This window comes from Leptodactylus fuscus, chromosome 6, assembly GCF_031893055.1.
Source record: "Leptodactylus fuscus isolate aLepFus1 chromosome 6, aLepFus1.hap2, whole genome shotgun sequence".
NCBI classification, from domain to species: domain Eukaryota; kingdom Metazoa; phylum Chordata; class Amphibia; order Anura; family Leptodactylidae; genus Leptodactylus; species Leptodactylus fuscus.
In genome coordinates this window covers 129505188-130080820 of record NC_134270.1, presented here as the reverse complement: position 1 = coordinate 130080820, position 575633 = coordinate 129505188, and the positions used below count along the sequence as shown (strand labels likewise).

Genomic DNA, 575633 nt, shown 5'->3' with positions numbered 1-575633 from the left:
GAGTTTCCAGGTCTATATATACCATCATATTTATGTATTATTTTCTACTGTACATTATGCACCATCTGTATCATTAGAAACTGTATAAACAGATGGTTGTCTTGTATGAAAGTCCAGATTGGAAATGGTTAATGTCCTCCTTCCTGTGCTAGAAGAGAGGGATGAAAGCTGAGAACAAAGGGATCCTATTCCAGCCCACTTTTGCCTATTATAAAAAGTGAGAGAGATCCTTGAATTTGCATCAGAATGGGAGACATAATCAGGCAGAAATGGGAAATATCAGCCGTACAGCACTGCTGTATGTCTGTTCTTGCACCAGCTAAGGAGGACCCTTTCTCTGCCAACAACATCAATGATCAAGATTTTTAAACATGAATCTGGTCACATATATACGTAAGGCCTTTGAATCACTGATTCTAAGCAAAATGAGAAGTGAGCCAAAAAACACAGAACTGGTACAAATCTTTCTATTGTACCATATCTTTGTGTACATACCTCCTAACCATCCTGGATTCAGTGGGACAGTCCTGGATTTGGGGTCCTGTCCCCGTTGGTGGGAGGTGTGTCCTGGCTTCAACTCATCTGCATCCAGACACGAATGAGTTGAACACAATGGTGAAGCAGGAGCCTTATGCTCTCTGCTTAACCATTGTGCCCCTGTATGCTGTGAGTGCAATGTGATGACGTCATGCACATTGCTTTCTGAACAACACCGATGCAAAACACAGACCAAAACATTAACATATGAATAAGGCTTTATTAGACCTAACACTGGTCCTAACTATGTCCCCAAACTATACCATTAAACATGGATGCTCAAATTATGCATGTTTACCACTATAAGGAAGTGGCAAACACCTATGGGGTCATTTATAGCCAGAGAAACTGGAATGTAAAAATCCATGACGTCTGATCTCTATTTACCCAAAGGCAGACTTTGTTATACAAATTGGATTGAAGATTCCAGTTAATTTGTTGGGACATTAAAGGGGTTATCCAGCTTCCAAATATTAACTGTAAATACATCTACTACAGTGCCAAATCCTCACTGTTCCCTTGTGCACCATTTGCTTGGCTTTATTTCACTTGTAGCTCTTTGTATCACTGTTATTTACATGCAGTGAATTTGTGGTCAAACTACATTTCCCATGATTCATCTGCCTGCTCTCACTCCCTACTCCATTCTCTCCTGTGTGCAGATTCCCTCCCTGTTAAAAGTCTGGGTTAGGGTTGAGCAATCGGGATCGGAAAAGATCGGATTCCAAACGGCGATCGAGTAAATTTCACAATCGCGATCGTAATTCCAATCCCGATCTTTTTAGGCGGGATTGAGGTCGGAGGTTATTTCCCACAGTGCTTTTCTACTGGCCAAGCATTGTGGGAAAAGCTAACAATGTTAGCTAGGTCCCATAAGAATCAATGGATGCAGCCAGCACACAGCCTGTGCCGGCGCCCGGCCGCTTAACCCCCTGCGCGCCGGCTGCATCCATTCATTCTAATGGGAGACTAGCTAACATCTCTAGTAGCTAACACTTACCTGCACAGATTGCTGGTCCGGTCCCCGCTGTTCTCGCTCCTCTTCTCACCTTGCTGCCCCCGCCTCCCAGGTTAGTGTTACAGACCTAGGAAGAAGGCAGGGCTTGTGGTTTAGGAGAGTGTGGGCGGGTACTGGTAGGGGAGACGTCCCCCCTCCATCTCTGCCCCCAGTATAATGACAAACACAGACAGACAGACACAAACACAGACACTATCTCTCTCTCCATCCTGCATCTCAGATCCCCCTTCCCCCTCCCTTCTCAGTACCTTACACGGATCTCTTCTCTCTTCACTGCACGTGACAGACACGCCCACCTAGTCACATGACCGTGTGATGTCACACAAGGTCCTTGAACCATAGTAAAGCATTACTCCGATCACCGCAGCCTCTTATCTGTTATAAGAGCAGGCGGTGATCGGAGGAATGATTGATCAGTAAATCATTAAAGGGACATAGCGGGACATGTAGGGAGCTGCACGGGATGACGGGACAGGGGTAGGAAAGCATGAGTGTCCCGCGGAAATTGGTACAGTTGGGTGGTATGCAGATGTCAAGCAGTTCTCAGAAACAATGGTTATACTACTAACTATTAGTTCAGTAATTTAAAGAAACGTGAAATCTTAAACATTTTCTCTATTTATACATTAAAGTTTTAGTTAGTAATGACATGATGGCTTATCCCCTGTGTTTTACACTGTTTTTTCATGTTGTACCACAAGCTGCTATGCACTATGTCTCATGGTCCCTTTTATTTCCATCAAGTGCACCCCGATTCAGCACCATCAGCCGGGAGTGCCCCAAGGGATGTTTGATGGGAAGAGAAGACAGCAACATTGGTGATCAGAATTGTTCCCTTTGTTTTAGGGTCCCACTTCCCCAGAAGTGCTGCAACAGCACCATAGATCACTGTGATGCAGTGAGTTCTGTTCAGCTGAGCTACAGCCTTCACATGGACATATTACCTGGACCACACACAACTGAATTTACCCTAGAACATTATTTATTTTTTTTTAGGGCTTAAAACGTTATAACCTATGCTAAAGATAAGTTGTTACTATAATATCAGTGTTGGCTTAGGGTAAGCCATAAATGTCAAGGCTGGAAATCCCTTTAATAATGCAATGCATATGGTGGACCAAGATAGAACAAGCAAAGATGACTTCTAGATTCTTCTTGGTATAATAACATTGATGTATGCTTTCTACCTGTCTCAAGACATCATAATCAAAATGTCATCTTAACCTAATCATTTGTCAAGTCACAGTTAACATTTTATGACCCCTAGCAATGACCTTAGTGTTATACAGTTAGTGGCCACCTTTCTACTCCATGTTATTTTTAGGTCCAACATTCTGTGCTGATCCAATTCCTATTATCTTTATGGTGGCCACAGCTTTGTTTTTCTGATACACGGCTCCAAATCTCCCTCATAGACATAGAATTAAAGGGGTAATTCCATCATGGTATGTATGGTTATATCCACGGCATATGTCATAGATTCTTGGATCCATAGATTCTCTGCAGAACGGGGACCTGTTTGAGACTGCAAGTGAATTAAGGATCTGCAGGTCTCTCCATTCACTTTTGCATAAGTTCCTGTACAGGTGCATTGTCCCGCCTGGTGGGCGGTGTCAGGCAGGAACAGGCAAGGGGTGTGATTCTGAGCTCTGACACTGGCTGCCTCTGATCGGTGCTCTGAATCACACCCCCTGCCTGACACCTCCCTCCTGACAATACAGAGCTTAAATAGCACATCAGGCACAAAAACGAACTGCACTGATTGCTCAGTAATGGTGGGGGCTAGAGAAAAAATTCCAACTGAATCAGTGGAGATGCCAATAACCAAAGTTAGCAAATGGTCTTCTTTAAACAGTCATAAGCATGGAGATGTCTGATCATTCTGAATCTTGCTAAATTGGATGCAAAAAGTTTATGTCTTTTTAATGCATACATCCCCCTTTCTGCGTCTTACTTAACACATAGATTGCTCCAGCTTATTTCATGTTGCAAGTATTCACTTCCCTCTGACTCAACCCGGTTCTGCATCATCCATTTGTTCGACAGTTAAAGTCTCTCCACATCTTTTTAGTGTAAAAATAGACTTTTTATTTCACTTGAGATATACAGCGTCAGGCTGTTTATATAAAAGCACATGCGGATGAATAAGAGGCACGTAATTAATGTTACATTCTCAGAGGCTGCTCTCCCTGCCGAAAACCAAGGCAGAATTAACGCTTCTTCTGCCTCCGCCTGGCATATAAGTTGGAACAACACGTTAGATGTAAGAAAGTCCTCCAGTTCTGTATACAGAAATACTTTATAGAGACATTTGTGTTTTTATTGCCAGCGTATAACTATAATTCTTGCCTTCTGCCTTAGCACAGTTTTTCAAGGGAAGTTATCAAATTGGTAGAAATTTAGTTCTATAGTATTAAGGGGATTGTCCCATTAAAGACATTTGTGATATATATAGTATGATCTGACTGCTGTGAACTCAATCCATCACCAGGATGAAGTGGTAACAGCATTGAAAGGGTTTTCCCATCTCAGCCAGGGTGTAACTAATGGTTCCTACGCCTTGCTGTAAAAGCACATCTTGGGCCGCCCTTCACAACGTCTCACAATAGTCAGCAATGTCCCATCTGTTTCTTTAGCAGCATTTACATTTCCCTTTCCATCTCTATCTGGACCTATCTTCTTCATCTGTCTGCACCAGGGGCAGGAGTAAAAGATTTACAATATCAGATATCAAGAGAAATTAGAAAGGAGATCAAGGAAGTTTAATAGGTCTTAGCTGGTGTTCACTTGTATGAATTGCATGCTGAATTGGAGGTGGAATCTGCCTCAAAATACACTTCAAATTCTGCCTGAAATCTGCCTTCCATTCATTTCAATGGGAGGCAGTAGCTGATTTTTTCTGCGAGTGGAAGAAATAAGACCAGGTTCACACAGGGTTTTATTGGACTGGATTTTGACACAGAGGCCACTTCAGAATCCGGTCCAAAAAATGGCTAGCTGCAAATAGATGCCGGTGCAGTGCATACGGTGCACTGGCATCCAGTCGCAGCATTTTGTTCCGGATTAGGCCCAAATGAATGGGCCTAGTCAGGAGGGAGTGTCGCGTCACGGACGTCCGCGGCTGAATCAGCCGCAGAATCCACCTGAAGAAAAGGCATGTCACTTCTTTTTTCCTCGAACGGGAACAAACCGCTCGCGGAAAAGGGAACCCATTGAATTCAATGGGAGGCAGCTATTTCAGCCGGATTCTGACGCGGAGTCCACGTCAAAATCCAGCCCAAAACACCTTGTGTGAGCCCAGCTTAAGTGTCCTGCTCGTTCTTCAGGTGGATTTCGTCTGGTAACTCCCAATGAAATGAATGGAAGGCTGAAAAGACACCTTTTCTGTCAGTGCAGAATTGGATGCAGAATGTGTCAAAATCTGCTTGTAGAATTTGAAATTTGGCCCAGCCCAAAAGAAGCAATATACAGTAGTACTTAAAATTTTGCTTCAAATTCAGTGTCAGAATCTACGTCGAATTCTGTAAGGGTAAGTTCACATGGGGTATTTTGGACCGGAACCTGAGGCGGAGGCACTACACTGGCATCCAGTCGTGCACTCCTCTCTGGATTAGGCCCAAAGAATGGGCCTAGTCGGGAGAAGGGAGTGTCTTCAGGCCAAATTGCGAGGTGAAACGGCCTGAAGAATGAGCATCTCGCTTCTTTTTCCGGGAGCCGGAACAAGCTGTCTCCTGGGAAAAACACCTGACCGGCTCCCTTTAATTTCAATGGGTGTTTTTGGTCAGGATTTTGAGGCGAATACGGACTCAAAATCCTGACCAAAAATCTCCATGTAAACCTGCTCCAGCTTCCTGAAGCTGAAATTTTTTGCTTAAAGGGGTTGGCCCCTTTCAGACCAATATTGACAAACAAATGTGCAATAAAAAGATATACAATTTTCCAATATACTTTCTGTATCAATTCCTCACGGTTTTCTAGATCTCTGCTTGCTGTCATTCATTCTGTTACTGCTAGTGGATAAAACTCTGACCATGGTCATGTGATGTACAGTCCATGGTCATGTGATGTACGGTCCATGGTCATGTGATGAGCCCACAGGTGCACAGCTGATTACCAGGCAGATGTCTGATTACTGTGCTGTGACTATAACGAGCGGCACCTGTGTACTCATCACATGACCATGGACCGTACATCACATGACCATGGACCGTACATCACATGACCATGGACCGTACATCACATGACCATGGTCAGAGTTTTATCCACTGGCAGTAACAGAATGAATGACAGCAAGCAGAGATCTAGAAAACTGTGAGGAATTGATACAGAAAGTATATTGGAAAATTGTATATCTTTTTATTGTACATTTGTTTGTCAATATTGGTCTGAAAGTGGCCAACCCCTTTAATAAATTCAGCATCAAATTCCTACTTGTGAATACCCACCAAGTGTGGTTAGGGTGATCTGTAGGAATTCCCTATCGATATAGCCTTAATGATGAGATTAAGAAAGTTTGGTGCCACTCTTGTTTCCTACTCAGCTTTCTCTTGACCACCACATAGACAGCTATTGACTATAACAACATCCCATACACCACCCTTCTTTTCCAGAGAAAGACCAGTGGAAAAGAAGTAGCTTTGTGCTTCCCTAGCACCATTGCCACTTGGTTGTAGTGATCTGCATTGTTTACACCGGTTAGAATGTGACATTAGTGGCAAATACTAGTAACATGCCTTAAATGTCTTTTGGAACGAACCCTTTACATAGAAAAGTTCACCCTTCAGTCCTTATCCACTTACTGGAGTCTGAATGTTCCTAGGTACACTAGGGTTACAGTGAACTACTCTGACCATTGGTCCACTCAATGCATTACAATGGCTATTACCATTCTGCCACAGTAGTATTGGAGCCCATATGTCCAGTTTAGGTGACTGCTCTTTCCTAAAAATAGTCCCATACTGGCTGGTATTGCAGCTTAGCTCAGTTGAAGTACATAAGGTTGAGCTGCAATACAATATGTATGGTTAAAATAGAAATAAATGTTGCAGGCGATATTAGAGAACTACTAAGTATATAGACACTCGATGCAGCGCCAGCCACATGCCATGCCAGGCCACTGATACTTGCAATTATATTGCGTGAGTAAAGCTTGATCTACCAGTATTAGCTGTAAGGTCTTGGAGGTTTTACCTGCAAACACACATGGCAAATAACAAGTTAATAAGCTACAATCAATGCAAATATGGCGGCCCAATAGGCATCGCAGATTATATAAGATTATAAACAAGGTCTGTTTTTTTTTTCTAGAAACAGCTCCCCTCTTGTCTAATTCTAGTATTGCAGTTCAGCTCCATTTACTTGAATAAGCTGAGCTTCAATACCAGACACATTGCATGGACAAAAGTAAAGCTGTTTCTGGAAAAAAAAAATCAACCATAGGTAGAATTTAGGGCTCATTTATTTAGGCATCTTTTCCCAGGAAGCAGAATACTATGTATATCTATAATTTCCCTGTAAAAGTATGTGAACCTATGATCCACAAATATCCAAACAGTTCACTTCCAAGACTTTGGCTGTGGCAGACATGGCAGACCTGTTAAGAGGATTTGTCATCAGGTCCAAGGTTATATGGAGTTAGAAAAAAATCCAGATATTTAAGATATATTCAGAATTTAAGATATAGTTTGTTCACTATATACCTCACTGTAGCAAAAGCTTCATAGGATTAGGAAAATGTATATTTAAATGGACAGTATGCAAAGATTTGTAGTGTTTCTACTTATCGATGTGCAATATTCTGGGCATATTGAAAGAATCTTTTTGGGGGGACTCCGCATGATTCGTGCAGACACCGAGCGGAAACCACACGGAACCCATTATAGTCTATGGGATCCGTGCAGTTTCTTAGCTAACCGCTTTTTAATGCGTATAGGTTTCCGTTCAGGAAGGGTCCTCAAGCGGACTCCCCAAACAGAATGCCAAATGCAGAAGTGAACGGGCCTTACATGTAGATGAAGGATGTCCGGGAAGGAGCAAAGCGCTAAGGAGAAACTGCTCTCTTGTGGGTGTATTGTATTTTGCTAGAATTTTTTTCTACAATCTTTTCTTCATTGTGTACATAGATATTTCTTGCTAGAATAGCAAGTAGACAACCAATGGACATGATAACAAATCGCCTTTAAAGCGAATCGGTCATACTAACAATGCAGACTAATTCATGCAGCCTGTTCTAGAAAAAGAAAAGCTGAATTGACGAACATATAGTTTTGGGGGAAAGAATTCAGTATAATTTGTCATTTATATCTCTGCTCATTTTGGACTTAGGAGTCCAGTGGGCGGTCCTACTCAGTGACGACAGCCTTCTTGTATGAGGAAACTATCAATCTCTACGTGAGACTTCCCATTGGGCTCTTAAGAGCAGACTGACCAGAGATTTAGATGAACGAAATCCCATTTACACTGAATATTTCCTAATATAACTATATGCACTGTACATGCAGCTTGGAGATCGGATTGAACTTTCAATCTAGCAGGTTTTCTTTAAAATGCAATTCTGAAGATCAAAAGCAATAAAAGATAGACAATATCCTCATATCTCTCAAGCACATCCCGAGTGTAAAGGTTTGCAAATAACAGGATGTTTATGGTAGAAGATAGTAAAATATCACCTATGAATCTACAAGTGATATCTGAGACCTTGGTCATGGTCTAAATACAGTCCTATGAAAAAGTTTGGGCACCCCTATTAATCTTAATCATTTTTAGTTCTAAATATTTTGGTGTTTATAACAGCCATTTCAGTTTGATATATCTAATAACTGATGGACACAGTAATATTTCAGGATTGAAATGAGGTTTATTGTACTAACAGAAAATGTGCAATATGCATTAAACCAAAATTTGACCGGTGCAAAAGTATGGGCACCTCAACAGAAAAGTGACATTAATATTTAGTAGATCCTCCTTTTGCACAGATAACAGCCTCTAGTCACTTCCTGTAGCTTTTAATCAGTTCCTGGATCCTGGATGAAGGTATTTTGGACCATTCCTCTTTACAGAACAATTCAAGTTCAGTTAAGTTTGATGGTCGCCAAGCATGGACAGCCCGCTTCAAATCATCCCACAGATGTTCAATGATATTCAGGTCTGGGGACTGGGATGGCCATTCCAGAACATTGTAATTGTTCCTCTGCATGAATGCCTGAGACGATTTGGAGCGGTGTTTTGGATCATTGTCTTGTCTGAAATATCCATCCCCGAAGTAACTTCAACTTCGTCACTGATTCTTGAACGTTATTCTCAAGAATCTGCTGATACTGAGTGGAATCCATGTGACCCTCAACTTTAACAAGATTCCCGATGCCGGCATTGGCCACACAGCCCCAAAGCATGATGGAACCTCCACCAAATTTTACAGTGGGTAGCAAGTGTTTTTCTTGGAATGCTGTTTTTTTTGGACTCCATGCATAACGCCTTTTTGTATGACCAAACAACTCAATCTTTGTTTCATCAGTCCACAGGACCTTCTTCCAAAATGAAGCTGGCTTGTCCAAATGTGCTTTTGCATACCTCAGGCGACTCTGTTTGTGGCATGCTTGCAGAAACGGCTTCTTTCTCATCAGTCTCCCATACAGCTTCCCCTTGTGCAAAGTGCGCTGTATTGCTGACTGATGCACAGTGACACCATCTGCAGCAAGATGATGCTGCAGCTCTTTGGAGATGGTCTGTGGATTGTCCTTGACTGTTCTCACCATTCTTCTTCTCTGCCTTTCTGATATTTTTCTTGGTCTGCCACTTCTGGGCTTAACAAGAACTGTCCCTGTGGTCTTCCATTTCCTTACTATGTTCCTCACAATGGAAACTGACAGGTTAAATCTCTGAGACAACTTTTTGTATCCTTCCCCTGAACAACTATGTTGAACAATCTTTGTTTTCAGATCATTTGAGAGCGGGCTGTCCATACTCGGCGACCATCAAACTGAACTGAACTTGAATTGTTTTGTAAAGAGGAATGGTCCAAAATACCTTCATCCAGGATCCAGGAACTGATTAAAAACTACAGGAAGCGACTAGAGGCTGTTATCTTTGCAAAAGGAGGATCTACTAAATATTAATGTCACTTTTCTGTTGAGGTGCCCATACTTTTGCACCGGTCATACTTTGGTTTAATGCATATTGCACATTTTATGTTAGTACAATAAACCTCATTTCAATCATGAAATATTACTGTGTCTATCAGTTATTAAATATATCAAACTGTAATGGCTGTTGCAAACACCAAAATATTTAGAACTAAAAATGATTAAGATTAATAGGGGTGCCCAAACTTTTTCATAGGACTGTACATCTGTTCCTTTAAGCAGAGAATTTCATGAGGTTTCCATATGTGTTGCTTCTATAGTAGGAGGTTTCAAAATGTGATTGTTAGGCCGGGGCATTTCACAGTACATCGAATCCCATGCCCACTTTGCAGTAAAAACCATGGTGCGGACACGCCGAGATTTCCAAAACGGGCGCAGTTTTGGAAATCGCAGCATGTCATTTATATCTATGGAAATGCCAGTGGTTTCCCCATAGATATAATTGTAACAAAGTCCGCGGAGGAAAAACTCAGTGAACTTTCTGTTTAAAGCGCTACATGACGAACTGCGATGTGTTGCCGCTGCTGATTGGTAGTGGTGTCTGGGGTTAGATCTCCACCAATCTGATAACAATTATCAATCCTTAGGATAGGTTATCAATACTTTTAGCCTGGTAAACTCTTTTAGTCTAAGGCCCCATGGGACGATACGCAGTGCTAAAGCGCTGCGAGAAATACTATGGTGGGAACGCATCGTGGTTCTTCCTGCAGCGCTTTGAACAGAAAGTTTGCAGCTTTTTCCTCCAGGGACTTTGTGTTACCATTATATCTATGGGGAAGGCGCCGGTGTTTCTGTAGATATAATTGACATACTGCTATTTCCAAAACCGCGCTGGTTTTAGAAATCGCAGTGTGTCCGCGCTGCTGTTTTTACCCCAACGTTGGCATGGGATTTGCATGAATCCCGTCCACTTTGCAATTACTGTAAAATGCTGCAATTTTTTCTGCGGTGTTTCCAACGCAAGCCAATTTCACCGTTTCCGACCCGTGGGGCTCTGGCTTTAAAGTGACTCTCCATCCTGCTAAGAAATTCCCGACTCTAGGTTCACACTTGTGCCCAGGTTTCCGTTCTTCGAGTCTACTTGCGATCCATTTGCTACACTGAATCACAAAGATTCCAACTACGCAGTCTAAAGCAGAGTCCCCTGGCAGGACTTTTCTCTCCACATTTTTCAAGCGGATTTGGGGACGGAACCCCAGAAGGGAACCCAAGCGCTAGTGTGAACCCAGCCTTATCCTGTGTGCTCTGTGCTGCTGTTGACTCACTGAACAGACAAGGAATCAAACAGAAGCAGCGTCAACAGCAGGTAGGGCATAAGGTACGTATACTATACATCTTTCATGTAAAGTCAATTATTTTAGCAGGGCGTGGGTTGTTTTTATGAATGAATAGATGTCTATGCTGTAAATGTTGAATCATGCTGACATCATCTATTTGCTTTGAGCTCTTGGGATGCCGAGAGGTCATTCAGAAATCTCAGGGAAGGAAATGAGGTCTGGAGCGCATGATATTTGTGGCAGGGAAGACAAATACTATTAACGTGACAAACCAGGAAACTCAGAATGTGCCAAGAGATAAGGGTTACAATTCTTCGCTCATGCAGTTCATTAAGTGTACATAGCATATCATTGTTCTATAGTAAAACATGCAAGGCAGGACATTATTCCAGCTTCTAAATACCGGAGTCAGCATAAATGGCTGGCACTTCAGATACTTCTTGACAGCATTAGAGTTCGGTGTTGATGTGTCTTGCATGAACATTTTTAAGGATTAGCAATTCTGTCTTATTGAAGTGACAATCTAAAGGCAACCTGTCACATGAAGACTGCAGTCTGATCTGTAGTGCAAGAATTACTGAGCAGAATAAGGCATAGGCACATAGGAAAAGACTCTGTATAACCTGTCATTTATTCATTGCACCCTATGTTGAGAAGTCAAGGGGGCGGTCCTATCAGTGACTAACAACTTCCCTCCTATAACTGTACATAGAGACAGCTGTCAGTCACTGCTTCATGTCTCAGTATAGCAAGAGCAGAGATATCAATGAACAAATGATAGGATATACTAAATCTGTTCCCACAAATTATATACGACACTCCTCAGCTCCTTCTGCTCTATAACATGCTTCTTGCAGCATTATCCATGTGATGGGTTTCCTTTAACGTCCAAATGTACATTAATATGAGGAAACTGAACTAAACTTGGCCAGAACACAGCTATATTCTGAAAACCATGGTAAATCCTCCTGTGGCCTGGATGAATTAGCAGAAGTAGTTTATCTCTAATACATTTGAAGGTGAATGGATAGAAGATGACCGTTCTATGAACTAAGGTCATGGAGTTAGGTTCGCATTTGGGTATAATAGGCCATGTTATTCCTGGCTCAAATGTAAGACTGGTTTAGAGGATCTGTCCTTGTAATGTATTTGACCCAAAGAGGGTTGCACTTGGATAAAGTCCAATAGCAAAGATAAAGTGGTTAGTCAAAACCCAATCCTGTTACCCTAGCAGTGGAAAATGTTTGCTTATATTATCCTAGCCTAAGTTTAGCCATAGATAGGTGGACATGTCACTATATGGAGTAGGGTTCCTGTTGAGCACATATGGAGACTGTAGAAGCGAGTTCAAAGCTTGCATTGGATATGTTGGCCCATTGACCTACCATATAAAGATTTCAAAGGCCCCTTTGTTCGCACAGAAAAAAATCTTGTGCATGTAAACCAACTACCAAGCAAAATACATAGTCCTGGCAAGCAATGTGGCATGCGCCTAAATACTATAGTATATGTAAGAGAGTTTGGCTTTTTGTGCTTGCTAAAAATATCTCAATAAACATGTCCTTTAATTTTGCACAGCCGTAATAAGCAGCATGTTTAGATTTTAGTGCGCCCCTAAGCAGGTTTTGTATTCAAGTCTGGGGGTCCCTATTAGAAGATGTCTGAAGTGGGTTGGTCTGGGTCGTACAAGTATTAAAAGATTGAACAGAACTCATAGAGGTCATAGTATGAGCTGTTCGGCCCATCGATGGAGGTCCAGAGACTGGTGAGCCATAGCTTGTAGGGCTTGAAGTAGCTTCTTCAGTCTGTTGTAATAACCTCATTCTTTCCATCTCTATATGTGAAAGCGGAGTTCCAGGAGAACACATAGTGTTAGAAGGAATATAACAGCAGTCTCTGACAGGATGGAAAGATTCTGATTCTGCAGGCCTTGGACATGCATCTGGAGAGACCCTTGTGAAATGCATTTGACCATAAGGAACATCTGACGTTAGTGATGCATGTCCAATTGTCCTGGACATTGGTGATTCTTGTACCAGATGTAGGGAGTGTGGTACTGGGTAACTGGGTCTAGGTTGCTGCTCAGTACAACCTATGTGGCTTCCAGAGGGAGTGGAGACTACCTGCACTGTGTAAGGACAGGCCAACGGAGGGTTGTACTGCTGGGCAGCCAGAAGAGCTTGCAATAGGCGCATCATATGTTGTAATTCCTTGCTGAGCTGCGAGACCTCCTGATTGAGACTGTTAATCTACAGTAAAGGAAAGGGAATCATAGATCAATAAATACAACTTTTATTCTTTCTCTACCCAATTACTGAAATGTGTATGTCACTGGGACTCATACATTAAATGGTCACTAACTTAGTCTCATTTAATAGGACATGTGATTCCACACCAAAATGTTTCTGCCGCAAGGTGTCTACTTCCTTCCTAATTTGCTGTTTACTCCCTGTTGCTACAAAGGAAAGTCTGTCTTTAGAAACCAAGAGGCTCAAGAAGGAACATAGCAAGTAGAGGCAGAGAAGCAGGTTTCTCTTCACAGAATCTGCATGTTTACATACAACTTTGCTGTTCCGTCTTCCCTGTCTGTGCATTGCTCAGAATGAAGTTGTGAGCTTGAGGCTATCTACCTCTGACTAGCTGCTTGTGATATTATTGATAGATTTTTAGACAGCATGCAGCTTTTCTTATTGTGATCCAATCTCTGTCTTTGTGTGTCAGGGATGTTTTTAGCTGTATCATAACCTGAATTTGGACTATTGATTTCGCATATGTTCCCTTTGGCTTTTCTCGGCAATTTTTTTTTCTATTTTACAGTTATGTCTGGCTGAGTTATATGTCAAGACGACAGTAGTAGTAATAACTGATGGGAGGGGGCAGACTGCTCTGTACTGTACTGCCTCCTGCCTCAGAGAGAAACATAATGGGGCTATTAGCAGCAGGGATTAGGATAGGACACAATGTGTGAAGGTTTATACAGATTGCCTAGCAAGACCATACAATTATTTCAACTTTTTATGAAATCTCAGGTGCACTTTAATCTACCCTAACAAGTAAAAGAGGTAGGGGAAGTGGAAACCAACAAAGGAATTTTCCCTAGTTCTAACCTTCAGTGGGGTTAGATTTGGGTTCCTTTTTCAGGAATGGTATGGCCCTAGCTGTCTGATTACTAGCGTGACTTTAGTTTGTACAGCCTTGTGTCACTTGATCTTGATGAGTAGCCATTTGTTGTAGATAATCGATGACTTTTTCTTTCTTACCTCTAGATTTAATCTGCATATATTCTGCTTAATTTCTTCTGCTTCAGCTGCTAAAATCGGGTTAACTAAGTTCATTCCTGAGACGGAGAAAAGTAAGAGAAACAAAGTGACATGTTCATAAAGCAGTTTAGTAGTTTTAAGTACAAATTACAAAATGATGACATTGAGTATAAATAAATGAATAAAATATACTATAATATGTTTTTTTATATATTTTAACTCTTTCTACTCTATTTTAGCTGTATATATAACCTATATACTATAATACATATTTAATTGGATACATACCACTACCACTAAGGCTACCAGCACACTTGTCACTAGGTCAGCTAAGATTTATACTGTCATTGCTCCTAGAGACTTGGGAGCCAAAGGGATGAATGTTTTATGGACACAAGGGGTGTAACTATAGGGAGTGCGGTGTAGCAATTGATAAAGGGCCCTGGACAATGAGGGGTCCTCAGAGGTCCTCTGACTCAGTGACTCAGATTTTGCATTGGGGCCCAGAATCTTCCAGCTACACCTCTATTGGAGACTGAACACTTGTACACAGTCAGATTGGTGTTATGTAAAAGTACAGTACCCAATATACAAGTTTTGGAACATATATTGAATATATATTGTTTAGGGTGTACGGCCTTCATCAAGGCACTACAGGAAAACTGCTGTCAACGGCTAAGCCACAAATGTTCAATACATATGCGCATGTTAGCCGTGGTCTCCCATTTACTTCACTGACTACTATTATGGGGCCAATATAATTGACGTTAGGGAAAGAATAAAGTCCTAGAACATTACAAGGCCTGGCCTTTCTATTACTGTAAAAACATATGGGCCCCAAACAAGCAAACATGAAGCAGCCCCTCTTTTTCTCTCCTCCACAGCTATAGTAACTTGTGTGACAATATCTCTGTAAGAAATACTAAACACTTGTACTTTATGGACATAAGCATGAATAGAATATACCAATGAAGTATATACTGCGCTATACGGTCAGTATCTCTCATATATACTGAAGCAGTGGTTCTGAATACAGATGAAGCAGCTTTTGTTGTTTCATTCATTGAGAGTCAGCATTCCCCCTTTAGTAGATTGTCAGTCACGTAACACAAGAACATCCATTTACTTGATTTAATTTGGCGAAACGGGGGATTCCTAATTCACAATGATGATAGATAAATGTGAGAGAGCGGAGAGATACTAAGGAGATTATAACCATGCACCATTGATTATAGAAGAGTAAGAAGGAAAGATTGTACCTTGTAAACCTCTTTCTCCTATCATATCATAAGTTTAATATTATTGATATTATACTTACAAAATAAAAGGGGTACTCTAACTATGAAAACCTAATTCCTTGTATCCTTTCAGGGTTCTCCCTTTTGTTGAAGCAGTCTGTCTATGTAAAACATATTTCTGCTCAAGGGGAACAAATATCTGGGCACAAATTTACCCGGAATAACAGATGAGCCCTTTCACAGTTGTTTCCTTAAGGGGTTGTTGAGATAATACAACAACTTTAAAGCAACCCATATACTAAAGAGAACAGAGCTGTCTGCTTTCTGCTCCATTCTCTGTGTATCCACTGCTGAGAACAGCTGATTTATGGGAGTGGAGGGTGTCAGATCGCTTGATAGATCATCAATATTTTTAGCTTGGAAAAACTTTTTAAGACATAAACTGCGTTCATTGGTTGATGAGAGACCAAAAGTGGCCAAACATACCAAACACATTTATTTATGCTAACTAGTCAAAAATTTCCAACACTGATCAATTTTGACAGATAAAATTCAGACTTTCCAAACAGTTATTTGCATTATTTTTATATCATTGACCATTTTGGCCTACTAAAATATGACATGTATGGCGAGCCTAAAGAACATACTTTATAGGCAACCTGTGCATCTAGTCAGACACACATAAAGGTGTATTTATTAATAATGACCTCTGTTCACTTCTATATCTCATAGGTAAAGCTAGGGGTCTCTTTTCGTCTCTGTGTTGTAAAAAATTAAGGAGTACATTCAGTTATTATTGTACTGCCCTAGTTCAATATACTTATTTTGGTCTGCTCAATGTGAAAACCAGGACACACTGTACCTCTGTGCTTTATCATTGTTCTAACTTTTGTTCTCATTATCAAATTATGCAACATGCACCAGTGCGGTATTATAGAATATGTGTCCCGAGACCTTATTGGCTAGAGTATTATGATAAGACGCATAGTTACCTAGTTTAGTTTATGAGGACATTTTTTGATAAAAAAAAAAAAATAAACTTATATAAAAAAAAAAACAGTCATCACCACTACCAATAGCAGAGTAGTGTCTTACATCGCCATGAGTAAGGACCATAAAGTATTCCAAAACTAGTAGGTTTTTGTAGCATACGATTTTTCTTATTATTTTTGTCTTAATGTACTATAGTAGACTATAGTAAAATAAGTTCTCTCTGGGATAAAAAGTAATAATTGTGATATAAAGTGGTATTGCAGTCTAAAAAGTTACCACTTATCCACTAGACAGATGATAAATGTTAGGCTCTGTTCGCTTCTTGTTTTCAGCCTACTTTGGAGATATATTTTGGGAGGCTATCATTCCGACAGAAGGCTACAGTGGAAAATATAACCCATAGCGGGTTTTCACTGTAACAAGAAAACATATACGGTATGGTATGTATTTTTTAAAGAGGACCTTTCACCATATCCGGGCACATGCAGTGTTATATACTGCCGGAAAGCTGACAGTGCGCTGAGTTCAGCACACTGTCGGCTTTCCCGATCTGTGCCCGGTGTGAAGAGCTTACGGTCCGGTACCGTAGCTCTTCTATGGTCAGAAGGGTGTTTCTGACCATTAGCCAGGAACGTCCTTCTGCCTCGCGGCGCCTATCACGCTGTGCTGTGGAGCGGGGAGGAACGCCCCCTCCCTCTGCTCACAGCGCTCGTCCATAGACGAGTATTATCAGGAGAGGGAGGGGGCGTCTCTCATCCCCCGCTAGCAGTACTCGTCCATAGATTAGTACTGAGAAGGCGTTCTTCACAGCTTAGTGTCATCGCTGGGTGATAAGGAACGCCCCTTCTGACAGTATAGGGCTTTGGACAGTTCTGTCAGGGGGGGGAGTATTCCTCACAGCCCAGCTAGACTGTAAGGAACGCCCTTCTGACAGTGAAGAGATATTGCACCTGTATCTCCTGCCCAGGGGCACAAAACGGAAAAACTGACAGTGTGCTTAATTTAGCACACTGTCGGTTGTCTAGTGATATATAATACCGCATGTGCCCTAGGACATGAAAGGTCCTCTTTAATGCTGTCATAAGTGACTCCTAGACACACTTTGATAAAGTGTGTTCTCCCTGGATTAAAGGGCTTTTCTCATCTCCCTGTCTCAGAAGCTTTGCCTGCTGTCTCTTCTTCTTACTTCCTTTATTCTTCCACAAACTGGTGCGTGGGTTTTAACTGTATGAAGAACAGGACAATATGAAGTATCGAAATAGATATAGGCTTTGATTTGTAATGAGAGATTATTTATTATGATTACTAGAAATCTCAAATAAATGAAGATCAAATCATCTGCACAGTAAATGTATATTACATTACACAGGTTTGTAGAGAAGAATTACACAATGTTGTGTAAACAATGGGATGAATAATGTAAAATAGCAGACAAACAAAACAACGTTGCCATAGCAAAGTATTTAAGAAAACTCATGATTTTAAATAAGCTAGCAGTAGAGATAGGATCCTTGAGATGGGAGTACTCCTTATAATAGATTGAATATTACTTTGAACATAAAACTGAGTTGAAGGTATATTTTGGGGTATATTCCGAATATATATCTCCACAATGTATAAAACTGAGAAGTCAACAGAGCTTTTCATTGGAGGGTTCCTGTTGGAATGGAGTGATGGCTGAGAGTCTGTGCTGCCGCTCCTTTCAAGCTCTGTAGGAGTGCAGGAACAATTGAGCCAAATAGGTTATGAATGTTTTTGGCTGCAAAACTCAAGTTAGAATTATGAATTTATCAAATTTAGGTTATTTTTCTTTTTACTGGACACTATGACTTTTGTACTGTTACAGCTCTTAAAGGGAATGTGTCATCAGAAAATGACCTATTGCTTAAAGTAATTCTACCACCTCCCCCAAGCATATTCAATTACTATCATCATGTTACAGTGCTGATTACAATGATATACAATATAACTGTTATACAGTATATGTCACTTTTATCAATATGGAGAAATACAACTTTGACTTTTTATGCAAATGAGGAAGTTGGTGCACGGGGGGAGGGGCCTTTAGCTCCTGGAGCACTGCTCTTGCCCCTTGAGTAAGATGGGTAACAAAAATTTAAAATGCTACTTTTCTATGACTTTTATGGAAAAAGACATAATAAATCGACCCCATTGAGTCATTACCAGTTCACAGGTAACTATGATCCACGAGGCTGCTGTAAAGCATATCTCTGAATACTGTTAAAAGCATTTCAGGCAAACTGGTTGCACCCATAATCACGTACAGAAAATAAATATCATGTAGATAAAGGAGAATATGTTATCCATTATGATACCACCGCAGAAATCAGTACAATGGCTCATATAAATATTACTTGTGGAAATATATCTACTTAAGTTTTCATGAACATTTTAACATTGCTTAAAGCAATAGCAGTCATACAACTCTGTAACTATTGTAAGATTTTGACCCTGGATTACTGCTTGGTTTTACATACTGTACAATATACGTAAACATCACAGCATGTGTTTGGGTAAAGCAATATGTGCCTTGGCTAAGCCTTGATGGTGAAAAAAATGGTTATAAATATTAATAAGTATACCAGCAGAATAGAAAAAAATGTTGACTTCAGGGTTTCCGAATGACAAATGGAGCATCTGTGTTTGCTTATTCTCACATGGATGGACATGTAAGGACATACAGGAGGAAAAACAGAGAGCAGGTGTGCAGAAGTGATGATAGATAGATAGATAGATAGATAGATAGATAGATAGATAGATAGATAGATAGATAGAAGATAGATAGATAGATAGATACAGTAGATAGAAGATAGATAGATAGATAGATAGATAGATAGATAGATAGATAGATAGATAGATAGATAGGAGATAGATAGATAGATAGATAGATAGATAGATAGATAGATAGATAGATAGATAGATACAGTAGATAGAAGATAGATAGATAGATAGATAGATAGATAGATAGGAGATAGACAGATAGATAGATAGATAGATAGATAGATAGATAGATAGATACGTGCATAGATAGATACAGTAGATAGAAGATAGATAGATAGATAGATAGATAGATAGATAGATAGATAGGAGATAGATAGATAGATAGATAGATAGATACGTGCATAGATAGATAGATAGATAGATAGATAGATAGATAGATAGATAGGAGATAGATAGATAGATGATAGATAGATAGATAGATAGATAGATAGATAGATAGATAGATACGAGATTGATAGATAGATAGATAGATAGATAGATAGATAGATACGAGATTGATAGATAGATAGATAGATAGATAGATATGAGAGTGATACATATATGGGAAATATATCTAGTCTGAATTTCCTACCAGTACCTGCAACTGGAGATTGTCTGATGGGAGATCTTGACCTGGAGTTGTCCATGTTGAATTGAAATGCCTGGTTTTCTGAGACATCTCCACTGTCCTCAATCCCGTCTACCACTCTAAAGGAAATATTTTTGAGGTATTTAGAATAAGATAGTATGTGATAAGAATATTAACTGGCTTTTAGATACATAGACACACACTTCATTGAAGCTTATGATGTAAAATGAGTTTTGCAAATCCATATAATTGTGATAATTTATTCCTATACATATAATATAGACATATTAAGTGGTGAACAAATGGATCTACTGAACTCACCGAGGGCTAAGATCCGGTGGCCCATATGTGTTGAGCGATGGAATTAGAAGCTTGGCGGGCTTTTTTGAGCTGACATTCTCTGTTTCAGACACTTTCTCTGCCTTCCGACATTGAGGTGAAGGACTTCTGCCTCGACTATTACGTGCTGGAGACCGACAGTTACGGCGAAAGGCATGAAATTGTCTCAATTCGTCACCAAGGAGACTACTAAGAGAACCACGGCGCACAGGGCTATTAAGGTTTGGGAGCATAAGCTTCCTGCGTGTCATAGTAGCAGGAGAGTGACGGAAAAAGTCATCTTCATCATTGTCTTCGAGGATTGACGCTAACTTTTTATCAGATGTGGTACCGGATTCTGGACGAGGCTGAAACATTAATTGGAATAACATTTGTAATGATCTACATTATAAAATTGTGATATAAGGTACATATGACAACTTTATTATATGGTTACATGATACACCATATCTTATATTGCATCCAAACCCAGAATTATTTAGAATCCAGTTGGTTATTAGATGGAATGAGCTCCACTTTGCTCACTGATCTTTCTAGTTCCAACAGCTTAGCTGAGATCCTAAAATGCTTTGAATCGCCAGATCTGTATTTTTAGTCAATCTTAAAGTATTGCAAACTGCTTGATGAGAATATACAAGCTGCCAATATAGAATGATTTCGAGTTGGAAGATACTGTCCTCTGATCCTATGTTTACCTAGTGTCTGGAAAAAGCTCCCTCTTGCCACTGAGACAGTGGTTACAGGAATGATGACCGTTGGCCTGATCAAAGCAGCCAGTCACTGGCCTTGGCCGTCATGTGCGGTACATGCCAACATGGCCAGTGAACCCAATGGTTGGCTGTCATGTTAACAGTCATTCAGTCTAGAGTGGTGGCGCTGGAAAGGGAGGAACTTTAAATTACGAGTAATTGTTTTATAATTATCTTATGATTTCTTGCAATTAGACTATTATTTAAAAAATCTTGAAAAAAACCTTTAGGCTAAGGCCCCATGTGGTGGAAGCACAGCTTTTTTTGTTGCAGATTTTGCTGCGGTTTTCTGAGATAAAGCCAAGAATGGCTACAATAACAGCGGGAAATATATAGGAAGCTCTTATACTTCTACCTTCTGCTCAATCCACTCCTGGCTTTGGCTCAAAAAAACTGCAGCAAAATCTGCAACGAAAAAGCTGTGTTTCCTCAACGTGGGGCCTCAACCTTAAAGGGGCTCTATCATTGGGAAAAGTAATTTTTAACTAATCACATCCTTGCATAGCCTTTAGAAATGTTATTCTACACCTACCTTTAGTATGTAAATTGCCTCAGTGGTTTTTGAATAAGTTTGTTTTTATTCATATGCTAATTAGACTCGGTGCACCATCATGCACTCCTTTCCTGTTGTTTCCTATGGGTGTATACAGCACAGGCTGAGTCATGATGATGACTCAGCTTGCTGTTTGCACACAAACATAGGAGATAATAGCAGAGATGAGTGCTGCTGGGAACTTCCTGTGCTGGCTGGAAGTTCATTAGCATATGAATAAAAACTGACTTATTCAAAAACCACTGAGGCAATTTACATACTAAAGGTAGGTGTGGAATAGCCTTTCTAAAGGCTATGCAAGGATGTGCTTAGTTAAAAATGACTTTTCCAAATGATAGAGCCCCTTTAAAGAGAACTTTTCATGTTTTCAGAGATGTGCGGTATTACATAACGCTAGAAAGCTGTCAGCTTTCGTGGAATACTCTCCATTAGTCTTGGCACAGATATCTCTCCAGTGTCAGAAAGGTGGGCCTTACAGCCTAGCGTCATCGCTGAATGGTAAGATAAGATAAGATAAGATAATCCTTTAATAGTCCCACCTTGGGGAAATTTCAGCGTGTTACAGCAGCATAGTAATACAGATACAGGATAATACAGAGTAATATGTTACAGACGTAGACACAGATAAGCTGAGAAGAGAAGATATACTAGGAGTCCATGGCAGCTAAGGAAAAACAGAAGAGAAAGAGGAAGACCTCATGGTCATCCTCATAATCATTAGTTCTCTGTGCGGAGAGCTCTTCGTTTGGTCTGATGTAGATTATACAGCCTGGTCGCGGTTGGAAGGAAGGACCTGCGATAGCGCTCCTTCTCACACTTGGGGTGAAGCAGACGGTCGCTTACAGTGCTGCCAAGTCCCATCAGGGTCCCATACATGGGGTGGGATTTGTTCTCCCGCATGGAGGTCACCACAGACAGTATCCTTCTGTCACCCACCACCTGTACTGGGTCCAAGGGGCTCCCCAGGACAGAGCTGGCCCTCCTGATCAGCCTGTCAAGTCTATTTCTGTCCCTGGTTGATATACTGCTTCCCCAGCAGGCCACACCGAAAAAGATGGCTGAGGCAACCACAGAGTTGAAGAAGGCCCTAAGAAGTGTCCCCTGGACTCCGAAGGCCCTCAGCCTCCTGAGCAGGTAGAGTCTGCTGTGGCCCTTTCTGTGCAGCGCCTCCAGGTGATCAACCCAGTCTAGTTTATTATTGAGGAGCACGCCCAGGTACTTATAGGTCCTGACTATCTCAATACATGTTCCTTGGATCTCCACCGGGGTCGGAGCACCTCTCCGTTTACTAAAGTCCACCACCATCTCCTTGGTCTTCCCAGCATTAATCCTGAGCTGGTTCTGCTGGCACCATTCAACAAAATCCCGGTTTAAGTCTCTGTATTCCCTATCATCGCCATCAGTGATAAGGCCGACTATAGCAGAGTCATCGGAGTACTTCTGTAAGTAACAGCTGGATGAGTTGTGCCTGAAGTCAGCAGTGTACAGTGTGAAGAGGAATGGGGCAAGAACTGTACCTTGAGGTGCCCCCGTACTACAGATCACAGTGTCAGACACACAGTCCTGGGCTCTCACATACTGAGGGCGGTTTGTCAGGTAGTCTAGGATCCAGTTGGACAGGTGATGGTCCACACCACCAAGGTTCAGCTTCTCCCTCAGTAGCCCTGGCTGAATGGTGTTGAACGCACTGGAGAAATCAAAGAACATTATTCTCACAGTGTTCCCGGGTTTCTCCAGGTGAGAGAGAGCTCTGTGAAGAAGGTGGATGATGGCGTCATCTACCCCAATGCCTGGCCGGTAGGCAAACTGGAGGGGGTCCAGAGCGGAGCTCACTAGGGGGCGTAGGTGTGTCAGGACCAGTCTCTCTAGGACCTTCATTAGGTGTGATGTCAGTGCTACAGGTCGGTAGTCATTGTAGCCCATCGGGTTGGGTTTCTTTGGGACTGGTACCACGCAAGATGTTTTCCACAGTTGAGGTACCACCCCCAGCTTCAGGCTCATATTGTACATGTGCGTTATAATACCACACAGCTGGTCACTGCACATTTTAAGAACTCTTGCGCTTATACCATCAGGTCCCCCTGCTTTGTTCGCTCTAATGTTCTTCATTTCCTTACACACTTGAGACTCCTGCAGGATCAGATAGTCAGATTGCAGTTGACCGCAGGTCGGTGGGGGTTGGGTCTTGGTGTGTGAGGGGAGGGCGGTTGGCTGACATGCTGGTGGAGGGAGCATTTGCTTGGAGTCGAATCTATTGAAGAATAGATTAAGCTCGTTAAGCCACTTCCTGTCCCCTACTGTTCGGTGCCTTGTCTTTTCCTTGTGTCCTGAAATTGCCTTAAGGCTGTCCCACACCTCAGAGATTCTACCCTCCCCCATCTGTAGCTCCATCTTCCGTCTGTAGTTGGCTTTCCCTTCTCTGATCGATTGTCTCAGCTGTTTCTGAACCGCCCCCAGGCCATCTTTGTCCCCAGACCTAAAAATTCTCTTTTTTTGCTTGAGGAGAGTTTTCATCTCAGAGTTAATCCATGGTTTGTTATTGGAGAAACACCTCACCTTCCTAGTTGGTACCGTGCTGTCCACACAGAAATTAATGTAGTCCGTTATGCAATGTGTGAGTCCCTCAATGTCCTCTGGAAATGAGTCTTGAAACACTTCCCATAAAGTTATATCAAAGCAGTCCCTTAGAGACTCGACACTTCCCTCTGACCAAATCTTCACGGTACGGGTAACCGCCGGTTCTCTGCGCACCAGTGGAATGTATGTGGGTCGCAGATGTACCAGGTTGTGATCTGATCTGCCTAGGGGTGGTAGGGCAGATGAGTTATATGCATCCCTTACATTGGCAAAGAGCAAGTCCAGCGTCTTGTTGTCTCTTGTATGGCAGGTTACATACTGTGTGAAGCCTGGTAGAGTGGATGCTGAGACATGGTTGAAGTCTCCAGACACTAGGAGCAGGGCATGGGGGTGAGATGATTGCAGCTCACTCACAACAGCATGGAGGACTTCACAGGCAGCGTCAGCTTTAGCAGAGGGGGGGACATAGGCAGCTAGTACAATAACATGTGATAGTTCCCTTGGCAGGTAAAAAGGTCTCATGCCCACGGCTAGCAGTTCAATATCCTTTCCACACAATTGTTTCTTAACCACAATATGTCCTGGATTACACCATCTCTCATTGACAAATATTGCAATTCCTCCGCCTATTCGCTTACCGCTCTCCAGTGTTCTGTCCGCCCAAAGAAGTTTGAAGCCCTCCACGGAGGCCAGTATGTCCGGAGTGATTTCAGTAAGCCAAGTCTCTGTAAACAGCATCATACTGCACTCACGAAACTCCTGTTGATGTCTGGTCAGTGCTGTCAGTTCATCCATCTTATTCACAATTGATCTCACATTCCCCATAATGATGGACGGGTAAGGAACACTCCGCGACATTACAAGACTATGGAAGAGTACTGTCACTGGGGGCGTTCCTCACAGCCCCGCAATGACGCTAAACTGTAAGACCCGCCTTTCTGACAGTAGAGCGATATCAGTGCCGTTAGTAAGAAATCTCCAGTCGGCTTTCTTGATGACATGAAGGGTCCTCTTTAAGAATGCAAACAAACAGATCATGTTCTTTGCAGACACTGAACCAGCAGGGGTTACTAGTTCATAAGAGCTGATATCTAGGCAGAAGCCACAGGAGGTTACATTTGAGTGAAGATTTGGAAATGTTAAATGCAACTTAGGACAGGTAAGCAAAGTATATCTGGAAAACTTATACAGCTTAAACTAACTAACGCATTACCTGTGATAGCCGTGGCGATCGGGAGAACCTGTAGCATCCCTAGAATCAAAAAGAACCAAGGTGACTGAAGAATAACAGACAAAACCTACACTTTATAGTGATCAATTAACATGGATACAATGGAAAGTAAGTCAATTCACTTTATCCCGCCAAGCTGGCTTTAGAAGTATATGTTGCCTGCACAAAATGTCTTATACAGTTCTGTGCAAAAAAAATCTACCCATTATACAGGTATATAGTGCAAAAGTTTTATTTTTGTGATTTGACAAAATGAAGTGAATGGACAAAATTAAATCAAATCAATATTTGGCATGACCACCCTTTGTCTCCCATTAGTTCTTCTAGGTATACTTACAGGTCGGGGTTCCACCTTCCGTTTTACAGTACCTGTAAAGTGAATGGGATTCTGGCCTAATGTTATCCCTGGATGTCTTTTTTTCCTTGTCTACACTACAACTTCCAGTTCCTTGCCGGAGGATGACAGGTCCATGTGCTGTTCCTACCTCGGAACCACCTAAATCGGGTCAGTACTTGATTTATTACTGTTATATACAGAGTTGCTACGGCATAATTGAAGATTACATTGATCAAGTCTGTACCCTGGAGGCTATGTTTTTCCCTTTCTTTTTTTCCCCTTGGAACTAATGTTATCCCAGACAGACTCGATGAGGTTGTGATCAGGGTTCTGTGAGGGTCCCATCATCACTTTTATGACTCCTACCTCAAAGGGTGGTCCCACCAAGAATTGATGTGATTTAGATTTCTCTTTCATTCACTTTTCTAATTGACAAAAATAAACTATGAACACTTCTATTTTGGAAAGTATCCTTACTTTGCAGCAATTTTCTACACCTGACTAAAACCTTTGCACAGTTCTGTGTATCTCTATTATATCAGATTTTGATGCTTCTTACATCGGTCTCACTGCCTTCACGCAAGTTAAATGTCAGGTCATGGTGAATGTCTGCCATGAATTTACTAGAATACTCCGGGTACAGTTCCAACACCTCCAGTAACCCTCGAAGGCTGAGATATTGCAGATCACAGTAGGTCAGGGCTTTCACATCTGCATTTGTTTTAATGACCTGGTCCTTGTTAGAGATGTCGGCCCCAATAAGATCGCCTTTCCCTAAGATATTGGAAGTAAAAGAACACATCATATGAAACAGTATCTACATATAATAGTAAAAGGTAATCTGTTAGACTTCAATAGAGAAAAGTATGAAATATGGCCCCTACAGCTTTTGTCGATGCCACAAAAACATAATCCGGTTGGCTTCTTTAAGGGTCACATGGTTAGATTTTTTATCTTAGATAATTTAAAGACTGTATCTCTAAGGGATCTTCTGGTGTCTGCAGTTCTGATAGTACAAGGATTAGTACAAGTAGTACTCACCGAGAATAGCCAGAACCATATTGTCCTTCAAGACTTCCAGAGATCCTGAACATACAAAATAATTGGCTTGCAAGGCATCTCCCTGTCGTAGAAGGTACTCCCCAGGGGCACAGAAGGAAGTTTTGATGTGCAGGGATAGGGCACGTAGACATCCTCGGCTGGCAGTCTCAAAAACAGGCAACTGCAAGATGTCCTTATTGAGGTGCATCGCTATATCAGCACGTAACTCATCTGGAAAATCTTTTAGCAGCTGGAAGAAAAAAATGCATCAAATACTAAAGACTTAGGAAGATAGATGACTTATTTCTCAGTGTGTGGCTCTCAGCAGAGGGTTATCTATACAAGGCCACATATAAACGTAAAGGAGTCTAAATGGCTAAGATGTCTTATAGGGCCTAATTTGGATAGCTGGACAAAAATCACTCCTAGTATTAGACCACAAGCCGCCATACTGATTTTACATGGATTATAGTCAAAATTATCTCATGCAATGAACATGCTCTTTTTTAGTTTGACATAAGGCAGAATAAAATAGTTAGCGTTACGTTCTCTACCTCATTGGCATCAATGCCGTTGTTGACAGACCAGGTCGTCTGAAAGTATTCCAACATACGCTGTTTAAGCTGCTGGGGCAGGCGGTGAACACGGATGAAATCCTTGAGATCCTTCATACGTGTATGGTACAGGGAACGGCGAGAGTACATGCGTTGGATGATGGCTGTCACATTGCCAAAAACCACAGCATGCATTAAGGCTGCAAGAAACAAGACAAAACCACTGGTTATTACAGAAAGGTGATGCCTATTAGTCCTCCAACGTATTGTGAGCTTTGATTCCATAAGGAGCACCATTAAAAGAAAGCCTGTTACCAGAACCCAGCATATCAACCTAGCTCTGCTGATAGATATGTTAGTGCCACCTGAATAAGTCTACAGCCCCATGTAGTTTAGGGTCACCTGAGTAAGAATAAGGCCCTACATAGCTTAGGGCCACCTGAGTAAGGCTAAGGCCCCACGTAGCTTAGGGCCACCTGAGTAAGTCTAAGGCCCCACGTAGCTTAGGGCCACCTGAGTAAGGATAAGGCCCCACGTAGCTTAGGGCCACCTGAGTAAGTCTAAGGCCCCACGTAGCTTAGGGCCGCCTGAGTAAGTCTAAGGCCCCACGTAGCTTAGGGCCGCTTGAGTAAGGCTAAGACCCCACGTAGCTTAGGGCCACCTGAGTAAGGATAAGACCCCACGTAGCTTAGGGCCACCTGAGTAAGGATAAGACCCCACGTAGCTTAGGGCCACCTGAATAAGGCTAAGACCCCACGTAGCTTAGGGCCACCTGAGTAAGGATAAAGGCCCCACATAGCTTAGGGCCACCTGAGTAAGGATAAGGCCCCACGTAGCTTAGGGCCACTTGAGTAAGTCTAAGGCCCCACGTAGCATAGGGCCGCTTGAGTAAGGCTAAGACCCCATGTAGCTTAGGGCCACCTCAGTAAGGATAAGGATCCCACGTAGCTAAGGGCCACCTGAGTAAGGATAAGACCCCACGTAGCTTAGGGCCACCTGAATAAGGCTAAGACCCCACGTAGCTTAGGGCCACCTGAGTAAGGATAAAGGTCCCACGTAGCTTAGGGCCACCTGAATAAGGCTAAGGCTGCATTCACACTGAGTAACGCTGGCGTTTTTTGTGCTTATTTTTGCACATAGCGCCGCGTATACGCCGCGCTATTTAGCGGTGGCGTTGACCGGCGTTAATGCGGCATTAACGCGGCGTTAACGCGGCGCTATGTGCAAAAATAAGCACAAAAACGCCAGCGTTACTCAGTGTGAATGCAGCCTAAGGCCCCACATAGTGAGCCAGTGTTTTTCACAGAAAGTCCACAGCGTTTTCCTCTGCCTCTATTATACTATACAGGAAAACACCAGCATTTCCGTAGATATAATAGATATACTGAAATTTACAAAAACGCAAGTGCTTTTACAACATTTCCTTTACATATTATTTTCTGCAATGTGTGGACAGGATTAGTCAGAATTCCACTCATTTTCCCGGTAATGTAATGTAAAACGCTGCGTTTTTTGCTGCAACAAGAGACCCCAGCCTGAAGCAGTGTTTTTCCTTTGTTGATCTGACTTCTGTTGCCGAGATTTCATTGCTTTTGTCAATATGCAAATTAGTTATTTGGAGTAATGAGGGCATAGCTGATCATTTGCATACTCACAGAAAGGCGATATATCAGCAGTGGAGGCATGGATTCACAAGGGGAAAACACCATTTCATTCAGGTGACCCTAACCTATCTGCTGGGTGGACATGCTGAAGTCTGGAGGTAGACTCCTTTTAATGATCAGGTCTGAAAAAGCATCAATGGCCACAATTTTGAGCTTGCAAAGGTATAACAGTCCTAAGCTTATTTTTTTTTTTTGCTGAGCTACCAAAAAAAAAAAAAAAAAGAACTATTGCCACACACAGGAATGACTATTAACATTTTTATGGGAAGATTTTTTTCTTTAATTATAGTGGGAGTAAATTGTATAACAAGAAAAGAATTTATAGCATTTTATTTTATAAATGTTATTTTTTTTTAATTGGAAATTGACAGTACAAAAGTGTATTAAAATCGGTTTGCTATTGTATCAGTGTTGTTTTGATATAAGTATGGTCTTTTTGTTAAAGAGAACCTATCATTACCTCTGCCAAGTACAGCTCTTTACATCATTTAATAGGTGCTGCTGCACTACAGTTGGAACATTTTTTCTATCCCCCGCCCTACCTGAGCAACCAATGGTTTTGATGCCTGATAGGCAGGAGCAGGCAAGTTGTGTGATTCTGAGCTCTGACTCATGCCCCCTTTGCCTGCTCCCACCTAACAGTACAGAGACTAATTAGCATATCAGGCTATAGTGACGCTAGGCTTTGGCATCATTTGGCGAACATTGGGTCCACTAGAGACAGCAGAAATGCTACTTCCTTTGTTCACTTTGAAGATATTAATGAACACTATGTAGCGTGAAAAGGAGGCGATAGTAGCCATAAACTGCACCCCAATCCCAGCACCTCCCATTGGCAAAAAACAGTGGATGGTCCCTAAGGTGTTATTAACCCCTTACTGATGCTTATGACTAATATAGCTACAGAAAGTGACTTTTTTCCCCATATAATGAGAAGACTGAGGTATAGGACAAATAAGGTTCTTCTTGTCCATGTTCTTGGTACTAGAATTCTAATCTGGAGCCATAACTTGACCATTAGCATAATCACATCCATACTCACCTCCTATCAACATGGTGCAGATAGAGAATATTTTCTCGGCATCAGTATTAGCACAAACATTGCCAAAGCCCACGCTGGTCAAACTGCTGAGTGTAAAGTAGAGTGAGGCTATGTAAGCACTGCGGATAGAGGGTCCTCCGACTGAATTATTTATGTAGGGCACTTCAAGCCGCTTCCCCAGTTCATGGAGCCATCCTGCAGAACAAAAACAAAAACATTGACCATGTGGAAGAAGAGGAAATTCCAAAATTATACCGTTGGCCCCCCAAAAAATCTTTTTGGTTCAATAATTTTTATTTGAATTTTCAGCATCAGAAAATACCAAACATTCATAGCTTTATCCAATGTTACAGAAGTCAGATTACAATATCTTATTGATTTCCTTGTTATTTTGTGTAACATAAGATTACTATTACCATTACTATTGTAGAATATTTTAAGAACATTTACAAGACTAGTAAACACTATAACGTAACTACAGAATTGGGGTAAGGGGTAGATTGGGATAAGAGGTGTGGACAGGAAGGGGATGGAAAGCCACCAGGATATGGATAATATGTATGAATAGGAAGGAAGGTAAAGCATTGGTTGTATTAGAGTGGTAGAGGCATGACGAATCTAGAGGTTGCCCGGCATTGTCCACCTTCCATACATTTGGTGTATCTTTGCTGATTGTGAGTGAATATATATTCAGAATGAAAGTTACGGTTATTTTTTGTATAACTGAAGCTAATGTTGGAAAGAGGTCCGTTTTACAATTTTGTGGAAGAGCAGCGCATGCATTCTCTAGTGACAAAGCCATGGAAAATATGATGCCTATTTTCAAAAAGGGCTCTAGGTGTGTCCCAGGTAAGTACAGGTCAATGAGTGTAACATCCCTTGTGGGGAAACTGTTTGAGGGGCTCTTAAGCCACTGGATACAGGAGCATGTCATACCTCCCAACCGTCCCGATTTCCGCGGGACATTCACGATTTGGGTGACATGTCCCGCGGTCCCGGTTGGAGGGAGGTATGTCCCGACTTCAACTCGGATCTGCGTCCAGAGGACGCAGATCTGAGTTGAACACATATGCGGCTGAAGCAGCCGCATGAGTCAGCGAGAGAGACACGCAGCGGCGAAGCGAGGAGCTGACCTGTGTCAGCTCCTTCCTTCAGCCGCATGTGTTAGCGAGAGAGGCGCACAGTGCCGAGGGAGCGGAGGAGAAGGTAAGTTTAATGTGGAGCTGGAACGTGAATCTGGGGGCAGATGAAGGAGAGGACGGCATGACACTGGGGGCAGAGATGGAGAGGACGGCATGACACTGGGGGCAGATGAAGGAGGGGACGGCATGACACTGGGGGCAGAGATGGAGAGGACGGCATGACACTGGGGGCAGAGATGTGGGGACATGAATCTGGGGGCAGAGATGTGGAGACATGAATCTGGGGGCAGAGATGGAGGGGACATGAATCTGGGGGCAGAGATGGGGGGACATGAATCTGGGGGCAGAGATGGGGGACATGAATCTGGGGGCAGAGCTGTGGAGACATGAATCTGGGGGCAGAGCTGTGGAGACATGAATCTGGGGGCAGAGATGGGGGGCACATGAATCTGGGGGCAGAGATGTGGGGACATGAATCTGGGGGCAGAGATGGGGGGACATGAATCTGGGGGCAGAGATGGGGGACATGAATCTGGGGGCAGAGCTGTGGAGACATGAATCTGGGGGCAGAGCTGTGGAGACATGAATCTGGGGGCAGAGATGGGGGGCACATGAATCTGGGGGCAGAGATGTGGGGACATGAATCTGGGGGCAGAGATGGAGGGGACATGAATCTGGGGGCAGAGATGGAGGGGACATGAATCTGGGGGCAGAGATGGAGGGGGGACATGAATCTGGGGGCAGAGATGGAGGGGGGACATGAATCTGGGGGCAGAGATGGAGGGGACATGAATCTGGGGGGACATGAATCTGGGGGCAGAGATGGAGGGGACATGAATCTGGGGGCAGAGATGGAGGGGACATGAATCTGGGGGCAGAGATGGAGGGGGGACATGAATCTGGGGGCAGAGATGGAAGGGGGACATGAAACTGGGGGCAGATGAAGGGTGTATATGAAACTGGGGGAGAGATAGAGGGGGGACATATAATTTACGGGGTGACTGTAGGAGGATTATACTGTGTGCGGGCACATGAAAAATTAACGAGTGGGCGGAGTCAACACAAAAGTGGGCGGGGCTAAATTTGCCGCACATTTTGTCCCTCTTTCAGTTCTTCAAAAGTTGGGAGGTAGGGCATGTCACTGTACATAATATTATGAGTGGCAGACAGCATGGTTGTATTAAGAATAGTTGTCAGTCTAACCTGATTCGCGTTTATATAGAGAGAGGGGAGTAGATATAAGTGGGTATAGTGTTCCTGGCTCAATAGGTAAAATCAGTTCCATTGGCTTGGAAAAGCCAATAGAATAGTTTGTTATTGGATTGAAAACTGGTTAAAAGATTGCATCCTGAGAGTTGTGGTCAATGATTTCAGCTCAGACTAGTCATCTGTTATAAGTAGTGTACCCCAGGGTTCAGTGCCTGGTCCTCTGTTATAAGTGGTGTACCCCAGGGTTCAGTGCTAAGTCCTTTGTTATAAGTGATGTACCCCAGGGTTCAGTGTTGGGTCCTCTGTTATAAGTGGTGTACCCCAGGGCTCAGTGCTGGGTCCTCTGTAATAAGTGGTGTACCCCAGGGGTCAGCGCTGGGTCCTCTGTAATAAGCGGTGTACCCCCAGGGGTCAGCGCTGGGTCCTCTGTAATAAGTGGTGTACCCCAGGGCTCAGTGCTGGGTCCTCTGTAATAAGTGGTGTACCGCAGGGCTCAGTGCTGGGTCCTCTGTAATAAGTGGTGTACCCCAGGGCTCAGTGCTGGGTCCTCTGTAATAAGTGGTGTACCCAAGGGCTCAGTGCTGGGTCCTCTGTAATAAGTGGTGTACCCCAGGGCTCAGTGCTGGGTCCTCTGTAATAAGTGGTGTACCCCAGGGCGCAGTGCTAGGTCTTCTGTTATAAGTGGTGTACCCCAGGGCTCAGTGCTAGGTCTTCTGTTATAAGTGGTGTACCCCAGGGTTCAGTGCCTGGTCCTTTGTTATAAGTGGTGTACCCCAGGGTTCAGTGCTAAGTCAAAAAGAAAAACAAAAGTCCAGCACCCTTCAATTCATTAGGCTAAAACATAGCTTTTAATTTAGAAAAAATGTATAAAAACATTCATATAGAACATATAGTGCATAAAAATGTAAATCATGAAAAAATGAAAAGACATACCGAACATAGACAAAAAAAACAAAACCAACCGAATCACGTTTACATGACGAAAAATCCGATGACGTGTTCAGTGCTAAGTCCTTTGTTATAAGTGATGTACCCCAGGGTTCAGTGCTGGGTCCTCTATTATAAGTGGTGTACCCCAGGGTTCAATGCTGGGTCCTCTGTTATAAGTGGTGCACCCCAGGATTCAGTGCTGGGTCTTCTGTTACAAGTGGTGTACCCCAGGGTTCAGTGCTGGTCTGCTGTTATAAGTGATTTACCCCAGGGTTCAGTGCTGGGTCCTCTGTTATGAATGGTGTACCCCATTGTTCAGTGCTGGGTCTTCTAAATAAGTGGTGTACTCCAGGGTTCAGTGATGGCTCCTTTTTTATAAGTGGTGTACCCCAGGGTTCAGTGCTGGGTCCTCTGTTATAAGTGGTGTACCCCAGGGCTCTGTGATGGGTCCTCTGTTATAAATGGTGTACCCCAGGGTTCAGCACTGAGTCCTTTGTTATAAGTGGTGAACCCCAGAGTTCAGTGCTGGGTCCTCTGTTATTTAACTTATTTATTAATAATATAGAACATGGGATTAATACCACTGTATCTATTTTTGCAGACGACACCAAGCTATGTAGTATGATACAGTCTATAAAAGATGTACGAAGGTTACAAGCAGACTTGAACGTATGGGCATCCACTTGGCATATGAAGTTCAGTGTGGATAAATGTAAAGTTACGCATCTGGGTAAAAATAGTCCGCATGCAATATATGTCCTATGGGAAGTAAAGCTGTGAGAGCCACTGGTGGAGAAGGACCTGGGTGTACTTGTAGATCATAGGTAAATTACAACATGCAATGACCAGCAGGATATTATCATGTATTAAAAGGGGTATGGCAGGTATGGCCTCACTGGACAGGGATGTCACTGGTGTGGCCCTCTCTAGAATATGCAGTTCAGTTCATAGAAAAGATGTGCTAGAGTTGAAAAAGGTTCAACGGAGGACCACAAAACTGATAAGGGTCATGAAGAACCTCAGTTATAAGGAGAGACTAAAGGAGTTAAATTTGTTTAGTCTGGAGAAGAGGCGTTTAAGGGGAGATATGATAAACCTGTATAAATATATAAATGGCCCATACAAGAAAAAGGGTTTAATCTCTAGAGCCGACAAGTCTTCTTCACTGTAAGGACAATGAATCTGTGGAATAGCCTATCCTGATCACAGTGGTCACAGCTGACAGCTTCAAAAAAGGATTAGATGCTTTTTTTTTACTGCAGAATAGCATTGATGCTTATCTACATGTATGCACTTGATGGACATATGTCTCTTTCAACTGCACTAACTATGTATAGTTACAGAGGATAATGGGATATTTCTTAAAAGAGAGCAGACCTGGAAGAACTTATAGAAATCTGTTTCTAGGTTGGTTTTCTAAGAAACCGTTCAAGGTTTTTAAGGTAGTTTGGATGGTGCAAAGGGAAGTATGAGTGATATCTTGTTTAAATTCTTTAAGAAAAAAGGATCTCTCAAATTGTTGTCTTCTAGGACTGATTTTTCTCTGTCTAGTCATTTCTTATTTATCGTTGGTTGCCACCAATTTTTAATCTGATTTAATATTGCAGCTGAATGATAGTCTTTAATATTTTCTACTCCAAACCCTCCAGATGATTTAGGTCGGGTTAGATTTTTGAAAGCAACTCGTTTTTTTTACCCTGTCTTATAAAGAATGATAAGATGTGAGGTTGGTAACTATATTTGTGGGAAGAGCTAAAGGAATTGTGTGGATTTGTATAGTATTTTAGATAAGATCTTCATCTTATAGATAACTCATTCTCCCATACCATTTGCATTTCTGATATGAGGGGTTTCCAATTCAAAGCTATCATATCATTGATAGGGAATACCAGATTCATTCTTAGGTAAAGTATAGATTGGTTCTGCTGCTACAAACTACACTTGTACTTAGTTACTATGTTCTTGTGAAATTTTCCATTTATAATGAAAATTGACCTTTATGTATTTATGCCATGAAGCAACGCTACTTACCAATGTCCCAAGTGACAGGGTCATTGCTCTCCATTTCTTTGCGTCCAATCACGTACCAAACACAGGCCATCCAGTGAGCCAAGAGGGCAAACATGGACATCAGAAGGGTTAGCACCATTGCACTGTACTGAGAATATCGATCCAGCTTCTGCAGCAACCTCAGGAGTCTTAGCAACCGAATGGTCTTCAGCAGATGAACCAGAGACGTCTTCCATTTTTAAGAAAGAAGAGAAAGCTGTCAGACACGGGTCTATCAATATCCTAGCGCTCCCTGTCTCTTTTCATCTAGTTATATATGAGTACAATTACAGTCTTACTCCTGTGACCTTCAGAGAATAATTGTTCCTGGAATAAAGGAGCATCTCGGCTACTTCTGAAGCATTTGTTATAATCTTGAAACGCGTACATTGAATACACTAAACAAACAATGAGGTGACATTTGTTTCTTACCACTGTGACATTGAATGCATAGAGAAGATCAAAGGGCAAAGCAGCGATGAGATCCACAAAGAACCATGTTGCGAGGTAGTGGATACAGATTGAACGGGGGTTGTACACCACTTGTCCAGAGTGACTCACGTAAGTTGTCCGGAAATTTAAAATAATATCTGTAAAAGGAGAATTCTGCATAAATTAATGATGGAACGCTTCTTTTTTGATTGATAACTTAATGTGCATACATTTTAACATGGAGTATTGCCTGAAAAATCATCCCGCACCCCAAGCTGCACCTAAGTTATTTTATCCAATAACTTTTTTAGGCTAAAAACCCATGTTGCGGAAACAGCTTTTTTTTGTTGCAGAATTTGTTGTGTTTTTTTGAGTCAAGAAACTCAACAAAAGGAATGGGAAATACATAAAAAGTTCTTATGTTTCTCCTTTCTGCTCAATCCACTCCTGGCTTTGACTCAAAAAAAACACAACAAATTCTGCAACAAAAAAAAGGTGTTTCCGCAACGTGAGGCCTTAGCCTTAAGTAGATTGGGTTTCTGTTTTTTGGGTTCCCAAGCAGACCCGAAAAACAGAAACCCAAGAGCAGATGTGAACCTGGAGTAAATTTGTCATTTCTAAATCATAGACAGATTTAGAAAATCCACCCAGTGTCAAAGTGGATTGAGCAGAATTGAAAAGTATAAGAGCATCCTTTATATTTTCAATTCCTTTTGTAGCCACCCCTGGGTTTGGCTCAAATTCAGCAAGTCTGCAACAAAAAAAAGCAGCTATTCTGCAAAATGGGGCTTCAGAATTAGGCCTCGTTCACCTCTATGTTCAATATTCCATTCAGGAGGTCCGCATGGGGACCACCGAATGGAATATCTAACGCATTGACAAGGAGTGAGCTTATGAAAGCACAAGTACTTCATGAACTACTTTCCTCTCTGCATGACTCGTGCGGACACTGCGCAGAAAGTAAACGGGTCCCTTTATAGTCTACGGTATGTGCTTTCACTGCTCACGGCTTGCCAATGCGTTCGGTATTCTGTTTGGGGGTCCCCATGTGGACTTCCCGAATGGAATACTGACTGTAGATGTGAACCGAGCCTTAGGTGCACTTGTCGTATTGCATGAATTAAATAATATTACTGACAGTGTACGAAATTAAAAATCCCTTTTGTAAGTATTACATTCGTTCATGTCGCTACACAAGCATAGTTCTTCTCTCAATGTCCTTATAATTGGAAGGAATTTCTGTGTTAATTAACTTGTGACTGAGATTCGTTAGATCTTGATTAGATTTGTTTCTACATTCAGCCTCATCTGTGTAATTCATCACTACATTAACCTAATGAGGGTGTATCTCCTCAAAGCCTGTCCTTGAAAGTGTATACGTAGTACAAAATGGCAAGATCCTTCTGTGCACCTGGCTAAAGAATTGGGAACCTTTTACATGTGCCAACCAAGCAGGGCAGGAATAATTGTTGCTCATCATTGCCAGATCAATTGCTGGATTTACGTACAGTTGTATTTGTAGGCAGCCCTGTTTATACTGTCATGGTCTGAGGTTGCTAGGTGGGGTGGCATAGACACATAAGTCCAGATTTTTAGTCCAAAAAGGTAGAGTTATATTTTTACTCCACAAGAAACAGTGCAGCAACCAAAAAGAAAGAAAAAACAATACAAAATAAATACCTGCCTGGCTAGGCTCTGACTACACACATAAATAGGTTACCTCACCTATAATAGCAGATTTAATAGCAAAATTGAATGGTACAAGACACAGCTCCCACAGTGTGACCTTCCAGTTGGCCCTGCAGCCCAGCTCTGTCCAAAGTCTTGCTGCTGGAGCGGACCTTTTAAACCTCACTGATGAGCACAATCCACAGCAGCTGACACGCTGCAGAAACATCCACAATGTGTGGACTGGAGGGGTGTGGAATGACAGGTCCCACTGCCAATCCTACCTGCCATTCCTAAAAAATCCAGCCCAATACTGAGCTTGTAATAAAATGCTCAGCAGACAAAAGCTGTCTGCTGAGAACAAGTCATTCCTGGACTTTCTCTCTTTCCCCCTCCATTATTTTGCCGGCCATCGGCTTACAATACATATATAGCAGATAATACACATATAATACAGATTATACACATATAATAGATAGTACACATGTAATACAGATTATACACATATAACAGATGAAAGTCATTCAATGCTAATGAAGTAATGGATAGAGGAAATGACGGACACTTTGTGAGTGCATTAGTAGTACAAACACATGCCCGCAATGCAAAAATCGCCCACAGGTCTGTTAGTCTAGCCCATACACAACAGGCAGACAGCAGAGAAAATCCAACACAACAGATTTTCTATAGTTGATGGTTGACTGTATGGGATAAACTGTCGTAGGTTTATGTATGACTGACCAACAGCCGACAGTTTAGAATCTGCCACTTCGGCAGTCTAATATCTAATGTGTATAGCTAGCTTGAGGCTAGGGCCCCACATGGCGTCCAGCAGCAAAAAAGTGCTGCAGGAAAAACCACGGGAGCAATGCATTGCGTTTCTTCCCACAGCGCTTTAGACAGAAAGTTTATAGAGTTTTTCTCCACAGACTTTCTGTTACAATTATACCTATGGGGAAACTGCCAGCGTTTCTATAGGTACAGTTGACATGCTGCGATTTCCAAAACTGGAAATCGCAGCATAGAAATCGCAGTGTGTCCACACCGTGGTTTTTACGTCAAATTGGGCATGGGATTTGCTAGAATGCCATCCACTTTACCCTTACTGTAAAACGCCGCAATTTTTACCACTGCGTTTCCGCCATGGGCAAATCGTGGCATTTCAATCCCATGGGGCCCCAGCCTTAGACAGTGTAAATTTAGACTAGACTAGACAATTTTACACTGTGTCAGATTTTCCAAAAGTGTCTAATTCAAATTTATAATCTGGCATATTTTAGATTGTCTAGTCTAACATTGGCGCATTATCCAGAATTTTCCAAGCGCACAGTTTTGCATATTAAGCTCCATCCCCTTTTCAACAAGCCCCACCCACATGTCAGGCAATGCACATTTAATTTTCTTTCTTCCCTTATTAAATATATAAGGAAAAAAAGATTACACAACTAAAATTAACATGCTGAGTTTTCTGCAATTTTTTTTAACGCAGAGTTTTTTTCCTCAGCAGCCCAAAACTCTGCATTTCTATATGGAGGGGCCTTAGCCTTAGAACACATACTTTTTTTTTATTAATATCTGGGAAAATATTGTTTTGTTTTAGTGCATGTGTGTGCTAATTCTTTTTTTTTTTTTTTTTTACACATTGTGCCCTATAAGTGGTGTACAATGAAAGCACATGGACCCCATAGACTATAATGGGGTCCGCGTACTTGCCACGAGTTCTATGCACGATTCATGGAGAGGAAAGTAGATTTTGAAGTACTTTTCTCTCCACATGTTACCTGCAGAGATCTCGTGGCAAGCACATGGACCCCCTTATAGTCTATGGGCTCCATCTGCTTTCACTGCACACTGCTTGCAAATGCGTTCGGTAGTCCATTCGGGGGGGATCCCCATGCGGACTCCCCCAAACGGATTACCAATGCAGATGTGAACAAGGCCTTGCCTGTTTACATGTGGCAAACCTCTAACAATTCTTAGTAGGTGCTGCTCTAATGATTCTGATACAGGTGGAGTTTTTTCTGTAGCCCCACAATTTCCAAGTAAATAGTGCAGTTCGTTTTGGTGCCTGAAATGATAATTAGGCTATCAAGTTGGTGGTCTCAGACAGGAGCAGACAATGGGGCATAATTCAGAGCTCTCTGATCTGCCCTTGATTGGACTGAGGTCAGAATCACACCCCCTTGCTTACCCCTTCCTAAGACCACCCTCTTGACACTAGATGGCGAATTAGTATATCAGGCTGCAAAAAAAAAAAAACCCTGCACTTATTGATTTGGGAACTGTGGAGGGTAGGCAAAAAATTCCAACTGCACTGAGCAGTGTCTATTATAACGATAGAACTAAAGTTGTTGGGAGTGGTGAAAGGTTCTCCTTAAAGGCCAATGCAAACTAATGTGGATCGCCATGTTTATCATTGTTCATAGATTGTAAGCCCTCGCGGGCAGGGCCCTCTGCCCCACTGTGCTAGGTATATTTTGTGTATTGTATGTAACCCCCAAATGTAAAGCACCATGGAATTAATGGTGCTATATAAATAAACAATAATAATAATAATAATCATTGATGGGCACTCATTTTTTAGACTGAGTAGGCCTGTGCCAGTTATCATCCAACAAATGAGCGTTATTTGACATCCACATGACATGGGCTTTTCTTAGGAATGATAGGTTATTCATCTCCCAGAAGACTCTTTACTAGCCATTCATATACACTATGGTAGAGACTACTGGATTAGTGTAGAAGCTTACATCGACTTTTCAAATGCAAAGTACTTAAAGGAGAACTCCCAGCTGAGTAATTTGTGCCCAGCAATCACATGCTATAATTGACACATCATCTTATATGTGGACAGGAAGTCAATTTATATACGGTAGTCATTTCTATGAGAGCCTATTCATTCCTATGTGAGTTTCATAGGAATAATTTGAGAAACTGACTTCCTGTCTACACATGACAATGTGGCAGATAAATCATTCCTTCAACACCAGAAAACTGGTGTAGTGGGATGATATTGAGTTGCACATTTGGTGCAAGATCCTCCTTTCACCAAACATGTTCCTCAAAGATCGATTATGACCTTATGGGTGCACGATGTAAAATAAATAAATAGAAAAGTAAAAAATAAAAATGAAAATAACATAAAAAAAAATAAAAATAAAAAAAATTATTTCATTCCAACAAATATAGGCATATGTGCTATGGTAAATGTCCCTGTCATAATTAAATGGGCGCAGACATTACCACAATGCATTATCAGTCCCTCCTGACCTTCTTTGTTGGGTATTGTAGCAGTTGTATACCTACAAATATATATTCAATTTCTGCACGGGTATACCTGACAGGATGTCTTGTGTGGTCTCATACGCTTACCTAAAATAAATAACATTTCCACAGCAATGTCACTGACTATAGTGCTTCGGGCGGCAGAGACACTGTCATCGTGGCCTGTGAAGCAGACATTGTAAGGGACGGTGACAGCCACGTAAAAGGTGGCTAAAAGGATAAGCCAGTCCCAGAGGGCTTTGAAGATGCTGTAATGAAGAAGGATGAAGCGAGGTTTCTGGACAGATGCTACTTTGTATTCGGGGAGGGAAGGCTTGTTATCTAAAAGGTTCTGGAAACAGAAGAAAGAGAGAAAATGAGGAACTGCTTTGTAGTTATTATTCAGGCTACGACAAGGTTTACATCATTGTGTGGCTAAAATGGAAGTCTTCTCAAGTCATTGTAGTATCAGTCGAACAACAACATTATGTGGGGAGTTGTAGTTATAGTAGTTACATGTACAAAAAAATGGGTGACCTGGGACCTGGAAACTGTGGTGGGTTATATTCACAAAAAATGGGTGACCTGGGACCTAGAAACTGTGGTGGGTTATATTCACAAAAAAATGGGTGACCTGGGACCTGGAAACTGTGGTGGAATTCCATGTCCCATATTATTACATATGGTTAAGGTGAATTGCATAGAGCCATAACATAACACCTACAAAAGTGATTGAGGCCTTACTGTACCTCCATATGCCTCAAAGTTCATACAGTGGTCAGTGTGCTATGGAAGTTTTCTTATCTAGAACCATTGCTTTTAAGGCAGAATATCTCTTTAATATGCTGCCATATGGCAGCACGTAAAGTGCCCACTGCTCCACACCGCAAAGCTACTGAGACTCCATGTGCATTGTCCATACACACAGAATTTTGAAGAACATATGTACCCAATAGAAATTAATAGATGTTTTTTTAACGGATGTAAAGCAGATTGATGTCTGAGGCCCGGTTCACATCAGTGTTCGGGTTTCTGTTCGGGGAGTCCACTTGGGGACTTCCCGAATGGAAACCTATATGTATTCAAAAGCAGTTACTAGGGAAAACATGCGGCCCCTATACACAACAATGGGGTCCGTGTGGCTTCCGCTCGGTGTCCACATGAAACATGTAGAGAGAAAAGTACTGCAAGCAGCATGGAGCGCTGATATGAACCGGGCCTGAGTTGCAACCATTCAAAAATATTGATCAGTGGGTTTGGTCAAAAAAGAACGAGTAATGAAATTCTTCTGTTTTTATTTTTTTTTAACAGTCTTTTAAAAATGAATGCAAAACAGATGATAGTCGGCAACTAGAAAACAAAAGCGAAACAACCATTAAAAAAAGAGATCAATTTGCCGTTTTTTATGTGAATATGCCATCATGTGAATATAGCTTTACTGGATTAATCAGATCGCAATCACACAAGGGGTAAATAATAAGTTAGCTCTGCTACATATGTATATACAGTGTATATATATATATATATATATATATATATATATATACTGAATAGACAGGCAGTCTAACAAATTTAAGATCCATCAGGATGATAAAAGGAGCAGTTTATTGGACGGTTGGCGTGATGTTGTGTCTTGTCGCATCCAGCGGATGCAGGTCAGTGCGTGTCACTGACTATCTCCATTCTGTCACCATTAGGAGTTCTATAGCTTCCAATTCACCATTTCGCTGTCACATTGTCAGCATGGTGTGATCTGAATACCTCCTGAGACCAATGAAATTGCGCCTTTGATCCTGCGCATTGAGTAACATAATCCTGCTTATCTGTTACACTTTCTGTTCTAATCTGATTAGGCCAGGTCTGACTTTTCACTTTTTTTTTTTGCAGTAGATACATCTGACTGTTACAAAAGCCCCGAATTCTGGTATAGAACAGCCTTATCAAAGCAGACTGGTGGGACCAGATTAGAGAACAGAGGTTAATGGAGAGACTGATAGGATCTGACGAAGGTTATTTAGCAAAGCAACATCTGTTAGCTAAAAAGTCTATATCTATCCGGCACAGTGTGCCAGCTTCACTGCTTTACTCTAGATGGCATTCATGGGGCATCTGAGGATTAACAAGTAGATCCATATGTATTCAACAAAAGGAAGTCAAATTGCAAACTCACATTGACTGTAATTACATAAAATATTATGTAAAAGTAATCAATTGTGCTGGTTTGTAATTAAAATGGGAAAGTCATGGGAACATGACGGTTTCTTCTCATCTTCTCTACAGTAAAACATTACCTTGAATTGCACAGCAACAGCCCATGTGAGACAATGGCAGGTCTCCATCGTACAACGTGATCATCCATTGCTTCCTTCTAGGCCTCTCTAGTTTAAGGGAGTCCATCAGGTACAAAATGACTCCCCTACCAATAATACTGATAATACTGTAGTGTAGGGCCTTTAATAGGAACAGAGATATTACCAAATCAGCCCACAAGTGCACCAGGGGTGGGGCGTGATTTACTAAAGTTGCCTATAGACAGTCACAGATGTTCCGTCTCGCCTCGGCAGCATCACTTTAGCTATTATTGACATTTTTAGACATGTCCACATCACGGCTGTCTGTAGCCAAATGTGATAAATCAGGCTCCACCTCCAGTGCACTTACGGGCTTATTTGCATATGAATACAAAGGTGATTATCTTTGCTTTGCTTCATTTGTATGTTTCTGTTCCTAATAATAGGTTCCTACACTGCACGATTATTACTTTGGGGGACATTATAGACCTGACATATGCTGCAATCCTTTTTCTCTTAAAGTGAAGAAATGGATTCTCCAAAGAGCTGCGGCTATCAACTCTATGGCAGGAAGTTACATGTGGTTGCTGTTATCCCTTCCGGAACCCTCTGTTGTTAACCATTATTACACAGCAACCATTTAAAAGAAATGTAATACATGGTGGTCTTGTGCCCACTGACTGCCCTTTGTATCTCAAGGAAGGGGTTCTTTAGCAGATGGACCTCCTCTACGATATACTGGTACATATATCTGAATAGGGCACATGGATGGATTTGTCCTGACCCTCAAAATGATGGCACAAGCAATAGTATCCCCTGTATGCAGTCTTTGCTGGGGCAAACCCTGTAACTTCTATAAAGATAAAATATAAGATCCAAAAATGGAAACAAAACCCAAACGAGGAGAGACTGCACCAAAACTACAAACTGAGAGTTGGGCCAATACTGGCAAGACACAATACCAAAATGACTGGATAAATCCTCAACAGGCTAAGGCCACACTATGGAAAAGCAGCTAAAAAAACAGCTGGCATATTTCACAGGTTTTTTTGGCTTTTTTTTTTTTTTTTTTTTTAAAAACACATTGTTGAAAACACAGCATTTCTACAACATAGGGATGAGATTACAAAAACTCTCATTCACTTTGTTATTACTATACAACACTGTGGTTTTTTTCTGCCTTGTTTCTGCAGTGTATGGTCTTTGCCTGCATTAAAAATGCCATGTGTGAAAATGACCAAAAAAAATGTACATGTTCCACCAAGGAACAAAGGACCATTGGGTTTAGTCAACTTTTCTTTTGTGAGTGTCGAGACCCTAAGAGCTTTAGGCCTGCGTCACACTAGTGAATGCAGATGGCGAAATATGTGGATCATAGGTTGGCCGTTTTTCTTGGACTGAACATTGAGCAAGGACCTGGACTCCAAGCATCATAGTCATCTACTGTCCCGTATTATAATTATGTTTTTAGCACCGGCCTTAAGATTTACTTCTCATTATCCCTAATTGGTTGTCAAACTTGTGAATCTAGTTACACTAACCTTTGCCCTGTGTACGATATTTGCACTTACATTGTTTAGTTTTATATCATTTTTGTTTCGTCCAGAGACTTGACCTGTTAAATGGCAAAGCATGGTCCGACTCTGCCTTCTGGCTGAGCTGAAATGTGAAGCACCAGGGCGACGGTTCTTCTGTTTGTCTGTCAAAAAAGGTACAAAATTGCATTCAGTATATACAAGAAAGGCAAAGAGGCTGCTGTCTAGAAATGACCTTCTTAGCCATTGTACTCACCATCCTTCTTCTCACCATGTGGGGCTCTCATCCTGTGCTCTGTGACATCCTTAAATGAAAAAAGAAACAGGACCACCTCACCTTTTTCATTTTTGATGGGCACAATGTCCAAGAGACACCAGAAGAGATCACCTGTTTATAAAGAAGATACTGGAGAGGTCAAAAACTCTGATGGACATGAACAAAACCTCTCTAGATAGTAGATAGAAGTAGATATAATGAAGCGGGGAGACTATGAGCTCACCATCTTTTTTGTAGAAGCACACCTCAGCCTGGTACTCCTGCTTCTCATCCAGAGCACTTCCAATACCCTGAAGGACGGTGTCACTGGTCTCCACCCCATATAGGAATCGGCAACTACAGTTCTTTTGCATGACCTCTGTGCGAGCAAAACCAGTGAGATCACAGAAGCCATCGGAGCAGTAGACAATAGGGAAACCATGCTGGACTTGGGCATTTGCCAGTAGAAAGTTGCTGTCTGTAAAAGGAAGTAAGTGATAAATTAGGAAATTTATCTTCTATTTAAGGGAATTTTACATCCATGCTATAAACTCTTATGTGATTAATGGAAGCGCGAAAACCAAACACAGGTCTATTGCCAACAGTAGGTTTGATAATGCTCTTTTCACCTTGGAGCTGGTTATGGTCCTCAGATAATGCTATATCATACATGGTCTATGGTTTTGGAATTAAGATATTTCCCTAGGGAGATGCCCACATTTTTGTGGCTACTCAGTTTGCTTAGATCAATACTTTTTTCTATGTACACTATAATAAATGGACTAGTAATTATATTTAAGGCCCCCACACATAAGAGCAAAGTCAGCCGAGCCTGCCAATTTCAGTGGGACTGTCTGATTATCTTATATATTTTGGGGGCGTGCTGACAACAGATGTAGTTTAAGGAAAGATTGCCTGGGGGAGCATGGTCTGGCTCCACTGCTCAGTTGTCATCTTTTAAGGAAGTCCTTGCCAGCTGACTTCCCCTTTCCTTTTTGGTGAGGCCACAGATTGGCCTCAGCCACCACGTGACCACAGCGTCCACATGTGGCAAGGACTTCCACCAAAAGAAAACAACAGAGCTGCAAGACCAGAGCACACTGAGAGACATCGGAGCACAGAGAAGAGATGAGTATGTTTTTTAATATTCTTTTCACTTCTACCAGCTTAATTTAAAAGAAAATAGCCTTGAAATCCCTTTTAAGGCCGGGGCCCCACAGGGGATTTGGCCGTGGTGGAAATGCCACAGGAAAAATCGCGGCATTGTACAGTACTTGTAATCCCATGCCCACTTTTCGGAAAAAAATTGCAGCGTGGACATGCTGCGATTTCCAAAACCGTTGCAGTTTTGAAAATTGCAGCATGTCAATCATATCTACAGAAACACCGGCGGCTTTCCCATAGATATAATTGTAACAGAAAGTCCGCGGAGGAAAACTCTGTGAACTTTCTTTTCAAAGTGCAGCGGGAAGAACCACAATGCGTTCACGCCGCGGTTGTTCCCACAGCGCGTTAGCGCGGCAGTTCCGGCCCTTGGGGCCTTAGCCTAAGGCTAAGGCCCCACGTTGCAGAAATGCAGCTTTTTTGTTGCAGATTTTGTTGTGGGTTTTTTTTTTAACCAAAGCCAAAAGTGGTTACCAAAGGAATGGGGGATATGTAGGAAGTTCTTATATTTCTACCTTTTGCTTAATCCACTCCTGGCTTTGGCTCAAAAAAACCACAACAAAATCTGCAAGAAAAAAAGCTGTGTTTCGGCAATGTAGGCCTTAGCCTAAGATGGAGTCAGCCAACAGCTACTAAAGAGTTACATCTAGCTTTACGAAAATATACTTGTCCATAATACATTTTGGTACTGCTCGGTGCGAGGGCATTGAACACTTACTGCCTGGGTCACATCAGATTCCAGCTGGTGGTCACAGAAGCTGGACTCACCATGAATGGTTTATCATCAAACACGGATTATATTCCTTTACGGTAGAATTATGGTCAGGAGACATGATTGACTATAGCAAAAGACTACAAAGGCATTAAATAAAAATAAGTCTATTAGGTTCTCCAGAGAACCCCAAGACAAGCGAGACACTCTCAGTACGACCCAATAGCTGAGTTGCAAGAAGAGCAATGTGGCGTTGGAAAAGTGTTCATTCAACAAGGTATAGTTATGCAGGTATGTAGAGTGTTATATATGATGGGGTACGATCATAGTGCACAACAGTGATGAGTAGGACATTAACCCTGTCTGTTCTGATTTGGCCCAAAAATTACCTAACCATTGCACCATACTGGAAATTGTCAGGTGTGCATGGGAGGCTAACACTGCCCACGCTGTGCCAGCTACTTGTATAAATTAAAGGAAGAAGTTTTCTGATTCAGCCGCATCCCCTCTTAACCTCACAAGCTTTCATGATTAAAGTTACCATAACAACATTTTTACTGTGATGCTATTTGATGCATTTTTAGAAACATGGCGATAGGCGTCGGATGAACCAGAGGCTAATTTAACCTCTTGAGATATCTAAAGACAGGATCGATCACAATAGATATTAACCCTTATGTAGTAGTCATATGTTTAACATGAGGGTTGTTACATAATATTAATAATATTACTGTAATCTTATATCAATTGTAACTGAACCAACTATATGATAAAAGTGGACTGATCCTATTCTTTCTACACTAGTGGAAATGCATATGCTTAGAACAGAACATATTAAGAAAATAGGGATGGGGTCTGAGTTTGTAATAGTTTTTGTCTTGCCCTTGCTATTACTGAGCAATAAGTGCAGTTAGTTTTGGTGCCTCATAGGCCACTGTCAGGTGGGCGGTGTCAGGCAGGAGCAGGCAAGGGGTGCCACTATGAGTTCTGCCACTGTCCACCTCTGATTGGAGTTCTGACTCACACCCCCTTGCCTGATCCTGCTTGACACCTCCCACTTGACTGTACAGAAGCTAAGTAGCATTTCAGGCACCAAAACTAACTGGAGGCGAGAAATATGGAGATCTTGGAGAACCAGGAATTTATGATGATTATAGCATTTTATTTTATTTTTGCTTAGCTGTTTTCAGCCTGCATGATGTATATTTAACGTGCAGATTTCCCTGTGACTTTTTTCAGATATGCTGTAGATATATTTTACAGCGTCTCCATGTAGAACATTGTAGTCGCTTCTTTTTCTTTCTTTCTTGCCCCTACAATCTTCATCTCTGATGCTTTCATTATAGTGGAGTTTGGCCCTCTAACCTGCTGGGCCCTATAGTAGTTTCTATGCTTGTTATGATGTAAGGCAGGAGGTATACTATTCCTTCTTGTAGAGACGGCCTTTGTCAGCCACCTTTGAAGGTATACAGGGCTTTACAGGTCATTCATGTTATGAAATCTATGGAATCTAAGTAAATTTTCCTTGATAAAAAAAAAGGAAACTATGCCTCATGTGCCAGCTATTGGAAGGTAGCTCCCTATAAGTCAGGGTCTGACCTGGTTGGTACTGGCAGGCTAGGTGAGAGGCCATTGTCATGTGTCAGGAGGGGTACTAGGCCTCCATCAGGAGATTGCCTTTGCAGAGGCCACCTTCACCTTCACCTACACAACCAGTACCATGCTCTGCACTGACAAGAAGCTACAGCACTGAAACGTCTGTCTGCAAGTGGATGTCTTTCCTTTCGGAAAAGATTTTCTAGTGTGTCTTTTATTTCAAGACACATCACAAGAACTCTTGAAAGTCACTGACTACTAGAGAGCTACCTTCCAATAAAGGTACTAGATGCTACATGAACGTTTCTCCTTTTTATATAAAAGAATATGTATTTGTTGCCATGTTAGTTACATTCATGTATCCCACAATGACTTTTCCAGAGCTGAGTGTAAGGCCGGGGGGAAAAATTGTGGCATTGTACAGTAGAGGCAAAGTGGATGTGATTAATGCGAATTCCATACCCACTTTGCAAAGTGAGGACATGCTGCGATTTCCAAAACCGGTGCGGTTTTGGAAATCACAGCATGTCGGTTATATCTACGGAAATGCCTACAGCATTCCCATAGATATAATGGTAAGAAAAAGTCTGCGGAGGAAAACTCTGTGAACTTTCTCTTCAAAGTGCTGCAGGAAGAACCGCAATGCCTTCCTGCCACGGTTGTTCCCGCAGCACCTAAACGTGGCATTGTTTCCGGCCCATGGGGCCTTAGCCTTAGAAGGATTTTCCAGGGTTTTATTATTGATGACCTATCCTTGACATAGGTCATCAGTGGAAGGTCAATACCCGGGACCCCCAATCAGCTTTTTGAAGCAAAAGCAGCCCTCCTGAAGCATCACTTCCACTTCACAGGCCATGTGACATCACTTTCATTAGTGACATAGCCTGTGAACAGCTCAGCTCCATTCAAGTGTATGGGGCTGTGCTGCAGAAACAGGCACAGGCGCTATACAATGCACAGCACTGGTGTTGGACTCCCAATCTTGGATTGATGACGTATAATAGCGTTAGGTGATCAATCTGTAAGCTTGGAAAATCCCTTTAACTAAGCAGCCCACTTGGAAATAGCAGTGAAGCTTCTAAACCTTCATTTGTGTCCCACAGGTCACATTGTTGGCCAAAAGTATTGGCACCCCTGCAATTCTGTTAGATAATACTCATTTTCTTCCAAGTGCAAACTCTTTGGTATTAATATCTTCATTTATTTTGCTTGCAATGAAAAAACACAAAAGAGAATGAAAAAAAGTCAAATCAGTGATCATTTTCCACAAAATTGCAGAAATGGGCCGGACAAAAGTATTGGCACCCTCAGCCTAAGGGTCCATTCACACGGAGTAATGTGCCGCGTGACCTGGCACTTATACGGCGTGTGAGATTTTGAGCGCTGTAAAAGCTCCCATTGATTTCAATGGGAGCCTGGATCGTATACGCGGCGTTATTTTGCGACCGCGATTCTGCGCCCGCAAAATCACAGCCGCAAAATAACGCGGCGTATACGATCCAGGCTCCCATTGAAATCAGTGGGAGCTTTTACGGCGCTCAAAATCTCACACGCCGTATACGTGCCAGGTCACGCGGCACATTACTCCGTGTGAATGGACCCTAATACTTGGTACAACCTTTAGACAAAATAACTGCGAACAACCACTTCCGGTAACCAGCAATGAGTTTCTTACAAGGCTCTGCTGGAATTTTAGACCATTCTTCTTTGGCAAACTGCTCCAGGTCCCTGAGATGTGAAGGGGGCCTTCTCCAAACTGCCATCAAGAGATCTCTCCCCCACAGGTGTTCTATGGGATTCAGGTCTGGACTCATTGCTGCCACTTTACAAGTCTCCAGTGCTTTCTCTCACCACCATTATCTAGTGCTGACCTGAAGTGTGTTTTGGGTCATTGTCCTGCTGGAAGACCCATGACCTCTGATGGAGACCCAGCTTTGTCACACTGGGCCCTACATTATGCTGCACAATGTGCTGGTAGTCTTCAGACTTCATAATGCCATGCACACGGTCAAGCAGTCCAGTGCTAGAGGCAGCAAAGCAACCCCAAAACATCAGGGAACCTCCGCCATGTTTGACTGTAGGGACTGTGTTCTTTTCTTTGAAGGTCTCTTTTTTTTCCCCTGTAAACACTATGTTGATGCCTTTTCCCAAAAAGCTCTACTTTTGTCTCATCTGACCAGAGATTATTCTTCCAAAACATTTTTGGCTTTCTCAGGTAAGTTTGGGCAAACTCCAGCCTGGCTTTTTTATGTCTCTGGGTAAGAAGTGGGGTCTTCCTGGGTCTCCTACCATACAGTCCCTTTTCATTCAGACGCTGATGGATAGTACGGGCTGACACTGTTGTACCCTCAGACTGCAGGGCAGCTTGAACTTGTTTGGATGTTACTCAAGGTGCTTTATCCACCATTCGCACAATCTTGTGTTGAAATCTCTCCTCAATTTTTCTTTTCCGTCCACATCTAGGGAGGTTAGCCACAGTGCCATGGGCTTTAAACTTCTTGATGACACTGCGTACAGTAGACACAGGAACATTCAGGTCTTTGGAGATGGACTTGTAGCCTTGAGATTGCTCATGCTTCCTCACAATTTTGCTTCTCAAGTCCTCAGACAGTTCTTTGGTCTTCTTTCTTTTCTCCATGCTCAATGTGGTACACACAAGAATACAAGACAGAGGTTGAGTCAACTTTAATCCATTTCAACTGGCTGCAAGTGTGATTTAGTTATTGCCACCACCTGTTAGGTGCCTCATGTAAGTAACAGGTGCTATTAATTACACAAATTAGAGAAGCATCACATGATTTTTCAAACAGTGCCAATACTTTTGTCCACCCCCTTTTTTATGTTTGGTGTGGAATTGTATCCAATTTGGCTTTTTGACAATTCTTTTTGTGGTTTTCCATTGAAGACAAATTAAATGAAGATAATAATACCAAAGAATTTGTGATTGCAATCATTTTCTGGAAGAAAATGAGTATTATCTTACAGAATTGCAGGGGTGCCAATACTTTTTGCCAACACTGTATAATATACTATTCATTTTATCAGTTTTTTGCTAAATTAAGATCATAAGGTAACACATAGATAAAAGTGTGAACATATTTCTGAATCCAGTACTGCAGCCTTCACACTTATCTAGTGGTAGTGAGATATATTATTAGATATGTAGTAATAGCTTACAGAATAGCCATCATTTCTTTAAAAGGTGCAAACTGTCTGGAGCCAAGTCTAAAACTGAAGATTTGTCATCTTTATACAGTTAACACCAACTCTAAGCCAATTACAACCATTGTACATTTCTAATCCTATATCTGTTATAATAACATCAAACATCTGATATTCCAGAATCCTCCGGATACAAAAAAAAAACAAACTATGTGGTTCAGATATTACAGACTATGGAGCATCTTAGTAATAAGAAGTCCAATAACTTCGAATATTCCTTATCAGAAAATCCAGATTTCTCCGACTGTTTCCAATATACAAATAAATCTGACAAACATGTGGCTACCCAAAACGTGGAAATTTAAAGGGTAACTAAACTTTCAGACAACTTTTTCGGGAAGCATTTGTGTCATTAATAAATTTAGTAATATACTTTTGGGCTCCTTTCTGTGAAATCCTGCATTTTTTTCACTCTTTCTCTTGCTTCTCATTGAGTATGGTGCAGGGGCTGTGTGAAGTGAAGAGAAAATGAGGGTGGGAGAAGGTCACTTCTAATGGCTATATCTTGGGAGATCAATCGTAGAAGCTTGCTTGTGGTGTCATATGAAAGAGGAGAGTCTCATCTGATCATTATACAATAGTACAGTTCTTCCTGTATAATTTCCAGAGATATCACTGGTTGAACACACAATTGGCATTGGGATATTTATATACAGCTATATATACCATATACATTGAGAAGTAGAGCACCGCTGGAGAAGATTGGAAAAAAATAGAGATATGCAGGATTTCACAGAAAGGAGACAACATTTGTTAATAAAGTATATTACAAAATTTATTAATGATACAAATACTGCTGGAAAATCAAAAGTTGTCCAAAAGTTTAGTTACACTTAAACAGATGAGAGTTGGTCAGTGCTATTGAATTGATGAAAACAGGAAAGTAGGTACACTTTGTGTATGTTAGTAGTAGGACGGCATGATGACAATACACAAATTGCCCAGAGATCTGTCATTTTAGACCATACACAGACTATTACAGCCGACAGATGGAAGAAAAATCCAACACAACCTACTTTGGTTGTCTTAAACGTTATTTGATGGTTGGCAGTATGGCGAATGTTTGTAGGTTTATGTAGAAACGATTGTCAGCCATCTAAAATCTAATGTGTATGGGAAAATTTAGTGTTGTCAAAACTTTTAAATATATGGACAGAATCTAATGTAGTCCTAAGAGAAAAAGAGTATAGGCACTAACAGTGATGAAACAATAAGAAAGGGTAATCGAATGTGGATCAGTTTGAGAAGGGTTACTGAAGACATATTAGAGATGATGTAGAAGTATTCAGTACTTTCTGGCTACATACTGTACTAGCTATTCTCTATTCAACTAATAACCCCCACGGGGCCACTTCTCCAGCAATGGGACAAATGCTAGGCCAACAAAAAGAACCGTCTCAGCAAAAATCAATGTACTGCAAGATGGCAAATACTGCGACTAGTAAATGAGCCTTACAGTGCACAGTAAGCCTAGAGGACAATTCCAATTAGAATGTTCTATGGAATATTACATAGAAGAAGTGACACTTTGAATAGTTTTGTCACTACATCAAAATGTTAGTGCCATGTTGGTGGTACCTCATATATGGCATTTTCTGCCTGGAAGATTTTGTGTGGGTTTTATTCTTTTAAAATAAATGCGGTATATTATCAGAAAATTACTTATTGTTAAAATCACATTTTAAACATATTCTTTAAGAATTTTTAATGATGTTGATTTTCATTTTCCATGGTATTATATCTATTTAATAAAAGTCCTAAAAACCTTGCAATTCCAACTGGAGCAGGTGAACCATCGAAGTCAGCAATTTGCTGAATATAGGTGGATTATCATTGCCAACAACACACAGACGAAGTTGCGGGCAGAGGCTAGTATATACAGTATATGTATATATATCAGAAAGTCCAGATTAAAGTGGCAGTATCACTTAAATTCAACTGCTAATACACGCTCTGCGGTTATATGCGGCATATGGATGCGGTCATGAATGTCTTCCAGGGTGGTGCTCTTCATCCCAGATGAAAACAAATGAAATATGCAAAAGAGAAAAAGAAGAATGGAGGGCACTCACCCACTTGAAGAGTTTTCTTAAAAACTTTATCCTTTATTAGACAATGAAGAGAAAACAAATCGGGAGGGAGGAATGACATGCAAGGCGTGGGCAACAGCCGTTTCGCACCGGCACAGGCGCTTACACAATTAGAAGGTCAATAACAAAAATCGACTGCTGCTCTGGTGGCCATGTAGGACCATATTAACCACAGGGCAAACAGTGCACCTGCATGGGGCACCATGGTAGGAGGGTCCCTTCAGCTATAGCAGATCTAGTGGGACAGTCCTGCATCTTTGGTGCTGTCCTGCTGTTCTGGGCATTGGATCCTGATTTTAATTCTATATACATCCTCAGAATGCAGGTATTGTATACAGTGGTAGAGCACAAATCCATCAGCCCTACATCTCAATGAGTGACATGCTGGATGCAGCACTATTGATGGAGCTTATAGACAGCTCCTTACGAATGGGGTCAGGGGTCAGCAACCTTCGGCACTCCAGATGTTGTGAAACTACAACTCCCAACATACTCCATTCACTTCCATAGCAGTTCCAAGAACAACAGTATGCAAGCTGGGATTTGTAGTTTTACAACAGCTGGAGTACCGAAGGTTGCCTACCCCTGGGCTAGGTGATTATTGCTTTTTTTTCATCTGTAAGCTGTTAAGCAGTCACTGCGGGACCATTATGTTATGTAATTGCCATCGTGGGAACCTTAGATTAACTTTTTCTGGACCACTCGTTTACTTTATATGTCCATTCTTAATCCTGGAAGGATGAACCTGTATGTGAACCTGTACGAGTTAAACAGCTGCACAAAAATGTGTATCTGCGGAAGCAGGGCCCTGACTGTTACAACAGCCGACCTCCTATAGGGATGAAAGGAATGGCTTATTACTATCCCTGCCTTCCTGATCGCTGTGTACACAGCTAGGGGAGCAGCCATGATGCAGCTCCCGTTCTGGCCCAACATGATCCACCAGGGGCCAGGTACTGTATGAGCTGCTTGGTCCTATAGGATGTAATGTATCATTTACAGTCCTATGAAAAAGTTTGGGCACCCCTATTAATCTTAATCATTTTTAGTTCTAAATATTTTGGTGTTTGCAACAGGCATTTCAGTTTGATATATCTAATAACTGATGGACACAGTAATATTTCAGGATTGAAATGAGGTTTATTGTACTAACAGAAAATGCGCAATATGCATTAAACCAAAATTTGACCGGTGCAAAAATATGGGCACCTCAACAGAAAAGTGACATTAATATTTAGTACATCCTCCTTTTGCAGAGATAACAGCCTCTAGTCGCTTCCTGTAGCTTTTAATCAGTTCCTGGATCCTGGATGAAGGTATTTTGGACCATTTCTTTCTACAAAACAATTCAAGTTCAGTTAAGTTAGATGGTCGCCGAACATGGACAGCCCGCTCTCAAATGATCTGAAAACAAAGATTGTTCAACATAGTTGTTCAGGGGAAGGATACAAAACGTTGTCTCAGAGATTTAACCTGTCAGTTTCCACTGTGAGGAACATAGTAAGGAAATGGAAGACCACAGGGACAGTTCTTGTTAAGCCCAGAAGTGGCAGGCCAAGAAAAATATCAGAAAGGCAGAGAAGAAGAATGGTGAGAACAGTCAAGGACAATCCACAGACCACCTCCAAAGAGCTGCAGCATCATCTTGCTGCAGATGGCGTCACTGTGCATCAGTCAGCAATACAGCGCACTTTGCACAAATAGAAGCTGTATGGGAGAGTGATGAGAAAGAAGCCGTTTCTGCACGTACGCCACAAATAGAGTTGCCTGAGGTATGCAAAAGCACATTTGGAGAAGCCAACTTCATTTTGGAAACAAAGATTGAGTTGTTTGGTTATAAAAAAAGGCGTTATGCATGGCGTCCAAAAAGAAACAGCATTCCAAGAAAAACACTTGCTACTCACTGTAAAATTTGGTGGAGGTTCCATCATGCTTTGGGGCTGTGTGGCCAATGCCGGCATCGGGAATCTTGTTAAAGTTGAGGGTCGCATGGATTCCACTCAGTATCAGCAGATTCTTGAGAATAATGTTCAAGAATCAGTGACGAAGTTGAAGTTATGCCGGGGATGGATATTTCAGCAAGACAATGATCCAAAACACTGCTCCAAATCAACTCAGGCATTCATGCAGAGGAACAATTACAATGTTCTGGAATGGCCATCCCAGTCCCCAGACCTGAATATCATTGAACATCTGTGGGATGATTTGAAGCGGGCTGTCCATGCTCGGCGACCATCTAACTTAACTGAACTTGAATTGTTTGTCCAAAATACCTTTATCCAGGATCCAGGAACTGATTAAAAGCTACAGGAAGCGACTAGAGGCTGTTATCTTTGCAAAAGGAGGATCTACTAAATATTAATGTCACTTTTCTGTTGAGGTGCCCATACTTTTGCACTGGTCAAATTTTGGTTTAATGCATATTGCACATTTTCTGTTAGTACAATAAACCTCATTTCAATCCTGAAATATTACTGTGTCCATCAGTTATTAGATATATCAAACTGAAATGGCTGCTGCAAACACCAAAATATTTAGAACTAAAAATGATTAAGATTAATAGGGGTGCCCAAACTTTTTCATAGGACTGTAGAATGATAAAATAAATAAATGACCCCGTTCCGGACTGCCCATCAACTTTATACTTCTGGATGTACATACCTGTATGTCCTTGCAGTGCTACTCAGCTGAAAAATTGGGGGAGCTGGCTGTAACTACATACTGTAAGCCGATGGCTGGTCAGGTAATGGAGGGGGTGTACATCTCACCCAAACTACTCAGGTGGGTGAGATGAGAAAACTCCAGAAGGAATGTCTGTTCTCAGCAGACAACTTTCGTCTGCTGAGCATTTTGGTAAATGCTCAGTATTGGGCTGGATTTTTAGGAATGACAGGTAGAATTGGTAGTGGGACCTGTCATTCCACCCCCCTCCAGTCCACACTTTGGGGATATTCCGGCAACGACTAAGCTGCAGAGAGTCTCCTCGTCAAGGAAGCTTAAGAAGCCAGCTCCAGCAGCAACACTTTGGCAGAGTTTGGCTGGAGAGCCAACAGAGAGGTCATATTTTTGGAACTGTGTCCTGAATGATTCTACTGGTTTTTGATTTCTGTTATTCTAGGTGAGGTAACCTATTCTATGTTTAGTTAGAGCCTAGCCGGGCAGGGATTTATTTTCGTATTGTTTCCTTTTGTTGCTGAAATACTTTTTTGAGTGAAAATAAAACTCTACCTTTGTTTTGGACTAAAGGACCTGGACTTGTGTGTCTATGCCACCCCACCTAGCAACCCCAGACCCTGACAATACAAAAAGTCAAACATGGGAAAAAAGGGAGACGTTTCCCCTGTTTTTTAATTTACATTTTCCCTGATATTAAAAAAAAAAGAAGAAAAAATCATGCAAAAATATAATTAAAATAAAGCCCTGTGTGTGCGGAAAAAACGCAAAAATTATTTGAATAACCCGAATTAAAAAATTTTTATAGCCCTCAAAACCGCATGTATGAAAAAACCTAAAAAAGTGCCTGGTCATAGTTTTTCACACTAATGAACTGTCCACATTATAGGTCATCAGTATCTGATCGGAGGGATCTGACCGCTATTCACCGTATAGTGGTGGCACTATAGTGCTGCATCTCTATAGCTGTTACCATTTCTATATCTTTCAGTGCCCGGAAACATATTATTCATGTCCTATAAGTATGGAAAAAGGCTCTGGGGCCCTTTAAAAAACTTGAAATAACAGGGTACAATCATGTAGTTATAGAAATTTTCTGCAAAATGTGAAACTTTTCTAAACATTCTAATGCACTCACTTACATATCCGAATGTCAGACTCATTGGAGCGCACTGGGATGTCTCTGTTGTGCCTGTTTAATAAATCCCTTTCATCTGGCAGCGGTATGACAGGTCTTAGTGATAAACTGTAAGGTCATATTTAATACTGTACGATGAGAGCTCAATTGGCTGTAAGAAGCAGTAGGCGAACATATGGCGTCCCTGGAGGTTATACCCTGCCGGTGCCCAGTTATGCCATTAACCAGCCCTCTGCCAGATGCACTGCAATGTGTTTACAGATCATACTGGAGCTATTCCATCGTCTAGCAGGCCAAAAATGAATACGGAACGCGGATACTTACAATAAATAGTAAAATAAACTAAAGTAGTAAAGTGTCAATGACATATATTCTATGTATCTGTCCACCTAAAATTCAATGCAGCACCATATGAACCTCGTATATATGGAGGATCTACCTGTTGTATGGATTAGTGGGCAGAAATAATACATAGGTGGAGAAGTATTAGGTTAAGTTCACATGGAGATTTTTGGCCTGGAACAAAAAGCCGGGTAGCTGCGACTGAAAGCCAGTTCACTGCACCAGCATCCAGTCGCGCACTCCGCTCCAGATTAGGCCCAATGAATTGGCCTAGTCTGGAGGAGGGTGTGTCATCAGCACAAAACGCGAAGTGAAACGGCCTGAAGAATGAGCATCTCGCTTCTTCTAGAAAAAAGACCTAAGCGGCTCCCATTGATTTCAATGGGAGCCGTCTTTTTGGTCAGGATTTTGAGGCGGATAAGGCCTCAAAATCCTGACCAAAAATATCCGTGTGAACTTACCCTAACAGTGAAAACTGTGTGACTGGTCTTGGCATCCGTCTGGCCTAAATGACTAGATGGAATAATTTGTATATGGAATAGAAGGAGTTGCTGTATAATAGCACAGCACCTTTATTACATACAATCATGCCTTTAAACAATTTTAACAGCTCTACAACCTGGTAGGGGGTTAACAGCTAAAATCCATGCGCCAGGTTCCCTTTGACAACTTAGTTGATATGCCCCTTAAGGACTGAGTGACAGCCAATATAAGTAATATAACGGTTGCCCATAGCCTTTAAGGATCTGTCATGTAACATCTATTTCCAGTACTGTAATATAGCCTTCACAAACTCCATTTCCCATTACTAAGTATTGTTTTTGTTCTTGGATACATTAGTAAGAACTGAATAAATCTGACCCCTGCAGCTCTCATTTGGAAACAGCACAATTTGCCAGCACTAAGACCTTATTCACATGACAGGGCCATTTTTCACAGATCTAACATCCGTGAAAAACGGCCGTGACATCAATTCATTTCATATCCACTAAAAACAGATCCTTTCATTTCTATTGGGTCCGTGTGTCTGTCAAAACAGAAAAAGATAGAGCATGTCTGTCTTTTTTAACTGACTGTTTTTTATATACGTAAAAAAAACAAAAAAACAGACACATTAATAGTCTCATTCACACTCAATGACTTTACAATGGCGATTGCATAATCAATTTGCACTGCTGTGTGAATAAGGCCTAAGTTCTACCAATTTCCAATGTAAATGGTAGTGGTTATAGACAATTTTACCAAACTTCTCACCATGCCACATTTGCATTTTGCAAATGATTTTAGAAAGTCTGATATACTGACCGAATACTTATCCGATAGATCTGTGTATGCTTTGTGATGAAAGCAGAGGCTAAGACGCAAGTTTATGTGTTATCAGCCTCATATAATGGGGTGATCAGACTGTGACCATGTGCTGAAGTTCCGGCAGTGATTCTGCTGTGGAAACCAATCTAGAACGCTAGGGCTAGTTCACACGTAAATTACGTGTGGCTTAATTTGGTCCGGAAAAAAAACGCTTCCTAATTAGGAAGTGGTTTTTGGACCTTGACACATTTTTTGGAGCGTTTTCTGGAGCAGTTTTTGGTAAAAACTGCTTCAGAAAACGTCAAGCGGTTTTCCCCTCCCCTAAAGTGAATGGACCGTAAAAAAATTTGTTGTGTTTTTTGGTCACTTTTTTTCTTGCAAAAAACGCTCCAAAAACGTGATGCTTTTTTTGTAAAAAAAAAAAATGTGCCACGTTTTTTGCTTCCCATTCACTTCTATTGTTTTCCTCAGGTGGAATCCGCCTGAAGAAAGGTCATGTCACTTCTTTTTTCCACTAGCAGCAAAAAACTGCTAGCGGAAAAACGAATGCTAGCGGTCTCCATAGACCACCATTGTATAGAGGCGGATTTTGAGGCAAAATCCGCTGTCAAAATCCGCCTTATTGCCCCCGTGTGAACTAGTCCTTAGGGTCAGTTCACACACAGTGTTTTGGCAGTGGATTTTTATGCTAGTGGCGGAAAAAAAAAGAACCTAGATGACCCTTCTTGCCGCAGATTCCGTGACTGAATCAGCCACGGGGTCCGCAGTGCGAAGCTCCCTCCCGATTAGGCCCATTCATTTGGGTCTAATCTGGGTCTAATGCCGCGACGGGATGCCGGTGCTAGCCGCATGTAATGGTCACACACGGAATGCAAATTCCACCGTGTGAACATACCCTTACAAGCATCCGTGACTACCTTCCACTGACAGCAAAGGACTGCCTCAAAATCCTCTCCAGAAACCAAGTGTGAGGCTGGGGTCCCACTGGCCGGAAACACCACGATTTGGCCGCAGCGGAAACACCACAGTAAATCACTGCGTTTTACAGTATTTGCAAAGTGGATGGGATTCATGCGAATCCCAAGCCCACTTTGCCGAAAAAATTGCAGGGCGGACACGCTGTGATTTCCAAAACCGTTGCAGTTTTGAAAAATGCAGCATGTCAATTATATCTACGGAAAAACCAGCGGATTTCCTATAGATATAATTGTAACAGAAAGTCCACGGAGGAAAACTCAGTGAACTTTCTGTTGAAAGCGCTGCGGGAAAAACCGCAATGCATTCATGCCGCGATTCTTCCCGCAGTGCCCGCCCAGTGGGGCCTTAGCCTGATTATACGTTTAGACAAAAATGCACACAATTGTGTGTGTGCCACCAGGTCATAGCTAAACATGGATGTCATCCATGTGCCTACTGTCCTAGTCTCTGAGGTTAGTGAGCAAAACAGACAGGAGTTTTACCCTGGGCTCATGGTCCCATCACAAAAATACAGGCATGTATGGGGTGAAGAAATGAAAGGGTCAGTGCACTAGCCATGATATACATGGCTAGCACCCTGACAATGCGTAAGGGGGCATTCACACGGAGTAACGCCAGGCGTGTATCACAGCCGTACACGCCGGCGTTACGGCAGACTGCTGAACACTTCCCATTTACTTCAGTGGGAGTGCTCGTAACAGCGGCGTTTACGAGCGCTCCCATTGAAGTAAATGGGAAGTGTCCGGCAGCCTGCCGTAGCGCCGGCGTGTACGGCTGTAATACACGCCCGGCGTTACTCCGTGTGAATGCCCCCTAAGGTTATGTGCATGAGGCCTTATTGTGAGGGCAAGGACACCTCGTGACAACTGCATGAGGCCAAAATCCTGCCCAGCCACAGTATCCCATGACCACTCAATTTTGAGGGTATCTGTGTACCTATTCACCATTGTAGGTGGATGGAGTTTTTCATGTGTGTATTAGCAGCAAGGTATGTCCAATTGATAACATGCAACTATTCACACTTGTATGGATATATCTAATGCTGGGATATATATTAAATTGCTATCAGTGGATCCTGCCAATGAGTTAAAAGAAGATATACTGAAATCCTGTAGATCCTCCAAAGTGCACAGTACATTGGATGAGAACAATTTACTATTACAATCCCTCGAGCACCATTCTTTTCCTATGCACATCCAATGCCCTATTTCTCAATTGAAGAACCTGTTAATAATTTGTCTACAACTCTTGGACCCAATAAAAGCTGCCTCCAGCGTCTTCAGATCACAAAAGGAGACTGAATGAGGACAAGTCATTGCAAGGGCATTGGAACTCCATAACATAAGGAGCCTCAAAACGCGTTACAACCAATGACTCTGGGTTATAAGTGAATACATCTATGATATTCATAGGTAAGTGACATCCTGATAGACTGTCAGTAATGTTGTATTAAAATGGTGCGGGTGGGTGTTACTGAAACTAAAAACAATATGGCTTTTTAATAGCTGAAATAGGTAAAATACTTTTATTTGACAAGTTTCCCCTGAAAAACCAGAAACTGCAACAAAAACATATGTGTTTTTTACCATGCATTTCTGCTGCAGTGTGTGAACATGCCCAAAGGATTCTCATATGGGGGTAAAATAGAAGCCTGGGCCACCTCTGACAACTCTTCTCCACATCTCAAGTGGTTCTGCAACAATAAAATGGGGCTTATCTGCTTTTACTTTTCCCAGTTATCCACAATGCCCATCCCATATTTCAGTGGCTGTATCTCTAGGTTCCTATAAGTGTCACGTATTAATTATACAGATCCCTCTGGGATTGATGTCCTTATTAAAGGAATTCAATCATTAAGATCCAGTTTTTAACTAAGCCCACATCAGAATAGCCTTAAGAAAGGGTATACTTCCCCTACCTTTAGAATTCTCCGCGCCACCGTTGGGTAGATATCACGGTTTTTGTTGTTATGCTAATGAGTCTCCAGACAGCACTGGGGGCGTCCCCTGTGCTGCTTGAAAACTCTCCAGCGCCGCCCTCCATCTTCTTCTCGAGACCGACCCTTCTCCCACTTCACTCTTACGTCTTCATCCAAAAGCACCGACTGTGAATGTCCATTGGCCATGTTTCTGTGGTCTCTCCTATTCAAACACAGGAAAACGGCTGACGTCATGCGCAGTTGGCGCTTTTGGATGAAGACTTGATGGTGACATGGGAGAAGAGGTTGTTTACAGAAGAAGATGGAGGTCTGTGCTGGAGAGTTTTCAAGCAGTACAGGGGACACCCCCATTGCTGTCTGGAGACTCATGAGCATAAGAGTGAAAACCAGGATATCTACGCAATGGTGGAACGGAGAAGAAATCTAAAGACAGGGGAAGAATAGACTTTCTTATGGCTATTCTGACATGGGCTTAGTTAAAAACGGGATTCTAATGATAGAATCCCTTTAAATATATAGGAAATTCATAGGGAAATCCAAAAGTAAGCCCATTCTGTCATCACAGCCAATGGTTGAGTATTGAATCCAAATATTTTGTATCATACCCATCAGACAGCAGTGTTGTGCCTCTACTATATAGAGCCATTGCCTCCTTGTTGAATATACTTGACTTGGACACTACTTATAATATTTCCGTCCATTAGATAAATCAATATGTCGCTTGGGCAGTACTAATGGTGCCAAGGTCGTCTCCTTGTAACACGCTTGGACAGGAAAATGCGTGGAAAGTGAGCAGACCATTTTATATGGGGTGTAGAGGTTAAAGGCTCTTAGAATATGATGGAATTTATCTGTCAGACTACCGCCAGTCACTTAATGAACAAACAAGCAAAATGCTGTTCGATAAAAAGCTCATCATGCCGGCGCGCTTCATCTAAGTGCATGGCGCATTCTCGCAAAACACACACTCCAAATTAATCAAGAGCAAATATATAACGGGGTTATTCAATTAACTATCGAGTGTCAAGGAGAGCAATTACTGGAGTCTGCCTGCATTTTATCAGCCCAGTTCTCCGGGGAAATTTTCCAAATTACAGGTAAAAGGGTTGAAATAAATGAAAAAGGACTTCAGCAGCAAAATATTCATATTAGTAGGTGCATCTCAGAAACCAAGCATGTATTCCTGGTTCTTATCTCCTAATTTAAGGCCTTATGCATTTTTCATGAACCTAATGTCTGTGAAAAACGGGCACGTGTGTCTGTGTAAGTGCACAGACATGGCAGTGAATAATGGCCATGCAATGTCACATGGACATTATAGAACACATGATTTTCAATGGGTCTATTCACATGTCACTGTCTATGTCATTTGCAACCAAAGATTACAGTGTCGCCCTGCGAATCTGTTACTGATGTTAGTGAATGGAATGGCCTCATGGACAAAGATAGGCCATGGGAGTTTGCGCCTTTTTTTTGGTGTAAAGTGCGCATTTATGAGGTCTTTTTAACCTCCATTTAATTTAAAATGGATGTGTGACGGACGTTGCTTGTGGATAGGTCATCAGTCTGAAAATTTAATATGGGGCTGGAAAAAATCTTTAAGGGTGCATTCACACGGAGTAACGTGCCACGTGATGTGGCATGTATACGGCGTGTGAGACTTTGCGCGCCATAAAAGCTCCCATTGATTTCAATGGGAGCCTGGATCGTATACGCTGCGTTATCATGCAAAATCATGGCTGCAAAATAACGCGGCGTATACAATCCTGGCTCCCATTGAAATCAATGGGAGTGTATACGGCGCTCAAAGTCTCACACGCCGTATACATGCCACATCACGCGGCACATTACTCCGTGTGAACTTACCCTAAGGCCTAAGAAGTGAGCCATAGCCAAAAAGTGCTTTTTTCAGCAACGTTTTTCAAGGAAAGTCTGAAAGTTTTCCCCTGCTGACTTTTTGTCCCTATTATACCTATACTATTAGCCAGAATTCCATCCGCTTTTCAGGTTCTGTAAAACACTGCGTTTTTTTCGCAATTGCTGCATTATTGCAAGGAGATGCCCCGGCCAACTAGCGATCTTAGGGAGCGTTCACACTACCGTCGGTGTCCGACATGTAGTGTCCGCTCCTAGTGTCCGCTCAAAATCTGTCACGGACACTAGGATGCAGGGTTTTTCTGTCCGCTTGAGAAGTCGGACATCTTCTCTTGCGGACAGGGAAGGACGGGCACGGAGTGCAAAAGAACGCACCCGATGCCCATTCAAGTGAATGACAGGTGTCACGGACACATCTAGTGTCTGCTCCTAGTGTCCGTGACAGATTTTGAGCGGACACTAGGAGCGGACACTACATGTCGGACACCGACGGTAGTGTGAACGCCCCCTTACACATGACTTACATGCAGCTCTGGTACAGGACTGACATGCTAAGACCTGTTATACTTCACTAGTATCCCCAGTTTTATCACGTGTACAATTGAAACAGTCTCCTTGGTGATCAATGAGCGTGCTTCACGCCGCTGAAGGTGAGGACAGCTGCACCAGGGCTCCTCTGATATCCTCCGCACCATGATTGTCACACTTTGTGATTGCTGTAAATTGCAGTATGGCTGCAATATTCATGGTGTGTAAACGAAAAGAGAGCTCAGATTAGACTGCACAAGCTCAATAAACCAATCCATGGTATATTCACTTGGGATCACTAAAATATCATACAGCTTTAGTAGGAATTATTATACAAACCAACAATGATTTTATATTATTATTAGAGATGAGCGAACCGTGAAATATTCGAGATTCGATATTCGTTTCAAGTAGAGCCTCAATATTCGACTACTCGATTGAATATCGAATCCCATTATAGTCTATGGGAACAAATGCTCGTTTCAGGGGAAACCACTATTCGACTGAAGGAGAGTCACCAAGTCCACGAATAGCAGGAGGAGTGTGTTTAGGAGGAGCGCTGTGCAGTTAAAGCGCACGGACCCCATAGTATTCTATGGGGTCCGTGCGCTTTAACTGCACAGCGCTTGCAGTTGCACTGATAAAAATTCAGCTCCCTTGTAACAGATGAAGCAGAGCTGAGTGTGTGCTGAACTCTGCTGCACACTCAGCTCTGCTGAGATGCAGTAGAGCTGAGTGTGCAGCAGAGTTCAGCGCACACTTAGCTCTTCTACATCTCTGATGCAGCAAAGCTGAGTGTGCAGCAGGGTTCAGCGCATCTCTGAAGCAGCAGAGCTGAGTGTGCAGCAGGACTCAGCACACACTCAGCTCTACTACATCTCTGATGCAGCAGAGCTGAGTGTGCAGCAGGGTTCACATCTCCGGTGTAGCAGGGCTGGCCGTGCGCTCAGCTTGATTGCATCTCCGGTGTAGCCAAGCTGAGTGCACGGCCAGCACTGCTACATCTCGGCATAGGAATGCATTGACTGGCATTGATTGGCAGAGTACAGCATTCGGCCAATCAACGCTAGTTCTGCTGGAGGAGGCGGAGTCTAAGATCGGTCCACAGCATTCCCCATTCTGGTCTGATTTTAGACTCTGCCTCCTCAGAGACGAGCCTCCGGAAGAACCAGCGTTGATTGGCCGAATGCTGTACTCTGTATGGAATTCGGCCAATCAACGCTGGTCAATGCATTCCCATGGGAAAAAGTCAGCTCGCGCATATTGCAAGCTGACAGGGATCTCGATGTAATACAGTGACTTGGGCATTTTAGATGCCTCCAGACATGCTTCTCCTGCTGTCCCAGTTGCATTCCAGGGTGTTGGCATCATTTCCTGGGGTGTCATAGTGGACTTGGTGACTCTCCTAAGTGGTTCCCCCTAAACGAGTATTTATTCCCCATAGTCTATAATGGGGTTCGATCTTCGATCGAACAGTCGAGTATTGAGCGGCTACTCGAATCGAATTTCGAACTTCGAACATTTCACTGTTTGCTCATCTCTATTAATTACCATTTCTATAAACAATTTCAGCTCTGCTTTGCAGTCACACAATAGAACTTTTCCTCCATGCTGGTAAACTTTGTAACAGATCGCATATTACTCATACATGTAAAATGCACACAGATTGCATATTGTGCTACCAAATAATGCTGATAATTATGCCCGCACACAACGTGTGTACAATCTGTTACACAACAAGCTTGCTTTGTGGTATGAATAGAACTGTTTGTTAAACCCACACTGGTATGTGCAGAATTTTACCCTGACAATGGCTTTCAATACATTCCATGTTTTCCAACTTGGATAACCTTGTTGAGATGCTTTACAGGAAAACATAGCTATATCTTTGATGTCGTGACTGACTATACTGGGGGAATAATAAGCTGCTATTGAACCAAACAGAGCATTTGTCATAATCTCTTTAAAGGAACAGTCCAGTTAACACAGAAAATGCACACAAAAAAAAAGAGAAAAAAAAAATATCCAAGCTGAACGGATTTGGATGACATTTCACACATACCTGGATGGTCACCTGGAAGTAAACATAGGCTACTTGATATGCCGCTAATTGCCTCGAATTACCAATCGCTAGCGCCGAAGTATGCTCTGGCTACGCTTCAGGACCCAAGACAAGTGCATCGAGTGTGGACAGTCTGTGAGCTAGAGAAAATGGCGCCTACTTGCAGCTCCAGAGCAACGCGGACATGCGGCCTGGCTCTGCGGCATACGACAAATGGATCGGGTATGCCAGCTGTGTGAGTACCCCGGGGGACTGAGGGTTCAGGGGCGGGGGGCCAACCAGGGGTGCACGAGAGGGGGGCATGCACAGGAGGGGGGTTTGGGGGGGCCAGGGGGCCGCCTGGGCCACGCGGCAGGGGGAGCGCAGGAGAGGGCTTTGGGGGGACACATGGGAGGAAGCGGGCACAGTAGAGGGGTTTGGGTGGGCCAGGGGGTTTCCTGGGGCGGCCCCCGGAGGCGGGCCGTGCGAGAGGAGTTTGGGGGGCCACATGGGAGCACGTGGGAGGGATGGGCGCGGGAGAGGGGTTTGGGAGTGGGCGGCGGTTTGTGAGTGTGAAGGGAGGGACACAGGAGCGGGATTTGGGAGGAGGGAAAGGGGGTGCCCGGGAGGTGGGTGTGCGCGCATATACAGAGATGTACCACAGTCAAGACACGGGTATATATATATATATGTTGTACCCCTCCCTTCTCCACTCCCATGCAACGAAATCAAAGGTAATAAATCATTGCCATATCCAGGGACATATGCTGCTGTGGTCTTGCATTTACTGCCTTAAATGCTGGGAGAGGTAGGAAGTTTGTAAAGGAAACGTCACTCTGAAGTCAATGACCAGAAAATAAATCAGATAAATGGCACAGAATATATTATAATATATTATAATATATTAGGAACTGTTTTGTATTGATGCGTCCTGTTATTTGGCCCATACTTTTTAGGAAAAACAGGATAACCCTTTTAATTTTGCTTATTGCCAGATCATTGCATGTATTGGTTAATGTATGTGTATTTGTATAGCTGCAGAAAGTTCAGTTCAATCGTTAAAAAAAGCAGACACATGCACTTTGGAGCAAAATCACAATGTATGACATTGCTGCAACATCATATTGCATAAAAATTGTGTGACAAAATGTTACATTATTTTAATGTGATGTTTAGTGACATAACACTTGTCACTATGTAGTCCTTATATGAATACAGGGACTCACAGGAGGAAGTAAGCAGGTGCAGACACTAATAATGAAAGAGACAGGAACAAAACGTAGAGATAGTTAAAAAAAAAAGCTAGGTCTGCACAGACTGCAGCACTACAATGTGATGCTTTATCTTCTATTGTAAGGCTTTTGCCATTGTACCATTGTATGAATTCTACCAGTTAGATTGATGATGATGATGATGACGATGATGTGTCAATATAAAATCAATGCAGTGGCGTAACTAGGTATGGGGGGGCTCCAAGGTGAACATTTGAAGTGCCGGTGGCCATCAACACAAGTGAGGGTCAGTAAGTAAATAGGGACCATTACCTGCTGCAGTTACTATTAAAAAAAATTAGGGGACTGCCAGGCCCCCTAATATCCCAGGCCCTGTGGAAGCCGCTACTATTGCTACTTCAGTAGTTACGTCCCTGAATCAATTAGCTCTGTGATTGGACACATTTACAAGTCAATGTTGTCCCTAGTTAATCTATTACATCCTCTACTGACAACATATAGAAGACCAATAGAGATAAAAGGCCCTCATTATTGTGTTAATCTCATTCCACCTTCCATCCTTTTCCAACTTTACCACTTAGTTTGGCCTATTTATTATGTAGAGTAATTGAAGACATATCTAATAGAGATGAGCGAACAGTGTTCTATCGAACTCATGTTCGATCGGATATTAGGCTGTTCGGCATGTTCGAATCGAATCGAACACCGCGTGGTAAAGTGCGCCATTACTCGATTCCCCTCCCACCTTCCCTGGCGCCTTTTTTGCTCCAATAACAGCGCTGGGTAGGTGGGACAGGAACTACGACACCGGTGACGTTGAAAAAAGTAGGCAAAACCCATTGGCTGCCGAAAACATGTGACCTCTAATTTAAAAGAACAGCGACGCCCAGCTTCGCGTCATTCTGAGCTTGCAATTCACCGAGGACGGAGGTTTCCGTCCAGCTAGCTAGGGCTTAGATTCTGGGTAGGCAGGGACAGGCTAGGATAGGAAGGAGAAGACAACCAACAGCTCTTGTAAGAGCTAAATTGCAGGGAGAAGCTTGTCAGTGTAACGTGGCACTGACGGGCTCAATCGCCGCAACCCAGCTTTCCCAGGATCCTGAATGGAATACACTGTCAGTGTATTCCCGTATACCCGATATATACCCCGATACCCGTTCCAACGGTGTGCCCCCCCACCTTCACCCCAGAAATACCCTGCAAGTCCCCTAGCAATAGAATTGGGGCTATATACACCCACAATTTTTACTACTGGTATACAGTGCCATTGTCTGACTGGGAATTCAAAGAATATATTGGGAATACAAATACCCTCATTTCTTGCTACTGCCATATAGTGCCAGTTTCTGACTGGTAATTCAAAGAATATATTGGGGTTACGTGCACCCACAATTTTTACTACTGGTATACAGTGCCATTGTCTGACTGGGAATTCAAAGAATATATTGGGAATACAAATACCCTCATTTCTTGCTACTGCCATATAGTGCCAGTGTCTGACTGGGAATTCAAAGAATATATTGGGGTTACGTGCACCCACAATTTTTACTACTGGTATACAGTGCCATTGTCTGACTGGGAATTCAAAGAGTATATTGGGAATACAAATACCCTCATTTCTTGCTACTGCCATATAGTGCCAGTTTCTGACTGGGAATTCAAAGAATATATTGGGGTTACGTGCACCCACAATTTTTACTACTGGTATACAGTGCCATTGTCTGACTGGGAATTCAAAGAATATATTGGGAATACAAATACCCTCATTTCTTGCTACTGCCATATAGTGCCAGTTTCTGACTGGTAATTCAAAGAATATATTGGGGTTACGTGCACCCACAATTTTTACTACTGGTATACAGTGCCATTGTCTGACTGGGAATTCAAAGAGTATATTGGGAATACAAATACCCTCATTTCTTGCTACTGCCATATAGTGCCAGTGTCTGACTGGGAATTCAAAGAATATATTGGGGTTACGTGCACCCACAATTTTTACTACTGGTATACAGTGCCATTGTCTGACTGGGAATTCAAAGAATATATTGGGAATACAAATACCCTCATTTCTTGCTACTGCCATATAGTGCCAGTTTCTGACTGGGAATTCAAAGAATATATTGGGGTTACGTGCACCCACAATTTTTACTACTGGTATACAGTGCCATTGTCTGACTGGGAATTCAAAGAATATATTGGGGTTATAAATACCCTCATTTCTTGCTACTGCCATATAGTGCCAGTTTCTGACTGGTAATTCAAAGAATATATTGGGGTTACGTGCACCCACAATTTTTACTACTGGTATACAGTGCCATTGTCTGACTGGGAATTCAAAGAATATATTGGGGTTATAAATACCCTCATTTCTTGCTACTGCCATATAGTGCCAGTTTCTGACTGGTAATTCAAAGAATATATTGGGGTTACGTGCACCCACAATTTTTACTACTGGTATACAGTGCCATTGTCTGACTGGGAATTCAAAGAGTATATTGGGAATACAAATACCCTCATTTCTTGCTACTGCCATATAGTGCCAGTGTCTGACTGGGAATTCAAAGAATATATTGGGGTTACGTGCACCCACAATTTTTACTACTGGTATACAGTGCCATTGTCTGACTGGGAATTCAAAGAGTATATTGGGAATACAAATACCCTCATTTCTTGCTACTGCCATATAGTGCCAGTTTCTGACTGGGAATTCAAAGAATATATTGGGGTTACGTGCACCCACAATTTTTACTACTGGTATACAGTGCCATTGTCTGACTGGGAATTCAAAGAATATATTGGGAATACAAATACCCTCATTTCTTGCTACTGCCATATAGTGCCAGTTTCTGACTGGGAATTCAAAGAATATATTGGGGTTACGTGCACCCACAATTTTTACTACTGGTATACAGTGCCATTGTCTGACTGGGAATTCAAAGAATATATTGGGGTTATAAATACCCTCATTTCTTGCTACTGCCATATAGTGCCAGTTTCTGACTGGTAATTCAAAGAATATATTGGGGTTACGTGCACCCACAATTTTTACTACTGGTATACAGTGCCATTGTCTGACTGGGAATTCAAAGAATATATTGGGAATACAAATACCCTCATTTCTTGCTACTGCCATATAGTGCCAGTGTCTGACTGGGAATTCAAAGAATATATTGGGGTTACGTGCACCCACAATTTTTACTACTGGTATACAGTGCCATTGTCTGACTGGGAATTCAAAGAATATATTGGGAATACAAATACCCTCATTTCTTGCTACTGCCATATAGTGCCAGTTTCTGACTGGGAATTCAAAGAATATATTGGGGTTACGTGCACCCACAATTTTTACTACTGGTATACAGTGCCATTGTCTGACTGGGAATTCAAAGAATATATTGGGGTTATAAATACCCTCATTTCTTGCTACTGCCATATAGTGCCAGTTTCTGACTGGTAATTCAAAGAATATATTGGGGTTACGTGCACCCACAATTTTTACTACTGGTATACAGTGCCATTGTCTGACTGGGAATTCAAAGAATATATTGGGGTTATAAATACCCTCATTTCTTGCTACTGCCATATAGTGCCAGTTTCTGACTGGTAATTCAAAGAATATATTGGGGTTACGTGCACCCACAATTTTTACTACTGGTATACAGTGCCATTGTCTGACTGGGAATTCAAAGAGTATATTGGGAATACAAATACCCTCATTTCTTGCTACTGCCATATAGTGCCAGTGTCTGACTGGGAATTCAAAGAATATATTGGGGTTACGTGCACCCACAATTTTTACTACTGGTATACAGTGCCATTGTCTGACTGGGAATTCAAAGAGTATATTGGGAATACAAATACCCTCATTTCTTGCTACTGCCATATAGTGCCAGTTTCTGACTGGGAATTCAAAGAATATATTGGGGTTACGTGCACCCACAATTTTTACTACTGGTATACAGTGCCATTGTCTGACTGGGAATTCAAAGAATATATTGGGGTTATAAATACCCTCATTTCTTGCTACTGCCATATAGTGCCAGTTTCTGACTGGTAATTCAAAGAATATATTGGGGTTACGTGCACCCACAATTTTTACTACTGGTATACAGTGCCATTGTCTGACTGGGAATTCAAAGAATATATTGGGAATACAAATACCCTCATTTCTTGCTACTGCCATATAGTGCCAGTGTCTGACTGGGAATTCAAAGAATATATTGGGGTTACGTGCACCCACAATTTTTACTACTGGTATACAGTGCCATTGTCTGACTGGGAATTCAAAGAGTATATTGGGAATACAAATACCCTCATTTCTTGCTACTGCCATATAGTGCCAGTTTCTGACTGGGAATTCAAAGAATATATTGGGGTTACGTGCACCCACAATTTTTACTACTGGTATACAGTGCCATTGTCTGACTGGGAATTCAAAGAATATATTGGGGTTATAAATACCCTCATTTCTTGCTACTGCCATATAGTGCCAGTTTCTGACTGGTAATTCAAAGAATATATTGGGGTTACGTGCACCCACAATTTTTACTACTGGTATACAGTGCCATTGTCTGACTGGGAATTCAAAGAGTATATTGGGAATACAAATACCCTCATTTCTTGCTACTGCCATATAGTGCCAGTTTCTGACTGGGAATTCAAAGAATATATTGGGGTTACGTGCACCCACAATTTTTACTACTGGTATACAGTGCCATTGTCTGACTGGGAATTCAAAGAATATATTGGGGTTATAAATACCCTCATTTCTTGCTACTGCCATATAGTGCCAGTTTCTGACTGGTAATTCAAAGAATATATTGGGGTTACGTGCACCCACAATTTTTACTACTGGTATACAGTGCCATTGTCTGACTGGGAATTCAAAGAATATATTGGGGTTATAAATACCCTCATTTCTTGCTACTGCCATATAGTGCCAGTTTCTGACTGGTAATTCAAAGAATATATTGGGGTTACGTGCACCCACAATTTTTACTACTGGTATACAGTGCCATTGTCTGACTGGGAATTCAAAGAGTATATTGGGAATACAAATACCCTCATTTCTTGCTACTGCCATATAGTGCCAGTGTCTGACTGGTAATTCAAAGAATATATTGGGGTTACGTGCACCCACAATTTTTACTACTGGTATACAGTGCCATTGTCTGACTGGGAATTCAAAGAGTATATTGGGAATACAAATACCCTCATTTCTTGCTACTGCCATATAGTGCCAGTTTCTGACTGGGAATTCAAAGAATATATTGGGGTTACGTGCACCCACAATTTTTACTACTGGTATACAGTGCCATTGTCTGACTGGGAATTCAAAGAGTATATTGGGAATACAAATACCCTCATTTCTTGCTACTGCCATATAGTGCCAGTTTCTGACTGGGAATTCAAAGAATATATTGGGGTTACGTGCACCCACAATTTTTACTACTGGTATACAGTGCCAATTTCTAACTAGGAATTCAAAATGCGCAAGGCTCCCGGAAAGGGACGTGGACGAGGCCGTGGGCGAGGTCGGGGGAATGGTTCTGGGGAGCAAGGTAGCAGTGAAGCCACAGGGCGTCCTGTGCCTACTCCTGTGGGGCAGCAAGCATTGCGCCACTCCACAGTGCCAGGGTTGCTTGCCACATTAACTAAACTGCAGGGTACAAACCTTAGTAGGCCCAAGAACCAGGAACAGGTCTTGCAATGGCTGTCAGAGAACGCTTACAGCACATTGTCCAGCAGCCAGTCAGACTCTGCCTCCTCTCCTCCTATTACCCAACAGTCTTGTCTTCCTTCCTCCCAAAATTCCGAAGCTTTACAGAACAATAACCCAAACTGTCCCTGCTCCCCAGAGCTGTTCTCCGCTCCTTTCATTGTCCCTCAACCTGCCTCTCCACGTCACGATTCCACGAACCTAACAGAGGAGCATCTGTATCCAGATGCTCAAACACTAGAGTCTCCTCCATCTCCGTTCGATTTGGTGGTGGATGACCAGCAACCCACCCTCATCGACGATGATGTGACGCAGTTGCCGTCAGGGCATCCAGTTGACCGGCGCATTGTGCGGGAGGAGGAGATGAGACAGGAGTTGGAAGAGGAAGTGGTGGATGATGAGGACACTGACCCGACCTGGACAGGGGGGATGTCAAGCGGGGAAAGTAGTGTGGATGTTGAGGCAGGTGCAGCACCAAAAAGGGTAGCTAGAGGCAGAGGCAGAGGTCAGCAGCTTAGGCGAAGCCAGGCCACACCCGGAATCTCCCAAGATGTTCCAGTTCGTACCCAGCCCCGAAAAACTCCCACCTCGAGGGCACGTTTCTCGAAGGTGTGGAGTTTTTTCAAGGAATGCGCCGAGGACAGATATAGTGTTGTCTGCACAATTTGCCTCTCGAAATTGATTAGGGGCTCTGAGAAGAGCAACCTGTCCACCACTTCAATGCGCCGTCATTTGGAATCCAAGCACTGGAATCAGTGGCAGGCAGCAACGGCAGGACAAAGGCCGACTGCCGTTCACGCCACTGCCACTGCCTCTGCCTCTGCCTCTGCCACTGCCACTGCTGACTGTGCTGGCGATGCACTCCAGAGGACGAGCCAGGACACCACTTCATCTGCCTCCGCCACTTTGTTGACTTCTACCTCATCCTCCCCTGGTCCTGTCTTATCTCCTTCTCCTGCACCATCAAAGGCACCATCAGGCGTTTCTTTACAACAACCCACCATCTCTCAGACATTGGAGCGGCGGCAGAAATACACTGCTAACCACCCACACGCGCAAGCCTTGAACGCCAACATCGCTAAACTGCTGGCCCAGGAGATGTTGGCGTTCCGGCTTGTTGAAACTCCCGCCTTCCTGGACCTGATGGCAACTGCGGCACCTCGCTATGCCGTCCCTAGCCGTCACTACTTCTCCCGGTGTGCCGTCCCCGCCTTGCACCAGCACGTGTCACTCAACATCAGGCGGGCCCTTAGTTCCGCGCTTTGCACAAAGGTCCACTTGACCACCGACGCGTGGACAAGTGCATGCGGACAGGGACGCTACATTTCACTGACGGCACACTGGGTGAATGTAGTTGAGGCTGGGACTGCTTCCCAAACTGGCCCGGTGTACCTCGTCTCCCCGCCTAACATTCCTGGCAGGGACACGAGAAGAACACCCCCCTCCTCCTCCTCCTCTACCGCCTCCTCCTCCGCCACCGCCTCCTCCTCCGCCACCGCCTCCTCCTCCGCTGTTAGATTGACCCCAGCTACGAGTTGGAAACGTTGCAGCACTGGCGTTGGTAGACGTCAGCAGGCTGTGCTGAAGCTGATCAGCTTGGGGGACAGACAGCACACTGCCTCCGAGGTGAGGGATGCCCTCCTCGATGAGACGGCAATATGGTTTGAGCCGCTGCACCTGGGCCCAGGCATGGTCGTTTGTGATAACGGCCGGAACCTGGTAGCAGCTCTGGAGCTTGCCGGACTCCAACATGTTCCATGCCTGGCCCACGTCTTCAACCTAGTGGTGCAACGTTTCCTAAAGAGCTACCCCAATGTTCCAGAGCTACTGGTGAAAGTGCGGCGCATGTGCGCCCACTTTCGCAAGTCGACAGTAGCCGCTGCTAGCTTAAAATCTCTCCAGCAACGCCTGCATGTGCCACAACACCGGCTTTTGTGCGACGTCCCCACACGCTGGAACTCAACGTTTCAGATGTTGAATAGAGTGGTTGAGCAGCAGAGACCTTTGATGGAATACCAGCTACAAAACCCTAGGGTGCCACAAAGTCAGCTGCCTCAGTTTCACATCCATGAGTGGCCATGGATGAGAGACCTTTGTGACATCCTACGGGTCTTTGAGGAGTCCACAAGGAGGGTGAGCTCTGAGGATGCGATGGTGAGCCTTACAATCCCGCTCTTGTGTGTTCTGAGAGAATCCCTGATTGACATCAGGGATAACTCAGATCACACAGAGGAGTTAGGGATAGCATCCGATCCGTCACAGCTGGAGAGTAGGTCCACACATCTGTCCGCTTCACTGCGTTTAATGGAGGAGGAGGAGGAGGAGGAGGAGGAAGAAGAGTTGTCCGATGATGTGATGGTGATACAGGAGGCTTCCGGGCAACTTCGAATCGTCCCATTGTTGCAGCGCGGATGGGTAGACATGGAGGATGAGGAGGAAATGGAGATTGAACTTTCCGGTGGGGCCAGAGGAGTCATGCCAACTAACACTGTGGCAGACATGGCTGAGTTCATGTTGGGGTGCTTTACAACCGACAAGCGTATTGTCAAAATCATGGAGGACAACCAGTACTGGATCTTTGCTATCCTTGACCCCCGGTATAAAAACAACATCTCGTCTTTTATTCCGGTAGAGGGGAGGGCCAATCGCATCAATGCTTGCCACAGGCAATTGGTGCAGAATATGATGGAGATGTTTCCAGCATGTGACGTTGGCGGCAGGGAGGGCAGTTCCTCCAGTAGGCAACCAAGTTCTCACCGGTCCACACAAACGAGGGGCACACTGTCTAAGGTCTGGGACACCTTGATGGCACCCCCTCGCCAAAGTGCCGCCACGGAGGGTCCTAGTGTCACCAGGCGTGAGAAGTATAGGCGCATGTTGCGGGAATACCTTTCCGACCACAGCCCTGTCCTCTCCGACCCCTCTGCGCCCTACACGTATTGGGTGTCGAAGTTGGACCTGTGGCTTGAACTTGCCCTATATGCCTTGGAGGTGCTGTCCTGTCCTGCCGCCAGCGTCCTATCTGAGAGGGTGTTCAGTGCAGCCGGTGGCATCATCACTGACAAGCGCACCCGTCTGTCAGCTGAGAGTGCCGACCGGCTCACTTTGATAAAAATGAACCACCACTGGGTAGAGCCGTCATTTTTGTGCCCACCTGTGTAAAGCACCCCAACATGAAACTCCATGTCTGTACTCAACCTCTCCAATTCCTCCGCATCCTCATACTCATCCACCATAAGCGTTGCACAATTCTGCTAATACTAGGCTCCCTCCACCCTGATTTCCCCCAACTCTGCTGGTTAGAGGCTCCCTCCACCATGAATTTGCCCAAACTGGGCTGTTTAGAGGCTCCCTCCACCATGAATTGGTCCAAACTGGGGTGGTTAGAGGCTCCCTCCACCATGAATTGGTCCAAACTGGGGTGGTTAGAGGCTCCCTCCACCATTAATTGGTCCAAACTGGGCTGGTTAGAGGCTCCCTCCACAATTAATTGGTCCAAACTGGGCTAATTAGAGGCTCCCTCCACCATGAATTGGTCCAAACTGGGTTTTTTAGAGGCTCCCTCCACCATTAATTGGTCCAAACTGGGCTGGTTAGAGGCTCCCTCCACAATTAATTGGTCCAAACTGGGCTAATTAGAGGCTCCCTCCACCATGAATTGGTCCAAACTGGGTTTTTTAGAGGCTCCCTCCACCATGAATTTGCCCAAACTGGGCTGTTTAGAGGCTCCCTCCACCATGAATTGGTCCAAACTGGGCTGGTTAGAGGCTCCCTCCACCATGAATTTCCCAAAACTTGGCTGTTTAGAGGCTCCCTCCACCATTAATTGGTCCAAACTGGGCTGGTTAGAGGCTCCCTCCACCATTAATTGGTCCAAACTGGGCTGGTTAGAGGCTCCCTCCACCATGAATTTGCCCAAACTGGGCTGTTTAGAGGCTCCCTCCACCATGAATTGGTCCAAACTGGGCTGGTTAGAGGCTCCCTCCACCATGAATTTCCCAAAACTTGGCTGTTTAGAGGCTCCCTCCACCATTAATTGGTCCAAACTGGGCTGGTTAGAGGCTCCCTCCACCATGAATTTGCCCAAACTGGGGTGGTTAGAGGCTCCCTCCACCATTAATTGGTCCAAACTGGGCTGGTTAGAGGCTCCCTCCACAATTAATTGGTCCAAACTGGGCTAATTAGAGGCTCCCTCCACCATGAATTGGTCCAAACTGGGTTTTTTAGAGGCTCCCTCCACCATGAATTTCCCAAAACTTGGCTGTTTAGAGGCTCCCTCCACCATGAATTGGTCCAAACTGGGCTGGTTAGAGGCTCCCTCCACCATGAATTTCCCAAAACTTGGCTGTTTAGAGGCTCCCTCCACCATTAATTGGTCCAAACTGGGCTGGTTAGAGGCTCCCTCCACCATGAATTTGCCCAAACTGGGCTGTTTAGAGGCTCCCTCCACCATGAATTTGCCCAAACTGGGGTGGTTAGAGGCTCCCTCCACCATGAATTGGTCCAAACTGGGCTGGTTAGAGGCTCCCTCCACCATGAATTTGCCCAAACTGGGCTGGTTAGAGGCTCCCTCCACCATGAATTTGCCCAAACTGGGGTGGTTAGAGGCTCCCTCCACCATTAATTGGTCCAAACTGGGCTGGTTAGAGGCTCCCTCCACAATTAATTGGTCCAAACTGGGCTAATTAGAGGCTCCCTCCACCATGAATTGGTCCAAACTGGGTTTTTTAGAGGCTCCCTCCACCATGAATTTGCCCAAACTGGGCTGTTTAGAGGCTCCCTCCACCATGAATTGGTCCAAACTGGGCTGGTTAGAGGCTCCCTCCACCATGAATTTCCCAAAACTTGGCTGTTTAGAGGCTCCCTCCACCATTAATTGGTCCAAACTGGGCTGGTTAGAGGCTCCCTCCACCATGAATTTGCCCAAACTGGGCTGGTTAGAGGCTCCCTCCACCATGAATTTCCCAAAACTTGGCTGTTTAGAGGCTCCCTCCACCATTAATTGGTCCAAACTGGGCTGGTTAGAGGCTCCCTCCACCATGAATTTGCCCAAACTGGGGTGGTTAGAGGCTCCCTCCACCATTAATTGGTCCAAACTGGGCTGGTTAGAGGCTCCCTCCACAATTAATTGGTCCAAACTGGGCTAATTAGAGGCTCCCTCCACCATGAATTGGTCCAAACTGGGTTTTTTAGAGGCTCCCTCCACCATGAATTTGCCCAAACTGGGCTGTTTAGAGGCTCCCTCCACCATGAATTGGTCCAAACTGGGCTGGTTAGAGGCTCCCTCCACCATGAATTTCCCAAAACTTGGCTGTTTAGAGGCTCCCTCCACCATTAATTGGTCCAAACTGGGCTGGTTAGAGGCTCCCTCCACCATTAATTGGTCCAAACTGGGCTGGTTAGAGGCTCCCTCCACCATTAATTGGTCCAAACTGGGCTGGTTAGAGGCTCCCTCCACCATTAATTGGTCCAAACTGGGCTGTTTAGAGGCTCCCTCCACCATTAATTGGTCCAAACTGGGCTGGTTAGAGGCTCCCTCCACCATGAATTTGCCCAAACTGGGCTGTTTAGAGGCTCCCTCCACCATGAATTGGTCCAAACTGGGGTGGTTAGAGGCTCCCTCCACCATTAATTGGTCCAAACTGGGCTGGTTAGAGGCTCCCTCCACCATGAATTGGTCCAAACTGGGTTTTTTAGAGGCTCCCTCCACCATGAATTTGCCCAAACTGGGCTGGTTAGAGGCTCCCTCCACCATGAATTGGTCCAAACTGGGGTTTTTAGAGGCTCCCTCCACCATGAATTTGCCCAAACTCTGCTGGTTAGAGGCTCAATCCACCCTGATTTTCAAAACAAATGTTGGTGCCAACCTCAACTTACTACAAGGGCCAAATTCACTGCTGGTGACAAGCTCTCCTCACTGCAAGTGCCAAATACACATGTTTCAAGGTGTTTTCCTACTGTCAGAGAGGTGGTATTGAGTGTGTAAAGTGTGTAGTTGTTAGGCTGTGATGTTGGGGTAATAGAGGGTCTTTGGTGTGTTAGATGCCCCCAGACATGCTTCCCCTGCTGTCCCAGTGTCATTCCAGAGGTGTTGGCATCATTTCCTGGGGTGTCATAGTGGACTTGGTGACCCTCCAGACACGGATTTGGGTTTCCCCCTTAACGAGTATCTGTTCCCCATAGACTATAATGGGGTTCGAAACCCGTTCGAACACACGAACATTGAGCGGCTGTTCGAATCGAATTTCGAACCTCGAACATTTTAGTGTTCGCTCATCTCTAATATCTAATAAAGCTAAGCCTCACTAGGACTTAAGAATACAAGTGCCCTTTAGAAATGCAAAGCACAGAAAATCCTTTCGTAAGGCTGAATACACACATTTGTATTGTACGGCAGTCTTCATATCTCCCGTAATTGAGCAGGATTTGCGTGATTTATGAGGTGCAAGCCTTGTCATGAATAAGGTACATTATCTGCCAGGCCATGTGCCTCAACAGAAATCTACACAACAGTGGTGTTGTAAGGAAATTGCTAGTTGTGCAAATCCCCAGTGCTGCTTCTGAAGCCAGGGAGAAAGGGAAAGACAGAGACAATGAGTCCTAAACTCAATCCAGCCCGTCCTTACCTACTTGCTACAATTATCCTAATAATAGGAACAACTGGGCGACAGTCCCCTCTCTGAATAAGTGTAAACACAAAATGTGGACAAGACAAAACAACACAGAAGATGAGTCAAATAGTCAAGCGTCAAAGTCATAGAGACAAAGCAGTACCAAACTGAAATCCAAAAGAGTAGTCGCAAGAAAAGTCAAAGGCCAGAGGTCATTAAGTACAATACAATCAGAGCAATCAGAAAGCTTAGCGAGGACAAAGTCACAAAAATAACCAGCAAGCATGTGTGGACAGGTGACCTGTTTATAGGAAGTCCAAAACCTGTCCCCGACTTGATTATCAGATAGGCTGTCAATCACACAGGTATGGCTAAGATTAACTATTAGAGGAGCAGAGAGAAATCAGGAGGAGATGAGTGTGGTGGAAAATCAATTACAGAGATGAGAGAATAGGACAGTGTTCAGATGACGCAAGAAGAACCTAAAGCAAGGAATGATAACTGAACATGCCTCCTGTGCCACAGCATGCAAGTGGAGGGTGGCACAGAGGCCTGAAAAGGCAGAGACTAGAGATGAGCGAACACTGTTTGGATCAGCCGATCCGAACAGCACGCACCCATAGAAATGAATGGAAGCACCTGTGACGCTGACTTTGCCGGCGGCCGGCGTCACAGGTGCTTCCATTCATTTCTATGGGTGCGTGCTGTTCGGATCGGCTGATCCGAACAGTGTTCGTTCATCTCTAGCAGAGACGTTACAGGTGTAAAGTGAATCTGGTGTAGATGATGGGCCAACCCAGGCGCTGTCCTCTGCCCACTATGAGAAAAGTAGTGAGGATGCCTTAAAAACTTCACCTGTGACTATTTATGTTGCAAGTGCCATAAAAAAGACGCAAACCACCAATCTAGGAATATTTTTACACCAAAATAGTGGTAGAGATTCTTAGTGATTCTGTACCATTGAGTTGTTGTTCCTTTTTTGGTGCAGATTTTTAAGATAAAGCCAGGAGCAGATTCAAAAGGAATGGGAAATATAAAGGAGGATTTATACTGCATTTTGTTGGAATGTTGTCTTTGTTTAAGAGCATCATGAGGAAAATAAGCACATGTAAATAAAGTATTATAGTGAATATGACAGGCTGAGGCTTCTCTGCCTTGATCTCCTAACTATTCACTTTTTTAAAGCAGAAGCACGGAAAGAACAAAGTGGAGCATTTTGGGCTCAAAAAAGGGCTGTGCACTTAAAATGTACTATATTTACACCATTTGCCACAGAAAATTAGTGCAGAAGTAGTATCTTGGATTTAAGGTGCATTCACATGGTCAAGTTGGATACTCTTACCTTTTTGCAACGACCATCACAAAGCCATTTTGTGAACACATTGAGGCAGATTTACTCTCTAAATGCTAAACACTGCAAACTTAGACTACACAGTCTAAAACTGTAGTGTTTCTGCATTGTGGTGCCTTACGCTGGGTTCACACCAGCGTTCGGCACTCCGTTCTCAGGTTTCCGTCTTCTGTCATGCCGAGTCCGGCCGTGAGTGCTGGTGAGCGTATTATGCTCTCCGTGGCGAAACCGTTTTTTTTTAAAGCAGACACAGAGTTTAATAATGGAAGGAAAGTAACGTCTAAGGTTAGATGTACATGACCGAGGTGCAAAAGCTTAAATTTTTCATGGCCGTTTTGCCCCTTAGTGGCACCTGTTTTCAGGGATCCCCCTTACATTTCAGGACATTGCCTATATAATGAATGTCGATGCAGATTCTGAGGCCGATTATTATTTTACAGGTGATGTAATTAAATATGTTTAACCTTTAGGCTAAGGCCTCATGGCTGGAACCGCTGTGCAAAAGCGCTGTGGGAACAACTGCGGCGTGAACGCATTGCAGTTCTTCCCGCAGCGCATTGAACAGAAAGTTCATGGAGTTTTCCTCCTCGGACTTTCTGTTACAATTATATCTATGGGAAAGCCACCAGCGTTTCCATAGATATAATTGACATGCTGCGATTTTCAAAACCGCAATGGTTTTGGAAATCGCAGCGTGTCCACACTGCAATTTTTTCTGCAAAGTGGGCATGGGATTCGCAAGTACTATAAAAGACCACGATTTTTCCTGCAGCGTTTCCGCCACGGCCAAATCGTGGCCTAAATTCCCATGTTGCGGAAGCGCAGCTTTTTTTGTTGCAGTTTTTTGAGCCAAAGCCAGGAATATATTGAGCAGAGGGGAGAAATATAAGAACCTCCTAGATAGTTCTCATTCCTTTTGTAGACATTCTTGGTTTTGTCTCAAAAACCTGCAACAAAATCTGCAACAAAAAAGGCTGCATTTCCACAACATGGGGCCTCAGCCTCAAAATGTAAAAAATTAGCCAAATAGCAGTTTTCGCCAATTCAGTTTCATCTCTAACTGCACCCAACCTGACTGTCTAAATGCAGCTAAAGCAGAAAGTTTTACATAGCATGCGTCCAAAAAAACAAGGTCAGAATGTTAGCAATATTCACTTTTCCTTTAAAGAACAATGAAGAGTGCATGACTGTGATTTCAGGTCGCGGTGTAACTCAAGCCCTGAATAATAAGGCTCAGACATCAGCTAATAAGGAAGGATTATGCCCAAAGTAATTAGATGCATGGACAGACCAATGAAAGGTCAGATGGTACTAAGCAGCAGAAATTACGGTTTTGCAGAATATGGCTTTCATAAACTAAGATTCAAGTTCGGTTCAAAATATGATTTTGACAAAGGAGCTTTTCTACCAAATAAGTATTTTAGATAACCAGAAATGTTATATAACGTAATCCAATCCACCTGCAATGCAGTTAATGGATGATTCATCTTTGCCACTCATATATTTCATGACGAATCTTCAAGTATCCGGATATATCTGTTCAGAATAGATATCGCAGCCTTGATTATTATATAATTAGATCACAATTTATGTCTGTATAGATTGATTTGTAGAAAAATTCCATTCACTAATATATAATGTACTAACAGAAGGTCCCGGCTTCACATGGGTACATTTCATTTTTTGTTTGTGTAGTGGCCCCATAAGAATTGTTCAGTTTTGCACTGGTGTATTTTGTTTATCGTTTGTGTGTGTGTCCATAAGCATCATGTGATAATGTGTATCTCATTTCGGATATCAGTGAAAAACCTGCAATCGGTTGTTATGGAGACCTGGAGTAAAGCTGTGTGTATGTGACCTTGTGTAACAGTGTCATCCACAGTGCCATGCCCCTTTAAAGCTGACATAAAGCAGTGACAAAAAATGGCTGGGTTGCTATGGAAACCTGGAGTAAAACTCTAATATGTGGTACTCTGTGCAGAGCCGTGTATCTAATTCTCCGGCATATGGTACTGTGTGCTGAGGCGCATATCTAATCCTCTGGCACTTGATACTGTGTGCATATGCACGTATCTAATCCTCCGGTTTATGGAATTGTGTGCAGACGTGCGTATTTAATCCTCCGGCATGTGGTACTTTGTGCTGACTTGTGTATCTAATCCTCCAGCGTGTGGTTCTGTGTGCAGATGCGCATATCTAATCCTCTGCCATGTGGTACTGTATATAGACATGTGTATCTAACCCTCCCCTTGTGATATTGTGTGCAGTAGCACGTATCTAATCCTCCAGCGTGTGGTATTGTGTGCAGTGGCGCGTATCTAATCCTCCATCGTGTGGTATTGTGTAAAGATGTCGTTATCTAATCCTCCGGCGTGTGGAACTGTGTGCAGATGTGCATATCTAATCCTCCAGCATGTGTTATTGCGTAAAGACGTGCGTATTTAATCCGGCGGCATGTGTAACTGTGTATAGACGCACGTATCTAATCCTCTGGCTGTGGAGATGTTTGAAGACGCACGTACCTAATCCTCTGGCATGTGGTACTATGTGTAGAGGTGCGTATCTAATCCTCCAGCATGTGGAACTGTGTGCAGACTCGCGTGCCTAATCCTCCGGCATGTAGAATTGTGTGTAGATTTGTGTATTTAATCTTGTGGCGTGTGTAACTGTGTGCATTGGCGCATCTAATCCTCCGGCATGTGGTATTGTGTCCAGTGGCACGTATCTAATCCTGCGGCGTGTGGAACTGTGTGCAGACGTGCATATCTAATCCTCCATCATGTGGTATTGTGTGCAGTGGCACATATCTAATCCTCCAGTGTCTGGTATTGTGTGCAGTGGCGCATATCCAATCCTCCGGCATGTGGTATTGTGTGCAGTGGTGCGTATCTAATCCTCCGGCATGTAGTATTGTGTGCAGTGGCACGTATCTAATCCTCCGGCTTGTGGTACTGTGTGCAGATGTGCGTATCTAATCCTCTGGCTGGCATGTGGTACTTTGTGCAGACACACATATCTAATCCTCTGGCATGTGGACCTATGTGCAGACGTTCATATCTAATCCTTTGGCATGTGGAACTGTGTGCAGTTGCATGTATCTAATCCTCTGGTGTGTGTAACTGTATGCAGGATCGTGTATCTAATCCTCTGCTGTGTGATACTGTGTGTTTACCTATGTATCTAATCTTTCGGCATGTGGTACTTTGTGCAGACGCGTGTATCTAATCCTCTGGCATGTGGAACTGTGTGCAGACATGCGTATCTAATCTTTCGGTGTGCGGTACTTTGTGCAGACATGCGTATTTAATCCTCTGGCGTGTGAAACTGTGTGCAGACGCGCATATCTAATCCTGTGGCATGTGGAACTGTGTGCAGACGCACATATTTAATCTTTCGGTTTGTGGAACTGTGTGTTTTTTTGTTTTTTGGGGGGTTTTTTAGGCGCCGCCCCCTGAGTGGCTGGCTGCCTTGATGCAGTGCTCCAAGCTGGGAGCAAATTTTATCTTTCCTTTCTCACTCTTTTTCTCTGTATCTTCAAGAATCCTGTAACCAAGAAAACTAGCACTATGAATTAGCAACTATAAATCGAATGGAAGACCTTGTGGAGTATTTTGTTCCTTTTGTTTCTATTGTAAAGCATGGACAATGACAAGACCTGGTTCAGCTGGTTTCCTGTTTGCACATGTGCCTGCTACCATCCCCCCAGGACACCATGCGGCATGGAGGAAAACCTACATGGAAGTGTGGACTTCTTCTTCAAGGAGATGATTTTTTGGCATCTATTACTGATGTGTGAAGATGCCTACAGCTGACTGGTATTTATTTCTTCTACTGTGGACACGTGGGACTCTGCTACAGCCTGGGAACCTACCATCACCCACCTACCCCAAGAGTTATGAAAGCTTGGCAAGAAAGCAGCACCATGTACACCTGGATGGTTTCTGACTTCTTTGGGGCAGTAGAACACATTGGTAAGAAGGAAGGAGGAGGAGGGCTTGTGATGAAGGACATTTGGGGCATTTTTTGTGGTTAAAAGGACAATAGTGCTGATGTAAGATACCAAACTATCAGCTGTGAGCAGGAGATCTCACCACCTACCAAGAACTACCACATGTTATCATGATAGCTGACTATGTCCCCCACCTCTGCAAAATTTCTGCTTGTTATATCCACATGCTGTGACCCCTCCTCGTGTCCTACAACCACAGTCGGCTGTATTATTATTATTATTATTATTATTATTATTATTATTATTAATTATTATTATTATTATTAATAACATCAATCCGCACAGAGAACTAAATGATCCTGCAGTGTTTCTGTGTTTCTTTCTTTTTAGTTGCTATGATTCCTAGGATTTCTCTATCTGCCATGAGCTTGTATGTGTTTCTCTCTTGTTATATACTACTGTACCATTTATGAACTGTATCACTGAAATTTCCCCATTGTGGGACTATTAAAGGAATCTTATCTTATCTTATATCTAATCCTCTGGCGTGTGTTACTGTGTCCTGACCTGTGTATCTAATCCTCTGATGCGTGTATCTCAGCTTGGATATCAGTGTTGAATTGCACATGTGGAGTGACCGTGTGTATGGCAGTTGGAATATGAGTGAAAGAATTGCAGGTTTGTATTAGCTAATGGGGGGGTCAGCGTTTTGGGAAAGCTGTATCTCTGAAACGGTATGTCTGACCAATTTGGGGTCTTGTCTTAAAGCTTCCCGGACACCTGCAGTATCTGTGTGCCAAATTTGGTGAAGATCGGTCCAGTCGTTTGGTTGCGCATAGAGAACAGACAGATAGACAGACAAGAATTCATTTTTAGAATATAGAGAGATAAAATATCTAGTCACTAAAGTTAGATACATCAAGCCGAATGCAAAGCAAACACTAAGGAGTATGTTCACTCAGCGGAAGTTGGTGCTGATTTTGAGGCAGATTCCACCTTAAGGCTAAGGCCCCAGGGGCCGGAAACGGCACACTAAAGCGCTGCGGGAACAACCGTGGCAGGAACGCATCCCGGTTCTTCCCGCAGCGCTTTGGAGAGAAAGTTCACAGAATTTTCCTCCGCGGACTTTCTCTTACCATTATATCTACGGGAAAGCCGTCGGCGTTTCCGTAGATATAATTGACATGTGCTGATTTTGTGTCTGCGCTGTGGTTTTAAACGTAAAGTGGACATGGGATTCTCATGAATCCCATCCAATTTGCATGTACTGTATAACGTTGCGATTTTCCATTGAAAACAATAGGAGGTAGATTCAGGACAGAATTTGGCAATAGAGATGAGCGAACACTATTCGGAACAGCCGTTCCGAATAGCACGCTCCCATAGAAATGAATGGACATAGCCGGCATGTGGGGGATTAAGCGACCGGCCGCCAGCAAAGTGTGCGTGCCAGCCGCTTCCATTCATTTCTATTTGGAACGGCTGTTCCGAATAGTGTTCACTCATCTCTATTTGGCAACAATTTTAAGCTAAGGCCCCACGTTGCGGAAACGCAGCTTTTTTGTTGCAGATTTGTTGTGGCTTTTTGAGCCAAACCCAGGAGTGGATTGAGCAGAAGGGAGAGGTATAAGAACTTTCTATATATTTCCCATTCCTTTTGTAGCCACTCTTGTCTTTGGCTCAAAAAAATGCAGCAAAATCTGCACCAAAAAAAGCTGCGTTTCCACAACGTGGAGCCTTAGCATAAAATTGTTGCCAAATTCTGTCCTGAATCTACCTCCTATTGTTTTCAATGAGAGGCAGAGATTGAAGCAAGAGAACGAAGAAAGCCCCATGATTGATCTTGTGGCAAATTCTGCTACTAATAAGCCGCAGAGCCCGCGACGACCCTCAGCAGATCAGCCCCATCCATTTGCGGCTTCATCTCTTTGCTGTGGGGGGCCAGGGGCTAGAAAAGGAAGAGGCTGAAGTCTGCCTCAATTCCTGTTCAATTTTCTGCCATCTCAACAGACATGTATTTGGTGTCAGATTAGTTGGCCTCCTATTAACTGTCCATTGAATATGTGTGTCTGATATAAGCGAATTAGATTGTGAGCCCATGGGACAGGTAAACAGCCTGTGGAGAGCTCTCAATATGCTTCACCCATCAATGCCATACTATATTATACATACTATAGAGGTGAGATTATAGGGGAGAATACCTTCATAAAGCAGTGGTGTATGCAGGTGCAATATGGCAGCACATACAGCTCCATAACCCTCACAATGTTCTCTTTTAGAGACAAGGGTAATGATCCTTAAATCAGAAATGAGTTCTCAGAATATCCCAAAAGATTTCAGCTTATCATGAGCCATCTTCATTTAATTTACACTTAGAATATAACATAGCAAGTGTAACCTGAAATAAGTCTCCTGGGCAGACAGAGAATTGAAATCGACTCAAATCTATTTTTGCCATTTTTTACTTCAGTTGATAAAAGTAATGCAGGATGTGTCCGGCTGTTCTTGGGCTCTGGTCACACCAAAACATATGATGACACATGGCATCTTTACCCACATAAGCGACGTACAAACATTGCCGCCCTTCAAAGGGGTTTTGTCATAATAGGCATTTACCCCCTATCCACAGTATACGGGATAAGTTTCAGATAGCTGGGGAGAAAAGGGTCCCCAAAGTTCCTTTGCATTGTCTATGTGAATGAAACACCATTGACCAACACTTCATTCACTTCTATGGAGCTTCTTCAGGAGTCCTAATAGAAGTGAATGGAATCATTCACATAGAGGATACAAAGGGACTTCCTTATCCTTCTTAGGATAAGATCACATCATTTCCGTTGTTGTGCAGATCAATGAAAATGGCGGCAGTGCCTAATAGTCACATGACAGACACCGATGACTATAATGGGGTTATTTGGGTCTGTGTCATGGTGGTATTTTGTCAGGCATTATTGACAGACTCTGCAATGGAGGCTCCTAATAAGGCATCAAAAGCATATGTGAACATAATCTTATTAATTGTCATGGTGCTTCTTCCACTAGTGTCCAGGGTAGTCCTTAAGTCACGTTGGTCACTAATGGGATTTATACCACCGCAAATTGACCTTCTATATCAGTTGCGGCAGAATAATGCTGGGTCTCAGAAGTGGGTGTCCAGCTGTGACATTTTACCCCTTAGGGGGAATTCATACGATGTAACGCGGCATTGATTCTGACACATAAACTCGTGTCAGAATCAGCGCTGCAAAACAGAACCCCATTGACTTCAATGGGTTCCGTTTAGCGCGCGTAACACATTGAAATCAATAGGTAAAAAAGCCTCCCATTGATTTCAATGGGGAGCGCGCGTATGCCGACACACATAGAAATAAATGGGATCTGTTTTAACGCCGCTCACTCTGAACAACTTTTACGTTCAGAACGAGTGGAGCGTTTACTCCGTGTGAAGGCTCCCTTGGTTTTATTTTTCTTGTCTGTCTTTGCTCTGTAATTCAGTAGTAGAGATGGACGGAACGCTTCAGCATGAGCTAGGTTCAACCTGAATATCCCCAATGGTTTTTTTTTTTTTTTTTTTTTTTTTTTTTATAATGAAACCAAACAATTGGGGATTCGTCTTGAACAAACTAAAATGGACCCTGCTACATGTATTGCGGTATTATATTATACTCTGGGATCTCTTCAGACCCCAAACTATAATAGGTGGATTGAGAACATTTATACTCACATTCCTTCCCCTCTTTTGGGGTTGCCTGCAGTATCTGGTGATATCCTGGTGATGTTATCCATTTTTTTTTATGTCATGCGTTGGCTACAGGTCTCAGCGTTGACCCTGGGCACATGACATTACTAAGGAGACAGAAAGAGTGCACCGGATGCCATGAGACCCCAAAAGAGGTGAAGAAAGGCGAGTATAAATGTTTTTTTTATTATTTTTTACACCTTCCCTGGGCCTCAACCTAGTATAATCTGGGGTGTGAAGAGACCCCAGAGTATAATAATTTCACTTCCATTTCTAAAGTGCTGCACAAAAAACCGCAGCGAGAATACAACATGGTTCTTCCCGCAGCGCTGCTTTGAACAGAAAGTTTGCGGGGTTTTACTCTGCGGACTTTCTGTTACAATTATATGTACAGGAAAGCCGGCAGCGTTTCCGGAGATATAATTGAAATGCTGCGATTTCCATGCGCTGGTTTTGGAAATCGCAGCATGTCCGTGCTGCGGTTTTAAATGCAAAGTGGTCTTGGGAAGAATCCCATTCACTTTGCAGTTACTGTAAAACGCCAAGATTTTTCCCGTAGCACAAATGACAACGTTTCCGACCCGTGTGGCCCAGGCCTGACTCGAAAAAAATCAGGGACCCAAGCCAGCTTAACCCAAAATGAAGCGAATCTTGGGGGGTTCGCCTATCTCTACACAGTAGTGCAGTTGAATATGCTTGGGGTAGTGGTAGACTCTATTTATTGGGGTTTTCTGGAACCTAAGGATATCTTTGAACAGAAAAAAAACGTGCCAGGCACTACAGAGGGTGACTTATAGGGCGGTTCTCACCTTTGTTTGTTGTAGTATATGTAGAATAGTTCAATATAGCAAATAGCATCTAAAAAAAATGCTGCAGAAAAAATACTGAAAAAAATACCGCAAACACACTTGTATATTTTTCACTGCATTGTGCATTTTTGCTTCCTCCCATATAAGTCAAAGGGGAAAAGCTGCATTTTCAGCTGATTTTTTTCTGGAACATTAGGATGAAATTAAGTAAAACCTCATTTACTTTTCTGGGACTGTAAAGCGGAGTGTTTTTTTTTCCATAAAGGCATAAATGCTGCGTTTTCGCAACATACACTCACCGGCCACTTTATTAGGTACACCATGCTAGTAACGGGTTGGACCCCCTTTTGCCTTCAGAACTGCCTCAATTCTTCGTCGCATAGATTCAACAAGGTGCTGGAAGCATTCCTCAGAGATTTTGGTCCATATTGACATGATGGCATCACACAGTTGCCGCAGATTTGTCGGCTGCACATCCATGATGCGAATCTCCCGTTCCACCACATCCCAAAGATGCTCTATTGGATTGAGATCTGGTGACTGTGGAGGCCATTGGAGTACAGTGAACTCATTGTCATGTTCAAGAAACCAGTCTGAGATGATTCCAGCTTTATGACATGGCGCATTATCCTGCTGAAAGTAGCCATCAGATGTTGGGTACATTGTGGTCATAAAGGGATGGACATGGTCAGCAACAATACTCAGGTAGGCTTTGGCGTTGCAACGATGCTCAATTGGTACCAAGGGGCCCAAAGAGTGCCAAGAAAATATTCCCCACACCATGACACCACCAGCCTGAACCGTTGATACAAGGCAGGATGGATCCATGCTTTCATGATGTTGACGCCAAATTCTGACCCTACCATCCGAATGTCGCAGCAGAAATCGAGACGCATCAGACCAGGCAACGTTTTTCCAATTTTCAATTGTCCAATTTCGATGAGCTTGTGCAAATTGTAGCCTCAGTTTCCTGTTCTTAGCTGAAAGGAGTGGCACCCGGTGTGGTCTTCTGCTGCTGTAGCCCATCTGCCTCAAAGTTCGACGTACTGTGCGTTCAGAGATGCTCTTCTGGCTACCTTGGTTGTAACGGGTGGCTATTTGAGTCACTGTTGCCTTTCTATCAGCTCGAACCAGTCTGGCCATTCTCCTCTGACCTCTGGCATCAACAACGCATTTCTGCCCACAGAACTGCCGCTCACTGGATGTTTTTTCTTTTTCGGACCATTCTCTGTAAACCCTAGAGATGGTTGTGCGTGAAAATCCCAGTAGATCAGCAGTTTCTGAAATACTCAGACCAGCCCTTCTGGCACCAACAACCATGCCACGTTCAAAGGCACTCAAATCACCTTTCTTCCCCATACTGATGCTCGGTTTGAACTGCAGGAGATTGTCTTGACCATGTCTACATGCCTAAATGCACTGAGTTGCCGCCATGTGATTGGCTGATTAGAAATTAAGTGTTAACGAGCAGTTGGACAGGTGTACCTAATAAAGTGGCCGGTGAGTGTAGTTTACAGTTTTTGTTTTTTTTTCCTAACATATCAAACCAGATTTATCAATGCAGTTGAGAACCCAGCCTTACATCTACATACCTCATAACACACCTGAGCCTGGCAAAGATCTCCAAATGGCCCAACCCTAAATTTTGCAACCATGACATTTACTATTGATTTCTATTAATGTAGCAAAGATTGCACGACCTGGTTGTACCTGACTCACATGTCTGGCTTGTAAAATCCAAGTGTATTAGACCTGTGCCGGGCCTTTGATTCATCTCTGGAACAAGAACTGCAGATACTATGCAGTTAATAGAGAGACTGCGGTGAGAAGACTTGGAGGAGGCATCCGCAGCTCATTGAGAATATCTAGGGCAGGTGCACAAGCACAAAGATGATGAGTCAGCTGAAGCGCTAAGGTGTAGAGGGACGGAGTGATTTATAGGAAGCTGCAGAAGAAGCCATCTCATTGGCCCTTCCAGGATGGGGGCTCGGGGGGATTATAAAAGCCATTTCATTTCTGCAAGAGGACCTTAGTTTCAGTGAAAATGGGTTATCACCAGTGTTATGGGACCATTGTGGCCAGAAATATCAATTTAGATTTTAATTTTCTCACATGCAGCATGGTATTTACTACACGGGTCTACTCGGCTTTTACAGAATTGCATGCTATTAACCTTTACCACACCATAAATAGTTTAGATCTCATAAGCTGCAGTAACGAGATTGTTTTTGCTGCTATTTTAGAGTCATTTATATTTATATGATTTGCTATATACTTCAGGCGTATACTACAGGCCCATGATGTACCATACAATTCTATTCAGAAGCACACAGGGGTTGTTTTCTCACAGGTTCATATAGAATCTGAGAGAATAAAAATACTTATTATTAGAGATGAGCGAGTAGTACTCGATCGAGTAGGTATTCAATCGAATACTACGGTATTCGAAATACTCGATCGAGTACCACTCACTATTCGAATGTAAAAGTACGATGCAAAACCAGCATTGATTGGCCGAATGCTATACAGTCGGCCAGTCAACGCTGGTTCTTCTCCTACCTTTAGAAGTCTTCTCCGTGCAGCTTCCCCGCGGCGTCTTCCGGCTCTGAATTCACTCTGCCAGGCATCGGGCCTGGGCAGAGCCGACTGCGCATGTTCGCTTGTAGTGCGGGCATGCGCAGTCGGCTCTGCCCAGGCCTGATGCCTGGCAGAGTGAATGACGAGCTGGAAGATGCCGGGGGGGACGCTGCAAGGAGAAGACTGCTCGGAGGATCCAGCTCGACCCTCACTCGTGGACTTGGTAAGTATAATTTGATCGAATGTTGCCTACCCCTGAAACAAGCATTTTCCCCCCATAGACTATAATAGGGTTCGATATTCGATTCGAGTAGTCGAATATTGAGGGGCTACTCAAAACGAATATCGAACCTCGAACATTTTACTGTTCGCTCATCTCTACTTATTATGCTTGCGCTGTTATGCAGGTGCGCCTTCCTAGAAATATTGTTTTAAGTGACAACAGGTCCATAATGTGTTCCCCATCCTTTTGTGCATGCAGTTTTCTCATCTGCATAAGCAAGGGAGTAGCTATAGGAGGTGCAGCAGTTGCTAAAATCAGTATTGAGATTACAGCTTCCATCTGGCCCATTAGCTAAGGAGACCCACAGATTACCTGAACCACACTAAGGATGATTAAACTCCTTAGCACCCGTAACCATCACGAATTCGCTGTAAAAATGAGGTAGGGGGCTCCGGACAAAAGATTGCACCAGGGCACCCAAGACTTTAGTTATGCCACTGCCTAAAGGGTCATGGAACCTAAGGCCTCTTGCAGACGACTGTGGGGGAGATCAGTGTTCATGTTTTTCCCGGATAGCACACTGACACATTCATTTCTATGGGCACATACACATGACTGTGATTTCCACTGATCAGTGTGTGGGCCGTGAGTCTGCCCCGCAAAATTAAGAGCATGTCCTATTCTGTTCAGTGTTTGTGGAACGGACTCACCCATAGAAGCCTATGGGAGGCTAAAAACCACAAACGGCATTTGCAGACAAGCTAGGGACATCATTAGATGTCTCTTGTGTTTTGGAGGGGGGGGGGGTTCAGATCTGCAAACTGGGATCACGCACTGATGACAACACTGTCCATTTTTGCAAACATATGGCACTGATACTGATGACACACTGATGACAGTGCACCCTATTAAGGCATTCTAGGTTATTGGTGGAAGGTTTACCTTCATCTCCATCAACTAGTGCAAGAGGTTGTCCATGTTTCCAATTACAATTGTATAATGCCTAATTTCCCCCTATAGGGGATCTGCAGGGAAATTTAAAGTTTTGTAAGGTTCTTCTACTACAGCTGACTCATTGGGATCTTAGCACTGGGGTACCTGGTGGTCATGATATTTTTTGGGTAAACTTTCTAACATAAGCAGGCAGCAACTTAAAGGGATCCTATCAGTCAGACACAATTTTTTCTAGGTACCGCGTCGGAATAGCCTATTCGTCTCCTACCTTTCGTTGTCTTCTCCGTGCCGCCATTCGCCAACAATCCCGATTCTTGTCGGTATGCAAATTATGCATTGGGCGTCCCCAATGCTGCGAGAGAACTCTCCCCAGCGCCGCCTCCATTTTCTTCAGCAGCGTCATCTTCAGCCTCTTCTTCCGGCAGTGGCTTGTAACTTCTAGGCCTCGGACCTTGGGCACAGCAGACTGAGCATGCCTACAGACCACGAGAAAATGGCCACCGCCAGAAGAAGAGGCTGGAGATGACGCTGCTGAAGAAGATGGATGCGGCGCTGGAGAGCGTTCTCTCGCAGCATTGGGGACGTCCCCAGTGCTGTCTGAGCGCTGGGGCCCACCCCCAGTGCTGCGAGAGAGCTACTTTGCATACCGACAAGAACCAGGATTGTAGGCGAACTTCAGCGCAGAGAAGATGACGAAAGGTAGAAGAAAAATAGCTGTTCTTAAGGCTATTCCGACATGGTACCTAGAAAAAATGTGTCTGACTGATATCCCTTTAAACCAGACACCCCTCTTCAACTACATAGCCGAAAAGTACTGAATGAAAGCATGGCTTTCACTTGTACATTATATTGATGCCATGTCTATAACACAGCATGTGTCATATCATGAAGTGGAAAAAGCCTCACTGTTATAGAAATTTCCAGGTAGCAATTTGCCATTTTCTGACCTGCACAGAACAGAGCCTGTCCCTCTTACAGCCATCAATAATATCGTAGCTCTGTACATCAGGTATAAATCATGGCAGCTGCCAACAGGAACTAGACCCCCCATCATGGATTCCTCCCAAAACGCTATAAATAAATTATTATGCCCATCTATCCACACATCACGTGCGGGAACAACCATGTAGAACTGTATTCTTCTAATGAATGGCACATTTAGGTATTCATTCCCTTTATTCTAGAAGCAGCTGCGGATGTGCTGGCCTGTCCTGATCATTGTGTTACTTTTTTTATCTGCAATGTTCGGGGGGAGGGTGTTGATTCCACCGCTACCAACACCCCCCACCCCCACCCTCATCTCCTGATGCTGTGAATGAGCTAAAAATAAAAAGGTCCACCAAAGAACGTGGCAGGTACCAGAAAGAAAAACCCCTCAGGATTCATCAGCCGAGGATTTCATGAGAACAAAATCCAGGTAGTGACCTACATAATGTGCGAAGGGAAGGGGGAGCTCATTAGAGGAGGACGGAAAAGTCACTGTAGATACGGGAATGCCTGTGGTCTACTTTATGTCCACCGACTATGATATTAGGACCTCCAGTATATTCCAGATGGGACATTGCATGTAATGTTGTATTTAAGAAGATATGGATGTTTGAGCATAGGGTCAATATAACCTTAGCATTACTAAGATGACACATGGCTGTCCGGAGAGGTTGTCTCCTCCGCTGCTTCTTGGTTTCTGTGCTAGTGATCCTGTCCCTAGATGAACTTTTTACAAGTTTTCCAAGTAGGAACGCGATACATTGTGAGGAATTACATGCAAAACAGCAGGTAGTCGAAATGAAAAAATGACAAATTGATCTTAGTGTATTTCTCGGAGAACTGAACCTTCTTGTATTATCAGTAAAATAATTGGCTGGCAAAGCATTCGTAGGCTCTGTTCACATTCTGTTTAACATATGCATCTCTGATAGAAGCCAAACAGTTGTATCTGTAACCCATAGGATCTTGTTATAGAAAAAAAATGTCTTATACATTTAGATTTTTTTTTACTAGACAAGGAATATCACAGTCTGCCGCACTATTACATACAGTGGGGCAAAAAAGTATTTAGTCAGTCACCAATAGTGCAAGTTCCACCACTTAAAAAGATGAGAGGTGTCTGTAATTTACATCATAGGTAGACCTCAACTATGAGAGACAAAATGAGAAAACAAATCCAGAAAATCACATTGTCTGATTTTGTAAGAATTTTTTTGCAAATTATGGTGGAAAATAAGTATTTGGTCACTACAAGCAATCAAGATTTCTGGCTCTCACAGACCTGTAACTTCTTCTTTAAGAGTCTCCTCTTTCCTCCACTCATTACCTGTAGTAATGGCACCTGTTTAAACTTGTTATCACTATAAAAAGACACCTGTGCACACCCTCAAACAGTCAGACTCCAAACTCCACTATGGTGAAGACCAAAGAGCTGTCAAAGGACACCAGAAACAAAATTGTAGCCCTGCACCAGGCTGGGAAGACTGAATCTGCAATAGGCAACCAGCTTGGATTGAAGAAATCAACTGTGGGAGCAATAATTAGAAAATGGAAGACATACAAGACCACTGATAATCTCCCTCGCTCTGGGGCTCCACGCAAAATCTCACCCCGTGGGGTCAAAATGATCACAAGAACAGTGAGCAAAAATCCCAGAACAACGCGGGGGGACCTAGTGAATGAACTGCAGAGAGCTGGGACCAATGTAACAAAGCCTACCATCAGTAACACACTACGCCGCCAGGGACTCAGATCCTGCAGTGCCAGACGTGTCCCACTGCTTAAGCCAGTACATGTCCGGGCCCGTCTGAAGTTTGCTAGAGAGCATTTGGATGATCCAGAAGAGTATTGGGAGAATGTCCTATGGTCTGATGAAACCAAACTGGAACTGTTTGGTAGAAACACCACTTTACGTGTTTGGAGGAAAAAGAATACTGAGTTGCATGCATCAAACACCATACCTACTGTAAAGCATGGGGGTGGAAACATCATGCTTTGGGGCTGTTTCTCTGCAAAGGGGCCAGGACGACTGATCCGGGCACATGAAAGAATGAATGGGGCCATGTATCGTGAGATTTTGAGTGCAAACTTCCTTCCATCAGCAAGGGCATTGAAGATGAAACGTGGCTGGGTCTTTCAACATGACAATGATCCAAAGCACACCGCCAGGGCAACAAAGGAGTGGCTTTGTAAGAAGCATTTCAAGGTCCTGGAGTGGCCTAGCCAGTCTCCAGATCTCAACCCTATAGAAAACCTTTGGAGGGAGTTGAAAGTCCGTGTTGCCAAGCGACAGCCCCAAAACATCACTGCTCTAGAGGAGATCTGCATGGAGGAATGGGCCAACATACCAACAACAGTGTGTGCCAACCTTGTGAAGACTTACAGAAAACGTTTGACCTCTGTCATTGCCAACAAAGGAGAGAGAACAAAGTATTGAGATGAAATTTTGTTACTGACCAAATACTTATTTTCCACCATAATTTGCAAAAAAATTCTTACAAAATCAGACAATGTGATTTTCTGGATTTGTTTTCTCATTTTGTCTCTCATAGTTGAGGTCTAACTATGATGTAAATTACAGACGCCTCTCATCTTTTTAAGTGGTGGAACTTGCACTATTGGTGACTGACTAAATACTTTTTTGCCCCACTGTACACTTTACAGTTTGGCAGTACTGATATAAACTAGTCAGACAGTTGTGTTTCGGCAGCCATACCATTTCCTATCTTATAACCCCCCCAAGAGGTCATTGTCTATCACATTCTGCACTTCTGTCTTATGTATTGTATTCAGTTGTCTGTGGTTTGGCCTCCTGTCTATTTCTGATCCACTGGGATTGTGTTCATTATAACCATGTGATAGGAGCTGTCCACTCATCAGCAGTAACTGTAACAGGAGGTGACTGTATGAGCGATGTGTAGATCTCCATAGACTCAAGCAGATACAGTGTGCCACCGAAGTGCAATTCACAATCATGTTATGTTTGATTATGCCCAGTTTGATGTACAGGGTGAACAGGTGAGAGACTAACACATGGAATTGCTTAAAGAGGACCTTTCATCAGATCGGGCACAGGCAGTTCTATATACTGCTGGAAAGCTGACAGTGTGCTGAATTCAGCTGTCGGCTTTCCCGATCTGTGCCCGGTGTAAAGCGCTATCAGTCCCGGTACCGTAGCGCTTTACAGTCAGAAGGGCGTTTCTGACACTTAGCCAGGGACGCCCTTCTGCCCAGCAGCGCCTATCGCGCTGTACAGTGTGAGCGGGGAGGAACACCCCCCCCTCCTGATAATACTCGTCTATGGACGAGCTGTGTGAGTAGAGGGAGGGGGCGTTCCTCCCCGCTCACACAGTACAGCGCGATAGGCACTGCTGGGCATAAGGGCGTCCCTGGCTAAGTGTCAGAAACGCCCTTCTGACACTAAATCGCTACGGTAACGGGACCAATAGCGCTTTACACTGGGCACAGATCGGGAAAGCCGACAGTGCGCTGAACTCAGCGCACTGTCGGCTTTCCAGCAGTATATGGAACTGCCTGTGCCCAATCTGATGAAAGGTCCTCTTTAATACACTGTGGACAATCCCTTTAAAATGTAAGGCCTCATGTATGTGACCGAATTTATTCCAATGGCATCTTAGTGTTATCCAATTGCGTTCTGTTCTGATTTCATGGAGCAGGATAGGACGTGCTCTATAATTATCCAATTATATGAGCATTGGATTCCCCCTTGGAAGTGCCTCGGTTGAGTCATGTGCATGAGGGCTAAGTGTTGTTTAAATTTTTTATTGTATTGTGTACAGGGGTGGATCCAGGGTCAGGCGAGCCGGGGAACCGCGCCCAGCGGTGCCCCACGGCGCGGCCCAGACCTAACAAAACGGTCCCGGTTGGCGGGAGGTATGTCCTGATTTCAACTCATCGGCATCCTTTAAGTAGAAAACAGCTTCTATAGTTCTCCCTAGCAATGCTCTAACTAAGGTAGGGTTCATACTACCGTTGGTGTCCGCTCAGAAGGTGTCCGTTTAAAAAAAAAAATGGACACCTATCATAACGTAACCTATCAGTTACTGTCTGTTACCCATAGACCTCAATGTTAATAAAAAAAAATGCACACTTACTGTCCATTATTTCAAACAAACAGAAAAGTCCTGCATGTAGGATTTTTTTTTGTCCTCTTGAAACAACGGACATGGTTGTAAACAGACACTAAAGGACACAAGATAAAATCCAATTGAAATGAATGGAAATTGAAAATGGACCAGCTAGTGTCCATTGTTAAAATCTTTTACAGACACTGCTGAGCGGACACCAATGGTAGTGTGAATGCCCCCTAAGAACTGCCAGAGAGAGTACCCAACATATATTGCCAGTATGTAGAGATGCAGCAATTGCCAAAGGGGAAATCACTTCAATAGCTGTATCTCTGATTTTATATCACCTAGAACAGTGATATTATATGAAAGCTGAGATTCTCATATGGTCCCTGAAGATATCAGTAGTTAAAAATCAGGAAGTATTGTGATTTTTATATGTAGTGTAAACTGCTGCATATAAAATTCAAATTCCTGATAATATTTTTAACTAGTAATATCTACATAATTATTTTTAGCTAGAACAGCAGCTAAAACACTGCTTTCATATGGCACCAGAAGATCTGTTCTAGGTGGTAAAAAAAACAGAGATGCAGCTATTGGAATGGACCGATCCTTTGGCGTCACAGTCAGTATAAATGTATATGGATTTTTCCTGCCAACAACTCAGTTAGAGGATTGCTAGGGAGAACTGTAGAGTCTATTTTCTATCATAAGGAAGTAAAAGAGGTCAATAAATAAACATTTCCTTACTAACATAGCATGCCGACTGCTGGATTTTATATGTCACAGGTTTCCTCTAAAATAACTGTAATGAATGCAGCTTTATGTGTGAATGTAGAAGACGATGATAAGTAATGCAAGCTCATCAAGTATTTGCAGTACAGTATTACACTTCATTTAGGTCAATTTAACATTTAAAACCTTGTCAAAAAGTTTTGCTTGTAATCGGAATTTCAAGGCTTCAGAGCTGAAATCTACTCACATCCATTGCTATCTCCAGAGCTAGAAAATGTACTCTGAGCACCAGGTACTGTACATTGTAAAAAAAAGTCCTTGACAACTACATGATAGGCTAAATGGCATATTCACCTCTTCCTCTGTTGTCCCCTATTGGTCTTCTTTCCATTGTGTGCCGAGGCCACAGCACCAGTACTCCCCTTGTGACCATTGAGACCAATCAGTAACATCACTGATATACGTCACCTCGTCCTTACCTGTGACCGCTAAAGTGGGGCTCAGGACTCCTGCTGCTGTGGTCTTGGCATACAATGGAAATGGGGGCCAATGGCAGATAACAGAGTGATGGGGACAAGTGAGTATGCTATTTTTCGTCTTTTACACCCTTTTTCTGATTTCTTTACGGGTGCTTCCAAATCCCGAACAACCCTTTAAAAATATGTCTACAAGATTACTGACGGCTACCAGTAAGAAGCAGCAAAATTGTGAATGAAGCTCTAAAGAATACAAGCTGTAACTCATAGCCAGGGTGAGGGAGATAATATATTATATTATATATATTTGCAAAGTTCCTGAATTCTATGTGGACATTCACTTTAACCACTTCCGGACTGCCCATAGACTGTAAACATCCGGATAGTGGTTGCCTAGTTCTCAATGAGCGCTGTATACACGGCTATGGCGCCGCCATGATGCGGCCGCCCTCTGACCCGGCAGTCACGTGATCCGCCGGGAGCAGCATCTTGCAAGAGCTGCTGGGTCCTACAGGACCCAGATCAGCTCTGTATACTTCGTATATAGCGTGCAGGAGGCTGGATTCCTCCTGCAACTGAGGCTAAATGTACCAGCCTCAGTTGCAGGAGAAATCAGCCTCCAATACAAAAAAAAGTGATCAGATGTCCCCAAAGGTCTCTTATCACCTTATGAGGACACAATCTGAAAAAAAAAATAAAAAAAATATAAAAAAGTTGTTAAAAAATGTAAATAAAATAATAATAAAAATAATAATAATACGCTAATAAAACGCCGTTATTAAAGGTTATAGCCCCACCCCCGACACCATACAAAATAAAAATTACCGTAACGGAGAGGAAAAACTATTTTATAAAGTTTTTCAGTGACACTTTGTGTTATTAAATAAAAATAAATAAATAAATTGAAAACCAGACACAATTTCCCTCCTATTTTGTTTATATTTTCCCGGATATAAAAAAAATTAAAACACATTCGAAAATAAAAACAACATAAAAATAAAGCCCTATGTGTCCCCGAAAAAAGACGCAAAAATTAGTTGACTGAGACATACGGGAAAAATGTTACAGCCCTTAAAACCGCACATACAAAATAAACCTAAAATGTGTCTGGTCCTGGACCACAAATTGTGCCGGTACTGAAGTGGTTAAGGTGTCATTTCCCTTTAGGTGTTAATTAAAGGGACTGTTCAGAATTTTATTGTTTGTTGCATGTCAATTCAATAGATCTGATCTACAATACGAAACACGACCTGTGAATAAGTGCGGCACTGTTTTTTTCATATATTTTTTTAATCCCAGGCTGCCCATTGAAGCCTATGTTCACATGATAGAAGTACAGCGTATGGAGGGATCTCTGAAATCAGACAAAAATAGAGCATGACCTATATTTTGATGCCCCATGACAAAATATTTACAGACATTAAAAGTAATTCAGTCTTGTGATGGCCGTTAAAAAAATCTCAAAAAATAAAAAACGCCGTTTACGACATTCATGTGAATGTCGCTGAAGGGTCAGACAGATTTTACAAACTAACGTTAAATTTATGTAGTCACTTTCATAGTTAAGAACTGATATTGGATATTGAGTCGGACTGAAATAGCAAACTCCTCTCAGCATCCAAGAGTTACGTGCTTTATGTCAATGCTCCAGGGAGTCTTATTCATTCTGGAGAAAGACGAGGCATCTTCAGTATCTGAGACCGGGACATAAAGCTTTATACAATGTAACAACTGGAAGGATGGATGATATTCATTAGTTTAACATATTAAGCACACAGGTCTATTATTAGACATTGCTATTTTTCTCCAAGCACATAACACAGGAAGCAACACGCAATTTCTTTTAGAGCCTCGGCATTTATCCTCACCTCCCCATGGCGAGTTGTTGATAACTCAAGGGTGTTAAAACAAGTTACTGTATATTGTGGATCTTCTCATACTGAACAGGTAAGAGTAGAAGAATCTTAGAATATCTCCCCAATATGAATGATCACCAGGATTTGGAAGGCTGACAAAGACATTCATCCAGTTCAGCTTTTTATAATGCAATGTTGATCCAGAAGAAGACAAATACCCCAGGTAGTAGTAACCTATTGTTAGGGTAAAAATGGTTTCCTAATTTTAAACCCGGCATTCGCAATAAATAGGTAAGGGCCCCATTACAAGTCCTACATTGGTCCTAGGAGTTACAAGTTACGCCTCTGCTTTCAGCATCGGAGGCCTAGGTTTGAATCCAATCAAGGACAACATCTGCAAGGAGTTTGTATGTTCTCCCTATATACTGTAGGTTTCCTACCATACTCCAAAGACATACTGATGTGGAAAGTAGATTGCCCTATATGGAACAGTGAGCAATATAAATAAATAACAAACCATCTCCAAAATCTAGTAACTATAGACTGTAATATTATTACATTCCAAAATGGCATCCAGGTCCTTCTTAAACTCTTACAGTGAATTTCCCATGAAAGCTTCTATGGCAGAGAGTTCCATATGCAACAATGGACTGACAGTACCAGGACACCGGGGAAAAGTGAGCACTACACCGCACGGGATGGAAACAACGTGATTTAGGAAAAATAGCAGCGTTTTGCAGTAATGCCAAAGTGGATGGGATTCTGGCGAATCCCATGCCCACTTTCCGGTAAAAACTAGCGTGCGGGCACACCGCGATTTCTAAAACTGGCGCAGTTTTGAAAATCACAGCATACCTAAATGCCTGCAGTTTCCCCATAGGTATAATATTAACGGAAAGCCCACAGAGGAAAACTCTGCAAACTTTCTGTCTAAACAGCTGGTTTTTTAAAATGCTGTGGGACATCCCATGGGGCCTTAGCCTTAAAGGGGTTGTCCCATCACAAGGATCCTATCTATACTGCTTGTTAATGTGGATGTAAGACTTTTCCTAAATACACTGCTTCAGCAAAACTGCTTTGTTTCTCCACTATATTACTTTATTCAATTCATTGTTGACACAGCCCTTGACTTATCTGCTCAAAAGTCAAATGATGTATCTGCTGCTCTCAGGGGGGATGGAGGAGGGGCTAAGTGCAGGGAGCCAGCCTGTGTATCTAGCTATTCCTGTGTCTACACCACGTGACCTACCTCCCTGCTATCAGATAAGAGGAGCTGCTTTCTTTTCTGAACTCGTCTTCTGTTCTCTCAGTTATCAGGCTAGCTAATTCAATTGTGTTCATTATGGCAGAGACAGGCAGTCTCTGTATGTAACACAGAATGGAGTTGCTCCTGCCTGTAATTCATAGTCCAATATTGTGCACATAGTGTTGTTTGAGGACCTTTGATAACATCACAGGCCCTTCAGCTGCCCCAAAGGATCACTCTATGCAGTGGGCGGAGCTACATGCTAATTTGGGGCGTGGTTAAACGGCAGGTTGCATGTGAAACCCTGCCCACCAAATGATGCAAGAAACCAGGAAGAAAGAAGATTTTACAGCAGTGAAAACTGGTGAGTATGCGACGTGGGAATACCCCTTTAAGACTTTTCCTAAATACACTGCTACAGCAAAACTGCTTTGTTTTTCCACTTAATTTATTCACTTCAAGGTTTACACTGCGTTTCTATGGCCCTTGGGATTATCTGCTCATTTCCCAAGTGACGTAGCTGCCTGCTCTCAGGGGGAGGGAGCCTGTGTCTGTAGCTGTTCCTGTGTCTGCACCACACATGAGACCTAGCTTCCTGCTCTCAGATAGAGGAGGGGGGAAGTGAGTGCTCCGAGCTGCTTGCATTTCTGAACTCTTTGTCTTAGGGAGCCTGCACACGGAGTTCAGCTCCACTCATTCTGAACATAAAACTTGTTCAGAATGAGCGCATAAAAAGCAGCTTCCATTCATTTCTATTGGTGCCGGCATTCGCACGCTACCCATTGAAATGAATGGGAGGCTTTTTACCTATTGCTTTCAATGTGATACGCGCGTATGCCGGCACCCATTCAAGTCAATGGGATCTGTTTTTTATGCCGCTCACTCTCAACGAGTTTTACGTTCATAATGAGCTAGCGTAAACTCTGTATGAAGGTCCCTTAAACTGCGTCACATTTATCAAAGTGTCTGGTGCTTCTTTATAAATCTGTTTATGATCTTTACACTTATTAGTTGGCTTAATATTTGGTGCATTCTTAGCACTTTTTTGGCACACAACCCCCTTTCCATTTAGGCCACTTCCCATATCACCTAGGCCATGTCTCTTGTCATATCAATCTTAAAAGAGTCTAAAACACTTGATAAATGTAGCTCATAGCTTGTTATTCTAGGTTCACATCTGCATTTAGGTTTCCGCAAGTGGACCCGACAAAAAGAAACCTAATCCACTTAAAAAGAGGTTACCTGCCGGACCCCTGCAGACTCTATAGACTATAATGGGGTCTGCAGGGTATCTGCCCAGTTTCCACCCAAAAAAAACCATTGAATGTAATCCATGCGCAGGTATGAACCTAACCTTGGATAATTTTTTGCCTGTTTTATGAACAAAATACACACCAATGTGTGTGATTGAATGGTACATGGATGACATCTGTTTGCTGCCCATGACTCCCCGGACCCATTCATTAAGGTCAGTGACAACAGGCTGCACAATGGACAGGAATCGGACCTGTCCTGAGTTTTGCTTATGGCCCTATACACCGGACAGTGAAAAACCCAGTACTGTGTATGGAACCCTAGCAATGAATGGGTTAGTGTACTAGCCCACTGACTGTGCACATGGTCATGTGCATGAGGCCTAAGTGCAGTATATTGGCTACTAACAAATATAGAGTGCGCCATTTATGTCAAACAGACAGTAGAAAACCGTCTATAAGGTGGCAGTGGGCCTTCTTACCTACTGAACCTTTGTGCAACTGCTCAGATTGCACATATGGCATGTGTATCCCTGATATATAATTTAATAGTTAATAGTTTTATATATAAAATCATATATATAGGCCTATAGCAAGGTGAGCCTGAAAATTGTATTCAAATCTCTCTAGACTTGCAGTCATCCTTATCATAGTTTAATAAAAATGTCTGCTGCCCTTTATAACCCTGCTGTAATAAGCTACCCTGAGGCTACTACTTCACAGATGGATGGTGGTGCACACAGAGAAAACGTACCATCCATCTCCCATTGGTGTATTTCTGCCTAGAAATGGACATGTTATTGTTCCCCTGTGAGTCCGCAGATGTGAAACAGGCTAATTTCATATAAGAAAGGTTCTGTGATGCTCGTGTAATATTGGCTTAGCTCAGATGTACAACCATGTAAATCAAATTAATGCATTACACACACAGATACATACATCCTATCCTACTAATAGTGAAAGTTTGTGGGTTTGGATGTTTGTGTATTTGGATGTTTGCTCCTCAATCACGGCCAAACGGCCGAATGGATTACAGTGAGATTTCACACATACCTGGAATGGCGCCCGGAAGGAAACATAGGTGCCTTACCATGCCCTTAGGTTCCCGGGTTTCACAACCACGAGAACCGAAAGCACGGACAGCGGAGGCTGAAGGACCTGAGATGACGTCATCGCAGGCCTGCACACTGAACTGCGATTGGAGCAAATGATGAAGCAGGCGGAGCTGGAGAGATTCACGCTGGCCGCAGAGCCATCACGCTGGGCTCAGATTGGACCGGCCATTACAGGGGGCGGAGCTATCGCATCTCAAGCCGGCTGCCGAGCGAGACGAAGAAGATGCGGAGTGCCGCACATGCCGGCATCGGTGGAGGCCAGCGCGCGGCGTGGAACAGTAAGTACGCCAGGGAAGTCCGGGTGAGAAGCGAAGTTCACCCAGGCCCAGGGGTCGGAGGGGGGTTGGGGTCCTGGGGCCTGGTCCCGAACTGAAGGGGGTTGGTCGTGGTTGGGGTCCCAGGGGGTTGGGTCGGGTCAGGGTTGTGGGGGGAAGGGGGCCGGGGTTGGAGTCAGGGGGTTGGGTCAGGTTGGGGTCGCAGGGGGTGGCAGGGTTGGGGTCGGCAGTTGATTGGGGTCGCGGGAGGTTGGGGTCACAGGGGGGGGTGGCTTGGGGTCGCAGGGAGGGTGGCCACGGGAAGCCAAGGTCACGTTTCGGAGGGAGGAAGGCGAGGTTGCGTTTGGAAGTGGGAAATGGGAGGCCAGGGTGGGCCTGGAGTCGCGCGTGGTGGGAAGGGGAGGCCAGGGTCACGACGGCTGCAGGGCAATGGGGGGCCACTGAGGCCATGCTCCAGGTGTGTCGAGCAGAGGAAGATGATAAAAATTAGAGAATTCACCCTTCACCTGGAGCAGTGAGTAAAGACACCTCCTTATCCTGCTGGGTACCGTAATCTTTATTCCATGCTGAACTCAGAAGAAGAAATTAAATGACATTATTGGATGTGTTATGGATTTATTTCCTTACATAGCTCCTTATATTCCGCAGCACTTTACAGACATTGTCGGTCACTGTCCCACAATCTACATTCCCTATCAGTATGTCTTTGGAGTGTGGATGGAAACAACATAAAAACACCTTGCAGATGTTGTGGATTTGATCCTAGGATTCCAGTACTAACCACTGAGCCACCATAATGAATACCGTGTTTTCCAATATCTATAGACAATGGATGGTATTATATTTGATCTATAGCTTGATGTCTTAAAGGACTACTATTTTCTGAGAACTAGGAGTATATATAATCTCGTATATGGCAGGGGATAACATTGCCACTTCACCCCTGGCAACAACCAAAGCGGAAGAGGAAGCAAGGCCAATGGATGTCCCATACATATAATAGGGAGCTGGACGGGCAGCCCATCAGTAGACATATCGCCTGGCCTAGCCACTGGTTGGCTGGTATTTGTACTTGGAAAGTTTTATTAGTACTGTTATATGAACACAAATTTGGTTCCTACTACTTCAGGGGCGCTATATCACACTGAAACTGAATGTGAATGTAGTGGTTTATGGTAGTGGTCTATGGTTCCCGGGGTCTTGTTTGTCTTGCTAGCTCTCCACTTTCCCTTGGAAGCTATGCTAATAAAATAGCCTGTGAAGGTTAACGGCAATAGTAAAAGCTTTTGAATTGCCTCTGTATGTAAGCCGACAATGAGCGTAGTGATGTTACCCATCATCTGATAGAGATATATAAAAGGCTGTAGCCATGGTTACTGCTGTTTATTTCTAATGTTAATAATGCTGTTTATTTCTGGTGGATTCTTACCTTATAAATGGATGAAAGTGTGTTCTTTATATATATAGCCCACCGATATGTGCTATAACAATGCCATATACATTCACAGCCACATTATACTAGATTATTATTATTATTATTATTATTGTTGTTGCTTACTTTTATTCCATATGCCAAGGAAAAGAATCTACTGCTACCCAGAAACCATCAGCAAGCTGGCCAAATGCCATTCTAATAATAGATTATGTATCTTAATATTCCATCCAGTTCTCACGACTAAGACATTTACAGTACTTCCAAGTAGGTTGATATCATATTTATGTCTGTCTTATAGTTAGCGGGTAGGATTGGGGTGTTACTGAATCTATAAGACCAATGAGACATCCACAGTTATACAGGCAATAAATTGACTACAATGCAAATGCCTGAGGCCTGGTTCACCTCTGCGGAAAAAAGAAGTGAATGGCTCCCACTGAAGTCAATGGGGGACATTTTTTCGAGGTGGATTCTGAGTTGGATTCAGCGTCAAAATCCAGTCCAAAAAACTCTGTCTAGTCTAGTCTGTCCAGTCTAAGTTAGATATCACCTATCAGTGGGCTTACTGTGACCCAAACTTTGTCTAAATTTTGACACAGTTTGGAGCATTTTGTTCCATTGAACCATGCCCCTTCCATGTGGCATCAAACTCCTGTTCCATGTGAGTGTGAAAAATGTGTTGTAAAACTAGATGCACCAAAAAAAAAAAAAAACACCAAATTTTGCCACATTTTATGCCAAGGTCACATCGTGACCACAATAGTAAATGTGACAATGTTTTTACTCATTAGAAACAAAAAGTCTGGTTGAAGTTGTTAGGCAGGGCCATATGGTAGTGGGGGCCCCCTTTGGATAGTAGGACAGTCCTGCATTTTCTATCCCGCTGTCCAGGGCAGCGGATCCGGTCTGCACCAGCTCAGCGGCGTCTGGAGGACAGATGAGTTGCAGACAGTAATGAAGTAAGGAAACATACTCTAGTGGCAATCTGGGGGGACATGATACTGGGGGGACGGGACCAGGGAGGACATGATACTGTAGGGACAACTTGGGGGTACATGACAATGTGGGAGACATACTGTGGAGAGACATGATACTGTGGGGCAACCTGTAGGGGTATATGAGGGTGGGTAGACATACTTTGGGAGCAACCTGGGGGGGCATGATACTTGGGGGAAACCTGGGGAGACATGATACTGTGGGGACAACTTGGGGGGATACATGACAATGTGGGGGCAACCAGGGAGGGTGGGGGATATGAATCTGTGAGGGGAACATGAAATGTGGGGGCAACCTTGAATGGCGACATTATGACAGGTATTATAAGGCTACTAGGGAGGCATTAGCCACTAAGAGGTGTTATACTATGTGGGGGCCATCAAGGGTCAAGTATTTCTAGGTGGTAGTGATGGGTGGGGGGCCAACTTATGAAACTTGCACAGGGCCCACCAATGTGTTAAAACGGCCCTTCTCTTGGCTCTGTAGAATGACTGAGAGAACTCTGTTCTCGCTGTGTCAGTGGGCGAGGTCTCATCTGGGTTGACATCTACTGGTCCACCATTTTGGTGGCAATTGTACTCAGTAATTCAAACATCATCAGAGGACCTTCCAGAGTTTCTTGTATCTAAAGGGTGCTTATCCTGGTTAGACTGTCCAGGGGAATTAATTAAAAACAAAAAAAACTTGCCCTTCTTTCCAGTAAGAGATCCACTCTTTTCCAAGACTGTGGAAGCTCATTTCCCTTCAATGAGACTAAACTGCCATGCCAGACACTCTCCATGGACAAGAGTTGTGTTGAATTTAGTTAAACTCTAAAATCCCTTTCATTTGAGAGCAACCAATATATTATTTAAAGCCGTGTTCTCTGCCTTGTGTTGCTCCCAGTCCTAAGAGCTACAGGCTCTAAGAGCATGCTGGGAGTTGTAGTATACAGAAAAGTCACAAGTTGGAGAACACTGGTTTACAGTAATTTTGAGTTACATGACAAATCTAAAGGATGAAACGTCTACAAACTCCATCTGGAGAATGGCAAGGCTTATGAATCCGGAAGTTATCTGCTCATTGTCTTCTCACTCCGTTAGCTCTGACAGCGCCTTTGCCTAAATAAGTAGTTAGTGTTGACAGAATGGATGTCACAGCGGATATTTCTCATCACCTCCCTTGGGTGCACATCTAACATGCACACAGATCTGGGACATCACTAAAATCTAGGTCTGTTGTGAATTCTGACAAAATAAACATTTGCATTTTACAATTTCTAGAAGCAAAAACATAGTTTTATCTAAGTATAATACACTATAATACCACCAGGATTGTTCTATAGAGATCCTTATCAGTAATAAAAATTCCCTGAGCGACGCAGAACTGGAAGTAATCTTCCCGCTTTTTGTAAGGTTGTGCTTCTTGTTTGTCTAGGGAAAAATAAATATAGCTATAGAGATTGCAGTAGTAAGATAATGGGAGGGAATAGCCTACCCTGCGCTAACATCTGCTGCAATGTATAGGGTGTAGCTAGACAAGGGGCTCCCTTATTAAGTATTCAGGTTAACATGGAAATCTGTGCAAATGAAATTCATTGATATGCATGAAGTTCACACCTGGTATTTCACTGCAGTTTTTGTGCAGACTTTTTTTTTACAGCCTGCAGATATCACATAAATGTAAATGAGAAAAAAAAAATCTTAGTCACCTGTTATGTGTCAGTGAACTACACATTTATAAGACTTAGGGTGCGTTCACATGATGTAAAATGGAGCGCATGCTGGCACGTATACCTGTGTCAGCATTTTGCGCGCTCAAAAAGATCACATTGATTTCAATGGGAGTTACGAGAGTATACGGCGCGTTATTTTGCACCCGTAATTTTGCGGCCACAGCTTGGACTAATATCTATTACTGTGGGTGTTCTGTCAACTCCTGTTATGTTGTGTTTGTCAGCGCCTGTGCACACTTACCAGGGCTGCAGTTGCAGCTGTGGACATTGTGAGCAGCTTTCAGCTTTTCTCTGTGTTTAGTGCAGAAACTAAAGCACTAAATGTCTATTGCTATGGGCACTCTGTCAACTCCCATTCTGTGGTGTTTGTCAGTGCCTGTGTGCGCTTACCCAGGCTGCAGTCACAGCTGGGGTGGAGGGGAGTTTCTCTTCGCTCATCAGGCTCTGTGGTCTCGCTCGGCTGTTAAGCTGAGCCTCTGCCACTGCCTTAAATCGCAGCTAATGTGAACAGCAGCCAATCTTAAACCCTCTGGGAAGGGTTTGTTTTTAAGTTTGAGGGCCTGATGCAGCGGCAGGCCACGCCCCCTCCAACCCTGAACCTATTTAAGGGCCAGTTTGGCCAGCTGGAAGCACTGCCTTACTAGTTTCCGGTGGGGTTACCTAGTCTTTTCTCTAGGTTGGGTATCTGTAGCTAGCTGTAGCTTACAGACGTATCTGGAAAATTGCATTTGTAACCACCCCAGGTGGTGAGAATTGGTTCCTGTGTATTCTCACTGAAGTGTATTAGCGCTGAAGTGCCTCAGTTCCGTAAGTATAAAAGGTCTTGGTTTACCTGTGGTCCGGTGGTTAAATGTCTTTTTTCCAGAGTTGAGTGGGCTAGCAGCTTCACGTAGGTTGTCTACCCCTCCTCCGGGTGACCACAGAAGATGGGAGTCTTCCTCCAAGAGGAGGTATATGGCTGCGCTGTCTGCGAAGTACCTCTTCCTGACGGTAGGATGAGTTCACTTTAGCCTGATATTCAGGAGAAAGGAAAAAGAAAAAACTTGTATGGGGGTTTTATATCTGCATTGATCCCGCTGCCGCTCCTGCAGAGGCCCTCCTCCTGAGGTAAAAGAATTCATGGAGGATTCTCAAGGATATAGGGGTTCTACATCCCTTCCATCTCTGGAGCATCTACACATGAATGATCATACCATCTCATCTGATGACGAAGCTCTAGTATCGGCAGACCTATATTCCCCATGGAAAAGATGGGAAGGTTGTTGAAGTCCATCCGGTCAGGCGACCAGGATGTTTATGGGGAAGCCTCCCCATCCACCTCTGGGGGGCAGAGGGCCTTTCCAAATGGACCCAGCTTTGGCCAAGCTGATGGAGACCGAGTGGAAACATGCTGAGAGAGTTCATCTTAATTCCAATCCCTATTTCTGAATAGAGGACTGTCAGAGGTCAAGACCCTGTACCCCATAGCCTCATCACAGCTAGATCCTTTGGGTCCGCCTCCTAAGGTGGATTTGACAGTCGCAAAGCTCTCTAGACGTACGGTGGTCCCTCTGGATGATGGTTCCAACTTACAAGACCTTCTGGACCAACGTGTGTGGGACCCTGAGAGAATGCTATTTCCACGGCCTCAGCTCCGGCCTCTGTGGCCATATCCTCTACTACTGTAGTGGATAGCTTATGTTCCCCGTCTTGCCCAGCTAGAACGGGTTATTGATTCCAGGGTCCCTAGGGACGACATACTGTCCTCAATGTCCTACCTGTTTATTGCTGCTGACTTCATGAGGGAAGTCTCCCATCAACAATTGAAAATAGCCTCTAAGAACATGGCCCTATCCACCGAGACAAGGAGACCTCTCTGACTTAAGCCCTGGAGGGCTGTCACCTCATCAAAATTTACGCTATGCGCGCTACCGTTTGAGCCAGTAAGACTCTTGGACGCGGACTGGATGATTTCATGGAGGGTCTCGCGGACATTAAGGGCAAGTCCCAGCCCCAAGCCTCCAAAGCCTTACATCTCCTTCTTTGAAGATAGGGTGCGTTTCCTACTGGAGTTTAGGCCTAAAGTGTCTTCCCTGGCAAACCTAAATCAGCTGATTTCGTTGCCAGTCTTCTTTCCTGCTCCCTCCTCCTCGGAGGAAGCAAGCCTTCATACGCTGGACTTAGGTAGATGTCTGTGACTCTATCTGGAGCGTACGAGATCTCTCAGAAGAACTGACAGTCTTCTGATTAACTTGGCTGGAAGGTTCAGAGGCCAAAAGCCTCTAAAGCAACTATTTCTCGGTGGGTCAGGGAAGCCATTAAGGGGGCTTTCTCTTTTCAAGGTTTTTCTCCTCCAGCTTGCCTGTAGGGTGCACTCTACGAGGGCAGTCTTGACTTCATGGCGGAGAGGAGAGTGCCGTTGCAACAAATCAGCGGCAGCCTCTTGGTCCTCTCATAACACAATTGTAGAGCACTATAGACTTGGCTCATGTGCTTCGGATGCTACTGCCTTCGGGCAGTCGGTCTTGAGCTCCGTGAGTCGAGGAAACCTTCCCTAGGGGGATTACTTGACATCTCCCCACATTGTGCTGCTGGTATGACAACAGGGAATGGTGGATTATGTTGATAATCTGTTTTCCCTTAGTCATAACAGCGGCACAAGGCTTCCTTCCCTATTGTATTATTATTGTACTTTTGTATTAACATACGGGGGGAGGTTCCTGTGCCCTCTTATAAGGCCTAGTCATGCATATTAATTAATTGCTGATTAAAAATTCCACCTGTCCTACCAGCACGCAGGGGCAGAAATACCCCACATTGTGCTGCTGTTATGACTAAGGGAAAACAGATTATCTACATCATCCACCATTCTTCTCACTTGGCCTGACACATTCTATCTCCAGGAGTCCTCGCCCTACATTCTCCATTTTTTCAGTACTGAAGACCAAACAGCTAGGGAGAGTAAAAATATATGTGGTGTTTAGAAGTGGTTCTTCAATGGTGCCTTTGCCAATGGCTATCCAGCTGTGCTCCGCGATAATCCAAAGCCCCGAAGAGCCATGATGAATTGTCACACCAATACTTATCACATACGATGTAAACAACCTAAAAATAATCCATAGCACAATTACAATGACTGGAACTGACACAATGAGTGGGTTTCAGGAAATTTTCTTATGAAATAGGAGGTAATGTTATACAATGTGCTCCCAATAGATTCATGTATTCTATACAAATAGTAAACTCAGCTACTTATGAGTCTTCCTGCCTCTAGGTCAGGAGTAGGTTTCTAACAGCTTTGTCAACCATATTGGTTTATCAGTCACTTGGACACATAGAGAGTTCTCTCTTAAGATAGTCAATCCCAGTGAATTATGATGATCTGCTGGGTGTTATTACATGTGCGCTTTCCAGCATTATAGAAATACAATTATTGTATTTCTTGAAAGCACACGTCTCATTTTTTTAATGAAAAAGAACACATAAAAAATACATGACAATAGCACCTTTTAATAGTTACCAAATATTCACTTGCCCGTCAAGGATGAGATTGTTCCATCAACCTAACAGCCTATAGTTTGAGAAAATGCTGAGAACGTGGGACATAACTACGTGAAAATTTACGTAAATTACCCAATAGCTGTTTTCCAAATTGTTGTCTCTCAACCTTCAATGACAATTATGTGATCTCTGCTCATAATGTTTACCATGTAATTCTCTTTGGCTGTGAATGAAAAGCCTAATAAAAAAAAGTCTTGAAAAGAGAAAGACCATTCAACCAGATCAGCTATTATTCATTTCTCTGGAGAACTTCCTTACCATCAGACCATAGCGCATGTAAATTGCCTGATCTAGAGGTAAAGGCTCAAGCAGACTGGACAGACTGGGACGTAAGTACCAAAATATGAGCAGATGGATAACACTCAAGGCATCTAAATATACACGGACTGAACGCAATTGTCTGCCAAACACCATGCTGATCATAAATCTGCTTTGGTGAGAACTGTGTAATGAAACATATTATCACCCACTTTCGCTTTACTTTGGATTAAACCTAATAGAGTCTTCATTGAGAAGTGTTTTTAGTATATTCCACTCTGTTCAAAATGGAATAACCTTTTAAGGTGGCCAAAGATGCTCTGATAAAATGTATGATCCTACAGATGAAAAATGGTCTTGGCTTCTTGACCAGTGGGATGAATGGGGAAGGTGTAAAATGTAAAATAAAATTCATACTCAACTATCCCCTGTGGTCCATTGTCCGCCACCATTGTTCTGTCCATCTGTTGCCGATTCTGCCTCGCTGGAAGACTTGAACCGGCAAAGCAAAACGAGCATAAGGCCTCCAGGCAAACATACTCCAACGTATGGGAGATTTGGGATTTATGAGGATACTAAGTGGTAATTTTTTTTTCTCTGTTTTGCTATTGATTCTCATTGTTTGTGGCGTTCAGGTATCTATATATGTATTGCTTGTTGAACTTGTGGTTTACATTATAATTGGATATATTTATTGATATAAACTATTCCCTCCAGCCCCGTCTTATGTATTTGCACTTTCTGTTTTTCAAATGTGTTTTTAATGTGCTTTTATTGTGATTTGTACAACTCAATAATGAAAAAAAATGCATTGATTTGACTGTTTTATGATTTACATTGTATCATATATAACATTATTGGGAACACTAGAAAAATTTGTTGGTTATCTCCAGCTCGTCCCTAGTGTGTGCAGAACAATTACATATCACAACGCTGACTAGACCACCAATAGCCTACCCCTGGCTTCAACTCAGCACTGCTCAGTCATCCCTTGTTCCTTCCATTCTGACATTACTCCCACAGCTACAACCAATTCCCTCTGGAGCGAACCCTACTCATGGTACTTTATCCTATACTGATTAGTCTACCCAGTCTCACAAGCACAGTATCTTCTTTGGGTTTACCTCTATCATTATAGAGGGCCTTTTTTGGTCTGTTTCAAGGTTATTCTTCCCAGCTGGAATGTGAAAAGATCTGCTGCTATTTACACCTAGGATCATAAATTGCCATCATCTGCAAGTCATTGAGATCAGCTTGGTGTATAGACTTTTTTTCTTCTCAGTCTCACAAGTGGTTACTGAAATAGCTCTGCTCCCATGAAGACTCCAAGGAGTTGGTAACGCTACTCCCCCTTAGAAGTTCTCTCCCAGTAGCCCTTCAGATACCCCAATCATATCTCCCAGTGTCCAGTCCACATCCACCCAGATGTTTGAGTCTATCCAGGCCTCTTCTCAGGCCATGGGGTAGCTGATTTCCCACAAAATACAGGCTATTTGTTCACATTTATGCCTGAAGGTCCCTCACAGCCCAAACAGACCCCACTGCAGCCTTTCACATGACTACTGACTCATTTCTTCTTAAGACAAGCTATGATACTGTGAACGGTTTCTCCGAATGGCTTCCTACAGGGTTGAAATCCCTTACAGCACAAACAGTTCACAGAATACCTACCTCAGCCAGGTAACTGTCTGCTTCTCTGTGGTGACAATCCGGCATTGCTATGTTGTGTTTTCTGATACTTCTGAATCTCTGGGTCCCTATTAACATCTCAACCAAACCAAAATGAAGCCTCCAATGCACCACAACGTTCAGCTTCCAGTTTTCCAATTGGTTTCTTAACAGACAAGTTTAGACCTACTCTTTACCAACAGATGGATGATCTCCCACCTACCATAAGGGTCTCTACCACTTACACTCACCTTCTGGCTCCAAAAATGGCCCATAAAGGGAATATCCAATAAATAACACTGGAGCTTTAAACTCTTAAAAAATATTAATATATTTTTAAAACAGATTATAGCTCCAGTGTTATATTTTGGGTATATCCATGGGAAATGGCGATTCTTTGAAATATTAGGTGTTGGCCAAGTTTTGGTTTAATATCTTAAAGTGAATTTGTTACCTTCCTTTCACCTCACCCCTACCTCCAATCTGTACTCAGTAGGACCACTCATGTGTTCTACCCCTGTTACTTCTTCATTAGTCCACTGCTGCCATATATCTATCAAAATGGAGGGACAGGTTACCAGTGTGAAGAGCTTGACTTCTACCATTAGCTTTTCATCCCTTGACTTGAAACAACTCAATTTCATCTTCAATGAAAGTGCTTTTCGACAGATGGCAATAACACACATGAAAAGCCCTCTGAGGTACTAATTCCAGTGTGGGGGATGAAATGGAGCGGATAGGTTCCCTTTAACAGTATGCTACCACTTACTCCCTAGCCACAGTATAGGGAATAAGTGTCTAATCATTTGGATTTCCATTGCTGGGACCTCCAGCGATCAGACAGTTCTCTTCAATCCTGTGGCCACAGAGCAAGTGTTAGTAGTCCGGGAGGGCCAATATAATACAGTGTAAAAATTACAGTAAATACAATTTATTTACATGGACTATACATAAGATATTAGCATAACAATTACAGCAACATGTCCATCAACATTTGGCAACCAATAACACTTACCCCCTCACATATCCATACTGGACAGCATCTAATAAGCACAACATATCCTTCGTGTACTAGAGATACCCTACAAGGGTCTGATATTATTTTATATGGTTATGGGAAGATTTTTTTGTTACCATTGTTTAGAGTTTAATTCTAATACTTCTTCACACTGCAATTATGTAAGTTTTATAGAGAATACTCAGCACTGGTCTCTACCTCAGTAGTTTTCTAGTGTATTATCTATGTTTCATTAACCATACACAGTCAGACATGGTTTCAGCTCAAAGCGTTCTCTCTTGTGCCTCCCTTCATGTCCCTTTATGTCTTCCCATTAGAGAACAAGTCACCCAGAGGTCTCCTTGTAAACCTTCAGCACTCTGTTCATCTGTTCCTCCCCACATATTAGCTGTAATATCTCATTAAATAGCAGCATTTAGCCTGTGTTCTGTACATAGCTCGCCTTCTCCTCACCTCCCACCTATACTGCCCTTCCTGTCTTCAGAAACCTTCTCTCATCAGGGCTCATTATCAATACCTTGGAAACCAACAAACCTGTGATTCAGCTTTTACATTACACGTCCTATATCCAATTATATCCATGGTGGCCATGGCCACAGCAGGGCACAATTTATATCAATGAAACCCCTTCAATTGCTTTATGATATAATTTACATTGTCTTGTTAAATTGAAGAGGCATGTCAATGTGTGGGTAGTGAGGGATTTATGATTGTACTGTATATATGTAACATGTAGGGTCCATGAGGAACATATAATAAATCAGGAATTTTCAATAATATAAGTTACATAAAAAAGTAATTCATATTTGATATCAAATGTTTGGATAAATTTACAACTACACACACGTCTAAGACTGAAAAGTCTGCTGCGACATTGTAACTGCACTCCAGAGACCACCAGCCCTTAAGCAAGCCATAGAAGAATGTCAAGAAGCCAAACTTAAGTTACTAAGTTTCTTCTGTTCCAATACCCCTGGACCCCCACCATTCTCTGTACTTCCTGTTGTAGTGTCTTAATACAGAATTGTGACCTTTGCAGCTACTGGTGACTCAATAATGCCAGTGAATGGCTTTACTAGTCACAGGCCTGAGTTACAATACTTCTGCGGGAAGTGCAGAGACTGACGTCAGATCAGGAGAATTGGACTGGGAGCAGTGGTTTAAGACAATTTATCTTTCCGAGACAGAAAGGAATTAAAAGAAGTCGGGTCCAAAATACTGCCCAAATATTTACCTTTGTTTATTGTCTATGCACTTAATGTTTGACTGCTACAACAGAGTGTCTGTTACTGACCCCCCCAGCCCCCGAAGTGTTCCCTGTTGCTTCTCTTGATGCTTTCTTGTTCCCTAATTCCTCCCCTCCCCCACACCTGTCTACCGCCTCAGTTTAAACTTGCTCCTGTTAAAGACCTATACACAATACTACTACCGATACTGGTTTGGGGGCATTTCAGATCTCACAAACTTCCTTTAATCCGCTTGAATAGTTGGGTGTGTAGATTTCACTTACACCACTTATCTACACTAAATTGAATGATTATGTTATTGGAGGATTGGAACAAAAAAGTAATGGCCAAGTATATATTAATAGCCCAAAGCATTGGAATGGGTTCTTACCCTGAAGTATGTGTTCCCCCAAATCCTAAGCAAAGAAGCACTGAAGTGAGCTGTTGTAAGGGAATTATTAGTTGTGCAATTCTCTAATGCTGCTGCTGAAACCAGGGAGGAAAGGAAGGATAGAGTCAGTGAGTCCTAAACTCAACCCGGACCCTGTCCCCACCTAATTGCCACAACTGTCCTAATGACAGGGACAATTTGGCGATTGACCATTCTCTGAATAAGTGACAACACAAAATGCAGACAAGACAAGCAACAACAAATGGGAGGTTAGCTATCCAAGGGGTCGATAACAGTAAAGCAACACAATACAGAATCAATATCCAAGAGAATAGTCACAAGTGAAGGCAAAGGTAAGAAGTAAGAAATACCGTACAATAGCAAGGAAAGAGCTTAGACAGGACAGGTCACAATAGCCAGCAACCAAGTGTGGGCTGATGGGCTGTAAATTGGAAGTCCAGAACCTGCCCCAGGATTGATTGGCAGATAGTCTGTCAATCACAAGGCAAGACTGAGATTAACTATTAGGGCCCACGCACGCGATGTAATGCGGCGCACATTCTGACATGTAACACTTCAATGGGTTCCGTCTTATGCGTGCTATACATTGAAATCAATGGGATGCTTTTAACCCATTGATTTCAATATGTTTCACGCGTTAAACGGAACCCATTGAAGTCAATGGGATTCTGTTTTGAAGCGCTGACTCTGACACATGTTTACGTGTCAGAATGAGCACCGTATGTTACATCGTGTGCACGGGCCGTTACAGGAGCAGAGGGGAACAGAGGTGTAAGAGATGGGTGTGGTGGAAAATCAATTACAGAGGTGAGGGAATAGGACAGTGTTCAGACAGGTTACACAAGAACCCTAAGCAAGGGATCAAACTGAACGTACCTCCTGTGCTGCAGTGTGCGACCGGAGGGTGGCACAGAGGACTGAACAGGCAGAGATGTTACAACTGTGTCAAATTTACTATGAGACATGCATCTTAATACATCTGATTTATTGTTCAGTAGTCCATGCATCAGAAATTCAATCCTATGCCTGCCTTGAGTTGGCATAGATCCTCACTATAATTTATGCTAGTTTTGTACATTAATTATCATATAGCTGTGATCCTACAGGAGACCATGCCCTCTTCCACTAGCTGAGTGGTGGGAGACGCATAAAACCCCACAAAATTGTACAATTTTAAGCAAATGAGATTTACGCAAAATGTTGCTATTTTCTAATGCCAGAAAACTGGCACAGAGGAATTGATGAATTCCTCCCCCCATGTCTCTAGGGGTTACACTTCCTTCATGCTGAGCTTACCGAACAGTATATGATTTATTTGCATATGGGGTATTTGCCTTAAAAGTTTAGCGAAATATATATTATTTATTATTATTTTTTCTATTCTGTTACTGTTACCATTAATAATAACGCTCTATTCTATTTTGACTTTGGTTTCCCTTATTCATCCCTTCAACCATCTCATGGACTTGTAACAATAAAATCCAATAAAATACAGGAGTCCTAACCCATAAGTGTCTCTGCTAGATAGTGTGTTTATTTGTGCATCTGCTTATTCAGGGGCGGCCGTAACTCCAAGGTTATGTCGCATGTCTTGATAAAGAAATGGAGAGGACATGTTATAAACCAGAGTGCTCTTAAATGACAACAGATATTGTAACTAGATTCCAAATACCCCCCAAATAGCACTTCTCCCGTATTCACTTTATTGTTCTCATCTCTATAGCCTCTGCGCTCTCCCCCTCCTCCTGTTTCCCTTTTTGTAGAGGAAATTGAATGTTATATTCATGAAGATGACACGAGTCTCTAACTTTCCAGCACAGACCAATTTCTTATCACTTGAGCATTTGCCTTCCTTAGAAACCCTATGAATAGTTGCCTAGAGACCTTCAGGCTATATATCAAATAAGCTGTGCCTAGAGCTGCACACAGGAATCTTACATCTACAGAAGGTGACCTGTGTCTTCTAGGTCAATACTTGTGGTAGATCTTATGACACTAATTCTTTTGTTAACTAATATTGTTGCTTTCTCTGATATGCATTGAATTTCTTCCCGTACATTCACCGTCCCTTTAATTCCATTAAGGATGTTACTGGACTGCAAATAACCCCACTGAAGGACACTATGTTCACCGTCTACCCCTCCCAAAATAACAAGATAGATAAAAACAAAGAGCAATTCCGAGCAGATAGATGTAAGGTGTAACATCCAATTAACCAAGAAATACAACCATTCTGTTAGACCATTACAACCATTCTGTACTACATACGAGAACACATCAAAGCCCCGAGAAGAAGAACTGAACTGTCCGTGGTACTGAAAGCTTAGATATTTCCTATACAATCAGAATGCCTATGGTTTACCTCATCTGACACTGTTCACACTGTGAGATGGTTTGGCCATATACGACTAAATGTTCCAACTAAATAGATAAAAAAACGTTTAACCCTCACAATTTCTATTCCCTATGTCTGTTTTCTTTTGTGGTATTTTTCTTCTGACTTGAAGTGTACCTGTCATTTTACTATTGTGTAGTGGTAGCGGTAGTGTTTTGTGAATATTTTTGTAAAATGCTTGATTAACCAGTTTTACTGCAGACAACAGGCTCTAAAGTCTTCCCTTGCAGCACTGTAACTAAGGGAGTCCATACAAGGGAGAGCCCGCACAAGTGTACACAAAGTACATAAAGTGCCTCATATAGAGCTCACAGTCTGTTTTATCTCTATCAGTATGTTTTCGGAGTAGGAGAGAAAGCCCACACAAACACAGGAGAACATACAAACTCCTTGCAGCTGTTGTCCTTGGCAAGATTTGAACCCAGGACTCCAGTGCTGAAATGCTAACCACTGAGCCACCGTGCTGCCCCGAGACTAGTTTTTTGCACATCCATACTCCCCAATGACACTAATTGTGCCAGAATTATTAAGAGGTTCCTGCTTCCTAATAATTTTGGTGAACCTTTGGAGTTCCCATGTACCAGAAGTTAAAACTACACAAGTCAAGGACTGGCGTTGATTTCCGGATTAACTCACATCAGTGTTCTGGCATGAGTTATGGTAAATCTGATGTGCCTAGGTGTCTATACCACAATCCACCTAGATTACCACCCCACTCCACCATCTCAAAAAGTGGAGAGCGGGATGAAAAACTGTTGTTATATAGCATTGTAGGTTCAAGTTGGGGCCATATGCCTAAGATGCATCAATGCCATAACAGTTTTCTGGCATAGCAGCCACTATGTATTGTCAGACTGTACAGTTGTAGCAGTGGCCATAGGGAGAAAAGTCATGTCACATAGCTATTTCTCTTGGTTCATACTATGTAGAACAGCAGTGCTGGTGTCATATGAAAATTGAGCTTGCAGTTCTAGCTAGAAAAAAATATGGTAAATTAAAGAAAAAGCCAGGACAAAGCATCAAATACTACATATAAATCTTACATTTCTGACTGTGTTGTTAACTAATGAGATAACTTTTCTTTATAACTGTGATCCTGGTAGCATATGATAGCCGAGAATCTCTGAACATTACTGTTCTAGGGGGTATAAATACAGTTACAAGCAGGGGCATAGCCATAGGGTGCAAGCGCTACCTCGCCCTGGAGCCTGAGGGGTCCCGCAGGCCTCAATACAAAAAAAGAAGACTTCAGTATTATAGATAGCATATGGTAAGTGGGGGCCCCATTGCAGATTTTGCACTGAGGCCCAGGAGCTTCAGCTAATGTCTCTGATATCAAGAAATACCAAGTAGAAACAACACACTTTAAAGGACGCAGATCTGAGTTGAACACATACGCGGCTGAAGGAAGGAGCTGACACAGGTCAGCTCCTTCCTTCGCCGCTGCCGCCGGCTACTGGATTGTAGACGCGATGTGATGACGTCACATCGCGTCTACAACTGTGTCAGCGAGAGAGAGAGAGGCGCGCAGAGAGCGGCGAGGAAGCGGAGGAGAAGGTAAGTGTAATGTGGAGGTGGAACGTGAAACTGGGGGCAGATGAAGGAGAGGACGGCATGACACTGGGGGCAGAGATGAAGAGGACGGCATGACACTGAGGGCAGAGATGGAGAGGACGGCATGACACTGGGGGCAGAGATGGAAAGGACGGCATGACACTGGGGGAAGAGATGGAGAGGACGGGGGACATATAATTTACGGGTGACTGTAGGAGGATTATACTATGTGCAGGCACATGAAAAATTAACATGGGCGGGGTCAACGCAAAAGTGGGCGGGGCTAAATTTTGTCCCTCTTTCAGTTCTTCAAAAGTTGGGAGGTATGCTATTGATGCCCATGTGATGACAGCCCGTGTCATCTGTGGAGATAACATGTGCCAAGGTAAGTAGATGGTAGACATGTGAAGGTTTACGCAAGGTGACAATGGGTGAGTTTTAAGTTATACCAGTAATGCTCTGTTTATATCTGTAATGTCTTCCATTCCACATTGGATGCAATGTTTTTGATGGAAAGAACAGCTGTAGCTGTAGCACTACTCTTTTTGTTTGAAAGACTGAAACCCCAATTAAAACTTGACAGACACCCTTAAAAGCCAGTGCAAATCATCTGAAAATTGGTTTGTCATACCTGTAAAAGACAACCAAGAAGAGAAGCCATGACTGTAGTATGAACAGTGTCTTAGAGCACAGACATAGCAAGGAATTGTGATTGTGATTGTGTATATTTCAGAATAAGAAGCAAGCATCATTGCAGTCACCTTTGTCCCTCTCTGTTCTATAAGACAGCACAGTGCTCTTTGTGTATGGTTTCCACAGTTACCAGGATCCTCATTGTAGTCTCCTCCATAATGTTCCTTAGTTCTTGCTAATCACATGAGTCACATCCCTTTCTCTGTCTAATTAGATGGTAATAATCAGAGCTTCATCCCATTAATTTCACACCATGGACTAGCTAGGACGCCTAAATACATCTCACCATAACCAAAATCATCTCTTCATCCATCATACACAGTCTGAGGACCCTCCTGTCCTTCATTGCTCACATATCAGACACTTGGCATATCCACTAAACATTAAATAGTTAATTTTGCAATGATAATGATGCACTTACTAATCGTTTTAAATGTCATAGTTGTTAAATTTCATTTTGCGTTGAATAATAATTAAAAAAATTACAGTAAAATGGGTTAATAAATAGCGTTTTACCAAAAAACCAAAGCTAAGGAGACATATTGTAGCATCTGACACTTGTCCAAGGGCCTGTCCATACTCAGTCCTGCAGGTAAGACTAAGTCTTTACCCATAACACCATGCAAACTTTGGCCTTGTGGGTAGACGGGGTGCTGCTACACCATAAGATACAACAAAGTAATTGTTACGTTTAGAAGATTGCTCTTTGTTAAAAGAGTCATCTGATAATAAGTAGATCAGGTGCTATACATGTAATGCATAGATGTCTTGGATCTTCCAAATCCAGAGACATACTTTTAAAACTTTTAGACTAACTCATAATTTTCATAAAGTATACCTCGAGTTCTAAACAACTTTTCATAATTGAATAACACAGATGAATATAAGAAACTCTGTAATATATCTTATTAAGGATATCTGTTTTCTTCCCCTGCTCCTTATCTCCAATCTGACTGTTTACATCCATCCATATCCATCTCCTATTCAACCTCACACATACTCCATTGAGCAGGGAAGGTTGAGTAGGATTCTCGTGTCTGCTGGTTTATTGAGTTATTACCTCATTAATTGCACTCCTAGCCTCTTATCTACAACCTAGTAGTGTTAAAAAAGCAAGGAATAGCAAAGTTTAACAGCAATTATTTGAGTATCTTTTCTAATCCCCCTTTCATCTTTCTAGACTAATATGAAAAAGTGGAGAAAACATATTTCTTTAATAAGATATATTACAAAGTTGCAAATATTAACCTGCATTGAAATGTAATGAAAAATTGATTATAACCAGGGTTACACGTTAAACTATTTAATCAGTTTTGTAAATTCATGTTATCATAGCATTTAATAACTTGGACACTAGTATCATGCAAGGAAAACTCTGCTCAACTGTAATGTAACGTCTAGTGCAGGGCCTGAGAAAGCAGAGTGTGACACAAGAATGGAAAGAATACCAGGTCCTTATTAACCATAAGGCAGTGCCGAGAATGCTCCTTGAAAGGGTTATCTGGCCAATTAGACCAGTGATTGGCTGAGTGGTCATTTCATGTGTATAGAGATAGAGACCAGCAGGAGGCCCGAGAAGCATTAGAACAGGATTAGCATGGTATCTGTAAGGTGAGAATTACTTCTTTAATAAATTCACACCATTCTGATCCTTAAAAAATGAATTAGCAAGACAAACTATGAATTAATCTGACAATATAGCACTATGTGGGCTTGTTCTGTAGGGGACAGGTTGTATTTTGTAGTGGCACAATTATAGGATACATTTTTGGGTACATAGAACTTTTGAACATAAGGTTATTGAGGGTTACTCTCATATCATATAACATAGCAAAAAAAAGTGTGTGTGAACTTAAAACATAGCTTTTAATAATTTTATAATTGAGTTGCCTGAGGGTATGTGCAGTTTCTTCAGTCAAAAACTCTGACAGCAGATGCTATATGAGAGAGATTGAATATATGGAGTAGTGTCAGGTTAATCAATCTCGGATTGGAGCTTTATAGCTGTGTATATGCCTAATAACAATATGATCCAGTATTCTGGCAAGGTTCTCTTTATGTATAGAGTGGCTTTCATGGTTCGGTAGTGAACTTATGCTGCCAGTATCTGCACATCGTTATATGCTATACTAGGTGATGGGAAACTAAGTATTTAAGGATAGATAGGACAACAGTAGCACTGGTGCAAGACATCCAGGGATGAAAAACTAGATGGAGTGATCATCCGTGCACCCACAAAATTTATGTCCAGACATCTATCCATCACATATGTTTGCACTTTTTTAATAAGAAATATTTATTAAAAGCTATGTTTTAAGCTCACACACACTTTTTTGCTGTTACATAGAACTTTTGCACTTTTTTGGGAGTTGGAAGAGCAAATTTGTTTAATCTGATTTTGTTAAAGTTTTCAAAAATAACAGAAAAGTCAAAAACAAAACAAAGGCAAAGTGGCTCACAGGCCTCGCCTGTAAACAAGAGGACGGGGGTGAGACCCCAGCCAGCATTATAAAACATGCTAAGATAATAAAGGGATAGAAGGCCGAAAAGTACGGGGCCATGAAAACGCCATTGATACAGATATGGGGCCAAACAAACAGACAAGGGGAACAAACATGAGAAACTGCATTCGAGAAAACACATACAGGAAAAGAAAAAGGAGGGGAAGGGGTACAATAGAGGGAAGGAAGGATAACCAGAACCCTCCTCCAGGGGAGGGAGAAAAGGGATAAAATAATAATACTACATCAGGAGAAAAAAAGAGAATTCAGTGGAATCCTGGAACACCACCCAAGGCCGTCAGAGAGCCTCAAACTTGGAGGGATCAGGGGAATCCTCCGCCACCAGGGCCTCCATTCTCCTTATTAGGAGGAGCTCCTGTAGAAATTCCACCAGAGAGGGCAAAACAGTGCTCCGCCAATGTCTGGGAATGACAGTTCTGGCAGCTGTGAGAAAGTTTCGTAGAAGGTCCTTCTTCACCTCCAAAATCCTGCCAGGGAAAACTCAAAAAGGGCCACTTGGGGAGTCACTGTGACGGGGCGACCACACACCTTAGCATAAAGGGCAAACATGACATCCCAGAAGGGCCTAAGAACATCACACTCCAACCAAATATGGTATAAAGTGCCGTTTTCAGTACCCCAGTCACAGTATGATAGATTCTGTGGAGGAAATCACTGCATCGGTACCACCAAGACAAAATTTTGAAGTTCTTTTCTTGTGCATTGCAAGGCAACAGAAGTTTATGTGCAAACAGAAAGAACCTATTCCAGTCTGCAGGAAGGAGGCTGGCATGAAGTTCTGACTCCCAGGGCCTCATATAAGAGAGGGACCCAGGAGTAGCGACCCAAAGCAGAATGCCATAGAGAATCAAGAGTGCGTGCACGGAATAGTCAGTGTGGGATAGGATGGATTCCAGGTCAGTCATATCAGAGAAAAGAAGAGGGGGCAGAGAAAATTTCCGAAGGAAAGCCGTGAGTTGATCATATTCCGGCTAGGACAAGTGAAGATCAGGGTAAGAGGCGCACAACTGGGCTAGCAGAGGAAGGGGCAGATCCCCAGTCCCCTGTTGGAGGGAATGAGTAAATTAAATGTAACTCCGCCATGTTTTTTTTAAGGCATTGACCATGAAGGATAAATAATGCGGTAATTTTAGAGTTGTTATGGTTGCGATGATACCAATTATGTGTACTATGTCATTACACAGCATAAACATTTTATTACCAAGTAGAGCATCTGCTATTCTTGGGTTGAACTCAGGTGGACCCTGTGTCCTAACCGATGCACATCTGAGTTCAACCCAATATTATCTCAAAACATTGCTTTACTGTATATCTCTTCCAATAACTCACTGCCAATATATGACCTTAATTCTCATCATCTCATGACAAAGTCTCTATTATGTACATTGTATTGTTACTGTTTGCTTAATGACAAAATTGACAGGTCATTGCTTCCCACAAGATCACTGCACTCACCCCCTACTACTGTGATCGTGCCCATGATCACCAGGAATACAAACTGCTCTGTTCCCATCCACTCCAACACTAAAGACTTAAGGCATATTTATAATTATAAAAAAAATGAATGAATATTAAATTAATATAAATGAATTGCATAAGTGAATATAAGAAACATTCTAATATAGTATTAATATAATAATGCTTTCTTCTCTAGGCTGTTTTCTTCTTCATGAAGACTCTTATTTCTAATACCACCCATATCTTTATCTCTCACACAGAAGTCTATGGGGAAGGAAGGGGGGCTGCTGCTGCTTTCTAGCAATTTATTTATTCATACTGTACATTGGTAGCTTAGCAGCTGCAGTATACACTATGTGATCAAAAGTATCCGGACACCTGGCTGAAAATGACTTACAAGTTGGTGGCGCCCTCCATCGGTAATGCTGGAATTCAATATGGTGTTGTCCCACCCTTAGCCTTGATGACAGCTTCCAATCAGGTGCTGGAAGGTTTCTTGGGGAATGGCAGCCCATTCTTCACGGAGTGCTGCACTGAGGAGAGGTATCGATGTAGGTCGGTGAGGCCTGGCACGAAGTCGGCATTCCAAAACATCCCAAAGGTGTTCTATAGGATTCAAGTCAGGACTCTGTGCAGGCCAGTCCATTACAGAGATGTTATTGTCGTGTAACCACTCCGCCACAGGCCGTGCAGTATGAACAGGTGCGCAATCGTGTTGAAAGATGCAATCGCCATCCCCGAATTGCTCTTCAACAGTGAGAAGCAAGTAGGTGTTTAAAACATCAATGTAGGCCTGTGCTGTGATAGTGCCACGCAAAACAACAAGGGGTGCAAGCTCCTTCCATGAAAAACACGACCACACCATAACACCACCGCCTCCAAATTTTACTGTTGGCACTACACACGCTGGCAGATGACGTTCACCGGGCATTCACCATACCCACACCCTGCCATCGGATCGCCACATTGTGTACGCCAGTAGGAATAATTCACATGTTGCGGTTTACAACAATGTGAGAATTTTTGAAATCACAAGTATGTCCACTGTCAATGTTTTCTGCGGTGTGTGGATGGGATTAGCCAGAATTCCATCCACTTTGCAGGGACCGTAAGGGCTAGTTCACACTGAGTTTTTTGCAGGCGGATTTTGAGGCAGATTCCGCATTAAAATCCGCCTAAAAAAAAGGCTCCCATTCATTTGAATGGAAGTTCCTCGCTTTTTTTTGTACCGCTAGCAATTTATTTCCGTTAGCAGAAAAAACAAGTGACGTCCTTTCTTCCTGTGGATTCTGCGGCGTCTGCAGCTCGAAACTCCCTCCTGATTAGGCCCATTCATTTGGGCCTAATCAGAAGCGGGATGCTGCGATGAGAGTTCACACGGCGGTAAAGGTTTCTACCATGTAAACATCCCCTAAAATGTCGTTGTTTAATTTGTGGCATTTCTGTGAGGCCACGGCCTAAAATAGGAAAGAAACTTTATAGATGGAGAAAGGAGCATTTTTTGTAACAAGATATATTACATATATTACTCACTAGCATCTGCCTGCGACTTCATCTGCAGGTTGGTGTTGGCGCTGAGCCGCATATAGTTAGTCAAGCGCTGGTGTGTATGATCTGCGGCCTGCGCCCCCCTCGCCGTTCTGCTGCGTGCCCCTGCCCCCCTTATCCACTGCTTGCTACCTTGGCCCCCCTACCTACCGCTTGCCTCCAGCCCCCCCTTCTCCCCTGTGCCTCTGCCCCTAGGCCTCCCGTGCCACAGCCCTCCCTCACCTCTGCCCCTTTCCCCAGCACCACATGCCGCTTCCCCCCCTCTGCGACCCCTGACCCACCTCTTCATTGTGCACCCCCGGGCCCCCACCTCCTGTGTGCGCCCCTAGCTCCCCCCCTCCCCCCGCCCCGTGCATCCCTGGGCCCTGGCTCCCTCTCCCTGCTCACCCCTTCCCCAATCTCGCACCCTCCCTTGATCCCAATCCCCCCTCCCCCCCCGTGCGCATCGTGTACATGTGGGGCCATGGTGGGCATACTGTTACGTGCTACTGTGGTGTGCATGGTCGGCTACATTACTGAATGTACCTATCTACCGCTGCGCCCACCACCAGTTGTGGCTGAAATGTTGAAAGGTATGCGGCCGTACTTTGCCCCAGTTTTCCCCTGGCGTACTCACCAAAATTGTTCACCTGACTGACGCGTCGTACCCGCAATAGCCTAGACTGTATGTGTGTTTCTCTCTGGCCCACACATGAAACGCCATGTTATTCAGTTCGCTCGGTGCCCGGCTTCTCCCTCTATATCTTCTCCCACATCATACCACGACCCTATTGTACAACGGCTCAAGGACCTGAGATGATGTCATCTCAGGTCCTTTAGCCTACACCGAACCTAATTTCGGTGCTCGCGATCGGGATGGCCGGTCCTTTATGGGGATTTTAACCAACCTCTCTTCTAATCCAGGTGCCATTGCAGGTATGTGTGAAATTTCAGTCAAATCGGTTCGATTATTTTGGTGTGATTGAGGAACACACATCCAAACATACAATCATCCAAACACACAAACTTTCACATTTATAATAGTAGGATTTATGAAAAGTTGTTTTATAGTTGAAGGTGCTGTTCACTTTCTGCTCTGGATCATCTGAACTCTTCACATATTTCTTGCTATAACTAGATTCAATTTGATAAAATCCCAAAGATTTTTTATGGTAGTCTATGTTGTTCTAAGCATCTGTTTTCTAAAAGCAGATTTATCTTTATTTCTAAGTCTTATTATTTCTGGATAACACGCTAAAAATATACCCTTTAGTTTCCTCGCATGATGTTCAGCCGCAACTCATTAATCCCCAGATCATCTCTAATCTTAAAGTCTTAACAATTCTTAGAAAACTCTCTCTGTTTTCCTTAGAAGATTTATATTCAAAATGGATTCTCAATGTTTATCATCATGTCCATCCATGTTCAGTAATAGGAATTGTCTGATTGGTAGATTTCATTAGAAGCACTTTGTTTATAAGGGTTGTCCAGTTTCTGACCAATATAGAGACAAGTGTTATTGTTTGTATGATAAGAAGTTGCACAATGTTCAAATATATTTCTGTATCAATTCCTCACAGTTTTTAGATCTCTGCTTGCTGTCATTCATTCTGCTTACATCCAGTGGATGAAAATCAGTCCATGGTCATGTAATATACAGTCCATGTTCATGAGATCCTGGAGGTGATATTGCCCCCACAGAGCCCTGATCTCTACATCATCCAGTCTATCTTGGACTACATGAAGAGATAGAAGGATTTGAGCTAGCTTAGTTTTCCAAGATGTCTGGGACAACCTCCCTGCCGAGTTCCTGTAAAAACTATCTGCAAGTGTACATAGAGGAATTGATGCTGTTTTATATTGATGCGATATAGATGTCTCTTTTTTCATTCATTTCATTTTAATTGACAAAAAAATAAACTATTAACACTTCTATCTTTATTTTGTAGCATTTTTTGCACACATGCCTAAACTTTTACATTATTGTAAATGACATAACATGAGCATCCTTAGTTTAGAGGTATTGTAAGGTAATTCATCACTATATGAGGTGATATTTGGGAAAGTTGTGTATATAACTGCATAGTCATACATAGCTACATAGTCATACATAGCTACATAGTCATTACATACAGATCCCGGATGCTACTATATTATACAAAGAAGCTATAGCCTACAGGTTCCCATTTATAAACTCAAGAGCGGCCAAGAAGAAACTAACTTCTCTCCGCAGAGCCATTCTGTAGAGGTGTTAAATGTAGCTAAGAGCGTCTGCAATTCATCCAGAGATTCCTTACCGCCAGGGCACCCAAGTGGTATTAAATCAACTAAATGCCATAAAGGCTTTCCTTGAATGAAATGCTTAAGGATCTGTACAGCTGGAGGCTTGTTTGCATTTTAAAGTCCTGTAAAGCCCTTTTATCCAGACTGAGCAGTCACTGCTTCTTAAAAGGAAGCCAGGATACCGGTTCAGAAAGTAAACCATATTTAAGTCACTTCCTATGAACATGAGAATTAAGCAGCCATCTCGGTATTGTTAAAGAATGGCAATGAAAGTTTCAGGGATGTGAAAGAATCCTACATAAATCCATAGAAAACAGAATGTGACATCTCTAAAATGACCTAGCTTAGCTATATCTGCAAGTCTATCACTAAAACAATAAAAGCGAAGATTATCCCGAGATTTCATTTGACAATTTTGCAGTCAATTCACCAGAAGAGTCACCAAAACAACAATGGTCTGTGCTGCGTGGTGTGTGCTGCATTAGGGGGCATTCACACTTGCCGTTGTCCGCCATGTGTCCCTCCGCCGAGTTTACGTCCTCAGACCTGAGGTGTCCGCCTGCAGCCTCTCCACAGGGAAACCATTTTTTTTTGGCAGGATACAAAGATGGATGTGTCCAGCCAAAAAAAAATGTTTGCCCACGGAGAGGCTGCAGGCAACACTGGTGGTTACCTGAGCACTGGGAAGCCGTCCCCTGTCCAGTTTTCAGATCTGAGGACAGAAACCTGGCGGAGTGACACAGGGTAGACATGGGTGCAAGTGTGAACACCTCTTTACCAGGACAAAAAACTTCAAGGTCAAGCTCCCACCATATGAATGGTCAGTGTGCTATCTTGGTTTTTCCTGAATAGCACACTGACCCATTCTTTTCGATGAGCCCGTGCAAAATATGGAACAGGTCCTATTCGAGCTCGGTTTTGTGGTTCCTATTTATTGAATGAAAGGGGGTCTCAGAAACACGGACAGCACATAGATGGCATCCATGTGTCACCCGTGTGGTACCAGTGCCATTCATTCATGGCCCATGGTTAGCACACTGGCCTAAAATGCACATACTTGCATTTTTCACAATTTTTCTAGTATTTTGCATATTTGGTAGTTAATTATTATTATTTTTTTTTATAAACATTACAATTTCCCTTGCATTCTTTCTGCAATGTGGGGATGAGATGAAATAATACCTCATTCACACTACTAGGACTATAAATGCAGCATTTTTTTTACACTGCTTTCCTGCAACTTGGCACCTTAGTTGTAAAGTGAATATTTGCCCTGGGTGAAAAAAAAATCTCACATTGTCCTTGAGTGTATACTATATTTTATCACATAATGGAAAATTTATATTTTTTCCTGCGGTCAGAATGAGGGCCGTTCTCAAGGGCAGCACGTATGACTTATTCCGGTTCATCTACTGTATATATAATACTATGTATGAAATGTAGGTCTCTGAGTGAAAACCCTTCCTGGCCGCATTAGGCGCCTGTTACCAATAACACTTCCCCTGTCATAGTACATTGTGGAGCAGGCCCAGCACCCTAATTTACCATTCTGCACTGCAGCCTTCACAATAATCCTCTTAAATGAAATCCTCGGAGCCTCAATATGGCATTTTATCAAACAGACTGGCAGTTTTAGCTTGTGGGAATGATTAAGGTGATTCCAGCCACCAAGGGCACACGGAGAATTAAACATGTTGTTTGTGCTTCTGTGGATTATATGATACTTGCAAATAATTCTAATAACATGTAAAGTAATATTCTTTACCATGCTACAATGTACAACATAGCAGCTCGTGTCAAAAGGTCACATTGATGGGGTCAGGAAGTCAAACACAAGGATTCTGCACTCAATAAATGGCTCATACCCTCAGCTTTAACTGGTAGGAAACCATGCTGTAGGATTCAGACTTACAAGGTTAATAAGAAAGCAACTGTAAGAGGGTGTTCACGCTACCATTGGTGACCGCCAGTAGTGTCCGCTACTACCACTAGCAGAACCGTCATACGTCTGTTAAAAATCCCAATGATTTCAATGGGATTTTATCTGTTGTCCGTTAGTGATCGTTAGTGTCTGTTTACACTGAATCCGCCACATGTCCATTATTTTTCTCGGATGCAAAAATCCAGGGTGCTGGAATTTTGTGTCTGCGAAAAATAACGGTTTTATGACGGACATCGAGCATCCGTTATTTTTTAACATTAATGTCTATGGGTAACAAACAGTAATGAATGGGTGTCCGTTATACTGTCCGTTATTACTGTCTGATTTTTTTCTGCACATGCTCAGAAAGCAGAAGCTTGGGGGCCTGTAAACGGAAGACTGACCCTATCAGCAGCACAATAAAATGTTTTAAAAATGAATTGGAAAACATCCCTTTAACTCGGAGCCTAGGTTAAATCTTTATTGTGACATTACATCTATAATATTCATATCTTGATCAAGTCCCGAGAATACAGAGACTTGAAGGTTAGTAGTATATATGTGTCAACCTTGGCCATAGTAAATCAGCACTCATCTAATGTGAATAGGGGCAAAGCAGAGCAACCACAGTAGTACGTGAAAGTCACTAATATGTTCTTCTAAAAGTTCTAAATTCAATTGAGATTCTCACCTAGAGAACCGTATATTTCTACATACATGAACTGAGCTTTTATGTTTTCTGTTTTATGAGACTCTGGACTAGAACCTTTTATTTCAGCTTTTTGTTGGGATTCCATCAATGTATTAGTCAGTTCTGTCTTATAATGTGCAGAATCCTTATATTTTGACATTGTTTTTAAGGTGCTCTCCCCTAATTTCATTGGTGACTCAGGATTATAGACCCTATCCACTAGACAAGGTCCATCCTGGGGGCTATCGAATATGCAACAGAAAAATCAATTTAAGATAATATGATTTATTATTTCCCTGTGTCATGATGCTCAGGACTAATGTCTTTGAAGGATACGTTGGCACCCAAACTATGATACATTGTGGAATAGTCAGGTCATAAATGAACTATAAAGCCACTAAGTCAAATGATGGCGTCCTCGGTACTTGCACTTTGAAGGATTGACCTACATCATACACCTTTGGGTATTCTCGCTTGAACTGTTCCATTCAAAGCAAAACGCTACAAACCCACTAACAATGTCCTATACAAAGTGGCACAATAGTGATGAAATAGACAGGTCATCACTAAGATTACAGCATTTTGTTTTCTCTTCCATAACTAATTCTTTCTGACGTCCCTTCTCGTCTATCTGGAAATCACTAACTATGTCTCCATAAAAAAGAATAGACACATGTCTGATTTACGTATTTTCTTCGAAGACGGTCATGCTAGAATCCTTCCTTCATGGGTGTTTCTGGACCTGCCTCATTCATATAATCAGCAAAATGATAATCACATGACCTAAATCCATCTCTAAAAATAAAACATGAGGATTTTCTTGTCTCTTTGGATCACACTTTCCAAGACATTAAGAGCAGATAATTGGGGTAAAGACATTGAGACACTACCTCATGGGAATACCAAGTGCTTCATATGTCAGTTGTGCTAAGCAGTAGCTGTTCCATATAATTCTAGAGCTAATGTGAATCTGATGTCTTTATATGTATTATGACATTTCTGATGAGGAACATGCTCCACTGAGGCTCATGATGTGGGAACATGTTGTGTGTGGAGGATTAACTAATAAGGTTTGTCCTCTTTATACATATTTCCTTATTACGTCTAGGCCTATGAGGACAACTCCTAAAGTGTAGCTCCACAAAGGAACAATGGAGACTTGGGATGGTTTACAATCCTGCCTAATATTTAGGTGATGTAAACTTAGGTTAGACAGTCTAAAATTGTACCAGTTTATATGAGTGAATGGATGATGAATTTGGTGCATCCTTAGACGCTCTACTTTATGGGGCTAGTATGACAGTTTCATGGTGTACAAGTCAAAAAATTTTGGTGCACAATTGTATTTACACCAAAAATTGTGACTTTTCCCAGTTGTGTGGTACTCACCACTTAAGATGAGCAGCCCCAATAAATTTAACATTATTTGTTCTGGAAAATGGGTGCAAATTCAGGCTGAAGTCTTCACCAGTCTCTAGTTGGTGTAGATTATAAACCATCTGTAAAATTATTAAGTGGCATGTGTCTCTTACTAAGAATATTGCATATCACTCCGGCTCAAGACTGTATGCAAGTCTTAATAAATCAGGCTACGTTCACATTTGCATTGCAATGTCTACACAGTTTTTTAGTCTACCACTTTCATATTAAAAACAATGGAAGCTGAAGGACTCAATGGGGTTGATCAGGTTCCATAGGTTACTGATATGTTGGTGGTCCGTCTGTCTGTTGTTCTGGACAGACCAGAAATACGGACAACCAAAGCTAATGTGAACTTAGTGTCAGACCTTAAATTTATAGCATTTGACTTTGCGCCAGAATTTTGCATCACGATTTCAGCACACTTTTGATGTACATTATTGAACATCAAGCCAAATACGTGTTCCAAAAACAATATACCCTTTCCCACTAAGAAAATCCCCCCTTGTCAGACAGGATTAAACAAGTGCACAGCATGTAGGCCATTTTTGTGTGCACATTATGGCAGAATTCTATTACAATTTGTTTAGGAAATCTGTTCCAAACTGAACTATAGATTTTGTATGGCCACTTACATATTACCCAAATGACAGGCGGTCAGTGGAACATAATTCTACCCTATGGTTACGGGTATTATCATGTAAAGCAGCACACTCTTCCAAATGTGTGATTGTGATTCCACTATAGAGCCTAGTTACATTTCTGGCCGCATTCATGATATCAGTCATTGTGTCTAATTATTCGGTTGTCTTGCATGTTTGCCAAAGACAACCAATGATGTTTACAACCCGAGCGGAATCAATCAGTTTGGAAATGCCAAAATGCAATATAGTCCTGTGTGTGTTTCCTTTAGATGACAGCCAGAAGGATAATGTAACAAGACACTGATTATTCAGCTAGGAAAGAGCAGTCCTCATAAGTGCTCAGTCATTTCATTAGTGCAGTGAAGGGGGAGCCGTCCATGAGATTAAGCTAAAAAAAAAATGTTCCATGCATTGCTTTCACATCTTAATCCCTCCGGAGCGAAGAGAGAGAAGATGAGGAAGAGGTTATTATATTATTTTCATAATATACTACTCTATGAATTTAGATCTTTCATTTTGTTAGTACATCCTCGGCATCTTGTCAAGTGCTGTTATCTAAAAAGAGAACTCTACTTCACCAAGTCTGTGTTATGTACTGCCTGCCTAAAGGGCTTGTCTGGCTTAGAAAATAAATTTTAGCATCCATCTATTAACCAAAGAGGCTACAAAGAGCGCCTGTCATTCGGAAGTATATAGCATTTCTGTTCATTATACACACAGTCTACTGAACACTTTGTATAAGTTGAACACTCTTTGATCTAGAGAAAAGGAAGTGTCCACAGAACCTCTTTAAACAAAGAAGCTGCAAAAAACACAAAAATAAGATGGTTAGAAATGTGTTCAAGCTACATTTACATCGGCGTCGGAGGCTCCACGAGAAGTCAATTGACAGATAAAATAGGGCAGCAAGCATTCAGCAAAATGATGGACACCTTAATGGAACTAGATGGATCTCTGACTACTTGTTAACATTGCGTAGAAATAAAAAATATAAAAAGTTACATAGTAAATACTTCCATTGTGTGCTTATGTCTCCCTGTCATGCTTAGGCACGGTTGACATCTGCATTCTGTATTCCATTCAGGGAGTCTGCTTGGGAACCCCCCCAAATGGAAACCTCTACGCATTAAAAAAAGAGATTGGCAAAGACTATAATGGGGTCTGTGTGGTTTCCGCTTGGTTTCCTCATGAAACATGTGGAGAGAAAAGTGCTGCCAAGCGGACTCCCCGAACGTAATATCGAATGCAAATGTGAATCGGGACTTAGATTGACCCAGGTCATGGCTCAATACTCCTCTAGGAGTCTCATGTACAACAGGGCTCCAAAAGGGAAGGGAACAAATGTTGAAGCTGACGCTCAGAGATACTGCTTACCTCTGGGCTCTGTATTGATGGGTGAATTCACAAATAAGCCATTTATGATTTGTCTAACATGAGCAACAAAAAAATCTATGATTCAAATAAAGGAGGTCTGTTCATGTGCAACGTATTTGTAGGATGGGCCTCAAAAATTTTTACTTTGATGGGTCCAAGGTCCCGGATCACATCTGCATTTGGAATTCCAAACGCATTATAAAGCGGTTACCAGAGAAACTACTTGGACCCCATAGACTATAAAGAGGTCCGTGTGGTTTCTGCTCAGTGTCCTGCAAGCAACACTTTCCTCTTCATGTGATTCGAGCGGAAACCACACGGACCCCATTAAATTCTTTGGGGTCTGTATGGTTTCGTAGCTAACCACTTTTTAATGTGTTCGGTATTCCATTCAGGGGATCCCCAAGCAGACTCTCCAAATGGAATACCAAATGCAGATGTGAATCAGGCCTAAACATTCAAATGTGCTGTTCCATTATGTTTTAAGTATTATGACGGGAAAAAAACATGCAAATAAAATGAAAATAAAAATGCAATGAACATATTCTTACCCAGGGGTGAACCTGCCCCTTTTGCCGCCCGAGGCGAACGACAGAAACCGCCCCCCCCCCCCAGGAGGGGGCGGAGCGGAGGAGGGGGGTGGCGCATTGAAGGGGGCGTGGCGCATCGAATGGGGCATGGCTTAGCACCGTTCGCAGGCAGAGAGCAGGCACGGAGAGGACCTGCTCTCTGCCTGAGCGTGAGAGGAGGCCGCTGGAGCAGCGCTGCTCCAGTGGCCTCCCCAATCCACCGCTCGGTGCTAAGCCAGTCCAGGACAGCTTGTCCTGGACTGGCTTAGGTAAGCAAAAATGCCGCCCTCCCTGGGGCCCTGACATAGCGCCGCCTGAAGCGGTCGCTTCAGGTCGCCTCATGGGAGGTGCAGCGCTGTTCTTACCCCCACATTGACTGTTCTCCTTTACATACAGATGTAGCTGAGTTACCTGAACTTCTGAAATTGTTTAAACTGCTACAGCGAGATATCTTATCACAGAAGACAACAAAAAACAATGAAAAGACATTGGAAAAACATTTATCAATAACTTTGATTGTTTTAGTTGTCTTCCATGGTAAGATATCAGTATAAATATGCAGCAATTCGATCAATTGCAGAAATTTGGGTTACGTATGCTATCTATGTTCGACTACTTCATGTCAACACAGCATTGTCTTCTTAGTCCAGAAGCTTGTGCTTATGGGAAGAGGATGCTTCATAGGATGTCACCTCTGGTATACAAAATAGAGGACAACACAAATCTGTAGTATATACAGTGGGGCAAAAAAGTATTTAGTCAGTCACCAATAGTGCAAGTTCCACCACTTAAAAAGATGAGAGGCGTCTGTAATTTACATCATAGGTAGACCTCAACTATGAGAGACAAAATGAGAAAACAAATCCAGAAAATCACATTGTCTGATTTTGTAAGAATTTATTTGCAAATTATGGTGGAAAATAAGTATTTGGTCACCTACAAACAATCAAGAGTTCTGGCTCTCACAGACCTGTAACTTCTTCTTTAAGAGTCTCCTCTTTCCTCCACTCATTACCTGTAGTAATGGCACCTGTTTAAACTCGTTATCACTATAAAAAGACACATGTGCACACCCTCAAACAGTCAGACTCCAAACTCCACTATGGTGAAGACCAAAGAGCTGTCAAAGGACACCAGAAACAAAATTGTAGCCCTGCACCAGGCTGGGAAGACTGAATCTGCAATAGGCAACCAGCTTGGATTGAAGAAATCAACTGTGGGAGCAATAATTAGAAAATGAAAGACATACAAGACCACTGATAATCTCCCTCGATCTGGGGCTCCATGCAAAATCTCACCCCGTGGGGTCAAAATGATCACAAGAACGGTGAGCAAAAATCCCAGAACCACGCGAGGGGACCTAGTGAATGAACTGCAGAGAGCTGGGACCAATGTAACAAAGCCTACCATCAGTAACACACTACGCCGCAGGGACTCAGATCCTGCAGTGCCAGACGTGTCCCACTGCTTAAGCCAGTACATGTCCGGGCCCATCTGAAGTTTGCTAGAGAGCATTTGGATGATCCAGAAGAGTATTGGGAGAATGTCCTATGGTCTGATGAAACCAAACTAGAACTGTTTGGTAGAAACACAACTTTTCGTGTTTGGAGGAAAAAGAATACTGAGTTGCATCCATCAAACACCATACCTACTGTAAAGCATGGGGGTGGAAACATCATGCTTTGGGGCTGTTTCTCTGCAAAGCGGCCAGGACGACTAATCCGGGCACATAAAAGAATGAATGGGGCCATGTATTGTGAGATTTTGAGTGCAAACCTCCTTCCATCAGCAAGGGCATTGAAGATGAAACGTGGCTGGGTCTTTCAACATGACAATGATCCAAAGCACACCGCCAGGGCAACGAAGGAGTGGCTTTGTAAGAAGCATTTCAAGGTCCTGGAGTGGCCTAGCCTGTCTCCAGATCTCAACCCTATAGAAAACCTTTGGAGGGAGTTGAAAGTCCGTGTTGCCAAGCGACAGCCCCAAAACATCACTGCTCTAGAGGAGATCTGCATTGAGGAATGGGCCAACATACCAACAACAGTGTGTGCCAACCTTGTGAAGACTTACAGAAAACGTTTGACCTCTGTCATTGCCAACAAAGGATATATAACAAAGTATTGAGATGAAATTTTGTTACTGACCAAATACTTATTTTCCACCATAATTTGCAAATAAATTCTTACAACATCAGACAATGTGATTTTCTGGATTTGTTTTCTCATTTTGTCTCTCATAGTTGAGGTCTACCTATGATGTAAATTACAGACGCCTCTCATCTTTTTAAGTGGTGGAACTTGCACTATTGGTGACTGACTAAATACTTTTTTGCCCCACTGTATACTCTGTATACAAGACACAACACTTGTGATCGCATTAGGTGGGCACTGTAGATGGCAAGCTGCTGCTGTCTTCTGCAGCTTTTACACCTTATAAAAATACAGTACACCGGGGCATGGTCATGTACAGAGCATCTGTTGTCCAGAGCCGCATTCATCCACTTTACATCCCTTCTGATTCAGTTTGTCCATTTTTGACATTGCGTTAAAAAACAATGAATTTTATTAGTCTTTCTTTCACTCAAATCACTAATCCATTTTAACGTACATAATGTCATACATAATGTCAATCCAGTTATATACCCATTAAAAAATGGACCCATTCATTTCTAGGGGGTCCATGTGTTTGTGAAATTGGACAAATAAAACATGTCAATTTTTGGAAATGTGAATACACTCATTCACTCTCTGTATGACAGAAAAATGTCCATCATACTACCTTTTTTACTTGCATATGAATAAGACCTAAGGCCGAACCCAGCATTGCAAAAACATAGCTTTTTTTTTTGTTGCAGATTTTGCTGCGATTTTTTGAGCCAAAGACAAGAATGGCTACAAAAGGAATGGGAAATATATAGGAAGTTCTTATACTACCTGATGCTCAATCCATTCCTGGCTTTATCTCAAAACTGTGTCCCCATATTCTGATTAATACACCTTGAGAAGCCAAATATAGACAATGCATGGAATGGCAGGCCAGATATTTTCGTTCTCTCCCAGGGTAACCATACACTTCTCAGAAATTATTGTCCTCTATGTAATGTATGAAGTCATTAAATTGACATCCACAAGCAGCCATGAAAATAAAATAGATGGTTAGAAGTGGAAAATTCCCCAGGTCCTTCTTTACTAGGTGTGTCATTGTCCCCCAAGGACAGTGAACGAACAGAAAAACAAGGCATTGCCGGCAGCTGGCTCCACGGAGACCGATAAACAAAGGTAATGTCTGGAGGGAGAAGATTGCCCTAGTCCTAGTCTGATCCTAGCACATGAACATCTCACTCACTGCTACATTTGTGACATGCCAGAAATCAATAATAGACCTGCTATATTATATGTATAATCGCCGAACAGCCGACACCTGATGGATCATCTCATCCAATATTAATGATACTAATGTCCGCCTGCCCTGAGGACTCACTGATTTCTACACACCACCTATATATCCCAGCAAATGGCAGACATTTTCCTTAAATAACCTCAAAGGAGGAGATTTATTTATCGTAATGAAACTTTGTAAGAAATGACATCACCTTCCAGTTTGTTATTTTACACGAAAACCAGACGCAGAGATAAATGGTGGTGTCAGCCAAATGGCTTTATTGATTTTCAGAATTATAAATTTATTTTATTTTATTATTTTAGAAATAAGGGTTATACGTGAATTAGCGATCTGTTTCAGATATGTAACCTTAATAAACGTGCACAGTATGCAATGTATTTTATAGATGACATTATTTCCAATGATATTCTAGATTTTATATAGGGCATGTCAGAAACCTACAATATGGTGGCAAAACGCACTATTAAATTACATTTTCCATTGCCTCATCGTGACCAAAGTAGTGGTCAAAATGTAAAATCTGATGATATACCATAGGTAACATCTGAAAAATATGAATGTGCAACAATAGCGTTGTTTAAGAGCCTGCTTTATTAGGCTCATATATACTGAAGTTTGTATCGTATTGCAAAAATTATGACTTTTATCAGAAACTGGCTTAAAATGTGTCATTGTGTCTAAGGACCGAATTTGATTTCTTTTTATTTCCCGGCCTCCAACTCCCCGCGGCTCTGAATTGCCATTCTATCACGGCTGTAGTAATCGCTGTGAAAATGTAAAATGTCGCAAAATGTTTGGGCATATAAATCACCAAGACCTATTTTGTCACTTTTTGATGTCAGAATTCTGGAGCACCAAGTAAATTTGCTCTGCATGTAAAACCAGTCTTATAGAAATTGTGAGGGTCCTACAGCTTCCTACAAGTGATCACTAGAGGGTTTTTTGACAATTCTGTAATTATTACTTCCTGATGCATTCGCCGCCTTACTTTTTGTATTTTTTGTAGGTGGAATTCATCCACTTACAATGACACTACTACATTAAAGTGTGAATAACTATTTATATACGTGTCCCTATGTTAGTTTCTTGGTGTCATGAAGGTGGAAACTCTCTGCTGAATACACATAGTGACCAGTCTCTTAAAAGCCCATTGTGGCTTCATTGATGGAACTGAACCAAGCAATTCTCATTGTAAATTTTAATATATATGCATTGTTTTGTACATCTTTGGTTTAGTAGATGCTACAGAAGTATGACAGGTGGTACTTTTAATTAAGCAGCTATGTGAATGCCGGGGCATACGATTTCCAAGCTCCCACCATGTAGATACATATGCCAGGCCACCATCTTCCACTGTACTAGGTTTACCATGGGCACTTTGTTATAGAACAATTTGAGATGCAGTGCTTCTTCTGCCATAGACAGCAATAATAATTGCTCCCCACACTTATAAGTAAACCTTGGACATCCATGACCCTGGTTGTCTTTCCTTGGACTACGTTTGGTAGATATTAACCAATGAATACCAGGTGCACCCTAGAAGACCTACAATTTGGAGATGATCCAACTCAGTCTTTTAGCCATAACAGTCAGGCTTGTATCAAATTCACTAGGATTCTCATGATTGACTATTTTTCCTATCAACTACAAGAACTAAGTGTTTACCTGCAGACTACGGCCTTTTTCAAATGGCAGAATCTGCCTCTAATTTTGCAGCATACTGTGCCCCTATATCAATGGTAGATTGATACTGCCTCCCTGAAAATAATATGTGTCTTGCTTGTTCTTGCGTTGCATTCCTCAGCTTGAGACTTCCCGCTGGTTAGGCCCATTCATCTGGGAAATCCACCGCAGGGACCTGGTGGGTGGAAAATGAAGGCAAAATATCTGCCTTAAATTCCTTTTTTTCCCCAATGTCTAAATGGTCCTAACATGTCCCATCCTTTCCTTCAACTTTTCTTTGCTGACTTTTGAATACCCATAGATGAAATGGCTGACCCGTGGTAACGGCTATGAAGCTAAGAACTAATCATCCACAAATTGTTCTGGCTTCATGGCAAGTACAGGTAAGACTCATATAAAGAAACTTATGCTTTGTCTTTACGTGCCATGAAAATGATGGAATTCATGGTAAATTACTGAGGCTCAGGTGTATTACATAAGGGCACCCTTAATGTTCTGGCTGTTTAGTGTATATTATACACTGTATTATAGTATGTACAGAGAAATGGAATCTATTCTGCTTTGAAGATGAGTTTTCCTTTGGATTAACCACGGCATCAACTGTCCTGGAGCCATATAACTACAGCATGGCCTGACCACTGAACATCGGCAAATCATCTTACATGTCTAATGCATTCTATAAGGCAAAGATTAATACAAGGCTCTAGAAAATGTTTCCTTCTTTAGAAGCCAATTTGACATTTTCAGCTCAAGAGTAAACTATACCTGGACGCATCAAACATAATAGACCATTCATACTGTTTTTGTCCTTCCTTTGCGACCCTCAGATACCAGGCCACATGTGCAGTTCTATCCTCTGCATCCTCTATTGCTATGCCTTGGTTGCCTTACAATAAAAAATTCGGAATTTAGAACTGGTTACAAAAGAAATTGTATTTGATAGACAGAGAATAGCAAACCACAAAACTACACAGCATGATGCTGATCATGATCAAAATTCATGTCGAACACGCTTCTGGAAACACAAGGCACTTTAGGAGATGAACGACAGCTTGTAAAAGTGATCAATACAGGTCAGCCATGAATGGTGCACAAGTAGCAGCGTGAAAAGCATTATAAACACAGCATGGAAAAACTTCTACAGAAACCTCCAAGTTATTTCAGATATCCCCTCTCTAGTCTCTAAAGAGTATTGATAGACAACATGTATCTATAAAAAACTGAGAATCTGGTTCCAGACAGAATATCAGCTTGATTTTTTTGTCTATATAACAACCAGGTGTGTAGTTATAGGGGTTGCATAGGTAGCATTCACTACTGGGCCCTGGAATTTGAGGCGGTTCAAAGGCCTGTCTACAACATAAGATAATATTGGTGCTATTGATAGCATGTGTTAAATGGAGTCGCATCACATATTTTGCATTGGAACTCAGAAGCTTTAAGTTATGCCTCTGATAATCACTATCATACCAGACCAGCTTCAGATATCCATACTGTGGCCATATTTTACAGTTTGTATAGTGATTTCAGTACCTGGATGTGTAAACCATCTCTTGTATATCTCCTAAGGAAGTCTCTGACAAATGCAAGGACATACAGTGGCATAAATTGTCCATTTACTTCCATAGTAAAACAAAAAAGTACTGTGTCTCCATAGTAAAACTATACTATGTCAACAGACCTAATACTAAGGCCCCATGTAGCGGCCCGCAGCAAAAAAATACTGTCGGAAAAACCACAGCGGTAAAGCATCACGGTTTATCCTGCAGAGCTACTGAAAAAAAGTCCAGAGGTTTCTGATTCCATTATACCTATAGGGAAACCGCCGGCATTTCCGTAGATATAATCCACATTGTGCGATGATTAATTGAATGGAGCCCCAAAGCATGTGATGGATCCCACTGATCAGATACTGATCGCCTATCCGGGGAATGGGTTATCAATAGATAAACCCTGGTGACAGATAACCCATTTAAATGTTTCAAAAATGTATTAATTTATTATTAAATTGTGTAAATGTTTTACATAAAATACCAACAAAAATCAAATTGAAATGGTTTAAAAACTTGGTGTATTAAAGTTGTTTTGCAGTGGATATGGATCCATAGTTGGAATGAAGTCAAGGATTACATGGGTGTTAAGACAGGTAAGACATATTTTTTGTGTTTGAAGTATTCAACTCTTTAAGATTCCAAATAGGAGCAGCTTTCAAAAATCTGGAACTTGACATTGGGGCAAAATCCCTTTAGTCATTGAACTAGCTGTACCAGTAAATCACTCTACTTCCCACCCAGGAGGCCATAACTTTTAGAAACTGGACTGTATTTGTGACCTAGAAAGCTTGGGAAAGGGTGACTTGGAAAAGCTCATAAATACTATACGGACATACTATATGGGTCAAATAATATGCTAGTTATTCTTATTCAAAAAGTTTAACAGCAGAAACAACAATCCTAAAGCTGTCTCTTGGGCCAAAAAATGTCAGAACCCTATGTCAAATCTACTGTAGCAAAACTTCTCATATCTGTCATTTGGCTTCAAAAGGACCCTCCAAAGGTGGAACTATGGTCCTATAAAGTCAACCTAGGTTGCAACAAGTTTCCAGGTAAGTAAAATGTATTGATGACAACTATTATAAACATTCTCCCATAAGAACTGCCCGAGTTTTCCCAGACTAGAATCTTCTAAGGCATAAGATTTGCGGAAGTGTCTTTCCTTTACCTGGAGCTATGATTCAGGTCACCACCCTAGCCCTCTATCTATATAGGTTAAGAATAGCAACTTATTACATTACATAGCACCGGCCCTTCCAGTTCACTAGCTATGCTCCTTATGCACCACTACATCAGTAAGATAATTTGTCAATCTGGAGGTTAGGAAAGCTGGATGTCGAGCCCTGTGGGATTAGTAATATCTCTCCACTTTCTAGGAAATATGACTTAGAAACGGCTGAGTGCATGAGCTCGACGCAAGAAAACCTCCCAACCAATTCTAGTTACAGATGATATTTGGATTTTGTGCTATATATTATAGGCAGTGTATATATAGCGTGCAGTTGTAGATGGGTTATGATGAGGCCATCACTGGTGTATCAGTATATACCATGAGTGATTCCAGGCTATGAGATATATATGGATTTATGCATACTTTCATGGCACCGACACCCCCTCTAAGTGAAGTAGCTTGAGTCTGTCTACTTTCACAGGATCCCATCAATTAGAAATAATTAGCCCCTGTGGATTTTAATGTACGACTCTATCACTGGGTATTGAATGCTATAATATGGATGTGTAGATTGCAAGCAGCGTGAAGAAGCCTGTGTTATAAACATACACTATGCCATCTGCTTCGCAGCATGCCCTGGCGTCCCCATCCCGCAGAACAAAGGACCCATCTTCTTTGCTCACACCTAACCATCACCATCCCTAATATTAACCCTTGCACCTCTGCTATGTGAGAAGTAACATTCTCCTATCATTTAGACTCCTGCATTGGCCATTTTGATGGCTAACATCTCAGTAATATAACCATACTATATATTAAGCAGTAAGTAAACCAGTGCTTTATTGTTTCAAGCATCCTTGGGAAAGATCAGGAGATTCGTGGGTTAAGGCATTGTCTTTTTCAGCTATATGGGCATTGCCAGTACGGACTGACCTTGGGCAGCTGACCTCATTTGCATTTACACCGAGACCTATATAACTGTGTATGATAAACCGTACGCTGTTCAACTTTATCATGTGGCAAACTGTCCAACCTTTAGTTACCAGTAGTGGTAGGAAGCTTTATATTGGGCCCTATACAAGCCTTATACAATAATGTATAGCAACCAAATAGCAAAAACTGACCCACTTCTGTCTCATTAGCCTGGAAATTGAGGGTGTACGCAGCTGTGAAGATATGCCCCGATTCTCCACATGGTCCGGCACCAGGGGATGCCATGTATGTATAGCAAGTCATAGGAGAACATAGTATACAAACAAGAGCTGCACTAAGATATCACACATGGTGTGTCCTAATACACAGTCCAGGCATAAAACTTCTATTAAGAAGGTGTACCCTGAAATCCCTACATATTCTATAGTTAATATTACATTGAAGAAGGAAGAGTCAACTGACCAAGTTTGAGAGGTACAGTGAATTGAACTCCTTCGCATTTTGGGGAATCGACAGCGAAGAGAATATTGTAACAATTCCTTTAACTTCAGACATTCTCAAATACAATGATGCCAAATGTTTTTGAAAGTTTTTGTACAATGCGAAGGAACAGAAAAAGAGAAGAAGAGTACTTATAATAGAATGCACGAAACTGTATGGGGTTAGAAATTATATGAGCATTAATACACATTATATGTTATGGCTATAATTGCAGTAAAAAACCACAGTATTGTGTGGAAACATGGTGTGAATCCAGAATAACTGATCTTAATACATACTTAATACAGTGTTACAATGTATACAGATGTATAAATCAATGAAAAAAATGTCAGGTACGTACGAGTCCCATCAAATCTTGTTGCGATGGTATCCAAGAAAGTATTCTGTGGAGCAAGCAAACCTTTCATCACAGGCATGTTTCCACCACCTTGATGCTCTCTCCTTGTCAATAATCCTTCTGAGACGCTGCATCAGCATTGAGAAGATGCTACAAAGTAGTCAAGGCACCCTTGTTCTCCTCTCTCTAATACCCCACTGAAAGCAGAGGATGCTTCTAAGACATCATGTCCTAATTCCACTGCTAGGCAGCCTGCAATGAATTACATGACCAGTCACACATTGATATTCATTGTTTTCTTTTATTGTGTCCGCTGCCTCTCTATCTCACCCTCTCCTCCCTCGTGTGAGTCTCTCTCTCTTTCTATCCCTCTCTCCTCCCATCTGTGTTTTCCTCTCCCCCCTCCTGTATTGAGCTGTCCCCTTCATGTACCTGCCTTCTAACTCACATGGTCCCCTGACTCTCTCGCGCTTGTCTCTAACTCCCTCCTCCAATTTACCAACACACCTCTGCTGTAAAGCTCAATCTCCATCTCTTTATGTCTATTCAGCTTTTTTTGTATCATGCTGTCTCTTTACGGACATGGATGAAATGAAGAATTGCATGAAGCTGATGATAATTTCTCATTTCCCATGGAAGCTGAGATCATACACTTTCTATTTCATGCATTTGGAATACTCACATCTCTTACATGCAGGATGAGACTAGGGCTATATAGGGGCATTGTAGTGATGATCTCGATAGTCACATCTAAGTTTAGTGTATTCACGGAGGGGGCTTCACAGGTGGACAATATAGGCGCATACTGCTCATCCTTAATCCAACAGAATATATATATATATATATATATATATATATATATATATACTGTATATCACCTACCATATTAAAACCGCTGACAGGGAAAAAGTGAATCACATTGATAATCTTGTAATAATGGCATCTCCCAAGGTATAGGATATACTGGGCACAAAGTGAACCATTAGCCTTTGAAGGCTAGTGTATAATTCTGAGCCACTTTGACAAGGGTTAAATGGTAATGGCTAGACTACGGGATAAAAGCATCTCTAAAACAGCAGGTCTTGTGAGGTGTTCACATTATGTAGTGGCTAGTACCTACCAAAAATAGTCCAAAGAAGAACAGGCTATAGGGTCATCATTCCCAAGGATCACTGACGTTTGTGAAGAGCAAAGGCTACTAGCTCGTCTGGCCCATCCCACAGCTGCTGTACCATAAATTGTTAAAAAAGTTAAGAAAGAGGTCTAAATATATAATGCATGACAGCTTGCTTAGTAAAGAGCTGAGTAGTCACAGACCGATCAGAGCGCTCCTGCTAATTCATGGCCAAAAACACCTATAACGGACAGATGATCACTAACTTCGGACCATAAAGCAATGGATGGCCAGGTTGTGTCACTTACCTGGATGCACTATGGTTAGAAAGCAATGCTATGGGCAATGTCCTGCTGGAAAAAACACTTGGCACTGGTGTTCCCTAAATGTCAGTGGGCTCATTGAGAAGAATACGGAGTCCTGCCACACTGCAAAAATTGTTCAGGAATGGTTTATGGGACATAAAAAATTCAGGGTATTGATCTGTCATTCAAATTTGCCAACTTAAATCTGATCAAGCATTAATGAGATGTGCTGGAAAATCAAGCACGATCCATAGAGGTCCCATCTGCAACTTAAATGACTCGGCTCTGAATCAGTATCTGTGTAATGCACATGTAACATCTTTGCCCGTCCGGGCTTTGGCGTCACATCCGGCCGCATGCTGCAGCGCAGGAGATGTGTTCGGTTGTGATTTATTCCGTTGGTTTCTTCCTGCACTGTCTGAACACTGCCCTATTCTTTCACCTTGGTAATTGATTTTCCACCACACCCATCTCCTTCACCTTCAGTTTTCTCTGCTCCTCTAATGGTTATGTAAGGATTGGAGTCAGGGTCAGGCAGTGCAAAGTGACACAGCTGGGAAAGCAACACTGTGCAACTAATGACAAAAGGGGTCGTAGGCCCTGCGGCTATGACTATGCTGTAATATCTGAGATGAGGCAGACCAATGCACTTCCTAATTGAAGTGCGCCTACCACGACTCCTACACTTCTATCCCGGCGGCTAGGATAAGGGAAGAGGAGGCCCTGAAAGTCCTAGGGACTGGAGTCACGGGGTCACACCTAAACAGAAAGCACAGTGTAACTGCAATGCAAAACAAAAGACTAAACAGCATGGAACCAGGGAGGACCACAAGTCCCAGCAAGACACAAGAGAAGGAGAGGTCAGACGAGCAAGAGGTCAAGCCAGGAGATATAATAAAGGTACCGAATCAAAAGACAAGGGATAGTCAAAAATACAAGCCGGGTCAAAAAAAACCAAGAAACATATGGAATACAAACAGACAGGGAAACAGACTGAGCAGGGGGACCAGGAAACCCAAAGTGAATGGCTGGCAAGGATCCATGCCTGGGTGGGGTTTAAATAGCAGCAGAGAACACACCTGATGGCTAATGACATGGAGACTGAAGGCAAGGAAAAGATTAACCCTTAATGACCTAAGCACACCCAATAGAACTCCTAACACGTCTCCCAGGGAGACGCCGCGCAGCAAGGAGACCGCGGCGACTCCATATCCTGACAGGTTAATCTGGCCTTGCCCTGTGATTGACAGCCTGCCTTCCTGTCAACTCCATGGGCGGGTTCTTCCTCCCTATTTAGCCTTGGTTATCATTCACACCAGTGCTTGCTATTGCCGTGTGCATACTTGCTCCTTACTGTCCCTGTTTTTGCTTGCATTCTTATCCTTGACCTTTGGCTTTCCTCACTGACTATTCTTTGGACTCCGATTTGGCACTGCATCGCTCGACTGTTACTGACCCTTGGCTAGCTGACCTCTCTTTGTTGTTGTCTGTGTTGTCTCCGTTTTGTGTTTCACGTATACAGGAAGGGAACGTCTTTGTGGTTGCCACCTATTACGTAGGATAGGGCCTGGCAATAGGAAGGGTCAGTTGGGGGCTTCAGCTTAGGACTCACTGTCTCTTGTGTCCCGTCCCAGGGTTCCCTAACTACTGTATAACAGCACATAGGACTTTTCTTTTTGCCAGTTTCAGTATAAAAACAGCAGAAACCCTATGGACACCCAACAGAACCCATTATAGTCTATGGGATCCACAGGTAACCACTGGTTTTGCAGACAGGCTCTCTGTCATTTGGATCCCTCGTGGACCCGAACGACGAAGAGCGCAGTACCTAGTGTGAACCTTGCCTTAAAAGATCTCCTGCTAATGTCTTGGTATTATTATTATCCAAGGGATTACCATAATTTTGTTAATAGGACAATTTAATACCAAATAACACAATATCTTATGCATTAATATGCATGAAAATACAGTGAAAGAATAAAACTTAGAGGGGAATTCATAAAAATCAGCATAATGTAGTCTAGTCATGATGTTCCCTGTGCTGGCAGTGGATATGCTTAGTTCATGACAAGGGGCACACAATATCACGAATTAGGAGAATCCTCCAGGAGTCTGTGCTTCCCTGCTGATATCTGCTCCAGGTCATAGCTGACATTTTTGTCATCATTTAAGCTACAAAAGTGTCAATTATGCTGAATATGGCATGAATGGTGAGCCCACTCACTTTGGGCAAAGTGCTGAGACTGGAACAAAAATGCCACTCGCACCTATATGAATTGCAAATGGCATTATAAATAGAGATGAGCGAGTACTGTTCGGATCGGCCGATCCGAACAGCACGCTCGCATAGAAATGAATGGACGTAGCCGGCACGCGGGGGGTTAAGCGGCCGGCCGACGTCAAAGCGGAAGTACCAGGTGAATCCATTCATTTCTATGGAGCGTGCTGTTCGGATTGGCTGATCCGAACAGTACTCGCTCATCTCTAATTATAAAGTTGCAGATGACAGTTTATGCCAAAAAAATGGTGCAAATAACAAATTGGTGCTAATAGATTCTCCAAAACCTCAAGGTATAAAAACCCAAACCAGGTGCTATGGCTATATACTGTATAATGGATATGCAGTTGCAATTTTATGCAGTATCATAATGTCATTTTACTGTTTTTACAATAAAATTAGAAAATTACATATTTAATTGAATGTGATGTATTTGGTAAACTCATTATATACTAATCACATGCAATTGCAAATGTGCAAAACATTGAATATACAACTCAACCCAAACTGGTCTGCCCCATGACATAACCTATATAGAGTATATTTACATGTTATATCTTTGGTCTGCAGAACAGTCCAAATAGAGCATGCCTTTGTTCTTTATCCATGGACCATTGACCGTCTGCACATGTCCATTGAAATCAACCACCTCCACCAACTACAGTTTTAGCATGCTGACAAGTAGAGCTACACTGATTTCAATGCAGTTGAATTTTTTTCTCTAGCCCCTACCAACCAATGCTGTTTTGGTGCCTCATATAATATTTAGTCTCTCTACTGTCAGGAGGGCGGTGTCAGGCAGGAGCAGACAAGGGGGAGTGATTCAGAGCAACTAAGAACAACCCTGCAATTTATAAATGTGTTTTTGGACTATTTCACCTACAGAATTTAGCAATGAATATTACAGCTTTTTAAGGGGGCTGAAATAATGCTGGCTAATTTTAGTTGGGTAGTCATAGAAAACTATGAGAGTGTTTGTACAGTATACACAATGGCTCATATGTACTAATACTCACTATCAGACACTATAAACTTAGAGCCCATAGTCAGAAGTAGCACATTCACCACAGTGGCACATGCTGTGTGATAGGTTTGGGGCATCTTGTTAGACTTACCCCTTTTTTAGCCAACCTTTAGTTGCCATATTTTAGACTATAACTCTGCATCAGAAAATGGTGTATGTCAGTAATAGAGCAGGTGCATTGTATGAATCTGCAAAGTCAGACTCCCCTGTGTAGATTCTTTAAAAAAATGTCCAGTAAGGTGAACGCATCTATTTTTTATGGCCTTGATAAATTATATAGTATTTAAAACTGATTTGGAAAGCATCCTCTCGCAGTCAGAGACCCCCACATGTGCACATTCTGTAATCTGCTGTATTCATTTTCAGGCAGTGACCCCGGGTAACTCTCCCTACACCCATTTCTGGGGGAGAGATCTTCAGTTGTGCCTCTGCCCAGCTGATGGGATAGGTCTTTCCTATTTGCTTAAAAGTTGCCAGTGCCATTCAGCACTCAGAAAAAGAACTAAAAGATCTTCAAGACTTGATGGTACCACTGTCCACACCTCCTTCACCTCCTAGAGTTTCTGTTCGCTGTTGGCGCTGTGGTTCTGAGAGACGTACTCTTTTTACATATCTGGTGGGTCTAGGGGGCGATAAATTCCTTTTGGGACTCAGTGTTTGACTTGTACACTAAGGTCAGTGGCAGCTCATTTACGCCTTCTCCTCAACTGGCTCTTCTTCTCATTATTCCTGGTAAGATCACATTGAAACCAATAGGGAAAAAAGCAGCCCATTCATTTCAATGGGGAGCGCTTGTTTGCCGGCTCCCATTTAAATGAATGGGATCTGCTTTGTACGCTCTGATTCTGAACGTGTTCTACATTCAGAATCAGCTCAGCGTATACTTAGTGTGAATGCACCCTAACAGCTTTATTCAGCAACTGGAACAGCTACAAATGGAAGCTTCAAAATGGGGGTAGTAGTAGCACGATGTCCAATCCCGCAGCCTTGGTTATAGGAGGGTTTTTGCCTCCTGATGAAGCCATCCTAGGTGAAACGCATGTCAGGCGTTCAGCAGTTTACACCCATTCTCTGTATGCGGCGCACCCTAACTCTGTTCAATTGCAACCGCTGGCTGCCTGAGTCATGTTGCTATAATATCATCGGCCCTTCTGAATATCATCACACACAGAAGTCCTCTCACCAACTGGAAGTGTCCCAGGGAAAACTGCTACCACCACCCTCAGGTAATGCTGCAGGGACCCCCCTCTCCCCGCCTCAACAGTGTCCATCCCAGGAGCAGGGCTGGAGTGTTTGGTTGAGTGTGCTCAGCCTAGCAGGTAGCACATCATCCGCCACTACAACTCCCATCCTCCGGTCTCCTTCATCTGGGTTGTGACACAAGGTAAATATTCACTGTATTACATGTGCCTTATGTTATTGCACATGTATATTTACTATGTGTTCTCTGTTATCAGCCACTGCAGAGGGAACAGCTGCTCTTTCATTGTCTGCTTGTAATCTCTGCTCTCTCATATTGTTATTTTTATAATTCTGCACATTTCGCTCTATGTATTTAGCAATTGTTACAGAAAATCAGGTTTTTTTCTCTAAAAATGTTTATGAAATTAACAATAAAGGGGCTGTCTGGTTACTGTAAAAAATTACATCAATGTTATTCAAAAAGAAAAAAAAAACATTCAAAAATGAGCAGAGATTTCAGTATTATGGCATGTGAACACTGAGGTCGCCAATTGGCACTAAACAAAGATAAGCGGTGGCCTGCTGGAGCATCTGCCCTGTGATGTTGGTAGAAATGAAGAAGTACTAAGTGGTTTTTGTCATTTTAAAAATTTGCACATTTTATGTTTGGCCAAAGCATGGCTGCAATGTTACACTGGCTTGCATTTTTGGTACTTTGTCAAATGCTTGTCTATGTCATACTTGCCAAGTCTTCTGGAACATCCAGGAGGCTCCCAAAATAAAGCATGAACTCCCAGAGTCTGAAAAGAGCTGGCAAATCTTGACAACAAGAGGAAAGTGGACATGTTATGTGCCAGCCACATCACAGAAAAGGGCTCGGTGAGAAAATTGATGTGCCCCAGTCACAAAAAGTGGGCATGACACAAGTGGCATGGCCTTGCCAAAAGGGGAGGAGCCATCTTAAAAATGTTTACTCTTCAGATCAACCTTTGCCAATTTTGGCAGTTATGGCCTGTGTCCAAACAGGTCTCACAAATAAAACTGTTTAGCCTTTGTTCACACTGCCATCTGTAGCATCTGTTATCAGCCTCTGTTGACATGTTGCACTGTTCTTCCTGTCAAAATGACAACACAGGACCATATAGACTTGTATCACTCGGGACACCTACTCTCTGGCAAAGTTCAAGTTGTTGCTGACAGCCCTGGGTTGGGCCTGAACACTCTGCAGACTAGACTTGGCCAATGGCTACTGCACTGAAACAGGATTACCTGATTACCTTCATCATGCCAATAGGGGTGTACGAATTCTTGAACAACACACTGGCACTTCCATTCCAGAAGTTAATGGAGCTATGCTTGGGAGAACTGAACCAAGACTGCTTGCTGATTTATTTGGCTGACGTCATCATCTTCTCTGAAATGAAGAGCACATCTTTAAACACAGCTTACAGTGTAAGTGGCCATTTTCTTGTGGCCCGGGCATACGCAGTCGGCTCTGCCCAAGGCCTAGAAAATTGAAAACCCAGGACGGAAGAATACGCACAGAGAGGCGGGTTCCTGAAGAAGATGGAGGCGGCACTGGAGAGTTCTCTCGCAGCATTGGGGATGCCCCCAGTGCTGTTTGAGCACTGGGGCCCGCCTCCAGTGCTGCGAGAGAACTCATTTGCATACCGACAAAATCCTGGATTACAGGTGAACGGTGGCGCGGAAAAGATAACGAAAGGTAGGAGAAGAATAGCCTTTCTTAAGGCTATTCTGATGTGGTACCTAGAAAAAATTGCGTTTGAATGATAGGATCCCTTTAAGCATCTGGGACTTGCAGTTTTCAAGGAAGGTGTGGGTCCCATGGATATGAAAGTCCAACAGTTTCTCACGTCTTCGAACATCCCAAGCTATGCAAATTCCTGGGGCTGCTAATATACTATTTGTTCTTTATCAAGGGGGTTATGAACGTTGCAGCACCACTATACAATTTGTTGGCCAAAACAACTTCCAGAGACACCAAAAGGAAATCTTGGACTAAAGAACAGAGACTTTGCCTTCTAAATGCTGAAGAGTCTGATTTACACAGACTTCACCAAACGATTCATGCTGCAGATGCACATGAGTGTGAACTGACTCCAACATGGGCAAGAAAGGTAATAAATTGCGTTAGATAGCCAGGGTCTCGATGAGAGTGAGAGAAACCCCAATAGATATAGCTTGGGCAGTGACAGAAGTTTATGGACATCTTTGGACTCACTTAGATCACACTGGTGACCTACAATAATCCCCTAGTGCACCTCGAGATCACCAAGCAAGGGGCAGCAGAGCAGAGTAGAATGGTGCACCTCAGCAGTAATCATTTAAGATGCAGTATCAGGCACGGCTCAACAAGGCCAATGTGAACACCCTGTCCTGGAACCCTATGGTGGCAGGTAGAAGGATTAAGGATGAGGGCCTTGAGAAGGATGAGATCCTCAAATTTGTCCAGTATTTGTGAGTGACGCACCAGGTTTCAGTGCCGGAGGTGGTTCCCAGAAGAGAAAACTACCTGGAGCATTTAATGAATGAGAAATGGAATATACAACCAGCTTATGAGGTCTTGGATATCGGCATGACACAATGGGTACTACATTGCCAAGTGCCATAATGGCAGAAAGTCCTGTAGGGCAGGAGCCTGTGGCAACAGCTTGACCACCTATGCCTCTAAGTACAGATGGCAATGGAGCTAGAGCCTATGTTGCAGATAGTTTTGCCCACCTGAGGTTTCAAAACGGGGACGCTTTGGTCAGAAAAGACTTTTGTCTGGTCCGGAGGTACTACTAATCATCCAAAGCCACAAAGGATTATAACAGAAAGCTCCAGTTTTGCAGACACAGACTATAAACCCCCTCCTGTTGGTCTCAATCTAGTCTGGATTATCTGTTTGTGGAAGAAACACTGCAACACTACAAGTATATCCTGACTATTATTATATTTCTAGTTTGCAGCGGCAGTCTCCACCAAAACCGCTGAGTGAGTAGCCCTGGCCCTGTGGAAACACCTCATACTCCCCTATAGCTGTACAGCCCAGCTCCATATAAGTCAGGGAGTCTGTTTTGAGGGGCGAATGATTGAGTAGCTGTGTAGGCTGTACCAGATACAAGAGAAACATACCATCCAATATGACCCTCAAGTTACGGCGTTACGTTACAGAAGATGACGAAAGAATGGCTAAAATTACATTATTGAATTGGTGTGGCTGTTTAAACAAGTGGGTACTGGCAGGGCCGCCGATAGGCCAGTACTACTGCTACTGGCGTCAGGGGCCCGGCCAAATTTAAAAATGGGGGGGGCCCGGTTTTGGCCCGCCACCGTGTGCCGGCCCCCTGGCGCCCGCAGCAGTCATTCTATGTCTGCTGTTTCAACTCAGATCTGCGTCCAGAGGACGCAGATCTGAGTTGCAGACATACGCGGCTGAAGCAAGGAGCTGACCTGTGTCAGCTCCTCTCTTCGCTGCTGCCGCCTCTCTCGCTGACACATATGCGGCTGAAGCGAGGAGCTGACCTGTGTCAGCTCCTCGCTTCAGCCGCATATGTGTCAGCGAGACCGGCGGCAGCAGCAAAGAGAGGAGCTGACACAGGTCAGCTCCTCGCTTCAGCGCTGCCGCCGGCTACCCGGCAGTGTAGACGCGATGTGATGACGTCACATCGCGTCTACAACTGTGCGCCAGTAAGAGAGAGAGGCGCCGAGAGAGCAGCGGGGGAACGAAGGAGAAGGTAAGTCTAATGTGGAACGTGAAACTGGGGGCAGATGAAGGAGAGGACGGCATGACACTGGGGGCAGAGATGGAGGGACATGAATCTGGGGGCAGAGATGGGGGGCATGAATCTCGGGGCAGAGATGGGGGGGCATGAATCTGGGGGCAGAGCTGTGGAGACATGAATCTGGGGGCAGAGATGGGGGGCACATGAATCTGGGGGCAGAGATGGGGGGCACATGAATCTGGGGGCAGAGATGTGGGGACATGAATCTGGGGGCAGAGATGGGGGACATGAATCTGGGGGCAGAGCTGTGGAGACATGAATCTGGGGGCAGAGATGGAGGGGACATGAATCTGGGGGCAGAGATGGGGGGACATGAATCTGGGGGCAGAGATGGGGGACATGAATCTGGGGCAGAGCTGTGGAGACATGAATCTGGGGGCAGAGCTGTGGAGACATGAATCTGGGGGCAGAGATGGGGGGCACATGAATCTGGGGGCAGAGATGTGGGGACATGAATCTGGGGGCAGAGCTGTGGAGACATGAATCTGGGGGCAGAGATGGAGGGGGCATGAATCTGGGGGCAGAGATGGGGGGGGACATGAATCTGGGGGCAGAGATGGGGGACATGAATCTGGGGGCAGAGATGGAGGGGACATGAATCTGGGGGCAGAGTTGGGGGGACATGAATCTGGGGGCAGAGATGGGGGGACATGAACCTGGGGGCAGAGATGGGGGGACATGAATCTGGGGGCAGAGATGGGGGGACATGAATCTGGGGGCAGAGTTGGGGGGACATGAATCTGGGGGCAGAGATGGAAGGGGGACATGAATCTGGGGGCAGAGATGGAAGGGGGACATGAATCTGGGGGCAGAGATGGAGGGGACATGAATCTGGAGGCAGATGAAGGGTGTATATGAAGCTGGGGGAGAGACGGAGGGGGGACATATAGTTTACAGGTGACTGTAGGAGGATTATACTGTGTGCGGGCACATGAAAAATTAATGAGTTGTCGGAGTCAACATAACAGTGGGTGGGGCTAAATTTCCCGCGGCGCGCAAAGCGCGCCGCACATTTTGTCCCTCTTTTGGTTCTTCAAAAGTTGGGAGATATGGGTACTGGGGGCAATGGAAAGATGTTAGAGGGTGGACGGGGGAGGGGGGGAGGGGGATTGTTGGGACATCGGGTGTGCGGCACTGCGGAGAGGAAGCTGGGGCAATAATATATCATATCTAAGTTTTTAGCTGGAGAACTACAAAGCACACAATCCCTCCAAAGGTATGTGTGCTTTGTATTAATAATGATGTAGGCTATGTTACTAGCATAGCAGCCTGTTTGGGGGTGGGATTTTCACTTTAAAGGAGTGTTCACATTGCGTTTTTGGCCTCCCTTGCCGGGATACGTTGGTAACCAGTCACAATCAGCTACCCACTTATCCCTGCACGGAGAACTGCAGGCCCCCTTTTTTTTAATGGCCAGTTCTTTGTGCAGGGATAAGTTGACAGCTGATTCTGACTGGTTACCAACGTATCCCAGCAAGGGAGGCCAAAAACGCAATGTGAAAAAGCCCTGAGGATTTATTAGGAGGGCTCTTATAGATGGTGTTGGCTCTCTACACATAGTAGATTTTACCTGCAAATAGAATCTGATTAAGCCTTGTAATGCTGCTAAATAAAGGGAAATGTGATACAGAATTGGTATGTCGCAAAATAAGGTCATTTTAAAATGGCGGGGGGGTGGGGGGGGCAGACACTTAGGCTGTATGGGGCCCCAAAATTCCTGATGGCGGCCCTGGGTACTGGTTACAACTACTGTGTACTCCCCATTTCTTCTGATGCTAGGATTGAACAGAATGTGTCCTCTAGATATGATGATGCCCAAATGCAACTATCCCAAAACTTTGACACAAGAGACCTGGATGGGGGAACATCAGTGACAAGTGCAAGAGATATATGACCTCAAGGAACAGCACTGAGTCCTCAGTCTCTGATGGTCAACTGTAAACTGAGGGAGCTGTCACTCCATGTTGGGTACCAGGTGCTGGTAAAGAACCACCTGAAATTGTACCAATATGTAGGAAATTGCACTAAAATTTCAACCATAGCGTCAAAATTTGGACAGAAACTAAGCTAACTAATAAGTGGTGTAATGTTAGACCAGACAGTCTAAAAGTACACCAGATATACAAACAGCATTAGACACTTTGATAGATCTGGTGCAGCTTAAGACTGTCTACTGTAACTTTGCATTGCAAAAAAGTTAGACAGTTTTAGATTATCTGCCTCTATATTCTCTATCAGTAGAGTAAATACTTAAGCATGACAGGTTGTCCGTGTCTGTGTCCACCAGTTACTGCACATTATCCATTGAAGAGACCAAATTACTTGTCGTAATGCAGTAGCCTCTTCAAACAGCTGATCGGCAGGGGTGCTGGGTGTTGGACCCTCATCAATGTGCTATTTATGATAAGCCCTTTTAATTAAACTTTTTTGGAGCATTGACAGTTTTTATAGGCTCTCAGATGATTTTGTCTATTTTACTATGCACTGTAAACAGTAGAGATATTCACCTATAAATTTCTTTGGTTCTTATACAGTATTTGCACAAATTTCAGGGCATTATGCTCACGTATTGATGCACTCCTATAGTTCTGTAGCTGATTTCCTGAATATACTCGGAGGTTCTCAGATAACCTCTGAGAAACACTGAATCAGTATGAAGTGATATAATGATTGAAGGGTCTATGGTGGATTGCAGTATAGGTTTGGTGCCCTCTGCAGACAACTGAAGTAAATGACATTTATTTCAATCTAAACTATGACTCAACAGCACGGACTGTAAGAACCTCTGGGGGCTGGATTGGGACTTGAAAACAGTCCCAGCATATTAAAGCACACAGACCACCAGATGTCCATGCATACTGTCCATAGTTGAATCGAGATGATATCTCTGCCTTTGGCCTGCCTTTTGCAAATCTAGTGAATGTGACCATGCTGCAGATCCCTGCACAGATGGGTGACCACGAGTGTCACTGTGCAAGGAAAAGAAGTTAAGTGAAGTTAGCACCAAATCAGCACTGTGACTCCATCATCCTAAGTATTAGTAGAGGTCATAGAGGTCAGATCCCCATCAGTAATAAAGCAACCGCACCTTGTAGCAATATTGCAACACTTTTACGAGGTGGTAAAATCCCTTTAGGCTGGGCCCTGGGACCACACTTTGCAAGTTCACAGCAAGATAGCCAGAGGTGGAATTGAATAAATCCTATCCACACACTGTGGAATAAACCACAGCAACTGTTTGGTGCTGAGTGTTTGGAACCTGAAGTAGGGGCGTATCTATCGGGGTAGCAGTGGTTTAGTAGGCCGTTACCTGCTGGTGTAACTCCAGCAGGTAACAGGCCCTATGTAATACCGATCCTGGCTCCTGCTCACAGCTGCCGACACTTCCCCTTCTGCGGAGGTGGCTGTGAGCAGGAGCCGGGATGGATGTGAGGCCAAGGGCCCGCAAACCTCCACAAACACTATCATTATATTCAGGGGTATTTTCAAACACCCCCCTCCTGAGTATAATGATCAGAGGGCTAGGAGAGGTGAGGGAACATAAAAAACAGTGTTACCTACCTCTCCTGGCTCCAGAAGGATTCGGGACTCCTTTTTAATGTCACAGACATCATGTGGGCCAGGAATGCATTCTTATGTGTCGCAATGCAAGCCTGGCTCAAGTGATGTCTCTTCCATCATTGAAGATGACAGACATCAGCCGGGAGTGAGCTGGAGCCCAGGAGAGGTAAGTAACAGTGTTTTGTATGTTTGTATCCTCCCTGGGTCGGTCTTCGATTATTATACTCTGGGGTCTGAAAACACCCCAAAGTATAATAATTGTTCATGGGTGGTCCACAATGGGGCATAATACTTTGCGTAGGGGCCACTATGGGGCATAAGGGCTAGTTCACACGGGGACATGGACGCTGATTTTGACAGCGGATTTCGCGGCCAAATCAGCGTCCATACAATGTATCCCTATGTGAACTGCTCGCTTTTTTTTTTCTGCTAGCTCACTAGCAGAAAAAGAAGCGACATGACCTATCTTTCGGGCGGAAGCCACTCGCGATGAGCCGCGGCTTCCGCCCAGCCGCAGCGCCCTCCATGTCGGCTCATTCATCTGAGCCGACAGCGGAGGTGAAAGCCGCGACCGCGATGGTCGCGGCGGGAGCAGTTCACATAGTGTGGACATTGTATGGACGCTGATTTGGCCGCAAAATCTGCTGTCAAAATCAGCGTCTATGTCCCCGTGTGAACTAGCCCTAATACTGTGTGCAGGAATACAGGTGAGGTTGGGGTTAGTCAGGGTCTTCTTTGTTGTTAAATGCACTTTGGGAATAAAACTACAATTTCCTGATGGTCTACAACTATCAGGGCTTGCCGGGAGTTATAGTTCCCCATGGACACTAAGGGGATAACAGAAATTTGGGAAATGCTTTACTTTAATTACTTAGTAGTGGGTGGAAGTCAGTGGACTTAGTGTGATTTGCAAAGCTGTTGCGGCTTTGCAAATTGCAGGATGTCAATTATATCTATGGAAACACCGGCAGCTTTCCTGTAGATATAATGTTAAGAGAAAGTCCACGGAGGAAAACTATGTGAACTTAGTCTTAAAAACGCTGCGGAAAGAACTGTGATGCGATCACGCAGCGGTTCTTTCCACAGCACTTTAGTGCTGTGGATACGGCCCATGGGGCCTTAGCCTAAAGGAGTTTTCTGATCCTAAACACATTTTTGACACTGATGACTCATCTACAGCATGTCAGCATGTCACACAGAAATTTTGGACATCATGTCTCTTTGCATACTACCTGTACAGCTAAGGCTGGGTTCACACCAGCACTTGAACTCCATTTGGGATTTTCATCCCCAAAAATGCTTAAAAATGAAGAGAGAAAACTGCAGAAATGCAGAAACTGGGCAGAAACCCGGTGGATCCCATTATGGGTAACCGCCTGTCAAGTGGATTAGCTTTCCTTTTTTTGGGTCCCCAAGCGGACCCGAAGAACAAAAAGCCGAACACTAGTATGAACCTAGCTTTATTCTACTTACATTACACTCATCCACCCTTATTTGGAAAATGAATTACAGCTTTTTGTTATCCTGTGGTGTGCTCTAAAGCTGGGTTCACACTGTTTTTTTTGGTCCAGATTTTTATGCGGCAAAATCCCGCTCAAAAAACGACTCCCATTGAATTCAATGGGTTCCTTTTTCCATGAGCAGTTTGTTCCCGCTCACGGAAGAAGGAAACAACATGCCCTTTCTTGAGGCGGATTACACAGCTGATTCAGCTGCGGACGTCCACCGCGCGACACTCCCTACTGACTACGCCCATTCATTTTCCGCGACTGGATGCCAGTACACTGTATGCACTGCACCGGCATCCAGTTGCGGCTAGCTGTTTTTTTGGACCGGACTCTAAGGCGCCCCCCCCCCCCCGCCGCCCCCCTGGTAAGGAGAGACTCCTGAAACACTGGATCATTCACTGCCTTGTTCGACTCTTTATCTCACCCTGTTCAGACTAAACATTAGGGTGCAGTACTGATCTCTAGCCCTGTGCAGCCTATATGATATCTCAGCACATTTAATTCTGTTGATTTCCTCAGTTCAATATATGTCTGGCCATATGGCCCAGCTGAATAACCTACTTTGTGGACCATACCGAAACCGAAAAAAGCATGACTACAATCTCACTTACTTGTAGAGTTTGTTCTGTGTAATCTATCTCAGAATATTCTAGTGCTGATCCCATAAATAGTTTTATAAGATACATTTTTTTATACATCTATATACCTGTATAATGGCTGTAAACCTTTATATAGCCTCTCCAATTACCTTATGATATCACAGAGAATACAGTATCAGATCTGTTTGTCCTCTACTGCCCTCTTCAGGTGTATTCTATATTGCTTTTCACAGATACTTATGTGCTATGTAGTACTATTGGCAGCCGCAATAGTACTCGCATGGAGCCAATAATAAATGGGTTTTCTCAATTGAGAATAAAATTGCAGGAAATGTGATAAATTAATAAAAGAAGCATTATTTACCTGTTTATTCCCTACACCACTCCAGTATGGCCGCTCCTGTTCTTCCTTCCCGACCTCTAGTCACCTGACTGCAATGGTGATGTAATTGTGTACCCCACTTAAGCACTGCACCCAATCCCTGGCCTCGACAGTATACCGCATATGAGTGCATCAGGCACACAGACAGGTAAGTCCTTCTTTTATCAATATATCACATTTTCCGCCCTCGAATATTTTTTACCCAGCTCCGAAAATGTATTATAATATAAGATACATATATATATATATATATATATATATATATGTGTGTGTATATATATATATATATATATATATATATATTTATATATATATATGTATTATAATAATACATTTATTATATGAGTCTCTCCACCCTGCCACATAAAGTAGGGGTGTGCTTGATATATGCAGTGTGTACGTGTGTGCCACTATTAGCCATTTTGTGGTACTGCAAGGCCTACTGACATCAATGGGACATCTTACCAAAAAATAAGTCTTATTTAGTCTTATTTAGTTATTTTTGTAGCGTATTGTAGAGAAATGCTCAACAAAGTAGCAAGATGGAGATGACATCTCAGAGAATGACAAAGACACCTGCAAAAATGAAGGGAAGACAAGTAGTTGATAATCTGGAGAAGGTCAGAGACAATGCAAGGAAAATAGCTGGTGTCTCCACAAGCAAAGCACAGGCCCTTTATCATGGAACTACTGTGGGAAATATCTGAGTAAACAGATCAGAAACTAGGTTATTAAAAAAAAATTAAGAAATTGCTGAGTCTGTGGCAGAGTTCACATGATATGCAGAAGTTCCTTATGATGTACAAAGACAAGAACTAGGCCGCTAGTAGCTCTTCCATTGAAAGCTAATACAAAAAAAAACTAATTTTGCAAAGGACTGCTTAAGAGCTAGTTTACACAGAGTTTTTTGCAGGCGGATTTTGACGCAGAATCTGCCTCAAAATCCGCCTGCAAAAAAAGGTTCCCATTGACTTCAATAGGAGCCGCTTGCTTTTTTTTCCGCTAGCTAGCTAGTGGAAAAAAAAGAAGCAACATGCCCTATCTTGCTGCGGATTCCGCAGCTGAGTTAGCCGTAGCCTCCGCGGCTCGAGACTCACTCCAAATTAGGCCCATTAATTCAGGCCTAATTAAGAGCGGGATGCCACAGCGGAATACTGATGCCTATTTTATATGTAAAGGCAACAGTCTAATGTAAGTAAAGTTATAGGGAGTGGGGTCAGGGTAGCCATTATACAAAGGGGCAGCTGACACAACCACTACATCTGTGACACCTATTTGGAGGGTTAGCCACATATTTTGTTTTGGAGCCACAAAGTGACTTTGCACCAAATGATCTTTTAAAGATCTACCTTTTTTATAAGTGATACTAGGATGAGGACCTACTACCTCCTTTAAATCTGGGTCCATAGTTAAAATCTCCCAGTGTCGTAGGAAGATTTCTCTCACTTTCGTGGCACCATTATCAAAAGTTGTGATCAATCTAATGGTATGGTCAGTTTCCTGCTCCCTTCTTTCTCTTTTCTGTACAAGCTGAGTCCTATCACATGACAAGGAGCATTTATACGCCTCGCGTAGTACTTAGTCAGGATACTCCCAAGCTTTAAATCGGGTACACAGATCAGCCGCCTGGTCCCCAAAGTCCTGCGTCCTCCAGCAGTTTCTTCTGAGTCTTAAACACTGTCCTCTGGGAATGCCTCTCTTCAAAAGTCGGGGGTGACTACTGTTCCATTGAAGAAAGGAGTTCGAAAATGGCTGCTTACCTACTGTGCAAGCGGCCATTTTTCTTGTGGCAGCGAGCATGCGCAGTCAACTCTGCCCGAAGCCTACTAGTTTAACCGCTTGCGCCGGAAGAAGATGCGTGAAGAGGTCGTTCCTGAAGAATATGAAGGCGTCGTTGGAGAGTTCTCTCGGAGCATTGGGGACTCCCCTAGTGCTGTTTGAGTGCTGGGACCCGCCCCCAGTGCTGCGAGAGAACTCATTTGCATACCGACGAAAATCGGATTATATACCAAACAGCGGTGCGGAGAAGACATCTAAAGGTAGGAAAAGAAAAGCCTTTCTTAAGGCTATTCCTACGTGTCAACCACAAAAAAAGTGTTTTAATGGTAGAATCCCTTTAAAGCTGAGCCACAGGTGGCGTAAACGCCATGGAAAAAAAAAGGCATTTTACAGTTCCTGTAACTTGGATGGGATTCTAGTGACCGGTCATTACTACACCAAAATACAGGCATGGGGGATATTGTCACTGACTGGTGGCTGCCTCCTTGTCTTAATACAACGTACTCTTTGTAGCTGCCATTGATCCTACATAACCTAGATCCCCTGAGGAGGTGCAGAAACATGTAGGGAAGGTAGAGTTAAAGCTAGGCAGGGTTAGTTGTCTGTATTTTCTATATAGTGGTGTAAGGCTACACTAGTATCTATCTACTATGTCAGTATCAGCTACAGATTATGGGGATAACGTCTATCCTTAGGGAAAGACCACCTTCTCAGGTGTGTGGAGACTTATACAGCCATAGTTGCTCCACTGCAAGGGAACATGGGAAGAATATGCAAATCTGTCTCCCAAGATGTAAACAGGGAGACAGTGCCTCTGTTATGCTGCCCTCTATAGCAAGGCAGCATAACAGAGGCACTGTCTCCCTGTTTACATCTTGGGAGACAGATTTGCATATTCTTCCCAGTATCAGCTACAGTAATAGTTCTATCTGGCTTAGATATGTCTCCCCAGGTATTTAATGGTATAGTAATGAAGCTCACAGCTGGCTTTTCCAGATTCCGCCTCAGCAGTAAGAGGAGGATATGATGTTATTCCAGCGTTTGAGTAGTTATTTATTTATTTATCATCTGGGGAAAAACACTTATACTATATTATAGATGGCCAGAGATGGGAAAGTTTTGATACTGCAAAATAATGTTTTTGCCCAAACTAGAGGTGCCAAAGGTGTGCCATGTTTATACTAGTGTCTAACTATAATCTGGGCCACTGTGTTTTTGCGCCGTTCTTTCCGTTAAAGAGGACCTTTCATCAGATTGGGCACAGGCAGTTCCATATACTGCTGGAAAGCTGATAGTGCGCTGAATTCAGCGCACTGTCGGCTTTCCCGATCTGTACCCCGAGTAAAGCGCAATCGGTCCCGGTACCGTAGCTCTTCACAGTCAGAAGGGCGTTTCTGACACTTAACCAGGGACGCCCTTCTGCCCAGCAGCACCTATCGCGCTGTACAATGTGAGCGGGGAGGAACGCCCCCTCCCTCTGCCCACACAGCTCGTCCATAGACGAGTATTATCAGGAGGGGAGGGGGGAGTTCCTCCCCGCTCCACAGTACAGCACGATAGGCGCTGCTGGGCAGAAGGGCATCCCTGGCTAAGTGTCAGAAACGCCCTTCTGACTGTAAAGCCCTATGGTACCGGGACCGATAGCACTTTACCCGGGGCACAAATCGGGAAAGCCGATAGTGCACTGAATTCAGCACACTGTCAGCTTTCCAGCAGTATAGAAAACTGCCTGTGCCCAATCTGATGAAAGGTCCTCTTTAAGTCAATGATGGAAAAAGTAACATACTGCATTTTTCAAAAATGTAAAACCGATGTGTTTTCTGTAGTTTTTTTTTTTCATAATGTGTGGATGAGAGTATCCAAAATCTCATTCCTCTTACTGAGGCCGTAATGCAGCCTTTTCTTACACTACTTTTATACATCAGGCAAAAACACTGTCATTTCTACATGTAGCCTTATACTTAGTCTGCAGGTAAACATTCCTCCACTGAACAGCCGTGCTCTGTATTCTGTACCAGTCACCCCTTGCATGATAAATCCATTCTCAACACTGATTTGCTGCCATGTGAAGCTGTAACTGATCACTGAGCGCTCTGCTGAATACAGACATCCTCACCATACCCCGACTCTCTGCCATTATCTGCAGCTTTACTAGTGACTTTATTATGATTTACATGTTTCACTTAAAATGGCCAGTGTATAGAATATGCAGAGAAAACTCTTAGAATCGAGCAACCGAATTTGCACAGGTATATGATCTACTATAGGGGTAATCCTCTCAAAGAAAAAAGTATATAGAATGCAGATTAAAGTGTCTAATGGAGTCAGAAAACATATACAGCTCCCCCAACCCTTAAATAATGATGAAAGAGCCATAAATAATGCATTTTATGCTTAAAGGGGTATTCCCACGTCGCATACTCACCAGTCTTCACTGCTGTAAAATCTTCTTTCTTCCTGGTTTCTTGCATCATTTGGTGGGCGGGGTTTCACATGCAACCTGCTATTTAGCTCCGTCCCCAAATTAGCATGTAGCTCCGCCCACCGCATAGCATGATCCTATGGGGCGGTTGAAGGGCCTGTGATGTTATCAAAGGTCCTTAAACACTATATGCACAATATTGGACTATGAAGTACAGGCAGGAGCAACTCCATTCTGTGTTACATACAGAGACTGCCTGTCTCTGCCATAATGAACACAATTGAATTAGCTAGCCTGATAACTGGGAGAAAAGAAGACATTCAGAAATGAAAGCAGCTCCTCTCCCCTATCTGAGTGCAGGAAGCTAGGTCACGTGGTGTAGACACAGGAATAGCTAGAAACACAGGCTGGCTCCCTGCACTTAGCCCCTCCCCCCCCTCCCCGAGAGCAGCAGATACATCACTTGCCTTTTGAGCAGATAAGTCAAGGGCTGTGTCAACAATGAATTGAATAAAGTAAGATAGTGAACAAACAAAGCAGTTTTGCTGAAGCAATGTATTTAGGAAAAGTCTTACATCCACATTAACAAGCAGTATAGATAGGATCCTTGTGATGGGACAACCCCTTTAAAGAGAACATTTCATGTCCTTAGGAACATGTGGTTTTATAAACCACTAGAAAGCTGACAATGTGCTGAATTCAGCGCACTGTCGGATTTCCCGTTATGTGCCTTGGGGAAAGAGATCGCAGTGTAATTACCGATAGCTCTTCACTGTCAGAAATCCTGACAGTTTAGCTGGGAACGCACCTGCAGACCGTACTGTCCACAGCTCTGTATTGTCAGAGGGGGCGTTCTTTACCATCCAGCCATGACACTGAGTGGTGAGGAACACCCCCCCCCCCCTCCTGACAGTACTCAACCATAGACTAGTACTGGGGGTGTTCCTCACCACTCAGCGTCACGGTATTTAAAGTGGCCTGAGTGGTCGCCATATTTAAATACCTGACATCTGCCATACTATTATGGTGGATGCTGTGAAGGGGTTAAAAAGTCATAATGACATTTCTAAACACTACATCACTGTCTACATCCTGACGCGTTGCCATCTGTGAGTGATATGGGGTACGACACCAAGAACAAGATCATCTTAGTCAAATACACCATCATAGCAGCCAGGAATACTGGGGCATTGGCACTGAAGTGTTTGCCATAATTCATGCAATAAATACAGCCAACTGGAAGCTTCAGGCCAGCTCTGGATGTTCTGCTCATCCTGCTGATTTTGTTGCATTCTCTATGAGACATGTTGACAAGGAACAGAATGGCTACTATACAAGACAATAACCAATAATGAGGGGAATAGGCATCAGTGGGTGCTACTTATACTCAGTGCGGCTCCCTAGTTGGTAGAAATATGGGGGGCAAGGCTGTCCGCAGATCCAGCTTCCAGTACTGTAGGGATACCTATAGAAGATATCATCATCTCAATACCAGAAGATCCTAAATATTCCTTATGGCTTGTTTACGTCTCTCCCAGCACCTGCTCGTGGATCAGACATGGAATATGGTCTGTACTTTCAGAAATCTGTACACCAGGGGCAATAATCTGATCAGTGGGTGAAGTAAAAATGTCTTAATCCAATGATGCAGCTGTAGGACACCATGTCTGAAAGGACAAACTCCATAAACCCTAGAAGTAGGTCATCAAGATGGATGGTGTATAAGATGTCTGACCACAGGGTGGTCCATAGAATACAGTCAGCATTACATGACCACCTGCCATTACCCCAACTGAAGCGCCCTGATCGCATGGACAGTGCTGTAATCCAGAGCAGTCATCGGCTGCAACTGTCCTGTTTTCATGGAGACTACAGCTGCACTGGTCCCTGCCCCTGTGAAAGTGCCCTCAGGAGTATTACGCATGGGGGCCCATGGGAGTACCGTACCAGCTCCAAATTGTGTTTTATTTTATATCTTAATTGGTATTTTCTCTCATTAATAAAATGGTTCTGGTTACTTTGATGACGTCCCTTATTCTCTTTAGTTGGTTGACGGTCAGTCACAGGCCATGCTGTGGTCATCTATCAGCAGGTTCTAGGTCCTTCTGGTATTCTGCCCAGCAGCAGCTTCTGATAGCTGATTGGTCAGCTCAGTTTTGGCGGGAAGATTTCTGTCAGATGTGGATTCTTCCCAGCAGCAACTCTAAACAGCTGATCGGACGGCTGTGCCGGCCGGCAGGAAAATCAACCAATAAAAGGAGGAGTTTACCCAGCTAAGGTGTCAGTCATCACCGTAACAAGACATGGAGCCGCTTTCTATCCAATAGAGATATGTTGTCTGTCTGTTATTTATTTATATAGAAGTTTATGGTCTAAATATTAATAATTGGAGCACATCGGGGCGTTTATCACCATGGCTGTGCATAAAAACCCTGCGCAACTCCTTTATACTGTGTTCTATGAGCTGTTGCCAGTCAGACTTTTATGGGAGAACTTGGTACCAATGTGACAGTCCATATGTAGTTGAATAAAAATCATAAGACGTCTCAAGAGTCTAGTATCCAGGCCCAATCTCTGCCGGGCACTGACTATCAGTAGAAATGCCCTCTTTATATAAACCTGTAGTCTCCACTGAGTGACTAAGACCACTGATATAGGAGTATGTGACATTTCCATCCTTCCAGCACTGTTGATGCAGAATGTGTATAGGGTGGTCTATGAGTATGCTATTAAAGGGGTTTCTTGGCCTTACATCTTAATGGACGATCTTTTTAATATAGTTGAGCTTCAAAACCAAACATAGCCCATATGGCATATACAGTGCTGTGCTCGGTGTTCAGTGAAGAGGCTGCAGCGCTCACTCATATGCTGCGGTCTCTTCATCCATCTGATCTATGGGGATCACTGATGACAGACCCCTGTATATATGTTGGAGGGTCTTTTGTTTTTTTATGTGGAATAAGGGCTAGTTCACACGGGGACATGGAGGAGGATTTTGACAGCGGAATCCACGTCATAATCCTCCTCCATACAATGGTGGTCTATGTAGACTGCTAGCTTTTTTTTTTCTGCTAGCAGAGAAAAAGAAGCAACATGACCTTTCTTCAGGCATTTTCCGCCTGAAGAAAGCAATAGAAGTGAATGGGAGGCGAAAACCACACGTTTTTTTGCAAAAATAAGCGACGCCTTTTCTTTGCAAAAAAACGCACAGAAAAAAACGTGACATGATTTTTTCAGCCCATTCACTTTACAGGAGGGGAAAACAGCCTGGCTTTTTCTTGAAGCTGTTTTTAAAAAAAAAAAAAAAAAGCTCCAAAAAAAGCTTGGCAAGGTCCAAAAACGCTTCCTAATTAGGAAGCTTTTTTTTCCGGTGCCAAAATAAGCCACACGTTATTAACGTGTGAACTAACTTTAAAACACCATGATAATAAAAGTTGGACTTTCACTACTTGCCTTTATTCCTGAGCTACTTTCCCTTATTTACATGCTTGCACACATTATATTATCTTGTGTGGAAGTCATATAGGAAATGAAGAGATATGACCAGATTGACTCCTCGGAAGTTTACGTAACTCATAGCTCCCTTACATAACTCTCCCCACTCATTGTTATTTCTTAGAAACTGCAGCTTAAGAACATTTCCAGGAAAAAAGAAAATCATCAAATTATCAGCGAGGTCACCTAAATCATTGACAAACAGAAGAATGTGATACATTTGGTGGTAGATCTGCTTCCTCTTTACATATTGATTTCTCGGTGACAATATTGTTGTATATGTTGTCGTTTTCTCCAGAGATTCCATATAAGGGATTATTGTACATTGGGATATTGCCATAAGTAAGCTTTCCTGATGACCTTTAACATACAATGAAATTTAAGAACGCAAATGACATCATGTTTAGTGCAATAGCTTATGACTAGAGATGAGCGAACACTAAAATGTTCGAGGTTCGAAATTCGATTCGAACAGCCGCTCAATGTTCGTGTGTTCGAACGGGTTTCGAACCCCATTATAGTCTATGGGGAACAGATACTCGTTAAGGGGGAAACCCAAATCCGTGTCTGGAGGGTCACCAAGTCCACTATGACACCCCAGGAAATGATGCCAACACCTCTGGAATGACACTGGGACAGCAGGGGAAGCATGTCTGGGGGCATCTAACACACCAAAGACCCTCTATTACCCCAACATCACAGCCTAACAACTACACACTTTACACACTCAATACCACCTCTCTGACAGTAGGAAAACACCTTGAAACATGTGTATTTGGCACTTGCAGTGAGGAGAGCTTGTCACCAGCAGTGAATTTGGCCCTTGTAGTAAGTTGAGGTTGGCACCAACATTTGTTTTGAAAATCAGGGTGGATTGAGCCTCTAACCAGCAGAGTTTGGGCAAATTCATGGTGGAGGGAGCCTCTAAACACCCCAGTTTGGGCAAATTCATGGTGGAGGGAGCCTCTAAAAACCCCAGTTTGGACCAATTCATGGTGGAGGGAGCCTCTAACCAGCCCAGTTTGGGCAAATTCATGGTGGAGGGAGCCTCTAAAAAACCCAGTTTGGACCAATTCATGGTGGAGGGAGCCTCTAACCAGCCCAGTTTGGGCAAATTCATGGTGGAGGGAGCCTCTAACCAGCCCAGTTTGGACCAATTAATGGTGGAGGGAGCCTCTAACCAGCCCAGTTTGGACCAATTAATGGTGGAGGGAGCCTCTAACCAGCCCAGTTTGAACCAATTCATGGTGGAGGGAGCCTCTAAACAGCCCAGTTTGGGCAAATTCATGGTGGAGGGAGCCTCTAAAAAACCCAGTTTGGACCAATTCATGGTGGAGGGAGCCTCTAACCAGCCCAGTTTGGACCAATTAATGGTGGAGGGAGCCTCTAACCAGCCCAGTTTGGACCAATTCATGGTGGAGGGAGCCTCTAAACAGCCAAGTTTTGGGAAATTCATGGTGGAGGGAGCCTCTAACCAGCCCAGTTTGGACCAATTCATGGTGGAGGGAGCCTCTAAACAGCCAAGTTTTGGGAAATTCATGGTGGAGGGAGCCTCTAACCAGCCCAGTTTGGACCAATTCATGGTGGAGGGAGCCTCTAAAAAACCCAGTTTGGACCAATTCATGGTGGAGGGAGCCTCTAAACAGCCCAGTTTGGGCAAATTCATGGTGGAGGGAGCCTCTAACCAGCCCAGTTTGGACCAATTAATGGTGGAGGGAGCCTCTAAACAGCCCAGTTTGGGCAAATTCATGGTGGAGGGAGCCTCTAACCAGCCCAGTTTGGACCAATTCATGGTGGAGGGAGCCTCTAACCAGCCCAGTTTGGGCAAATTCATGGTGGAGGGAGCCTCTAAAAAACCCAGTTTGGACCAATTCATGGTGGAGGGAGCCTCTAACCAGCCCAGTTTGGGCAAATTCATGGTGGAGGGAGCCTCTAACCAGCCCAGTTTGGACCAATTAATGGTGGAGGGAGCCTCTAACCAGCCCAGTTTGGACCAATTCATGGTGGAGGGAGCCTCTAACCAGCCCAGTTTGGACCAATTAATGGTGGAGGGAGCCTCTAAACAGCCAAGTTTTGGGAAATTCATGGTGGAGGGAGCCTCTAACCAGCCCAGTTTGGACCAATTCATGGTGGAGGGAGCCTCTAAACAGCCCAGTTTGGGCAAATTCATGGTGGAGGGAGCCTCTAAAAAACCCAGTTTGGACCAATTCATGGTGGAGGGAGCCTCTAATTAGCCCAGTTTGGACCAATTAATTGTGGAGGGAGCCTCTAACCAGCCCAGTTTGGACCAATTAATGGTGGAGGGAGCCTCTAAACAGCCCAGTTTGGGCAAATTCATGGTGGAGGGAGCCTCTAACCAGCCCAGTTTGGACCAATTAATGGTGGAGGGAGCCTCTAACCAGCCCAGTTTGGACCAATTAATGGTGGAGGGAGCCTCTAACCACCCCAGTTTGGACCAATTCATGGTGGAGGGAGCCTCTAACCAGCCCAGTTTGGACCAATTCATGGTGGAGGGAGCCTCTAAAAAACCCAGTTTGGACCAATTCATGGTGGAGGGAGCCTCTAAACAGCCCAGTTTGGGCAAATTCATGGTGGAGGGAGCCTCTAAAAAACCCAGTTTGGACCAATTCATGGTGGAGGGAGCCTCTAACCAGCCCAGTTTGGACCAATTAATGGTGGAGGGAGCCTCTAAACAGCCAAGTTTGGACCAATTCATGGTGGAGGGAGCCTCTAAAAACCCCAGTTTGGACCAATTCATGGTGGAGGGAGCCTCTAACCAGCCCAGTTTGGACCAATTAATGGTGGAGGGAGCCTCTAACCAGCCCAGTTTGGACCAATTAATGGTGGAGGGAGCCTCTAACCACCCCAGTTTGGACCAATTCATGGTGGAGGGAGCCTCTAAACAGCCAAGTTTGGACCAATTCATGGTGAAGGGAGCCTCTAAAAACCCGTTTGGACCAATTCATGGTGGAGGGAGCCTCTAACCAGCCCAGTTTGGGCAAATTCATGGTGGAGGGAGCCTCTAAACAGCCCAGTTTGGGCAAATTCATGGTGGAGGGAGCCTCTAACCAGCCCAGTTTGGACCAATTAATGGTGGAGGGAGCCTCTAACCAGCCCAGTTTGGACCAATTAATGGTGGAGGGAGCCTCTAACCACCCCAGTTTGGACCAATTCATGGTGGAGGGAGCCTCTAAACAGCCAAGTTTGGACCAATTCATGGTGGAGGGAGCCTCTAAAAACCCCAGTTTGGACCAATTCATGGTGGAGGGAGCCTCTAACCAGCCCAGTTTGGACCAATTAATGGTGGAGGGAGCCTCTAAACAGCCAAGTTTTGGGAAATTCATGGTGGAGGGAGCCTCTAACCAGCCCAGTTTGGACCAATTCATGGTGGAGGGAGCCTCTAAAAAACCCAGTTTGGACCAATTCATGGTGGAGGGAGCCTCTAACCAGCCCAGTTTGGACCAATTCATGGTGGAGGGAGCCTCTAAACAGCCCAGTTTGGGCAAATTCATGGTGGAGGGAGCCTCTAAAAAACCCAGTTTGGACCAATTCATGGTGGAGGGAGCCTCTAATTAGCCCAGTTTGGACCAATTAATGGTGGAGGGAGCCTCTAACCACCCCAGTTTGGACCAATTCATGGTGGAGGGAGCCTCTAAACAGCCAAGTTTGGACCAATTCATGGTGAAGGGAGCCTCTAAAAACCCGTTTGGACCAATTCATGGTGGAGGGAGCCTCTAACCAGCCCAGTTTGGGCAAATTCATGGTGGAGGGAGCCTCTAAACAGCCCAGTTTGGGCAAATTCATGGTGGAGGGAGCCTCTAACCAGCCCAGTTTGGACCAATTCATGGTGGAGGGAGCCTCTAACCAGCCCAGTTTGGACCAATTAATGGTGGAGGGAGCCTCTAACCACCCCAGTTTGGACCAATTCATGGTGGAGGGAGCCTCTAAACAGCCAAGTTTGGACCAATTCATGGTGGAGGGAGCCTCTAAAAACCCCAGTTTGGACCAATTCATGGTGGAGGGAGCCTCTAACCAGCCCAGTTTGGACCAATTAATGGTGGAGGGAGCCTCTAAACAGCCAAGTTTTGGGAAATTCATGGTGGAGGGAGCCTCTAACCAGCCCAGTTTGGACCAATTCATGGTGGAGGGAGCCTCTAAACAGCCCAGTTTGGGCAAATTCATGGTGGAGGGAGCCTCTAAAAAACCCAGTTTGGACCAATTCATGGTGGAGGGAGCCTCTAATTAGCCCAGTTTGGACCAATTAATTGTGGAGGGAGCCTCTAACCAGCCCAGTTTGGACCAATTAATGGTGGAGGGAGCCTCTAAACAGCCCAGTTTGGGCAAATTCATGGTGGAGGGAGCCTCTAACCAGCCCAGTTTGGACCAATTAATGGTGGAGGGAGCCTCTAACCAGCCCAGTTTGGACCAATTAATGGTGGAGGGAGCCTCTAACCACCCCAGTTTGGACCAATTCATGGTGGAGGGAGCCTCTAACCAGCCCAGTTTGGACCAATTCATGGTGGAGGGAGCCTCTAACCAGCCCAGTTTGGACCAATTAATGGTGGAGGGAGCCTCTAACCACCCCAGTTTGGACCAATTCATGGTGGAGGGAGCCTCTAAAAAACCCAGTTTGGACCAATTCATGGTGGAGGGAGCCTCTAAACAGCCCAGTTTGGGCAAATTCATGGTGGAGGGAGCCTCTAAACAGCCCAGTTTGGGCAAATTCATGGTGGAGGGAGCCTCTAACCAGCCCAGTTTGGACCAATTAATGGTGGAGGGAGCCTCTAACCAGCCCAGTTTGGACCAATTCATGGTGGAGGGAGCCTCTAAACAGCCCAGTTTGGGCAAATTCATGGTGGAAGGAGCCTCTAACCAGCAGAGTTGTGGGAAAGCAGGGTGGAGGGAGCCTCTAACCAGCAGAGTTGGTGGAAATCAGGGTGGAGGGAGCCTCTAACCAGCAGAGTTGGGGGAAATCATGTTGGAGGGAGCCTAGTATTAGCAGAATTGTGCAACGCTTATGGTGGATGAGTATGAGGATGCGGAGGAATTGGAGAGGTTGAGTACAGACATGGAGTTTCATGTTGGGGTGCTTTACACAGGTGGGCACAAAAATGAAGGCTCTATCCAGTGGTGGTTCATTTTTATCAAAGTGAGCCGGTCGGCACTCTCAGCTGACAGACGGGTGCGCTTGTCAGTGATGATGCCACCGGCTGCACTGAACACCCTCTCAGATAGGACGCTGGCGGCAGGACAGGACAGCACCTCCAAGGCATATAGGGCAAGTTCAAGCCACAGGTCCAACTTCGACACCCAATACGTGTAGGGCGCAGAGGGGTCGGAGAGGACAGGGCTGTGGTCGGAAAGGTATTCCCGCAACATGCGCCTATACTTCTCACGCCTGGTGACACTAGGACCCTCCGTGGCGGCACTTTGGCGAGGGGGTGCCATCAAGGTGTCCCAGACCTTAGACAGTGTGCCCCTCGTTTGTGTGGACCGGTGAGAACTTGGTTGCCTACTGGAGGAACTGCCCTCCCTGCCGCCACTGTCACATGCTGGAAACATCTCCATCATATTCTGCACCAATTGCCTGTGGCAAGCATTGATGCGATTGGCCCTCCCCTCTACCGGAATAAAAGACGAGATGTTGTTTTTATACCGGGGGTCAAGGATAGCAAAGATCCAGTACTGGTTGTCCTCCATGATTTTGACAATACGCTTGTCGGTTGTAAAGCACCCCAACATGAACTCAGCCATGTCTGCCACAGTGTTAGTTGGCATGACTCCTCTGGCCCCACCGGAAAGTTCAATCTCCATTTCCTCCTCATCCTCCATGTCTACCCATCCGCGCTGCAACAATGGGACGATTCGAAGTTGCCCGGAAGCCTCCTGTATCACCATCACATCATCGGACAACTCTTCTTCCTCCTCCTCCTCCTCCTCCTCCTCCTCCATTAAACGCAGTGAAGCGGACAGATGTGTGGACCTACTCTCCAGCTGTGACGGATCGGATGCTATCCCTAACTCCTCTGTGTGATCTGAGTTATCCCTGATGTCAATCAGGGATTCTCTCAGAACACACAAGAGCGGGATTGTAAGGCTCACCATCGCATCCTCAGAGCTCACCCTCCTTGTGGACTCCTCAAAGACCCGTAGGATGTCACAAAGGTCTCTCATCCATGGCCACTCATGGATGTGAAACTGAGGCAGCTGACTTTGTGGCACCCTAGGGTTTTGTAGCTGGTATTCCATCAAAGGTCTCTGCTGCTCAACCACTCTATTCAACATCTGAAACGTTGAGTTCCAGCGTGTGGGGACGTCGCACAAAAGCCGGTGTTGTGGCACATGCAGGCGTTGCTGGAGAGATTTTAAGCTAGCAGCGGCTACTGTCGACTTGCGAAAGTGGGCGCACATGCGCCGCACTTTCACCAGTAGCTCTGGAACATTGGGGTAGCTCTTTAGGAAACGTTGCACCACTAGGTTGAAGACGTGGGCCAGGCATGGAACATGTTGGAGTCCGGCAAGCTCCAGAGCTGCTACCAGGTTCCGGCCGTTATCACAAACGACCATGCCTGGGCCCAGGTGCAGCGGCTCAAACCATATTGCCGTCTCATCGAGGAGGGCATCCCTCACCTCGGAGGCAGTGTGCTGTCTGTCCCCCAAGCTGATCAGCTTCAGCACAGCCTGCTGACGTCTACCAACGCCAGTGCTGCAACGTTTCCAACTCGTAGCTGGGGTCAATCTAACAGCGGAGGAGGAGGCGGTGGCGGAGGAGGAGGCGGAGGAGGAGGCGGTAGAGGAGGAGGAGGAGGGGGGTGTTCTTCTCGTGTCCCTGCCAGGAATGTTAGGCGGGGAGACGAGGTACACCGGGCCAGTTTGGGAAGCAGTCCCAGCCTCAACTACATTTACCCAGTGTGCCGTCAGTGAAATGTAGCGTCCCTGTCCGCATGCACTTGTCCACGCGTCGGTGGTCAAGTGGACCTTTGTGCAAAGCGCGGAACTAAGGGCCCGCCTGATGTTGAGTGACACGTGCTGGTGCAAGGCGGGGACGGCACACCGGGAGAAGTAGTGACGGCTAGGGACGGCATAGCGAGGTGCCGCAGTTGCCATCAGGTCCAGGAAGGCGGGAGTTTCAACAAGCCGGAACGCCAACATCTCCTGGGCCAGCAGTTTAGCGATGTTGGCGTTCAAGGCTTGCGCGTGTGGGTGGTTAGCAGTGTATTTCTGCCGCCGCTCCAATGTCTGAGAGATGGTGGGTTGTTGTAAAGAAACGCCTGATGGTGCCTTTGATGGTGCAGGAGAAGGAGATAAGACAGGACCAGGGGAGGATGAGGTAGAAGTCAACAAAGTGGCGGAGGCAGATGAAGTGGTGTCCTGGCTCGTCCTCTGGAGTGCATCGCCAGCACAGTCAGCAGTGGCAGTGGCAGAGGCAGAGGCAGAGGCAGTGGCAGTGGCGTGAACGGCAGGCGGCCTTTGTCCTGCCGTTGCTGCCTGCCACTGATTCCAGTGCTTGGATTCCAAATGACGGCGCATTGAAGTGGTGGACAGGTTGCTCTTCTCAGAGCCCCTAATCAATTTCGAGAGGCAAATTGTGCAGACAACACTATATCTGTCCTCGGCGCATTCCTTGAAAAAACTCCACACCTTCGAGAAACGTGCCCTCGAGGTGGGAGTTTTTCGGGGCTGGGTACGAACTGGAACATCTTGGGAGATTCCGGGTGTGGCCTGGCTTCGCCTAAGCTGCTGACCTCTGCCTCTGCCTCTAGCTACCCTTTTTGGTGCTGCACCTGCCTCAACATCCACACTACTTTCCCCGCTTGACATCCCCCCTGTCCAGGTCGGGTCAGTGTCCTCATCATCCACCACTTCCTCTTCCAACTCCTGTCTCATCTCCTCCTCCCGCACAATGCGCCAGTCAACTGGATGCCCTGACGGCAACTGCGTCACATCATCGTCGATGAGGGTGGGTTGCTGGTCATCCACCACCAAATCGAACGGAGATGGAGGAGACTCTAGTGTTTGAGCATCTGGACACAGATGCTCCTCTGTTAGGTTCGTGGAATCGTGACGTGGAGAGGCAGGTTGAGGGACAATGAAAGGAGCGGAGAACAGCTCTGGGGAGCAGGGACAGTTTGGGTTATTGTTCTGTAAAGCTTCGGAATTTTGGGAGGAAGGAAGACAAGACTGTTGGGTAATAGGAGGAGAGGAGGCAGAGTCTGACTGGCTGCTGGACAATGTGCTGTAAGCGTTCTCTGACAGCCATTGCAAGACCTGTTCCTGGTTCTCGGGCCTACTAAGGTTTGTACCCTGCAGTTTAGTTAATGTGGCAAGCAACCCTGGCACTGTGGAGTGGCGCAATGCTTGCTGCCCCACAGGAGTAGGCACGGGACGCCCTGTGGCTTCACTGCTACCTTGCTCCCCAGAACCATTCCCCCGACCTCGCCCACGGCCTCGTCCACGTCCCTTTCCGGGAGCCTTGCGCATTTTGAATTCCTAGTTAGAAATTGGCACTGTATACCAGTAGTAAAAATTGTGGGTGCACGTAACCCCAATATATTCTTTGAATTCCCAGTCAGACACTGGCACTATATGGCAGTAGCAAGAAATGAGGGTATTTGTATTCCCAATATACTCTTTGAATTCCCAGTCAGACAATGGCACTGTATACCAGTAGTAAAAATTGTGGGTGCACGTAACCCCAATATATTCTTTGAATTCCCAGTCAGACACTGGCACTATATGGCAGTAGCAAGAAATGAGGGTATTTGTATTCCCAATATACTCTTTGAATTCCCAGTCAGACAATGGCACTGTATACCAGTAGTAAAAATTGTGGGTGCACGTAACCCCAATATATTCTTTGAATTCCCAGTCAGACACTGGCACTATATGGCAGTAGCAAGAAATGAGGGTATTTGTATTCCCAATATACTCTTTGAATTCCCAGTCAGACAATGGCACTGTATACCAGTAGTAAAAATTGTGGGTGCACGTAACCCCAATATATTCTTTGAATTACCAGTCAGAAACTGGCACTATATGGCAGTAGCAAGAAATGAGGGTATTTATAACCCCAATATATTCTTTGAATTCCCAGTCAGACAATGGCACTGTATACCAGTAGTAAAAATTGTGGGTGCACGTAACCCCAATATATTCTTTGAATTACCAGTCAGAAACTGGCACTATATGGCAGTAGCAAGAAATGAGGGTATTTGTATTCCCAATATACTCTTTGAATTCCCAGTCAGACAATGGCACTGTATACCAGTAGTAAAAATTGTGGGTGCACGTAACCCCAATATATTCTTTGAATTACCAGTCAGAAACTGGCACTATATGGCAGTAGCAAGAAATGAGGGTATTTATAACCCCAATATATTCTTTGAATTCCCAGTCAGACAATGGCACTGTATACCAGTAGTAAAAATTGTGGGTGCACGTAACCCCAATATATTCTTTGAATTCCCAGTCAGAAACTGGCACTATATGGCAGTAGCAAGAAATGAGGGTATTTGTATTCCCAATATACTCTTTGAATTCCCAGTCAGACAATGGCACTGTATACCAGTAGTAAAAATTGTGGGTGCACGTAACCCCAATATATTCTTTGAATTACCAGTCAGAAACTGGCACTATATGGCAGTAGCAAGAAATGAGGGTATTTATAACCCCAATATATTCTTTGAATTCCCAGTCAGACAATGGCACTGTATACCAGTAGTAAAAATTGTGGGTGCACGTAACCCCAATATATTCTTTGAATTCCCAGTCAGAAACTGGCACTATATGGCAGTAGCAAGAAATGAGGGTATTTGTATTCCCAATATATTCTTTGAATTCCCAGTCAGACAATGGCACTGTATACCAGTAGTAAAAATTGTGGGTGCACGTAACCCCAATATATTCTTTGAATTACCAGTCAGAAACTGGCACTATATGGCAGTAGCAAGAAATGAGGGTATTTATAACCCCAATATATTCTTTGAATTCCCAGTCAGACAATGGCACTGTATACCAGTAGTAAAAATTGTGGGTGCACGTAACCCCAATATATTCTTTGAATTCCCAGTCAGACACTGGCACTATATGGCAGTAGCAAGAAATGAGGGTATTTGTATTCCCAATATACTCTTTGAATTCCCAGTCAGACAATGGCACTGTATACCAGTAGTAAAAATTGTGGGTGCACGTAACCCCAATATATTCTTTGAATTACCAGTCAGAAACTGGCACTATATGGCAGTAGCAAGAAATGAGGGTATTTATAACCCCAATATATTCTTTGAATTCCCAGTCAGACAATGGCACTGTATACCAGTAGTAAAAATTGTGGGTGCACGTAACCCCAATATATTCTTTGAATTACCAGTCAGAAACTGGCACTATATGGCAGTAGCAAGAAATGAGGGTATTTGTATTCCCAATATACTCTTTGAATTCCCAGTCAGACAATGGCACTGTATACCAGTAGTAAAAATTGTGGGTGCACGTAACCCCAATATATTCTTTGAATTACCAGTCAGAAACTGGCACTATATGGCAGTAGCAAGAAATGAGGGTATTTATAACCCCAATATATTCTTTGAATTCCCAGTCAGACAATGGCACTGTATACCAGTAGTAAAAATTGTGGGTGCACGTAACCCCAATATATTCTTTGAATTCCCAGTCAGAAACTGGCACTATATGGCAGTAGCAAGAAATGAGGGTATTTGTATTCCCAATATACTCTTTGAATTCCCAGTCAGACAATGGCACTGTATACCAGTAGTAAAAATTGTGGGTGCACGTAACCCCAATATATTCTTTGAATTACCAGTCAGAAACTGGCACTATATGGCAGTAGCAAGAAATGAGGGTATTTATAACCCCAATATATTCTTTGAATTCCCAGTCAGACAATGGCACTGTATACCAGTAGTAAAAATTGTGGGTGCACGTAACCCCAATATATTCTTTGAATTCCCAGTCAGACACTGGCACTATATGGCAGTAGCAAGAAATGAGGGTATTTGTATTCCCAATATACTCTTTGAATTCCCAGTCAGACAATGGCACTGTATACCAGTAGTAAAAATTGTGGGTGCACGTAACCCCAATATATTCTTTGAATTACCAGTCAGAAACTGGCACTATATGGCAGTAGCAAGAAATGAGGGTATTTATAACCCCAATATATTCTTTGAATTCCCAGTCAGACAATGGCACTGTATACCAGTAGTAAAAATTGTGGGTGCACGTAACCCCAATATATTCTTTGAATTACCAGTCAGAAACTGGCACTATATGGCAGTAGCAAGAAATGAGGGTATTTGTATTCCCAATATACTCTTTGAATTCCCAGTCAGACAATGGCACTGTATACCAGTAGTAAAAATTGTGGGTGCACGTAACCCCAATATATTCTTTGAATTACCAGTCAGAAACTGGCACTATATGGCAGTAGCAAGAAATGAGGGTATTTATAACCCCAATATATTCTTTGAATTCCCAGTCAGACAATGGCACTGTATACCAGTAGTAAAAATTGTGGGTGCACGTAACCCCAATATATTCTTTGAATTCCCAGTCAGAAACTGGCACTATATGGCAGTAGCAAGAAATGAGGGTATTTGTATTCCCAATATACTCTTTGAATTCCCAGTCAGACAATGGCACTGTATACCAGTAGTAAAAATTGTGGGTGCACGTAACCCCAATATATTCTTTGAATTACCAGTCAGAAACTGGCACTATATGGCAGTAGCAAGAAATGAGGGTATTTATAACCCCAATATATTCTTTGAATTCCCAGTCAGACAATGGCACTGTATACCAGTAGTAAAAATTGTGGGTGCACGTAACCCCAATATATTCTTTGAATTCCCAGTCAGAAACTGGCACTATATGGCAGTAGCAAGAAATGAGGGTATTTGTATTCCCAATATACTCTTTGAATTCCCAGTCAGACAATGGCACTGTATACCAGTAGTAAAAATTGTGGGTGCACGTAACCCCAATATATTCTTTGAATTACCAGTCAGAAACTGGCACTATATGGCAGTAGCAAGAAATGAGGGTATTTGTATTCCCAATATATTCTTTGAATTCCCAGTCAGACAATGGCACTGTATACCAGTAGTAAAAATTGTGGGTGTATATAGCCCCAATTCTATTGCTAGGGGACTTGCAGGGTATTTCTGGGGTGAAGGTGGGGGGGCACACCGTTGGAACGGGTATCGGGGTATATATCGGGTATACGGGAATACACTGACAGTGTATTCCATTCAGGATCCTGGGAAAGCTGGGTTGCGGCGATTGAGCCCGTCAGTGCCACGTTACACTGACAAGCTTCTCCCTGGAATTTAGCTCTTACAAGAGCTGTTGGTTGTCTTCTCCTTCCTATCCTAGCCTGTCCCTGCCTACCCAGAATCTAAGCCCTAGCTAGCTGGACGGAAACCTCCGTCCTCGGTGAATTGCAAGCTCAGAATGACGCGAAGCTGGGCGGCGCTGTTCTTTTAAATTAGAGGTCACATGTTTTCGGCAGCCAATGGGTTTTGCCTACTTTTTTCAACGTCACCGGTGTCGTAGTTCCTGTCCCACCTACCCTGCGCTGTTATTGGAGCAAAAAAGGCGCCAGGGAAGGTGGGAGGGGAATCGAGTAATGGCGCACTTTACCACGCGGTGTTCGATTCGATTCGAACATGCCGAACAGCCTAATATCCGATCGAACATGAGTTCGATAGAACACTGTTCGCTCATCTCTACTTATGACATCTCCCCAAGTGCTTTACTATTGTGTTGTATGTTGATAGCTTTTACATTGCTTTCTGGTATTCCTTACATACCCATTACAGACAGGGTTTATCAATAGTTTTATTAAATTCTAAAATATTTACTTCTAATAAATATCATGCTTGTAAATAAATAAAATAGAAAATCTGAAAGATACTTAAAGGGGTATTCCCATGTACATAATCATATCTGTATTTGTAGATAATTAAAAGTTAAGCATTTTTGCAAATATAAGTAAATAAAAATTCTGCAGAGTTTTAAAGATTTTCTCTAACTTTCTTAGTGGTGACAGTCTGTTATCTTGATCAGTTGCCAATGGATATGACCACCAATGCAGAAAGTTTCTATGGTCTGGGACTTGTCAGGAACCCAGCTATGATTTCCTTATTGTAGCTGGGTTATCAGACAGGGACACTACATGTATCAGAAGATATCCTGGCCACAATAAGGAATTCATAGCTGATTTTCTGACCTTAGAAAGGTTCTGTATTCATGGTCGTGTCCACGGGCAACCGATCAAGACAACAGGCTGTGACCACAAGATATTTAGAGAAAATCTTTAAAACTCTGCAAAATGTTTAATTACTTATATTTGCCAAAATGTTTAACTTTTAATTATCTACAAATTAAAAAAAAAAAAAAACTATGTACATGGGACTATCCCTTTAACTCTTTCATGCAAACATATCATGTAAGATGTTATTCCAAAGTCGAGAATTTCAAGTGTAGGTCCTTGACCAGATGTGCAATGAATGGCCAGCACTGCAGCCCCTCTTAAGTATCACTGGGCACCAGATAGTCAGACCCCCCATACAACAGTAGGTGTTGGTGTATTCTAATAATATGCCATCTTTTACTTTACTCTAATTTTGGTGAATCCTGAGCAACACAAGAATCCATTATGGAATCCACAGCAATGTGCAATAATCGCCAACAAACAATGCCACAAATAATTGTAATTGTAAAACAATTCGAACCTTTTTAATTATGACTTTATTTGCATTAAATTATGCAAAAACTCTAACTTTATCTACAAAAAAGCAATATCAGATCATATCAATGTAGTACTGGGTTCCTACATATCTATAATATATATGTACATGGGAATGTAATGTAGTCTTTTCATGGATACCTCCTGTAGGACAGTTTCTTTGGATGCTGCTGTTTTACATACACTGTTTCAAACTTCTTTTTTCACTTATTTTTCGTTTTGCAACCTAGCACGCCCGCATTACTGCAGACACAATACCCTTACAGTCTAGCTTTTATAGAGGCTCAAGGTACATATATAATGTGATTTTATTACAATATTAAATCTAGATTATCTGCCACTCTGGGGAGAATTAACAATGGTAGTTATAGGAAACTTTAATGTCTTCATTTCTTCTGTCAATGAAGGGCCTATATAGTCCCTGCTACATGTTGGGTTTTTTTTGGCAAGCAGACCCTTTGCTAGCATTAGCTAAGTCCATCAATGTGGGACATAAAGAGAGTGGAGACTGTGTGTTGGAGATGAAGCCATTTATCAATTGATCATCTCTGCAGCGTCTTTCTCGAGTTTCTTCTTCTCTCTTCCCCATAGTAAGGATGCCTGCGGCCTGGTTGCCCGAGCCTTGAAGTAACCTCTGAAGGCGAGTCTGTAGTGTCTGGGCACTGCTCTTCCTCTTCCCCAATGTCAAAATCCCAGCAGCGTGATTGCCCGAGCCCCGAAGAATATCATACAATCTGCAGGAGCATGTCTTCAGGCGGCAGCAGTCTGGGGCGCTGTCTGACTTCAAAGCTAAAGAACAGAGGAGGACCAGGACCAGCACACAGCAGGTTTTCCTGACCTACAGAAATAAAAAAGACTGTATAATATAGGAATCTAGAACATAAATTTTTGTCACTGCCATACTGTTCCAAATGGATCCCTGTGCCATGGCGATACCAAAGATAAAAATTTCCCAATAATACATAGAAGAATTTGGAAAGTACCAGATTTCCCTTCCTCCCCATTCGGTTTGGAGTGTTCACATGCACAGAAGTTGATGCAGACTGAGAACTCCAAGTCTCCTATGGGTAGTTGTCCAAGCAATGAAGCTACTACTTACGAGACACTTAGGAATATGCCATAAATGTCTATGATCGGGTTACTCATTAAGAAAGATAAACAGGTTACAATAATGGCGGCTATCCTGCTGCTATATACAGTAGCAGTGTAATGGCTAGGGCTCATACAAGGTGCACCCACATGCAGCAGAAAACAACACAATCCAGGATGACTTATCCTACAGGATTTGAACTTGCAGCCTCTCAATTATTTCTACGTGTTTGACGGCGACTTTCAATCTTTGCAACATAAGACGTGCAAACCAAACAAGTTACATCATGGGTCCACTGTGGGATGTCCACTACAGATGTCCTGGAGTAGACCCATCTGATGTGTCCTTTAAAGCTGGATATCAATGAGCTGATCAATTTTGTGATGGGAGCTGATCTGCAAGTGCGGCATGAGTACTATGAAATGTAGCTATTACCACACTGTTGTTGAGTATAATCACCAAACACCCATCTAAAATAATACCTTTGAATTTCCGGCTCTGTAACCTTATTGGTGTGAACAGGTCCCTGGATCATGATTACCAAAGGAGCTATCCTTGGAGAAAATAGCTTCTTCATACCATGGAACTATACCGTATTTTAGCCTGTGTCATGCAAAAATGATAAACTGTGGACTTTCCAATGATAGGTAATGGAAAAGCTGACCATAACTGAGTTGCTGAAGATTGATTCACTTATTGGAAAATTATACAACTTTTCATCATACAAACAATAACATATATTTGCTGAAACTGGATCACCCCTTAATTTAATCAAAATTTATCTGTAGTTCTATAGAAAACCAATAAAAACTATGATAAAACAGTATATTATGAGAAAAACAGTCAGCTCTGCTTAATCTGTAAATATGGAATGGACTTGTAATTCAGTTTATGTACTACCTAGTCATTGCCTTTAGGGGTCAGTGTTGCTCCTGTGTATGGAAAACACTGAACTCAGCAAAGCAAAAACACATATTTTACAAGCTGTGTAAGTAGTAACTTCACACTTATCAACTGTCCCAGAGAAAGGGGACATCTCCTGGGTGCCCTGAGTCTGAAAAACATACTCGCTGCTCCCTGCTCATGAACTTCCTGTAGCCTGTGTCCTGACACCGAGTGTTATCAGGACATCATCAATGGTGGTGCCCAGTACGTCTATAGAAGTGCAGTCCCATTAAGGGACTTTTAAACATTTGCACAGTACCCCAAATTATGCCCATGGAAACTACAGCTCATATCATAAAAAGCAAACCCTCACATATGTTCTTCAAGGGAACCTACAGCATTATGGTGATAGAAAATCAATTTTTTTTTAGTATTTATGTTGTGCAAAAGTATTAAAACATAAAAATTAAGTATTGCCGTCATCGTACAGACCTGCACAAAAAAGGTAAAGTAAAGGCAAAGTAACACAGTGAAGTGAATGAACAAAATAGAAATCCCATCAATATTTGATGTGACCTTTGCCCTTTGGAGGAGGAGTCCTGGAATTGATGATACGGACCCCACAGAGCCCTGATCTTAACATCATCCAGTCTGTCTGGTGTTACAGGGAGAGACAGAAGGATTGGAGAAAGCCTACATCTACAGAAGATCTGTCTGGAACAGCCTACCTGCCGAGTTCCTTCAAAACTGTCTGCAAGTGTACCTAGAAGAATTGAAAGGAGGCAAATGGCAGCGACACCAAATATTAATGTATCTTACATTTCTCTTTTGTTCAATCACTTCAATTTGTTAGGCCTGTTTCACATCTGCGTTCGGTATACCGTTTGGAGAGTCCGCATGGGACCCCCAGAACATAATGTCAAATGCATTGACAAGCGGTGAGCTTATGAAAGCACACAAACCCCATAGACTATAATGGGGTCCGTGTGTTTTCCGCGCGCTGTCCTCATGAGTCATGCAGAGAGAAAAGTACTTCATGAACTACTTTTCTCTTCGCAAAACTCATGCGGAGACCACGTGGAAGACACACGGACCCCATTATAGTCTATGGGATCCATGTGCTTTCAGTGCTCACTGCTTGCCAGATGTGAACCAGGCCTGAACTGACAAAAATAAACTATTAACACTTCTATTTTTGAAAGCTTCTTACTTTGCAGAATTTTCTACACGTGCCAATACCTTTTACACAGTTCGGTAAAAAAGAACCCTTCGAATTTGTTTTTAAATTTCCACCCCCGCTCTATATGAGTTAATGTAATCAGTTACATTGGCCTGAAAATGGTGTCATTACAAAACGCAGCTCAACCCACAAAAGAAAGCCTTCATACAGCTATATCAGTGTAACAATAATGTATTTTTTCTTTTGGAACATATTGATGCCAAAATTAATACAAATTTAGCCTATGTTCACATCTGCATTGTCGCAGAGTATGTTGAAAATCAGTTTCAGTTTAAAAACGACAGACCGTGATATTCAATGGGGTCCGCCGGGGTCTGTGTGTAACCGTTGTGTTCGCGGTCTGCTTTCTGTTGTTTGGGGCCCCATCAGATCCAAGCAACAGGGAGACAGTACTACCATAAAGCAACCTAAAGGCCAAACTGGCTGCAATGCAAAGGAGTTAATGAAAGAGGAGCACAAAGCTATGCAAGCACATGGAGATCTAGGTATTACTTTATATGTATCAGGAGATACTTCTGTAATGTCAGAGATCTTAAACCTCCTCAGAATATTTCATGTGACATGGCCAGGCTTGTATAAACAGGTGAAGACTCTTCATGTAATATTCATTTCTGCTGATGGGCTTCATTCCCACTTGTACAGTACAGCTTTGGTCAGTGCACCCCATGCCTTTTATTCAATAGAGTCAAAAGAGAAGATCTTAGGTCTCTTTGTATGAAATATACATGATACTCTCTCATTTAGACCAGCGGATGGGATGTCTCGGGTGACGCACAACATCTAAGGCTTTTCTCGATCTCTGTCAAAGAAGTGGTTTGATGTCTGAGGATATATTAATATCTAAGTACTGTATATATCACTTTTGTGACAGCGCTAAATTCTGACTGAGCTTGAAAATGGACAAGGTCTGACAGCTGAATAATTCTTCTTATACTGTGGCTTTTCTTTGTGGCTTTAGACAGTCAGAGGACGTCACATCATGCCGGTATGTGCTGGAGATGGGTCAAAAGAAATTCGATCCAACATAATAAAAAAATGTGACCTTTCTGTTGGACGTAGATTACCGAGATTGTATTTTCTAGAAGGATTCTAGGGGAGAATTATAGGAATAATATAGTGTTGTATGGCAGCATTGGATGGCTGCTTGTGCTTGTGTTGTTTTATAGTATACTACACATGGCTAGCTGTACAACCTTTCTCTAGCTCTTATTATTATGCAGGATATAAGTCCTATCGATAAAACATATAATTATTAAACTTTTAGGCAAAGGTCCCACAGATGTCTCGCAACAAAAAAGCGCTGTAGTAAAAACTGCGGCGGAAGCGCATTGCAACTCTTCCCGCAGCGCTTTAGACAGAAAATTTGCAAAAGTTTCCTCTGCAGACTTTCTATTTCAATTATGCCTATGGGGAAACTTCCAGCGTTTCTATAGATATAATTGACATGCTGTGATTTCCCAAACCACGCCAATTTTGGAAATCGCGGCAAAGATTTTACCGCAAAGTGCCATGGGATTCACTAGAATCCCATCCACCTTGCCTTGACTGTAAAACATAGCGATTTTTCCCACAGAATTTCTGCCACAGCCAAATTGCAATGTTTATGTCCCATTGAGCCCCTTTTTTTGTTGCAGATTTTGCTGCAGTTTTTTTTTTTTTTTTTTTTTTAAGCCAAAGCCAAGAATGGCTACAAAAGGAATGGGAAATATATAGGAAGTTCTTATACTTATACCTTCTTCTTGATCCATTACTGGCTTTGGCTCAATAAAGCCAATACAATCTGCAACAAAAAAAAAGCAGCATTTCCACAACATGGAGCCTCAGCCTTGTTTCACCCACGAAATTCAGTCCGTGTGTTAACCAGATTTTTTGTCTTGAACGTAATGTTGGGAGTGGGACTCTTAGCAACTCAGCTATCTTTAATGGTAGGAGTCCCTACCTCCCAACAACATACTGTCTCATATCAATTACAATATGGGACAGTTTATCGCTGGGTGGCAGAGACTCCTACCATCACAGATAACTACACTGCTAGGAGTCCCGTTCCAAGTATGACGTTCAACCCGGTAAATATGGCTAATACATGGACCGAGTTTCACGGGTGCATATATATATATATATATATATATATATATATATATATGTATGTATATGAGAAATTTACCAAAATTGACACAAAGAAAAATTGGAGCAGTTGCGCCTCTATTTTTGTTCCTAGCAACTTGATCTGGCGTAGAAGCTAGTCCATTCGTTCTTTGCACCAATTTTAATAAATCTTCACCACAAATAGACGGTTTTTGTTATAGGCTAGCTACATTTTTGGAAGCATCCTTACATGCATTTTGTGGTTCATACACTTTTGTAATAGGTTTATATTACAGCATGTCGCTCCTCTGGCTTCTGTGCGGCTGTTATGTTTTATACTACACTGCCAACTGCACAATGCCACTTAGAAGCAAATCCACTGGACAGACATCTTGGCTTCCCTGGTCCTTCCGACCATCAGACAATCTGGCAGAATTGTTTCTATACAGTATTCTGCAAACAACAGCTACAGAAGCCAAAGGGAAGCTAAATTTTTAATAAAAACATAATACTCAAAAATCAGTAATAAATATATGGCTGTATATATCCTTTAACTACACACAAGATATCCAAACAATGAAATATATCAGATTGGACATACACATACGATACAGAATGGCAGTGATTGATTGATGGTGTGATCATTTGTATAAACAATTCCACCATTAACACAAACAACTTTATTGCCTAATAGGAAGGGGGGGGGGGCAGCCTAGGATAAACCTATATAAATCTGCCCTAAGTTGGCGCAAATTGGCAAATCATTGCCAAAATTCAGCCAATCATGCCAAATACTTTTATTTTCAGCTGAATCAATGAGTGAAAGTTTCTAACTTTGCAGATTTCTATCAGTTTTTGCAAACAGTAGTTCAGAATACACAAAATTGGCCATTTTGGCTGTCGCTAATCCTATGTGTACCTTAAACCTTGCCAGTGGATGGGCGTATTGTCTGGATTATTCGTACATGCATATGGTCATCTTCAGGCAGTTTTGTCCTTACCTTGTTGCTGATGATCTCCATAGCTTGTTGTAACCTTCAAGCTCGAGTGTGTTCTGTGCACACTTGCCAAGATTTCCTGTGGACTGAGATGCAGACCTCGTTGTATTATATAGATGTTGTCGGCCATGACTTTGTTGGCAGTGACGGTGTTTGATCATTTTTTTCTATTTTCTCTTTTTAGATTTTTTTTTTCTTTCTGGCATTCTGTACAAACCGGTCCGAAAAGAACAAGATCATTTGCCGAGATCACAAGAATGGACAAAGGAAATGGGATTATAATGACAAGGTTATAGTTTGGCCATCCATCGTCTCCAGGATACTTGAGGAACATCTCGAACTATAAAATGCAGTTTTTATTGTGAATGATCTCTTAATAGGAATTTTCTCAGAGTAACCTAGAGGTAACAAGGTTTTGATGACAAGTGGAATGTAGTGTATGGCTTCTGAGACTCTTGTTTAGGCCAGACCTAAGAAAAGATCATATTGATTAGGATTTTTTTAAACTTTATGATATTTTTTTATTATTATTGAGAGCCTTCATAGTGAAGGTATTGGCCATATTAGTGGACATAACTACAGATGACCTTATTACACTAATGAGACTTATTATAGTAGCATTGTATGAGCCTTTTGCTGCCCTGAGCAACAGTAACATTGCCTAGAATAGCAGCAGGCCCCATCTGATTCATATGATGGCCTCATCTATTTTGGGGAACTTTATTTGTCTTATATGTTCTCTACCCATTCATCCAACTTATTTGTCTTTGTCTTTCATGGAAATTCTGATTCTTGTGAAATTTTATTGTGATGACTTATAGAAGAAACATTTATTATACAGTCATGGCCAAAAGTTTTGAGAATGATAAAAATATAAATTTTTACAAAGTCTACTGCTTCAGTTTTTCTAATGGCAATTTGCATATACTCCAGAATGTTATAAAGAGTGATCAGCTTAACAGCAATTACTTGCAAAGTCAATATTTGCCTAGAAAGTGAACTTTATCCCCCAAAACACATTTCAGAATCATTGCAGCCCTGCCTTAAAAGGACCAGCTAACATCGTTTCAGTGATTGCTCCTTTAACACAGGTGTGGGTGTTGATGAGGACAGGGCTGGAGATCAATCTGTCATGATTAAAAATGACACCACTGGACACTTTAAAAGGAGGCTGGTGCTTGGCATCATTGTTTCTCTTCTGTTAACCATGGTTATCTCTAAAGAAACACATGCAGTCATCATTGCACTGCACAAAACTGGCCTAACAGAGAAGAGTATCGCAGCTAGAAAGATTGCACCTCAGCCAACAATCTATCGCATCATCAAGAACTTCAAGGAGAGAGGTTCCATTGTTGGCAAAAAGGCTCCAGGGCACCCAAGAAAGACCAGCAAGCCCCAGGACCGTCTCTTAAAAGTGTTTCAGCTGCGGGATCGGGCTACCAGCAGTGCAGAGCTTGCTCAGGAATGGCAGCAGGCAGGTGTGAGTGCATCTGCTTGCACTGTGAGGCGGAGACTCTTGGAGCAAGGCCTGGTCTCAAGAAGGGCAGCAAGGAAGCCACTTCTCTCCAGAAAAACATCAGGGACTGACTGATATTCTGAAAAAGGTACAGGGAGTGGACTGCTGAGGACTGGGGTAAAGTCATTTTCTCTGATGAGTCCCCTTTTCAATTGTTTGGGACATTTGGAAAACAATCTATTCGGAGAAGACAAGGTGAGCGCTACCACCAGTCTTGTCTCATGCCAACTGTAAAGCATCCTGAACCCATTCATGTGTGGGGTTGCTTCTCAGCCAAGGGAATCAGCTCTCTCACAGTCTTAAAACACAGCCATGAATAAAGAATGGTACCAGAATGTCCCCCAAGGTCAACTTCTCCCAACCGTCCAAGAGCAGTTTGGCGATCAAACAAAATATATTAAAGTGCACTAAAACTCAACTTTTATTAATTTATTTTAAAAGTTCAGAAAGGCATAATAAACTACCGTCCATATAAAGGGGATATTGAAACAACAATCTGGGGTTACTATGACGCTTGTGCGTTGTTAGTTTACGCCCCCATATGGGGTGGGTTTTTGTTATACCCTGTTGGGTGTGATTTTGAGTGGTGGCATTGAGCCGGAGCTCAGGGCACCAATAGGAGAGGTGACATAGTATGGTGCGAGTCATCTGATTGGGTACGCCCACTCTGACGTCACCAAGAGGGGTGGGGCTTGTTTGGTATAAGTAACGAGCATTACCAGCCGCCAATGCGGCTATACATCACAGCCGACAAGCGGCTACACGCTATAATTCAATGCTATACAAATATCATTAGCACTATCAATGTGCATAAAAAAGCCTCTGATGAACTGACTTTGGTCGGGGAAACGGACCGTTAGGCTGCATTACTAGTTATATGTATACCATTTGAGTCGTGTGTTTGTGTGTGGAGTAGGTTAAAGCATTGGGGGAAATTTAACCCTATAGATACTTTGGCTGTGTGTAACTGGTAATTACCAGATGTATGCTTGTGGTCTTCCCTAGCTAGATAAATACTAGCAAACATAAGTACTAGCAAACATTGGAATTAGGGTGGGCTTATTGTTTCTAATCTCTTATTGACAATAGAGGAGATTTTAGTGCCCCCTAGGTTCTGGTACTAGTCCTGCTGTCTCATGCATGGAGAGTGGGAATTGTATTGAAGGGAATTGACTAAAAGACTGAGCTGCATCTGTAGGTTGACACAGTATCTAAAACAGCCATTAGAATATTACCCTACTCTACTGTTGTTTCAATATCCCCTTTATATGGACGGTAGTTTATTATGCCGTTCTGAACTTTTAAAATAAATTAATAAAAGTTGAGTTTTAGTGCACTTTAATATATTTTGTTTGCTCCTTGAACTATTGGGGGTGCACCAACCAAAAAAAGAAAAAAAAAATATTTTTTTCTTCAGTTTGGCGATCAACAATGCCTTTTCCAGCATGATGGAGCACCTTGCCATAAAGCAAAGGTGATAACTAAATGGCTCAGGGAACAAAACATAGAGATTTTGGGTCCATGGCCTGGAAACTCCCCAGATCTTAATCCCATTGAGAACTTGTGGCCAATCATCAAGAGAAGGGTGGACAAACAAAAACCAACAAATTCTGACAAAATGCAAGCATTGATTGTGCAAGAATGGACTGCTATCAGTCAGGATTTGGTCCAGAAGTTGATTGAGAGCATGCCAGGGAGAATTACAGAGGTCCTGAAGAAGAAGGGTCAACACTGCAAATATTGACTTGCTGCATTAACTCATTCTGCCTGTCAATATAAGCTTTTGTTACTCATAATATGATTGCAATTATATTTCTGTATGTGATAAAAACATCTGACAAACACACATAAAAACCAGAGGGCAGCAGATCATGTGAAAATATAAGATTTGTGTCATTCTCAAAACATTTGCCCATGACTGTACAAAGATAAGAAAGATGGGTGTAGATATCAGAATTTTCTAAGTACTACATATACGGCATTATCAGAAGGATGCGTCAGCAGCTCCGACATGGTAACAATAAACACATGAGGGAAGGGGAGAAGGAAACACAGCCCACTATTTCTGGAGGTAGTGCAAATGCAAGCATGAACCAAAATCAGGATGTAATGTCCATATATGCATAAAATCCCACATTTAAGAGTAAATTGCACGGTTTAAACTCCACGGTTAGGAGCAATTCAAATGTCACTTAAAAGGAATTTCTTCCAAGGAAAACCAGCAATCTTCAGTTATGTAAAAATCGGCATTGCTTTATTCTTTACAGATTGTTTTTTTAAAAAAACATGTACAAAAAAATTTTTTTTAGTGCTTCAAAAAACGCATGACACACATAGCATAGTATGACTCACATAAAGCGTAGAGGAGCGCTGGAACTGACGCGTTTCGGTACCGTGTGTACCTTAGTACATGTTTTTTAAAAAAAACAATTTGTAAAGAATAAAGCAATGCCGATTTTTACATAACTGAAGATTGCTGGTTTTCCTTGGAAGAAATTCCTTTTAAATGGTAACAATAAGGTCTATATACAGTCCCAACATTTTAGGTTTATTAACATGACAAGTGCCAGCAATGTGTACAAACTGTATACACTGAAACTTCATTGAGCCGACCACACAAATTTGCACAGAACGGCTGAATCCACATATTGGGGATAAGCTGCTTTTTTGTTGCAGTTTTTGGTGCAGTTTTTGAACCAAAGCCAAGAATGGCTACAAAAGGCCTCAGCCAAAAATGGTCTTTAATAAGGATGGTTCTCTCCAAATAATACAGACGGCAGGTCAAAATATCTAAAAGAGTAAGCAAGCATTTACAGTCTCCATAATAATGATGAAACAACCCAAAACATGCCACTCTTTCTTACTCCCCTGATGGACATTTCTTAGTTCTTAATGGCCCTATCATTCTTGGTCCACAGCATAGTTTTGCTCTTCTTCCCAGTTGCCTGAAAGGCCGCCACTCTCATTCCTGGTCTCCAGCAAGAAATCACTTTAAATCAAAGTCCTTAGCGTGGTTCCTCTCTGATTCCAACTACAATATACAATATCCCTTTAAATTCTGGTTCTCAGCATGGTTCCCCCTCCTGGATCCCAGCATGGGTACTCCTCATTCCTAGTTCCTAGCATCACTCATCTTAAATTTCTAAACCCCAACATAGATCCCCTTTTCCTCCTTTACAGCTAACCTTCACCTACACTTGCCGACATTTCATAGAGCAAAAACATTTAGGCTAAGGTCCCACATTGCGGAAATGCAGCTTTTTTTGTTGCAGATTTTGTTGCGGTTTTTTGAGCCAAAGTCACTAGTGGCTACAAAAGGAATGGAAGATGTACAGGAAGTTCTTACACTTATACCCTCTGCTCAATCCACTCCTGGCTTTGGCTCCAAAAACTGCAACAAAAAAAGCTGCATTTCCGCAATGTGGGGCTTCAGCCTTAGGCTAAAGCCCCATGTTGTGGAAACGCAGCTTTTTTTGTTGCGTTTTTTTTTAGCTGAAGCCAGGAGAGGATTAAGCAAAAGGGAGAAATATAAGAACTTCCCATATCTTTTCTCTTCCTTTTGTAGCCATTCTTGGCTTTGGCTCAAAAAAAAAAAAGGAACAAAATCTGCAACAAAAAAAGCTGCATTTCCGCAATGTGGGACCTTAGCCTTAAAGGGATTGTCCAGGAATTGGAGAAACCTGTCTGGTGACCGAAGGAGGTATAGAATTAAATTTTAAACAGTATTCTCACCTGTCCCTAATTCCCCTTTGTCCAATCTCATGCTGGTGCCTCATTGCTGTGCCTCATGTAACTGCTGAGACCAATTAGGCTTGGTTCATAGGGAGGAATTTGCCGCGGATTTCGCCCGCAAATTCGGGGCAGATTCCTCTTGGAATCCATCTCCCATTGTTTTCAATGGAAGGCAGAGATCACAGCAGGACGCTGAAAAAAAAAAGTCCTGCTCGATTTTGCTGTGGATGCGGCGGCTGATTCAGCCACGTAGTCCGCCGCTGCTGATTAGGCCCATTCACCTGGGCCCAATCAGCAGTGAGATGCCACGATAGAATGCCAATACACTGCATCAGCATCACGTAACAGCTAGACTGCGGTGAAAATGTCGGCGCCGCAAAATAAAGAGGAATTCCTCTTCATTTTGCACCATGTGAACATACCCTTAGTGAAAACAGGGGTCACTGATAAGGAACCAGTGAGGTATATGAGTGATGTCACCAGATCCTTGCCAGCAACCTCTGAGGTCACTTACTGGTCTCAGTGATAATGTGGTCGCACAGAACTTCCAGTAATGAAGCAACAGCACGAGAGCAAACAGACACTGGCGGGGCTCCCCTTGCCCCGGTTCTGTGATCCTGTTGTATTTTTAACAGCCAGAACGTAGAACCAGGGAGAACTAGCTGCATCCCACCCATCCTACTCTTACTATAATGTTGTGAGACCAGATCACCAGACAGTAAATACATACGACATGTGGTTCGTATTTCACAGCCCGAATACGCTTGTGCGAAGCAGGCCTTACATGACAGTCTCTTGATAGGTGACTTATCTGTGCAATAGCAATAGAAAAGGAGTGAGAAAAGAGATGGCGGATGACTTGGAGACCTGCAATATCTTTTAGATTAGATACCCATAGACCAATGCACGGAGAGACTTAGGTAGATCTATAATGTACAGATGCCTTTCCTTGTAGCTTTATACAGTCTGTATTGGTCATATTTACAGTCCTATTGTTGAGGTTGTTGCTGTGCTTTGTGAGAAGTCACCTATGTAACTCCCCTTTCTTGTCATTTCTTGGCATCTCTTAGAATTACAGTATTTCTGTAGCTCTGCTCTGCTTTATTCTTCTCACTTTGCAGATTAAAAATGGGAAAGCAAGAGAAGGTCACTTGAGGAGCGGAGTCTATTTCTTACTAGCACAGTCTCGGCACTCGCTGTTCAGAATTCAAAGTCACAGTCAAGTAGTGTAGATAATAAACCCGGAGGAGCTAGTGATAGACGGCAAGCCATACGCTTTATAAATAAATGGAATATCGCCCCGCTAGTGTATTACTCATGTATTTCAATAAGCTAGATTTGTGATCATTGCGTCTATAAATCCATGCTATCTATCTATATGGCAACATATTTATCAGTCCTTTTTGTCCTACAAAAATAACACACTGTTTTTTAGACATCTATTCCCATAGTGTTGTGATTTTCACAGTATAGTATAAAATTTCACGCACATATCTTGTCGCCTGGCGTTCTGTCACACAATAAGTGAAATCCTACCTAGCATGGTACATTAGTCATATTATCCCTGCCCGCTAATTGGTTACTTAGGTTATTGTTAATAGTGATATAAACCGATGTTCATATGGGTTTACTATCACCGAATCTATTGCTGGATGACAGAACATTAGTATTATCATGTGCCAAGATCTGCCGCCGCTATAGAAGGTGTTATATTATGTACTTGTTAAAAGATGAAGGTGTAACAAGGGTCTCCCGGTAAGTGAGTTATCTGCGTGGTTGACAGAAAAAGTGTGAAAATAGATGGAGGCGAATTATTGTCTGTGGAGAGAATACCTTAGATCAACTTATACGATTCTGCTATGGAGTACAGATTTCCACTCTGTGGTGCCTGCGTAGTCTAAACACACCAAACTCAGGAGACATTTATTGGATGGACCTTACTTTTGCCCAGAGATGTTGTCATACCGAAATGCCAAGCCACTGGCACATGGTCATAAAGTGCGTTATTCACTAAAGCAGCCTGCTAGGAGTTGTGGTTGGAGAGTCTCAGGTTGGAGACTATTGCATTGAATTACTTTCTAATACTTGCTTTAGGCTCAGTGCCAAGTGAGTCAGAGTGTTACTAGAATGTCACATGTGTAAATAGCGGTCCTCACTTTGGACGATGTACAGTGGAAAACAAACGACATGGTACCTGAAAAGAGACAACTCAAGATGACCCAACCTGAGTTGATGTGGTACTATGTAGCAGAAAAGTGGCTTCATTACTGGATTGTACGTGGACCTGCAACATAAACCAAGAGCATAGTCCAGCATTTGCCAAACCCCAAGTGATACCAATAGCCACTGCAGTATCTGTACTTAGCACCTTAAGACCAGATGCACAAAGGCTTTTTCAATTTGGTAAGTAAGATTCGTATACAGCGGCTTGCAAAAGTATTCCTACCCCTTGAACTTTTCACATTTTGTCACCTTACAACTACAAACTTAGGGTGCATTCACACTACTGATACGCTGCCTGATTCTGAACGTTAAAACACGTTCAGAATCAGCGGCATATAAAGCAGTTCCCATTCATTTCAATGGGAGCCGGCATATGAGCGCTCCCCATAGAAATGAATGGGCTGCTTTTTTCACTACGAGTGCTCCCATTGAAGTGAATGGGAAGTGCCTGCGTGTACGGCTATCTCTGCTCATGCCGAGCCGTACACCCAAGCACTTCCCATTCACTTCAATGGGAGTGCTCGTAGTGAAAAAAGCAGCCCATTCATTTCTATGGGGAGCGCTCGTATGCCAGCTCCCATTGAAATGAATGGGAACTGCGTTATATGCCGCTGTTTCTGAATGTGTTTTAACGTTCAGAATCAGGCAGCGTATCAGTAGTGTGAATGCACCCTTAAATGTATTTTCTTGCGATTTTAAGTGATAGACTAACACAAAGCAGATAATTGTGAAGTGGAACGAAAATGATACATGGTTTTCATAATTTTAATTAAAGAAAAATCTGAAAAATGGGACCTGCAAAAGTATTCAGCCCCCCTATATCAATACCTCAAGCTCAGCCAGATCGGAGGGAGAGCGTCTGAACTGCAATTTTCATGTCCTGCCACGGATGTGCAATGGGATTTAGGTCTGGACTTTGACTGAATATTCTTTGATCTAAACCATTCTGTAGCTCTGTCTGTATGTTTAGGGTCATTGTCTAACTGGAAAGTGAATCTCCTTCCCAGTCTCAAGTCTTTTGCGCCCTCCAACAGGTTTTCTTCGAGGATTGCCCTGTATTTAGCTCCATCCATCTTTCCATCAACTCTGACCAGCTTCCCTGTCCCTGCTTAAGAAAAGCCTCCCCACAGCATGATTCTGCCACCACTAAGTACCAAAGTGGGGATTGTGTGTTCAGGATGATGAGCAGTGTTACTTTTCCTCTATAAATAGCGCTTTGTTTTTAGGCCAAAAAGTTCAACTTTGGTCTCATCTAACCAGAGCACCTTGTAACACATTTCCTGTGTCCCCTATATAGATTGTGGTAAACTGCAAACGGCACTTATAGCTTTCTTCAACAATGGTTTTCTTCTTGCCATTCTTCCATAAAGGCCAGAGTTGTGGAGTGCACGATTTGTGGTTGTCCTATGATTCTCCCACCTGAGCTGTGGATTTCTGCAGCTCCTCCAGAGTGACCAGGGGATTCTTGGCTGTTTCTCTGACCAGTGCTCTCCTTGCTCGATCTGTTAATTTAGGTGGACAGCCATGTTTTGGCAGGTTTGCAGTTGTAGGATACGTTTTCCATTTTTGGATGATGGATAGAACAGTGCTCTTTCAGATGCGCACAGCTTGGAATATGTTTTTACAACCTAGCCCTGATTTAAACTTCTCCACAGCTCTATCTCTTACCTGTCTGGGGAGTTCCTTGGTCTTCATGATACTGTTTGTTCACTAGATTTCTCTAACAAACCACTGAGGCCTTCAAAGAACAGGTGTATTTATACTAAGACTAAATTACACACAGCTGGACTATATTAACTAATTGACTTCTGAAGGCAATTGTGTGCACTGGATTTTGTTTAGAGGTGTCAGAGTACAGGGGGCTGAATACTTTTGCATGTTACACTTTTCAGATTTTAAAAATTGAAAATCATGTACCATTTTCATTTCACTTCACAATTATCTGCTACCTTGTGTTGATCTATCACTTAAAATCTCAATAAAATAGCAATGTGAAAAAGTTCAAGGGGTAGGAATACTTTTGCAAGCCACTGTATCACCCTATTTCCTGGACAACACTCTGTCCAGAGTCCCAGACTCACAGCACTACTGTCTCCTTGTGATTACAGTATGAACACCCACAGAGAGGCAGTAATTCACAGTGTAATATACAACTAGTTGTGTTACTATGATACTACCATAGGAGTCGGGATCTCCGCATAGAAGGCAGGCCATGAAATACAACCAATATAACCATATTGTCTGCACAGAAAAGGAATTTGGTCAGGCAAAAAAAAAAAAATCTGCTTCAAATTGATCATTGTGAACATACTCTACCCACAACATACTGTAGGTACTTGGCATTGAGAATAGTGATCTGGGGTTTATGAGCAGCTTCTTGCCCACCAGAAGCCAACTCTTGGGATTTAAGATGTAGTATTTATGACAATGTTGTTTTCTGATCCAGCTTGGAACTCGGTAGACACTATTGCAGAGAACAAATGTTTTTAGTCACAAACCACAAGTATTTCCATGTGGTTGTGTTCACAGATCTGCCCAATTGTGTTTGGATAACCTGTGTCATGAAATAGTTCACTTGTTCTCACTCAAAAGGGGGGAAAAAAAAGTATTTGGAACTAAACCAAACCGTGCCCCTCCATGTAAAATGTCCCCGCACGCAACACTTACCCACCAGGAACAAATCTTTATATATTCAGGTCTCATGAGTCATTCTTTATTGTAGTCACATACAAAAGAGACTCCCACCCCTGATGACTCTTTTATATGTTGCTGAGAATAATGCCGGCTTCTGGAGGTACAGAGCGTGGTGTTCTTCCATATACAGAATGTATATACATCCGAGATTACTTCATAGAAAGTTAGGATGTCTCATTGATTCACAAACCGAGAAATGCTCAGGTTAACATTACAATCTATTAATGTGAATATCCATTCAGAGAAGAGGGGAACATTTGAGGCTTCATTTATACAAAAAAATAAATCTTTTCATTGCCAAGGACATGTGTAATACAGCAAGACTATAGACGCTCCTGCTGCTGCTGGAATGTAAGGGTTACAGCTTAGACCTTGGCATTAATAAGCAGAGGATTCTCGGATTCAGAGGATGCCGGACTCCATGTTCTACGTGCAATATTCATGGAGCAGCACTCTTTTGAAGTCAGGGAACAGCATGGAAAGTATTACAGTACTTTCTGGTTGTGTTTGTTTGTGTAAGGCTGCGGCCCACCGTTGGAGAAAAGCCGCTTGTTTTTGTTGCAGACAGGAATGGGAAATATATAGGAAGCACTTATATATCTACCTTCTGCTAAATACACTCCCGGATTTGGCTAGAAAAACTGCAGCAAAATCTGCAACAAAAAAAACGCAATAGGGGACATCAGCTTTAGAGAGGTGTCAGCGTTCTGAAGCAATAAATGACATCAGGAAGATACTCTGTTACTGGGAAGAACTTTTCATCAGTTTATCTTTTCCTTACTTCTTGTAAAACTTTTTTTTTAATTAATTTATCAACAATTTAAAGCAAGTGTCTGCATTGCTGTAACTTGTACAAATTTATCAAATGTCACATGATAAGGTTGAATAAACACCTGGAGTTTTTGCGCTTTTGCTGCAGTTCTTTTGAGCAAAATCTAGCCGTAGGTTCAGCAGGGTCCTTACCTTATATTTCATACTCCTTCTTAAAAAGAGTCTATCACCTCCTCCAAGCATACTCAGCTATCACCACTGTGTTGCAGAGCACATTACACCGAGCAGCAACATGCCTGTTTTATTTATGTCACTTTTAAAGACAAACAAAATCCCTGTGTGCACTGCTCTTGCTGCTTAGGTAGGATGGTCGAGGTCTTAGCAGTGGGAGAAACAACTCCCACCATAAATGATGGCACAGGCAGGAGTTGGTCGAGGTCTGAGTGGCAGGAGTAGTGTCCCAGGGATCTGCAGGCCCATCCCCAGGAAGTGATAGACTCCCTTTAGCCCATGCCCGCAGCAAAATCTGCGTAGGGGGGGGGGGGGGGGTCCTGACAAGCAACGAAGCTTGGAGGGGGGATTACTGTGCTGTCTATCTTCAGCTTTTCCACTTATCAGCCGGTTTAATTGAATTTGGCTGATAAGGGCTGAGATAAGGAGTCCATTACCTCTGTATGTAATGCAAGCTGACTCAAATCCAGCTCTGCTACATCAGTTTCCACATCAGCGTCAGACTGTGGATCATAGAAGTCGCCGCGGTAATTCAGTCTACACCTGCGGGTAAAGCGCCGGGACCAGATGGGTTCTCCGCTCGTTTTTATAAGTGTTTCAGCTCTCTCCTTTCCCCGGATCTGGGGCGGGTGTTCAGTAGTGTGGGGGATTCGTCTCCGTTCGCTGCGCAATCTTTGTCTGCTCTGATCAATCACTGTGATTCCTAAGCCTGGTAAGGATCCTGTGTGTCCGGGGAGTTACCGGCCTATTTCCTTAATTAATATTGATGTGAAATTGTATGCGAAATTGTTGGCGAATCGCCTTTCTCCCTTCATGCCCGCTTTGGTTCATAGTGATCAGGTCGGCTTTATCCCGGGTCGGGAAGCGCGTGATAATGTTTGCAAAACTGTTCTTGCCATCTCTGTAGCCCGCTCCTCTAAGGTTCCTCTTTGTTTGCTTTTGATTGATGCCGAAAAGGCGTTCGATCGCATCCATTGGGGATTTCTTCGGGAGACCCTCGCACAGATCGGTATTGGCTCAGGATTTTTGGGCAAGATCTTGGCTCTCTATGGGAACGCGTCGGCGCGGGTTCGGGCGAACGGAGTGATTTCGGATTCCTTCCCGGTCCGTAACAGGACCCGCCAAGGTTGCCCCCTCTCGCCGTTGCTCTTTGCTTTGGTGATGGAGCATCTGGCGGTGGCGCTGCGCCGTTGCCCCGATGTCCACGGTATACAGTTAGGATCCCGTATGGTTAAAGCGGCGCTGTATGCAGACGACCTGCTGCTGTATGTCTCCGAACCGCGGGTATCGTTTCCGGCTGTCTTACGCGAATTTTCCCGTTTTGGTGCCCTTAGTAATTTTAAGGTCAATTTGTCTAAGAGTGAGGCCCTTAATGTCTCGCTTCCCCCTTCCGAGGCTGATTTCTTGGCGCGATCTTTCCCTTTTAGGTGGCAATCTTCCTCCTTCAAATACTTGGGGATCCGCATTTCCCCTGATCCTGCCTCCCTGTTCCAACTTAATTATCTTCCACTTTTGGATACCATTGCTACTGATCTACGTTCTTATGGTGTTCGTCTCCCCTCTTGGTTTGGCCGAATTCATGCCCTTAAGATGGATGTCCTCCCCCGGTTCCTGTATTTGTTCCAGGCCCTTCCCATCCCTCTTCCACGCGCTTTTTTAGCTCGGGTACAGTCCTTGTTTGGGAGGTTTGTGTGGGGCTCCTCTCGGAGTAGACTTGGGTTCAGTACTCTTGTCCGGCGTAAGTATAGGGGAGGCGTTGGCCTTCCGGATGTGCGCCTTTACTATCGCGCCTCGATTCTGCTTCGTCTGTTTGATTGGCAATTCCATCGCCATGATAAGCAGTGGGTTTCCATCGAATTCGATCTGATATCGTCCTCACTATCCTCTTGGCCATGGATTCCACTGCACTTTCGCCCCAAGTCCCCTGGCCTTTACGTTCTCCCTTCGCATTTCCTGAAAGTGTGGGATCTGGTTTGTTCTTCTGGCCGCTTGGCCCGTGTCCCGGGCCCTTTGACTCCCCTCTTCGACAACCCTATGTTCCCCCCTGGCTGTTCTGTTGATCGGTTCCTCTGTTGGGACAGAGCGGATTGTACTCGTCTTCAGGAGGTGGCGGGTGACTCTCTGCTTCTTCCTTTTGCCCAGCTCTGTAGCTCTCACCCTGATCTGCGCCTCTCGTGGTTGGAGTACACCCAACTTCAGTCCTTTCTGAAGCAGTTCTCGCTCACCTCTTGCCTCTCTTCTCCATCCTTAGCTTTAGAATCCTATTTTGGGCGACGGACTCCCCCTCCTCGTGCTCTTTCGCTATTGTACGATGTTCTCCTTTCAGATGTCATGGCGGAACTCCCCCCCTACGTCACCGCCTGGGCTGCCGACCTTCCTGTGAGTCTGTCATCTGCGGATTGGGACAGGTCCTTCCTGCTTTCTCATAAGATGGCCCTCCCGTGTAGCGCTCAGGAGAGGAATTATAAGATTCTGTCCCAGTGGTATAGGTATCCAGTGCTTCTTCATAGGATCTTCCCTGCTGTTTCGGACTTATGTTGGCGCTGTGGCTCTGCTAGGGGCACTATGTTGCACATTTGGTGGGATTGTGACGTTCTGTGCCCCTTCTGGGACACGGTGTTTTCTTTGTATTCCAGGGTCAGTGGGCGCTCGGTGGCTGCTTCTCCTCAGCTGGCACTCCTGTCAGTCATCCCTGGCAGGCTGTCGGAGATTAAGAAGGACCTCTTGGGGCACTTTCTCACGGCCGCCAGGACTGTTATTCCAAGACACTGGCGCAGCTCTACCCCTCCCTCCCTGCTTGAGTTCCTCCAGGAGTTCCTTCTTATTCAGCGGATGGAGACCTTGGTGGCGGAAGACTCTCCCGCTTATTCCAAGTTTGAACTTCGATGGCATCCCTGGGTTATGTTCCAGGAATCGTCTGCCTTCTCTACTGCCTTCGCATGAGTGTATCATGGCCGTCTGTTGTTTTCGTCTCCCCCTTTTTTCCTTGTTTCTTGCGTCTTCTTTGTGGTTTCTTCGTCCTTGTCTTGTGTTTGTTTGATGGTTTCGTGTCCACTTCTTATTCCCTTTTCTTCTTCCTGTTGGGCTGTATTTGGTTTATGTGGAGGGGGGTCTTTTTGGCTTCCCAGCTTGCTGACTTATATGCTCCTTCATTGTTGCTCGACTTATTTCTTTTTGTTCGTTTTGTATTTTATTGAAAAATCTTTAATAAAACCCGTTTAAGCATACTGTGGATCATAGCAGATAGCAGAGCAAGTGAAACCCCGCCCACCAATGTGCAAGAAATCCAGGAAGTGAAGAGAGTACGGAGCCTTCAGGCTGCAGAACAAGAGTTATGGGAATACCCCTTTAAGTGTTGGAATGGACTGTTCAGTCTCACACATTACTTCATTGTATTGTCTGTCTGCTCCATCCATTTACAACGACCTCAAATAGAAATTGGGAGGGGGCTGTGACAGTCTCACAACAGAAGCCGTACAGCTTGGTCTTGTGAATGTTCACCACATATTTGTATAGAACATGTTTATTTGGAGCGCTAAAAAAAATCCAAATTGGTATGGAGAGAACTTTTCATGTTGTCCATGAAGTCCTATCTACAGGCAGTATGTTATAGAGCAGGAGGATCTGCAGATTGACAGATAGCTTTGTGGGGAAAGATTCAGTCTAACCTGTATTTTATTTATTTATTCCTCTGCTCGTTCTACACATAGGAGTCCAGTGGGCGGTCCTACCTAGTGATTGACAGCTCTCTCTATGTGCACACTCATATAGTGAAGAGCCTTATGCCCCATACCTTACAACGCCACTATATAATGGTGTTATTCCACCATACAGTAACCTATTATTCCCCCATATATTGGCCCCTGACATCCCCATACAGTACAATTCCACCTAATGGTCCCATATGTCTTCATACAGTACAATACCCCCATATAAAGGTCCCTTATGTCCCCTATACAGTGCAGTGCCCCTTCTGCGCTACCCCTTCCACTGCTTTGTGGGGAGAGGGTAATAAGTGCAGATTTCACTTACCGCTCATAACTTCTTGGGCCCCGACCCCTTCCCTGCTCTAGGAAACCAGTCAGTGCTGGAGCAGGGGTCCAAAGATCTACAAGCAGAAGGTGAAATCTGCATTTACTGCCTGGTTCCGTCAGTGCAACGAATATTTCGATCTGTATTGATGGAAGTGCTCACTGACGAGCCTAAGTGGGCCCCCTAGGGCAGGGGTGCCCAATACGTCGATCGCAATCTACCGGTCGATCGCAATGGACGTATGGGTCGATCGCGGGATGCAGCCAGGGATCCCCGGTGTCTGTTCACAGTGCAGTCTGAGAGTCGACTCTCAGCCTGCGCTGTGAACAAGCACTCCGGACACTTGCAGGCTGCTCTTAGGGATGGAGGGGGCCGGGGTGCTGCTTGTTCACAGTGCAGGCTGAGAGTCATCTACTGACACTGGCAGGTGGGGCTGCCGCAGCCCCAGCCTGCCAGTGTCCAGAGATAACTCTCAGTCTGCGCTGTGAACAAGAAGACAGCGGAGATCCCTGGGCGGCCACAGAACGCTGCTGTCTCCTGATCTCACGCCCCACCTGGCTACACCCACATGCCTGGCCCCACCCACAGGCCCGCCCCAGCCCTGCCCACAAGAAGTGGGTAGATCTTTCAACTTGGTCATATAATAAAGGAGATCACATGCTGAAGAAGTGTGAGCACCCTAGAGGCTCTGGGCCCCAGCACTTTCCCAGCTTTGCCGGGTGCTGGTACCAGCCTTGGTGAAGACTGTCAATCAATGATAAGACTGCTCAATAGGCTCAGGAGCAGAGAAGGAACAAGGATATAAAGGAATAAAATACAAGTTACACTGAATGTCTTTGCCATACAGATATACATCAATTCTGATTTTGGTGAACTAGTTACAGATGTCCATCTATATCTTTTTAATAGGGTGCATCTCCTTTAAAGAGAACCCCCTCTCACATAATGTAACCGTTCTGGAGCATCTTTTTCTTTTTTTTTCCCTATGTATATTGTGAGCCCCATATAGGGCCCACAATGTACTTTTTTTTTCCTATCAGTATGTCTTTGTAGAATGGGAGGAAATCAACACAGACACGGGGAGAACATACAAACTCCTTACAGATGTAGTTCCAGGTGGAATTCAAACCCAGGACTCCATTGCTGCAAGGTTACAGTGCTAACCACTGAGCCACCGTGTTGCACCCGTTCTGGAGCATCTTTTGTAATACTCTTCTATTCCTCAAAAAAATTTGCGACTAAATTGTTGGACAAGTTGGCGAGTGCCCCACAGTCTGACAATATTTTAAGTACACCTTGGTAACACCCAATTGTGAAATTATTTAGAACTTTCTAAGAAGTATAATAGAGGAGCGGCACAATGCAGAGGTTTTTGTTTTTTTAAAATAGTGTCCATAAGGAATACAATTATTGACAGTAAAACTTCTTAAGAGTATATTTTTACAATTCATCTGTGGTCTTTGTAGGCAAAATACATGTATCTAGCATGTTTCACTTGTAAAATTAAAAATGCCACTGAAAATCATGGCATGGCAATATCTGACAATACCGTAAGTGGTATCTGTAAGCAGCCACTATTGTATTATTTTTACCTGTATACCTATAGCAACTCCTTTTAGCATAAGCAGAATGCTAAATCCCTTGCAGAAGGGTACATTAAAAAGTAATTCCCACAGAATTTTGGAACTATCATTTTATTTACTTAATTTTGATTGTTTGACGCGGGAAAGTTCCTTCTTACATAGCTCTATCTGTATAACCTTATAAAAATACCTAAAAGGGATTATTCACCTTTAAAAAGACAGATGTCCTCAGGCAGGAGTCTGACTATCAGGACCCCAGAAGACCACTATTTATATGCCAGGTGCAGCACTGGTCACCTGCTATATGTTTTATCGCTGTCGTTGTGTCCCACTCAAGTCTATGGGACACCACTACAGTACCCACACCTGCCCAGCATATACACAATGCTGGAATCTGTGTGCCCAACATAAATCTTAAATCTCCTGGGGTCCTGTGAGTCGGACCCCACTGATCTAAATACGATGACCTATCTTTAGTATAGGCCATGAATGACCCCTTTAACATCTTACTTCTGTCTACATAGATCACATTATGGCACCTTTTGTATGGATGTAGCAGAGTGGAATTTATTTCACAGTCTTGTGAACCATAAGAAAGGGAAACCAGACTGAACGCCAGATTGTCCTAAAGTATTTGGGGAACATTTCATGTAAAACAGTTGAGCTTAGTGGGAGATGCCATGTTCTTTGGTTTTGCTTCAGAATAAAGATCTGTATTTTGGGTGATAATAAGACTATATATTTTCAATACATCTACACTTTTTCTGCCAAAATAAGATTGGTATATATTAAGAGACTAGTCAAGATGGGGGTCGAATGCAATTTATGTCCAAACTAGTTCTATGGCTGCTAAAAAGCTTGAGAGTGAGTTTAGAAATATAAGCCATCCCTCCCGCTATATACCGTATTCTGTATCCCCTATAAATACACATACATTACAAATGGCTCTGAACAAGTGTATTTAAACCACAAGTGATCTCATACAATACATGAACAGAGGGGAATATGGAGAAAGTGAACAGAGGTAGCAATACACTTCTCCCCTCCCAACCACAAATCTTCACGGTTTTGGGAAGGGTGTAAATAGAGGGGAAGTGAGGCTGGTCTGTAAGTGCACAAAAATAGAAATGTACGCCTTCCATTAGACGTCTCTCCTGAACTCCAGTATTTGTATCATCCTAATGAAATCTGCAGGTCTAGTCTACAGTTCCACAGTTGTGTCTCAGGGGATGGTGGTAAAGCAAGACTGAGGGTCAGATTGGGGGGAGAGCCTAACGTTTACCCTGTAGCTGCTGGGACACATCTGCAATGCATGGCAACAGGATGCAGAAGGATCTGCCATGGCGGGGGTTAAGTCCTTGCTTTCTTGGCTGCTGAATGCATCTTCATGAACCAGTGCTGCCTCCACCGTCTGCCTCGGGGATGGGTTCCAGTGCTCCTCGCGGCCTGAAGATATCGAGGGACGGGGAGTGGGAGCTGGTACGGCTTATGCCACAGGACTGGCCTGCATGGTGGATCTGCCTCACGTGGTCCACAGCTTCGTTCTTGGCATGTTTGAGGAGGTCAGCTTGGCCCTGTGGGATTATGGAGAGAATCAGTGAGAATGCTGTGTGTGAAGTTTAGGAACAAGATATTGAAATACTGGAGGGAGATGAAAGGAAACATTGACATTGAGAGGAAGGCGCATGATGTGAAGCCAATGTTATTTCCTCCTGCTCTTGAAATATCAGCACTTCTGAAACCTGCAGAACCTGTGCCCAGGCGGGCTGTGGTGACGTGCCAACCGTGATCATGGCAGCCGGGGTGTACACTGCCATGACAGTACTTTGCTTAGTTCTGTACATGCTTGTGTATGGCATTGCTGTTCTGCAAAATACCACAAGCCACCTGTTGACAGATTTGGCAATGTTTTTTTTAAAGAGGATTTTCATCAATGTCTGATAACTGGGATCCCCAGAGATCACAAGAACAATGAGGGGGATGAAAGTTTCCCCAAAGGCTCCATATGGTGCACATGCTTGCCGACCACTCCATTAACCTCTATAGGACTGGCGAAGATACTGTAGCTGTCCACGAAGTGCCATTGAAATGAATGAAGCAGTGACCAAGCATGTGCAACATTTCTACATTCATACCAGACACTTGGGTACACTTACAGACTTATATTCTCCCAATAGCTGGGATTATAGCAGTCAGACCTTCCTTTAAAGAAATGGCCATCATTTTCTAAATTCTCACCATGAGGGGCTCCATCATTCACTATCGATGAGAGTAGTGGTGGTGTGAACTTAGCCTTATGTTATGTTTTGGTACTATACAGAGGCGGCAGTTACGTCATAATTAAGTAGATTCTAAAAGGATCTTCAATGGATCCTGCAAGGGTTAAAACAGGGAGATTGGGTTCTTCTTATTTCCACCATTAAAGCTGGGCTGTGGCTGTGCTACGGTATTTGCCCTGTTTCTGATCACACAAACACAGTAGCAGTGCCTGTGACATCACTGAGACCAGTAGACTCTTCAACATAATAAAAATAAATAAATTAATAAAAACACTGCCACACCTGTCCACAGGTTGTTTGTGGAATTACAGTTCCCCCCATTCAGTTCAACAGAGCACACCTTCAATACCAGATACAACTAAAAGATTGGTATGAAAGGTTTCTCAAAAACAAAAAAAAGTTATGCTTTTCTAGAATCAGCGACTGTCAATGTTCTGAAACCTCGGCTGTTCTTTCCATGATACTATCAGCTTCTAGGCAATTCTGATGAATTTTCTCGGCCATCTTTCCTTCACCTCCATTAATCTGCCATGTCATACATGAAATGAGGCGGCACATTCTACCTATACCTTAGATGTATGTTCAGTCCCTGCACAAGTTCTATCATCGATAAAACTAACGCAATTAAGCATACATTCACACATGGCAGATTTGCTGCAGACAAAGGCGTACCTTCAGACCCCCGGGCCCCAATGCACTCACTGAGCACCCTCTGTAACTACGCCCTTGGCTGCAGAAATTTTGAAGGCTGAAAATCTGTTCTATTCATGGTGTTGTTTCTGCAGATGAAATATACAGATTTTTAGTTGCAATATGCAAAATCATTCTGAAGCTGCAGCTCCACCTTCTGACCACAAGGTGGCGCCCTTTAATCTGTACTCATCTCTGACGGAAGCTTTAGCTCTGACTATTCCCATTTGCCTATTGCTGTTTGTGCACAGAACATGACAGTGTGGGGCACAGATACTACTTGGCACCGATGTGCTGATGGATAGGGGCATTGACAGGACTAGGTAGTGCACCAGTGGTAGTATTTCACCCCTATATTGCACCATTATATAATATAAATGGAGTCAAGGTGTGACATATAGATGTAGAGGGATGAGCACTAAGAAGCAGAGTCTAAACATTCGCCATACTGCTCTTATATCGATGCCCATTTTAGTATGATGGATATTTTATCTGCACTCTCTTACTAGACTGTATTGGCAGTTCAGTCTCCATTCTTGGCACGTGACGTGCTATATTGGAGGGCACAGACAGGTTTCCATTAACACTATTTAGCGCACCACTTGCTGCATTCCCAAATAATGACAGTAATTTGTCTGCCGGGATTCTGAAAGGAGTTTTACACAGATGACAGAACAAACAAAAGACGACATGGCAGTCTTGAAAGTGCCTTAAATGCCATTCAATCTATTCCATTCTTCAAGGTCTTTTCATTGTCCCATTGCCTTTTGGATTGTAAGGCCTTGAGAGTAGAGTGTTTTCGGTATTATCAGTAGGGGCATAGTGCACGGTTGCTGAATGTCCATTTTAGATGTATCGCCAACACCGTTTTATATTATTATGAGCCTATTTGTAGTACAGTTTAGTATTCTATTACATGGACGGTCGTGAAGTAAGTGCCATACATGGATTACTGTTGGCTGGCGAGCCATGGTATTACGTAACAAGTATAGGTACAGTGTGGCAATCAGTACCCAAATAAGTACCTAATAATGTCTTAGAGGAGCGTTCACCATGTCTACCACCTACAGCTCTTTCTATTACATAATAGGCTCGGCTCCTAATTCTGGTGCAGATGAAATTGTTTTTCTAGACCCCACCATTCCCAAGTAAAAAGTGCAGTTATTTTTGGCTCAGGTGTCAGGCGGGGACATGATTCAGACCTCTGAGACTACTGACCTCTAATTGGACAGTGCCCAGTATTACACACCCCTTGTCTGCTTCTGCCTGAGCCCACCCACTTGACAGTATAGAGTCCAATTCAGATCAAACACCAAAACTAACTCCACCAACTGCTCAGGAATGGTGGGGGCTAGAGAAAAAATTCCAACTGTACCAGAATCAGTGGAGCAATGACTCTTAAATTATGTAAAGAACTGGTGGAGGTGATGAAAAGTTCTCTTTAAGGGCTCGGCTTACATACATGACATTTTGGCTACTTTTTAGTCATTTCTGGGAAACCCATCATACACAAAGTGAACAGCCCTCTTGATTTTGGGGGTTGGTGCACCATCACATTACTACACTGCACCAGTATTGTCCCTTTTATATCGGCTGTAATTTTGAATGTTCTTAGTGAAATGTTAAAGTATAACCACTAATTGAATAATGTAATACTATTGACTCTTCCAATCCCAGGTCCGGGTGTCACATGAAAGGATACAGCTGTATACACATTATACATTCCAATTAGGTCTCGTACACCACAGTCTGCTAATTGCTTATCTGTATTCCTGAGGAAAGACGTGTATGTGTATAGACAGAGATATATTTACACCCATTTATCTCTGTAATACATGCAATACAATTTACATGCAATACAATTAAAGGGAATCTGCCGCACTGAATATGGTGACTGATCTGCAGGTGACATGTAATAGAGCAGACTGATAGTTTTTTGGAAATAGATTAAGGCTACGTTCACATTTGTGTTGCAGGACACTCCATTGCAATATCGGCCTGAAATTTGCGGACGATAAAGTCCTGCATGCACAGCTTTTTCATCTACTGCTTTCAGTTTATAAACAACAGACATGCGGCGAATCCCATTATAGTAAATGGGGTCTGTCAGAATCCATATGGAATCACTATTGTAGTGATCCATCTGTCCGTTGTTCTGGTCCTCTGGTATATTTTGTGTATTGTATGTAAACCCCCAAATGTAAAGCACCATGGAATTAATGGTGCTATATAAATAAACAATAATAATAATAAAAATGACTACAGGCAATGGCGACCCATAAGGATGGCGATGATAAATCTGTAATATATCATTTAAAAGACTTGTAGATGGTACATAAAATCTAGCTAGCTTGTGCTAGGTGTTACCGTCAGCGTAAGAAGAGTTAACCTGTAATACATTATAAATGATGTACTATTACAGCCGAGCCGCCAGCAGGCACATCTCTCCACGCTGTTTGTTCAAGGCGCTTAATGACTCATTAAAGTGACTGGGCCTGGATCTCCATAAGCTGGCTTTACATAAAGACACTTCCCAGCAATATACATTAGAATAACACTGTTACGAGGGAACCGCTCTATGTGCTCACTGACACAATGGTATCGCTCTGCAGCAAACAAAGACCTCATATGCCTTATGTTTGCTGATACTGACCGTCCACAAACAGAAGTGGCAGAAAGCACCAGATGTGTGTACATTGCCACGCTTTATCTACAATATTGTCTGTCGCCATACATAGCACAACAGTATAGTCTCTCTCTACAATAATAACTTCCAGACTGTGAGCCAAAGGAAATCAGAAATGTCTGTAAGGGGGCGCGCTGCTTATTCACAGTGGCTGAGAGAGTGGACTGGATTTCTGTTGTACATACACATTGTTTGGGGTGAGTAGTCGCCCCCTTTCTTATCTGCAGCGAGTGCCTATATTCTTCCACACAACTGCCTCTTTGTTTGCCTCTGGTATAAAAGATTCTTTATCGTGCACAACAGAAATAAAAAAAATATCCACAGGCATTTTCCTTAAGATGTCACATTGTAGAAATATCTTCTTTCCCCAGGTCTAACTACTCTTAGGGATGAATATTTCCACACTGGGGTGCCATATGGAGGCAGCGTATGGCAGCACATGGATTGCCTATGGCTTCATAGAACATTACTGCAGGAGCTCTGTGCACACTGCTCTGCCATGTGTACAATGCCTTACTTTACTAGAACAAGTGGTTAACTGCTTCTGGAATTGTTCTAGAAGGTGAATTACCATTTAAGTAATGAAGATGTAGAATGACTAATACCCTCCCCCTACATTAATGACTAATACCCTCCACTTACATTAGATTGACAGTGGACCGACTATCAGGACCCTTGCACAGTGCACAGCTCTCAGCATTGCTTCTGTGCCGAGCACTGTGCTGCTCACTTGTCATAGTTTTAGTAGTGGCGGTTACAGGTAATGCAATGGTACCCATAGACACATGTACTGTACATGTACTGTTCATACATAGCAGAATGGATTTTGGGGGCCTGAAGGTACCAGAGCCTTGGTGCTTCTACACCAGCGGTGACTTCTACAATAGGAAGTATCACCTATCCATAACATGGACCTCCCACAACGCTGTAAAACCGGAGTCCAAATCCCTATTCCCAAAAGGGGTTGTCCCATTACAAAGATCCTATCTATACTGCTAGTTTATGTGGATTTAAGACTTTTCCTAAATGCATTGCTTTATCAAAACTGCTTTGTTTGGCCGCTATATTAATTTATTCACTTCATAGTTTACACTCCGTTTCTATGGCACTTGGTATTATCTGTTCATTTGTCAAGTGATGTAGCTGCCTGCTCTCAGGGGGGGGGAGGGGAGGGGCTGGGAGCAGCTCTGAGCTGTTTGTGTCTGATAAGTAGCTTCTGGGATTTCTGAGCTCTTAATCAGTCGGTTTAATTGAATTTGGCTGATAAGGGCTGAGATAGGGAGTCTGTTACCTCTGTATGTAATGCAAACTGACTCAAATCCAGCTCTGCTACATCAGCTTCACACTGTGGTGATTTATTTATAACCAATCCCGTGCAAGTGAAACCCTGCCCACCTATGTGCCGAGAAAAGCAGGAAGTGAAGAGAGCACAACAGCCTACAGGTTAGTGAACAAGCGTCATGGGAATACCCCTTTAACAGCTTCATTCACTGCCTATGAGACTGATGGAGATCAAGTACAGTGCTCAACTATATTAGTCACTACCATAGACGCTAAACACGGTGGTAGGGCATACAAGTAACCACCGCTCCATTTACAGTCTAAGGAATACGTGAGGAAACCGGACTACACAGAGGAATCGCATGTAAATGCAAACAGAACATACAAACTCCTTGCAAATATTGTCCTTGGTCTGATTTGAAACCAGGACTCCAGCACTGCAAGGCCATAGTGCTAAGCACTAAATATGCACGCTGGGATTTTCTGGTCTATACATTGTCTGGATTTCCTAGTCCGACCCTATGAGGAGTCGGGACGGCTTTGGTCACAGATCTACAACGCTGGTATGTAATGGACCGACCTCCTCACGGGGTAGAGTCAAGGAAAAACAGCGCTCGCCAGTAGATATGTAATGAAACTCCTTTATTGGCACACACAACGCGTTTTTGGCATATAGCCCTTTCTCAAGTGTATAATACATTGAATAATACACAAGGATCCGCTCGGTGTGGTCTCTTCTCTTTTCTTTTTTTACCAGATCTACAACGCTGGGAGTTCCTTCCTGGTTGCCTCGTGCTGTATACAATATAGGCCAGTAGAGGAGCGAGTAGTCAGGGACTCCCAGCATATGATAGAAGTAACAAGCCTTCCCTAATTACAGATGTATTGTCACATTAGGACAGTAGATGGCAGCGGCGAATCACATACCTTTAGTACAGTAATATTCCAGGCAAAGCTTTCCATGGCTTTTTGTAGCTTCCTTCCTTTCAGCCCTTCTTTGGCACCAATCCGATGGAGGTCTTCATGAAAACCCATCCCTAAAAACAGGAAACCAAAAAAAGAGACTCAGGAACATTCATCCAAAAATAACAAACTATCATGTAATAATACCACTTAACCAATCACAATGGTGTGAAAATCCCATTTATATCCTATACGTCCTGCACTAAAAGGATATATCCACCATGCCACATAAACGTAAATCTTATAGAAAACTATCAAAATGTGAATAACGGACTATTTTACTCCACAAGGAAGTGCAAAAAATATAGGAAAGAAGACTGCTTGAGTATTGGACATGTCTCAGAATGACACATCAGGAACGTGACGGGCTCTGGAGCAATGGGGATGTGCTAGGACACGGGAAACTCATGCATGAACAGACACGGCAGATTTATCTGCAAGCTTGAAGGAGGGTGCACTGCTGTGCTATATGGAGGACTGAGGATGAGATAGGGTCTGCTAGCAGAATCTCCAGCATTTCAGGTCTCCATTGTAATGGCTTAGGTGACATTCCTATCACACTCTTATCTTGATGCTGGAGATGCGGAGACTGGCGCTATTCACTTCATCACAGGACAGTCAAAGTGACATTTCCCCATCACCTTATATGAAGTGCATTTATAGAACTGCACCCCCCTCAGGCATATCAAAGGCCAGTCCTTTGCTGCATCGATATGCCCTGTATATCTATATGACCCCTGTAGCCAACCATTGGCTTCAGCACTGATGCTTGCATGTATGACATGAGACCAATGAAGACACTTCTTGGTTACAAGTCATCATTGCATCAAAGTAGACAAAGAGGACCCGTCCACCAAAGCCGTGCGCATTACTAGTTTTATTTTATCACATTTATAAAGCACAAGTACATGATCAGAACAGGGGCCACAATATGAGGTAATGCAGACAGGGAAGAGGGACTGATACTGAATGAACAAGTAATGCACCTGAAGTCATAACTATATGAATATTTAAGGGGCTATCCACTTTCTAATATTGTTGGCCTACATTTTAGATAGGGCATCAATATTAGATGTGCAAGGGTCCAACAACTGGGACCTCACAGATCATCTGCTCTGGGACGGAGTGGCTCCAAGTAACGTTTACATGCCAGAAGCTGCACTGCTAATCCCCTGTACTGTAGCAATGGGTTTTGGAGTGGAGATCTATTAAAGTCTATGGGGTTGCTCTTAGTATGTAAACATTACCGGAAGCTCCATTGTCCTGGAGCAGCTGATCTGCGGAGGTCCTGGGTGTCAGACCCTCAAAGATATAATATTGATGGCCTATCCTTAGGCCATATTGATGATAATCAACAGTACTCCAGCTGTTGTAAAACTACTCAACTACAATACCGCAGCTTTCTGACCCCTGCATTAAAAACAACAAGAAGCCTGGAAATGAATGATATAAGTGAACAAGAAATACAGCTGTCCTCATCGTTTGTCAGTCTCAACGATATTCTGCATGTCCCTTAAACGGTCTTGGAGAAAACTGAGAAACAGCCACAGTAGTGGGGCTTGGCCAAGGGAATAAGGTTAGGCGACCTTGTTGTCCTATTACATCTGGGGGGGAGGTTCCTGCTGCAGCCAGTTGTCTTTCAGCCAGATACAGGGCAGTGTCTGCTCTTTGGGACACACAGAATATTTCTCTCTATATTTCTCAGTTTTAATTATGAGACAGTATAGGATGAAAGCCAAAACGTATAATAAGGGAAGAACTGCCGAGATATTTATTTTCATGTGTTTCCTATGTTTAATGTTCCTTTAAAGTATGAGAGACCAGATTGCGGCAGGATGAAGACAACGCTTTTTGCCTAGTGCTCCGGCTGTGACAGAACAATGAGACTTGGCAAAGAGAAGCAATCTCTTGTGCAAGGAGTCTATGGGAATTACGTGGAGCGGCACTATAAATAGATGGAGGTATGTGATTAACTGGTAGAGACAACGCTGGGGAGGGGGTTGTCGGATGCTTAACTCATCGCCAAAGGAAATGGTAGCGGCTGTCATAGCGTGCTACCTCTCCAGGTTACTGAAGTGTTTATCACAAGGAACGTCAGATCATCCCATAATGCATTGCTCTGTATATCCCTGTTACTCGGTACACAAGGGTGATGGAAAAAACTTCTATTACCGGAGATTCAGATTTACAGCCCGAGGTTGTGACATTCCCTTGTACACCTAATATAGTTATATCTCCAGGTCTGCCATTAAACATGGCTTATTATTCTTGAAACTATTTAAGTCTAATTTAATACCATAATAAGATTGGTTATCTGCAGCCAGCCTGCTTTATGATGGTTTCCAGGCAGCAATGAAAAAGTGACAGCAGTTAACTAGTAATGAAGATACATGGCAGGAATAGTAGCTATTACAGTTACTGACTATACAGACAATGTTAGCCAGTGGTGCTGCTTTCCTTTAGAGAGCAGTAGCCAAGGGACTGTTCATCTTACACTGATCCAGTTATCTTCTCGGCACAGGGTTATAGGGTTCCCAGAATCTGTCCGACTCCATTATATCACACTGGACGACTATGGAAAACAAGAACTAATGTGCTATCAACTCCTGCCCAGTTTACAATAAATGGATCCTCTACATGGCCACCGGAACACGGTCCTGCCACAGGCGTCGTATGTGTTTGAAGGCGCACACTATTAAGTGTTAGTTTAGAGATGATATTTAAAGGAAACGTGTCACCAGAAAATGACCTATTTTTTAAACAAAGTTTTTATGGTAGACATTTTTTTTAAAGAATTTTTACATTTTTCATGCCACAATTTTATTTATTTTTTTTTTAAATTCTTCTATTTTCTCTTTTGTCACCAAGCCTAATAATAAACTGACTATTGCCAATTCTATAGGGGTTTCATTGCAGCAGTCACATTATTTCCATAACAAACAAGCCAGACAGGATTACAATAGAAGTGAACACCTCTATAGATAACGCCACTTACACATCATTAAATCCACTACTGACAAAAGACGATGGCACAGTTTATCTACTCTGCTCCAGACTGACCTGTCATTTATCCAGGTGATTGACTCGCACAGATCAAGTGTTCTAACAGCCTCAAGGTGCTGGACACTGCTAGAGGATGGCAGCATAGCAGCCGCAACCATTGCATAGTGGTGCTCCCGGGGAACTGAATGTGGTTTCTGAAAGTTCTCCCTTTAAAGGGGACCTGTCAGGAGGTCTGAAAAGCTCAATGACATGAACCACATGCCATGACATGACCGCCGGCAGCCATTTTTGGGTAGCCACTCTTGCAGTTCAATACAGGAGCCGGCCGGCAGCCATTTTGGGGTGGCCTCGCTATGCTCCTGTATAGAACTACAAGAGCAAGAGAAGCCAGAAGAGGCGGAGTTGCTGCAGAAGAAGGAGGCGGCGCAGGAAAGAGCTCTGGGCAGCAATGGGGACACGCTCATCGGTGTTTCAGCGCTGGGGCCCGCCCTCATTACTGTGGAGAGCTCATTTGCATACCGGTTAAAACCGGTATTTCTACGGAACGGCGCGGCGGAGACCACGTCTAAAGGTAGGAGACGAATAGCCTTTCTTAAGGCTATTCCGACGTGTTCATTAGAAAAAAAAGGTAGTTTAATGGTAGAATCCCTTTAAGCCCTGTGACTGTTTATACAGATTGGAGTATACTAGCCAAGTGGACTGTATACTGTGGTTTCTTTGGCGTGGGGTCTCTGTGTGCTGCATTCCATGCAGTGTTACCAATCACTTTGCTTGTAAACCCATATATATATATATATATATATATATATATATATATATATATATATATATATATATATATTAAAAAGGGCTTATATCTTTGGAACGGCTGAACAGAATTGGATAAACAAAACACCAAAATTCTTAAAGGGATTCTATCATTAGAATCCCGTTTTAAAGGTAAACCCACGGAGGAATAGCCTTAAGAAAGGCTATTCTTTTCCTACCTTTAGATGTCTTCTCCGTGCCGCCGTTACTTAGATATCCCGGTTTTCATCCATATGCCAATTAGTTTTCTTGCAGCACTGGGGGCGGTCTCCAGTGCTGAAACAGCGAGAAAACTATCCAGCACCGCCTTCTTCTTGTTTGCCTCCACCGCCTCTTCCTCCTTGTCCTGTCATGTCTTCTTCAAAAAGTGCCGACTGCACATGTTGGTTGCCATTTTTCTGTGGCCGAATGGGAGAGGCCACAGGAAAATGGCCGACGGTCTACATGCTTCTGGTCTCCCCTCCTCCGGGTCACAGACCCCCCTTCCTGTGCAAATGGGAGGTGGACTTGGACTTGTCCTTTTCGGACTCGCAATGCGCCAGGATCCTAGAGCTCGCCCACAAGAGCTCTGTGGCCTGTAAGTACCAGAAGGCAGGTTACAAGATCCTTACCAGGTGGTACTATGTCCCATCTACGGTAAGTTGCATAGGTTCTTCCCGTTCTCCTCCCTGATGTGTTGGCGCTGTGGTACAGAGGAGGGAGCGCTTTTGCACATCTTCTGGGGCTGCCCCGTGCTGAGAGACTTTTGGGATGGTGTTCATCGGCTGCTCTCCCAAGTTTTCCAGACTACCCTCCCCCACTGACCGGCCTTCTTTCTGCTCCACCTCTCGGACATTCCTCTCCAAGCCTATCATCGATCAGTGATGAGACACATGGTTAACGCCGCTAGGGCATGTATCCCGGCGCTCTGGAAGTCAACCAACCCGCCCTCTCTCTGTCATTGGTTCCGCAAGTAGAAGACATTCAGAGTATGGAAGATCTCATGTCGTTTATCACGGACACTGGACACTATCATGGAGGCCTGGACGCCCTGGATTCTTGTCCAGGGGCCTCAGTCTTACAGAGATGTTATGGGCTGAGGCCTGGTACTCAATTGGCTTCCCTGTTGCCGGGGGTCGGAATCCCCCCCCCTTCCCTTTTTTTTTTTTTTTCCTCTTCCTTTTTCTTTTTCCTGTTTGCTGGACAGTATCGGGGTATCTTATTAGTTGACTGCATTTGTACTGCCTTGCATTGGTGTTGCCTACTCTATACTGTTTCACTTACAGCCCATTTCGGGTTTTCGAGCCCGTCTGTTTTATTGTTCTGCGCTGTTTTTGTTGTACGCCTGTTTGCTGTTATTTAGTTATAAATAAAGAATTTATTAAAAAATAAAAATGGCTGACGGACATGCGCAGTCAATCATTTTCGTCTGGCAGAACAAGAAATAGGTGGAACCGACAAAGAAGGCAGCGGCGGCGCTGGATAGTTTTCTCGCAGCACTGGGGACGCCTACAGTGCTGTTTGAGTGCTAGAGACCGCCCCCAGTGCTGCGAGAAAACTAATTAGCATATGGACGAAAACCAGGAGGAACGGCGGTGCGGAGAAGACATCTACAGGTAGAGGAAGAATAGCATTTCTTAAGGCGATTCCTACATGGGTTTAGCTTAAAATGGGATTCTAATGATAGAATCCCTTTAAGATGACAACAGCCATCTGATGGTGCATGTCATGATGGTGACAGGTCCTCTTTGAAGGGACAATATTCTATCCATATAGCATTAGGTATAACTCATTATAATGTTGAACTCTATCAGAATTCCGGCTATTGCAGGCTGCGAGAGAAAGCGGATAAATTATTTTCTAAGCCGTTGTGACAAGCGAGAGAGTGGAGGCAGCACAGTCACGTTTCATGCCGCTGCTTCCCTTTCAGTATTCATCACACTGAGCAATCATTTGCTGGCTATTATAAGCAAGGTATCAAATATTCATAACAGGAAAGTATTGCTGTACACTCCCAGAATGCACTGCACACCAATCTCACATTAAGGAAATTCCTGGCCAGCATGGATACACCGTGATCCACAGTGAGAGGGGTCAGTGGATGCCGAACCTTGGCTTAGACCTTGTGTTCTCATTTCATGTCCTCCGATCCAGCACAACCACTATCAATACTTAAAATACTGGATGACGGCCTATGGCGTTCTTAGCTAAGTCAATTCCCACCCTCATCCACCCCAAAATGAGAATAGTAATTCGCTTGTCAAGACGACATTACTATAGTAATAGCACAAGTGAATGGTACAGGTTGCGTGACTAGGTTCTGAAAGATTTTCATTTTAAAGGGACACTCTTAGATAAAAGGACACATTACGTTATACCGAGCGCAGAGCCGGAGGGACTCGTATATAACACAAGGATTCGGAAAGAGATCCCTCGGTCATGACAACCTCTTACATATGCATTCCTATCTTAGAAATATATGGTGTTGGCCTAATAGAAGGGGCTTCCACCTCTGTGACCTGTACCCATGTGGTGGGAAGGCCGCTGTACACACAGCAACTTAGGAAAGAAGCCAGTAGATACTTCACTAGGTAGTTTGGAGATCACCAATTCCTACCACTTTGTGGTAGTCCAGTTCAGAAAATACATTTAAGGCTCGTTCACACGTGAGCACAGGGGAGGTTTTTGACAGCGGATTTCGTGTCACAAACCTCCCCTTTACAATGGTGGTCTATGCAGACCGCCAGGCTTCTTTTTTCCGCTAGCGGCGGGCTGCTGCTAGCGGAGAAAAGAAGCGACATGCCCTTTCTTCCACCCCCGGCAGCACCCTCCTATGTCGGCTCATTCATTTGAGCCGACATAGGAGGGGAAAGCCGCGACAGGCAGGTTTTGACCAGAGAGAGAGGCGGCTCGCCGCGTCTCTCTTGGTGTCAAAACCCGCGCGGGCAGTTCACGTGTGAACTAGCCCTTATTGTTTGTATAGTAAAAAGTTATATAATTTTACAATATACTTTCTGTATCATTTCCTCACAGTTTTCTAGATCCGCCCCCAACATAGCGCCATGATATTTGCAGCACTTTACAGGTAATATTGTCAACACTGTCCCATAGAAGACTCACAATCTAAATTTTGGTATGTCTTAGGTGTTTGTTGAAACCGAACAACCCCTTTAAATTTTGCCTATAGTATTCTAATAGAGATTGGGTACTGTCCCATACCGATTACATAGATAACTATCCTGCTAGGATCGCTTGTCTCATTGGTATAAGGTATAGGCTGGTAAATCCGGCCAATACATGGACTGAGTTTCATGGCCAAAACTCGGTTGTGTGAATGTGACCTGAACCTTCCTAGCACATCTATGTGTATACTGCGTTATGTAACAACAGACCAGGAGACCCTCAAATTTACACCTTTTCCAGTCCATTATAGAAATTCTTCAAGTCTACCACAGTAAACATGTTTTACATGATTTATTTAAGGCCTCAGTTTTTATTTAGAATTTAGTATTTCCATGACAACAGACTACAAACCAACCCTGTAGTCCTAATCCTTTCCATCTGCCCCCTACTTCTTACGCTAGGTTCACACCTGCGTTCTGGTCTCCGTTCTGTGGTTTCTGTCTTCTGCATGCAAGAAGACAGAAAGCACAGACCGGGTCCGGCCGTGAGCGGCGGTGAGCATTTTGAGCTCTCCGCCACGAAACCGTTTTTTTTAATCCGGACACAGAGTACTGCATGTCCGACTCTGTGTCCGGATTTTAAAAAAAAACGGTTTCACGGCAGAGAGCATAAAACGCTCACCGCCGCTCACGGCCGGACAGCTTTCTCACCCATTCAAATGAAAGAGTCCTGCAGGTTTCCATCTCCTGCCTCTGTTTTGTGCAGGAAACGGAAACCTGAAGAACAGAGACCGGGCGCAGATGTGAATGAGATCTTAGTAACACATATGAAGTCGGATGTAACAATTGGAAAAAGATTAATGTTGCTATAAATGCAGAATCAGAAGACAAAGTTTTTGTGTAGTCCGTTCCCATGATCTGCGTAGGAACTACAGACACAAAAGAATTATCCTGCCCAATACAGTGGAGACAAAATCGGAGGCCATAGCTCGACTGGTTATAGGCCGGAACAGTTGTTACTGGCCAGTAACTGCCCCGATAATACCAATGTGTCTTACAATGCGCTACGTCTTCCTAGCAACTTTGCATTAAGAAGGCCGGCTTCTTACTAGGAGATGGGGTTAATAGCTTGCTACTTGAGTCTGAAGGAACATACTGAATTCTTGTGTACACTTGATCCATCCATTCTCTGCGCACACAGTAATTAGGATAATCAGCGTAATTACTGGCTGGCATGAGAAGAGCGCTGGCTGCAGAGGAGGCAGCCGAGAAGGAAAAAGACATAAAGGAAGACCGAAGGAAAGTAATTGTGTAATGACAGGCGATCTATTAATGGATAAATGGATATTGATAGGTTTCTATAAACATCTGCATCTTCCCTGCTTGTATAGTAGGATGTGATAGGTGGAGTGACGCATAAGAAGAAAATAGGATTTAAAGCAGTAACGCTGGGTAAGGCTCCATATACACAAATGTGCATTTTTAACAGCAATCACAATGACCTATTACTTCCTTATGACCCCACACACATGTACAAGTCCGTGTGGACAAAGCGCAAGACATGTCCTATTACTGCATGTGCCATCCATTCTGTTGTTTTATTTCTTCCTCATCAGTATGTCTTTGGAGTACGAGAGGAAACTCACGCAAACACAGGAGGGAGGATTCAAACCCAGGACTCCAGCGCTGCAAGGCTACAGTGCTAACCACTGAGCCATCGTGCTGCCTTCATCCATTCTATTTTCTCACGAACCTGTCCATGCACACATTTGTATGCATGTATCCTAGGCTAGTGCTAGGGAGCACAAACCTAAAGGTCTCCCCTGTATCTTACTTCTAAGGGTATGTTCAGAAATCTAACTTGTATATATCAGAATGGGGAGTGTAAAAGTGAATTTGATGTGAATTTTCTGCAAGAAATTGTTGCGATTCTGTTAAGCCCGCTTCAGGCATCGGAAAATGAAGAGTAACTTGAGGCAGAAACAGCGGCAACATCAAGCAGGACTCTTAGGTTACCGCTGTTCCGTTATAACCTATGTCTCACTATGGCAGGCAGGATCAGGATGAACAGACCCTAACAAAACTGTGGCAACATTTGCATGTGTTGTGGATTCTATCAATTTGCTGCAGATTTTACACTATGTCATGATTATCAGTCACAAAAATTTCTGCAACAAATCTGCAGCGTGTGAACATATTATAACCGCACCATACACGGAATGGTATTTAGTTACACAGTTTTCTTAAAGGACATTCACCCCATAATAACCTTATTTACTGTACTCATTGCCCCATGTTATAAATTTCCCTCTATTAACCACAAATTCTTAAAATTTGGCCTTATAGCATGTTCAGGAGCAGCAGCTGTAGCTGGCTATGGGAGATATACATTTAGTCTTCAGATTCTTCTCTCCTCCACCATATTGGGCATGCTCCATAGACATGGTGTCTGTGTATGCCCCAGAATCCGTCAGGATGAAAGTAATTTCCATTCTGTGCCTCCATAAAGGCAAATTTATGACAAAACCCCTATAGGTGGGTGCCAATTCATCGTGGCTGTCAGCAAATGATTTTTATAGCTATGACCAAAGATGGCGTGATTTGCAAGGCAATAGACCACCCCTGCACCATGATCTGTTCTTCAGCTGAAGATGGAGGTGACCAGAAGGAAATGCTCTTTGGGCCTTAGTCTTATAGAAATTTAGAACAAAGTCGCAGAAACGCAGCTTTTTTTGTTGTAGATTTTGCTCCGAACCAAAGCCAAAAATGGCTACAGAGGGAATGGAGAATACATAGGAAGCTTTTTATACTTCTCCCTTCTGCTCAATCCACTCCTGGCTTTGGCTCAAAAAAAAAACAAAAACACACACACAACAAAAGAAGCTGCATTTCTGCAACGTGGGGACTCAGCCTTAAGACTACATCAAGACTTATGGACAGAAAAATTCCTCAAGGCACCCCTACAAAATATTTATGCTACTAAAAGACAAAAACGGCAATTTTGTAGGGGTTTTTGAATTTACAGCAAAATTAATTTGTTGCAGTAAAGTTTGGAAACTGCATACCCCCCGCCACACCCCAAAAAATCATTTTATATATACATGTATATATGTATATAATGCTCTCCTAGTTGCCCAGTTATTATAATGCCCCCCTATTGGCTCCCACACACTTTACAATGCTTTCCCCTAGTGGCCCCCCCACACATATTAGTTATGCCACAATATTTAGCAAGTCATGTTCCCACAGAGCTCTCCTCCACTTGTCTCCAGCTAGATACAACACGCCTGTACAGAATCACAGACATCTCTAGCAGTAGCCTGAATGGTGGAGCAGGAAGCCATAAGCTTCTTGTTACAAAATAGTATTCATCTGCATCTGAGGGGGTGTTCACACTTGCACCCATGTCCACCCGACGGGTCTCTGTTCTATTTCCCAAGGAAACTGGATAGGGGACGGCTTCCTGGCGGTCAATTTTAAAACCCATTAAATTGAATGGTTTTTTAAAGCAAACCACCGGTGTCCATATGCAGCCTGAGTTGAAATAAGACACCGCCATCTTAACACTGACATATCATGGAACCCTGACAGATTTCTGCAACACCCAGATTGGCACTACTGTCCTAGATGTTTGCTTGCATTGTGACTTCCTGATGACAAAATGGGATTGGCTCAAATCTGGCGCATGTGCAGTATTGCTCCCTCCGGAGTGCTACTGCGCATACTCCGGCACCATTTTTCTCAGTGGCAATTCGCTCACGTCCTTGAGTCAAGCGATACTGCGCACGTGCCAGATTTGAACCAATCACGCTGGGAGAAGAGGACGATGAAGACGGGGAAGAGCCAGGACCGGAGGGCTTTGCTGAAAGAACAAGAAAGAAGAGGAAGGCGTGCCAGAAGATAACGTCGGACCGTGCATCACCGCCCAGCATTCACAATAAGTATAATTTGCATATATGTTTTTATGGTTTTATTTTAAAACAGGGGGGCTGGGGGTAAAGTAACATTAGCGGTGCCTGAAAAGGCTATTTGCGCATATGTGGGGCTCATACAGCATAATTTTGCTGATAGAGCCCCTTTAAGGCCAACTTCTGATATTGGCTTGCACGTTACTGAGCAGAATACTGCTGTGTGAATGAAGCTCTAACCCAGCTCTGCTGCATTTGCAGCTGGCACCTTATAACTTAATGGATTTCACTGATGTCTATGGGACTTGCATTCTTATGACTACTTGGGGCTATGCCGTGTGCAGAGCCATAAGATGGAGCACAGACTACGGTACATACCCACAGGGATGTCTGTTTCCTGCGGCAGCTTATTCTCTCTATTAAGCTAGGGGAGACTTGAGCATATCACAGTTTTAGAGCAAAACGCATCCTCCTTAGTACACAAACCACTGCATAGAGTAATAGCAATGCAACAACAGGTATTTCAGGAGTTGTTCAATGGTGTAATTTACTAAAAAAAAACTAAATTAATAAACTTTCATTTAGAAAAGTTCTGTTTAAGATTGTGTTAAAGAGATGGGAAGACTGTGTGATTAAATATGTAGACAGATGGTGCTGGAAATGTATATAGCCCGAGAGCAGAATACAGATTAGACTCTTCAAGAGAATCAATTGTGGCAAATGGTTAAACTCTCCGGAGACGGTATAAAGGCTCCTCCACCCTCATAACTAAAAACCCTATAGGCGATAAAGTCCGTTTAGAACTCCACAGTATGGAGGCCTCTTGTGACAATGAGTCACCAGCACATTGAATGAGAAGGCTTCAAACCATTCACAGTTATACAGCAGCACAGTGTGAACGCCGCGCGCAAGTGAAAGCCTTCAACCAAGTCCACACATAAAATGTGTAACTGGTAAATCACTGGGATGGTCTAATCTAAGTCTAAGATGTCCGCCTAGGGGAGAAACAATCTATACATGAGCACTGCCGCCTGCACGGGACATCTCCCTCATGTTATTATCACCCCATGCAAATACATAGTAAGCCTGCAGGGGGTAGGAGAGGGTTAATCCCTCAATGGTATCCTGAAGAAGCAATAAGCAGAACACACTTATGATAACCTGCATTGTGTGAATGGATCAGTGTACATAAACTGACCTCATAGTTTATGGAAGAGAGGTAAGTGAGGTTGGGTGGTTGAGCTGTGTAGGTAGAGAAGAGCGGGATAGCTAGAGAGACAGAGAGAGGTTGTATGGGAGGGAGAAAGAGAGGAAGGAGGGTGAGGGAGCTGAGAGGGGTTAGTAAGGAAGTTACATAGTAGGAAGCCAAACCTTGTAAACAAATGCAGGAGATACCAGGAGCTCCGAGAGACACCCAGAAATCACTCAAAACACAGCTAAAGGTATATGGGTGCATTTATTAACCCATTAATAGCACAGACATTTAAAAAAAAACAAACACATTTGTTGCCCAGAAAACCTCTAATCTCCCCATATCACCACTAGAGGCTAACACATATACATAAGTAATACTAGCAGCTCTTTTCATTGGATGCACATTTATAAACTGATGGATTAGATTATTCCCAAAATTTACCACCCGGTCCTAGGGATGGGCAAATAATCGAAAGTCAGCTCAATGAATAGTCATAAACTTGCTCAATTACTTCTCCACCATGACATTTGCTACAGGATATGTCAGTATGTCAATATCCAATCAGGATTGCTCACGTGTTAATACAATACCAAAACCAAAATTCCGGGCATGGCATATAAATAGTTGTTTATTAAAGATTACTTAATCCGATCCTATCAGCCACCGCAGTAAAACTAACCTTATGTCAGATCTGGACAAAATGTACCAAAATAGTGTCAATAGCAGGCACTAAAATGTATTATGTGACTGACATTTTTATACCTACCTTAATATTTTATAGGAAAAAAAGGGCACAGCCATGAGTAGACTTAAAATATTGCAGAAGCCACTTTTATTTATTTTAGGTAAAACACCCCCAAATTCACCCAATTCTGGTAAGAAGTGAGGTAAAGGAGCGGAGCGATTCTATCATGGTGGCAGCACGGTGGCTCAGTGGTTAGCCTTGCAGCGCTGGAGACCTGGGTTCAAATCCCGCCCAGGACAACATCTGCAAGGAGTTTGTATGTTTTCCCCGTGTTTGCGTGGGTTTCCTCCCAGACATCAAAGACATACTGATAGGGAATGTAGATTGTGAGCCCTATATGGGACAGTGACTGACAATATGTGTAAAGCGCTGCGGAATATGATGGCGCTATACAAGTAAGCATAATAAATAAATAATCACGTCTTGTGAGTTACACCAATTCTATTATTCCAGATATGTGGAGCTTTCACTCCTTATATTTTTGTTCAATATCTATTGCCTCCTGAATTCTGCAGATTGTTGCTATATACAATACCAAATATTCCACATATTCACCCTGCGCTGTACCTCACATAAACTGTATTATTTTTGCAGAAAATGGCCATAATACCGAAATGCACATTAAGTGGATCCTCTATTGTAAAATAATAGCAGCAGCAGCCGTGCGAGAAGACGGTGCTATCTGCAGTTCAGCCTGGAAGCCAATCCAAGTAATTACCAAACAGAAATGTAATACAGGTTCTCTGCTAGACATGTCACAGGACTGTCACCTTCTCAGTCATCTGTACATCCTTCCTCCGTCTTCTGCTCGCCTTCCCACCTCGCCGACATATAACCAATGAGTGTTAATTATATTGACACTTGTGCTTGTACCAATTAATCCCCGAGCGGCCTATCTCACACCATGAGCAGCTATGGTAACTACTTTACACAAGTGCTCTTCAGTTACCGCTTACAATCCCTAATACATTAAAGGGACGCATTAGTATCTATGTAGGAACCAAGGAAGCGCCGGTAATTCAGCATTTCCTGTCTGGAGAGAATTTTCTTAAGACATTCTCATTTTCTGGAATGTAACCTAAGGATGTGACTTCTCCATGCAGAGAAAAAAAAAATATATAGAAATTAAGCCATCTGTCGAAAGCCCCCCCGAGTCACCCATCATCTTCCTAACCACCCCATAGGGCTGCAGGCGATGGGATATTCCATCTTAGAAATCTCATCTTTATAAGAATATCAGAGCTAAGAAGAAGAAAATTTAGCAGACAGCAGTTAAATACAAAGTTGAGGTTTCAAATCCCCCACTGAAATGGAATATTTTAGGCATACGGATTAGACTGGCAATGGATTTACCAATTACTTAAAGTCCACCAGAGACAACACTATGGCTAGTTGTAGAAGAGATACTGATCAAACAGTGGCTTATTCGACCATACACAATTCACCCATACACACTCGAAGTGGCCAAACCTCTATATATTCCTAATAGGTATAAGGGAGTTACCAGACACCCCTTGATGATAGCTTATCTACCCGAGAAGAAAAGAATCAGGCATGTTAAAATCCAACAGCTCCATCTGTATCAACCCTGAAATCTGCCCTTAGGGAGCGTCAAGTGGCTCCTATACATGTCACATGGTTGAAATAACTAAAGATTAGCATTAAAGGGATTCTATCATTAGAATACCCTTTTTTAACTAAATACATGTAGGAATAGCCTTAAGAAAGGCTATTCTTCTTCTACCACAAGAAAATGCCCGACTGCGCATGTCCATAGGCCATTTTCCTGTGGCCTCTCCCATTCGGCCACAGGAAAATGGCTGATGGACATGCGCAGTCAGCACTTTAAGATGAAGATGCGATGGGAGCGCAAGAGACGAGGCAGAGAAGACGACAAAGGTATCGCTGGAGAGTTTTCAGACAGTACAGGGGACGCTCCAGTAAACTAATTTACATAACGACGGAAACCAGGAATATCTACCGAATGGCAGCGCAGAGAAGACTTCTAAAGGTAGGAGAAGAATAGCCTCTCTTAAGGCTATTCCTACGTATATTTAGTTAAGGGTATTCTAGTGATAGAATCCCTTGAAACCATATGCAGAAATGTATCATTCTAAAGAGCTCACTGAATTTCAGTGTGGTACCATCATAGGATGTCACCACTGTAATAAGTCAATTAGTAACATTTCTTCCCTCCTAGATATTCCATAATCATCCATGGTGTTATGGAACAGTGGAAGCATTTAGTCAGCCATGAAGAGACAAACCAAGAAAAGTTACAGAGTAGAGTTGCCAAGAGCTGAGGCCAATAGTGCAGAAAACGCTCCAACACTCTCTGACTCTCATAACTGCAGATCTCCGAACATCCTCTGGCATTAACATTAGAACAATTACTTTGCTTTATGGTATTGGATTCCCATGGCCAAGAAGCTGCATGCAGGCCTAACACCACCAAGCACAATGCCAAATGTCATGCGTAGGGGGTGTAAAGCAGGTCGCACTAGACTCCAGAGCAGTGTGTGTTTTGTATAGGGGCGAGTCACACTTTTCTATTTGGCAGCATTATGGACATGTCTGGGTTTGATGAATAACAGGAGAACTTGACCTGCCTGACTGCATTGTGCCAACTGGTGGAGGAGGGATATAGATATGGGTCTTGGTCTAAACCCTTTGTAGCAGAGAAAGGAAAGCTTAGTTCTACATTGTACCATGACATTTCGGACAATTTTGTGGTAACAGATTGGGAAAGGCTCTTTTCTGTTCCAGGATGGCTGTACCCAATAAAGAAAGGAACTTAAAAGCATGGTTGGGTTTGTTTAGTGGAAGAACTTGACTGGCCAGCCCAGACCTCTGACCAGAACCCCATATCACATCTTTGGGGTGATCGAGAAAGGAGACTGTGGCCTTCTAATCCAATATCAATGTCTGACCTCACAAATGCACTTCTGGACGAATGGGAAAATTCTCCAAAATCTAGCAGAAAGTCTTCCCAGAAGAATGGGAGCTGTTGTAGCTGTACTGGGGGGAGAAGGGGGGGGGTCAACTCCATATTAATGCCTATGGATTTAGAATGAGAAGTCATAAAACCTCCTTTGAGTGTCATGTGTAGGTGTAGTAACTCCAGCAGGTAATGGCCCTATTTACTTACCGATTCTCGCTCCTGCTCATGGCTGCCGACACTTCCCCTTCTGCGGAGGCTGTGATCAGGAGAGGGGATCAGTAAGTAAGGCCGCGGGCCCGTGAACGCCACAAACACCACTATCATTATACTCGGGGGGGGGGGGGGGTCTTCTAGATGTTCGCCTTGGGGCCCTGCCATTCCTAGTTATGCCACTGAGTACAGTGCATATATATATATATATATATATATATATTACAGTGAGTAAGAAACCACATGACATGACACACTTGTGCTCAAGTCTCAGTATGGTAGCCATTGTCCTAGACAGAGCAATACATGAATGAAGTCTGTATAATACTGTAGGAACACACAGAGAGCCATTGGCTTGTTTCCCCCTGTGTGACAATCCCATTTATTTACTGAGAGCAGAAATTTACTAACCAAGAGGACAAAAAATAAAATCACTGTGAAATTTAAAGATCAATTCAGAAAATAGAAGCCGGGATTCCAGGTCAATATGCTCCTTGTTACACAATGTGGAAGGCATGGGGATGGATAGATTGTTTTTTTGAGGGTTTTCTACTTTATATGGTAAAACTGAGAAAATAATAAAACTGAATGAAAACAACAAAGAACACATTAACAGAGATAGCGCATGTGCAGAAAACACAATAGAGAGTTCCCCTCTCAATAATATAGAATCTTCTAGAGAAAAGAACATTGGAAGGAACAGTCAAGTTAGGAAGATGGTTTGGCCATTTTGTGCAAGACTCTTCCAATAAGACAAGTACTAGACCTTCCTACTATGTGTCTTACCTGTTTTTTGCACTTGAATTATTTTGCTGTAGACAGCATCTGAAGTCTCTATTAGTGTCCGGCTGGCCTGTATGAACTGAAAGAAACAGACAGTATAGTCAAACACAGCGGTGCGACACATACACAGTAATGTTACTGCTATTATATAAGTGCGTGGGTTTCAGTGGCCCCTAGTACAGCATGTGCATGCCATATGTATGATCCAACATGTATACCCTATACTTGACAGTGTTGTGTGAACGGGAGGATACAACTTTATACAACCCAGGAATATACCGTATATACTCGAGTATATACGGTAGCTATTGCTTCTTTTTAGATGGGACCCAGAGAATACCCCCGGGGTCTGCTTAAATGCTCTGTGCACAGAAATAATAATAGAATAATGTTAGTAACTAGAACACTATGTATGTTACCTGTTACCTATTATTTCCTGTCCTTTCTGTGTCTTTTTTAGTATTGAAGAACAAAGGGAATTCAGACATAGCAACTGCATAATATATAATACAGTAAGAAGTGCTGCAATCCACAGATCAGAGATATAAAAGAATCCAGAGCCCTCCAGAGAATTACAAGTTATGGAAAATAAATTGCCTTTGATAATATACAGCAAAAGAACATTTAGTGCAAAGAGGTCAATCCCACAACCTGCGCAATTCCCAGAAGATGATTGTTTCATTGAGCCCACACATTCGGTAGCGACAGGTCAGCCATTGTCATGTTATAATCACTTGATCATTGCCAATTGCAAGGAAAAGTTACAAAAATAGATGTAAATCCCACGCAGCCAGCCTTCTATTTTTATACAACCTTCTATATATCGTATATACACCAACCGCAGTGCTGGGAATGCGTGACCCTTTCTGCTGAACATAATACAGGCGCTGTGGGTGTAGAGATCTCTGTGCTTCCTGCTGACTCAGACATACTGCTCAGGTAGAGGTCAGGTAGTGTACAACCTTCACTACCAGCCATACAAGAGAGGACATTATACTGTATTCCATTATAGAAGATTAGATAGCTATATCATAAGCAGATGTCATGAGGATGGATTTGTGCAATATTACACACGACTGCATTCAGTATCTTTATATAATAGACATGCAGATGCAGGAATGACAAAAAGAAATATTAGTCTCTATGGGGATGAAAGGGTTTAGTAGTTAGATATCAAGTGAAGGACGTCCTTAAAGCTTTAAGGGGATTCTATCATTAGAATTCCCTTTTTTAACCAAGTACACGTAGGAATAGCCTTAAGAAAGACTATTCTTCTCTTACCTGTATTATTCTAATCCGTGCCGCCATTCCTGAGAAACTTCTTCTTTCTTCCATATGTAAATAAGTTTTCAGACAGCATTGGGGCGTTCCCCTGCACTCAAACAGAACTGGGGGCATCCTCTATGCGGTTCAAAAACTCTCCAGCGACCACCTCCGCCTTCTTCTCCAGACGGCCTCTTCTGCCACGTCACCTTCGAGTCTTCAACCAAAAGCAACGACTGCGCATGTCCGTTGGCCATTTTCTTCTGGCTGAATGGGAGAGGCCACAGGAAAATGGCTGACAGACATCGGCAAGAGCTGAGTGCACAGGCCATTTTTTGAAGGCGCTTAAGCGCACCTGTACAGTACGCTCCTGTAGTTCTATGGAGAACAGGAGCATACTGCCCATGCGCTTGTAAGCGGCCTTCAAAAAATGGCCGCCGGCCGGCCTGTGCACACGGCTCTTGCCTGCGTTCCGATGGCAGAGCGACTGCGGAAGAAGATGGAGGCGTCGCTTGAGAGAATTCTCTGGCAGCATTGGGGACGCCCCCAGTGCTGCGAGAGAACTCATTTTCATACCGGTAAAAAACGGTATTTTTACCGAACGGTGGGCCAGAGGCGACTGATAAAAAGGGAGACGAATAGCCTTTCTTAAGGCTATTCCAATGTGTTAACTAGAAAAAAAAAACATTTTAATGGTAGAATCCCTTTAAGAGAAGAAAAGCCTTTCTTAAGGCCATTCCTACGTGTACTTAGTTAAAAAGGGTATTCTAATGATAGAATCCCTTTAATAATGTGTATGGAGTCCTACTGTTCCCACCAGTCTATACTACAAAAAAAATTAGGCATGCTTCAATCACACTAAGACGTTCCCTATAAAACAGTGATACAGACATTAACATTTGCCAAATGTCTCTCAGTCGTGACCCGTCCCTGAGACCATGCAGTAGAGAAGTAGCAAATCTGCCTGTATCACCATATTACTTGTGTACACTTACCGCCTCATATGACGTGAGAACCTTTTTTAAGAGATCGGGTACTGGCCCTTGAGCCTCCAGGAGGGGATACTGGGAGCGAAGGTTGAGGGTCACAGTGAGAGGGCTATCGCTGTTGAGAAGCCATGCCGAAAGAGTGAGGATACACTGCTTCATATTTGCAGCTGGCGTCAGGCCACAGAGCTCTTTGAAAGACACCAATGCATTCTGCAACAAAGTCAACCAAAATAATATTACTTAATAGTAGCGGTAGATAGTAGATAATAGCTGCATGGACCCGTTACCTGGGCGGATGGAGGTTTATCGATATTGAGTTAACTCTGAACCAAATAGGGATGAAATTAACATGAACTCTCTTTTTGTGCCTAGAAAAAGTGACCTTATTCGCCACGTCTAGTAGTGTCCATGTTTCATTTTCCAAGTGCATTAAGCTAACTTCCAACAAGCTGCCATGTTCACTTTGATAAATGATATAGTTTCTGACATGAGACCCCCTGAGGTAAATTTACTAAATGAAATGCCTTAAAAAGGGCTATCCAGGGATTGAGATTAGTTTACTTGATCCTGTGAACTCCTGATAATGGACCCTTGGGTTCTGGCCTGATTCCGACCCTCAGGTCACGTTATCTGAACTACCACTCCCACTCAAGTTGTCCTGCCCCCCGTCCTCCTTCTCTGATCTCACAGGTATAGGGATTGGCTGTACTGATGGCCGCCATGATGATGATGATGATGTCGTCACCTCCCTTAGGATATATAATTACCTGTGAGAGGAGGGAGTGGAACAACCTGGAGGTTGGGGCTCGATCCAATCACGTGACCCAGGGGTCAACAACTCCTTGAGGAAATTTATTAACACTGGCGTTCTATGCCAATCTCCCCGCTGGCACTAAACGTGCCCTACTTATTAAGAGACTCTGGCCACCAGAAAACTGCCATAAATTGGTCAGAAACTTCCCCCCATTATGATAAATTTGGCAAATCCTTAGCGTGCCTGCTCTACTATTAGACATGGTTAGTAAATCCGCCCCAGTGGTCTTTGTCCCTCGCACTTCAACTTTGATAGGGTTGTAGGACACCCATGTTCATGAGTTGAGCCAACTTCCTCCCATAAGTATGAATGACACTGCTGGAAGCTGAGGGAAGAACCCTGCGTGACCAACGATTTAGAATAAAAAATTTGGACCATTCCCATCTAGTAAGCTGCCCGCTTAAAGAGGGCGATCTAATCTAGCTGTCTCCCATAGAATAACCTGGCCGTGGAAGAAGAGGTTACCTTAGGACAGGCTTGGGTTTCACTAGCAGAATGATCCCGTGTTCGCGTGTCCTAATTACAGACCAGAATTTCGGTAACTCTGTATTAGACTCAGAGAGCACAGCCAGATTTTAATACCCATTCGGCTTATGTTTAATTAAAAGGTTGAAGCAGGAGAAAAGAAAGAAAAGTAGCACAAGGAGCGTAAGAGAATATAGTGGGGAAACTTGTCTAAAGGGATTATTCACTTGTGATGTACAAAGAACCACCAAGGTCTTAATTCTACACATAAAAGGTTTGATAATGGCTTCAAGAATGAAATAAAGAAAAGATGTAAACCGGTTACCTGCACATTTTCACGGAGATCCGTAGCCTCGCGTACAGCCTGAGTGGCCGTCCTGAATACTTCATCTATGGCTTTGATGCCAGTAGTCTTTGTTGAAGTATATTCACGGACCTTTTTCCCCTTGCGCACAGACAGCCCTCTCTTATGGGCCTTTCCACCACCGCGCCGGTTAGTAATTGCTATGTGTACAAACAACGTGGTATTTTGGAGAAACTCTCCTGTCAAAGACTGCAATGGGACATGTCTAAAGCCAGTTTGCAAGCATTCAAAGGGAATAGTATATTGGGCTATGAATTCATCGCCAATATAGTCGTCATCGAGAACCACAAATCGCAAAATTGCCAGTTCTGGAAGATTGATGTGAAATTCAAAGCTTTCATCAAATATGGGATTGTCTCCATTGTGGGTGACGGTCTTTGTTCGATGTTCTGCACAGTCAGCAGGTATTCCATGTATCTCTACGTACACATATGGTTCTACTACATCTCCTTTTGCTCCTGACCCTTTAGGTTTTGGGAGGTTCTGACCACTAATGATTTTGAGATGGAGAAGTTGTGCTGAGACACCAGGCAAAGAATCCTTAGCGTTTGCACTGAAATATGATACTTCTTCCCTCATTATTGAGGGGCGGAGGACGTAGCCACAGTTTCCATTCTGGCGGAACCATCCAGTATTGAGGTCCATCATAAGTCCTGGGGTTTGGTAGTTCATGGCCACAATCTGACAACCACATTTCCAGAAATCTTGGGGATTCATATTGCTAGAATCTATTCTCATTGAGCTTGGGTAGACCCTCGAAAGGAATTTTTTGTTATACTTCACAAAATCTTCAGGATATTCATTGGCAAAACGACTGGCAGTAACTTCATTAAAAGAGCAAACTTGCCAGTACTTTTGGCTCCTTTTGGATATTTCAAAGTCCTTAAACCTTACAGACTGACACAGGGTGACCTGGTCTGAAAGTTCTTTACAAAGGCGCAGCTTTCTTTGGCCAGTTCCATTGACGTGTTCTCTTCCATCATGTCCCAATCTCCTGGCTATCTCCATTCCTTCGTCTTCGTCAGTGACATCTCCCTCAGAGTCGGAGTGATTTGGAGGCAGCTTTTTACCCTTTATTAAGATCTTTCCTTTAAGCTGTTCTGGAGAAGGTAGATAGTTTTCATCAATACAAGGTGGTTGATTGTAAATTTTGTCTCCAAGAATCTTCTTCAAGCACTGTGCCATGATACGCTGTTGACGCACAGTGCAGTGAATTACCAAGCAAAGAATTAGGGGGTATTCTGATGCTTCAAATGCATATTTGTCTATGACACTTACAACGCTACGGAAAGCCACCTGTGATACCACAGAAAGTCCAAGGTATATAAGAGGCTCATTGTCAGGACCGTCCCACACAACAAGTTCAATGCTGCGGCAACCCATTTTAAGGGCATGTATATACCCACTGATGTCCGATGTGCCCCAATAGTGGTCTTCCATTTGACATGCACTGTGAGCAGAATTTATGTAGTAGTGAGACAGTGGCCTAGTCATGTCCTGACAAACCACTTTATGGTGAGGATCAAAAATATTACAGTCTGAAGAAAGGAGATAGCGGGTGAAACCATCAATGGTAAGGTAACCCTTTTCACGTCCTTCTTTGGAGGGCTCATATTTATTGATGATTTCAAGAGATGTAGTCTCATTGACCTCTTCCATGCCTTGTTCCACCTCCATAAATATCATAAGATCTTTTAAGTCCAAATATTCTTTATTGCTAGAAAATTGCACTAGTAAAAAGAAGACCTCCGGCCTGGTACACAGGTCACAGTATGCTTCTATAAACACATCACAGGTAATGTTACCACCAAATTTTTCACTGACTTTCTGCAGTTCCTTAAACTTTAACTCCACCGTTGATGTCTTCATCCCTGGGTTAAGTCCCTTGATAAGCTGAATGGCTCTAGATAAAGGAATCTGTCCTCCTTTCTCTATATCTGCTATCTCAAAAAGAGAGGAGATCCATAGAGTCCTCAAACTTGTTTGATTGGCTCCTAGGACATCTGGAGTGTGCTTTCCATAAGAAACCAAGTACCTGAGTCCCATCACCCAAGTATTGACAATATCAGCAGTGCTGGCAACCAAGTCCAATGATTCATAGTTCTCCCCATAAATTATAGAAAAGGCACATTCTTCTGGAAACTGGTCAGACAACCCATTACTTCGCAAAACTGGCGTTTTCTTTCCTACCCGAACCTCGCGAATTGATTTGATTTCCAGTTTGGCTTTCTCTGAATCTTTTTTGGAAGGCTCCCATCGGAGAAAACGCATATCTGGATCTAACAGGAAAAACCGATTGTACATCCTGGAGTTGGAACGCACTTTCTTCATTTCACAGCCTTCCAACATGAAGGAAATGCAAGCTGCGGTGCTGTTGATTTTGCGGTTGTTGGGCATGGTGCTGAATGACACTGTCTTCTTTTGCTTCTGACGGGATCCATCCTAGAAAACCAAATGACAAAGAATGTATTAAAGACTATATGCCAACACTGCAATACAATCCTAAAGGAATACCGGCCAAAGACTAAGGCTACATTCAGACATCGCTTGGATCTGTAAAATAGCCAGATTTACTGTTACAAATGGGATATAACACCATCAAGGTTAACATGAAAGCATTTCCTACGGCAGCCTTTGGGTGTTTTTCTGCATTTTTACATCATTTGCAATTTTCAACAGCTTTGAGATTTTTCAGCGTGTGATAAAACATTGACATTGTAGTGTTCATACAGTGTGGTTGATAACGGTGGTTTTAAAACATAGTAATATTATATGTGAGTGCACAAACAGCCTAAGGGCTCATTCACATGGTGCAAGAGGGGGCGGATTTTGGCGCTGAATCCACGTCAGAATCCGCCCCCTCACAATGGAGGTCTATGTAGACCGCTAGCTTACTTATTTCCGTGAGTGGCATGTTGGCGCTCAAGGAAAAAAGAAGCGAGCTGCCCTTTCTTCAGGCGGATTCCGCGACTGATTCAGCCCTGGCGTCCGTCTCGTGGCAGCACCCTCCGTACTAGGCCCATTCATTTGGGCTTACTCCAGAGCGGGAAGCCACGACAGTCGTGGCAGGTGCATTTTGGCCCTATTGACTCAATTTATTCTGCAGGAGAGCAGCACTCCCAAAATATAGAGTCTATGTTCTTAGGAACTCTATTCAGTATAAAGAAGAGCAAGGAGTCCTGGAGGTGATGGTATGGTCTCAAAGGAGTCCTGATCTCAATATCATTCGGTCTCTCTGGGATTACATGAAGAAATAGAAGAAGTGGAGAAAGGCTATATCCACAGAAGATCTGCCTTCTCACCTCTCCCCGGGCCTCTGCTTCTAGTGCTGGCAGATCCGGCCTTCAGTTTACAGGCCACGTACAGTTTGTGAAGAGGTCACTGCTGAGGCCTATCATTGGATATTACTGATGACCTGTACACAGAAGACTGTAGTTTCTGCCATTGGAAACAGATGCCGGGGAGAAGTTTATTTTATATGTTCATGGACCCTCCAGCAGACGCATTAAACAAAACAAACCAAACACAAAAAAGCTGGACAGCCCCTTTAACAATGCACTGGAGAACAGTCCAGGACTCTTCTTCAGCGGCCTCAGGTCATGTGCTAGTAAGATCCTATAATGGGCAGATAATACAGAGAATGAGAGGCCCCCTTGAATGTATATGATGAGGGGGCACATGGTGTCACTGTCCCCAGGAGTTTATATTAATTATTTATTTCGATAAATTTAATCTAATTTGGTTTGGTCTTCTTTTATTATCCCCCTATTTCTTGAGGTAATTCTACAAGATGGTGCTTACCAGTTGGGGTTAAGCAAGGTCAGCTGTGCCCTTGGCATGAGTAGGTTCTGGAAGTTTCTTTCTTGATAATCGGCCCAGTAATGGCCTAGCAGCGGATTGCCAGATGTTTCTGCCCAGCAACGAGCTTATCAGCTGATTGGACAGCTGTTTGTGAAAGGCGGGAAATTTGAAGATAAAAGACTGCTCAGCTGGTAGCTCTGTGACAGTTCCTGAGGAGACCAGCTGGAGGAAGTCAACGCCCACCCGCCCGCCCAATATGTCAATTATGGACTGTCGTGGAGGTTTATTAGTGGGGGTTTTAGTCGCCCAGCTATCGCTGGGAGGACTGTAAGTTTACTGTATTGTTATTTGGTTTTATGGTATTTTGGTTCTATTTATTTAATATTTATAAAGTTTGAAGTTTTAATGATGATTTAATTATTTATTTATTGTTGGATTGGTAACCCCATAAACACTACGGCCATTTATCTTCCATTAAAAAGTTGTTGTGTTTTTATTTCATTGATTTGAAGTTTAAAGTTAATTTAATGAAGGTTGTTTTTTCCTGTGGGTCATGTGACACCATGAGGTGTTGACAGGAGTCAGAGCAGCACAACTGTTTCCTAGAATCGGATGCTAGAATTTGGCAGATATCACGGCCATCAATACTGTGCCGATAGGAGTCTGATGGCATACATATATATAACTCATCCAGGCTGCTCTTGTCTTTTGAGATTCCAAGCTTCATTGCTCGCCCCTTGCAGTTGTGATGTGTCTTATTACTTTAGGCTATATCTCTGCTTCAAAGAGGACACTCTATACGAGCTAGTAAGAAATCAGAGTACGAGATATTGTGAGTCATCGCCATGACACGGTTGCTCAATGAGTTAACTGTTTTTCCCTTAAGAAACCAAAAGCAATAGTGGAGTTTTCTACGGCAAGACTGAGAATTTAGAAAAAATATAAAGCACAGTTCACACTTAAACTTTCGCTGCTGATGTTTAACCCTTTATCAGAAGCCAAAATTTAAAATACAACTTGAAATCTAAAAAGAAACATAATATTTACTACAAGAACATATACCAAAGCATAAAACTTGAAAACATTATACCCTTCTAAAAGAGAGACCCAAAAACTGTCCTTTACCACTTAATCTCGTGTAGCCGTGACGTGAATCTCTAGCACCCCCCCCCCCCCCCCCCGTGGGCCTCATTAAATCCCACAGATTAAGCAGAACTAATGAGCCCGTTTACAGTGAGATAAGCAGAGATTGCAAGCTAATGATCCAGCACTGGAACAAACAGGCGGCCTGCTTCTAGATTGTATACCCATTAACCCACTGATGGCACAGCCAGGGGTTCCATAGCCAGGGTAAGAGGCGACAATCCAAAAACCAGGCAGGATTTCATAACAAAAATGATTTGTTAAGATGAGGTTGATGCAGCTGCGTCATGAAATACCAGACCGTGATTTAGGGTTTACAAAGTGAAGGAATTTCAAGTCCTTGCAATCTTGAATGAATGGGATTGTGACTTCCCTCTCGTAATAAATCCCAGATTCTCATATAAGGGGCAGCACATTATCATTATCTAAACAGAGAGACTACTTCTATGGTGTATGTGCAGGGAATACATATAGATGTCAGACATGCAAGTGGCCCCCATCATAACAATTTCCCCTTGACCCATACTCAGAAATAAGCTATAAATTCATCCCTTATTCTCTTTCATGGCCGCTGAAACTTTGCAATGGGACCACCCATCCTGCTTTCTTAGGAAGAACAGATCTGCACTTCAAGTCTATATTGAAGCATAGAAAGCATTTTAGATCATATATATATATATATATATATATATATATATATATATATATATATATATATATATATATATATATGTGACCTTCCAAAGACATTCACAGAGCTGACATCTACTTGCGGTAAAAGTGACATAATGTTATTAGTGTACAACATGAAGCAATACATAGAAGTCCTTGAAGGCAATAGAGCCTAAAATATAAATGGTCCAAAATTATGGCCATCAGGTGACCATCTTCAGCAGATATCTAAGAATGCTTAAAAAAGAAAATGTAGGGTCTGATATAAGGACACAGGACTATGCACTTCTGAGTAAGAGGAGAATCAACCCCTCCCCTCTCCATTCACTATGTGAAGACAGAACAGAACCTCCCTCTCTAGACATCTTGCTTATCTCTCCCCCCCCCCCCCCCGACATCCCAGAGTCCCCACCCATCTGGACATGTACTTATGTGATGGAGAGGAGGACAACTCTGACAAAGAGAGAAGCCTATAAATAGCGGAAATATTGGAGGTGCTCGCCCGGCATAGTTTCTCAAACTCCGTGGGGGGAGAGACCCGTAAGGAGCCCAATTGTGCTCTAGCAAAATGTGCTATCTGTTAGTAATGCATCCACTCAGTGACCGGCATATCCAATGTTGAGGTAAAGTAATCAAAAGGCCTGAGCCTTTGGGAGGGAGGGGTTTGTAGAGAAACAAGACCATTGAGGACGATCGGGAAGCCAATGAAAATCACTTAGAGCACACATTCCAAATCTCTCTGGTGAATCTAATGGGGCCGAGGATTGGAGTAGCAAGTGTGTGTGTGGGGGGGGGGGGGGGGGGACAAGACCATAAGAGAGCATTAGGATGGACAGGGGCCAACCAAAGCTTCTCCACTTCAACCCACTTAGTGTAGGCCTGTGGTGGTGCCCAGAACAGGATAACCCAGAGATGGGCCACCCAATAGTAAAGCAACAAGTGCGGAACAGCCAGTCCCCCCTCTCCCTTGCCAGCAAGCTTCACAGAGACATCTTGCTTATCTAACGTATCTATGGACAGACTTCCTTGGTAAGGAGAAGAAAAAAAAGGGAGTTAATTGCAAATTAGCTAGAAGGGGGAGAAACAGGTGGAAGAAACTTTAGAGAGGTTTATCAACCCAAGAAGCAGAAACTTTTTTTTTTTTTTTTTAAACTGTAATTTTTATTGTAAGTTTTGGTATTACAAAATACAAAAGCCAGAGAAAATCTGGAATGCAGTAAAGAAATATACAAGAGGGAGGGAAAGAAAAGAAAAACAAACAAACCGCACCATCAAAAAGAAAAATGGCGTACATAACAGTAGTACAATGGGAAAAAAATAGGGAGACAAGGGAGGGGAGGGGGAATATTAGGGAAATTAGTCCAAGACCATTGAGGGCACAATAAGTATCCCAGGATGACCAAATCGCTTGGAACGCATCGAGGGAAGGATTTAACGAAGCCGTCATACTCTCCAAGCTATAAATATCTTTAATACGTCCAATAAGGTCAGACCCAGAGGGAGGGGAGGCCCTCCTTCAGTGTAGGGCAATAAGGGTTTTGGCAGCTGTACAGAGTTAGAGAAACAACTTAGAAGAGTGCTTACCAAGATGGGTAGGAGGGAGACTAAGCAAGTAGGTAAGGGGGTCTAAAGTGATACCCTGAATTAAAAAGGCATCAGTCAAAGATTTAAACTCCTGCCAAAATGGGCGTATCCCCGGGCATTCGCAGAATATATTAAACAAGGTACCAATACCTGTTATACAGCGCCAACAATGGGGGGGGGGGATGCTAGGATTAAGGGAGTGCAGTAATGCAGGGGTATGGTACCAGTGCATAAGCAACTTGTACTGAGTCTCACGGAATGTTATGCACAGAGAGGATTTAGCAGCCCGGGACCAGATGAGCTGCCACTGCCCAGGGCGAGATCTGAATTCCCAGGTAGCGAAGGGAGTGGACTTTCCATTGGAAGTCAAAATTAGACTTAAGTAGTTGCAAGGAGGCACTAGAGATGTTTAAGGGAAGGGCTTCAGTTTTAGAGGAATTCACCTTGTAGCCTGAAAAATTCCCATAGACCTGGAGAACTAAGAGGAGGTTGGGGAGGGAAGTAGGGGGAATAGTAAGAGTCAGTAGGACATCGTCTGCAAAGAGTCTAAGCTTGAAGTCCTTATCTCTAAGCTTAACCCCTGTTATATCGGGATTGGAGCGAATCAGAGAGGCAAGGGGCTCAATGCAGAGGGCAAATATTAGCAGAGATAAAGGACAGCCCTGTCGCGTCCGATTATGTATGGGAAAAGGGGCAGAGACAGAGTTAAGGAGTTTCACTTCAGCGGAGGGGCAAGAATACAGATCCTTGATCACCGATAGAAAAGCCCCAGAGAGGCCAAATCTCTAGACAGACATGAAGGACCAGTCAAGACGATCAAAAGCCTTCTCGGCATCAAGGCTCAAGAGGAGGTTGGGAGTCACAGAGTGTTTGGCAACGTCAATCAGATCCACAGTCCTTCTGGTGTTGTCTCCCCTTTGGCGACAAGGGACGAAGCCCACCTGGTCCTTGTGGATGAGGTATGGAAGCCAAGTGCCGAGCCTATTAGCAAGGATCTTAGTGAAAAATTTTAAATCAGTATTTAAAAACGCAATGGGGTGATAGTTAGAGCATTCCTGATAGTCCTTATGGGGTTTAGGAACCAAGGTGATATGGGAGTGTAGCATGTTCTGGGGGATGGGAGCACCTTCAAGAAAAGAGTTAAAAAGACGGTTCATGTTAGGGAGCAGGTCAGATTGAAAAGTCTTGTAATAAAGATACGTGAACCCAGCAGAAACATTTCTAATTAAACTGCATTACATTGTGGTCCAGAATCACACGATCTGTGCAATGTCTGAAAAGTCAGTGACCGTTTCTTTGCAACAGTTTAAATAATGCTTAAGAAAAAACTAAAAATTAAAAATCACCCCCAAAAACTGTACAGATAATTGAAGATGTGCATGGACCACAAAAAGTAAACTTCAGTCAACTTTAGCCCTTGGTCTGCAAACAGGACCTCCCTAATAGGTGGTGAAGAAACCAAGATTACCTACACCAACCACACAACACCAAGGGTTTTTTTTTTTTTTTTTTTTTTTATAGTCAGGTTTTAACTCCCTCATGATCTGATGAACTGTCCTCGGACATATGGAATATGTTATGGCCACACATGCCCCACTAAATAATAAGTCATTTTACTACTACACCTACAAAGAAAACATCCTCAAGTTGCGAATGTCTGTCGCTTCCCACCTATCCGTCACAAATGACTATAATTTGTTATACAATTTATTTGTAGTTCAAAATAGACTAAGAATTGGGCACATTTTGGATCTTTTTAGCTAATATATGCAAATCTATACATTCACTTTAACGCATGGATTTTTTAAAAAATTATTCATATTACATTTTTTACTAGTAGAATACCTGCGGCTTCGCTCAAGGAAAATATGTTGAATTGTTGGTTATGCTAAAGTAAAATTTTCAGTATCACACTGAAATTGACATTTTCAGAGCTACAGTAAATCTTTTTTTCCACTTTACATTTTTATTATTTTGGCATTTTACTAATTTGTCGTAACATTGATGTGAACGACAATTTTTTTTCATTTCAACATTTTTATTGATTTTACATATTCAATACATATTATGTAGTATAAACTATTACAGCTATTTTTAGTCAAAATTAAAATGTATGCACAAACTGCACAAACATATAAAACATTTACACCCAATTGACAACTTAGTACAGTGATGGCGAACCTTTTAGAGACCGGAGTGCCCAAACTGCAACCCAAAACCCACTAAATTATCTTGAAGTGCCAACACGGCAATTTATCCTTAATACTATTGCAGACAGTCACAGACCCACAAATTACAGTTGTGTGAATGGGGCTTTACAGAGCTTTCAATAATACAAACAACTTCGTACTGAAATGTAAAGGTCTCCGCATTTAGTACTTTGAACAATTAATGTTCACAATTTACATCACACAGGATCTGTGTTATAGTGACCATGCAAAGTTATTACATCTTGCACGAATATCACGTCTGCTATAAAACAGATACTGTGTGATATAAATAGTGAGGGGACCCCAGACAGTATTATATGCTCCGCGGTAGCCCCCCCACAGTAGGCCCACTACACAATATTATATTCTCCACAGTACCACAGTAGCCCCCCACAGGATTATATGCTCCACAGTGGCACCCACACACAGTATATGCTTATCAATACGCCCCCCAGTATATGTTCCTCAGTACCCCCCCCCACACAGTATTATATGCTACTCAGTACGCTCTCCCAGTATTATATGCTCCTCAGTACATACACACACACAGTATAATATGCTCCTCAGTACGCTCTACAGTATGACTGACTGACTGACTGACACACACACACACACTCACACAAACTCCTATACTTACCCATGAAAAGCCGCCAGCGTCCACCTCCTTCTGACTGCGGGCGCTGATGACTCACGTCATCGCGCCTGCTTCGGGGCAGAGGTCAAACTCTGCAGTCAGTGTAGGCCGCAGTTGTGCGATCTGCGGCCTACACTGACAGCTTTCAGCTGTATGTGAATTTGCACATACAACTGAAGGCAGCGATGCATGCGGTCGCCCGGATTGCTCACTTCCTTCTCCACATAAGCGCCTATCGCGCTGTACTGTGGAGCGGGGAGGAACACCCCCTCCCTCTGCTCACAGTGCTTGTCCATAGACGAGTATTATCAGGAGGGGAGGGGGCGTTCCTCCCCGCTCACACTGTACAGCGCGATAGGCGCTGCTGGGCAGAAGGACGTACCTGACTGACTGTCAGAAACGCCCTTCTGACTGTAAAGAGCTACGGTACCGGGACCAATAGCTCTTCACCCGGGGCACAGATCGGGAAAGCCGATAGTGCACTGAATTCAGCGCACTGTCAGCTTTCCAGCAGTATATGGAACTGCCTGTGCCCAAATCAGTGAAGGATCCTCTTTAAATACCAGCAATGGGAATGGATACCAGAAAATGTTCGCAGTTTACTTTTGGACATTTCCTTGCCTCTGAAGGGATCCAAATGAAATTTGTCTTGCTATATACAGTATGCCATACACAAAACCATAATATGGCTTAAAAATCTTGAGACAAATACCACATACATACAACCCAACTTTTATAATCTGTTTATTGCATCAAAGGCCAAGTCTGTAACCTTACCCACCGAGACGGAATTCTTTGTTTATTCACATCTTAGCCACAAATCGACTAGAAACTTATCCGGGCTCCTCAAATCAAGTTATGTCAACTAGAAGAAATCTGGCAATGGTAACTAGATTGGAGACGGTAGGGATTATAGCAAGCATAAGGTAGGAATAGATTATACGTTAGCAAATATCAAATCTCTAATGTTTCCAATGAAGATTATCATTTTATGGTACAGTATGTATGTTTACCTCTCTGAACTTCCCATGATGTAAGTAGAGGAGATTTCCTGTTCCCCACCCAAGACTGAAAATAGTTCTACACACAAATCTGACAAGTAAATAAATAGTGGGAATGTATATAGACCAAAAATAGTGCAATAAATAGTGCAAAAAATAAAAAAAATAAAAGTAGAAAATTACTGCAAAACACATACACAATAGGTATCCCTGTGTCTGAAAGTGCCCAGTCTACTGAATATAGGGGATCTGCACTGCTCCTGTTCCGTCCGGAAGGGGTTAATAGGAGCACTGCAGATACTTTATATTCGGCCAGACCGAATTCCAAGTCCTCAAGCTCAGGGAAGGGGCAGACAGACAACCAAAACACCCCCTCCCCTTCCCCAGCACCTACAGTACCCAAAAACTCTGGCCATTTTAATTTTTGAAATTTTCCAGTAGCTGCTGCATTTCCCCCCCTCATCTTATACTCGAGTCAATAAGTTTTCCCATTTTTTTGTGGTAAAATTAGGGCCTTCGGCTTATATTTGGGTCGGCTTATACTCGAGTATATACGGTAAACCATGGGATCACAAGGCCTACAATGGCTTCACAATATCAAATGGATATGGTAGATAGACAATGGAAGGACTTACAAATCTACCCATCAACAAATAAAAATATACATTCCATGTACATTACAAAGGGTTATCCAGCTTTCTAAAAGTAGGATAGGGCATCAATTTTAGATTGCCGGGACCCTCACGGATCAGCTTAATCCACATGCCTATGCAAGCTGCAGTGCTCACACACTATACTTTTAATAGCAGCCATATTGAATACTGCAGTGATTTTATGACAGACCTGAATGCCCTGTCACAGGGAAATGATCTGATCTGCAGGGGTCTCTTTAGGACCCTGACAAACTAAAATTGATGTCTTACCCATAAGATTTAAGGTTTTAAAAAGCTAAATAATCCTATTTCAGTTTACAAACAGGTTCTGAATATTTTCAATCTCGTACAGCGTCCCATACATGTCAGAAAATTTATCTGCAACATTTTTTAGCTGCACCCTTTACTTCGTAAGGCACAAAAAGTGATAATAGGACTGGTGCAGGGTTTACAAATTGAGCCAGCACATTTATCCTAACACTCCGCCATAGTGCTAAAAAGTAAAGACAGCCACAATGAGATGTATAGATGACATAATCTTCACCAGCCCATAATATTGGAAGGACAAAGCAAATCCGTTCTGTCTCTAATAATGAGACATGGACGTAGGGGTAGATGAGCTTGAAGCCAAGTTCTCCGATATAAGACAAACCCCAGGCATGTGAAACAGACTGCTAGGGAAAGAGTTGATGTGTGAAACCCACAGGCAACTTCTGTACATAGTGTTTAAGTGCTGGAGATGTGATGTGTATCTGTCAGATGCACTCTGTGTGATCAGGCGGTGACTGACAGCGAGTAGGTGCTGCAGCCGAGCTCTTCTTGTCAGGGATGAGGATGTAAGATTACTAGAACAAAGAAACATCACATGGCTGAAATCAGAAGACGACACTGCAACACGATCTAGGAGCCCAAGAATGGCTATAGGATGCAGAGGCCCCCCTTTGTCATAAGGAATAGATGTCCATACTGCAGATGACTCATCTAATTTTTGAAGTTTAAAAAAAAAAATAAAAAAATAAAATTTATATATATATATATATATATATATATATATATATATATAACAAAATGAACACAATCTTCAGTAACCCAGGCAGCAAATGTGATGTTACTTCGTGACCGCCAAACCCGATGGTTTTCTAGGGGCCCAGCCAACCATCTAATCTCTACCTCAGTGATTTTCAACCAGTGTGCCGCGGGGAAAGTTCCCCAAACTATGGTGCCCCCTGTGTTTTGCTCCCCGGCAATGCGCAGCGATGCGCAGTCACAACTTCCTACAGTGTAGGAGCCGTGTACAATAACACATGCGCGAGATTTGAACGCTCGCGCGACTTAATGACGTCACCGAGGCCGGCGCAACAACAACATGTGCAGGGTGGCAACCTTCAGATGTTCCCGCTCACCGAGAAACTGCATGATGGCAACACTGCTGCAATGTGCGAGGTGATTGGCAGACATTTGAAAACTCTTGAGGAGAAGTTGTCGTTTCATTTCTCTTCAGCCTTCACAGAATGCCTTGACTGGGTTAGGGACCCATACAGCTCATTATCCGTTGCTGGAAAGGACATGACTTTAAAGGAGCAAGAGGAACTCATTGAACTGAAGCAAGATCGCGGTTTAAAGCTAAAGTTTGCTGATCTTCCTTTGGACAGTTTTTGGTTATCTGTTGCCAAGGACTTCCCTATTCTGGCCAACAAAGCTATTTTGACATTGCTCCCATTTTCAACCACATATCTATGAGAGCTGGGCTTCTCAAGCTTGACTGCGATAAAAACTAAAAACAGGGAGAGACTGAGAACTGTTGAGGAAGAGCTTCGTGTGTGTCTTTCCACCATTCCTGCCAGGATATCCCTTTTGTGTTCATCGAAACAAGCCCAGGTTTCACACTGAGTATAAATACATTTAGAATCTATATTATTAACTATATGTATAATATGTACTGTTTTAGTGTCATTTTGTGCCATTTTGGTTGGTGGTGTACCCCGGGATTTTTTAAGTGTAAAAAGTGTGCCGTGGCTCAAAAAAGGTTGAAAATCACTGCTCTACCTAATGATACTTACAGATGAAGTGTTGGTGTGATAGTTGTTAGTCAGACCAATATCTCGTATACAGCTACCCTATGTCCTTCAATGGTATTGAAACGAAATAGCCCAAGAAGTTACAGACCAGTAGCATGACACATTAGAAATATGGATTCTAAGACTTTTTGCACCATATCATAGGGGCATCCCTTCCTAGGCTGCAGTTATAAAAATACTAGGTCAAGGTGATGGCTCCAGCTTTCTCTCAAGTACAAGCTCAGAAATAGGATAAATGCGAAGTTTTAAAATGCATTTACTTTTGTAACGGAAGGAAAAGTTGTGTATGGCGGGCTTTTTCTTTAGTTTCAAAAGTAAACATGTCGAAAGATAGCATTAGTGTCAATGGGAATGGCCACAGATACAGTCTGTGTCCATTCCCTGCCACAGTTAATGTCTGTAGCTGTCATCCTATAACGGAAGACAGCAACAGACATTAACAATGGTAGTGTAACCCACAATTAGAGGAAATGTAGTAATAGATTACTTTTAATTGATCAGACTCCTTCACTAATGTGTGTGAATAGGGTCAGAGTGTGAACTGAAGTTTCCGTGACAGGAGTCCCATAAAAACTGAGCCCCGCATACAAATAGCAGTCCCAACATCTTTTGGGTAGCAATGGGACTCCACTCACATTAGTGTAGGAGTTGTAAGGTGATAGCTGATCTTTAGTGACCTGTAACCAAAGTCACTTTGTGGTCCTAGCCTAAAGGTCTTGTACATGTTCACAGTAACTACAAGAGTCATAAAAATCTTTATTTCACATTATCGCTCAGGTCAAAATGAGAGGTGATCCAGTGACCTCCAGAGCACATGTCCTTACGTCAGGGCCTCTTCCTGAGCAGTGAAGGATGGGGTGCTGCAAGGTAAAAATGGATACCGGAACAATGGAAGGGTCACATCTGCTGCTCATAGAATCCCTACAGGTCAGCAAGAAGGCATCTACATATATGAGTAGGAATGTCAGCATCCTGCAATTCAGGCTACAGGAAGACGGATGTCTGTACTACTTGTGTCTGCTCAACTACTATTGTTGAATAGAAGATGAAAAAAAAAATAATACAATACTGTGCAAAAGTTTTAGGCAGGTGTGCAAAGAAGTGCTGTAACTGAAATACACTTTCAAAAGTAGAAGTGTTCTAAATCTTGTTGATTGACAAAAAACAAACAAACAAACAAAAACTAAACTATATCCACAAAAGAGAAATATAAATAACATCAATATTTAGTGTGACCGCTCCTTTGGAGGAGTCCTGGAAATGATGATATGGACCCCACAGAGTCCTGATGACAATATAATCCAGTTTGTATGGGATTACATGAAGGGACAGAAGGGATTTCAGCAAGCCTGATCCTACAGAAGGACTGGGCTTAATTCTCCAAGATGTTTGGAAGAACCTTCCTGCAGAATTCCTTCAAAAACTGTCTTCAAGTGTACTGAGAAGAACTGAACTATTAACACTTACATTTCCTAAGCATTCTTAGTTTGCAGCATTTATATATACTCTACAAGTCCAATAGATACGATCATGTACATATATTTAGGGGTCACCATGACCTATATGACTATAGTACTTATAAACTATGCAGAAATTTCAACGCCATCAGCCACTGCGGTCTCAGAAATGGTCTATTATTATCATAATTGTGATGCACACTGAGAATACAATTGTTTTCCTCCAAGAATTGACACACAAGGCCCATTATATTTAGCAGCTGGTCGCCTAAGCTGGGAATAACACAAAGATAATGTGTACTTGACCCAAAGAACAAAAAGATTACACTGGCCCCCTGGAGCAGTCTAAGTGGCAACTAAAAAGTTGGATGGTTCTACTGACCCAACCTTAGATAATGATAAGAGTCTATGATAAGCAAAGTTCAGTTCACAAGAATCACCGGTTCTGGGCGATAAAGACACTATACTATGGACTCTAAAATACAAGCAGGGCTATGGAGCTGGTAAGCCAAACCACTGACCACCAACTCCACAACCTGACAGCCACGGTCAGTCAGAAGCAGTAAAGATCCGCTTATTCATTAAGAAGTTACTGACTCCTTTGAAAGAATGTGTCTCTATAGGGAAACTGATACGGGTTCCCTTTCTTTTACATATAGTTTGCTGAGCACTCCACTCTCTGAGCTCAGACTGGACTATATGATGGCCTGGGAACAAGACTTGGAGAAAACCCAAGTTATCACCCTCATCCACAAGACTCTCCATAATGCCGCACCTCCTTCTTTTTACTCCCTCATCTCTGTCTACCGCCCAACCCGTGTTCTCCGCTCACTCAATGACCTAACACTTACATCCTCTATTATCAGAACCTCCCCCGCTCATATACAAGACTTCTCTCGAGCTGCACCACTTCTCTGGAATGCTCTACCCCGGACAATCAGATTAACTCCCAATTTTTACAGTTTCAAACGCAAACTAAAGACGCATCTTTTCAGACAGGCCTATCACAATTTCTAACGTAAACCCTTAACCCTCCTCTGTCCCTGCTCCCACATTTCCCCACATGATATGATGTCATCTCAGGATAACTTTATAGGTCCAAGCTCCATCCACATGTTAAAGGACACGGCTGGTGAAGGCTCATAAAGTCTTATGTTTATGTAATGACAGTCACCTCTATTACAAAATTGTCTGACCTCTGTATAAGCAATGCCGCCCCTGCTACCTCTTGTGTCACCCCCTCTACCTCAGATTGTAAGCTCTTGCGAGCAGGGCCCTCAGTCCCATTGTGTGAAATGATTTTCTTTGTATCTTTGTGTCTGTATTTGAACCCTACAAATTGTACAGCGCTGCGGAATATGTTGGCGCTATATAAATAAAATTTATTATTATTATTAAAACCCAAACCCCAGCTCAACGAACCGAGTGATGCACGTTCATTAATAAAGGTAGTTGGCAAGTCACCCTCATGGAGCCCTCCATTAAAAAGTCTCCGCCGAACCTATTTGGTTCCCTCTAGACAACACTGGGTAAAAACTATGGTTTCACCCCTTTATTTTGTGGGTTGTGCCACTTCAGGCATCACCCTTCATATGTGGTGGACTTGCCCCTTAGCCCATCCCTTTTGGATGTCCATCCATAGGATGGTGCAACGACTATTGGCACAGTCAATCTCTTTATAACTGTCCTAATTTTCTTACTCGGCTTTGCTCAATTCCTAGGAAAGTAAATATGTCATTGTAATTGTATAATTAATTATACAATACTAAAATATTGAATCATTTTATTTTGAAGCCGCAGTCGTATTTCTCTGACTCCATCCAAAATTGGTGCTGACTCTCAGATACACAAATGGCTTGTGTTACTAAAGCCTGATATAAAAACCTTTTAAATATGGCAATAAAATGGCTGGCTGGTAACGCATGCTCCAACAGTAAGAATATAGCAAGTCAGATACGGGACGCCATCGCCTAGGACCTGAAGTAAAACACAGTTATGGCCCTTATTGTTTGTACAAAATCAATATCTCCAACAAATAAGAAGCCTTTTACACACACACAAACCCCTGACAAAATCCTTGTGTTACCATGGTTAACACCCTTACCCCCTCCCATTTATAGCATGGCTCATTATCAAAACCCATTAGACCTAACTAAACTTGGAGGCAGCCGATGCGTGCTGTAATGGACTAGACACAAGAGGCATATAGCGTTCAGAGAAAGCAGGAATGGCTAAATGGATTTTTTTTGTGTGCATTTGTTAAAATAAATGATTCTTTGCAGGGAGGCCATGTTTTATTTCTTTCATGTGTAGAAAAAAGAAATGAAATCCCCGGTCTTGCACCACAGGCTGCGACTGCACAAAGCGGTGGTATTTAGTGGTGGTGTGGGCAGAAGGTACGATGTGGCGATGTGCCCATGTGATTACTGTAGGGTATGAAGGAGGATCGTGCGCTCCCAATATTACTCATTGCGTGTCTGGCCTCTGTAAGTAATTCTCTGATGTCCATGCAAAGATGCACAAATCAAACTGCATTATACACTCGGAGGTCCGAACCGACAGAAATAGCCTTGCTGACGTGAGCCGATGTTCCCACAAGCCACAGAGGGGAACAGGATCCCCACCCCAGCCCACGTACAATGAGGGGGGTCAGGTGAACATGCCTGTGAGAAACATTACAAGCTTGGCTTACATAAGAGGATATCATTTTCTTTGCATCAGGTATAGCCATTAATGGATTATATTGTATGTGGGATAATAAGCCCCTTACTGCAATTTACAGCTACATTAGAAGACCCTGGATGGGCGCTACATGTGACATCTACATTGCACAAGAACAACTTAATATCTAAGTAAATTCTACATTTTTGATGTATACCAGGACACAGTCTTTGCATATCTTTGCTCAACAGAATTTGATCGCCACTTTTTCTATAAACTCTGCAAATAGAAGTCAAAGCCCCCATGTACCCAACCGTGTTCTTTCCACCATCCGGAAAACCACAGATCTGCAAAAAATATGTCCATATTGCAGCCATATGTTATCCATATTCACAAAAAGACTTGCACAATTCCCTAGACTTATAGGCGAGCTTGTGACACAAATCTTGTCAGGCATAGGACCTGCTCCATGTTTTGTAGATGGTTTCTACGGTCCAGACAGATTCGTAAAAACCAGATGTGCGTATGAGGCCATAGTGATACATATACTGATCCAGAACTACAGTTAATGTACGAAAAGCAACTCTAGTCATGCACATGGGACCTAATACAAGTTCCAAGCTCTACTATAAAGTGTACATATATATATGAATAGTACATGGAAGAAACTTTATATCTTTCCAAGACCACTTCTTAGGCTGCATTCCTCCTCCTTACTTTAACTCAGGATTGTTCATCAATATGGAATCCATCTCCGTACTTAGCCCCACTTACTGAAGGCTATAGAGAGGGGAGGGGGAGGAGGAGGCTGCTGCCAGGTAGTTCATTCATTTACTGCTTCATCCTCACAGAATAGCAGAGTGTGGCAGCGCCAGTTATGGTGGATCTCTTGCAGCAGCCTCCTCCTGCCACTCCATTCTCCATAGACTTCTATCTAAAAAGTATCTCAGACATATAAGTGGAGAAGAAGACATATTTCTTTAATAAGATTTCTTACAAAGTTTCTTATATTCATTTGCAGTATTGTTTTATGAAAAATACTTTTATAATTGGAGGTACAATTTAGGTTGCCTGACTAATATGTACATAACCTAAAGTGGCTAGCTGGTGTCAATAGCCGTACCTTTTAGGGGTTTTTTTTTGTTGTTGTTGTTTTTGTTTTTTTTTGTTTTTTTTTTTTTGGGGGGGGGGTAAAGTTATTTGTGGATTTCATTGCTATACCTTGCAAAGAGTACCATGAAGATAAAGAAGAGTCTATCATGCGGTGGGAGCTCGGTGGTATGGACTGGACCTGTGGGCTAATACTAGTGACATTACAGTGTCTATGAGGTTACAATATGTAAGAGGCTCAGCTGTGGATCGGCCAGCTGTTCGTTAGAAGCCATTAGTGAAGCAAAAAGCAAGTGGTTTCATTGACACCTTCAGTCTGGGCAAGTCATCTATGTCGGGTGGAGAGGAGGCCTATAAGCCCCTTAGGTGTCAGCCATTTGACTGCCGCTTAATCCACCCTGCTGAGAACACAAAAGATGTCTAAACACGGCCATAATCTTCCTACCTATAGTAATGATCTAATTGCTTGAGACCAATGGACATATGCTCCACAGGACTGTAAATGTAATAACCATCCGCTGAGCATGAAATATTCAAGCCTTATCCTACCTTCTATTTCCCTGAGAGATTGTGTCGTGTGCTACAGCAGAAGCTTGCACCTGCTCCCTCAACAACCGCATGGCTCTCCATGTCTGCCTGACTACTGCCAACTACTGAAACCATCTTCACATGTCACTTGATGTTTTATTGCTGAAAAGCCAAAAGGGAATGTTGCTCAGTAACGGATTTGAGACTTGTCTGGTTCGCAGAAAGTTTGGATTGGGAACGCTCCCACAATGATAACATTGTCCACAAAGAAAATCACATTGTTTACTGAAACAATATACAATTTCCTATTAAGTCACGGTATTTATAGCGCAAGTTCGCCATCACATTTTGTTAAGACTTTCCACAATAGATTGGACCAAGTCTATAGATCACTTATCCAAGGACTAGGTAACTGTCTGGATTAACAAATCACCTGTATGATCCAGATGAGAATGGCAGACACAGAAGTCAAGGAGAGCTGGTGGAAGATCCAAGACTTTGCTGACTTACCTCATGGGAGACCTTAGATGGGGAAAGGTTGCTGAAAATCCCAGCCTAAACCAGATTTCATAATAAATGATCATCTACAAAAGTGTTATATTTTTCGGCTTTGGATCCCGAGTAGACGATCATACAACCTGATGTTTAGGCTTTTAGAACCAGCACAATTCATGATCGCTTCAGTAAAGTCTTATATTATCTCAAAGTGGAATAAACAACTGGAAATCTAGATAGGACAAGAATCAAGGAGACAACATCAAAACTAAGGATGTGAGACAAGGAGAACAGAATGTGTTGCCTTCCTGTTTAATATCCTGCTTCCTGTAAAACAGGAACATCTACCAAACATCACTCAGAGGAGACCGGAGGAAGACGCAACATCTACACTAGCCCAATACTCATTCATAAAGAAGAATGTCTGAGGACTGTGGCACAATGTGGGAGAGCGACAGCCCAACTATTCCCAAAAAGGTCCACACCACACCCATATTTGGTAACTGTCATTAAAGGGGTGCCATGGTTTTGGTTTCCGAGTTCGGAAAACAATATTTGGTATTCCTGACCCTTCATCAGGTGTTGAAGAGTGGAACTAGTCAATGAAAAGTTATGATAGGCTGGGACACATTTCACATAGGACTACGACAAAAGAAAACCAAAATTTACATAAATTTAGAGACAATAAAAGGTCATATCTATAAACTACATGCGGACTTAAGTGGGCCATATACATTATGGCTGTTGACTCCTATCTCACCCAACTTCATCACACGTGTGCACTTCTCACCATACACATTATTATTATTATTATTGTTTATTTATTTATATAGCACCATAGCATTCCATGGTGCTTTACATTTGGGGGTTACATACAATACACAAAATATATAGGTAGATATAATACTAACAATGACCGATTGGCACGGTGGGGTAGAGGGCCCTGCCCGCGAGGGCTTACAATCTATGAATACACATGTTATGAACAGGACAAGGAGAGAAATACAGTGTGGCTTACCAACCAAAGAACAAAAGATTCAGGCAGATAAAAATCCAACAGCCCGATCCCAACATCTGGTGCAGGGGAGAGTCAGACGGTTCTCATACACATTAGATGGTCAATCTGCCCTCCACAATGAATGAACAAAAGAGAAATCTAAATCAGATCAATATCTGGAGTGATCAGCCTTTGGTGGAAACATCCTGGAAGTGATGATATGGCCCCCACAGAGCCCTGATCACAACATCATCAAGTCTGTCTGGGATTACATGTACAGACAGATGGATTGGAGCAAGCCTACATCTACAGAAGATATGTTCTTAGTTCTCCAAGATGTTTGGAATAATCTTCCTACCAGGTTTTCTTTACAAACTGTCTGCAAGTGAACCTAGAAGAATTGATGCTCACTCTTGCAAAACGCTTGCGCAATCCATAGTAGCTGTGCAGGATATTTCAGATTCCCCATTGTTATACTACTCACAACTACTACAGACTGTGACAGCAATTGACAAGGTTGAGAATCGAAGAGGCTACAGTGCTCATGCGAGATCTGCAGCCCCTTCAAACAGTTAATCAAAAAGGGTGAAGAGAGTCGATCCCTACCAATGTAATGGTAGGGATCCCTACCAATGATGGCTTACCCTTAAGATAGGCCATCACTTTAATTTGCCTGGAAAACCCCTGAAAAACTGAAGAATAGCCTACAGTAAAAAGCACAAAATAATTCACTCTGAAGATGAATCTGTCACATACTGTGAAAGCTTCATTCAGGCGGGCCGTTTCCATGGGTTGTGTGAAGTTATCATCTGATAGATTTTCTCGAATGTGACGGAACCTTTTTCATCCTATGTAAAGAAACGCACTGCTGGTCACGTGTGAAATCTGCGCAAGCAGTACAAAGCCTCATCCCTGGTCTTGCACTTCCATTGTTTTTATCTATTTCTGATACACTTATTTAGTGAATCCAAAAAAATACAAATTATTGACAATTAACCAATAAAGAATTTGGGAAGGTAGTCATGAAAAAATGCTAAGAAGTCAGATGGCAGCAACAAATTCTTAGAATTGGATACGTTGCCCCTGGGATTTGTCCATTTCTGAATTGACTAAGTAGTAGAAACCCATATGCAATGGAGCAGCGACGTGAGCGGAATAAAACCACTTGCTATTCAGTGATGAATCGCTCTGGCGATAAAGCAACAAGAACTAATCTGACTACTAGATTACAATGGAAGACCTATCTCAGGGCGGCCACTGATATATGGACAATTCGGCACATCTGACTGGTGCATTAAGGTGACAAATCCATGGGCTACACAAACTGCTATATCGGAATATACGCCACCTTACCGGAAAAGCACAATGATGAGAATTATGGCCGTCATGGCTCCTGCACACAGAGGAGCTAAGTAAATGAACCATCCAGTCTGAGAAGAGGCTCAGCCATTTACGTTAATTCTGTGCTCACAAACAAGACCACATATATCAAAGCCATCACCGCCACAGAAGTGGGAAATTATTAAAGGCATTAGAGCATAGCAAATGAGGTAACGTTTAATATAGATGTGCAAACAATCCCAACATATTGAGCAGAAAAGCAATAAATGACGTTTCTCTCAGCAGGGAACATTCACTAGTCTGATGCCTGAAATGAGACGCAGATCCTTCTCGAATAAAAGCGGAGATGGTAACTAAAGGTTCTTGCCAAGGAACGGTCAATGCTCGGAGCTAAACAAATAGGTGGACAATGGTTCTAAATGATAATATACACAATAAAAGGTTCACTTTAATTCTTTATGTACCAAAAAGCTGCAATGCAAGTACCAGAACAGTAAGACTGGGCAGATGTTTGATCTCCACCCATCTTAAGGCCTCATGAACACAACAGAGTACCAATTTTTTTTTTTTAAAGTAAGGTAATAGGATGCCACTTGAGTGTTCTCCATACGTCATCCATTTATATGGGAGGTTCCATCCCGATACCATCCAATAGGACCTGCTCTATGACCATCGGATTGGAACAGAGCATAAGAAGTCCCCTTGGTCATGTACATGGGGCCATATGCCTAGCAGTTGGGACCTTCAATCCATTTGCCTCTCTAGTACGCTGGCATGGATTGGCAAAACCGTACAATGGCTCATATTGCTCATGAGGAAGTAGGAATTCTTGGAAGAGAAGGAAACGGACCTTTAATATTGGTTTTGAAGGGGAAGCTTCAATTCTACAGAGAAAACAGTGGAACCAAATGAGGAACACTCATCGTGAGAACCCTAGACATGAAGGATGTGAACTAGGAGTAGATGAGCAAACCTGAATGAAACATCGGCATCAATGGTTTTATTACTTGGAACCAACTATTTCCCAATTAAACGTTATTTTACTACGGACGGCTACTTGAAAAGGGAGTATGATGGAAGAGTGACAGTGACATGAGGAAGAGGTTCCCTTCTTCTCTATTGAGAGCGGCCAGTCTAGATTTGTGACAGCTTCTGTCTGCTCTGTCACAGAGATGCAATCCTCCCTCTGAATAAGAATTAATGAGTCATTACTGACTCAGCCAGCATCACTTATCTGCACCACTGAACTGCTGCTCATTTCAGAAGGATCAGCAACAAAAGAGGCATATGTATAATAAGAAGACAATATAGATGTGCTACAATGGTAACTGCCAATGCCATGCAAGACACTTTAAGGGATTTTCCGGGGGTGTTTTTTCTCAATGGCCTAATAATTGGTGGAAGGCCAACAGTAGGACCCTGCACAGATCAGCTGTTCAAGACTACATCCGTTCCCCATACTATACAATATACAAATGGATCAGTAAACCTTACACTGGCCAGGTGGCGTTACTGACGTTTCCATGGATCAGATATACCTCCAAACAACTGATTTGTATGGATAGGCCATATTAAAAAAAAAAAAAAAAAAATCCTGGAAAAGGGCTGGATTCACACAATCAGTTTGTTGAGCCAAAAGCAGGAGTGGACCTAAATGTATATTATTATTACTCTCTTTTGTTTTTTTATCCACTTATGGTAAAAGGACCTGTCGTCAGGTCCGAAAAGCCCAATGACATACATCATCTGATTGGCGATGTCACCCTGAGCATTATGAGCCTCTGTTTATTCAAATGTTCAGCCATTCCAAAGATATAAGCCCTTTTAGAGTTAATGCAAATTAGGCTATACTGCATAACACACAGCAAAGATTCCACCCCCAGAGAAACCATAGTTGTACCGCCCTCTTGGCTATTATATTCCAATACGCATCAATACTAACAGGGGTTATAGCTTTGGAATGGCTGAACAGATTTCAATAAACAAAATGCTAAAAAATTCAGGGTGACAGCTCCTATCAGATGATGCACTTCATAAGGCTCTTCAGACTTGGGAACAGATCGTCTTTTAAGTCCAAAGTGAACAGAAAGAGCTCTAGGTGCCTGTTACACAAAGGGAAATACATCTGATCCCTACAGAACTGGAGGTGGCTGTCCACGTCTCACAATAGATCCACATATAGTAGGAGTCACCACAGCGGACCTCAGTTGGTTGATGGTCTTGATGGCTGGCCAAGGTTGTGCACTAAGGATAGGGGTATGGGTGGTTCATGGAGGGTCTATTCTTGTGAAAGGAGACAAATCAATCCTAGTATGTACATTATGCATTACATAAGACGACATTTTATTGCGTCATGTATTTACTAGGCACATAACATCTAGTGATTCACATCCACAAAGCAGAAGACCATATGAGCAAGGATACACATTCATGAAGACACGTGGGGACAATCTCTGAGCAGACCTTGCACCAGCTGGGCTTAGGTACAGGCACAGATAACACATACAGACTTATTAGAATTTAGATGACAGAGCGCCACCCCCCTTCCCCAGTGTATCTCGCTCATTAGCATTGCATGCTGTCTGCTGATGTCAATGGCTGGCGTGTCACCCGTAGACACAGACGGGATGTCCCCAGTGTCAGCACAGGACAATTGTTATTTTCTCTTCCCTTAGCATATTTCCTCTTCTGCACGTTTCAGATGAATTTGCTGGGATATGGGAAGCGTTGTTCATATTCATGACCAGCAATATCAAGCTTACGTCCTCTTAAAGTGCACCTACCACGGTTATAAGGTATCCATTTTGTGGAAATTTTTTGAGCATCACCAAAGTTTTCAGGCACTCCACAGAGCACCAATTCACCAGGATTTTGGAAAACCAGATTTAGGAAACGCAGAGAATGCGATCTTATCTAATAATTTCAGGTGTCATGCTGGCAAAGCATATTGAGGGCGATTTATGAAGGCCAACGTATCGAATGCCAGTCTTCATTTCTGTGATACCGGGGTAGGAGCGCCTTATGATGAAGAACAAGCCTCTTCACGAGGCTTCATGAGATGCATTCTCACATGGATTCAAATCTATGAAAATTCATCAGTGTGTAGACTTCAGGCATGATTGGAAGATTATGAAGATAATCTGTTTTCCCTTAGCCCAAACAGCAGCACAAGATGGGGTATTCCTGCCCCTGTGTGCTGTTAGGACAGGTGGAACTTTTAATTAGCTAACAGTTTTTCCCCCTATAAGAGGCCAGAGCGACCTCCTCCCCCCTGTGTTAGTCAAAAAGTATAAAAGGCAATATAACAATACAAACATTACCATAAACAATGGGAGGGAGCCTTGTGCTGCTGTTTGGGCTAAGGGAAAACAGATTATCTTCATAATCTTCCATTCCCCCTACGCCAAACAGCAGCACAAGATGGGGATCTAGCAAGTAAAATCCCAACTAGGGTGGGAGATCTTGGCAAGCAGATGCCAAGACAGAATGTCCGAAGGCTGTGGCCTCTGAGCTGCGCCAGTCCAATCTGCAGTGTCTGGCGAACATCAGATGAAACCTCCAGGAAGCAGCAGAACATATCTGCTCTAAGGAGAGCGAGCGTCTCTCTGACCGGGAAGTTGGTCCAATTCCGGTACTGGTAGGTCTTGAGCGCGAAGAGAGCAAGCGATGGCCTCCCTGATCCATCTTGACAGGGTGGCTTTAGAGGCTTTAACACCTTTGTTATGGCCGTAGGTATTGATGAGCAGGTTCTTGGAAAGGAAGCTGTACAATCCAAATATATGCGCAGATATATGCGACCCTAGGACAAAATCCCTGGATGAACCCAAGTTGAACCCTATCAGGGAAAAAGGTAATGAATGGCTCCGAGGCAGCCAAAGCTTGTAATTCTCCAACCCTTTTGGCAGAGGTAATTGCCAACAAGAAGGTTACCTTGTAGGCGAGATATCTCCAGTCCACTTTTGTTAAGAGTTCAAAGGGGGGAGAACAAAGCCCCTGAAGAACCGCAGCCAAGTCCCATTGAGGGACAGGGGGCTGCATCTGAGGGCGGAGCCTAGAGGCCCCTTTAAGGAATTACTTTAATAGAGGATCTTGTTATAACCAGGTCCCTAGAAGAGCGGAAAGTGCTGAAACATGAACCTTCAGGGTAGCTGGAGTTAGCCCCTTATCCAGGTCACTCTGTAGGAACTCCAAGACAGATTCGATAGCAGAGTTATTAAGCTGCCTATCCGAGATCCTTTGGTAACTCCTGTTAGTTGAATCCGCTCTTGAATGGGCCAACGTTCTTAGAACGGCCTGGGATAATCGTCTATCTCCGTATACGATGCGGTCAACCTCCAGGCCATGAGGTTGAACCTGTCCAGGTCCTGGCAGAGCTGTCAGTTCAGAATTACCAGGTTTTGGACTTGTGGAAGCCTCCAGTAGGTCCCTTGACTCATTAGGATGAGGTGGGTAACCCATGCCCTTTTTTTGGCCAGAACGGCATGATCACTATTGCCGAAGTCTGGTCCTGCCTGAGTTTCGCCAATACCTTCGGAATCATCAGAATAGGAGGAAAAACGTATGCCAGTTTGAACCTCCAAGGTATTGACAGGGCATCTACCGCCAAAGGATTGTCTTCCCGGTAGAGGGAGCAAAACCTCGTCACTTTGGCGTTGTACTGGGTGGCCATCAGGTCCACCTCGGGGAGACCCCACATCTCAGCGAGATGATGAAAGATGTCCGGATTTTAGGGACCATTCGCCTGTCGTCACCAGGCCTCTGCTTAGCTGATCCGCAAGGATGTTCAGCCCACCTCGAATATGAACCGCTGATAGTTGTGAAAGATTCCTCTCCACCAGGAGAATATTAGATGTCACCTGCAGAAGCGAGGGGGATCTGGTTCCCTCCTTGTTTGCTGATATATCGGACTACTGTTAAGTTGTCTGTTCTCACTCTCACAGCTTTCCTTTGCAGGTGGGGTGCAAACATTAGAAGCACACGGTGCACCGCAGTGAGCTCTCGCCAGTTGGACAAATGAGCCTTCTCTAAGCTGGTTCCAGGTCCCACGTACCGGGGTCTCCCCCAGAAGCACTCCCCATCTTGTGAGGGAGGCATCTGTGGTCAACAGGGTCCAGGATGTCTGGACCGTGGATTTCCCATCTCTGAGCTGGGACCACCAAGCCAGTGATCGATGGGTTCTGATGGATAACTGGATAGGCCTCTGTAGCCCCGAAGGACTGTGGTTCCCGACTCTCAGGATCTCGCACTGTAAGGGGCGCATGTGCCATAGGGCCCACAGAACTGCCTTGATGGCTGCGGACATGAGACCTAGGACCTTCATGGCGGTCCTGATAGTAACCTTCCGGGTTGTGGATAGGTGATGAGCCGCTTGACCAATCTTCTCCTTCCAAGGAGGAGGCAGGGAGATCATCATGCTGAGAGAATCAAAGGTAAACCCCAGAAATTGAATCGGGGTAGATGGAACCACTACTGACTTCTGCCAGTTTATTAGCCAGCCCAGCTCATTTAGGAAAGCCACAGTGGATTCCAACTGTGTAGCAAGCACCTCCTTTGACCGGGCTTTTAGGAGCCATTCGTCTAGTTATGGGACAATAAGATCCCTTGGAGGCGCAGAGCGGCTACGACCGGGGCCACTACCTTTGTGAAGGTGTGGGGGGCCAAGGATTTGCCGAATGGGAGAGCTGTCTAGATAAAGTTGCTTGATGCCCTGAAGAGGGAGGGTCCTTACGTATTTGTTTGGCTTGAACAAGTTGAAGGACCGATGGATCTTGGATAAGCCGTGATCAGGCGGACATAGGATGAGACCAAATAGCCTACCCAGCCGATCTAGATGTGCTCTCCTCAGAGAGGGAGGCATAGGTAGTCAACAGGGTCTGGCGTTAGCCGGATCGTGGACACTCTCCACCAGAGAGGGATGCATCAGTGGTCAACAGGGTCCAGATAAATTGGACCGTGGACTCTACATTCAATTTCATGTTCCTCCTACGGAACGCTTATCTGGATGTGCTCTCCACCAGAGAGGGAGACATAGGTAGTCAACAGGGTCCGGCCTTAGCTGGACCGTGGACACTCTCCACCAGAGAGGGATGCATCAGTGGTCAACAGGGTCCAGATAAATTGGACCGTGGACTCTACATTCAATTTCATGTTCCTCCTATGGAACGCTTATCTGGATGTGCTCTCCACCAGAGAGGGAGACATAGGTAGTCAACAGGGTCCGGCCTTAGCTGGACCGTGGACACTCTCCACCAGAGAGGGATGCATCAGTGGTCAACAGGGTCCAGATAAATTGGACCATGAACTCTTCATCCAATTCCACTTTATTCCTATGGAACTTTTCTCTAGATTCGCCCCACTAGTGAGAGAGAGGCGTTTATAGTCAACAGGGTCCAGCGCTAGCTGGACCATGGACATCCCATCCTTAAGATGGAACCCCACCTGGATGAAAGACAAATTTTGAGGAATAACTAAATTGGCTTGACCCAGACTGCTGAGTTTTTTGTCAGCTGGATGACACAGCCTCCTCCATCCAATTCCTCATTGCCCGTATGGGAATCTCCTGTAGATGCGCTCTCTACCAGAGAGGGCTGTCTCTGTGGTCAACAGGGTCCAGACTATCTGGACATGGACATCCAGCCCTTAAAATGAAGCCCCTGCAGGCCCCACGGGTTGTGATTCCAGGCCTCAGACTTACCTTCTGCAGGCCGCATGCGCTATATGGCCCAAGGGACTGCAACTGCAGACCCTGACATAAGATCCAGTAACCTTTGGCAGTTAGGATGGAAACCCGCTGTATTACCTATAAATAATGCACTGCTGATATGATCTTTTCCCACCTAGAGGAGGGAGATTTTCAAGCAGACAGAGTCCAGCATGAAGTTTAGAGACTTTCTCCATGTGAATGGACCATGAGAACCACAAGTACCTTATTAACTTTTTTTTTTTTTTTTTTTTATATATCACGAATGCAAAGTGCAACTGGGATTGAACCCAGGATACTGTGGATTCAGGCATACAAGTCTGTAACCTACAGATTGAGCCACTAGGGCTTCTATTTATAAGTAAGACCTCTTATGAAAACTGGGAGAGGGAACCTTACCAGAAATCTCATGTACTCCTTCACCCAGGAGATGACAACAGTAAATGAAGGGCTCCTAGCTGGAGGACCCCATACTGACAGCAGTGCAGACATGCATAACCTTACAACAAAATGCCTTAGAGCATCCACCATCATGTGAGCAATAAGCAAATATGCACCTAATAAGTAATGACAGTACATAGGTATCTGAACCCTTCTTTTAGGTTCACAGCATATAGTCCCCGCTTAGGAATTAAATGCACATTGAAAAACCGCAAGAAATAAAAAAAAAAAAATTTGGTTGGATCTTACCATAATGGCGGTGAATCGACTTCGATATTGTGAAGCTGACAGAGTGCCCATAGCAATAGAAATTAGTGCTTTTAGTCTGTGCAGTGAACACAGAGGGAAAGCTGAAAGAGGACACGGCTTACCTTACTGCAGGGCAGTAAATGAACTGCAGCTGAAAAGTCAGTAACCTGCACAAGGCAGGTAAGACAAAAGACTGCAGTATAAACCTAGATCTTTCACTCAGAAAGAAGGGAAAGAGAAGAAAGGATCTAAGACACCTTATTCTAAACCATAGAGGAGGCCACAGCCTCCTCCACCTGTCCAGTCGCACAGGACAGAAAAAAACACAGGGGGGAGGAGGTCGCTCTGGCCTCTTATAGGGGGAAAAACTGTTAGCTAATTAAAAGTTCCACCTGTCCTAACAGCACACAGGGGCAGGAATACCCCATCTTGTGCTGCTGTTTGGCGTAGGGGGAAAATAAATGTGGCAGGGCTGGCAACACCAATCATTTTTAAGAAAGTGCTGAGGGCAATGCACAAAAAGAAAAAACAATTTACGCTAGGTTCACACTAGCACCCGGAGTCGGTTCTGAGCTTTCCGTCCTCTGCATGCAGAAGACGGAAACCTGTGAGACCGGGTCCGGCCGTGTGCGCCGGTGAGCGTTTTATGCTCTCCGCTGCAAAAACGTTTTTTTTTTTAAACCGGACACAGAGTACTGCATGTCCGACTCTGTGTCCGATTTTAAAAAACCGTTTTCGCGGCGGAGAGCATAAAACGCTCACGGCCGGACATCTTTCAAACCCATTCAAATGAATGGGTTTGAAAGAGTCCTGCAAGTTTCCGTCTCCTGCTCAGTTTTGTGCAGGAAACGGAAACCTGCATAACGGAGTGCCGGGCGCAGATGTGAACGAGCCCTTATTGGCACACAAAAAAAACAACTTGGACAACTGACTTTTTATGTCTTGTAAACCAGAAAAGTGCAAATTAATTTCAGCTGCCATGTTGCGGAAACGCAGCTTTTTTGTTGCAGATTTTATTGTGGTTTTTTGAGCTAAAGTCAGGAGTAGAATTGGCAAAAGAGAGAAGTACAAGTACTTTTTATAGAGTTCTGATTCCTTTTGCAGCCAGTCCTGGCATTTCGCTGAAAAAAACGCAACAAAATCTGCAACAAAAAAAAGCTGCGTTTCCGCAATGTGGGGCCTTAGCCTTACTGTGTTTTTTCCCCATAGAATTATATAGGGTGATGAAAAAAATGCAGCTGAAGTGACAAAAAAAAAAAAAAAATACAATCTGAAATACAAGCACCGATTACAGTGCCGTCTCTGGAAGGCAGGGACTCCTAGCAGCATAGGTAACACTCCAAGCATGAAGTTCAGGCCGGTAAATCTAGCAAACACCTGTGAAACTCAGTTATGTGAATGTAAGGCTAAGACCAGTTGCAGAAGACAGTGGCCATGTTCAGTGCGCTATCCGTGTATTTCACAGATAGCACACTGACCCACTCTTTTCTATGGGTCCGTACACACGATCGTGAATTTCAGAGTCCCATGTGCAAGCCGACAGTCTGGGCTGCAAAATATAAAACAGGTCCTATTTCTGTCCTATTTTGCTTCCCTTGCGCCCGTGACTCCTATTCAATTAATGAAAGGAGCCGAGGAAGCACGGCCTGTGCACAGGTGGCACATTTGCTGCATGTGTTTTTAATTCACGGCCAGCCAGTTGCAGCACGGTTGTCTGTATCCAGTCTAATCCCTTGGACCCCCCCCCCCCAACGGAATATCAAACGCAATTGCAGGCGCTGTGCAGTAAAATCGCACGGATCCCCATAGACTATCGTGAGGTCTGTGTGCTAGCCGCCAGATCTCCGCACAGAATATGCGGACAGGAAAGTAGTTCACAATCTACTTTCCTGTCCACATGATTCATCCAGACAGTGCACGGCAAGCACACGGACCCCATTATAGTCTATGGGGCCCATGTGCTTTTACTGCACAGCGTTTGCAATTGCTTTTGATATTCCGTTCGGGGGGTCCCGATACTGAGGGGTCAGGCCCAGTTCACACCTGCGTTAGGCAAATCCATACGAAATCAGTATTTGAAATCTTCAAAAACTGATTTTGAACGGTCCGGATTAAAACCCATTAATTTAAATGAGTTTTTTTTTAATTAATCCGTATGTATCAGTTTGTGCCATTTCCATCTGGTTTCCGCTTTTTTGTGTAGAGAAAAAAAGAAGAACTTGCAGGACTTTGTCTCCTTACTAAAAATAAGGATTCCAGACAGTCAGCAACCAATCCGTTTTGAGGTTTTTTGGTTGTTTTTTTTTTTTTTTTTTTTTTTTTAACATTGAGGTCTATGGAAAACGGATTACAAATGGATAGCAATCAAATTGTCTCTGTTTTGCAATCTGTTTTTCCCTCAGCACATGCTCAGAATGAAGAAGAGGGAAGAAAAAAAAAAAAAAGGTGAAAAACTGACACAAACGATCAGGGTTTTTTTTTCTTTCAACGGACCCCATTGACTAATCCGTCCAAAAAAAACGGATTTGGATATCCGCTGTATAACCATTTGGAATTGTTTTTGTACCAAACTGTTTTTCTCATAAAACGTTTTAGAAGTGGACGGATACAAGATGCAGATGTGAACCCTACCTAAGGCTGACTTCTCATGGAACGTACCTGCAGTGGATTAGTCGCTGCAGACTTGCCAGAGGCTAATTCAATGCAAAGCATAGCAGCAGAGAAGGGGATAAATCTAGTAATCTCATCCACACACTGTACAAAAAAAAAAAAAAAAAAAAATCAGTAGTGAAAACCGACCTGTGGTGCAAGTTTTCGGGCTACAACATGTCAATCTTCTGCATTCTGCAGCTTTTCACTAAGGATTTCACCTTTTGCAATGCAGCGATTACCAATTCCTTTAGAAAGCACCACAAAAATCACGCAATCTCAGGCTTTTTCTGTTGCATCTGAATGGTCTACAACTACCCAGTGAAATAAAACATGCATGATGTTCGGATGCAAGCGTGCATGCATCTGAGGAGGTCAGCAACGTGCTGCAATCTATTGTTTCCTGTAAGCAGTCACTTGAGGCTGAAGAATAGTATTCCTTCAATGAAGACTACTACTGTATTTGCCATATTCCTGTTCTGACAATCTCCAGGTACGCTTTCATACATCGGTGTGAACATTAGTATATGTGCGCTTGTATGAGCTGCAGATTTAGGTAGCAGGCTTATCATACAAAGACTAAACAATGGTAAAGCTAGTCATCTGCCCAAGGTCACAGCGAGGTAAAGAAGAGACAATTAGCAAGCAATGCACCGACGCGAACATGCCGGCATCAGCACGCTGTATACCACTGGATGGGGAGATAGAATAGGTCCCATTAATATAGGATGCTTTGTCATCATACACGAGGGTCCTGAAGTAGGTCTCGTGCCAAGCTCCTAGAAATCCACACACCTCATTACTGTCAGAGTCTACCCTCCTGCCATCAATGATTCACAATTAGCATAGGACAGCATTGGAGTCTCTATTCCCTTCATCCTATGGAAATGATATTTTGGGACAGAAAAACCCTGTATTGCGAGCTGGTCGTCTCTGGAGGTCGATGGCTGTGCTTTGTATCCTGCTCTCAGATCCTGCAATGAATAATTAACCAGGCTGCCTCCTAATGCAGGTCTTGCATTGATGATGAGTATGAAGTACAGCTTGTCCTCTCTTCCATCTTGTCTGATGGCGGAGCATCCATCATTATTACCAGGAAGACTTAACTTCTTCCTATTCAAGCACAATGATCTAGTTAACAACCTCTGATATTAATCTCTCATGATCCAAGACTGAGAAGTAACGCCATAGCAATGCATAGCCGCTGTATTATTAACATTAAAACATAGAGGATCTATAGGTGGTGTTGATATCAGTTGTTCATCCGGGTGTTATACCGCATATACATGCACACTCGGCTTGGCCTAAGGTTCATGTGTTTTTAATGAGTAAAAGAGACACCATTGGCAGTGATTTATCTCCAGTGAGAATTCAACATGCCCGATCTGTCCTTCTCCCAAATATCAGGGACATCTTCATAGGCTTCATATAATTGGCTGGCCCAGTCAAAGTCAGCGGTCAAGAAAAATAATAAAGGGTATAGAAGTTAAAAAAAAAAACAACAACAAGACTTAAATACATTGGGGTGGGTGATGTAGCAGAAGGAAGGGGTCCCCCAGCCACAGAAAGATACCACCTATGAAGAGGATGGGGGACCCTTGGTGTTCAGTGGTGTCCCACCACTAGGGCTACCACTGATCTCAAGAAATGGGGTACTTTGCACCCCAATTTTGAATGGAGTGGCTGGACACTCTCCATTCCTAGCAGCCGCTCCATTCAAAACTGGGATACAGAACACCCTGATTCTCGATGTGAGTGGGGGTCCCAGTGGTGGGATATTCACCAATCAGTAAGTTACCCCCATCCTGTAAATAGGGGTAGTTTGCTGTGGCTGGACAACCCCTTTAAAGTTACAAAAATACAATTTCTATTTGTTACACAAGTATAAAATCCCATGCTGTTTGCCTAACATTGGCCATATACATTACATAAAAGGGATATTCCTGCAAAATGACAATATACAGTATATCAAATGGCTCAGACTGAGGGTCTGAAAATAAAAATGTATAAGGAAAATGTTTTTGTACCGGGTTAGCCAGTGGGTAGGAAATATAAAAAACAAACAAAAAAAAACTAAAACTTGAGTCTTCAGTAGGTGATACCTTTTTTAATGGCTAACTAATAATGGTGACAGAATATAACGTTTCGACACTGTCGGCTTCTTCTTCAGATATAACTAAAGTTATTAATAAGTTAATATTAAAGTTAGTTATATCTGAAGAAGAAGCCGACAGTGTCGAAACGTTATATTCTGTCACCATTATTAGTTAGCCATTAAAAAAGGTATCACCTACTGAAGACTCAAGTTTTTTGTTTTTTTTTATATTTAAAAATAAAAAGTGATACTTGTGATCCAGGCATTGGTCCAGTTCTGACCTTGCCAGGGTCCCCGCTGGTTTCTACCTATTGGTGTCTCTGACACACAGGGAATGCTGGCTCAGCCAATCAGACTGCAGTGATGACCTGTCTCAGCCTGTGGTTGGTTAAACAGGAATTTCTTATTGGTCGAGAGATTCCTATGGGTGTTTCGAATAGTACTCGCTCATCTCTAGATTCGAGACACATCAGAAGGAGTCCAGGCAGGGTTGGAACAGGATCACAAGTATCAGGTTTTATAACTAAGACTGGCGACCATCTCATGGGTATATACCTGATGGCAAGGTTCTCAACTGCACGATTCTTGGTTCTCAGTGGATATAAATCTATGCCAGAGGTGTATGCAAGTGGTTTCCTCTTTACTAATGAAAAGACATGCACACTCAGACAGGTCAAGCATGCTGGGGTTCTGGAAGAATAGGTGCTGGTCTAAGGCATATACCAGCCATGGCTGAAACAGAGCTGTGACTGGTATTTAAGCACAACCATACAAACCAGATCAGACATCAGGCCTGACTCCACCACATACATGTATGGCTAATAACCCTCCCCCCCCCTCCCCCAGTCTCTATACTTATTTGACTTTTGCCCAATCCCGTTAGTTTTATTACTAACAGTCACAATGTGAGCAGTAAGTTATATAGCACGAGGACCAGAGAAGATCAGTAGATGATGCAGTTTTGTAGTACGATGTCATGTCCATCAGTCACATGGCCTGTTCACAGTTCAGTCCCATTCAAGTGAATGGGGCTGAGCTACAATGCCAAACCTAACTGCTGAAAAAGGTATGGTGTTGTGCTTGGCTTTATGTGAAGGGGTCACAGTACTCCTCCTAACCTTCACAGCTGATCAATGGGGCCCCAAGTGTCAAACCCTTGTTGATCTTCAATTAATGGCCTGCTAATCCGGAAAACCCCTTTAATATAATGAAACTCTCATTCTGGGCTTTGGAGTCCAATCCTGAGTGATCCATCTCAGCGAGCGACAACTACCTTCGTATACATGCATGTTCATACTGTGATAGTGGTGATACTTGTAAGCGGGAAGAAGGCCAGAGGGATTTAGATCCATAAATTTCAAATTGTATTGAGTGTTTTCCTACTAATCTAAATCTCACTTTACTTAGCATCTTCTGCCCAATAACACAGCAGGCACACTCAGTATTACTTTATCTCCTTATTACGTATCAATAACTTTCCAGGTTACAGTAGACTAGTAGGTTTACATGTAGCCCCAGTGCCTGAATGATCTAACATGAGACAATGATACTACAGCTATCCAAGACATGTACTATGAGAAATTGTTCACATGGTGCATTGTAACATTGTAGCAAAACTCTACCTTATTATCATAAGGTAGAGTTTTGCTACAATGTTACACATAGACGTAGACATCTTACCATTGAGGAGAGCTCAGAGATTACTTGTGAATTAGAGAAAACGTTATAAGACCTTCTGCTCCAAACTTAAAGACAATACGTCACCTCTACTGACATGTCCGTTTTGGTAAATACTTGTGGAGCATCTGAATTATTATTGTATGGGCACCCTTTATATGTGGAATCCTCTGCTAAAGAGGGTCATAAACATAAGACATTGATCTGCAGATCATTGGACAACCAAGTTACATTTTCTGACAATCTGATGTCTGTGTTGGTCATAGACTTAAAGGGCCTTTCCAACCCCAAATCCAAAGGATAGGTCATCTGTGGGGTCAGACACCCAGACCAGTTGTTCAGACATCAGAAGGTTTCCAGAAGTTGCTCCAGTGGACACACAGCTCCTATGCATGCACTACAAGTGGCGCAGCAGTCCTATCCACTGCATAGCGATGGTTCTTGGGAAGTGCAGCCCTGCTCCTATTACATTTACGTGAATTTTTTTTTCCCAAATTTTTCCTGATAGCCCTGTAAATATCCCAAGTCTGTGGCTGGTTTGACCCTATGGAAAACCATGAATATTACAGCATGTAGATATAAGGTATGCCAAAAGATGAACTCAGTTGGCACATTCAATCCCATTCTTGGCTGCCTAGACGTATGGTGGTATTACGGTATTATGAGAACATATTAATTACATCATTGGAGGGATCTCCATGATATAGTCACTGACGTGTAACGTCTAAAGTGAAAGCTACTGACAACGAGACACGATACTGAATTCCTTGCATTCTTCACAAAGTATAAAGCGGCTTGTTCCTAGATGGTGCTGCAGCCAGCGCACTGCGTGGAACGATTTGCATCTAATGACAAGCATGGGTGGCATGGACACCTGGCTCACTGCTCTGGTAAACAAAGCAAGAACACGATAGAGCCGTCAAGTGCATCCGTACACGAAGTGCAGATGTAGCAGAGCCAAGACGGTCAGTTTCCGATGCCCTTTTAGTTATAAAAACGATTCTCCAAAGTTAACAGACAAATCCAGCTCTGCTGCATCCGGAAAGCTTAAACTTTACTTGTGAACCAGTATCATAAAAAAAAGTGTCAACCCTTTTATCCGATACGGTTTTAACTCCTTAATAGAGGACACTTTCCCCTGCTACGTTGTTTCTGCTCTTTGGTGAATGTCCTCTCCTATGGTGTTGATCAACTACTGTATGAAGTCATTTACCATTGACCTCTAGCACGTTTCCAGGATGTCAGCAGTTGCGTGTCCTCTGATGTGCTCTTTACTAGACGGTGGCCGCAACCTCGAGCCTTACAATGGGCCACAAGACACAATAGGTAGTCACAGTAGGAAAAGATGTGGTGTGTTTAAAGGAAATATGTGACATATGAACCGTGTCTGCGACTCGCATTCAGCAGAATAAACTTCGGGTTTGGTGAAAGGACATAATCCGTGTATAATTTCTGTGAAATATGGTGTAGGATATATAATATAATTAAGGATTGGAGCACTATTGGGTAATCTGGGACCCAATCGCCATATTTAAGCCCATAGTGTCCATTCTTTGGCCACCATGCGTCTCTGCTAATGACTAAGGGACCATATATAGCAGGACTGAGCTTGGATAGAAATCCTGAGGTCATGTAATAGATACTGACTACAGATTGGGGGGGGGGGTTGGTGATGCCCCTATGAACTATACCATATATGACACAAGGGATATGCGGGAACACTTCCATGGATATAATGGAGCTTACCTTCATTATCCCAGTAGTCCGCACTATCCCCTGTCCTCTTTCTCCTGAGTGGTCCCTGCTGCTCCTCCCAGACTGTGGACTGTCCTCTGTGCACCCTCCATTCAGCATCAGCTCTTCTCCTCCACGATCAGGTACTTGAAGCCCCCCTGAGGTAAAGGTGCCTCCATCCTGCACCCCTAAAAGTCCCACCACAGCGGCAGATGCAGCAGCACAGGCTGCAGAGTCCCGTCCATCTGCCATAGTGAGAAGACTCGGTGCCTCAGCCTGGCATGCTGCTCCTGAGGAAATGAATGGCTAGATGTGTAAACACACTGACACTGCCCACATGAGGAAAGGGATGGGGATCTTCAGCCTATCTGCATGCTACTAAATCCTGAGAGTGCTGCAGGAAGCCAGGCACCTGAGAAGTCCACTGGCATCTGGATCTAAGCCATGGATTACTGTACAACTTGTGCTAGATCTACACTGCAGGCTAAATGACTGGGGATCAGATAGGACACAATGTGGGATCACCACATCTGTGCGGTGACATCTGGGGCTTACTGGGGACCAGTACAGCAGGAGAACTGGGAAATGACACTGAGGTAGTGGAAATCTGTCCTGCTGGGTCAATGGATTAGTAGGGATCTGTGCTGTAAAGTCAGGAGGAAGCTGTCCTGCTGGGTCAATAGAGTAGTAGGGATCTGTGCTGTAAGGTCAGGAGGGATCTGTCCTGCTGGGTCAATGGATTAGTAGGGATCTGTGCTGTAAAGTCAGGAGGAAGCTGTCCTGCTGGGTCAATAGAGTAGTAGGGATCTGTGCTGTAAGGTCAGGAGGGATCTGTCCTGCTGGGTCAATGGATTAGTAGGGATCTGTGCTGTAAAGTCAGGAGGGAGCTGTCCTGCTGGGTCAATAGATTAGTAGGGATTTGTGCTGTAAGGTCAGGAGGGATCTGTCCTGTTGGGTCAATGGATTAGTAGGGATCTGTGCTGTAAGGTCAGGAGGGATCTGTCCTGTTGGGTCAGGGCATTAGTAGTAATCTGTACTGTAAGGTCAGAGGGAAAGTAGGGATCTGAGCACTAGATTCAGGGGATTAGTAGGGATCTGTGCTGCTGGGTCAGATGATCTGGCTTGTTGGATCACACTGAAGTAGTGGGGATCTGTACTGCAGAGGCAAGGGATTACTGGCAATCTGTGCTGTAGGTTCAGTGGATTAGTAGGGATCTGTGCTGTAGGGTCTGCAGATTAGTGGGATTTGTGCTATAGGGTCAGGGGATTAGAGGAGATCTACGCAGTAGGGTTAGAGGATTAGTAGGGATCGGTACTGCACGGTCAGGGGGATCACAATGAGGTAGTGGGGATCTCTGCCGCAGTCAGTGGGATCAGTAGAGATCTATGGTGCAGGATGAGTGAGGTCTCCGGATTCCCTGGGATCGGGCTGTGTCAGGACACGGGCCGGGTCGGTAGTTGTGCAGGGCCGCCTGTCATCTCTCCGCCCGGGGTACTCGCTCTGCAGCCGGCTCAGCGTCTCCCCATCCTCCCGTGTGTCTGTGTGTAGAGCCGCCCCCTCCCCCGTCCTCAGAGCTGGGACTTCCTCACTCACATGTGCTGCACCCGGGGTCCGCACCATTAACCCGTGCGCTGCCGGCATTAACCCTGACGCTGCCGCGGGGATACCGCAGATGAGCACAGCATGACTGACAGAAATGGCCAATAACGCTGCCACTTCTCCTCCCATTTATTAGACACTTTTTTATGCTTCTGCTCAGATGGTGCGATTGCTGCACAGTCAGATGATGTAACTGGGCTCTTTGCCTGCTCTTCAGCTGCATTTGGCCTTTTATCTTGCATGGTTGTAAATACATGTAGTCATAATGGCCACAAGTACACTCAGGTGACAGATCAGCGTGGGCAGGACGACCATACTGCGTGACTGTGAAACCGCATTGCGATGTGTAACGTAGAACTCCGATATGGCATCAGCTATACAATGTCATGAGCTCACAGTATTGTTACCCAAACATCACAAAATGGCGGTGCGACAGGCGTTCAGTCACGGCCATTACAACACTGGGCGGGAATTTATTAAGACTGGTGAGTTAAATTAAATCTGGCGGACCCGCCTGTCCCTGCTCACTGCCTAAAAAGTGGCGATGGGGGCACAGAGCCTGAGATGTGCCACAGCCCACTTTCATGGCACATCTTCCTCAGTAAATAGGGCTATCCACATGTCTGTTTTAATAGACTGCCAAAAAAAAAAAATACAACTTCTTATTTTTGTCCATTTTCATAGTCCGAGGAACAAGTGTTACCTTTCAGACAGCAGAAAAAGTTGTAGCACAAGTAACGTAGAATAAGGACTGGTTCACATCTGCATTCGGTATTCTGTTCAGGAAATCCACTTGGGGACCCTCCGAACGGAATACCGAACGCATTGACAAGCGGTGAGCAATGAAAGCACATGGACCCCATAGACTATAATGGACTCCGTGTGTTTCCGCGCGGTGTCATGAGTCATGCGGAGAGGAAAGTAGTTCTTGAAGTACTTTTCTCTCCACATGGTTTGTAAGAGGAGAAACAGTACCAAGAAATATGTAATATGACATGGCAGGGTAAATGAGGCACTGGCGACAACACGACACACTATCACCTTAACATTAGAACCATACACCAAGCATATATACTATATATGTTATACAGAAGATATATGTAATGACACCAGTAACAAGCGACTAGTCATAACTATTAAATTGACCCTTGTCCCCATATTCTGTGGACAGGGGAAAAGTGTCTTTGGTGGTACAACCCTTTTAAGTCAACAGCGCCAGACATTGCACCATGTAGCTGTGCCTTTAGCGTGTTCACATCACAGCAGCCGCATGCATCTTCACAATCGCCAATGATCGCATGATCATACTGTATAATCTTGTAGTAATCGGCAGCCATGAGCAGGTGGGATTTGGCCACACGTGGCTGGTGCAGTGCAAATTTTCAACCTTAGACCATATTCACACAAGCACGATCTCAGTGAGCCTGGTCCACAAAACCGACAGGAATAGGACTTGTCCTAAGTTTTGCCCCATACATGGGCCTGTGAAAATGCATAACCATGCATATGGAGCCTATAAACATTAACAGGTCAGTGCGCTGACCCTATTAAGTATATAGGGAAACTGCTTGAGATTCTTACAGCTAAAAATAACATGCTGTGGCTAGAAAATGCAGCTTTTCTGCCCCTCTTCTTTCACAATCTATAGATGAGATTCATGAAATCTCACTCGCTTTACTGGTGCTGTAAAACACGACATTTTAAGCTTTAGGGTCCATTCACACGGAGGAAAATGGTGAGGAATTTGGTGCGGAATTCTAGCAGAAAAGGGAACCCATTGAAGTCAATGGGAGGCTCTTTTTACACCAAATTCCACACTATTATCCTCCGTGTGAATGGACCCTTAGGCTGCATTCACATGTAGTTTTTTGGCGCTGTTTTTGCCACAAAACTCATGTAAAGAAGCAGTGCTGTAAAACTGAGTTCAATGGGTTCTGTCTTACGTGCGCTACACATTGAGCTCAATGGGAGGCTTTTTTACCTATTGATTTCAATGTGTTACGCGCAACACAAAACTCTGTGAATGCACCCTTAGACCTCCCATATGGTTGAATACAAGCCAATATGTCCTGGATCAAACCCAGTCAGATGACCTGGATTCTTTACCTCAGAGTGATGTACCAGCTTTTCTGGACTGAATTGCTCCTTGTCATGGGGACATGTAGGTTCTCACCCAAAACTACACACAAAAGCCCGAATGAGGAAACACCCCCTCCCCTGTCCGAGCCTTTTAATTCCAATAGGGTACAGACAATAGCAGGTGTTTAGCAGCTGCTCATCTCCCTCACACGCCATTGCAATAACATGCCCATTACTTTCCTACTTCCACTGCAGATATGTCAATGCCCTTGGCCACGCTCGGTAGACTCCGCCGCACACCTTTGAATTGTCTGGCGATAGGAATTATATCTCCTACAGCAGCAAAGAAACAGTCCAGTATGGAAAAGATCACAGGAAGGTTTGTCTGCCTGGCCATTTTTGCATTCTTTACAACCTGTGTCCAATTGAAATGCTGTATACTATTCTGCATTGCCAGTGGGCTATATTCATGGCCAACCAGGTGGAAACCATAATGTGAGCAGCGGGTTAACCCACTCCTGTCTCATCCCTGTACAGTCTGAGATTAGTACTGTACCTTGTTCTTCGCAGGTGGATTACATAGTTAACTGATACATACTCAGACAATACGCCGCAGCTGCTTTAGGAAATACACATCAAATGCATGGGCAGAGATAACAAAGGGTTAACCTATAGACAGCCAAGGGCCTAAAAGAGTAAAGCAATCAAAGCAGTAATCAATAGCTGACAGGATAATGTACACATAGGAAAGCAACATGCAGACAGCAGTGCGTATAGAGTCATCTATATATACATGGCTATATATATCCACACCGCTGCCTTATTTCCTTTCATCACAATCATTTACGTTTGTTGCAGAAGATTCAGATTTTTCCAATGTTCAGTACAGAAAGCAGTCACAATGTACATATAGAACTTTACCTACATAATAGAACTTGTAGGTCTACAATATTACTGATCTGTGTCACACTGCACGTATAAAACAATCTGTGTACATGGAGCCTGTATGGCGGATATACAGGCTGCATCAAGAATTGTTTGTAAGATGGACAAATGTTCAAAGACCTGCATGTCTGACTTTGTTTACGTAAAAAAAAAAAAAGCGGAGAAACTGCAAACAGACACCTGTGGATTGCTTTAAAGAACTATTGAAGTGAATGGGATTTTTAAACAGACAGTTTGCAAACCGTTCCCAGTAGGACATACGATTCTTTGACCCCCATGGTCAAAACTGCGCCAGAAACAGTGGTTTTACAGCAAACTGCCACTATCTTTCGGAGCAGTTTGGCATTGTGCTTCACCTGTCTGATGTAGTGGATAATTTGCGCTGCATAATTTGTACTTCAAATGGTGAAATCCACAATGGAAATTGATTGAAAGTCTGCAACATACATGGATTTCCATTTGGATATCAATGAGAATAAGGTAGTACCACATGTACCTGTATTGTAATGTAAATGGCGGCCAATTTAATCTGCCATATCTTGATTAGGCCCTACGCTTCCCTAGAAGCAGTGCCAGATCCATGTGAGATCAGAGGCCTACGGGCATTAGTAGATGCCCATACATTTGTATCCGTGCCCTTTCACAGCTACATATTACTGTACTGTATATGAACCCAGGTATGTTTGCAGTTTGTGTGTCCTCCATATTGTATATTTATTGCCAGTAAAATGGGAGAAGCATCCACAAAAGTATCAAATTAAAACTTTTTTCCAAAGATAACAGATATCTACTTTCCTCTACTGTCACCCACCTATATCAATAAACGCTCTGTTCACACTTTCAGGTTTTGTTCAGGCTTTTGAAACTAAAATCAGGGGTGGATCATAGAGGGAGAAAACAGCAGACACATACTACTTCTCTATTTTAATCTTGATTTTGGTTTCCAAAACTGTACCAGAGCAAAACCTGAATGTGTGAATATACCCTAAGGCTAAGGACCCACGTAGCAGGCCGCAGCAAAAAAGAGCTGCAGAAAAGTATTGCGTTTTTTTCCCCACAGGGCTTTTCACAGACAGTCCGCTGTTTTCCTCTTCAGACTTTCTGCTTCTATTATAGCTATAGGGTCCATTCACACTGAGGAATTTGGTGTGGAATTTCAGTGCTGAAAAAAGTCTCCCATTGACTTCAATGTGTTCCTTAGCAGAAAAATGAACCCAGTGAAATTAATGGGAGGCTTTTTTTTCAGTGTGGAAAATTCAGCGCCAAATAAAGTGCCATTTTCCTCTGTGTGAATGGATCCTTAGGGTCCATTCACACAGAGTTTTTTGGCGAGGATTTTGGCACTGAATCAGTGTCAGTAGTATTTTTTTTTCCGCTAGTGGAAAAATAGCTTCCTTCAGGTGGATTCCACCTGCAAAAACCAATGCAGTCAATGGAAAATCAACGTGGAATTGGCAAAAACGGCGTAAAAAAAACGCTAGCGGCTTTTTTAAAGTCCATACACTGTGCTGGAGAAAAAAAAAAAATTCCTAATTCCTGAAGCGAATTTATTCCTCGCCAAAAAACTCTGTGTGAATGGGCCCTTAAGGCTGAGTTCACATGGGGTATTTTGGTCAGGATTTTGAGGCTGAATCCACCTCAAAATCCTGACCAAAAAGATGGCTCCCATTGAAATCAATGGAAGTTGGTCAGTTCTTTTTTCTGGGAGCCGTTTGTTTCGGTTCCCAGAAAAATGGTCAGTTCTTTTTTCTGGGAGCCGTTTGTTTCGGTTCCCAGAAAAAAGAAGTGACATTCTCTTTCTTCAGGCAGATTCGCCTCACAAATCCGCCTAAAGACACTCCCTCCTCCCGACTAGTCCCAAAATACCCCATGTGAACCCGGCCTTATAGGTATTATGTGACTGTTTTAGAAATCGCAGAGCACTTCCGCTGCGGGTACTTTTCTGCAAAGTATGTGGATTGGATTTGCCAGAAGTCCATCCATAACCGTCAGTTAAAACTGGATAAGAAACTGATGAATAATGGACATTAAAAATGGCCAAACTGACAAAACATAAAAACCCAAAATGATAGGAAAAGGAAATTACTGACTGACAGCTTCATGTCCGTTTGTACTCACTGTCATGCGCCTGTGGTCTTAGCCTACATTAATATGACAGATGGATATAATGGCCATGAAGAACAGATATTTTCCACACCCATTTAGCATCTGAGGGACAGCCATTTTCACAGATCCCTCATAAATTTGACTATTGAGGAAACCGTGAAAACAAGTAAAAATAGGATATGTCCTATTTTTTGATGGTCATGTGAATAGCTCCAATTCACATACAGTGAACTTAATACCGCTGTGTGACAGCTGTGACATGGCGGATTTTCAGTGACGCGTGAATACAGCTTTAGGGTAAGGCCTCACACTGAAAGCATTTTCCACTGCAGAATTGCCGCAACAAAAACATACCAAAAATGAAGCACGTTTTGTCTGCGGCTTCACCTATGGTATGGATATAAAGTCTGCAGCATATCAATTGTTGTTGCCAAACTGCATATATTCCATATATTATCTTATATAGCTTTATATTTTTTACTCAAATTGAGCTGTCAGCATTGCAATAGGCACAAAATACCACAGCTGCCAAAAAGCATCTCCTGCCACGAGGTCTGAATGGGGCCTTAAGGCACTTTTATGTGAAGCAATAACTATTCAGATCCATAAAAATTACAGGCGTTTATAATGATAATTGTCCTGTGTGTATGAGCAAAATACGGAACATGAAGTGTGCTGTCTCTACCCTTGCAATGGGAAATAACCGTGAACAATAAAAATATGGCTGATTAAATCAATCCATCATACATAGGAATGTGAACGCTCTCCTGTGCATGGACGTCTGTCATTATATGGAATGTGAACGCTCTCCTGTGCATGGACGTCTGTCATTATGCTTATGTTCGCTTTGTGATGTTGGGCTTTACAGGGGTATTTCTATTATATAATGTTATCACATACATATGGAGGCGCTGCATTCTAACTATTGGGGTCTCAACCTCGGCAGCCCCTGACGATCCCATACAGTAGAGCTCGTAGCCATTAGCTGTACAAGCAATTGCAACAAAACTTCTATGAATGATAATGCTGTGTTTTATTTCCCTGTATACTGGGTGACTTATAATAATAATACATTTTATTTATATAGCACCAACATATTCTGCAGCACTATACAATTTGAAGGATTCATGTACAGACAATCTATGAAGTAGAGGGGGTGACTGAAGAGGTAGCATTGACACTGCATTAGAAAATGCCCCCTGCATCGGAAAACAACATGCAGAAAACCATTGTGCTAGTACTGTAGACACCTTCACTTGTGGAAACCCTGTGGTTTCATATATCCTTGTAACCAGTAGCCATCACCCATTTCAGTCTCTTCATATAGTCTATGTCATGTTAGGAAAGAATCATCTATTAAATCATTCAAGTCAGGGGTGTAGCTATGGGGGCGCAGTTGCTACTGGAGCTTGAAGGGGCCCAAAGGCCTCTCAATAACATAAGAAGATACCAGAATTATAGAAAGCACATGATAAATGGAAACCCCATTACAGATTTTGCATTCACATTATAGCTATGATATGCTGCTGCTGCTGCTACAGAGTTAATAAAACAAATGCTTTTAGTATATTGGCCAGTATATGGGTTTGGGTTCTAACACTGACCTTCGTCATGTGGCCAGTGTCTCATGTAACAAAAGGCATCTGTCTTGTTCTCTCCTTTTTCCTTAACTTTGGATGACTTCCTGTATCTATGAAATATCAGTTTACCATTGGCTGTATAATAAGATGCTTCACATTTCAAAGGTTTTCCAGCAATCCGAAGAGATGGCGAATCAATAGGAAAAAAAAAAATGTTGGTAAAAATGCTGTGACAAAAGCAGGCAAATGAAAAGCTAGTGTGAATCCAGCCTTAGGCAGATTCACTTGTGTGTGCGTGTCGCTGCCAACGCTTCCGCGGCCCCATTCATTGGGATCAGTGAGCATGGTCCACAAAACAGACAGGAATAGGGACCTGTCTTGAGTTTTGCTCACGGCTCCATACACCGGACCATGAAAATACACAGTTGTGTGTATGTGACCATAGAAGTGAATGGATCATTGTGCTAGCCATGAAAAACACTACGTGCACTTCTGCGCGGTCATATTCATTCTTCTGGTCCCAAGCAGGATGAGAAGAATAGTAAAACGGACAGCACCAGATCCCACAAATGACGGAAACAAACAAGCCCATTGAAATATAGCACAGGGTAATAACCAAATAACAAAATAGTGTAGGACTATGTGCATGTGGATGAAGATAGTGACTATACCCAGACAACCTAGTAGTGTCCTCCATCTGTCTTTTAGGTATGGTATAGGAAGAAAAGGGATGGGGAAGATGAGATGTGATTGCTAGAAGAATCACATCGACTGTGTGGTTTCTGCCAACTCTGGTGGCTTCTATGATGCCATTCAGGGGCGTAACTACCGTGGTAGCAGCAGTAGCAGCTGCCACAGGGCCCGGGCCATTAGGGGGCCCGGTGACAGCCGCTACCGCTGCGTTTTTTTTTTTTTTTTTTTAAAGTCCGTTACGGGCCCCATTCACTTGCCGATCCTGGCTGGGCTGGGATCGGCTAGTGACACCGCGGGGCCCACAGAGGCTATCATTATACTCGGGGGTCTTTGCAGACCCCCGAGTATAATGATCGGCGCACCGGGAGGGGTAAGGTAACATAAAAAAACAGTGTTACTTACCTCTCCGCGATCCGGCCAGGCCTCCGTCATTTGTGTCTGACGTCTCTGACGTCACATGACCCAGGCCAGCTTCCCGGGTCATGTGACGTCTGACGTCATTAAAGCTGGACAAGAGCGGACAGGACAGCCGACAGGAACAGGTAAGCAACTATCTCTGTTCTTTTAATGGTTTTAATCCCCCGGGTCTCCGATTATTATACTCTGGGGTCTTTTCAGACCCCAGAGTATAATAAATGTTTATAGGTGTCCACAGTGGGACATATGGGGACACTATGGGGGATAATACTGTGTGTGCAGGGGCACTATAGGGGTTAATACTGTGTGTACATTGGACACTATAGGGGTTAATAATACTGTGTGCATTGGACACTATAGGGGATAATAATACTGTGTGCATTGGACACTATAGGGGTTAATACTGTGTGTGCATTGGACACTATAGGGGTTAATAATACTGTGTGTGCAGGGGACACTATAGGGGTAAATACTGTGTGTGCAGGGGACACTATGGGGGATAATACTGTGTGCAGGGCTTACTAAGGGACATAATAGAGTGCGGAGGAGGGGGTCAGTCGAGGTCTTCGGCATCGGTTTGGGGAGGGGGGGCCCATGTCAAAAGTTCGCCACGGGGCCCCGCCATTCCTAGTTACGCCACTGATGCCATTGTAAGATCTTTCACTGGTATGTATTAATGGTGATATAAGGAGTGGTACAGCAAGTGGTTTATATACATACAGGTTACTGAAATGGCGCTCCCTCAGCTGCTTTCTTTATATTTATAATGCAGGACAATAATGTAGCTTACAAAGATTGTCAATGACAGTAATACAACAAAAACTGCATGTGATCCTACGCTAGCCAGCAGTCATGTGACCAGAAGCTATGGCTAATACTGAGGCCCCACGATGCGGAAACTGAGCTTTTTTTTTTTAACAGATTTTGACGTAGTTTTTTCATCTAAAGCCAAGAATGGTTACAAAGGAGTTGGAAATACTGTATATTGGAAGTTCTTATACTTCTCCCTTCTGCTCAATCTACTCCTGCCTTTGGCTCATATAAATGCAACAAAATCTACAACAACAAAAAAGCTGCGTTCCTGCAACGTGCAGCCTCAGCCTAAAGGGAGAAAATATCCAGTCAGGGAAAACAAAAAAAAAAAGTTGTGTTAGGCCACCAGTAGAGAACATGTGGCCTAACACAACTAGATGAAGAGAACAATATATAATTCCATGATACCATTCTGTAAGTTTAAAGGGGTTGTCCTGTGATCACAAGAACAGTGGTCCCAACAACAGCCTCTTTAACGGTCCACTAGTAAGACCCCCAATTTGACCCCCCGCCCCCCCAAGAATCATCTGTAATCTCATAGGAACCTGGCATGAATTGCGCCACCGTAGGAGAAATGAAACAATGCGTGTTGCCTATTGAAACCCAAAGTCTATCCATGCGATGCACAGCCACGAGGATGATCCTTGGAGCTCTTTGTGAGAGGTTCCCTACATTATTTCAGAATGCTCTAGAAGTAGATTTGTTGTTGTTTATTTTATACCAGACAATCCCTTTAATCGCTTTTTATTCCTTAAAATAAACATGTTCAGTATTAATACAGAACTGCAGGGCCTCTTTAAATGTACTGACACAGTCCTCATAATCTGCAGAAGCGTAACCCTATTAAACAAACAATTAAAATGTATGCATGGAAATACAGATGGCATTTGTCCATAATCCAGCCCTGCACAGAGGTACGGTATACCCTCCTACTCCCTCCACACAAGAGTTACCGTATCTAGCCATGTAATCAAGAAGAAAGCGGCTGGAGTTGTGCGACAATCTCTATTAATGGGGATTTATTTAAACTGCTCTTTTCAATACACAAAATAGCTTGGATTTCTCTCTCTCTCCATTTTTAATACATTTATTCTCCTCGCTTAATCCAACCTCCATTTAGTTTATGAAATCTGTCAGCCAGGACAATGGCAGAGCAATTTAAAGGTGATGTTAGCAAAGCGTTTGTTTTGTAAGTAGACGGGAAATCAGATGACGTCAGGTAGATACGTGGGAGTTACAGTCGCTACACCTTTCTATTATTATGGAAAGATTATTTTCTCCCACTATTTCTGATTGCCTTTGTATATTTTTCATTGTAAATTTAAAAGACAGAAAAATGGAGCGTGTGATCCGTAAAAAAAAAATGGATTTCTTGAAATAGGAGAGATATTGTAAAATGCTGCAGAATATTTGTACATTCGAGAAATAAAGTTATTATTATTAGATATTCAGACATGTATAGATAAGGTGGGCTGTTATATAGCTTACTAATATTAAATGGGGAAAACAGATAAATTCTACAAGATGGATATTGGTCATACAAGGGGTCTGATGTATCCTTATGTATATGACTGGAGAGAACAGAAGGCTAAAAATTTACATTTGTTATGAGTCTCCCATACATCTTTTATTATACATATTTAAAAAAAATTATCAGTATATTGTGATAAATATTACAAAATTGTGGGTATATTGTTATATAGATACATAGATAGAGAGAGATTAGTATACATTCCTATGAAAAAGTTTGGGCACCCCTATTAATCTTAATCATTTTTGGTTCTAAATATTTTGGTGTTTGCAACAGCCATTTCAGTTTGATATATCTAATAACTGATGGACACAGTAATATTTCAGGATTGAAATGAGGTTTATTGTACTAACAGAAAATGCGCAATATGCATTAAACCAAAATTTGACCGGTGCAAAAATATGGGCACCTCAACAGAAAAGTGACATTAATATTTAGTACATCCTCCTTTTGCAAAGATAACAGCCTCTAGTCGCTTCCTGTAGCTTTTAATCAGTTCCTGGATCCTGGATGAAGGTATTTTGGACCATTTCTTTCTACAAAACAATTCAAGTTCAGTTAAGTTAGATGGTCGCCGAACATGGACAGCCCGCTCTCAAATGATCTGAAAACAAAGATTGTTCAACATAGTTGTTCAGCGGAAGGATACAAAACGTTGTCTCAGAGATTTAACCTGTCAGTTTCCACTGTGAGGAACATAGTAAGGAAATGGAAGACCACAGGGACAGTTCTTGTTAAGCCCAGAAGTGGCAGGCCAAGACAAATATCAGAAAAGCAGAGAAGAGGAATGGTGAGAACAGTCAAGGACAATCCACAGACCATCTCCAAAGAGCTGCAGCATCATCTTGCTGCAGATGTGTCACTGTGCATCAGTCAACAATACAGTGCACTTTGCACAAGGAGAAGCTGTCAGGGAGAGTGATGAGAAAGAAGCCGTTTCTGCACGTACGCCACAAATAGAGTTGCCTGAGGTATGCAAAAGCACATTTGGACAAGCCAACTTCATTTTGGAAACAAAGATTGAGTTGTTTGGTTATAAAAAAAGGCGTTATGCATGGCGTCCAAAAAGAAACAGCATTCCAAGAAAAACACTTGCTACCCACTGTAAAATTTGGTGGAGGTTCCATCATGCTTTGGGGCTGTGTGGCCAATGCCGGCACCGGGAATCTTGTTAAAGTTGAGGGTCGCATGGATTCCACTCAGTATCAGCAGATTCTTGAGAATAATGTTCAAGAATCAGTGACGAAGTTGAAGTTACGCCGGGGATGGATATTTCAGCAAGACAATGATCCAAAACACCGCTCCAAATCCTCAGGCATTCATGCAGAGGAACAATTACAATGTTCTGGAATGGCCATCCCAGTCCCCAGACCTGAATATCATTGAACATCTGTGGGATGATTTGAAGCGGGCTGTCCATGCTCGGCGACCATCTAACTTAGCTGAACTTGAATTGTTTGTCCAAAATACCTTTATCCAGGATCCAGGAACTGATTAAAAGCTACAGGAAGCGACTAGAGGCTGTTATCTTTGCAAAAGGAGGATCTACTAAATATTAATGTCACTTTTCTGTTGAGGTGCCCATACTTTTGCACCGGTCAAATTTTGGTTTAATGCATATTGCACATTTTCTGTTAGTACAATAAACCTCATTTCAATCCTGAAATATTACTGTGTCCATCAGTTATTAGATATATCAAACTGAAATGGCTGTTGCAAATACCAAAATATTTAGAACTAAAAATGATTAAGATTAATAGGGGTGCCCAAACTTTTTCATAGGACTGTATAGAGATAGATGATTGATAGATAGATAGAGTATAAATATATCACAATATCAATAATTTTGTAATATATATAGTACAACATTAATGATATATTGTGATATAGATAGATGTATAAAACATAATAGACATCGGTGCTTGGTTTAGAAAACCCTACAACAAAAAATGCCTCTCACTTTGAAGGACCGAGTGAATTTATTATATGAAACCCATTGATTTCAGCAAGACCATTTCTTTGTGGTGGTGCCGCAGGGAGACTGAACACTTAAAGGGGTTGTCCCACTAGAGACACTTGTTCCCCCAAACACCCCCCCCCCCCCCTTCCCATTGTGCTCCATTCATCTCTAGGAGACAGAGATATAGTCAAGTTCTGTACTTGGTTATCCCTGAGAGTCCTATAGAGATGAATGGAGTACAAAAGACATTCACATCAATTGAACAGGACATCCGTACTCCAGAACATTGGGAGTATCAGCGGTCAGGCCCTCACTGATTAGACACGTAAGGGAGAGGATAGTGTCTATAGTGGGATAATCCTTTTTAGCTGCCCATGTATAACACTTTCTACACAATGGCTATTTCACCTGGCTCCTCCTCACACATTCACCTTGGTGCCAGCCACCCCTAGTGGTCACTTTACTACCCTATAACTAAAGAATTGGCTATGCGAAATCAAATATGTATGAATGTCCCGTTGGGGACAGTAAGGAGGCCCACATATACAATAAATAGACAGACAGCCTCACCATGATCAGCAGTTTCAGCTAATATACACCTAATGTATATGGTGATCACTTTAAGGCGCCCATTTTTTTTCCTAGCCCTTACACTAGAGACAATTTTCAGTACGGGGATGTGGATAAAGTACAGTATTGCCCCCCCTGCAATTCTGTCAGATAATACTCATGTTCTTCCAGAAAATGATTGCAAGCACAAACTCTTTGGTATTAATATCTTCATTTATTTTACTTGCAATGAAAAAACACAAAAGAGAATGAAAAAAAAAAGTCAAATCATTGATCATTTTACACAAAACTCCAAAAATGGGCCGGACAAAAGTATTGGCCCCCTCAGCCTAATACTTGGTAGCACAACCTTTAGACACAATAACTGTGCACAACCGCTTCCGGTAACCAGCAATGAGTTTCTTACATTGCTCTGCTGGAATTTTAGACCATTCTTCTTTGGCAAACTGCTCCAGGTCCCTGAGATGTGAAGGGAGCCTTCTCCAAACTGCCATCAAGAGATCTCTCCACAGGTGTTCTATGGGATTCAGGTCTGGACTCATTGCTGGCCACTTTACAAGTCTCCAGTGCTTTCTCTCACCACCATTTTCTAGTGCTTTTTGAAGTGTGTTTTGGGTCATTGTCCTGCTGGAAGACCCATGACCTCTGAGGGAGACCCAGCTTTCTCACACTGGGCCATACATTATGCTGCAAAATTTGTTGGTAGTCTTCAGACTTCATAATGCCATGCACACGGTCAAGCAGTCCAGTGCCAGAGGCAGCAATGCAACCCCAAAACATCAGGGAACCTCCGCCATGTTTGACTGTAGGGACCATGTTCTTTTCTTTGAAGGCCTCTTTGTTTCCTGTAAACTCTATGTTGATGCCTTTTCCTACTTTTGTCTCATCTGACCAGAGAACATTCTTCCAAAACGTTTTTGGCTTTCTCAGGTAAGTTTTGGCAAACTCCAGCCTGGCTTTTTTGTCTGTGGGTAAGAAGTGGGGTCTTCCTGGGTCTCCTACCATACAGTCCCTTCTCATTCAGACGCCGATGGATAGTACGGGCTGACACTGTTGTACCCTCGGACTGCAGGGCAGCTTGAGCTTGTTTGGATGTTAGTCGAGGTTCTTTATCCACCATCCGCACAATCTTGCGTTGAAATCTCTCGTCAATTTTTCTTTTCCGTCCACATCTAGGGAGGTTAGCCACAGTGCCATGGGCTTTACACTTATTGATGACTCTGCGCACGGTAGACACAGGAACATTCAGGTCTTTGCAGATGGACTTGTAGCCTTGAGATTGCTCATGCTTCCTCACAATTTTGCTTCTCAAGTCCTCAGACAGTTCTTTGGTCTTCTTTCTTTTCTCCATGCTCAATGTGGTACACACAAGGACAGAGGTTGAGTCAACTTTAATCCATTTCAACTGGCTGCAAGTGTGATTTAGTTATTGCCACCACCTGTTAGGTGCCTCAGGTAAGTAACAGGTGCTGTTAATTACACAAATTAGAGAAGCATCACATGATTTTTCAAACAGTGCCAATACTTTTGCCCACCCCTTTTTTTATGTTTGGTGTGGAATTATATCCAATTTGTCTTTTTGACAATTCTTTTTGTGGTTTTCCATTGATGACAAATTAAATGAAGATAATAATACCAAAGAATTTGAGATTGCAATCATTTTCTGGAAGAAAATTAGTATTATCTGACAGAATTGCAGGGGTGCCAATACTTTTGGCCAACACTGTATATACACACTAGAAGAAGGCCATTCAGAAGTGTAGGAAATGTGTCAGCTTAGGGATTTCGTCCATGCTCTTATGTGTAATATATTTCTATATAGAGATACAATTTTTGTTACATGATAATTTCAGATTGTAGATTTTAGAGTTGCCACCCACTGTCTCCCTACCGTACAAAAATACATCATCAGGTGGAAGGAACATATGCATATTCCATAGAAACAGCACAGGCGGTGTTAAAAAAGAGAGGAATGTAGAACACTATAAAAAAAAAATAAATTCCTTCATGGACATGTTCTAACTAGGCATACACAGCCATTAATATGTGTACACAGCCGTTCTCTTACATATATAGTACATAGGTTAGATCGGTCATATACAGTATATTACAATAAATTATATTAGTTCTTTATAGATACCTACTTTATCTTTAAATCCAAGGCCAAGTCCATTATTATTGTCCTGTAAGAGGGGCTAGATGTCTCAACAGGGTGTCCAATACAGGGTAGTCACTACCAACTATATCAAAGCATACACAACCTGGATAGCTTCGATAGCTATCACTCCCAATGTGTTGTGGCTGTGTGTGCATTATTTTTTTTTCTCTTGTCCCAAGGTTTCTATGGAGCAAACATGTGTAAAAATATGCAACTGTTGACTAATGGTGGCCATACACTCTGAAGAGTTGTCAGGAAAAAGCTTGGCTGTTGGACAGCTTCTCCCAATGACCTTCCTATGCAGGCATGTGATTTTGACAGGAAAGGAAGGAAAGCCCCTGCCAGATAACTATGGTGGTGGCTTAATGGAACTCCCTTGAGAACAAAGGATTGGGTATGTTGTAATACAACATGCCCAACTCTCTCGAATCCTGCTGAAAACACGGTTGGTCATTTCTGCCAAATTCTCGTCAAGTCCTCAGGATAGGCCATAAATACCAGATTGGTGGGGACCGATAGGTGTACCCTGGAGCCACTTCCTACAGTAGCCCTATGTGCAATATAAGGCTAAAGCAGAAAGCTCTATCGCCTTTATAGAGGTTAAAAGCCCTCACTGCAGCTCAGCTCCCATTGGCTTCAATTGGCGCTGAGCTGCAGTGATGGTGCACAGTCGCTATACAGGAGCTGGAGCTTTCTGTTTCCAGCCTTGTATATAAGAAGGCCACCAGAAGCAGCTCCATACAGCTGATCAGTCCGGGGTCCAGCTGTTGGATGACCACAATCAGGCATTTATGGTTTATCCTAAAGATAGACCATAAAAATCTTACCGCCAGACAATGCCTTGAATGGAGTGGGGTGCATATTAAAATGTTGCACTTCTTCCTGACTCTGGGACTCCAATTCATGACCTTAAAGGGAATGTGTCATCAAATATGAACCTAATAATAACCTAATAATTGTCAATACTCTATGCAACAGTTACCTCATTTACATAACATACAGTATGACAATAGAAGATAACACCTCTGAGCCATCATTACACCATGTACTACAATGGATGATGTCATGGCTTATAGCTCCCATAGACCTCAATGAGTTGGCTCCAGTCCATTACTGAGTAGAGCACAGGAGAAGCTCAGACAAGATGTCAGCTCCTGTACTCATGTACAGAAAACATAATTAAATCTGGATTTAATAAATAACACAATACAAAAAACATATTCCCTTTAAACAACACCCTTTAAGCCTTTTTAGGTGTAAATATTAAAAAAAGAACACAAAATGCAAGAAATGGGTTCACTGAGAAGTAATGACATAAAATGTCTCATGCCCCAGATATGTCACCATTTCCTAGTGCCTGGATAAGCTGCTTTCTCAAGCTGAAACTGCTAAAAGGCTGGAGTGTATAAAACAATCGCTTCAAGTACAATTATATCAGAAGTCTGCACATTAAACCAGTGTTCCAGTGTGTGTGTTACAGTGCGCTGCCGCTTCACCTTTGGTAAATGTACACACTGAACATGGAAGTCATTTACATAAACATCAAATCCTTAGGAAACAATTACCATCAGGATCGCTCCTTCTAGCACTGGCAGTGATCTGATAATAACACGTGGAGCTGTGACATGGACTTATTCCAGTAATAACCTTATGTTTGTGAATTACCATTCATGTAGCACCTAATGTTACCCCTGGGAGCCCCATTCATCACAACAAGAGACTATTTTAGACCTGTTGTTGAGGCGATCGTAGACAGCACATACACAGTCTCTGCCTATTAGAGCCCTTTCGCATTCTATGTTTATGAAAAAAAATGTGACACAAGGAAATACTCTCGGATGTATAATTTCTGATTTTCTTATAGTCTGCCAAATGGATAGTTAGGGTCAAAGCAGACTTAGGCTAGATGAAGAGGAATGTGTGCATCTTCAGGTCCACTGGAAAACATGGACATCTTCATTTTATGTATGAAGTCCAGATTGCAAAAGGGACAGGAACAGGACCAATCCTGAGTTTTGCTCCTGGCTCACGGCCGGCTATATGGATGCAGGATAACACCCAAGTGTGTTTGTGGGGCCATAGACAACAACGGGTCAGTGCGCTAGTTGTTCATACTATTCACACTAAAACTTTTTACTCTCCCAATTTTAATGTGGACACTATGACGGAGACTCCTGCGCAGATGTGATTGTAGCCAGAGCTGCTTTAACCATAGGTGCAACAGTGCAGCAGCACCAGGCCCTATGATTGTTGGGGCCCCCTCAGCCGTCCCGGATTGAGCGGGACAGTCTCACATTTCGGGTGATGTCCTGCTCTTCCAGGTGGCACGCAGTGATTTCAATGAATACTATAGTGGAGCACGGGAGCTATTAGCTCGGTTCTCCATTACTCAGCCTTCAGCTGATAACATCTGCAGCAGGGAAGCATAATGAGTGCCACAGACATTACATCAAGAACCTGCAGGTCCACAGGAATGTGGTTCAGGGAGTATTCTTTTTTTTTTTTTTTTAAATGTAACATTGGTGATTAAGGGGGGGAAGGGGAAATTAAGTTATGGGGATATTGGGCCCACTTTCAAAAAGTTTGCACAGGGCCCCAATACATTAAAAGGCCCTGAATGTAGCCTTAAAGCATATGGACATCATGAAGTTGGCAATGGCGGTACATGGATGGCCATTCATTTCAATGGCTGCACACACTACTACATTTAACTGCTGCATGGCAAATGAGCAGTCAATGACAAGTTCATCTGCAAAAGGGAGCTCTTATATGTATGGTGATGCCTGTAAAAGTCAAATGCACAGCAATAAGATTGCAATAAATGCTGCGCTGCCATAATAATAGTGAATGTAGCCATGCAGAAATCCTGCAGGCTTGGATTTCTACTGACATTTGTGTCGTGACTAGAGATGAGCGAACACTAAAATGTTCGAGGTTCGAAATTCGATTCGAACAGCCGCTCAATGTTCGTGTGTTCGAACGGGTTTCGAACCCCATTATAGTCTATGGGGAACAGATACTCGTTAAGGGGGAAACCCAAATCCGTGTCTGGAGGGTCACCAAGTCCACTATGACACCCCAGGAAATGATGCCAACACCTCTGGAATGACACTGGGACAGCAGGGGAAGCATGTCTGGGGGCATCTAACACACCAAAGACCCTCTATTACCCCAACATCACAGCCTAACAACTACACACTTTACACACTCAATACCACCTCTCTGACAGTAGGAAAACACCTTGAAACATGTGTATTTGGCACTTGCAGTGAGGAGAGCTTGTCACCAGCAGTGAATTTGGCCCTTGTAGTAAGTTGAGGTTGGCACCAACATTTGTTTTGAAAATCAGGGTGGATTGAGCCTCTAACCAGCAGAGTTTGGGCAAATTCATGGTGGAGGGAGCCTCTAAAAACCCCAGTTTGGACCAATTCATGGTGGAGGGAGACTCTAAAAACCCCAGTTTGGACCAATTCATGGTGGAGGGAGACTCTAAAAACCCCAGTTTGGACCAATTCATGGTGGAGGGAGCCTCTAAAAACCCCAGTTTGGACCAATTCATGGTGGAGGGAGCCTCTAACCAGCCCAGTTTGGACCAATTAATGGTGGAGGGAGCCTCTAAACAGCCAAGTTTTGGGAAATTCATGGTGGAGGGAGCCTCTAACCAGCCCAGTTTGGACCAATTCATGGTGGAGGGAGCCTGTAACCAGCCCAGTTTGGACCAATTCATGGTGGAGGGAGCCTCTAAACAGCCCAGTTTGGTCAAATTCATGGTGGAGGGAGCCTCTAAAAAACCCAGTTTGGACCAATTCATGGTGGAGGGAGCCTCTAATTAGCCCAGTTTGGACCAATTAATTGTGGAGGGAGCCTCTAACCAGCCCAGTTTGGACCAATTAATGGTGGAGGGAGCCTCTAACCACCCCAGTTTGGGCAAATTCATGGTGGAGGGAGCCTCTAACCAGCCCAGTTTGGACCAATTAATGGTGGAGGGAGCCTCTAAACAGCCAAGTTTTGGGAAATTCATGGTGGAGGGAGCCTCTAACCAGCCCAGTTTGGACCAATTCATGGTGGAGGGAGCCTCTAAACAGCCCAGTTTGGGCAAATTCATGGTGGAGGGAGCCTCTAAACAGCCCAGTTTGGGCAAATTCATGGTGGAGGGAGCCTCTAACCAGCCCAGTTTGGACCAATTAATGGTGGAGGGAGCCTCTAAACAGCCAAGTTTTGGGAAATTCATGGTGGAGGGAGCCTCTAACCAGCCCAGTTTGGACCAATTCATGGTGGAGGGAGCCTCTAAACAGCCCAGTTTGGGCAAATTCATGGTGGAGGGAGCCTCTAAACAGCCCAGTTTGGGCAAATTCATGGTGGAGGGAGCCTCTAACCAGCCCAGTTTGGACCAATTAATGGTGGAGGGAGCCTCTAAACAGCCAAGTTTTGGGAAATTCATGGTGGAGGGAGCCTCTAAAAAACCCAGTTTGGACCAATTCATGGTGGAGGGAGCCTGTAACCAGCCCAGTTTGGACCAATTCATGGTGGAGGGAGCCTCTAAACAGCCCAGTTTGGACCAATTCATGGTGGAGGGAGCCTCTAACCAGCCCAGTTTGGACCAATTCATGGTGGAGGGAGCCTGTAACCAGCCCAGTTTGGACCAATTCATGGTGGAGGGAGCCTCTAAACAGCCCAGTTTGGGCAAATTCATGGTGGAGGGAGCCTCTAAAAAACCCAGTTTGGACCAATTCATGGTGGAGGGAGCCTCTAATTAGCCCAGTTTGGACCAATTAATTGTGGAGGGAGCCTCTAACCAGCCCAGTTTGGACCAATTAATGGTGGAGGGAGCCTCTAACCACCCCAGTTTGGGCAAATTCATGGTGGAGGGAGCCTCTAACCAGCCCAGTTTGGACCAATTAATGGTGGAGGGAGCCTCTAAACAGCCAAGTTTTGGGAAATTCATGGTGGAGGGAGCCTCTAACCAGCCCAGTTTGGACCAATTCATGGTGGAGGGAGCCTCTAAACAGCCCAGTTTGGGCAAATTCATGGTGGAGGGAGCCTCTAAACAGCCCAGTTTGGGCAAATTCATGGTGGAGGGAGCCTCTAACCAGCCCAGTTTGGACCAATTAATGGTGGAGGGAGCCTCTAAACAGCCAAGTTTTGGGAAATTCATGGTGGAGGGAGCCTCTAACCAGCCCAGTTTGGACCAATTCATGGTGGAGGGAGCCTCTAAACAGCCCAGTTTGGGCAAATTCATGGTGGAGGGAGCCTCTAAACAGCCCAGTTTGGGCAAATTCATGGTGGAGGGAGCCTCTAACCAGCCCAGTTTGGACCAATTAATGGTGGAGGGAGCCTCTAAACAGCCAAGTTTTGGGAAATTCATGGTGGAGGGAGCCTCTAAAAAACCCAGTTTGGACCAATTCATGGTGGAGGGAGCCTCTAATTAGCCCAGTTTGGACCAATTAATTGTGGAGGGAGCCTCTAACCAGCCCAGTTTGGACCAATTAATGGTGGAGGGAGCCTCTAACCACCCCAGTTTGGGCAAATTCATGGTGGAGGGAGCCTCTAACCAGCCCAGTTTGGACCAATTAATGGTGGAGGGAGCCTCTAAACAGCCAAGTTTTGGGAAATTCATGGTGGAGGGAGCCTCTAACCAGCCCAGTTTGGACCAATTCATGGTGGAGGGAGCCTCTAAACAGCCAAGTTTTGGGAAATTCATGGTGGAGGGAGCCTCTAAAAAACCCAGTTTGGACCAATTCATGGTGGAGGGAGCCTCTAATTAGCCCAGTTTGGACCAATTAATTGTGGAGGGAGCCTCTAACCAGCCCAGTTTGGACCAATTAATGGTGGAGGGAGCCTCTAACCAGCCCAGTTTGGACCAATTAATGGTGGAGGGAGCCTCTAACCAGCCCAGTTTGGACCAATTAATGGTGGAGGGAGCCTCTAACCAGCCCAGTTTGGACCAATTAATGGTGGAGGGAGCCTCTAAACAGCCAAGTTTTGGGAAATTCATGGTGGAGGGAGCCTCTAACCAGCCCAGTTTGGACCAATTCATGGTGGAGGGAGCCTCTAAACAGCCCAGTTTGGGCAAATTCATGGTGGAGGGAGCCTCTAAAAAACCCAGTTTGGACCAATTCATGGTGGAGGGAGCCTCTAATTAGCCCAGTTTGGACCAATTAATTGTGGAGGGAGCCTCTAACCAGCCCAGTTTGGACCAATTAATGGTGGAGGGAGCCTCTAACCACCCCAGTTTGGGCAAATTCATGGTGGAGGGAGCCTCTAACCAGCCCAGTTTGGACCAATTAATGGTGGAGGGAGCCTCTAAACAGCCAAGTTTTGGGAAATTCATGGTGGAGGGAGCCTCTAACCAGCCCAGTTTGGGCAAATTCATGGTGGAGGGAGCCTCTAACCAGCCCAGTTTGGACCAATTAATGGTGGAGGGAGCCTCTAACCAGCCCAGTTTGGACCAATTAATGGTGGAGGGAGCCTCTAAACAGCCAAGTTTTGGGAAATTCATGGTGGAGGGAGCCTCTAACCAGCCCAGTTTGGACCAATTCATGGTGGAGGGAGCCTCTAAACAGCCCAGTTTGGGCAAATTCATGGTGGAGGGAGCCTCTAAAAAACCCAGTTTGGACCAATTCATGGTGGAGGGAGCCTCTAATTAGCCCAGTTTGGACCAATTAATTGTGGAGGGAGCCTCTAACCAGCCCAGTTTGGACCAATTAATGGTGGAGGGAGCCTCTAACCACCCCAGTTTGGACCAATTCATGGTGGAGGGAGCCTCTAACCAGCCCAGTTTGGACCAATTAATGGTGGAGGGAGCCTCTAAACAGCCAAGTTTTGGGAAATTCATGGTGGAGGGAGCCTCTAACCAGCCCAGTTTGGACCAATTCATGGTGGAGGGAGCCTCTAAACAGCCCAGTTTGGGCAAATTCATGGTGGAGGGAGCCTCTAACCAGCCCAGTTTGGACCAATTAATGGTGGAGGGAGCCTCTAAACAGCCAAGTTTTGGGAAATTCATGGTGGAGGGAGCCTCTAACCAGCCCAGTTTGGACCAATTCATGGTGGAGGGAGCCTCTAAACAGCCAAGTTTTGGGAAATTCATGGTGGAGGGAGCCTCTAAAAAACCCAGTTTGGACCAATTCATGGTGGAGGGAGCCTCTAATTAGCCCAGTTTGGACCAATTAATTGTGGAGGGAGCCTCTAACCAGCCCAGTTTGGACCAATTAATGGTGGAGGGAGCCTCTAACCACCCCAGTTTGGGCAAATTCATGGTGGAGGGAGCCTCTAACCAGCCCAGTTTGGACCAATTAATGGTGGAGGGAGCCTCTAAACAGCCAAGTTTTGGGAAATTCATGGTGGAGGGAGCCTCTAACCAGCCCAGTTTGGACCAATTCATGGTGGAGGGAGCCTCTAAACAGCCCAGTTTGGGCAAATTCATGGTGGAGGGAGCCTCTAAACAGCCCAGTTTGGGCAAATTCATGGTGGAGGGAGCCTCTAACCAGCCCAGTTTGGACCAATTAATGGTGGAGGGAGCCTCTAAACAGCCAAGTTTTGGGAAATTCATGGTGGAGGGAGCCTCTAACCAGCCCAGTTTGGACCAATTAATGGTGGAGGGAGCCTCTAACCAGCCCAGTTTGGACCAATTAATGGTGGAGGGAGCCTCTAACCAGCCCAGTTTGGACCAATTAATGGTGGAGGGAGCCTCTAAACAGCCAAGTTTTGGGAAATTCATGGTGGAGGGAGCCTCTAACCAGCCCAGTTTGGACCAATTCATGGTGGAGGGAGCCTCTAAACAGCCCAGTTTGGGCAAATTCATGGTGGAGGGAGCCTCTAAAAAACCCAGTTTGGACCAATTCATGGTGGAGGGAGCCTCTAATTAGCCCAGTTTGGACCAATTAATTGTGGAGGGAGCCTCTAACCAGCCCAGTTTGGACCAATTAATGGTGGAGGGAGCCTCTAAAAAACCCAGTTTGGACCAATTCATGGTGGAGGGAGCCTCTAATTAGCCCAGTTTGGACCAATTAATTGTGGAGGGAGCCTCTAACCAGCCCAGTTTGGACCAATTAATGGTGGAGGGAGCCTCTAACCACCCCAGTTTGGACTAATTCATGGTGGAGGGAGCCTCTAACCACCCCAGTTTGGACCAATTCATGGTGGAGGGAGCCTCTAAACAGCCCAGTTTGGGCAAATTCATGGTGGAGGGAGCCTCTAACCAGCCCAGTTTGGACCAATTAATGGTGGAGGGAGCCTCTAAACAGCCAAGTTTTGGGAAATTCATGGTGGAGGGAGCCTCTAACCAGCCCAGTTTGGACCAATTCATGGTGGAGGGAGCCTCTAAACAGCCCAGTTTGGGCAAATTCATGGTGGAGGGAGCCTCTAAACAGCCCAGTTTGGGCAAATTCATGGTGGAGGGAGCCTCTAACCAGCCCAGTTTGGACCAATTAATGGTGGAGGGAGCCTCTAAACAGCCAAGTTTTGGGAAATTCATGGTGGAGGGAGCCTCTAAAAAACCCAGTTTGGACCAATTCATGGTGGAGGGAGCCTCTAATTAGCCCAGTTTGGACCAATTAATTGTGGAGGGAGCCTCTAACCAGCCCAGTTTGGACCAATTAATGGTGGAGGGAGCCTCTAACCACCCCAGTTTGGGCAAATTCATGGTGGAGGGAGCCTCTAACCAGCCCAGTTTGGACCAATTAATGGTGGAGGGAGCCTCTAAACAGCCAAGTTTTGGGAAATTCATGGTGGAGGGAGCCTCTAACCAGCCCAGTTTGGACCAATTCATGGTGGAGGGAGCCTCTAAAAACCCCAGTTTGGACCAATTCATGGTGGAGGGAGCCTCTAAACAGCCCAGTTTGGGCAAATTCATGGTGGAGGGAGCCTCTAACCAGCAGAGTTGGTGGAAATCAGGGTGGAGGGAGCCTCTAACCAGCAGAGTTGGGGGAAATCAGGGTGGAGGGAGCCTAGTATTAGCAGAATTGTGCAACGCTTATGGTGGATGAGTATGAGGATGCGGAGGAATTGGAGAGGTTGAGTACAGACATGGAGTTTCATGTTGGGGTGCTTTACACAGGTGGGCACAAAAATGACGGCTCTACCCAGTGGTGGTTCATTTTTATCAAAGTGAGCCGGTCGGCACTCTCAGCTGACAGACGGGTGCGCTTGTCAGTGATGATGCCACCGGCTGCACTGAACACCCTCTCAGATAGGACGCTGGCGGCAGGACAGGACAGCACCTCCAAGGCATATAGGGCAAGTTCAAGCCACAGGTCCAACTTCGACACCCAATACGTGTAGGGCGCAGAGGGGTCGGAGAGGACAGGGCTGTGGTCGGAAAGGTATTCCCGCAACATGCGCCTATACTTCTCACGCCTGGTGACACTAGGACCCTCCGTGGCGGCACTTTGGCGAGGGGGTGCCATCAAGGTGTCCCAGACCTTAGACAGTGTGCCCCTCGTTTGTGTGGACCGGTGAGAACTTGGTTGCCTACTGGAGGAACTGCCCTCCCTGCCGCCAACGTCACATGCTGGAAACATCTCCATCATATTCTGCACCAATTGCCTGTGGCAAGCATTGATGCGATTGGCCCTCCCCTCTACCGGAATAAAAGACGAGATGTTGTTTTTATACCGGGGGTCAAGGATAGCAAAGATCCAGTACTGGTTGTCCTCCATGATTTTGACAATACGCTTGTCGGTTGTAAAGCACCCCAACATGAACTCAGCCATGTCTGCCACAGTGTTAGTTGGCATGACTCCTCTGGCCCCACCGGAAAGTTCAATCTCCATTTCCTCCTCATCCTCCATGTCTACCCATCCGCGCTGCAACAATGGGACGATTCGAAGTTGCCCGGAAGCCTCCTGTATCACCATCACATCATTGGACAACTCTTCTTCCTCCTCCTCCTCCTCCATTAAACGCAGTGAAGCGGACAGATGTGTGGACCTACTCTCCAGCTGTGACGGATCGGATGCTATCCCTAACTCCTCTGTGTGATCTGAGTTATCCCTGATGTCAATCAGGGATTCTCTCAGAACACACAAGAGCGGGATTGTAAGGCTCACCATCGCATCCTCAGAGCTCACCCTCCTTGTGGACTCCTCAAAGACCCGTAGGATGTCACAAAGGTCTCTCATCCATGGCCACTCATGGATGTGAAACTGAGGCAGCTGACTTTGTGGCACCCTAGGGTTTTGTAGCTGGTATTCCATCAAAGGTCTCTGCTGCTCAACCACTCTATTCAACATCTGAAACGTTGAGTTCCAGCGTGTGGGGACGTCGCACAAAAGCCGGTGTTGTGGCACATGCAGGCGTTGCTGGAGAGATTTTAAGCTAGCAGCGGCTACTGTCGACTTGCGAAAGTGGGCGCACATGCGCCGCACTTTCACCAGTAGCTCTGGAACATTGGGGTAGCTCTTTAGGAAACGTTGCACCACTAGGTTGAAGACGTGGGCCAGGCATGGAACATGTTGGAGTCCGGCAAGCTCCAGAGCTGCTACCAGGTTCCGGCCGTTATCACAAACGACCATGCCTGGGCCCAGGTGCAGCGGCTCAAACCATATTGCCGTCTCATCGAGGAGGGCATCCCTCACCTCGGAGGCAGTGTGCTGTCTGTCCCCCAAGCTGATCAGCTTCAGCACAGCCTGCTGACGTCTACCAACGCCAGTGCTGCAACGTTTCCAACTCGTAGCTGGGGTCAATCTAACAGCGGAGGAGGAGGCGGTGGCGGAGGAGGAGGCGGTGGCGGAGGAGGAGGCGGTAGAGGAGGAGGAGGAGGGGGGTGTTCTTCTCGTGTCCCTGCCAGGAATGTTAGGCGGGGAGACGAGGTACACCGGGCCAGTTTGGGAAGCAGTCCCAGCCTCAACTACATTCACCCAGTGTGCCGTCAGTGAAATGTAGCGTCCCTGTCCGCATGCACTTGTCCACGCGTCGGTGGTCAAGTGGACCTTTGTGCAAAGCGCGGAACTAAGGGCCCGCCTGATGTTGAGTGACACGTGCTGGTGCAAGGCGGGGACGGCACACCGGGAGAAGTAGTGACGGCTAGGGACGGCATAGCGAGGTGCCGCAGTTGCCATCAGGTCCAGGAAGGCGGGAGTTTCAACAAGCCGGAACGCCAACATCTCCTGGGCCAGCAGTTTAGCGATGTTGGCGTTCAAGGCTTGCGCGTGTGGGTGGTTAGCAGTGTATTTCTGCCGCCGCTCCAATGTCTGAGAGATGGTGGGTTGTTGTAAAGAAACGCCTGATGGTGCCTTTGATGGTGCAGGAGAAGGAGATAAGACAGGACCAGGGGAGGATGAGGTAGAAGTCAACAAAGTGGCGGAGGCAGATGAAGTGGTGTCCTGGCTCGTCCTCTGGAGTGCATCGCCAGCACAGTCAGCAGTGGCAGTGGCAGAGGCAGAGGCAGTGGCAGTGGCGTGAACGGCAGGCGGCCTTTGTCCTGCCGTTGCTGCCTGCCACTGATTCCAGTGCTTGGATTCCAAATGACGGCGCATTGAAGTGGTGGACAGGTTGCTCTTCTCAGAGCCCCTAATCAATTTCGAGAGGCAAATTGTGCAGACAACACTATATCTGTCCTCGGCGCATTCCTTGAAAAAACTCCACACCTTCGAGAAACGTGCCCTCGAGGTGGGAGTTTTTCGGGGCTGGGTACGAACTGGAACATCTTGGGAGATTCCGGGTGTGGCCTGGCTTCGCCTAAGCTGCTGACCTCTGCCTCTGCCTCTAGCTACCCTTTTTGGTGCTGCACCTGCCTCAACATCCACACTACTTTCCCCGCTTGACATCCCCCCTGTCCAGGTCGGGTCAGTGTCCTCATCATCCACCACTTCCTCTTCCAACTCCTGTCTCATCTCCTCCTCCCGCACAATGCGCCGGTCAACTGGATGCCCTGACGGCAACTGCGTCACATCATCGTCGATGAGGGTGGGTTGCTGGTCATCCACCACCAAATCGAACGGAGATGGAGGAGACTCTAGTGTTTGAGCATCTGGATACAGATGCTCCTCTGTTAGGTTCGTGGAATCGTGACGTGGAGAGGCAGGTTGAGGGACAATGAAAGGAGCGGAGAACAGCTCTGGGGAGCAGGGACAGTTTGGGTTATTGTTCTGTAAAGCTTCGGAATTTTGGGAGGAAGGAAGACAAGACTGTTGGGTAATAGGAGGAGAGGAGGCAGAGTCTGACTGGCTGCTGGACAATGTGCTGTAAGCGTTCTCTGACAGCCATTGCAAGACCTGTTCCTGGTTCTCGGGCCTACTAAGGTTTGTACCCTGCAGTTTAGTTAATGTGGCAAGCAACCCTGGCACTGTGGAGTGGCGCAATGCTTGCTGCCCCACAGGAGTAGGCACGGGACGCCCTGTGGCTTCACTGCTACCTTGCTCCCCAGAACCATTCCCCCGACCTCGCCCACGGCCTCGTCCACGTCCCTTTCCGGGAGCCTTGCGCATTTTGAATTCCTAGTTAGAAATTGGCACTGTATACCAGTAGTAAAAATTGTGGGTGCACGTAACCCCAATATATTCTTTGAATTACCAGTCAGAAACTGGCACTATATGGCAGTAGCAAGAAATGAGGGTATTTGTATTCCCAATATACTCTTTGAATTCCCAGTCAGACAATGGCACTGTATACCAGTAGTAAAAATTGTGGGTGCACGTAACCCCAATATATTCTTTGAATTCCCAGTCAGAAACTGGCACTATATGGCAGTAGCAAGAAATGAGGGTATTTATAACCCCAATATATTCTTTGAATTCCCAGTCAGACAATGGCACTGTATACCAGTAGTAAAAATTGTGGGTGCACGTAACCCCAATATATTCTTTGAATTCCCAGTCAGAAACTGGCACTATATGGCAGTAGCAAGAAATGAGGGTATTTGTATTCCCAATATACTCTTTGAATTCCCAGTCAGACAATGGCACTGTATACCAGTAGTAAAAATTGTGGGTGCACGTAACCCCAATATATTCTTTGAATTCCCAGTCAGAAACTGGCACTATATGGCAGTAGCAAGAAATGAGGGTATTTGTATTCCCAATATACTCTTTGAATTCCCAGTCAGACAATGGCACTGTATACCAGTAGTAAAAATTGTGGGTGCACGTAACCCCAATATATTCTTTGAATTACCAGTCAGAAACTGGCACTATATGGCAGTAGCAAGAAATGAGGGTATTTATAACCCCAATATATTCTTTGAATTCCCAGTCAGACAATGGCACTGTATACCAGTAGTAAAAATTGTGGGTGCACGTAACCCCAATATATTCTTTGAATTCCCAGTCAGAAACTGGCACTATATGGCAGTAGCAAGAAATGAGGGTATTTGTATTCCCAATATACTCTTTGAATTCCCAGTCAGACAATGGCACTGTATACCAGTAGTAAAAATTGTGGGTGCACGTAACCCCAATATATTCTTTGAATTCCCAGTCAGAAACTGGCACTATATGGCAGTAGCAAGAAATGAGGGTATTTATAACCCCAATACATTCTTTGAATTCCCAGTCAGACAATGGCACTGTATACCAGTAGTAAAAATTGTGGGTGCACGTAACCCCAATATATTCTTTGAATTCCCAGTCAGAAACTGGCACTATATGGCAGTAGCAAGAAATGAGGGTATTTGTATTCCCAATATACTCTTTGAATTCCCAGTCAGACAATGGCACTGTATACCAGTAGTAAAAATTGTGGGTGCACGTAACCCCAATATATTCTTTGAATTCCCAGTCAGAAACTGGCACTATATGGCAGTAGCAAGAAATGAGGGTATTTGTATTCCCAATATACTCTTTGAATTCCCAGTCAGACAATGGCACTGTATACCAGTAGTAAAAATTGTGGGTGCACGTAACCCCAATATATTCTTTGAATTCCCAGTCAGAAACTGGCACTATATGGCAGTAGCAAGAAATGAGGGTATTTATAACCCCAATATATTCTTTGAATTCCCAGTCAGACAATGGCACTGTATACCAGTAGTAAAAATTGTGGGTGCACGTAACCCCAATATATTCTTTGAATTCCCAGTCAGAAACTGGCACTATATGGCAGTAGCAAGAAATGAGGGTATTTGTATTCCCAATATACTCTTTGAATTCCCAGTCAGACAATGGCACTGTATACCAGTAGTAAAAATTGTGGGTGCACGTAACCCCAATATATTCTTTGAATTACCAGTCAGAAACTGGCACTATATGGCAGTAGCAAGAAATGAGGGTATTTATAACCCCAATATATTCTTTGAATTCCCAGTCAGACAATGGCACTGTATACCAGTAGTAAAAATTGTGGGTGCACGTAACCCCAATATATTCTTTGAATTCCCAGTCAGAAACTGGCACTATATGGCAGTAGCAAGAAATGAGGGTATTTATAACCCCAATATATTCTTTGAATTCCCAGTCAGACAATGGCACTGTATACCAGTAGTAAAAATTGTGGGTGCACGTAACCCCAATATATTCTTTGAATTCCCAGTCAGAAACTGGCACTATATGGCAGTAGCAAGAAATGAGGGTATTTGTATTCCCAATATACTCTTTGAATTCCCAGTCAGACAATGGCACTGTATACCAGTAGTAAAAATTGTGGGTGCACGTAACCCCAATATATTCTTTGAATTCCCAGTCAGAAACTGGCACTATATGGCAGTAGCAAGAAATGAGGGTATTTGTATTCCCAATATACTCTTTGAATTCCCAGTCAGACAATGGCACTGTATACCAGTAGTAAAAATTGTGGGTGCACGTAACCCCAATATATTCTTTGAATTCCCAGTCAGAAACTGGCACTATATGGCAGTAGCAAGAAATGAGGGTATTTATAACCCCAATATATTCTTTGAATTCCCAGTCAGACAATGGCACTGTATACCAGTAGTAAAAATTGTGGGTGCACGTAACCCCAATATATTCTTTGAATTCCCAGTCAGAAACTGGCACTATATGGCAGTAGCAAGAAATGAGGGTATTTGTATTCCCAATATACTCTTTGAATTCCCAGTCAGACAATGGCACTGTATACCAGTAGTAAAAATTGTGGGTGCACGTAACCCCAATATATTCTTTGAATTCCCAGTCAGAAACTGGCACTATATGGCAGTAGCAAGAAATGAGGGTATTTATAACCCCAATATATTCTTTGAATTCCCAGTCAGACAATGGCACTGTATACCAGTAGTAAAAATTGTGGGTGCACGTAACCCCAATATATTCTTTGAATTACCAGTCAGAAACTGGCACTATATGGCAGTAGCAAGAAATGAGGGTATTTATAACCCCAATATATTCTTTGAATTCCCAGTCAGACAATGGCACTGTATACCAGTAGTAAAAATTGTGGGTGCACGTAACCCCAATATATTCTTTGAATTACCAGTCAGAAACTGGCACTATATGGCAGTAGCAAGAAATGAGGGTATTTATAACCCCAATATATTCTTTGAATTCCCAGTCAGACAATGGCACTGTATACCAGTAGTAAAAATTGTGGGTGCACGTAACCCCAATATATTCTTTGAATTCCCAGTCAGAAACTGGCACTATATGGCAGTAGCAAGAAATGAGGGTATTTGTATTCCCAATATACTCTTTGAATTCCCAGTCAGACAATGGCACTGTATACCAGTAGTAAAAATTGTGGGTGCACGTAACCCCAATATATTCTTTGAATTACCAGTCAGAAACTGGCACTATATGGCAGTAGCAAGAAATGAGGGTATTTATAACCCCAATATATTCTTTGAATTCCCAGTCAGACAATGGCACTGTATACCAGTAGTAAAAATTGTGGGTGCACGTAACCCCAATATATTCTTTGAATTACCAGTCAGAAACTGGCACTATATGGCAGTAGCAAGAAATGAGGGTATTTATAACCCCAATATATTCTTTGAATTCCCAGTCAGACAATGGCACTGTATACCAGTAGTAAAAATTGTGGGTGCACGTAACCCCAATATATTCTTTGAATTCCCAGTCAGAAACTGGCACTATATGGCAGTAGCAAGAAATGAGGGTATTTGTATTCCCAATATACTCTTTGAATTCCCAGTCAGACAATGGCACTGTATACCAGTAGTAAAAATTGTGGGTGCACGTAACCCCAATATATTCTTTGAATTACCAGTCAGAAACTGGCACTATATGGCAGTAGCAAGAAATGAGGGTATTTATAACCCCAATATATTCTTTGAATTCCCAGTCAGACAATGGCACTGTATACCAGTAGTAAAAATTGTGGGTGCACGTAACCCCAATATATTCTTTGAATTCCCAGTCAGAAACTGGCACTATATGGCAGTAGCAAGAAATGAGGGTATTTGTATTCCCAATATACTCTTTGAATTCCCAGTCAGACAATGGCACTGTATACCAGTAGTAAAAATTGTGGGTGCACGTAACCCCAATATATTCTTTGAATTCCCAGTCAGAAACTGGCACTATATGGCAGTAGCAAGAAATGAGGGTATTTATAACCCCAATATATTCTTTGAATTCCCAGTCAGACAATGGCACTGTATACCAGTAGTAAAAATTGTGGGTGCACGTAACCCCAATATATTCTTTGAATTCCCAGTCAGAAACTGGCACTATATGGCAGTAGCAAGAAATGAGGGTATTTGTATTCCCAATATACTCTTTGAATTCCCAGTCAGACAATGGCACTGTATACCAGTAGTAAAAATTGTGGGTGCACGTAACCCCAATATATTCTTTGAATTACCAGTCAGAAACTGGCACTATATGGCAGTAGCAAGAAATGAGGGTATTTATAACCCCAATATATTCTTTGAATTCCCAGTCAGACAATGGCACTGTATACCAGTAGTAAAAATTGTGGGTGCACGTAACCCCAATATATTCTTTGAATTCCCAGTCAGAAACTGGCACTATATGGCAGTAGCAAGAAATGAGGGTATTTGTATTCCCAATATACTCTTTGAATTCCCAGTCAGACAATGGCACTGTATACCAGTAGTAAAAATTGTGGGTGCACGTAACCCCAATATATTCTTTGAATTCCCAGTCAGACACTGGCACTATATGGCAGTAGCAAGAAATGAGGGTATTTGTATTCCCAATATATTCTTTGAATTCCCAGTCAGACAATGGCACTGTATACCAGTAGTAAAAATTGTGGGTGCACGTAACCCCAATATATTCTTTGAATTACCAGTCAGAAACTGGCACTATATGGCAGTAGCAAGAAATGAGGGTATTTGTATTCCCAATATATTCTTTGAATTCCCAGTCAGACAATGGCACTGTATACCAGTAGTAAAAATTGTGGGTGTATATAGCCCCAATTCTATTGCTAGGGGACTTGCAGGGTATTTCTGGGGTGAAGGTGGGGGGGCACACCGTTGGAACGGGTATCGGGGTATATATCGGGTATACGGGAATACACTGACAGTGTATTCCATTCAGGATCCTGGGAAAGCTGGGTTGCGGCGATTGAGCCCGTCAGTGCCACGTTACACTGACAAGCTTCTCCCTGGAATTTAGCTCTTACAAGAGCTGTTGGTTGTCTTCTCCTTCCTATCCTAGCCTGTCCCTGCCTACCCAGAATCTAAGCCCTAGCTAGCTGGACGGAAACCTCCGTCCTCGGTGAATTGCAAGCTCAGAATGACGCGAAGCTGGGCGTCGCTGTTCTTTTAAATTAGAGGTCACATGTTTTCGGCAGCCAATGGGTTTTGCCTACTTTTTTCAACGTCACCGGTGTCGTAGTTCCTGTCCCACCTACCCAGCGCTGTTATTGGAGCAAAAAAGGCGCCAGGGAAGGTGGGAGGGGAATCGAGTAATGGCGCACTTTACCACGCGGTGTTCGATTCGATTCGAACATGCCGAACAGCCTAATATCCGATCGAACATGAGTTCGATAGAACACTGTTCGCTCATCTCTAGTCGTGACAACTTGAGGGTCACACTGTGATCACTTTCACTATCATTAGGTGATATGTACTGTAGTAGCGCCGCACTATAATCTTATGTCACAGGGTATCCTAAATGAAAAGACCTCCAATTAAACAGACACCCAACATAAAATACTGTATAGAACATTTGGCCTCGAAGCAAGGATGAGTATTTCTGATCTGCCAAAATCTTCAATTTTACCTGATAAAAATCACCACGAAAATGAAAGCTTCGGTCATTTTCAGATGTCAGCGGCAAAGCAGGTCTACAAACAGTGGAGAAAGAAAACACAATAAATGCAATTTTCCCGTCAGTGATTACAGCCATAGCTAGACTGAGGATACAATTTCAGGTGGAGAAGTCGTTCTTAAAGGGCCACTAACCCGAAGCACAACAAAAGGCTTTATAATAGGTCCTAGGAAATATATTCATTAGCCTTTTAAGATACAGTTGTATAGCAAGAACATGAACTGCTGAAATGTTACATTATTTTTGTTATAAAAATTCTGGCATGTATAAAAGAACCTATCACAGATTTTTGGGACACTAAGGCCCGGATCACATCTGCGTTTAGGGAGAAAAGTAGTTATCTGGGAAAACACGCAGACCCCATAGACTATAATGGGGTCCATGTGGTTTCCACACAAAACATGAGAAGAGAAAAGAACCAGAGACTTGGTTTCCAAACAGCGCTAACCCAACACTGTACGTGATCACAAGCAGAAAATAAAAAACAAAAAGCTTTATACCTACCTAAAGATGAGTGCTCTGGTGCTTGTAGAGTCTGTGCTGCTCTTCATTGAATCCTGGAGGGTACACCTCATATTCAGTGGGCATACACATTTGAGGACCATTTCAAAATGGTTGGCACCACCATATACAGATATATCCAAACACAGCAAATAGTACACTGCTCAAAAAAATAAAGGGAACACTCAAATAACACATCCTAGATCTGAATGAATTAAATATTCTCATTGAATACTTTGTTCTGTACAAAGTTGAATGCGATGACAACAAAATCACACAAAAATCATCAATGGAAATCAAATTTATTAACCAATGGAAACCTGGGCATGCTCCTGATGAGGTTGCGGATGGTCTCCTGAGGGATCTTCTCCCAGACCTGGACTAAAGCATCTGCCAACTCCTGGACAGTCTGTGGGACAGTCTGTGGTGCAACGTGACGTTGGTGGATGGAGTGAGACATGATGTCCCAGATGTGCTCAATTGGATTCAGGTCTGAGGAACGGGCGGGCCAGTGCATAGCTTCAATGCCTTCATCTTGCAGGAACTGCTGACACACTCCAGCCACATGAGGTCTGGCATTGTCCTGCATTAGGAGGAGCCCAGGGCCAACCGCACCAGCATATGGTCTCACAAGGGGTCTGAGGATCTCATCTTGGTACCTAATGGCAGTCAGGCTACCTCTGGCGAGCACATGGAGGGCTGTGCGACCCTCCAAAGAAATGCCACCCCACAACATTACTGACCCACTACCAAACCAATCATGCCGAAGGATATTGCAGGCAGCGTTTGGAGACGCCATGTATAGTGATCTGCTGCCTGCAACGCTGAAAGCGTTCCTCACGCTGTGCTGGTGATTGTTCCGGCGTCTCAGCAGCTCGTTGGGAAGCCATATAATGAGCCTGTTGGGGTTTTTGGGGGATTAGGGAATGGTTTTCAGATTGCAGGACTGAACCCTTGTCTATTTGTTATAGTATATTTTATTTGTTTTTAATCTGCTGAGGTAGATGTTCTTTTTGTCTCTGGTATTGCTTACAATAGGTTAATTCTGCATCAGGCTGTCCGTCGTTCAGGTCCGCTGGGGGACCCAAAAAACAGAAAATCAGACCACTAAAACAGTGGTTACACACAGACTACCGTTTCAAACTGAAAGTGGAGGAGAAAAAAAGTCCTCCGTGCAGGACTTTACTCTCTGCGATTTTTGTGTTTTTAGCGGCCAAGTCTCTAATAGAGACTCCGCTGCAGATGAAAACTCAGCCTGAAAAAACATTTATTCTATTCTTTATTTATGAGCTTATCTGTACAGATACCACATCTCTGCTTTATTGAGATAAATCATGCGCTCAAGGACCAGTGAGTCAGGAGTTTGCTATCTCATGTCTGTGACCAGTTTAACATATATAAGAGTGCACTTCCTATAAAGAAGTTGTCTTTTCGGTTTTATCTGTCTACTTCATTCTTACTCTTTTTTTGTTCATATAAAACTATATATAAAGTGAAAATATACAAACTGAAAAGCCATGCTACATTGGAAAATATTAACATGGCTAACCTAATGGAGTGCACATGCTCCAACCTGTTATTGTAGTCCCACAGAGCAGGATTCAGGATCCAGGCCTTGGTGAAGGTTGTTTCTCCCACGCACCTCTAATGATGTAGGGTAGGTGAGTAGAGATACCATATGGATGTAAAGTACATAATGATACAATGCAGCTATATATTAGAAGTATCGTGCCTTTCCCTGTCAGTTTAGCTGCTTTTTCTTATTTCTCCACATAAATACACAGGTCAAGGGGACAACACATGGCATCTCTAATATACTGCAAATGTTACTTTCCTTTGAAGTGCTGTTCATTATGGATTTAGGATAGATACTGATCCTCTAGTTAGACATGGGAGTATTCAGTAAATGGGTTTAACCTCTGTAATGATAGAGGAATCACGTGACCATCTTCTAAAAGGCCTGAAAACCGTCACTGTGAGTGGAGGAAAAATACTAAACCGTAACCATTCCCTGAAACAGAAGAGACAGCCATATTATTAAATGCTATAACTACTTACTTTAAGTGGATCATATTTTGTCTTTTATAGATTTTTATACATCTTTGATAGTGTTCAGATATCATATTTATTAATTATACATATTCAGCTAATTGTAGGCTGTGAAGCTACGTCTTAAGCTGGCTGGGCACTTTACATAGCTTTTGGTCCAGTGGGCATTTAGGTGACAACCATCTTACCTGTACTGGGTTGGGCAGTTGAAATCCAGACTTCTGCACTCAGGTATATGCCGGGAGATTTACGTACACATTAGTTAGTCAGTCGGTGACCGTTCTGGCCGATATACATCTAATATTTATGTCCAGCTTTACTCTGGGATGTGTCAATTCAGAAAAACAAGGCAGGCATGAGATGTGTCTGCTGTGCGGCTTCTCCCTGCCCTGCTTAGCTTTCTCCATATAAACAAACAGAGAAAGACTTATCAGTCAAGCCGGGTAAGAAGTAGAGAAGCCGCACAATTCATCTCCCTGCTCCTGACTTGTATATATAACAATAGCTCAATGTTTTGGCCAGAATTTAGAAACATCTTTGCAATGCAAGTTTTGTTTGTATATTTTTTTGGGTGCAAAAACTCACACATATCAGAAAATAGTAGCGTCTGTACTCCAGAGACACTGGCATTGAAAAAATGGCCTCATTTTAGCCAGTGTGAGGTGTATTGTGACAGATTTATCAGGTAAGGGAATTCACAGTCATAAACGTGTCACAACAGACATCAATAATGGAGTTTACCTTCAAATGAGAAATCCATGCCACGTTGGACCCCCGTCATGATTTGAGGCAGCAGAAACTTGATATTAAGACCCCTGTAATAGAAAATCGTTCCAATAATAGAAAAATATTTTTACAGGCATGCTGAATAAACCTTTCAATTTATAACAGGTTACAATCTTACAGGAAAACTTGTATTTAGCAATATAAGTATAAAGCATAAACTATGTAATTTGTACAGTCAGTCTTGCAGAGTTTTTTAAGCAAATCAGATCAGATTTTTATTCAGAAATTATACAGATTTTGGTCAGATCTATAGGCCACACACCAATTCAGATTAAAGGGGTTGTTCAATTTAAAACAAAAATGTATCAAGGGCTGAGAATTGCATAAAGATACAAAACACATAAGGGCGGGTTCATACCTAGACCCGGTCTCCGCTTTAGCCAATCCGGCAGGTTTCTGTCTTCTGCCCCGAGAAACTGGAAACCCGGCAGTCAGTTTGCAAACCCATTCATGTGAATGGGTTTGCAAAGTGACTGCCCATGAGCATCTTCTGCCTCTCCGCGGCAAAACAGTTTTTTTAACCGGACACAAAGTCCTGCATGTTCGACTTTGTGTCCGGTTTTAAAAAAAAAAACGGTTTCACTGCGGACAGACAGAAAATGCACATGCGCGGTCACTTTGCAAACCCATTCAAGTAAATAGGTTTGAAAACTGACTGCCAGGTTTCCTTCCTGTACAGTTTCTCTGGGCAGAAGACGGAAACCCGCCAGAATGGCTAAAGCGGAGACCGGGCGCAGTTGTGAACCTGCCCTAACCTTTAAGAAGTGAGCTGAGATTTAGCAGAGTACCGAAATACTGGCAATCCCATAGAGGTGGGTGGAATATTACCAGACATGCTCAACTATTGCTCCATTCACACAGCACAAAAGGGACCCCCATTCTCCCTGGAACAGCTGTACAGTTAGGTCCATAAATATTTGGACAGAAACAACATTTTTCTCATTTTGGTTCTGTACATTACCACAATGTTGAAGTTCTGACTTTCAGCTTCAATTCAGTGGGTTGAACAAAATGACTGCATATAAATGCGAGGACTAAAGCCTATAGATAAACACAATCCGTTCATTTCAGAGGCTCAAAAGTCATTGGGCAAATTACATAATTGCAAATAAAATATAAGGTTCTAATACTTGGTTGTTAACCCTTTGTTGGCAATAACTGCCTGAAGTCTCGAACTCATGAACATTACCAGACACTTCTGTGTTCCCTCCTTGTTAATGCTCGGCCTTTATTACAGCGGTTTTTAGTTGCTGTTTGACTGCCTGTCTGAAGTTTAGTCTGTAACAAGTGAAATGCTGCTCATTTGGGGTTGCTTTGGCTTTATGTTTTGGGTCACAGTCCATCTGTATTATATATCAGTTTGGCTGGATTTGAGCAGACAGTATATCTCTGAATACCTCAGAATTCATTTGGCTGCTTCTGTCCTGTGTCACATCATTAATAAACACTAGTGACCCAGAGCCACTGGCAGCCATGAAAGCCCAAGCCATCACCCAGCCTCCGCCTTGTTTTACAGATGATGTGGTATGCTTTGGATCATGAGCTGTACCATGCCTTTGCCATACTTTTTTCTATCCATCATTCTGGTAGAGGTTGATCTTGGTTTCAGCTGTCCAAAAAATGTTGTAACAGAACTGTGCTGGCTTTTTTAGATGTCTATTAGCAAAGTCCAATCTAGTCTTGAAGCTTATGAATGGCTTGCACCGTGCAGTGAACACTCTGTATTTACTTTCATGCAGCCTTCTCTTTATGGTGGATTTAGATATTGATACGCCTACATACTAGAGAGTGTTGTTCACTTAGTTGGCTGTTGTGAAGGGGTTTCTGTTCACCATGGAAAATATTCTGCGATCATTCAACACTGTTGTCTTCCATGGCCGTCCAGGTCTGATGAGTTCACCAGGGCTTGCTCTCTTTCTCAGGATGTACCAAACTGTAGATGTTGCCTCTCCTAATATTGTAGCAATATCTCGGATGTTTTTTTTCTGGTTTCGCAGCTTAAGGATGGCTTGTTTCTCCTTTGACTGCATGTTTTCTTTACAGCAAAATCCTCCAAATGCAAGCACCGCACCTCAAATTAACTCTAGGCCTTTTATCTGCTCAATTGAGGATGACATAAATAAGGAATTGCCCCCACCTGCCCGTGAAACAGCCCAAGAGTCAATTGTCCAATTACTTTTGGTCACTTTAAAAACAGGGTGACACGTTAAGGAGATGAAACTCCTAAAACCTTCATCCAATTTTAATGTGGATACCCTCAAATGAAAGCTGAAAGTCTGGATGTTATGTCCATGTCCATTATATAACTATAACTTGAATATGTTTCAGTAAACAGGTAAAAAAAGCTAAATTTGTGTCAGTATCCAAATCTATATGGACCTAACTGTAAGTACAAAACATAACTAAAAAGTACATTCTCCTTTAAGGAACTGAATGTTTTAAAGAGTTTCCTGTTACATTAAAAAGGATAAAATCATGATAGGACTTGTTTCCATATCATTTCAGCCATTTCTCTGTATCTTAGTGTACGTGGAGGTTGTATACAGTCCAAAGGGAGACCGGAAAGATTGGATGCCAGCTCCAAAAGCCTGAGGAATGACTTGGGACTTGTCAGGTGCACACGGACTGGTCCAATGCTGCCTTTAAAGCGGAAGGATTTGTATACTGGGAAATGCTCCTGGAGTGTTTGATCCAACTATAAGAAGAATAAATACACATGACTACTGAGGAAACAAATGTAAAAAAATCAGCCTGAAGGAAAGAGTTCTGCTCACAGTGCCTTCTATTTTTACAATTTTGGAAAGGTTAGAAGACGAAGAAGTCAGAGTACTTTGACTAAGGCCTGTTTCACACAAAGCTATTCAGTCTGTGATATGCAAACTGGATATTGGCCATATTTCCCAGACCGAGTACTGAATTGGGGACTTGGACTCCCAGCATTATAGATATCTCTGATGCTGGGAGTCCAGATTCCAGGTCAGTGCTTGGATGGGAAATATGGTCGACATTCAGTCCATATTTCCCAGACTAAATAAGTCTGTGTCAAGCTGGCCTAATGCTTCATTCCTAAGTGTCTGCCAAGTAAGATGGTCCTGGTAAGAACTAGTCACAGCTAAAGTGAAGACCATTCATTTAATGCTCCTACAGATGTCACTAAACTCTGTGAACTTGCCATCCCGCTGCTGCTGACCCATAACCTTGCTTTTAAACTGCATTTGAATTATATGAAGATACCTACACTGCATAAACGGCCCCCTGTGTTATTTATACCGTACTGTCTTTAGCCATTCTTAACAACCTGGCTGTCTCTGTGAAGGGCACATTTAAAGGGAGTCTATCATTGCATATATTGGTTGTCAATTGACACCATGTTGGAATAGCCTTTTTAAAGAGTATTCATCTCCTATCTTAATTTCTATGTCTTCGCCGCTGTCTTCAAGTTATGCCTGTTTTTCCATTTATATAAATAATGCTCAGAGAGGACAGGGGGAGTTTCCCTTGTGTTCTGAGCACAGCCTCGTCATCCCCCCCCCCATGCCACCATGTATGGTATTCATTACGACCCCTGCATCTTTTTCCTGTGTCTGCATGTTTCCTGCCAGCGCATGCGCAATTAGCTCTGCCACTTTGCATTTGGGCAGAGTTGAATGCACAGCCTCCGCCTGCCATCTAATCGAACCTCAATGGAGGGCGGAGTATGCTTTGTTTTAGCGTAGTTTTGGTTCAGGACACTTTAAATACAAAGAATAGAGTGAAAAAAAGAGTCAAAGAGTCAGGGTATTAAGAAAAAATCTGAAGAAGCAGTAGCTGGACAGAAAGACGTCAGGACAAGAAACAGAAAGGCATCATAAGAAAAAGAAGAATTGTGTATAGACTATGAAAGCTGGAGAGAAAAAAAGAAAGCAGAAGTGGAGGGAAGACAAGGATTTAGTTAAGCAAAAAAAAAGTCAGAAAAAAAGTGTCAGTAGAAGGAAAAAGGAGATGATAAAGGAGATGGAAGATGTCAGACAAGAGTCAAGGAAAAAAAGTGAAGAGATTAAAGAAAAGAAAGTTAAAAGGTATAAAAAAAAACACCAATGAATTCCAGAGAGGAAAGAGAAAATAAACAAAGTAAGAAAGATAAGGAGAGAGGAAAAGAATGTGAAAATATTTAGAAGAGGAAAGTGAAAGAAGGAAAAAAAGCAGAAAAGAGTAAATATAACAGATTATTAGGAAAAGTAAAAAAAAAAAAAAAGACGAAGACAAAAGAGAAGAAATGAGAAAGTATACAGAAGAAAGAAAGAAGTCAGGAGAAGAAAGAGAAAGGAGTAAGAAGTGAAAGGACTGAGGAGAAGTAAGTGAAAGGGCTCATGACAAGAAAGAGAAGAAAGTGAAAGGGCTCATGACAAGAAAGAGAAAGAAGGAGAAGAAAGTGAAAGGGCTCATGACAAGAAAGAGAAAGAAGTAAGGAGAAGAAAGTGAAAGGGCTCATGACAAGAAAGAGAAAGAAGTAAGGAGAAGAAAGTGAAAGGAGTCAGAAAAAGAAAGAAAAAGGTTCAGAAGAAGAAAGAGGAAGTCAAGATAAGAAAGAGAAAGGAGACAAGAAAGAACAAACTGAGTCAGGAGAAGAAAGAAAGTCAGGAGACTGTTCTGTTTATAACCTAAAGGAGTTGTCCACTTTCAGACCAATATTGAGAGAAAATTTTATTGTTTGTATAATGAATAGTTACACATCTTTTCTTTATACTTTTTAAATCAATTCCTCACGGTTTTCTAGATCGCTGCTTGCTGTCATTCATTCTGCTTATTCTCAGTGGCTAAGAATCAGTCCATGGTCATGTGATGGACACACAGGTGCACGGCTTGTTACAGTCACAGCACACTTATCAGACATCTGCCAGGTAACAAGACGCACCTGTGTGCAAGGGGAAGAAAAGAAAGGAATGAGGGAAGAAATAGGAAGAGGACGAGAAAGAGAAAATTGAGTCAGCTGAAGAAGAAGAAAGTAATTAGAAGAAGAAAGTAGAAGGGGTCAAGAGAAGAAAGAGAAAGATGTCAGTAGTAAGTGAAAGGAGTCATGAAAAGAAAGAAAGGGTCAGGAGAAGAAAGTGAAAGGATTCAGGAGAAGAAAGTGAAAGGAGTCAAATCAAGGAAGTGAAGGATTGAGGATGAAAGAGAAAAGGAGTCAGGAGAAGAAATTGAGTTTGCATGGAGTTTGTATGTTCTCCCCATGTTTGTATTCTGGTTTCCTCCGACAATCCAAAGACTTGATAGTGATATATATGATTGTGAGCCCTGTATGGGACAGTGACTCACAATATATCTATAAAAGTGCTGTGGAATATAATGGCGCTAAACAAGTAAGCAAAATAAACAAATAAAAGTCAGAGAAAAAGTGAAAGGGGTGAAGAGGTGAAAGAGAAAGATACTTTAAAATAAGTAAGAGGAGACAAACAGAGAAATCAGGGATTGAAATAAAAAGTAGAGAAACCAAAGGCGAAAGAAAACTCAACAGGATCGGTGTCCCTGACCCAGATCTTGAAATAGATGCAGATAGACAGCCAACTGCTTTAAGAAATTGATGGCATAGCCACTGGAAACACCATTAAGTTTATTTGTTAGATTATGCAAAAAAACAAACTAAATTTTCAATCGATATCACTTTTCAATGTTTATGTGTTTAGATATTACTGTTACGTTCTTGTAATGGTGCCCCCTTGTGTTCTTTTGATTCTCAGTGAAAATGTCCACCTAATGTGTAAATGGTCATACATGCGTAGTACAGTCCCACCATGACCCTCATGCACAGGACACCGCTAATGTTCAGGCCTGGAATCCGTACAGTAGGAGAGGCTTCTTTTTACCAGCACTAAACACAGCAGATGAACATTTTGAGAGGAAATCAAAAGAACATCAGGGGGCGTTATAATAAGTATAAAACGTCAATATCTAGACACAGGAGTGTTTCTAAAAAGAGAAATAATGGTTGCAGTTCACAAATGTTAAATTCTGTCTGATATAACAGAGAAATGTAATATTCAATCTCTTAAAGGGAATCTATCAGGGTGATTTGTGACACTAAACCACCCACAGGTCCTTATGAACCGCGGTTTAGTGTCCCAAATCACCCTGCAATAACCATCCATGCGCGTAAGGCTGAGTTCAGACCGGTTTTTTGGTCTGGAATGTGACGCGGAGACCCCTCAGATTCCGGACCAAAAAAACAGTAGCTGCGGCGGGATGCCGATGCAGTGCACTCCGCTCTGGGTTAGGCCCAAATGAAAGGGCCTAGTCGGGAGGGAGTGTCTTCAGGCGGATGTCCGCAGCTGAATAAGAGGTGGAATCCACCTAAAGAAAGAGCTTCTCGCTTCTTTTTTCCGTGAGTGGGAACAAATCGCTTGCGGAAAAAAGAAATGACTGGCTCCCGTTGATTTCAATGGAAGGCATTTTTTGGTCAAAATCCTGACCAAAAAAACCAGTCTGAGCGCAGCCTAATAAAAATAAAAAAGCTTCATACTCCCCCTGCTGCTGTACTCCTTGCACCGGTGAGGTTCTTCACTGAAGCCAGAGGAGTAGACCTCAGCCTCAGTGCACATGTGCCCTTCACGGCGAAGGGGTGTGCATCCTCGGCATCACTGAAGAACTGTTCAAGTGCTGGCCGCAGTATAGCATCTTTAGGTAAGGGCAGGTTCACATCTGCGTCCGGTCTTTCCGTCTTCAGCCGATAGGAGATGGAAACCTGGCAGACAGTGTCTGCCTGTGGGCTCTGGTGAGCGTTTTGTGGTCTCTGCGGCGAAACCGTATTTTTTTTTTAACTGGACACAAAGTCCTGCATGTCTGACTTTGTGCCCTGTTAAAAAAAAAAAAAATGGTTTCACCACGAAGACCACAAAACACTCACGGGCAGACACTTTGCAAACCCCTTCAAATGAATGACTGCCGGTTTCCGTCTCCTGTCCAGTTTCTCGGCCAGAAGACGGAAACCTAAAAGCTGAGACCGGGCACAGGTGTGAATTCACCAAGTATAAAGGATATATATATATATATATATTTTTTTAAATGCGGGCATGGATGATTTAAAAGAGGGCAATTTGGGACACTAAACCCCTAGTCTATAAGGTCTGAGGGTGGTTTAGTGTCCCAAATTGACCTGACAGGTTCAACGTTTTAGGCATGTTAGAAACATAACAGGTTTACCCTGATGCTGACATACAACACCTCCCTTTCCTTGTGAACTAGCATTTAGACAGCAAAGTATGGCTTTAAAGTAGATCATTACAATTCCCTGTGCGCAAAGTGAATTGGCTAATAAGTTACCTCCTCCTTCCCAAACCCGTACAAAAACTCTTCTCATGAATCTACGATGAGAAAGTAGCATTGGGGGCAGTTAAGCTCCTTCTGGAGTCACGTACAAACTAGGATCCAGCCTGTGGGTCTGGCTGACTTTACCCTCACTCCAAAACGGACCCTCTTTTGGGCACCTCCTAATAACTTTGGCAGCAAGATTTACCTGCTTGGCTAAGACTGGTGATCCCCACTAAGAAGTTCTGAAGACCCCACCACAATTGAAAAATGGCCAGCAAAAGTTGTTTAACTGATTTCTAGAATCCCGTGGTTCCCGACTCGAGATCACTCCCATACACAATAATAAACCTCAGTTAAATATGTGGTATCCTATTACCCTCGAGTACTAGACTATACCCAAAATAAATGTCCTGACTCAAAGTCCCCCTCCTCCTCTTACCATTGTGTTGTCCACATGCAATTTTATTAGGCAAGTTGTGGCGCACTTTGTTGGCAAGAACTTGAACCCTCCTGGACCTAAAGATTAATTTGCTTGTAGAGACACAATGGAACATTAGAACAATATCCCTCAAAATAAGTGCTTATCGCTCTTGTGGGTTCATAATATATACGGATATATATATATATATATATATATATATATATATATATATCTCATCTATCTCTATACAGTCCTATGAAAAAGTTTGTGCACCCCTATTAATCTTAATCATTTTTTGTTCTAAATATTTTGGTGTTTGCAACAGCCATTTCAGTTTGATATATCTAATAACTGATGGACACAGTAATATTTCAGGATTGAAATGAGGTTTATTGTACTAACAGAAAATGTGCAATATGCATTAAACCAAAATTTGACCGGTGCAAAAGTATGGGCACCCTTATCATTTTATTGATTTGAATTCCCCTAACTACTTTTTACTGACTTACTGAAGCACAAAATTGGTTTTGTAACCTCAGTGAGCTTTGAACTTCATAGCCAGATGTATCCAATCATAAGAAAAGGTATTTAAGGTGGCCAATTGCAAGTTGATCTCCTATTTGAATCTCCTCTGAAGAGTGGCATCATGGGCTACTCAAAACAACTCTCAAATGATCTGAAAACAAAGATTGTTCAACATAGTTGTTCAGGGGAAGGATACAAAAAGTTGTCTCAGAGATTTAACCTGTCAGTTTCCACTGTGAGGAACATAGTAAGGAAATGGAAGACCACAGGGACAGTTCTTGTTAAGCCCAGAAGTGGCAGGCCAAGAAAAATATCAGAAAGGCAGAGAAGAAGAATGGTGAGAACAGTCAAGGACAAGCCACAGACCACCTCCAAAGAGCTGCAGCATCATCTTGCTGCAGATGGTGTCACTGTGCATCGGTCAACTATACAGCGCACTTTGCACAAATAGAAGCTGTATGGGAGAGTGATGAGAAAGAAGCCGTTTCTGCACGTACGCCACAAATAGAGTTGCCTGAGGTATGAAAAAGCACATTTGGACAAGGCAGCTTCATTTTGGAAACAAAAATTGAGTTGTTTGGTTATAAAAAAAAGGCGTTATGCATGGCGTCCAAAAAGAAACAGCATTCCAAGAAAAACACATGCTACCCACTGTAAAATTTGGTGGAGGTTCCATCATGCTTTGGGGCTGTGTGGCCAATGCCGGCATCGGGAATCTTGTTAAAGTTGAGAGTCGCATGGATTCCACTCAGTATCAGCAGATTCTTGAGAATAATGTTCAAGAATCAGTGACGAAGTTGAAGTTACGCCGGGGATGGATATTTCAGCAAGACAATGATCCAAAACACCGCTCCAAATCCTCAGGCATTCATGCAGAGGAACAATTACAATGTTCTGGAATGGCCATCCCAGTCCCCAGACCTGAATATCATTGAACATCTGTGGGATGATTTGAAGCGGGCTGTCCATGCTCGGCGACCATCTAACTTAACTGAACTTGAATTGTTTGTCCAAAATACCTTTATCCAGGATCCAGGAACTGATTAAAAGCTACAGGAAGCGACTAGAGGCTGTTATCTTTGCAAAAGGAGGATCTAAATATTAATGTCACTTTTCTGTTGAGGTGCCCATACTTTTGCACCGGTCAAATTTTGGTTTAATGCATATTGCACATTTTCTGTTAGTACAATAAACCTCATTTCAATCCTGAAATATTACTGTGACCATCAGTTATTAGATATATCAAACTGAAATGGCTGTTATAAACACCAAGATATTTAGAACTAAAAATGATTAAGATTAATAGGGGTGCCCAAACTTTTTCATAGGACTGTATATATAAATATTTTTTTTTTTTTTTTTTTTATTTACTGTGATTTGATATGTTCTTCTTTCTGCACATCTTTGACTATGTGACACACTACTTATTGTAATACTAGCTGGTACCCGCGACTTCGTCTGCGGTGATTGTAGAAGTGGGTATATACAGGCGCGGGTAAGGTTTTCGTACTGTGTATAAGGTATGGGATATAAAATGTAATTGTGTATCTTGTTGTTGCTGTAATTCTGAGAGCACATGAGACTTTTGTGTTGATTGTAATTTGTATTTCAGCCGCTATACGGTGTTGGTATAAACTGTACATAGTGTCTTTGGGACAGAGGTATTACAGGTTAATATACTTTGATATACGACATTGTATGAGTTGTTATTTTGCGCCAGTACATGTAAGTTTTGGGCACAGGATACTCTTGAGCAAACAACATAAAGTCTGGCCCTGTGCATGACAGTTTAGTAACTCCATGCGCCTCTTATTAATAGCAATTAACCCCATCATGTCCCTCACATTAACCCCAGTGTAAGAGTTACTGATAGAGATGAGCGAGTACTGTTGGGATCAGCCGATCCGAACAGCACACTCACATAGAAATGAATGGACGTAGCCGGCACGCGGGGGGTTAAGCGCGCTGGCTACGTCCAAGCGGAAGTACCAGGTGCATCCATTCATTTCTATGGAGCGTGCTGGTCGGATCAGCTGATCCCAACAGTACTCGCTCATCTCTAGTTACTGATATGTGAGAGACTTGGAGGTAATAATTAAGTATCTTCATTACTGAGGTCTTTTATTAGTACCTCCATATGTCTCACATATTAGTAACCTTTATATGGGGCACACAGGGGTTAATATGAGGGACATGATGGGGTTTATTCCTATTAATGTGAGGTACACAGGGGTTACTAACACTAAACTAATAACCCCATGCCTGACATTAATGAGAATAGGAAGTAAAGGAAGGGAGCTGTGTGTTTCTTACTTTCAGTTTGCTAGCAGCTTCGGCAGGAGCTATCACTATAGCAGGCACAGACCTGAGCGATTAAGCTCCACCCCCTGGGTTTCCTGCACACCTCTCAAAGGGGAGTGTCCTTATGCCTCAGCTCTAGCAGAGACTTTATTTAACTCTTGCAGGTCCTGTGCTGCTGGCATGCCAGTGAAATATGGCAGGAGTGCCACTCTTGGCATGTGTGCCAGGGGTTGCTGACCTCTGCTGTAGAGGGTAATATGAATTTTGTGGCTTGCTATGGTCCAAAGTGTGTGAGATTGCAGAGATAGTGATGTGAGTTTGGGTTTTGTGGGGGTCCTGGGAAAAACGTATGTGCGCTATTGTGACGAAAAGTAGCCTATTGCGCAATCGAGTGTAGGGACTATGTTTGTGGAAAATTTCAGCCAAATCGGTGGAGCGGTTTTTGCGTGATTGACCGCCAAAGATCCGAACATCCAAAGGGTCCTGGGAAAAACGTATGTGCGCTATTGTGACGAAAAGTAGCCTATTGCGCAATCGAGTGTAGGGACTATGTTTGTGGAAAATTTCAGCCAAATCGGGGTCCAAAGTGTGTGAGATTGCAGAGATAGTGATGTGAGTTTGGGGTTTGTGGGGGTCCTGGGAAAAACGTATGTGCGCTATTGTGACAAAAAGTAGCCTATTGCGCAATGGGGTGTATTAACTATGTTTGTGGAAAATTTCAGCCAAATCGGTCAAGCGGGTTTTGCGTGATTGACTAACAAACATCCGAACACACAAACCCACAAACATCCAAACTCACAAACTTTCACATTTATAATATTAATAGGATTTATTTTTTTAAAAAAAAATCTACAAAAAACGTAAATTAAAAAAAAAAAAAAAAAAGTTTTAGGCATGATGAAATTCAAATGCTATGTTCCTTTTCTAATAAATGTCTTATTCACATTACATAGGCAACTGGTCCCATCAAAATCAGGTGAAAAGAAAAATCATAGAAGGGAAAGTCATTATGGCTTAAAGGAGTATTCCATGTCTAAGATATTGATGACCTATTCTACCCAGTAACCCCAGCAATCAGATGTGCCACAGCCGCAAGCATTAGACCTCTATTCACTACTCACCAAGCACAGCACTGTACATTGTATAGTGGCTGTACTTGGTATTGCAGCTCAGCCCCATTTATTTGAATGGGATTGAGATGCACAAAGAGGCCACGTGAGCAGTGGCATAACTACCGCCGTAGCAGCAGAGGCAGCTACCACAGGGCCTGAGACATTAGGGGGCCTGGCGACAGCCGCTACCGCTGCAGGGTTTTTTGTTTTGTTTTTTTTAATCTGCTGTTACCAGCTGGAGTTACTTCAGCCGGTAATGGGCCCTATTTACTTACCAATGCTGGCAGGGCCGGGATCGGTAAGTGACGCTGCGGGCCCCACAAACACTATCATTATACTTGGGGGGGTCTTTTCAGACCCCCCCCCCCCCCCCCCGAGTATAATGATCGGAGGCCAGGAATACGTAAGAAACATAAAAAACACTGTTACTTACCTCTCCACAATTCGGGCAGGCTTCAGGCCTAGTCATCTAACGTCTCATGACCCCGACCTGCGTCCCGGGTCATGTGACGTCTGACGTCATAGAAGATGGACTACAGCGGAGGCTGACGGGAGGACTGCAGCGGAGCCGGGATATAGGTGAGTAACAGTGTTTTTTTTATTTTTTATCCCCCTTGGGTCTCCAATTATTATACTCCGGGGTCTGAAAAGACCCCAGAGTATAATAATTGTTTATGGGTGTCCACAGTGGGGCATAATACTGTGTGCAGGGGACACTATTGGGGATAATACTGTGTGTAGGGGACACTATGGGACATAATACTGTGTGTAGGGGCCACTAAGGGATATAATACTGTGTGCAGGGGCCACTAAGGGATATAATACTGTGTGCAGGGGCCACTAAGGGATATAATACTGTGTGCAGGGGCCACTATGGGGTATAATACTGTGTGCAGGGGCCACTATGGGGTATAATACTGTGTGCAGGGGCCACTATGGGGCATAATACTGTGTGCAGGGGCCACTATGGGGCATAATACTGTGTGCAGGGGCCACTATGGGGCATAATAGAGCGCGCAGGAATGCGGAGGAGGGAGGCGGTCGAGGTCTTCGGTGTCGGTCAGGGGGTGGGGGTGGGGACGACCCCATGTCAAAAGTTTTCCACAGGGCTCCGCCATTTCTAGTTACGCCACTGCACGTGAGGTATGAATGTGATAACCATTGCTTGCAGATTGTCAGCTGACATTCAAAGAAATACCTCTCCAGCTTCAATCATCTTATTTGTGGGGGCCCTGAGTGTTGGACCCCCCAATAGGTCATCAATATTTAACCCTTTCGCTGCCAGGCACGTACACTGTACGTGCTCCCAAGGTGGCACTTCAGTAGCCGAGGACGTACTTAGTACGTCCTCCCTACTAATGCCGATATCTCTGGACTGCATCAACATATCTTGATGCTTTAAAATGCATTTTAAAGAAGACATTCTCATCTTTAAAATGATACCAGGGACTTGATGATTTTACTTACAGTCTTGGAGGGATTCACTGTTGAAAACACTATTTGGCATTGAGATCCAACTGCAGATCTCAATTCCCGACAGCATTTCAACAGTGAATTTCTCCAAAACTGTACATCCAATCATCGAGTTTTTGATATAATTTTAAAGATGAGATACTGCTCTTTAAAATGCAATTGAAAGCATCAAGATATGTTGATGCAGTCCAGAGATATAGAGCTCCAAAGTGTCCCCCCCTCCTGTCTAAGAAAGCAATTTGCGATCTACCAAGAAAGGAAGAGGGACACGGAGCAGCCCAGCAGAGAGAGAGACACACAGAAACGATCTGACTCTCTGCATAACTTGTATGTGACAGCAGGAGGGTGGTGGCAGGGACTCTATTGTCCCTATTAACCGTTCTCCTGCCAATCAGAGCGTATACTATACATTTGTCTCTGATTGTCACATACAGTTATAATGTAATTCCCCCCTGAGCTTTACTAGTGGGGTATTCTTATGTTATACCTCCTGAACATAACCAGGAAGTTTGTTGGCACTGTGACCCAGACGTTTACCATTGTCCAGGTCGCAAGCCAAAAAAAAAAAGTCGCACCAAACTCTTACACAACATATACATAAAGTCGCAAATAAAGTTTACATTTCACCCAATCTCTGTCCTGTCTATACCTGAGCTTTCTACAGTAAAATACGTCTCTAGTGATGTCCGTTACACACTAAAATAATAGTAATAACGATTATCACTAGAGATGAACGTATAGATTGCTAAAATAATTATAGGGGGATGGAAAATAACATTTTTTATGTAAAGTCCTATTTAATTTGCATGCACAAAATGGGATGGCGCATTTCTGCGATTTTGGCGATTCTTTAACACCCGCCCCTGTAAATATATACATGTGTGGTATGTATGAACTCCTCACATATTGCAGTTTTTTGGAAAGTACATTATGTTTGCAGAAAGGGATTTCTTGAGCCGCACTTTAGTGGCAAATTTGAATTTTTGCGCAATTTTTGCTAGCAATCTCTGTTTGCGGCAAAGTTGAATGAAGGTGGTTGTATATATAAACTATTAAATTGTGTTTTTATATACGGTATGCTGTGTACTCCGAAAAAAGTTAGATTTTGGTATTACAGTCACAGTTTGGTAGGTGCAGTATAGCTTTTTAACATATTAGTGAACAACAGCAAAATCCTGCTTGTCTTCTGTATTCGTGTTTTTGGGAGTCCGAGCTCTTGTTGTAGTTGATGTTTGCGGTACATATAGTATATATACACATTGTATACACCATAAGCTATTATTTTAAAAGTATTTTGTATATGAATGTGAGATTGAACATGAGTTTTAGGTGCAAATATGTGTTTTAGCGTATTTTTTCAAAAAATTATTTGTGTTGGTCGCAAAGTTGCATGAAGGTGGATGTGGCTATCGATGACCCATTAAGACATTTGTAATCTTCAGATTGTCTACTTTCAAAAAATATATAGGGCTTAGGGGTTCACTTACTTTTCATGGTGTGTAATCCCTACATTTTATAGGATGATACTTTTTTAACATTTCCAGCTTCAAAGCAGAATTTTGTTCCTTCCAGTTCTAGCGATTTTCTGAAGACACGTGCATGCGGGTTCAGGCCATAGTGATATGTATGAACTCTGCACATGTTGAACTCTTATTTTTAGGAGGTTTGGTGCATTTAATTTTTTGTTTGGTTTCCGCTTTTAACAACTAATATACATTTATTTGCATTTTTTCATAAAACATTCACTTTAAATCAAAATTGCATGAAGGTGCCTGTTCGTATACAGTACCAAGTGGCATTCTGACAATGCTGCAGGTGTCTACTTTAAGAAAATATATAGGTATGGGGGGGTTGGATGCTTTTTTAATGTTGCAATTTAGGTTTGATTTGTCCATCTCAAAACTGTGAAAATTGCTCTGGCTACTGGAGGTGCAAAATTTCCAGAGACCTTTGGCAGCAAAAAGGTTAAATTCTGAAAAAGCCAGACACAAGAATGTGGACAAGATCAGTATGTAAGAGAGAGATGCTTAAATATTTCACTGTTATTTATCATTTCTCTTGCTTACAAAGGGCCGGCATATTCCACTGTACTTTACAGACACTGTCGTCACTTACTGTCCCTCACAATCTACATTCCCTATCAGTATGTCTTTGTAATTTCCTCCGGGTATTCCGCTTATCTCACACACTCAAGTCAGAAAGATTATTTTCAACATAGTAATAATTTTTAGGATTTACTACTGTAACAGAAGCAGGAGAAGTGATGACTCTCTCTACAGTCCCTCTGCCAATGACCAGTCCCAAAACTCCCATCTTCCCAGTGACCTCAGAGATAGGACAGGCCACTCATTGTTCAGCAGGAACTTGGCTTTGGCCATGATTCTATTTATATGGGCACTGGACCAACTGCACTGTCTACTGGAAGAACTAGTTCATTAATATAATGGCTCATACATGGCAGATGGGTTTATACTTTGTATTAATTGGGAAGAGATTTCTACTGATACAATTGTAATAAAAAAAGGACAGAAACCCCCCTTCCCCCCATAGTTAAAGGGGTTGTCCGGGATAAAAACGAATCCCTTCACTAATCTAAACACTCTGCCCCCATCTACTTTCTAAATAGCATAATATATAAAAAATATATAGTTACCCATATCCCTGGTTGTCCGGTGACGAATCGTTTCCGTTTCTGGAATGTCACTACTACTCCCCCCCACTCCGTTATACTTACCTCGCCTCCTCCTGCAGGATGGCCCCTCCTTCTTTTCTGAATGCCGATGCATGCTATTGTCCCAGCACTGCTCTGTGCTCTGCAGCCAATAATCCACCTCTGCTGCACAGATCCCATGCCTGCATAGTACAGGTGGATCGTTGGCTGCAGAGCACAGAGCAGCGATGGGATAATAGCATGTGCTGGCAGTCAGAAAAGAGAGAGGAGCCATCCCGCAGGAGGAGGACTGGAAGGAAGAAAGGTAAATATGATGATGTGGGGAGGTGGGCTGAGTAGGTTGGGAAGGGCTGGTAGTGGGCGGGATAGCTAGAGAGACAGGGAGGAGGTGTATGGGAGGGAGGGAGAGAGGAAGGTTGTGTGGAAGTTAAATAGCAGGAAGATGCACCATGTAAACAAATGCAGGAGATACCAGGAGCTCCCAGAGACACCCAGAAATCACTCAAAACACGACTAAAGGTATATGGGTGCATCTATTAACCCTTTAATAGTGCTACCAGACCATTTTTTTAACAAAACATTTTTGTATAGAAAACCCCTTTAACTCGTCTCTGTCAATGTGTAATCTGCATCTGTATATTGCTTAACTCATACAGGGGAAAAACAACCAATTTCTTTTGGCCTTCACATGGCCAGACTATGTCACCAAACTGTTTTTAAATCTGTCACAAGGCTCCATTGATTATATGTGTTCTGCTGAACATATACATATAATAAGAGACTCAAATGACAATTCTCTATTGGACTCTCAGTCCAGAGACTTTGTCTCAATATCCACCTAAAATTGAAGGACGAAAATGTCCTGCACGCACGACTCGTCTTCACTGTTGGTTAAAAACAACGGATACCTGCCAGACCCCATTATAGTCAATGGTCTTCGTCAAGCTCCGTATGTATCCACTATTTTAGTGGTCTATTTGTTTGTTGTTCTGATCCTCAAATGGATCAGTACAACAAACAGCCCAATGTAGGTGTGATGATAGCGTAAGGCTAAGTTCACATGTGAATACCGTGTGGCATAATTTGGTCTGGAAAAAAAACACTTCCTAATTAGACCTTGAGGCGTTTTTTTTTGAGCGATTTTTGGTAAAAAAAAAAAAAAAAAAAAAAACACGCTTCAGAAAACGCCAGGCGGTTTTTCCCTCCCAGACAGTGAATGGACTTAAAAAAGAAAAACACTTTGCGGTTTTTGGGTGCAGTTTTTGCCAAAAACAGCGTAAATAATCGCAACATGGTTTTTGGAAAAAAAACGCAATGTGGTTTCCGCCTCCCATTCACTTCTATCAACTTCCTGAGGCAGAATCCGCATTAAGAAAGGTCATGTCGCTTCTTTTTTCCACTAGCGGCAAAAGGATTGTTAGCAGTCTCCATATACCACCATTGTGAGGGGGCCGGATTATGATGTGGATTCCGCGCCATAATCCGCCCCCTCTGTGCCCATGTGAACGGGCCCTAAGGGTGAGGCTGCTTTGTTGCTGCAGGGATTACTGTACTTTTTGTGCCAGAGTTGATTGAAGTATAAGAGATGCTCTTAGCTTTGGCTCAAAAAAATCACAGCAAAATCTGCAACAAAAAACACAGCTTTTCTGCAACATGTGACCTCAGCATTATAAAACTGCATGGTGCTGCAGGGGGCATATTCTACATGATTGATTTACAAATGTATTTACAATGACCTCAAGGGTGTAAATGGAAGTCATAAAATAATGTCCAGCCTGCTAACATATTATTACCAGGATGCTCCTATACTGATAATAATGTGATATTAGGAAAGTGCAAGACTGGGTGAATCTCAATTTGGCAGATGTTCCAGCTTACACAAAAATTGTCACCCAGCTTTCCCAGATTCCTGACAGAAAAATCAGTCACCTATAACAGAGCATTTACAAAAACAGAGTGTATTCAGAACACCAGAATGTAAGGTTATCCACCCCAGTGGGAGCTCTTATCATATGAATATGGATTGTTACCCAGCTTTCCCAGGTACAGATATAACAAAGTATAATGTAAGCTCCATAAAGCTCTATTATGGAATATGAAACAATTCCCTGAACTTAGAAAAGACAAAGCCACTGCTAGATTACGTCCAGAAAGCCAGAGGATGATGTAGGATGGTTTCTGTGGAAATGAGGTCGTGGAAAAAGGACAAAAAACAACAGAAGAATATTTCTCTTAAGCCAGAAAATCCATCCTACGCTGAACAGAACTACTCAAAGCCAAGAAACATGACATTATGGGAGAGTATTTATGTCCAACCATCGGCCTAAGCCAATATAACACTGAAAATCTCATGCGGGTCCTCTACAGTGTGTGAGTAACTCACGCCAAAAATCAGGCAGTAAAACTCGTGTTGTAATGCAGGTTACTAAAATAGAGGTGCCAAGGTTTTTTTACATCTTAAGTTTTCTCCCTGCAGACCAAAACCAAACTAGACCAGGTCACTTTATTGCCCAACTTGAGGTACATTACAGAAATAGCACGGTTATACTGGTCTGCCACAGGACACTTGGGGTAAATAGCACAGAATGGGATTTATTGGGGCTTTCCAGCAACAGAAATTTCTTCTAAATAAAGTTAGTATGGTTAAATTAGGAAAACAAAACACAGGAAGAGAGTTACTAATCTTATTTTCCCCAAAATGTGGATTGTGAAACCCCTGCACACGCGGGGAGAACATACAAACGAGTTGCAATGTTGTCCTTGGCGGGATTCAAACCCAGGACTCCAGTGCTGCAAGGCTACTGTGCTAACCACTGAGCCACCGTGTTGCCCCTAGAGTTACTAATCTTGCTAATATTTAGATTTAGTGCAAATGAAGGCTAAATTCACACAGCACCATTATTTTCACTGTCAGTGAATGGGGGCTATTCTCATGACCGTTATTTTCACGGTCCGTTGTAACAGTCCTGTCCCATATTCTGCCATTTTCACAGATCCCTCCAGACACTGAAATGTATGGGGGATCCGTGGAAACAGCCGCCCCTCAGGTGCAAGAGGCCATGAAAAATGGAAGTTTTGTACTTTGGTCATGTGTATGTAGCCTAGTCTATAAATGCAACAGTTTTATCATAGTGGCTGTGGAAGAAGATAAATCTGGTGTACACAGCTGTGGAGTCTGTAAGCCTAAGCCTAGAGTCCAATTCAGACTCCTCTATTTTACCACAGCCAGACTCGGACTCATTGATAAATTGTTGACAGCCATGGTCAGTCAGACCGTGCAGAACTATGCAGACGGGCCGGGGTCAGTCAACACTGAAGTAAAATAAAAATCTGAATAAGTTTGTTGCCGAAAGTGAAACATATTGAGGGAACTCTAAAACACATTGAAACATTTCGTCCATAAGTTCCGGAATGTTGGTGCGCCATCGTGTCAGAGCCGGGGCCTCAGCTAAGGACACTTTCACTTGAATTAGATGCTCATAGAGCCTCATAGATTGTCAGCCCTCGAGGGCAGGGCCCTCTACCCCACTGTGCCAGCCGATCACTGTTAGGGTGCATGCACACTACGTAACGCCGGGCGTGTATGAGAGCCGTACACGCCGGCATTACGGCAGACTGCCGAACACTTCCCATTCACTTCAATGGGAGCGCTCGTAAACGCCGCTGTTACGAGCGCTCCCATTGAAGTGAATGGGAAGTGTTCGGCAGTCTGCCGTAATGCCGGCGTGTACGGCTCTCATACACGCCCGGCGTTACGTAGTGTGCATGCACCCTTAGTATGATATGTACCTGTATATTTTGTGTATTGTATGTAACCCCCAAATGTAAAGCACCATGGAATTAATGGTGCTATATAAATAAACAATAATAATAATAATAATAATAGAGAATAGAAATGAGACCCCCAGGGCCCTCAGACCACAGCACAGCAATCAATGGGTATTCAGAAATGGCGACATCCACCCTACTTTAAGCAATTTTTGTAAAAATAAATAAATTATTTTTCAAGCTTATGGGCAAGTTTCAATTTTCATGTTTTTGCTTAGAGAAATTAAAACAGTTCAATGAACAGTCACAGTTAGGAGTCAGATACATGTGATGCAGTTTCCTCATCCTACCTCCCAACTACTAACTAGCATGGGATCTGGCATGGAGTATATCAGACTCCAGTATGGGCGCTAACAGAGAATTTCACAATTCTAGTGAAAATCAGAATCACAGTTCTATGCAATGGTGAAGTAATTGTATTAGTTTGATGAAATGCACATCCCAAGCACTTCTGTATTCACCAAACAATTCCAGTCTTTGTAGACTCCCCTGTAGCATGCGGCCTCCCCCTCCCCATGAAGCCTCACTAACAGTGACTGCTGACAGGCTGCTGCTTTCACATTTTGAGATGCAATTGATGGAGCGGAGTATTGGGGTTGGAAACCCCATTAACCTATCAGTATGTTTTTAGAATGTAAGACAACCCTGAAGTACTGCAGAAAATCTCCGCCAATCATAGTAAACCATAGTAACATAGGCGCTGACTGAGCATGCTTTGCACATTAGTTTTCTGGCAAACAAAGCATGAAAAAGGTATTTTTTTGTTGCATATGTTATTTTTGTGTGCAAAAACTGTATGTTTTGTACATCTTATGCCCTCCACTTGCCACTTTTCTAGAAAGGGGGCAAGCTGAAGAACCTTTAACCTGACAAATTATTAAAACTTATGCCAGGTAACTGATGCAAGTTATAGTCCCCAACTGGGGTAGGTACAAATTCTGACACACAGGATCTCCTGCAATGCACTGGAATTACTAACAGGCCGGAGCCTCTGAACAATTCTGGCACATTTGGAGTCATCGCACAAAGAACCATTGCTAATAAATTGGCCCCATAGTGATTCCATGCAGTTGTTCTTGACAGGTCAATTTACAATCCGTACCCCAGTGTGCAAGGTAACAGTGCCAATAACTAAGACAATGGGCTGAATAAGGGCTGCAAATCTGAAAAAATAACTATAGCTAAGACCTAGCACCTCTGCCATGTGGTTAAAGGGACACTCTGGGCTCCGTGTGCCTAGTTGATGTGGGGAAAAAATCCCGGGATTCAATATAACATAAAAAGGTAGACCAAGTGTACTCCAACTATTTGGCCCAACGGATGAGCCTGAGTTGTAACCTGAAGCTCCTGGACCCCAATACAATATCTGTAATAGGGATCCTAAACAATATGTGCCATATACAATAGTGGGATATTTCATGTAGCAGAGAGGCCTTTGGAGCCCCTCCAATTTCAGGGCCTGGTAGTGACTGCTTCCTCTCTACACCCCTATAGCCTTTTCAAAAACTGCCACTAGTCACAGACATATGTGTCATATGTGTCCAGGTTGGAAATTGACCTGACTGGTTGGCATGTGAGCTACACAACAACACTGAATATGGCGTGCACACAAGAAATGTAGTACTCTGTTACCTAACAACTGCCACTCCTGTTAGCTACACTAACCCTAAACAGAGTAGTCACACAAGCTACATCCATACAAGATTTCTACTCAATGGGAGAAAACCTACACAGGGAGATTGAGGGTTGGGGGATTCATCATTCCCTATATACCAATTTTCTAGTGTGGAGTGATGACATTGAGGTGCGTGTTTTGTACCAGGCCCTTTCCTGTGCTAAATGTGTGCCACAATACTGTACATGCCTCGCCTGCCACATTGAGCAGTTTTCTGACATGAGTTAGAATGGAAATTTACACCAGTTTCTATAGATTTCCATTCTGGTGTTGGGCCATCCAACAGATTTATGAAGAGGCTGCCTCGTGGGCCCTGCTCTAGTTGAGCCATTTAGACTGGCTTATATCTACTGCAGATGTGTAGGAAAGTTCAGCTAGAATTAAAGGAAAATAGAAATAGAATATAGCACAAGCTCATTGTTCTTAGACTACATGTAGGAGCGGCTCCACATAAAGTCTACATCAAATTCAGTACATGGAAATAGAAATCTTTGTCAGTCAGGTACAGGACAAAATCATCAGCTAAAAGCAGAAGCTCACCAACCAGTCTACACACCATAACAAAAGCTTGGCCCTTTGGGAATTTCTTAACAATTCCAAACAAAGACTATTATTTGCCGAAATTGTAGCTTATCAGGAGAACTGAACCCCAGTATCCAATAAACAGAACTGTTTGCATCACTGTTGCCTTGCAGTACTGGAGCCCTAGGATCAAATCCAACCAGGGAAAACATCTGCAAGGCGTTTCTATGTTCTCCCTGTTTTTGCATAGGTTTCCTCCTACACTCCAAAGATATACTGATAGGGAATGTAGATTGTGAGACCTATAGGGGACAGTGATTGACAATGTCTATAAAGTGCCATGGAACATGTTGGCGCTATACAAGCAAGAGAAATAAATAAGTAAAATAATCAGGGCCGGCATCAGTACTCAGCAAACCTGCGCAAGTGCTGAGGCCCCAATCGGCAGTGGTGAAACAATTGTGGTCGCAGGGGGTGCTACTGCGACTGGGTGTGGAGGGCTACGGGGCCTATAGAAAGCTGAAAATGGCAAGGGCCCTGGACCACCATGATAGCAGATGTGGAAAGCCTTCTTGGGAGCATATAATACTGTGTGGGGGCCACTGTGCAGCATACAATACTGTGTGGTGGCCACTGTGGGCATATGATACTGTGGGGTGGCCACTCTGGAGCATGCAATACTGTGTGGTGGCCACTGTGGAGCATATGATACTGTGTGGTGGCCACTGTGGAGCATATGATACTGTGTGGGGGCTACTGTGGAGCATATGATACTGTGTGGGGGCTACTGTGGAGCATATGATACTGTGTGGGGGCTACTGTGGAGCATATGATACTGTGTGGTAACTGTCACTATCAAGAATTTGCTCTAGGGAGAGGGTAGGGGGCCCCGGACAATAGACTTTAGTTATGCCACTGCCACTCGGCTGCTAACTGCAGCTGTTTTTTGTTTGTTTTTTTTTGTTTTTTTTAAATAGGCCATTACCTGCTGGAGTAATCCCAGCAACTAACAAGCCCTATTTACTTACCGATTCCCACATAAAGCGACATGATATGTGATGCATGATGCCCCATGGAGGGCAGAAAACATAAAGCTCTGTATTAATTACACACTAGAGTTCAGCCTTACATTCTTCAGGTCCACTTGAGGACCCGAAAAACAGAAAGTTAATCTGCTTAAAAAGCGGTTATGCGCGAACCCCATAAAATATAATAGGGTCGGCCCAAAAAATGCCTCAAGAAAAGTCCTGCTAGGAGGACTTTTTTCTCCACATTTTTCAAGTGGATTCAAGGATAGATAGTTCAAATGCTTATGTGAACCTAGCCTTACCTCTCCTGGGCTCCGGCTTGATTCCCATGAGGGTTAGGCCAGCGTGACAATGCAGAATGATGCCGACGTAACCCACGTTTATGACCACATGGAGGAGGGCCAAAGACTTACTAAGGAGTCGCACCAGAGAAAGTGTGAGGGGCCAATATGGAACATAATACTGTTTGCAGAGATCACTATTTCACATAATACTATGTGCACGGACTAATATGGGACATAATACTGTTTGCAGAGACCGCTCTGAGACTTTATACTGTGTGAAGGGACCTCTATGTTACAATATGCTTTGTGGAAGAGTCAATATAGGACATTATATTGTGTGGATGAGCAACTGTAAGATATTATAGTATGTGTAAATGGGGCGATATACCATGTAGGAGCCATAAAAATGGGTGCTATTCTGTTTGGGGGTGACCAAGACGAAAGATTGCTATGAGGCTCAGACTTTTCTAGCTAAGCCCCTATATATATATATATATATATATATATATATATATATATATATATATATATATTGCTCAGTGCTATTTGGCTACTGTGGCCCTTGCAACGCTAAAGTCCAGCCAAGAAACACATAGTAGGGAATTGAGATTGTGAGCCCTACTTGCAAAGTATAATGACAATATCTGTAAAGCACTGCAAAATAGGTTGGTGCTAGATAAATAATGGATGGACTAAGATATGTCAGCAGGAAAATTGTTCACCAGACCAATTGTTCATCAACCTACTTCTGCGTAATGTATATGGTGATCTTTACTGACAAGTCATCATGCAGCGCCACCGTCAGCTCTACAGAATGGCAGCTAACAAGACTAGCTTCTACATGAGAAACGGTAGACGCTTAGTGATTGAAATTCCTTTGGAGATCCCCCTTAAAGGGGCTGTGCTATTACAGACCCTTATCCATAAGCCCTTTAAGTCATGAGGAATTCTGTCGCCTTTTCTATTTCATCTTCTGCATGCTAAATCCCTAATAATCCTGACCTTTCTTCAGTCATTCAGTGCAGCTAAGAAAATGAGCATGTGCTACATAAAATCATAACCTACATACACAAACATTCATGTAACACCCATCTTTATGCCCACATAAGTGGATGTCCCTGACATTTAAAGGTTAAATTGACCACTACACAAAAGAAGGGATAAGGTAAGAGATAGAAGACTGCTACGATCCAATAATAGCTCCCTAGCGTTCCAATATAAATACTACAGCAGCAAAATAAAAAGTTCAATAAAGTCAGAGGAAAAACCTTCAGAGCTTAGCTTGGGGCGGTCAAAGCACATAATAAGCTAGATCAGGGACTAAGCATGTTCTTTATGACCTCTCAGAGTCTTTATCTATCCAAACAACTTGTCAGGTCATAAGCTGTGAGACCTTCATCACAGTCTCCCGAAACTGTAAGCCTAAGGCTAAAAGCAGAAGGAAGACACTAATAAGGATGTGGACATGGATGTTGTGTTCTCAGAAAATTTTTACCTACTTGGGACTTATATTTTTTCCTCTTATAACAAGACAGAAGACATGAAAGGGATATATGACCTAGGGTACCTGTGCACGAGAATGGCAGGTGTCAGATGGAGTTTGTCATGGAGGGAATTTGGGAAGCACTAGCGTTATTAAATGTAACCCACAAACCTTACATCATAAGTTATGTTCTGGAACATTTGTACATTTCTTCCACATCCAGACCAAGTATCCTACTAATATTAGAAATGTGAAAGTTAGGATGTTTGTGTGTTTGCTACTTGATTACGCAAAAACAGCTGAACGGATTTGGATGAAATTCAGCATATAGATAGTTTGTAACCTCGATTAAAACATAGGCTACTTTTTATCCTGGTAAATGACATGGCTTCACGACTCTTATGAATTTATGTTCATCCTAAGGTGAATGTTTGTGAGTTTGTGGGTTTGTGTGTTTGGATGTTTGTTCCTCAATCACAGCCAAACGGCTGAACGGATTTGGTCAGATTTCACACACACACATATATTTGCCAGGAAGGAATGATAGACTACTTTAAATGTGGGTCACTCACCGAAAATCGCCACTGTGACCCTCCAAACACCCCTCCGGGCTCGGCTATAGAAGCTGGCATTCTGCCAGCGCTGCTCTGTCCACGCTCCTCCTATTGGTGCATGTCAGCTGTGGGCGGGCTATAGAGCCAGGGCTGCGGCACCATAGGTTGAGGCCTCAATGTGGGCGTGCCGATTCAGCAGTGACACAGAGAACAACATGGCGGCCGCCCACAGGGACCCGGAGCCGCAGCTATGCCAGGCTGCCACACCTATCGCGGTGGAGGCTGCTGCACCTGACCCAACAGATACAGGTCAGTGCAGCGGGGGGAGGGGGTGTCCCGGGGGAGAGGGGGTGTCCCCCGGTCGGTGTGCCCAGGTCCCCAGCTTCAGTTGCCCCCATGTAGTAACACTCACCTTGGTCTCCTTCGCTCCTGTGTGTGCTGGCTGACTGCATACACTTCGCGGCCGGCTGCCTGTGTGTCCGATATGAAGCACAACAAGCTCCGGCGTCTGGTTGCTATGATGCCGGAGCTCACTCTGCTACATAAACGACACACAGGCAACAGCACGAGAAGTCTATGCAGGCAGCCAGCACACATAGGAGCACAGGAAAGAGACACAGGTGAGTGGTATTACACGGGGGCCGCTGTAGGGGGGGGGGGCATGAAGCTGGGGGCAGAGATGGGGGGGGCCATGAAGCTGGGGGCAGAGATGGGGGGACATGACACTGGGGGGCTGACATGGGGGGGAGAAACTGGAGGCAGAGATGGTGGGGGAGCATGAAGCTGGGGGCAGAGATGGGGGGGAAGAAACTGGGGGCAGAGATGGGGGGGCGAATGAAGCTGGGAGCAGAGATGGGGGGACATGAGACTGGGGGGCAGAGATAGGGGGAAGAAACTGGGGGCAGAGATAGGGGGAAGAAACTGGGGGCAGAGATGGGGGGGCGCATGAAGCTGGGGGCAGAGATGGGGGGACATGAGACTGAGGGGCAGAGATAGGGGGAAGAAACTGGGGGCAGAGATAGGGGGAAGAAACTGGGGGCAGAGATTGGGGGGCATGAAGCTGGGGGCAGAGATGGGGGGACATGAGACTGGGGGGCAGAGATGGGGGGGGGAGAAACTGGGGGTAGAGATGGGGGGGCCATGAAGCTGGGGGCAGAGATGGGGGGACATGACACTGGGGGGCTGACATGGGGGGGGGGAACTGGAGGCAGAGATGGTGGGGGAGCATGAAGCTGGGGGCAGAGATGGGGGGGAAGAAACTGGGGGCAGAGATGGGGGGGCGCATGAAGCTGGGGGCAGAGATGGGGGGACATGAGACTGGGGGGCAGAGATAGGGGGAAGAAACTGGGGGCAGAGATTGGGGGGCATGAAGCTGGGGGCAGAGATGGGGGGACATGAGACTGGGGGGCAGAGATGGGGGGGAGAAACTGTGGGCAAAGATGGGGGGCAAGAAACTGGGGGCAGATGAAGTGAACTGGGGGCAGAGAAGGAGGGACATGAAGCTGGGGGCAGAGATGGGAGGGAAGAAACTGGGAGCAGAGATGGGGGGGACAAGATACTGGGGGAAGAGATGGGGGGCATGAAGCTAGGGGCAGAGATGGGGGGACAAGATACTGGGGGCACCGATAGGGGGACAAGAAATATAAGCGGTTCGGCGCCACCGCCAACCCGCAGACGAAGTTGCGGGTAACTGCTAGCATAATATAATATGACATATAACCAACATTTGAACAGTTTCCGATGCTTTTTTCCCGAGCAGAAAGCAAAACTTCACAGCCGCGCGCTGCTCATAAAACTTCTCCATGAAGAAAAACGATGGCTGGACAAAACAGCTCTTGCAAGAAAATTCACTGCGGGTAGACGAAACCTTCCACATAAACACCGCTTGGCACACTGACTGAGAAGGCGTGGTTGAACAAATAACTAGCTGCAGAATTGCGTACTACTATAACTGCGCACAGCAGCCTCATTCTGGAAACTTTTGGGTCCCCCCTCGTATGTTAAACTGCTCTTAGCAGCAGCTTATCTCAGCTAATTGCAAGTTGCTGATAAAACCTGGTCTGTTATCTCTCTATGTAAATACACAACTAACACTGAGTCCATTCTGTACAAGCATTTGCATATTATCTGATCTACTCCAGACAGTATACTGACAAACATGCAAGGAAAAAGAAAATCTAATTGGTCACAGCGAGAGCTATGAAGGTAGCCAGAAGTCAACAGATTTCTCCTCAAGCGGAGCTCAGGGGGATCATCGGCACCAACAACACACTCATTATATGGCATCCCAGCGAGCTGCTGCGATGCCAGACCCCCTGATCAATTTAACAAAAAGAGATTGTCCTATGTGGAAAACACTTTTAACGTCTTGTCTAAACTATATGTTTCAGCCAACTATTCAATAAATGCCAACCAGGTGGAATAAAAAAAATGATGTCATATAGTGAACATCATCGCTGGCATCTTTTAAAAAGACTTCACTATTACAGCACAACATAAGCTGTAGTCACTTCTAGTTTGATCAGTTTTATGCCTCATTGGTTTGGCTGACAAATTAAGGGAATCAACTGAACCTATCAGACATATATATGGCAAATGGCAGAAGCTGCAGTGGAATGTATGGAACAAATGTTAACTGTATATTACAGCTGGCACTCTGCAGCAATGGTGGGCATCAGACAACGCTGTGATCCTAGATGATTTACCCTTACAGGCTGCGGTCAATAGGGACCAGGGTATGTGAAGCAGAGGGCCTGGAAGCAAGGGGCCTATAATATTACATTATTTGAAGAAAAAAACACCTTTGAAGAAAAAAAAAATGTACACAATGCAACCCCCCCCCCCAAAAAAAACAAAAAACAAAAAAAAACATAGAAAGTAAACTATTTTTTATATATTCCACAAAATGGTACCAAAAAATTAACTACAGATTGCCTTGCAGAAAGTGAGCCCTACACACATTGAGGTCCAGTTTTCTGCAACATCCTGCAGACCTTTCACTGTTGTCTTTGATCATAAGACTGGAGACAGCCAGAGGAATGAAGGAAGTGAGGGGCATGTGTATCTGTAAGAGAGGGTCTTGGAAGATGAAAGGACTTACTTCAGTGGGCAGGAAAGACGCTCCCTACACACAAACTTCTTTAAGATTTAGGATTGTTTGTTTGTTTGTAGGAACTGTTTTTTGGATTTTATTTTTGAACTTCTTTTTCTATATTTTCCTGACTGCATTGTTTGTTGTGTTACTTCTCCTTCAATAAAACGAGTTTAAAAAGATTTAGGATTGCAGCAAAACAAGTAAGTGAGAAATATTCGGTACAGTACTTGATAAAGATGTTTGACTAAGGTGTCCTCTACGCTAGTATAGAACATGTGAATAAATTATATTATATATTGTTATTCTTTTGAACCAAATTTTTGGCACATGTCGGTGCATCTTCAGCCACCTTACAACGTGGCACATTGCTAAACCAAACCCTCTTCATAAGTTAGACACACTGGCTAAAAGGTTGGGGCAAATTTGGTGCATAGTAAGTAGTTTTAATAAAAATTAAGCCAGAATTCTGGCACATTTGGCTTAGCAATTTTCCCCTGATATCTAACAGAAATGGGAAGGAGCCTGTGTTTCTTAAAAATGTAAGAGACCACCCCAAACCCAAACAAACAAGGACAAAATTAATCCCCGCCAGAGTTATATAAGACTAATGTTGGCCATACATCAGATATCTGTCTGGCAAGCATTTATCTCTCCTGGTCCCCTTACACATTCACACTTGGTTGTGAATGGGGGAAGGAGAGAAAGCTGCTGCCAGACATCTCTGGTTTTGGCTTATCTACTCAAGAACAAAAGTATTTGGTGTGCTGGTGTCCTCTGTCATACACATACACATTAGATGCTCATCCCGGCCTGCTGGAATCAGCAGGTTTGGCCAATGTTATCATAAGATCAGCTTAACAGTTTTAGGAGGCTGAAAAAATTCTTACAGAATTACGCTAGGTTTACACCTGCGTTCGGGTTTCCATTCGGGAGTCCACTTGGGGACCCCCTGAACAGAAACCTAATTCGCTTAAAAAAGTGGTTACCCGCAGACTCCATAGACTATAATGGAGTCAACCAGGTTTCTGCACGAAAAGGGCAAAAAATGCAGAGAGAAAAGCGCTGTATGCAACGATTTCTCTCCGCATTTTTAAAAGGGTTCAGGGACGGAAATCCCGAATGGAGTTTAAGCACTAGTGTGAACCTAGCCTTACATTGGTGTTTCTGTCCTGTTATTTATTTCTCTTATTTATTAAATGTATTATTATTATTATTATTGTAGATCGTAAGAGTATATATAAAAAAAAACCTTGCTTGCCTGGTAGTTGGACATTTGGTTGGGGAATCCCTGTGACTATGCAGTTCAGTTACTACAATATAAGTCTCTGAATCTGAAATAGTAATGCAGGATAGCACTGGTGACAAGAGAAAGCAGAAATAAACCTGTTAAGTGTTAAAAAGTGTCTGAAAAAAAGAGATGGTGTGGGTGTTTAAGGCTGGCGTCATTTCGTGCACTGGAAACCACCCTCCACTCACTAAGTGTTTTCTGCCATTACTCTGACTTACGCAGGGATTGCCTTACTTGTCTCCAGTCATTAGATCTCCTCTTTATCAGACACGTGCCAACAACAGATAGAAGCAGCCACCACCCTACACACATCTGCTAGCATTTACATAGGGCTGGGCCTATGACCTGCAACTGGAAGCACTTATAGAGCTGTGGGGAACAGGGGAGGTGCTGGGTAGTTCCCCTAGGTTTAACTCATTCACTGCTATTTCAGATCCTGGTGACCATTGTCCATGCTGTAAATAATGACTTAAAGTGGGTTTCTGACTAGTAACAGTTATCCCATATCATTAGTACAGTGTCCATATTAGGACATCCTCAGATATCAGAGTCAAACATCAGATTAATGCTAGTTTACAGCTCTGATACCTGACTTCTGACATCTGATTTGTCTGACACCTGACTCTGATACCTGACTCTGACACCTGACTCTGATACCTGGCTCTGACACCTGGCTCTGACACCTGACTCTGATACCTGACCCTGACACCTGACTCTGATACCTGACACCTGACACCTGACCCCTGACACCTGACTCTGACACCTGACTCTGACACCTGACTCTGACACCTGACTCTGATAACTGACATCTGACTTTGATACCTGACTCTGACACCTGACTCTGATACCTGACTCTGACACCTGACAACTGACTCTGATACCTGACTCTGACACCTGACTTCTGACTCCGTCAGAGATCAGACTCAGACATCACATACAAGCCAGCACATACACTATGCCTCCCAATGATTGGCCAGGATTACAGAGCCCCCTGCTGACACTCAGGAGTAGAAGATACAGTGTATATAGGAGCTGCAGGCTGAGAATCTCAGATGAGACCTGATACCTGACTTGTGACTCCTTCATAGATCAGACTCAGACATCACATACAAGCCAGCACATACACTATACCTGCTAATGATTGGCCAGGATTACAGAGCCCCTGCAGGAGTAGAAGATACAGTGTATATAGCAGCTGCAGGCTGAGAAACTCAGATGAGACCTGATACCTGACTACTGACTCCATCAGAGATCAGAATCAGACATCACATACAAGCCAGCACATACAATGGTGGAAACTTATCAAGTGAAATGCTCCAGAATTCTAGTATCATTTTCACCAAATACACCCTGTAACATGTTGAGCACCACATTTATCAAGTGTTTTAAATACTTTTAAAACTTGTGAAAAAATGGGCGTAGACTCACAGTAAAGGGGCGGGACCTACAACATTGTGCTACAAAAATTCACCAATAAGCTCCAAAGAACCTCAACTAATCTTCCATAGGAGACCCTGCTGCAGATTTTACCAAAAAAATCATCAGAGAGAAAAGTCCTGCACAAAGTAGAGGAGGAGTAGAGCTGATTGGATGAGACTCTTGCAGTAATTGTCATTGACAGCATCTCCACCAATCAGAGCTTCTGAGGGAGGAACGTTCCAGACTTCAGCAGCTTTATGAAGTTACCTCCCTCAGAAGCTCTGATTGGTGGAGATGCTGTCAATAACAATTACTGCAAGAGTCTCATCCAATCAGCTCTACTGTGATGTGACGTCTGAGTCTGATCTATGAAGGAGTCACAAGTCAGGTATCAGGTCTCATCTGAGTTTCTCAGCCTGCAGCTGCTATATACACTGTATCTTCTACTCCTGCAGGGGGCTCTGTAATCCTGGCCAATCATTAGCAGGCATAGTGTATGTGCTGGCTTGTATGTGATGTCTGAGTCTGATCTATGAAGGAGTCACAAGTCAGGTATCAGGTCTCATCTGAGATTCTCAGCCTGCAGCTCCTATATACACTGTATCTTCTACTCCTGAGTGTCAGCAGGGGGCTCTGTAATCCTGGCCAATCATTGGGAGGCATAGTGTATGTGCTGGCTTGTATGTGATGCCTGAGTCTGATCTCTGACGGAGTCAGAAGTCAAGTGTCAGAGTCAGGTATCAGAGTCAGGTGTCAGTTGTCAGAGTCATGTATCAGAGTCAGGTGTCAGAGTCAGGTGTCAGAGTCAGGTATCAGAGTCAGGTGTCAGTCAGGTGTCAGAGTCAGGTATCAGAGTCAGGTGTCAGAGTCAGGTATCAGGGTCAGGTGTCAGAGTCAGGTATCAGGGTCAGGTATCAGGGTCAGGTGTCAGAGTCAGGTATCAGGGTCAGGTGTCAGAGTCAGGTATCAGAGTCAGGTATCAGGGTCAGGTGTCAGAGTCAGGTATCAGGGTTAGGTGTCAGAGTCAGGTATCAGAGTCAGGTATTAGATGTCACTAGTCAGAGTCAGGTGTCAGAGTCAGGTGACAGACAAATCAGAAGTCAGGTATCAGAGCTGTAAACTAGCATTAATCTGATGTTTGACTCTGATATCTGAGGATGTCCTAATATGGACACTGTACATTAGAGCAGGTGCCAGAGTCCATGTCAATAAAGCTCATGGAGCATTGGCTATCTCCATCAACCCCCCAAAAAATGGAGCTCCATTCACATATGGGAATCAGGGACCCTCTATCCTATAAATGTTGGGGGTCTCATTGGTCAGATCTCCAGTGATCAGATACTTGTATTTATACTGTGGATAGGGAGATAAGTATTATTAGTGGGAAACCCCTTTTAAAGGTAACTAGAAAACCTTTTATTACTACTATGACTGTACAACAGGTCCCAAACGTAACTTACTCGCAGCAGATCGGCCGCTGAAGATTTGTGGGCAGAAAATCCCCTATGATGTGAAGTAGCAGCAATGTGGATGAGAGTTACTTGTGCTGCTCTAAGCAGCCGTGAGTTTTCCATAAAACTCTGCTTTAGCAAAAACCACCTGACATGGAATAGGTTTTTTTTTGGGTTTTTTTTTAGAAGAGTTCACAGGTTAGTCACTGTGGTTTGGCCGCAATTGACATGGCTGAATAGCATCTTCTATGATATTGGGCTCGCAGTTCCAGTATATGCTTGCAGTTTACCACTACTTGCTATGGTGTATCTGGACTTGCACCTACGGTAGAAACAATGGCAGATTTAGCCCATTAGCAGTAACCTGTGAGGTTTACCACACGCAGGAATCTTCTGCTGATGCCATCCCGTTTTGAATCTGCTTCCTATTGCACTCAACAGGAGGCAGACACACAAAAAAAAGTGTCCTGCTTGATCTTGCAGTGGATTTAGCAGCTGATTCAGCCACATAACCCATAGCGTGAGACAATGAGCTGATCAGGCCTATTCATCAGGGAGTGAAAGCCATGCAGAAACTCCACCTAAAATTCCTCTTCCATTTCCACCGTGTGAACATACCCTCAGGGTAAGTTCACATGGGGTTTTTTGGTCAGGATTTTGAGGCCGTATCCGCCTCAAAATCCTGACCAAAAAGACAGTTCCCATTGAAATCAATGGGAGGCGGTCCGGTCAGTTCTTTTTTTTCCGGGAGCCGTTTGTTTCAGCTCCCGGAAAAAGAAGCGAGATGCTCATTCTTTGCCGAGGAAGACACTCACCTGAACACACTCCCTTCATTTGGGCCTAATCCGGAGCAAAGTGCGCAACTGGATGCCGATGTAGTGCCGGCTACCCGTATTTTGGACCAGAACCTGAGGTGGCCTCCGTCTCAGGTTCCAGTCCAAAAAACCCGTGTTAATTTACCCTTAGGGGAATTTTCTGCTACAGGGAAAAAAAAGCTAGCAGAACCCATTGAAATCAATGGGAGGCTTTTTTTTCAGCTTGGAAAATTCCACACCAAATTCCTCACCATTTTCCTCCATGTGAATGGACCCTTAGAGACCACTATAATACAAAGTTAGACCTCTTCACCCATCTGCATCCATGTGAAGCCCTTGCTTTTTGACAGACAGCACCCCAACTTGCTCATTTGCGAGTGGTGTGCTCTGTGGTTGATCTGTTTTTACAAGACATCAAAAAGTTTCATTTTCCTATTTTTGAACGTCTCTTGGTCTGTAGAAAAAACAGAGGACACATGAATGCCATTTGTTTTTCTGTTTTCACAGACCCAAAGCCTTTTTTTGATGTTATGCAGTCGTGAAAAAAAGGATGTACTTCCAACTGAAGAAACATATTGAAATCATTATTATTCCATCATATTAATTCCATGGTGTTGCACATTATTAGATTAATTCCATGGTGCTGTACATTTGAGGGTTTACAAACAATACACAAAACAAGTACAATACTAACAATGACCAACTGGCACAGCGGGATAGAGGGCCCTGCCCACAAGAACTTACAGTCTATGAGATGAATGGGTACAGTTTGGAAGGGTTTTCAGCATATGGATACAATGAATACCTACATTCACTGACCGCACATGACACAAACGGTGACAAATTAAAATGCTAAGTATTTTAGAATGTTGCCAAAAGTTTCATTATATACGGAATAAACCTTCATTTATATTAAACGTCTATAACCAGTAAGATGTGAAGTTGTGTTCATGCTCAATGCCATAACCTACTACAAAGTCACCAATACCAAATCATTTCAACATAAATTCTTGCAGTAACGTAGATTTTTCACTTTCCACCTTAAAAACACCCTCCACCCAAAGTTCTGAAACCACTAGACTTCCTATAGAGAAATAGTCAGCTGATATTGCTGGGAGAAGCTGCTGAAACCTACAAACCAGTCCTACAGAATTGTTATGGTGTTTTTAGAACAAGGTCCCTTTGCAGCCCCTCCTCGCCTCTGGCTAATGGGGGAAGGAGGATCTTGAGTATGAAACCTTTAACACATGGACAAAGACTGTCCAGATGTTCCAAGCAATTTCTACAGCTACCAAAGGAGCTAGTGATTCTTCATTTTTCTCTGCAGCTTTCTTCACTACTCTCATGGTTTATTAACTTTTCATCTCCATCCACCTACCGCCTATCCACACGTAACACTTTTATGAAGACTGCCACCCAGCTCCTAAAGAAATACACTAAATGGCATTTATGGCCATCTGCCCCGGAAAAAAGTAATGTTGCTGGAGCTAGGATGAATGTAACATAGTAGCCACACAATCAGCAAGGGGCTAAAACGTAAGCATTGTATATTTCCTGCAAGTGTGATTATTGCCCTAGATATAGACTGCGGCAATATTAGTGTAAGACTTGGAACATAAACTGTGAGATTTCATGATGTTCTCTAATTATACAGACCATCTTCTACAGAAGCTTCCAGAGATTATTAAAAGCCTGACGTATCAGAGTTTACTGTTCTGACTCCAAAGTTAACCTTAATTCTGTGCAAGTCCCTTAAAGCACAACCTGCTGTGAGCACTTGAGCTTAGAAACTCCTTTTTGATGCAAATAATAATGTTATTACCGCGCGCTCTGTGCTTAGAGAGCCATCTAGTGGTATGAAGCTGGTACAATTTCTTTAGCCACAATGTTATTGTTCTAAACCATGAACGATTGAGACCCCACGTTGCGGAAACGCAACTTTTTTGTTGCAGATTTTGATTTTTTTTTGGAGCCAAAGCCAGGAGTAGATTGCGCAGAAGGTAGAAGTATAAGATCATCCTATACATTTGCCATTACTTTTGCAGCCATTCTTGGCTTTGCCTCAAAAAAACGCTGCTTTTCCACAACGTGGAGCCTTAGACAAATTCTGTTTTCATAAAGCTTCATCCAGGTCTCAATCGGGAATTCAAGAATCTATAGAACAATAGTCTGCACATCTGAGGTGAAACTGCAATTCCCAACATTTGCTGCAGTCAAGTTGCAGAGTTGCTGCTTTAACCAAATAAGGCAAAGTAATACATTTTAAGGTAATTTTTAATGTTAATATCTAATATCGCATGTTCATTAGACTGTTCTGTCAGAGGGTGAGAATAATGGACATTCAAGATGGTCTAATAGATTCAGGGATAACTCCAAGGGTCCCCATTGATTGTAAAGGGGTCCGTCGGGTGTGCGCTCTTTTTAAAGAGGACTTTTTATGTCCTCAGACACATGCAGTTTTATATACCACTAGAAAGCCGACAGTGCACTGAATTCAGCGCACTGTTGGCTTTCCTGTTATGTGCCCCCGAGCTGGAGATATCAGCGCCATTAATTTCGGCACCGATCTCTGCCCACTGTCAAAAGGGCATTCCTGACAGTCTATCTGGGCTGTGAGGAACACTGCTCTTCATAGTACTCGGCATTCCTCACAACTCAGCGATGAACTATGAGGGTACGTTCCCCAGTATAGAGCTACAGACAAGTACTATTAGGAGCAGCATTCCTCACAGCTCAGCTAGACTGTCAGGAACGCGCTTCTGACGGTGAGCAGAGATCAATGCCGAAACTAACGGCACCGATATCTCCAGGCCCCGGGCACAGAACGCACTGAATTCAGCACTGTCAGCTTTCTAGTGGTATATAAAACCACATGTGTATGAGACATGATGAGAATGGTCCTCTTTAAACTAAATCACTGGATGAAAAAGTCAGGCTTGTATGTCCAGTAATTTTAGACAGATATACTCCCGGACAGACATCTGGCAGAGATGTGAACCCATTCTTATCCTTGTATAATCCACTGTTGCTTTTACAGAAACTACAAAAGGCGGCAAAAAAAATAAGTTCTTGCCATCATGATCTCCATTTATTTTTGCTACATACACTGAAAACAGACAGTAAAGTGAACACACATGTACGTTCTTTGAATATATAAATCCAGAAACAGCAAGGAGTCACACAGTCAGATAAGATAAGATAAGATATTCTGCTCCCTACAAAACCACAAAACCCCAATAGCAGCCCCATGGGCAAAACATCTGTTTCATATAAGTCCAGCATCAAAAAATGTTAGTCTTTAGTTGAAAATGTGTATTGAAATGGAAGATGTGGTGTAAAATGTGGGACAAGAACATGTGTATTAGTAAATGGTAATGATGCTGAAGCATACCTTATATCTCTGATCTTCAGACAGGTTTCTCACTCCTTTCAATGCAACAAACACCTCGTAGTGTGGGTCAGAACCCCCAGAAAATGGACCTGCAATGAGAAGACACAGTTCTTATATTACACGGGCGTACAATACTAACCCCTATGATCCTTCACCATAAGGTACTGCACATTTCACAAGCTGCACATGTGGCTACTGAGGCTCGTACTTGTTGGCAGAACTAATTCTCTCAAGATCTAAAGCTAATGTATGGGCAGACAATATCCTGACATCTGAGGAGGAGAGAAAAATGAATCAGAAAAGATTAGATTTTTACTCTTTTTTGCTTGTCTCATTCTCCTTCCCCAGAGATAAGTGGCAGCATTGGTGGGACTGTTCCCACCCGTTAAGCTGAGCTGAATCTCAATGTCAGTAGGCAGTGATCTGCTGTAATACTTAGATTTGTTACAATGCTAATAAACCTATGTAACAATCACTTTTATCACCTTGTAGATGTAAAATTCAAGATTATCATTCAGTTCTGTGTTGGAAACAAGTATTAGCTGAAAAACATGTCCTGAGTCAGACACTAGATTTAACGCAAATCTGATGTGTACTGTCCTACTGGACCACTGTCAACACTGTTATTGCATTTATTTTATACTATCCATTACTTGGAAGAGTCTTAACAAAATCGGCACACTCACGCTATAGACAAAAACTATAAAGTCAAAACCCAGCCCTCTCCTCCTAAACTTCCTGACTCATGTGCTCTAGCATTATATGGGGAGAGTGAGGGGGATAAAACATGGCTGCTTCCCTAAAGAAGAATATGGTGCTGGTCTATTTTGCTTTCCATAGCATAGAGGATAACTTGAAGATCAATGGGGGTATGACTGTTCAGACCCCCACTGATCAGGGGAATGGGAGGCTGAGGAAATATCTGGCACTCTCATTGACATTAGTGGAATGTTGCACACACTGCCTGACCACCACTCCATTCAGAATAGGGGATGAAAATCCCTCGTTCTCCTGATCAGTAGGATCTGAGCCATCAGACCCCCACTCATCTGCAAGTTCTCTCTTATCCTATGGATATGCTGTCTAGCTGTAGTTATAACTGACATGCTGAGATTTCCAAAACCACAATGGTTTTGGAAATTACAGCATCTCTGCTGCGCGTATTTTTCCATAATGTGTGAACGGGATTCCACTTTGTAGGCACCGGCCTGAAGGCGTTTTAAAAGACAATTTTCATATAACTTTGAAGACACAACAGCATAGAGTGTTTGGTTCAGATGACATTTCTCATTTACAGCACACAATAATATCACCAACGTCTCAGCCTAATATTACTTACTAATCTGATTAGACAGCTATATAAATTGCGTAACATGTGAATGTATGTTTATATGGCGATCCACCTACCCAGAATGCCGCTCTCCAAGCAGCAGTAGTTGAGAAGACAGGCCCCAGGCCACATAGCTACAGTACGAAGGAGAGTCTTATAGAAGCTACATTCTGAAATACGCTCTCCGCGAACATTCAGAGTTTGACTTTTCCTACAGAAATAAAAAATAACATATAAAACTTTTTATAATTTTATTTTATATTTTATAAAATGTTATATAATTTTAATGCATTGCATGGTCACAAAAACACTGTACCAGGTAAAGAAGATTTTGTTGATGACTTAGGGGCTGACAAGGGACCTACGCAAATATTTGATGATTTATCCCAATTTATGAGTAGGCCAGACAGTCCTTCTGCCCAGCCTGCTCAGACACAGTTAATAATGGATGAATGAGTCAGCCATTACTGAGTGTCAAGAAGGCTCAGATGCCCTATTTTGAGCAACAAAGAACAGGGGACCATTTAGATGGCACATTACATTTATTACATGATACCATTATATCAAAAGCTTGATGTATACAACGTGTCTAAAGCTTCAGACGTATAATAAAGTAATCCGACATTAGAGCAGTAGCTATAATTTAGTATCTAGCTATCTTTATTTTACTTACTGCCATTATTCTTTTTTGTTCTAACAGCCAATTTGGCAGAAGTGACAACAGGAAAAGTAGCCATATTTGTTGTCTACAGAACTGCTGACCTACAAACATTTTATTAGCCTACATTATGAGTAGACGTGACAGTATAAGCTTAGCCTGACAATTATGTTACTACAGTTATTGAAATAAATGTATTTCCTGGTAAAGCATTTTTTGGGTCAGACATCCCCCACATTTTGTGACACAGCAGTTAATATCAATATATGGTGTAACACCAAAGGTTTTTTGAGCAATGACGTAGAAAGCTGGCGGTATTGGAGCAAGTACCCCAAGCCGATCATCAGGCCACGGGGAAAGCCTTGTTATAGATTTATTGAATGGAACACAAAACTCAACATAAGATACTTATTCCATTTTGTTATTACTGTGTATTTTTATATGGTATTTTTTGACATTATATTTTATTCATAAAGAAGGCTTCAGAATTCATTATTCTGCTGGAGTCCTGTTACCAGAAAGCACAATGAAAAGTGCATGATAGAGTGATGTTTTTGCTGAGGTGGATTTCCGTGACAGATCTGCAACATATTTGCTATGGATTCAGCTGCAGTTTTTACCCGTCTCAATGAAATCTGCATGAAAATCTGTTTGTAAATCCACAACTGGTTCATGTATCCGCACGTGGCAGATTTTGTTGCAGAAACTTCTACGACTGAAAATCTGTTCCATCTGTGAAGAAGGTTGTTTTGAAGGCTAGACCACAGATTTCTGCACATCTTATTAGTCAAAGAACATTACCATAAAGAAAATTACCAAAAGATATTAAAAAAAAAGTCTTTTCAATATAGATTTAAAGGGATCCTATCATACAAACCTTTTTTTTTTTTTTTGTGCAGTTGGCTTTGCTCTAGGCCCGAGGCCTAGAAATTAGAAGACACCGCTGGAAGAAGACTCAGGAAGACCTTGTTTCAGACGAAGATGGAGGCAGCGCTGGAGAGTTCTCTCGCAGCATTGGGGCCGCCCCCAGTGCTGTTTGAGCACTGGGGCCCGCCTCCAGTGCTGCGAAAGAACTCATTTACACACCGACAAAAAATGGGATTTTAGGTGAATAGAGGCATGGAGAAGACAACGAAAAGTAGGAGATGAATAGCCGTTCCGACGTGTTAGTTAGAAAAAAAGAAAAGGTTTGAAAGATAGGATCCCTTTAACTGTTAAATGTTAAAAACTCTTTTTTAAACAACTAATATTCTAAAAGCCATTCCTTTAATATGTACCTATATATGAATTTCACTATAGGGCTCTGATTATTGAAGCCGGTAACTTGTACAACATCTCCAAGCCGGTACCTAAAATACAAAGAATTGCAATGATATAAAAAGGATGAAAAAAAAAAAAACTGTAAAAGAAAACATTGAAATGGAAGAAATAAAGATGACACTGAAACGATGCCACTCTATCATCTGGGTGGAGTACACAGGTCTGTTGTGTATGACCATTATGACTAGACACATGACGGTTATAGGAAAGATCACCGCTGAATATATTCCAGTTTGACCCAGAGCATTTCTAAGAAAAGAAAATGTCATAAGCAGGCTGCTTAACTTCCTTCTAGTCTTCCTCAGATATAATAATACATATTGACAAAGAACCAAGGCCTCATATCTAAAAGCTGGTGCAAACAAAAGGTGATGAAGTAGCTTACATAACCCAATCAGACTGCAACTGTAAAGGGGTAATGCGAGGAATAATATTTTTCGGCAGTATATTTACTGCACCATATGAACAAACTAACAGTAAGCCCATAATGCTAAAATAGTAGTTACATACAAAGTCCTATAGACTCTGCTCAGTATAGAGTATGATTTTACAGGTATGCTATCATTGCACTGAAACAATGCGGAAAAATAGCCTGGGGATTTCATTGCAGAAATATTGTGGATTTGCTGCAGATTTTGCCTTATACATTTCATATGATGAAATCCACAGAACAGATATTCAGCATATAATTGACATGCTGGAGATGTAACATCCACAAGACAAGACAACCCTGTATGCCCAATTACAGCTTAAGGACATTAGACAATAGGTTCACTACTATGAGCTAGAACCGAGAGCCATTCTCTAGAAACATCTCATGCTTGGATGTATTTGAGCCAATCCTTTATTACATGATCGGCCTCTCATTCATGTTTTCCTACATTTCCTCTGCAAAGGTTGCGGTAAAAGAAATGCCTGGCGGGCGGATGGTGCCATCACAGCCTTTTTCATAGTTTTTTTTTTACATACGTTTAAAAACATGCTTACTCACCTGTAAAGTCCATCTCTGTTACTTATAACCAGCTCATAGGCTTTGTCTTCACTCAGATCTTGTATACACAATGTAAGTGGCTGTTCCTGCTCGCTCAGTTCCACAGGTATGAACTCAAAGAATACAGATCTGGGACACAGTACGTACCGGGGGACTTCTTCTAGTGGCCAAAGATTTACTCCACAAAGGCCTAGGGAATACAAAAATATATCAGAATTGCAACATAACAGAACTAGAATTGAAGGAATGAAAAAATTATCAGCAGATGATAAATTACCATATGGTAAATGGAAATTGCTATAAATACATTAGGATAAATTAGATGAACCCGTTGTAAAGCAAATCCGTACCTTCTGCTGCACAATATGTGGGAGAATAAACTGGAATCCCCTGGCATACAGTGTCCTGAAGAATGTGCCGATCCAGGTCACTGCCTCCACTCTCGACAGCCAAAATCACCCGTAACTTAGGCCACAACCTCTTTACAATACCAGTAAACCCTTCTTGGAACTGAGAACGTAGGTCTGCAGCTCGGGATGCATCGGGGACAAGCATGTCTTCTATTTGCTTTCTGGTTTCTAGAGGAACCTTACATTCTGAACCGAGACGTCCTTTCTGAATATCAGTAACCAAAGACACCCAACAATCCTCCAAGACGGAGAAGACATAGCGAAGGTGCCAGAAGAAGTTGGCTTCAAGCATGCTTAGATCAGGAGTTCTGAGTGAGAAGAGAAGCTGAGTGTAAAGTATGTCATCATAAGACATGGTGGGATGCACTGGTACTGGAGGAGCGTAAATGTCCTTTGTAACATTCGATGAGAAAGTAGATGGATATGGAACGATGGGAATCCCAGCCTCAGACCGCTGGATAGTAGATGGAAATGTAAACTTGAAGACATTTTCCAAAGCTCCGGGGAAAGTGGTGTTAATGATTTCCAGATATACAGCTCTTCCCTAGAATATGGGACAGCAGTTAAGAAACAATATGGACAATGTACTGACTATGTAAAATAAAAAAAAATAACAGAATCTCATTGTGTCCTCCAACATGCAATGCATTTTATAAAGCTTCTGTAGGCAAAGGCCACACAGAACAGGTCTACTGTGAAATGTCCACAGCAAATATCCTGAATTGGATCTGACTGCGCCAAAACCCCTCCCAAAAAAAGCAGTTAAAGGCCAGGGCCCCACGTGGAGTTTTTGCCGAGCCATTTTACAATCCCTGCAAAGTGGATGGGATTCTAGCGAATCCCATCCCCACATTGCAGAAAAATATGCATAGAGGACACGCTGTGATTTTGGAAATTGCAGCATGACAATTATAATTACAGAAACGCCAGCAGTTTCTCTACAGATATGAACAGCAGTGAGGGAAAATCCTTAATGCGTTGCCACCGCGGTTTTTCCTGCAGTCTGCTACGTGGGGTCTTAGCCACATATTGTGAGCTCACAACCCACAGCACAAGCCAATATAACCTGTACTTTTTTTTCTGCTATGTGTAATTCATTTTGACTTACTTTTATTTTTAAACCCCCTAGGGGTCTTGAACTCCAGGATATCTGAACACTAATATAGCATACTGCAATGCATTTCAAAACCCCTATTTTGTTCCAGGGGACGGTGATCCACACCAAAATGACGGTGGCAAATTTGTGCCTAGGTCATAGTTACATGCATCCATTGCAGCTGATAAACTTGACCCATCCATACTGAACTGGCCTAAAGGGTTAACCTATAATATACTCATATCTGCTCTTGGAACAACCTCCTAGCATATAACTATACAGGGTACTGCCACATCATATCCCTCTATAAAATGTTCTGGAACTGCATTACCCCACAACTAGAGACTGGCTGACAATACATATAATATGTTCCCATGCTTCCCAATGAAGCTACAGACTGAGAAGACATTATTTTATACTATAGGAGATACCTGAAGGAAACATTCAGTTGCACTGTTGTTACTCATAGGGACCATGGAACGCTTTCCAGAGGTTCCTGTAGTTGCTACTAAAACAGAGGGTCTTCCCGGCACCAGTATGTTTTCTTCCCCCTGTGATGTGCGCTGTAAATAGTCCTTATAGTCACCATACTGAGTCAGAGGGTGTTTCTTCTGAAATGAGGACACATCTGCAGGAATGAAATTACAGTTTTACCATATGTGAGCAGTATTAGAGACACTAAAGAACTTAAAGGGTACCTGATTGAAACATGTGCAGGGTCTTGTTGGGCAATCTATTCTATGACTGTATAACCCTTCATAAATGGTGTGTCCTATCCCTTTCACTGCTGCTAATACCCCCATTATGGCGGCATCATATCATACTTTTCTCCATGATGCTGTGGGAGTGTATGATAAGGATCAGTTTGCCTTCCTCCACTATCCATTATTGGTTTTGTTATATGTAAGTTTTTTCAGGCAGAAAACAACTATTTAAAACAAAGTGAATGAGGCTAGGTTCACACCGGCACTTAAACTCCATTTGGGGTTTCCTTCCCCGAACCCATTTAAAAAATGTGGAGAGAAAAGCACTGCATGCAGCATTTTTTTCTCTGCATTTTCCCCCATTTTCAGGAGGAAATCGGGCGGATCCCTTCATAGTCTATGGAGTCCGTGGGTTTCCGCAGGTAACTGGGTTTTTTTTAGGAAGATTAGGTTTCGCAGGTGTGAACCTAGCGTTACATGTTTATCCAGAATCACATGCTCTATTAAGTCAGACTAAGTTGTCTGAGAAGTTAGTGACCATTTAAAAGTTACCCCAAGCAAAAAAATAAAACCCACCAGATCTAATTGTCAAATAAGACTTGTATGCCACTTTTTTGGTGAAACCAGGGTCAGAACTTTAGATCATTTGGGTAGTAAATCTTCCTGCATGTCTTGAGCCTGACTAGATTACTCCCACTTCTTATCTTCATTGTATATCATCATACCTCACCTCACCCTTTTATTCCCAAACTCTGTAAAAGTCTTTTTACAAACTAATAGCAACACCTGAATAGCCTTATTAAAGGCTATTCAGGCATATATTTAGCTCATAACCTGTATATCTGGTGTAGAGCCCCTTTAAATTGAGCCAGAATTGTTTGTCACTATTTTGGCACATTTTAAGGCACGTTTCCATTTTCTGAGAATCTACATCCACATGTTTAGCATGTCAAAAATTTTTAAACATTGATCCATGTTTACCAACGCCAAATCGTAATCACAATAGTAAACCTGGGCCACAGTCTGCAGCTGTATCAGCAGGGGCTCTCTTGGCAGTAGGAGATTATAAGGGCGCCATCAGAGGCATAACTTGAAGGTCCTGAATAGAGATGAGCGAACACTAAAATGTTCGAGGTTCGAAATTCGATTCGAACAGCCGCTCACTCTTCGAGTGTTCGAATGGGTTTCGAACCCCATTATAGTCTATGGGGAACATAAACTCGTTAAGGGGGAAACCCAAATTCGTGTCTGGAGGGTCACCAAGTCCACTATGACACCCCAGGAAATGATACCAACACCCTGGAATGACACTGGGACAGCAGGGGAAGCATGTCTGGGGGCATAAAAGTCACTTTATTTCATGGAAATCCCTGTCAGTTTGCGATTTTCGCAAGCTAACTTTTCCCCATAGAAATGCATTGGCCAGTGCTGATTGGCCAGAGTACGGAACTCGACCAATCAGCGCTGGCTCTGCTGGAGGAGGCGGAGTCTAAGATCGCTCCACACCAGTCTCCATTCAGGTCCGACCTTAGACTCCGCCTCCTCCGGCAGAGCCAGCGCTGATTGGCCGAAGGCTGGCCAATGCATTCCTATGCGAATGCAGAGACTTAGCAGTGCTGAGTCAGTTTTGCTCAACTACACATCTGATGCACACTCGGCACTGCTACATCAGATGTAGCAATCTGATGTAGCAGAGCCGAGGGTGCACTAGAACCCCTGTGCAAACTCAGTTCACGCTAATAGAATGCATTGGCCAGCGCTGATTGGCCAATGCATTCTATTAGCCCAATGAAGTAGAGCTGAATGTGTGTGCTAAGCACACACATTCAGCACTGCTTCATCACGCCAATACAATGCATTAGCCAGTGCTGATTGGCCAGAGTACGGAATTCGGCCAATCAGCGCTGGCTCTGCTGGAGGAGGCGGAGTCTAAGGTCGGACCTGAATGGAGACTGGTGTGGAGCGATCTTAGACTCCGCCTCCTCCAGCAGAGCCAGCGCTGATTGGCCGAATTCCGTACTCTGGCCAATCAGCGCTGGCCAATGCATTCTATTAGCCCGATGAAGTAGAGCTGAATGTGTGTGCTAAGCACACACATTCAGCACTGCTTCATCACGCCAATACAATGCATTAGCCAGCTACATCAGAGCCGAGGGTGCGCTTGAACCCTTGTGCACACTCTGCTTCATCAAGCTAATAGAATGCATTGGCCAGCACTGATTGGCCAGAGTACGGAATTCGGCCAATCAGCGCTGGCCAATGCATCCCTATGGGAAAAAGTTTATCTCACAAAAATCACAATTACACACCCGATAGAGCCCCAAAAAGTTATTTTTAATAACATTCCCCCCTAAATAAAGGTTATCCCTAGCTATCCCTGCCTGTACAGCTATCCCTGTCTCATAGTCACAAAGTTCACATTCTCATATGACCCGGATTTGAAATCCACTATTCGTCTAAAATGGAGGTCACCTGATTTCGGCAGCCAATGACTTTTTCCAATTTTTTTCAATGCCCCCAGTGTCGTAGTTCCTGTCCCACCTCCCCTGCGCTGTTATTGGTGCAAAAAAGGCGCCAGGGAAGGTGGGAGGGGAATCGAATTTTGGCGCACTTTACCACGCGGTGTTCGATTCGATTCGAACATGGCGAACACCCTGATATCCGATCGAACATGTGTTCGATAGAACACTGTTCGCTCATCTCTAGTCCTGAACTTTTATGCAAAATCTGTAACAAGGTCTCCACCTACTATGTAACAATTGCAATACAGTGGACTCAAAAGTTACAATGGCCTATTGATACAATATTTTCAGCATGCAATCTTCTTGTATGCCACTTTTTTGGTGAAACCAGGGTCAGAACTTTAGCTCATTTGAGTAGTAAATCTTCCTGCATGTCTTGAGCCTGACTAGATAACTCCCACTGCTTATCTTCATTGTATATCATCATACCTCACCCTTTTATTCCCAAACTCTGCAATTAACTTTTTTTCAATCTTCTCATGGTGCTTTAGACAATCTTAGTGTACACGTAGCATGGCAGAGACCAGGAGGTCTCCCTGTTAAATAATATTGGTCATACATATGTGCTACCAATGAGAAGTCAAGTACAGCACTTGGCTATCACACAGAAATGAACAGAGTGTCAGCATGCATGCGTGATCCATTCAAACAAGGAGACTCAGGACCCCTGTTCTCATGATCAGCCATTTACTCCCTATCCGATTAAGAGGGAACAAGTGTTGTATGTGGTACAACTCTCTCCACATGTCTTTAGGGTAAATGTATATCTCATAAAGGAATAATGCCGTGGCTCTATTTCTTTGATCTGTTTGCTCCCTCTGTAATTCCTTCTGGAAATGAATTTCTTACACAATATGACACTCTCCGAACCATGATGATAGTGTAAGTAAATGCAGTAATATATGTATTATAGATCTGCCTGGTTATTAATGACCTGCCTAACTGAGCACATAGAGGAACTATTTTAATCAGTAACATATGACAAATACCAATTTCACAAATAGTCTGGGCTATGACTGTACTTACCATGCAAGTCTCTGAAATTGTATTTCAGGCCATACTCTGTGTTTTTATGTTTGGCCAAGGATCCCAGTATTAGTTTCTGCTGTAAGTCCCGAGCATTACATGTATCCTGCTCCAAGTTCTTAGTGTGTTTCTTTCTGGACAGAACCTTGAGGCTCCTCCCACGCTGCAACCCGGCCATCCATCGATATACTCTCTTCCCACTCCATAGGAGAAGTAGAAGGAGACTCACGAAGCTCACCACGGTAATAATCCAAAAATACATTGTCCTAAATAGCAAAACTGTGAGAATTAGACATAGTTCTGAAACCGACATCCAAGAAGCCCAATAAAGACATTTTGTATATGGCTATTGCCCTGTATTGTCACAATTTCAACACAAAGGGGAAAATTTATTAAGATTTTAACAGTCTTAATACAAGCTCCAACTGGCGCTGGCAACTGAGATTTATGAAGAGGTATGGCCATATATCACATATTGTCGAGTGTTGCTGCCACCGCTTTCAATCTTTGCAGTGCAACCTGTAGGTGGGCCAAAGAAAGACCACTAATTTCAGGTGGTTTATGCCTGCAGGATATTCTGGGGTGCATTTGTGCTATGTGGCCTGGTTTTAGAAAAATAGGAAAAGTCCACATAGAGGCCCAGATTTACTAATAGTTAGGCAATGCAAAATTTGCCAGATTTATCAGTGACACATGCTGAATGATAAATCAGGCGTATTTTAGATAAACTAGGCTGCATTTATACCACCTTTTAGATGGCTTAAATGGGCTCTATCAGCAGATTTACGGGTTATGAGCTAAAGATATGCCTGAATAGCCTTTAAAGCAGCTCTATCAGCAAAATTATGCTGATAGAGTCCCACATATGCGTGAATAGCCTTTAAAAAGGCTATTCAGGCACCGGTAAAGTTATATTAAACTACCCGACTAAATGACGCGGGTGCATGCGCAGTAGTAGAAGCAGCATGCTACTGCGCATGCACCCGCGCCATTTTTTATCAATGTCAGTTTGCGAGTTAGACGGGACCCGAGGACATCGCTGGAAGAGGAGGCGTGGCTGAAGATAACGTCGGACCCTGGATGCCCGCCCCCCGTGCACATTCGGTAAGTTGAACATATTCTTTTTAGGGTTTTATTTTAAAACGGGGGGTAGTTTAATATAACTTTTACGGTGCCTGAATAGCCTTTTTAAAGGGTATTCACGCATATGTGGGGCTCTATCAGCATGATTTTGCTGATAGAGCCCCTTTAAAAAGGCTATTCAGGTGCTGCTATTAATGAGTAAAAAGACCCCCCATTTTTATTAAATACCTTGGTAATCGATATGTAAATGAGCTTGATCGTGCACAGTGGGTGTGTCGTGCACCCCTTAGCGTCATAGCTTCTGCACGCCCACCGCTGCCTCTAATCCCCCCCCCCCCCCTCCTGCTTATTCACAGCGGTTCCTATTGAAAGCACCCGCACTACTGAGCATGCTTCAGCTCGCAATGTTCTCTATCGGAAAATGGCGCTAGAGCGTGCGCAGTAGCTTGCCGGAGGGAGAGCTACTGCGCACGCTTTCAAAAGGCAATTAATAATAACGGAGGGGAGGGGGTCTTTTTACAAACTAATAGCAGCACCTGAATAGCCTTGTTAAAGGCTATTCAGGCATATATTTAGCTCATAACCTGTAAATTTGGTGTATCAGCAGGGGCTCTCTTGGCAGTAGAATATTATAGGGGCACCATCAGAGGCATAACTTGAAGGTCCTGAACTTTTATGCAATATCTCTAACAAGGTCCCCACCTACTATGTAACAATTACAATACAGTGGACTCAAAAGTTACAATGGCTTATTGATACAATATTTTCAGCATGCAATCTTCTTCTACTTCCGGTGCCGGGTTCAAACTTCTAGCCCTCGGGAAGAGCAGACTACACATGCCCACAAGCCACAAGAAAATTGCCGCTTACTTACTGTGTAAGTGGCTATTTTTCTTGTGGCCGCGGGCATGCGCAGTCGGCTCTGCCCAATGCCTAGAAGTTTGAACCCGGCTCTGGAAGAAGACGCGCAGAGAGGCCGTTCCCGAATAAGATGGAGGCGGCGTTGGAAATTTCTCTCACAGCACTGGGGACGCCCCCAGTGCTGCGAGAGAACTAATTTGCATACAGACGGAAACCGGTATTTCTACCTAACGGCGGCGCAGAGAAGACATCTAAAAGTTGGAGAATAGCCTTTCTTAAAGCTATTCCTACATGTGATCGACAAAAAATGTGATTTTAAGAATCCCTTAAAGGGTATGTTCACACTGCAGTAATGAAGAGAAATCTGAGGCGAACATCCAACTCAGGTTCCTTTTCATTTTCCACCTCCCAATTAGATGAATGGGCCTAATTAATGGGGAGCCTCGAGCCAAGGCAATATACACTCACCGGCCACTTTATTAGGTACACCATGCTAGTAACGGGTTGGACCCCCTTTTGCCTTCAGAACTGCCTCAATTCTTCGTGGCATAGATTCAACAAGGTGCTGGAAGCATTCCTCAGAGATTTTGGTCCATATTGACATGATGGCATCACACAGTTGCCGCAGATTTGTCGGCTGCACATCCATGATGCGAATCTCCCGTTCCACCACATCCCAAAGATGCTCCTCTATTGGATTGAGATCTGGTGACTGTGGAGGCCATTGGAGTACAGTGAACTCATTGTCATGTTCAAGAAACCAGTCTGAGATGATTCCAGCTTTATGACATGGCGCATTATCCTGCTGAAAGTAGCCATCAGATGTTGGGTACATTGTGGTCATAAAGGGATGGACATGGTCAGCAACAATACTCAGGTAGGCTTTGGCGTTGCAACGATGCTCAATTGGTACCAAGGGGCCCAAAGAGTGCCAAGAAAATATTCCCCACACCATGACACCACCACCACCAGCCTGAACCGTTGATACAAGGCAGGATGGATCCATGCTTTCATGTTGTTGACGCCAAATTCTGACCCTACCATCCGAATGTCGCAGCAGAAATCGAGACTCATCAGACCAGGCAACGTTTTTCCAATCTTCAATTGTCCAATTTAGATGAGCTTGTGCAAATTGTAGCCTCAGTTTCCTGTTCTTAGCTGAAAGGAGTGGCACCCGGTGTGGTCTTCTGCTGCTGTAGCCCATCTGCCTCAAAGTTCGACGTACTGTGCGTTCAGAGATGCTCTTCTGGCTACCTTGGTTGTAACGGGTGGCTATTTGAGTCACTGTTGCCTTTCTATCAGCTCGAACCAGTCTGGCCATTCTCCTCTGACCTCTGGCATCAACAACGCATTTCCGCCCACAGAACTGCCGCTCACTGAATGTTTTTTCTTTTTCGGACCATTCTCTGTAAACCCTAGAGATGGTTGTGCGTGAAAATCCCAGTAGATCAGCAGTTTCTGAAATACTCAGACCAGCCCTTCTGGCACCAACAACCATGCCACGTTCAAAGGCACTCAAATCACCTTTCTTCCCCATACTGATGCTCGGTTTGAACTGCAGGAGATTGTCTTGACCATGTCTACATGCCTAAATGCACTGAGTTGCCGCCATATGATTGGCTGATTAGAAATTAAGTGTTAACGAGCAGTTGGACAGGTGTACCTAATAAAGTGGCCGGTGAGTGTAGAATAGGGTGTATATATTTATTGTCCTGCTGTGATCTCCCATTGAAAATAAGGAATCTGCCCCCAAATCAAAGACAAACGGGGACACAAGACTCAACATACAATGCCTGGCTGGAGGTTCCAACAGATTACTACTGATAAAACCCCTGTATTAGGCCGCATTCACACAACCAATTTCACCTATGAAACTCTGTCCGGGTGTGTGCTGAATTTACCTGCCTGAACATCATGCAAGGAGAGGGCCTCCTAGCATTATAGTTATCTATGATGGTAAGGGTCTCTGCCTGCCAGCATTATACTGTCCTGTACTATATTCACTATAGGATAGTATGTCGCTGGAAGGCAGGGACTACCAGCAGCATAGACCACTACAATGTTAGGAGTAACTCTCCTGCCATAAAGTGCATACCGAAAAATCTGGCAAACACATGGACAGTTTCACAGACATCATTGAAGTGCATGCACTGACTGGCTGACACTATAGTGCAGTACTACATGTTCTTCTCTCTACCTGTGTCAGGACAAGCTGGTCCATTGGACACAAGGTAAGGACTCCATGTTATTTTTCAGATACAGCATATACTATTCAGGATCCTAAAAAAATCCTGTCACCATAATAGAAAGTGATTTACAGACCCCTCTTCCTGACTTTTATGTGTAAGAATTTGCTAAACCTATATTAGTTATCTGAAGATACTAATTTTTTTTTATTTTATAGAGTTGTGGTCTAGTCAGGGGTGAACCTGCCCCTCTCGCCGCCCGAAGCGAACGACAGAAAGCCGCCGCCCCCCCCCCCCCCCGGAGGAGGGGGCGTGGAGGAGCAGAGGGGGCATGGCTTAGCGAAGGGGCGTGGCTTAGCACCGTTCGCAGGCACAGAGAAGACCTGCTCTCTGCCTGAGCGTGAGGTTGCCGGAGCAGCGCTGCTTCAGCGGCCTCCCCAATCCACCGCTCCGTGCTAAGCCAGTCCAGGACAGCTTGTCCTGGACTGGCTTAGGTAAGAAAAAATGCCGCCCTCCCTGGGGCCCTGACATAGCGCCGCCTGAAGCGCTCGCTTCAGGTCGCCTCATGGGAGGTGCGGCGCTGGGTCTAGTTATAGTTGCCTGGACCACCCCTTTAAGGACACATTGATCCAGGGTTTTATACTGACTGCCAGATTGAAGTCGGGAAGGGAATTTTCCCCCTGAATTGGCATGAGCCTCATGGTGTTTTTTGCCTTCCTCTGAATCAACACTGTAAGGTATTGTAGGGTAATAGGTTGGACTTGACGGACTGATGTCTTCATCTAGCCTCAGTTAATATGTAACTATGTATGTCCTGGAACCAATAAGTAGGGCATAAATGTGACTGCTACATCAGCACACTTTCTAGATTTACACCCCTGGGCGCCATCAGAATTTGTGACGAGTCTTGCATGGTCTGCATCTAGAATATCCTTGGAGCCTGGTTCATAAAACTAGGGGCAATAATTCATGAACAGTTATCTGTCAATGGGTCTCTATTCCTTTTGACGAAGGTTTTCTGGGTTTGATGTAATCCCAGATCATGTCACTAGGTTTCTAGAAACCAAGAATTGATCTACAGGTAGATACCTTACTAAAGGTGGTGCTAGAGCAAGTTCCCCTTTTTACCCCAAGGAGGATGTAAATTATATTTACAAATTTAGCAGCTTTACGATCCCTGATCCTGGGAACGTTAACCCTCCTTCTCAGGCCAGGTTCACACCCGCACCCCATGTCCGTTCAGGGATTCTGTTCCCCATTCTGTCTTTTCGGGGCACAAACCCTGCAGACATTAAAGTGGGGTTCTGCTTGTTAAAGCAGATTAGGTTTCCATTAGTGGGCTCCCCAAGCAGACCCCATGAATGGAAACCCAAAGGCAGGTGTAAACCTAGTGTCAGGTATCACATGGATAAAACACACCACCACTCCCCTAACCTGGCAAGTGGCCACAAGGGCACCTCCAGCAGCTGAGCATGGTGCTAGGTAGGGCAGTCCTACTTGGTTTGGGACTTGCACAGACTTCCTATGTTATTACTGGCTGAACCATTACCCGGATACCACCGTCACTTACACACATTCCTATGTACTCCATGATAAGCAGCAGGACATGGCTGAGGCTGCTACTAGTCACCCCTCACACCTCTCTGCCCCGCTCCTATGTACTCCATGATAAGCAGCAGGACATGGCTGAGGCTGCTACTAGTGACCCCTCACACCTCACTGCCCGCTTCTCAGACCCTCACCCACATTCCAGTCACAGTTATCACTTACTTCCCTCTTCATAACATTGAGACTGCGGGAGGGTAACCACGCCCTCTTGTGGCACGTGCTAGGGATGGCAGCCAATGAGAGGAAAGGTTCCTATAAGAAGCCATGCTTGTTTAGGGCAGGATACTTCTGTGCTACTACTCCGTAGACTTTCATGAGGAGCCATGTTTGTTGATGGCAGACTCCAAGGAATCTTTGTTTACTTTGCTCAGATTAAGCACACTTAATCTTGAAGCTGCCAGGGTTGGGGTGTTGAGCAGGTTTCATTTCCTGAGGTATTATTCTTGGCACACGGCAGCTACTGCATTCCGCACAGATAGCTACGCGCATGACGTATTGTGTCTTCCCTGTTGTGGCCACTAGGTGTCCTCAGCTGTCAGCTCCTGCCTAGTGAACAGCAATGTGACAAGGCAGTGTAAGGGACTGACCAGAGGAACAGCAGAGGACAAGGACTTATAGCACAGTTATCATTCTGCTTATTTATAGCACCATCAAGTCATGTCACAATTGTATTTCTACATACAGACACATCTGAATAATAAAAAAGTGTTTTGTATTTCTGGTTACTGGCTTCCTGTATTGCAATAGTATGTTATAGCCAGGGTGGATGCGTCATTTCAGGGACACCAGGCAAAATTATGTCTGAGGGCTCATCTAGAGGAAATGTTTAGGCCATGCTCCCTATTTACTAACACTATCACCACCACCAGGGCCCCTCATGCCATAGTGCCCCCTTTACTAGCCCCACATGGTATAAAATAATCCTTTAATAGTCCCACCATGGGGAAATTCAGTGTGTGTCAGGATTGATAATGCAATAATAGTACAAGAAAACACATACAAAGCTCAGAATAGAAGGTAAAAAAAAAAAAAGGTCCCTTTTACATTACTTACTTACTTACTTACGCACACCGCCAAACAGTGATATGTTAGGATTACCGATAGGGAATTTACATAGTGAGCCCTACTTGGAACAGTGCTGGCAATATCTTTAGGGTGCTGCACAGTGTGATGGCGCTAAACAAGTATACAAAATAAATTCTTCAGCATTAGACAAATAGACATGTCTGCCCCCTAGCTATAGCAACAAGAAGAGAGATTCCAAAAATGGGTACACAGAAGATTATTAAAGGGGCTCTATCAGCAAAATCAGGCTGATAGAGCCCCACATATGCGTGAATAGCCTTTAAAAAGGCTATTCAGGCACCGTAAGAGTTATATTAAACTCCCCCCCCCCCCCCCCCGTTTTAAAATAATACCCTAAAAAAGAATCTGATCTACTTACCGAACATGCACTGTGGGCGGGCATTCAGGGTGCGCCGTCTTCTTCATCCACGCCTCCTCTTCCACCGATGTCCTCGGGTCCCACCCTCCTCCGGCGCTCTCGAACCGACATTGATTTAAAAAAAATGGCCTGGGCGCATGCACAGTAGAGGCCGCATGCTACTGCGCATGTGCCCAGGTCATTTTTTTTTTTTTTTTTAATCAATGTCCGTTCACGAGCGCCGGAGGAGGACGGGACCGGAGGAAGAAGAGGCGTGGATGAAGATGAAGACACACCATGAATGCCCGCCCAGCGTGCACGATCCGTAAGTAGAACATATTCTTTTTTTAGGGTATTATTTTAAAACGGGGGGGGGGGGGGTGTTTAGTTTAATACAACTTTTACAGTGCCTGAATAGCCTTTTTAAAGGCTGTTCACGCATATGTGGGGCTCTATCAGCCTGATTTTGTTGATAGAGCCCCTTTAATGAATATGGCTCAGAATACTGGCCTTAATAGACAACTTTATCATTTGAATTCCTTGGAGCCCTGATGCGAAAAGCACAACCCCAAATTTTTGTTGGGCCACACACCTATTAGTAAAGCCTTCTTTCTTTGGGGGCCACGATATACCCACTTTTTGTGACTAGACCAGTAGTCACATATAACATGAATTGAGAGCCCAGAGGATACAGGAATATTCCACCATACCTGGGAGATTTTTCCAGTATTCTGGAACTCCAGAACGTCACCCGTTTTTAGTGGGAGCCTCCCGGACGTTTGAGTCTAACATACATTTATTAAAGAGGTTTCCAGGATTAGGACAGCCCATCCTCATCAATGCATCCAAGACATAACACCATCCACTGTGTAACAGATAGATAGGATATTGCAGCTCAGTGCAATTCACTTGAATTGATGATTCTTCCAGAAGTTCTAGGAAGTAGCCTCAAAAAAAGAGAAGAACACCCAGAGGAGTGGTCAAGTCTCTTTAGCCAGGTGGAACCCTCCTGTATCCTCAGGGTTCTCTGCTATATTGGACGATCACACTAGCAGTCACATCACAAATAAAGGCCAGAACATTGGCATGTCCACATTACACAAAAGGGTCATGTCATAACTCAAAAGAGCAGCATGACCTTGGAAAAAAAAAATCACAACTGACACCCCAGAAAAAAACATTGGCAAGTATACTTTACTGAATAAAGTAAAGTTACAGCCCCCTTTACATACTTTCGGGCCAGATGTTTACTCAGCTCAACCCGTTTCTTAACATCCCTCCACTTCTGTACATAAATGCAGTTACTGTCCAAACACGTGGTGGCACCCCGCGTGTATGGAGATGCTCAGAGATGTGACAACTCCTCCACTTGTTTAGAGAATCTTCTGCATTTTCCAGAAAAGTTGGCAAGAAAATGCTATCGTCAGAGCTCATTCACATTATACAGCAAACCTGTGCGGGGAAAACACGCCAAATCTGTTACAGTAGTGCATGTGTGGGGAAGATTTAAATCCGTTTTCCAGGATGTAATTAGGAAAACAATGCCTCTTTTTACCTCTTGGCAAACAGTACTATGCGCCAAACTTCTCGTAGCAGAGCTGTGGCTTACACTCGGTTCACATCTAGACTTGTCACTCCGTATGTGGATTCTGTTCCCCTCTACATAAGCAGCACTTTTCTCCCCACTTTTTTTTTGCCCTTTTCCGGCAGAAACCAGGTTTCTATGGGGTCCGCAGGTTTCCTAAGGTAGCTGCTTTTTAATGTGGATTAGGTTTCTGTTCGGGGAGTCTCCAAGCGAACCCCCCGAACAGAAACTTGTGTGCAGATGTGAACCAAGCCTTATACATTGAGGGTCAGTTCACACTTGCGCCTGGTGTCCGGTTTGTGCATTCTGTTGGGTTTCCGTCTTCAGCCCCGGTGACATTGGACAGGGGACGGAAACCCGGCGGTCAGTTTTAAAACCCATTCACTTGAATGGGTTTGTAAAGGTGAATGCCCGTGTCCGCCTGTGGCCTGACCGCGTGGAAACCGTTTTTTAACCAGACACAAAATCATGCATGTGTCTTCAAGACTGTTGGAAAACCATTCCAGGTGACTACCCTGTAAAGCTGACCAAAAGAATGCCATGTACAAAGCGGTCATCATAGCAAAGGGGGACTACTTTAATGAATCTAAAACATAAAACACATTCTGGATTGGTTAACACACTTTTTTTTTTAAACTAAAACCCTTCATTCCATAGGCGATCCTTCATAGTTTTAATGGCTTCAATATAAATCTACAATGTACAAAATAAGTAAATAAGAAATGGAATGCAAGGATGTGTCCAAAGCTTTGACTGGTACTGTATATATATTATATATAGACCTTTCTGTGAATGGAAAAATACAAAGTACTCGGTTAAATAACAACAAAAATGTAACCAATTGTTTATTTTATAATGGAAAATACATTTTATTTCCAAAATAAGAGTCACAGATGCACAAAACACACAATGTAATTTGCTGAATAAAAGAGTAACTATAGAACAGGGAAATACACATAACGGCAAGGATCAGGCAAACATAATAGGGATTTTAGGAAGCAGATATCTTTCAAACATTCAAGAAAAAAAAATTATAAAGAAAATCCAAGAAATATTCCCTATGTTTTTCTTAGGAGGCTGTGGTGACCGGGTCGACCTCCCTTTACATGGCTATTAAAAAAAACAAAATAAATCAATACTACTATACTAACATTTGACCAAGTTATAGCTAATGAATAGCTTATTACTATTAAAGGTGGATGAAATTAAGGTGAATGAGGAATTTCTTAATAAACCTACTGTGTATTGACGAAATAGAAATACCTCTCCCTTCTATGAGGAATATCTATGTAATAGCGATGATATCCATTTTATAGTTTTCAAGTCTATTAAAAAAATGGCAATAAAATGAACATAACACACATAGTAATTATATATATATATATATATATATATATATATATATATATATATATATATATATATATATACATATAGTACTAAGAGATGGCCAGAAATTGATGTACCATATTAAGGGAGTAGGAGCCATTTTCTGCTTCTTTAAGGCACACCTACCACTTTACAGAAACAGCGGCAGGCGTTATAACTAAACAGGTTCACTGAGATATTGGCTTTTTCCATCCAACTTACAAATTTCTCTCCCTTGTGACCTTACATAAAAATCCAACATTCAAAAAAATCTTGTATCGTATATGGAGAGTTGCATTTAAAAAGATATATATGTACATATTTATACGTATGTCCTGAGTGCTGTAGTTAATTTTCTTATCAGTTTGTCTTTAAGATCTACTATAGTCTATCATTCTCTATATAACCATTGAACCGTGAGGATGCAATTGCTAAGTAGGTAATGAGTTTAAAGGGGTTGCCCAGTACGGATAACTCCTACCAATCTGAAGGGTCCCTCCACAATAAGAGGGTCTCGCCAGGGAAGTTGGCCAACTAGTGTTCATTGCTCCAACAGTGATTCTACAGGAGAAATTGGGCGATTCTCCGCTCTGCCTAAAAGAGGTGTGTAGACTGAATGGGATTTGGCTGTTTACTAATAAAAGAAAACTGCAGGCAAGTCACAGTTGCATCGAGATGAAAATTTCATTGCAGTCTATGATGGAAAAGTCATGTGTGACTGGAGATCAAATACAACAGGATTGGATTTTTTTGCAACCCTATTGCCACTTGTCAAATGCAAAGTCTCAATGTGACATTGGATTTCCTTCCACATGATAAAAGTTGCTGTGTAGACCGAACCTAATGCAGGAAACAACTTTAGGCTGGGGCCCCATGTTGCGGAAACGCAGCTTTTTTTGTTGCTTTTTTTAACCAAATGCAGGACTAGATTGAGCAGAAGTTGGAAGTATAAGAGATGTCTATATATTTCTAATTCCATTTGTAGCCACTCTTGGCTTTGGCTCAAAAAAACCGCACCAAAATCTGCGTTTCTGCAATGTGGGGCCTTAGCCTTAAAGAGGACCTTTCACCATATCTGGGCACATGCAGTGTTATATACTGCCGGAAAGCTGACAGTGCGCTGAATTCAGTGCACTGTCGGCTTTCCCGATCTGTGCCCGGTGTGAAGAGCTTACGGTCCGGTACCGTAGCTCTTCTATGGTCAGAAGGGTGTTTCTGACCATTAGCCAGAAACGTCCTTCTGCCTCGCGGCGCCTATCACGCTGTACTGTGGAGCGGGGAGGAACGCCCCCTCCCCTCCTGATAATGCTAGTCTATGGACGAGCGCTATGAGCAGAGGGAGGGGGCGTTCCTCCCCGCTCCACAGCACAGCGTGATAGGCGCCGCGAGGCAGAAGGACGTCTCTGGCTAATGGTCAGAAACGCCCTTCTGACCATAGAGCACTACGGTACCGGACCGTAAGCTCTTCACACCGGGCACAGATCGGGAAAGCCGACAGTGTGCTGAACTCAGCGCACTGTCAGCTTTCCGGCAGTATATAACACTGCCTGTGCCCGGATATGGTGAAAGGTCCTCTTTAAAGAGGACTTATCACCGTCTCTACCAAGTCCAGTTCTGCTCTAATTCCAATGCAGTTGCCATTTTCTCTATCCCCAGTTACTTTTGGTGCCTGTTCAGATAATCAGACTCTATACTGTCAAGTGGGTGGTCTTGGACAGACAAGGAGGCGTGATTCTTAGCAGAGACCCTCCACTTCTGATTGGACAGCTCTGAACACCCCCGTTTGTCTGTTCCTGCACAAGACTACAGACTTGACAATACAAAATCTAAGCATAACGTACAAAAAAGTAGCATCAATTAGAACGATGAGAGCTAGAGCAATAAATCCCAAACACAGAATCAATGGAGTGACACCTATTAAAGGTTGCAAAGAACTTGATTTGATGGAGGCGGTAAAAGGTTCAGCAAAGGAATAAGCTCGAAAATGAGAGATACATTATACAAGAGATGAGAAGTGGCCTCATTCTGACTTGAAGGAAATTTCCAGGACTTCCTGATAATTGACCTATAGTGTCACGATATGGCATGAACAACTAAGTTTATGGCCTTTTTTTTTTATTAATTAGAACAAAAATGTTAATACATTTTTTTATTATTATAATTGTACTGAATGTTAAGTAAAAAATAAAAAGAAAGGAGACGGATATAACAGATTGGAGAACTAATAAGGATTTAAATCCTCTGCTGAACCTATAACCAAAGTATTATATACATATAAACAGTAGCTAAAAAAAAATCTGAACAAGAACATGGTATATGGCAGAAGTGAAGGCTTATGATCTGGTTGGGTATGTGTAGGTGATAATTTGGCTGTTACCTGACTGCAAGAAAAAAAAATGCTTTGTAAAAGTGGTATTTGCCATAGAAAGTCCTTAAAAACACAAGAAGTGACAAAGGGAGCTCAAATCTAAGTCCAGAATTCCACATTTTGTAATAATCTTATAAAAGAAAGGCACGTACAAGAGTGTGTGGCATTTTCCTCAACCCCTACCCCCACTCAAAAAAAAAAAACTTAAAAAATTACTTTCAGGCCTTAGCGCTATAGGGCAGCAATCCAATATCAAAAATTATCTGCGGAAAATTAAAACATTTTTGTAAAAAGTGAAGTCTTAGGGGATATACACCAATTTTACTATCTATCTTCCTGGCAAAAGTCAGTTACCCGAAGGCCTAAATTCCCTGACTGACTTGCCCAGTGGCAGAGAGAATCTCCATATAAATTCAAATTTACAAAAATAAGGCCCTGTTCACACATGTTAATCATTACAATATTTCCTTCATGATTTGACCACCACGGTTGAAAACCAATGTCCAAATATTCAATAGATTCCAATAGGGTTTTCTGTTTTGATAAAGATAATCCGCCGTTTCCATGTCTGCCCTCGGATCAGTAGCAAGGACACAATACCAGCCAACCATGCTCAAACATGAACTCCACACGCAGCAACCAGAGCTGGACTATAATCGTACAGAGAGTAGATAAGGGGCAGAGTATATTGGCAGAAGTCGGACTATACAGGTGAAGGGGTTTACTTATATGACTACCTGTGTCTATATTACAGCATATGGACCTCATAGGGGACGAAGTCCCCTCTCTATGGGACAGACCTGTTCAAGCAGTTCCCACTCTAGCAAACTCAAGCCATCCCTCCGAATGGCTGCCCTGTAATACTACAGGAGAAATACCTGAGCAAAACTGGCGATAAGCTGACTGAACTGGAGGACAATCTGATTGTTAGATGGAGAACGTCTTTAAAACTAATGTTCCCACGACAGATTTTTTTTATTGAAACTAAAAATCAGAATCTGAGGCTGACCCTTGGATTTATCTGGGGAGAGTTTTAGAATTATGTAGGTGTCCCTAGAGATGAGTGAATTTTCAAAAATTCGATTTGGCAGCTCCATCGAATTTTCCAATACGATTCAATTTTATCCGAATTAATTTGCAACTAATCGTGTTAAAAAAAAAAAACAGCCATTTCCTGGTTGCAGCGATCCTGTATAGTGGTGTAGAACACAGTACCTTGCAGTAACACACATAGGGAGTCTGCTGTGGTTTTTAGTGATATCCTACTAGGGCATCTGATCTCGCCGCAGGAGGTGCAGAAGGGGACATGTAGCATGGCAGAACCCTTTGGATGCTGCGGTCATGTTTCCAAGGAGTCAACCGGAGGTTGTGGAGCCGGGTGTTAGCTGTCACTTACAGCTAACACCCGCTTGCCGTGGGCGGTCGCGAAGGTATTAAAGGGCTAGCTGCTGATTGGCTGCAGGCATGGTATTGTGAGTGATCCCACGTTCCCAGAGTTCCTTGCCCCATGTCCTAACATGTGCAGCAGCCATATTAGGAAAAAATGCGATTCGTTACCACAAAGCGTGAGGAAATATTTCCAGAAATTTGGATCGAAATCCATTTCGTTAGCTTCGATTCGCTCATCTCTAGGTGCCCCATCAGCTTAGCCCCTGGCATGAACACGCGATCATGTCTCCGTGTTTTTGAATGTGTGTGGTTTTCTTTGGAATGAGAAGTATATGATTGTATTTCCGTATACTGGCACACCAGATCTGGTTACCATGATGTGATCTAGCATATTTTATTCCAAAACACTATATTACTACATACTCTTCATGAGTCACTTTCTAGGTATGAAAAATATATATATTTTGTATGGCTTTTCTTATATAATATATAATAATGTGCAAAATGGATTTAAAGTCACAGTTGTGTTTCTGGTATATGAAAGAATTTAACAATTTGTCCCTTGTGACTACCTCCGCCAGAATTGGTGCATGCTGAGCGGTAGGCCTTATACCGCTGGTTTAAACCCAAACCTTTCCAGAACATGCAAAATTGGTTTCAATCTACTAAATGGGAGCAAAACAGTATGTACATCTTTACTATCCATGTTTTCCTTGTTCTAGGTCATCTAAAATGGAAAAAAATAAAAATAAAAGCACCTTTGCAATAGTCTTAATTGAAAATGCAGTTGTTCTATGTCTACAGCGCCTATGTGTCTCCATGGTAAGACTACCAACTCTGTACAGTCCGACCCTGTAGTTATACTGTCATCCATTAGTCCCCTCGGTTGCAAAAGGGGACCTGCGATATATTGCTAGTGTTGCGGGTAAATAGCGGCATTATTCTGCTGCAACTTCAATGTACACCTAAAAGAAACAAGGTCACAGGCAAACTTATGGAGCCACTGCAAAAATCGAACATGGTCCTAAAAGGAGCTTCCAAGGCAATATTTAATGTTGCTTGTGGCCATGTAGCCCAAACCTACAAGAACAATGTTCTGTAATAAGCCGAGGCCCCTAATTTTACCACAAAAACTGGGAAAACTTATTGACTTGAGTATAAGCTGAAAATTAAAAAATGACCAGATTTTTTGGGTGCAGTAGGTGCTGGGAAAGGGTAAGGGGGTGTTTTGGTTGTCTGTCTGCCCCTTCCCTGAGCTTGAGGACTGGGGTTTTTTTTTCTCCCACTTGGAATTCAGCCAGGCTGAATATAGGGGATCTGCAGTGCTCCTATTAACCCCTTCCCAAGAGAACAGGAGCACTGCAGATCCCCTATATTCAGTAGACACATGGCTACCTAATGTGTATGTGATTCACAGCCATTTTCTACTTTTATATGTATTCTAGGGAAAGGAGGGATTTAGAACTTTTATTTTATTTTTTTAAAGCTTTTTTTTTTCCCACTATTTTATGGGAGATTCTATACATTACTATTGCGGCTGGTCATAGGGTTTCAGAGGTTTGACCTGCAACTATTAGACATTTATGACATGTCCTGTTGATATTCAATAAATGTTGAAGATAGAAAACTCCTTTATTGTCAGTTATCGAATGTAAGAACTCTAGAGTCATCCTTTCCTGTGTGGCCGTCTGCTTACAGAAAATAATAGATTGTATTTAGGTGCACAACACACAGATATAAAAGGAAAGGGCTGAAAAGCGGCTATGTATTCCCCGGAAGTCAATATCACAAGTGTACTACGCATGGCTTGTGTATACTGCTTTAAGGATGATAAATACATTGATGTATATGGGAGTTTCCTTATACTCTAATGTGGTCCCAAAGGGATATTTTCGACCTTCCACCTATCTATACATAATCTGCAACTCCCTTTATCACATAAAGTATTCGCTATATATCTGGAAATAAAGAATGTTACACCTTAAAGCTAAACATATGGCTATTTTGCAATGTATAGGGTCAAGAAAACACGTTATTCAGAGTCCCATCAATTAACCAGGGCCGGGTTCAAGTCTACACTCAATCACTTCCACTTATTGGGCCCCTTTGTGACATAAGCTACTGGATTGACATTGCAAGGGCAATATAGATCAGTTAACAACTAGGCCTTAGGATTTCCGATTGTGTAGGGATAAACCCCTCTGTTAAGTAGCCTGAAAACAACCAATTGTAAATGGATCCATACATTGCTAGTAGAAATAACAGGACCAACACAACCCAGAGAAAAGATCCTCCAGAGTTGGTATTTCATGGTGAACACAAAAAGGCAAATAAAAAAAGTCATGGCAGAAGAGTTACCAGGGCTTCATTAAAGGGAGCCTGACCTCGTATGGGCCTCCTACAGGAATGAAGAATGTGGTTCTTATATACAATATGATTTTCCAAAAGACAGAAATAAGTGGCAAAAGAGTTTTGCTGGACACTTGCATATTGGCAGAAGTCTCAGAAGATGCACGGGCTGCCCACGACTACCTAGAGTCACAGGAAAGTTTTGTTTCTCACATATTAAGCACTTGTATTGTGGTTGTAAAATGGTATTATAATATTACATGAGCTGTACTGTAATACATTTCCAGAGGTCTTTTGACAATACACTCAATATAAATGAAGTTGTTTCAGAAAAGTGGAGAAAAAAAAACATATAGAAACAATTCATACAATTAGTTATATTTTGAAGTATATATATATATTTTTATATATATATTTAATGTTAAATAAACTTAAAACCCTGATAATTCTAAGACGGGTTTATTTATATTAGCTCTCTCTTATCTTCTAACCCATCCCACACTGGAGCTCAGATATGAAGGAGAACACTCAACATATCTTGTGAAGTAAACATGATTGACATTAAGCTTGATCCGATCTCCGTAGACTCTGGCCTTTACACTGCTTGTGGCTTATGGCTCTGCAATGTTTCACAATCCACTGACGCAGCATAAGGGATATAATGACACACATAAAAATCCCAGACAAAATGAACTGTAAAAAGGTTGCCTATCCTCTGTCTGACCTACCCTTACCTCCATATAATGTGGGAGAACCCTCTCCCGTCATAACACCAATTGGCAGCCATAAAGCGCTTATGGGCTCAGGGTGGGAGACTCAGTGTACTCGGTTCATGTTCATTATACTACTTGCACGCAACTCTATAGACAATGAGTGGACAGAACTAAACGCTGAGAGTCCCATCCAGTTCTTCAGGTTGAAAACACTATACGACTTGTATCTTTAGGGCCAGGATGTTACTCCCCTCCATATTCTACCCAGAGAAGTGAGAGCAAGTTTAAATGTGGATAAAAACCTTTAAAATGGGCAACAGAATTGAAAATATGCAAGGATATGGTTTTCTTGTCAAAAAGTACCATAAAATAAACAAAAGAAAATAAAACCTATTTATCACCATGCACAAAATACCAAAATTAATTTTTGTGAAAACAATTCACATTTTGATTTTTGGAGGCAGTGAGGCGTGGGTTAGGACTACATCAGGATTGGGCATGAGAAATCCACTGGCTGTTATCCATGGGTCTCCGAAGCAGCTCCTCCACATGCCTTGCCACGTCCATACTGTCATCTAGGTCAAACTCACCATCAGGATCCAGAACAGAGTCAGGACTGCAGGAAAAAAATAATGAATTTATAAGTTTTTAAGTCTAGATAAATAGGAGCCATCTCACTTTGGTGAAACACTGACAAAGTGACGTTGCCCCTCTCTCCTCCCAGTCTATCACATTTACAGAAAGCCTGTAGGGCAGACACAGGCGGCAGGACGATGAGGAAGAATTCTCATCAACCGAATGGTAAAATGTCAAGTCTATGCACTACTGATTCACCAGGTTGTGGTTAAACTGACATATCGGGGAGAACAGACAAGGGCTGATATTACTGGGTGTAATAGAAGTAGTAATCCAAAATAATTTTTAAATAAGACAAGATGACAGTGCCATGTAGTCCATGAAAAATAATAAGGGTACTCAGTTTTCACGGATCACTTATAGGCTTGAGTATTGAAGTATCCATGAAAACGACCCCAGAATAGTCACATTCTATAACAGATAAAAAAAAATGGCTGTGTCAATAGATCCGTTATTTTCTAAAGGGCCATTAATGACGGTTACGTATTGACATGACAGGTTATATACACACACATGTATCGGTGTATAAATTCATTCTGCAGATTTTCACCACAGATTTTACTCTTCGCAAAGCAGAGCGAGAAACCCAAGGCAGATCTGCATACAACTTACATGCAACATGTAAAATCTATTTTGGACGATTTCTGTTATGTCTGGCAATTTTGGCAAACTCTGCAGCAGAATTTTACCTTGATTGATCTTTACAAAGAGTTAATAGTCTATGGTAGCACTTAAAGGCTACTACAATCTCATTACACAAGCATATGCCATTAGTTTATGGCACATGATCCTCTCCAATTCTGAGAATAAGAGGGATCAGTTCTGATTTATTGCTGTATCCATTGATTTTCCATGTATATCTACTTGCACTGCATTGGGATGGTAGAAAAAAAAAAAAAATCAGTTGAAACAAATGTGCCACTGCCTCCCACTGAAATGAAAGGGAGGCAGAACAGAGGCTTTTTTTTTGGAAGCAGTGTTTGTCTGTGCAAACATAGTCCAGAGAAGGAAGATTTATGCCTCTCTCCTAGCTCTGCAGTTTGTCAGTTCCCCCTTTGCCCCTCCATCATGCTAGAGATGGGCACGCCAAATGCCTGTATGTCAGGCTGTATATTCTGACTGTGTCTTCATCTGGATGTAACTTCCCTTGTGTAAGGGCTAGATTTTTAACATTTACTAGGTTCTGCCCCTCATAAAACAGAAGTTACTTCCTTTTGAAGACATAGCAGACATTTTCAGCATTTACTGCCCTAACTCCTGATCGCGGTCTTGTGCCCCATGCTGACTGTCCCTTTTGTTACTAGTCAGTTCCACTTATATGTGAAGCTTGGAGAACTATGAAAATAAGGTAATTAAATCAATTATTAATCGTCAGATTATCACATGGTCTTTATGTAAATACAATGCCAATTCCAATGAAGTTGGGATATTGTGTAAAACATAAATAAAACCAGAATATAAGGATTTGCAAATCCTTTTCAACCCATATTCAATTGAATACATTACAAAAGACAAGACATTTAATGTTCAAACGATACATTTTTTGGTTGTTTTTTTTTTTTTTTGCAAATATTCACTCATTTTGAATTTGATGTCTGCAGCAAGTTCCAAAAAACTACAACAGGGACAACAAAAACTGGGACGGGCATGCCGACTACTGTGCTACATCACCTTTCCTTTTAACAACAGGAAGCTGAAGCTTTGTAGGTGGACTTCTTTCCCATTCATGCTTGATGTACAACTTCAGTTGCTCAACAGTCCCGGGTCTCTGTTGTCGTATTTTGCTCTTCATAATGCGCCACACATTTTCAGCGGGAGACAGGACCGGATTGCTGGCAGGTCAGTCTAGTACCCACACTCTATACTATGAAGCCATGCTATTGTAACATGTGCAGAATGTGGCTTGGCATTGTCTTGCCGAAATAAGCAGGGACGTCCCTGAAAAAGATGTTGCTTGGATGGCAGCATATGTTGCTCCAAAATCTATATGTACCTTTCAACATTAATGTGGCCATCACAGATGTGCAAGCTACCCATGCCATGGGCGCTGACACCCCCCCTTCCTTCCCCATTCCATCAGAGATGCTGGCTTTTGAACTTGGGCTGACAACAATCCTGACAGTCCTTTTCCTCATTGGCCGGAGGACACGACGTCCATGATTTCCAAAAATAATTTGAAATGTGGACTGGTCAGACCACAGGACCCTTTTCCACTTTGCGTCAGTTCATCTCAGGTGAGCTCGGGCCCAGAAAAATCAGCGGTGTTTCTAGGTGTTGTTGATATATGGCTTGTGCTTTGCATGATAGAGGTTTAGCCTTAGCTGTGTTCACTGACTATGGTTTTCAGAAGTGTTCCCATGTCCATACTGTAAATTACAGACTGATGTCGGTTTTCAATGCAGTGCTGTATGAGCAATCAAACGTCACGGATATTCAATGTTGGTTTTCGGCCTTGCCGCTTACTTGCAGAGATGTGTCCAGATTCTCTGAATATTTTGATATTATGGACTGTAAATGATGAAATCCCTAAATTCCTTGCATGTTGGCACTATATAAATAAAATGTATTATTATTAATTGTATATGAGAAACGTTTTTAAACTGCTGGAGTATTTGCTCATGAAGTTGTTCACAAAGTGGTGACCCTTGCTTGTGAACGACCTTTTCGGGATGCTCCCCATGTTTCCAATTAACCTGTTCACCCCTGGAATGCTCCAAACAGCTGTTTTTTGAGCATTCCTCAACTTCCCAAGTGTTTTGTTGCTCCTGTACCAGCTTTTTTTGGAATGCGTTGCAGGCAAATTCAAAGTGAGTGAATATTTGCCAAATAAAGTTTATCGGTTTGAACATTAAATGTCTTATCTTAGTAGTGCATTCAATTGAATATAAGTTGAAAAGGATTTGCAAATCATCACATTCTGTTTATGTTTTACACAATGTCCCAACTTCATTAGAATTGGGGTTGTAATAGATAGATAGAGAGAGAGAGATATGAGAGATCTATCTATCAATATGGCACATATATACAGGAGGTATGCTTTAAACTGATCACAGGGCACAATGACAAAGGATAAAAGCAGTACAGTTTATCATGTATACATCAGTGTATGAGGGCCTATGTAACTTACTTCTGCTGGTACAAGTTATAGTGTGGCTGAGTACAGACTGCAGGGGATGGTGCCTGGTCCATGTAGCTGCTTGGTGGGATTACATCACTGGTCACAAACCTTACAAAATAAGTAAAAAAAAAAAAAAAAAATCCTGAGTATTTTTTTTCTATGTTATAATGTCTCTAAGTTAGATATGATGTAAGTTGTCTCAATATTATACGTGTGGCATAAGTTACATTAAAAAAAATATTAATGTGTGATCGTCCAATGATTTTCAGAACAAAACCAGTAATATTAACAACTGGGCACAAACTATTACGATAAAATAAAGTCAAAGGATATGTTGTGGGATGATATGTAAGTACATATAGATACAAGGAAGTGAGGCTTACTCTGGAACCACCTGCTTTATGGCTGGCTTCACATATCCATCTGCTTTTGCTGTAGGGAATGGAAATATAAAAAGAGGGATTAAAAAGTTCATAGATACATATCTCATAGCAAGCAACACCAGACTTCCCTTTCTAAGCCCCCTTAAACCACCGTAGAAATCAAGGTTAGAAGTAAAATGCAGATTTCAGAAAGGAACCAGCATAATTTTTTTTGTTTCAAGGCGGTGCACCAAAATGTAAGTTATCCCCTATAGATATGATAGGAGATAACTTCATGATCAATGAGGGTCCAACTGCTGCAACCTAAATTCTCTATGGGAACGCTGGAGATAGCCGAGCTCAGCGCCCCTATAGTGTATAACTAGAGCAGCAGTGTGCATGCTCGTCTGCCACTCCATTAGGATGGTGGAATCGGACCCTCTTCCCAGGAGTCAGACCCCCATTGCTCATGAAGTTATCAATTATCTTATCAATAGTGGATAGCTTCAAAACTTGCTACAGTTTAGGCTATGAATGAAGAAGTATACATAAATATAGAAATCTATGTACAAATTTTGTGAATATAGGACCATTTATCTAAACCTGAGTAGAAGCTACAGTACATCACACATACACATATATATGAATAATGCTACAGACAGAGCAACATGCAAGTGAATCTTACAAGGATTGCAGAGCACTGGGGTGTAATACTTTGAGAACACTTCATCTTTTGGCCTTTCAGGAAACACATAGAGGAGATAGTTCAGGTCTCCAAGTCGGTCCGCCAGCGAACGTACTGAAAAATCTCGACTGGTAAATGGCATCAGGTTCCACAAGGCCCTCTCCGCTAAAAGAGACATATTACAAATATATTTGTTTTTAATAGTAGATTAAGGACTTATATATGGCTGCTATGTCAGAATGAAAGCAATAATTGAAGTAGAAAACTCATGAGATGCCTTTTATTATCAGCTGAAAACAAAATGCTTAGGGTAAGATCACACCGTGCAGTGCACCGAATGGACAGCACTCAGCCCAACCACGGTAGCCAATGGGCACACAATTTCAGGTGTGGCTACCATAGGCTGGTGAGGATTCAGTCGTGTGTTTCAGAAAGACAATGCAGAGTGCAGTCTTAGCCGTACATGGATCCGTTTAGCTAATGGCTGAAACTTACGCATCTCAAACTTCCATGCTATTGTGATGCCCCCAATTTCCGAATCACTAAAGCGCAGAAGAAAAGTTCCATCTCTTTTGGTCACCAACACATCGTGAGCTTGCTGCTTGTTGACAAAGCCTAGAATGGCCCTAAAATAAAAAAGTATGAGATGTAAAGATACAGTAATTCATCTCACAGATAGGCAATATTCAGAGACATACAAGGGATGGTAGCATTCAGCAGTTACAGAATGCAGAACAGAAAAGGAGTCTACATAGCAGAAAAATAAGGTAAATGTTCACAGCAAATATCTAGAAAGATTCTCTCTATCTCTTACATCAATCTGCAGTTGGCAATGTCCCAAGTCTGTATCAATGACAGATTCCCTTTAACATGATGACAGCTTTTATCATCATGTTGTTCTCAGGTAACAGTCAGAGCTGACTGACTTCTTCATACATTTTTTTTCATTCCCTACATAAACATAGATTTAAAGGGACTATGTGGGGTATATAAACTTTCAGCCGTCTACTCACTGCAGTGGATAAGTGCATTTACTAACACCCATAGCCAGTTCCCTGTTGCTCCAGTTCTGATCTTCAAATGGCAATGCCGGGGTGGCGGAATTCTATCACTTGGCTTCCTTACTGACGTTTCAACACTGTCATGTGACCAACCCCATTATAACACAAGGTCTAGTAGCAAGAGCAGAGCTGCGTCAGTGCCATGACAAGAAGTCGGAGAATCAGCAGAGGAGACCGAGCTGCAAGACATCAGGCTACTCGCAACACTATGAAAAGCTCAGATTCGGACAACAGGGGTGGGGAATCTATATTAGTAAGTGTGCTTATCCACTGGAGTGAGTACATTGCTGACAATTTTTATCCTCCGCATAACCCCTTTAAAAGATAACAAGCTGGCAGCCAGCAGTTGCCACTAGAGGGAGCTTAGAAGCTTACTGCATACTCTACTATTACTGAATGCAATGCATCACCTGTATGCCGGTAGCACCTAAGGTTCCTCTAGCGATTGTTACACACTGCCATCATGTTATGTTTTATCTGCTATACATGCATGGAAGTATTTTCATGATACTGCTGTACACCTGAGGCTGCTGCACCAGCGGCAAGTGCCAGCTGTAGCGACCATAGCATCTTAGTAAAAGCTGGAGACCTAAGAATAGTCCCCCAGGTTACACACTTTAGTACACTAGAGACAATGCCTAATAGGAAGCCCTTTACTAGTTATATAGCTGCAGCAACTGCCCTACTGTGTAAATGGCGGTTCCCACAAGATCACTGTGATGTATGTATCATAAAGAGTGACAGATATAGGTAGATATTTGTGTGAAAGGGTTAAGAACTCCATTCAGAGAGCAAGTGCAGCAGAGAGGTCATAGCTGGCTTGTCTACCTTCATGTAGGTTAGTGATAGGGGTAAACCATATGCTGTGGAGGAGAGTGGTGGCACACGCCCTAATGGGTATGATATTTATGAGTGATCATAATATTGACATTTCCAAACTATCCTCAGTTCACACTTACCCATCATTCCAGTGAGGCTTTAAGTGTTTTTTCAACACTTCCATTACTCCATCAAACCACTGCCAGAATGTGTAATTCCAGCCTGGCAAATTCTCCTGTGTAATAGAAGAGACAGACTATTTAAAGCATGTGAACCATGCTAGTACGCTGCAGAATCATTACAAGGATATCACAAGTCTCCAAGTACCCGAGTCAGTGATGTCAGCTTCCAAATATAGCTATATAGTGAACCAAGTGAACAGTCTGTAAGCTGAGCCATGATTCACAAGACTGCAGCGAACGAAATCAACAAGAACTTTACTGAAGGCTTTAGATCCAGTTCCTGCCTATGTGCATGTTCACACAGTGGCTTCTAGAAAGGAATGTGAATCGGTCTTGAAATCTGTAGCAGAAATCTGAGGCTGAGCCTTGGGTTTCTAGCACAGGTTTGCATGCATGATACAATGGAGCAAATCAGCATGAAACCACAGGCCAGGCTAATAGAAGTAATTCTACCTCGGAAATCATAGAAAGATCGAGCAGAATGGTTTTTTTTCCAGCACATTGAAAAACAGAAGTGTCCATCACTGAATCCCATTGAAACCAGCTACAATGTGTTTTTAGAGAGGATTTGAAGGTGGAAAGCCAACTCAAAAGCCTCTCCAAAACCTGCAGTGTGAATATACCTTAAGAATAGTCACTAAAATAATTATTTGCCTATTTTTCCTGCCTTCAACACATTAACTCTAAGAAATGATTGCTCACGTGCTGCCCTGGTTATCGCACCCACTTTACACGTGCCACCGTAACAGTGAATCATCCGTGTTATTTTTAGGGTATGTTCATATGTAGCAGATATGCTGCCAATTTTGCAATGCAAAGTGTGAAATTAATGAAAAATAAATTCCACACAAAATGCACTTTTGGTGTATTTTTTTTTACACTTTCAGAAATCTGTACCATCTCAGTACTGCGTGAACAGATCCTTAATATTAAGGCAGGATTGATGTATATGTATCACAACTGAAAAATAACCTTCATGTGTTGGCAATATAAATATATTTGTACATAAGGTCATAAAACTTTATGCTGACAGCCCACAATTCTTTGCTCAAAATTAACAACTTTGCTTCGGGCATATTCACAGGGGCTGACAGTGAACCAGCAGAGAGCTTGTACACTATGGCAAGCCATATGTAAATACAAGTATTTATTAGTTGCAGTTTTACAGCTGCAAAAATTACACGGATTCCCATGAGGTTTGCATTAGTATCTTTGCATGCGGTTTCGCAGCAATAATGCTCAGTGTGAACGTCACCAGGTGTTTTCACTTTTGCCAACAAGTGGCATCTATTATGAGAATGTACAATTTACAGGCATGCCATGACCCTTTACAATGACTAGTGTATATCACTAGTAACTAAATAAAGGATATATAGCAGTAGTTCACTCCCTTAGAGTTTAGGACAATGTTCTATTTACATACACAAACAGATGTGGTTGTGCTCAGAGTTGGACCAACATTGGATGGAATTGGGAAAAAAAAGTATTTTTATTTATATTATGCAATTTTAATATAATGAATTAGATGCATAGTTTGATACATATTTACTGTCAGAGGAATTTAGTCATTGGCTTTTTAATGCATTAGAGGATCTTCCCTGTTTCTGGCTGACCATGGCCATTTAGGGTTATGGCCTCCCGACTCTACAGCCGTGGATATAGTGTGGTGTCATTTGTGTTGTCTCACAGGTCTTCATAGCGTATACTGATATGAGGCGCCAGGGAGGAGATGAAATATAATAAACACCGTGACTCACCTCTCCTGAGCTCCAATATGGGTCTTCCAGCCTCTTCTGTTCAGAAACGTCTCTGAATGACATAAGGGACCGCTGAGTCCTGGTGATTGGTACTGAGCAGTACATTGGAGCCGTCACACAAAAGGACGCTGACATAATATCACATGGGTTATGTAGCCGTCATTTTGTTATGGCGCTGACATGGCTGCGGAGGCCCAATCACAGGCCTCAGAGATCTCTCACGTCATTCAGAAATATCTCTGTGAACAAGAGATGCAGGAAGCTCAACGCCAGAGCCCAGGAGAGGTGAGTTATAATGTTTATTATGTTTAAACATTCCCCTGGGACCTCTGGTCATTATACGCTGTGGTCTGAAGAGACTACAGAGTATGACAAGGATTCCTGGGTAGCGAACCCAAAAAAATCCTAAAGAAAACTGTATGGGGTACTATAGGGCATTATAGTGTATGAAGGGGGTCACTATGTAACATTATACAGTATGGAGGTCACTATGGGACATTATACTGTGTGGAGGCCATTATACTGTGTATGGAACCACAATGGGACATTATATTGTATGGATAGGCGACTTTGGGACATAATGCTGTATGGAGATCATTTTCGGACATTATACTGTGAACAGATGCCAATATGGGACATTAATACTGTGCAGGGGCCGCTATGGCACATTACACTTTGGGGAGGCCATTACGGGACCTTATACTTTGTGAAGAGGCCACTATGGGACATTACAGCGTGTAAAGAGGCCACTATGGGACAATATTCTTAAATAGGTTGTCCAGGAAATGGTCCAAAATATTTTTTTCTTATTTTTCTACATTAAAACCAGGGAGCATCTTATCATCAGGTGCGACTTATAAAGCCAAAAATTCTGTATCTTTTACCCCCATCTAGTTTTTGTGGAGGTGTTACTTAACATTCGCTTAAAATAACATTGGTAGAAACTGGAGAGTATCTCTGCAATCTGCTGTGCTGGGATGTGTAAAGCAGCAACACTGGACCATGACCAGCTCTGAGTACATGACCCTTAAACCAGGTACAAGATGTAGTCACACTTGTAAATTAATATTCACTGGGCTGGTCAGCCTCTCACCCTATTGAATTGCGCCCAGGACACGGTCATGTTGTTATAGTCGTCTTTGTGGTTACTTGTGTTGTTGAAAAGTTTTTGTGCCAAAAACACAAGATTCTCGTCGCTAAGCCCTCGGTTACTCTGAACCTCTGCCTTAAACTTCATGTTCAGAGCCTCGCAAAGCTGTGGCCAGAGAACTTTGTCTGGAACCACAAATGGCACCCGGCCCTATGGAAAAGAGCAGACAAATATCAGAAGATGAAATATATTCCATAGGGAGAAAGAAATACATTTTGGGAACAATATCATCAACACACATGATCACTATTGACTTACTGGCTCTGCAAATGCATTGTCCCACAGAACTGTCGCTGTAGCATTGTTGTCCTGGCTCCCATGAACGATTACTACAACTGGCAGAGAGAGTGTCTGCCGGTAAAGAACAAATCATTAAAAAAAACAAAAAAACCCCTGAACTATAAAACTAAATACAGCAAAAAAAAAAATCTTTAAATCTGGCATCAATGGTTTATGAAAGAAAAGACAGCGCATAATAAAATATTAATGGGAAAAGTTCCTAGTTCTTTGTGGTTCGCACTGTTGCCACTGGTCCTGGGTTCGAACCCGACCAAAGGCAACATTTTTTATGTTTGTATGTTCTCCCTGTGTTTCCATCGGGTACTCAATACTGTTTTTCAGGGACATTTATGGCAGCAAGATCACTTTATACGTATTTAGCCCCTTACCTTCACTTGGAAAACCAGTTCATTTCCTCCAACACTAAACTGTGACTCAAACAATATAGTAAACTTCTCCTCGGTGACAGACTCTGCCCCCCTCCGGTCTGAGCGTTTGATCCTCTTCAAGGACTAGGAGAAAGAATTGAAGAATTAGACAGACAGCAATACATTTAGCTAAATGTAGCCATCTAGTTTAACTCCTTAAAGGTGTTGTCCCATCTCAAGGATCCTATCTATACTGCTAGCTTATTTGGATTTAAGTGAAGTGATTGACAGCCTGGAGACCTTGTGTCACCTATCTTGTCCTTCAAGACACAGAAATTTCTTTCTTTATTTCCGCTTTTCATGCCTTCATTTTTTTATTATTTTTTTTAGGGGGTGTTATTGAAAAAAAACAATTTTTTTTTTCCTTTTTTGGAATAATCACACCCCTGTAAGAGGTTTTTTTTTTTTTGTGGGATGACATTCCAATTTTTAGGATACTATTTTTGACAACTTAGGATGTTTCGATCACTTTTTATGAACGGAAAGATGAAAAACATTCTTTGTTTTTTTTTGTTTGATTTTTTTTTTCCCAACAGCATTCGCCAAGTGGGTTAAGAAGTATGATAGTATTAAGGCCCATTACAGAGGCTGCAATACCAATCACATGTATGTGTACATTATTTCAGTACATATGGGGACTTGAGCTGTAGCATGGCAGACGTGGGGACCATTATTTGGCTGGAGTGACAGAAGGAGCCTTGTCTCTCGACCACTCGAATGCCACAGCTGTATCTCTGATCTCCGTCATAAGATTGGGGTGACAACTGAATAATACAATTGACATAATAGTACATCATGATAACGCAAAAACTTCTAATAAATAATAAGCACCATATAAAGATAAATATTAAGTACAGTAAGCGGTTTGCCTGGTAAATTGCTCTGGTATTGAAAAATATTTAATACATCATTCTCTGTGTGCACAAGCACAAAAATATTAAAAAGTTTTATGATGACATTCTCTAAGCAAAAATATAAACTTATCTCAGAAAATCTTTGTTAAGAAAATCACATCTAGTTCTATTACTTTCTAGGAGACTGGAATTCTGCAGGTTTTGTAGTAGTTTTTAATGCAGTTTCTTTTTTTTTTTTTTTCTTTAGTCAAACTGTGGTGTGGATGCAAGAGAGAAGAGATGCAATATTCTTTCCTTTATAAATTTACCTTCCTGTTGGGTTCACTTCTGAGTTTGGTTTGACAAAAAAAACCAACTCCTTAAAAACTGCTATAACTTAACGGGATTGTTCAGTTTATGGACACTTATTCCCTATCTGCAGGACAAGGGACAAACGTCTGATCAATGGTTCCCCCAGTGGTCAGGAGGACAAATAACCGAAAGTCCCCCTAAAGTCCACTTTATGGGACAGCCAGTGCAATTATGTGGCCGGCACTCCAATCACTTCTATGGGGCTCTGCTGGGACTATAATCTCCGGCAGCACAAACAGACCCATAGAAATGAATAAAGCACTAGTCATGCAACTTCACTGGTGATCCATTTATAAGAAGGCTTAAGGCGAACCTTCGGTCCACCATGCTCTTGAGCACTGGGGAACCCACTGATCAGGCCCCCAACGTTCGAATACTTATCCCCTGTCCTGTGGATAGGGGAAAAGTGTCCATAAGGAAACAACCCGCTTAAGAGAAACAAATGTCCAATTCAGCCATATTCCGCTTAGAGATGCAGCATGTGGCTTCTTCTTAAAACATCAAAGGAAACTTTTCAGCCTGTAACAAACCCATTGTCATCCACGCACACGTACCATGTTCCTGAAGTGTGCACTTAGTGTACCCGTAGCTTGGTGATACTCCATTACACAGCAATTATTCAAGATCTCTCCGCTACTCTCACTGTGGAACAAAGCCAAGGTATTTTACTGGATTGCAATTGATTATGTAACAAGAAAAATAATGACAGACATGTTTCGGTAAATTATAGTCTAACCCATGAGGTCTATGATATAGGTAAAAAGTCAGACCACAGGAGGTAGAAATGCAAATGAGTAGATTCGAATGAAGAAATGGATATAGGGGTATATGACTTGGGGTACGTACTTGCGTGTATTTTCATTCTTCAGAAGAGCTTTAGCCTGTAGCTCACTGATGATGGTGGCTTTTACTTGGGGTGGGTTCATATGGACATTCAGTTTGCCACCTACTAGCAACCGAACTGTTGCTGCAAACTTTGTCTGTGTTTTCAATACTTGCGGTGGCTGCTTCTCAATGATAAATGTGCTGTAGAAACAAGAAGAAAGACTAACTCTATAGACCCAATGTGATCAGAACCAAACCATTAACTGTTACTTGGTTCTTACAGAAAAAAATTAGTAAAGGAATGTAAAAAAAAAAAAAAAAAACTAGAAAATTTTATTTTTGTTATGTAATTTTTGCTACAACCTTAAATGCACAGTAAAAAAAACTTTTTTTTCCCCTATAAAGATTATTCTTAATTGTGCAGGGGTCCCGGAAATATTTATGAAATATTTGTTCTAAAATGGCAAACCCTCTTTAAACGGAAAAGATGGGGCCAGTACATTTTACTGTTCCTCAAGATTCACAAATAATTCCACTGAAGAACAACTGGATTTGTAAGGACTTTATCCTTATGTCAGACAACCAAAATATACTGAGGCAATATGCTGACAATACTGCACACTTTAACTTAATGGTCACTAACTTTTCAGACAACTTAATTAAATTTCATAGACCGTATGGTTTCTACACCAAAATGTAATGCACACTAAAAAAAACGTGCCTCCTTTCTGCCTAAAGGTTCCTGTCCCTAGGTGCCTCCCCTAATTTGCAGTTCATTCCTTTGTTACTAGGAAAGTGCGTCCATAAATCACAGTGAGGGGAGGGGGAGGTTGTTATCTCTTTTCATACAGTGAATGGGGGAGGGGAGTGTTTGATTCTCCTCAGTCTCCACATATCTGCAACATGTTACTCTGTGCAAAGGACTGAAGATTCTGCAAATCTCTCATCTTACAATGTAAGAAAAATGTTCTATGCACCTGTATCTACTTCTGACTACTTGTGTGACTACAGATGGAATATTATTCACAGACAGCAAACAGCTTTACTGACTGTGCTCATGGATTGCTCTTTTCCTGTTTAATGCTTGTACATATCCTATATTATGGTCACTTGGTCTTTTCTCATCTACGTGTTAGCTAGTGTACAGTTACTCCTGGCAGAATGACAGAACAATATCAATGATGGATAGAGGAGAGGGCAGACTGCTTCTTATTGTACACACAATCAGAAGAGTAAACTGCGTTTCAGCCATAAATTATTAGCAGCAGAAAAACTGAAAATATCATCTATGACTGTATTAAGTCAGATTACCCAGCAAGATCCTGCAGATATTTCAACCATGAAAACTGAGATACCCTTTAAAGCTTTATTGCCATCCTGACAAATTGTTGCTGAGAAGGGAATATATTCTTCTAAGTCAGAACCACTAGACCCGGCCTTACAGGAACAGCTTAGAAACACTTGAGATTTAAGAGTTATAGAAACAGGGTAAAACAGCCATGTTTGGTTGTTTCCATAACTTCCCAGGAGTCAGGAGTGGAAGCACTGGTTCCTGTCTCAGCCACGTTTGGCCAAGATGGGAATAGCCCATTAAGATTAAGTGCTGGAGATAAAGCTGAGAAACATATGATAGATTTTACCTAGTTACTAAAGCAGAGATGATATCTGTGATGGTAGCATTCAGCTCGGCAAGTAACTCTTCCACAGGCCCAGGAATAGGCAGTTGTTGGCAAAGGTGCTCTGCCCGCCTTATCTGCTGTCGGTTCTGCCAGATTATTTCGGCCAGTTTTTCACACCTGATAAGAGGAGAAATGGGTTTCATGTGTCAGTACTAAACTTTTAATGGAATGTAATTACAGCGTGACAATGGATATTCTGTGCTACAGATTAATGACTTATTACTAACCATAGATATTAATGGCTTATCAACAGGATATGCCATAAACGTCTGATAAATTGGAATTTCAGAGGTCTGACCCGCATCTATTTCCAGAATGGAAGTCAATGCCTGCCTGGCTGTTTTGATAACTCCCATAGATGTAAATGAAGCAATATGCAACCACATCAACACTTACTCTCCTCCTGGATGCAGCAGGTGCCTCCCCAGGAGGAAAAGTGATTGAGAGACTTCCATCCCCAAGACAGACGCAGCGCCATGGGTGGTTAGAAGTAAAGTATCATATACACTCACCATACACAGACCACATTATTATGTATGATGAACAAGAAGAAGAAAGTCTGTGAAATCTGAAAATGTGTAGAACAAATATAAAAGCAATGGCCGAAGGCACACACCATGTTTGTAGAAGGTCTAAGCTGCCTTCTGGAGGACCACCATTCCCTGCCAGCTGCTGCCGTCTCTTCCATTGAATCAACTCATCGTCCAGGATGATTGTTTGCTGCTTGCGTAAAAGCTGCAGGGTCTTTTGGTGTTTCTCAGACAAATCCTGAAGGGACAAAGTAACCCCCATACAATGTTAAAAATACATACTTATAAAAGAAAATTGAATAAAAGCAAAGACCGGCAATATACATATTCACTATCAGCAAACACATCAAGTGACATCTCTAGGAATAAAGCAAAGAATAAAATAAAAGCACCACTTTTTACTAAAGTGGGCAGAGGGTGCACAGAGCAAGATGAGCTGTCTTGGCCTAACAAATTTAATATAACTCACGTCAGAAAGCTGGCATGAATTATATCTGAAATCTATGCCACTTCATGACAGGAGGATATCTAAATTATTAAGAAGCTGAAAATCTCGTAATAAATTCAGCTGCATCTTGCGCCAGCTGGTGACTTGACTAAGACTGGCATACAGAACACCAGTCTTAATAAATTTCCCCTTACAACTCACTACATGACTAAACTCCATGTACACAAAGTTGCAAATTATGCAAATTATAATTTTCTCTGATTTTCCTAAATGATCGATGAGAATTAAGAGGTCACATTTACTGAAATCTAAAGCTATTTCAATCAACATCTTAACAGGCCACGTTACATGGTAACATAGGAGCGCTTCTTTGATATCACTTTCACAATTCTTGCATCCATTGAACTTGTGAGTTTTTTATAGTTCCTACTTAAATTTCCTTGCAGGATGTCAGAATAGACTCCCAGAGTTGCTGTTTGGATGTGAAATGCCTTCCACCTACATAGATTTTTATTTGAATATCATCCAAGGTTTCTCAATATGGTTGAGGTCAGGGATGGATGGTAGCCACATTATGAGTTTCTCTCCTTTTTATGCCTATAGCAGCCAATGACTCAGAGGTACTCTTTGCTGCATGAAGAGGATTTTGCCATGGAAGACACTGTCATTGTCAAATCTTCAGGGACCCTAAAGGGACCTACCAGCTCCCTCACCATGATTCCAGCCCAAAATAAGACTCCGCCAAATCAGTGCTGATGTCAGAGCCTTGTAGGGACATGGTGTCAATTCACCAACCATCCATTTGGCCCACCAGTTGCATGGTGCTCACCAGTTAAAAAAAAAAAAAAGAAAGACTCAAAATGAGTCTTCATGTATGTCTGGGCCCACTGCAATTGTCTCTAGTTGTGAGCACTGCTTAGGGTGGCTGAATAGTAGATTTAGGTACAACTGCAAGCATCCGGAGTATCCTACAACTTGAGGTACATGTGACTCCATAGGCACAAGCAGCTTCAAATACAGGTTTGCTGCTTTTCAATGATGTTTTAGCACCTGCTCTCTTGTCTGGCAGAAAACCTCCCTCATTATACCTTTATCTGCATGAACCCATCTGTGTCCTGAATCAGCTAAAATTTCTTCAAACTTTGATGATCTAAAGTTTACCTGAAACATCTAATGTTTTCATACCTTTCATGCCAGCATTAACCTACGTATAATTGACATGCGGCTACTTTCAAAAACGCAAGTATTTGGGTTTCATTGAAGACAAAAAGTTAAATCTTTATGACACTTAAATCCAATTTGCATAATAATTTGGAACACTGTGTAAACTTCTAGTTCTAGTCTACAGGGCAGCATGACTCAATATTCACACAACCATTCACAAGGACTTCATGAGCTGCCATTTACAAAGCCATCCTCCTTTATAAAAAATTACCAGTCTATATTGCTGCAAAGTCTGGGCCTCTCTCTGTAGCCAGCCCTCTAAGGAAGCCTGCCGCTGCTGCAATGTGGCCTCCCGGGGCATGCGTTCTTGAGGGCTCAGTTGTGTCAGCTGTGAGAATTGTGCTGTGAGAAGAAATAGAAAAAGACAACATCTTTAGACATTTTCAGAGAAGATCACCCATCTAGCTATACGTTAATACAAAGACATTTATTCCCACCAGCATTCTCAACCAGGGGGGTTAAATCTACTCGATGCCCCAAACATTACAAAGAGGGTAAAACCTAAAGAGCAGACTCTCCCAAATCTTGGTCAAACTGGATTACATTAAGATTATATTGTCATTCTTCATAAAAAGCAGCAAGATTAATTCAGTAATCAAGAGTCATTAAGGGGGTTTGGAGTGTTAATCTCTAATTGTTACAAGGGCCCCATATCCCAAAATGGTATAAAGGATAGGTCATCAATATTAAAATCTTGGAAAACCCCTTTAAGTGGTGTCTCTATATTGACAAATATTTATGGGACATGTTTGGTATGCCTAGGAAAATCTATAATCCTATTAATTACCTGAGATTCACGTACATTTATAGACAAGAATCATATGCAGAGCAAATTTATCATAAACCAAACAATGCACCAGTATTGGGCTCTATGGGGACACTATACTATGTGGGTGATACTTAGGAGGCATATTTGTGTCAGCGCCGTACACCATATTGTTGAGTGTTTGGTATTGCAGTTCAGCTCCATTCACTTGTATGGGACTGAGCTGCAGAATGGTCAAATGACCAATGGACGTGATGTCACTGCCTAGGAAGAAGTGAAGCTCACTATCATAGTGCTGGACATACCCATTAAAGGGCATTACAATGGTTCAAAGGCACCAAGGGGGATTTATAGTATGTGGGAGCATTATACTGTGGACAGGCACTATGGGGGATTTATAGTATGTGGGAGCATTATACTGTGGACAGGCACTATGGGGGTACTGTACTGTGTGGCAGCATTAATGGGACTAGAGTCTGATATCGTGTGGGAGCACATAGGGGCATCACCTTGGGTGGCAGGAACTATGGAAGCATCATCATTGCATGTTACACAAAGAAGAGTACTGGTTGTCAACGGGTGCCCATCTGTGTGTTCTCCCAAAGGTGGGGAATATATAAGTGGTGGTGGTGGTGGGGGGTGTCTCATTTGTGGAACCTTTGTTCTGGGTCCAACAACGTGTTACAATGGCCCTTGCTGTACAGTACGGTAAAAGAAAAGACACGACAAAAGCTACTTCTATATAACTCTAGGAATACTCTCAGCAGAGGTCTAAAATACATGTGAACATCTTGAGGAAAACTGCAAAGGATCAGTAAGCCATACTTCATAGAAGACAAACAAAAGCATTTCCAGGTCTTCTTTTGTCAAATGTATATATTCAAGCCCATCACTCATATCCTTTATTGACAATGAAAAATGTGGCAGTAGCATGCAATGGTCTACCCTTCCACAATGCACATTCCTAACTCAATAGGATTACAAGATCTTGGATGTTTCATCTTGTGCAGCCTGGAATGAGTTATAATGTATACTGACAATAAGCCAGAGGAAGACTGTCCATTGGAAAAATAAAACAGAAAACAAAAAGAACACTTATGTAGTTATTTATTTGACCATAATAAACCATCGGTGGTCGCTGGTAAGGAATCCATGATATAAGAGACCTTAGGCTACAGCAGTCACTTGGGGGACAGAACGTCCAGCATCAAGGAGACTGCACAAAACAAATGGACACCATCGGAGGACAGCTGAGTATCGGGAACAGGTAAGTATTTTTGATTTACACTTTCACGGGTCGGCCACCCAGTTCCTGGACAAGCCCTTTAACATGGAGTTACTTCTATATGAAAAGTATCAGATCCAAAGTCCCCGGCCTATGAGTGATCTATCCTGCAGCACCATATGTTTAGGGCAGTTTGTTTACCCGCCACATGTTCATGAACATACTGCATGTTGATGCTATTTAGAGACCGCCATGCTTGTCTAGCTATCCCCCACACGTTCCAGCTTGGCGATGTACTGTTTACACAGGTTATGACAGAGGCAATCTCTGATAGAGTTTAATTATTCCTGGCAAGGTGTAATGATGGTAGATCCATCAGGCCTCGGAGCGGCGCAGGCTATATAATTAAGCTCCCATAATAAGCACCTTAATTTAGCGCTGCTCGCTGGGTAATTGTTGTCAGAATGATAGTAATTATAAAAATGCAAGTAATCAATGTAAAAGTAACAAATTGCTCTGGATCGAGAAAGAATTAAAACTGCCGGTAAATTGCGATTCAGTCCAAATGGTTGTATTTTAGAGGTTTCAAATACGAAAAAAAGAAAAAAAATTGTCATCGTCCATGTGTTACACATATGGAAGCCATTCACTAATAACTGCATATCTCCTAATATGTACAACAAATGCCTGACTATAGATTGCGGTGTACTGAGTTATGGGGCATGAAGTTTGCCATATATAGTACATCTGTGCACAACTGTCGGCCTTTCTACAGGAACAAGCTTATGGCTTATACAATGCAAGGTTGGGCTAACGCGTGAGCATATACAACCCTATTGTGCCCTGACTGCAGAGGCCATTGGAAATAATGAGCATTTCTGGCAATCAGACCTTATTGTTATTCCATAATGATTCTCCAGCGTGTTAGAAGAGCTAACAAATTGTAGACCGTTTACCGTTCCCATGGCAAACGCTGTCTAACCAGCCATGTCCATGTCAAATTCTGTATTTATTCAGACTTTTCCAGGAGGAGGTTGAATAACACAGGCATTAATATTCATTTACATTAATTTTATTTGGGGAAAATGCAGAAAGAGAAAAAAAAAAAAAAAAAAAGAATCTTACGCTATAGTTTTTGATTAATGTTGTACATAGATCATTAATGGCGTTATCTATGAAGCAACCCACGGGGGCAGCCGGGTAGGCGTAAAATAAAACACCCCCCCACACACACATATATATATATTCGCCTGTCCCCAGCCCTCTGTTGTCCGCGGTCAGTTTCTATTCAGTGCTGATACTGGAAGTCTTGAGCCCCATATGACCGCTGAGATCAGTAGCCCCAGTAGTCACTGGCAAGGAACTGGTAATGTATGTGAGTGACATCACTAGTGTCTCTCCAGCTGATTGGCAAGCACACAAGGCTCCGGACTTCTGGCATCATGGCACAAGAGTGAGCACACACCAGTGGACAACAAAGCACTGGGGACATGCGAGTATCAGTGGCAGAGGTACCAATCACTCCCTACAACACAAAACACCAGTATTACAGACAGCACATAAATGGGGGCCCATTACGTATACAAGACTTCTCCCGAGCTGCACCACTTCTCTGGAATACTCTACCCTGGACAATCAGACTAAGTCCCAATTTCTACAGTTTCAAACGCAAACTAAAGACACATCTTTTCAGACAGGCCTATCACAATTTCTAATGTAAACCCTTCCGTACTATAATTAGAATCTCCAAAATTTAACCCTCCTCAGTCCCCGCTCCCACATTACCCCACACGATATGATGCCATTTCAGGCTAACTTTATCTGTCCAAGCTCCATCCACATGTTACAGGACACCACTAGTGATGGCTCATAAAATTTTGTTTGTGTAATGACAGTCACCTCTATTACAAAACTGTCTGAATACTGTATAAGCAAAGCCACCCCTGCTACCTCTTGTGTCACCCCCTCTACCTCATAGATTGTAAGCTCTTGTGAGCAGGGCCCTCAGTCCCATTGTGTGAAATGACATTCTTTGTTATGTATCTGTCTGTATTTGAATCCTACAAATTGTACAGTGCTGCGGAATATGTTGGCGCTATATAAATAAAATTTATTATTACTACATATTTTGCATTAGGGCCCAAGAACTTCAAGTTATCCCTCTGATGAGCAAGCTTTTCCTATTTTACACCTCCTGCAGCTGCTTCACGGGTTGCTCCAATTTCCGGACAACCCCTTTAATTATGCGGTTCATTTCCTGTTCACATTATCACGCTTCAGGGAATACTAAATGACTGTATATTTTAGATAAGCAAGCATTGTACTTGGCTATCATAGTCAGTTTCACAGTGAAAGAAACAGCATATATGCATGACCCTGCATTCATGCTCCATTCATAGAAAGTACACATGGCCCCAGCTGTTGTGAACTGTTCTGATCTCCAGCAATAAGACTTTTATTGTGTATCCAGTAGATAAGGGAGAGTCATTTATTTATTTTGAATAATGTATTTTTTATTAAATTATCTTTTAGATTTTTACAAAAGAACCCAATCAAGTTAAACGCAACAAAAGTGCACCAAAAACAGCCCAAACACTATGTTAAATCGGAGTTGAATTAATTACCGTAGTTAATTTGCAATATATATCTCTACATGTCGGTACATACAGTAAGGGCTCGTTCACACGAGGGGCGGATTTTGGCTCAGAGTGTGACGTGGGAAGCCGCGTCACTCATGGGTCAAAACCCGCCTGCCACGACCGTCGCGTTCTCTCCCCGCGGAGTCGGCTCAAATGAACGGGCCAACTCTGGAGGTTGCTGCCGCCAGGCGGAAGCCACGGCTCAGTGGAATCCGCCTGTAGAAAGGGCAGCTCGCTTCTGCCGCTAACAGAAAAAAAGAACGCTAGTGGTCTCCATAGACCACCATTGTATCGAGGTGGATTTTGAGGCAAAATCTGCTGTCAAAATCCACCTTCTTACCCCAGTGTGAACTAGCCCTAAGCCTGTGTACTAGTTATTAACAGATATTTATATATGTCCTAAAACAGCACGGAGGTCAGCCAATGGACCCCTGGCTGTCTGTCCATGCTAGATATGGGCATTAACCATGTCGTAAGGAATCCCTATTAGGAGATGAAGAAGAATGTGTTTCTCATTGCCTCCATATCTATGCCATGACCAGTGTAGATCAGCATGACAAGTATGTTCTTCTGATGTGATCCTGCTGGTTATGTATGGCTAAGTGGTCACTAGGGAGAACATCTATTACAAAAGCAGATCATCGGAAAGAATCCAATGTGCCCTTTTTCTCCATTACATCAACAATGGATATTTGGCGGCTTGTTATGGGACTAATAATGGCAGCAAATTTCATGACCCTTTCATATCTTTGCCCTTTTTTGTGGGACACACTGGGCTTTCTTATTATTTACAGTGTGAGTTGGTATCAATTCATTTTTGTAAGTCTCATTGAGGAAAAATGTTCAAAAAGAGGAAAAATAACTAACATTTTTTTCATGTTGGGTTTTAAGGAGTTTTGTTTATGCCCAAAATTGTATAGTTCTCCTGTTCACAGAAATGTGAAATATGTGTACATTGTGTAACATGCTATAGCACTGAGAACAAAGACTCTATTTTAGCGTTTCAGTACATTTATCTCCTCCCCTTAACTTTGCAGCCTGTGTATATGGGCGATATCTACCAGGACAGAGAAATGTTTTAGGTAACACTCAAATGTGGATATGGCTGGAGAAGAGCAGGTAGAAATCTGTGGCCCAAGGGTTATTATTGCGTGTATGGTGTAACGTACATTGTGTGATAGGAACGTCATAATGTATAAGCTCTAGATTGCTGAAAATGTGTTTGGGTCACATAGGCTGTCTTATTGCAGTTTGTGTAGGTTCAGGGAGGTGGTGGGACTACTTTGTTTTCTTGCTTATTTGTCAACATTTTATTCTCTCTTTATGTTTTTTTATTTAAGTTTTATTTTACCATTTACTGTATTCACGCACCCAGACAATAAGAAAAAAAAAAAAAAAAAAAAAAGATTCATGACAAGGGTCTCTTTAATAGTACAGATAAAAGATGAGCCACAGCATTTACAACTATTCTTTGTGTAGAAGTCAGACCCTCACCAATGACATACTGATTGGTTCTGGGACAACCATCGTATTATGACACCATACACTGGTTCTAAAGACCCCTACGAAATTAAGATTAAAGTAAAATTCTCAGATAACTCATATAAAAAGAAACAGACAATATGTAATATGTACTACAATGTAGATAGGCACTACTAGTCACCCAGTCCGTGTTGAACTTCAGTAAGGATGGGTTCACATCTGCGCTTATACTCCGTATAGGAAATCCGTTCTCCTCTCCGCATGAAAAATGCAGAGAGAAAAGAGCAGCAAGCAGTGCTTTTCTCTCCAGATTTTTCACCCTTTTCTGGCATAAACTGAAGGGACCCCATTATAGTCTATGGGGTCTGCAGGTTTCCTAAGGTAACCGCTTTTTTTACGTGGATTAGGTTTCCATTTGGGAGGTCCCCAAGTGGACCCCCGAACGGAAACCTGATCGTAGATGTGAACCTAACATAATACAGGGGTTTTACCAGCATAATGACCGTGTAGATCTGTTGTATCCTTCGGCCAAGTTATTATAATTGAGTCTAGTTTCAAGTTACAATGGTCTGGAAAAGAACAATGTATGCTGAAAGTACCCTGAGGCCATTGTAACTTGATGGACCACTGTATTGTATACATGTTTGTGCAGGATTGTTCAAGAAAGACATAGCAGAGCTTGAGTGGGGTCAGAGGGTAAAACCTGGGACTATTATCTGTGTGAGTGATGTGACACCATGACACCATCAGGTCAAGGTTCTGTTCACACCATGTACACATTCCAAACATTTCCCAACATACTTCTCTTTTTTTATGGAGGTCCGTAAAACAGATTTAGACATTTGTCTAAACAACAGATTTTGCAGTTTTAGACAGTGCAAAGTTTGACTGTTTATAAATCTGCCCCATTGCGTTGTATGTCTTTTATGGTGGCTCAGTGACCGTTTCAATATCGTTCATACAGGGAAAAAAAAAATATTGCCAAACAATGCTATCGTTTTAGTCTCTGTCGGGTGAATGACTGTCAATCTCTCCATTCAGCACAAGTCACATGGCTCTTATGATGCATATGTTTAACCTAGTGCAAAAAACGAGGCATAGACCATATTTGTGAGGAAATCTACCCATTACCAGTAGTCTCCTTTTAGACCTGCCTTGACTAGTTTGGATGTCACCTATAACCTCCAGTAAAATACACAGCATACTGACTGGTAATTGTAGAATAGCTCAGGCTGCCCAGAATGACCCCACAGCTTGAGGGAACAAGTAATGCTAGTAACATTATACTAAAGGCACCATAGTTTAAGCAATTCCAAACAAGTATGTCACCAAACTTGAAGGAATTATTTGAACTCAGAAATGTGTCCGCCAATTACCTGAATAAGGTTGAAAAGATTATTAGGATACGCTTACCCTGAATTCTCAGACTTTCCTGATACTGGATAATAAAATACTCCTGTGTCTGTTGTAACTTCTTCAGCCCGTTCTCTGTGTCCTGTGTAATAAGTCTCAGCTCCTCAAAGGTCTGATTTATCTGGAGGTGCTTCTGAGACATGGTGTCCACAAGGCCACTGACTGGCGAACTGGACTGTAGGAGGAATCAGAGCCCATTACAAATACAATATGTGAATATGATCAGTGAATCTATATACTATTGTGACTGCTGTTAAAACATAACTAAAAACATGGGAACAACTTTTTATCTTCTGACAACATGTGTGTCAATAATACATTTTACGATATACTTTTAGCTCCTTTCTGTGAAATCCTGCATTTCGATAATCTTTCCCTTGCTATATTAATAGCGGTGTCCTGCTTCTCAATGTATAAAGCGTTACAGGCTTGTGTGTGTGTAAAACAGAGGAAATAAGTGTGGGGTTAACTACCGTATAAGCAGTTATCTCTCAGGCATTATAAGGGTCAATGCACGCAGAGTTTTTGGTGAGGATTTTGGAGAAGAAAAAAATCCGCTTCAGGAATTAGGAAATGGTTTTTTTGAAGTGTTTTTAGTTTTTTCCTCCAGCACCATGTATGGACCTTGAAAAAACCACTAGCGGTTTTTGCGCCTCCCATTGACTCCCATTGTTTTTTTTCAGACGGAATATGCCTGAAGAAAGGTCAGCTTGTTTCTTTTTTTCTACTAGCGGAAAAAAAAGGTAGCGGATTACATAGGACCCTATAGTGAGGTGGTTTTTGGAGGAGGATTTTGAGGTGGATTCAGCGCCGAAATCCTTGCCAAAAAAACTCTTTATTAACCCTAAAACATCGAGTCTTGCTTCTGGTGTCATGTGAAAGATGAGATTCTCATCTACATACGGCACTAAGATTGCAGTTCTACTTGTATTATTTCCAGAGATATCACTGGTTGAAATCACACACAGTTGTGGGAAATTTATAAACAACCTCAGTGTCTTACGAAAGATGAAAATCTCCCTTTTCACACGACACCAGAAACAAGTTTCTAGGTTATAAAATGCCTGATATATAACTGTTTGAGGTGACCCTTCCCAATACTCATTTTCCCTGTGTTACACACAAGCCCATACTTCTGTACACAGTGAAAAGTAGGGCACAGGAAAGAATCAAGAAATGCAGGCTTCATACAAAGGAGGCAAAATGAGTTCATAAAATATATTAAAAAATGTATTAGTGACAGAAATACTGCCAGAAATTTAAAAGCTGCCTGAAAGTTTAGTTCTGCTTTAAGCAACAGAGCAAAGACACCATCATAGTCACATACACAAGCAATTGAACACAAACAAAACAAAAGATAAAAGTTAATCACAGAACTTTGGACTAGAAGGAGACTTACATTGGATGCCTCACGCACTAGTCTCTGCTCGTGGTATAAGATATGCCGAATGCATCGAACCAGCTCCATTGGACAACGTTCATATGTATTCTACGTGGATGGTTAAAAAAAAAAAAGTTAAAGCAATGACAACTCCAAATAATAAACTTTTCACAATACATGGATTTTCAGAAGCTTTACATAGAATTTTATCATGGTTTAGCTGGTAGTAATATCAGGCTGGGGGGGGGGGAGAGTTATATTACAAACGGCATGGTGAACACTATAATAATACCCCCTCCTCAGTACAAAAAAATAAATAAAAAATGCAGAATTGGCGTTTTATTTCCCCCCGAAGAAACTAAATACCATCTACGGTATGTACCCCAAAACAGTGCTCATTGAAAATACAACTAGTCCTATAAAAAACAAGCTCCATATTTTTAAAGGAGAAAATAATGATGCTCTCTGAAAACCGTGAAAAAAAAAAATTGCGATCACTTCAACGGTCAAAATAGCAGCACACTCAAAAGTTTAAAGCGCTCCTCCCCCCAGTTATAAACAACTTTGGATAAATGAATAGTACAGGCGCATATAAAAATAGGTTTTACTAAAGAAATACATTTCCTTCGGCACTTTTGATGCAGAGTTACTTTCTGCATTTTAGTCTATGAAGTGGGGAGAGGGAGGAGGAGGCTGCTGGAAGAGACAATAAAATATTTGCTGAACTCTACTACTCAGTGAGCGTGGGAAAGTTTATTTGACAATTCTATATCTTCCAGATAAGGCTCTAACACAGTACAGAAGGAAACTAACAAAACAATTAACCACCCATCATACCTTTCCTACCCCTCCCCTCTCCATAGGGCTAGTTCACACGGGGCAAGAGGGGGCGGATTTTGATGCAATATTGCCACAAAATCCGCCCCCTCTCAATAGAGGTCTATGTAGACTGCTAGCATTCTTTTTCTGCTAGTGGTTTGTTCCTGCTAGCAGAAAAAAAGAAGCGAGTTCCCCTTTCCTCAGGCAGATTCCGCAGCTGATTCAGCCCAGGCGTCCGCCTCACGACAGCACCCTCTGGACTAGGCCCATTCATTTGGGCCTAATCCGGAGCAGAAAGCCACGACGGGATATCGGTGCACGGCAGCCGCGACAGAATGTGTTCACGCGGAAGTAGTTTAATATATTGAAAAGGAAAGCTATTTCTTTCATAAAATATATGACAATATTTCTTCTATTCAACTGTACTATTAATATCTGAAAAGTGGTTTAGAACTGGAGGGACGCTTTATTCTAGGAGGGTCAAACAACTGAACAAAATTACCCATATAAGCAGTAAAGAATAGCAAAATAAAAGGGTGTATGGTCCTTGTCTGCCGGTATAAACACTAGGTGTCAGTGTTGTTTCCTCCAAAGGTTAATACAGTTGGGACATTACACTGCTTTATACGCAACAAAAGATAGGACTAATCCAGACTTCCAGCAATCATTTGTCAGTAAATTTGCTAAGTATATTACAGCTTATTTTTTAACATTAATGGTTTAACACGCAATGTTTTTTTGCGTAATTTTTTTCCTGTCTGGCCTATTTGGAGGATATGACTAGTTGTAGCACAACCCTTTTTAGCATATGCTCACTTTGGAACAGCCTTGTATTACTTATCTTATTGATCTCATTGATTTACTGACTTTGTGATATACTCCAGAGCTGCATTCACAATCCAGCTAGCTGCTGAAGACACTGTGAACACATCCCTAATACCCAATGCTAGGTTTACACTAGAGTCCAGGTTTCCATCCTTCCGGTCCATATGGGCTTAAGACGCTATTGCACATGGAAACCATGCACCCCTTAGACTGTAACAGAGTCCTACAGAGACTCCAACGCTAGTGTGAATCCAGCCTTGGCTGAAGCCCTATAATGCAATAAGACAGATCTTCCTACAAATAGGAAGCCTATACCCTTGTGAATGCAGCACTTGGTTAGAATAATTGCTGTAAAGGGAGCATGTTTAAAAGGGCAGTCCAAATTTGATTTAAATAATGTGGTGTTCACACTAGCGCCGCTGTCTGGCATTTGGGTTTCCACCTAAATCCCCGGAAAAACTGCCATATGCAGCCTCTGCACTGTGAAAACATTTTATTTATTTTTTTTGCAAGGACACAAAGTCGGACATGCAGGACTCACAAAGGGCGGACAGCGGCGCTAGTGTGAATGCCCCTAAATGACCAAAGAGCAAAAATGTAAAAAAAAAAAAACTTTTCTGCTGCCATTTCCTTAAAATACTTGATACCTCCTTTGTTTCTATACGTGGACTACAACATTACAGGATTATTTAACCTTGCATATAATCTTGTCATTTCCCAACCTACCTTGAACTGTGTAGCATAATGGCCAAGTTTAATCTTGAGTAAAAAGCCATCCTCGCCTACTTGATGCTCGGCTTTCTTCTGCAGCTCCTGCACCAGCCCCTCCAGCAGCTGTGTGGCTTTCATACTGTCCTGCGGATTCTCTGGGTCCACAGAGTCCCTGTTAATATTATAGTAGGATAATATGTACTTATTCATCATTACATGCGTTCTATAATACTATGATTGTACCATTTACATTCTCTAAGCTGGGTATACACAAGCCTACTTATCCTCTTGGAGGACAACCTGACCCATCATCTCAGTATGACACCTGTATGAACATGTTCAGACTACTTTGACAGAATGATGATAATAGCAAACAGAGCTGTCTGAAAAGGAGACTCTTAAGAAAGGACTAGGCAGCTTACAAGACCATAATCAATCACTCATGTCTTTCAATGGGGCATTTCCACCATCTTAATGTAAAATAATATTTTGTATGCACAGAGAAGAGTTAGTTTTAGTGAAGCATGTATCTATCATATACTGAAAGCTCAGGTACATGGTTTGGTGGAGTAAAGAAAGTCCCCCTAAGCAAGTTCATGCTACCACCGCATTACAGAGAGAGACAACATACCTTTATTATGTATGTTTGTAGATTTGGAGAAAAGCTTATGCAAATTAGGCTGTTAGTGCACTGTGGGCGGGCCTTCAGCCCTGAGAGCACTGCTCTTGCTACCAAAGTAGGATGGATTTTATTATAGCAGTGGGAGGATCAACTGACACTGCAAAGGGTGGCGAAGACAGAAGATGGTAGGAGTCCAAGTGGCTAAAGCAGCGCTCCAGGGAGCCAAAGGCCCGCCTCATTTGCATAAGACCGCAAAAGTTCTTTTTCTCCAAATCTACAAAAGTTACCTTCCACCAATTCTGAGGATTCTCTAGCGTCCAGGTTCTTCTTGCAAAGATCCATTAAAAAGGTAAAAAGAATACGAAGCTATGCACCCTGGGCAAAATCAACTCTGAAGCATGAATTGGGCGTGCTGGTTTGTCCGATATTCATCTATAGCCAGCGCTAACAGAGTCATCGCCAGTTGCTTCAAACAACCATTAGGTGGCAGCTGACATTCTGTTCTTTCTAGAGGAGATCTATTGCTTCTTAGTCTCAGTGTAGCATATAATAAGTACATAAGGTCCCACTTTTACTATGTTTATGTGTCTCCTCACAAAGTTACTAAAGTGGCATTAGCCTAGGCATGCTCCATACAGACATCATAGCACAGGCGCAAAATAAGCTATATTACCTACATTGCTTGATACTCAATTACATGTTACATGGCTTTTGGTTCTGTACATTATAAGATTGCTCCACTTATCCTGGTACAGCTGGAGCATTTTCTGTAGCCCGCACCAATCTTGATCAGAGCAGTTAGTCGTGGACTTGTGTCAGAGCAGACAAAAAGGACATGAACCTGGGCTCTCAGTCACAGTCCTCTTATCTCTGGACAGTGTTAGGATCAGAGTCATGTACCCTTGTCTGTTCCTATTTGACGGAAGACGCCTGATTACCATATCAGGCACCATAACTGACTGCACTGATTGATCAGAAATGGTGGGGGCTAAAGAAAAAAACAATTCCAACTATGCCAGCATCATTGGAGCAGCGACTTTTAACTAGTCACATACAACCCATACACAAATTAGGATATTAAGAACATACCATGTCTGCGCCTCTATCCAATGTGATAGGTAATGTCGAACTTCTATAGGAAAGTGTTGTCCATAAAGAGCCTGCATCTGACGCAGGGCATCGCCCTGGAGTTGCTGTGCCTGAATCCACACTGCCATGGTGACAATCTGCAGGGCAAGAAGTGAAAGAAGTAACCTACATTACTATTTATACGTGACACAATGAGTAGATCACCTAAGAAAGAGGGAAATAAAATCAGCAATAAAACGTATAATAAAAATGATGACTTCTAAAAAGATTTGCTCAGCAGTTTACTAAGAACAGATTCCTTCTACATATACCGTATCTATACTGACTGTTATATATGTGTTATCGCCCATTGCTTCCAAATTTCTGGAAAAATACACTGGCCCGGTTATGCAGAGATTCATTACACTCAAATAGAAAGGTTTTAAATTTAAAAAAACTTGAACCGCCATCAGATATAATGTGGTTTGATTTGTCCTTCTTCCAAAGACTTGGAAAAATATGCACAAAAGACAATTACAACCTGCAAAAAAGTACTGAGGTTAGATGGCAACGCTAAAAGGGTTTTAATGATAGGATCCCTTTAAGAAACATCTCTCTGTACGGAGATGACATTTAGGTACAAAGAAAGACCAACCACTATCCTCCCCCACGGGCCTTGCCATACTGATATAGTGCCAGACCCCGCACGGCCTATTAACTTCCAGCATCTGCCACCAGTCAGGTAATACTTACATGTAAGCATGAGTTTTAATGGTGGGCCTTAGGCTTCCCAGTTCAACACTGGAGGTTGGTCAAGAATTAAGCCAATGACTGGCGGAGTGGCCATTTAATGTTTGTTTAGAAGGACCAGGAAACAGATCTAAGCAGCTTCAGAACAAAAGCAGAAGGGATTTGTGAAGGTTTACTGAATTATTGGAAAACAAAATGGCTCGTACACCCCTTTAAAGAAAACTCAATCACTTATGGGCTATAGGGACTCCCTTAGTGGGCAAGTCAAGTGTACATGAGACACAAGGTAATGGCTCATAACTATTAGACAGTGCAGTTATATCAGTAATGGAGTTCACAAAATAACTCAAGATAGGTATCTGGTCCACTGCGGTATCTTTATATGTAGGTACCTGGCAAGGAAGATTCAGGGGTTAGGGACTAAGCTGTACAATATAATCTTAGACATTAACACAACCTATCTATTTCATAGGAGATCAATGAGCCTACACAAGTTTCTGTAGAGAATCTGGGGACTTCAAGGTAAAAAGAACATTAAAAAACAGGAGAACAAACAAACTCAACACAGATGGTGTCCTTGTCGAATTCCATCCCAAGGACCTAGCACTGGTAAACAGCATTATACACACTGAGCCACCCTATGAAGGATTACTATGACTGTGTAGTCTGTACCCGAGGAGCATCTATAGGATTTAGACAGGTTTAGACAGAACACTATCATTGTGAAATCATGGGTCAGGCTACTGATGACAATAAAAGGCTCGACAATGGAGTTGCCCATTATTGTCTGTGAGGACAAATATTAGGAGATGTCAAATTTACAGGTGAGAAGAAAGAATTCTGGTCACAGAAAGGTTAAAATATCAATTTCGACACACAGCTGTTGTTGCCGGAAGACGAATTTCAGACCGAATTCTTGTTGCGCAACCCTTGTAATACAGGAGGGGGGTAAAGGATAAAGAGAAACAGGCTGATGAACTAGAGATACAGAGTGATTTGCATCAGCATTACAGACAGCAGGGCAGGAAGGGACTTACGTGAATTATGGAAAGTGCTCAAGACGGGAGAAAGAAGGATGAAGGTGTTGGAATTTAACACGTTGGTCCTTCTCTTAATGAGGAAATAGGCAGCAGTTTAGGGTATTTTTATACAGGGTTATTTGTAAGCAGATTTTCAGGTGGAATCTGCCTCCCGACTTTTTTTTTTTTTATATAGGAATCAGTAGTAGAATTGAAACAAATGGGAGAATCGTGGTGTCCTTGTTAAGGCAGATTTCATCCCAAAAATCCACCAGCAAAAAAGTTTGTGTGAACTTACCGTAATAAGTCTGGCAGCGACTCTCTCCCCTCACCTTAATACTGGTGTCTTATGTTATAGAGAGGCCATAAAGGACCCCGATACCATAAGGCCCAGTAGGGATTGTGTACGCCACTGCATGCTTAGATGAGCATGTATGTACAGTATACATATGGGGGTCAGAGAAGGAATATCTATCCCTTCTGCCAGGCTCAGGAGCGGGGATAGAGAGGTATAGATGAATGGCTCAATTGCCCCTAGACCTAATACAAAAGATAGATATAATTTCTTACACAGTTAAAAATGTTATCAATCACTAGGACATCTACCCCGACCAGTTCCCCCAGAGGTGTGGGTGAAACTACTGAAATCAGACGTGTGACTTATTCTTTGTGAAATACGAGACTTCATCATAAATGCACCTCGAATGTGATGCCCAGACATTTCAGACAATGGTTCCTCACCACCACAGAGAATAGGTGTCAGCCTTACAATGGTGCTCCGTCTGCAAATGCACATTTCTGGGACAAAAATAGAGGCAAACCATGAACAGGTGGCCATATATAAGGCTACACTTCAAGGGAGCAAAGGGCCTCATGGTAAGATATATGATGTGATGGCCTCCCAGTTTTGTCATACTGGCCCTTTTCAGGTTTCTACTTTGTAAATTTTTTTTTTTTTTTAAAGACCTTCCAATGCCTTTAGCTCACATACATTATGTACAGATGTTAATATCTATAACTAGCCCCTTATGTGTTTCATCACCAACCAAAATGCAACAGAATATGAAGCTACTCACTCACATTACGCAAATGGTATTTGCACTTTGTGTTTCATTCTTCATTTTCCTTTAAAGTGGACCTTTCACCAAGTCCCGTTCATTACATCTTTCTATAGCTGATCCTCCACTGATTCCAGAAAAGTTGGATTTTTTTTCTTTACCCCCCACCATTCCTGAGCAATCATTGCTTTTAGTTTCAGGACAATCATGCTCTCTACTGTCAGGTGGGCGGTCCCTCTCTGTCTGATCCAGCCCAGGACCACCCACAAGACAGTAGAAAGTGCAATTGTACTGAAACTAACTGTAATGATTGCTCGGGAACAATGAAGGCTGCTGAAAAAATTCCAACTACACCGGAATGAGTGAAGTGCACCAACTGACGGATGAAATTAATTGCAGTTGGTGGAGGTGGTGAAAGAAAGGTCTTCTTTAAGTGGTCACTAACTTGTCCTCAAACTTGCAGACAAAGACGACAAGTAATAAAGGATCTTTGGGCACTGCTTGTCAATACCAAAAAGAAATGCCAGATGAAACCGTGAGGTTAATGCTGTTTACCGAGGGGCAACGCGTTTCAGTGGAGAGGCTTGCAACAGATGGAGAAAACCTGCATAGGATAGATCAGATTCAGTGGTGGGGTTAATATGGATTTTGATAAAATTCATAAATGTGGTTCACATTAGTTTTGCTACGGAATAGGTAATGTCCCCCCACCTGATAGTTCTGCAGTATATATCTGGGACTATATCTACACCCAGCTGTAAATACATTTTGCTGGCAAGTCAGTGTTTAAAATAAAGACGTTTTTGGTCATGAAGAAACTTGTAAGACTGAGACCTGGCCTATAAATCATCTTCTATTACCAGCTAGTGCCAAGGCGTAAAGGAGACAAGTCACCAAGAGATCATTATAGAGATGCAACTAGTCAATAATGAAATGAATGGTTATGATAACAAGGATGCCAGTAAACAATGGCCTGGATTCACTTCCTCTTGCCACATACTATCCTTTGGTAATGACTGGCAAAGGTTAGCAGCATCTGCCAGTTATCCGAGAGCGAGCGGGTTATCTGCAATCAAGTCCCCTCCGCTCTTTACAAGGCTGCAGGTTTTTTTTAGTTGCTATGGGAACAAGGAGACTGGTACTTAACCTGTCCTGGCTACCGGCACATTGGAAGGAGTAATGGGGCTATGTATTAATAAGTAAGCCCATAGGCTGGGAACGACAACCGCATAGACTGTCTAGTGGCTGTCGCGTTACTAACTGGAGCAGAAGAGGTCTTCGGAGGAAGCGAAGAGGCTGGATGCGTTTAGTGCATTAAAGAGGAGCTGTCAGCTCTCCTTACAGGTCTGTCTAATGAAACATTCACACTACCAATATATATGGCCATTGCACTCATCCGTAATAGGATGAGAGCAACAGACATTAAGGCTAAGGCCACATGTCACGGAAACACAGCTTTTTGTTGTTGTTGTTGTTGTTGCAGATTTTACTCCAAGTAAGGATTAGTAGCAAAATGTGCAACAAAAAGATGTTGTGTTTCTGCAAGGTGGAATTTTAGCCTAAAGGGGTTTTTTTTAACTAAAAATATCGATGTTGTCCTATTTATTTATTATCCTACGATTTGACATCTGGTACTTCCATCGATCAGTAGTTAGCAGCAGGCGCACAGAAAATGGAGCAGGAAGCATACGGCGCCATTCCCTATGTAGTGTCCAGAGCAGGTACTGCAGGTCAGTTACCATTCCCTTGTATGAGAGCTAACCTGCAGTAACTCAATTCAGCCACTGCACAGAGAAGAGAGCCGTCTGTGTCCTGCTCCTTTATCTGTGTATCAGATGCTAAGAACAGCTGATCAGTAAGGGTGCCAGCAATCTAATATTAGAGACCTATACTTAGTATAGATCATCAATACTTTTAGCCCAGGAAACCCCTTTAAGAGCAATAGAGTGACAGATGCAGACAGAGCCCTGCCCATCAGCCATTCGTTCCCACTGACTTGAATGTAAAACCCATTACGAAAGCTTTTTTTCATCCTGCTGATTTACTTGTATACAGCGCTATAACGTAACGTTCCTCTGCTGTTCCTACCAAAAACTTATAACTGAACTGACCACTGGTCATTACCAGTTTGGGGTGTCTCACTGCACACAATGACACTATCAAAATCAGAGCTGACAGGGGCAGTTTGTGAAGGGACACGCCCATTTGACAGCCAGAATGGTGACATCCAGTTGTCAATTTATTCATCACTTTCTAGGAGGAGTAGCAGAGGAGCAGCACAAGACAGGCCTCTAAGAAAAGATGGTGCAGAAGTGTTGTTTTATGGAAAATGTAAGTATTTAATACAAAGAGATGTACTATAAATAATATATTATTAGTTCTTTGCAAAGAACCTTCGTGACAGTAAGGTCTTCGGATATTCTTGAAGTAGAAGACTGGTTGGTCTTGGATAAGCACCAAGTACTGACAATTGTTAAGCACTATTTATAGCCAGGACCTCGGGCGCTGTATGCAAAACAAGGTGATAATTGGAAAAGCAAGGCTGTCCCAATAGAGAATATAAACTGGTTATTCACGCAGAACAGATTTGTGTACAGAAAAAGAAGAATGTAAGGACACTAAGGAGAAGCCCAACAAGTCAAACAAATGGGAGATGTCCTTGGATAGACTAGGAATGAGGACAGACAATGTAGTTATCACACACAGCAAAAGTATACACTATGTTCTCCAGGCCCTGTGAAAAATACTGTATATACTGGGCTTCAACCATCATACAGTGAACCGTTTATAATACTGTGCTGCTTATACGGGGCAGAAGGACATAGAAGCCCTCCTGGGATTAAGCTATAGTTACAACACCACGAAAGTGGGCATGGTAAATCTGCCAAGCTGACATATACCAGATTAATCAAAAGTCGCGTAATTGTTGGCATCTCACTCCAGTAGGGGTGGCAGAGAAAGAGGACAGAACTGTAGAGCCCTTGCACACAACTGAGCAGGGGCGTAACTTGAGGGGGTGCAGCCGCACTGGGGTCCAGGAGTATTAGGGGTCCCATAAGCACTGGCATCAGTATTGAGATTGCAGCTTCCATCTGGCCCATAAACCAAGGAGAGCCACCGATTATCCGAACCACACTAAGGATGATTAAACTCCTTAGCTCCTGTAACCATCACCATCAAGAATTCGCTGTAGGGATGAGGTAGGGGGTCCCGGACAAAACATTACACAAGGTCCCACAAGACTTTAGTGATGTCACTGCGACTGAGTCTGCCATACAAGGGGAGCTCCGATGCTCCAATCTGTTTGGATAATTATAAAGCAGGTCCTACCCTACTCAGTGAAATCAGATCGGAACCCTCCAGGGAAATGAATGTAACAATGAAGACAATCGGGTGTCATCTGAGTGTGATCAGAGTACCTTCATTTTAAAAAAATTCAGCACCCGCTTGGCCTGCATGAGGCCTTAGACTTTATCATGTATCAAATTCTTTAATCATGCAAAGTTTGGTAACTTTGGTGCAAATTTAGCAACACAGACTCCAGCAAAAATGACTTCTCTTTTTGATAAATTGCTCCATTATTTCCCTACACACAAGTTCCCAGTCCGTGATTAGATAGTAGAATACACCCAGCCTCCCTCCACCCTCCTGACACATTTTGGCGTGACTATAGTATACCTAAGTACAGACAATTCTCTGTCGAAAAACCCACACAAATATACAGTGTTTCTGAAAGTGAACAGTCTTCCCATTCACTTGCAAAATAACTTGCTTATCTCTGCTGCATTTGCCGACACCAATGCACTATTACCAACAAGAGACAGCCAAAATGGTGGCATATCAGAAACTATAAGCTCCTTTATAAGCGTTTTCTCACAGTAATGGATTCCCCTCAGATAATGCACCAATACCCTGCATTTGTTAATGAATCTCATCAGTTCGACCATTATTGGTCAATACACATCACCAGCGAGACCAGAAGAGAATAAAAGAGACAGGCATGGACAGAAGAGAGCGAGAAAAAAACATGTCAATGGACATAAAGCAATGGACGTATGACAACTATATGCTGAGCACCAGAATGAACACTTCAGAATGAGATCCCATCCCCTCAGGCTACAGCGCTGAAATACCACTCTGTAATAAAGAGGACGTGGCCGCCAGATTCTTATTAGATCTACTCGGTTACAGGTGCATTATGTGGACTTTGTAACAAGATTCAGATTTTCTGTGGATTTCAATCACTACTAGATTTGATATCCATATGTAATGTCTGGAGACCAAGTGGTTACCTGTGATCTGTAGGAGACATCTGGCCGCCCAATATCACCATGTAAAGAACAACAGTCTGGTTTGTTTTTTTTGCTATTGTGCAATGAGGGGTTAGCTGAATATTTTTGTATTATATTTTATTGTACTTTCTTTTAGTAGAAAACAAGTCGTGAAGTTCTCCCTAGAACACAATAACTAAGCTTTACTAGGAAGGTCCATCCTGTATTCACCACTAGAGATGAGCGAACACCGTTCGATCGAATACATATTCGATTGAATATCAGGCCGTTCGAGGTATTCTATTCCAATTGAATACCGCGAGGCAAACACAGTAAAAATTTGTATCCCCTCCCACCTTCCCTGGCGCATTTTTTGCACCAATAACTGCGCAGGGGAGGTGGGATAGGAACTACGACAACGGAGGCATTGGAAAAAAAATTGTAAAAAGGAATTGGCGGCCGAAATCAGGTGACCTCCAATTTAGACGAATGGTGTGTTTAACATTCGATTAATTTGCGAATATGAACTATGTGACTGTGAGACAGGGACAGATCTACAGGCAGGGTTAGCTAGGGATTACCTTTATTTAGGGGGAAATGTTACTCACCCAGCACTTTGGGGCTCTATCTGGTCGGGATCCCTGTCAGCTTGCGATGTGCACGAGCTGACTTTTTCCCATAGGAATGCATTGACCAGCGTTGATTGGCCGAATGCCATACAGACTACAGCATTCGGCTAATCAACACTGGTTCTGCCAGTGGAAGCGGAGTCTACATACTCTGTATGGCATTCGGCCAATCAACGCTGGTCAATGCACTCCTATGGGAAAAAGTCAACTCGCGCATATCACAAGCTGACAGGGATACCGACATAATACAGTGACTTGGGCATGTTAGATGCCCCCAGACATGCTTCCCCTGCTGTCCCAGTTGCATTCCAGGGTGTTGGCATCATTTCCTGGGGTGTGATAGTGGACTTGGTGACTCTCCTGAGTCGAATGGTGGGATCCCCTGAAACAAAGCATTTTTCCCCATAGACTATAATGGGGTTCGATATTCGTTCGAATAATTGAATATTGTGCAGCTATTCGAAATGAATATCAAATATTTTACTGTTCGCTCATCTCTATTCATCATGCATTGGCAGTATATATACATATAACAAATGCTGGGGTAATCAGAGGACTCTCATATTTTACCAATACTGTAGCTCTAGCTATAACACAAATGGAGAAATCACTAGTTAAAAACAAGTCAGCAGCAGCATATAATTAAAAAATAAATCAAATCACATCCAAGACCTTTTTTTTTACCTATTTCTTTCAAAGCTAAGGCCTCGTGTACACAACCATACTTTTTATCAGCAATTGGACAGAGACCTTCTATGGCCCCATACACAGCAAATATAGTTTTTGTGTTGCTCTGCAAATTATGGAGCAGGTCCTATACTGAATTTCCCCATGGTGGGACTAATAAAGGATTATCTTATCTTATCTCTGTGTGTATTTGCAGCTCAGTCCATTATTTTGAATGTATATGAGTCAGTGAGATGACTCACGGATGACACAGGGATACCAATCTGTGCGTCATCCATGTTGTTTTTACTGACCTGTACCCTACACACGGTCATGTGCATGTTGCCTGAAGCTGCAAGACTCTCAGCTTTGAGATGATGCCAGAAGCACTTTCTGTGGCAACATAGACATGAAGATATAGAAAACTGAAAATATATTACAAAAATATTAGTTACATTCAGCTTCCTGTGCAGGAATCACTGTTGTGCTCTGGACCGCTTTTCTGTTTGGGGATATATACAGGAGCTTCTATGAAGTGAAGCTTTCCTCCTCAGGGCCCACTCTCCGGAGTGGGCCCTGCACCAATGAAAATGGAATGTCTTGCTCACAGGACTCAGCATGACCATTTACTGTTAATAGGCACCAGGTAAAATAATGTTGTAACTCCTTGTGACCGGCTTATCCTGAGGGCTGCTGTAGTCCGCTGTAACTGAGGACTTGCTCAGCGCCGCACCTCCCATGAGGCGACTTGAAGCGAGCGCTTCAGGCGGCGCTATGTCAGGACCCCAGGGAGGGTGGCATTTTTGATTACCTAAGCCAGTCCAGGACAAGCTGTCCTGGACTGGCTTAGCACCGAGCGGTGGCTTGGGGAGGCCAATGGAGCAGCGCTGCTCCAGCAGCCTACCCTCACGCTCAGGCAGAGAGCAGGTCGTCTCCGTGCCTGCTCTCTTCCTGCGAACGGCGCTAAGCCCCGCCCCCTTTGCTCCGCCACGCCCCCTTCGCTCCGCTCACCCCTCCCGGGGGGAGGGGGCAGCTTTCTGTAGTTCGCCCCTGCATCTACTGTGAAATATCTGTTGTTTTCCTGTTAGGGGCTGTTCGCACTACTGAAACAAGTGGAATTTGAGACAGACATCCTCCTCAATTCCTCTTCATTTTCCGCCCCTCCAGCTCTTTCCACCACTGGCTAGGCCCAATAGAATAAGCCTAACCAGTTAAGTGTCAAACTCTGTTCCAGAGTCGCAAAAATGGCGCAAGAGACATTTTTAGTTTCCGGAATTTCCTCCATTAATGCCATAATTTATCATACATGATACATAAGCGGCTCATACTGATATACACAGCCCTACCTGAACGATATAGAGATCTATGGGCAGCGCTTTATTATCTATTACTAAAGAAAACTGTTAACAAATGCCAAAAATGAGATGAATAAATCGTTCTAATCTCTGAGATCAGTTCCAGTTTATCACCGTAACCCTTGCTATTATGACTTATGCAGGACTCTGCCACTAGAGGGCACTATTGGAGTAAAGTGTAAACACTGCACTGCGTTGCGAAAATACTACGGCACTAAACACGTTAAACAAACATTATAGAAAGTTTTATAAGAATTATGTCTGAGGTCCAGGTGTGTCACAAAAATGGTGTAAAAATAAATGTTAACCATTATTATTCATTAGTCATGTCTGACTTTCGTTACCGTCTTCCCTGTGAAATATAGTCATGTGACTTCGCAAGAGAGCTATCAGAGGGGAAAACTCGGGGAGAAAATGTTATATATTCTCCACTGTCATTTTGCTGAAAGTGCCGTTTTCTAGGCAGTAGAAATAAGTTCAAGGTGTCGCCTAGCAACACAAAACGTAGACAGCAGGTGCCTAATTGTGGGTTCCATTGTCCTAGGGAGGGCAACAGAGTCACCCATTAAATATGGCAACAGCACCGCTATTAATCATGTCACCAGCTCTTACTTCCGTCGCTGCCTTTCATGAGATGCATCCAATGTAGAAGGTAGACAGTCTAAAGAGTACAGAAATTTGGAGGGTTTTTTTTGTTTTTGTTTTTTTTAATTGCACCAAATCACAACATCTCAGCTAAAGAACAGTGTACACGGACATTGAGACACACCTAGTCACCATGCACATACTGGGACAGACTCAAAATTCTAGCCCCTGTGCCACCCATTGGTTAAGAAATGTCAGGATTTCAGCAGTCCATCTGTCTCCTCTCCCCTCCACTTCCTGGTTTTCAGCTCATTACAGAATGGAGCTTCTGATTTTACTAATAAAATAAAGAAAATCGCCAACACTTTCCTTCTACAAAAAAAAGTATCTACGCCTTAGGGCTCTATAAACAGAAAGCAGAATGGAAAGCGAGGTAGAGAAGAGAAAATGTGTGCTCGAAAACAGGGACTGAGTCATCATCCCAGCCTGAGAACAGGACTGAAACCTAGGCACCCGGTTGTAAACACAGTGAAGAGACATTTAGTTGTATCTGGAAAACAGGGACATATAAAGCAATGTATTGGGTAAATCGCTTCAGTCAGCTTCAGCTACAAGACGTGACCACCCCTTTAAATGTATTGCCATAAACTATTAATGAAAGCAAGAAAGTCAACTCGTGTGTCTATAGATAACCCAACACATTGCAGTTATCTAACCCAGACCACAGAGGCAGCGAGGTTTCAAGGCCTGACAGCCATGTATAGGAATCAGGGAGGAAAGGAGGAAGGTGCTTCAGAGAAAGGAGACATGAATTAGAGCAGAGGTGTCACTATACACCACAGCAGAATGGCACCGCATAACCACAACAGTCAACCGAGAGGAAGCTCCATCCATGTGTAGGTGAAGGCAGACATTTACAGTAACTGGAAGTTTTCATCAGCCCCCCACCCTTGTATATACTGCACTATAACAGAGTCATACAGCTTTCTATCACACCAAGTAACCGTGCCCCATAAACCTTTTAGCCATCCATGTTCCACAGCTATATTAATATTTACTGAGGGGAAATCATAGGCCATAAGTGATGTTAAGCTTTCCTTTGGGAACACGTATTCCAAGCACAAGTCTTTTGGAGGAACAGTCCCTACGTTTGATGCCATGTACTGTACATCTATAAAAGATCATTTAACACTGATCTTAAGATCATCTTTAATTTTCCACTTTATTTTAGTCATTACTTACAGAAAAGTGAAAGAAGACTGGAGGAAAGTGAAAAGAATAAACCAATCAGTTATTAGTCTTGGGATCAGTTTGATCGGTAACAATAAGAAACAATCCTAAATCTGTGACCTGGCTGCACAACCTGTTCGGACGAAAAGACATAGTTTCTAATTCTTATGTGGGCTATAATAAAAATTAGTGAAGTATTCTCAATTAAAGGGGATGGCAAATATTGAGACAAATATTATTGTTTGTATGATGAAAAAGTATGCAATTTTCCAGTATACTTTCTATTCAATTCCTTACAGTTTTTTTAGATTTTGGACCGCCCAGGGTCATGTGATGACGGCTGGACCGCCCAGGGTCATGTGATGACGGCTGGACCGCCCAGGGTCATGTGATGACGGCTGGACCGCCCAGGGTCATGTGATGACGGCTGGACCGCCCAGGGTCATGTGATGACGGCTGGACCGCCCAGGGTCATGTGATGACGGCTGGACCGCCCAGGGTCATGTGATGACGGCTGGACCGCCCAGGGTCATGTGATGACGGCTGGACCGCCCAGGGTCATGTGATGACGGCTGGACCGCCCAGGGTCATGTGATGACGGCTGGACCGCCCAGGGTCATGTGATGACGGCTGGACCGCCCAGGGTCATGTGATGGCGGCTGGACCGCCCAGGGTCATGTGATGGCGGATGGACCGCCCATGGGTCATGTGATGGCGGATGGACCGCCCATGGGTCATGTGATGGCGGATGGACCGCCCATGGGTCATGTGATGGACACACTGACGCACAGCTCATTATAGTGAAAGCAGAGTAATCAGACATCTTCCTGGTTATAAGTTTCAATGCTTCCACCCAAAGTACAATGCAGCTTAGTGTCCCCACCCACAGTATAATGCACCTTAATGCCCCCACCCACAGTAAAACCTTTATTAAAAGTACCCCATGTCCTAGAACAAAGTATTGTCATACAGCCATTTGCTAAGCAAGCTATAGGATATGTCTTTTGTCATCTATATATTAATACATGATATATTTTTGTCTATGAAACGTGTTGAGAATGGTTACAGTTATGATGTTTTTGGTTGAGTAAAAAGAACACAATACATTTTCGGGCTTTAAAAATACACCTACTTGCTATGCTTGTAGAGAAAATATATGACCATTTGCTGTTAAGAAAAAAAAAGGAGGTGGCCAGGAGGCCAGATCAATCCATTTTCACTGAGAAGCAGGTTGAATCAATCATATGTACATCAGCCACTATCATGGCATAACTGGGAGAAACCTTACATAAGCAGAATGAAGTGTACTCACGTCTCAGAGGCAGGCCCAGGAACAGAGTGAATATACAGAGTGAATATAGTCCAAAGAACTCCCAGCAATTTCTGCAGAAGGAAAAAAAGGAGTTAAAAACGCACAACTGAAGCAACTGAACAATTTTTTTTTTAAAGCTTCTGTAGATAATTCTAACATCATATACACAAGTATACAAACATGCGCACCACGGGGAGCCAAACATAACTCAAACCACCATCTAACACTCAAGCAAGAATATCCTGCGTACACCACAAAATACCTGAAAAACATCTAAACATATAACTGACCATGTATGTAAAGTCAGCACCCAAACATGTGCCCCAAATAAGTTGGGTAGGCTAGGTTCACATCTGTACTGGAGTCTTGGTTGCAGACTTTATATACATAAGACATGGATGCCATCTTGATAAGGTGGCATTTCCAGAAAAAGAATATATTACACTGAGAACAGAAAATGCTAATATGTTTTACCGGAGGTAAAGAATAAGTAAATACCTGTAATCTAGGGTAACAACTAGAAGACAATGTGCACAGAATATTAAATCTGGGCTGTGCCCATCTTATAACCCTGAGGCTAATCCTTCATGTTTTCTAACATCTTAGTGATAATCACAAATCCTAGGCCATGGTGCAATATATGTCAATCTCTGTCTGGACAGATGGGAAGGGTAAGCAGTAGAAAGTCTAGCTTTGTGTAGACTTAAAGACCATGAGAACCCCCGGGCCCTGATGGCAAACATGTATAATAAACTGAGGTCAGATACTATCTATCTCTCCTTAAAACCAATACTGACTTGAGAATTAATAGATGGGCCTAAGGCTGGGCAAATTCCAGACCCAGGTGGTTACTATTCCTACAAATTTGCTTCTGGCACCTAAATCTTTGCTGTTTTCATAGATTTATCCTACAGTCCTACAATAATTGAATATCTAGAAGAAAGCAAAGGACAGCATTGGGCATTTAGTATGCAAGGGCAGTACACATGTGCAAGGGTCATTCCAATTGAAAGGAGAACATGGCACCTTGTTCTTGTTGCATGCCCCAGTGATCAGATGCTTATCAGATCCTGTGGATAGGTAATAAGTTGCTATTGTGGGACATCACCTTTACAAGGGGACCTTTCACCACCTCCACCAACTCCTACTCTTTGCATTCTCATTAATAGGTGCTGCCCCGATGATTCTGACACAGTTGGAATTTTTCTAGCCCCCACCATTCCCGAGCAACCATTGCTTTATTTTCAGCACAAGTATACTCTGTGCCGTTCCTTGGCTTTTGGCTCCAAGTCAGTTCCGCCTACCTGACAGTAGAGAGCACATTTGTGCTGAAACTAACAGAAATGACTGCTCAGGAACAACAACAGCTAGAGGAAAAACTTCTAACTCCACCAAAATATATGTAGAGCAGCAGTGCCTATTGTAGGATGCAATGAATTGGCGTTAGTAGAAAAGTCCTCTTTAAAGGGTTTGGATAAGACTTAATATTGATAAGTCAGCAACTTGAAGATCAGTGGGGTTCGACACACACATCGCCAGTGTGTTGAGACACCTCCATACAATATGTAGTGGCCATACCATGTTATTGTAGTTCATCCACCTCTCAATCATTTGGCAACAGGACCAAGATTTGAAGAGTGGTAATGGGGTGAGCCCTTTGTCCCCAAAAATAGTACCTCTCATCACCACAGGATGTGTCTAAGGTTGGGTTCACACCAGTGCTTAAACTCTGTTCGGGGTTTCCAACCCCATACCTGTTTAAAAAAGGTGTAGAGAAAAGTGCTGCATGCCGCGCTTTTCTCTCTGCATTTTTCATCCTTTTCAGGCAGAAACCCAGTGGACCCCTTTATAGTCAAGCGGAAACCAAAACACAAATGTGAACCTAGCCTAATACTACAGTTCAGAAGCACAGTTGACGTGGACAAGAGGGGAACCATTTCCAGGGACTAGGGGGATAAGTAGAACCATAAACTGTATACATGTATTCCAAATTTTAAACAAGCCCTTTAGAGTGTTATATTTTTATTAACAGTACAATACAAAACAGAATAAAATTCCCTATACCATGGCCTACTTCGTTCTACCTGGTAAGCACAAATCTCACGTCCCATGACTTTTTCCACCATCCACTCCAATCCTTAATGACTTCTCCACTACAATTCCGATTAATACTTAAGCTGGATCTTTGGTGTTTCATTGTGTCTCCTTTGACCCACTTTACATATTGCAAGCCTGTCCAGATCTGATTAAATCTTCCAGATTAGAATTATTATTAATACAATGAAGAGGCAGACGTGATAAGATGTGTTGTGCCACGAGGTTTAAGGACATTACATCTGGCCTCGCAGCATCTTGGTAAATAGCCGTCGGGATAAACATTGATATTAGAGCTGGAGTCTGCATGACAAACGCCACATTAATCTTGGGATTTAAGGATTAGGCTCATGAGCTGATACACTCCTGGGGGTAAAGGTTATAACCAATAGATGCTGATGAGAGCAAACTAGATTTGTGTCTTAATGATAAAGGAGCGCATGAGGAAAGGACATTTCATTAGAGGAAAATAGGAAGGAGAGAGATCTGTGACATAAACCGGGTTCTTGTTATTAGGTAAACGCTAGGAAACAGACAATACTATCGTGTTATTTGCCCGCACATGCCGGCTGCCTTGCTGTTATTAAAATACAGTTGCTGATGGTACGCTTTTCAATGACACCATTTTATAAAAGCAATTAAATTCCATATCTCAATGCCCTGGGAAGCTGAGATATGGGGAACTGATGTTCAGGCCTTCATATTGGAGAATGGTTTGCTTTCAAGCTGGTCACCAATGATTCTCTCTCTCTGTCTATCAAAATCATGACTTTTGCAAGGTTAACAGGTCAAAAATGATCCACTGCAAACACACAATTTCAGAAGACAAAACAGAGGGTGATGACATTTATCCATAGACAGGCACAGAAATAGCTACAAGTCACCAGTATGAGTACTAAACATCTCCTCATATCTCAGCATCTTGGAAACCTTTAAGTAGAAGACTTTGGGGGCTACTTGAGATGTAGTTACACCTGAAATACCAGAATTAAGATTTCAGTGTAATGTAAAAGTGGCTTTAGAGGATACGAGTGGAAGAACATAGTTTAGTCTACAGCTAGATGGCTACATGCCCAGTAATGCCAAGTGCAACAGTATAGCGTAACATGAGTTACACAATGTAATTCAACATGCACGGCTCACGCTTTCGTCTTATAGAAGCCGACATCAATCAGTTGAAGAGCGACATTGATAAGTGATTGTCATATAAAGGTTACATTTCACAAAAGTAAGGATATCCTTGTCACCAATTTACATATGCACGGGTATAGACATACATAGGCATGTGACACCCATAAAACATACAACCTGAATGAAGTGAAAAGAAAACGGATTTGGCTTTTGTCGGGTAAAATGAGACATATTTATCTTTGATTTATATGCCAAGAACATTTCCCAGCATATACATTGAACATAAGGATTGAACACAAGGTGAACATTTCTTTGCTATAATAAAGTACATGGTTACTTCTGGCTCCCAATGACCGGCCAAGGTTACAACCTAATTTCAGTATTGGAGCCAAAGTTACCAGAACTGGAGAAGGTGTGTGCCAAGATGGTGTATGTACACACAACTTTAGGTGCATATGACAAAACAAGACTTTAATAAAAGGGGCCTCACTCCGGACACCTCCATTGGTCTTTAACCACTGTAGCCAATCACATGCTTCTGCTGTCTTGTGCCATACAAACCAGAATCACTGGGTAGGCTAGTGACAATGCGGTGGTTTCATAGCCCAATACAGTGGTTACATAGGTAGGCAGCACACCACTGCTGCAAAAAGATACATTTTCTCTCTAGGCCCCACTGTTCCTGAGTAAGAAGTGCAGGTAGTTTTGATGCCTGATGTGCTATTTAAGCTCTGTAATGTCAGAAGGGCAGTGTCAGGCAGGGGGTGTGATTCAGGGATCCAATCAGAGGTAGCTAGTGTCAGAGCTCCGAATCACACCCCTTGTCTGCTCCTGTCTGACACCACCCTCCAGACAGTACAGAGACTAAATAGCGTATCAGACAGCAAAACTATCTGGACTAATTGCTCCGGAATGGTGGTGACTGGAGAAAAAATACTAACTGTGCTAGAATCAGTGATGCAGCAGCTATTATATAGTGTAATAGTTGGACTTGTCGGAGGTAGGTGGTGAAAGGTTTTGGTTTTGAAGAGGCAGAGGTGTAAATCTTCCTATCATAATTTTATTTTCTGTAGCTTTCAGTTTTGGTTCAGGCTTACAAATATTGATGAAAAACACCGACCTGAATCCCATTGTGTAAAAAGTGACATTACTCATCCATCAGGCTTTGCTGCAACACAGTCTCAGCTGTTAATCTCGGTTTTATAAGGTCTTGTCATAAACAACCTCCATGTACAGGATCCGTTCACTTGGAAAACGAGCTCTGTACTCACTAGGAAGCACATTACCAACCATCTAATATCATATACATTAGATGTAAAGAGATCATAGTATCAGCTTAGTGGAACAGATTTTTCTGGAAATCATCAGAAGTGGTGATACGTGACATATAGTTGTGATCAAGGGAAAACAGGGTTTTTTTAGGACTTTGTTTCAGAAACCCTGATAGAAAACACCACATCTCATCATAGTATGCATCAAAAGGAGATAAACAGACCACAGGACAGGGACAGACTAATAAGTGTAGACTTTTGGAGCCAGGCAATAGGAACTTACATACAAATCAATACTAAAGCAGTCTAGGAATGTAGCGGTCAGCAGTTCTATGTGCAATGGCTAACTGAGATTTGTCCAGCCTGGTTTGATGGTTTGTGTCACTTTAAAGGGAACCTATTACACTGAAAATGCTGTCCAATCTACAGATAACCACCATTAAGGTGTGTGGAGTCTCTCTCCTTATGGAGTGACAATATCCCCTCAACCCTGTTTAAGCCTCTCACCTCTGCCAGATCAGTCCTCTCTGCGCCAAGCTGATGAGATGCAAATACATCGAAACGGCTGTCCTTGGCTGAGAAGACCGTATCTGGTATAATCCCAACATCATTGCAAAGAAAGGCCTCTGAGAAGGTCGGCATGATGTTAAAGGGAGCGCCCTCTATAGGTTTGTTTGACTGAGACTCTGTCTTCCTAATTACATCATGGAAGATAGACTTGCACATTCTCAGTCAGCGCCCTCTATTGGTGTGCATACTTGAGGCACTGGCATCCTAATTACATCATGGAAGTCAGATTTGCATATTCTTCCCACAATCTACTGATAGTAAATCTGTATCTGCTCTTCTTCAACTTAGAAGTCCAGTGGGCGGTCATAATCAGTGTTTGCAAGTAAACGCATACAAAGGCACCAGTCGTCATTAATTAGGACCGCCCACTGGACTCCTAAGGTGAAAATAATCAGGGATTTAAATGAATAATAAAAAAAAAAAAGTTATGCTGAATCCTTCACTGCAGAACTATATAACAAGCTGCTCAGGCCCTCCTGCTCTATAATAAGCTACTATGAGAAAGGCTCCCTTTAAGAGTGGAGTCCAATGAAATACTCAAAGAGCATTCAACTCCCACAATGTCAGTACATCACCTGTTTTTACTGCTATGTAGGGGTGTAACTTGAGGAGGTGCAAAGGCTGCAGTCGCACCTGGGCCCAGGAGTCCATAAGCACTGGCATCAGTATTGAGATTGCAGCTTCCATCTGGCCCATAAACCAAGGAGACCCACAGATTATCCTAACCATACCAAGGTGGATTAAACTCCTTAGCACCCGTAACCATCACTATCAAGAATTCACTGTAGGAATGAGGTAGTGGGGCCCGAACAAAAGATTGCAGCGGGGCCCACAAGACTTTAGTTACGCCACTGGTACTATGGTTCGAAATATGTGACAAATTTGTGAAAACCCTATATACTAGTCATTTGATAAAGCCTGTACATAACATTTTTAGTTCTTTGAGTGCCTGGCACACAGAGGTATGGCGTACTTTTTAAGTGCTGAATTTCCAGCATCCCATTTGTTTGATGGTAAACTTTATTAATTTATCTCACGCTAGGTTCAAACCAGCTTTCCGGGACTAGGACCTCTGGAAAACAGGACTTTTCCCTCCGCCAATTTCAGTATAAAATCGGAGGAAACTGGATGGACTCAGTTAAAAAGCGGCTACCCGTGGATCCCAGACTTTAAGTGGATAGAGTTTCCTTTCTTCGGGTCCTCAAGCAGATCTGAAGAATGGAAACCCAAATGCTAGTGTGAACCAAACGTCACAATTTAATATGAAGAGGACCTGTCGCCACATACAAGATGCTAAATAACATACAATATTTCATTTCTTGCTGTTCCCCTGAACAATTCAAAAGCTATGGCCCATGAAGATATTATGTGAACTAGCTCTGATTCTCCATGTGGGCGGAGACCTTTTATTTTCTCATAAAAAAAAAAAAAAAAAAAAAAAAACATAAGGTTACCGCCTACTTGCAGAATCAGAGCTATAACCTATAGAGCTACAATCTTCTAGGGGCCAGATCTTATACGGTGTAGGGACAGTCAGTGACACAGTTAGTATAAACCTTTTTTGTGTGAATTTGCAATCTTACTGCCGTATATAAATGAGCTGTTCAGTGCCCGCAGGGCGCGACCACATCTGCAGGGGAACATCTTTATTTTACAAGGTACTTACCACAGGTGAAAACAGGTGATGTGGCCATAGCCCGGTTACACCAAATAGCTTGTTTACATACAGAATAAAAGTTCATTTACTGTAGTACAGCAAAAGCAACATTTACTTGTTAAAGCAATTTTTAGAAATATGCAAATGATGCTCAAGTGCAGTGGGGGCAGCCAGAGCATCCATTCATACATACATGCTGCAGTTATGAAGAATATGATGAGTGAGCCGCGCAGTGCATGGCATAGAAATAATACTGGGAGCTGCGTGCTTTGAGAAACAGCTGATCAGCAGGGTCCTAACAGTCTAAGAAATATAAAGATCTGTGGGGGTCCAACACCTGGGGCCCCTGCTGATTAATTCTTTGAAGTTACTGTGGTGCTTTTGTGAGGGACGTGATGCCTTCCCTATTTACATTGCACAGCATCATTTTAATAATCACCAAACAATGTTATTACAGAACCTATAAAACATTTAACCTACAAAGCAATGAAATGAATGAATATAGTGCTTTAGCTCTGTTCCATATGGTCACTACGGTTTAGCATAGCTATATGCCTATATAGGGTACCGCAGCAGCAGATGCCACTGGGCCCCAGCACCTGATGGGACTCTAGAACATAAAATATACCACTTTTATAAATGGCACAAGGTAAAGAGGGGCCCCATGACAGATTCTGTATCAGGCCCACAAGCTTCAAGCTACAGTGCTTGCCTACCTAAGGGAGTCTATAATCACTCCCTGCAGCTCTGCCCCCACTCAATGGCTGCTTGTAATAACTCAAGTCTATGAGCAGAAGACTATCAAGTACAGACTACTAAGCACCAGAGAGTGAAGAATGTCAGGTAACTACTGCCACACATAAAGTATATAGTACTGGGGCGTCTGGAGGGTTGCTTTAAGGCTGAGGCCACACATCACAGAAAACCTGCACTTTTTGTTGAAGATTTTGCTGCGGTTCTTGAGCCAAAGCCAAAAGAAATGGGAAATATAAAAGGAAGTTCTTATACTTCTCCCTTCTGCTAAATCTACTCCTGGCCTCGGCTCAAAAAAGTCACAGCAAAATCTGCAACAAAGAGACAGCTTTCTGTAACATGTAGCTTTGGGCTGCATCTGTTTTTTTCCAGGATAGTCCATTAATATCAGATTGGTGGGACTGTCAACACATGCCAATTTGATTTTGTAGTGACTGTGCCTGGGGCTGAGCTGCAATATCAGACACGGCCACTACAAATGGCGGAGCTGTTCCATTAATTTGAATAATATAAGTGGCAGATGCACCCCCCACACACACACCCCAACAGTCTAATATTGATGGCCTATCCTAACCACAAACCCCTTTAGGCCATACAAATAAAAGGTTTTGGAGCATCTTCTCTAATTCCCCCATAAACATGGCCTTGTGGTCTTATATCACATAATGTTACTGAATATACAACGCGCGGATAGTGTATCAAGTTATCAAAGAGAAGGCTGCCTGCCAACATGTTACCGATCAAGTCACAGCAAGACGCAAGTACACAAACCATGAGACTTCACCCTGGCACGTGCCAAGAAAAGCTAAAACACACAAGTCAATCCACGGTGCTGGAAATACAGACATGGTGTATTAGGATGAGAGAGAACAGAATGAAATAAACTACTTAACATCAATTTGTACTTAAAGGGGATTACTGAGAATTAAATATAGATGAGGTTTGTAATATAGATGACGTATATCAAGATCATATGATGGGTGGCTGATTCCCAGCACACCCACTGCTCAGCTGACTGACGGAGCCAGAGTGCCCTGGAAAAGGCGCTGCTCTATACATTGTATAGTGGCTGGGAAAGGTCCTGCAGTCCTTTCCCATTCTAGGGGCAGATTTATGAAGACTGGTGTTAACCGCTCCGAAGGCGGTGGAGAGTGTGTCTCCTTTATGACAAGGTGAAGGCCTCCTTATAAGTGTGGTGCCCCCTTTACCAGGCTTTGCTCATAGCTGGCCTATATTTCTGGCATTGCTGTCCAATTCACTGTAAATCTCCCCCAAGGTATGGAACTGTTCCTATTATGGAGTACCGCAACCCTCTTCAATCACCTCATTGTGGACCCCACCAATCCTGAAGATAGGTCATCAATACTAAACTAGTTATGCCACAAAAAATATTTATGCTCTATCCAAAGGGTAGAGGATAAACTGCTGATTGTGGGGTCCAGCCACTAAGACCCCCCACAGATCCTGAAATCAGCAAGGGGAGGAAGGTAAGAACTCATCTTTGTAATACTTCTTGCTGTATTCGTGTACCAAGAACTCATGTTGAGCTGGCTAAACCCAAAATTGGGTTTATGTATTGAGCAATGGCTGAAAATGAACCCCACGAAGATTAAAGTTGCCAGAAATATTACAAGAACTAATGGGTAAAAAAAGCTGGCATTACTTCAACTATATTATAATCTTATAGTAACACAATATTATAGTAATATAGCATTATCCGTACTCGCTGGTGCAAATAGAAGCATTGCAGTTTACCGAATGCTATGGAGAGCCGAACAAGCCTTGTCCAGTTAGACTGCCCTATAGGGAGGTAAATGAGGACATGGTGTCAGTACAGAGCAGGCATAATCCATGAAATACTAAGTGAAAGCGACAGGACTAAAGGCTTAATGACTTCTAAATGCATTCCTCACCCTCACCACTCAGGCTTGGGCATTCACCAAATTTAGACATTTCTAGCCTAGATGGGTCCTTAAAGGAAATGTATCACTTCTATTGTTTCTGTTACTAATTAAAACCAGATATTGAAACACATTTGTTTATTCTAATTGGTTTTTGTTTTCTGTAGATTTTCTATGTAACTCATAGGCCTTCTAGGTCTTGTGTGCAAGCACTGTGACCTATGTAGGGGTCATGGTATGGGGAACAGGAGTGCTGTAACCATCACTTACAGTACCGCACTACTGACACGGTTATCTATATAAAGGTGTTACCTTACTTTGTAATTTAGTTTCTGATGAGGATGAGATGATTGCTGAGAAGTGATCTCCACAGAACAGGAGGTGTCAACCTATTATAAGAGTCAGTGGCCAAAGTCATAAACAGCAGAATATCAGGATTTTTTTTTCTCTAATATAGATAATGACATGGAAAACTAAATTGGGGCAAGTTGCATTTTGGTTAAGGGTCATCATTGCTAGTAGTAGTATTGTCCAGACCATGGATGCACGCTTTTACAATGGTAGAGCCCCGGGTGCAGGCATCATACACCTTTCTTGCGCAAGCGAAGTAAATATTTTATATTATACTCCAGATTGGAGTATTTATGATGATGTATTGCACAGCTTTTACTAATCATCATTGATAGAACAATTTATAGAACCTGACAGACCCCTATATATGGTATAATGTAGTATCGTGTATGTTGGTACTCTGATGGATAATAGTCTGTCTTGGTCTGTATATTACTAACATGGTGATGGTGAACCACTCCAAATGTGACAAAATAGTTTTAATGATATCCAATAAATTGAAAAATTTCTGATTTGAGATTGGAGTCTGGTTACCTTTGTCAAATTGGATGTTTCAGACATATTCTCCTTTATAGGCCTTGCTCGCTGGTGAGAATGAGGTTTATATAACAGGGACTTCCATTTATATGGCCAAGCATGTGTATGTACTCTAAGGCTGCACACATGCACATATTATATGTCATATATTACATAATTTGCTCCTAATTTCATTCCTACTTACTATTAGCCACATGCATTAACCTTTTACAATATTTTCTAACAGATTTGTGTCAGTATAGTAATATTTTTGTTTGAGAAGACATAAAAAGTGGGCATGGTCTGCATGTGTTAAACAAATGTGTTAAATTTGCCAATTGCACTTATTTCATGTGTTGCATTTCTAGGTGCAAAGCCATTGCACTCCAAACCTTGTCCTAAACGTCTTAAAAGGCGTGATATACTCGATTTGTGTCTTAAATAGTTGCAACAGCAAAGGATTTGCACTCGGGCATAAACCAAGTCTTGAAATGTGCAATACACTAACACGGCATCTAAAAAAAAAAAAGTTGGAATACCACAGGATCTACGCAAATGGTTAATGACAGACATGAAGAGTGGCGAGAGGTTTTCTATTCCCTTCACACCTCTGGAGTTATGCACACGGTGTCTGGCTGGATAAATTAGATCAGTATCTAAAATAAAAAATAAAATTGTGGGGGTTTTTTTCAAATTGCACCAAATACATCAATGTTTCGTGACTATTTGATGAATTTGTTGTAATTTGTGCCTTCTAACTGACCATCTCAAGTGGTAAAATAAGAGAAATTTAGACACATTTGATAACTTTTCCCCCAAATAGATGTTCTGCCATATTGAATTTTCTGCCTCTTCATCTTCTAAAATGGTTTGGGAGCAAGTTGTGGACCAACTACGTGAACATTCATTGCTTTGCACACAATTTGTTCGTTTGTTGCTTTATTTAGGCTTTGATGAGAAAATAAACTGGGGAAAAAAAAAAAAAGAAAAAGAAAAGCAACCAGGATATAATATAAGCATTAAGCATATACTATAGACACAGTAAATCCATACATCACTGACGTATCATCACACATCATAAACGTAAGGCTTAGATAAATATAAACAATTCTGGCCCATTTAACCACAACCTGGTAAGTGTACTATGGTATGCAGAGTAAATTCTGAAGCTCCACAGGAATATGTGTTATAGGGTAGTCACATACCAATGTACATACGTGGAGCAGCTAAAAATATGTCACACGGCCAGATTTACATCACTCGCTGCATAGATTCAGTCATTGATCAGCTTACAAGAGCTTTAAGGGTATTTTAGAATAAGTCACATACCTTCACAAGGAGCATTAGGCATTTTCCCTATAGACATGCTAAATGCAATATCTAGGTAAATTGGGACAAAGTTAAAGTTCAGTTTTCGCGAGGCTTCATGATGTTATATACTGTATTGAAAATCTGCTACTGAAAAACCATTGTACACAACACATCACCTATCGCAGTCTACATGGCTTTCTATGAATCCCTAGTAAGAGATTTACCGTATTTTTCGGACTATAAGACGCACTTTTTTTCCCCAAAATTTTGGGGGAAAAGAAGGGTGCGTCTTATAGTCTGAAGGTGGCGCCTGGCATCCGCTGTAATAGAGAGGCAGAAGCCGGTAAGTGATAGACGCCATTACAGGTGTCGGGGCCTGAGACATCGCTGCGCTCCTCTGCCATGCATGAAGCCAGCAGCGGCAGGGGCTTCTCCGTCCCCCCGCCGCTGGCTTCATACAGGGGAGAGGATCGTAGCGATGTCTCAGGCCCCGGCGTCTATCCCTCCCCAGCATCCGCCTCTCTAGTACAGCGGATGCCGGGTCAGTATCCGTGGCCCCACCGGCCCCGTACCTGTAAAGTTGCAGGCCGGCTCCTGCGCGGCGATATCGCAGGAGCCGACCTGTTCGGGTGACAGCCGGGAGCCTAATGAGGCTCCCAGGCCTGTCACTGCTATATATTAGTATTGCGGCTGGTCTCTATGACCAGCCGTAATACTAATAGACAGAATATCCCATAGACGGCAATACAGTTGTATTGCCGTCTATGGGACTTGCGATCAAGTGACCGCAGGTTCAAGCCCCCGGGGGGGAATAAAATAGTAAAAAAAAAAAAAAAGCTTTAAAAATATGAAATAAATAAAAGTTCTAAATCACCTCCTGGTTTTTTTTCAATACAAGGTGATCTAAGCAATAGATATCCCCCAAAATGGTATAACTAAAAATTACAGCTGGCCCCGCAAAAAAAAAACGCTCTATGCGTCCCCGTACAGCTGCAGGGTCACCTGTCCATGTGGCCTTGCAGCTGTTGCAAAACTACAACTCCCATATATTAAATATTTTACCAGTTTTTGCTTCAAAAATTTTTTTCCCTATTTTCCTCCTCTAAAACCTAGGTGCGTCTTATAGTCCGAAAAATATTTATTTTTATTATATTGATAACCTTGTGATTTAACTAATATGAAAGTAAATATGTAACAATGTATCTAATTAATTGTATAGTATATTATACTAGCTGTTACCCGCGACTTCGTCTGCGGTGATTGTAGCAGTGAGTATATACAGGCGCGGGTAAGGTTTTCGTACTGTGTATAAGGTATGGGATATGAAATGTAACTTTGTATCTTGTTTTTGCTGTAATTCAGAGAATACGTGAGACTTTTGTGTTGGATGTAATTTGTATTTGAGCTGCTATATATACGGTGTTGTGAGAAACTGTACATAGTGACTTCGGGACAGAAGTATTTGAAGTTAACCCTTTCCCGCCGATGGCATTTTTTGATTTTCGTTTTTGACTCCCCTCCTTCTAAACCCCATAACTTTTTTATTTCTCCGCTCCCAGACCCATATGAGGTCTTAATTTTTCCTGGGACAATTTTTTCTTCCTGATGCCACCATTATTTATTCTATATAATGTACTGGGAAGCAGGGAAAAAATTCTGAATGGGGTGGATTTGAAGAAAAAATGCAGTTCTGCAACTTTCTTACGGGCTTTGGTTTTACGGCGTTCACTGTGCAACCAAAATGACATGTCCCCTGTATTCTGTGTTTCCTTACGATTCCGGGGATACCAAATTTATATGATTTTATTTACATTTTGATCCCTTAAAAAAATCCCAAACTGTGTTAAATTATTTTTTGAAAAGTCGCCATATTCTGACAGCCGTAACTTTTTTATACGTGCGTGTACGGGAATGTATAGGGTGTCTTTTTTTTTTGCGGGACCGGGTGTACTTTGTAGTTCTACCATTTTCGGGAAATGTTATTGCTTTGATCACTTTTTATTCAATTTTTTATCAGAATCAAAACAGTGAAAAAATGGCGGTTTGGCACTTTTGACCATTTTTCCCGCTACGGCGTTTACCGAACAGGAAAAATATTTGTATATCTTTGTAGAGTGGGCGATTTCGGACGTGGGGATACCTAACATGTATGTGTTTCACAGTATTTAACTACTTTTATATGTGTTCTAGGGAAAGGGGGGTGATTTGAATTTTTAATCCTTTTTATTTATTTTTTTTATATATTTTTTTTACTTTTTGTAAACTTTTTTTTTTGCATTTATTAGACCGCCTAGGGGTATTGACATGGGTGGGCGGTGTTGTGGATTGTCAGAGCGGTGGGGGTCGGAAAACATGGCTGCTCCGGAGCGTTAAAGAGAACCTCCTGGAGTATCGTTAAGGTGAGGGGCAAAGTGGTAAAGTATATGTATATGTGATTGTGTGGGGTTAGGGGCGAGGCTGTAGAGGGCAATATGAATTTTGTGTCTTGCTATGGTCCAAAGTGTGTGAGATTGCAGAGATGGTGGTGTGAGTTTGGGGTTTGTGGGGGTCCTGGCACAAACGTATGTGTGCAATTGTGACAAAAAGTAGCCTATTGCGCAATCGGGTGTATTAACTATGTTTGTGGAAAATTTCAGCCAAATCAGTGGAGCGGTTTTTCCGTGATTGAGGAACAAACATCCGAACTCACAAACCCACAAACTTTCACATTTATAATATTAATAGGATAACTGTATAATATAATAATTCATTTTATTTTGAAGCAAAATGGAAGCATTTTTCCGAATCCAACCCAAATTGTTCCGACTCCAAACAGCCCTACAACCCCTAGTACTAGGATTCTAGCTGGATGTATGTCAGTATTCTGTTTGGGGAGTCCGCTTGGGGACCCCCCCGAACGGAAACCTATACGCATTAAAAAGTGGTTAGCTAAGAAACCACACGGACCCCATAGACCAGTGATGGCGAAACTTTTAGAGACAAGGTGCCCAAACTGCAACCCAAAACCCACAAATTTATCCCAACGTGCCAACATGGCAATTTAACCTTACTCTGCGGATCCACAATTTCATACAATCACAGACCGTAAAGTATTGTTGTGCGAGTGAGGCTTTACCAAGCTTTTAATTATACTAACAACTTTGTACTGCATTTGGTATCATTTTGAACAATTAATGTTCACTATTTACATTGCACAAATCTGTTTTATAGTGACCGTGCAATGTTATTATGACCTGTAATATTATCACGTCTGCTATAAAACAGATACCGTGTGATATAAATAGTGAAGGGCTCCCACTCAGTACAATCTGCTTCACAGTGGCCTCCACACAGTCCTATACCTATCTTCTTCACAGTGGTCCCCACACAGTGCAATCAGCTCCACAGTGGCCTCCACACAGTCCTATACCTATCTTCTTCACAGTGGTCCCCACACAGTGCAATCAGCTCCACAGTGGTCCCACACACAGTACAATTTTCTCTACAGTGGCCCCCACAAAGTATAATCTGTTCCACAGATGGGTGCCCACAGAGAGGGCTCTGAGTGCCATTTCTGGCACCCATGCCATAGGTTCGCCATCACGGCCATAGACTATAATGGGGTACATGAGTTTTCTATGTGGTGTCCGCATGAATCATGTGGAGAGAAAAATCCTACGAGCAGCACTTTTCTCTCCGACAATCCTTACTAAAAAGTAGTAAAATAGTTTAATAAAGATATTCCAAAAAAAAAAAAAGGTTTCCTAAACACCAATTGAAAGTGACTGGGAGCGGAGGTGTAATGGTATAACTCAGCCCCTATAACGTATGGATCCATCTGCTTCTGGGAAAGCCATTTACTATAAACTACTATGGTAACTAATGGAGGAGAGGATGTAATCCTGCTGTCACTACTGTGCGAGAGGAGTCCTGCTGCGCCTCCAGTACAAGGACATGGTATGAAAGAGGCCTTGCTCGGAATACAGGGAAGGGGGCCACTTACTGCCTGGTGAGAATGGAGGGGGCCCTTCTATAATAATAAAGAAGGTGGGGTCTGCTGTCATATGTTTGTGTGTACCTTTATCCATCTGGGGAGAGCATGGGATACAATTTTTAGGGTAATTTGCACTGGGTGGCAACTGCGGGGCCAAGAGCTGTACTAACACAGCACCAAGGAAACAACAAACCCACAGCAAAACTGTAAGACAGGTTCGCAGAACTCTGGATGAGGCGCAGACTGAACCCCACATAACCTGCTGTTGCTGGACTCTGATTTTTCTAGAAGGCTAACATTTGTTCAGGCCAATGTCAAAATGCCTTTGATGGAACCTGAGCTCCCAATGGTTTAGGGGTTGGGTAAATGTCTCTAGAAACAACTGTTACTATAGATTAGGCAGCTTATAGCGGATGTCGCAAATATATGGAAGCAACAGTGAAAAGTATATTTCATATGACTAAACATCATGCAGTGTCTCTCTAGGATTATCTGATCACCCAGAAAACCTCCATGTGTAAAGCATAGCTTTGCTCTGAGTTTAGGAGTCCAGTAGGCAGTCCTACTCCAAGATTGACAGCCATCTTTGTATGAGAATACGTAATAAACATCAATTATTGGGGCAGGACTGCCCACTGGACTCCTAAGACCAGTAAGGACAGGGATTTAGATGAATAACATGATATAATGAATCTTCTCCCAAGAAACTATGTATCAATCTAATGAACTCCTCCTGTACATTTAACATATCTACACTGGTTGATACCAGGACCGGCTGACAATCTGTGTATAAGTGCAGACTGTCTATCAACAATTGATGTCATGGGAAAGAAGGATCAGATATTCTGGCTTTGCCGATGCCATAGACACCAAGCAGCATGTCTAATCCAAATGTACATGTATATATGGAAGTAAGGGAGATATCTACAACAAGAACAGAGGGCTATTCCCATGAACATAAATATATTTAAATTCATAGACAATGAAAAGTTAAACGTTTTTGCGAATATAATACATTAAACAATTTGCAGAGTTTTATAGATTTTCTCTAATAATATTAGCGGTGACAATCTGCCAATGGTTATGACCATGAATGCAGGAACTCTCTGTGGTCTGGCACTTGACAGAAAGCCGGTCACGATTTCCTTATTGTGGCCGGGTTATGAAGGAGAGACACTACATACTCAAGGAGATAATTCCACTACAATAAGGAAATCATGGCTGGATTTTTCAGACCAAAGAAAGACCCCGCATTCATGGTCGTATCCATTGGCAACCAATCAAGACAGGCGGTCACCGCTAAGATGGCTAGACAAAAGCTTGAAAACTGCAAAAATGTTTAACTCTTCATTATCTTCATACGTGCACCAGGACATTCAAGTACAAAATAGGTGAACAAGGAATGAGAAGACGTATTCTTTCTACAAGACTTGTTTTAGAAGTTACGCATTTCTTTCCAGTCTACTATTCTAGGCTTAATATGTCAATAATATCGGCTTACCCATAAAACATAAGGGATAAGCAGTAGAGACGAAGTAAGCCAACCTCTTGTAATACATGTGCAGACTGTGATTCTGAAAGCGATGAGAGCTGTGTGATCATGGGGTTGTGGTCAATGTCTGACTCATGTGCCTACCCAACCAACTGAGAAAACACTCTACATTTTAGTATTAAAACTAACAAAATTCACACATCGCGCAGGCCTGAGTCTTGAAGTATGACGTAAATTACCAAACAAATGACTTATGTTGTAGGAGTATAGGGAGAACGTCACCTTAATAGAACTGCCAAAGCCGATAACAAGGGCAACGTGCAAGGAAAGTGAAAGAGATTTGTGGAGGGGAAACAGAAGTGTGAAACCGCACGGAATAGGCAGGTCCAGTCCACTCAAGCAGGGAATCACTACTTATAGGGGCGGACGGGAAATAGGGAAGTGCTGAGATGAAACTGCAGACAGAATGAAAACGCAGTGCGAATTCTGCAATACAGTGATTCAGCTTCATCCCAACTACCCCACTACATTGTCTTTCCCTCCAGGCAGCTGTACTTTTATCTACATATATTCTGCTCACATACAGAGAAAATGCAGCGCAAAAGAAATGTTTGCTACTGACTGAGGTCACAAACACCCTGGTTCTCAGCACGGATCTAGAAAAACTGGCAGCGTTGAGATGAATGAGTGTATACAACTCAATGCTTTCAAATAGATGCGAACAGAGCCCAAGACTGGTAATATTTCCCAGTAGAAAAGGCTTTAGATAAATAATTCGGAAAGTCCTTTCAAAGACATCTAACTAGGTGCATAGATAACATTCAAAGAATATATTAAGATCCGGAGTTCTGTGTTTTCATGCTTGTCCATTTTTTGTCTTTTCAGTCGATAAGAGCATTGAGATCTTAGGCCCGGGTTCACATCTGCGTTTGGTATTCCGTTCGGCGAGTCTACATGGGGATCCCCTGAACAGAATACTGAATGCATTGACAAGCGGTGAGCAATGAAAGCACATGGACCCCATAGACTATAATGGGGTCTGTGTGTTTTCCGTGCGGTGTACGCACGAGTCCTGCTGAGAGGAAAGTAGTTTTCTGTCCGCATGTTCCGTGTGGACACCGGGCGGAAAATACACAGACCCCATTATAGTCCGTGTGCTTTCATGAACTCACTGTTAGACTCATGTTAGACTCCCCGGACAGAATACCAAACACAGATGTAAACCAGTCCTAACTGAGGGAAACCTACAAAAACTGGGAGAACATACATATTCCCTACTAGAGATGAGCGAACACTGTTTGGGTCAGCCGATCCGAACAGCACGCTCCCATAGAAATGAATGGAAGCACCTGGCACGCAGACTTTGCCGGCGGACAGCCGCTTAACACCCCGCGTGCCGGCCGCTTCCATTCATTTCTATGGGAGCGTGCTGTTCGGAACAGCTGTTCCGAACAGTGTTCGCTCATCTCTCTTCCCTACAACTACCCCGCACTGCAGGGCAACCGTGCTAACCACTGAAATATGGCCATATATGTATAAGAGTCAAACAAGAAATAAACTTTTAGTGACATGTTAGAACATTCATTTGGAAACTTTCTATAAAACACCCTATTTTGTAGCATCTGCAACATAAACAGCAGTTGAAACTTTAGGCCTCTGTAGCTGAAATACAGTACAAATAAAGGTAGAAAAGGCCACGTAAAAACTGAACAGTAAGGAAACACTGTGAAGAATTTCAGAATTAGTCACACTTTGCAAAATATGATTCATCTTTAACAGATCTAATCATTGTGAGGTTTCAGAAGACGTAGCATAACATCAGCAAAAAATACCCAAAAAGTGTAAAAAAAAATGGAAAAATAAATACGTTACAAAATAACCTTATAGAAGGGTGACAACATTCAGGGGTATAACCTTTATCATGTTTAGTTTGAGGTTGTCCTCTAAAGGAAGAGGGGTTTTTCAAAGACATGGAAGGCAGAAATCACCTTAGAATGAGAAAACCAAACGTGAGATCATCAAAAAATATGTATAAGATGAACAAGGAGGTTAATGGGTCAGTGTTACAGTTTACATGTCAGCCTGTGATAGGGTGCACTTATATGGGGCTGTCAGATCAGCCCTCCAAGGGATAATTCTGGACCCTTCCTGGCACAATTATTTTCGGTTATCTTTTTCTTTACATTTTTCTTCCATACCTTTTTTTATTTTCTGTTTATATAGGAATACAAGGGCTTGATTTTGGAAGAACAAATTGCATTTTTAATGCAATAATGTTAATGTTTGTAACACATAAAAGAGGCAAAAATGTAAACTTATGTGTGGGTATACAATCATGTCCAACAGTACAAAACTACCACACAATTGATTAATAAAACATAATAAATTTTATTAATACCTACTAAAACAGTAGAACCACATGACATATATGAGAGACAATTACATAATACAATTGCTATAAGCAAGTGGGGGTAGACAAAACTACACAGTACCAACTAGCCAGTAGTAGGTAGAAAACAGATGGCCAATAACAATTACATGAAGTAGGAATGGTCCTGGATAAGAACAACAATATATAATAATGTATGGTGCAGGATGCACCTAACCATTGACAGCAGTGTGAAAAAGCCAGGAACCCAGTATCTCTCCTAGGTGGTATAACAATACAATGTTGCCATCTTACCTACCAACAAGAAAGGAAACGCCCAACGCGCGTTTCACCTGCGCATAGGCAGGCTTCGTCAGGGGACTTCGTCAGGGGATAAGAAAAAAAAAGTCCCCTGTACGGCAACCAATCAGCACTTTATAATCTCGTTGCAGGGGAAAGGGCAATAGGCAGGAGCGCTGACCCACTGACTAACCTCTCAGGTGCCACACTTGCTATTATCACCTTCTTAAGGTGTGTGGTCACATGATTTGGGTGTAGTCTATTTTTCCATTTTAAATTCAGTGTGTTTATTCAGTGTCATGAGTAAGGGAAGTACGCTCCCAAAACACGTAGGCTGCTGTGAACTATGCCGCTGTACACACAAGTATTTTAACTTCTAGCAATAAAAGCTATGTTTATTAGTGTTGAGTGAATAGTATTTGATTGAATACCTCGCCCGCATAGGAATGCGTGTAATCGGCCAAACAAATGTCAAGGGGTTAAACGCATCGAATATTCAAAGCGTTTAACCAGTTGGTGTTCAGCCGATTACACGCATTCCTATGCCGGCGAGGTATTCGATCGAATACTACTCGCTCAACATTATTTATTATAACTAATCCGTGGTTTTGAAGGGATGCAAGAAAAATCTTTTTCTCTTGTTTGGATAATCTCAAACTGCGGTCCTGAGCTTCAATTTCCTTGCATCTGTTTATATTTCACAATTTGGTAAGCTGTTGAGTTTTTTTAGTTGCTTTTTTATTCAGGTTTAGGCTTTGTCCAAATCTCCTTTAGTGGTTTACTTAGAATTACTAAAATGACGAAAGTGCCAAATCAACTCCATCACATAGGCAAACTGTGCCGATCACATCCAGGAAAAGATGTTCAACCTGCTGCGCTAGTTTTTCTGGTGCCTAAAAGATCTTACAATGCAGATGCAAACAAGGCCTTATATAGAGGGTCTTTCTCCAAGAAACAGCGCCATTCCTGTCCATGGGGGGCATATAGTAATGGAGCTCAGTCCCAAAACTTCAATACCAGCTGTGAAAGACTTGAAGATTGTGAAATATATTACTTTTTTAAAATCAGTTTTCTATTTTTAAACTGTAGATTTCTTTCTTCTATTTTCTGTACAGGATTATGGGGTCTGCCATTCTGCGTGAGGTGAGCTTCGCCCCTGCTCCTTTCACAGCATTTAGTGATATGCTTCACAGCAATGTAATAGCCATAAGCAGCAATAGTCTGAGTCATTGAGGTCTATGACAGAGTTTTCTAGGCACTCTCTGTCCAGGGAGATGGGTTGGTAAGCTGTGATGTCATCTATTGTTAATAGCGGATGCAACCATGGGGTCACAATGGATGTTACCTGCAGAGGTGTGAGGTCCTATTGTGATTCTGTCAGTAACTGTAAATGAGGTCATTGCTGGAATGACAAGCCCTAGAGAGTGAAAATTGCAGGATATTGTATTTAAAAAAAAACAAAAAAAAACAATGACATGGGAAATTAAAAATAAAAAAAATTGTTAAAAACACGTTTCTCATAAACAGTTAAAAAAAAAAATTGGACAATATTTGGTAACACCTTCACAACAAGAAGTAAAATAAAAAACAAAATTGTTTGAAATCAAAAGCAGGAAGGCAGAGATGAGAAAATTGCATTTCTTGTAAATTAAAAAAAGATAATGCTTACATAGCAGATGACTAATAATACAGAAGTGTTAACATCAAAAATCTCTGTGAACTAAAGACCTAGACCAGGAGGTGAAAAGAGGCTTTACCACCACTGACAAAGCTCCTAAGATGCTTCTTTTTCCAGTAGATAACCAGACAGAAATCCAATTTTAGGGAGCTTAAAATGTATCTGAAATTTTGATAAAACAATACATTTTATAAACAGATCTATAAAATAGGTAAGAAAGTTACAAGAAAAACTATATGCCTCGGTTTTTCTTGAAATACTCCTTATATACAATACGTACTTTATGTGCACCATAAGATTTTTCTTCCAAATAAGTAAAAATGTAATGGCAATTACTGCCAATGATCATCATAATACCCGTGAACCTAAACCAACAGAATCGTAGATAATGGGTTTCCTTAAAGAGAGTCTACCATTTCCCTCAGGCATAGTATAGTGCATGGATAGCATTATAGAGCATATTACAGGAATAGCCAGCAATAACCAAGTCATCTCTGTCCGTGCAGTAGATGATGAGAAAATTAACTTTGGTGTAATATGCAAATCAAGCTGTTGGTGCATTCTGGGAGCAACTTCCACTCCGGCAGCTCCAACCACTGCCCTCTCATGTCAGGCATCCCCCTCAGCAACACAAGATTGAGAGGAGGTCAGGATTGCAACAATGGTAACTTGTGAGCGAAAGACACACCCAGAGTGCACCAACAGCTTGATTTGCATATGAAATAAAATGTATTTTTCTCATCATCTACTGCACGGACAGAAATAACAAAGCTATGCTTGCTATTCCTGCAATGTGCTCTAAAATGCTTTGCATGCTATTTACTATGCCTGGTGGAGGTGGCAGACTCTTTTTAAAGGGGTGGTTTTGGCTTAAAATAATGATAATTTATCTCAAGGATAGATCATCAATATCAGAAGCCAGATACCCCCTTCCTCAATTAACAGTTTCTAGTTGCTTGTAGACAGGGAATGGAGCAGGAAGCAGGCAGTGCTGTTCTCTACTTAGTCAATGAATTGAGTCACTGCAGCTTAGCTCATCTGCAGTAACCTGGTTTAGCCACTACAAAGAGAACGGAGCTGTCTGCTTCCTGATCTATTTTTTGTATAAGACGGTTGCACCGCCACTGATCTGGTATTGACGACTGATCTATATTTTTAGCCCAGAAAACTCCATCATAGGATAAGTACAACTTGCATGCATTGTGTGTCTTCTGCGGAAGCTTGCAAATATCGCACTACAATGTAACTACTCTCTCCAAAACCCAACAGATGTGCTCTATAATGGCCAAGGCTGCAATCCAAAGTGTGTATATATATATATATATATATATATATATATATATCATGGAGCATCTGAGCCTTGTACAGAACAAGGTGCTTTCTGATTCTGTCCCAAGTCCTTGAGGTTTAATGTTTCCCCAATATATTACAAGCATAAAAAAGCAGAATAAAATATTGGGTAAGGTTTGCAGTTTATCCGGTAGTGTACAGGTTGCCCAATAAACTGCCTGGATTAGTAAAAACCATAATGATCATGCTATTAATGCCCACACAAAGCATGCACATGGTATGCTCATAGACTGGCAGAAGAGCGCTCCAGCATTTCTGAGCTGGTGACATTAATCTGTTTGTGTGTACAAGCTCTATGTTAATTCACTGCAGATTGAAGTCAACAGGTTCAGATGAATCAGATGCCAGGCATCCTCATCACACTCCATCAATTTACAGGGGTCAGTACAGCCGGGGGAACGATGTGTACTAGAGACATATAATTACTCCAAAGAGAAATATGGAAACAGCCAGTATGAAGACGCTATGAAAGGGTCTCAGAAATGGAAAACTGCGTCATATCATAATCACAAAATCCAGGACTTTATGTGCACATTTTGTGATCATCTCTCTATCCCAGAGAATCCAAAGCCGCAGGGTCAAAGCAAATTTCATGATTATACACAAAAACTGTCAGTCTTTGTTCCATAGGCTTTATTATTTATACAAGGCAAATTGCTGAGAAATGTCATTTGAATGAATTTCCTGTGCAGGGTATGTTCCCACGGGGGATGAACACCACAGAAAATCCGAAGAGTTTCTGCTGGAAATCCGCCAAAAAAAGTGCCAAATGGTGCATTAAGTTGCATGCAAATAGACAGCAGCAATTTAGCCTAGTGCAGAAAATTGGGTTAACTATGCTACATCTGCAGGGGTGTAACTTGAGGTGGTACAGAGGCTGCAGTCGCACCGGGGCCCAGGAGCCTTAGGGGGCCCATAAGCACTGGAATCAGTATTGAGACTGCAGCTTCCATCTGGCCCATAAACCAAGGAGACCCACAGATTACCCGAACCACACTAAGGTGGATTAAACTCCTTAGAACCCGCAACCATCACTATCAAGAATTCATTGTAGGGATGAGGTAGGGGGCCCCAGACAAAAGATTGTACTGGGGGGCCCACAAGACTTTAGTTACACCACTGTACATCTGTATGGGTAAAATACCACACAATCCCAAAAAATTGTAAAAATCTAAAAATGACAGAAAATTATTTGAATAGTTTATAGTTATAAAAGCTGCATGTACCAAAAAGCCTGAAAGTCACAAACTGGGGACAATGGCCCGATCGTGAAGTGGTTAAATAGCTAGAATGACTGTGGTCTATATGTAGAATACCAAATAATTATAGAATATCAATAATATGCACTCTGTGAATTGTCTGCCTTTCAGCTCCATGCTGTGTACTGTCATTTCTGTTCCTCAGCCAGCATAGTTTTCTGAAGGGAATTCAGGACAAATCCTCCATAAACAAATTAGTTTTATTTTTATATAGAAATTTCCATATATAAGAAGGACAAGTAGTGAAGTTGCAAATAAGTGTTCAGTTTATTAATAGTCATGTGAAAGGTACATTGTAGACAGGGGCACCTACAAAGTATAATGTACCTGGACTTTACACTGCCGCCATGTGTGTCTTCATCCTCATATGTGATACAGTCATGCACACTGACCAATCACCTGGAGAACAGGTTTTGCCTGTATCTATTGATTCATTGGTCAGATGATGCTAAAGGCATGGATCAAGGACAGACAGATCTCCCCACAACCGTATTGAATGTACGGTCTACTAGTTGCTGATCGGCAACATAGACTCCGCAGACGTCCGTGTCCTGCCGCACTCGCCCATAGCGTTCTATGGGCGAGTCCGTGCAGTGCTGCAATTCACGGCCATTACAGACATGTCCTATAAATTGCGGACAATGGTTGCGGCCTGGCCACACCACAGATAAAATATCCGGTGGTGTAAGAGGCCACATTGAATATAATGTGTCCGCAATTGAAAACCCTCAATTGCGGCCTTACATTATGGCCGTGTAAGACCAGTCTAAGAAGCAGTCTCAGTCCGCTTCTGTTTGATAAAGAACCCACTCAGTGACAGCTGGGACCATCAGTGATCACAACCATTGGGGTCTTTTGCACACGAGTTGAGGGTGCCCAGTGCTGTACTTTGGCTATCTCAGTCGGTCCCCACTGAAACGAATGAACACAAGCAGATAAGTTCATTAGTTAGGACCCAAGTGAGGAACATCTCGAAGGATTACTCAACTTTCTAATGTCATCGCTTTCCAGGAACAAAATTAAAAATACCACGAAACCGGCTAAGTAAGGATGCAACACTATAAGGCTATCACAGGAAAGTAAATGGTGGTAACGGCAGAAGTTGCTAAAGAAAAGAGACAGCCCCAAATCTGCATTACAGAACGGTTGCCAATGTATAAGAAGACTTCACTATGTGACAGCTCTAAATGCAGGGACCTAGGTAGCCACAGAACAGTTTTGCTGTTTTCTAGGAGTTGGAGATAGACAACCCTATCATCTGTGGGGTCAGTGAGGAAGGGCTTCATGCCCCCTGTGCCAGCCGAGTATGCACTTCATTCATGAATAAGGCACTTCCCTCTGGCGCCCTTGCACTAAAACGCAAATCTAAAGCAGCCCAAGAACTGCTGTAGGCTCTAGTAACAATTACGCCATTTTCTAAAAAATGGTGAGAGCACTGCAAATAAATTTTGTAACGTACTATACTAACAAATTTTGGATCCTTTAGCTGAAAACCTGAATTTGTTCACTCTCTCCCTAAATACTCTATTGAGTGTGATCCCTGCTTGTCATTGTGTATGGGCTGTGTGACATGAAGGGAAAATATTTTCTCTTTCATATGACACCAAAAACACATTTGTCCATTTTATAATGCCTGAGATATAGCCATTCTAAATCCTCATCCACCCTAAGTTTGTCTTCACTTTGCACAGCCTCTACTCTGTACACCACTGATTGATAACTGGGGTGCAATGGAGACCCCACGGGTTGAATAAACCAGTGCAGCGGGAAGGCTTTAGCGTCCAGCTTTATTACTCAGGCATCAGCTAGCGATACTTGCTGCATTGACCTGCAGGGGAGACACAGGAGAACCTCAGAGCTCCAGGGAAAGGGGATAGATAAGTGGTGTTTATTTATATAGCACAAGTACAGTATGGGGGCCACTGGCGTATATTATTAGGTGACTGGGAGACATTATTACTTACCTGGGGGCCGCTGGGGAGCAGTATTAGGTGTTTGGGGGCCGCTGGGAAGCATATGCTATGTGTTGGGCCACTAACAGAACTTGGTGATGTAGTAAAAGGAGAATTTTTGAGTTGAGTGGAAAGTATAGCTTGGTGTATCTTAGAGAGTACATTCACGTGATGCAGTTACAATTGCATCAAAACTGCAATGGGAAAATGAATGGAGTTTTGAAGTTTTTGGTGAGATTTTCTAAATTTATTAGTGGAAGAAATTTATATTCCAGCTGCAAATTCAAAATTGCACAAAAAAAAAACCCCCAAAACAAACAAACAAAAAAACCAAAAAAAAAACAGACATTTCTTTTATAGTTTTATGGTAAACATGATTTGGTAGGGGTGCCTTGGGGAATTTTTATTTTTTTTACCCATGGACGCCAAAGACATACTGATAGGGACTGTAGATTGTGAGCTCTATGTGGGACCTTGACTGTCAATGTCTGTAAAGCGCTGCAGAATATGATGGCGTTATACAAGCATAATAAATAAATAATAATGCCCCACAGTGATAAAATGAGAAGTAGAGGATAGCTCTCAAAAGCAAAGGAAAGCGTGAAAAAAATTGCAGGATTTCACAGAAATGACAAATGCTGCCAGAAAAATCAACGCTTGTCCGAAAATTTAGTTACACTTTAATGATATTTACAAAAAAAAAAAAAAAAAAAAAGAGGATTATCTTGGTGTAAGGAAACTATTCTACTCCAGATCATTAGACTGGATTACTAATCCTTCCATAATTTACAGGGTGGGGGTGGGGTGATTATCTTTAATATTCCATATGTATAGGTCACCACTAGGATCATATAGGAGATAACAAGAGATTTAATTAAACAACTAAACTGACATGAAGGGCTTAGCAGAGAGGGAACCTTTAAGAAGCTTACAATCAAAAACATTTTATTTTATTATAGATTTTGTCATATATATGATATAGTAACCTTAATAATAACAAACTTACTTGGCACAACAATCTTTTTTTTTTTTCATACCCAAACTATTCCTCAAAGCTACACTAGGGCTGTGTTCACACGGAGCAATTTGCTGCGGATTTCTCCCTTGAATCCGGAGCACATACCTCCCAGAATCTACCTCTCATTTTTTTGAATGGTAGGAAGAGATGGCAGCAGGAAAAAAAAAAAAAAAAAAAAAAAGTGGAATTCCGGTGTGCCTGCATCGGCATCCCATCGCAGCTAGCCACGCGGAATGTTCACACGTGGAAACCAAATTCTGCTGTGTGAACAAATCCTTAAAGTTCTGCAAGTTGTTATGGTGTGTTGACAAACAAACCTTAAAAAGTTTAGCTGTTCTTCTATAATGTAGTTGTGCAGTATTTATTTTTTTTAATCTAAATCCAATTACTGTACCGTATCTGGTGTAAAGGCTACACTTCCATAAACAGAGCAAGGTGTGTGCATTCATTGAGCCAGACCTGTGAGCTTTCCGCTCTGAAGCCAGTAGAATAGTGAATGCACCATTAAACAATGCAGACTGTAACTTAGTTCAAGTAACGCAGAAAATCTCTTATTTTGTGGACAAATTTCATACGTAAACTGAAATGTTATCTAAGATGGACATGCCCTTTAAAAATATTACAACCAAAGCTATTGCCGATGACATGTTTGAACCAGATGTTCGATCTCACAAGCCCATTTTGTTTTCTATAAACACATCAATAATTTCCATGCAAATACTGCATGTGCAAATTATTTCCATGTTTAGGTCAACACAAAGGGGTGCGGGGCTACAAGAATATAAATTGTCACAGATACTTTGGCTTTTAATGAGCTGTTCCATAAGTACCGTAGTTTTGAGAGGAACAAATGACAGAGAAGAGGACTTTGTCTGAACGACATTGAAGTGCATCATCGGTGACTGCAAGGTGAAATAAGGTAAAGGAACAAGGTGACATCAGGTAAAGGAAACTTGACGGGATTCCCATATATGGGAGTGTAAAAGGGCATGGAACTACAGTAAACTAAGATATAGGACATCTATAATTGCACTTAAATAGTAAGAAGGCTGTCTAATTGACAGGTTATATTTATGTGGTACCTGCTTTCTAATGTTTTATAGTCATGCAACTACAGGTCATGGCATTTCAGGGTGTGATTTCATATGTTATGGGGATGTCCCAATCTGACAGGTCCCTCTTATAGCAGAAACAAATACATTCATTTTCTGTCCTGTTAGAATGGCACGTACTGTAAGTTGTAGTGAAGATAATCTTCCTAATGTTAGTTATCCATTTTTTCTGGTCCTTGGCTGTGTCATGTGACCAGCAAGCAGACTCTTCAATGGACTCAGCTTCTCATGCATGGACAGTTTCTCCATTTCTTCCTAGTAGAGCCTTGATAAGAGCCTAAATGAATGGAGAAATTGATGTCCTGTCCACACTCAAGTTGGAGAGTCTGTTGCTGGTCACATGACATGGCTGAGGACCAGAAAAGAAGAGTCTATGACTCACAAATACAGGCACAATCAGGATTACCTCCCAATAATTTACGTTGCCTTTCTAACAGACCAGGTAATAAAGTTTGTAGGACTGTTACTTTAAATACAAGAACCTAGTGATGATCTGACCAGCGACAGCTCTGGCTACTGAAATCTCTGGGAGAAGAAACAAAAATATGACATGGCACATATCCAGAAAAATGAACAATCATTTAAAGGAGTCATCCAGTTTTTACCATTGATGGCCTATCCTTAGGATAGCCTATGAATATTATACTTTATCTGAAGGGAACCCACACCCAGAACCCGGGGCTCAGATCAGCCACTGAGAAGGCACAGCTCTGTAATGGTTACATTATGCAAACCCCTCTGCTCACTCACCTTGCAAACTGTAGTGGCGGGTGTAGGTACCATTAAAGTTTAGGGTATGCAAACATTACTGAGAGCCATGCTGTCTTGGTTAAACTGGTCTACGACACCCAGGATCCCCATAGATCTAATACTGATCGTGAGGATAGGCCAATTGTAGAAACGGATAACCACACAGTTAAAGACTGCCAGAGTAGAGTCACTCTTAAATTGGCCATAAACTAGAGATGCTTCTTGGCCAAAGCTGCGAATTTCAATAGGACTGGCTGACCATGATGATGAAGATGAAGATATAAGGATAAGGTAGCTGGAGTTAAAACTGCTTGACCCCATTTTTTCCTGTGAGGAAGCCACTTACCAGAAGAGTTTGGCAGCAGCCTCCTCCTCTCTGCCCATTCAGGACACATTAACTGCTTAGCCAAACCAAGTGTGCATGTTTATGGAGATCTTGGAACAAGCTTTTGTACCGCCAGCACAATTTGCAGCAATTTTTACAGTACAAATTTATTTAACCCTTCCAAAAAAATATTCACTTTTTTTATTCCTCTAGTGACATAACCATAGGAGGGCTTATCCTTATCATGAAAAGCTGTATTTTCAGTTGCCACCATTTATGGGTAACATCTGAGTAACATTTTTATTAATATTTTGTGTGGTCCGAGTGAAATAAAATGAACAATTGTTTACAAATTTTATGTTTTCTTTTATGGCATTTACTCTGCATTAAAAAATCGAAATGGTAACTTATTCCAATGTGTCATTACATTTATGGCGTTACCATATTTATATATACGTTTTATTAGGTTTTAGCAATTTTGCTAAAGAAAATGCCATTTTATGAACATAAACGGTTTGTTGATGGCACAGTACTATCACATCCATTGCATCTACTTTACTTTGTTGATAAGGCTATCTTAGGGATCTTTTTTTGTTTTTCAAAGGATAAGTTTGTACCATATTCTGGCATCTAGAACTTTTGTGATAATTTATTTTTTTGGGAGTGGGTGATGAGATGACTAAACATATGGATTGGCACTTTAAAGGGGTTGTCCCATAGCAAGGCTCCTATCTATACTGCTAGTTTATGTGGATTTAAGACTTTTCCTAAATACACTGCTTTATCAAAACTGCTTTGTTTGACCGCCATCTTAAATTTATTCATTTAATTGTTTATATACGTTTCTATGACCACGGGCCCCAGACCACTAGCTTATCTGCTCAGTCTCTCAGTGAGGTAGCTGCCTGCTCTCAGGGGGGAGGGAGGGGCTAAGTGCTGGAAGCAGCTCTGAGCTGTGTATGTCTGACAAGTAGCAGAGCTCCTCAGATAGGGGAGGGAGGAGGTGAGAGCTCCGAGAATATTTGAACTCTTTATCTTCAGCTCTTCCACTTATCAGCTGGTTTAATTGAATTTGGCATTTGGCTGATAAAGGCTGAGATAAGGAGTCTGGTACCTCTGTATACTGACTCAAATCCAGCTCTGCTACATCAGCTTCATACTGTGGTAATTCATTTACAACCAATCCCTCATTACTACCTGCAAACATAGCAGATAGCAGAGCAAGTGAAACTCCGCTCAATGTGCCGAGAAAACCAGGAAGTGAAGAGAGCACAGAGCCTGCAGGTTGGTGAACAAGAGTAATGGGAATACCCCTTTAATTCTATTTTTAAACCTTTATTATACATATTTTGAAAATTTTAACTTTTTTTTTTTTTTTTAAACTGTCCTACAAGTGGACTTGAACCCGGGAACACTTGTTTATCTGTGAAATATACTGAAAGTCTTCTGTATTACAGTATACTGTACATCACTAAATATGTGCATTAGGCAAAGGCCTACTACACATCTGTACATGGAAGCTACATGGTTGGCTTTCTGGCTACCATAGGAATCTCACAGCACCCCACAATCTCAAAGCCAAGGGGGTGAAAGACGGGATCCTTCTCATCTAAACATCCAGACGTTGTAATCAATAATGATCACAGAATCTAAGGGGTTATCATGCCAGAGTTGGAGTATATTCTGACTCCAGCAGTTTGTCGTTACTCTTGTAGTGGCGCCGTATACAAACTGGTTTGTCCAAGTTTTAGAATAGGCCATAAATATCTTATCACGGGCAAGGGTTAAGAGGTAGACCATTGCAGCGATCAACTTATGTTCAATAAGTCATTCTAACAATAAGGTACTATTTGTATATCTGTATCTCTGCATAAAGTCTACGTATACTGTACATATTAGGAGAGTGTAGGATTAAAGGGGTTGTCCCATCTATAATGGTAGCTTACATAAATTGAAGACTTTTCCTAGATATATTGCTTTTGCAACGCTGCTTTGTTTTCCTTTTATGTGAAATTATTCCTCCCATTGTTTACACAGCATTTCCATAATGCAGGACCTGTGTGATAGGACAAGTGACATCACACACTGCTCTGTCAGCAGCACAATCACTTCAACTAACTACAGTTTGCTGATAAAGCCCTGTCTGTCATCACTCTATGTAAACACATATAACACGGAGTCTGTTCTCTACAAGCATGCACATATTATATGATCTGCATTTATATTAGATTTCTAGTAACCATAAATATTGTCATACTTCATAGTGTCCTGCTCAGCAAGCTGGGAGGGGAGGGATACAGGAAGTAAAGAGAGACAGCAGATGGGAGAATCCCGTTAATGTAATATACTTTCCTTACATATTGCAGCCATACTGTAGCTTTCAAGCTCTTGCCTCTCGTGCTGCATCTCTGTTTGCATTGTCACAGTCTGTCAGCCAACTAGAACTTATTCACTTTAATTGGTCTCGTGCACATTTGCGTGAGAGATGTGATCGGGAGTAAAAGCTTAACCAGCATGTTATGCCACCAATATTCTTCTTACACAACAGAACATGCTACAAAGCTTGACATCACAGGAAAATATGTATGTATGTGTTAGGATAGGCATGGGATACAATGGAAAAATACATCTTATTATCAGACAGGCCATTTCTACACAAACGCTAGTAAAACAGAGACCCAGGGAGTAGTAAAGAGGGCAAAGTGGACTATGTGCCTGAGTGGCACATTCTGCTGGCAAGCCCGCACCTCTACCAGCAGTTCAATGAACTCAGATGGAGTCCGTTTACTTACTTGGCATCATTATGTAAAGCAGTTTCCATACTGAGACATATTAGATTTCCCAAGGCAGTAAGTAGAAGCTTATTACTAGTTATTTATTCCTTATCTGACATGTCTTACCATTCAATAAATCAACGCGGGGATATTTTTCATCCTGCCAAGTCATAAAACTAGAATAAAAAGTTGCAAAAAACCTGAGTTTGTGACTTTTTAAACAAGACCGGTGCAAAAGTTTTGCACCAATTGCATTTTGCACGCTACCCTTAACACTTTTCTGCCTCAATGGTGATAGAAATCAATGCTGGTGTAGATGTAAGTCTGGACACACGGAGGCACCTAGTCACAAATGAAGCGCATTCTCTGTAGGTGCAGAGGATATCAATGCCAGCATAGCTTATATCAGTCTTGATAAACCTCCCCCTACATGTGAATGGAAACATTAAAGGTTTGTACTGCTGACGACACATTCATTTGTGCAAGTTTGTATCATGTATTTGCACAGGATTTCAGAATCATCAGTGATATTGCTACTACAAAATATACGATAACTCTAGAGCAGGGGTCCTCAAACTGCGGCCCGTGGGCCACATGTGGCCCGCCAAGCACTTATGTCTGGCCCCGCCGGCAGGCGTGCATTTATAATGAAGCTCCAGGGGAGCTCGGGCCAGGCCATGGAGCGCACTTCACTTTACCTATTGGAGGGCACCGCTTCCGATGTCTGTGCGACCTGCTCTGCCTCCGGCCCACTGTTTAAAAAGTTTGAGGACCCCTGCTCTAGAGGGACAAGATAACCAAATATCATCATTTGTGTAGGTTTCCCCGCTTCCCCTCCCTCTGCTAAACCTTCTGTCACTCAAAGATCCTTCCATGTCCATTTCAAGACAGACTGCACTGTTGACTTAGTTTTCTACAGAAGTCTATGGAAATGGGAAGGGGAGGAGAAAGAAGGAAGTGTAGGCAATAAAAAAACAGATACACTGATTTAGCCTGATGCTGGAGCTGAATAGAAAGTTTAAATCACCACTAAACTACTTTATTGACATCAGTACATATATATATATATATATATATATATATATATATATATGCGTGTAACTAAAAAGTGGAGAAGAAAACATATTTTAATATAATATGTTACAAAGTTTCCTATTTTAATCTTTACTATGCATTTATGAAAAGATATTTATGAGGGTACACTTTAAATCGTCACTCATTTTTCAGCCAAATTTGTATATACAACAATCATCCAGGAAAAGCAGAACAGTACAGCTAATTCTTAATTAATCCACCTTTACTTTCAAACCACACATGAAAGAGATATATATATATATATATATACACACACACATAATAATAATAATAATAATAATAATAATAATAATAATAATAATGTTATATTATAGTGTAGCAATATAATAGAACAGACCGAAAGAACTGGGGGCACATAAAATCAGTAGCAGACGAAGAGAGACTCGAGCAGCATATGGGCGATGACCATTTCGCACACAATGCACTTCTTCTGGCCCTTTTTATATGTCAATATTACAAAGAAACTTTGTAACTTTCTCCAGACTACGGTTCAAAGAGCTATCAAATTCCGAGACACCATTCAAGTTGATGGAGAGCAACAAGAGAAAAGCAAAGACCGAGGAACAGACAAAGGTTGTAAAAGCTACATTGTAAGTTTCACTCTCACCCCAAGTGCTTTATTCACATTATTACTGCTCAGTACTTTCCTATAAAGTCCTATCAGGTCCTGGTGCCACTTCAGAGTGAGAGGAAGTTAGGAAGGAGATTCTCCTGTTTTCTGCGTGCTAGTCTTCCCCGCCAGCTCTGAGACCATTGAGAACACATTACTATTGATTTATAGCCAATTTGTTGTAATATTTGTAACTAGAGTAACCCTTAAAGGTAGACTAGAGTAAAGTGTATCCACTCTTCTGGTCCATCACAGGAGCAGAAGAACAACTGTCAAGACAACAACAGATCCTGGGGGGCCCCATGACTGTTCCCTTTTTTTTTTTCCTCAGATTTCGCCAAATGATCGTCATGCCTGCAGGACTTTTTTTTTATTCAGGAATTCTGCGCAAATACAAAAAGCGTAAATTTGACCCTCCTGCTACTTTATAAATCTTAAAAGAACGTGACATCATCCAGCATATTCTAGGTGGAGTTTATAAAGAGAAGCTTGTGTCATACACAAGACATGTCTTAAGAAAGAGGCCTGGGGATGTGTCTGCTAAACATACTACTGTACACTTGGTGAATGTCAATGCCCTGCCAAGATATGCATGCATGCCCTGCCCAACCGTACAGAGTACGAATGCTGAAAAGGTTGCTGTTTCATACACCCTATAATTAAAACTTGTAGGTTACATCAGTGGCTTGCAACACGACTTAAGGAGTCATTTTTTCTAAGGAGAATGTAGTGAGGATGTGAATTCTAAAACACTGCAATTTTACAGGTACTCCTAGATGGATGGCATGTAGGAGAACCAACACAGTGTTTTTCACATAGCCAGACATCCATCTAATGTTTATGGGGGTCCCTGACATTGGGGTAGAGTCAGGAAGTCGCCATGCACATCCAAAATGCCCAATGGAAAGATAACCCACTATCAGAAATATCTGGCCATGTTTTATTCCCTTCTCCTCATCAAAACATATGAACACTCAGCTGAGCAGAGCATGCATGTGTTGGAGAAGGGGCATAAAATATCACTAGTAAAGTAATGAGATCTAGATAGTAAAAAACTGACAACACAAAACAGACAAAGATACCAACGTCTCAATTTTTCAAAAGTTTCTTAGTGGTAAAAGTGGGAAGTGAAAGTCTTTGTGTAGCATTTTTAAAACAAATGTATCACAATCTCTTTCACTTACATTGCTATATGAATGCAAAACCACTATGGTCACTAGTACGTAATGAAGATTGGGGAGAGGGAATGACCAGGCATGAAGGCAAGATGCCAACCAAGGCAGTTCATAAAGTACACATGCTATGGTGACAACATGCCAGCCATTATTATGGGAAATAACCAGGCTTTATTGAGATTAGGAGGTGGCATAGCGCCAGTCACTGTAACATATAGCAAAGCTTTCCAACTGGCAGGCCTCCAATGTTTTTCTGCCGCTGACAGCTTCCCTGAGAAATTCTATAGTATTTATTGACCTGCATAGATGCTTTTGAAAGGGTTAAAATACCCATGTGTAATCACTCAGTAGTTGACTTACTTAATATAAAACAGTTCATTGAGTTTTCTCATGTGGACCACTGTTTCCTTTCAGATTTCCCACTAGCAGATCAGCAGTGAGATATTTATGCCGTGTGATATATGGGCCGTCATAAACTGATCCAATTTTCCGACTTGTAACCAAACTTTCTCAGTGGTTTTACATAATCATAGGGAAGTGTGCTTTACGCATTAGAAGACAGCGGCCATAAAGAATGGAGACCCCTGCAGCTAATCTCTTAGTCATTGGAAACAAGTAGCATGGAGCCAGCAGGGAGACACTTGTAATTGGCTAATAACAGCCCCTCTGCTGTCTCACTGATACTTAGGTTATGTACACCTTTGTAGTAATTAAAATATATATATATATATATATATATATATATATATATATATATATTGAATTATTGAATTGTAAGCAATTACAGCTTAAAATCAGTTTTGTAATTGGGTTTAATGAAACACTGTGCTTTGTTTGGCTTCTACAGCTGCTGGTATAAGCACAACAATACAAGCTGTAGAATCCCTTGCCTTATCTATAGCACCAGCCTGACTTGCAGATTGTTACTTCACCAGCCCCTCCTTTTAGTCTAAGGCCATATGAGCCTGGGACACACATGGAGAACTTGCTGCGGGTTAGCCGATGCAAAACCAGTGGCAGCTAATCTGCTACAGGTACGCCGCCATACGTGTCCCTGATCTTAAGATGATTTATGACCAGATCACAGCTGAAAATAAATCAGCCATTAAAAGTGTTTCGAGAGAAGTGATGGAGAAGGGGCCATTGGACAGTTAGTTGGATGGATTAGATAAGAAATATCATTCTAGAGCTTATATTATAGTGCTTATACAGTACATGCATATCATTCTACAGCTTGTATAGTAGTGCTTATACATGCATATGGTGCTAGAGCTTCTAATGTAGTGCTTAAACATGCATATGGTTCTAGAGCTTTTATTTTAGTGCTTATACATGCATATGGTTTTAGAGCTTGTATTTATAATGCTTATACATGCATATGGTTCTACAGTTTGTATAGTAGTGCTTATACATGCATATGGTTCTAGAGCTTGTATTGTAGTGCTTATACAATCATATGGTTTTTAGAGCTTGTATTTTAGTGCTTATACATGCATATGATTCTAGAGCTTGTATTGTAGTGCTTAGACATGCATATGGTTCTAGAGCTTTTATTTTGGTTCTTATACATGCATATGGTTCTAGAGCTTGTATTGTAGTGCTTATACAATCATATGGTTTTAGAGCTTGTATTTTAGTGCTTATACATGCATATGATTCTAGAGCTTTTATTTTGGTTCTTATACATGCATATGGTTCTACAGTTTGTATTGTAGTGCTTATACATGCATATGGTTCTACAGTTTGTATTGTAGTGCTCATACATGCATATGGTTCTAGAGCTTGTATTGTAGTGCTTAGACATGCATATGGTTCTAGAGCTTTTATTTTGGTTCTTATACATGCATATGGTTCTACAGTTTGTATTGTAGTGCTTATACATGCATATGGTTCTACAGTTTGCATTGTAGTGCTCATACATGCATATGGTTCTAGAGCTAGTATTGTAGTGCTTATACATGCATATGGTTCTAGAGCTTTTATTTTGGTTCTTATACATGCATATGGTTCTACAGTTTGTATTGTAGTGCTTATACATGCATATGGTTCTACAGTTTGCATTGTAGTGCTTATACATGCATATGGTTCTACAGCTTGTATTGTAGTGCTCATACATGTATATCGCTCTACACCTTGTATAGTAGTGATTATACATATGGTTCTACAGCTTGTATTGTAGTGCTCATACATGTATATCGTTCTACGCCTTGTATAGTAGTGATTATACATACATATGGTTCTACACCTTGTATAGTAGTGCTTATACATGTATATTGTAGGCAAACAAAGCAATATGCTTAAACACAGCTAAAAAAAAAAAAAACGTTTTTACCCAAAATACATACAATTCAAGAGCACGTACTTTGAAGACACACAGAGACTTTAAAGGGAGTCTACCGCCTCCTGCAAATATACTCAACAGCCCCCAGTGCTAAGAGGATCCCCAATAAAATAAAAGGAATTGCTTATAACTGGTGCACATTCAGACATACTGCTGGGCATTCTGCTTTTCATAGTTACATTTTCAGCTGTTGTCGAGCATCCGTCACAAAGTCTGAACAATTCCTTTAAAGGAACACTAAGCAAGAAAAATACAGCCCAACTTCGACTCATAAATGGTTGACAGGCGCTATAAAAAAACATCTAATTCATGAAAATATCTAGTGCCTGAATCCCTGTGAAAGTAAATATACCGCAAACTAGGCATCTAATTAATTATACAATGTCAATAAATGATGTAATAAAAAATAACCTTATTTTTTTAAGCCACAGTTGGTATTTATTTTTTTCCTACGCCACCCAAATCTGTGCCAACTCAGACTCTACAGCCCTGCCAGAAGATCTGTCATGCCCTGCTACTTTTCCTCTCTATCATGTGACCAGAAAACTGGCTGGAGCAGGAGTCTACAGGTGGTACCTGGGCCGGATATGCACCCCCCAATGTTCTGGGTACCTTATTTACATAGGAAATAAAAGTAAAGAGTCTATGCGTATTTGTTATGACTGTTTGTGCTTATTTTTTACATTTTAACCCCTTCCCGCCGATGGCATTTTTTGATTTTCGTTTTTCGTTTTTGACTCCCCTCCTTCTAAACCCCATAACTTTTTTATTTCTCTGCTCCCAGAGTCATATGAGGTCTTAATTTTTGCGGGACAATTTTTTCTTCATGATGCCACCATTAATTATTCTATATAATGTACTGGGAAGCAGGAAAAAAATTCAGAATGGGGTGGATTTGAAGAAAAAAATGCATTTCTGCGACTTTCTTACGGGCTTTGGTTTTACGGCGTTCACTGTGCAGCCAAAATGACATGTCCCCTGTATTCTGTGTTTCGGTACGGTTCCAGGGATACCAAATTTATATGATTTTATTTACATTTTGACCCCTAAAAAAAATTCTAAAACGGTGTTAAAAAATTTTTTTTCTAAAAGTCGCCATATTCCGATGGCCGTAACTTTTTTATACATAGGTGTACGGGGATGCATAGGGCGTCTTTTTTTGCGGGGCCGGGTGTACTTTTTAGGTCTACCATTTTCGGGAAATGTTATTGCTTTGATCACTTTTTATTCAAATTTTTATCAGAATTAAAACAGTGAAAAAATGGCGGTTTGGCACTTTTGACTATTTTTCCTGCTACGGCGTTTACCGAACAGGAAAAATATTTTTATAGATTTGTAGAGCGGGCGATTTCGGACGCGGGGATACCTAACATGTATATGTTTCACAGTTTTTAACTACTTTTATATTTGTTCTAGGGAAAGGGGGGTGATTTGAACTTTTAATACTTTTTATATTTTTTTATATTTTTTTTTACTTTTTTTTTTTTTTTTTTGCATTTATTAGACCCCCTAGGGGTGTTGAACCCCAGGGGGTCTGATCACTAATGCAATGCATTACAATGCTAATGCATTGCAAAAAAGCATCATCTCTTTTGCAGGCTGTATACACCAGCCTGCAAAAGAGAGAATTTGCAGACCGGCTGGGAGCCTTTAACAAGGCTCCCGGCTGTCATGGCAACAGGGGTCGGCCCTGGAGCATGCTCCAGGAGCCGGCGATCCCTGCCAAAATGGCGGCGCCCATGCGCCGCCGGGAAGATGGCGCCTCCGGCGCCTTTGACAGCAGCGCCGGAGGGGTTAATGCCTCCGATCGGTCCGGGGACCGATCGGAGGCATTAGAGCCGGTTGTCTACTGCTTGAAGCAGTAGACACCCGGCGGCTATGACGGCCGCCCGGCTCCCGGGCGGTCGCCATAGTTACAGACCCGACACGCGCCGTACTATTACAGCGCATGTCGGGAAGGGGTTAATCCCTAAACAAAAATCCTAAACTTTGGAAAAAGAAATGTTTTTCTTAAAGTCACCATATTCTGACACCCATAACTTTTTTATATTTCTATGCATTGGGATTTTTTTTTTGTGGGTCCAGGTATAGTTCTACCATTTTGGGGAATGTCTATTGCAGCAGTTCAGCACTTTTTTCTCCCACTATGACGTTCACCGTACAAATTGTATTGTAATCTGTAGGAGATTCGCTACCTTATTATTGAGGCTGGTTATAGACCAGGCCTCAATAGTAATATTCCTATGACAAGCCTGGGAGCCTGTATAAATTTGTAGACATTCAAAGTTAAACATTTTTGCAACTAAATAATTAAAAATTTTGCAGAATTTTAAGGTGTTTTCTCCAGCCATCTAAGTAGTGACAATCTTTTGTCTTGATCAGCTGCCAATACCACAAAAACCTAGAAGTAAATACAAGTAAAACAGTAGACTTTTCGCACATTCTCAGCTGTGCAGAATGTTCAGCCCAGTGTACAGAGAAAGTCATTTGCAGACGTGTGGAGGTTGTGAGGAAAATTAGCCCCACTCCATTCACTGTGTGAATAGAGAACAGACCCTCCTCATCCACTCACTGTGAAGCGTATTGCTTTCTTTTTTAAAGGTTGTGGGGAAGTTAGCGCAGTAGCAGCAGTTGTGCAGACCCAACCAGTCAGAGACAGGGACATAAAATATGCAGGAAACAGGTTTATTTAGAAAAAAAAAAAACCTGGAAAATAAAGACTTCAGGCACAAAAATTAGCAAAATAAAATAAAGACAACTTGAGGCAAAAAAAAACAAAAAAAACCCTGCTTGTCTGAGCAACTAACTAAACAGTAATAGTAAACTAAGTATATGTGTGGCCTCCTAACAGCCACATGAACAAACCAAAAACTACGATACCTTCTCAAAAGACTCAGTGTAACAGAACAGGACAGACCCGGACGCCTCTTCTTACTCCCTGGATCTGCACTGAAATGCAGGTTCTGTAGGCTTTTATGGGCTAGTAATGCGCCCAGGACCCACACTTGGGGCTGAGATCTATTACAGACCACACATATGTCAGAAACCTGAGGCTGATATAGCAGGACTCCAGCACTTTGCCTGTCACCTTCTCACAAGGTATATATGGACAACAATCCTTTGTAACAGGGAGTGAACAGCAAAGTAGCTAGAAGGTTAATACCTAGCAGCAGAAACTAGGCAGGATTTTCAGGCAGAAAAGAACTCTATTAGGAGGCTTTTTTTGGAGGCTGATTTTAAGGCGAATTTCTGACCAAAAAACTCTGTGTGAACTCAGCCTTATTAAGCTTCACCCCCCTCTTGTCGAACATAGAACATGTCATCAGGAGATTACCCTCTGTGCTATCTGCAGGATCTCTAAAGGTCTGTGACTGACTGACAGTGAGAACAATCATAAATGTATGTTATTTCAGTTCTAGGTTTAATGTTCATTTACGTGTGGTCTATGGGACAGCCTTAGAATTGTGTTGCTAAACACAGATGACAGCACAAAATTCATAATCATAGGGATTACTGATCCCATTACATTTTCAGTATATAATCAGACAATAACGGTCATGAAGCCTGAACCGCTTATATAAAGAAGCAGATCACCTCACTGAAGGTCACCATACCAGCCATGGCATTACAAGGACGCATCATATTAATATTCACAGAGGAGACAAAAGGTCTGTTCGGGCAGCCAGCAGACATCCTAACCTTGAGAAAGTGTGTATGTGTAATGCAGGATCCTTCGGCGCAGGGATTAGAGTAATGCACACATACACAAGGCTTGAGTGCCGCGCATAGTAAACCAGCAGATAAAACTATCCAGAGTAACAGAACGGTCAAGTAGCTAGTGCTTGTTTTAAAGGGTCACTAACTTGTGTTCATAAGATAACGTGATCACCATTAAACCTTTTATTTTATGTTTAGGTTTTTTTAAATGTTTTTGTGCAAAAATATAGTTTTTGTGCTGACAAATCGCTTTGGCATGCTTGTCCCCCCCCAACTCATCACAACTCTATGAGCAGAGATAGGGAGACAGATTACAGAAAACGGGAGGAGGCACAAGCACTGTTCTCTTCTACTGTATCAGACCTCCCTATTTAGAATGCAGAGTATTGCCTCCAATATTAACACTTTCCTGGCCCCCATTCAAAACCAGCTACAGTATGTTGGCTCCATCTGCAGCCACCGCTATCCCGTCTGTCCTAGACATATAGTTCACATTTTATTGGTATCACTATTGCTAAAGTCTACACCAACACATGTAAAGGAACTGTAAGACAAAGCTCTGCACACAGCTTTGCTGCACTGCCCCACATGTGATGCTACAGCCTGTAGTAATGGTAATACACTATGAAGATTGACTGGCATATATGCTCCCAAAATGCATGTACAAAAAGGACACAGGATAGTTGTAGCTGCCAAAATACTTTAAAGAGGAACTTTTACCACCTCCTACCACTCACCCTCCTTGCATAGGTGCTATTCCACTGATACTGGCAACATTGGATTTTTTTTCTCTAGCACTTAACAATCTAGAGTAATCAATGCTGTGAGTTTTATCATCCAATAAGCTAATTTGGCACTCTAATATCAGGCGGATGGTCCTTAACTGCAGCACATAGCCAGGGACTGCCCACCTGATGGTAGAAACAACAATTAGCATACTGGGTGCTGAAACTAGCAGCATTAATTGCTCAGGAATGGTGGAAGCTAGAAAGAAAAAAAAAAATCCAGCTCGCCAGAAGCAGTGGAGCAGCAGCTACTGAAGGATGCAAAGAGTTGGAGTTGGTGGAACTGATGGAAGGAAGAACATTAGGGGCACTACGAACCTACATGTACTACGGACCTACATGGATGCCAGGCTTCTCACACTGTGGATACTCGCCCAAAAATGGAGAGGACAGCTATAACAAGTGCAAAAAGGCTTGAATTCTGTGTAGGAAGAAAATAGAGATATGATTTAAAAACAAAAAAAACCCAAAACAATGGAATAGTATTTAAGCAACAAGACCATGCATTTCTTCCAGATGTGAGTGAAAAGACAAGTACGTTGTAACCAAATATAAAAGATATAATATGGCCTTGTTCAGGAGGTGCAAGTGAGACAACTCTCCGAAAGCAGCTACTGTATAACTGACAACAATGGTGCAGATATATACAGGAGTGGATGATGGAAAATTGCATAAGGGGAGACATGACATGGAAAGACTGTTATAAGTAAAACATAGAAGAATTGTCATTGCTAGAACATCATAAACACCACATTACCAATAAGAAGATAAGCAGCTATTACTCAGAGACTGACTCACACCCTTTCCCTCTCAGCCCTACTGAAGCCAAAGCAATAATCCTATAATATGTTATGTTAGCTGGAGACAAAGAGGTTCCCTAGTTCTACTCTATGATTTAGTCATATGAATAACCATTGCAAACATTTGGCCTCTGCGCCCAGAGAGAAGCCTCCGTCCAGCTATTCTGGTATTTTTTATGGCTTTATTGAGTGACTGATTGGGATACGGGAATAGGGGAAAGGTTCAACGGGAAAAAAACAGCCCAACAGTTTAGTATTATGAGAAGAATATAGTATGCCCAGATTTTCCATTTTTCACTAACACTGCTTATCCCCTATATACAGGATAGGGAATAAGTATCTGATCACTGGGACCCGACCCCCATCAATCTCAAGCACTGAGGTCTCCCAGGTCCTTGTTTAAATAAGCAGAAGTATACAAGGCTAGACAGCGCTCACGTACACCCAGTCACTCCCACATAAGTGAATGGAGTTGTGGCCACACATGCACACTAAGAACTTTGGGATTCCTCTTCAATTGGTCAGATCCATGACTATCAGACAAGACTTTTTTACCCTTTTCTCGGGATAAGGTATTATTATTTGCAGTTAAAAACCCCTTTAAAAATGGAAGGTGCTAGTGTTACCTTTAAATCAGGTTGATCCTACAAGTTGTCTTTTATTCAGATATACTGTACTTAGATATAAGTATAAAAGGCAATAGTCCTCCCACCAATGATCACACTCAGCCAAAAAGCAAATGAACTATTAAAAGGTCTGTATGCAATATTTCCATTGAGAAAAATGGCGCCGGAGTGTGCGCAGTAGCTCTGGAGGGAGCGCTACTGCGCACGCGCCGGATTTCAACCAATCGGATTTGAACCACCGGAAGAAGATGAAGTTGAAGCCAGGGAAGAGCCAGGACCAGAGGGCGTCGCCAAAAGAAAGAAGAGGTAGGCGTGGCAGAAGATGACGTCGGATCGTGCATCACCGCCCAGTGTGCACGTTTAAGTATGATTTACCTATATGTTTTATTTAATAGTTTTATTTTAAAACGGGACGGCGGTTTAAAATAAGATTAGCGGTGCCTGAATAGACTTTTTAAAGGCTATTCACGCATATGTGGAGCTCATACAGCAAAATTTTGCAGATAGAGCCCTTTAAAGGGTCTGTAAGAGATTTCAAAAAGGGATAGAGTTTCCTAACAGAACCTGCTACTCTTTTCCATGGGCTGTTTCTGGTATCACAACCAGATTTCACCTGCAGGTTGTTTCCCTTTAAGCTCCACAAGCCACTATCCTTCATACAACGCTGCATTGCTCAAGTTGTAATAGCAATTTTACATAATGGCCTTTTGACATGACATTGTTCAATTAACAGGGACCTTCTAGAACATTCAGAAAGTACACGCATTTTCTATGCAAGCCATTAGTCTTCCATTATAACACACCTTAACATACTGCCCACCCTGAGAAAGAAAAGATGCTTATAATAAACTTGGCTGTTACCATTGCACATGCGAATCCCAACCGCATTGTGGACACACTGCGATTTCCAAAGCCGGCGCGGTTTGGGAAATTACAGCATATCAATTATATCTACGGAAACTCCGGCAGCTTTCCCGTAGATATAACGGTATCAGAAAGCCCACGGAGGAAAACTCTGTGAACTTTCTGTTCAAAGCGCTGCAGGAAGAACCGCTATGCGTTCCTGATCCGGTTTTTCCCGTAGCGCTATAGTGCTGCATATCGTTCCGTGGGGCCTCAGTCTAATAGTGGATACAGAGGGAATAGGAAATATCTGGAAAAAGCTCTACTACTTCTCCATTCTGTTCAATCCACTCCTGGCTTAGGCTCAAAAAATGCAGCAAAATCTGCAACAACAAAAAAAAAAAACGAAAAAGAAAAAAAAAAAAAAGCTTTTCTGCAATGTGGGCCCTTAGCGAAATGTATTGCACAAGGCTGGGTGACTAAATTATTTGTCCTTGTCTTAAGTAGCACCTATTCATCAAAGAACAGCTTCAAACAATGCAGCAAGTGCAGGAGTATTTTTTGTTGTTTTCCCCCTATACAATTATTGCCCATGTTGTGCCATAAATATGTGGCCACAGACCAAGCAGGACAAGGCAAAGTGTACTTATGACCTTGTTCTCAGACTTTCAACCCTGCAGCAACTAGCAAGTTTCACTATCACTAAGCCGACTTTGGAAATCACATCAGCAAAGGCTTCCTGACATCTGTTGATCCACCCTTACTCCAACGACTGCAGCAGCGATGGCTCATCTCCCAAACAGTAATCTGCTGACACAGGCCCCCCCGCCATTCATACAAGACATGCCAAGGAGAGCTCACCAGCTACTGACTGCAAATGTTGCAATAAACACTCAAGACGACATTAGCATGGGTGTCTGCGACCCTGCAACCTTGCAAGGGTTAAAACATTTGCAGTGTATCCACCCTGCTGTTCCCCCTGGAGATATGTGGATGTCACAATAACCAGGAGATGGGGCAGGACCTGTATTTCCTGATCCGCTTTTACAGAGCAGTACAACAGGCACATTAATTCATTGGGACTGATCTTTTTCCAAAAGCAATAAAATAACAGAACTTTTTTTTCTTCTCCTTGGTTGGTTTGCAAAAAAAAACAAAAAAAAAAAAACAACTGAGTGCACTTCTGCAAATGTCCATCAGAGAAGTGTTTACGGCCCAGTTCAGTGACCTCCAACCTCTACAGCTGTTGTGAAACTGCAACATAGGCCGACAGGTCAAGCTGGGAATTGTAGTTTCACAATAGTCGTGAGGCAGAGTCCTTAAAAAAACACATTAAAGGTTTAATCAACAAGCAAGGTCTGGACAGGAAACAGGAATCTCAATGGCAGCAGACATGGCATCTGGCACCTCTGACCTCCCCATTATCAGCCACATACACAGCTGCCAAAATAAAAGAGCCAGATCCATTAGGTACTTGGGGCACTTTTTTGGCCAAAAATAAAGGCAAGCAGATGGAGGAGGCGGTACGTTTTTATTTTAGTCATTGCCGTCTACGATGAAGGATACAGTGTTACGTTTCTATCCATCAACCACTATATAGTGACTCATCAAGGAAGGGGAAAAGATGGGTGAAAGGGCAGAAAATGTCAAACAAAAAGTGGAATAATATTTTGATGTTTGACATTTTCCGCCCTTTAACCCATCTGCTTTCCCTCCCCTTTCTGGGTGAGTCACTATATGGGGGTTTACACCTGTCGGAGTACTCTGGAGGGTATTACTTGCATTCTTTAGAGGGTACTGGTAATCTTAGCCCTATATTAGTGCCTCTTCTATGACCTGCCAGCATCTCTACAAACAAGCAGAGAATGCTTTTCTAGATGAGAGATATATTCTCATGTTCATTGTGATTCTGTGCACATAAAGAATGCTGAACATCTGACATGAGCCAACAGGAAAACAAAGCGATCCTGGGATGCTCGGAAGAAGTGACTACTGTTGCTTAGCACCAATGGATGCTAACAACGGAGATACGGAAGCTGTAAGGTTTCCACTCTGATGATGGCGCTTACCGGCTAGCCGTTTTATCATATCTATACTTGTATGGGCATCAACACCCTGACTGCCCCCAAATATCCATCTCTATGACCTGAGTATTTAGATAGCGCCACCGTATTCTGCAGTGCTTTTATAGATATGGTCACCACTCACTATCTAACGTAGGACATCTCAATTCCACCATCTAAATTCCCTTTCTTCGGAGGGTAGAAGGAAACACACAAACACAAGATCTCTATACAGACGTTCTTAATATCAGTGCTAACCACTAAGCCACTGTATGTAAACCAGCAATGTCTCAATTCCTATATATAATATGGTCAGCATTGGTGCCCTTTTATATTCCTTTTATAAGTATTCATTCATGACTATTATTTGTATATGTGAATGTACTTTTTGCACTTTTATTGCATACACCAGTTTGTTTTGTGATATGGATATGACAACCTTGTGGATCCACCCCATATAAATTTTGCCTCTTTGCCCTCCACCTTTTTATGTATGTATATTTTTTGTGTATTATGCCATTTGTATAAGGCCTGACAAAGGAGTCAATAAAAAAAAAAAAAAAAAAATGGCCTAAGTAAAGAAGTCAACGTTGTTCCCTGTTTCTGTTATTTATTGGCTCCCCTTCACCTTCTAGACTAGAAGCTAGTTGCAGCTGGGCTACACATACATCTTTATACAGTGTTGTGCCAGAGAGAGGACAACCCTGCTAGGTTAGTGCCATACAATATGGCTATGGTCACACTAGTGCTGTGTGACCATTCGGGGATACCATTCCCCTCTTCCTCTTGAAAATTCAGATCATACAAGCAGGACTTTTCTCACCGCAATTTTCTAGTAGAAACCAGGCAGACGCCATTAAAGGAGCGGTCTTAAAACTTTATCGGGGAGAAGTCTTCCGCTTTTTGGAGACTGCCAGTAGGTAAAGATATAGAAAACCCAACATTCAATGGCGTACGGGGAAGAAATAAGTAAAAATAGAGAAATCAGCTCTCAGAAAGGAAGAAAACTGCTAGTGCAGTGACACCTATTGGTCAACTACCCTATAAGTTAACCCTTTAAGAGGTCTTGCAGCAATATCCTAGGTCATACTATAATGCCTGCTAAAGGGTCAAATATTGACCGGCATAATCTTTGATAATTTCCCTGCCCCCACCAGATGCTGTAAACCTTTGCTCACATAGGAGATATTTGCACAGCCAGGACTGTGGAATTGGTAGACCAATCCTCCGACGACTCTATATTAAACAGAGCCAAACTCAGGCTTCCACTCCTTCATATATGGCTGCCAGCCATGGTCAGTCAGAAGCCGTAAAGATCTTCTAATTCTTTAAAAAGCTACTTATTGAATTTGCATGAATGTAAAGATGGAACAACCAATGTAACTAATTAATTATGCAATAACAATTTTATGAGATAATTAAAAATAATCAATCATTTTATCTTGAAGCCAGAGTCTTAGCTTTTCTCCAGAGTCCAACTCCACCCAAAATTGGCCCCGACTCGACAAGATTAACATTGGTGCAATGAAAAACTGGTTAAAAATGTGCACGCAAAACAAAGGGGCTTGCATATCAAGACAGAAAGCTGCAAAGCAAACAGAGATAGGAAGACCTTACTGCTGACATAACATCTGAGCACAAAAGACAGGCTAATTATTTTGTGTATCCAAGCGACACCTTAGTGCACACAATCTATAGGCGAATGAGCACACGTACATTAACAGTAGCCTTATCCAAACTTCCCAATACTAATAGTGTTTTGCTCTAGGCTCTGAATGATCTACAGAATCAGCAAATCTGGAAAGCCTCTGATGTTTTGGCAAACAGCACAAGTCATAAGCACAGACTGCTCTCCACCTCGGTAATTATAAGGGAACGAAACTAACACTTTCAGACTGCATGCCAAGTTATGTTATGATGCATAAGACTCACTTCAATCACCGCCGTCCCGGTAGGCAGAGACCAAGAGAGAAAAGGAAAAGAAACTGTCTTACTGAAAATCAAGCTGTTTACAAGAAAAAAAACATCAACTTGAGAGAACGCTATTGTCTAAGTGTTTCTCAACAAACCAACTAGTCATACACACCCATGGGTTATCATATTATACACACTTACCATAAATTCTTATAGCACCCCCCTAACCACAGCTCTAGAAATAGCCTAGGATAGAAGAAAAGAGGATTATCTAAAAGAAATCAGCAAGGGGATGTAAGCCAGTGAAAAAAACTGCTCACTAGGAAGGTTCACTAACTTTTCTGACAACTTAGTCTCATTTAATAGAGCTTGTCATTCTGGATCAAAATATAAGGCACTTTATTTATAAATGTTGCTGTTTTCTATCTAAAAATACTCTCTCTAAAGTTCCTGCCACTAGGTGTCTCCCACCTTCCTAATTTGTTGTTCTCTCCCTGTTACTAGGAAAGGTCTGTCTTTAGAAACCAGCAGGGTCAAGACAGAAAACAAAAAATGGAGGGGATAGGGGCAGGACTCTTCCCAGACTCGGCATGTTTTTACACAAGCCTGCTCTGTGCCCCGCTGCCTGTATACTGCTCATGAAAGGAAACTTTTAGTTCAAAATGTACATCTGCTTTTAACATGGAATAAAGACCATATTTTATACTGATTAGCGAGTGGTTCTTCATCCTGGATACGATTTCCCGGAAGCTGACCTCTGATTTGCTCCATACACCATGATGGTTCAGTGGTGGAGTCCTAGGTTCGAATCAACCAAAGACAACATCTGCAAGGAATTTGTATGTTCTCCCAGAATACAAAGACATATTGATAGGGAATTTAGATTGTGGAGCCTATATGGGATAGTGATTGACAATTCACCATTTTATTCATATGGGAATAAGGAGGAAAGTGCTCTACCTGAGAATCTAAAGCTGAAACTGAAGCTTGAGCAAAACCTCAATTGGGTCATAAAGCAATCGCATATCCTAGCAAAAAAAAAATATCACTTTATAAAAATTAGGAACAACCCTTTAGTGTTCTGGAAGGGTCAAGTCCTAAAACAACAGGACAAGAGTTATGGTCCTCAAGCAACATGATAGACAGGATTTATCATTTATGATTTAACTACAAAGCTAGAGGAGACTAAGGGCTAGATCACACGGAGTAATATGGTCAGGATTTTGATATGTAATCCTGCAAAAAAAAAAAAAAAAAAAAAAGGTTCCCATTGAAATCAACCGGAGCCACTCGTTTCCTTTTTCCAAGAGCGGTTTGTTCCCCGCTTGCGGAAAAAAGAAGCGAGCTGCCCTTTCTACAGGCGGGTTACACAGCTGATTCAGCCATGGAGGTCCGCCTTGAGACACCACCCTCCTGACTAGGCCCATTCAGCGGAAAGCGGAAAGCCACAACTGTCAAAAGCCGCAACAGTTGCAGCTATCCGCGGCAGGCGCAGTTTGGTCCGGATTCTCATGCGGCTTCCTGCGTCCAAATTCCAGACCATTTTACGCCGAGTAAACTAGCCCTAAGGCAATTGGACAACAGTTCTACTAAGTCTTGGCTTGTCTGGCTAATTTTTTTTTTTATTATTATTATTTAGCTTTTTGCTTAGGTTTATTATAATCTTAATAATAAAAATTAAAAATCTTGGTCTGCTGATATTACTCAATGATTCTACTACACTTAGAAGCTCTTCACAAGAACAACTGTATCATTCAGGGATGGGCTAAGACTACCATGGACCCTGGAGTGTATAAAGAGTGTGTGTCCCTGCACCAGGCTAAATATTTTATGGCCTGTAAAATTGGCTGAATGGTCATTCAATTCGCAGTGTATTTGGGTTAATACAGGGCGCATGCAATGTGTACAACATGGACCCAGATGAAAGTAAGATGAAGATAATTTGATATTTTAAGAGTACAGGAGTGGTGACTTCACTGTGAAAGTGCAGCAGGCTCCCATGCTATGCCAGATCTAGGCATGTACCACCCATACTATAATGCTGCCCCCTTGCTTATGGGAAGATTAGATACAGCCCTGCATGTATTCACAGGTACATGTACAATTCTACTGGCACCGCAGGCAACTTCTACGCGACAAACTTATTAAAGTTAGTGAGAGCCTATGGGAGAGTCAGGCCCTGGGCAGCTACCCAAAAAGGTCAGATTATAATCTGTTTCTGATATCACTGCCATTTGCACCAGCTTGTAACATTATCACATTTGACTTTCTGGAGGTATGTCTATAGTTTCACACTTGGGGCAGCAATATAACACATCTAGGGCCTGGTCACTCCCAACTCCATATTGCCATCGCTGACAAAGAGACTATCAAAAAGGTTAAAGGGACAGCAACAATAAGGAGTAAAAAATAAGTGGATGCCTATGAGGTAATGTCATGTAGGAAAGAGTTTTCTGCAAAGTAAGCAGGGCATGGAGGAGGGGATGAGGATTACATGGGAGCTGTGTAATCGGTAGTCAGATAACTTTAGTCAAATATCTTGTCTTACTGCAGAGATGATATACGGCTGTGTTTTTTCTTATAACAACTCTGCCGTTCCTTTGTTATTCCTAATAGAAATGTAAGCTGAAATTGCAAACTGGATTTTGTCATTTAGCAGAGATTTATCTTGAAGCTTCTAATGCAAATGTAAAATTTGTGACGGGGCCTCTACCTTTTAGGATAGTGGAATAAGTGTCAGAGCAAGATTTGGGCCCACTCATGGACTACGGTCTGGTAGTGACTGCTGCTTTTGCACCACCTATGGCTACGCCCTGCCATATGAAGGTCGTCCATGCCCAGTCTGATATGGTCCAACCAGCGAGGACATCAACATACTGTGGCAGTAACACACACCCTACCTGACAACACCCAATTGGCAATTTATTCAGAAAGTCCTTAAAACAATTACAGAGGAAAGAAAAACAACATGTTTTAAGAAAAGATGATCCAGAATGATGGGTCAGGACATCAGGACAGGAGATGGGTCCTCTTTAGCTTGTATCTACTTCTAATGCATTCTCTGTAAAGAGGGGCTCACAATGTAAATTACAAATTAATCTAGGAATAAGTTTAGGAAATGTAGAATGTGAGAAACCTATAGAAAAGCAAGGAATACATACAATTTCCATGTTGCTCTTGGTCTGATGCAAAAGTAAGGCAACACTTCTTAACCACTGAGCCACCATGTTGCCCATTCTACTGCCAATACAGTGAATTGCTGAAAAACCACAATGGATGCCAATGGCGGACCTCAAATCTGACTGCACCAATAAAAGGCAGCACATCGTGCCATCAAAGTAATTATTCTTAATACCTTCCCAAGACATGGTTTGTTTTGGCATTTCCTGTTTTTACCTCCGCCCTGTATGCATTGCAGTATATTGTGAAATCCTAGGGCAGGCTGTGATAACAACACAGTAATGATAGGCCTGGGAGCCTTCAATAGGCCCCTGGCTGTCACGGTAATGGTTCAACACCCCTGAATCTAGCTCTGGGGGGGCAGTTGTTGTTGATGCTCCACTGAATTTAGGCATCTAAAGAGTTGCATACCTGTATTATATTGAGTGTGGGGCATTACTGCAGGGTCTCCGCCGTGTGAAACAGCAGACAGGGGATGGCTATGGCCTAATCGGGCACTGTTTAAAGTCTTGGCATCTGCTGTATATGTACGGTCGATGTCAGGTAGGAGTTGAAATCTATACATGGGTGCAAAACCACTTTTGGGTAAGTTCACACTACGTAACGCCGGGCGTGTATGAGAGCCGTACACGCCGGCGTTACAGCAGGGCTGTCGAGCACTTCCCATTCACTTCAATGGGAGCGCTCGTAAACGCCGCTGTTACGAGCGCTCCCATTGAAGTGAATGGGAAGTGTTCGGCAGTCTGCTGTAATGCCGGCGTGTACGGCTCTCATACACGCCCGGCGTTACGTAGTGTGAATGCACCCTTAGGGTGCATTCACACTGAGTAAACGCTAGCTTATTCTGAACGTAAAACACGTTCAGAATAAGCGGCGTCTAAAGCAGCTCCATTCATTTCTATGGGAGCGGGGATACGAGCGCTCCCCATAGAAATGAATGGGCTGCTTCTTTCACTCCGTGCAGTCCCATTGAAGTGAATGGGGAGTGCCGGCGTATACGGCAAGCTCTGCTCATGCCGGAGCGTACACGCCAGCACTCCCCATTCACTTCAATGGGACTGCACGGAGTGAAAGAAGCAGCCCATTCATTTCTATGGGGAGCGCTCGTATCCCCGCTCCCATAGAAATGAATGGAGCTGCTTTAGACGCCGCTCATTCTGAACGTGTTTTACGTTCAGAATAAGCTAGCGTTTACTCAGTGTGAATGCACCCTTAATTTATTTTTTTTTGTAACAGTGACTTCCAACATGGCTAACTTCAGGGCAGCATAGGCAACGCCACTGTCAGGGGTCCTGAAGCAAAGTACAAAATAGGGGACTCACCATGACCACTACCAATGGCACACACTAATGCACAAGCTATTCAGAAGCATTCATATAGGGCTGGGCTGCAACAGAAAGACCAAAGGCTGGAAGAAACCTAAGGTCTTCACTATATCACAGATCACAAAAAATTCCACAGACATACTCCAACATCTTGTAGAAAGCATTTCCAGGAGAGTGGAAGCTGTTTTAGCTGTAAAGGAGGAACCAACGCCATGTTATTGTCTATAGATTTAGAATGAGATAGCATAAAAGCTCCTGTAGGTGTAATGTGTAGGCGTCTCAATACTTTTTGTCACCAGCTGTAAAATAAAATATATTCTATGGTATCTTATACTAAGCATCTTGGCTTATGAAAATGTCAGATATTACTAAGATAAAAGAAACATTTAAGTCAAGGTCAATATTCTAGATACCCATTACCAAGGGTTTATATGGACATTTGGCCTGGATTGTGATTTGGATTAAATCAATGGTCCAGGAGACCCATAGAGCAAGTTCATGATGGGCAGCCTAGACCATCTAAGTTATAGCGACAAGTCAATGTATAAGAACTGACCACACACACATTTAGGAGATTTACATCCCCTACCACCAAACACATTCATTTCCGTCAGTGCAGATTATAATCTGATTGTCCTCCCATAATCTCACCTATTCTTCTATAAAACACTACTAAATTGTACATATAACTATACACTGCTATGCACGATTTCACTAACCACAGTTAGTGGCGGGAGGTTACCCAAGACTTCATATTAGATAGATACAGATGTGCAAGAACATTTCCAGCAATTACCCCAAATATTAATCCTTAAATGACTGTCTTGGGATGGGGAAAATGCCATATAGAGGTTTTAAACATGCTCTATTGATCTCACAGGATGGGACATGGGACCTGGACCTAACACATGAAATATAGCACTATTTCACAAAGTTTTCAAGGGTTTTTACAGGAATACCCTTCTTTAAAATGGTATTTCAAGACAATAATGACCAACTCTATAATATACCCCTATTAAAATGTAATTACATTTCAGAATCCTCATGTAACCCATCATCCTGCAGTATTTCTTATTTTATATCTGACATCTATCTCAGTCTAATTTCAGCACCCAAAGCGCACGTTGTCACTAATACAGTTACATACATGGGTTGGCTCTAGGGCTGCATCACAGCACATGCATGATCAACAGGGATAATGTTATGGAGCTGCTGCCCAAAACTCTGCATTAGGTGGTTACAAGGGATTATAGGAGATGTGGTTCTAAAAAAAAAAAAAAAAAAAAAAAAAAACAACCATAAACTCAGGAAGCCATGATGCAGCTTGTAGCGGGTGGATCCACAAGAATGATAATCACTCCCATTTGTACCAGGGGAACAACATACACTGTAGTAGGAACTCCACCTTAGGCCTGAAGACACATCAGCTCCACATTATAGATTGTTGTACACCAGTTACAACCAAAGTCCTTGCTGGTACAAATTTTCCTGTGTCTAAAGAGAACAATTTTAGAAAAAAAGATTAGCAGATTCCTATTTACGTTACTTCCTAATATGTCCCTTAAAACTCTAAAGGAGGGACCTAATAAGAATGGATAAAATAATGCTAAATAAGCACAGACGAAGAAATGCAAGGACAGAGAACGTCATAATGCTTCATAGTAACCCACAGCTACCCTTACCATATATTGTCACTTATCATATACAGTATACCCCTCATCAGCCACTATATAAAAGAAAGATCCAAAAGAAGAAAGCACGCAAGAGAAAATACAAGAAAAGTACTTACATGGAAGATACAACATTGACATTCCAAGGGACAGTCCTATTCAACAATGTGCGAAATCTGTACAGGAGACTCTTGCACACCAAAGAGGGCACAGCTAACCACATTTCACTGTGTAAAGCTTTCAGAGAGGAGCCATCTCAAGCCGTCTCGCTGGTGGCCGGAGAGGGCCCCAGGCAAGGTACAGCAGTGTAATAGAAACCATGGTAAGAGATAGGAGACAGTTATGTGGAAAGAGGAGGGGAGAGGAAGCATGACAAAGTAAAAATTAAGAAGTCACAAAGATAAAGCCAAAGACGCCTGCTTTAATCGCTTTGCCACTGAAGGAGGAGGGAGGAATTAACTCACTGGTTTCCTCAGATAGTTCAGTACCCTTCCTGTAAGAAAAAACACCGCCATTACTGTATGAGACCAGCATGTGCAGGCTACCCTGCCTGACACAACCAGGTACCCAACACTCTTCAATTCCACCAAGTCCAGGCCTGTTGGCTCATGTCACGGGTCTCCAATTTTCAGGGGTGTCATCTTCTAACAATGCCCTCCAAAATATTAAAATTAGAGAGACACCGAGCACACTTTATAGTATACAGAGTCTATCAAGACTTGATGGAAGTACCAAAATATAGACAGAAATAGACCAGATGGCCTCTCACCTGATCTGGTTGTGATACCCGATCACAAGTACGTAAAGGACGTATCGACAGGTGGAGGGAGCAGCAAGTCTCAAACACCGATTAGAGCAACCGGGAGGAGTGATCAATGAGGCAATGGACGCGCTCTCAGGTCCAATATCAATGAGAATCCTCTCTTCTGCATGCCCATATACCCTATATGAGCCATTCACTGGTCTTGGCGGCCCCGTACTGTAAATCACTAAGACCCTGCAATTGGCTTATATACACATCAGCTCTGTAGTCCAACAAACAAACCCTGGTGGATAAGATTATAGATTCTTTTGTTATTTTATCATAATTCCTAGCTTTGGACACGTTTGCTGAATCTAATAGGGCCCTAAGATAATCAATTTTGTAGGGAATTATTGAGATCAATCGCAAATTTCCAATAATCAGCTTATGTAATAGAGGAGATGATCACCCGATCGAAGGGCAATTGCTTGTTCATCGGGTGACTGCTACTAGGCCAAAAACCTATCATTCACTGACAGCACAACGTCCTGTGTAATAAGGCCTGGGCTGCCGGCAAACACGGAAAATACATGCTGGGGGAACAACTGCTTTAGCGATCATTCCCCCTGCATATGCCTGTGTAATAAGCCACCATAGAACAAGCCTGGATTGGCTAAAAAAAAAAAAAAATTTTTAGGTCTAATAGAGTCCTTAGAAAACCCTTTAACTAATATCTGCACGTCTTTTCTTATGTATGGATCAGTTCCTTGCAGTTCGTGGTCAAAGATGTAAAATAAATCACTAATATAATTGGGTTCTTAGGTATTCTACTGCATATATCTGAAAATGGTCCAGAAGAGTCGGAGTTACAAGACTGTGCGGACCAGAACACTGTATAGTTAGCATTGTTACAGCTCTGACATGTCCGTCATTCCACTAATTCTCTCTGCCCATGTGTCCTCGGTCTGCGTGTGCCTCAGGACAGCCAGCTTATCTACACACAGAGGCCAGGAGTAACCAACACTATCAGGCTCTTGTGATTGTAAAGTTTTACACAAACTACTTCTTACATAACAGAGAAGAGAGGACGATGAGTGTGAGTGATCGGAGGAAAGTCTGGCTATCCGGGCATAGGACTGCTGGATCTCCACAGAGAATCCCCAGCAACACTGTGGGCGCTGTGCCCAATCTACACGAAACCAGTTATATAATAAAAGTGTCTGGCAGTGTGCTCATCGTGTGCGCACCACCGGGTTGATTTGCTTTGTCACTTCTTGGCAAACAAAGAGTTAACACATCCACTTAAAGAAGCAACCACTCGGGCTTGAGCTGTATTCTCAAGGGCTGAAAAAGCTGAACTGACATGGGCCATGCTGATGTGTATGTTGGCAGATGATACGAAATTTCAGGCTACTTGCCCTGACTAACATTTGTTTTCCTTACAATGGTGTGAGCTAACACAAACAAGAAGATAATAAGTTTATCGGAAATGTAATGGCACATACAGCTGCAGAGCGCATACACATACAGCTGCAGAGCGCATACACATTTGTTTTCCTTACAATGGTGTGAGCTAACACAAACAAGAAGATAATAAGTTTATCGGAAATGTAATGGCACATACAGCTGCAGAGCGCATACACATACAGCTGCAGAGCGCATACACATACAGCTGCAGAGCGCATACACATACAGCTGCAGAGCGCATACACACATAGCTGCAGAGCGCATACACATACAGCTGCAGAGCGCATACACATACAGCTGCAGAGCGCATACACATACAGCTGCAGAGCGCATACACATACAGCTGCAGAGCGCATACACACATACAGCTGCAGAGCGCATACACACATAGCTGCAGAGCGCATACACACATACAGCTGCAGAGCGCATACACACATAGCTGCAGAGCGCATACACACATAGCTGCAGAGCGCATACACACATAGCTGCAGAGCGCATACACACATAGCTGCAGAGCGCATACACACATAGCTGCAGAGCGCATACACACATAGCTGCAGAGCGCATACACACATAGCTGCAGAGCGCATACACACATAGCTGCAGAGTGCATACACACATAGCTGCAGAGCAGCAGGTTCTTTTTATCTATTAATAGGCGCAGCGCCACTGATTTCAGCACAGTTGGAATTTTCTCTCTAGCTCCCACCATTCCTGAACAACAAGCGTAGATAGTTTTGATGCCTGATGTGCTATTTAAGCTCTGTAATGTCAGAAGGGCAATGTCAGGCAGGGGGTGTGATTCAGAGCTGATCATGGGCAGAGCTCAGAATCACACCTCTTGTATGCTTCTGCTTGATACCGCCCACTTGACAGTACAGAGACTATATAGCCCAGGAACAGTGGGGGCTAGAGAAAAAATGCCAACTGTGCTGGAATCATTAATGTAAGGAGCTGGACTTGTTGGAGGTGATGAAAGATCCTTTTTAAATGGGAGGACATGAGATGGCCAATGTGTAGCACACAGCTATTTCCATCACTCCCATTTAAGTGAATAGAGTAGTGTGCACACTGCCAGACCACTACTTTGTTAACAACAGAGGACAAAAAAACCTTCATTCTCCTGGAGTGGGGTAGAATTTGATGCGGAGTGCCTAAGCACTTGAAAGACTTGGTACTACACTCAGGACAATTTACCTAAATTGTATCATCATCATCATCATCTCTGACATTATAAGGCCACAAAGATAGGTTTGGAAATGTGTTAAAGGGGTATTCCCACATCGCATACTCACCAGTCTTCGTTGCTGTAAAATCTTCTGTCTTCCTGCTTTGTTGCGTCATTGGTGGGCGGGGTTACATATGCTAAGCCAGCGGCAAGATGCCGCTGGCCCTGCGTGCACGCTCATAGATGGTGAGACCAGTCTAGCCTTCACAATGCCAATACAGACCCAGCATCCGCTGTAATAGAGAGGCGGATGCCGGGGAGGATTAGACGCCGGCACAGGTGCCTGCAACATTGCTATGCTTCTGCCCTGCATGAAGCCAGCAGCGGCAGGAGCGATGCTGTTATTCCGCTCCTCCGCCCTCCTCTACCCAGTGCTGTTATATTTAGTAGCCAAATAAGACCCAAGAGACTTGATTTAATCGTGGTATTCCCAACTGGACATTTATGACAAGGTCCCAAGAGGTCCATAAAGTTACTTCCAAACAGAAGTATAGTCACTGAGGGCATCCATTATGCCTGCCCCAGTGGCAGAGCTGGACTATGACCACACTAATGCACAGAAGCTCCAGTTACACATAAAGCACTGCCTGCTCTTCCAGGGTTATTTTTAACAGACACAGACAGATTCGACAGCAATTGTAGATGTTTGGTCCTGTCTCAACTTAGCTACAAGTTCCTTTTATATATAACAGTATAATACAGCCACCACGTGTGACCCCCAAGAAGGAGAATTAGCAGCAGTGGATGCCAATTTTTCATGTAAAGTGCCCGGTACAGTGACTGACATATCTGAGAGAACCGTTAGCCCTGTGTTATGTATACTTGAGCAATAAGGTAGAGTTCACACTTACCTACAGTTGGATTCTATTCAGAAGAAGTCAGTTTAAAAAAAACCGGACACCTATCATAACAGACCTATCAGTTAGGACAGGTTCACTCCAGCACCTGGTCTCCGCTTAGCGGGTTTCCGTCTTCTACCCGAGAAACTGGACGGGGTACTGAAACCCGGCGGTCAGTTTTCAAATCCATTCACTTGAATGGGTTTATAAAGTGACCTCCCGTGAGCGTGAAAGAATGGAAAAAAAAAAAATAGTTTAAAATTTGATCCAGTTTTAAAAAAAAAATATAGGTCAAGTAACAGGATGCATCAAAACAATAACACTACTTATTCTGTTTAAATTCAGCATTGTTTATCTGATTTATGTTCAGGTCATTGACCATAGCTTTGATGTTTCCTCACTACCTCTCCCTGTGAGCAGTTCAGCCAGCAAACAAAATATCACAGCAGCACATGACCTCCTTTCCTCTTGAAGCCACTCATGGGAGTGATTTATTGCCTGGTCAGATATGCAGAAAATAGTGATGCTGCACAGAGTAAAGAAGTGAGACACAAGATAGATACTGTGACACAAAACAGACCTTGTAGCAGGGAGAGAATTTGCACACAGAGGATAGTGGAGAATGGATGCTTACACACAGTGACATCAGGCAGATGAATCATGGGAAATGTAGTTTGTTCACAGATTCACTGCATGTAAAACAACAGTGATACAAGGAACAGCAAGTAAAATAAAACCAAGCAAAGGTTGCGCAAGGTAAAAATGAGCATTTAGCACTGCTGTGGATGTATTACCAGTTAGTTTTTGGAAGCCTGCTAATCCCTTTAAAGAGGACCTTTCATCACTTGAGGCACATGCAGTTTTATATACAGTGTTGGCCAAAAGTATTGGCACCCCTGCAATTCTGTCAGATAATACTCATTTTCTTCCAGAAAATGATTGCAATCACAAATTCTTTGGTATTATTATCTTCATTTAATTTGTCTTCAATGGAAAACCACAAAAAGAATAGTCAAAAAGCCAAATTGGATATAATTCCACACCAAACATAAAAAAGTGGGTGGACAAAAGTATTGGCACTGTTTGAAAAATCATGTGATGCTTCTCTAATTTGTGTAATTAACAGCACCTGTTACTTACCTGAGGCACCTAACAGGTGGGGGCAATAACTAAATCACACTTGCAGCCAGTTGAAATGGATTAAAGTTGACTCAACCTCTGTCCTGTGACCTTGTGTGTACCACATTGAGCATGGAGAAAAGAAAGACGACTAAAGAACTGTCAGCACACTATCGGCTTTCATGTTCTGTGCCCCAGGTGAAGAGCTATCGGTGCCAGTACTGTAGCTCTTCACCGTCAGAAGGACGTTTCTGACAGTCAGTCAGGAACGCCTTTTCCTCACAGCAGCGCCTATAGCCTGTACTGTGAGAGCGGGGTGGAACGCCTCCCCAGTACTCATCTATGGACAAACACTATCAGGAGGGGAGGAGGCGTTCCTCCCCGTTCTCACAGTATAGCGCTATAGGCGCTACTGTGAGGAAGGGCGTTCCTGACAGTCTGAAACGCCCTTCTGACGGTGAAGAACTATGGTACCGGCACCGATAGCTCTTCACCCAGGGCACAGAACATGAAAGCCGATTGTTGGCTTTCTAAGCAGTATATAAAACCTCATATGCCCCAAGTTGTGAAAGGTCCTCTCTAAAGGCCCAAATCAGGCTGTTCATGCAGGAGATAAAAGCAATATCCAGGATTAGAAACTATGGCTGCTTTCTACGGTCACATGGCCATGCTATATCTCAGTCCCATTCAAATGATGTGGGCCAAGCTGCAGTATGGCTATTTAACCTATAGACCCGATGTCACTTCTTGAGAAGAGGAAGTAGAGCTCTTTCTGAAAGAAAGCAGCCATGTTCTCTAATTCTAGGTGATCCCATTTAAAGGGGCACAAAGTTCAGAACTGAATGATAAAAGTAAATTCGAGCTAATCTTGCCCCCATAGTTTGTTAGTCTGCAGGATTTGTTGTGTGTTCCTGAAACAGTTTAGTAGAAATTCTGCACATAACACAAGGGTTAGTCTCCCGCTGATATTTTTCCACTTTTGTCTGGGAAACGGCTCAGGGATGGAGCTTAGGAAAGAGACAAGGCTTAAAGGGATATTCCCATCTCAGCCAAAAATGGTTAAGACGAGGCTTGTTGTGACAACAGCTGAACATGGCTGTGCAAAGCTGCTTCTGGATGTAAATAAGACGTATTCTCACAAATATAACTATACTCATAATTGGAGACTATTCAAAGTTAAACAATTTTGCAAATCTAAATATTTATATTTAAATAAATTTTGCAGAATTTTAAAAATTTACTTTAATCATTTTTTGTCTTGATGGGTCGTAAATGGGTGAGAGCATGAATGCTACAACTTTCTATGGGCTGAACCCAATGAAGATTTCCTTATTGTACTTGGGTTATCTTACAGTGCAAGCACAATCTCTGCTGGTTTCTGTGTTAGGATATGTTCACACAATGGAAAATGTAGAGGAATTTCCTTGCGGCATACTGCTCCTGATTAAGCCCGGATGAATGGACCTAATCAGGTAGGAATCTTGAGCCACAGACCCCGCAGTTGAATCCACAGCAAGATCAAGCGGGACACTTCTTTATTCCGCATCCTGCTGCGATTTCTGCTTTCCATTGAAATCAATAGGAGGCGGATTCCGGGAGGGATCTGCTCCGAAGTCGGGGATGGGGGGGGGGGGAAATCCGCAACAAATTTGTCCGTGGAAACAAAATCCTTGGTCAGTTTCTCAAAAGTCCAGACCAGAGGAAGTTCCTGCATTCATGGTCATGTCCATTAGAGAACACTTTCCCTTTAAGGAAACAGGGTAGCACAGCAAGCTACGCTGTTTCCATAACTCCTATTCAGCTCTATGGGAGTTATGCACACAACACGGAACAGATGGGTGCATCTTTTTGAGTAAAGAGGAGGAGGAAAGACAGTGTAATTTCCTTACATATTCTTAGTGATAATTGCGATATCAGAAAACAGGATGGAAGGAACTAAACCTAATACAGAGCAAGTGATCAGATATTTTCTGTGTTTAGTTGGTCTCAGGGGATTTATCTAGCTTTGACCGGATGGTATTGTATTTAAATAGAACCCAAGTAATATATATTTACCGGGTACTACACATGGATAGTCACAGACATGTGTTGTCATGACTAGTATGGCATTCCATCAGAGGCCCACACTACTAAAACTGGCATGCTGACAACACCAAGATGACTCATGAAGTAAAAACAATTTGCTTGGCATGCAATTGAAGAGGATGATGGGTCTGCACAATCTGCAATGGATACCACGTAACAAATGGCTGGTATTACAGGTTATACTACAGTCTCACCGGCAAAAAAAGCATTGGGTATGAAGAAGGTCTCTCCTCAGCTGGCAGAAGAACTATAAAAGTGAAAATATTTTTAGAACAAATCACTTGTCTTATCACTGGTCTCCTTTGGGTGCTAACATTCCACTAGAATTTCCAGGGACACTTCTGACTAGGGCACACACCAGACAGAATATTCATTTTGAAAGGAGTCTGTCACTGGGGGGAGGACTGGAGCACATTAAACCAGCAACACCGTTACATAGGTCTAGCTCATCTTTTGCCCTTTGCAAATGAGTTCCTCCATTGTAAGGATATTAATTTATTTTACAATATGCAAATGAGCAGTCTAGAGCACCAAGGGCGGCTCCATGGCTCCAAACTGCTGTTCTAATATGCTTGGGATGTCATGCCAGGCGATATTTCAGCTTAATTCCCTGGACCTGTCACTTAAAGAGGACCTTTCATGGTCCGGGGCACATGCAGTTCTATATACTGCTGGAAAGCCCTTCTGACTGTAAAGCGCTACAGTACCGGGACATTCAGAACCCTTGCAGATCAGCTGCTCCAAAGCAGAGCAAGTCCTATTAATGTCTACATGCCGGACTGTTCACTCCCCGCTCACACTGTACAGTGCGATAGGCGCTGCGGTGAAGGATGTTCTTGACAGATTGTCAGGATCGCCCTTCTGAATGTAAAGAGCTACAGTTCTCGGAGCACAGATCGGGAAAGCCGACAGTGCACTGAATTCAGCGCACTGTCAGCTTTCCAGCAGTATATAGAACTGCCTGTACTCAATCTGATGAAAGGTCCTCTTTAAAGGGATTCTACCATTAAAAACCTTTTTTCTGTGGCTAACACGTCGGAATAGCCTTTAGAAAGGCTATTAGTCTCCTATCTTTAGATGAGATCTCCGCCGCGCCGTTCCTTAGTAATAACGGTTTTTACTGGTATGTAAATTAGGTCTCTGGCAGTGATGGGGGCGGGCCCCAGCGCTGAAAATGCGATGAGGGCGTCCCCACCGCTGCCCGAGAACAGCGCAATTGCGCTGCGCAATTGCGAGCATGCGCAGTCGGCTCTACTAGTGTAAGAGCCGACAAAGGGACGCTGCTGAAGAAAGAAGGGGAGGATCCAGCAGAAGACAGAGGCGGCGCAGGATCCTGTTCTTGGGCAACCAGAGAACTAATTTACATACCGGTAAAAACCGGTATTACTAAGGAACGACGTGGCGGAGATCCCATCTAAAGGTAGGAGATGAATAGCCTTTCTAAAGGCTATTCCGACGTGTTAGCCACAGAAAAAAGGTTTTTATTGGTAGAATCCCTTTAAAGAAGGGAGAGGGGAAGAAGGGTCAAAGAGCTGTGTGGGGTGCAGCAGTTTGGAGCAATGCAGCCACTCTCGGTGCTCTAGATTCCTCATTTACATACTATGAAGGAAATTAATATCTCGACAAAGGTGAACACGGTAAATTCAGGTGAGCCAGACCTATGTAACCGTTACTGGTTTAAACAGTCTCACTCCGGTGACAGACTCCCTCTTAAAGGAATTTTCTGTACTGTGGAGTCTATATCATTGAGCCAATGGAAAGCATAGCAAAATTATTTATAACTAACTTACTGAATGTTACTTGGGGTACAAGGGAGAAGGATGGTATAGAGATCTCTATGTAACGACCATAAGCCTAGTGGCCAGAGAACATCATTTCACAAAGTCACATCAATGAACTATACACTTTACAGAATTCAAAATAAACCCAAAAATGTAGACGCCACCTCTATATACAAATCCTTGCCTTGTAGATTGTAAGCTCTAGTGGGCAGGGCCCTCGCTCTTTGTGTAAATTGATTTATTACTCTTTAATGTCTCATTTTGTCTGTACTTGAACCCTAGGATGTTAGGTGCTGCATAAATAAAAATGTAATAATAATAATTATTATTATTATAATATCCTGCAGTGCATAGAACTTCATTCAATCCTCTGCTTTTTTTGAGTGTATTACTCATGTCAGAGGTCTTAGGCTGAGTGTACACAGGGTTTTTTTGGTCCAGAAACTGGAGGTGGAGGCCACCTCACTTTCCGGATCAAAATACGGGTAGCCGTGGCTGGATGCTAGTGCAGTGCACCAGCATCCAGTCGCGCACTCCGCTCTAGATTAGGCCCAATGAATGGGCCTAGTCGGGAGTGTCTTCAGGCGGATTCGCGAGGTGAATCGGCCTGAAGAATGAGCATGTCTGGCTTGATTTCAATGGGAGCCATCTTTTTGGTGAGGATTTTGAGGCGGATACGGCCTCAAAATCCTGACGAAAATACCTCATATGAACTCTGCCTTACCCAGTGACTGACAAATATACATAGTCCATCAGAGAATAGGACCGCCCACTGGACTCTCAAGTCCAGAATGAATAAATGACAAGTTATACTGAATCTTTTCCCACAAAGCTATACTTCACCATGCTGTCCTTAGATTGGATTGTATCTTGAGTGTGGCAGGGTCCCTTTAACAGATGATCCTGCAATCTGCTCTGCAGATACCATGGCCAGCACCTCCATTATTCCTATACCCTATGAAGGTTAGCAGGGGAGGTTAAAGAACAAACATGTAGAATTGCAAAAAAAAAAAAAAAAAGTATAGCGAACAAGATAGAACAAGATAAGTGATCATCGCATAGGTTAACATTTACAAACCAAGGTCAGAAAGCCAAAAACACATCCAGGGAAAGAGTGCTAAGAATCTGGACCGTCCAGTATATCAGCTGCACTGAACTGCCATGAGCAGACTTAGGTAATAGTCATTGTCATATTTGTGGGACAAGCTGGTGGTCACAGCCTAGGGTCCAGGGTCTACGACTAAAGTACTGCAGAACTCACACAGTAGTCAACCCTCTTCAGCATTGCTCAGTTTCTGGCCCACACATTTCTGAAACTTGAAACCAGCAGACTTGAATGGAGTCTCATACATGTAATGCCCTTGGGATATTTGGCATGAGTGTGTGCCCTTCTTCTGTGGGTGGAGGATGCACCAAATGATAACAATCGTGTAACTATTTTAACCACTCCAGTTTATATACTGAAGAAAAGAAGTGAATATCCATTATGGCCGGCAATTCTGTGGCCCTATTATTTGTAAACATGATGGGGGGGGGCGATCTCTAGGGGGCTCAGACTACTATAATACTCAAAAATACTGTACGACTGAAATAAAGACCCTCAGCGCAGATAAATGAAAGGTCTAAACATACGCTGTAAGCTTTGTGCCATAACAGGATGGATCAGAGGCATGAAGGCAAGCTTTTCCTTTAGCGAAATCTTTTTGTTTTCCTCTGACAATATTAATTCCCCCCATTTGAAACAAGGATATGAATCTGTGAATAAAGTCACACTGGCAAATTTACAAAGCCCCTTTTATAACGTAAAAATAAGTCACAAGTTTGCAACTTTTTAAGCTCCAGGTGCAAGACGACAGGGCAAAGGTTGCATTTTTGGCCAGTCTTGACAAGGGTGTGCTATAGGCAGGGCTGTCAGCCCCACAAGGTTTACCATTAGTTACACCAGTTATCTGAGGGAAAGGATCAGTAGAATCTATGGCACACACTGGGATGTGCAGTCTCAACCTTTTTTGTTGTTTATTACATAGTGAGGGGTGGTTACCTCCATGGGCTGACTAGCACCCCCTTCTAATTGCAAAGGTTTATCCAACTGAAATAGTGTGTGTGTGTGTGTGTGTGTGTGTGTGTGTGTGTGTGTGTGTGTGTGTGTGTGTGTGTGTATATATATATATATATATATATATATATATATATTCATATTCATTCTCCACTTCTCCCATCTGCCTTAGGCTATTCTGAAATAGAGAGTGCTCTGGACCCTATTCACCCTGTAGACCTATTCCAGGTCCGAGAGGTAGTTTGCCCTGTGTTCACGCTGTCAACCTATTCAGGTCCAAGAGAGGTATGTCTGTTTAGTGAAGGTTCCCATCTAAATGAGGTCACCTTGTCGTGGCAGGTACAGGGCTTTATACTGTTTGATGAAATATGTATAACAAAGAACCTCTATATTATATAGCCTATTAGGTGTTTTTATTATGTTAGTATTGCCCTGTAGGGTTTTCATATGCCCTTGGGCTGTGTGCGGCGTGCCTTGCACTTTTGTATTTGTACATATATTACTTTGCAGTGAGCACCTGTTCACACTGGGGTGTGCAGTCTTAACCTTTTTTTGTTGTGTCTATGGCAGCTATAAGCGGGTGTAGATTCCAGTAATGACGCACAGACTGCCAGAGGATGCGATTCATTTGTAGTAAAGCCTGCGCCTTGTCAAAAAGTAGGCACTTTCTCCACCGCAAGACCAGCACGGACAATAGCCGTCTTGATAAATACTCCCATAGACAAACATATATTTCTGTAGTGTAGTGACTTCTGTGTGCCCTGTATTGTAGTTGTTGTCTACTATTGCACCAATGTATAAGTCAGGCTAGGTTCACATAAGCGTTCGAGTTTTTTCTCTCCGCCGGTTTCAGTATAAAACCAGCAGAAACTTGACTGGCCCCATTATAGACGGGTAACTGCTTTTTTAGCACATGGGCTCTCTGACGTTTTGGTCCCTGAAAAGCATTTAAGAGTTGGATAAAATTTCATTATACAAACAATAACATTTGTCTTAAACTGGACAACCCCTTTAAGTAAAAAATGATGCATAAGGTTCTGTAATATGCTAGAAACACTGCAAATCACTAACCCAATTCCCAGCATTTCTGGATTTTTGTCATAAGTATAACTACATTATTACATTTACAAAGTCAAAACATATATCCAGCTCACCCTATATCTTGAATATCCCCTGGAAAGTACGGAAACAAATGGAGACTCCAACCAGCTGATACCGATGAGGAAGGAACGGTGTACGTTCCGAAACGCGTAGCCACATGATGCTGTAATATCTTTAACCTACTCTGCATTATGATTATGTAATCGTTTTATGGAAGAAAATAAAAGTTACATTTTAAATTCCTTCACCTGGTCGATGCTGGATCTGTCTAACGTTATTACATTACTATGGTTTATGGAAAGTGAGCAGGTCTGTGGGAGCCATATCTCCAGTGGGTCACTGCTTCTGCTCCTGTCTGTCAGACATTTCTGCAGTTACAACAGTGTACGCGTGCTGATCTTTTTTTTTTCACGACATGAATGACGCAGCACACACGATCATATCAATCTTTCTTAAAGCATAAAGTGCTCCACTGCTTTCCACCCCTCACTTGCCCATAATTCACACTGTGCATGCATTTTACACATACTTACAATCTCTTCTAAAAAGGCTCCATTGTGATTTTTAGCTTTCCATTGCTTCCTTTATACTTTGCTATCAACCCCCATGATGCTTCTGCAAAGCATGACATGACCAGCTAAAGCCAGGACCATCTGGGCTGTCATTTCTCCCATTATAACTGAGTGACAGCAGCTGTCTTATCTTCAGCAATAGCCATGATAGGAGTTTATGCCCTCCCCAGTGGAAAACCTGTACTGTCCATGCAATTTTTATGCCATAGGAGATCTAGTGCCTGTAATGGACTCAGTAGAGAAAGCGTGTCACCGTTCTGATATATAGAGATATAAGCAGCAATACAAATAATAATAGAGAGACTGACACACGAAATCCCATAATACAGAACATATGGGTGGGGTGTGCTTCTAAACCAAGGCTGTGGAGTAGGTAGGCCAAACCGACAAGTCTGATTCCTCTATTTTTCCACAGCCCTAGCCCTTCATAAATGGCTGCCAGCCATGGTGAAGGAGTAAAGATCCTCTAATTCATGATTGATTCCTATGGTTGGAAGTAAACATGTACCAAACTACTGGTATTCAGCTATATAATCACACAATATTAATGGTATAATCTAAAATAATCACTTTCCTTTTAAGATGTAGCTGTAACTTTATTCAGACTTCGACTCCATCCAAACCTGGCCCTGACACCGACTCCGCAGCCCTGCTTTATAGGCGTTTTCCAGGCTAAAAATAACGATGACCTATCCTAAGGATAGATCATCAATATCAGATCAATCCGACACCTTTCATCCTCATCGATCAGCTGTTCTCCACAGATAACCCTTTAGTAACTGACCTTTTCTAGGCCTTAGAAACCAAATCATGTTTTGTGTTTTTTTGTAACGTACAAAAAAATGGCAATCATTTTTTTTTTTTTTTTTTTTAGACTCCGATGCCTCCAGGAGGGAGCGCCCTCCCTCCAAAACCCCTTAGATGCTGCGAACGCTATTGAAAGAGGTGTACGGCTGAGTGTCTGGGACACTCCATACTATTGACTTTCTACATCGGTTACAGCAGAATAAGGTTCATTAGACTGACACAGAAAGTCTATATGCCAGTCCATAATAGAGCAGGGAGAAGACAGCGCTGTTCTTTGTGTAATGGTCAGACCTGGTACTGCACTTATATGCAGTCCCACCACTACATAGAGAATAGAATTACCTGCTTTCCGCTCCATTCACCATTAGAACAGCTAATAGATGGGTATGCCGTGTATCAGACCTTACACATCTGATATTACAGACCTATCTTCAGCATAGGTCATCACTATTTATATAGCCAGGAAAACCACTCTAAGCAATGCTTATTTGATTATTTTAAGGCATTTTCCACCATTACCCTGTTTTGGTTGATTCCGGACAACCTCTATAGGTTTTATCTTTATTCCACAGCTTTCCATGAGACACAATAGAATCTGACATAATCCTAAACCGTTCTATAGCAAGTTATGCAAAAACCACCAAATGCAATTCCAACGAACTAATAAAATCACTTCTGTTCAGCCTATAAACACTTGCACTCATAAGGATACACAAGATCATCATAAATATATCAGCCAAAACTAAGTGACCCCTGACATTCAGTATTATTAGGCCAACACTAAAGCTACGAGCAGACAAACAACTGCTCCACATACTTGAGGCCAGTCACCATAGGGACAAAGGTTATGTCATTAAACATAAGCCTTGGGCTATCCTTACTCTTGGAAGACAATGCATGGTCAGTATGTCAAGGACTCATCTCAACCTCTGTTTATGACTGCAGGGGCAGGTTGTTTACTGGTCTGAACATGTCCACACAATGGACACATTGCCAACACATACATCAGAATCTATCCAGGCGCAGCCAGGGCTCTGGGATCCAGGAAACATAATACGGCTTATTAGCTCATACACAAGCCTATGGTATTGGTGAAACAAAAATTGCTCTTTTTTCCTTTTCCTCTATTTGCTGTTGAACAAGCTCAGCATACGTTTTTGTAAAGGAAGTGAAGCACCTAACAAGTTATGCAATACTAAGCACAGGGAGGATGGCAGGATATTATTGTAAACCATAGTACATGATACAGATGCATTTATCTATCAGCCACTATACTCCCTATTGGAGACCACAAGGAAGCCATTACTGCATGGAAACACAGCCTGTGCCTCTTGGGCCAATTTTAGCCTTCATTTCTTGCATTGATCAACACTGCAAAAACAATTGCCTGAAGGTACTGCACAGCCTGTTTTTTAATTAAAAGGAAGTTAGATAGGTTAAGTGTATTACAGAAATGTTCAAACACAACAAAAATAAAACAACAACACTTTCACTTTAAATACAACAGATTATGTTGAGGTATCGATATATGGGGTTGACCCTCACATCAAGTCAGAGTATACTATGACCTCCCTGGTACTGCTAATGCACAATAGTCACTGACAGATGGGGTGCCACAAAAAAGTAAATTAGTCCCAAACATTGTCATGCACCCAGCACTACATACCTTCTTATTTCCTAGTGAATTGCCGATATTATCTGATACAAGAAGTTCTATAGTGAAAGATAAGAACTGCCAGGACAATGAGCTGCCACCTGAAAGCAGACAGGTTCCTAAATACAAGAAATAAGACACCTTTGTACTATAGGGTCCCGGTCTCACTAATACAGGTGTGGGATACACCCAGTTTCCCAAACAGGTTGGTTTAAAAAAAAAAAAAAAGGCTGAATGCTAACCTGGTCCCTCCCCTCCCTCCACAGCTTCAACTGAACTCATGCCATAAGCCCCCATTCCCGCCCTTCAGTTCAGCAGGGCTAGCACACTAAGCCATTGTTTACTATTGCCCCATACACACAACCTTGTATTATTAAATGGCCATGAGTCCGAGGCAAAACTCGAGACAGGTCAAAAACCTGTTGGCTTTACAGCCTGGGCTCCTTGAATTAAATTAATGGTGGCACAGGGATATTTCATCCATGTGCCTGTCCGTGTCATATTACTATCCACCTGGTACATACACTACATCCGTGAGGCCAGGACAGAAGGCGCTAGCTATGGCCTGCATCACTGGATACTGGGGAAGCACAGTACTGTATGTATTTATGTTTTACTAAGAGCGGCATAGTGTGTGTCACTTACATTTCAGAGTTACTATGTAGGGTCAATGTTATTTTGCAAGGACATAGTATTTGGCACTTACTACTCAAGGGGACTTTGTGCAGCGCTAATATTTTCAAGGTGAAGCAAAGTTTGTAACACTATGTACAGTATGACACCTATTAAGACCAGATATATTCAAAGGTTACAGTGTGTGGCGCTATTATTTTCAGAGGGCACCATGTGTGGCGTTTTGAGGAGTTTGTCTCAATATAGTGAGTACGGATGTACAAAGGTAAGATGAAAATGTAAGAATATCTGCATGATGAATTCTGAAGACACAAGAAGTTACAGGAGAGGTCATCTGGGTAGTCTGGGCAAGATTGAGAAGAAAAAGTAAAGGGAATGAGTACAATGCGACAAGATGTCACCTGAGAGGCATTGGATGTCACCGCTTATTCTGGCTGCATTGGATCAGTACTGCATTCACCTGTATGGTCCGTAGCAAGATGTTGGCTGCTAATATATATGTATAATGCCACTGCTCAGGTCATACTAGGAGCTGTATTTTCACATGGAGCAAAATTAAGCTACAAATCCAAGTCATCCCTGCCATATGGATTGTACTAAAACAGATATAGATATATATAGATATATATAAAAATATTCTATATAATAGGTTTATTGCATATCAGTTTATAGATCCTACTGTGCACACTGAAGCCCCCAGCCCCGCACACAGCTTCAAGGGCTTCCTTTAAACACTTACCTCTCCCTGGTCCTTTCTGACACACACTAGTGGACTTCAGGCTGGTTCCAACCCAGAGTCAAATTCTTGGGAAGGACACCAGAGTCGCTCTGCCTTCTTCCACCTCCCCCATGTTTACTGCTAGTTACCTGTACAATTAGATCATTATAATAGTAATGCCAGCCCCCATAGTACAAACAAGGGAAAAGGCGGAGTGCCATGGGTCCTGATCACATGACAGAGTCAGAACCAATCCCAAAGAGAACCACAAAGAAATTGAACCCCTCTAATCTGGTCCTACAGGAGATATTTATCTGGAGATCACCAGCAGATCCTGCTTATTTTAGTAACATCTGCTGTTATCATTTTGGCCACAGATTTCACAGATTTTCGCTGGATAAATATATTATTTGTATAGTCAGCCAAGTACTAGTGAGAAATATGGCTCCAACCCAGCAATACTTGACACACACTAGACACAGTAAAACATTAATAGTGCCGGATACAATGACCCCATAATATCAGTACACTATAGTATCATGAACACAATGAATAAACTCCAGTAATAATTGTAGTAATAACAGATCACGTATAGACCCTGGGACAATACTTAGGCACTCATAGCAACACATATTTTAGGGAAGACTGACTTGGCATCACAGCAACAACACACAGAACCAAAACACGCGCCTCTACCTGGTGCCGTCACTCAGCACTACAGCCTCATGAACACATATGTCCCCCAACTCAGCACCACAGACCCAATGTGTGCATCCACCACCTCCAAGTGCCACTGCCCCAAAGCACCCCCACACATATGTCCCCCAACTCAGCACCACAGACCCAATGTGTGCATCCACCACCTCCAAGTGCCACTGCCCCAAGGCACCCCCACACATATGTCCCCCAACTCAGCACCAAAGACCCAATGTGTGCATCCTTGCATGGAACATCCTCCACCTCTAGGTACCACTGCCCCAAGGCACCCCCACACATCTGCTCCACATATGTTCCACCACCCCAACATACACTGTGTGCAACTGCAGCCTCTAGGCATGCATCCTACTAAGCACCACAGCAGTACACTAGGTGCGGCAGTCCCAACAGTCTGAATGCATACACCATGTTGCCACTATTTATCCAGACACACACACTTGGCACAACAGCTCATACAACTATAAATTGTGACTTACACTCCGCACCCCCACACATACTAAGTTAGTACTACACACAGAAAGCGTGACAGTCCTTACGCACACTCACAAAGTGTAATAGTCCTAGCATGCACGCACACTGTAGTGTGACAGTCCTAACGGGCGCACACACACTTAGCGTGACAGTCCTAACGCGCGTGTACAACTTAATGTGACAGTCTTAAAACACGTACTAAGTTAGCACTACACACAGAAAGTGTGACAGTCCTTACACACTCACAAAGTGTAAGTCCTAGCATGCATGCACACACACTAGTGTGACAGTCCTAATGTATGCATGTGCCCACATACATTTAGTGTGACAATCCTAACACGTGCGTGCGCACACACTTGGTATGACAGACCTAATACACGCGTGCGAACACTTAGTTTGATGGCCCTAACACACATTTGTGGACACACACACTTAGTGTAAAAGTCCTAACGCGTGTGTTCACACAGTGACAGTCCTAGCCCATGTACACACACTTAGTGGGATAGTCCTATCACATGTGCATGCACACACTTAGTGACAGTCCTAACGCATGTGCACACATTGTCACAGTTCTAGCGCGCGCACACAGTGTGACAGGAATTCCTAACGTGTACACACACAGAGTGTGACAGTCCTAACACAGGTATGTGCGCACACACACACAATTAGTGTGACAGTCCTAACACACAAACCCACCTAGTGGTACAGTGTACACACTTAGCACTTATTTTTGCACATACTAACTTAGCACTACACACACAATGTGACAAAACCTAACATACAGTGTAAAAACAGCCACCCCCCCTCCACACACAACCACTTAGTGTGACTGTCCTAGCATACATATACACAATTAGTATGGCAGTCCTAGCACACATATACATATTTAGTATGGCAGTCAGCACACATATACACACTTACTATGGCAGTCCTAGCACACACAACCACTTAGTGCTACAGCACTAACATACACACTTAGCACTTATTTTCACACATAGTAACTTAGCACTGCACACACAGTGTGGCAGTCCTAGCACACACATATACACACAGTGTGGCAGTCCTAGCACACACATATACACACAGTGTGGCAGTCCTAGCACACACATATACACACTTAGTGTGGCAGTCCTAGCACACACATATACACACTTAGTGTGGCAGTCCTAGCACACACATATACACACTTAGTGTGGCAGTCCTAGCACACACATACACACACTTAGTGTGGCAGTCCTAGCACACACATACACACACTTAGTGTGGCAGTCCTAGCACACACATACACACACTTAGTGTGGCAGTCCTAGCACACACTTATACACACTTAGTGTGGCAGTCCTAGCACACACATATACACACTTAGTGTGGCAGTCCTAGCACACACATATACACACTTAGTGTGGCAGTCCTAGCACACACATATACACACTTAGTGTGGCAGTCCTAGCACACACATATACACACTTAGTGTGGCAGTCCTAGCACACACATATACACACTTAGTGTGGCAGTCCTAGCACACACATATACACACTTAGTGTGGCAGTCCTAGCACACACATATACACACTTAGTGTGGCAGTCCTAGCACAGATACAGTCCACACTTAGTGTGGCAGTCCTAGCACACACAACCACTTAGTGCTACAGCACTAACACACACACTTAGCACATATTTTCGCACATAGTAAGTTAGCAGTGCACACACAATGTGACAGTCCTGGCACACACATACACACTTAGAATGGCAGTCCTAGCACACACACATACACACACTTAGTGTGGCAGTCCTAGCACACACATACACACTTAGTGTGGCAGTCCTAGCACACACAACCACTTAGTGCTACAGCACTAAGACACACACTTAGCACTTATTTTCGCACATAGTAAGTTAGCAGTGCACACACGATGTGACAGTCCTTCCACACACCGTGTAACAGCAGCCACCCCCCCTACACACACACAGTGACAGTCCCGCTCGGTGTGACAGCCGTGCAGCTCTCCAGTTGGAGACTCCTGCACACAACCTTCCTGCACACGAAGACTTCCCAGCCCACTCGAGTTGACAGAACCCACTCCCCAGCCCCGCAGCTCCATACCTCAGGGGGACTCAGCCGCAGCCTCTACCCCCAGGGAGATGTTTGGTCCCTGCTTCCCCAGGGGAGGAGAACGAGAGGTTGAATCTCCTTGTTTTTCCTCCTTCTCCGCCAGCTGCACATTTAATCCACGGGTTGTTGTTATGCCTGCATTAGCTCTGGTAGTATAAGTGATATATAGCCTGCTCAGCCTGTCCCAGCTTCTGCTGGAGATCTTCAGCCTGCTCAGCAGCGCCACCTGCCTGGGGTAACGCGCTATCCGTCACTCAGCACCACGCCCCCATCCGTCAGCCGTAGCCCCCGGCTGCGCACGCATTCTCCTCAGCGAGCTAGGCTCTGGCTCTAAGCGCTGCGCACACTTACTACTCGCAGTCTAGCAACACCTACTGTCATGCCCTCGGAGTAGTTGTGTTTACTACACAGAAATGTGTTGCTAGTAACAGGTGTCCGCTGCTCTGTAGCTTAGTGTAAGGGCTGCGGCCATTTTTGAGAAGTCAACACGTAATTATCCTAAAGGGAACTTGGCTCCAACAACATGGCTACTCCTGCAGACCCAAGCTCCGTGTAACACTTAGACCTCTGGCTTTAACAAAATGTTTACGTCAACTTGAAAACCTCTTCCCCTTTAAATCTCAGATGCGCATTTGTAAAACTTTATTGATAATTACATCCATAACAGTGAGCGACGCACCTTTTCAGCCTCGGTGATAGGAGCTGCTCTCACATCTTACAGTTTCGATTCGTTCTGTCTTTACGGTGAAGAGCAAAACTAGGTTTGGCAATTGTAAGCAAAGTGACGTCACGTGATGTGACTTAGCCAATCAGGCGTTGAGGCTTGCAGCTTTCCTTCAGCTAGTAACTGGTGACAGCACTGCGAGGACTGCTCCTATTGGAGGGAGGTTCCCGAAGCAGCCAATCAGCGCCGAGTATAGAGGAGGAGGACTAGGCTGAGTGGCCGTGAACTTTTCAGCTGGCTGCAGCCTCATGGAGCAGCTGTTTAGTTTGGCAGATAATATTCAGTTTCTTTAGTGGTTTTTAAAACCCTTAAAGGTTTTCTGTTAGTTTATTTATGGTTTTATAAAAATGTATGTCACTTACTCATGGAATGTTTGGATCCATTTTCACTGTTTTAAAGGGAACCTGTCAGCAGAACCCAGTATACTGTAGTAGCTCAGGCCTGCAGATGGATTAGGTTAGGGTCGCCCAAAAAATGAGTTTTCCCCTTGAGAATCGGTGCGTCTGTTGCCAAAAAATATCACCATTTTTGACAATATGCAAATGAGCACGTGACTAACTATTGCGCCTGCACAGAAGCAGATCAAGCACACTACCCGCTGAGCCTCTGCTGTTTCATGTGTGGCGCGATCACGGGAGCTATACACTTACCATGGTAACCAGGAGTCTTCTGAAGGCGCCAAATCTGCCCTAATATTGAATTCAGCACACTGTTGGCTTTCCCATTATGTGCCCCGGGGCAAGAGATATCGGTGCCCTTACTGATATCTCTTGACGGTCAGAAGGGTGTTCCTGACAGTCTAACCGGGCTGTGAAGAGCACTCCTTCTGACATTACTGTCCGTAGCTCTGTACTGTCAGAGCCATGACGCTAAGCTATGGTCAAGTACTAGTGGGGGAGCGAAGTGTTTGGGTGGTGGCGTTCCTCACCGCTTAGCATCATGGCTGAGCTTTGACCGAGGCGCCAGAAGGGTTAATGCCCACAATTGGTATTCGCATTAGCACATGGTGCCTCCTGTATGAAACAGAAAACACCAGGCGGGTATGCCGGCTGCCATAGTTAAACACCCGGCATCTGCCGTAATAGTATGGTGGATGTCAGGAAGGGGTTAAATGACACAAAAACATAGTATACCTTACTTTTGTGTGTATCCAAAAAAAACTGACAGAAACGGATTTGTATTTTTTTCAACATTAAAGGTGTTGTCCCATAACAAGGATCCTATATATACTGCTTGTTAATGTGAATGTAAGACTTTTCCTAAATACACTGCTTCAGCAAAACTGCTTTGTTTGTCCATTATCTTAATTTATTCACTTTATTGTTGACACTGTGTTTCTATGGCCCTTGGAATTATCTGCTCAAATGTCAAGTGATGTAGCTGCCTGCTCTCAGGAGGGAGAGGCTAAGTACACGGGAGCGAGCCTGTGTCTGTAGCTGTTCCTGTGTCTGCACCACACATGTGACCTAGCTTCCTGCTCTCAGATAGAGGAGGGGGGGAAATGAGTGCTGATTTCTTATATAAAACAGTCTAAATCCTAGTGGGCTAAAGGACCTGCTCTCTCTGCTCACTAGGATTTAGCTTTTTTATATAGAGCAGGCTAAAAGCTAGTGGATAGAAGGACCTGGACCCTTAGCCCACTAGGAATTAGCCAACTCTATATAGAACAAGCTAAATCCAAGTGTTACAGGACCTTTGATGACATCACAGGCCCTTCAGTCGTCCCATAGGATCACGCTATTTGGTGGCGGAGCTACACTCTAATTTGGGGGCGGAGCTAAACTGGAGGTAGTCGGACAGTATGGCTTTGCATATGAAACCCCGCCCACCAATTGACGTCGAAAACCAGGAAGGAAGAAGTCTTTGCAGCAGCGAAGACTGGTGAGCAAGGGACATGGGAATACCCCTTTCATTTCTACGGAAATGGATGAACATCAGTTTGAATCTGTTGGGTCTGTTTTTTGCATCCGTTAGACAAATTATCTAAACGGATGTAAAAAGAAAAAAAAAAAAAACATGATCTGAATAGAGCCTAAAAAGTACAGCTAATATTGATTAAAAATGTCCTAACAAATCAGCTGAACAGTTATAAAATTATGCAGCTTTGAATATGGTGACTGAAAAAGAAAGGTGTTTTTTTTAAGTCTTCTGTTGTGCAAAAGTATTAAAAGATTTTAAAAAAACCTTTATAAATTGTCTATTGTTGTAATAATTCACTGACCTGCACAATAATGATAACATGTCATTTATACCACATTGTGATCATTGTAACAATAAAAAAAAAACAATAAATCTTTACACATTTGTAGAATTATTTATGTCTACTCCCTCCCCCCCAAAAAAAAAAAAAAAAAATGAAACAAACAAGAGTTTTTTTATGCATATGAAGTTTTAAATTGTTCCGTTTAAAAAAAATACAGCTTTCTCAAATGAAAAAGAAGTTATGGCTTTGTTGTGAACAGACAACTTACTCACCGGCAGCAGGATTTCTATTTGTCATTCAGCTACATATTCACTTCATCCTTCTCCCTTTCCTCTCCATAGACTTCTATAAAATGCAACTAGTTTTCACTACTCTGAAGAGTTAAGTGAGCACTTTAGATTGGAGGGAGAAGTATGTAAAGAGGCTGAAAAGTAGAGAAAGAAGCAATATTTCTAATGACACACATTATACATTTCCTTATATTTGCTTGTACTTTTCATTCATAGATATGATTTTTCTTGATAGCCTATCCCACGTGTTAAAGCAGGACCTGAAAGTTGTTGTTTGAGACCAAACTGCATCGGGGGGGCATTCTAATGATGATAATGTCTTTGACGCATTTTCAAAACATGAAGGGGGTCATTCAAACAAATGCCAGCTGAGCTGAATCTACAGACAATTGTCTTCATTCTGTATTTTTAATTTATCATAATTATTCTTTCTTCTCCATGCTTTTCAGTAACCTATTTTGGCAGGATTTGCTACATTTAAAGTTATTGACTAAAATATAATTCACCTGTGGTGTGCTAACACACAGTCGATTCTGCAGCATTGTGCGGATTGTCAGAACTCATATCAGTCCTTGTCTCCATTATGAATGACCATCTAGATATCTAAATACAGATCGCCATTGGGTTTCTAATGCACACATCAGTCCACATCAAGTCTAGGCTCAGGGCACTCACCTGACCTTCAAACCTAAACTGCTTTAGCATCTCATGGAGGTAACTTCTTCTACCCTTTTTCTAAAACACTTAGGGGCCGCTCAAAGAAAGGGGCAGTTTAGCCCAAGCTGCATATGGTTGTCTTCATCCGGTACTTCATTTGTTTCATATTATGGCTGCATTCACACGGAGTAACGCCAGCGTGTATCACAGCCGTACACGCCAGCGTTACAGCAGGGCTGCCGTACACTTCACATTCATTTCTATGGGAGCCGGCATACGAGCGCTCCCCATAGAAATGAATGGACTGCTTCTTTCACTGCGAGCAGTCCCATTGAAGTGAATGGGAAGTGCCGGCGTGTACGGCTCGGCATGAGCAGAGCTTGCCGTATACGCCGGCACTTCCCATTCACTTCAATGGGACTGCTCGCAGTGAAAGAAGCAGTCCATTCATTTCTATGGGGAGCGCTCGTATGCCGGCTCCCATAGAAATGAATGTGAAGTGTCCGGCAGCCCTGCTGTAACGCCGGCGTGTATGGCTGTGATACACGCTGGCGTTACTCCGTGTGAATGCAGCCTATAATTGTTTTTTCTTCCCTGTGTTCACAGTAACCTTTTTAACCTTGGATAACAAACTGTGAATATTTTAAGGACAATTAGATAACAGATCAGTCTTTATTTGCTAAGGGTTCGCTAATTTAAACGTTACTGACATTAATACAATTCACCTATGGAGTGCTAACACACTTACATCAGTCTCTGTCCCCATTAGTACTCACAATGTAAACTTCGAAATACAGTTTGCCCATGCAGTGCTAGTGCACATAGTCTACACCACATTTAGGTCCAGGCAAATCACCATCCCTCTAGATCTTCAAGTTGTGTCTTCATTTGTAGGTCTCTAGTACTGTGTAGATGAAATACGAGCAACTCTGCATTATATGTGCAACTTTATTCACATGAACGCAGGTATTGTTTCTTTAATACTTCACAATCTTTAAATGAATTAGAAAGAAAAACACTACAAGAAAGTCTCAAACCTTATCAGAAGGGGTCTTTTGTTAGTTTTTGTAATCACTTTTCAACCTTAGATATTAGTAGTATGCTGAGGCCACAGATTTTTTTTATTCTTTTTTTTTTTTTATTAGCTAAAGCCAGGAATGGATTTGGGAGAAGTATACATGCTTCTTTTATATTTCCCATTCCTATTGAACCCTCTCTTCACTTTGGCTTTAGAACCCCCCCCCCCCCCCCCCCCAAAAAAAAAAAAAAAAAAAAAAAAGCTAAATGTACAACAAAAAAAAGCAGTTTTGTTCTACACCTAACCTCAGCCTTGATGATATAGTTCAGTCATGACAAACGTATGACACGCGCATCAAAGGTGACACGCCAAGACATTTTGGGTGGCATACATTGTCCAATCCAAGTGGTAGCTGCAGTGGCGCACCTTCTATGACGTGACTTGAGGTTTCCTTTCTTGTCTGTCCCCACTGGAGTCTTTGTTTTCCCAGTAGCTTTCTGTTCTACTTACTACTGATCCTACTTCATTGCCCTTCTCCCATGTGTTCTGGTTCTTGTTGGACTCTTTGATTCTTGTTGACTTGTGTACTATGGGCAGGGTTTTGCTTTGCTGCCTTTCACTTTTTTTTTCATACATGTTTTCCCCATGTCTATTCACGGACTTGATAGTTTACCTATGCACTGGCTAATGGCATTGCTTATGCCCTTTTCTTGTGTTTTATGCTTTGTATTTGTTTTGTTCCACATACAATTTTAATAAAACTTTATTAAACTTAAAAAAGGTATCAGATACTGTGTGGGGGCCATAAAAAAATATGACTCGACACCCGAATGAAAAGAGTTGTCCAGGCAAAAATGGACAAAAGAAATGTATTTTTTTAAATCAGCAGGGGATGGTGAAAAAAAATCATACTCACCTTTCCCTGATGCTCCAGAGCCTCCCAGTGCGGTCCGGTCCTCCCGGTCTCTTGTCTTCTGGCGGAAGTCCCCACCGTACGTGACCACTGAGGCCAATCAGTGACCACAGTGGAAGGGGTCCAGGATGTCACAGCCGGTGAAAAGTTTCAGTTTGAGTAAAAACAGCAGAGCAGCAGGACCAGAACACACTGGGAGGATGCTGGAGCCCTGAGGACAGGTGAGTATGTTTTGGGGGTTTTTTTGCTTTTTTTTCTCACCTTCCCTGGCCTATTTTAAAAATAATAGTTTTGCCTGGACATCCAGTTAGTTTTTTTGTTTGCTTGTTTTTTTACAAATGTTGACACACCAAACTGAAAAGATTAGCCACAACTGGTTTTATAATTAAAATATTTTCTTGCCATTTTAGCAATTTAAAGGCACTGTATTATAGATATCACATTGAGGGCCCTTTCACACTAACAATTTGGTGTCTGTGGAAAAAAATGGACAAGACACTAACTCATGATAGTGAATGGAGCAAGTCACATATCTATTTTTTTCTCACGGACTGAGAAATCATAGCATGTACTATTTTTTTTTCCCCTTTTTTTCTCTACTTGACCACACGAGTCTATGGTTCCATGAAAATGTCATCCATGTGACCTTGTTACATCTGTTTGTCACATATTCACTGTGCAGCCAGAAGCCATTTACTAACTGTTTGGCTAGAAGCTGCCCTCCTCCTGTTCAAGTGAATGGAAGCAGGGCTGCAGTTCCAGGCACCACCACAACACTGTATACACCAGAACCTCTGTACACTATAGTCGTGGCACCTGAATAGGAGCACAGCTGCTTCTGGCCATATACTAAGTATACGGTGTGAGAAGATGAAAGGCAAACTGCTGGAGTCTCGCTATATCAGCCCCAGATTCCTGACTTATGTGTGGTCCAGTGCAGGTCTGGAATAGGTTTCAGCCCCGGCTGTGGGTCCTTGGCTCATTACTGGCCCACAAAAAGTTGCAGAACCTGCACTTCATGGCAAATACAGGGAGTGAGGAGGGGGCTGGGTCTGTCCTGTAACCTTCAGTCCGATGAGACCAATTTGTGGTTGTGTTTTTCGTGTGGTTTGTAGTAAGCCACACGTATAGTTAGGTTATAACCTCTGTTTAGTCACTCGGACGAGCAGGAATTTGTTTATTTTTGCCTGAAGTTAAGGCTGTATTTTCTTTTGGTCATTATTTATTTTCCTGTTGTTTTTTTTTCTTATAAATAAATCTGTTTGCTGCACATTTTGTGTCCATATCTTGACTGTATGGGTCCTACCACCGCTTCTACCGAGCTACCTTCCCCACAACAGTTTCTGGCAGCTGCATTGGCTGATTGGTCCAATTGTTGGATCCCACTAGATCTGATACTCTTGACTTATCCTGTGGATAGATCATCAATATCAAAAATGTTTAGGTCCTGGACAACCCCTTTAGTGGCCTGGAGACGGATGTTTTTTGTTTGGTAGAAGTCACAAGGTTGCATGAAATTCAGTACATGTGAATGTGTCTATTCACATGACCATTTTTTAACGTCAAGAATACTTAATTAATTTCTGTCCGTTTTCAGAGAACCCTCAATAGACTCAAATCTATGAGGGATCCTTGAGCAACGTGGTAGCTCAGTGATTAGCACTGCAGCCTTGCAGCGCATACCAGGAACAACATCTGCAAGGAGTTTGTATGTTCTCCCCATGTTTGCATGGATTTCCTCCCATTCTACAAAGACATACTGATATGAGAAAACAAAAAGTACATTGTGATCCCTATATGGGGCTCACAATCTACATTTGAAAAAAAAAATCTATGAGGGATCCTTGAAAACAGATGTAAAAAGGTCATGAAACATAAACCCTTTTACATGGACATTTGTCCTTTGATCATGTAAATGTAGCTTTACTAATATATTTCACTTAGACAACATGCTTCAATCTTTAGCTCTCCCTTCCAGTCTCACATCCCACAGCTTCACTTTCTGCCTGTGTATGATAAAGGAGAGTGTTTCCTGCCTCATCTGTGCTGTGAAAGAAGGGAGATCGCTGCCTGGCTCTGTGTATAAGATAAAAGGGGTTTTCAAGACTATAATATTGAACTCTATTTCCTCCTTTCAGGCAGTGACATCACGTCCATTGGTCACTGACTATGTTGCAACTCAGTTCCATTCAAATGAATGGGGATGAGCTGCAATACCGAGCACAGCCACTATGCAATGAACGGGGTGCTGCGCTGGTAAGTAATGAGGGGCCACAGCAATTCATATGACTGTTCTGGATAACCCCTTTAATTCTCTATCCATGCTGTAACTGAGAAAGCGACTGACTTACCTTTTACATTACACTGGTTATTCGTCCTCCTTTACACACAGCACTCTTGAAGTATCAGCAAAGGAAATACTGTCCAGTGTCAAATATAGGCAAGAAGTGAAGCTGTTAAATCCTGGACCAGAAGGGAAACCGAAAAATTGCAGTACCTTGGATAATACGGAACTATATTACGACAAGGTATAACTTGCATTTTTGGAATCTACAATTTTTTCATGTGGACAGTAAACATCTACTATATTATTCATTGAATCCTACAATATACTTCCTCATATTTCAGTGGCCATATATACAGCAGCAAATATACAGGAGAGCACAATATTATAAGATTTTGATATATACAGAAGATTAGCAGCCAAGTACGTGGGTGAAATCCATATTGCTGATGGCAGTGATAACAGTGGTCTATGACATGTTATATATATTGGAACGCAGGCAATCTCTTTATTTAGCCTTCCATCCTTCTAGTCTGGCTTTGTTACCGCACTGGATTATTCTTGAAGGTTCTGGCCTTCAATGATAACACAATGATATCAATAAACACAGAGGAGTCACATCTTATCTTTACAGTTCAGGAAAGGAATCCTCTCACACTGATCTATGTGGAGCTTTCCTGCACGTGCATTTAAAGGGGCCCTTTCATTTGGAAATCTTGTTTTTAGATAGTGATATGCCTTTAAAAAGGCTATTCAGGTGCTGCTAGTAGATTTTGAAAAGACACCCCCTACCCCAGTTTTTTTTTTTTTACATATCGGTAAAACCAATATGCAAACTAAACTCTCCGTGCACCCTGAGTGTTCCCCAAGTCATCCTGCACCTCCCCCCCCAGCTTCATACCTTTATAAAGCCCCCTCCTTTGCTTGTGCTCCAAGATGCCCTCCTCTGTAGCTGTAACCGCCTCCATTTGCATTTTAGTCTTGATCTCTGCGCTTTGAAATCTTGGGCATGCGCAATAACGCTCCCTTCTGAGCGCTACTGCACATGCCCGAGCACCATTTTCTTGTGCGCTTTCTTCCATTGTCCACAAGAAAATGGCGCTCAGGCATGTGCAGTAACTCTCAGAATGGAGTGTTACTGCACATGCCCGAGATTTCAAAGCACAGCGATCGAGACTACAGACAATGGAGGTGGTTACATCTACGGAGGAGGAAGGCAATCATAGACCACAAGCAAAGGGGGGCGTTATAAAGGTATGACACAGGGGGGTGCATGATGGCTTGGGGAATACCCAGGGTGCACGGAGACGTTCATTTTCATATCGGTTTTACCGATATGTAAAAAACAGGGCTGTCTTTTCAAAATCTACTAGTAGCACTTGAATAGTCTTTTTAAAGCCTATTCAGGCATATCACTATCTAAAAACGTGTTTTCCAAATGATAGAACCCCTTTAATCCTGTGAAGTCTTCCAACATTTTATTCAGGTTCCCATAGACTGCTGGCAGCAATTCTTTTTGACTCCCTTTGCACATGCACACTCAGTTTGGTAGATATGTTTTTAGTAGGGACAGGAGAGTAAGTCGCTACCAGACACATCAGGTGTGATAAGATTCATTGCATCTGGTCCTTCCTTTCCCTACATTATCTGTCAACAGAAAATTGGGAGGCCTCATAAGATAGTTGCAGTGACCAAAAGGCCTTTCTGCAACATAGAAGGACCCAAGTATAAGCAAAGATCTTGACAATTATGATGAACTGAAGCATAAAACCTACCTTTAGTATATAGATTGCCTCAGTGGTTTCTGAATAAGTCAGTTTTTATTCATATGCTAATTAGACTGGTGCACAATACATCACACAACACAGGCTGCTGCTGCTGATGATGATGATGATGACTCAGCTTCCTGTTTGCACACACATAGGAGATAATAGGAGAGACGAGTGCTGCTGGGAACTTCCTGTGCTGGCTGTAAGCTCATTAGCATATGAATAAAAATTGACTTATTCCGAAACCACTGAGGCAATCTACATACTAAAGGTAGGTGTGGAATAGCCTTTCTAAAGGCTATGCAAAGATGTGATTAGTTAAAAATGACTTTTCCCAGTGATAGAGCCCCTTTAATCTTCAAAAATTGTTCAAGTATTCTTGGACTATCTCTGTTGGAACCCCAGAAGTTAACTGAAATGTGTGTTTGAAGGGGTCAGAGGCAAGGACTGTCCTTTAGAAAGTATTTAATTTCCCAGTAGCATCATCCCAATATAGATGACCCATTACAGAGTTCCCAATTTATTAACTCTGACATGCCCCTGCGTAACACAGGCAGCATATAGATCTTTTTTCAATTGTGTAAGGCCCCATGAACGCAACCAAGTGTGCAGCCCGAGCCTCTTCTGCTGCTGTGGTCCAATGTAATATGTTATAGGACACGCTCTATAAATATTGGAACAGAATGGAGCCTCAATATACAAGTCATAACAGCTTTGGGCTGCACACTTGGTAATGTGCAGAGAAATTGCTGCAGGTTACCCCATAGATCACAGCTGGGTGTCTGAGGGCTTAAGCTGTAGTCCCTAGGGGTTCTGTGATCAGCTTTATACTGGGGAACCCTTCAAACTATAAAGGATTTTCCACATTAGATGAATGTTTGCCAAATCCACTGGTGTCCAAATATCTAGTGTGTATATGTGTGTCTTGGCACTCCTCACTGCCAGTGTGTATAGGGCTGAGGATATCGGGTGGTAAAACTGTCAGCCAAATGCTTAGCTGAGGGTGCACGTGCATGTGTTCTGAATGGGGACAGGGCAGAAAACTGATGCCATACATTCCTTGAGATTCAACAGTTTTTCCCTCCGATCCCTTCTATCAGGGGAGAGTCAGGGGGTCCCTATAGACATCAGATTGTTGGTCTGTCACATAGGTCATTGTAAATATGCAACCTATATGGACATGTGTATATAAACAGACAATTCCCTTTACCCTCCTTGAAGTCACAGTTAGCATCAGAATGATAAGAGTATGTCAGAAAAGTAGAGAGCGACAGTTGTTGGGTGTTCATAAGGCTTTAATGTGTATTCTGCTTCCCCACCTTGCTTGTGACACACCTATATATTTTCAGTCATACCCTGTCCTTTGCACAACAATGATGTATATGATAAGTACAGGTAAAGATGGGGGAGGTCTGCTTACAAGTAAACATCGGAGAAATCACATGACTTCCAGATGGTGTGAAAGGGAGGGGGCAGGAAGCAGACACAGGCTGAGACATACAGATTAACATAAAGATACCCAAAAAAGCACAGATATACACGCAAAAGGCACAAACACACATATGTAACCACACTTGTAAATATGTATATCACATAGATAACCACAGTGTTGACTTCAGCGACAGGCAAGAGCTTTGGTACCAATAATACATCATACCCCAAATGATAACTGTCAAGGATAATCTATCACTATAACCAGTCCAGACTTACTTTACTATATTGCTGCTTAAAGGGGTTTTCTTATAATCAACAAGGGATAGGTGATAGATATATAATCATTGCACTGACATCCACCAATCCATTAGCAGTCAAATCAAATCAAACAAGCTTTATTGGCACGTCCGAGTGGATATTTGGCATTGCCAAAGCTAGTAGAGTGGGGGGAAGAGTGGTGGGTATGGGGGAGTGGGGTGGGTGGTTTGGGGTATAACAGTCTGTGGGGTTGCATCTTCCTCTTGGTTGGTGACGCTATATGTGGGGGTGGGGGGTGGGATAGGTGATTTGGGGTATAACAGTCCGTGGGGTCTTTTGGGTGGGGGTTTAAAAGTCTATGGGGGGGGTTTGATAGTCCATGCGTCTCATCTTCCTCTTAGTTGGTGACAGCTGGACACGTATTGGGTAGCGATCTCCACCGTGGCCTCTTCTTCTCCCAGTAGGATGTAGAGTTTCCTCTTCTCATCTGCGGATATGAAGTCTGGGATGTGGGCAGAGAGTCTTTGGTAGTAGACAGTCCTCACAGCTGAGTATTTGGTGCAGTGTAGCAGGAAGTGGGTCTCGTCTTCTAGGACCCCCTGGTCACAGTGCTGGCACAGTCTGTTCTCCCGTGGCTTGTACGTCTGCCTGTATCGCCCCGTCTCTATCTCTAGGTTGTGGGCGCTCAGTCTGTACCGGCTCAGGGTCTGTCTGTGCTTGGGGTGGCGTATTCTCTCCAGGTAGGTGGCCATGGTGTAGTTCCTTTGCAGGGATTGGTACACGGTGAGTTTCTTGGAGTTATTTATTTCGTTTCTCCATTCCTCTATGTACCGCTCTCTATTTGTCTCTGTGGTTGCCTTTATTTCGGCCTTGGTCGTCATCTTTTGATGTTTTTGGTTTGGTGGTTGGCTATTGTTTGGTTGGGGGGTGTTGGGTTTGCTCAGGTCTCTGTGGCTTAGCCAAGCTTGGTGGTGGTAGGAGTCAGGGTTGCTCCCCTGAGTGTGCGCCTGGAAAGCTAGCGTCCTCTTCTGTATGGTGAGCCATAGGGGGAGTCTGCCTAGCTCTGCCCTGCAGGCCATGTTGGTGGTGTTGCGATGGACATGAAGCAGGTATATGCAGAACTCCAGGTGGAAGGTCTCTGTTGGGCTAGAGTCCCATTTTGGCTGGTCTGGGTAGGTGGCTGGGCCCCAAACCTCGCTGCCATAGGGTAGCATCAGGGCGATGACTGTGTCGAATATCTTCTGCCAGACCCTCACCGGTGGTTTGAGGTGGTACAGTTGTCTTCTGATGGCGTAGAAGGTTCTGCAGGCTTTTGCTTTCAGGGTTTCTATTGCTGCTTTGAAGCTTCCTGATTTGCTGAGCTCCAGCCCCAGGTAGGTGTAGCTGTTGGTATTCTCCAGTGTGGAGCCGTTCAGTGTGAATTGTGGGGTGGGGGCTTTATTGTGGCCCTTCTTCTGAAATACCATGCAGTCTATGGGACTGATGAAGTTCTGCACTTATCTTTGTCAGTCCTATAAACTGTGAATCGAGTGGTATAACAATTGATCTTTTCAAACTGGGGGTATGGAACCCCATACTCATGATCAGTGGGACTCCCACCATTGGATATTTAACAGTGATCCTGTGAATAGACGATAAGTTTTAAATGGGGCCATCCCTTTAAAATCTATGGAAACAATGGTATATACTTAATGTGACATCTAGTACCTCTAAACCAAATGGAGTATAAACAGAACACAGAGAAACCGCATATGTCTGCGTACCAAATTTCCATGGGTGCAAAAATCGTGGTTGCATGCTGCCGGGCCCCTTTCCAATGGTAGAATGCCCAGGGGAGGTGATTAAAAATAATAAAATGTTATACTCATGTAGTATCTCTAAATCAAACCGAGTATAAACAGAACACGCAGAAACCACATATGTCTGTGTACCAAACTTCCATTGGTGTAACTCTCATGGTTGCACGCTACCGGGTCCCTTTCCAATGGTAGAATGCCCAAGGGAGGTGATTAAAGATAACAAAATCTTATACTCACCTCTTTGGGCTTTTGACAGTTCCCAGCATCCTCTACGGGGCTCTTCTGGCACAGTGGACACATGGGGTGTGCCGGCTTAATGATGTCAGCACGGCCCTCATGACTGCTGAGGCCCAATCACAGGCCCCAGTAGTGATGTCTGGGGCGCATTATCTCAGTCGCAGGCAGATGAGGACTGAAGAAGATGTTGAAGTGAGCCAGATGGAGCGAGGATGCCCAGGAGAGGTGAGGAAAGGTGAGGAGATAATAATAGCAAGAGGCCCAGGGGAGGTGATTAAAAATAACAAACACATATACTCATCTTACGAATGTTCATCAGATTTGGGGGGGCGGGGTTCACCTGAAGTGGCTCTAGGAGGGCTCTTGGGAGCATTTAACACTTTGTAAGGCCACTGTAGGAAGTATATTATACTGTGTGTGGGCCATTGTAGAGCACATTATACTGTCTGGGGGTCACTGTGGAGCATATTATACTGTTTGTGGGTTACTGTGGAGTATTTTGTAGGGGTCACTGTGCTGTATATTATACTGTGTGGGGGTCACTGTGCAGCATATTATACTGTGTGGGGGCCACTGTGCAGCATACTATACTGTCTGGGGGCCACTGTGTAGCATATTATACTGTGTGGGGACCACTGTGGAGCAGATTATACTGTTTGTGGGTCACTGTGGAGTATATTGTAGCGGTCACTGTGCTGTATATTATACTGTGTGGGGGGTCACTGTGCTGTATATTATACTGTGTGGGGGTCACTGTGCTGTATATTATACTTTGCGGGGGCCACTATGCAGCATATTATACTGTGTGGGGCCCACTGTGCAGCATATTATACTGTCTGAGGGCCACTGCGTGGCATATTATACTGTGTGGGGACCACTGTGGAGCAGATTGTACTGTGTGGAGGCCACTGTGGAGCATATTATACACTGTATGGTGATTATAAAACAGATACTGTACAATGTAAAGAGTGAAGAGGTGAGGGCACTCACAAAAGCACCACAGTATCTTCAAAGAATTCATCGGCAGCGGCCCTGGGTGTTGGACCCCCACAGATCTCTTAGACTGTTAGGATCCCACAGATTAGATATTTTCCAGAGCACGCAGTTCATAGTATTGTTTACTTTCCTAGCGCTGCTCACTAACTGCATACTTAGTAACCACAGTTGTGTGTACTATAGTTATATCCCTTTCAATAATTTGAGATACCACTGCATCACCCATACCCATCATTATCAAGACTACAATGTTGGGAGGGGGTAGGGGGCCATGGACAAAGTTTTCACCAAGGTCCACAAGACTTAAGTTCCGCCATTGCAAACTTCACATTGTTGCTGATTCGTCCAGGGGCTGTCCTGTTAAGATCTTGCATTGCAGAGTGGATTTAAAAAAGGAGAGAGTGGCGCCTGTTCTCTGTAGTTTTGCTCTTTTTATGATCACATCTGGTTTTGGCTTCAAAAACTGCATCTGAAAACCAAAAACAAACACACAAATAAAACAAACCAGCAGGGGTGTTGTTACAGGGGGGAGCAGTGGTAAGCACTGGACTCTGAGGTTCCTATGACAGATGAAATATACCACTACTGTAAATGATACAAGGTAGGAAGGGGCCCCATTACAAATTTTGCACTGGGAGCTTCAAGTTACGCCTCTTCCCATCAGATAGAACTAAAAACAGATAAAGAGAATATAAAAGTAAGCATCAACTGTGAATACGTGTGTGAACATAGGAAACAGCATTGGTAAACTGATTACTGTGCAAATAAGAGCCTGAGGATACTAAAGCACTGAATTGGAGCCGGCTGTTGTATGGTATCTGCTTGTGAGAGTCACTGTGGTGTCTGCCTCTTTGTTATCAGTGAGTCCATGGGGTCTCAATCTGCTTGCACAGCAACCACAGGATACTGTTGAGCAAGCCTCTTGCATAGATGTCATCTAGAAGGCCAAGCATCAAAACATTCACCAACATTCAAGAACATACAAGGAGATTCACATTTCTTTTCTTTCAACTTGAAACAGTATATAACAAATAGAGATGAGCGAATATACTCGATCGAATACCTCCGTCGCCTAGCTCCCGGAGCCAGGGAAGGTGAGAGGAGCAGTAAAAATTCAAAGCCCCTGAAGTGTTTTTGCAACGGGAGCTATGCGACGGAGCTATTCGATCGAGTATATTCGCTCATCTCTAATAACAAACATATATATTTATACTGCATAAATATACACGGGGAGAGAAAATGGGCTAGAATTTTAAGACACTTTCCACCAAAAATTGGCAAACTAGTCTTCAAGCATATAGACACTTCTTATGGCTTGTCCAGCAAAGGAGCTTTGGATACTTGAATAGAGATTTGGCTTATCGGAAAAGAGACATAACATTTGATGCTACACAGAGTGACTATAAAAGTGCCACATCGTCAATGCCCAAACAAAGAGAACGGGCACAAATGATGTAAAAAATGGTGTGAATCCTACTAATCCTACTAATATTATAAATGCGAAAGTTTGTGTGTTTGGATGTTTATTCCTCAATCACGCAAAGTACGCCAGAGTAATAGCGCAAATAGCTTTAAGGAATTGTCCAGGACCTCAAAGTAATGGATATTGATGACCTATGTACAGGATAGGTCATCAGTATAAGATTAGTCAAGGTCCGACACCCAGTCCCCATACCAATCAGCTGATTCAGCTGCTAGGTCCCTGGTGCCCCCACTATGGTATATGGACCCTAAAGCTATATATATAGTGAGGGAAATCTGTACACTGCAGAGGTGCATAAGTCATCAGTATCCATTACCTTCAGGTCCTGGACAACCCCTTTAATGTACTCCCTCCTAAGCTTGCACTGTCTTGCTTTTATATATGTCTGCCCCAGTAAGTTACGCACCACCCCAAACAGCAACTATGCAACCATAACACTTCACCATCTTACATATAACACACCTTATAAAAACTGGGACCGTTGACCACAGTAACCCATCAGAATTTTTGCTATGGGTCTCACATATTGCCTTCATTTTTTGTTATACATGAAGACCACTAGGAAAGCAGTAATAATGTCTAAAAATCAGAAAATATTGTAAAGCATTTTTAGTAACATTTTCAGACCAATAGAATTCCATGGCCTGAAAATTATTGTTTGGTCTCTGTATACCAAAAATCCCCAGTTGTATTGGCCAAAATACTCGGCTCATTAAATTTTTCTTGATTTTCACAAAAGCAATGTCGCCACCTGCAGAATATATGTGAAACTGCACTCATAGATAATGTTTTTCTATGGTTTCTATGGGGGGGGGGGGGTACTGAACTTGGCACTCCAATGACTACTGCCACTATCCATTCAGATGTGCACTGTGCCTTCCCCATCGGAAGTCCGGCACCATATGTGACCGCCAAACATGAAGTGGGCAGCAGCAGGGATGAAGAGCAGGATGGCCCTGTTAAAGGAGGCGTGGTTTCTTAACTTTCTTATACAGGCCTGGGACTGACCGAAACGTCATTGATTTAAGTCATATGGATTGCTGTTACAAGTAAACGGCATTTGAAAAATTGCTAATTTTCTTGGTGTGCTGTTCATTGATTCTTATTAGAATTGGATTGCGTCCCTTCCTAAGCACCCATTCATTGAGGAGTGCCATATCACCTTGATATATATTTGGCCGAAAATGACCCAGTAACGTCACTCACATCATGAGGCCCATTCCTCAGTAGTCAAGTGTGGCAATGACTTCCTGTGGCAAAGACACGCCACTCATGGACAGCAACGACAGACACCAGAGTGGGACAGAAGAGCATGTTTTATATATATATCTTACTATGCAGAGTAGAGTCACAGCTTCGCATTAATGCATAAAATAATAGATAGCTTATTGTCTTACTTTTATCCGACGGAATGAGACCCAAAGAAGTATCCTGGAGATGCACGGAGAACCTTCCGGTAGGTAAGGAGAGAATGGCAATAAATGGATGTCCAGCACTCCGTAACTTCTTTATATAAAAGGTATAAGTTTATTTCGGAGACATGCTCCCTTTAAAAGCCGAGTATATACAAAGCATATGGTGGTGCAGATAGGATGGTAACGAAGAAACCGACGCGTTTCGAGGTTATTCACCTCTTAGTCATGGTTTACCATGACTAAGAGGTGAATAACCTCGAAACGCCTATCTGCACCACCATATGCTTTGTATATACTCGGCTTTTAAAGGGAGCATGTCTCCGAAATAAACTTATACCTTTTATATAAAGAAGTTACGGAGTGCTGGACATCCATTTATTGCCATTTTATATATATATATATATCCCTCCCAACTGTCCCGATTTCCACAGGACATTCACGATTTCGGTGACGTGTCCCACGGTCCCGGTTGGAGGGAGGTATGTCCTCTGGACGCAGATCTGAGTTGAACACATATGCGGCTGAAGCAAGGAGCTGACACAGGTCAGTTCCTTGCTTCGCCGCTGCCGCCGGCTACTGCCTTGTAGACGCGATGTGATGACGTCACATCGCGTCTACAACTATGTGTCAGCGAGAGAGAGGAGCGCAGAGAGCGGCGAGGGAGCGAAGGAGAAGGTAAGTGTAATGTTTACACTCAGGTGGAACGTGAATCTGGGGGCAGATGAAGGAGAGGATGGCATGACACTGGAGGCAGAGGTGTGGGGACATGAATCTAGGGGCAGAGATGGGGGAGACATGAAACTGGGGCAGAGATGGAGGGGACATGAATCTGGGGGCAGAGATGGAGGGGACATGAATCTGGGGGCAGAGATGGAGGGGACATGAATCTGGGGGCAGAGACATGAAGGGGACATGAATCTGGGGGCAGAGATGGAGGGGACATGAATCTGGGGGCAGAGATGGAGGGGACATGAATCTGGGGGCAGAGATGGAGGGGACATGAATCTGGGGGCAGAGATGGAGGAGACATGAATCTGGGGGCAGAGATGGAGGGGACCTGAATCTGGGGGCAGAGATGGGGGGACTAGAAACTGGAGGCAGAGATGTGGGGACATGAATCTAGTGACAGAGATGGAGGGACATGAAACTGGGGGCAGAGATGGGGGACATGAATCTGGGGGCAGAGATGGAGGGGACATGAAACTGGGGGCAGAGATGGAGGGGACATGAAACTGGGGGCAGAGATGGAGGGGGCATGAAACTGGGGCAGAGATGGAGGGGACATGAATCTGGGGGCAGAGATGGAGGGGACATGAATCTGGGGGCAGAGATGGAGGGGACATGAATCTGGGGGCAGAGACATGAAGGGGACATGAATCTGGGGGCAGAGATGGAGGGGACATGAATCTGGGGGCAGAGATGGAGGGGACATGAATCTGGGGGCAGAGATGGAGGGGACATGAATCTGGGGGCAGAGATGGAGGAGACATGAATCTGGGGGCAGAGATGGAGGGGACCTGAATCTGGGGGCAGAGATGGGGGGACTAGAAACTGGAGGCAGAGATGTGGGGACATGAATCTAGTGACAGAGATGGAGGGACATGAAACTGGGGGCAGAGATGGGGGACATGAATCTGGGGGCAGAGATGGAGGGGACATGAAACTGGGGGCAGAGATGGAGGGGACATGAAACTGGGGGCAGAGATGGAGGGGGCATGAAACTGGGGCAGAGATGGAGGGGACATGAATCTGGGGGCAGAGATGGAGGGGACATGAATCTGGGGGCAGGACATGGAGGGAACATGAATCTGGGGGCAGAGATGGAGGGGGCATGAATCTGGGGGCAGAGATGGAGGAGACATGAATCTGGGGGCAGAGATGGAGGGGACATGAATCTGGGGGCAGAGATGGAGGGGACATGAATCTGGGGGCAGAGATGGAGGGGACATGAATCTGGGGGCAGGACATGGAGGGAACATGAATCTGGGGGCAGAGATGGAGGGGGCATGAATCTGGGGGCAGAGATGGAGGAGACATGAATCTGGGGGCAGAGATGGAGGGGACATGAATCTGGGGGCAGAGATGGGGGAGACTAGAAACTGGAGGCAGAGATGTGGGGACATGAATCTGGGGGCAGAGATGGCGGGACATGAATCTGGGGGCAGAGATGGAGGGAACATGAAACTGGGGGCAGAGATGGAGGGGGGACAAGAAACTGGGGGCAGATGAAGGGTGTATATGAAACTGGGGGAGAGATAGAAGGGGGACATATAATTTACAGGTGACTAGGAGGATTATACTTTGTGCGGGCACATTAAAAAGTAATGAGTGGGCGGAGTCAACACAAAAGTGGGCGGGGCTAAATTTGCCGCAGCACACTATGTGCACCGCACATTTTGTCCCTCTTTCGGTTCTTCAAAAGTTGGGAGGTATGATATATATATTTCACATCCCCCCCCCCACCACCACCCTCTGTGATTTCCTGGACGAACCCTTTAAATTATTCTTGCTGTAATTTGTGAGAGAGTATAAAACCAAGAATACCATCTGTAAATGCTGCGCAGGTCTGCATATTGAACAGTATGTAACATGCTGTATGATGTTGTCACACCAGTAAGAGGAAGTGTTAAAGAATTATAAGGGTATGGTTCTGTGAATGTGTGGGCAGAAAATCCACAGTGCTTTACAGTAGCAGATTTTAAGTCTCCTTCACACTCTGCAAAAGAAAATGTCCATGCATAAACTGACGTGTGGTTTGCACTCAGCGAGAAGGCCTATAAGAATTTTGTCAGCTATACACCATCAAGCATAGCATTATACAGTGCATGGCATATATAGCTCAGCGAACCTAAAAAGCAAACGCCAGCATTATTTGTTTATTTTTAATAAAAACGGCCAAAAAAATTGTACCCGTGGTACCACTGACAACTTAAGTCATCCGAAAAAAAATAAGCCCCAAGACAACTCGGTTGACAGTATATTAAAAACATTATGAGGCTTGGAAGGTGGCAAAAAAACCCAGCAAAAACAATTACACATATCAGCAATTGCTGGGAATATAACTTTTTCAAAAATGTATTTTTATTGTGCAGTTGAAAGAGATAAAAGATAGACAGGACTCTATTCAGATGACTGTGATACAAAATGGCCATGGAAAAGAGCCATGACCTGTTTTCAAGAATCCCTCATAGATTTCAGTTTCCTTTATAAGGAACTACCCCCAAAAAAATGGTTACATGAATAGCCCCATTCACATGAATTGATTTTAATGCAATAATATGGATTTAATAAAATGGCTGACGGACATGCGCAGTCGGCGCTTTTGGATGAAGACACGAAAGTGACGCAGGAGAAGAGGTGGTCCAGAGAAGAAGATTGCTAGAGAGTTTTCGGATAGTACAGGGGACGCCCCCATTTCTGTTTGAATGCAGGGGAACGCCCCAGTGCTGTCTGAAAACTCATTTACATATGGAAGAAAGAAGATATTTCTCAGGAACGGCAATGCGGATCAGAATAATAAAGGTAAGAGAAGAATAGTCTTTCTTAAGGCTATTCCTATGTGTACTTAGTTACAAAGGGAATTCTAATGATAGAATCCCTTTAAATCTACTTCTGTCCCCTCTGTATTATTTTCCTTATTTCTCTCACTGTTTTTTCATAGGTATACAGGTTCTAATAAAAGCAGTATAATGCTGGGGCTTCACATGATATAAAGTCCACATAAAAAACACATAAAACATGGTGAATCCCACTCGCACATTGTAGAAAAATATACGCAGTGAACACGATGCAATTTCCAAACCAATTATACATGGAAATGATGGAGCTGTGGGGAAAAACCGCAATGCATTGCCTCCTTGGTTTTCCCTGCATTGCTTTTTTGCTGTGGGAAACAAAAGTTAAAAAACATATTCCTGTCTAGATATTGCTGTTCCGTACTTTTTATAGAGCCCCCAGGTATTTTTTTTTTTTAAATAACGTCTTCTCATATTTTACACTGCTGTTTCCTATTGGCTGGCCCCAACAACAATTAGTTCAATGTCATGTTGTTAGGAACCTTAGAGTGAGGTCCAAGAGGGCAGGCAGGAATGGAGTAGCAGATGAGCAGGAGGGTAAACCAGGGAATACAGATACTCAAGGAGCAAATCTGTGGTCATGAAAGCTGGGTCGGTAACTGAAGGTCACGTGGTAGCAGTAGGCAGAGGCAGAAGCGTAGTCAGGGAAGCCGGGTCCTACACAGGAGGACAACGGAGTAGCTAAATCAGGACCCAAAAGGTCAGGTGGAAGCCAAAGGTCATATACAGGAGGTCAGGAAGGTGCCAAATCAGGATCAGGGAGGAGAGGTCTGTAAAGCAATCCAGGTCAACAATCCAGGAATCCAAGAGCAGGGACAGGAGGCAGGAAATAGGTAACAGGGAAGCAGGAGAGGTTCGCGCTAGGGAGCTGATACCGCGGGGAAAACCAGCAATGAGCCGAAACCGAAATGAGGCCTAAATAGCCTCAGGCTCGCTGCTGTTCCCCCTGACCCCGGAAGTGCTGGTCCCGGCGCTACGGGGAAACCGGAACCTCAGTACACTCAAGTGGAGGCTTTTGGCCTACCCCAGCCCCGAAACAGGCCGACACTCCAGCGCTAGACAGGGACCGGGTCAGGCGTCACATCAGAGGCCCCGGCCCGTCCTAACACATGTACACAACGATTTGGGTGCTGAGATCGAGCGCTGGGTATATGTAAACACTAACACAATAGAACATGTTAAGTCCTGAATATACACTATTTCATTTATTGATGTACATACTGTACAGAATAAGTGCTGCCACCCACTGCTGCATACAATTGCAGTAATCCTGACAGGTATCAGTAGTGTCAATCTGTACTATCCGTCAGCGTCTGAATGAAAAGGGACTGTATGGTAGGATACCCAGGAAGACCGGGTTGACACTGTTGTACCCTCGGACTGCAGGGCAGCTTGAACTTGTTTATATGTTAGTCGAGGTTCTTTATCCACCATCCGCACAATCTTGCGTTGAAATCTCTCATCAATTTTTCTTTTCCGTCCACATCTAGGGAGGTTAGCCACAGTGCCATGGGCTTTACACTTCTTGATGATACTGCGCAGGGTAGACACAGGAACATTCAGGTCTTTGGAGATGGACTTGTAGCCTTGAGATTGCTCATGCTTCCTCACAATTTTGCTTCTCAAGTCCTCAGACAGTTCTTTGGTCTTCTTTCTTTTTTCCATGCTCAATGTGGTACACACAAGGACACAGGACAGAGGTTGAGTCAACTTTACTCCATTTCAACTGGCTGCAAGTGTGATTTAGTTATTGCCACCACCTGTTAGGTGCCTCAGGTAAGTAGCAGGTGCTGTTAATTACACAAATTAGAGAAGCATCACATGATTTTTCAAACAGTGCCAATACTTTTGTCCACCCCCTTTTTTATGTTTGCTGTGGAATTATATCCAATTTGGCTTTTTGACAATTATTTTTGTGGTTTTCCATTGAAGACAAATTAAATGAAGATAATAATACCAAAGAGTTTGTGCTTGCAATCATTTTCTGGAAGAAAATGAGTATTATCTGACAGAATTGCAGGGGTGCAATACTTTTGGCCAACACTGTATGTTCTTTTTAGCATTAATGGTGCCTTCACTGATGAATAAGTCACCCATGCCATGAACACTAAAACACCCTCATACTATTACAGATGCTGGCGTTTGAACTTTGTGCAGATAATAATCCGGACAGTCTTTTGTCCCTTTGACCTGGAGGACACGACATATCCGTTACAGAATGATGTTAGTTTTTAATGCAGTGCTGCATGAGGGATCAAAGGTCACGGGGATTCAATGTTGGTTTTCGGCATTGCCACTTACTTGCAGCGATTTTTTCAGATTCTCTAAATCTTTTGCTGATATTATGGACTGTAGATAATGAAATCCCTAAATTCCTTGCAATTGGACGTTAAGAAGCGCTCTTCTTAAACCTTTGGATTATTTGCTCATACAGTTGTTCACAAAGTAGCGAAGCCTGTCCCATTCTTGCTTGTAAATGACTGACCCTTTTGTGGATACTCCCTTTATACCCAGTCATGGCACTCGCCTGTTTCCAATTAACCTGTTCACCTCTGGAATGCTCCAAACAGCTGTTTTTTTTAGCATTCCTCTACTTTCCCAGACTTTTGTTGCTCCTGTCCCAGCTTTTTTGGAACTTGTTGCAGGCATCAAATTCAAAATGAGTGAATATTTGCAACAAAACAATAACATTTATCAGTTTGTGCATAAAATATCTTGTCTTTGTAGTGTATTCAATTGAATATGGGTTGTAAAGGATTTGCAAATCATCATATTCTGATTTTATTTATGTATTACAAGTACACAATGTCCCAACTTCATTGGAATTGGGGTTGTACCAACAATATAACCAATAAAAACGTGTAAGCCACAAATTACTTCATAACAATGTGTCATCCACAGATGCTCCCATAGCGGGATATGACTGCCCCTGATTATGGGATTAGGTGTCACTATTATGTAATGGAAGATTCAGAGTAACATGCTTTGCACACCAGGAGGATCAGTCACACCCTTGGTGCACCATTTAGCTAACTTGCATAATAAATAAAAGCTTTATTTCTGTAAACTGACATATTTCTAAAGCACAGGGAAGGTATATAAAAACTTATTATGGCTCTACATACACTCATAGCTGGTGTTATATTACCTTTAATAAAGTGCATTTAATACAGTCGGTACATTTCTCCAACTGACTCCAGTGAGTTGCATGGAGTCTTACAGACTGCAGTTGTCACCACATACCTAACTTTTTTTTAAATTGATGCCCTACACATGAATGGAAGCTGAGCTACAGTAGTCTGGCACTGTAATCTGCTTCAGGGTCCATATACTGTATATTTCTAGCACTGGAGGCTGTTGAAAATTGCTGATTGATGGTTTTCTGGACTTTGTCAGATCAGTGGGGGTCCGACACCATCACTTTAATAAGCAGCACTACAAAATGTTTCAGTGTAGGCCTAGCCTAGATCTGAAGGCAGCTAGCTCAGGATCCACCATTGGGACCACTCACCTGGCACTTTGTATAGCAATTGAAAGTTTATTTTCTCAGTAGTTACATCTCACTCCAAGACCATAAAGACACATTTGCAAATGTGTTAAGGGGGCTGTATCATTTGGAAATCGTGTTTTTACATAGTGATATGCCTGAATAGCCTTTAAAAAGGCTTTTCAGGTGCTGCTAGTAGATTTTGAAAAGACCTTCCTGTCTTTTTTTTACATATCGGTAAAACCGATATGTAAATTAACTTCTCTGTGCACCCTAACCGTTCCCCAAGCCATCATGACCCCCCCGCGTCATATCTTTATAACGCCTCCTCCCTTGCTTGTGCTCCAAGATGCCCTCCTCCTCCGTTGTTGTAACCGCCTCCATTCTTGTAGCCTCGATCCCTACGCTTTGAAATCTTGGGCATGCGCAGTAACATGGAGGCAGTTACAACAACGGAGGAGGAGCGCATCTTGGAGCACAAGCAGAGGAGGGGATGTTACCAAGGTATGACGTATATTTACCGATATGTAAAAAAAGGGGGGGGGGATTCTTTTCAAAATCTACTAGCAGCACCTGAATAGCTGCCCCTTTAAACTATTTACAGTGCTGCGCAGGGGTCCTAATAGTGAGAAAGGAACTGCCAGACGGCCTTAGGACTCTCACAGATGTTTAGTTATATAGCAAATCACTTTATCCTTCTGTTTCAGCATCCATTGCAGCATTCGAGATAGTGCGGATAGTGACATTTGCATCTTCTCCAATCCAGAAAACTGGGAAGACCTTTTCGGAGAAGTGGCAGGAGAAAGAATGCAGGTGCCGCAAACTTCCATCCTGGATGCCATAGAAAGCCAGGGTGCCAGCTGTCATATCAATATGAATGCCAATCTCTGTGAACATTGGTGACGGAAGCTTGGTTTCTATGTTGTTATGCCAAGCAGAGTGGTGCATGGTCCGCATCTGCAGGCTCCAGGAAGAACTGTTCTGTCCAATAGTACTGTTCAGATCCAAGGAGCCATACGCGACTCCTAATTCCACAAAGTAGGTGGATACATCAACCTCCCAGTAATGACTTCCCTCAGAAAAACCTTCAGTACACATGACCTGCCAGGACTGAAATCTCCTTGAGGAGTTAGGCATGTCTTTCTTCCGTAAAAACTTTTTATGTGTGGCTTTACAGTTCCTTTGTGATATCTCTATATACTTGCTGGCAGTCTCAGGGTTGAAAGTCAGGTTACGGTAATCTATAGGACAAAACAAATATGGGTCAGAACAAAACGTTCATTTATGGATTGAAGTAGCTGTAAGGGTCAGTGCACACAGCTTTTTGCCGCTGATTTTGAGGTTGAATCCGCTGATTCAGCGTCAAAATCAGCAGCAAAAAACTGTGTGCACTGCCCCGAATACCCAGCAGAAAGAGATTGGTTCCACACGGGATATACTTGCAGTGGAATAGTCACTGCTACATACCAACAACTTATTATACATTGAATTTCAACTAATCTCATCCATATGTTGACTCCTGTGACCTTTCATGGGGAGGTTTGCTTTTCATCACAATTTTGCCTAAGAACATTGCCATAAAGAATGGTATCTAAACATCCTCCAAGAGCGACCTCTCCCAATGATCCAGGAGCAATTTGTTGATGAACACTGATTTTTCCTGCATGATGGGGCCCCATGTCACAAGGCAAAAGTGATAACTGGCTCGATGACAAAACTATTACATTTTCAGTCCATGGCCATAAAACTTCCCAGATGTCAATCCCTTTGAGAACCTGAGATCAATCCTCAAAGAGGGTGGACGAACAAAAACACAGAAATTGTGATTGACTCCAGGCACTGGTTTGGTAAGAATTGGTTGCCATCAGTCAGGATTTGGCCTAGAATCTGATATCCAGCATGTCAGGGCGAACTGAAGAAGTCTTGAGAAATAAGGATCAACAATATGAAAATTGACAATTGTATAAACTTGATGTATTTATCAATAATAGTTACAAATCTGAGTATGAGGTGAGTATGTCTTTGTTATTTTTAATCACTTCCCTGGACCTATACTTATTATACTATTATAATAATAGCACCGAAGCAGATGGTCGAAGCTCACGAATATTCGTAGAATTTTGTGGGATTCACCTGAAGTGTCCCTATCGGGCTTTTGGGAGCATTTTATACTGTGTGTCGCCACTGTGGACCAGATTATACTACATGGGAGTTACTGTGGTGTATATTATACTGTGTCAGGGCCACCGTGAAGCATATTATACTGTGTGGGGGCCACTGTGGACCATGTTATACTATGTGGGGGCCACTGTGGTGTTAATTATACTGTTTGTGGGACACTGTGGTGTATATTATACTGTGTAGGGGCCTTCACTATTCACATCACACGCCATCTGTTTTATAGCAGCTGTGCTCTACTATAACAGGCTTTAAAGAGGACCTTTCACCTCCTGGGGCACATGCTGTGTAATAAACCGCTGGAAAGCCGACAGTGTGCTGGCAGTTTCTGACAGTCAGCCAGGAACGACCTTACTCACAGCAGCATCTATAGCGCTGTACTATGAGAGGGGGCATAGCTTACCGCCCAGTGATGATGCTGAGTGGTGAGGAACAGCTCCTCTCCCAGTACTCGTCTATAGTATGACAAGTACTGTCAGGGGGGAAGGTGTTCCTCACCACTCTCACAGTACAGCACAATAGACGCTACTGTGAGGAAGATGCGATCCTGACTGACTGTCAGAAACGCCCTTCTGACAGTGAAGAGCTACGGTACTGGCACCGATAACTCTTCACCGGGGGCACAGAACGGGAAAGTCAATAGTGCGCTGAATTCAGCGCAGTGATGGCTTTCTAGTGGTGTATAAAAACGCATGTGCCCCAGGTAGTGAAAGGTCCTCTTTAATAACATTGCAAGGTGATTATAAAACAGATACTGTGCAATATAAATAGTAAAGGAGTCACAGTGCTTACAAAAGCACCACAGTACCTTCAAACAGTTCATCAGCAGAGGTCCCCACTGATCTCTTATATCTCTTAGGCCTGGTTCACATCTGCACTTTTCTCTCCGCATGATTTGTGTAGACACAGAGCGGAAACCACACGGACCCCATTATAGTCTATGGGGTCTGTGTGGTTTCTTAGCTAACCGCTTTTTAATGTGTTCGGTATTCCGTTCGGGGGGTCCACAAGCAGACTCCCCGAATGGAACACTGAATGCAGATGTGAAACAGGCCTTAGACTGTTAGGACCCTGCTAACTCATAATGATATTGGCAAAGCCAGTAAAAGGGAGGTGAAGGGGAAGAAAGAAATGGGTGGTGGGGAAAACAAGAAAGAAGGAAGGAGAGAAGAGAGAAAAAAAGAGGAGAAAGCAAAAAAAAAAAATTCAACTCACCAGGTCTGTATAGGTCTGAGTAACCTGGAAGAGAATCCACGGTGTCCAGACGTCCATGAAAGACTTGCACGCATCCCAGGGAGATGAGTTGAGATCCTCCATGCCCTGGATGTTCTCCCTGCTCCCAGTATTGTTCACATGCCGGGTGTTGAGCTGCTCACTCATCATGTTCTTGATAACTGCAGTTGTGGGTACTAAGACTGTACTCCTTTCTAATATCAGAGATACTGCTACAGCACCCGTAACCGCCATTATCAAGAATACGCTGTAGGGAGGGGGTACAGGACCCACAAGACTTTAGTTACGCCATTGCACCTGACTAAAATATCTAAGACATTGAAGCAGCACAATTTGTAAAACCAAAATTTGTGTCAATTTCAAAACATTTGGCCACGACTATAATCTGTCACAGTTATGGAGTTGCTCTCCTGCCTAGGTTGCATACCATCTAGGTAACAAAGCACATGATACACAATGGCTCAACATGGATGTTGATTAAAAAAAAAAAATACATTACCTTTAAGAAGTTGTGCTCTGAGGGTGCTGATTCTTGTAGGTGTTCTGTGTGAAGTTTTCCATGGACTTAAACTTGTTCTTGAGGTCCCTTCTATACAACATGCGTCATTTTCAGCAATACCAGAAGAAAATCTAGGGGTTTCTGTAGAAGACAAGGAGAATCATTATCTGTATCAGTTACCTGATATTACACTTTGCACATCTCTTCCAGTATACGGGCCCTCACACCAACCTTCAAGTTTATCTACTGGTTTTTCAGGATGTAACAGATTAGGAAGATCCGTCTGGAGTAACTTATTGACTTCAGGCAGGATCGTAGTCACTGCTTCCATCTGCAAGTTTCCATTGAGCTGAATGTTCGGGGATATTGGAGCAACCCCGATTGGGTCAAGTTGAGGAAGACCCTGAAACAGTTAAATGATGAGTCCCATGTATTGTCCTGGGCATACAAGAAAAATATCACAAGACATTTTATTTACTGACAATAGCAAGTGTGCAAATGTACTGTTCATATGCTGCTTCACATAAGATGTAATAAAACCGTTTTGCAAGATATGTTTCGAGAAAATTTTTGGTGGTATTTTTTAAGTCCATGGAAAACTTCACACAGAACACCTACAAGAATCAGCACCCTCAGAGCACAACTTCTTAAAGGTAATGTATTTTTGACTGCTTATCATTAATCAGGAGTGTAAAATGCTAAAGAAGTCACATGAGAAAATATAAAATATGTCATAGTTCACATTAATGAGATGTAGGATATATTCATGCTACATTGTTGACACTTGGAATTAGATTCACTAGACCCATAAACCAACAGTATTGTTAAAGGGGTAAGCCAGTTTTTACTACTGATGACGTATCCTTAGGCTAGGCCACCTGTATTCGATTTGCCAGGATCTGACACCCAGGACCCACGCAGTTCAGCTATACTGAGATACCAGCTATACTGCAGTACCTACACCTGCCGATACAGTTTGTACAGCAAGTCAGCAGACAAATCAGTGGCAGATTCCCACTGTTTTCAACGGGAGCTAGAGACCATAGTAGGATGCCGCAAACATAAGCCTCCTGCTTGATCTTACTGCGGATGCATCTGGGTCTTATCAGGATCGGAAAGTGTATGACCGCCCATTACAGTTAGACAGTTTTCATAAATCTGCCCCAGTGTTAAATATATTTCTATAAACTGTAAAATATATAACACTTTAAGCAAATGTCACTTTACCTCAAGAAACGCAACCCCATCCTTCATCAGCAGCATTTTTGCTTTAGTTTGATGCCTCTCTAGCTCCTCTAGATGGCGCTGTAGATGCATTACATGCTCTTCTGATTTTGTCAGTGCTGCAGTCTTGTTAAAGTTCACAGACTCCACGACAAGGGTCTGGCATTCATCCAGCGTCTTCCTCACTTGCTCAAATTTAGCGATTATTCCAGCCACCATCTTTTCATGGGAATCCTAGGAAGTTATCAAACAGAACTTCTCGTAAGAGCAGGATAAAATATTAATAGGATAGAATAGCATAAAGGCAGTCTTCTGCCACCAAAATCTCTTCTACGGCACTTATATGCCGTTGTAGAAGCGGTTAATAAATAGTATACATACCTTTTTTATAAGGTCTAATTGCATTTTTGCTGCTGAGAAAGTCCAATTTTAATTAGTATGTTTGGCATACCTGCGTGTGTCCGCACCTCCCAGAATACCTGTATTACCAGGAGTTATCACAAATGGGGAATTGTAGTTATTGCAATGGGCAGCCTTGGGTGGTGATAAGTGCTCTGACAGATACAACCAGGTCGAATGCACCGAACAGCTCATCTGCATACATGGGAAAAACCCCATTTAATTCAAGTAAACCTTGCCTACTAATTGGGGGGCTGGGTTGATAAGCTGGGTACTGGTGACAGATTCCTTATGCTCACTATGCCACCTTACAACCCCTCAGCATAATATATGTGGATTAGAAGAGAATATGGGGGTGTAGACTTCCTTTATGGACTATGACAGATTTCAAGGTATGCTGCCATTCATTCTGAAAGGTTGCTTAGTCTAATGGAGGAAATCATGGCTCTCACTTCTCTCTCTAACACCAGCCACACGCAAACAATACCTTAAGATTTTCTATGTTACACTTCCATCTTTTCATCTCTTCTTCCGTATGATTCAGTTGGCGGTCATTGGATAGCAGGTCATTTGAGAGTTTTTTCTATTTTTTGCAAAGAATAGGAAGTAAAAAATTAATGATATACTGGTGGAGGTAAGTCAACATCGTAGCACTCGCATCTATGGAAAATAATGGTTTGTCAAGGCAACAGAGTGTATCCAATATAGTTTGCTAAAATGAACTGGTCTTACAGCTTAAAGGGAGCCTATCATTAGAAAAACACCTTTTTAACTAATGGCACTTTGGAATAGTCTTTAGAAAGGCTCTTTTACTCCTATCTTTCATTCTGAGCTTCTCCCCACCGTTTGTGATCAAATCTGTTTGTTCTGTTATGCAAATTACGATCAAGGAGCATTTTCCCTGTGGTCTGAGCACCTCAGCGTCATAACCTTCCGATGCCCCTTAGCTGATTGTGTTCACTCCCCTCTTCCTCTTCTCTGGATATTCTGCCTTTCGCAGCACTCGGCATGCTCAGTACACTCGTGTATTAGACCGCAGAGCCGATTGTGCATGCACGAGATTTGATATCTGTACAGTCCCCGATCTGATGCCTGTGAAAGCAGAAGATCCGTAGAAGAGGAAGAGGGGAATGAACACCATTAGTTAGGCGCAGCGTAAGATTATGACGCGGGGGTGTTCAGAGCACGGGGGGAATGCCCTCACTGCTCCGTGATCCTAATTTGCATAACAGAAGAAATGGATTTTATCAGAAACGGCGGGGAGAAGCTTTGAATGAAAGGGCAGATGGGATCAGGCTGACCATCTAATGTGTATGGGGGTTTCCTGACTCTACCAGAAGATATCAAGGAAGAAAAGGACTGAGAAGTTGGAGTCAAATGCCCAAAGGTAACGTTCACATCTGCACCAGCGCAGGACTAGAACAATGAACACACTGATCGCCAAAATAGCAGATGCAAGTGGAGACTGACAGATCCATGGACTTTAATGTTGTTTTAACTGAAAGCACCAGACAACATAATTATGTATACAGGACTTTTGTGTCTGGCAATTTAAAATAACAATGCAACGAAGTGCAGATGCAGATGTGAACATAGCCTAACCCAGGACGACTCAGTATTTGCAGATCACCCATTCCCCAATGAGCAGTTTTACAAGGGGTTGCCTGGGGAGCAGTAATTCACTTACCTGGTCCCAGGGATCGATGATGATGGACCCGACTCAATATCATGTCCCCAGGTCATGTGATCTGAAGCAGGGTTTGGCCTCCTCCTCCCCCAATTTTACACGTAATAAATTACCTTTGCTATGGGGTACAACTGTACCACAGTCACCCAGTCCCCATAGCACGGGCAGTGGCGTAACTTGGAATGGCTGGGCCCCAAGGCGACCATTTGACATGGCCCCCCCCGACTGACCCCTTTCTCCCACAAACCACATTTCTGCACGTATTATTATATCCCATAGTGGCCCCGGCACACACTATTATGCCCCTTGCACATACTATTCTGCCCCAACGTAGCCCCTGCACACACTATTATGCCCCATAGTGGCCCCTGCACACAGTATTATGCCCAATAGTGGAACCTGTACACAGTAGTATGTACCATAGTGGCCCCTGCACGCATTATTATGAGTGGCCCCTCCACACAGTATTATGCCCCATAGTGGCCCCTGCGTACACTATTATCCCCCATAGTGGCCCATTCACACAGTATTATGCCCCACTGTGGACCAGCTATGAACAATTATTATACTCTGGGGTCTTTTCAGACCCAGATTATAATGATCAGAGACCCAGGGGAGGATAGAAACATAAAAACAATGTTACTTAACTCTCCTGGGCTCCGGCACACTCCCCGTAGATTTCAGCCATCTTCAATGTTGATACGGATGTTACGTGAGCCAAGCCTGTGTTGCGAGGTATAATGATGCAGGCCTGGCCCATGTGATGTCTGGGACTTCACCAAACAGGCCAAAAGCCTGCCAGAGTGCAGTAGAGGTAAATAAAAGTTTTTGATGTTTCTTCATAACCCCTGGCCCTCTGATCTTAATACTCTAGGGTCTGCAAAGACCCCAGAGTATAACGATACAGTGTTTGTGGGGTTTACAGGCTCGCAGCCTAACTTACCGATCCCGGCTCCTGATCACAGCTGCCTGTGCAGAAGGGAAAATGCAGTCAGCTGTGAGCAGGAGCCAGCATTGGTAAGTAAATTGGGTCTGTTACCTCCTGGGGTTACTCCAGCAGGTAACGGCGCATTAAAAAAAAAAAAAAAATGTCCCGGGACCTGTGTGCAGCTGCTACCTGAGGTTACACCACTTGAGCACAAGTAATGACTTCCCCGTGAGATTGGGCGATGCTGCTTTGGGTCACATGATTTGGGCGTTGTGACGTTGCAGTTACTGCGGGTCCACAATAAGTGATCCCTGGGACCAGGTAAGTAAATAACTACTCACCAGACAAGGTAGCACAGCTAGAAGCTTGCCTGATATGCCTGGGAAAGATCCATGGTGGGTGGAGTCTCCACTTCAAGCAGGAGCCATGGCCTAGGACCTACCCCGCCCCCGCGGATCTCACCTTCCTCCGCTGACACAGCTCCGCGATCTCCAGCACGTCATGTTGCTTACAGCCTGCCAGCAGACACTTACAGCAGATACAGCGACTGTCATCGCTGCAGTACAGGATAAGTTCCTGGTGATGGCGCTGACACAGTGTGGGGACAGCATTGTGGGCAGGGGTGACTGTCTGCACTGCCGGCACTAGGACTGTGCTCTTCTCCAGCGCCCGCACTTCTTCCGCCAGGTTACTGAGGCTGACATTCTTCTGGGGCTCCGGCCGCTGCTTGTATGTCACTCTGCACTCGGGGCAGGTGAATGTGGCCGACTCCCGATCCCAGTGCTCGTGAATGCACTTCTGACAGAAGTTATGGCCGCACTCCAGGGTCAGGGGGTTGGTGAACAGCTCCAGGCAGATCGAGCAGTTCAGGTTGTTGCACAGCTTGTGTAGGGGGTTGTCGGCCTCCATGTTGCTGCTGTAGCGGCCGATAGGTCACGTGAAGGGGCGGGGCTCCGGACTACAGCCGGCCTCATAACAGGAAGACGCGAGTGACTGTGTGCTGGAGAGGTCTGACATGGGACTGCTTGTTGTAGAGGTGTGACATGGGAATGTGCGCTGGAGAGAGCTAACATGGGACTGTGTGCTGTAGAGATCTAACATGGGACTGTGTGCTGTAGAGATCTAACATGGGACTGTGTGCTGTAGAGATCTAACATGGGACTGTGCGCTGGAGAGAGCTAACATGGGACTGTGTGCTGGAGAGGTCTGACATGGGACTGCTTGTTGTAGAGGTGTGACATGGGAATGTGCGCTGGAGAGAGCTAACATGGGACTGTGTGCTGTAGAGATCTAACATGGGACTGTGCGCTGGAGAGAGCTAACATGGGACTGTGTGCTGGAGAGGTCTGACATGGGACTGCTTGTTGTAGAGGTGTGACATGGGAATGTGTGCTGGAGACGTCTGACATGGGACTGTGTGCTGGAGAGATCTAACATGGGACTGCTTGTTGTAGAGGTCTGGCATGGGACTGTGTGGTGTAGAGGTGTGACATGGGAATGTGTGCTGGAGAGATCTAACATGGGACTGCTTGTTGTAGAGGTCTGGCATGGGACTGTGTGGTGTAGAGGTGTGACATGGGAATGTGTGCTGGAGAGATCTAACATGGGACTGCTTGTTGTAGAGGTCTGGCATGGGACTGTGGGGTCTAGAGATCTAACATGGGATCTCTTGTTGTAGAGGTGTGACATGCCTAACATAGGACTGCTGGTTGTGAAGGTGTCATGTCTGACATGAGACTGCATGTTGTAGAGGTGTCATGTCTGACATGGGACTGCGTGTTGTAGAGGTGTCATGTCTGACATGAGACTGCATGTTGTAGAGGTGTCATGTCTGATATGGGACTGCATGTTGTAGAGGTGTCATGTCTGACATGGGGCTTCGTAATGTAGAGATCTAATATGGGACTGCGTGTTGTAGAGGTGTATCATGTCTGACATGGGGCTGCATGTTGTAGAGGTGTCATGTCTGACATGGGACTGTATGTTGTAGAGAGGTGACACATTTGATGTAACCTGGGATTGTGTGCTTTGTAGAGGTGTGTTATACGTATGAAGTGGGACTGCGTGTTGTAGAGGTGTGATATGTCCGACATGGGATTATGTGTTGCAGAGGTGTGATATGTCTGATATGTGATGGTCTTGGAACGTGCCAGTTTTTTTTGATGGCGATGAAAAATGGTCTGTCAAACAAATGGTCATGCGAAGAGACCTGAAGACATTCATCGTTTTAAAACCTGTCCTGTAAATAAAGTCTTAGGGTTTATTCACATGTATGGTCGTGTACTTGGCTGTTTGTCCCAGTCGATGTACATCTGAATGTAATCAGTTTTTAGTGGCTGATGTACCCTCAGATGTACAGCTCAACCAATGAACTAACTAATCTTAATCTCTGGCGCCATGATTGTTATGGATGTGGTATCCAGTGTTTATACATGGAATTCATCGAAAAGAAAGGAGTGTTGTGTTAAGAAATATTGGAACCTGCGGCACTCTGTCCCTTTCCTTGTTTTCACCACTGTGCTGTACATGTAGCAGAGTTTGTGCTGAGTAGCTTTGTCCCATTCACATTAATAGTAACCTATTCCCACCACACTCATTTGTCATTCTTAAGGGCCCGTACACACGATGTAACGTGGCGTTGATTCTGACAAGTAAACTGTCAGAATCAGTGCTTCAAAACAGAATTCCATTGACTTCATTGGGTTCCATTTAACGCGCATAACACACTGAAATCAATGGGTTAAAAAGCCTCCCATTGGTTTCAATGTGTAGCGTTCGTAAGCTGGAACTCATTGAACTCAATGGGATTCTGTTTTGAAGCGCTGATTCTGACACAAGTTTACGTGTCAGAATCAACGCCACGTTACATCGTGTGCACGGGCCCTTACATTTTTTTTTTTTAAATTCCCTTGCAGATGCTGCAGCTTTTTAATTTTTCCCATTCTCAGAGCCATATGAGGTCTTATTTTGTGCGGGACAAATTGTACTTTGTGCTTGCAGGACTCTTGCACTACACTACCAACCAGAATTGGTAACCACTGAGCCACCATTATTTGCAAAGGTTTACTGATAAAACCTGCAATACTAGTTGACATGCATTGGGTTAGGGGATGTTCACACTACCATTGGATTCCGTCAACAGTGTCTGTGGCTATTGTCCGTACAAGATTTTAGCAACGGACACTAGCTGGTCCGTCTGAAATTTCCATTCATTTTAATGGGATTTTATCTTGTGTCCGATTACACCTATGTCTGTTTTTTCAAGCAGACAAAAAATCTTACATGAAGAACTTTCCTGTCCATTTGAAAAAACGGAAATCAAGTGTGCGTTATTTTTTTTAACATTGAAGTCTATGGGCAACGGACAGTAACTGATAGCTATTGTGATTTCAGCCTAAACCAACAAGAACATTTTAGCATTCATTGGAAGATCTATACAGACAATTGTAATCTCACATCAAATGTGAACAGCCGCACAAATTACAATCGAAATCTGAAAGAAATATGGCTTGCCTTATGTTGAGTTGCTGTATGCTTTGGCTAAGCTGAGCCACCTCACATCTCTTTGAAATGACAGATATTTCCATTGTCACTGGAACTATCTATCTGTTCTAACAATGGAGGTGCCTTCAACTAAGATAGATAGTTCAAGCCTGAAATAGAATGATCAAAGCCACATAGACTAGGAAATACATTAATTTGTGGAAGATCTTTATCTTCTCCTAAGACATGCTGCACTTTTTCTTTGTTTCCTAAGCTATCATTAATGGAGTTGTCCAAGAAATACAGATTTTTGCCAGGAGGGCTGGGAAGGGGAAAAAGAAAAAAAAAACATACTCACCTGTTCCTGGCTGCTGTCCAGTCCAATGCAAGTCCTCAACGGACGTGACCTCTGGGGATCGAGAATCAGGGTCCCTTTAACCATAGGGACTTAATTTTTTAGGCAGTTCTTACTATATATTTCAAACAGGGCACATTAGGGGATACATTATTCCTATAAGGGGGAAATCATTTATATAAGGGGGCTTAAAGAATATAAGGGATCACATTTTATGTATATATATATAGAGAGAGAGAGAGAGTCATTAGGGGGTTTTATTTCAGGGGGGGATCATTTATATAAGGGGGCTTAAAGAATATAAGGGGCGGCAAGAAATATATATATATATATATATACACACATGGTCTTTAGGGAGCATTATTACTGGAGGAGACATTGTGTTCTGGGATTCCGATCAACATTCCAGCACTCGGTTTTGATCCCAGTTTTTTACCGATATTTAAATGTAGCGGCCAAAGATGACTGAGCAGCCTATGCGATTTTGGGGTAGATTAACTGTATACATGGAACCTGGCGGACCTCATTGACTACAATAGGGTCTGTTGTTTTTAAACTGAAACCAGCAGAAAAAAAGTCCTCCATGTAAGACTTTTCCCTCCACCATTTTTCAGCAGACACTGCGATGGAGTCTCTGGCACACGTGTAACGTAGCGCTACAAGCAAAAAAGTCAACACCCGTCCAGATAATGCTTTATAAGGCTAAGGCCCCACGGGCAGCACTAAAGCGCTGCGGGAAGAACCGCTGTGTGAACGCATTGCGGTTCTTTCTGCAGCGCTTTTAAGAGAAAGTTCACAGAGTTTTCCTCTGCAGACTTTCTCTTAACATTATATCTACGGGAAAGCTGCCGGCGTTTCCGTAGATATAATTAACATGCTGCGATCTTTTCCGCTGGAAAAAAGTTCAGAATGGTGTGGAAATAGAAAAAAAAACAAAAAAACCTCTGTACTTCCGCCATTTTGGGTTTTGTTTTTACAGTATTCACTGTACGGCCAAAATGACATGTTGTGTTTATTGTGCGGGTCAGTCCCACCGTAGCGATACAAAATGTAATATATCTTTCTTACGTTTTAATACTGTTACAAAAATCCATGCTTAGATTTATTTGTATGGATCTATGTAAGGTTTCTTTTTTTTAGGACAAGTTGTACTTTTTATTGAAACTATTTTGGGGTGTGACGTTTTGATCACTTTTTATTCAAGTTTCTGGGGTGGCTAAATGGTGAAAAAATATTGTCAATTCACCTTTTTTTTGTTTCCTGCTACAATGTTCACCATATCGAAAAGTATACTCATTGACAAATAAAATCTAAGGCCCCATTGCCATGGAGTAACGCGTGGCTCATTCTGACACGTAAACACGTGTCAGAGTGAGCACTTCAAAACAGAATCCCATTGACTTCAATGGGTTCCGTTTAATACGTTATGCACTTTGAAGTCAATGTGGGTTAAAAAGCATTGATTTCAATGTGTAGCGCGCGTAAGACGGAACCCATTGAAGTCAATGGGATTCTGTTTTGAAGCGCTCACTCTGACACATGTTTACATGTCAGAATGAGCCACACGTTACTCCGTGGGAACGGGGCCTAACACAACCAGAAAGCATTGTCAGGCTGTGATACAATTATGTCTCCGGCAGGTGTGGTGTCATTAGATACTGGGCCACCACCAGTCACCTCACCAGAATGACCTGATAGGAAATCCCTATCAGCACTAGCTCCATTCTAGACACAATCCACTACTGCACTATCTAGAATAGCCTTGTACAGGTAGATCCCAACACCATTCACCTCAATAGTGAATTCTCTAAAATAGACTGGTAGCGCAGACCTACCACCGCAGCTCCATTCTAGACACAACCCACTGCTGCACTGTAGATCCCAACACCAGTCACCTCACTAGTGAATTCTCTAGAATAGACTGGCAGTGCAGACCTACCACCGCAGCTCCATGCTAGACACAACCCACTGCTGCACTATCTAGAATAGGCTTGTACATGTATTTCCCATCACCTCACTAGTGATTTCTCTAGAATAGACTGGCAGTGCAGACCTACCACCACAGCTCCATTCTAGACACAACCCACTACTGCACTATCTAGAATAGCCTTGTACACGTAGATCTCACCACCTCACTAGTGAATTCTCTAGAATAGACTGGTAGCGCAGACCTACCACCACAGCTCCATTCTAGACACAACCCACTACTGCACTATCTAGAGTAGACTTGTACAGGCAGATCTCACCACCTCACTAGTGAATTCTCTAGAATAGACTGGCAGTGCAGACCTACCACCACAGCTCCATTCTAGACACAACCCACTACTGCACTATCTAGAATAGACTTGTACAGGCAGATCTCACCACCTCACTAGTGAATTCTCTAGAATAGACTGGCAGTGCAGACCTACCACCACAGCTCCATTCTAGACACAACCCACTACTGCACTATCTAGAATAGACTTGTACAGGTAGATCTCACCACCTCACTAGTGAATTCTCTAGAATAGACTGGCAGTGCAGACCTACCACCACAGCTCCATTCTAGACACAACCCACTACTGCACTATCTAGAATAGACTTGTACAGGCAGATCTCACCACCTCACTAGTGAATTCTCTAGAATAGACTGGTAGCGCAGACCTACCACCACAGCTCCATTCTAGACACAACCCACTACTGCACTATCTAGAATAGCCTTGTACACGTAGATCTCACCACCTCACTAGTGATTTCTCTAGAATAGCCTGGCAGTGCAGACCTACCACCACAGCTCCATTCTAGACACAACCCACTGCTGAATTATCTAGAGTAGACTTGTACAGGTAGATCTCACCACCTCACTAGTGATTTCTCTAGAATAGACTGGCAGTGCAGACCTACCACCACAGCTCCATTCTAGACACAACCCACTGCTGAATTATCTAGAGTAGACTTGTACAGGTAGATCTCACCACCTCACTAGTGATTTCTCTAGAATAGACTGGCAGTGCAGACCTACCACCACAGCTCCATTCTAGACACAACCCACTACTGCACTATCTAGAATAGGCTTGTACAGGTAGATCTCACCACCAGTCACCTCACTAGTGATTTCTCTAGAATAGACTGGCAGTGCAGACCTACCACCACAGCTCCATTCTAGAGACAACCCACTGCTGAATTATCTAGAATAGGCTTGTACAGGTAGATCTCACCACCTCACTAGTGATTTCTCTAGAACAGACTAGCAGTGCAGACCTACCACCACAGCTCCATTCTAGACACAACCCACTACTGCACTATCTAGAATAGACTTGTACAGGTAGATCTCACCACCTCACTAGTGATTTCTCTAGAATAGACTGGCAGTGCAGACCTACCACCACAGCTCCATTCTAGACACAACCCACTACTGCACTATCTAGAATAGCCTTGTACACGTAGATCTCACCACCTCACTAGTGAATTCTCTAGAATAGACTGGCAGTGCAGACCTACCACCACAGCTCCATTCTAGACACAACCCACTACTGCACTATCTAGAATAGACTTGTACAGGTAGATCTCACCACCTCACTAGTGAATTCTCTAGAATAGACTGGCAGTGCAGACCTACCACCACAGCTCCATTCTAGACACAACCCACTACTGCACTATCTAGAATAGACTTGTACAGGCAGATCTCACCACCTCACTAGTGAATTCTCTAGAATAGACTGGTAGCGCAGACCTACCACCACAGCTCCATTCTAGACACAACCCACTACTGCACTATCTAGAATAGCCTTGTACACGTAGATCTCACCACCTCACTAGTGATTTCTCTAGAATAGCCTGGCAGTGCAGACCTACCACCACAGCTCCATTCTAGACACAACTCACTGCTGAATTATCTAGAGTAGACTTGTACAGGTAGATCTCACCACCTCACTAGTGATTTCTCTAGAATAGACTGGCAGTGCAGACCTACCACCACAGCTCCATTCTAGACACAACCCACTACTGCACTATCTAGAATAGGCTTGTACAGGTAGATCTCACCACCAGTCACCTCACTAGTGATTTCTCTAGAATAGACTGGCAGTGCAGACCTACCACCACAGCTCCATTCTAGAGACAACCCACTGCTGAATTATCTAGAATAGGCTTGTACAGGTAGATCTCACCGCCTCACTAGTGATTTCTCTAGAACAGACTAGCAGTGCAGACCTACCACCACAGCTCCATTCTAGACACAACCCACTACTGCACTATCTAGAATAGGCTTGTACAGGTAGCTCTCACCACCTCACTAGTGATTTCTCTAGAATAGACTGGCAGTGCAGACCTACCACCACAGCTCCATTCTAGAGACAACCCACTGCTGAATTATCTAGAATAGGCTTGTACAGGTAGCTCTCACCACCTCACTAGTGATTTCTCTAGAACAGACTAGCAGTGCAGACCTACCACCACAGCTCCATTCTAGACACAACCCACTACTGCACTATCTAGAATAGGCTTGTACAGGTAGCTCTCACCACCTCACTAGTGATTTCTCTAGAACAGACTAGCAGTGCAGACCTACCACCACAGCTCCATTCTAGACACAACCCACTACTGCACTATCTAGAATAGGCTTGTACAGGTAGATCTCACCACCAGTCACCTCACTAGTGATTGCTCTAGAATAGACTGGCAGTGCAGACCTACCACCACAGCTCCATTCTAGACACAACCCACTACTGCACTATCTAGAATAGACTTGTACAGGTAGATCTCACCACCTCACTAGTGAATTCTCTAGAATAGACTGGCAGTGCAGACCTACCACCACAGCTCCATTCTAGACACAACCCACTACTGCACTATCTAGAATAGACTTGTACAGGCAGATCTCACCACCTCACTAGTGAATTCTCTAGAATAGACTGGTAGCGCAGACCTACCACCACAGCTCCATTCTAGACACAACCCACTACTGCACTATCTAGAATAGCCTTGTACACGTAGATCTCACCACCTCACTAGTGATTTCTCTAGAATAGCCTGGCAGTGCAGACCTACCACCACAGCTCCATTCTAGACACAACTCACTGCTGAATTATCTAGAGTAGACTTGTACAGGTAGATCTCACCACCTCACTAGTGATTTCTCTAGAATAGACTGGCAGTGCAGACCTACCACCACAGCTCCATTCTAGACACAACCCACTACTGCACTATCTAGAATAGGCTTGTACAGGTAGATCTCACCACCAGTCACCTCACTAGTGATTTCTCTAGAATAGACTGGCAGTGCAGACCTACCACCACAGCTCCATTCTAGAGACAACCCACTGCTGAATTATCTAGAATAGGCTTGTACAGGTAGATCTCACCGCCTCACTAGTGATTTCTCTAGAACAGACTAGCAGTGCAGACCTACCACCACAGCTCCATTCTAGACACAACCCACTACTGCACTATCTAGAATAGGCTTGTACAGGTAGCTCTCACCACCTCACTAGTGATTTCTCTAGAATAGACTGGCAGTGCAGACCTACCACCACAGCTCCATTCTAGAGACAACCCACTGCTGAATTATCTAGAATAGGCTTGTACAGGTAGCTCTCACCACCTCACTAGTGATTTCTCTAGAACAGACTAGCAGTGCAGACCTACCACCACAGCTCCATTCTAGACACAACCCACTACTGCACTATCTAGAATAGGCTTGTACAGGTAGCTCTCACCACCTCACTAGTGATTTCTCTAGAACAGACTAGCAGTGCAGACCTACCACCACAGCTCCATTCTAGACACAACCCACTACTGCACTATCTAGAATAGGCTTGTACAGGTAGCTCTCACCACCTCACTAGTGATTTCTCTAGAACAGACTAGCAGTGCAGACCTACCACCACAGCTCCATTCTAGACACAACCGCTCAATCTGTCAGTCTCTCCTGGACCGTACCATTGCGGCGTTCTGTTGAGGGGTGCTGGATGTTGTCGTGTAATTTCGCTGCTCGTCAGATGGCGGTTATATAGTTTATTTGTCATTGTTTTGATGCACTACATGTTAAAGACACGGACAGAGATCGGCTGTAAGACATACCACCCATTCCCGCTAATATCCGCAGTGCTGACAATCACGTACCCTCCTAGCTCTTTCTCAACATGTTGTGGTCCGCACCGCCCGCTGCAGGCAGCCATCTTGTCCGGAGCGGGGACCGGACCGGCTCTACCGGGAGCAGCGAACCGAGACCATTTAGAAGGGCACAGCGGGGTGGATATAAAGGCGGGTAATCGCCTGAGAGCGTAGGTGTCAGGGGCGGTGCATGGCTCACAGTGGCAGCCGGCCTGTAGCTAGCACAAGCGGACTGACATCCGTGGAGCTGCACTGAGAGCACCGGGGGAGCTACCGCCAGCGCCGCCTAACGGTGACATCGCTGCGGCCGGACCGGAAGACTGGGAAGAACATGAGATCCTGGTAGCTGGGGCCAATGCCCCCAGAGGGGGATCCCGGTAACTAGATCTGTGCCAAGGGGGTGGCCGAGAGCCTGCAGCCCGGGAGACCCCGCTGTGCTTCCTAGGAGACACCCGTGAGCATGGCCTCCAACTGCAGCAGCGCGGTGGCGGGCAGCGCCAGCAAAACCAAGACCAAGAAGAAGCATTTTGTGTGTCAGAAAGTGAAGCTCTTCCGAGCCAGCGAGCCCCTCCTCAGTGTGCTGATGTGGGGGGTGAACCACACGGTAAGGGGCCCTGCAGCCAGGAGCTAGCATTGTTACCACCGCTGTGTAGTCAGGGAGCCTATACACTGCTGTATATACAGCTCTCCTATGGTCAGGTAGGTGCTATAGCCAGCAGCTTGTATTGTAATATGTCACACTGCTCTCTATATACCTATGGCAGATGTAGGGAGGCGCCCAGGCAGGAACACTGTGACACACCTATAGATTCCTCCTCTCTGCAGCTCAACCTGTTTCCTGTCATTACTATGGCAATGCAACCAACAAGTGTCATTCCCCTGTCTGGTCCTCCACACCTGGCGATGTGTGTTGTGCTGTCTCTTGTACCAACCAATCAGATCGCTGCTTTTATTCCAGACTACAAGATGGGAGGTGCTCTGATTGGTTGCTAGTGGCAACAGGGCCTCTGCTAGCTGTGATATTACACATGGAATAACCATGTAGACAACTAGGGGTTAACTGGTTACATGCAAGTAAATGGACTATGGGTATGTTCACATTCAGCAGGTTTTGTTGCAGTAGTAGGAGATGGCCCCAGTCATCTGTGTAGGGCTTGTGTGAATATACCGATCCGAATGTTTGCTACATGTGAATATGACCTAACAGAAAAACTGAGTTGGACCTTACATACTGGTGTGTGTGTGTGTGTGTGTGTGTGGGTTTTTTTTGTTTTTTTTTTCTTCTTCTTCACCAAAGCCAGGTGTGACTTTAACAGAAGGGAAACCTCTAACACTAGGCTCACATTAGTGTTTGACGCTCCGCTGTCTCAGTCCACATGGTGACCTGAAAGACAGCGGGCCCGCCTGCTTAATAAAGTAGTGGCTACCCACAGACTATAATGGGATCTATCAGGTCTTATACTGAAACTGGTGGAGAGAAGTTCTCCGTGCAGGACGTCCATCTCTGCTATAAGATGGAATCTGTGTCTCACCTATGGAGACTGTAACGCAGATATGAACCAAGCCTAAGCGCTTCCTTTACATTTGCTATTCCTCTTCAAGCAAGTCCTGACTTTAGCTAAAACAAAACAGGCAATGGGGTGTCTGACGGTGCAGACTCTTGCTGAATTTGCCACAAGGATGCTTATGTTCTGCCTCCTGCTGAAAATAATGCAGAACTGTGGTGGAATCTGCTGCTGATTTTGAGAATGAAGCTGCCTCAATATCACTGCCGGTTTATGTGAACAGGCCCCTAGGCTAAGGCCCCATGTTGTGCCAATTTGTTCATTTTTCCAGTCTGATCAACACTTTTGAGAAAAGGTGATGGTGCTCAAGCCTGAAAAAAAAAGTACACCAGTCCCCGAATACTGTAATTGTCGACTTTCACATGTGACCGCCATAGTGCGCCAGAATTGAGGCAGTTATTAAGATCTAATAAACTGAAGAGTCTGGGTTTACGTGTTGAGTCCAAGGCTTGTGCAAGATCAAATGAGAGCACTTGCATTTTTAATGGCCGCGTGGTTATGTAGTGAAACAGCAGGTCACCATGCGGCCATTAAAACTAAATGTGCTTTCATCTGCACTCCTTGAAAACCACACTGACCTCCATGGCGGAGTCCCAGGAACATGTCGGACATAGTTTCTGCAACATGGATTCCTCTACTTTGAGGCTAAATTTACAAGTCAGCGAATGTTGAAGGGGCCCCAAATATCTGTTCAGAGCATTATTGCATAGAGATGACTCATGGCTGTATCCTCCACACCTGAGGATGGTGCTATGGCCACAATCTCTTAATTTTCCCTCAAAAGGTAGCATCTCTTGTATACAGGGTACTAGCTGAAGTGACTCCTTTTAATGTCGCTGTCTAACCAGGTTGCTTCTTTTATTTGTTACTTTGAACCTTTCTGTTTTCCCAGTGTTCGTTGTGATACATTGTTTTTGTATAGTAACACATGACTTGGATATTATGTAGCATTTATTTACAGTGGTTATGCTTTAAGTGGCGCTTACTTCGGGTATGTTCACATGCTGGAATTTTTCACAGCTGAGAATTCGGCTGTAGGAATTCAAAGCTGGAATCTCTACATGATGAACTTCTGCTGCAGAATCTCCCACAGACTTTACAATCTGCACGCCAGACACAGCATTTTCTGCCGCCCATTCACTTGAATGGGAGTTATCAATTGGGTTCTTCCTGAGGATCGTGAGATATATATATATATATATATATATATATATATATATATATATATATATATTCTCCTTTTTAATTTTTCTTTTTTTCTGTTCTCTGAAAATTTAAGCTAGAGACAAATATCAGCACCTCTGCCTCTGAAGGGATGCAGGCTTCAGGTGGAATGTACAGCTAATATACGGTGAAGTAAAGCTTCAAATTCAGCTGTGTGAACCTGCCCTAAGGCCCACATTGTGGAAATGCAACTTTTTTTTTTTTTTTGCTGTATTTCCGCACTGTGGGGCCTCAGCCTAAAAGGGCTTTTCACAGCAAAAGAAAACTAGGCAAGGTCAGGAGAGTATGTGGTTTGTTTTTTTGTTTTTTTTTTTTCTCTAAAATAAGTCATTCTCCTTAATGACAAATGTTAGCCCCCAGTGACTCAAAACTGTCAACTTTTTTAAAAGAACATTGCAAACAATATTCCCATTTTATTAAAAATTGAGCAAATCCTAAATAACCTGCGTAACCCAAAACAAAAGTTTGACATTTAAAAACTGCAGGAACTAAAAAAAGAACCGAAGGTGACATATGAGAGAATTTTTTTATTTAACTAAATGTTCTCCTCCATGTTTCTTTGGGTGCTCTCACACTCCAAAGACGTACTGATAGGGAATGTAGTTTGAGTCCTATATGGGACAGTGATGGACAATTACTGTGTAAAGCGCTGCAGAATATGATGGTGCTATATACATAAGCAAAATAAGCTTTCATATGGTCATCCATTGACAAGGATAGTGTATTTTATATGTGAAAAATATATTTTTCTATAAACTTGCAGTATACACCAAAAGCCTTTGGACCTCAGGATTTTCTGGGAGGTGTAGTCTAACAGCTGGCAGGGGTGGTGGGTGGGATTGTAGGTTGTACACCAGTGACAGTGTGTATGAAGCATATCCTCACCCCACTGCTTATACATCTCATGTTGTCATTCTCATGCATGTCAATAGTACAACAATAAATGCTTCCTTCTCTGGTCTGTAGATCAATGAGCTGAGTAATGTCCCTGTCCCGGTCATGCTGATGCCTGATGACTTTAAAGCCTACAGCAAGATCAAAGTGGATAACCACCTATTCAACAAGTAAGTGTGTCCTGGATATAGTACCGCTACACCCTGTAAAACTAACTGGGCAAAGGCCTGGTACACACATTAGGTTAGGATTGTTTGGTTTTAGTTATATAATTATTATAGCACCCCTTGGTAGTCTTCTGACTCCTTCTTAGAACATCCAACTAATGTACTCTGTGTTGGTGGTCACACATGCTCAGTAGATCTGCTAAACTGCCTGAATCTTCAGGTTCATGGGTGGCAGAGTAATGCTTACTATTGGGCTGTTCAGGCTAAAGACTTGATTTCAAATATGGTCTGTTAAGCTGGAGGTCCAGCGGAGTGGGTTTGGGTCCACAGTCTCCCTGACCTTTGGCTCATGTCCAAATGGAGCATCAGTGTGAAGATCGCACTGGGATTCTAGCTAACCCCATCCACACATTGGTAGGAAAAAATCTGCAGCGGAAATGTTGCGACTTCAAAAAACGGCCGTGTTTTTGTGAATTATACCTACATGGAAACCTCCAGAATTTCCATAGTATAATTGGTACAGACTGCTGACTCTGTGAAAAGCACTGCAGAAAAATGCATTTCTGCAGCGCTTATTGGCTGTGGATTGCTATGTGGGACCTCAGCCTTAGGGTATATTCACACAACAGATTCAGGTGCTGATTTTCAGGCTGGGTTCTGCCTTGCATTGTTTTCAATGGATTTAGTGATCGATCCAGGCTTGGAGGTTTTTCTCAAATTTCTTTTCACTTTCTGCCATTTGGGTTTCCCATCCCAGGACTTCAGGATGTCTCCACTTCCTGGATTTCGGCTCAGTTCAGCAGTTTGCTCTGTACTTGTCTTAAACTGCAGTTATCTCTGGTTTCACGTGCACAATCCAGAAGCTTTTCTAGCCTGTGTAAGGGCTCAGCAACTGGAAGCAAAATGCAGGGAGGGAGAGAAAAGAATATGGATGATCAGGAGGTGAGACAGTCATCAATCTGACCAGAGAAATGGTCTATAACCTAGGCCACCAGCTGTAAACACTGAGGAATACTTCTCTCTAACTGAGCAAGATGGCTAAAGCTGTGTGTTGGGTAAAACTCATCAGTTAGGGTAAGCTACAAGTCTGAATATGACCCTTGGAAGGGGGTGGGGGGAAGACCTGTTGTGTTCTTGAGCAAATGACACTCCTTTAAGCTGCTGAGTTACTGGGTGTTGTGTGTGGTTTTTTTTTTTTTTTTTTTTTTTTTTTTTTTGGGGGGGGGGGGGTCTTTCCTCAATCAGCTTGGCCGTAATAGGAGTGGTTAGTTTCAGCACCTGATATTGGGAATTGTGACCATGTAACACTGCACTCCCAATACTGACTGTATGGTAAGCTAGGAGACGAGAGAAAAGGGTATTGTTAAAGTAAAGCACCATGGAATTAATGGTGCTATATAAATAAATAATAATAAAATAAAAGTAGTGACTAAAGATATTCGGCTGGTTTCACTTGCCTGATGTAATGGATCCTCTTTAAGAGTAGGTTATGAACATGCATATTTGGGATACAAGACCACCAGCAAGTGATAAGGCTGGTTTCACATGGCTATAATATGCTATCTCCAGTGACCCAAATAGCTCATGGGGCATCTCCAATGCTGTAAGTTCCTTGGAAAAGCAGTTAGGATGGGATTTGCACCTGTAAGACGGGTCCTAAAATACCTGCTACTTATAGCCATGTGGATGCAGCCTAAAAGGGATTTTGGGGTTTTCATCTAATGTCTGATCCTTTGGATAAGTCGCCAGTATCGGATTGGTGAGCTCTGGCACACTCTACTAGCCAACAGATATTGGAAGCAGAAGGTGCCAGAACTATACAGTGACCAGAGTTTGTTCCCAATTACTGTAGTTCAGGTCCCATTCAAGTGACATGGAGCAGAGCTGTAGTAACCCCCACTGCCACTATGCTGCCTGCTTCCTGTACTGTATCCTTCTTCCAGCAGCTCCCCATATCAGCTGACTGGTGGGGTCCCGCACTCCCATTACTAATCTGATGACCTATCCTAAAAACTGGCCATCCATATGAAAAGTTCAGAAAGCCCACAAACCCCTTTATGACTTGGGGTAATTGGAATGGCTGCTGTGATTCTAGAGGACGGTCCTTGCTCCTGTCAATGCCAGTGTATGTGCGGCTGCTCTATAAAGTACTTGGCAGACAAGTAGAAGACAGTTTGCAGCTCATTCTCTGCACGTCACAATCGACCTTTAGTGTGCAGACAGACCTGACCTCCTGTTTCTGCATTGAAATTCAGATGAGGGATTGTGACAGTGTAATGAAATGGCTTTCCTCCCATTGTTATCCATGGTGATTGATGGAGGAAGACGCTGTGTTCATTCTTCTGCTCTCTTATCGGACACAGTTCTGTGTTTTAAGTCCCTCCTGTCGTTGCTTTTCTGCTGATGCAGCAGGCTTTGTTCCAGGTTGGTTTCCTCTGTTCTTACGGCCAGCTATTTTCTTAGACACGTGCACTGGTGTATAATAGCAGTCACCACTGAAGTGCTTGTCCTGTAATGTATACATGTAGCTGATATTACTAAGACCCATATTTAGTAAGGCTGCTGTGCATAGAAAGTGGCCAGGATCTTGCTTCAGTTTGGCATTTTTGTGGCACCTCTCAGTTCCTGCACCCTTATTGCACTATTACAGTGGGCAGAAGGGACAGGAGAGTAGGTGGGCTGCTAGACTTACTATAACTGAGGCCAGAAAACGGGCACAAGTTATTTCACAAATTGGTTACTCCTACATGTGCAAGAACCAGAGCCTCGTGTCAGGGAATCAGTTAAGACTGGCATAGGCGTTGCCAGTCCTAACTTCACCCTGTGTACTTCATAGAAATCCTGTCCTTGAGTACTGATTGCATAGTTCTCTGGTTATGTTCACACTGTCCCTATTGACTGCATATTTCATGCCATCAAAACACAAAACTCTGTTAAAGGAAGGGCAGCCCTTGAGGTATCCATTGGATGAAACAAGTTTATAAATGGAAGCCTTGACTGTGTGAATAGGGCTAAAGTAATCCATAATGTGATATTGTTACATCTTTATAAAGTATCAATTATTATTTGCAGAGAGAACCTGCCGAGCCGTTTCAAATTTAAGGAATATTGTCCCATGGTCTTCCGGAATCTGCGGGAGAGATTTGGAATTGATGACCAGGATTACCAGGTAAAGGGCAGATTTGGGAGGTGGCTGTGTGAAGAGCAGAGCAATGAAGGTCTTGAAGAGATCAAAGATTAGACTTGGGGAGGTGGCAGGAGGCTAGATCAGAGTTGTATGGAGGGAACAGGTTGTGGACAGCATTGTATGGGTAACCAGTGACTGGATAAGATAAGATAAGATAAGATAATCCTTTAATAGTCCCACCTTGGGGAAATTTCAGCGTGTTACAGCAGCATAGTAATACAGATACAGGATAATACAGAGTAATATGTTACAGACGTAGACACAGATAAGCTGAGAAGAGAAGATATACTAGGAGTCCATGGCAGCTAAGGAAAAACAGAAGAGAAAGAGGAAGACCTCATGATCATCCTCATAATCATTAGTTCTCTGTGCGGAGAGCTCTTCGTTTGGTCTGATGTAGATTATACAGCCTGGTCGCGGTTGGAAGGAAGGACCTGCGATAGCGCTCCTTCTCACACTTGGGGTGAAGCAGACGGTCGCTTACAGTGCTGCCAAGTCCCATCAGGGTCCCATACATGGGGTGGGATTTGGGGAAAGGAGGGGCAGGGTGAATTTGCTGTGAGAACACAGAATATTAGCCTAAGTAGAAATAAGGGTATGAAGGTACTGGAGCGCTATGCACCACCATAACGTACCTGCATGAATGAATCTGCCACTTACTTTAGGCCAAAGGCCATATTTTGCTAAGCATAAATCTCACATGGGATTTTGGCTTTGCTTTCTAGAACTCTCTGACTCGCAGTGCACCTGTGAACAGTGAGAACCAGGGACGGTTTGGATCACGGTTTCTCATCACATTTGACCGGCGGTTTGTCATAAAGACGATATCTGGTGAAGATGTGGCAGAGATGCACAATATTCTGAAGAAATACCATCAGGTAGCTGCAGATGTGAACGTCTTGTACCAAGCCTCATATGAATTATCGAGTCACCCTTTATCTTTGTAATTCTACCATGTCCTATCTACTAAAGAGCACATGTCCCCTCATGACAAGCCTGGTTTAGTAAATATCTGTGACATTTTCTATCTTGTCTTTCTAGCTTTGAGTTGTAGTTACTCCATAATTCCTCCTAGACATGCATGAATACATTGACAACTGGGTGTAAGGATACCCCTAACTAGTGTCTGTGCATTGATGGATCTGATCACCGCTCACATTTTCAGATCTGTTCTGGAAAATATAAATTGTTAGCAGGTGCAGCACTTCTCTGATAGATATTCCAGTCTCAGCTGCTCATGATCAGAACAGGCTTCTGTAAATTATTTCTATAACTCACATAAAGGAGGATCTTAAAATTTAACACCTTAGTTATGTTGAAACTTTTAATAGCTCTTAGGAATTATTTACACCTTGGCAAGTTGTTCTCTCTCCATAGGATTGGGGATAAGTTGCAGATCAGTGCTCAGACCCCTCTGATTAGTAAATGGGGTTAGTCCTACTCCAATTCTGAGGGCTATGATTCTAGTGACAGGTTCCCTTTAAGATAGGAATACATCCACAATGATCTTCTGTGATCCACAATGTCAATGTGATGCAAGAATATCACATTGAAGTCTGATCTTGGACTACTGATTCCCAGCATCAAAGAGAAAATAAACCCCTTTGGCCCATCTGAGACTCTTGTTACTGGAAATGTGAAACTTCCAATAATTAGTGTTTGCCTAGAAAGTTGTTAGACTTTAAGTAATGGAAATATTTGGTCAGTGCCAAAGGGGCTTAAGTGTCTCTATAAGATGATCTTTTAATTGTCCCACCATGGGGAGATTGAGTGTTATAGCAACATGGATGATACAATACAAAAACTCAGCAGTAGACATTAGTGACAGTAGGTACAGATAAAAAGGTAGAGGTAAAAAATAGTAGAAGGGAGATCACAGCTCAAGGATCTTTCAGTTCTCTGTATGGGATGATCTCCACTTACCTCGGTGTTGATTGTACAGCCTAATTGCAGCCGGGAGGAAAGACTTCTGATAGCGCTCCTTCTCACACTTGGGGTGAAGCAGTCAGTCACTGACAGTACTGCCCAGTGCTATCAGTCTGATGCATGGAACTCACCATGGACAGTATCCTGTCACCCACCAGCCTTTATATAGTTTCATAGTAGATAGATGAGAGTGGATGACGACTTCAGTCCAACCTATAACCCTACAGTGTTGATCTAGAGGAAAGCAAAAACTCCATGAAGCTGATGCCAATTGCCCCATTTCAGGGGAAACTATTCCTTCTGGAAGGAGACAATTTGTGGTCCATTCCCCTCCCATTGTAATATGTGGCCTATCAGAGGTCCTCTTTGCTTAGATGTCAACGTTTATGGGACTCTTAGAAGTGTTTCTAATAGTCTCCTGTACTGTTCCATTATCTTCATGTTTGCAGGCCTTCTGAACGCTCACTGTTATCCTTTTTCCTACAGTTTATTGTGGAGTGTCATGGCAACACTTTACTTCCTCAGTTCCTTGGCATGTATCGACTGACAGTAGATGGAGTAGAAACCTACATGGTGGTCACCAGAAACGTGTTCAGCCACCGACTCGGAGTCCACCGCAAATATGACTTAAAGGTATGAATCTTTTTACTATGTAATGAGGAGGAATAGGAGAATAATGTGGCTGAAGTCAGGTAGTCATGAGTATTTATTTTCCCCCTCCCTCAGGGCTCCACTGTATGCAGAGAAGCCAGTGACAAGGAAAAGGTGAGTGATTGCATATATACCAATGGAGAAATAAGGATACAAATGATCAATTCTTGCTCATGTGTGATGTTACAGATGTGGTGGGGGGGGGGGGGGCAGTTGAAGGTGAGGGCCCACATTGTAGAAAAGCAGCTGGAGTGGATGTAACAGGAGGGAAGAGTTATAGGTGTCTCCTTTCATATTTTGAAGTTATTTTCAAGCCAAGAAAGGCTGTTTTGTTGCAAATTTTGCTGCAGCCTTTCTGCAATATGGGGCTTTAGCCTAAAGGGGTATTCCAGGGATTTAATACTGCTGACTTGTCTTCAGGAGAAGTCGTCCAGTAGCGGGTTGATGTTGGTACAACTCCTGTGGGGTGCTGGCTGTTGGACTCTCAGTGATGTGATGTCCTATCCTAAAGATGTCCCTCTAAATCATAATGGTCTAGCCTTGCAGTAGGCAGTAAATGCTCATTGAGTCAATATCAGGGACCCCTCCTACTATCAGCACAGTTGAAGGGGCTACAGCACACCTACAAGACCCCTAGTGGACTGTCGTAAGGGTACCCCATCAATGTTAAAGAAAATTAGGCAAATGCAAAAATGATTTATCCAATACTTACTGCTAAGCTGCTTATTTCAGTAAAATTCTATCATGATCACACTTCAGCTCTCAATCTCTCCTTAATCCTTAGGCGAAGGACCTACCCACGTTTAAAGATAATGATTTCTTGAATGAAGGGCAGAAGTTGCATGTGGGCGAGGAGAACAAGAAGATTTTTCTTGAGAAGCTCAAAAGAGATGTGGAGGTAAGAGCTGGCACTCACTACTGCAATGTGCAAATGGTCCAAAATGTGTCTGTGAGCTTAGTCTCCTTTATTGGAAAAATTATTAAATCTCTATCTTGGGAAGTCCCATAGGGGCATGGCATCTGTAAAGATCTCTGTGCATTATAACAATTACCTATAGCAAGGCATTAAAGGCGTATTTCGCTCCATTTTCTTTTTTTGTATTTAACCTACAACTTTGCTCTGGGTGTTGCATCCATAAAGGTTCTGCTAAAACAGTCAGTCATGAGAATATTCCCTGTAGCTCACAGAATCACTTGCTTTGTATAGACACATACTACGCACTCCATATCCTTACATCTGTAAATGCCAATGCAATGTTTCCTCTGGGAACTATGATGTGCATTACATTAGGTTCAGATTTACAAAACCCATATACTGAACTATACCATGTGCTTATGAAAACCGTCAAAAGCTCTGCGCCAGGTCTGTACAATAGAGCTAAATGAAGTGGTGAATGCAGAACAGTCGACTTCCTGCTGTCTCTGAAACTTTAACTTTATTCATAAATTGTCACACCCCCCCCCCCCCCCCCCCCCCCCTTACTGCAGTGTATACCTCTTTCAGCAATATGTAGGATAAGAGTAACACCGCTACCACAGGAGCCACTGAGGGCAAGAACTATAGATACCCCATGGGCAAGCACAGGGTGGATGGAGACAAATCAAGATGTTGCATTAAGTTCTGACTAGGACAACCTGATTCTATTCAGCATGGCTCGTTAAATGGATTATTCATAGGGCAGGTGACAAATGACTGCTCGGTGACAACAATGTTCTTTAAATGGGAAGGAGGGCCCATAGAATGATGTGGCAGTGTACATGGTATATGCTGCAGTATATACAAGTGGAGCCCAACCTTGTAAGTTGTCCAGTACTTGCAGTCATGTTAGGCTTTGACACTATGTAAAAGCTGCCATTAATGTGATGAATACTGAATCCTATTTGTTCCAAGTAGGAATCAAGTCGTGTTCCCTACATTTGTAAGATCTGTTTGCTGTGAATGTAAACTCTTCTATCCAGAGGCTGCAAAACAGAAGTACAGGGCAACACTACAGGCATGTTCAGATGGCAGCCTGATTTGGGATTTGTGGCAGAGATGTGATGTTTAGTCTTGAATTTCTGCTGAGGCTTTAGTTTGCCGTAGAAGAACATGATGATCCCACTTGCTGGTGCCAAGCTACTTGTGGCTACCCACTGATTTCAACAAGGACTCCATCTAAAGAAGTCTGATGCTTTATATCCATATATGAAAGGAGGCAGGATACATTCTGTGTGAACAGGCCCATATTGGTGTTGAGTATGCTGAATTGTAGACGACTAAGCTCTTTAAGTGTGATTCAAACCACCTTTTCCTGCAGTTTCTATCTGTACTTAAAATCATGGATTACAGCCTCTTGGTGGGCTTGCATGATGTGGATCGGGCAGAACAGGAAGAGATGGAAGTAGAGGAACGGGCTGAAGAAGAGGAGTGCGATGATGGCACTGGCAACCCCATATGTTCATATGGCACTCCCCCAGATAGCCCAGGGAATCTGCTAAACTGCCCTCGCTTCTTTGGCCCTGGTGAATTTGACCCGTCCGTGGATGTTTATGCAATGAAGAGCCATGACAGTGAGTATGGGGAGTCTGACTTTTGGTGGCTTACTATTTTTATTTTTTTATTTTTTAATTTACAGTATTTAATGTACTTTTAATATAACACAACAAAGTACACTTCCTAGAACATGAAGGTGACTTTTGCAAATTCTGTCAGGACTCTTAGGAGACACAGTAAGGGTCCTGCTAACCCCACCCACACAGTGATTGACACCTCTCATTGTATTTGTCACTTGCTGTGTAGGTAGGCTAAGTGGGCATGTCATGAGAGACAGTGTCAAAGCAGCAAAACCTCCTGTAATCTGCCTGTCCTTGGACATGTAATCTCATCCTATTAATATTATAAAGGTGAAAGTTTGTGAGTTTGGCTGTTTGTTCCTCAATCACGCAAAACCCGCTCGACCGATTTGGCTGAAATTTTCCACAAACATAGTTACTACACTCGATTGCGCAATAGGCTACTTTTCGTCACAATAGCGCACAAACATTTTTCCCAGGACCCCCACAAAACCCAAACTCGCATCACTATCTCTACAATCTCACACACTTTGGACCATATCAAGCCACAAAATTCATATTACCCTCTACAGCAGAGGTCAGCAACCCCTGGCACACATGCCAAGAGTGGCACTCCTGCCATATTTCACTGGCATGCCAGCAGCACAGGACCTGCAAGAGTTAAATAAAGTCTCTGCTAGAGCTGAGGCATAAGGACACTCCCCTTTGAGAGGGGTGCAGGAAACCCAGGGGGTGGAGCGTAATCGCTCAGGGCTCTGCCTGCTATAGTGGTCTGCATCCTGCAAAAATTCCCCGAGGAGGAGAGGAAGCTGCTAGCAAAGTGAAACTGAAAAACACACAGGTACATAGGATTACTGTTCTCATTAATGTCAGGCATTTGGGGTTATTAGTTTAGTGTTAGTAACTCCATGTGCCTCACATTAATTAATAATAGGGGTTAATATGAGGTACATGGTGGGGTTTAGTCCTGTGCCCCATATAAAGGTTACTAATATGTCAGACATATGGAGGTACTAATAAAAGACCTCCGTAATGAAGATACTTAATTATTACTTCCAAGTCTCTCACATATCAGTAACTATTACACAAGGGTTAATGTGAGGGACATTATGGGGTTAATTGCTATTAATAAGAGGCGCATGGAGTTACTAAACTGTCAAGCACAGGGCCAGACTTTATGTTGCTTGCTCAAGAGTATCCTGTGCCCAAAATGTACAATTACTGGCGGAAAATAACAAATCATACAATGTCGTATATGGAAGTATATTAACCTGAAATACCTCTGTCCCAAAGACACTATGTACAGTTTCTCAGAACACTGTATAGCAGCTGAAATACAAATTACATTCAACACAAAAGTCTCACGTATTCTCTGGATTACAGCAAAAACAAGATACAAAGATACATTTCATATCCCATACCTTATACACAGTACGAAAACCTTACCCACGCCTGTATATACCCACTTCTACAATCACCGCAGACTAAGTCGCGGGTACCAGCTAGTTGTAATATAATTCTACACTTCCTATAACAGTGGTTCTCAGCCTGTGGGTTAAGACCCCCTTTAAGTGATGGATGACCCTTTCACAGGGGTCGCCTAAGACCATTGGGAAACATGTGTCCGATGGTCTTAGGAATCAACATATCACTCCAAGTGGGCTCCACTGGGTCCGGAGCATCAGGCTTGTATCGGTGTGCTATGACAGAGCACGGACTTGAAAGGTCCCTACCATAGAAGACCAGCAGTAGCGCACAGGACATCACAGTGCAGGTGGTGCGATGACCAACACTGCCTTGTGCCACAACTAAGGGGGTAAACTATTTATGGGGGGGCTTAGGTTTATAGTGGGGAACTATTATACATAAGGGGAATAATATTATGCTCCTTATTCTGTGTATAGCTACTACAGGATCCTTCACATCAGATATTTACATTGATTTGTAACTGTAGCAATGAAAATACATTTGGTTGGGATGGGGAGGGGGTCACCACAACATGAGGAACTGTATTAAAGCGTCATGACACTACTAAGGATGAGAACCACTGCCCTGTACAAAACACATTTTGCACATTTGTATTGAAACCCTTATTGATTCAACTTGTCTTGTTTTTGGCAGATGCCCCAAAGAAAGAGGTCTATTTCATGGCAATCATTGATATCTTGACGCCATACGATGCCAAGAAGAAAGCTGCACATGCTGCCAAAACGGTCAAGCATGGGGTAAGCTGAAGAAATACATTTATCTCTTTAAGACTTCTAGCACTTTTTTGTAATGGCAGTTTTCCAGCAAGTTTTAGCAGTACTGAACAGTATAGACTAAATCAGTGAAGATTTGAGCAGTGAATTGACCAGTTTAGCAGGCAGGAGACGAGCTCTTGTCAGGACACTGGCTGTGATACCTGTTAAATACATTGAGAGCTTATCTGATGGCTGCCTCTTCTGAAATACCATCTAAGCTTTTTCATGAAGCAAAACTTTGATTTTATCATAAAGCGATCTAGAAAATCAGAAGATGGCTGAAGCCTGAGTCAAGCTTGCTGTAACAGCAGTTTGCTATGTACTTGATGCATAAAAATATCAGACGCTAAAGGATGCAGAAGTTCTCACAAACTTACTGCAAAATTCTTTATCCAAAAAAATACTTGCGGTTCCGAGTGTGTATTATGTGTGACTTTTACAGACTGTTTGCATGTCTTTGGGTTGTTCAGTGAATACTGTTAAGACATTCTGTGTGTTGGTACAACTATGGCAATACCAAATAAATATATATTATATCTAGCACTGGACATCACCATGATCGTACAACTGATGTTGGCAAGGGGTTAATCGTCTTCTGAGATTATAATATTGATGACCTATCTTTGGGATCATCAGAATCGGGTTAGTAGTAGTGGTTGGACCCCCAAAACATCTGCTGTTCAGAGGCCAAAGTGTTCGGGTGAGCGTTGCAGCCCCTTCACTGAATAGAAGGCATAACATTGGGACCTACTCTGTTTCCCTGAAAATAAGACAGTGTCTTATATTAAATGCTCTTCCAAAATATATGACCTGTCTTATGCAGTGGGGGACAATCCACAGTAATGCCGGCGCTTCCTTCCTTTCTTGACTGCCGGTTGTAAGTGGTCCAGGAGTTGAAGGGGGGGGTGGGGAGGGGTTGTTTTATTTTTGGGGAAACAGGGTAGTTATCTATTACTGTAGAACTTGGAAAAACAATATAGCAAAAACTTTTTTTTTTTTTTTTTTTTTTTTTTTTTGGCCACCTACCCAAATAAGTAGTGTTTCTGCAGGTAAATGTAATCTACTGTGCTTTTCAAAAACTGACTCTCAGGCTTTCAGTTTCTGCAGTGTAACCTTTAGCCTCGAGATTTTCTCAGACTTTCATCTAATCTTTTCCTGTGTCTTTCAGGCTGGAGCCGAAATCTCCACAGTGAATCCGGAGCAGTATTCCAAACGCTTCATCGAGTTTATGTCTAACATCCTTGCATAGCTCTCTGCACTCCCCAATATGTGTCCAGAGAGACTAGCCTCATGCTCCTGGTGTGTCTGTATGTGAGTGAGTGTGTCCAAGAGTCTGCATGAGTGTGAGTGAGCTGGTCTGTGCTGCATGCCCATCCTATTTGTATTCCCTCCCATTTTGCTAAAAGATCAAGTGTCTTTATCCTTCTCCTCAGTTTTGAATCTGTAATACTGACTTTAGGGTCACAAAGACAGGCTGGTTCTGAGAGGTCACAGTGAATGTCAAGTTGAGTCCTAACCCCCTTTCCCTTCCCCCATAACACTCCTGAAGTATTTTGTACTGCGCTCTTGCTCGGTGAGCGGTACACATCCTTGCTGTTACAGAGCTCTCTGAGCTGCCATTCTGGTATTATGGGCTTCAACATTAATGCACTATTTATTACCATGAACGAACACATGTAAAGCAGATTTTCCCCCATTTGACTAGTGTATTGGAATATGCATGTCCTTTTGTAACTGTTACTACTACTACGCTTCATCTTTCTCACTTTATTTAAAAAAAAAAGTGTCATATCAGACAATTGTTTGCTATTGCCTATGGTAAAAAGTGGCTGTCTGGACTTATCTATAGCCAGGACCAGAGCAGGGTTGTCAGGTCATGATGTATAGGGCATGGACAGCAGCTGGAACACAAGCAGGTGATCTATGAATAGAACCATGATCCTTTACTGGACCAGACTGAAATGCATATTGCAAAACCTGTATAAAGCCGGTAGTGGTGTCCTTTGCATTCTGGGATCTCTAGCCCAATAACTTAGACCCTGGTCACATGTTTGCTTCTAGTGAACATATCCTGTCAATCGCTGCCAGCACACAATTCTTCTTCTCATCTTTGAGTTTTGTGATGCCTATGGCTGATCTATTTTCACATCTGTGAAAAATAGATCAACTTGTCCCTGTAATTAACACGGACAAGTGAATTAAGCCCTAAAGGAGGATTCACACACCCTGATATACTCGGCTACCTGAACTATTAAAGGGATTGTCCAATTTCAGCAAATGTTCTTGTTTGTGCAAAAGTCATCTGGTTTTTCCATTATAACTTCTTTCAATCCCTTTTGGCTTTCCAAAGCTCTGCTTGCTGTCATTCTTTATCTAAATGAAGTAAATAAAATAAGTCTATGGTCGTGTGTTGAACACACAGGTAGGTGCATGGCTTGTTATAGTCACAGTACAGTAACCAGAACTGTCTTGTAAGGGGCTATGCATCTGTCAATCACATGACCATAGAGGTAAGCAGAGATCTGGAAATCCTTGAGGACTGTATGCATAAGCTATATTGGAAAACTACAACTTTTCATACAAGCACTATTTTTTGCAGGAGTGGGTTTAAGAGGAAAGCACTTAGTTCTCCCTTATGTCCCATTCCTTTATAAGCCCTTAAACACTGCCACTTCTTTGCTGAGGATCTGCAGCGCCCCTATAGAAACTCTCTTATCATTGGCAGTAAATCCCTGGTTACAGGGCTGTATACTGCTGACAACTGAACATTTTTAATCCAGAAATGTCAGGAAACCCTGCTACCTGTACCCTTACTCTCTTGAATTATGAATTTTAAAGTGTACCAATAAAGGATCATTTTTCTATTTCTCTAATTGTGTGCTAGATGTCCTTGTGAGTTTTGCCATATTCTAGCCTCTAAATTCTTACGGTGCCATACACATTGGCACATTCAGATTCTTGATTAGAAATAATCCCATTTTCTCTGTGGTTGCTATGCCGAACTGTCTCTATGATTAGACTACAAATAAACTTGTGTGTGGTCGCTATCTAACCCTGCAGTAATATTATTCACTTTCCTCTGTTACTTAAGGGGTATATCCACATTTTCAAAATTGATGGCCAATGCTTGAGACTGGTAGGTGTAGAGCGAGTAGCACCCCTGCAGATCAGCTGTGCAGCGCCTAGTATTTACACACGCCACTCACTGTACTCCTTTATAGAGACTAGTGCAGTGTTACACCAGACATTAATGGGGCAGAGCGTCAGTATTCAGAAATCACATGTTAAGCATGTTGTTAGCAGTCTGGCCAGGGGTCCTAACAGTTAGACCCCTACCTATCTTACTGAGAGGCCATAAAGTTTTAGAAAGTGGGGTTAACTGCTTTAAGTCAGCAAGAAAAGTGAAACAGAGAACAGTCTAAGGCAGGGGTGCTCACACTTTGTCAGCATGTGAGCTACTTTATAACATGACCAAGTCGAAAGATCTACTACCCACTTCTTGTGGGTGGGGTGTCTATGGGCGGTGCGTGCGAGCAGGGAGACAGCGGCGTTCTGTGGCTGCCCAGGGATCCCTGCTGTCTGCTTGTTCACAGCGCAGGCTGACAGTTATCTCTGGACACTGGTAGGCTGGGGCTGCGGCAGCCCCGCCTGTCAGTGTCCAAAGATGACTCTCAGCCTGCACTGTGAAGAAGCAGCACCCCGGCTCCCTCCATTCCTAAGAGTGGCCTGCAAGTGTCCGGAGTGCTTGTTCACAGCGCAGTCAACTCTCAGACTGCACTGTGAACAAGCAGACACCGGCGATCCCTGGCTGCATCCCGCAATTGACCCATATGTCCATTGCGATCGATGTATTGGGCGCCCCTGGTCTAAGGTTTAGTTGCAGGAATAGACCATACATCGTTTGCCTGGAGTCTATAACCATGGAAACACAGTTCTGCATAGAGTTGCATAAGCAATGTGGACCTGGCCAATTTTAGTACCTTCCCCCCCAATCAAAACCAATAAATTAAAAAAAAAAAATGCAATCCAGAATCTCTCAATGTATAGGTAGATCACTAAAATAGCGATTTCTTATGGAGCCTGATAGACACTATATAATGGTGACTGTTCTTATAAAACTGAAAGAGGAGGATGAAAAGGTTTCTCTTCCAGCCCCCTTCCTCCACCCTTCTCCTTCATCCACCCATTTCAGCCACAACTGTGAACATGGCCTAACTTTGTTTTGAAATTTAACTTCCTTCTCATTGGCGGCCACTGCCTGGTTGAGCCTCAAGTCTTTAAGATGAAATGCAGAGATTCAGTTAGTAAGAAGCGTTGCAGGGGGTTGAGGGCTAGAGTAAATTGTAAATAGCAGTATTTTGTGACCACTACCTGTCCAAGGCCTCTCCTGTAGTTAATGGAATTGGAGGTTTCTATGGGTTATAGTATACATGCTGCTTCTATTGCCTTCTATTATCATGTAAATCTGGGCCATGAACAAGCTATAACAAGTATCACCACAGTGCATGGGCTCTGCAGCCAAAGAAGCACAAATGACTGAGCCAAAATTCTTTACAATTCAAAAGCCTCCACAAGTCTGCACTAGGGTCCTATACACACTTGTTTGAAATCCAGTCTATTAAAGGTATGGTCATTACATCCCACATGTAGGAGAGCAGCCCCCTGACTAAGCGTTAGATATGTCTGATCTATAGAAAGCATCAGTTATCTTATATAGAAAGCCTTATTTACACATCAGTATTTGCAAGCCCAAGATCTAGTAGAATGGAAAGACTAGCACTGGATCTCTGCAAGCCAAAACCAGGAGTGTTGGCTGCACAAGCACTGATGTGTGAATAGGATCAGATTTGGGGGCTACTAAACCATTTGCATATCCTTATGCAGTTACACTAACAGCTTTGTGATATAAGTCCTACCCATCCCTCAGTTATAAGACTTTAGTAACTTTTTTTTACATGCCGGAGATGAGTCTCGGACTCCCAGTGCAGGTATACAGTGTTGTCGGAGATGAGGATAGTATAACGTCCATGCTTCATTGTGCATGCACAGTGGGAAAATAATGTGTACCATCCTCTGCTTCATGTGTCAGGGGAGAGGCTGCCTGGAGTAGCAAAGATGGATGGAGCTGATGTTGGTAACTTTAGGACCCTGAAGCCCAAACCTGTTTTTCCCTTTAACTACAGTTATGTCTGGTGTATGAAATCTGCAACCATTAGCCAATTTTTGTGCTTCTCTTATCACTTTCTCTAAGTAACAAGTAGACAAAAAGTTGTGGGAGGATTGGGCCTCAGATTAACTCTAGCATACACTGGCTGAAGACTGGCATATAAACCACCAGTCTTTGTAAAATCCCTCATTGCCTCTAAAGAAAAGATATTCTTACTAGGCCACTGCCTTCTACAAATAATGCTAAAGTCAGAGGTGGGTCCTAAGCAGGGGTACCCTCCCCTATTAACACCAAATACTGTAACCGTGCATATGCTGGGTGTCCAAAAAACACACAAACTGAAAATAAAATGTGAATGATGTATCCTACCAGTGGATACCATGGACCCTAGTGGAGTATGGCTGTTGGCTGCAGAAGACCATGCAATCTCGGGCTGCTTTTCAATCCATAAAGTATTCCTTGGTCATATTATACATTTTCTTAAATGTTGCGGGTATCTTAAGTGGTTGCCGGTGTTCTACTGCTAACCTGCCTGGCAGCTAAGGAAGTAAACCTATTTTTTTTCTGCCACATCCCCCTCTATCTTCTAGCGAATCCCCGTCCCCCTCCACTCCCGGATCTAGAACTTGTTTTATAGAAGTGTTCTGTAATCTGTTTACATATGAGGTAGCATTATGTTACAAATGCTAATTGTTTTGACAGTATTGTTTTATTAATGCAATGAATTTTGTTTTTTTAAGTAAAAAGAAAAAAGGGATTTTTTTTTTTTTTGGTCAATTTCTCTCCTAGGTATGGGGTTCTGGCAGCCCATGGCCCTCATTTGCTCCCAAATTACAACACCTAGCAGTGTTCTGCCATATAATGTCTGGCGTTCCGTAATTCGGAGAAGCTAGAGAGCTGAGGCATGTCTAACCCTATCAGGTTATCTTTTATTCATTGACTATATGTATTTAAGGATATTATTCATGGTATATATGGTTGTCTGACACTTTATTTTTATGATCTGTGGTCTGAATGCCGGTGTCCTCCTTAGAATTGTTTTAAACAGGAGGGGAGGGGGCAAAAGAAGAAAAAAAAATACAATTTTACAGTTGCTCAAAAAAATTGACTGGAGATTAGTGGGAATATTTTCCATCTCCTGCACAGACGATAATGTCACGTATTCACAGGGAAGGGGTTAATATTCCCACAAATAGAAGTTTTGCCAAATTTTTTGTTTTCCTTCATCAAATGTAAAACTTGTCAATAAAAGTGAGTGTTCTTGGTTTCTCATGTTTCATTCTTTGAAAGGTATTCAAAAATAGGACGCGCTCAAGGACCGAAAAAAAACCCCGAAAAAAATATGTTTTTTGGCAACAATTCCAGGTTCTGTTTGGGATCTGACGATAGTCGGCTTTGTGTGTGGAAGCCATGTGCTGAGTTCTTACATCCTGCCTCTGCTGTGAAGCACACAGTCCGCACTCCTGGTGTGAGGACAGTCACCCCTAGCAGTCATATGAGGGACAGTAAAGCTACATTGACATTGTGTGCGCTTGATTTTCCCTGTATGAACAATATGCCACGAGAAGGGCTCCTACTACTATAGTTACCTATGATGATAGAAGTCCCTGACTCCCATAGGGACGCAGCATTGTTTACACACTGGACACTACTTTGCTCATTCTGTATAATTTTTTTGTTGTTGCATATATGGGTACTGCAGCGATGTTCCATTCAATTCTAGGAGCACTGCTGTAGTACCCAAAACTGCTGCTATTAAGCGAGTGAAAGGTTGCTAATCCAGGAAAAAGGGTAATATCTGCTGGGGTCCTAACAGACACTCAGTTTTAGGTGTAATCAGTACAATACAGGTCTATGTAGACTACTAGCGGATTCCGCCTCAGGAAATCAATACAAGTGAATAGGAGGCAGAAAAACCACTAGCGGGTGTTTTTTTTTTTTTGCCAAAAACCGCATCACGGTTTTTTAAGGTCCATTCGCTGTGCTGGAGGGAAAACCGCCTGGCGCTCCAAAAACCGCCTCAATGTCAAAAACCGCTTCCTAATTCCTGAAGCGGGATTTTTTTCCGGACCAAATTCCACCACACCCTATTCACGTGTGAACTAGCCCTAAGACTGGTATATCAAACCCCAGTCTTTGTAAACTGTCCTGCAGAATCCCTCTCCTTTCAGCAGTTCGCAAAGGTTGAAAGCTGCAGCAATAATTGACATAATATAAAAAAGTTTTACAAGCTGCATACGGGTGAGATTTTGTAAAATCTCATTCACTATTCTACTATATCGCTACAGTATATTGCAACAGTTTAGCCACTATAAAGTCCATAGCCACTACTCCTTAGTAAGTACTTTCCATATGAACTTCAGCTTAAAAGGGTCAGCAAAGTTTAAAGAAAAAGGCTAGTCCTTAAATGTCAGCTGGTGTTCCCTTCCCATGTCACCTGTTTGATAAACATGGCTCACACTGCCCCGAAAGAATACTCATATACCAGGTTTCATAGTAGCTGTCAGGACCACGCATTGATCAGCTGTACGGGCAAGCCTCCGGATTGTATACAGTGGACAGAGCTTGAATCAGAAGGTGCCATCCAATGTATAGCAGCAACGTAGGAGTACCGCAGCTCTGTTCCCATTCACTTGCACAAAAGGCCCCTACTGATCTGATCTAGCATCCGAAATCTCACAGACCTGCACAAACCCTTTAAACACATCTAACAGTAAATAAAAGACATACCAGATCTGAGTATATATTTTCCTTTTTTAATTTAAAAAAAAAAAAGACATTGATCATTCCAGAGGTCCAGTCAACAAAAAGTTAATCCATACGAGCCTTCAGTGTCCGGGTGGTAATTTTATCCTTTTCTCTGAAAAGACAACAGTTTACAATTTCACTGCTGGGTTCAAGTCTCATGCATATCACAAGAGATTCAGCGAAATACAAAGCCCTCCCGACAGCTGCCGCTGACCAATTAATCTAGTTTACCATCTGCCACGTCTTCCCTGACCATCGCAGCAGCCTTCATTATGGTTACACTACAAATGATTTAATGCAGAGGATTCCAAGCTGCTTAGAGGAAAATCCAGGCATGTAAACTCAGAGTCAAACCATCAAATTACACGCTGAAAATTAGCCTGCAAGATGATAGCGTCAACTAGATGGATTCCCCTCCCCAAACTATGACACATTCTCTCTATGGTAAATAGGGGATACAGAACTTGGTTTTTACTTACATGATGTGTACAACCACACCCATTCCTGATACGGCATCTCTATCCACAGCATTAAGCATGGCCTGGGAAATGGTCTCAAACAAGTCTTCTGGCTCCTTTATGGGAAGAAGAGGCAAAAAAAGAAGCAAAGGTCGTGAGGAAACGATGAATGTTTGTTTAACCCCTAAATGAGGGTATCAGGGTGAATAGATCTATCTGAATAATCTGACTGATCAACTCAATACTGCTCAATGTCCCTATTAAATTGCAGTGAGAGCTCCGCTGTGTTGCTCTGCACCAGGCAGTTTAAAGAAGATTCCCAGGATCAGGATACGCTATCAATGTCAGATGAGTGGTGAAGCCCTGTGTAGCCCGGTGTCAGGCCTGTCCTTCTCCTAGTGGATGGATATCGGTACCGAAACTAAAGACACATATATCTCTGGCACACAGGTGCAATCCAGCAAAGCTGACAGTGGGCTGAATTCAGCAGAATGTAATACCGCCAATCTCTGAAGACACAAAAGGTTCTCTAACACTAACAGGAAATAACGCTTTGGAATAATATTGCGGCTTCAAATAAATGATGTACAATAATGTGTAAAAAAACAAAGGCACCAATAAGAACCACAACGCATCATGCAAAAATAGAAAAAATAGAAGCCCTTAGATGGCAGTCTCAGCAAAACAATGGAATTAGCTTTTTTTTCCATCCACTGAAAAATGTAACGTCCCATAAAAAACAAGCTCTCTTTGCAATGGGGTAAGCAAAAAAATAAAATAAATTGGGGGAATTAGTAACTAGACTCTCTGAGTTGGTGGAGTCAGGCAAGGCAGTGTGATTCAGAGGTCCTATTAGAAGTGAACAGATTCAGAATCACACCCACTTGTTTGCTTCTGCCCAGGGCAGCCCTCCTGGGCCTATACATCAGGCATTTCAAACTCAGGGTACCCCAAGGGCTACATGAGTAACAAGAAGTTGTTGCAAGGGCCGCACACAGCAGCTAATGGCTAGGGCCTAGGGGACTGATCACTAATACCATGCATCGCAAAAATCTGGCATTTCTATTACAGGCTACATAGAGTAGCCTACAATAGAAAGTATAGAATGACAGGCTGGAGCCTCACAAGGCTCCCGGCTGCCATAAAAATGCACGCAGGCCCCAAATCTTGCTCCGGGTGCCTGCGATTGCCGGTAAAATGGCACCTCAGTTAAAGCTGGCAGACACCATTATTGTGTTGGAGTGCTGGGGGGCTTCTGGACGTCTGGCCCTTCCTTGGGCCTGAGGACTGTTTTTTCCTACCCACTTGCAATTCTTGCACTTGGGGGTTAATAGGAGCACTACAGACTGTAATGCTCCAATTAACCCCCAAGTGAAAGAATCACAAGGTGGGTGGGAAAAAAGAAAAAACAGTCCTCAAGCCCAAGGAAGGGCCAGACAGACATCAAAAAGCCCCCCTCCCCCAGCACCCCAACCCCCCCATCATCATAAATCTAGTATTTATCCCCTATCCATAGGATAGGGATTAAATACTTGAAAAATCACAATTTCGTCTGCAGAAGCTTACCTGCTTCTGCTCTTCAGCAGGCACACGTCGGGTGCGGGCCTGATTACGTGGCCACGTCACCCGGCGTGTGGGGAGGAGGGGGCGGGGAGGAGGGGGTGGAGCGGAGCAGGCAGAGAGCAGAGCAGAGTAGGCGGAGAGCAGGCAGGGAGACCTGCTCTCTGCGAAGGGTGAGGGGCGGCCGCTGGAGCAGCGCTGCGTCCAGCAGGGCCGCCCCAATCCATTGCTCACTTTCCAAGTGCTGATCGTGAGTTTTGTACATCTGCGGCCCGCACAAAAGTTTGAGACTTTTGTGCGGGCCGCAGATATGCCTGTAAAGGGCCGCATGCGGCCCGCATGTTTGACATGCCTGCTATACATCATGTCAGGTATCAATACTAACAGCATCTATTGTTCAGTAGTGGTGGGGGCTAGAGAAAAGATTCCAACTGTATCAGAATCAGTGGAGCTGTGTCTATTAAAGCGCGAAAAGAGCTCGATCTAGCGGAAGTTGTGTAAGGTCCTCTTTTTTTTTTTTTTTTGCTCAATTCTAATTTTTATTGAAGACTTTTAGATTAAAATATACACGGGAAAAATGGAAACCCTGTGCTACAACATGCAGCAAAACAGTTCAACAAAGCAAAATACTTTTAAAAACATGAAAAACAAAGATGCAACAAGAAACAGCGTAAGGTCCTCTTTAAGGCCTTGCCTGCCTGGTCAATGCGTGGTTAAAGCAGTTACTTCATCTGTCCATGTTAAAGGCAGTTATCTCCCTCTGGGTTATATCTAGACTGGACTCACAAAGAGTGGCTGCAATCTGAATGGGGATTTCCAACTAATCTACTCAAGCCCTATCAGATTGGTTGTGGTCCAGCAGATGGGAATCCAGGTAAATACAAGAACGTCCTTGTTCATATATCTGTATACAGCACAGAGTCAACTGTACCAATGCTTTACAAAATGTACTAAATCTGCCAATTGTGTCAAATGGATAGCTTCTCGTGTAAGTAAAAGGGGGCAGATTAGTGTCAGTCCATTGGGAGTTAATAAAGAAAGGACTGGACAAGCTAAATAAGGATGAAAACCCTAAAACTATTACCTTGTTCTCTTCATTGTTGCCACATATAGATGTAAGAGTGAAAAAGTAGCATCCAAGCAAACTTGGGCAGTGCAATGAACAAAATCCATTCAATTATTTCACCATTTCCCTCAATAGGGATTCTGATTTTCATCAGAACTGTGAAATCGAGGTTCGCCCTTCTTTGTCCTCCCACACAAACTATGATGAAGAGTTTCTTCACTGTAGTCAATAGTTGGGTGGTAAGACAAGAAGCCTGCATCCAATATGTCTGACTTTCTCACTCTGCCAGCTCACTGGCCTTGTTTAGTCTATCCAAGCAAACACATGGATTTAAATCAACAATTCAACAGAATTGAGATTTTATATTTAGGCAAAATCAGCCAGCCCTACACCATACTCACCAGATCTGGTTCCCACAGAGACTCACACATGCCATACATCTGCTCTGAACATGTACCACTCACGACGAAGTCTTCAGTCACCATGGAACATCCAATAAGGTCCAGGGAGCAAATAAATGGCTCAAAGGTCTTGGGGTCCAGTCCGGCAATGACTGGTTCAACATAGTAAGGGCCAAACCTAACAGAAAAACACAAATATATCATTAGATATGCTATGCCCAAGTTTCTAATGCTTTATTTTTTTACAAAAATACGAACATAATACATTTGGCACAAAGCTGGTTCAGGGTCAAATTGAGTCATATATGCAGCATTAAAGAGGAACAATCCTCACCACTGCCAAGTCAGCTCTTTGCATCATTTAGGGTAAGTTCACATGGAGGAATTGCTGCAGATTTGGGGGCGGATTCTGCCTCCCATTTTATTCAATGGGAGACAGAGACTGCATAAAAAAAAATAAAAAAAAATGTCCTGCTCAATCTTGCCATGGAGCCTGCAGCTCATTTAGCCTCTTCATTTTTCCCTGTGTGAACAGTCCCTTAGGCTGCGTTCATCTTGATGCTTGGTCAGTGTGTGTGCCAGATTTACTGGCCTGATGGTGTGCTGCCTTATAACATATATATCTATTACTATGTGGGGAGATGCACACCTAGTATTATAGTTATAATGCTAGCAGTCTGTGAGATGTACTGTCCTGTACTGTAATCACTACGGAACGGTATTTAGTGGGGAGACAAGACCATTAGTATCACAGATAACTACAATGCTAGAAGTCTATCTCCCCATATAGTGTTTCACAGCCAAAACTTGGTTGTGTGAAAGTAGCTTTACCCCTGGTTCACATTAGCGTATGTATTCCGTCTGGAAGGAGACCACATGAGGACCCCCCAGACAGAATACAAGCAAATTTGCAAGCGCTGTGCTGTAAAAGCACACGGATCCCATAGACTACAATGAATGATTCATGCGGGAAGTGCACAGCAAGCACACGGACCCCATTATAGTCTATGGGGTCCGTGTGCTTTTACAGCACAGCGCTTGCAAATGTGCTTGTATTCCATGCGGACTCCCCCGGACGGAACACATGCGCTAATGTGAACCAGGCTTTGGACTATTTAGTCTAAATTTACACCACCTGCTAATTGGCTTACTTTGCGCAAAAATTATGTGGCTAGGTTTTAGTATAAATTAGTGCGTCTTAAGCCACACTGCTTTTCTGGCGTGCCACAAAAGTATCTTATACATATACAGTGGGGAAAAAAAAGTATTTAGTCAGTCACCAATAGTGCAAGTTCCACCACTTAAAAAGATGAGAGGCGTCTGTAATTTACATCATAGGTAGACCTCAACTATGAGAGACAAAATGAGAAAACAAATCCAGAAAATCACATTGTCTGATTTTGTAAGAATTTATTTGCAAATTATGGTGGAAAATAAGTATTTGGTCACCTACAAACAATCAAGATTTCTGGCTCTCACAGACCTGTAACTTCTTCTTTAAGAGTCTCCTCTTTCCTCCACTCATTACCTGTAGTAATGGCACCTGTTTAAACTTGTTATCAGTATAAAAGACACCTGTGCACACCCTCAAACAGCCAGACTCCAAACTCCACTATGGTGAAGACCAAAGAGCTGTCAAAGGACACCAGAAACAAAATTGTAGCCCTGCACCAGGCTGGGAAGACTGAATCTGCAATAGGCAACCAGCTTGGATTGAAGAAATCAACTGTGGGAGCAATAATTAGAAAATGGAAGACATACAAGACCACTGATAATCTCCCTCGATCTGGGGCTCCACGCAAAATCTCACCCCGTGGGGTCAAAATGATTACAAGAACGGTGAGCAAAAATCCCAGAACCATGCGGGGGGACCTAGTGAATGAACTGCAGAGAGCTGGGACCAATGTAACAAAGCCTACCAACAGTAACACACTACGCCGCCAGGGACTCAGATCCTGCAGCGCCAGACGTGTCCCACTGCTTAAGCCAGTACATGTCCGGGCCCATCTGAAGTTTGCTAGAGAGCATTTGGATGATCCAGAAGAGTATTGGGAGAATGTCCTATGGTCTGATGAAACCAAACTGGAACTGTTTGGTAGAAACACAACTTTTCGTGTTTGGAGGAAAAAGAATACGGAGTTGCATCCATCAAACACCATACCTACTGTAAAGCATGGGGGTGGAAACATCATGCTTTGGGGCTGTTTCTCTGCAAAGGGGCCAGGACGACTGATCCGGGCACATGAAAGAATGAATGGGGCCATGTATCGTGAGATTTTGAGTGCAAACCTCCTTCCATCAGCAAGGGCATTGAAGATGAAACGTGGCTGGGTCTTTCAACATGACAATGATCCAAAGCACACCGCCAGGACAACGAAGGAGTGGCTTTGTAAGAAGCATTTCAAGGTCCTGGAGTGGCCTAGCCAGTCTCCAGATCTCAACCCTATAGAAAACCTTTGGAGGGAGTTGAAAGTCCGTGTTGCCAAGCGACAGCCCCAAAACATCACTGCTCTAGAGGAGATCTGCATGGAGGAATGGGCCAACATACCAACAACAGTGTGTGCCAACCTTGTGAAGACTTACAGAAAACGTTTGACCTCTGTCATTGCCAACAAAGGATATATAACAAAGTATTGAGATGAAATTTTGTTACTGACCAAATACTTATTTTCCACCATAATTTGCAAATAAATTCTTACAAAATCAGACAATGTGATTTTCTGGATTTGTTTTCTCATTTTGTCTCTCATAGTTGAGGTCTACCTATGATGTAAATTACAGACGCCTCTCATCTTTTTAAGTGGTGGAACTTGCACTATTGGTGACTGACTAAATACTTTTTTGCCCCACTGTAGTTTGTACATGTGAAGAACCTTGTTACATGCAACATAAGGATTAAAATCCACTTATTACAACTGATGTTTTCTTTTTTCCTTGACAAAACAAAAAAAAAACAAAAAACAAGTTTCCTTTATACTGAAACAAGCCTCTTACCTTCTCTCATACAACAAATTAGAGACCATGCTCATGAAAGTCTTAGGTTTAATCTGACGTCCTTCCTTTAGCTCATACAGATTCAGTCTGAACTTCAGGCGCTGGGACCTGTATAAGAGAGGATATTTATATCATATTATACAGCTGCACATAAATATCCTAATCCTGACTGTTTTCAACCAGTGATATCTCTAGAAATAATATAATGCAACCGTGATGTCATATCAAAGAAGACAATCTCCTCTTTCATATGACATCAAAAGCAAGTTTATTCATTTTACAATGTCAGAGATATAACAGTTTGAAGTAACCCTCCCCCATGTTCTCTATGTTTTGCACAGCCTGTACTCCATACACATTTACTTAGTGAGAGGCAGGAACAGCAAGGGAAAGAATAAAGAAATGGAGGATTTCAAAGAAATAATAAAAAAATTTGTGAATAAAGTATATTAAAGCCACAAATACTGCCAGAAAATCAAAAGTTGCCCGAAAAGTTTAGTTACACTTTAACAATTATACTTTTGTAAATTCTGGCTGATATAGCATAGTACAGAAAAAGAATAATCACACTGGTTGGTCCCTCTCTTGGCATCGCATAGACTGGGATATGTCATCACAAGCCGCTCTTGTGGCATCTAGAGAATAAGAAGCCTGTACACAATGCTGCACTGCACATGCGCAGGATGCTGCCGGAGCTGGCTTGTTAGAATGTATCCCAGCCTTAGGCAGACCAGTCAAGCCAGGAGGCCACTGTGACTCTTCAGAGGAGCAGCAGAATGAAGGTTTGCAGTGTGATGCCTTAAAATGTATCTATCTAAATCTATTATGTTCTACTGGCCAGAATATACAAGGGCATCAATGTCATTCTATTACATCCTAGTAATAGTCTGGAGGTGATTTGAGGGAGTGTGTATCTACTGTTATCTATGGGGTGTGCTTACTACTGCAGTACTGAAATAAAGAGGGCGGAGTTGCAATACCAGACAAATCCACAGGCGCAGGTGGCACCATGACTGGGTAAAATACAATCCCTTTTTTTTACTATTCTCAGACATGTAATAAAATACTGACTCTCAAGAAGCACCAGTGAAAATAGAGCAACTAATAATCTCATGTAAACAGAACGCAAACCGTACACTGTCTGCACATCAGTTGCTAGTCCGGCCAATCCGATATACAAGCGGTCTCCCATGGGAAAGATTTTCTGGAAGTCAGTTGTTACCATCTGGGCTTGGACTCCAAAGCGTCTATCTGCAGCAATGGCCACGCAGTTCTTCCCTCTCATGGCCATGACGGCCCCACCGTTGTATGACATAATAGACTGCAAGAGATTAAGAAAACTAATTCAGGTACTATTATGATCCGAAATCTTTGCCTAACAGTGTTTTCGACTTAAAGGGAGTTTCCCTATTACCACTGAAGTCATTGGATGACACAGATTTGTGACTGAGAAATGACATATCACTTTGGAGGATAGACCTGAATTTTATTACATTTGGCAGTGAGGTTTGGAAAGGGGAGCACAAAGAGATAAACAAAGGGAGTGTGGGGATCATAAAGCAGCCATGTAATGTGCAATCTCCATAAGAAATCCTGCTTTTCTTTTTCATTTTAGGAACTCAAGCTGTGACCAGTCCATTGAAAGACTTACATCCAATCGACTCATTATGGTGTCCATTAATTTACCAAGAAAAAAAGAAGCATATGTAAAGGGGTTGTTCAGCCCCACAACAATTTTTAATACTGATGACACAGGATAGGATGGTATGTGGTCTGTGAGGGTCCAACACCCAAACCTCGCATAGATCAGCTGTTCCAGCAGTGTCTGGGCACCGGACGCTGCTGTAGTGGACAGGGAGCATGTGCCAACGGTTCCTATTAAAGTAATAGGGGTGGAGCTGCACTACTTCCAAAACACCGCTATGTAGTTGACAGTTGCCCCTATTATTTGTATTAGAGAGCCTTCATGCGAAACCTGTCAACTGATGTAGCTCCCGGCACCCAGCAGAACAGCTGATCTATGCAGGTTCTGGGTGTTGGACCCCCACAGACCACATACTGATTACTTATTCTGTGGCAAATATGATGGAATCTGCAATATATGCTCCAAGCAAAGATGTGAACAGAGACTATGGCCCCTTGCAGATGATCATGGACGAGTTCAGTTTGCTAACCAAGGTTTTTCCTGGATATCACACTGACCCATTCATTTCTATAGGCCCAAAGACGTGACTGTGTAATATACGGATCAATGTGCCGCAAAGCTCTGGATAGATCTTATTCCTGTCCGGTTTTGCTGCTGTGCTTCTGCAGCTCCTTTTGAACGAATGGGGCCACAGAAACCCTGCCAGTGCACAGGCAGCCATCTGCAAGGAGCCTAAGGGTCAGTGCACACAGAGTTTTTGGCGCTGATTTTGACGCTGAATCCGCCTCAAAATCAGCCTCCAAAAAAAAAAAGCCGCCAATAGGGGGTTGACCGCCAGCAAGCCAGTTTCCCTGGGGTTTAGGATGGAAACCCCTGACTGGACAGTAGCGGTAGTGTGAACGCTTCCTAAGCATCGCAATGCGACACCATTCACCAATATCAGTGAAGAAATCTTGAGGGGGATCTTCACCCGCATATTGGACATCGCAGACAAAATCACTGTGTAACCCTCGCCTAAAGGATTGCGCCCGTCTGAGCTTTAGTGTGTAGACTGGTCAGACACCATACACATCATGTCACACATTCACCTAATATGCTATATACCCTTGTATACGCCATAAGTGTAAGTGGAAACATAAATGTGTCAGTAAAGCTGTGATGTGATTGATGGGGGGGGGGTGACTTTTCTGGGCCTCCTGTCTCTAATGCCATTGAAGATCACTACAGTTAGTCTCGCCGCAGCCTAAAATAGCTGATAATAGGGAATAATTGTCTGAATCTGACAGCAGTGACATACTACTGACACCTCTATAACGTCTAGTGCCTCTTCCATACTCCCATGTGACGTTTGCTGAGTAACTGCCCGGTACAAGGTTGCCCGCCATGCTTCTACTGAGCTTATACGCCTTTATAGTAACACATTCTGGCCCCACAGCTCTTCCCCCCGGTTCCCCGGCCTCTCACCATCTTGACTCCGGTACGTTTTCTTCTCGCTATTCAAAACCGAAAGCGGCACCCGGTTCCTGCACTGCTGCGCGTAAGATACGCCCACTTACTGCTGATAGGCGGCTTCGCCAGACATTCCGTACTCTGATTGGCTTGAAGACCTGTCAGTCACCTACGATTGGTTGAAGTGCCTGAAGGGGGCGGGAATAAATAAAATAAGCGAAGTCATAGAGTGCCGCATTGCGTGATGGGTATCCGGAGGACCGGAAAGCGAACAAGTGCATTGTGGGAACAAGTAGATAAAGAGCGGCGGAAATAAAAGCATGATGGGATATTGGCGGACTGGTTGCTATAGTACAACAACACTTATTATGTTTAAAAATTTGGTTTAGGGTAAAGCTTTAGCATCAGGAATAATCTATGACGTGCCGTCATGGATTGGCTTCTCCTCACTCTCTAAATGCTCTCTGATTGGCTACCATAACTGCTCTGTGATTGGCTGGCATAACTGCTCTGTGATTGGCTGGCCTCAGTGCTCTGTGATTGGCTGGCCTCAGTGCTCTGTGATTGGCTGGCCTCAGTGCTCTGTGATTGGCTTCCTTCCCACTTTGTTTTTGTGCAGTGAAGAAGTAAGTGTGCAGATGCATCACATAACATATCTAATCCTCTGGCATGTATACTGTGTGCAGATGCCCGTATCTAATCCTCTGCCGTGCGATACTGTGTGCAGATGCATTACATAACATATCTAATCCTCTGGCATGTTATACTGTGTGCAGATGCCCGTATCTAATCCTCTGCCGTGCGATACTGTGTGCAGATGCATTACATAACATATCTAATCCTCTGGCATGTTATACTGTGTGCAGATGCCCGTATCTAATCCTCTGCCGTGCGATACTGTGTGCATGTTCTGGTACGTGTATCTCAGCTTGGATATCAGTGTTGGATTGTACATGTGGAGTGACTGTGCGTCTGGCAGTCGGAAAATATGAGTGAAAGACTTGCAGGTTTGTATTGGCTAATGGGGGGGGGGTGTCATTGTTTTGGGAAAGCTGTATCTCAGCAACGGTACGTCTGAGCGAGTTGGGACTTGGTCTTATACCTTCCCGGATCTGTGTGCCAAATTTGGTCCAGTCCTTTGGTCGCGCATAAAGCACAGACAGAAACTACATTTTATATAGGGGGATATTATGACTTTCACTTATCCTATTTCATGAAATTTATTGTTTTTTTTCACAGATTTTTTTGGGCTGGAAACAGAAGGAGAAAATAATCTGCTACGCAAGTGTTTCAGCAAATCACTGGAGCAAAGCACGTTAAAGTTCCTGGATCCTCAGACTGCCTACGTTATTATTACGAGGGGGGACCCAAAAGTTTCCAGAATGAGGCCGCTGCGCGCGCAGTTTTCGTAGTACGTGATTCCGCAGCTAGTTATTTGTTCAACTACGCCTTCTCAGTCAGTGTGCCAAGCGGCGTTGATGCGGAAGGTTTCATCTACCCGCAGTGAATTTTCTTGCAAGAGCTGTTTTGTCCAGCCGTCGTTTTTCTTCATGGAGAAGTTTTATGAGCAGCGCGACTGTGAAGTTTTGCTTTCTGCTCGGGAACCGTACAAATGTTGAAGACCGCTTACAAGGATGACGCTATGTGTCAAGCTCAAGTTTACTTGTGGTTTACCCGCTTTAAAAATGGTGAAATGTCAATTGATGATCAACCGCGTTCTGGACGTCCGTCAACTTCGCGAACGGACGAAAGTGTCCAAAAAATCAACGAGCTCGTGCATGAAGATCGACGACGAACCATTGAGGAACTCGAAGAGTTGTCTGGAGTGAGTTGGAGCTCAATTCAGCGCATTTTATCGGAGGATTTGGGCATGTCACGGGTCGCTGCAAAGTTTGTGCCGCGGTTCTTGACTGATCAACAGAAAGAGTGTCGCATCGAAACATGCCGTGCCATGAAAGAACATGCCGAAACCGACCCAGAATTTTTTTCTAAAATTATTACGGGAGATTAGTTTTGCTGCTATGCTTACGACCCGGAAAGCCACGGGAAGACGTCATCCTCTCCCCGCGCCAAAAAGGCTCGTCAAGTGAAGTCCAGTGTGAAGACAATGGTCATTTGTTTTTTTGATGCAAAAGGGATTGTGTACTCGGAATTCGTTCCAACAGGTCAGACTGTCAACCAGGTTTTCTACTTGGGGGTTCTCAAGAGGTTGCGCAACAGTGTTGCCCCAGCCCACACCGCCATCTCGGTGACCACTTTCATGGCAAGAAACGGCATGGCTGTCTTACCCCACCCACCCTATTCACCCGATATGGCTCCCAGTGACTTTTTTTTATTCCCACGAATGAAGAGGAACCACAAGGGGAAGCGTTTCGCCGACGTGGAGGAGGTGAAGAGGAAAACGACGGAGGCGCTTGCACACATCAAAGAAGATTAATTTAAAAAATGTTTTGAACAATGGCAGACGAGATTTGACAAGTGTATTGCCGCTAAAGGAGAGTACTTTGAAGGAGATTGAAGGAATTTTGTACAAAAAAATAAATACACGCTTCAAAAACAACTTTTCTGGAAACTTTTGGGTACCCCCTCATATGCGAGGAAGAGAAGTGAAATGTAAGGCTAAGTTCACACTGGGGGCGGTGGGGCAGATTTTGGCACTGAGAGTGATGTGGGGAGCCGCGTCACTCTCTGGTCAAAACCCGACTGTCGCGGCTTCCCCCCGATGCCGAAGGTTGCTGCCGCTAGGCAGACGCTGCGGCTCAGATATCTGCATCTGCTCCTATTCCGTTGGGAAGGGGTTAATAGGAGCAATGCAGATACGCCATATTCAGCCAGGCTGAGTTCCAAATGGGGGAAAAAAAAACAGTCCTCAAGCTCAGGGAAGGGGCAGACAGACAACCAAAACACCCCCTTCCCCAGCATCTACTGCACTGGGTCCCCAGCACAGCAGAGGACCCGGCCTGTCCTAACAGTTTTACTTCATCACTTCAACTAGACTTGGGTTTTATTGCTAAAGCAAATAGGTAAGTATAACACTGTAGGTTATACAGTGTAAGGCCAGGTTCACATATGCGTCCCGGCCTCCTTTCTGCAGATTTCCATTTCCTGCCCAAAACTGGACAGGAGACGGAAACTTGCAGGCATTTTTCAAAACCCATTCATTTGAAGCAGGAGCGCCGGTGAGCGTTTTGTGCGCTCTGCGGTGAAACTTTTTTTTTTAACTGGACACATGGTCAGACATGCAGGACTTTGTGTCCGGTTTAAAGAGGACCTTTCATCAGATTGGGCACAGGCAATTCTATATACTGCTGGAAAGCTGACAGTGCGCTGAATTCAGCACACTGTCGGCTTTCCCGATCTGTGCCCGGTGTAAAGCGCTATCAGTCCCGGTACCGTAGCGCTTTATTGTCAGAAGGGCGTTTCTGACAGTTAGCCAGGGACGCCCTTCTGCCCAGCAGCGCCTATCGCGCTGTACAGTGTGAGCGGGGAGAAACGCCCCCTCCCTCTGCTCATACAGCTCGTCCATAGACGAGTATTATCAGGAGAGGGAGGGGGGAGTTCCTCCTCAGTCTTAGAGCACAGCGCGATAGGCACTGCTGGGCAGAAGGGCGTCCCTGGCTAAGTGTCAGAAACGCCCTTCTGACTGTAAAGCCCTACGTTACCGGGACCGATAGCGCTTTACACCAGGCACAGATCGGGAAAGCCGACAGTGCGCTGAATTCAGCGCACTGTCAGCTTTCCAGCAGTATATAAAACTGCATGTGCCCGATCTGATGAAAGGTCCTCTTTAAAAAAAAAAAAACGGTTTCGCCGTGGAGAGCATAAAGTCGCGACATTCGGGTTTTGACCCAAGAGTGACGCGGCTCCCTGCATCACTCTCTGTGCCAAAATCCGCCCCCCCATGTGAACTTTGTAATTACATTGTAATAACGTAGACAGTCTGAGGTTTAAGACCAAGTCCCAACTCGCTTGGACGTACCATTGCTGAGATACAGCTTTCCCGAAACAATGACCCCCCACCCCATTAGCCAATACAAACCTGCAAGTCTTTCACTTGTATTCCAACTGCCAGACACACAGTCACTCCACATGTACAATCCAACACTGATATCCAAGCTGAGATACACGTACCAGAACATGCACACAGTATCGCACAGCAGAGGATTAGATATGGGCATCTGCACACAGTATAACATGCCAGAGGATTAGATATGTTATGTAATGCATTTACACACTTACTTCTTCACTTGCTATAGTGGTAAGGATTAGAACGCAACATTCACAAGCTAAAACATCTTCCTTCTTCACTGCACAAAAACGAAGTAGGAAGGAAGCAAATGACAGAGCACTGAGGCCAGCCAATCACAGAGCATTTATGGCAGCCAATCAGAGAGCATTTAGAGAAGTGAGGAGAAGCCAATCCATGACAGTCATGTCATGGATTATTCCTGATGCTAATGCTTCGTAGCATACCTCCCAACCGTCCTGATTTCTGCGGGACATTTACAAATTCGGTGTCCTGTCCCGGTCGGAGGGAGGTATGTCCCAATTTCAACTCATCGGCGTCCTCTGTCACAGCTCAGCTCCTGCCTTACCGCTGTGCTCCGGCGTGTGTTGGCGCGATGTGATGACATCACATTGGGCCTACAACTATGTGAGCGGAGTGAGAGAGGGGGGCGGGGGAGCGTTGGAAGGTGAGTACAAGTACTATAGTAATAGGGGGCCTATGAAACTTGGGGCATATGAAGGAGGGGAGAATGACATGACACTGGGGCAGTTGAAGGGGGGGGAGAACGGCATGACACTGGGGCAGATGAAGGGGGCGAGAATGGCATGACACTGGGGCAGATGAAGGGGGAGAACGGCATGACACTGGGGCAGATGAAGGGGGGAGAACGGCATGACACTGGGGCAGATGAAGTGGGGGGGAGAACGGCATGACACTGGGGGCAGATGAAGTGGGGGGGAGAACGGCATGACACTGGGGCAGATGAAGTGGGGGGGGGGAGAATGGCATGACACTGGGGAAGATGATGGGGGGGAGAACAGCATGACACTGGGGCAGATGAAGGGGGGGAACGGCATGACACTGGGGCAGATGAAGGGGGGAGAACGGCATGGCACTGGGGCAGATGAATCGGGGGGACATGAAACTGGGGCAGAGATGGGAGGGGGAAATGAAACTGGGGGGCAGATAAAGGGGTTATATGAAACTGCGAGAGATGGAGGGGGGGAATATAATTTACAGGTGACTGTAGGAAGATTATACTGTGTGGGGGCACATGAAAAATTAATGAAAATGGGTGGAGTCAACATAAAGTGGGCGGAGCTAAGTTTGCCACGGCATGCACGCGTGCTGCATATTTTGTCCCTCTTTCGCCCCTTCAAAAGTTGGGAGGTATGTTCGTAGCTTCATTCGTATGTACAGTATGGAAAGCACTATATGCTGTTGTGTCCTGCACCTTGGCTCAGGAGATGCAACGGGATTACCTCCTATCTTTCAGAGGACAGAAAGCCGGACAAAAGCTATGCCCTGCTGTGGTAGATTTGCAGATAATAAGCCACATCTGTAATCCTGCCTATGTGCCCCTATACAGTATAATGCCCCTTTAGTGCTCACACAGTATATAGTCAGTGAGTGACCACCTGTATACTATAATGCCCTCAGTGCCTCCACACAGTAAGCGCGCCACTCATTTAGACCCGTACATGCGAGCGCTTCAAAACACATCCCATTCACTTCAATGGGAGTGCGTGTAAAGCCGGCTTCATGCGCGCTCCCATTGAAGTGAATGAGATGTGTTTTGAAGTGCTCACGTGTACGGGTCTAAATGAGCGGCGCGTTTACGCTGTGTGAAGGGGCCCTAAAGGAGTTTTACAGCAACTTCAAAAGTTGTTTGGTTTTATTCCAATTTAAAGCATAATTACAATTTAAGAAAGAACAGCTTTTCATGAATAAATAGTACAGGTGAAAATAAGAAACTTTGTAATATATCTTTATTTTTTTTTTTTAAAAAAAAGTGTTTTCTTCTTTTCTTCTCCACTTCCCAGGCAGAGTTACTTTTTCCATTTTAGTCTATGAAGAGGGGAGGGGGTATAGATAAGACACTTAAAGGGGTTGGCCACTTTCAGACCAATACTGAGAGAAAAATATTATTGTTTATATAATAAAAAGATATATAATTTCCAATATACTTTCTGTATCAATTCCTCACAGTTTTCTAGATCTCTGCTTGCTGTCATTCATTCTGATTACCTCTAGTGGATGAAATTCTGACCATCGTCATGTGATTTATCCAGCTTGTTACCAGGCAGATGTCTGATTACTGTGCTGTGACTATAATGGTCTCTGTTCATCATATGACCATGGACCATAAATCACATGACCATAGTCAGAATTTCATACACTAGAGGTAATCAGAATGAATGACTGCAAGCAGATCCCGCTTAGGGACCCGAAAAACAGAAACTCGGTCCGCTTAAAAAGCAATTACCCATTGAAACCCATAGCCTCATAGACTATAATAAGGTCCGCCAGGTTTTGGCTCAAAAAATGAGGAGAGAAAAGTTCTGCTTGCAGGACTTTTCTCTTTGCACTCTTTTAAGCGGAATGGGGAATGGAATCCCTGAACGTAGAGTGAGTACTAGTGTGAACCTAGCTTTAGGTTGTAGATAAGAGGCTGCTAGTACACAGAATGAAGCATTAACTAGTGGTACAGAAGAATCAAACTCATCCCTCCCTGCTCCATATAGATCTACCCACGTTTCTCCGAAAATAAGACATGGTCTTATATTATTTTTTCCTCCAAAAAAGGGCTAGGGCTTATTTTCGGGGTGGGTCTTATTTTTCAGGCACCAGAGCAAATCAGAATCTTTTCTGATTCGCTCCAGACGAATTTTGTAAAATTAATGGTGCAGGGTTAGTGGGTGTTAAACAAGGGGGAGGTGCTGTAGTGGAGTGGCTGCATGTATGGGAGCGAGCAAGGGTGGCACCTGATGTATGGTCACGTAGTTAGTGAAGCCCATAGCAAGGTAGCGGCCTGGAAGCGAGACCCGGGAGGCGGCATTCAGAAAGCGGACTTGGGAGGAAGGAGGTGGGACTGTGGAGCAGGACTCATAAATGGGCAAGTGGATTTTTCCCTGGTGTGGCGGGAAGGCACTTGCCCAGGACAGTTGGAAGCACCGGTATGTCTATTCTCCATTTCCATGATGTCATGTGGGCTTATAATTCAGGTCTACTCCAAAAACCCTGCAAAATCAAACTAATTTATATTCGGAGTAGGGCTTATTTTTGGAGAAAGAGGTTTTGTGTAAGGGCCCCTTCACACGGAGTTTACGCTCCGCTCATTCAGACACGTATACACGAGCGCTTCAAAACACATCCCATTTACTTCAATGGGAGTGTGTGTAAAGTCGGCTTTACGCGCGCTCCCATTGAAGTGAATGGGATGTGTTTTGAAGTGCTCGTGTATACGTGTCTGAATGAGTGGAGCGTAAACTGCGTGTGAAGGGGCCCTCACAGGCTGATTATGGTGATGGATATAATGTAAACAAGCAGTCAGGATGAAGATAAGGAGCAGAGGAACAGCTTAATAAGTGTAGAAAGAAACAAATCTTCTTAGTAAGATATATTACAAAGTTTCTTACATTCAAATGCACTATTCATGTATGAAAAGTTATTTATAACGGAAGGTATGCTTTAATAATTTACTTAAATTCTGAATATTTCACCATTTCAGAAGCCTCCTCTTGGTGTGGCACTTCCTCTTTCGTTCTGACACAGGCAGGGAGCTTCCCACCTCACTGTGTGATATAATGTATAGGACTGGCTTATATTTATTGAATATATAAATATATGGGCAGTACGGTGGCTCAGTGGTTAGCACTGGAGTCCTGGGTTCGAATCCTGCCAAGGACAACATCTGCAAGTAGTTTGTATGTTCTCCCCGTGTTTGTGTGGGTTTCCTCCGGGTACTCCAGTTTCCTCCCACACACCAAAGACATACTGTTAGGGAATTTAGATTGTGAGCCTTATATGGGACAGTGACCGTCAATATCTGTAAAGCGCTGAGGAATATGATGGTTCTATATAAGTAAGCATAATAAATAAACATTTTAAAAAATAACATATAGTTTAAAAATCAGCCAGACGAAGTCTTGCAGCGAAACACGCGTCGGGGTTCAGTGTTGGCCAGGTGAGTTAGTATTCTTCCATTGATTGTTTTGCAACACTCAGCACTTCACAATGTACAGTATACTGTGTATTATATGGCACTTTGCCGAGTATGTCTATAGTGGATGATGTAATATGTTTGCTCTTATGACTATTGCACTTCTGTGATGCCTTGTTCGTTATGTATTTTTTGTGATATTTTTTTCCCTTTACCTCTCACCTGGTTGTGTTACCTTTTGGTAGTTTCCCTTGATGTGTCTCCCCATTTTTTCCGCTATACTGTATGTTTTTTATATATTCACTAAATATGAAATTCTTTTACTTATTTGTGGGTATGCTTAACAGAACAACAGAAACATTATGCAGTACAGGAGCCCGACTGACACGACACTTTACTGCCAAACTACACCACACCTGTCTCAAGTTTGAGGGTACATTCACACGGAGGAAAATGAAGACGCATTCCTCTTTATTTTCTGCCACTGTATTGAAGGAATTCCATTGCAGGGCATCGGCTTTCCGCTGCTGAACAGAGCCAGATGAATGCGCCTAATGAGCAGGGAGTCTTGAGCTGCGGAATCCGTGGTAAGATCGAGCAGTATTCTTATTTTTTCAGCGTCCTGCTGTGATCTCTGCCTCACTTTGCAAACAATGGGAAATGGAATCTACCGCAAATCCGCAGCCAATTGCTAAGTTCGAATGTACCCTTATTGCTACTCTGCCCCCAAACTAACTACCCATTCTTTGAACCGAATGTGCCTGTTTGCACCCACCTGGCCTTCATTACTGCCCAGATCCATCCAAATAGGGACCTGTAACACAACCTGTGCCTCTACACCCACAGGCCACTCTGCTGTTAAGTTTATGGTATACTCACTGCAGTCCTTAAAGAGGACCTTTCATGGTTTGGGCCACAGGCAGTTCTATATACTGCTGGAAAGCCGACAGTGCGCTGAATTCAGCGCACTGTCGGCTTTCCCGATCTGTGCCCCGGGTAAAGAGCTTTCGGTCCCGGTACCGTAGCTCTTTACATTCAGAAGGGTGTTTATGACAGTCTGTCAAGAACATCCTTCTCCACAGCAGCGCTTATCACGCTGTACAGTGTGAGCGAGGAGGAATGCCCCCTCCCTCTGCTCACAGTGCTCGTCCATAGATGAGTATTATCAGGAGGGGAGGGGGGCGTTCCTCCCCGCTCACACTCTACAGCGCGATAGGCGCTGCTGTGGAGAAGGGCGTTCTTGACAGACTGTCAGGAACGCCCTTCTGACTACGGTACCGGGACTGAAAGCTCTTTACCCGGGGCACAGATCGGGAAAGCCGACAGTATATAGAACTGCCCGTGCCCCAAACCATGAAAAGTCCTCTTTAAAGGGATTTTGCATCCTTTAATTATTATTTTCATATTGATATACTGGAACCCACACAGAACAACTCTTTCAGCAGTCTCCGTATGCCAGAAGCTGCTGTTGGATGGCGAGCATGTGCAGCACTGCTCCTATGCAAGTAATAGGAATTATTTCAGGGTTTGACCCTTAGAAGGAGAATTAGAACTTCCTTTGGTATTTACAGTAGTGTACGTCCCTCTTAGCAATAGAACGTCTGGGTGTCACCTCCCTACTAGTGGTAAAGACACTAGTGGTGAACATAGTTATCCAGTAGTCACAGCAGGCACCCCCAAATTTCCCCTGTAGTCATAGCAAACTGATTAACAAATAGTCACAGTAACTTTTCCAGTAGTCATAACAGCCACATACTTTCCTAATAGCATCTTGTATTTATGAATATGCCTATGTTAACACTAAACTACCAGGGCACTGGGCAGAAAGTGTGGAGAAAAAGGAATAGAGTACTGGGAAAAAAGTTCCTGAAACCCCCAGTATATAGTTGATTTTACAGAAAGATTCCGTCTGCTATGCATTTCTCCTGCAGATAATACTTTTATTTCATACTGG

General features: G+C 43.0%; 7 protein-coding genes across 7 annotated transcripts; 1 reads left to right on the top strand and 6 right to left on the bottom strand.

Moving 5' to 3' along the window:
* Positions 1–12194: 12194 nt before the first annotated feature.
* Positions 12195–146762, bottom strand: KCNH4 (potassium voltage-gated channel subfamily H member 4). Its single transcript, XM_075278256.1, has 16 exons — positions 146402–146762; positions 44942–45175; positions 44698–44829; positions 44478–44605; positions 40724–40967; positions 35684–35841; positions 35234–35441; positions 29922–30116; positions 27216–27415; positions 26662–26911; positions 26180–26394; positions 25266–25304; positions 20156–20520; positions 19844–19953; positions 14234–14310; positions 12195–13222 (listed from the first exon to the last, which is right to left on the bottom strand). The coding sequence occupies exons 1-16, from the start codon at positions 146475–146477 to the stop codon at positions 12605–12607; spliced, it is 3249 nt and encodes a 1082-aa protein (XP_075134357.1). The 5' UTR covers positions 146478–146762; the 3' UTR covers positions 12195–12604.
* A 60733-nt stretch (positions 146763–207495) lies between these two features.
* On the bottom strand, positions 207496–331561 carry LOC142209305 (inactive phospholipase C-like protein 2). The gene is made up of 7 exons (XM_075278255.1): positions 331551–331561; positions 273090–274506; positions 235129–237609; positions 233531–233734; positions 231276–231351; positions 214544–214653; positions 207496–208254 (listed from the first exon to the last, which is right to left on the bottom strand). The coding sequence occupies exons 2-7, from the start codon at positions 273327–273329 to the stop codon at positions 208066–208068; spliced, it is 3300 nt and encodes a 1099-aa protein (XP_075134356.1). The 5' UTR covers positions 273330–274506; positions 331551–331561; the 3' UTR covers positions 207496–208065.
* On the bottom strand, positions 312605–363636 carry GHDC (GH3 domain containing). The gene is made up of 9 exons (XM_075278289.1): positions 363591–363636; positions 357691–357956; positions 353870–354066; positions 352283–352886; positions 351933–352122; positions 350899–350970; positions 349041–349174; positions 347634–347722; positions 312605–313709 (listed from the first exon to the last, which is right to left on the bottom strand). Exons 2-9 carry the CDS (start codon positions 357950–357952, stop codon positions 313488–313490), a joined length of 1770 nt encoding a protein of 589 aa, XP_075134390.1. The 5' UTR covers positions 357953–357956; positions 363591–363636; the 3' UTR covers positions 312605–313487.
* Positions 363637–369297: 5661 nt separating this feature from the next.
* Positions 369298–491370, bottom strand: LOC142209315 (signal transducer and activator of transcription 5B). Its single transcript, XM_075278275.1, has 20 exons — positions 490981–491370; positions 416838–416908; positions 403984–404120; positions 402288–402444; positions 399936–400025; positions 398537–398711; positions 391223–391353; positions 389426–389577; positions 388771–388926; positions 387152–387331; positions 386860–386947; positions 385062–385184; positions 384652–384744; positions 384337–384543; positions 381445–381539; positions 379920–380050; positions 379425–379589; positions 378761–378809; positions 378387–378485; positions 369298–375239 (listed from the first exon to the last, which is right to left on the bottom strand). Exons 3-20 carry the CDS (start codon positions 404109–404111, stop codon positions 375110–375112), a joined length of 2349 nt encoding a protein of 782 aa, XP_075134376.1. The 5' UTR covers positions 404112–404120; positions 416838–416908; positions 490981–491370; the 3' UTR covers positions 369298–375109.
* Positions 491371–514859: 23489 nt separating this feature from the next.
* LOC142209333 (E3 ubiquitin-protein ligase TRIM65-like) lies at positions 514860–524611 on the bottom strand. The gene is made up of 6 exons (XM_075278295.1): positions 524142–524611; positions 521552–521647; positions 520669–520899; positions 519673–519844; positions 519442–519582; positions 514860–516772 (listed from the first exon to the last, which is right to left on the bottom strand). Exons 1-6 carry the CDS (start codon positions 524586–524588, stop codon positions 516222–516224), a joined length of 1638 nt encoding a protein of 545 aa, XP_075134396.1. The 5' UTR covers positions 524589–524611; the 3' UTR covers positions 514860–516221.
* A 9034-nt stretch (positions 524612–533645) lies between these two features.
* Positions 533646–554454, top strand: PIP4K2B (phosphatidylinositol-5-phosphate 4-kinase type 2 beta). Its single transcript, XM_075278345.1, has 10 exons — positions 533646–534214; positions 537366–537463; positions 540533–540629; positions 541373–541525; positions 543060–543206; positions 543300–543338; positions 544009–544122; positions 545522–545774; positions 547899–548002; positions 549189–554454. The coding sequence occupies exons 1-10, from the start codon at positions 534071–534073 to the stop codon at positions 549267–549269; spliced, it is 1230 nt and encodes a 409-aa protein (XP_075134446.1). The 5' UTR covers positions 533646–534070; the 3' UTR covers positions 549270–554454.
* A 1469-nt stretch (positions 554455–555923) lies between these two features.
* On the bottom strand, positions 555924–565630 carry PSMB3 (proteasome 20S subunit beta 3). Its single transcript, XM_075278390.1, has 6 exons — positions 565524–565630; positions 563551–563735; positions 562415–562522; positions 559421–559598; positions 556415–556509; positions 555924–556047 (listed from the first exon to the last, which is right to left on the bottom strand). Exons 1-6 carry the CDS (start codon positions 565524–565526, stop codon positions 555999–556001), a joined length of 618 nt encoding a protein of 205 aa, XP_075134491.1. The 5' UTR covers positions 565527–565630; the 3' UTR covers positions 555924–555998.
* Positions 565631–575633: the final 10003 nt, after the last annotated feature.

Excerpts from the sequence above, each read along its gene's own strand:
- LOC142209305 (XM_075278255.1), bottom strand. The coding sequence starts at position 273,329 with ATGGCAGATGGACGGGACTCTGCAGCCTGTGCTGCTGCATCTGCCGCT. Across the intron at positions 237,610-273,089 it reads GGACTACTGGGATAATGAAG|GATGGATCCCGTCAGAAGCA; the intron begins GTAAGCTCCATT and ends TTGGTTTTCTAG. Across the intron at positions 231,352-233,530 it reads TTCTCACGTCATATGAGGCG|TTCATACAGGCCAGCCGGAC; the intron begins GTAAGTGTACAC and ends TGTTTCTTTCAG.
- PSMB3 (XM_075278390.1), bottom strand. Across the intron at positions 562,523-563,550 it reads GCAACTGATGTGCAGACAGT|GTCCCAGCGCCTGAAGTTCA; the intron begins GTACGGTTTGCG and ends TCTCTTATACAG. Across the intron at positions 559,599-562,414 it reads AATTTGTTGTATGAGAGAAG|GTTTGGCCCTTACTATGTTG; the intron begins GTAAGAGGCTTG and ends TTTTTCTGTTAG.
- KCNH4 (XM_075278256.1), bottom strand. The coding sequence starts at position 146,477 with ATGCCTGTGATGAAAGGTTTGCTTGCTCCACAGAATACTTTCTTGGAT. Across the intron at positions 40,968-44,477 it reads ATGATATAAAACTAAACAAT|AACCTTTTAGATAACAAGCC; the intron begins GTAAGTGCAAAT and ends TTCTGTTTCCAG. Across the intron at positions 26,395-26,661 it reads TATGGTTCTGGCTATTCTCG|GGAAAGGCGATCTTATTGGG; the intron begins GTGAGTACTACT and ends CCAATATCTTAG.
- PIP4K2B (XM_075278345.1), top strand. The coding sequence starts at position 534,071 with ATGGCCTCCAACTGCAGCAGCGCGGTGGCGGGCAGCGCCAGCAAAACC. Across the intron at positions 534,215-537,365 it reads TGTGGGGGGTGAACCACACG|ATCAATGAGCTGAGTAATGT; the intron begins GTAAGGGGCCCT and ends TCTGGTCTGTAG. Across the intron at positions 537,464-540,532 it reads GATAACCACCTATTCAACAA|AGAGAACCTGCCGAGCCGTT; the intron begins GTAAGTGTGTCC and ends TATTATTTGCAG.
- GHDC (XM_075278289.1), bottom strand. The coding sequence starts at position 357,952 with ATGTATTTTTGGATTATTACCGTGGTGAGCTTCGTGAGTCTCCTTCTA. Across the intron at positions 354,067-357,690 it reads CAATTTCAGAGACTTGCATG|ATGTGTCCTCATTTCAGAAG; the intron begins GTAAGTACAGTC and ends TCATTCCTGCAG. Across the intron at positions 313,710-347,633 it reads CTGAAGATCAGAGATATAAG|TTGGATCAAACACTCCAGGA; the intron begins GTATGCTTCAGC and ends TTCTTCTTATAG.
- LOC142209333 (XM_075278295.1), bottom strand. The coding sequence starts at position 524,588 with ATGGAGGCCGACAACCCCCTACACAAGCTGTGCAACAACCTGAACTGC. Across the intron at positions 520,900-521,551 it reads GTAACATAGAAAATCTTAAG|GATTCCCATGAAAAGATGGT; the intron begins GTATTGTTTGCG and ends ATAACTTCCTAG. Across the intron at positions 519,583-519,672 it reads ACCAGTAGATAAACTTGAAG|AAACCCCTAGATTTTCTTCT; the intron begins GTTGGTGTGAGG and ends TGTCTTCTACAG.
- LOC142209315 (XM_075278275.1), bottom strand. The coding sequence starts at position 404,111 with ATGGCAGTGTGGATTCAGGCACAGCAACTCCAGGGCGATGCCCTGCGT. Across the intron at positions 391,354-398,536 it reads GGAAAGTCTGAGAATTCAGG|CACAATTCTCACAGCTGACA; the intron begins GTAAGCGTATCC and ends TTCTTCTCACAG. Across the intron at positions 388,927-389,425 it reads TTAGACCTTCTACAAACATG|GTGTGAAAAACTGGCCGAAA; the intron begins GTGTGTGCCTTC and ends TCCTCTTATCAG.